This window comes from Sphaerodactylus townsendi, linkage group LG13 (assembly GCF_021028975.2).
Source record: "Sphaerodactylus townsendi isolate TG3544 linkage group LG13, MPM_Stown_v2.3, whole genome shotgun sequence".
NCBI classification, from domain to species: Eukaryota; Metazoa; Chordata; class Lepidosauria; order Squamata; family Sphaerodactylidae; genus Sphaerodactylus; species Sphaerodactylus townsendi.
The window spans coordinates 37107206-37680265 of record NC_059437.1 but is presented as its reverse complement, the minus strand read 5'-3'; the positions used below and the strand labels follow the sequence as shown (position 1 = coordinate 37680265).

Genomic DNA, 573060 nt, shown 5'->3' with positions numbered 1-573060 from the left:
ACAAACAATGGATGAGGTGTTAAAAGCTTTCCTGGACTGAACCACCACAGGTGTGTTGGGGGTGATGGCATGTAATATAACTTGTCCCATGCACAAAAACAGCACACTGGGGAAAGGTTATGTTGGATCTCTTCCTCCCAACACTCTCTTCCTTCCTTTCTTCCTTCCTTCAGGCATATAAATAAGCATTCAGTCATGCAGTTTTCCACCTGCATTTTGAAGGGATGTGCAGTTCCTGGGAACTAGGCCTGACAGAGGTTAAAGGATGTTATGAGTACAGCAAATATCCTGGGCACATTTGACAAACACAGAGACTGCAGGGAATCACCTCAACACTATGCATTAGCTCCCCCCGCTTTAGTGCTGGCATTCAAAATATTTTGTTGGGCGTGACAGGGCTGGTGTGGGAATCCTCCATAAGAGGCAGCTGAGTATCACAACTGACCTGTGCTCTGGCGCTAACCTTCTTTGATGTGCAGTAATTTAAAGACAGACAGTGTCCTCTAGTGGTTAATTCAGGAAGCAGGCTCACACATCACCTGCTAGTGGAACTGACATAGCAGGTGTTGGAAAACACCCTTCTCTGCCAGAGACCCTGAAAAACTACTGCCAATCACAGTAGTCAGTACTGACCAAGATGGACCAATGGTCTGATATGGCATAAGGAAGTTGTGTTTGAGCCACTGAGGCCTAGTAATTAGACAACGATTAAGGTGACAAGGTTCAAATGGCCACTCTGTGGTGAAGCACACTGGGTGAATTTGGGCTAATTGCTCTCTCTCTCTTAAGCTAACCAGCACCACAAGGTTGCTATGAGGATAACTTGGTGAAGAGGAGAACCAGGTATACTAATCTGAGTGCCTTGCAGTAAAGGTGGAATATGAATGTGCTAAATAAAAAATTAGCATTGGTGACAGATGGTGGGGAAACTGGAGATAATTTTTTGTGCGTGGGTTTGAATTTAGTTTGCAAAGGAGACAAAAATCTGAGTTCTTACAGTTTTCTGAAAGGAGGAGTTGAGAGGAACTGGTAATACTTATATATACACTTTACTTTTAAGGGAATCGACAATGTTTTAGTGACTTGCACAGTCTAATCTGCAAATGGATTGGACAGCTACTGCTTGTTTCAATGGGGCTTTAGCAGACATCTTCCCAGAGGATACTTTGTGCTCCATGGAACATCTATCTCCATTTGGCTGCCACCAGCTATAGTGGGAAGGGACCACTTCCAAGCACTGCAAACCAAAGAAGAACACAAATCAGCCCAGTACTTATTTATGTCTTTACATTTCATTCTATTCACTTCAATTCAATATGCTTTTCCAAGCAGCCATTGTTCCATTTAAAAAGAAAAATGGAACACGCTCAGAAGAGGCAAGGAAGATGCACTTCAGACTGAAACGAGACCCTGCTTCAGCTGCCTAAGCAAGCACAGCCTCATTCAAGTGCAGCCAGATCATGTTTACAGATAACACAGGTGTTCTGTCTGTGTTGAGAGGCCTCTGGCATTGGACCTGGAACATCTGGTTCCTCTGTCAATTCCATGAAGAGGGCTTGTGCTGCAAACAGAAGCAGCCAGCTTTTGGGACTAGGGTTTGGCAGCTGACTACAAACTGAGCCCAATGAACTTGCAAGAAAAATAGCCTGGTGATGCTAGATGAGTTTTGTGAGCATTCTGAGACATGCACAGGCTCCCCTCCCACACATCTTGGGATGACAGACTCCCCCTGCTGCCCCCTCCCCCAGTCAGCTTTCCACTTCCAGGGTAAGGGCAGCCCTGCCATGAAGCAAGAGGATGTAGCCGTTTGGGGGAAGAAGAAAAAGAAGAAAAAGAAGAAGAAGAAGAGGAGGAGGAGGAGGAGGAAGAGGAGGAGAGTTGGATTTATATCACCCCTTTCTCTCTTGTAAGAAGATTCAAAAGGGCTTACAATCTCCTTTTCCACACACACCCCACCCCCACCCCCCCACCCTCACCCCCACCCCCACAACAAACACCCTGTGAGGTAGGTGGAGCTGAGAGAGCTCGGAAGAACTGTGACTAGCCCAAGGTCACCCAGCTGGTATGTGTTGGAGCACACAAGCTAATCTAGTGCACCAGATAAGCCTCCACAGCTCAAGTGGCAGAGTGGGGAATGAAACCCCGTTCTCCAGATTAGAGTGCGCCTGCTCTTAACCACTACCCCACACTGGCTCCTCATGTCTTTTGGAGAGCAATCCAGCTGCCTGGGGTAGTAGCTTTCAAACTATCTCTCAGCACACAATCCCCTTCCTGCGTGGAAGTGAAGGTTATCTATCTTTTAAATAGCCACAGCTACGAGTTGTTGGAAGCGGTGGCTAAATTTTTTAATGGTGTTATTTTAACTCATCTGAAGTTGTAACTAAAGGATGTTGTTACTTTGTGATGTTGATGTTGAACTATTTATATGCCATTAAAGGTATTTGAATCGAATTGAAGAGAGAAACTATCTCTCCAAGGAATTTTTTTCACAGTGGCACACATTTGGGCCATGGGCCATCAGGACATGTACAGCTTCCCATGGTGCCCACTTGTTGTCAAACAGTGCCAGACATGGTATAAACTGCAAACCATTACCAAAATCCCAAGTTACAAAGACCCCCCCCCCCCCATTGGTAGAAGTCGGCTAGCTATACGAACCCATGTAGTAACTCCATATCACTCCTCTACTTTCTGTCCCTTCTCTTTAGAGATTGGCCAGACTTCTGCTTTTGTACAATCGAATGTCAAGGGAAGGGTAGAGCATAATTCAGTTGTTAAAAGTTTGTTGCCAGCCCTATTTCATCTGCACACCCCCTCACTTGCAGCCTGAACGTGTGTGCTCTATGTGCAACACCCTGAACAGATACTAGTCCCTGCAAGACAAACATAAAGTATAAAGAACTATTGCCACATTTTGCGTCTGAGGATTGCAGCAATGTCAACATGTGCAACTGCATGAATAGGTCAAAAGCAATGAAATCACACCAGGTTAGAAGACAAAGTTGCCTCTCCCTGTAATGACTGTTAACACAATTCAGATGTTAAGTGTTCTGTGTCTGGTGGAGATCATTTGCAGTTGCAATCACATTTGCAATTGCCTTAGCATGTGTCTGAGTAGAAACATACAGGCGGTCACTCCTCTCTGCTACATCTTACCGTGACAAGCCTCTGAAGATGCCAGTCGTAGAGGTGGGTGAAACGTTAGGAGCAAAAACGACCAGACCACAGCCACACAGCTTGGAAAACCCACAACGCCCAGTTGATCCCAGCTGTAAAAACCTTCAACAATGTGCTTTGATTTAGCAAGTGCTGGTATTTGCTTAGGATGAGCCCAACCCCAACCCACTCATGTACCAAATCCCTCAATGAAGTCCATATTCCTTTTTAAACCTGTCAATCAGCTCTATGTCATTCTTTTTCTGCTGAAACTCACTACCCTCATCCACCTCTCTAGGTAAAAGATCCCAGTTTTTCGCTTCCTGCACAAACACGCAGGCTAATTCCCCCAGATCAGTCTAAACAGTTCACCTCTTTATGGAGATGCGGTAACGACCTTCTAACCCCAAGGTTCTCTAAAACACAGTTTGAAAATCCTTTTTCTAGGACTGTGCAATACTTCATATTAAATGATTTTGTAGGAAAATATGGACACAATCCAGTCAAAGTAAGCACTTTAAAGCCCAATAAGAGAGAGCTAAGTACGTGCTGAAGTCTTTCACTGAAATGAATAGGATTTTAAGTGCTTTACTTTGACTGTATCACACCCCATGCCTCGCTTTTTAATCCTGCTTTCTCTGAACCAAGAAGCCCAGTGAACTCTTGCATACCCTGCTGGAGGAGATATTTGAAAGATCTGAACACCACACATAGAGCAAGGTGCAGGGTCAGAGAGATTTTATCTTTTATTTTTCCCCCCTTTTTGTCGATGGGTCTCATATAGAGCGGAATGTGAAGGCAAGAGAAACCAGATGGTGTTCGTTATCACCGACTGGCTGCGAGAAAAGAAAAGAGGGAGAAAAAAGTCTCGGTTCTATTGTGCTCCAAATTAGTTGCAGGCCAACGGCAGTACTGTGACAAATTCCCTACTCTGGCAGAGCACATTGTTGTGAGACGATGACAATTTATTGCGGGCAAACAGGACCAAAGAGAGTCAATGGGAGCTTTCATTGGATTCCTTTTGTGGATTAGATGTATTCGCTTTGCTCCGTGGTTTTCACAACTGTATTCCAAAGAACCCTGGTGCTCCTCAGAACTTTATTAAGGGCTCCTCATGGAGAAGATTACTACAAGCTCTCACAAGAAGCTTCCTCACTTCTGTCTCTCCCTGTAATGCAGACATGCAGCAGAGTGTAGGGGTTGTTCTTAACTTCTCAGCGAGACTCAACTTTGTCTGAGACCCCGCATGAACTAAATTAGAGGCGAACAGGTCTGTTATTCTTGTACTATTTCCATTTCTGCAGAGAGCAGAGGGTGCTTCTAACACGAAAGGTGCACAGAACCAAGAAAAACTGAAATCTCGCTCCTCCCCCAGCTGTCACCTGCACTTCTATAGTACTTTTCTCCTCAGCCTTTTTACTCCTCCTACAGGTGAGCTGGAATGAGGAGAAATTTCAGACTGAAGCAACGAAGTAAGGCTAAGTGAGCTTCAGCTCTTCTATCTCTGCTCACCTTTTGTTGTAATAAGTAGTCTCACCCCATACTTTATGGGGCAGTTATGTGAACTATAAACATGGCTTCTCGAGTCTTTTCCAGTTGGCTCAAAGCCCCAGAGTCCTTTGCAAGATTTTGAGGGAGATACATAGGGGTCTTTCTCCAAACAAAATGATGTGGAATGGGCTCTGCATGGTAGAACATTTTAAATCCACAGTTGATCTCCCCTCATCACAAGTAGTGGGCGCTGAGCCCATCCTAGCTTCCTCAAACTGCTGTCCTCGTGAGGGAAAAGTCCACCGACCACACCCAGAGAGCCACCATTGTCTGCTTTCCTGTGAGTTCCAGACCCACCATTTGAGAATCTGGGGAATGGCAGTTAAAATTAATTGCCTCAAACATTACATATGGCAAGAATATTTCACAAACAATAAATGCCAAGAATATTGCACAAAGCCAAGGGCAGTTCTCTTGCAGAGTGTGCCCTCTGCCCTCATTTTAACACAGATAACTTCCCTATAGATAGTAACCTGCATTCAAACTCCTTGTACTGCAGCTCTAATGGGATTCTTGGCCAAGGATCTATCAAGATCAAATACTGTAAGAGGACTGATTGGCCTGTTCTGGATCTAAAACCGAGTCATCAGAGCGGCACTTGATTGTTCTCTGTAGAATCTCTGCTCAGCCAAAGTCATTCTCTCTCACATTTTACAGATAAGAGTATTTTTAAAACTGTTTCTCCCATTAAGGCGGGAGGATGACTATCCGAAAGCAGCCCTCCTCCAATACACATCTGAAGGCTCATGAGTCCCCACTTCGCTCCATGCTCATATGAATTCTTTTCTGCAGCAGCCTGTATAATGGTGTGTGATTTTTGCTTATTTCTTCCCTGGCATATGGATCACTACAGCCCTACTGTGGAAGGAAAAGGAAACTGAAAGGTTGGAAGAATGGCAGATCCATTAACTGCATTTACTACCACCTGAAAAAAACCTCTCCCAATCACCTCTTGAAAAGGCAAAACAGAACGTAGGGTTTGCTACATGAAGCGTGTATGGAAAACAGACAAGGCGGCAGGGTGCCAAAGAGACTCCGTCCCAGCCCCACTGCAGCACTGACATGTAGGAACCATTTTCAACGTTGGTTCTGGTGGGTTTTCCGGGCTGTGTGGCCGTGGTCTGGTGGATCTTGTTCCTAACTTTTCGCCCGCATCTGTGGCTGGCATCTTCAGAGGTGAATCACAGAGGGAAGTCTGTTACATACTGTGTCCAGTGAGAAGGGAATGTTTTAGTGGGTATAAATTTTCATGTCCCCAGGTGGAGAACCAATCAGTAAATGTTTAGGTGGAACTTGCAATGCATATGTGTGGTTGAAAGTATAGTATTGCAGGTGGCGTTTTTCAGTCCAGGGAGTGATTCACATTAGCATTTTTATTTTTAGGTTCTTGAGGGGCTAGTCTGTCATTTTCTTCCCCAATCTTTATTTTACACGAGCAAGGCACTGGAAATACATGCTGTTATATACTAGCGCCTCTCCCAAAAAGCACGTTGGTACATACATAGCTGTTCCAGGTTTTTATCTTTAGCCATCTTACATGTCTGTAGTTCGTTGGCTTGGATCCAAAGGCCCAACCAACCTGCAATCATCCGTGCCCCGGGGGCTGAGAGGAAGCCCTCCGACTCCACACCTGCTGATGTCGCTCATTGGCATCACTTTAACACTGGAGGCCAAAATGACAGATTGAAATTAAATTATATTTGCAGCCCATGACAAAGCTGTTTACTGAAAGGGGGGTGGGAGTAACCTGAAATATTGTGCAAAGAACTAGAGCAAAGGTAAAAGAAAAAAAATATAAATTTGCCTGTCAAGAGTTTAAGCCACAGAACCAGGTTATGGAAATTTAAACGTGCCGTCCTGCAGGGCCTTTGCAGGAAGAGGTTGGAAATGGACCAACATCAAAAGAACACTACTTTGATTAGGAAAGAGGCAGTATAGATTCTGTTCCAAAATTACCAAACAGCAGCTTATTTTAAACATATTTGTTATAGTTAACATATTTATGAACAATTCTTGTGTTACCAACGCAAGTCAAACAGCTAAAAGTTCTAGCACTGGAACGTTTCTATTCTCTCTTCCCCCTCCAGTTTTCCATAGTAGGTTAGTTGTTCTTTCTGTGTTTCCAGAGTCACCTGAGTGGAAACCAGAATGCTGGACAAGCCGGATCCAGAAAGGAAGGTCTTGTCCTCATATTGTTCACATATATTTTATTACTCATATTGTCCTATTTCAACCTTGTCCATTGCAGATATGCAGCAGGAAGCTGGGTCAGTTTCATGGTGTGCCTGCAGAAGGCTGTAGCCTCAACTGCTGATATCTCCAGTTTATTGCATTTTTAAAATCTTACCTGTCCCCCAAGGAGCTCCAGCTTGTATGCATGGCTCTCCTTTTTTGTCTTAACTACCCTGTGAGAGCTGGGTTATGCTATCTGATCTGAATTCATCCAATGAATTCATGGCAGGCAAGGAACTGATCAAACCATTGGTTCTAAGGTTGCAGGTAATGGGAAAGGTCTTTGATCAGGGAGAGATGCCACCCATCAAGAGTGGACAATATTGGGCTAGATCAGGGGTCTGCAAACTGTGGCTCTCCAGATGTTCACGGACTACAATTCCCATCAGCTCCTGCCAGCATGGCCAATTGTAGTCCATGAACATGGGAATTGTAGTCCATGAACATCTGGGGAGATATAGCTTGCAGACCCCTGGGCTAGATGAAACAATGGTCTAAAAGAAAGGTTAAGTTATATATGGTCATAAGATAATGGTGCATTGACCAATTCTTGATGGTTAACATTTTCAGACAGCAAGCCCTTCCAAAAACATGGCATGCCTTGAATCTGATACCCTGAGTTTGGGGGGCAAAATCTTCAGCCAGAGAACATAATAGGGTGGATGGAAAGAAATGTGGTTACAAGACAGACTTGGAAAAAAAAAAAACTGGAATCAATTGCCAAGCCTTCAAAAACAAAAGGATTCTGGGTGGCTTTGGATAAACTCAGGCAGATGTCTTACTCAGAAGCCTCCTCCCACCAGGATGCATTCCACACTTCTTGGGGACAGCAGCCTTATGCACGTCAGCAATGTTTGTTCAAGGCAGCTCAAGCACCAACTACAGTGTCTGCTCATGTTCTCCCTCTGCTCCTACAAACCCACAGCTCTTCCCTTCCCAAAGTCATTTATTTACTGATCCTCCCCAGTCCCCATGCAAGGAAGCAGTGTCAGACTACCCCTTCTCCCACCAACAGTGACTCCATTGGCAGCATGCCACAAAAACCAAGATACACTGATTTTGTAGACAAAACTAAGAGCAGGAGAAAAACTGCCCAACCCTAAAAGGAAAGAAGCACAGCCTGGCACCACTGATTTCACTTTTACCATAAGGCACTGCTGTGTGGGCAAACAAACAAACAAAATAGCTCATCTCCTAAGGAGAGGAGTAGAAGGGAACTCTCTAGCTACAGCTATATAGACAACCTATAGGTGCATGGAGACTTTGGTCCCTTGCAATAAAGGCCACTGTGTGAACCGCAAAAAGGTAATAGTTTATTCCTGACAAAGGCTCGTTCAGACTTTCAACAGGAACATTAGCACCAGTTACTTTTAACACAGCTTTGCTGAGTGTTGAAACTGTTATTCGGTACACAATTAGCAAATGAAGTTGCACTGCAGAGGAAGGTAAAGGAACAGGAACTACTTTCAGTGCTGAAGTTCTCTGAAGGCTGCTAGTTTAATCTACATTTGAAAAACAGACTGTCGTAAATGACTGGGTAATCTGCTATACACTGATTCCAAGTAATTTACATATTCTAAGTTAATTGGACACGAAACATTGGACACAGAACATTTTATTCTCTTTTTATTGTTGCCTTCACATTAATTTCCAAACCATGAGGGAAAGAGAAGCAAAGATTGCAGATTGTAGCACATGACCACAAACCACCCCCACCTCCCTGGGGCTGATGTGTCATTCATCTCAATCTGAATGTTTTTTAAAAGGCCAGAATCCAAGAACCTGTGGCACTGGTTCCGTAAGCCTAAGATATATATCTTTGAATAGTAATACTCTCCGGGCATTGCAGAAAATTGTTTTCTAATGGAGGAGCTGCAATAGGTGGGCTGACAAATGATGATATAACCCAGAAATCTGGCTTCTTCCTATTTACTCTATCAGGTGGTTTCAAAGTATTCCTGATCAAAGAGAAGGTGTTAGCTCACCTGTCTCACACAGAACAATGAATGCTTTCACTACATTGGTTAAGAGAAATTACTTGGTATGAGACAGTTAACTGAAATGTTCCATCCAACAGGTAAAATTCTTTGTATGACAGCAAACTTCTCCGAAAATGAAATGCTGTAGAATTAGATCAAAGCTAGGCAAGGCCTCACCCACAAGGAGTAACTGGAGAACCATTGGGAATAATATTAACATAGGGACAATTCTGGCAGCATTTTTAATCTAGCACAAGCCATTCATTTTTACACATATTGGTTCACAATTGCACAGTTGCTGCTTGGGCAAGTTCAATTTCCTTTAGGCCCAGGGACTGCCAAATACAAAGGTTAAGGTCCAAAGTCCAGTCTGAGTGGGAACTCCATGCTGCTACTACTCAGGAACTGCCCCAATAGGATAGCTGCTAGCCACGGGGGTCCTACTTCTTTCTGCCTCCTCTTTCTTTGAGTGCTAAGTGGATCACAGACCCACTTGTCATGTTGTAGTAAGCCAGAGAATTGGAGTCCTTGATGAAGATGCCCTGCAAGAAACAACGAGACAGCTGTGACAGCACCCAAAACAAAACTCAGCCAAGTAAAGTCAAAGGAGAATCCATTGCTTCGTGTAAGTACTCTGACCTAAGAAAAAAACTGGTCCCCTTCTATTATATCCAGGCACAGGAAATCAATAGTGGAATTCTGACACCACCTTAAACAAGCTATGAAGGTTCCACATAGAGCTAATGGTTAAGTAATGAAAGCTGCACATACTGGGGAAGAGTTCCACAATCATCAGTCAAGTGCACTCTGATGGTTGAACTGACACATGAAATTCACCTACAAGCGGTAAAGAAGCTGAACACTCACCTCATACTGAAGCTTCTGTTTCCCAGCTGGCATCCCGGTAGCTTCATGGATCTTCACCTTTATAACAGAAACCTAGAAATCAAGGAAATACAACCCTCTTCAGGAAACAGGGCACTAGACAAATGATAGCTGGCAGCATATATGAGCAAGATATATGCCCAACCCCTACAAAACACTCCAAAGCCTGGGGCCTTCATATTTTAGGGACCATCTGTCCCCACATGACCCCTTCATTCATCAGGAGCCAATTTGTTGGTAGTCCCAGGCCCCTCCATGATACTGCTGGCCTCCACTCGGGCCAGGGCATTTAGTGCCCTCGCCCCCACCTGGTGGAACACTTCCCCCCCAACCACCTAGAATAGTTCTTCAGGGCCTGCAAGACGGAGCTGTTCCGCCAGGCTTTCAGTGAGGTCAGCCGTTGAGGGTGCCATCCCCTGAACTCACATTTGTTGAGTAGCCCCCCTGATGAGCTGCCATGTTGAATCTGTAATGCTTTTGGAGTTAAGGTTGGCGTGTTTGTTTTGGAATGGTTTAAATTGAATTTTTAAATATTATTGTGTTTTATTGATTTGTACACCGCCCAGAGCCCTTAGGGGATGGGGCGGTATATCGAGACTAATAAATAAATATGACATTGTAAGACATGAAAAAGTTGAGGCTTTTATCAGAAGTCTGACCACTAAAGACTGATGCAAGCAGACCAATTCTGCTTCTATTACAGCACAGGAATTCCTCAGTCAAAAGAGTGCAAACGGCTTACTCCAGCAATGCTACCACCTTGAGGGCCCAGCAGACAGTCCCAGCTGTGCACTCTGCCAGCAAGCAGTTTAGGGCAGGGATAGGAAACAAGTGACCCACTAGCCATGCCCTGTCCTTCGCTGGAAACACATCCGCAGCTGAGTTTTTAACTGAGGCACTGCTAGATGTCTCCCCAACCTTTATTCACAAGAAAAATGTTTTCAGACTGTATGAGGTGGAGATGATCTACACATCTTGTTGATTTTATAGGCAAGATGCAAACAGTCATAGGTGTAATACTGTGCCTGAGTGCACTCTCAAAGTAATGAAGCCTTCTACAGTGCCTGATGCATTATGGTCACTCGAAAAGGGAGTCTGTCCAATAACACGCATGGCCACTTTCCAGTTAACTTGTCTGAAGACCAGAGCAGTACCTGAGAATACAGAAGTTGCCCATCACTTATTTTTAAGAAGCCCTGGGCCATACCTGATCAGAGAGCGGCAGGGTGAACACCAGCACCTGGCCATTCAGCTTCCATTCAGTCTTATCCTGCATGTTGGGAACCTGGACTTTGACTGTGACTGGGCCCTAAGAGAATAAATGTGACAATACGGTCAGACAAAATTCACGGAGCCAGGGAGGAAAGAAAAGAAAACAGATAAAATGCAGTAATAGTCTCTTGCTTCTGCATGGAGGAATGCTATTGGCTTTGTGCTCCACCAATTACATTCCCCAACAAACTGATGCGTTAAAATCTCTAACTGCCCTGGTCTTGGGTAAGGTAGAAGGCTGTTCAACTGAGCAGTTCCTTACAACTTCCTGCTGAGCAGAACTATACAAATCATATAAAAAGTGGCTACCTTTTAAAAAGCTGCCATAGAAACTGGAACCTAGATGCTATCAGAACTCTGTTAATCAGACATATATAATCAGTATATTTTGTTTTAATGACTGTATTCATGAGAGAGCTGTTGACCATACAACACAGCTGCCTTTTTGGTCATGTAAGAGACACAGGAAAAGGTGACCCCCAAAAAGATATGCTGGGAGCAGATTTTTTTTTACATTTGCCTAGTCTGCTTCTCCCTGCATCTTCTGGATAGTGATGCCATTTAATAGCTCTTCCTTAAGCAGCTTGTTCAAAGGAAAAATGAAGAATCTGAAATTCTGATCTGAACCTGACTCGAACAAGCTGCTGAAAATTGCCTAGCCCAACCCCTATAGAATCAAGGAGGCACCCTGGAAGATCCTCCTAGAGCAGTGGTGACAAACCTATGGCATGGATGCCAGAGGTGGCACTCAGAGCCCTATCTGTGGGCACGTGCACACAGAGTTCGTCATGTGGGGGGGAATCGACCCATCCCCACAAACACATCTAGGCTGGCCTGGGTCGCTGGACTTGAGGTGCATGCACCTCAGCAAGCAGGGAGGACTCGGCTGGCAGGCCTGGGGCCTGTGCTCCAGGTGGCTGCTGTCTGGGGCGGGGGCGAGGCAGCAGAGATGCTAGAGAGGTGCAGAATGGTGCATGTGGGACTTGATGGAGGCTACAGCAGGCTGGCCCCTGCTCGAGGGGGTTATTCAGGTTAAATTGCTGCATTGGCACTTTGCGATAAATAAGTGGGTTTTGGGTTGTACTTTGGGCACTCGGTCTCGAAAAAGTTCGCCATCACTGTCCTAGAGCCTTAAATAAAACAAGAGTTATTGCTTTAAGTTTTTAGTGGTCACCTTGTTTCTGCGCAGAAACTCCTCCTCTGGCATGAGGCTGTCTTCAGACTTCAGCTTCTTAGAAGACGGCTCATCCTCCATGGGCGGGGGAGGGTGAACAGGAGGCATAGGCGACGGGGCAGCAACCGGTGCAACAGGAGGGGCGGGAACAAATGCTGAAGTAACAGAGAAAGGATTAATTTTGCACAAAATCACCAACAGCCTTTTTTGGGAGCACTGACTGGCACAACCCAAAGCAGCAGTGTCAAATGCAGAAAATGTTGGAGAGCACAACAGTATGCCACCTACATTCCCCAGGAGTGGAGTGGGAAATCCAGCACCCCAAATGCTAACCGAGGGCACAAGAACTCGGCACTCACTAAGAAATGCTAAAACAGTGCACAGGCAGGGCTGTGAGCTCCCTTTGCCATAAGAGCTATATGCCCCCTAAATGCATGAAGGGAAGCTTCCAGATGTGAACAAGGTAGCAGAGGGCTTACCAAACACCAAACAATGCAGAATACAGAGCAAGGAAGTCACTGTGGCAACAGCAGACAGGACACATGGAGTGAACTGGGGAAACCTGGCAAAGTATCTGCATTTTCTCTGAACAAGGATGTTGCAAAAGATAAGATAAAAGTCGTATCTGGTGTCATGCTTTTATATCTGGTCCTTCTTCCAAGGAGCAGAGCGTCGGAAAAAACAAAACGGAAGTCGCAACCCCAGAAGGGTTATTTTCTCGTTCAGATAAACAGCAGCAACCATGTGTTATTACTACAGAAGTACTCCAGATGTTGCAATAGTGGAAGAATAAAGGAACCTGAACACACTGGCCAGACTACAAGAAACAACGCTCTCTTTCAAGGACTTACATTTGACACTCCTGCTTTTAAGGAAACAAAGACAGACACAAGAAAGGAAAGCCATCAGTAGTAACTCCAAGACAAAAAGCAGTTGATCTAAAAACATAAGAAAGCTGCAAGTATCTCAGAGTCAAGCATTGCATCCATCAAGCATGAATTTCACACTGATGGCTAGACTTCAGTTTGACAAAATAGGAACCAGAGGAAGTTGCTCTGTAATAATCATGTGACAGCTATGCATGTGAAAAAAAAATCAATGCACCTCAACTGTAGTCATGCCTTCCATACCTAAGCAGGCTAAAGTGGCCTCCTAGACGTCCTTCAGTTGTATGACCACTCTTAGGAAGAGTGAATACTGTTCACATGATTTCCTTAATTGTAATATACGTATCTGTCCGACATTTAGATTTCCATAATGGTCAATCATTTCACTCATGACTTGATAGCAAATGTATAATTACTTGAGAGGGAGCTGCAGCCAATCCTGATTTTCATGACCACCTGGGCAGGCATACGTTAGTCTGGTTTGTACATTATGCTTTTAAATGTTTACCTAAAAACCGCTGTGTGTGAACCCATCCTTATTCCAGGTAACCTGGACTTCAAATGCTTGATTCAGAGACTGTACAATGTTAAAAGTATCAACATCCAACTGCACTGTCTTTTGGCTTGGAGTTTCTGAGTGTTTAGTATTGAAAAAAGGCATTAGAATAATTTTTGGACAAGAGCACCACCATGTGACAGTCAGTGACCTGAGTCAACACAGTAGCAACCTTGAACTACTTATCTGAAACTTGGAGGACAGATTGATTTGTACACACAAAACAGCAGACCTCATTGGCTAGACAAACTGGGTTTACAGCTGCGTATCGACGGCTGTGGCGCAATACAGCTAAAAGGCATACCAGCGGATTTGGCACTTGGCAAGGGTGCTTCCTGTATTCCTGCCTTGGTTTCTCTAGCAATTAGAACAATACCTGGAGCACCAGTACCCAAGCTAGCATGCAGCCACACAACCTTTTAAGAGCAGTGAAATTCGGCCTAAGAAGTCTACAAGAACAAAACTATGACACACAGACGCACACCACGGCCAGGACCCCTTTGTACCACTCTGGACAGACAAGAGAAGTGTGAACGCATGCAAATTAGCTTGGCTTGAAGGTTAGTGATTAGCCGTATTACCTCCGAGGTCACAATGACACTTAAGAAGTTACCTGGACTGCTGACTGGTCCCTGTCTGTATCCTATATTGTAATAATTAGATACAATAGTTAGTCAATGCTTCACTCAGCTGCAACCTATGATATTCATAGAAAGCCTGTTTAGATTTCAGGTTTAAATTGAAAATGATATGGGACCGTCTGAAGTCATCCTCTGGCCCTGTAAGACAATGCAGTCCATGCCATAACACATTATAACTTTCATTTTAGTACAAAGCAAGTCTAACCCCCATGTGCCCCTTACATAGTTAAAAGCAACTCTGGAAAACGCATATCTGGCTTTTAATTTTGTAGACACAACCAATAACACTTACAAGTTTCAACAAGGAATGCTGGGAAAGAATCCCAGAGAAATAATGAACAATGACAGGTACGCTCCTCTGGCAGATTTGGAATGTTATGTTTCTAGACACTCCACGAGGGACAGGCAATCTGGAAGTGCTAAAATCATCCATGTTTTTCCTCTGTTGAACAACTCGGGAGAATTAACTTTATGGGAAACACAAGTACTGGGCAAAATAAGAAACTGAAACAATTTGCATCTGTGGAATAGCAGCTATGTGAAGAAGAGGGTCAATGAAGGTAAAGATGAATTACCCAATGTTTGAACCTCCATGATGATAGAAGGGGGGGGGGGAGTGGGCAAGCCAGAGAGATGAGCTGCACCCCAGTGAAACAAAGAGCTTGTTTTTGGGGAAAAGGACAACTGAACTCGAATGAAGAGGAGCAGTTCTGAATCTGACCACAGTACAGTCTCTCCTTTTCAGACGCTGGGGGGGTGGGGGTGGGGGCACCTACATAAATACTGTTGCCAGCATGAACTTCAGGATGAAGCAAGTTACCAATTTAATTTAATTTTTTAATTAATTGTATTTAATGGCAGTCTGATCCATCAGAAATAGAACTAAATGTCATTATAGCCAAGCAGTTTGGCATCAAACTGCCTTGGGCACCCTATTTGGGTAGAAATACAGCATAGTAATGTTCAAAATAAATATGTAAATTCATTCAGCAAATAATGATGGCTAAATTTGAAATTAAGCAAGGAATTAATCACGTGGACTTTTGGGACTTGATTCTGTTTCTGAAAAGGGCCAAGATCAGCTGACGAAATCAGTGAAATTGAATACTGGCATGATAATGTGGTATGTTTAAGAACAACAGCTGGGGCAGGCTGTGGAATTGCTGTGGAGAATGCATGACTGCAAGCCAATGACACCAACCAACGGTGATCAGGAGGCAACCGTGCTTTGCTGTAAGTGAGCAAGAACAACCAGTTATAAAACACTACAGACATTAGCTCTGTTCACAAGTTACAGTGAATGCACGAGAAACTTATTTGTATCAGTGTTGTATGCTCATTATTTGTATTAGCGCTGAGAAATTCTCATGTTATGGTCAATGCATATACAGCTGGATGTATGAAACAAAATCCCACATTTATCCAGGTACTGGTCCCTGTTTTCTTTTGTAAAGTGAATGCATGTTGGTTCCTTCACAGAAAGAGATGTACAAACAAGATGTATGCGCACTCACTGTAATGTGTGAACAGGGCTGTTATTAAGAGAGAGATTTTCAACACTGACCTGTTGGCACAATCATTGGAGGGGGACGTGGAGCCATAATAGGCGGGGCAGAAGGTGGCATTGGAACAACATTGATCCGAGGTGCGTGTATTATTGGTGGCATGGGAGCAGCGATGACGGAGCCTGGTGGTAAACGCACCACTGAAGTCATAGGAGGACGAGGCATGACAGGGACAGCACTAACAACAGTTGTACGGACAGGAGGCAGCATCTAGAAGATATGATATTTGGGTTGTAAAAGAACGTGAAAGCTTTGGGAGGGGGAATCAAACTTTCTCGCTGCTATAGGTGGTTTTTACACCCTGCTTTTCTCTACTCAAAACAGCTAACAACTACTTTCTCTCCCTACCCCACCACAGGGACCTTGTGAGGCAGGTGGCTCTGAGAAAACTGTGACTAGCCTAAAGTCTCCCAGGAGGCTTCCTGTGGAGGAGTGGAAAATCAAACCCGGTTCTGCAGATTACAGTCCAACCCCTCTTAACCGCTACACCACACCGGCTTAGCTACAAAAGTAAGCAGCAACCCATACTGAGGGCGGGCGGGGCACAGACGCAATTGGCGGAGCGTTCGTTGGCATGTTCGGAACTGATGAAGGGGGCATAGGCTGGGGCATCTCGTTGGGTTTGCTGGGACCGATCTTCTCCTTGCTGTCATCTTCAGGCACCAGCCCCTTGGCCTTATGGATAGCTTCAATCTGTTCCTGCAGGGTAATGTTGGCTTGGGCAGCCTGCTGAGTTCGGGCCATGCTGCCAGAATGGCCGTCCCAGGTCACCTAGTGAAAGAAAATGGGCGATATGAAAGAGATGCATTAAGATTAATAATAACAAGCCTGTTGGGGGACAGCTTCCGCTCCTTCATTTCCTGGCAACACTGAAAGAGACAATCTAGCTCTAGCCATACCTTTTCTTCTGGCTTCTGGATCTCCTCTTCCCCAATCTTCTTGCCAATAGCAGTCTCTTCCACACCAAAAATATCAGTACGGCGCTCAGCCAACTGTTTCAGACTGCTTTCGATATCCAAGCCTAGACAGACAAAAACAAAACTGCTGACCAGGATTTATTTTACAAAACACAGCACCATTCAAATTAGGCTTGAGCACCAATAGTTTCTATCGGTAAATGTCTGGTTCAGGCACTTTTGACTCTGTAAAGATAGATTCAGCTCCTACCAAAAATATTTGAGTTAAACAAACCTGAAATTTTGTCAGTTCTCTCCCTTCCACTTTCCCAAGCCCTAGGTGCTTTGGAAACTGCAGAGGGGAGAGAACTGCCTCCACAGGTACTTTCCAAGTCCCAGAAGGCTTGAAAAGCAAGGGCGTGGGGTGCGATCCTGTGTGCGGGAGGAAGCACATTCCCTCCTGCAAGCAGGATCGTGCTGCCTTTCCCCTTGCCCTGCTTTCCAAGGCCCATAAACCTTGGAAAGCAGGGTGGGAAGCACGATACTGAAAGAAGGACCAAGCTGCCTTCTCCCCGTGTCTCACAGCCTCTCTCCTCCCGCCTCTGCTGTCCCAACTACTTAGCTCAGCACAGAGGATTGCAGCCTCTTTTCCCTGCTTGCGCTGCTTAAAAGCCAATAAAGCCAAATCCTGTTCAGCTTTATCAACCCCCAGGCGATTCACTTTTATCAGTAAAGTAAATCCGAATTACCAAGCCTAATTCAAATGCTTAAAGCAACCTGTGGCAGCTGCTCCACAACAGCCGGAACAAAATTAATGTATTGAAAAAGTGTTGAGATGTCTTGGGTGCTGTGTGGTTTCTGGGCTGTATGGCCGTGTTCTAGCAGCATTCTCTCCTGACGTTTCGCCTGCATCTGTGGCTGGCATCTTCAGAGGATATGTTGAGATGTCCTCTTGTTTTGCCTTCTCAGCTTACCACTTTAAAAGTGTTATGTAACTCGAACAAGGAGCAGGTTGGATTTGAATTTCACAGCCACTTCCTCCAAAGAGCTCAAGGCAGTTTACATGTGGCTCCCGAATTAACTCTCATCCAGGAAGCTCACGGGGACAGATTAAATGATCTTCAGCAATAAAGCATCAAGAGCCTTCAGAACATTTTCTGTGTTGGCACGAAGTCCTGCGTCATCTCTGTAAACTTAACATCTGACCTGAAATTATTCTTCGAAAAGCGTTGAACCCTAAAAGGCCGACAACTTTTCCTTTTAAATTCAGGTAACCCATTACAGTTATTTGTGTAACAGTTACATAAAGATACAAAACACAGAAGCATTTTTGAAGGACCTGACTATGTCCTCCCCTTTAGATACAAGTTTGTAGGAAATAGTTAACTGGATACATGTTGGAAGCAGAACAGAGCATTTCTACAACTGCGGCGAGGAGCTGTGCGTGACTGACCTGGGGCGTAAACTTCGTCATCAGTCTGCTTCTCCCGGAGGGAACGGTCTCTTTGCTCCAGCCAGCGAGGATCCAGGAGCCCAATTCGCATGTGTTCCTGCATTTTGCTGGCAGGAATCTTCTCCCCAGTGATGGGGGAAACCAGATACTCATCAGGGGCTGGGGCAGGTGGCAAAGGCTTGGAAGCTGAAAAAGAAAAAAAGCCACATCGTTACAGATTACTTTAGCTACCCTTGGGATCTGGAATGCACAGACACAAGTCAAAAGATGCCAGCTTACCTTTCGGATCATAATCTTTCCTGACAATAACCTGATCTGGAGTTGGGGGAAGTGGTGGTGGCATTGGAGTTTCTGGAGGTGGTGGAACTTTCTGGTTCTCATCTTCGTCATCAGAGCCCTTTACATTTGAAAATGAGAGAGCATAAAGTTTCAATGCAGCCCTATGCCTAATTTGTTCACACCAACTAAGAATTACATTGCAGACATTAATACTCAATCTTAATACTTCAGAATAACACTGATGATCCAGGACATCTAATATGCAGCTAAAAAAACTTGGCAGCTTATTTTCAAGCCGATGGCTGTTTTTCTGTCAGGAGTGCTTTAACTATGTGTTCCTGCATTGCAGGGGGTTGGACTAGATGGCCCTTGGGGTCTCTTCCAACTCTATGATTCTAAGCCCTGTCACAATTAATTGACTTTGACCGGTACTCACTTCATCCATGTCCTGCACTTGAGTGTCCTGGTCTAACTGAGATGGAGTCTCCTCTGTCTTCTCTTGTTTCTCATCTTCATCATCTGACTCTACCTCCATCTCCACTTCCTCGCTTTCGCCAAACTTCTCGTAGCGCTCCTGGATCAGAATGCGAGCTCCCAGCTCCTCAGGTGTGGTGGGGGGCGGGAAGTTCCCTGCAGCAGGAGGGAGGGAGTTTACATCACCACCGCTTCAGTACAGAACAATTTCTAAGACATACGCATTGCAGGTCATTACAATGAACGTTATGCTATTTTAATTAAACACTGCTTCAAAAGTCCAGTTAGGCTGGTAATTAATAGAAAGAGCAGGGGAGAGAAAGTATTGTAGCGTCTCAACTCTGCTTCTGTTCATAAGCAACCTTTTCTTCGTATTGTCGAAGGCTTTCACGGCCGGAATCACTTGGGTGCTGTGTGGTTTCCGGGCTGTATGGCCGTGTTCTAGCAGCATTCTCTCCTGACGTTTCACCTGCATCTGTGGCTGGCATCTTCAGAGGATCTGATGCCAGCCACAGATGCAGGCGAAACGTCAGGAGAGAATGCTGCTAGAACACGGCCATACAGCCCGGAAACCACACAGCACCCAAACCTTTTCTTCCTTTTTTGGATCTGTTCTCCAGTTCCACTGTGATCTTGGTAGCAGAACAATTTACTTTATAGTCTTTGAGATTGGTAGCATTTACGACAATTCAAACAATACAATTAAAGACAACAGACTACTATGTATAATTTTTTTTGGATCTTGTATATCAGGTTTCTGTCATTTTGCTTGATTTTGTGCCTTGTATTTTATGTAGCTGATCTCAGTCATTATTTCTAGTATTGTCCTTTTTAATGTTGTGTTTTTCTTTAGTTGTGCTTGTAAGCTACCTCTGGATCCTTGCGGGATGAAGAGAGAAAGGCAAACGTGTTTTAGCAAGCAAATGCTAGTCTCCACTCTCCCCCCACCAAAGCAATAGCTGATTTAACCTTGCTCAGAGGGCTGGAAGTCCACAGTTTCCACTACCACAAAGTCATGCCAGTCAATCTGGGCATATGCAACACGCTCTCTCTCCTTCTCTTCTTCTTCCTTCTTCCGCTCTCGCTCCTGAAACTTGGCCCACTCCACTCTGTAGCATGCCTGCCCAGGAAGGAAAAAGGCACCAAAAATGGGACGTGGAAATCTTGTTACAGTATGCAAGGCACAGTCACCAATACCCACTCACACAGTATCATATAGCAATTAAATTGAATGAAGCACGGGTCATTTAAAAACTTTCTGGACACCCTCAGGGACATATCTGAAACACAGTGTCCCATCACTAGATGTAATGTAATGTCACTAGATGTAATGTCACATCACATCACTAATGTAAACACATTAGCTAGGATCTCACACTTTAGTCTACATCAGGGGTCTGCAACCTGCGGCTCCGGAGTCGCATGCGGCTCTTTCAGCCTTATACTGCGGCTCCGCATGGCCTGGAGGTCGGAGGGTAGCATGGGCGTGTCCCTCCAGAGCAGTGCTGGAAGGAAAGGTGAGTGGAGCCGCCTCTCCGGCTCGGTAGATCTTCGGGCCATGGAAAACGGGTCCAAATGGCTCTTTGGGTGGCAAAGGTTGCCAACCCCTGGTCTACATCTATGCCAAACTTTACGTTCTGGAGAACAATAGCAAAATTGGTCTTGAAAGCTTTAGATCTACTGACCTACATCAAAATGTGTGGAAGAGAAGGTTGCTGACATAAAAACTTAAAAGTAGCTTATGATTCAGACACCTCAATGAAATTTTTATGCCTGTTTGGTAAGCAGGTCCTTTGCAGACTGACCACTCTGGGACAAAAGGTTTTAAAAGTAACACTAAGAGTTCTAAACAGAAAAATTAGTTAAGACTTGCAAGAAAAATCACAGATTATTTCTTGATTACCTGGTCCAATACTTCCTTGGGGTTTTCTGCTTCCTTCTTGAGTTTTATGATTAAGCCCTTGGGAGGGATTAAGATCTGAAACACATTTTCAAGATGTTACTGAAGGGTAGTCTGTTCTGTGCCTACAGAAGTGAGTCCTCTGAAAAAAAAACTTGAATGGAACCTATGCTAATCCAATGGATTTGCACCACCCAAAAGGGTAGCTTAAGTCTGAACTGTGGCCCGCCAGCATAACGTCAGCAAAGGCTGTGAGAGAGACAACTCAGCTTAGTTCCTCACCTGGCTATCATCGTCCCCACTCCCACTATGTCGGCAGGGGCCCTGGAATGCTGGTGCGACATTCAGCACTGTGTTCCAGCATTGGGGGCGGGGGCGGAGGGTGGCAGCCACCGCGGCACACCAGCAAGATTGCCCCTCTGCCAGCTAACCCTTGAGAACATAGGCAACCTTGCCTAAAACTGATCACAGTTTCTGGAATCAAGATACAATGGCACTGAACACAGATGTTGCTAGTGTTTATGCCTGTAGATGCATACTACATGTGAGAGACGTATGAGACATTTCCTGTAGTATTTTATTTCAGGTGCAAAACTAATCTGCTGCTACTTTAATTGCATCCCTAGACACTGGGAAATAATTTCCTTCTTACCACTGAACACGTAAGAAGAATGAGAACCCATCCATATCAACATTTCTCTGTAACCCCACAAAAAGGAAACATACACTAAACCTCCATTTGTCCCTCTGAAAGGTACACTTGCTGCCTCTTTAAGACAGAAAATTGTTTTTGGACAGAACTGAACATCTTCCGGAGTGTGGCCCCATCCGGAAAGACCTACCTTTGTGTACTGTTCCACCAGTTTGGTGAAGTAGTTGAAGAGGCTGTGCTGTGGGCGCAAAAAGTCAAACTGGTAGTTCCTCTGCTCCTTCTGCATCAGCTGGGTGAGAAACTGCCTACCATTGCGAGCAACAAACTGTGCTGTCAGCTTTACCACATCCAAGTCAAAGGCAGAGATTGAGGGGGGGTCTGCAATGAACTCAAACTCTGGAGGGGGCTCCTTTGGAATGACAGTTTCCTGAATCACCTGGGCCTGCACCTATGGGAGGAACATATACAAACGGGTCAGCAACTGGCTTGAAGGGGCCAATACTCTGCCTCAGTTAAGTGCCCAGGTCACATGGCCTAAATGTACATCATTCCAAAGTAATGTAGCATTGATTACTAAGGTCTGAAATATAATGACTTTATATATATGAAAAAGTCATCATTTTAGCAATCTCAAAGAGGTGGGGCATGTCATCTCCTAGAGAGGGACCAAAAAACCCCCCAACCTCAGGCTGTGAGACATGTCAGGCACGTTGGCTTCTGAGGCAAACCATTTACCTTTTGGGGAAGTTGTTGCTGAGCACTCTGTTGCTGCTGCATGACCTTTGGAATAGCCGCAGAGGGCTCCTGGGCCTTCCCTTCCTTGAACTCATTGACTTTGTGCCGGTAGTAGGCATGGTAAGGATCGTTGGGATTCAAGAAATTGAATTTTGGGTTATTGATCTCATTCTGACGGATTCGAGCTTCAAATTCTGGACCGTTTCTGGAAGGTTAAAAACCAAGAGTCACTGCCAAAAGAATGAAACTCTCCCTGAAGAAACTGAGATTTCTATTCAAAGACTGGCAAAACAACAGGGCATCATGTTTATATCATCACTGCCCTCTTATATAAAACAAATAAAAAGCCTGGGGCCAGGACTTCTTCAAGAGCACCTACTTGTCATCTCCATGTACTCTTACATTTGATCAGGAGACACAGAAGTGATACTGCAACTTTAGAACCTCTGAAGAGGCTTAACTATCTTTTTGCCTTGCAAGACTGATATAAAGTTAAGTCTGCTATTTTCCTTAAAGACTGCGAGGGGCAGATAATAGTTTTTGCATCATCCATTTTTTTTAAGTCTCCAGTCTATCATTCATTAGTTGTGTGTAGGGCTTTGTTTTTTATGCTGTCAGGTTTTTGTGTTTGTTTTTGCTTTGTTAAATTTGCTTTTATAAAGTTGCCTTATGGGCAACTTTTTCTTTGGAAAAGAAGTTTATATATGCAAAAAAAAATAGCAATCTGTCCCACTGAACCTGCTGATGCTCTCAGACTTCATCTCTTGTGTATCTTTGCATCCACCGATATAACATGAGCCCAATCTACAGTGACTCACCTGGCCACAAAGCTAGCTGTCTTGTCCACAATATTTCTAACCTCTGGCGGTGGGTAAATAATTCCCACAACAGGTTTGGCTGGCGTTGCTTCTTCCTTCGGCTCATCCTCAGGCTGCAATAAAAAATAAATTGAAAAAAATTGTGCTATTTCCCACACTCCTCAGTCTACACAATATCAAACTCTAAAGATATTTTTCTGCTGAAAACATATGCACAGCTGTCATTCATCGATGGTATGTGGGACTCAAAAATATTCTTTCAACAAAGAAAACTCTTTCTGGAGGAATATTTTTCTAGCATTCAAATGGTAATACTGCGCAGGAGAGATTTCCCCCCCTGTTATTCAGAATACCACATGGGAAAATAGTTATATGACTGTCCTCCATGGAATTTTTAAATTCATTAGAGACTTGGCCTCATAAGCTGCTTATATAAGAAATCCCCAAGAAATCAGACCTACATAACTCCAATCTCCCAAAACCGAAGAATGCAACCTTGTCAAACAAGGCTTTCCTAAGCAACTCTCCTACATGCACTGAAGCCAACAAGGGCTTCATGCAACACAGAACTATTAATGGCTACTAGCCATGGTAACTAAAGAGGACCACATTGAGAGGCAGTAAACTTCTGGATACCAATACCAGGAGGCTCAGCCTAAATGCCATTTTGTTGGACTGCCAGAGGAAATGGTTGGCCACTGTGTGGTACAGGATGCTGGACTAGATGATCGAGCAAGGTTGTTCTTTTGTTTTCTGCCATGAAGCTCATTGACAGTGCAACCCTATTCAGAGTGGTTCCAGTCATTGAATAGGACTGCATCATCAAGGTCCTTAGGCAAGTCTCCCTCATCTGAAACACATGATATGATATCTTGTGAGCTCTGCTAGAAACTGTGGAGACATTTCAAAAGCAATAAATAATGTAATACAGAACTACCTAAAAGAAGAGCTTTGGACAGTAGTCTAATATACTGTATACATGTTCAGCATTAAAAGTTAAAAACCACCACTTTTGGCAACCTTCTAAAGTAATGTCATTATCCTCGTTTTTGGAGGCTGGGTGTGTTTGATGTCTAAAGTCACCAGATAAGTTTCGCCAGAGCTGAAATTTTAACTTCTGCAAACACAAACTGGCTACTATGTGAGACAGGATATTGGATGATATACTATCCTATGAGATTGGGGATTCCATTTAATGCAGGCCATACCACTACATATTTTTACCATCTCCAAAATCCAAACCAACGTAGAACTTTTTCTTTGGACAGGTTCTATATTATGCCATTTTAAATTCTCTATAAAACATATCAAAACGTAGTACATTCAGACAGGCACTGCCCCTGTAAGGCAGGCTGCACTGAAACTATCCAGCACACTCTAATTTACTGTCCTTTTTATTCAGAAATTCGAACAAATGATCTAAGCCCTATTTTAGCAAACAGGACAGGACTTTCTGATTCTGCTAAGTCGTTCCTTCTCTTGAACAATTCCAATCTTGAAACAAGTGAGAAAGTAGCAACAATTTTGCAAGATGCTATAAGCTGCATCAAGATAAGACTGGGAGATAAATCGTCATTTACTTTTTCTATCTGCAATTTGTGGTTATAGTTTGCTCTTAGTTTTGCTTATGCTTTGATCATGGTTGCCTGATATGTTTTATATGCCAATACAAGTTTCTGTCTGTCTGATGCTCTACAGCAGGTCTTACAGGGCAGGATTCACCCATGCAATTTGCTTCTGTGTAGGGATTTTGCAAAGGGGTACACCCCACTCTTCTTTGGAATCCACACCAAGATCGTTTGTACGGCAAAGTACTTAATCCAACTAACAGAGCCCAATCAGCGCCGAGTTTTTACACGTGCAAGATGTAACATACTACTATCAGCTTCGCTGGAAAGCAGACAGTTGAAAATTCCCCATCATGAGAGAATTTGCATATGCACCATGAACTGTGTAGAATTGCTGGAGCAAGTGCTTTTGTACTGCCCTCTCTGTATGAGACAACCAGACTAAATATTTTGCAACCAGTTTTGGCAATGAAAAAAAGGTTATCGTACCAGCAAAAAATCTTATACTTGCTGAACAGTGATGTTGATAATATAACAGAGACAACAGGCAAATTTCTACGTCTCGCTATTGAGATGAGTCTACAAATGTAGAGTAAAACTTCTATAGTACTGCGGCTGATTCTCCATTACATTACATATGGATAAATTCTTTCTTTTGTCTGTCTTTTATGCTGCTATCCCTTTTGACTTGCAAAAGGGATACTTTGCTCCCCAACACTTGGGAGCACCGTCAAGGACAGACCAGGTACCCCGGATCTGGCTCCTTCCGCCTATCACAGAGAAAATGTGAGGGGAGTGGCAATAATAGCAATAAGCCACAGGCGTCAAACTCGCGGCCCTCCAGATGTTATGGACTACAGTTCCCATGATGAGAACTGCAGTCCATAACATCTAGAGGGCCGCGAGTTTGACACCTATCCTATGCAATAAGCCTTATCGGTCGTTCACTGACGTCTGATTCCGGACCTCCCGTTTAATACGCGCACTAAACAAGGTACACAAGGCAACATCAAAAACTACAACTCCCAGGATGCAACGTTCTCTCCACAAAGCGCCGTGGGACACCAGCTCCCTGCCCCTTTCCCTAGGCCCGCACTTCAAACCTGGGGGAGAAGCGAAGGGGAAGGGTCTCTCCAGATAACTGTACCTGCTTCGCTTCAGGTGGCGCTGGCTGGGCAGGCGCCATCGCCTGCACAGGCCCGGCCGGCATGGTGCCTCTTCAACCCGACGCAGGCAACGCAGCAAGAAACAAAACACCCAACTCCGTGACAAAATGTCCGCGCCTCACAGAATGCGCGCAGCCGCGGACGACACGGAAGTACTCGCGCATGAGCGGTCCTCCTACTGGGCATAACCCCAGCGGAGTAGCCATGGGGACCCAAGAAAGTGGAATGCGCATGCGCATATCTGAGATATTGTCCGCAAATCTCGTATTTCCGCCCTCGGGAAAGAGTTCCGAATGTGAATGGACGTTTCGCGGGAAGTCGGTTCATTTCATTGAAAGAAAAGGGGAGGTGTGAAACCTAGAGAGATACTTCCGGCTATCTGTTGAACATACTTAGGGGCGTGAAATGTGAAGTGAACGCTGTGCAGGCTGCACAGAGTCGGAGGAAGAGCTATCTGCGGTCCTTTATATGGAAGTTTTTAAAAAGTCCTGCAGTAGTACACAGTCTGAAATTCCAGAAAATCCTTTTTGGTTGTGTTTGCTATTAAAATACCCCCTTTTCTATCATACAACAATAAAAGCGTCTTTTCCGCATAGGTGTGTAAAACAACACCGCTTTATCCCTTAGGATATCTACAGCGAATTACTCCTCAAAATACCAATAAGACTGAGGCGATGTGTGCCCCATTCCCGCCCAGTCCTATAATTTTCCATAAGGCTCGCCAACCCCGCATACGGCCGGAGTTCAAATTGAAGCCGGTCGTCTAGTTAGTTTTTTTAACTCTTATCTCTAAGGATCTGTGTGGAACGTATCAGGTGCACCCAGAGGCGGAGTCTTGGACAGAGTTCGTGGTTGCCATGGTGACAGGCATCTGAAGCCTTCCCCCGGAAGACTGCGCATCAGGTGAGCCTTACCTGGACTGGGGTAGATCAGAAGATTCTCCCCTTAATCAAACTGGAAGGTTCCTGTCTTTTTTAAAAAAATCAGGCACAGTTTATTCCTTTATACCCAAAGCATAAAACAGTGGTCAATGTAGGCTGCCGCAGAATACCAGTGCTAAGAGGGCAATATCAGGGGAGGGCTTACTCTTTCTTTGTTGGCCTTCCAATACCAATGGTTGATCATTGCGAAACAGGATGCCAGACAGCAATATGGCAGCTCCATTTGGGATGAGCAACTGTAGGGTGCTGGAGGCACTATCTGCAGAGGAAAGCACTAGCACAGCTGGCCAGATGCATGTTGTCACTTATGTCTCCTTTGCACCAGGCACATCTGTTCTATGTTCTGGAATGATACCAGGGAGGCTACATGGCGACCTTGCTAGGCAACCAAAACTGCATGGAAAGTTTGAGGAAGGACATCACTGATCTGCAAGGAACAGTCATCAGTGTTTTCTCCCGAGCTGGGGCTGTGCGCTATCCTTCCTGGAAGTTTCCTGACAAAGTGTCATGTGACCTGGACCTGGTGGCTTTATTGGACCATTATGATTATGTCGAAAATGAACTGGAATTTACTGAGCACTCCCATGTGGTTCTCCTGGAACTAGTGATTGACAGGTAAGGACATGTCTTAAAGTGGATGTCATGATAAACCATGGTATCGGAATACAAACCTCCAGCAATTTCCCAAGCTGAAGCTGGTAATCTTGTGGCTATCAGGCCACACAGATGACAGTTTAGAAGTGTCCTCCCTGCTGGGAGACAGAAAGAAGGTAGGAAACTTACCCACCTGAGTTTTATGCATGAGTTGATATTTGTTATGGACAGCTGGTCAGCTAACCAGAATTTGGGCGCTGTGTGGTTTCCGGGCTGTATGGCCGTGTTCTAGCAGCATTCTCTCCTGACGTTTCGCCTGCATCTGTGGCTGGCATCTTCAGAGGATCTGATGTTGGGAAAGCAAGTGGAGTATATATATCTGTTGGAGTGTCCAGGGTGGGTGGAGAAACCTTGTCTGTGAGTAACAAAGAAGGCAACCAGGTCAATAGTTGAGGGCATCTGAATAGAAATATGAGTAACAATGAAGACTATAGCATGGGCGTAACACTGGAGATAGCAAGGTTACTGGTGGGAGCATCTGAATAGAAGTATCTGGCCTTTGTTTCTTTTGTCTATGGTCATCCTGTGTTTGTGTGGAGCTGGTTAGACACTGTCTTGACTCTAGTATTCCCAAGTGATTCCGGCCGTGAAAGCCTTCGACAATACATTAACCAGAATTTGTTGCACAAACCACAGTTCAAGGAAACCTATACAAGGTTTCAAATGTCCATTCCAGGTCACTTTCTGGGCCACTTTGAATCTATAATGCTTTAAAGAGCCTGAGCTCTGTCTCCTTTAAGTGTGGCGTGCATCATCCTTAGACTACCTTTTAGTAAGACATCTTCTTTGCTCACCTCTTTTTCTACTGGCAACACTCCCTATCAGGCTCTTCCTCACTGTGGAAACAGTACAGCCACATTACAGTGAATGCTAGGTGTGGTATGAGCAGACAGGCAGTCGTGTGAGTGGTGGACAAGAAACAAGGGGCTAATTACATGGTTGGTTAAGATGACCCAGAATTCCTAGGTTTAGCCATCATGTTGTGCTGATTTGCACACTACAATATTGGATTACCTTTCTGCCCTTTGAAGGCTTATGTTGGTGCTTCAGAGCTTTACGGCATACACTGAGAACGTGATCAGCGAACAAGCTGTGCCCCCATCCCGAGTGACAGGACCCTACATGTCTGTTGGGCTGGCTGTGAGAAAGTGCTGGAATGGCATGCAGAAATGGGGAACCCTCTATCACCAGCTTGTGGCTGAGGTAGGTTGTCTGGGAGGATTAATCCTTTTCATCTCTCAATGTACAGCCTGATAATTGCAAGGGAGATGTGGGGGTTGCCTATTTACAAGCAGTAGAAAAGATCAAGAAGGTCACCTACCCCAGGGATAAAAGGCATTAGGTTTTAATCAGTATTATTTAATGAATAATTAGACTCTGTTTTTTAATTTGAATAATTTTAAACTTTACATTGTTGAGTACCCAGAGTTTGTGGTAGAACAGGATAAAAATATTTTAAATGAATAAGTTGGAGGTTTTTGTAGAGACAATGAAGACTGAATTGGACCCAAGGACATGACACAAGGCCTATTTGACTGCAGAGGCCTCCAATACCTGGACATTAGGCAGGGTTGGGGCAGATTTGCAAACAAGCCTTCTGACACCTTTCAGTAATCTCTTCCTGATTTTCTCCTGTCTAGAAAAAACATAAGGAAGATATCTCCAGTTTGAAGTCTTCCCTGCCGGAGGCAAGGGCCGAGAGTGAGCGTTTTAAAAGCTGTCCATCAACCCTTTCAGAGTCAGATGTGACTTTGCCCAGCTTCCAGTCTTCTCCTTTGACCATGTCAGCCAGCAGTGGACACCTGGACAGTGCCATCAGAGTCTCCTCTCAGGCACAGATATGTAAGGATGTTTGCAGGCATGTCCAGAGCACCCATACTCAAACCATTGAGACGTCCCTAGTATCGTGTGATGCATGTGAGAGGGCCCAGGGCAGCCTCAGGGAAGTGGGTAACGCCATCATCCACATCTGCAGCAGCCAGAACCTCCCATCATCTTTGAGCCGATTCCTTCAGCTGATTGATGAAACCCTCGGTCAGAAACCCCTCACAGCCACGGACATGAGCTACTGGGCATCCGAGCAAAGCAAAGACCTCTCCCGGATCAATAAACACTTCCGGGCACTGACAGGGCTTGTTAATCCTTTGAAGGAAGAGCTGGAAGCAGCTGAGAAACAAAAGGAGGCGTTGAAGAAGCAGTTGGAGACCTTCCAGAGCTGCCTGGAGAAGGAGAAAGAAGCCCAGGAGGAACAGAGGAAGGAGACGGAGCTGATATTCAAAAAAAAGAATGCAGAAAGTCTGCAGCTTGTGGCTGCACTTGAGAAGGACAAAGAGGATCTCCAGGAAAGTGAATATCCTGTCTTACTTCTTTTTCTACATTAACATTTCCCATGCTTTTCAAATCTGGGGTCTACTTGAGTGTGCATATATTCTGAATCAGCTCCCCAAAAACTAGCAAGCATCCTTGTATCTGCAGAAGAGGGCAGACTAAGGCCCCTTCCGCACACGCAAAATAATGCATTTTCAAACCACTTTCACAACTGTTTGCAAGTGGATTTTGCTATTCCGCACAGCTTCAAAGAGCACTGAAAGCAGTTTGAAAGTGCATTATTCTGCATGTGCGGAATGAGCCTAAGACTTTTTCAAAAGAACCCATAGAAGACAAAGAATAGCCTAGTTTGTATGACTCCTGGCAATCTCTCTGCCCAGTGAGTCAGAGTTTGAGAATGGGGTCATATGTTTTCAGCCACAGGTATGCTTCAGGGATTCCCCTGTATCCATCAGTCACGGCATGGTTGTATCAGGGAACTCTGGTGCATCCTTAATTCCTCCCTTCCTTGGGATGATGTCACTGAAACTATATTGGCAGGAGTGGGGCAGGGATCAGTTTGTCATTCTGAGGGGTATGGAAGGATGGGTGCAACCAACACAATGGCTTAATTTTTCAAAGTACATTTCATCTTCTCCTGTAGCATGCCATAGTGGCATGGCACAGGAAAAGATGAAATGTACTTTGAAAAATGCCCAAGAACTATTTGTTGAAAAATACCCAAGAACTGTGCCCAAGAACTATTTTGAGAATTATTGCTCTAAGCATTTGAAGTTTTGATCTGCAAAACATGAATTGTCCCTTCTAATCTTCCACCTGCCCATTTTCTAGTATTTATGTATCTGTAATGGGAGGGAAGGCAGAATGGTAACCCTGATCTCGTAAGCTAAGCAGGGTCAGTATTTGGAAGGAAAACCACCAAGGGAAGACTGCAGAGGGAGGCCATGGCAAACCACCGCTGCTTCTCACTTGTCTTAAAAGTTCCTTAGTGGGGTTGCCATAATTTGGCTGTGAACTTAATGACACTTTACATACACTCATGTACCTGTAACAGGCCATCCTAAACAGTCCACTAGTCACATAAACATCTTGCTATAGTCTGTCTCACAAAAAGCTAGAAGTGGAAGTGTGAACTCATCCTCTGCCCCTTTGTCCCCTCCATCCGTCCCTCTGTACTAAACACCAAGCTGAGCCCAGCTGGGCAGCAAGCCTTGGCACCGGTCCTCCCAAACCTCTCCCTGTCCCAAAGAACAAGGTGGGCCCGGCAGGGCAATGTCTTGAGGTCTTGGAGAACTGATTTCTTCCTCCTGAGGATACTGGCAATCATAGGCAGATTTCAGATGGGCCAAAAACAGTGGAGTGAAAACGGTGTAAACCCTTTTACACTGTTTTCACACCACTGTTTTTGGCCCATGCGGAATGTGCCTTAGCTCCTGGAAACAATTCAAGCTGAGCCTCTTCCTCAAACTACAACTTCCAGGGAAGCCATAGAAATGGTTTTAAAAATCTCGTATCTATAGCGTAACTGTTTGGTTTTCTTTGCCTGTTAGAGCCTGCTTCTGCCTGCTCATTTGCGATTTCTTTCAGTGTTCCCAGTTTGCAATGCAGGAGTATCCTGCCATTTTCTGTTGTGCCACTTCGCACTTGAACAGTGAGCTGCTTGGGTGTCAACAGGGGTATCCTTTGTTTTTCGTTGTAGGAGAAGTTTTCTTGGAGCTGCAAATCTCAACCTTGAAAGACAAGCTTCAGCAACAGCAAACTACTTTCCAAGAGATGGGTAAGTTCCCATTCCTGAAAATTCCCAATAACAAGTTCTGTCAGCCACAGATGTGCCTTTGCTGCTGATATTCACTTTTAAAATATATGTGTTATGTGTGAGCAATTATCTCAGTAACCTGAGGCTCCTGAAATCTACTGACTGCAGTTCAAAAATCAGGGGCACTTATGATCTGGTTCCAAAACTAATCTTTTGGGAGCAGCCCCATTGAACTCCATGGCCCTTATACATGTTCTATCAAGTTGCAATTGACTTATGGTGACTCCAGCAAGGGGCTTTCAAGGCAAGTTAGAAGCAGAGGTGGTTTGCCATTGACTTCCTCTGGAGAGCCTTCCTTATTAATTTCCCATCCGAGTATGGACCCTGTTTAACCTCCAAGATCTGATGAGACAAGGCTATGTTGTGCCACCTTCCATTCTTCTGTAGTCCTTACTTCCTAGTAAACATACATAGAACTAGGCTGTGCCTCTCCACTTTTGCAATTCAGCCTTGAGCTTGGCTTTGCTGAACCCTGCACCCATGCCACCATCCCCCAAAATCTGAGTCATCCAGCCTTCACTCCTGAGCTGTCGTGCATTCACAGAGCGGACCAACAGCAATCAGCTGCAGGAGATGCACGTGAAGATGATGGACATGGTGGACAAGAGCCAAGTGACCAGCCTGGAGGCCCAGCTGGCAGTCCTGTCTCGCCAGCTGGACAGCACAAAGCAGCAGCTGAACTGGACCACCGCTGAGCTTGACAAAGAGAAGGCCACAGTGGAGAGCATGCTCCGTCACAAAGAGGTGAAGTCGGTACAGAGACTAGCCTTTGCTCTCTGAGCTCCCTGATGTGTTTATGTGTCATGCTTCTCTCTGGCCAAGGAGATCCAAGTAGTTTATGTACCGTCCTGTCCATTCTCAGGCAGCCCAATCCTATTTAAGTCCTTTCAAGATAAGTTTAAGTCCTTTCAAGATACTGACAGAAATGTGAGATAACTTACCGTTTAAAGAACAAAATCTGCTCGTTTCTGAAAGGAAGGGCCCTATCTAATATTTTCTTTCTCTGCCTGTGATGAAGGTATAGCAGAACTGAAATAGCCCCCACCCCCCCCACCCCACCTTTAATTCACTGGACATAAATTAGTTCTTTTCTGTCTGATTAGTATTAGTCTTTTGCGGTAAGCTAGTTTTCTTGGATAATCTACTGCCACAGAGCTTGCTGCCCTACTTTTATTTGCTCTGATGCTTGCTGTCTTTCCTCACAGTCCCTCCAGGTCAAGCAAAGGGCTCTCATGCAGCAGCTGGATAATCTGGACCAGGAATGTGAGCAGCTAAAAACTGACCTGGTTGACAGGGAAGATGACGCATGCATGCTGCTGGAGCAGGTGAAGGGACTCAAAGAAGAGAAGCAGCAGATCCAGGACCATATGAAAGCACAGCAGGTCTGTGGTAGGGTGTGAGATGAGGGGCTGTGAACTCCAGCCAGGGGGAAAGCCCACAGCTCTTTCCACTGGAGTCAGGGAGGAACAGAGCACCCCAGTCCTGTGCTCAGGAGTTGGCTATATTGAGAGTGGTAACATTTGTCCTAACTCCTGGTGGCCTGATCCAAAAGTTACCCCCAAAGTTTCACTTTTAAAAAATCAAATCGTTCTCTGTGGGATTTTGGATGGATTTTATATGTGCCAAGTGCTGATGTTTCATAACTTTCCTACAAACCCTTTTCTGCAAGATGGTGCTGGTTTCATTATGCAGCCTGCTGTATAGGATGGGGTGGCCAGCTCCCTGTCTGGAGAAGTGTGGCCTTCAGGAATCCAGAAATTGCTCGTCTTGGGCCACCATAGTCAACATGGACTTCCAGGGAGCTTTAGCCTGACCCCCTAATAAACTAACACTGCTTTTGCATCAGGATGCTGGTCTAGTCTAGTTAAACAAGTTGATTTTACCAACTGTGAATGATGGGTAGCAGCAAGATGGATAGCTGGAATGCCATAATGTGTTATGTGGCAGGCCTATTCTTTGGATAGTGTAGGGGTGAACATAGATGTGGCTGTATGTGTGTTTGTTTGGTCTACTGCCCATCACACCTCTTCAAAACTAGCCTCTCAAATCTAGCTGCCAATCCCTCCTCCATGCCTATATCTCAACGATACCACATCAGAGAGCAGCTGAAGATCACATAGCTGAACGCTTCCCTATTCTCTCCCCTTGTAGAGATGATTTTTCCATAGAAAATTACGAAGGAAGGAAGGAAGAGTCTTTTCCAGGATGGGCTAGTTGTCTGTACATAGGAAAGATGTTTTGTTGGGAGTAGAGTTCCATACCATGGCTCCCTGTCCTTCAGTTCTTTTAACCCTTGCCTTTCCTTCAGCATTTTATCCTTTCAACAAGCCAGTGAGGTTAGGCTGAGAGAATGTGACTGGCTCAAAGTCACCCAGTGAATTTCTAGTGAGTGTAAACTTGAACCAGGCTACCCTAGGTCCTAGTCCAGTCACAATACTGCAGTTGGGAGAACTAGGTCCCAGTCCTGGTGCATCAAAAACAACCCTCTCAGCAAACCTGCACGCAATCTGTGGCTGTAGCATCAAGGAAAGTCTGGAAAGCTTAACCTCACTCTTGCCTCCATGCAGGAACTCCTGGAGAGAGCACAGCAGGAAAAGCAGAGCATGGAGCTGTCCATAGCTGAGCTCCAAAGGACCATATCGAAGTTGGGAGAGAGAAACCAGGAGCTGAAGGAGAAGGAGAGGCTCCTGGTGTTTTTCCCGGACCTTCACGTTCCTGTGGAGACACAGTTTGAAAGTAAGGAGCCAAGCAAAGGGACCTCTGTGTGTGGTGACGATTGCCCTTAGGAATGGCTGGCAGATGAAGGGAGCAAGTAAGGCTGCACTTGGGCCTACAAAACCTGTGTTCAGATTGCTTGGAGGCAACCACCCATGGATTGTTTCCTAGGCTCTGGTGGTGGGTGGGTGGAGAAAAATACATTTGGCACAAATGTAGCATTTCAGTGTTCAAAGTTTTTCATATACAATACCTCAATAATCTCAGCAATGACTCTGCAATGCTGGTTACAGCTATTATCCCTTTGAGATGGATTTGGGGATTGAGGAGAAGACTGAGACAGATTATGGTTCACCATCCTGGGAGTGGACTAGAAGCAGGCACGACTTCTTGGTTGACCTCTCAGACTCCTTGACACTATGTGGCATCAGCATTCAGGAAAATACTGGGCCAAGAGCCAAATGCATGAACAGGGTCTGACATCAACCCCTTGTAACTTGTCAGGCTGCCAGAAGACCTTTCCCATGGTGGCAGCAGCAGCGTAAGCCCCAGCTCAGGATCTGAAAGGGGTTGTTGAGGGGAAGAAGATGCAGCCTAGTCTAAAGGCCTAGCCTTTGTGACTTTCTTGATGTGCCTTTCAATACAGTTGGTCCTTCAGTGCCCAGTCCTTCTGCAGAGGGAATGGGCTTGACCTCTGGCCCCATGTTTCTTTGCAGGCACGGGGGATATCATGGAAGACATGGGAAAGCAGCTGCAGGCCAACAACATCCGTATCAGTGTCCTGGAGGAAGAAAACTCGCGCCTTCGAGCTGCTGTAGCCAAGATGAAAGAGCAGGCCCAACAGGAAGCACCAAAAGTAGGTGGGCAGTGCCAGAGGGAGCACCAAATGGGAGCCCTGCTCTCAGGTCCCTTCGGAAGAGCATTCTGTGACATCAGTTGGCCACCTGAACATAAGGGTTAAGCTGCGAAAGCACTCGTACCTCAAAGGTATTGAGCAGTGAGAGGTCCAGAAATAGAACTTGACTTCCTTGGGATGAAGTGGGGCAGGTAGAGGCTTATGATATCTTTGTTATTTCTGTTGTCAGAACTATAAGCAGAGCTCAGTAGAAGCACACATATTTTTACAGTAGGCAGCTAACTGTCAAATGCACACCAGGTGCCCAGAAAGATGCATGAATATCATCCAATTCCAGCTGGGAACTTTCAGCTCTCCACTTCTCTGTGCCCAATTTCAAACTGATTTAATTTGTCTCTAGCAAAATGATAGGTGTCACATCCCAAAAGCTGGAGATAATTTTTCCAGTAAGTTCCTTTTTATTAAGCCCCTGATCACTCTGGTCAATTATGCCAAAGGTGTCTGCTGCACAGTGGGGGCAAATGTCTGCCCACAACCAGCCTATCTAGCTTAACCCTTCAAAGAAAAGAAGCTCAACCACATGGGCTCACTGCTGTTATTTCAGCTTGAATAATCTCTACAACTTCCACAAGGGAAAGCAATGATAAGGACACTCATTCTCACACCCCATTCTTCTAAATTGGAACGTCTAAATTCCCATTTCGAGATATTGATATAACAACATCAGAGAGTGCTTTGAAATAACAAGCCTCTCCTTCTGCAGCAGCAGCAGCGACAGGAAGTGTGGGGAGGAGAGGGAAGGGGGAAAGAATATCAGCTCTAGGACATAATCCCTTAGCAGCATGTAGTTCAGGGAATTACTTTGCCTCTTTCATTTGAGGGAGATTTTTTTGGGAAAAGCCCACAATATCAATATAACTGCAATAACAGCAGTATGGATATAACAGTAATTAGAAGGCTTTTTCAAAGCCAACAAACTTGAGTATCTGGTCTCATGAGATCTGTGCCTTTAAGGGTAAATTGATGGGTGGAGTTAAGAGAATCATAAAAAGCAGGCCTGGGAGAGTTCTCAGCTGAAAAACTGCAGTCAGGAGCCTTGCATGAAAACAGAGAAACACAAGGAGACCCCACTACAAACCCACTGCGCAGCGAAGAGCCCCGAGGTAAGCATTCCATGCATAATGAGCCACCTTGGCTGCTACGGGTGCAAAACACTCAGTGTGGTTTGTTCTTATTAGCAGAGGCTTTCAAACCTATAACAATTCAATCAGTCATGTATTCAGTGCAGCTTGTATCTCTGTTCTCAAACATTGGAGCCCTATCCACGGAAACGTCATATTACCATTTTCAGCTCCTAGCTGTATGATTGGAGGTGCCTTCCAACTCTGTGATCCATCTACCATGGAGTTCCTTTCTCTGCAGCTTGTCCCGCCAACACAGCTGTGGATTCCATCTGCCAAAACCGGGTATGAAGACAGCTTGGTGCAGTCTCCCACAGGGTAAGTGGACTGGTTTGTAGATTGTGCAATGAGTTGGGACTCTTGGCAGGACTTGAGAAGGGCCTTTCCTCAGCTGGTTCTTGGTCTTGCTTCTTTTGCAGGGAATGTTGCAGGGAAGTAACAGGTTTCCAGAGAGCATCGGCAAAATCCACTAATAATCAAGCTGGCTCAGGAAGCAGGGCTCAGAACAGATCTCAGAGCAGCCGTACCCCCAGCAGAGACAGCTCCATCTCACACAAGACATCTGTTAGCTCACTGAAGAAGTCCATACAGGCTGCCCAAAATGTAGCATTCCAGTTCACTTTTCCCTGCGAGGACTCAACCATTGGCACCAATGCCAGAGGGAAGGGGAAAAGCAAAGGCAGGCCCTCAGCCCATTACACCCGGAGCCACCAGAAATAAAAGCCCTCAACAGAAACAATTGCAGATGGTTGCCAAGGACATCACTGGGATTCAGCAGTGAGGCGGGGCTTGGAACTTGGTGGTAAAGAGCAGACAGTGGCTGGACCACATGGGAGCAGCCAGCTCATGTACGCCACCTTGAATCACTGTTTTAGGGGACTGTTGTGATTGGCTGGTGAAGACGGGGGAGTCCTTTGTAAAAGCAACCCCTCCGTCTGACCCACGAAGGTGTTCCTGAATGGCAGGACAGTTTCTGAGGGCATGCAATTTAATGGGGCCTTTACCATTCTGCAAAGAAGATCTTGTGCTTTATGTGACCCAAAGGAGTACCAGAAAAAGGGGATGTAGGGAATTGGGTTTCAATAAAAAAATGTATAGGCTTTTGTATGCAGTTCATGTAGCTGTATGAGCTGCAGAGGAAACAAGACAAGGGAGCAAAGATGGCTCTTTCTCTTCACATTTCACCATGTCCAGGACCATTGTAGGCAGAAGCCACTGACTGTCTATCCTGTATCCTCTTGGAGATCAAGGGGTTCTAAACATGAGTAGCCCTTTCTTATGTGGCTAGGAAGTTGCTAAGGAACGCTGGAGCCCCCTCCTCTGCCAGTACATGCCATGACTGAAGAAGTTGGGCAACCTAGTGTTGATAGGCAGTATTGATGGCCAGTGGAGCGTCTTCCCACACAGACCACTTCTCTTCAGGTTGTTAGGGGCACAAACTTAGTTCATCCTCGCCTCTGCCTCCAAGTTGAGGAAAATACCATAGCCACAGGCAAAGCTACTGACTTATTACGTCTTCACTGACCTTTCCAAAGAAGCAAACTTTTGCCTCATCATGAGTGACAAGTTTCTGAGCCTTCGGCCTGAGAAAACAGGCGGTCATGAAAGGAGGCTACATGTCGCAACTCTGCATGAGTTCATGTTAGATTCTTTCCAATGAGAAAGGATGCACAGAAATAAATGTTTTGGAATATAATTATTCGTTCAGAAAAAATAATAAGGGAGCCCTGTGTCCTCAGTCCTTTGAGAAACACTTTCCTCCCTCTTACCATCCTAGAACAAGAGTGGGGAAAGGCACATTTAACCTTTTAAAACCAGGTCAGGCCCTCAAGTGAGACTCCATTCAGTGCTAAGGAACTTCCTCAGTCCCACTTGGGGATTCTTGATGTCTTCCCCACTCTGTCAGTACCTGTGCCTAACTCTGACGTGCCTTGACAGCCTCATCGCTAAGAGGCAATCAGAAACAAATAGCAGGGTCTTCAAGCAGTAAAGGGGGAGGGGGGAGGCAATGCAAGGGTAGGATGATATAAAGACGAGCGCACGTTATTCCTTGCTTGGTTTTTATTAGTATGGGGGCTTTACATGCCCAAGTGATGCCTTGAGTCCTGCAACCCAACTGGGGCTGAGTTTACAGCACTTCCACAGTATTGCTCAGCCCTGCAGATACTGTCAGGCTCTTCTCTAATAAGTTAGCATAAATTAGCAAGCATTGGTAATCCATCTGACCCACCCACCCACCCCCCAGGAGCCCTTCCTGCCCTCAAGTTGTCTAAACAATACGACTGTAAAGGTAAATGCAGCAGCCCGAGGCTCATTTCCCCAAGAGGGGAGACCACTGGCCATCTCCAACGCAGCCAGGTACAGCAGGATTCACACCATCTGGTTATGCCACTGGACACACCAAAAGGGCAACAAATTCAATCCGGAGTGAAGACAGACAATGGGGTCCAAGAACAGATGAACGCATTATTTTACATACGTACGTTTCCCATCCCAAGGAAGCCCAATGTGCTAAGAGTGTTGCTTCCTCGTTACCCTAAGCAGCTGCCAAGCCAAAAGGCTCCATGGGTCAAAGTTCTGTCTCCTTCTCACACCACTTTCTCCTGGAGCACTGGCAGATCGGTCCTCAAGGATAGCCGCAGTCTAGCTAGCTATCCCCGCAGCAGTTTCCTAGAAAGAAGAAGGTTTCTGTTAGAAGGACAAGGACCCGAAGGGTGACTGAGGAACCTCCTGACTGATGGTCTCAGACCAGCTGTTCCTCCTTTTTGCTGTTAAGGGGGGAAGGGTAGAGAAAGAGGCTTTATTGGCTATTGTCACGTGGACCTCTTGAAAGATTATCATGTAAGTCTGGTAAGGGTGACCCAGAGACCCTGGGAACTTATATAGCTCCCTTTTCCCCGAACAAAGAACAAGTTTGTTCTTAGCAAAGTTTTTTTTAAAAAGACACTGAGCACTTTCCTTCTGATAGGAAGCAGCACATTTTAATAGAAAAGGACACGTGCCTCTAACTATGTGCCTAGTGCCATCCCTCTCGTCAGCCTCATTTTCTTTTTTGTAACGTGTAGAAAAAGTAGAAATATTGAGCATAAACATATCCTGGCTTTGGGATAATAAATTAGCACAGCACATGAATCAAACTCACCAGCATTCAGTGCAAAGCTTGAGCTCTGAAACCGGCTTTGGAAACTAAGGAATGTATGAAACTACAATAAAGATTGCCTCTAAGAATATAACGAGTGTCTTTCCCTGACTCCCACATAGTCACAGCCATTTCTAACTCATTTGGAATTCAAGGACATAGCTCTGAGGCAGGCCCGTGAGCAGGGTCATTCCTTTCCACCCACTCTTTGCTCAAGCCCATTCTACCAGCTCTGCAAGGCAGGACTATGGAAAGCAAGAGGGTGGCTGTCGTGGTCTTGCAAGAGGCCTTGTTCTCAGCTACGAGTCCGACTCAATAACTTGCAGAAGCTGGGACCAGAATAGAAGTCTTTGATGGCTCCTGCAGTGGAGGTGCGGGAGGGGGTGGGGAATCTTACCCAGAATGTTGTGTTTGCAGAGGGGGCACGTCTGCTGCAAGAGCAGCCACGGATCCACGCAGTCCCGGTGAAATTCGTGCAAGCAGGGTAGCACTCGAAGACACTGTCGAGCAAGAAGGAAACGACTCAGCAGCTTTGCTGAAGGCTTGGACTACATATGCCCAATGGCAAAGCAGCAGCTTGCTCCCTACAGGGTTTAGCACCTTGCTTGTCAAGTCTTCAGTGGGGAAACGGCAAGCACCCCACCCTGAACGTGGCGAGACCCACTAGTGTACCATGAACAGCCCAGCCCACAGATACAGGCAAAACAGGAGTCACACCGTTTCTGCTTCCCATTTGAGAGAAGACCAGGAACTTGGGAAGTTGCCCTGTATCAAGCCTATTGAGCCTAATATCATCTTCTGTTACTGGCAGCCGCTCTCCACAGTCCCAGGTATTTCCCAGCATCTTCTATCTGAGATCCTTTTAACTGGAGATGCTGGGGAGTGAACTTGGACCTTCTGCATGCAAAGCAGATGTTCAACAACCAAGCTGTAAGTGGAGAAGGAGAACAGTGAACATTAATGTATGCTACTGGGTGGGGGGAAGAGTCAACCTACAGCAGTGGTGGCCAACCTTTGGTGCTTCAGATGTTCATGGACTACAATTCCCATCAACCCCTGCCAGCATAGACAATTGGCCATGCTGGCAGGAGCTGATGGGAATTATAGTCCATGAACATCTGGAGCACCATAGGTTGGCCACCCCTGACCTACACAGTGCAGTGGTTTTCAAACAGGTCTGAGGAGCTTAGGGATTCTGCTTAGAATGGTGATTATGTTTTTTAAGGGATTCTGTTTAGAATTGTGATTATGTTTTTTAAAGTGAGAGTAACCACATTAACAGTACTGCTTTCTGAGACAGGTGCTCCTCCTGTGCCGAATATTACCTGGTTCTTGTGAAACTGATCCAGACAGATGGCACAGCTGTCGATCTCGTGAGCCCAGCTCCGAGGCAGCTTGCCGGGGTGGTAGCGGCGGGTTTTCAGGGCCGAAAGCCTCTGTGCGATGTGCTGCTTCAGGTCCAGCTACGAAAGGGAAAACCAAGTTTAGGCTCCTCCTGCCCTGCAGTCTTTTTTGTCTGAATGAACGGGGGGAGGGGGGGCACACCTCAGAGTCTTGGTCCAGCTGGCTGTGCCGGGATTGCCGCTGTGCCTGCACAATCACTCCTGTGCACAGGATCAGAGCGATCAGCAGGATGGCATTCCACAGCTGCTGGAGATATTTCTGCAAAGAGGCCATAGATAGAAGAAGCATGTCTCAGGGAACATCAATCAACACTGGCATCCTAAGCAGAATTACACTCTTCTAAGACCATTAACTTCAGTGGACTAGGAGCAGCAGTGATGTAGTGGTTAAGAGCAGGTGCATTCTAATCTGGAGGAACCGGGTTTGATTCCCCACTTTGCTGCTTGAGCTATGAGGCTTATCTGGGGAATTCAGATTAGCCTGTGCACTCCCACACACGCCAGCTGAGTGACCTTGGGCTAGTCACAGCTTTTCGGAGCTCTCTCAGCCCCACCCACCTGACAGGGTGTTTGTTGTGAGGGGGGAAGGGCAAGGAGATTGTAAGCCCCTTTGAGTCTCCTACAGGAGAGAAGGGGGGTATAAATCCAAACTCTTCTTGTTCTTTGGAGGAACAACTGCTTAGGATGCTTAAAAACTTGCTTTAATGGGATTTTAGGTTTTCTTCCCCCCCCCCTTAAATTTTAAGTATACTTTTTAAAAACAAGTTAGTCTCAAATAGAACATGAAGGTAGCCAATGTACATACAGGATATACAGTAAACAGCAGCAGCACGATAATTATCTGTTCTATTTTTATTCCATCCTTCTTGCAAAGACTTCTGTTTTGTTCTCACAACAACCCTGTGGGATTGGTTAGTATAAAAGTGAGATTGGCCTAAGAAGATACCCCCCTTGTGACTGGTTCCAGTATGAAACTAACCACTGTGCTACACTAACTCTCAGCTTTCTTAGGATCAAATAAAGTATCACAAACATTGTTAGCTACATTCCATTAATGCAACTTGAGACTTAAAAGATTGGGCCGTGGTGGAAGAATATAGCTGAAACAATACCCACACAATGTTCTTCAGTGCAATATATGTCAGGATATTGAAAATTGCAAGGTGGTCATATGCTGGTCTAGAATGACTGGAATGTAACAGTCAGCAGAATTGTAAAGGTCGGAGCCTCTCTGTCTGGGTCTGCAGTGATTGGCATGTAACAGTCAGCAGAATTGTAAAGGTCGGAGCCTCTCTGTCTGGGTCTGCAGTGATTGGCATGTAACAGTCAGCAGAAGTGAAAAGGTCACAGGCCAGGATGATTAGATCATCTAGCTAATGATTTGCTGGACAAAACTATATAAGAAGACTGCATACCCAATTCAGTACCTCTCCTTCACCTTCAGGTTCGGGCTCAGATTGTTGTCAGAGTAGAGAGTGGATAGTTATTGTTATTTTTGTTCCTTTGAGAAACAAGAGATAAAGTATTCCTGTTGGAACTAAATCTACTGTCTGAGTGTTTCTTTTTCTTATACTGCAAGCAGTTACCTCCTGTTCTAGCAAGGGTGAGTTGGCACCTAGTCCTTCCGCTGTGCACTAGGCCAAAAATTTGGTTATGGGCCCAGTATCCTAACCACTGAAGCTAGAGAGTGTCGAGGCAGTGTGACACGATGACATCCACCATGTGCAGTTTGCCTTTTGAACGGCTGACTGCAGGGAACTACTCAGCATGGAGTGTGAAAATGCAGAGCTTTCTCATACGTGAAGATTTATGGGCTGTAGTCGAGACCCCACCGAACCCAGGCACAGCAGCAGAGCAGAGGGCAGATGCCAGAGCCAAGGCATCCATAATGTTGGCTGTGGAAAACTCCCAGCTCATCTATCTACGGGCTGCTGAGAAGGCTTCTGACTGCTGGAAGGTGTTGAAGGACCTGTACCAGACGCAGACTGCTGGTTCCAAGGTAATCTTGACCAGACGCTATACAATTTGAAGCTGAAAGGAGGTGAAAATGTGGCCAACCATGTCCAACAGCTGCGCATTTCACTATTCGGTCGAAGCTGGAAGACAGAGGCATGACTTTCACTGAACAGCATAGGGCCTATATTGTACTATCTTCCCTAGATGACAGCTGGGACAATTTTGTCTATAGTATGCAGAGCATAAAGGAAGATGATTTGACTCTAGACTATGTGACTGCACAGCCAGAGAGAAGCCTGCTGTTTCCAGAGGCAAAAGTGAAACCCAGCTTTCCCTGAACTGTCCAAGGTCATATGCAGTTCGGCGTTGTTTCCGTTGTGGCTCTACTAATCATCTTCTCCGAGAATGCCCACAGAAGGGGGAGAAGAAGGGGCCAGCTAAAGGACAACGGGGAAGAGGAAAGAAGGAGCACTACTTGACGGCATTGCTGAGAACCGATGTCCAGAGAAACCAACCCATCTGGCTCTTGGACTCTGCCTGCTCAGAGCATGTCGTAAATGCTCATCACCTATTGACTGAGGAGTCCAAGGCAAGTGTGAAGCATGTCAGCTTGGCCGATGGATCACCAGCTGCTGTTACGCTGCAAGGAACTGCCTACATACCATGCCTAGGTAAAAGTTGCAAAATGTGTTGTGTGTTCCTGGACTGGATTTTTGTTTGTTGAGCGTCCCAAGTTTAGCTGAACAAGGGTACAAAACTATATTTGATAGACAGGGTTGTACAGTATGGCAGAATGACATAGAGTGTGCAAAAGGTACACTCTGGTGACAAAATGTATGTTATGACTGATAAAGGGCAAAATGAAAATGTAATGAATGTTTCAAGTCTAGCTAATAAGCCTATGCATGATGATTGTGTGCACTATCTTCACAGAGTCCTAGGACATGCAAGTTTTGCCACCATCAAGCAGTTGGCAAAAGTATGTGATTTGAGTGTAAAGCCTTGCAAAGCATTCCTAGACTGTTCAGTCTGTAGTGGGGTTAAGGTGAAATCCTATCCAATCCCCAAAAAGAGCTACAGACAAATGGAAAGACCATTTGAACTAGTCCATGCAGACTTAGCTGGTCCTTTCCAATCAAGCGAAGGGTGCACGATATATATTTCTGCGGTTTGATGATTATAGCAGATACTCTTACTGCTTGTTGTTGAAATCTGAGGATGAAGCCTTTTAGTAGTTTAAGGAATGGGTCTCAATGATTGAACGGAGGTTCCCTCACAAGGTGGCTTGCCTGCAATCTGACAGAGGCGGTGAGTTCATGGGGAACAAATTCCAAACATGGCTGACACAGAAAGGTATTAGCCACAGGAGAACAAATCCGTTCAGCCCGGCTGAAAATGGCGTGGCTGAGAGGAGACTAGGCATTCTTCAAACAATGCGGGATTGCATGATAAATGATGCCAAGGTTCCATTCCATTTCTGGGGAGAGGCTGTCTTAGCTGCCACACATGTAATAAACAGGTTGTGGAGTTCAAGTATCAATGAAACACCATTTTTCAGAATGTTTGGCAAAAGGCCTTCCCTGAAACACCTTTTAGAATATTTGGGAGTTTTGCTAACGTCCTCATTCCCAGACAGCAACGGAAAAAAGGACAAAAGAAATGGCAGAGACTGCGTTTTGTAGGATATGCGCAGAATACCAAAGGCTATAGATTTTCATTGGGTCATGGAAGAATTGCTATCTCACGCAGTGCCAACTTTGAAAAGCATACAGGTTGGGAACATGTGCATCAAAACTCTGAAGTGTTCTTACCACCAGTAAGCCATGACACAGTACCTAGTGACAGCACACAACCCCCACTCCCTGTTCAAGGTCACACATCTGCTCCGAGCCTTAAGCAACAACAGAACAGTGATAGTCATCAGGAAGGAAGCCAGGGAGAGGAGGGGGCTGAGCAAACTGGAGAAATAGCTATACCACGCAGATCAGAAAGAGCAAATAAAGGCATACCACCAAAAAGGTTTATGGTACAAGAAGTGAGAGTGTGCCAATTAGGGACAGAACCACAAGGTTTCCATGATATGTTGAAATGTCCACCTGAGGAACAGGAAAAATGGAATCAGGCTATGGACAATGAGTTTGAATCCTTGGTGAACTTAAAAGTGTTTAACATTGTTGATAAACCTACTGATAAGCCGATCATAGGTGCAAGATGGGTATACAGGCGTAAACCTATGCCCGATGGGACTTGCAAATATAAAGCAAGATTAGTCGCATAAGGCTTCTCTCAAACAAAGTTTGACAGTTATGATCAGACTTATGCACCCACTGCAAAGGCAGAATCCATGAGATTAGTGATTGCTCTGGCTGAGCAAAGAGACTTTAAAATGAGGCACTTTGATTTTGAAACAGCTTATTTAAATGCAGATTTGCAAGAGACCATATACATGAAGCAAGCACCAGGTTATGAGCATGAACAAGTTGATAAAGTTTATAAGCTCAACAAAGCTTTGTAATGGGCTGAAACAGTCAGCCAGATGTTGGAACAGGTGCATACACAAAGCATTATGTGAAATGAAATTTGACCAAAGTGTGGCCGATGCCTGTATATATACCAGAGGTACTGGTGATGAATGTATCATTTTGATGATTTATGTTGATGATCTCTGTGTGGTTGCAAAACAGACAACCAAATCAAACAACTTTACACTGAGTTGAGTAAACACTTTAAGCTGAAAGACTTGGGGTATCTAAAGCAATACCTGGGTATTCAAGTCAGTAAATCTGAAGAAGGGGATGTGTTTCTGACACAAAACAAAAGATAGAGGGTGTCATACAAAAAGCTGGTCTGCAAGATGCCAAAGTGGCACAAACCCCAATGGTGGCTGATTTTTGTAAGCAAGATAACAGCAAAGCATTTGAAAGGCAAGACCTATATCGTTCCTTAATTGGCAGCCTGCTGCACATTGCTAACTGGACAAGACCAGACATAGCTTTTGCTGTAGGTTTATTAAGTAGAACAGTTGCAAAACCTACTGAGAAAGACTGGCAGGGGCTAAAAAGAGTAATTGCTACTTGAAGGGAACTGCTAACTATGGTTTACACTTTTCTAACCAAAACAACAAGGACTTAGTGGTGTATGCGGACAGCTCATTTGCAGAGGACTCAGGATGTAAGTCAGTGAGTGGTTATTATATGCAATATGGCAGCCATCCGATTTGTTGGAGATCTCGAAACAAAACAACGGTTGCCACTTCAACTGCTGAGGCAGAGTATGCGGATCTTGATGGGGCATGTAATGATCTACAATGGGTCATGCAGTTGCTAAAAGACCTGGTTTAGAATGTGCACAACCTATAACAGTGTTTGAAGACTCACAGACAGGTATAGCCATGGCAGAGAACCAAAACCGTAAAGCTCGGACTAAACATGTAGCTGTGAAATTCCAAAATGTAAAACAACTGATACAGTAAAATATGATTAAGTTGCAGTACTGTGAATCATCTGCAAACATAGCCCGACATCTTAACAAAGCCATTACCAATACAAAACATAATGACTTGGTGTTTGGTTTGGGTTTAGTAGGATGTACAATTTGGCAAGGACTCTGTACAAAGTGAGTGAAATAAGTAACTCTGTGTACTGACTATGTACTAACTATGTAATGAGTGTAAATAATGTGAATGACTTTTGTTTGTAATTATTTTGTTTGTAAATATTATGTAATGAGGCAACATTCCAACCAGATATGAGAAGGGGTGTCAGGATATTGAAAATTGCAAGGTGGTCATATGCTGGTCTAGAATGACTGGAATGTAACAGTCAGCAGAATTGTAAAGGTCGGAGCCTCTCTGTCTGGGTCTGCAGTGATTGGCATGTAACAGTCAGCAGAATTGTAAAGGTCGGAGCCTCTCTGTCTGGGTCTGCAGTGATTGGCATGTAACAGTCAGCAGAAGTGAAAAGGTCACAGGCCAGGATGATTAGATCATCTAGCTAATGATTTGCTGGACAAAACTATATAAGAAGACTGCATACCCAATTCAGTACCTCTCCTTCACCTTCAGGTTCGGGCTCAGATTGTTGTCAGAGTAGAGAGTGGATAGTTATTGTTATTTTGTTCCTTTGAGAAACAAGAGATAAAGTATTCCTGTTGGAACTAAATCTACTGTCTGAGTGTTTCTTTTTCTTATACTGCAAGCAGTTACCTCCTGTTCTAGCAAGGGTGAGTTGGCACCTAGTCCTTCCGCTGTGCACTAGGCCAACAATATAATGCTGGTCAATCATTTCAACTCTACAGATGTAAGCTCTGGTATGAAAGAGGTGCTAAAATGGCTCAAGAGATGCAAGAGTCAGCAAAAAGGCTTTACTTGCTGCAACACCAGTCATGTACACATTATAAATTTTAGCAAACAGATTAATTGCCCCAAATCCTAGCCCAGCAACTCTTGACTTTGTAATTCTATGAAAGGTGAGCTGTAACCAAGAATTCACTGCATTTTCACAAAACTACGGCTCCCAGATGTCTTTGAGCAAACTTATGATATGGAAACTGGGATGTCAAAGAAGAGAGAAAGGAGTCACTAATTTACATAAATGCATGTGCCCTGACAGGCCTCCCAGGCAGAGGCGTAGCAAGGGGGGAAAGGGGCAGATGCACTGGTGTGTCCTCCGCCCCTGTCCCGCTCCAGAATGCCCCCACCACTCCCGTGAAACATCCTCACCACACCCCCACAGGGGCACACTCCTGGTGCGTTATGCACCCCCGCTCCCTTGGAGCTACGCCTTTGCTCTCGTGATCTCTGTGTTTGAGGACAAATCCTTATGCAGGCCATCTAGAAGGGGCACAAACCTGGACTCTCGAGCTGTTCTCTCCTGTACAGATGACACCCTGCCATTCTCCATACAGGCCACCCCGCGAGAGGCCACATGTTGACCAAAGTGTCAAAGTCACCCCCTAAAAAACAAAAGATGCAGAGATACATCCATCAAGCTGAGCAATGGAAAGAGATCTCAGAAACATCCAGCTCACAAAAGTCCAGATTATACATGCATCTATAAACACAGAAAGTTTTCAAAACATTTGTTTCTAACACAGGAACTGCTATATAAACTACCTGCCCAGCAGCTGTGACCATCAAAACATCTGGTCACTTCCAGTGTCTTGTTGTATCTATAGCTAAGGAACCATCTCAGAGCAAATGTATAAGCAGTCAGCACACCACAGCCCAGGGTCGTAGCTACAAGGGGGAGGGGACGCACCGGGCGTGCGGCCCTGTGGAGGTGTAGTGAGGGTGTTCTGGGGGCATTTTGGGGCGGGGGGTATTCCGAGGCAGGACAGGGGCAGAGGACACACCAGCGCACCAGGCGCTTTCCCCCCTTGCTACACCTCTGCCACAGCCTACTCTTTATCACATTTTTATCCCACCAATCTTTCCAAGAAGCAAAGGTGGTTCTCCCCTCTTGTACTTTGTCTTCACACCCTAGGCTATGAGAGAGAAGCTGGCCCAATGTGACCCAGTTTTCCCCACTCAGACATCATCCTGCACCAGTAGTCATAGCATGCCATCCAAACACATGTATTGTATGGCCAGATTAGATATTGCATGTTGACTCATGAAAACAAGCCAGTGGCTTGCAAAGCAATTTTACACACCACAGAAGCACTAAAGAAGTGAAAAGGCTGGATTCAAACATATACTATGTATGTCCTCTAATCAGAGGATAAAATCCTTTAATCTCCCACTGATGGCATACCACATTCTCCAACAGTACAGCTTGGTACGTGATTTTTGCTGTTGCACGGAGACCTCTGCAAGCAAAATAAAAGAGAAAAGTTAGATCCATCAGTTCCTCTCTCCCACTCTTGAGAGCTGACATCTATGGAAGTGGGGAGAAGGAACACCACCTCTCTTGACCAAAGAAAGCCTACCCCTCAGACCAAAGAAAGCCCACCCCTCAGACTAGATTTATCTCCACTACTGAGAAAAAGCCCTGTATGTAACAGAAGGTATTTCACCCATTAAGTCAACATAACTCTCATCTTAGGACTGGACTGTAAAACGCTCAAAAACGGTCATATTCACCAAAGGCAGCCAACAGAGCAGGTATTTACACACATAAAGTAGCAAGTGAAACAAAACTACAGAACAGAACTGCCCTCTCCCCTTCTGAACCCCAGTCTCACCGCAGCAGTGCTCCAAGGAGCCTGGTCACATTTTCTGAAGTCTGAATGATGATCACAGGCTTCGAGAGAACCTGGGAAACGTCCAACTGGAGCAGGAAGAAAAGAAAGAGTCAATGAGACTGCTGGGATGACTATCAGCTCTTCGAGACCATCACGGCTCTCAGAAAGAAGGAGGTGGCAAACACTTACCTCGCGGATCGCGTTCTGGTTCAGTGCAAGGATGAGCAGGGCTGAGGCGCCCAAGACGAGGGCCCGCTTCATCTGCCAGGGAAGATTCCACATAGAAAAACACAAAAAATGGAGTAGAACCACCTGCAAGCTGCTAATTATAATTAGGTCTTGCAAAAAAAAAATGGCCCCTTAATGGAATTATCTCATAAAGCGCCTTTATGTGAAAAGCTAAAGTAAACTGGCTTGCTTCAGGACAGAGGAGCGCAACACCAAAATGACTCAAGAAACTGAAAGCAGACCTTATTATGAGACATATTTGATTGCCTGCACCATATTATTTAAAGATTATATATGTTTATTAAGAATTAGTAGCATGATGTTAGTGAAAATTATCAAGGTGGTTTATGAGACAATTCTATTCAGGTGCCCTTTTTTGCACAACTACAGAGAAAAAGTGAACACCCCTCCCCCCCACCTGAGTTTCTAACACCACTGAAGAAAAAGTATTACAGGTCCTTCCTTACTTCTGCTAGCTTGCCAGGGATGCACTAGTTTCTCCCCAGTTTCCTCCCAATTTGCAAGAACTTCAGTGGATTTGGTAGCTGCCCATCCCACCAACACAGCTGGCAGAAGCAGACTAACACCCTGTTTCTAATTACAATTATGTCAAAGCATCCACAGGATTGCAGTCTAAAAGGAATTATACCAATCCTAAATGGAATTATACCTTTCTAAATGCAAGGGTTGAACGTAGTTTAGGATTGCACTGTAAGCGATACAAGAGAAGGAAACACACATCTGCTTCACTTGGTCAAGTTGCAGAATTCCGCCCACTCTTGGTGGAGCACTTGGGTTTCCGTGGTCCAGAGTATGCCCCAGCACAAACAACCCCATATTATTTACCTCTGGCTGCCCAATCTCCCAAAGGAGCCAAATTATTTCTCTGAAGTTGGGGCAGATTCACACAAAGAGTTGGGGCAGATTCACACAAAGAAGTGCAACATTTGATTAGTGGCAACTGAACGTGTGACCCAGATCCGCTGAAAGTCGCAGCACTCAAGGCGAGGCGACACAAAGACAGTTCTGCCTGTGATACTACATCTGCAGCAGGTCATTCACACTTGCAGATCATCCCTTCATCATGCAGTTAGCAAGAGAGAAGTATGCCTGTATAGGGCAACTCAGAGGGCAACAGTAGCAAGAGCAGCTACCTTACCTTGTTGACCACAGCAGTGGTGAAAGATTCTTCTCTGCTGCCTCTGGGGATCTCAGCCTGTTCTTCACCAACTGGGACAACACCAATCCATCCATCATCATCCTCCAACTTCGGGTCAGTATCCCCGACCTGAAAATAGGGAAGACGTTCTCACTGAAGTCCAGACTGAATATGCCCTGGAAACTCTCAGCTCGCCTGCTTCTTCCTCACACTGTGTACAGCTAGCTAATTAAATGTTTTCACTTACATGGCAACCACACAGCTTGGAATTCTATGTTGTAAGGGAGCAAATTAGTTTAAACTCAGACACAACAACCAGCTGCAGGATGCTGTGAATGTTTTAATTGTTGAGCATTAGGGAGGGAACATACGACCCCAAGGATTCCCCAAGCGCCACTTCACAGTGCTGTTGAGAGGATTTAAAAGACAACGGAGAACGATATATAACCACTTTGAGTCTATGGAGGAATGGCAGGTTAAAAATGTGATAGTTCGATTCTTCAAGTTATACTGGGCTTTATTGCCTGTAGCCAGTGGTGGGATTCAGCAGTTTCGCACCACTTCAGCAGAACCGGTTGTTAAAATGGTGCTTGTAAACAGCCAGTTGTTAAATTGGTTGTAGTGGGTTTTCTGGGCTGTCTGGCTGTGGTCTGGTGGATCTTGTTCCTAATGTTTTGCCTGCATCTGTGGCTGGCATCCTCAGAGGTGTACTTCCCTCTGTGATACACCTCTGAAAATGTCAGCCACAGATGCAGGCAAAATGTTTGGAACAAGATCGACCAGACCACGGCCACACAGCCCAGAAACCCACTACAACCAGTTGAATCCGGCCGTGAAAGCCTTCCACAATAAGTTGTTAAATTATTTGAATCCCACCAGTGGAACCCGTTGTTAAATTATTTGAATCCCACCACTGCCTGCAGCCCACAAAAGTTTTGACCTGCTACCCATCAGCACCCAAAGACATTGACTGTGTGCTCCCTAACTGAATTTGTCAATATTTGTTTAATCAAAGGCACTGCCACCCCAAGTGCTATCATCATCACAATCTTATGCAGAGTTACACACTTCTAACAATTGACTTCAACTGAGTTAGAAAAGTGTAACTGTGTTTAGGATTGCACTGACAGTCAATAACCAGGTTTTTTTGCCTGAGGATCCCCACCTTCCACTACACACACACATAAATTTTCCAATACAAAAACTGGAAATTTTTGAGAGCACTGAGAAAAAAATTCCTGTGAAAAATCCACTCACTTGGAATGAGTTACGTGCTTTATAATACAAGGTTTTATTCATTCAGAATGTAGAGTATGAAGATTTTTATGCAAGACAATCTACATCAAGTGGCTCAGGCGTCACAAGTGGGTCTTTGGCATGCCAACTGTGGCACCTGCCCCTCATTTCAGGAAAATAAGCCAAGGCCATTGTCTGATGGAGCTTGTAGCTGGCACTTTGAAAAAGGCACCTTGACAAAGGCAGTACAGGATAAGTGGGTAAGATGGACGCTTCCTTGAGGTTGTATGCCAGGGATGGAAGTAAACATGACTCTTCTGGTTGATTGCAACTTGGAGAGCTATAGAATACTATTGATCTACATCATTAGATAATGATAATTCCTATGAATACCATAGACACATACAACATACTTTCAAGCATATATATAGCTTTAAAAGGGCTTGGACAGATTTATGGAGGAGAAGTGGATCTATGACTACCAATCTTGATCCCCCTTGATCTGAAATTGCAAATGCCTTAGCAGACCAGGTGCTCAGGAGCAGCAGCAGCAGAAGGCCATTGCTTTCACATCCTGCATGTGAGCTCCCAAAGGCACCTGGTAGGCCACTGCGAGTAGCGGAGTGCTGGACTAGATGGACTCTGGTCTGATCCAGCAGGCTTGTTCTTATTGTTTAGAATATGTATGATGATAACACACTATTAAACTGGTCCCTGGGAGAGAGGGGGGGGGGGCGGCTCCACTTTTCCTATGGTTTTGACATTTCCAGAAATTTTACATCTCTATTGTGGTCTGTTTCAACATGCCATCAAATACCAGTGGGCAAGAGTGAGCTGGGATGGAGGAAGATGTGCCAGCCTGCACGGGGGTTGCCAGATCTGGGTCTTTATGGGTAGAGGGGTCAGGCCTTCTGCTAACGAACCCCCTGCCTAAATGCATGACCCTTAACTACAGAAGGGTGGGGGGATGAGAAACTATCTATATGTGGGTTTGCAGAGGGGTAGATGGAGAGTGCTTGAGCAAAAATTCCTTACCTTGATTCAAGTTTTTTTTGGGGGGGGGAAGGGTGCCAGTTTGCCCCAGCCCCTAGAATCCCTACAATTACATAAATCCCGATAATGGGTAGCCCTTCAATTTTCAGGAAAGAACAGACAGGGGTAGCCTTTTGAAGGGGGAACAGGCGTGGCAAGGGTGTTCACCGTTCAATACTTATTAGTATAAAAAAGCTACAGTTCCAAGCACAGATCTTTGTTGGGGGGTCAGTGAAAAGGGAGACAGATACTAAGCCCTCCTCAAATAAGGGCTGCATTGTGCCTCTGGCATCTTCACCATTAGCCAGCCCTTGGGTATACCTGCAGCAGCTCCTCCTGCCCCCTGCAGAAAGACAAGAGTCTGGCACCTGGCCTATATCATATGGCATCACCAGAGACCCAAGTATTCCTTAAATCCGGGTGGATTCTATTTTTGCTGCAAACAAAAATGCATTTTGTTGATTGGAAGCCAATCTTAGCTGCGGGGGTGGGTGGGTGAATAATGGTGCATGTATATCCCTTGACTACAGAAGGGGGGGGGTGAGAAATTATGTATATATGGGTTTGCAGGGTAGTAGGTGGGGAGTGCTTGAGTCATTAAAATCCCTTACCTTAATTCAGGGTTGTTGTTTTTTATTTGAGAGGGAAGGGGGCCAGACCGTTTTGTTTTGCAAGTGGAAAGGGATTAGGATGTCCCCCATGCCGTAGCAAGTGGGATTTGGGTGGGAAAGCAGAGGCACCTGCATGTAGGTTATACAAACCCAATGATTTGGGTGAGGGTAAGAGATTTGGGATAATCATTCCATTCCCGGGAGGGGGACTGAGAACCCCGCCCCAGCCCCGGGTAAGGCAGCCTCGAGGCCCGCTCACCAGCACCAAGTTGCCCCGGATCTCCTCCTCCTCCTGCTCCAATTCCTCCTCCTCCTCCTCCTCCTGCTCGCCGGCTTTTTGCAGCGGCTTCTCCCGCTCCAGGCCGGGCCTGCCCAGCAGCCCGCCCCGCAAGGTGTAACTCCCGTCGGCTTCAGGCAGCTCCTCGGCCGGCGGGGGCAGCAAAACCACCTCCACTTGGGCCTGGCCCGCGGGCCCCGAGCCCTGCCCGGCCGCCACCAGCAGGCCCGCCAAGTGGCCCAGCAGGCAGGAGAGCAGCACCGGCGCCGAAGCCGCTTCCGCAGCCGCCATCATGGCCAGGCAGGCAGGCTGGCCCGCCTCCTCCGCAGCCTGCGGCAACTGTGGGAAAAGCCTCTGTCTCCCTCCAAAGAGGAAGCGCCGGGCCGGCTGGGGGCTTTCCTTGGGGGAAAGGCCCCTGGGATCCAGAGGGCTCACTTCTTGGGTGGAATCCCTTGAATCGACCAATTTTCGAAATCCTAATTGGAAACCAGGAGCAGGCTTCTGTGGGTTTTTTTTTCAGGACTTCCCACCCAGGCCTTTCTTCCCTATTCTTAAACACAAAGGACCACATCGAGTTAATAGTAGTAGTAGAAGAAGAGTTTGGATTTATTTATATCCCACCTTTCTCTCCTGTAAGGAGATTCAAGGTGGCTTATAAGTTCCTTTCCCTTCCTCTCCCCACAGCATACACCTTGTGAGGTAGGTGGGGCTGAGAGAGTTCTGAGAGAACTGTGACTAGTCCAGGGTCACCAGCAGGAATGTAGGAGTGCGGAAACACATCTGGTTCACCAGATAAGCCTCTGCCACTCAGGTGGAGGAGTAAGGAATCAAACCTGGTTCTCCAGATTAGAATCCACCTGCTCTTCACCACTACACCACGCTAGTAATGGTTCACCTCTTCTCTGTTCCAGTTCCATTGATGACCTAGGGCCTTTCCCCACTTACCTTGGGCACTCCCCACTACAGGGGCGGCCACAGCGAAGCCACCCCAACGCTGCCGCGGTCGCGCCCCCTCAGCGTGCGGCATCCCTGGCGCTGGAGAAAACGGCGCCTGTTGATGACCCCGCGCAGAGCACGGGGTCGTGGGGAGCCAGGGCGCGCACCAGGGATGCCGCGCACTGAGAGCAGCGCGCGGCATAGGAGGGATCCCTTCAAGTGGAGAAAGGCTCCTAGTTGGGGAATCAGTGAAGTGTCTTGCATGTAGTGTCTTGCATGTATTTTGCAGTTATGCATCTATGGATTGAGAAGCATGAATATTAAAGATTGTTTCCATATGTCCTAGTTCAGAGGAGCCTTCACCTGTGTCCACATTTCATCACTCAGCATGGCCAGTCACGCCATGAGTGCCAGCTGCACCCAAACCTCAAACCCACCTGCAGGACGCAACCAGGGAATTTGGGAACCTAGAGGCTCTCAGATGTTCAGAGACTGGTCCCATCAATAAGCCCTCACCAGCATGTGCCAATGGTGGCCCGTACTGGCAGAAACTGATGGGAATTATGGATTCCCTGAGTATCTGAGAGCCCTCGCATCCCTAATCCCGTCCCGGTCCCTCTCCTGGCTCTGGCCATAGGTAAATTTGCCAGGTACTGATCAAAAGGGTGGAAGATAAGTAGTTCCTTTCTGTGGATGCTACCTGATCAAGACAGGGAGAGAGAAGAAAAGCCTGATCTTTTGTCAACAGCAATTTACTCCCAGAGTCCCAGCACTCACAATTCCACGTATATTCATGCACAGAGTTTATAAACTAAGGAAAATAGTCTGAAAATATAGAAAATTGTTCTATAGAAGCTACTTGACATCAGAGAAGTTAGCCAAAATAAACAAAAAGAACTCTTTGTTATGTTGGAAGTGTAATCAAGAAGTGGGAACATTTTATCATACGTGGTGAGATAGTAAGAAGGCAAAAGATTACTGGACGCAATTTCATAATCAAATCATAACTATCATCAAGCAGCGATTTCCGCCTAAAGCTATTATTTACCTGTTGAGTCCAGTCCTATCCATGAATGAGATACCAAGACGATTTGAGCATTTATTTTTCCGCATGGCAGCAGCAGCTGCCAGGATTGTATTTGCTCGTTTATGGAAAACGGATAAGGTGCCCACTCTAGAAGAGTGGCGAGATAAGGCCCAGTATCTATGTATGATGGATAGGACAGCACATCAAATTAGACAGCTATCTTATGAGACTTATAAAGACAAATGGGAACCTTGGACTAATTATATCAACAGCATTACTGATACTAATACTGATTCGCCCATTGATTGCTGACCTAGACTGATAGAGCTCTAGTAGTTTTAGTATCTCTTTGTGTAGGTGTAAATAAAATTTAGCTCCCTGTGATTACATAATTAGATAAAAAGCGCAATACAGTATTATTTGTCAAGGCAGATGTTACTGTTGCAGAGGGAACATAGTAGTCATGTAATGATGCAAGACAAGTTTAGGCTAATACAGTGGTTTAATGTGTAGTTTTGTTTGCTTATGGTTTGTGCTTAGAGGTGAAGTAGTATTTTCTGATATAGTGGTAAAAACTAATTATATTTGGTTGTAAAGGAATAGTCATTCTTAATTTTGTATAGGAACCTTGTGCTTCTGTTATGGATTGTATCTGTGATGTTTAAATTCTGTGCTTTTGCTAAAATTTAAATTAAAAAAAATAACATTAAAAAAAGGAAAATAGTCTGACAATCCAATCCTAAATGGAGTTACACCCTTCTAAATCGATTGACCTCATTAACTCTGAAGGATGTAAGTCGGCTTAAGTTTGTGCTGCAAATCAATTGCCTCAAATACAGTGAATGCTAGGAATGTTTTTTGCAAATGCAAACCTCTTCAGGTGACTGTAACCTCATCTTGCAAACAGTTGCGCAAGATTAGATCAGATGCATACCTTCAGCTTTGTAAACACCCCATTACTGGCAATGTACAGTTCTAAGACACTCTTCACTTTTTTCAGGCCTATGACGAGCATGTGGCTGTAGCCTCACGTACCACAAGAGCACCAGGGTAGGGGGTCTATGGTAGTGAATGTGGTTCAACCCTTGGTGTGTCGCGATAAAAGATCTTAAGTAGAAAAAGCCTCTGCCTGAGTTACAAGAGAGTCACTGCCCATTAGAACGAGTAATTCTGAACTAGATAACCCAAAGGCTCAGTATAAGGCTGCTTCTACAGTTTGGGTTATCGTGTCATGGACTTTCATAAACCACAGATTGTATCAGATGTTGGAAAAAAAGGTGCCAGGTATCTCTCCATATGGGATTGAGTGCCTTGCTGAGTAAGCCACAATAAACATCAGTTAAAGTATAAAAATAACATCACACAGCCCTGACAACCTAGTTCAGTATTGTTAGTATCCTTAATACTTATATAGTGTTTTAGGATAGTCGAAATGCTTCAGATCCATCACCTCAGTAATCCTCACAACAACTCTGTTTTGAAGGTTGTTATTATCAGATGGCCCAGTGTTGCTCAGTCTCATTGCATTGGAAGCTAAGCAGTTAGTACTTGGATGCCAGAATCTCAGGCAGGGGTCTTTCTCATCACCTAATACCTGATCCTTGTAACTGGAGATGCCAGGGATTGAACCTGCAGCCTTCTGCATATAGACTATAGAGCAAGTGTTCTACCCTGAATGTGTTTGTGTCAGAAGTGAACTTTGAACTAGAGACTTCTTGGCACTGAGGTACACCACCTCCTTGTGAGCTGCAAAGGTGAACTCCCAAATTATGCCAGCATAATTATTCTGCAGTGAATTTTGAGAAGGGTGGGAAAGAGATGGAACTTGGATTTAAGAAACCAGAGATTGGGGCAGAGTGATAGGGTAGATTATTTGATGTAATCAGTGTTGGCAACAGTGGGGAAGTGTAGAGAACTGTCAAAGGCTGTTAAAGCTCATCAGATAAAGGAGGGAACATGCAGCTGCAGGCAGTGTAAGAAAACATCAGCCGAGTCTATAATTTCTACAGGAAGAGATCATGTTGAGAGAGACAGAAGTTCCATCCGTTTAGGTCTCCTTCCCAATGACGAGACTAGACTTCCCATTAGAAAACTCTGAAGATGCCACCCACAGATGCAGGCGAAACGTCAGGAGAGAATGCTGCTAGAACACGGTCATACAGCCCGGACACCACACAGCACCCCATTCAACAATCATTTCAGTAATTAAAAGCTTTCATTAAAACCTAAACAATAACAGATAGGTATATCAGTATCCAATAACCCTAAGCCTATCAAGCCTCCAGTTCCCTCAATTCTACTTAGGAATTGTCAGGACAGGGAGAAGAGAAGGTGGGGGAAAAATACACATGCTTGTATTGGTTCTTCACAATCACACAGCTGTTGGGAACAGCTTTTTAAAAATAAAGGAGAACCCACGTGGGGTTTGAATGCCATGGGAGGGGGCTCCTGTCTGCTTCCCCCCTTGCCATGTTCCTATACAGAAGCACTGGGGAGAGTAATTTCCATATTTTTGCTGCTGCATGTGGAGGATTTTGTGCACATGGGGTCTGGGAATCCCGGATGCCACCTTAAAAACAAGCACATCTAGTTTGGCCCCTAGTATCTTACCTCTGAACCTGGCAAAGCATTGGCAGACGGGTCCCCTCTCTGTGATCCTAACCCATAACACAATCTCATGAGTCACGAAGGAAAAACATTATTTCTGAAGGGCCATAAAGACAGCATCTTGTGGTTATGGGTTTGCAGTCTGACCTGACCCACAATAGTGGTTCAAGTATGGGCCTTGGCCCTGGGGAGACCCAACTTCAAATCCCCACTCATCCATGAACACTCTCCAGCAACTTTGGACCAAATACGCTCTTTCACTCTAATTTACCTCACAGGGTGATTGTTATTCTGAGATAATGTGAATATGGGGAGAACCATGCGTGCCCCTGAGGTCCTTGGAGGAAGGTAGGATAATAGGTTATAGGTTTTGCTTCTTTTGAGGAACTGAACTGTTAGCTCACCGTGTTTGGATTTTTTCCAAAGCTGATCCTAATTTTTATTTTAGCTGTCCCTTTTTGGATTTGCTTTTCCTAACAGACCAATGAGATTACTTGCATTTTTTCTCCAGAGACAGTGATGTCCTTTCCAAATTGTAACACAGCAGAAAACAAAAGTTACTCCCTCCTTCAAATTATTGTCCAACACTTGTTTTGTATCAAGTCGGAGAGTGTTTTGGGAGTGGCTCTATTAAAAGGATGGTGTTGCACCCACATGTGATGGGCAGAACCCCAAGACAGACTGTAAATCCTGAGAGGCAACAGCACTCTTACGAGTACACACAAATGTCTTCTGGTCACAAGATGAGGGTGATTAGTATAGTTTCTAGGGAAGAACAGTTGTGTTGAAACACTCTCATTTGTAATGGTTCTCACTTACGCCCACTCACCTATTTAAACCTCTTATGGTGCACAAACTAAAGATGTGCAACTCTTGCATATTCAGAGGGAGGCTCCCTGTTTTGATAGGCTGAGTTTCCACCCACTCTCCTTCCTTGCTCTTGGAGGAGCTTGTTGTAACCTTCCACTGAGATATTTTATCTGCTTATGACATTTGATCCCACACCTCTTCTAAAGAGCCCAGGATGACTCTAATGGTCCCATCTCCCCCCAGTTTATATGGGAGTCACATGTCCCCAGGCGGGGACCATCTAATCATGTGGGAGGGCAGAGAATTGCCCCCACACCCCTCCTTCTTCCCCCTTGCTGTGGCGCCGGGAATGGTGGCGGAGGGGCTGGCTCGCCATAGGGAGAAGAATGGTGCGGAGGTGAGGGCTTCCCGGGCAGGAAGGAGCATCCCCCACCCTCCAAAGATGGCGACCCACTTGCTCCCATGCATCGCAGGGACCCTGGCCTACACCGGAAAGAGATGGGGCACACAGGGGAGCTCAGCAGGTGCAGCAACGAACCTGACAAGGGGAATTCCCCCCCTCCATGGAGCCCAGGGCAAGAAATTAGTTTTCTGCTGAGCAGGGGTGGGGTTGGAAAACTCAATTCTTGCCCGGTCTTCATTGGAAGGGCCGGAAAACTCATTTCTTGACCCCGGCCTCCATTTTGTGTTGATATTCCACTGGCTGAGAGCAACTGGCCTAGGATCTCCCACAAACTTCACAGCTGAGTGGGGGCTTGGACATAGCCTCCCTAGTCATTGTCTGACACATTAACCCAGCAATCTCCATCATGTCACCCAGGTTGCTTCCTCCCGAAAACATCCGTGACTCAAAGCAAAGAGTGGGCAGTGCCCAAATGTTAGTGGCAGAGCAGGATCCAGCCTTGTTCTCTGACCCACTCTGCATGGATCCACTTTCCTTTCTGATCCATACAGGAGGTAGATTTTTGCCTGGCCGCAAGAAGCTGCCTTGACCAGCAGAAATCCAACCCCACCGAAATCCAAATCCTCCACACAAACCCTTTCAAGACATTTTAAACTTCTTAATCAGATCAGAATACCACGGAAGGCCAGCCTCATAATGAGAGCGGCTTGGCTTCATGCCACAGAGTTTTAAGCTTTCGTGTTCCATTTCAACACCTTCCCTGCCTCTTTCTGCAGTAAAAGCAGAACAAAGTGCGTCCGATCTGAGCAAAGGCAGGCAAGGTATCCAGTTTGACAAATCAGTTCAGTTCCAAGCATCAGTTCTCCAGAACCCTTTCCAGTTGGGGAACCTACATTTCCAAAATATGCAGCTTATTATAGATCAATCATATGTTTACATTCTGTGGGGAGAGCATTTGAGAAGCATCCTCAGTTCATTCTAGAGACCTTCAATGCCCAAAATAGGTGCTGAGACAAATGAGAATGGACAGTATATTACAATAATGATGGATTGGTTCCGGTTCCGGCGGCCGTTCCGTGCAGTAGCTCCCTGATGAGCTGCTACACATTTTTAAGTATATTACAATAATGATGGTGGAAAGTGCTATCAAGTCGCCACCAACTTACAGTGACTCCTCATGGGGTTTTCAAGGCAAAAAAATGTTCAGAGGTGGTTTGCCATTGCATGCCTCTGTGGAGCAAACCTGGATTTCCTTGGTGGTCTCCCACCAAGTACTAACCAGATCTGACCCTTCTTAACAGCCAATGTCTGATGAGATCAGGCAAGTCTGGGTCATCCTAGACCTAGTACTGTGGTGGCGAACCTATGGCACTCCAGATGGCCATGCTGGCAGGGACTGATGGGAATTGTAGTCCATGAACATCTGGAGCACCATAGGTTTGCCACCACTGACCTAGGACAACTAATTCAAAGCTGATCAGATGCTGTTGTGGGGGGACAGTATGAGGCATTGCCGGGGGTGGAGCCAACATTAGTCAGCTCCACCCCTGGGAATACCCCAGCTCTTTTCTGCATTGAAAGCCTATATCGACAATGGGGCAGTTTGGGCAGCTGGGGGACTTTTTTTGTTTTCCCTCCCTTCTGTACCACCCAAAGCCCCTTTGGAGGTGACACAGTGCTACCTTCATGGCTCTGCCTCCAAATACCACAGCAAACTGGATCGTGCTGTTAGTGTCTCTTTTGAACTTCAGGCAAGGAGTGAATTATCTCATGGAGAAAGGTATGTTAGAGTCAGGGACTCACGGGGGATACCTGAGTGAAGGCCAGTTACAACATCCATCTGACATGACTACAAATGCATCATAGATCAAATCCTAAGTAGCACCCATATCCTGTTCCAGTGGTAAGTTACCTGCTGCCTTTGCTAATTTCGAGGGAGAATCTTTGATAAATTGGATCTAACACAGGATTATCTGCAGCTACCTGTAAATGATGTCACTTCTGATACCCGGACAGTTGCCACTCATGGAGCTTCCAGAAACGTGATCTCCTGTTTGATGTTTTGGTTGTTCCTGGCATTTTCCAGAGCTTCGTGGAACATATCATCAAGGGAATTCTGGCATTGAGCCATATTTTGAAAAGGCATGTGCAGTTGGGTCACTGCCAAGCATCAGGATGCTCCTGTTGTTGAACCAATAGTTGCCCAGGAACCCAGCCAAGAAAATGTTGGTATAGAGCCTGGCCTGACACAGACCCCAAAGAGGCAGCAAATGACACTCTGTCAATTTCCACATGTGATTTGAGTTGGTCATCTCATCACTTCTCTAGTATCTTTATGACACAAGTGTGGCGTGGGGTAGCATATTGGCCAGGGGTCTTCAAACTATGGCCCTCCAGATGTTCATGGACTACAATTCCCATCAGCCCCTGCCAGCATGGCCAAGTGGTAGGGCTGATAGGAATTGTAGTCTATGAACATCTGGAGGGCCATAGTTTGAAGACCCCTGATATTGGCCCTCCTGGCAGTGCTGTCCATTCTAGGAAGTGCTAGTGTAACCTCAGCTTGTGGGTTCTGTGGGGCAGTACTTGGAAGGAGTTGCAAAGAACCAAATTTATACAAAACAGTTTACTTCTCTTTACAAATAACATTAAACATCAACATTTAACATTACAATTCAAGGTCTTGTTCAGGTTGCATTTCAAGTCCTTCTAGTTACAGTCTACTGATACTGCCAAGTCCAATTCTTCTTTGCAAGTGGGTTGGCTCCTGAAGACTCCAAGGGCTTGATGAACAGGATGCAACATGATGAAGGTTTCCAGGAGAACTCTCACCCATTACAACCACAAAAAGAAACCCTGAAACAATAAACTCCAACATTTACAACATAGCAAAAACAAACAACTACCTTCCCAGTAGTTCCCAATAATATTGCAGTTTACCTTAACAAGGTGTTAAGGGCTTATAGAAATCAAGGTCCGAGTCTGGTAGCCTTGTCTTCTCCAAAGAGCTCTGCAGCCTTTCTGCTGCTCTGAGTCTCCACCCCCTTACTGGTTCAACCCATTCTGGGCATGGGGGTTACACTAGGGTTCCGTATTTTAGCAAGAGCAGTTTCACGTTCCATTTTCCTTCAGATATACCTTGGTGGTTGTCTTCTGATTATGTGACATGTGACATGGTGCCTGATAAGAAGGGTGTTTTCCTAGAGTGTATTTAATCCAAAGAACAAAATGCTGTCTTGGCTTTTACCTTCAGGACTGCCATTAGCTGTAAGAGTGAGGTTTAGTGAGCATAGGGACCTTGGTAGGTTATAATGCCATACAATCCACCTTCCAAAGTAGTCGTTTTCTCCAGGAGAAGTAGAATAGATATTATAAATAAATGATTGATTTATATAGTCTAGACACTGCCATGGCATCTCTGTATGATTTAGTGGTTTAGATAAGTCTTACATACTCCGAGTAAACTTTTTGAGTTTTGTTCCCAGTTTTAATTTGTCGGGTGGGGGGAGAAAGTGAGCCGCAGTAGCTATCCAGAGCCTAGCGAACAGTGTGGCTATGTGGCTGCTACTTTATCTGCTTATCAGAACTGTCTCTTCTTTCTGTAGTGTTCATCTGAAAGCTCTAATTCTTTTGCTTCCTACGGTATTGCAAGTGTCAATCGGTAAAGCTTGCTTTTATTCAGGAACTAGAAAGAACAGAGAAGTTGACATTCTTGCACTGAAGTATACAACAGAAGTGCAAATACAGAAACTTGAGCAACCAATTCAAAGCAGAATCTCAAAAGGATCAACCTCGTTTAATGACTGTAAAATTCGACTGTTCTCCTTTTAAAACTACTTTTTAAAAAACACAACTTTAACAATTGTTTTCTCACAAGTAAGTGAATAAATTCCTGCCACCAAGTCAATTGCGCAGAGGCAGAATTTCAGTGACTTTCAATGGACAAGTGTTTCGGTTCAAGAATGACTTTTGCTTTCCAACATGTTTGCTTGTGAATACAGGTGATGCAATATGTCAGATTGTTTAGAGTGGCCATCTTTTATACTGGTCTTGCTCTGATGTCTTTAATAGCAGCCTGATACATAGATATGTCAGTAGCTCATGAAACATATTGCAACATGCACATATATGTGCACTAGATTAAGACATACCCATTCTCCACCCAATTTCCCTCTGAAGATTTAACTTCGAGAAACTTGGTGGGAGGGGCTGATGAATATCAGCACTAATGCACAAATGTTCACACTAGCAGCATTTTTAAAAGGCATCCCCAAGGCAGGATAAACACAGTAATTTACCAGGGACAACAATAATCAAGGTATTTACACAGCTCTTTAGAGTGCTCAAAATTAATGCTTACAACTAATGGTAAGGTAGGTTAGTATATTATCCCCACAAATTGTATTGCCAAAGAGAAGTTCACTTAACATGTTCATAACAAAGGCAAGATTTAAAATATGGACTTCTGCTGCTTCTAAAAGACATATTACAACACTGGTGGGATAAATGCTCACCTCCTATAAGTGAATGGATTAAAAACCTTACACTCTTATCAGTGTTTGAATGTATGGCATATAGGCAACCATTGGATATGGATATATTTTTAGATATTTAGAAAACTTTTGTAGATGCTTATGTTTCAACTTGCCACTATTGTTGTTATATTTTCTATTTCTTTTCTGTTTAGGAATTGTGACATTTTCAAAGTTATTTTAAAAAGCAGGGACCTCTTGGTTCATAGCTGAGGGTTTGCACAGATGCATATCTTAGACTGGTAAACCATTGAGGAGCTGCACTGGTCCTCAGACATAATATGTTCCCTGCAGAATGAAACTCAGGGTAAAATGTTTCTCTTTCTTTCTAGGGGCAGCTGGCTGTGTACAGTTCTGATTGACAGTTCTTGTGTCCTTCCACAGAGCTGTTTTCCCAAGGTGTTTTCCATACAGAAATAGGTACCTGTGGTTTCCCCATGGCTGCTGTAGCCAACAACATTGCCCAGTGGCAGAAAGGCTTCCAGGTGGCAGATTTCCCCACATTTTGCCTGACCTGTCTCTATGGCAGCCATTTCCCCTGCACCCCTGGTAGTGGGGCTTTTGGTGAGGATTTAAAAACTACAAAACATAACAAAATATCATATACCAGGGGAGGGTAGAGTATTAAATACGTATGTACATAGGTTTTTTTTTAAAGTTAAAAAGATCTTTAGTAGCATGGGAAGAATGACCACCACAGGGACTGAGGCAAAGGAAATGTACTTATGTGGTTGGGACCAGGATAATCTGGACGTTCTCACCCACATGGTAGTCATCCTGGATTTTCTGCAGCCTTCCTGAAACAGCACAGCTAGAAAATCCTCCTCATGCAATTTCCTTCACCCTTGCACAAATGCAGCAATAAGCACATAACACAGAACTGTCCTCATGTAGAAGATGCTTGGGAGTACTTTCGAGAATTTTTGCCAGATCAAAAAGATTTGCTTCCAGACTGCATGAACCTCATAATCTCTCATTTTACAAATTGTGGAACTACCATTCATTCCCCCATGGATTAGGATTTGTGCATATAAAATGGACATCAGATTCACATAGGCGGAGGCAAAATCAAATCTGCGGCTTCCCCTGAAATACAGGGAAGGCCCCTCCCAAAACCTTCTACTTTCAACCCACTCACACTTGGACAAGCTCTGCTCTGATCTTATCTTATCTTGTGGCACTCTTGCAACAGTGAAACGATCAGTCCCTTTTTAAACTGTCACGATTGTTGCTTTAATTATGTGAATGCTTGAAACACAACGCTGAATGTAACAGATTAACATGATGAATATAACATTTGGAAGAATACTTTTTTGGGGGGGAGGGGGAGACATCAGATATTTATGCTCAGCTAATTTTGAGTAATCATATATAGGGTTTTCACTTGGTTAAAAGGCCATGCAGATATTGTAAATGAGTACGGGATTCTTTGCCAGATTAAGTTGCAACCAGAGGACGCCGCCAACATTCCACAGATGAAAGTGTGGGTATTTGCACTGCAACCCTAGGCAGAGTGACTCCAGTTTAAAGCCACTGAAATCAATTAGCTTAGATTGAAGTAACTGCCTGGATGGCTGTGTTGCTGTACACTGCTGAAGTATTATTCTGTGGGACAGACATGACACTTGTATTCACTGACTTTGAAAATAGCCCCTCCTAAGAACATAAGAACATAAGAACTAGCCTGCTGGATCAGACCAGAGTCCATCTAGTCCAGCATTCTGCTACTCGCAGTGGCCCACCAGGTGCCTTTGGGAGCTCACATGCAGGATGTGAAAGCAATGGCCTTCTGCTGCTGCTGCTCCTGAGCACCTGGTCTGCTAAGGTAGCAATCTGTCTATGAGATCAAGGAGGGATCAAGATTGGTAGCCATAGATTGACTTCTCACCTCCATAAATCTGTCCAAGCCCTTTTTTAAACTATCCAGGTTGGTGGCCATCACCACACCTCCTGTGGCAGCATATTCCAAACACCAATCACACGTTGCGTGAAGAAGTGTTTCCTTTTATTAGTCCTAATTCTTCCCCCCAGCATTTTCAATGAATGCCCCCTGGTTCTAGTATTGTGAGAAAGAGAAAAAAATTTCTCTCTGTCAACATTTTCTACCCCATGCATAATTTTATAGACTTCAATCATTATCCCCCCCCCTCAAGGCGTCTCCTCTCTCAAACTAAAGCAGTCCCAAAGCGCTGCAGCCTCCTCCTCACTTAAGGAAGGTGCTCCCAATCCTTCAATCATCCTCAAGGTTGCCCTTCTCTGCACTTTTTCTATCTCTCTTCGATATCCTTTTTTTGAGGATGTGGCTACCCAGAACTGAACTACAGTTACTCCGGCAGATGTGATCGCACCTGCACGGCACTATATAAGGAGACGCATGACAATCTTTTGCAGTTTTATTCTCGAATTCCTTTCCTAATTATCCCCAGCATAGAGTTTGCCTTTTTCACGCTGCCATGCATTGAGTTGACATTCCCATGGAACTATCAACTAAGACGCTTGCAAATCCTTTCCTCTCTGGTCTTTGCTGACTTGATAGCACTTTTTCGACCCCTGTAAGCGTGTTATGTGAAGTTTTGGATTTTTTGCCCCTCACGCATCACTTCGCACATTTAAGCTACATTGAACTGCATTTTATACCATTTCTTAGCCCACTCACCTAATTCTATCAAGGTCCGCTTGGAGCTCTTCGCGAACCCTTTATTGGTTTTCTTACCACCCTACATAATTTGGTATCATCTGCAAACTTGGCCCACCACACTACTCCACCCCTACTTCCAGGTCAATTTTATGAATAAGTTAAAGAGCACTGGTCCCAAAACGGATCAGCTTTGGGACACCACTCCCTACATCTCTCCATTGTGAGAACTTCCCATTTACACCCACTCTTTGTTTCCTGTTCCTCAACCAGTTTTTTAATCCATAGGAGGGACTTCTCCCCTCTTATTCCTTCATTTGCTGAGTTTTCTCAACGGTCTCTGGTGAGGAATCCCTCTTGTCCAAAAAGCCTTTTGGAAATCCAAGTAGATATAATGTCCACTGGTTCCCCTCTTATCCACATGTCTGTTTACACCCCTCAAAAGAACTCTAGTAAGTTTGGTAAGACAGGGACTTGCCTCTACAAAAAAGCCATGCTGACTCTCTTCCTCAGCAGGTCTTGCTTCCTACATGTTTAATAATTTTATCTTTAATGATAGATTCTACTAATTTACCAGGAATGAGATGTCAAAGCCTGACTGGCCTGTAATTTCCGGTCCCCCCCAGACCCTTTCTTAAAGATTGGTTGTGACATTGGCCATCTTCCAGTCTTCAGGGATGGAGCCTGATTTCAGGGACAAGTTACGCGCCATATGTAAAATGTGAGAACATCAGCAATTTCCCGTATGCTTGGAGCTCTTTGCTGAACCTTCTTGGATGAATGCAATCTGGGCCAGAGGGATTTGGTAGCATTTTAGCTTTATCAATGGCTGCCAGAACTTCTTCCCTCTTGTCTGCTACCAATTAACTTTCACTAGTTCCTCGATTCACCTCCTAAGAAGCTTGGTTCAGTGTGCAGGAATTTTCCTGACCTCCTCTTGGGTGAAGACAGATGCAAAAGAATTCATTCAGCTTCTGCAATCTCCCTGTCACCTTAGCACACCTTTTGTTCCTTCATCGCCTAACGGACTCCACCGCTCCCTAGCTGGCTTCCCTGCTTTTGATGTACTTGAAGAACTGTTTGTTGCTAGTCTTGATGTTCGCGAGCCATCGCCTCATAATCCTTTTGCCTCCCTTTACAGCTAACTTGTTTCTCTTTTGCCACCATTTGTGTTCTCTCTGGTATTCTTCATCAGTTAAGTTGGACTTCCATTTTCTAAAAGACATCTTTTTTTTCTAATAATTACCTCAACCTCCCTTGTTAACCATGGTGGCTTTCTTTGACTGGGCTTGCCTTTCTCCTAACTTTCAAGTGAACACATTCCAGCTGAGCTTTTAAGACTGTGTTTTTTAAATAACCTCCAAGCACCTTGGACATTTTGACTCTCTTGATTTTCCCTTTCAGCTTCCTAAGGCACTATCCCCTCATCTTTGAGAAATTTCCTTCTGAAGGCAACCAGCAATAGTAGTTGTCACTTGTCTCGCATGCAGAGATACTGAATCTGACAGCATTGTGGTCGCTGTTCCCATCGGCTCAACAACACTGGATCTCCTCCGCACCAGGTCCTGGGTCCCACATAGAATTAGATCTAGGATCACATCTCCTGGTTGGTTCTACAACCATCTGCTCCTAAACCACAGTCATTTGAAGCATATCCAGGAATGTTCTCTCCTTACTATGACCTGAACATGCATTTTTCCAGTTTATGGGGATAGTTTAAAATCACCCATTACCACGCATATTTTTGCTTTTGTTGGCCTCTCTAATTTCTTTTTCCATCTCAGAATCCTTTGTGTAATTTGGTCAGTATCGATAATATATTCCTAATGTTAAACTTTGCTTCACCCCTGGTGGCTGATATCCACAGTGCTTCTGCAGAGGAATCAGCTCCCCCTGCATTGTCTATTTTATGTGACACTATGCCTTTGATGAGGGCCACCCCACCCCACACGCCTGTCCTATCCTTCCTGTAGAGCCTGTAACCTGGGATAACAGCATCCCACTGGTTCTCCTCATTCCACCATGTCTCTGTGATGCCCACTATATCAATGTCTCCTTCAAAACTCTGTACTCCAGCTCCCATTTGTGGGTCGAATGCTTCTACTATTAGCATAGAGACACTTGTATACTCTGCTCCCTCTGTCCTTAACTGGGATTTATGTGTTTTGCCCTCTAGCCTTTTGTAGACACTATCACTTAACACATTGCTATGCTCCTCGCTTGTATGTGGTTGATTTAGAAAAACCTCTCTCTGTGTCTGCATCCCCATGGACTCTGTATTCGAATCAAGTCACCTCAGCTCCTGTCGGCTTTCCCCCCAAGGATCAGCTTTAAAAAGCTGTTCTGCCACCTTTTTAACGCTGAGCCAGCAGCCTGGTTCCTCTTGGTTAAGATGAAGCCCGTCCCCTTTGTACAGGCCTGCGCTATCCCAAAAGGTTCCCCAGTTCCTGACAAAGCTGAAACCCATCTGCCTTACACCACCTTCTCATCCACATTGCATGTTGAGACCCTGTATCTCCGGCTTTTGCCTAGCTCTCCCTGCTTGGCTGTGGAACAGAGGTAGCATTTCTCGAGAATGCCACCCCAGAGGTCCCTGGATTTTAACCTTTTTCCTAGCAGCCTAAATTCTCGCTTCCAGAACCCTCCCCTGCCAGCATTTCCCAATGTCATTGCCAGGCTCAATGTGGGACCACAACTCCGCTGACTCCACCCCAGCACTGTCACAACAGTCTGTATCTAGAGCGTAAGCGTGACATCCGCCAACCTTCGCATCCAGGTGGGCCAAGTCACCATCGCGGTCATCACGCCCATGTCACAAACCCAACTCTCTATATTCCCTAATGATCGAATCACCCACTACAAGGGGAGCCCCCCCCATTCCCCTCTCGAGGTATCTCAGGCAGAGGATATCTGACCACCAGCTAAGGAAGGGGTCCCCATCCCTAAGGGAGCATCTTCCCACCACACCTCAGACTGGCACCCTCCGCCACCCAGACTTTCTCCTCATTCTCCATGACATCTGAAGAGATGTCACCTTGGGAAGTGGGACCTGGCTGCCAGGGTCCCCAAAGCCTCAAGAGTTGCCTCTCTCTGCCTTCTCTTCAGCTTCTCCAGGTCTGCCACCTTGGCTTCAAGAGAACGACATGTTCCTTGTAGTGCCAGTGAACTCATTACAGCGAGGGGCACACTCCACGCACTTCTGCCCTAGTGGCAGGAATAGTCAGCCCATATCGACACCCTTCAGTGCAAAACACTGGGAAGTCTCTGTATCCCCCCTCATGCTGGCTTCCTGTCTTCATATCTAATTTTGTTTAAAGATATTCCAAATTACTAATTTCTTAATTAGTGCCTCACCTCTCTTAAGGTTTCTATATACCTTCTACTATCCCTTAAAATATGCTTTTTATTTGAAAGTAAAACACTGGGCGCGCTGGCCGTTAGTAGCGCCGCTAATTCCAGGAGACTAACTGAAAAGATTTTAAAAATGTGAGAAGCCCCCACCCCTTTCAGCACTAACTGAAAAGATTTACAAATGTGAGAAGCCCCACTCTTCAGCAGCTGCCACCAATCAGCAGCTCCTAGGACCAAGGGAAAAAAAGAGAAACCCCTGTTTAAAAAATACACTTAAGTTTAAAAGATGTGGCTTTTGAGAAAGCCCACTCTGTCAAGCTTCCCTCAGCCCTTTTCTGGCCCACTGCTTTTGTCCCTCCACTGCTCCCTCTTCTGCTACGCTGGTTCCAGAGACTAACTGAAAAAGATTTAAAAAATGTAGAAGCCCCCCCCACCCCTCAGCACTAACTTCAGAAAAGATTTACAAATGTGAGAAGCTCCCACCTCAGCAGCTTCCCACCAATCAGCAGCCCTAGGTAGGACAAGGGGAAAAAAAGAGAAACCCCCCCTGTTTAAAATAATACACTGTTTAAAGATGTGGCTTTGAGAAAAGAGCCCTCTGTCAAGCTCCTCAGCCCTTTCTGGCCCACTGCTGTCCTCTCCACTGCTCCTCTTCTCACTGCTCCTCCTATATTATCATCTGTAGTAGTAGGTCTTCAGCTTGGAGCTCTGGCTCTGTGTCCCACTGCCCCCTTCCCACCTCAAACAGCAGGCAGATTTCATGCTGGCTTCCTTCAACCAGCCAGGTTTTTACTAGCTGCTGTTCAGTTTTACCTGAACCTGCCTTGCTGTGTACGATCTTTTCATACTCAAAGTGGGTTTGGGAAAGTATGGAGGGGAAGGTGTGCATTTCCACACCTCCTTGCTCACATCCAGCACCATTTCCCCCCATAGTTAAAATACTATCATTATATCAACAACTGATTCTTTAAAAAGAAAAAGAAAAGCACAAGGGCCACTACTGGCAAGGAGGGATGGTGAGAGGGGCAAAAATGGAGTAGTTCTCCTTTTGCATTCACAGCATCAATCAGACAGAATGGAAAATTGTCCCAATATCTTAGTAAGTTGGCCATAAAAAATTGTCAGCAGAAGATTCTGCAGCCTTTTTATATTTACTCCGTGCTAGTTTGTAGAACATGTTGCACTTACAGCACTACAGATGTTTGTCTCAGTTTCTCATTCAGCCAAGGATAAGTAACTCTCTTTCAGCCTTATGCACTTGTACTTTGGTAAACTTCCTTCTCCTCCTAAATACTCATGAAATAGAGTCCTTCCTTCCTTCCTTCCTTCCTTCCTTCCTTCCTTCCTTCCTTCCTTCCTTCCTTCCTTCCTTCCTTCCTTCCTTCCTTCCTTCCTTCCTTCCTTCCTTCCTTCCTCCCTCCCTCCTCCCCTCCCTCCCTCCCTCCCTCCCTCCCTTCCTTCCTTCCTTCCTTCCTTCCTTCCTTCCTTCCTTCCTTCCTTCCTTCCTTCCTTCCTTTTGCCATGGTCACATCTGACTTACAGTGACCCCTTCTGGGGTTTTCAAGGCAAGAGATGTTCAGAGCTGATTTGCTGTTGCCTGCCTCTGTATCATGCCTCTGTATCATGACCCTGGTATACTTTAGAAGTCTCCAGGGGTCATCAACTCTGCTTAGTTTCTGAGGTCTGACAAGATCAAGCTAACCTGGGCTATCCAGGTCAGGGAAGTTTTTTACTAGGTACCAAAAAATAGGGACTGTCCATATGAACAAGGACAGTTGGAGTATATGCACAGGACACAATTACAAGAGCTCATCTACACTACCCATTCATATGTTTTGTACCAGTTTAACTACCGGAGTTTCTTCCCTAGGACATTAATAACTGAGGCTAATGACCATGGTGAGAGTTCTCTGTTAGAGATCCTTCTCTCCCTCCCTCTCATCGGAGTTCCCAGGGAATGGCTGTTGAACCACAAGGCCTGCTGCCAACCCTCCAGGGCTTTTTACACAAAGGTTTCTGACATTACTTATTTGGTGCCACAGTAATTATGGGGTAGCACTATCTGACCCATGAGCAGACAGGCTTTCCGTCTAAACTCCAGCCCAGCCCAGAGTATGCTGGTAGATGCACTTGTGTCCACCTGGCACTCTGCTACCACCTGACAAATGCCAAGTAGTCCCCTAAGAAAAGAAAGCACTCCACACCTCCAGGATTTAATTGTAGGAGGAAGACCTGGCACCTTGACTTGGAAACCAAGGCTGGACAATAATGGCAAACTCTAAGATCTGTCCTACTCTAAATGCCAACCCTAATTAAAATGGATAGGGGAGTGCAGGAGGCCATAATCCTTTCTAACACAGGTGTTAACTTTCATACTTCAGATGTTATGGACTACAGTTCCCACCATCATCCCCTGCCAGCATGATGCTGGCAGGGGATGTGCTGAACTGTAGTCCATAACATCTGGAGGGGCACGAGTTGTTCCTGACACCTATGCTACTGTGCCGCCTTCACAGGAGCCGCTTTTGCATGGCACAATTATACCCGGGTTGCAATTGGTATCTTACGATCCGGTCCATTTTTTATCTCGGGTTTTTCCTTCGCATGACTGGACCCTTTCTGTGAGATGAATTGAGTGACTGGGAGAAAATACTCCAGCTTAGTGGCAGCTACTTTTCACCCTTCTCCTTAACAGACATAAGGCAGATAAATAAACTATAATTAAAAATAATAAAGAAACTGTAATATTTTATAGAAGAAATTAAAAGAATCACAGAATTTGGGACGCGTTGGAGATCTCCGCGATTATGACTGCTCTTCACAGGCAACAAAGATCACGCTCTCCCGTGAGACAATGTTTTGCTTTGAAAAGATGGCCTGTATCATGTATGCCATTACGCTCCCACCTAAAATCTCCAAGTATTTTTCCATCCAGCACTGGCAAGACAGGTAGTCCCGCTATGCCACAAATATCCATAGAACAAGCTCCCAGGTTACTGCAGCCAGGAGAAAAAAAAGCTTTCATAAGTCTGATCAAATCAAGCCGTTTTGTTGGACTTTGGGTCTCTTTCCGCACATGCAGAATAAAGCACATTCAGTCCCACTTTTGAAAAACCGTTTGAAAGTGGATTGTGCTATTCTGCACAGTAAAAATCCAGCTTCAAAGTGCATTGAAAGTGGGATTGAATGCACATTAATCTGCATGTGCAGAAGGGGCCTTTGTTCAACCCCTGTTCTTTTTTAACTTCACGTTGGTGGTGCTGATGCCATCACATTGTTTCCAGCTTGTTTGGCACTCATAATTGAGCACTCAGAAGATGCTATATCCTCTCCAGCAAACCCGAAAAGATGATGCCTGGAGTGGTTTAGTGTGCAGGAACTGAGAAACGGCGTTACAAGTTGGTCAGCATCCTTTAGGTTACCCTGTGAAACTGCAGGGTTATAATGAATGGTGTGATAATAACAATAACTAACTTCTCATTTATGTAATAATTCCATTCTAAGCCAAACACCAATCATGCAGGAAGCACTCTTTGAGAGGTTTCTGTGGCAGAAGGAATTCAGGTAGACCTCCCAGAAACCACTTTCACACTGTACAGCTGGATTTGTGGGCGGTACAGCTTGAAGCCCAGAATGTTCAGAAATGCAGCCGTTGATCTAAAACTCCGCAGCCTTGACAAACTGCGGATTAATAGAAGCGGATGCCAAAATGTTTAAGCCTCAGCATATGGCTTCAAACGTGCTTTACCAATGCAGACAGCAACAATGAAGAAAGCACCCATTCCTAGAGAGGAATGAGTGGGTGAAAATAGCAAAGAACCACAGTTGCATCAAAAAAACGCTTGTGGAGAAGGCGGTGGCTTCCAAAACAGGCCTTGGGTGAAGAGGCTCTACTATTGATAAGAGGGCTTGGGAGGGTCATGGCGGAGCCGCTGTCACACGTTAGTCCTATCTCCTCTGCTTTCCCACCCCCCAGACAACATTAAATAACCACCGCCTTGTTCAGGCATGTCTTTCTGAGGTGGTTTGGTGTAGGCAGGACTGGGAAGCCTTAATGCCATGGATCCAGGATGCAAGCTTTACTCAGTTTCCCCACTTTCGTGGACTCCTCGGCAACAAATTCTTTTCACTGGATTAATCCTTGCAGAGCAAATTTAATCCCACGAGGATAAGAATTTCATTCTTAGGGCTGTGGATATACAGCCTGCACGCCCAATCTGCAAGGCTGTCTTCGGTCTGATGTTTCTACTTACAAGGAATGAAGCGGCACTGAAGCCAAGAAAATGACAAAGAAAACTGCCATAAACAACCTTCCCTTTTATCAATGAGAGGAAGCATATTTACCATGCTAAGGCTCATTCCGCGACATGCAGAATAATGTACTTCACAAACTGCTTTCAGTGCTCTTTGAAGCTGTGTGGAATGGCAAAATCCACGGCTTGCAAAGAGTTGTGAAAGTGGTTTGAAAACGCATTATTTTATGCGTGTGTGGAAGGGGCCTAAGTTTATAAAACTGCATTTCCTGCAAAAAAATGAAACAAACAAACAAACCCAAACCTGAGTGCACTAAAAATTTGGTATAAAGGTTGATGTATTTAAATCCATCATTGATATGAATCAATGAAGAAACAAGTGTCTTGGTTGGTTGCTTAGAACTGATGCTGTTTTCATAAAATTCTGATTTCAAATGAGGTTTTTAGAACAAACCTTGTTTAAATTCTTTTTTTTTTACATTTTAAAAGTAATACATGGAAGAAATTAACTCACCTGGAGACCCAGAGAGGCAAGATATACATTTCTACTGTTGCCTTATCCCATTCTGCCCCCTCCCTCCTGCACAACTGGTGCCCGTCACCCTCCTTGCCATTTGCCATGGGAAAAGAGATTATGTCAGTTTCCCACATATGAAGCTTGCCACTTGGCAAAATGTCTTTCTGCATATATTTTTCTCCTAACCTAATTTAATCTTACAATTAGTCATTTTACATGCACAGTAATTCACGCTGAGTGTCAGACCTATGTGTTTGTACGACAGCATTATTCTGGGATGTCCATTTTAAAACTCAGGAATGCTCATCTTGTATTGAAAAACTGGAGGGGACAAGAATTTTCTTTTTTTGTAGCAGACTGCTACTGTGGAATTACGTTGGTCCACCACTTATTCCCAACCTGGGTCCCCTCGTGGGCTACTTTTTTTTGAAAAAAGCAAAAGCAGTAATTTATACAGAAAGGGTGTACTGTGATCTGGAAGTGCTAGCCCTCTGATCCCCTTCTTAATTGTACTCAAGTGACAGCACTCTGCACATGTCTCCTTCTGTAAGCCTTCATTTTTCTTGAACCCAGCAGGTAGTCCCCACAAACACTATTTTCTTAGCCCCAGATAATGGTCCAATGATTTGTAGGGAGTTTCTGAGATAACGCGGAAGGTACCTATGAAAGTACCTGTTCCATATCAGTGTTAGCAATGTTGTTCATTTTGCTTGTTCCAGGACAGGCCTCTGGCATCGAAAACAAGTTCGAGTCCAGAAACTGCCTCCCTCATGTATGGTGCAGTGCTTAGACTTGTTAGAGTGTCACAGACTTGGGTGTGGGAGACCCAGGCTTGGCTTCAGGGTGAAGATACAATGCAGTGAGAGGAGAATTATATAAGCTGGCTCTTGGATCCCCATTGCAGGAAAGGCACGGAACAGAGAAAAATTAAAAATAAATAAAAATAATGTAAGCTCTGGTGGAATGACAGCCTGCTAATCATTGAGATTCAACCCTCCTTGCCAGTCCCAAGCCCTCTGATCTTGAAATATGTGGCAGAGGCTGGAGAAGAGGACTTGTAAATGGCTCAAGAGGGCAAAGCCCTGAAAGTTCCAAGGCCAGAGCCAAAGAAAGGCAGCTAAAGAATTCCATGCTGTTATCTGTGCTGGGGGGCAGGGGTTGATTCCCCTGCCCGGTGTCAGCTGGTGCTGGGGAGAGGGTGGCACCACTGGCAGCAACCCACACTTCTAGAAACACCCCTTTAGGGTCATCAACACTTTCAGCCAAATCCCAACTCTTAAATACAACAGCATGCTCCAGGGGCTGTACCCATCTACGTTGCTCCATGCAGTTCGAAAGCATCACCTGCTGATTCCTGGTGGTAGAAAGTCACAGCCAACTCATGGCAACTCCCCAGAGTTTTCAGGGCAAGAGAGGCCAAACCGAGGTGCTTTTGCCACTGTGCCTGTGTGTAGTGGAGGGAGGAAGTGCCACTCAAGCTGTGGCTGACGCAGCGACAATCTAGGGCAGGAGACAAACATGCAGCCCAGGAGCCCATTGCCAACTGAGGCAACCCTCCCTCCTCACTTCCTAATTCGGTCTGCTTTCATTAAGAAGGTGATGATGCTAACAGAATATTGTAGAATTATTACATTTAATAATGTTAATAAAGTTTTTTTTAAAAAAAATGTATTGTCGAGAGGCTTCTACGGCGGATTCAACTGGTTCTGGGAGGGTTTTCCGGCTGTGTGGCTGTGAGGTCTGGTGGATTTTGTTCCTATCGCTCGCCTCTGCATGCCATGGCTACAATCTTCCAGAGCTGTACCACAGAGAAAAGAGTCCTGTTTTCTCACCATGTCTAAGTGAGAAGGAAAGTTTAGTGTGGTACATTGTCCATGTATCCCAGGTGGGAACCCTGTGATGCAGTCTCTTATCACCTCTGTCTCTAGAGATGCCAGCCATAGATGCAGGCGAAATGTTAGGAGCAAAAACTACCAGACCACAACCACAAAGCCTGGAAAAAAACCCTCCCAGAACCAGTTTTTTTTTTAAAAAGGTGATGATGCAACATTTCGCCTTATTTAGAAGCTTCACGTGCCTGGACTTCTGCCCATGATTCGCAAGGCACAAGAAGAAAACCAGGCAGCCTGGGTTTTGGACTCCGCCGTCCTCCTTTCTTTGCGTGCGAAGATTTGCGCCCGGTTGCCGCGTGCAAAGCGCACTCTCGCGCCCTGGTTTGGATTCAGCCAGGCGCTTTCTGTCCCTTAAGACAGCAGGCAGGCGTGGCTGGAGAGGCAGGAAAGCCGGGCTGGCCGTCAAAATTGATCCCGAGCCGGTGGCTGCCTTTGCCGGGAGAAGTCAGAGCAGCCGCCATGCCGGAAGAGACATGAGTGGGCACGCTGGTGATCCGGAGCCCCAAGCAGGAGGAGGCGCTCGCTGCCAAGGTGAGGGGATGCAGCACAGTGGCTGTCACGTGGGGCGGCAGGGCGGGTATATTCAGACCGGCCAGCGCTGCCCCACTTGCGGAAGATCTTGATTTGTTTGGAGTAAACTCCAGACGTCCCTTGTTTACGACCCACTTCTTTTTATGTCCCGGCTTCCCCCCGAAGTGGTTTTCTCCCTGTTTTATCTGTACAACAACCCTGCGAGGTAGGTTAGGCTGGGAGGTGTGTGGGACTGGCCCCAGGTACTGCTCCTCCTCTCATGCTTCCAGAAGTGGCAGAGCGGGGATTCCTGAATCTGGGTCTCCCCAGATCCCTAGTCAGCTGCTTAAACCGCTATACCGATGCCGGCACTGAGCTGAAAACAATCCAGGGCACAATTTTTAGAAGGTATGCATTTTGTAGCATGATCCCTCCACACTGCCCGTTCGGTGTACACTTAGGGTTGTGTTCTGCAGTTCCTGACGTTTTGGTGTCACTATGACACTGCCTCTTTGGAAGCCTCCCGCGACAGCCCCCGCAAGGTGGGCCAGTGTTATCTCCTTTATTGCAGAATAAAGTGGTTCACCTGCTCCAGTGACCTCAAGACAGAAGTGAAACTGGAGTTTAGGACATTGTCAGTGGCTTTGGTCTCCATGTGTAGCTCTTTCTAGAAGTGAGAGGATCTTGCTGGAGTTTGCCTTTAGAAACCCTGGATCATTGTTTATTTAGTGAAGGCGGGCTGCAGCCTGCGGCTCTCAGATGTTTCCGATGGATTCGTTACAATTCCCATCAGCCTCTGCCAGCATGCTGGCAGGGGCTGATGGGAATTGTAGTCCATGAACATCTGGAGAGCCGCAGGTTGCAGACCCCTGACCTAGTGGGTAACATAGATAAGGAGGACTTATCTAAGGGTCAGACCAAAGGTCTGGCTAATCCAGTATTGTTTCCAATAGTAGTGGATAGGTCCAGGACGCTTGTAGATAAAGGACATAAAAGCAGCAGCCCTGAGAAGTATGTTGTCTCTGAACACGAAGGATTTGCTTGGGTCTTCTGGCTAATAACTGTCATTATACCTCTCCTCTATAAAAGTGTTCTCTAAAAAGAACTTACCTGACCTAGGGCTCATATCCTGAAGCAGAGGTTTCCATAAGTAGCCCTGTTCTCATGTGACAGTGTCAATACACATATATCCTGCCTGTGTGGGTATAAGAAAAGGAGTTCAATTTACCAATAAAACTTGGGGCCAGAACTTGGATAAATGTGTGGGTTGTATCCAGTGGTGGAATTCAGCAGGTTTGCACCACTTCAGCAGAACCGGTTGTTAAAATGGTGCTTGTAAAGAACCAGTTGTTAAATCATTTGAATCCCACCACCGGAACCGGTTGTTAAATTATTTGAATCCCACCACTTGTCGTATCACGCATTCAAGAGTCCGTGGGTTGAAAGTACAATGAGAATTAATCAACACGCATTTAAAGAAAAATCAAGTGTGCACTGCACATGGATTGCATGTGTTTCACCATAACTTGTGAATATGATTATTGTCTTACTTTCAATCCTCTTCCTAGTAGATTCTTGCATGTAGTTCGCCTTTTGTCATTTCTTCTACAAACAGAGGTGATAGTTTCATTCCTCACCACCCTAACTTCTCTTCCGGGTTAATCAAATCTCATCAACAGATGAGTATGAGGCTTTTTTTGTGTTTTGTTTTGATATATATCACTTGAGCTTATAATGAGGTGCCCAGGATTACTTGTGAAGACTGGTCCTCGGCATTTGCCCAGTGTCTACGTTCAGTGTGTTGATGTGAAACAAGAAGTACACAGCGGTTGGAATTCATACCTACCAGAGGAAGAGATTTGCCCCAAGGTAGAAACTGGAAGGCATTGTGTGTGTGTGTGTCCTTCCAAACCTTTCTGTGGCACGTGCTGGAGAGTCTTGGTCATGGAGACAAAAACAACCCTACTGTGAGGCAAAGTGACTATCTCGCACAACAGGTTTGGGTCGCCGTGGAGGGTGGCATAAGCATCTGCTAGAGCGAGCCTCATTAGGATGGCTAGGTAAGAACTGCCATTTCCAGATGTCCTGAATACCTGTGCTCTTCCTCAACTTCCAATTGTGCTGGCATGGCTTGTGTGGGAGAAAGTCTCAGCGGATTGTGCCCCTTTTCAATGACAGGTGTGTTGTGGGGGGAGGCGTTTCTGGCATCTCTCTCGGACTGCACAGCGAAAACCGGATTTGGTTTGGCACTATGAGAGGAGGGAGGCTTGAATCTCAAAGTGCTGTGAAGATTCTCCAGCCTTCCATAACTCCCAGGTGACTATTTTGTGTTGCCTCCAGCGCACTGAGCAGTGCTATTTGTGGTTTCCAGGTGTCCCACTAAGGATTCTGGGATCCTTTTTCTACGCCTGGAGAGCAATAAAAGGTGATCGTGTTTCATATGGTGGTGTGGTTAAGAGTGTCAGACTAGGATCTGGGAGACCAAGCTTTAAATTCCCTCTCTGTGATGGAAGCTTTCCAGTTACATTTTCTAGATCTGGTCTACTTCACAGGGTTGTTGGAGGGAAGGAGAACAATGTAAGCTGCCTTGTGTTCTCACTGGAAAGAAAGGCAGGATTAAAATGAAGGAAACAAACAAATATATATATAGAGGACAGTAGTACTGGCACAGGAGTATTTCTCTTGCCTTTCTCCTAATCCTGGGTTTTGTAGTTGTTCAGGATTCCAGGAAATGGCACTCTGGCCATGTTCAAAGGTGCTCTCTTCTTGCCAGTTTCTTCACTTGTTGCAGTATTTCTCTTTTAGCACTGAACAAAGTGAGCTGTGATGCCAATTAACATCAGGATGCGATGCCAGGACTTGCTTAGTAGACAGGCTATTGGAACAGATTTTGGCTTGTGATCAGGGGAGGAGGGAGCCACTCAGCGCTCTGGAGAGAAAGGATGGCTTTTTCAAGTCTATGGCTGTGTGGAGCCTCTTTCAGAAAGGGAGCGTGAGAGTCCAAAATGCAGAAATCCTGTAGATTGCATGAGAGACCAGGCAGGATGTTGGTGCCAAGGTTGCATAACCACGCAAAGTGATTATGTGTTAAAAGTACTTGAGCTGCTTTGCCACGCAGGAGCTGCTTTGCCACGCAGGAGCAGGTGCCCAGTTGGCACATAGTATTAACAAGAATTGTTCTCCGTAAAAGCTGGCAGTGAAGCAATCCAAAGCAGGCTTGAAAACAGCCTTAGCCAGTCAGCACCCAGAAAATGCCTTGAAAAATAAAACCTTTGTTCATTGTAGGAACTATATAAGAAGGGAGCCCACTGGAGGAAGGAGATTCCATAAACTGGGTGCTGCCGCAAAGAAAATCCGGATCTGTGTCCCCCTTGTTTGTGTAAAAGCAAGAGATGTTCAAGAGGTGGTTTGTTGCTGCATAACAACCCTGGTACTTCTGGGTGGTCTTCCAGCCAAATATTAACCAGGGCCAACCCTGCTTAGCTTTTGATATCTGAAAAGATCAGGTTAGCTTGGGCCATTTGGTCAGAGCAGTATCTTTCCCCCAGCCCCTCCACTCAGCCATGCTAAAAGGAACAGGGAACCAAGACACTCCAGTGATCAGAGGAAAGACAACTGCAAAGTGACTAACATTTTATGGAACAGTTCTATCCCTGAAACTTTGAACAAGTGCAAAAATTAACTCATGCAGGCAGAAAAGTGTAGATGCCTCCTGTTCCCACCCTTGGTCCTGTAAAGGGACACCAGAACTTGCAAATGGAAGCAATGGTAGAAGGTTTTCTTCTGTAACTTGTAATCAAGCAGCACTTTGCAGGGTATCCCTGGGGAAGACTGACAGAGGAGGTGGCACATCCCCTGGGGAAATGGGGTTGCTTGGAAACTAGCAGCTATGGGGAGGCACACTGAGGGAAATGTTCTTGGGGTTTAGGTGATGGGGAGGCCAAGCCGGGCTGATTGTTGTTTGAAGTGTATTTAGGGGTCCCAAAAGACAAAAAAAATCCTGTTTTGCTGCATCCAACTGTTAGTCTGATGCCATGTCATGGTGAAGAGGGCAATTTTATTTCAAAAATGAACAAAGGCCTTTTATGCATGCACTACTTACCCCGTGGCTGTTTGCTTCACAGTGGGGGTTTCCCATGATTTTTTTGTTTAGACTTGGGATTCTCCTCCTGCAACTTCCTCATTTGGGGAGGTTTCCTGCTGCCCCCTCTTTTTTGGTGCCATCTTTGATCTAGTGTTACTTTGCTAGACCATGGCAATTTTATGGCAATTTTAATGCCATCAGCATTAAATTTTTTAAAAGAAAGCCATTTGGATAGTTTTGAAATGGTAGTCTGAAGAGTGGTAGAAACTGCTGTTGTGTGGGCAGGGGAAGGTGGAGAGGAGGGAGGAAACCCAAGGGAAGCTTAATGCACAGGGATCTCCTTCGCTTTTCCTGCGAAGGGAGAAAATCACACAATTTTTGGAAACTGCAGGGATTCTCTGATCTGAGAGCACAGTGAATTCGGAAGAGGAGAAAATGAGTGCATAATCGAGAATCAAACCCGAAGGGAATGTACACTCCATGTGAAGAAGACAACAAGTTTGTAAATGGCCAAAGTACACTACACTGTCTATCTCACCCTCTTTGTCTCTTTCTGCAATAAGGTCTACTTGACAGGATTGCTGCAGGGGGTTGTAAAGCAAGCTGCTAATTGCGAGGCTAAAACTGTACTCGTGCTCTTTGGATTTGCTCTCCTGCACTGACACTTGGGCTTCTGAAGCCCTGTGTTTTGACCTTGGCCTGTGTTTGGCCTGTGCTTGTTGCTTTTGTGCTTGTAGCCTGCCTGAATCTGGTCAAGGGCTATCTCCAGAGATGGCAACAGCTGCCAGTGCAGTTGCGATTTTGCTGTCAGGCATGGCCTTTAGGACATCACATGCAACAACACTCCTGCTCAAAGAGCTACATTTTGTCTGTGAAAGTCATAGGACTGTCACAGGACTAAAATGCAGTGAAATCCATACTTGGGGCTAGGCAGCAGCTGCACCCGTTTCTCCATGGCAAACATAATGGCTGAAAAGCACTTGAAAGAAAGGCAAGGTACCTACTGCTGCATTAAATGGACCTTCATGGGTTCTGTGGAATTATCATAGATGGCTGGACAAACTTATGGGAACCATGAGAAGCAAAATCCTATGAAGCGCAAGGTAAAGTTGTCAGCGTACTGCATCACGTGGTACCTAATCTCCCCACCCTGTAATAAAGTATTCACATACTCTTCCACATAAAACTAAATATACATATCTTGGGGCTAAAATTTATGTTGTTGAAGGCAGTTGATGTTATCTTTTGCCAGACTCTTGGTAAGTTACAGAATGCTTCTTATTCTGCTCTGTCGGGATAATTAAGAATCTCTCCCCGACCTAATTTCACTGTTTTGGGATTTTGAGTTGCCTAAGCTTGTTTTTGGAGCAGCCCACGGCTGTTCTGTTTTTGTATTGTTGTTTTGCTCAGATTGGTGTATGTGGGAACTGCATTGATGATACCACAAAACATGAATCTTCGCTCAACAGCATCAAGCCCTTTTTGTGTAATGATTTAATCAATATGTGTTGTTGGATATCACCCAGGTATGCACTGAAAACTAATCCAGATTGTGTGCACCAGTTTCAAAATCAGCAGAGTAGGATACAGGACAGAGCAAACCTATGGCTAAATGGTGGAATGTGCTCACCTGTACTCTTAAAGGAATTCAGTGTGGAGTCACATTCTACTCAGTCTTAACACTTAGCTTGTGTCCAATGAATTGCCCAATGCCTTTTGCTTCTGCTGAGAGAACAGTTTCAAGTGTGCTTACTAGCTAGAAGAAGGCAAAGGATCAGCGGGCCTCTGTGGGTTTTCCAGGCCGTGGTGGCCGTGGTTTTGCTTCTAATGTTTCCCCTGCATCTATGGCTGGCATCGTCAGAGGCATGACATGGTGAGATGTGTTTCTCTCCATGGCACAGTGTAGAATCAAGGTCTTAGCAGTCACTCATTCAGAGACACAGCCTTCTTTGTGGTTGGATAATTCCCTTAAAGGTGAATAAGGACAGTTCTGTCATAGTTCTGCTTCCATTTAGTTCTGCTTCCATTCAGTCTCCTGGACGCCACAAGAATTGTGTGCAATCTTGCACCTAATCTGAGAAGCTCACTAGTATCTAAATTCAAAGTGATCAAGGTGGGAGAGTGTCCTCTCTGGATGAACATAACCGCACTCCCAACGGCAATTTAAACGGCGCATGGGCTTCTTTATTTGTCCCCCAACAATCTAAACATAGAGAATTCAGTGGCTTTTGGAGTTGTGTTTCTAGGGCATTTTGTAGATTTGTTTGCAACCATGAAGACTGAGGCTGTCCATTTATAGCAGTTCAATGGTACCTGAGCATTTTTTTAAAAAAATCATTGCATTTCCTTGGATTACTCGTAGTCACTTCATCTCAAGGAGATGGACAAATGGCTAGCAGAGGTGCAGCCAACCACCACTACGCTTGGCTCATGTTCAGCCTGGCTTCTGACAACAAACTGGCGGATTGGCTGGTTGGGTCTAGAGTACAGCAAGTGCATCAGTGATTGACTCAAAAACCTCTCATTGCCTTGAAGGGGGTAACTGTGCCACTACTCTTTAAAAAGTTTCCTTTGGATCCAGGTGACCCAGGGTAGTCGCAAGTCTCCTTTTCTTGGGCATCATGGCCATGGTTCAATTCCAGACCATTTTGGATAAGAATGGGTACCTACACCTATTTCAATCTGGTTTGGAGCCTAGGTTTTGGACAGGGATTACCATGACTATCCTTATGAAAACAGATAGGGGAAAGTGCAACCTTTTGAATCTGCTAGACCTCACAGGAGCTTTTGTTACTCTTGGACAATGTGCCCTTTAGACCGGCAGGCTGGAATTGATATTAGGAGCAGAGTGTTCAGGTAGCTTCACTTTTATTTGGCTGACCAGTTACAGGTGTTGTTGGAAATTGCTGTCCCACATCAGGGCACAGGGTTCTGCTCTGTCCCCTCCATACTTATTAGTATTTCCTGTTAGGAGAGGTCTTCCAAAGATCTGAAGTGGGGACATTATCAATATACAGAGATGCAGAGATGGTGGTATCTGGCACAGGTTCCTGGAGCCAATAGTGGTCTAGATGACTCTCAATGCTATCTGAGATTGTCAACTGAGGCCCAGCTCCTTGTGCTTCCAGGAGGATGGCTATGATGGCCTTCTCTGTTGTGTGACATAAGAACATAAGAACAAGCCAGCTGGATCAGACCAAAGTCCATCTAGTCCAGCTCTCTGCTACTCGCAGTGGCCCACCAGGTGCCTTTGGGAGCTCACATGTAGGATGTGAACGCAATGGCCTTCTGCGGCTGTTGCTCCCGATCACCTGGTCTGTTAAGGCATTTGCAATCTCAGATCAAGGAGGATCAAGATTGGTAGCCATAAATCGACTTCTCCTCCATAAATCTGTCCAAGCCCCTTTTAAAGCTATCCAGGTTAGTGGCCATCACCACCTCCTGTGGCAGCATATTCCAAACACCAATCACACGTTGCGTGAAGAAGTGTTTCCTTTTATTAGTCCTAATTCTTCCCCAGCATTTTCAATGAATGCCCCCTGGTTCTAGTATTGTGAGAAAGAGAGAAAAATTTCTCTCTGTCAACATTTTCTACCCCATGCATAATTTTGTAGACTTCAATCATATCCCCCCTCAGCCGCCTCCTCTCCAAACTAAAGAGTCCCAAACGCTGCAGCCTCTCCTCATAGGGAAGGTGCTCCAGTCCCTCAATCATCCTTGTTGCCCTTCTCTGCACTTTTTCTATCTCCTCAATATCCTTTTTGAGATGCGGCGACCAGATGCGGTGATCTGGCTTGTGGAATGTCCTTTCTCTAGTGCCAAATGTGTTAACTTTTGGGTATCAAGTTAAAGCTTTTAAAAACGTTTTTAAAGGGTTTTTTGAAAGTATTTGTAAATTGTTGATTTGGGGTGTGTGTGTGTCCCACCCCCCCATTTCAGACTGGTTTTCTGCTGCATTTCACGAGACTTCTCAGATCTGTTATTTTAATTGAGCCTTTTGTTGTTAGTCGCAGCTAGGGTTTTTTAAAAATACTGTTGGAGTTTTTGCTATTATACTTTTGACATCCTGCTGTGCTCCTTTTATGGTTAATATTGTGTTATATGACTATTTGGAAATATTTCCAAATATTTGGAAACGTATTTTGAGAGTATACAAATGCATTCATATATAAATCTTCCTTTTCTGTAGCAGCTCCTGGACCTTTGAATGGCCAGTCTGAAGTACCTGATTGGCTATTTAAAGCTAAATTTGCTTGAATGTTCATAGTTGCTGGTTGGTTTTGATAGTGAGAATCTCACCCCTCCTGCTTGTTTCGGTGATGGACTCTTGCTGGACCTGCTCATATGATGTTGTTTTAGCCACTGCTGTGCAAGATGGTTGCAGCACCTAAGAGAGTATCCTAAGGTATTCTTGTCACCTTGCAGGTCCTGTTATTGTCTGAAAGGTAGAATTTAACTTTAATTAATCCAATATGTAAGGAAAACAGAATAAGGAATATAAATTCTACAGGTAACTTTTTGTTTTGTTTTGCAGATTCAGGTAGGATGAAAGACCTGATTCCTATTTTAGGGTAACAAAAGCTAGTCAGTGCCTGGAGTTTTGCTCCCCACCCACCATAAACTGCTCTAAACTTTGGTACTCTAACTTATGCCAGTGGTGCTGAGGCAAGTTCTAGTGTTCAATGCATCCAAAGCAATAGCCAGGCTTTCTAGGATTCCCCTTTTGCCCTCTGTGAATTGATGGGGTGCTCTGGAACACTCACCAAGGCCTTGTGGCCCCAGATTGCAAAGGAAGATGGATGGGAATGCTGGGGGAAGCTGGTTTCCAGGAATGTTTCCTTGCCACTCCTGGTTGTCCAGATGGGGAAACCCAAAAGAAACCTCAGTTTCACCTAGCACAAGCTGACCACCACCAGTGTCTTCCAGAGCTCCTTAGCCGCTGCTTTTGTGTTCGCTTTTTATTCCCAGTGTCTGATTCTTAACTGTCAGTGCTTTGAAAAAGCACTTTGAATTTTGCTGCTAGATAGAAAATACCTTGACTGAAAGAAATCTCTTCACCTTTCCCCACCGAGTGGTGGATTAGCGAGGAAGGTGATGTTATGTGGCCAGACAACATGCTTGTCAGCCCAGCTGTCTCAGTGACCCACTCTCGAACAATGCCTCTAGTCAGGGAGAGGAGGCGGCACACTGGACTGTATCAAAATCTGTGCCGAGCCACCCATGCTCCCAGCCAGAGTCTTGTCTGTTCTCTCTGCAGTTCTACGCATGTTGTTGTTCTCCAGGGAGGCCAATCCTTGGCTTAATTGCACCTGGTTTCAGACTTGATAATCTAATCAATTTATTAAGGAGTGAAGGACAGTCTTTAGGAGGCGGGGTCGGATAAGATTAGGAAAGTGAGTTGGCACGTTTCCAGACTTTTCCATTTGCCTCCCTGCTGACCTGAGAGTACTGTCAGATATGTAGGATTGTCAAATGAAAAGGTACATAAAAAGGGAGACAGTGGGGAGTTTTCATCACGGGCAAAGCAGAATCTGTTTTCATATGTGTGATGCAGTGAGCCAGGTTTGGACCCCCACTCTGGCATGGAAGCTTGCTTGGTGATGTTAGGCCAGTCGCGCACACAGTTGCGCACACAACTGGATTGTTGTGAGGATAAAATAGCAACAAACTATGGGAGCTACTTTTGTCCCCATTGGGGAGACGTTTGGATTTATACTTCGCCTTTGTCTCCTGTAAGGAGTCTCAAAGCAGCTTACCAACTCCTCTTCCTCTCCCCACAATGGACATCTTGTGGGGTAGATGGGGCTGAGAGAGTTCTGAGAGAGAAGACCCTTGCTTTCACATCCTGCATGTGAGCTCCCATAGGCACCTGGTGGGCCACTGCGAGTAGCAGAGAGCTGGACTAGATGGACTCTGGTCTGATCCAGCTGGCTTGTTCTTATGTTCTTAACTGTGACTAGCCCAAGGTCACACAGCAGGCTTCATGTGGAGGAGTGGGGAAACAAATCCAGTTCACCAGATACGAGTCTGCCATTCATGTGGAGGGGTGGAGAGTCAAACCTCGTTCTCCAGATTAGAGTCCACCATTCTTAACCACTGCACCATGCTGGAGAAAGGTGGGGGTATAGATGAAGGGAACAAACATCCTTTCTGACCTTTCTTGGATGAAAACAGGGCCATTCTGTATACCTCAACTGGCCCTGTTATCATGGCAAGGATCACTGACCACATCTCTTACTACTCCCTTTACATGTTGTTGAAGGATTCTTCCCTTCTTGCCTAGATACATTGAATTCCATCAGCATTAGAAAAGAAAAGAGAGTGTTTGGTTATTTCGTCAAAGTAATACTTCTTTTGTGCTATCAAGTCACAGCTGACCTATGGTGACCCCATAGGGCGGTTTCCATTGCTTGCCTTTGCGTCACGACCCTAGGATTCCTTGGAGGTCACCCCTCCAAATACTGACCAGGGCTGACCCTGCTTAGTTTCCGAGATCTGACAAGATCAGGCTAGCCTGTGGCTATCCAGGTCCAAAACATAATTATCTGATGTTTCTCAACAATTCAAAATGTGCTGCAGTTTGCGAAATGCTGGGCTTTGTACTACAAAGTGCTTTGGGCTGCAGTCAGATATATCTTGAACAAATCAGAGTTTGTTCCTGGCAAGTGAAAACCTGGCTTACTTTTAGGCTCCCTCCATCCTTCTCTTAATTACTGCACCAAGACTGAAGATTTCTTCCTCTGACATCCAAATACAGGTTCTTCGGCAAACTGTCATTCTAATCCTCAATTTTCTTCTGGTTTAGAATTCTAGTTGCTGAACCCCTGTATGTTATCTGTATTTAGAAACTTTTAAACGATCGCTGTTCCAAACAGACTGAAGATGTAGCAAAGTTCCTAGTTCTGGTTTTGTTAAAACACTAGTCACCGTACTTTGACTTATTTTGGTTACCTTTGATTTAAAACTCTGTCTTCTGTCTAATAAAAGTCATTGGTTGATGATCTGTATTTAGATGTGCCAACAAATGTATGTTAATCTGGAAGTCTTTCTCCTGTTACATGATTGAAGGTGAAGAGGAAGAATACGCACAACTTGGAAAATAAACTTGTCATGTACAAACTCCATAATGCTTGCCATGTTCAAAAAGACTGTTAGAGTAGCTTCAATGTGTGGGTTATGCGGGGTAGAACTTGGAATCAACCTTGCAGTAATTAAAAGAGAACAAAGCATTTTCTTTTGTCCTTTTCATTTAACAACGTATCATGTAGCAACACAGAACTTGGTTACATAACAGAACCATCATCTTTTCAAGAAGGATATTGACAAGCTAGAACGGGTCCAGAGTACAGCAACCAAAATGGTAAAAGGTCTGGAGTCCATGGCCTACGAGGAGAGACTTAGGGAGCTGGGTAGGTTTAGTTTGGTGAAGAGAAGGTAAAGAGGTGACATGAAAGCTATGTTTAGATATTTAAAGGGATGTCAGGTTAGTGAGAGAGCAAGCTTGTTTTCTGCTGCTGCAGAGACTAGGACTAGGAGTAACGGGTTCAAGGTGCAGGAAAAGAGATTCCACTTAAACATCAGGAAAACCTTCCTGACAGTAAGGGCTGTTCGACAGTGGAATGCACTACCCCAGAATGTGGTGGAGTCTCCTTCTTTGGAGGTTTTTAAAGAGAGGCTAGATGATCATATGTTGGGAGTGCTTTGATTATGTGTTCCTGCATTTCAGGGGATTGGACTTGATGGCCCTTGAGTTCTCTTCCAACTCTATGATTCTGTGATTCTATAACAATTAACTTCCCCCCTTTTTGCAGCTTGGCAACCCCAAAGTTCATTTCTTTTCTCTTGTTGGTGGCCCAGAAAGCACGTGCGGATACAAAGTCTATGCACAGACACGCAGGCTCTGTCTCGGTAGTCAGGAAGATGGTTTTTATTTTAACAGAAAAAAAAGTGGAGTCTAGTGGCACGAAGACCAACGAAGTTTTATTCTTGGTGTAAGCTTTCATGTGCACATGCACTTCTTCAGATATACCTTTCCAGATTTTTTTTAAAGAAGAAGAGTTTAGATTTGTATTCCCCCTTTCTCTCCTGCAAGGAGACTCAAAGGGGCTTACAATCTCCTTTTCCTTTCCCCACAACAAACACCCTGTGAGGTGGGAGGGCTGAGAGAGCTCTGAAGAAATGTGACTAGCCCAAGGTTACCCAGCTGGCACGTGTTGGAGTGCACAAGTTAATCTCATTCACCAGATAAACCTCCACGCTCAAGTGGCAGAGCGGGGAATCAAACCCTGTTCTCCAGATTAGAGTGCACCTGCTCTTAACCACTACACCACGCTGGCTCTCAACATTTCCAGGTAGGGCCTATACATGTAGATTCCAGGCTTATAAGCCAGTGGAGGTGGGATCTGTGCGCTCATTCTCCCCTCCATGCATGTTCATTTAAATGTGAACTATTTCATAAGTGACTGTGGAGAGGCTCTTACACAGTTTAATCTCGGGTCCAGTCCCAAACATCTGACATATTTCTCTTTCTCTCAGTTCCGCGAGAATGTCAAAGATATCGTCCCAGGGCTGCCTGCCCAAGATGACTACTACCTCTTGAAATGGCTCCGAGGTAAGAGGCGGGTCTGGGGACGGTTGCAATGTAAAGATGGGTCTCCTGTCAATCAAAACAGTGTGTACAGTAATGGAGCGCATCTGAGATTTTGCAGCCCATAAATGGGTCTTTTATAAGCACATGTATGATTTATGAATATGGCTCAGATTAAGAAAGGGTGCTCATCTGAGAATGGAAACTAATCAAAACATAAAGGTGCTTCTGTGTTACACAATCTAATTTTCTTCAGTTAGACAAATGTTTGCTTCTGCCTTGGCCCAAAAGGTACAGAAGCCTTGTATGGGAACTGGGCGATGGATCCGTTGCTACCAATCCAAACAGGCAGATGCAAACTGCCTGCTAACAACAGCTCTTTCTTAAGCACTTTGACTTACATAGAATCATAGAGTTGGAAGACAACATAAGGGCCATCAAGTCCAATCCCCTGCCATGCAGGAACACACAATCAAAGCACTCCCAACATATGATCATCCAGCCTCTGTTTAAAAACCTCAAAAGGAGGAAACTTCACCACTCTTCGAGGCAGTGAATTGCACTGTCGAACAGCCCTGACAGTCAGGAAGTTCTTCCTAATGTTTAGGTGGAATCTCTTTTCCTACACCTTGAATCCATTAATCCATGTCCTAGTCTCTGAGGCAGTAGAAAACAAGCTTGCTCCCTCTCCAACAATGGTGTCCCTTCAAATATTTAAACATAGCTATCATGTCCGCCCTTCACTTCTCCAGACTAAACATCCCCATCCCCAGACTTGGAAATAAGGCCCCCTGATTTCAGTAGGGGTTTCCTCCAAGACACTGTGTTTGAGACCAAGCGTTTCCTGCCTAGCAGGCAAACCTTTCGATGACTGCAGCCCCTTAGCCTGGGCATACAGCAATTAGGGAAAGTGGGGGGGGGAATTGCATGTTGAGTCTTTGCCTTTCATGAAACAGATTGAAGCACAAGATGCCAAGCTATGCAGCTGGCAGCAGAGGTTTAGTGTCCTTACCAAGCCGGTTGCCTTCCAGCAGGGTATGTCCCCCCTACCCTTTTAACACTGCCACAGTATCGGGCAAGCATTTATTTTAGGGCTGCATAGATATGAATAGATCAGGACATGCGAGTAAGCAACACATGACCCTCTCTCACCCTTGCAATAAGAGAGTCTGCACAGATTGCCGCAGGAAGGAGGGCTGTGGTTAACCCTTACTCCTACCAGCCTTTCTTTCCCTGAAACTCTCCCTTTTCCAACCCCTTGTTTCGCAAGGTAAGAAGAAAACCCTGGCATGGGAAAACCAACTGAGGAAAGGGCATTGTTTACAGTGAGTTAAAAAACAGCTGGCAGTGAATGTCCTGGTTTATTTTGCTCTTCCAGTGCAGGGTATTAAAACCTTCTGATTGTGGGAAGCCTTACCCAGAAATGCTCACTTTCAAGCATATCTTGTCCCACAGAAAGGGCTGGGAGCTGGCTTTTAAAAGACAGGGAGAGCTGAGATTCATGAGGTGGTGAATTCTGCAGCTTTTCCATTGTCCCGCAGAAAGCGCACAGTCCTTTGCAGAATTCTGGAAAGGCATCTTCTGGTATTGGATGGTTCAGAGCAATTCTGTGTTAGAGGCTAATATATGATCATGAAGGCCTATTGCAGAAATCATGCAAGGAGTTTTACCTTCCCTCACTGAGATGGCAGGGCTGATTTTACCAACCAGGATTTTCTACTTGTACTTTGATCCTGTCTGTTTAGTAAAGTCCAAAAGACAGATTGCGGTCTGTCCACGACTCTGTCTATACCCTTACTATACAATACTATACTATACATGTAGGAGTGCGGAAACACATCTGGTTCACCAGATAAGCATCTGCCACTCAGGTGGAGCAGTGGGGAATCAAACCCGGTTCTCCAGATTAGAGTACACCTGCTCTTAACCACTACACCACACTGGCTCTCAGAGTTGAAAATAGTGTATAAATGCTAAATATGTGAATCAAACCTACATTTAACTTGTGCAAATTGGTAAACCCCTCATCCCAACCGATGACCTCTTCCCATTTTCTGCACATGTTGCCACTCCACCACTTTGCGTATGGAGAAAACTTACAGTCATGAATATCTGATGAGTGCAGTGGTGCACCCAGGGCCCTGGGCAGGTTACAAAGTACAGTCTTTGACGAACTCTCATTTAGTGCAGGTTCTACTGTCTAGAACTGTATTCTGCGGCCCTGCCTTGTAGGAAGATCATCAGGGTCAAGGTAGAGGCTTTTTGATGATTAAGATGATCACAGGTCACACTTTATCTGCTGTGGAGATACAGCCCTGATAGCACCCAGATAGTTTTAAGTCTTATCAGCCTTTTCCCTGCAGCCTCCAGCAGATCAAAGTTGGTTGCAGGCTGAACAGGGGTTCCCCATCAAGGAAGCCCATGAACTACAGATACCTCGCTGGCTAGCTGCAGCATATCTTGTGCATCCAAGGATCACAAAACTGCTCTAGGCAGGCTTTAAAAAAAATGTTATTTCGTAGAATTTGTCTCTGGGCTTCTTATCTGATAGTGTCATTTCTGGTGCTCTTCCTATAACATGATCTGCTTTTGGGACACAACAAAACGGGGGAGCATGGCAAGGGTAGCTGGGAAGCAGTGGTCATTACAGGAAAGGTTGGTAATTTGCAACTGATCCACAGGCGACTGATCAGTTCTCCTGGAGAAAATGTGCGGAAAGGGCCTTGGAGTGCTGAAACAGCTTTGGGGAGTGCGAGTGATTTTGGCATTTGAAAATATATGCAGGGGAAAGAAACCAAGAGCACGTCATCCCATCATGGCATTGTGGGACTGCTCAAGATGATACTTTCACAGCACTTTTTAAATTACCTCATTAGGCTTTAAAATAGTGGCAACGCTGTCCATGAGTTGGAGCTGTCACAGCTAGTTTGGCCCTCAGCTTTGTAAGTGCGCTGCCTCTGATTTTACACCAAGCCAAAGTGTTGGCATAGAATGGATCCTTCAACAAATATAACTTTATTTTGTATTGTTGAAGACTTTCACAGCCGGAATCACAGCTGAATGCCTCTGAAGATGCCAGCCACAAATGCAGGCCAAATATCATGATCATGCAACTCGGAAAACCCACAACATCCATAATTTTATTTTATGAGCTGTTAATCAGAGAGTCTGATTACCTAATCCCCCGCCCTCCCTGTCAAGGTATACTTTATATGCATCTCTGTTTCCACAGAGGAATATTCTGGGGGAACGAAGGGCAATTCATTGTTATGTTGGAATATACAAGCTGTTCGAACACTGGACACCTTGCTTGTGTTGCAAGCAGAAAAATCTAAATCCACCATCCACCCACCATCTCAGATCAAGTTTCATTTGATGTTGAGAGAAACGTGAACAGGCCCCACCAGTAGACACCCATAATCTAAAGGTCAAACAGGTTGTACTAGTTGCTTGGCTGTACCTGATAGTGATATGTTCTCCAGAAGACAAAAATAGCTCATCTCAGACTATCAGAAAATCATGGATGAAAGTGCAGTCCAAGTAGTGGAATTTTTGAATGCTTGGAAAGGGAGGGCACGTGTTTGAAAAGCTGAAGTTCATAGCTTAAAACTTAGTTTGGGAGGGTTATTCCCCACCCTCCCCCAACTGTTTGTTTAAATGATTGCAAATATTAGTTTTCTTCTTCCACTGGTGATTCTGATTGCTCAAGGCATTCCATGCTGCTCTGTTCCTGTTCTTGGTCTGCTAATTGTTGGCGTAGTTAATAGCGATGATCAAGGATTTAGGAGGGTGGATTTTAGCATTATGCTGAACTTGCCATCTAGTTGAACTTCCTCTGCTGGGCAGGGATAACCCTTGAAGCAGAGTTCATTGCTACTGTGCCAAGTCCAGAGGGGAGGAGGCGCAGGGCATGCTTTAACCGCCTGCTGGCACCCGCCTGCTGGCAGGGGGTGATGGGAACTGTAGTCCATAACATCTGGAGGACCGTGAGTTTGACACCTGTGGTTTAAAGGATTCCAGACTTGCTGGAGAAGATGGATTCTCTCCATTGGCTCAAAGGCAGTCAATACATGGTCTATTTCCACTGTCAACAACTCTCCATGTAGCTTTGTTTGCAGCCATGAATACCTTATGTCATGTGTTCACAGTGGCAACACATACAACTACAAGGTAGTTTTCTCTGTACTTTTCTTGCCTAATCCCCTTTAGCTGACTCTCCCTCCTTCCATGTCACACGGGGCTTTCTGAAGTTGTTTTTTTTTTTAAATTGGAAATTGATGTATTGCTATGCAGTTAAAACATTACAACAATCTAATAGCTCCTGTGAATTCACAGCTTCCCTTGCTGAATTCACAGCTTCCCTTGCTTCCCTTGCTAAAGAAAAAAACCTTTGAACCCCATTTTATTGCCAAGATATAAGGGGAAAGGCAAAAAGGATAGACATATTTTAAATAATTATTATTAGACATTTTGTATGCTGCCTTTCTACCCAGAGTCTGTAAGGCAGTGAACAATAAAAACATTAAAACAATCACAATATCTAAAATTATAACATAATGTAATTAGAAACACATAAACAAACAACACGAATAGGCTAGTAACCGTTAAACAAGCAACACAGACAACATGAACAAACAAAACTAGTATGCTGGCAAAACAAAACAAAAGTCTTCACCTGATGGCAAAATACACCGATAAAGACAGACTAACTCCCTGAGGAGGGAGTTGCAGAATTTGGGGGCCATGACCAAGAAGGTCCTTTCTCAGGCTACCGCTTGTCTATCTTCAAGTGGTGAGGGCAACTAAAACAGGATCCCTGAAGATAACTGCCATGTATGGTAGGTGGGGGTGGGAGGAGGCAAACCTTGGGGTATGTTGGTCCCAGGCCATACGGGGTTTTAAAGTCAATACCAACAACTTGAACTGAGCCCTGAAGCAAACCGGAAGCCAGTGTAGATGAAACAAGGCTGGAGTGATTTGGTCTGAATAACCCATTCCAACCAACATGAAAGCTGGGTATTCAGAGGACCTAGTGGATAGATTATTATAACAGTATAACATTTTAGCAAAAGGGAAAGGGATCCGGGGTTTTATTCTAATGGCTTTAAATGGTTATGATATAAGCTACCTTGCACTGCAAGGAAAGACAGGATATGAATATTTCAACAATGAATAATAGGCCAGTTGCAGAGTAGAGAAAAATGACAACCAGGGTGAGGCATAGAAAATGGTGCTGATCTGACTGTACCTTATATTTTTCTGTCCGTGTGGCGTACAATCACAAAGACTGTGAATGTTTCCAAAACGTTCATATCAAATCAGATTTGGACAAACTGCAGCAAAGCGGGGAAAATGCAGGAAGTGAGTGGTTGGGAAATGTCACCATGTGAATGCTCAAAAAACCCAATTCTGGTTTGGATGCAAAACCCAGAGCAAAGCTTACATGTAGAAGCAACCAAGGAATACTTAATCATCTCGGATTAATTTCTCTTTGTTCTTTTTCCTTCTTCCCTTAAATTACTTTCACATTCATTTGCTGTTAAGTATTTGCATGCTGCTTTTAATTTTTTAAATCTTGTGTGTGTGGGGGGGTGGGTGGGGGGGAGAACAGAGTTATAAACTATTTCTCTAATACCGGGAATCTTGTTCCAGCCAGATGTTTCGATCTCCAGAAATCAGAAGGCATGCTCCGGAAGGTAAGAAATTTTCAATCTTTCTCCTTGATGTCTTTCTGCCTCCTAATAGGATGCCTGTTTCTGGATAAGACCAGCCCCGGTCACAATCCCAGCGAGTACTTCTCAAAGATATGACTATCAGCAGTTTCTGCACTTTTAGAAACATCTGGGGTATACTGATCCCTGAACTTATTACAACTTTGTAAATGTTGCTCTTGTTTTACAAAGAATTGGAAAACAGAATGTAGAGAGTTTGGGCATGTACATATCTGGCTAATCTATTTAAAATCTGACTCCCAACCTGGTTCCAGGTTGCGCAGTGGAGCCACAAACAGACAGGGGAGATGTTTTCTGCAAACCTTAAAGGTTAAAGAATATTAAGGATGCAGGGGGCATTTTTTTTAATGCCGCAGTTTCATTCTGAAACTGGAATCAAGTTGGGGGAAAAGCAGGCAGGAAAAAGAAAGATGAGGAAAGAGGAAATAAAAATGGAGCAGACCAGGGAAATGGAGGGTGAAGGTATGGAAGGAAGCAGGAAAAGAGGAGAAGCTATGGTGGGGAGGGGAAGGAAGGTCAGGAGGTGAAAAGGCAGATGAACAGGAAGCAGATACAAGGGAGAAACTCCAGGGGCTGTGAGGAGTGAAGGAGGGAAAGGAGGACTAAGGTAGGGACTGAGATTCTGCTCACCATGAATTCTCTTGGGTCTCCTGCTTGTGTTCTTCTACTCTGCTTCTAGAACTGATCCACGTCTCTCTTTCACATCCATTTCCTCTTTGGGTTTGTTTTTAAATAGCATGTCGCTTACCGGAAGCACATGGATAGCGAGCATATCTTTGAATGGGAAGTGCCAGAGGTAAGTTCCTAATACTTGGCTTCAGGTGTGCGTTCGCTCCAACATTTCTCCACGATTCTAGGATGCTCATCCTGCTGTCTTTATCTTTTTGTGTGAGTGTGTATGTTTTCTCCTTCACCCCAGGTTGTTGACAAATACATGACTGGAGGGCAGTGTGGTTTTGACCAGAACGGTTGCCCTATTTGGTATGAGATCATCGGACCACTCGATTGCAAAGGGATCCTCTTTTCAGCTTCCAAGCAAGATTTGCTCAAGAAAAAGTTCAAGGATTGTGAGAACATACGGAAATTGTGTGAGAGCCAGACAGAGAAGGTAAAACGCTGACATGCCAACGGTGGAGCTTGTCTTATTACCACTAGAACATCTGATCTTTTTGTGAAGGAATAAATTTATTTGTGTTTGTTTTATGGGCCACCTACAACAAGTACAATCGCAACAATAAAATCAACATACAGGGGTGGTCTACTGGGTGGGAAAGAAGAGGGGAAGGATTTTGTCTTCATAGCTTGCTTTCAGATGTTCCACAAGCATCTAGATCAGGGGTGTCCAACTCTGGCGCTTCAGATGTTCATGGACTACAATTCCCATCAGCCCCTGCTGGCACGACCAATTAGCCATTGCCAGCAGGGGCTGATGGGAATTGTAGTCCATGAACATCTGAAGCGCCAGAGTTGGACACCTCTGATCTAGATAGCCATTGTTACAGACATCTCCAGAATCAAGCTTTAGTCTAATCTGGCAAAACATTTCCCTTGCTGCTTAAAAAGTCTTTACTGTATTGTTTAGCACACTGGCTCTTGCAGATTATCTATGATAGTCACTGATATAACTTCAAGGATGGCCACAAGATGTCTGGCAAAGAGGAATGTCATGGCTTCATTCTGCAGTTTACTCAAGACTTAGTATTCATGAGTCAAGCTTACCTGGTTTGGGGGATTTGTACTGGATTAGATAAGGGAGAGAAAGCAAGGAGTTGATTGCTTAAATCTTCTGTTAAGATGCCTTCTGGATCTTTTAAATATTAGTGAAGTTTTGAAGTTAACTTGTACACTTTGAAGGTCATGGGTTTTATTTTAAGGGCTTTATCACACATGACAAAGCCCTTGTGTATCCCTGTGCGTCCACCTCGGTTCTGTTGAGCAGACCTGGCAGTCTCATGTTCAGATCTTAATTCTGAGGTGTCTCAGGATCCAATTTGAAATGGGACCGTGAGGAAAGAGTGCTTAAGCCTGCCCACCACCATACTGTTTTCTTAATTTGAAGTCCCCATGAAGCTGCTGTTTGCTCTCTTGGGAAAACTAGCATGTATTGATGGGCTAAATCAGGGGTCTGCAACCTGCGGCTCTCCAGATATTCATGGACTACAGTTCCCATCAGCCCCTGCCACCATGGCCAATTGGCTGATGGGAATTGTAGTTCATGAACATCTGAAGAGCCACAGGTTGCAGACCCCTGGGCTAAATAGTACATTTCAACCTGTAGAAGACTAAGCAATGTGTGTACCAGGTGATGCTTTAGTCTATCTTGGCTCCAAACTCTGTTTCTGTCTTTTCAGCTTGGGAAGAAGATTGAAACAGTCACGATGATCTATGACTTCGAGGGACTTGGCCTGAAGCACCTCTGGAAACCGGCTGTAGAAGCCTATGGGGAGGTGAGTCTGGCGGGGGACCACTGCACTGGCATGTGAAGTCTTCTTCTTGGTCTCTTATTTGGTTCACTGGCTCAACAGCCTCCTGTTTACTAGACTTTAAATATGAGTGCAGTGTGTTGGAGGAACACAGTACCATTGGGACTCCATAACGCTGGTGGAGAATCACATGACTGCCACCTCCATATAGAAATCTGTACCTTTTTCAGCATAAAGATAACAGTGCAGCCGCAGTGCTTCCGCAGTAGAAGAAGAAGAGTTGGATTTATATCCCCTCTTTCTCTCCTGTAAGGAGACTCAAAGGGGCTTACAATCGCCTTTCCCCTCCGCCACCTCACAACAAACACCCTGTGAGGTGGGTGGGGCTGAGAGAGCTCCGAAGAACTGTGACTAGCCCAAGGTCACCCAGCTGGCATGTGCTGGAGTGCACAAGCTAATCTAGTTCACCAGATAAACCTTCCCGGCTCAAGTGGCAGAGTGGGGAATCAAACCTGGTTCTCCAGATTAGAGCACACCTGCACTTAACCACTACACCACGCTGGCTCTCAGAAATTAGTACCCCTCCAAGACTCACCTGCCCTGAATACTGCCCTCCTAATTCCTTTCCTACTCTCCACAAACACCAAGCCATGCCGGCGGGAAGCCACCCCAGCAACTACCCTCCTAAGTCACTTTCCACCCTCTCTGAACACCAAGCCACACCAGCGGGAAGCTCCCCCTGGCCCATCCTCCCAAACCCTTTTCCCACCCTCTCCCACCCTCCCCAAAGTACCACCCCACGCCCTCTTCAACCCTCCCCGCTTCTCAAACACCAAGGCCAAACATCAAAACGCCTCCTCCAACCTAGCCGCAGAACTCATGTTCACTCTCCAGCCAGCCTTTTCTCCATTCATGCATTAGGACCCTGCAGAGCATTGAAGAAGAAGAGTTTGGATTTATATCCCCCCTTTCTCTCCTGTAGGAGACTCAAAGGGGCTTACAATCTCCTTGCCCTTCCCCCCTCACAACAAACACCCTGTGAGGTAGGTGGGGCTGAGAGAGCTCCGAGAAGCTGTGACTAGCCCAAGGTCACCCAGCTGGCGTGTGTGGGAGTGTACAGGCTAATCTGAATTCCCCAGATAAGCCTCCACAGCTCAGGGCGGCAGAGCTGGGAATCAAACCCGGTTCCTCCAGATTAGATACACGAGCTGTTAACCTCCTACGCCACTGCTGCTCCTGCTCATTGCTCTATGAAGAAGATCTGGAGCCAGAGGCGTAGCCCCAAGGGGGCAGGTGCGTGACACACCGAGTGTGTGTGTGTGCTGCAGTGGAGGTGTGGTGAGGACGTTCCAGGGGGCGTTCCGTGGCGGGACAGGGGCGGAGGACGCACCGGTGCACTGGGCACTTTCCCCCCTTGCTATGCCTCTGTCTGGAGCAGACTGAGGGCGTATTGATCCATAGTCGCACTGTCAACTTTACGCTGGAAAAGGTATAGCACAACAGGTTCAAGAGGGGGAAAATGGAGGAGAGAGTTTAGCCTGTTTAGATTTGAAAGCTTAGAAAGGTCTGGAAAAGATTAATTTGAGGATTAATTTAATCCCCTCTCTCATGAGGGCCTCCAGCTTGAGTTTGCACATATTTCTTTTATAAATCAGTTCACATGTGCTTAGACGAAAAACAGTAGAGAAATATTTCAATCAATATTTTCCCCCCTCTGGATTTTGTTTCCTTACACTTAACAGCTTCTGGCCATGTTTGAAGAGAATTATCCTGAGTCCCTGAGACGTATTTTTGTCGTTAAAGGTGAGCTCTGCTCTTCCGTGAACTTTGCACACCAGCTTTGGAAATGTGTGTGGCAGCTATTGCAATGCTACATGTTGGCACTGTTTTTTTTCTTTGCTGCAGCTCCCCGACTCTTCCCTATAGCTTACAATCTGGTGAAACATTTACTGAGTGAAGATACTCGCAACAAGATTGTAGTCCTGGGATGTGAGTAACTCTCTTGGCTTTGCTGGTTATTTCTAGGATCATAATTTCCACGTTTTTATATATAACTAATTTCCATATGTGCCCCCTGCCTGTGGATACTTAAATCTGCAGATAAAGAGCATAATCACCCCAAGAGGTTTTTCTGCAGATCTGAGGTTTAAATATCTCCATTAAAAACAACAACAACACTGTTGCAGTGGTGGCTGCAGGGATCCATGGCATCTTGGCAAGACTTTGGGAAAGTCAGCAGGGGGAGGCCCGCCTTGCTTGTTTCTTTGAGTGGGTTCAGGCAGGCAAGTGAGTCCTCACACAACCCTCACTCTTGCTAGCTTGCCTGAAGCTGCTGCAAATGACTGAGGGTGAGGAAACCACCACCACCCTCATCCCCTGCTCTTGCCAACTCACCCAAAGGTGCTTCAGGGCAGGGAGGCCACCCCACGCACTCTTGCTGGCTCGCCCAAAGCCACTGCAGATGAGCGAGGGAGGGAGGTCACCCACTTCTCTGTGAGCAAGCAAGGGAGGGATACCACCACCACCCCACTCTTATTGGCTCATGCAAAGCTGCTGTGGGCGAATCAGTAAGGACCACTCTGGGCTTTAAGGTTAGTAATTGGGGAAGAATGAGATCCCTCCCGCCCTGTGAGTTTTGAGGACCCCCCACTGGTCTGTGAATACAATTTATGCAGCACCCTCAATGTGAATGGCTCAGTGCAAATGACAAACGGAGAGGTCTCTGCCTTGAGGAGAATGCAGTCTGAACTTGGAGACATGGAAGAGAACAGAGAAGAAAGAAGTGGAGGCAGGTATAGAAAGGGAAATAATATGGGCTTATACAAGCTGCAAGGTTTTGTTTCAGTAGGGGAAGAGAAGAAAAACTGGTGTCAGAGGCTTCGCAGGGAAGGTGTTTTCTGAGCAGGGAGTTGGAGGAAATCAGAGAAGCGGTATCAGACAGGCATTCTGGGACGGGGCTCTAGGCATAAAAAGAAGGAAGGGAGGGAGGAAGGGCACACTCAGGAGACATTTGGCCGGTGGAAGATGATGAAGGAATAAATTTCACAGCGAGGGCTGAATCAGGATGGGGTGGGCAAGGCCATGGAGGGCTATGCAAGTAACAGAGAGGGGCCAGTGCAGGGATTTGAGGGTCATAAATGACCAAGAGGCAAAAAGAGGTGAACGATTTTGGCGTTGCAGTGCTGAATGGAAGCAAGGGGCTATAAACTAGAAGACAGAGGAGATGGCTGAAAAAGCCCTATAAAGGGCGACCAGTGTGTTAGTCACAGAGAGACTGGAGAAAGAGGATTATAGATTTGCAAAGGGGAAAGCAACATGACTAACCATGCAATCCTACGAAGATCCTCTCAGAATCCTCTTCAGAAATCCTCAGTGAGGTTTAATCCTCAGTGAGGTTTACTCCCAGGAAAGAGTTCTTAGCATTGCACTCTGGATGACCAATTAAATATCCAGCGTGTGGTGAGAGCAAAGGTGAGGGAGGAGTGCAAGCTAAAATCTGGGCCTTATGCCTGTTCTACAGACCAAGGATAACAGACACAAGAGGCTGCGACCCCTGCTACATCTGGGTCTGTGTCTTTTGCTCTGGCTGGCTTCTGCCCCCTTAGGTGTCCAGCAGAAAAAAAGGTTACCTGAGATCCTGTAACTGGTAATGCCAAGGATTGAATCTGGGACCCTGCACACAAAGTGGGCTCTCTGGTATCGAGTCACAGCCCTTTCCCCTTTTTGGAGGGTAAACTTCTGTTTTTTGTATCCAGCTGGGAATTGCAAAACTTAGGCATCAGGCCAGTGAGTGCTGAGCACCAGGCAATTAACCTGCATTTATCTTGCTGGCTTCTGAACTGGGTTCACACAGGCTGGATCTGCATAGGGAATTCCCCTCCCCCCCCACCCCGGGCAGTTTACACAGTCTGTAGAATCAAAGTCTAATAAAGCATATTGTAAAGGGTACTCGCCAGATAATTCTGCATTTGCTATGTTTCAGTCCTGACCTTTGAATTCTGTTCCACTGGGATCAGTGCTCTACAGTAGCTTGATGCTTTCTTTAAAGAAAAGAAGCTGCTGATTGATCTCTAAAGCCAGCGTGGAGAGCCAGTATAGTGTAGTGGTTAGGAGCAGGTGCACTCTAATCTGGAGAACCGGGTTTGATTCCCTGCCACTTGAGCTGTGAAGGCTTATCTGGTGAACCAGATTAGCTGGTATACTCCCACACATGTCAGCTGGGTGACCTTGGGTTAGTCACAGTTCTTTGGAGCCCTCTCAGCCCCACCCACCTCACAAGGTGTTTGTTGGGGGCGGGGGAAGGAGATTGTAAACCCCTTTGAGTCTCCTTACAGGAGAGAAAGGGGGGATATAAATCCAACTCTTCTTCCTCCTCCTCCTCTTCTTCTAAATCACTCCTCACTGCATACAGGACTGGGTGCAGGAAACTCCCCTCTGTAAAGGCCTGTCATGATTCTTACAGAACTCTTTTAGCTCACATGGAGGCAAGCAGTGGCAAACCACCTCTGAACTTCTCTTGCCATGAGAACCCTACGGGATCGCCATACGTCAGCTGTGACTTGATGGCACTACTAAAGGGGAAAAAAGATGCCTTGTCTTTTAGTCCAATTTCTCTTGCTCTGGAAAGCAAGTTAAGCCCTCTCAAACTGTTTCCTGGCCAGGGTCCTCCTCCTAGGGTTTTGTCTGGGCTTGTGACTGATTCCATAAGGACACCCTGCATTCTGGAAAGCCCAAATGGACCTGTTCAAGAAATCTGCACTCAGCTGCTTATACTCAGATTCCCCAAGTGGAAGAGAGCAGGACTGCGGCCCCTGGAAGAAGCGGCGTTCTCTCCCCAAGAAAAATTCCAGCCCTTTTCCATGCATTATCTCTCTTTTAAAAAACTCATATATAAGAACATAAAGAAAAACCCAGTTTTTTTCCAGCTCATCATCATGACAGTGAGTAGGGTGTAGTTTCTAGGGTGCCAGACTAGTTTCGAATCCCCATTCTACCTCAGAAGCTGGCTGAGTGATCTGGGGCCACTCACACAGACTCCCAGCCTGAACCCGCTTCGTAGAGTTGCGATGAAGATAAAACAGAGATGAGGAGAATGATTTAAGACAACATGGGTTCCCAATGGAGAGAAAGGCAGGCTACAAGTGAAGCAAATAAATAATTGTGGGATGGTAAAGTGTTAGGGAGGGCACAGATTCACTAGAAATCCTGCTCCACCTTTGTTGCTATGCTACATTGGCCCAGTATTGGTGATCCTAGAGCAGGGTCTTCAAACTATGGCCCTCCAGATGTTCATAGACTACAATTCCCATGAGTCCTACCACTTGGCCATGCTGGCAGGGGCTGTTGGGAATTGTAGTCCATGAACATCTGGAGGGCCATAGTTTGAAGACCCTTGTCCTAGAGCGAAGAAGAAGAGCTTTGGATTTATATCCCCCTTTTCTCTCCTGCAGGAGACTCCAAGGGGCTTACAATCTCCTTGCCCTTCCCCCCTCACAACAAACACCCTGTGAGGTAGGTGGTGCTGAGAGAGCTCCGAGAAGCTGTGACTAGCCCAAGGTCACCCAGCTGGCATGTGTGGGAGTGTACAGGCTAATCTGAATTCCCCAGATAAGCCTCCACAGCTCAGGCGGCAGAGCTGGGAATCAAACCCGGTTCCTCCAGATTAGATACACGAGCTCTTAACCTCCTACGCCACTGCTGCTCAATGGTGAATCACTCCTAGTTATTGCATTTATAAATGTATGGTTTTTATACTGTTACCATAAATGTCAGATCTTAGGCACTCAACTGTCAAACTTTAAGACTTTTCAGGAGAAAGCCTCTGAGGAGCAGAAAACAGTTCTGCTTTTTTTAAAAAAACTGGTAACCCTCTTACTTTCCCCCTCTAGCTAACTGGAAGGAGGTTTTACTAAAACACATTGACCCCGACCAACTCCCTGTCGAATATGGGGGAACTCTCACTGACCCTGATGGGAACCCCAAATGTAGGACCAAGGTATGGACCACTGTAGGTCAGGTGTTTGGTACCTCTTTCAACATTAAAGCCCTACAGTTAGAAATGCTAGTGATCTGCATTTGTAGTCCAGATGATGAATCAAAGCCAGTTCGTACACTAGAGAGCCAGAGATGATATTGTTGGGCTGGGAACAGAGCAGAAAGGGGATTCGCACCACAAAAAGGGAAGGAAGAAGTCACCTACATTGAAGGAATGGAATAAGTCCCGGAGCTACATGCCTGATTACTTGGCTTTATAACTTAGGAAGATTCTAGCTAGCTGTATCTCTGACCAGATTTGGAAAACAATCTGCCTGCCTCTGTTTGGAGAGCAGAACTTGACAGCAGAGAATTGGCATCTGGCTAAGAGATACCAGAAGTCTCTGATCTGCAGCTCATTTGCTGTGTCATGATACCTGCTTGCTAATAAATAAGGCTTGATTTCAAAAGAGAACACTGGCTTGGGTGAAAGCCTTTCCCCAAGGGATTTGGCAGTCACACGGCGTCTCCTTTAAACTGGGCTGATACCTGTGCAGAGCTGGCAGCTGAGTTTACACAAGAGCAAAATCCCATCGGAAAAAGCTTTTGAGCACATGCTGGCATCTTGAAAGCAAGCCCTTTGGAAGATTATGCAAAAGCCTGCGTTTTATATCTGTGTTTTGGCAGCCGCCAAGACAAATGTGTAGGAATCTTCCTTGTCACAGGTTGACTTCCTGATCAGGCTGATTCCAGTATTTTTAATCCATTCAAAGGTCCTGTAAGTTCGGCATTCCAGCAAGTGGAAGTAGAGATCCGTATCCAAGGAGGCAGTTGGTAGCCAGGCAAGAGAACTGGAAAAACGACGAAATGCAGGTCAGGCAGTTTGAGGCAAAAGAGCGCCTGACTTGCTGGCTATGGATTGTGGGTGCAGTGACCATTGCTTCCACTGGCCTGACCAGAAGTGGTTAGAGACAGTCCTCATCTGCTTAAAGCCATTACTAGAAGCCAATTAAATTTTTGCAAAGAGAAGCAGAGACAGTTCCAGCACCTGTTGTGTCATCCTGGCTAGCCTATTGGCTGAAAGCCTCTCATTCCAGAACCAGGTCTGACACGTCTTGCTGGCTGAAATTCACATGGGATACTCCTTTGAGAAGACTTTGTGCAAGGCCTGGAGCCCTCCGGTGCTGGCAGTGCAACTCCTTTATGGGATGAACGATCTAAACATCCATAGAGGAATGGGAGAGGGAGGAAAAAGTTGCGGAGGAAACTTTCAGGTGGATTTTCGTTCCAGGGTTGCTTGGTTTTTCCTTTCACAGCCACTAATGTGGTCTCTTGTTTAGCTAAATTATGGTGGAGAGGTGCCCAAGAAGTACTATGTGACAGACCAGCTGAAACAGCAGTATGAACACGCAGTGATGGTGAACCGAGGATCCTCCCATCAGGTGGAATATGAGATTCTCTTCCCAAACTGTGTCCTTAGGTAAGCTTGGGGAGGGGGGGAGATAAATGTACCCCAGTCCCCCTCGCCCATTTTGCCCCCGCTTTCTTACCTTGGAGGCCTGCATTTTAAACTGCAGAAAATGTATCTCCAAAACCTCACATTAATTCACAGAAAGAAAACACACACAGTATTTACACAAAAAAACACAACAGGGAGGCTTCGGCCTTAGTATGCATCTATTGGGAATTAGTGAGTTTATTTTTTACCTTGCCTTTCCTGCCTGTATCTCAGTGTAGCGTATGTGACTCTTTCTCACTAATTCTTGCCTTGTGAGGTAGGATAGGTAGAGAGACAGTGACTGTCATGGCTGAGTGGGGATTTGTCGATTGGTACTATAATGATAACATTACTGTGGCTCTTGCATACACCAATAATATAGATCAAGGGTCTTTGAGCACAACATACCCACCCAAAGTGCTTTCTCCCAAGTCTCAGTACAATGGTGTGTTATCCTTTCATCCTGACAGATCCATTGTGAGGACTTTTGTTTAGATACCTTGCATGGTCTGTTCTAGGATCTCAGTTCCCAAGCACATGAGGGCCTCATTCTGACTGGGATTGTGATGTGCAGAAACTGGGGGCTTAGCCTTGCCCCCCTACCATTTTCTCAACCTGTAACTGCAGTGGGGAGCACTATCTGCCTCATTAGGGAAACTTGCATGCACTGATGGCTACATGCAACATTTCCCAAGTGGGACAAACAGCAACTGCTTGGGACCATTTCAGGTTGAGAAAACAGTATCAGGGACAGGTTGTAACCCAGCCTCCTTGCATGCTGCAATCCGTATCCAAATTGTGGCCCAATGCACATAGGGAATCAGTTTCCCAAGATACAGCCTGCAAGCCATATCTGACTGTGGTAGGCTGGGAGAAGACACAAGGGTAATGTTTAACATACAGGCAAGCCCTTAGGGCAGGCTTGTCCAATCTGTAGCTTTCCAGATATTCATGGACTATGATTCCCATAAGCTCTGCCAATTGCCCATGCTCTGATGGGAATCACAGTCTATGAACATCTAGGGGGGAATAGGTTGCAGACCTCTGCCTTAGGGTCTCTTCAAGTGGTCAGTAGTCCCTTTCCCCTTTGAGATCTGTACTGAGGCCCCACATGAGCAGAGCTGACTAGAACTTCAGACTTGGGGTGGGATGGGCGGGGAGGAAATTGCATAAATAGCACTCCTTCATATCACAACTCCTCTTTGTTTTTGTCTTACAGGTGGCAGTTCATGTCAGACGGATCGGACATTGGCTTCGGCATCTACTTGAAAACCAAAGCTGGAGCCCGGCAGCATGCTGGTGAAATGACTGAAGTGTATCCCAACCAGCGCTACAATGCCCACTTGGTGCCTGAAGATGGTTCCCTCACCTGCACAGATGCTGGTGTTTGTAAGTAGACCTAGTTTCCAAGTGTGGATTCTCCTTGTCCACCTTGGAAGGAGAAAATTTGCAGGGATATCGCTTAATCTAATAGGCAAGGGCTGCCCCCACTGTGAATAGACAAGTCCACAGTGGGGCTAGCCAACTTAGGGTTTGGCAACTCATGGGGAACCCTAATTTTTACAGAAAAATCTGCCATCTGTTGGGGGTGGGAAAATTAATTTCGTAGTGGCATCCTCCCAAAAAATCTCACAAAGTTTTCACATGCAATGCTACTGCATAAAATAACACACTAGAATTCAGGTGGTTTTCTGGGTTGCCATAAAAACCCAAAACAGTGCACAAACATGATGAGAGCAGCCAGAGGGAGGAGCAAGCAATGGCTAGATTGAAAATGAGTTGCTTGGGGGTAGACAGAGCAAGCCAGAGACAGAATAGCCATGAGTACCTTTGGTGCTGCTCTTGCGATAACCTGTTCTGCACTGCATTTCATGGGAAATGTTTTGATCGTTTCATGCAGTTTAATTTTAACGTTCTATAATGCTGCATTCCAACATTTATAACTTCTGCACAATATATTCAGGCATGCTTCGCAAATCTTGACATTCAGCTCCACATGTTGGCTGGAATTCTTGTTTGTTCTCTAGGTAGTTTCCCGTCATTAATTGGGTCTGACTTTAAGATAGCAGGGTGCCTGGACAAGAAAACCTAGAAGGCTTTCTATCCCAAGGAGCCAGCCCACTGCCTGCCATTTTTACCCCAGACTGCTGCACTGACAGCACAGTTTTTGTGTGTCATCTTTAGGCAGACAGGATTTTCAGGTAGTGAATTCTATAGTTTGTCTGGATAGGCAATGGATTTCTTTCATAATATCCAAAACATGCTGAACGTGCTCAGAAGGAATTTCTCCCTAGGCTCTTTCCTGCTTACATTATGTTATCCTCATGTCCTCCCTGAGTCAAATCCATCATCTACACACCACAGGCTCTGTGTCAGGAGGAACTCTGTGCATGCTCAGTGGCACTTACTCCTGAATGCTAGAGTCTTTATAAAAGAAAAAGGACTGACTGATTCTCTTCACTTCTACCTCTTTCTCCCTCCCCCATGGCAGATGTCCTGCGATTTGATAACACATACAGCTACATCCATTCCAAGAAAATCAGCTACACGGTGGAGGTCTTACTACCAGACAAGAAATCCGAAGAGGAGATTGAACAGCTGGGAGACCAAATAAAGGAGCTCAAAACGAACCATGCTTGATTGAACGGATCCTCTCCCTATGCAAAAACCCACCTGCCTCTCTCCAACCTATCTGAAGCAGCGGTGGTGATGGGATGTTCGTAGGGTGAGGAAGCAGAATGAACTCTTCAAAGATAGAACATAGGAGATTTGGGGAGGTAATTTGGGGTTGGGGGCTAACAGGGTGATCTTGCCTTGGAGCAGCTGGCCATGACGGCATGCTGTTCCCTTCCAGTCCCACATGCTGTGTGAAATGACACATGCCCACCTCTGTGCGGAATAGACAGGGCAAAGTTGGAGACTTAGCATTATAGAGCCAACATTTGGAACGGGCTGCCTGCTCTGACAGCCTAAACTGGCACAGAATAGAATCCGATGGAATAGTTTGGCTCTGCATTCACATAAGACCCAGACATCAGGAAAGTGGGAGGAAACCAGGCAAACACCTCCTGGAAGGCCATACACCAGGCACGAGAGCATCAGCCCGACTTACTTGTTTACTGCCTCTGGACATGGAGGTTCCTCCTCGTTGGCCATTAATGAGACTTTTAGCAATCAGACCTTGGCTTTTTAAAAGAATCAACATCTAAGCCTGCGTCCATCACTGCCTCTTGTGGCAGCGAGTCCCATAAGTTAATTTCATATTGTGCGCAGCAGTCCTTTCTCTTTATAGCCTTCGTTTTAAAACAGGCCTGCAGAACTGGTGCCCTACCAAACAACTAAGTGCCATTCTCCAGCCATGCCCGATGGCTGGCCCGGTGCTTGGCAACCCTGCTGTTTTTACAGTTGAGGAAGAATGCAGTTGATGGTGTGAAAAGATGTCCAACCAGCTTCTTCCACTCTAAGGTTTTGCTGCTCATGAACTGCCTTAGACAACTGAGCTCCAAGGGGCCACTGACCGTGCCCTACCCAGCGCTCACTTCTGAATGTCCAAAAGCTAGCAGTTTGTACAGTCACTGGGTGCTCCTTTTTGTAACTGGCAAAGCTGAGATAAGTTCTGTTGCACCTGCCCGTGAGCTCTAGAGACAAAGAGAAAGAGGGAGAAGAAAGAAGAGAAGATCCACTTGTTCCAGCTTTTCTTTTAAGACATCTCCGTGAAAGCTTAAGAGTGTCTGATCCAGATGGGAAATTTGTGCACTGCAACATATTTAAAATACAGCTCTTCTGCTGGCCCTTAACTTTGCAGCAAAATTGAAGGATTCCCTGACCTTGCTGGACTGTCCAGAAGCAAGGTAACACTTTGTACTCCTTTGTCTTTATTGCAGCTGTTTCTTATGATCTCAAACACTAGAAATCTTAATAAATTGATGTCTGTCAAGCTGGTGTTGTCTCTCTGGCATGGCAGTCCAGAACGAGCATCTCTAGAGGTATTTTTTGGGGGGTGGGGGGGTGGAGGCAGTTAATCTTTTATGAGCTGGAGGCCCACAAAGAATTGCAGGAAGGGATGTTTGATTGGAAGATCTCCCTAAATCTCAACCATCCCTGCAGATTTCTCTAAATTTTGGGGCATTTCAGCCGGCTAAGTCTTCTCATAACCTTTCCCCCTTGCACTTACTCAGCTGCTCATGCAGATACAGATTTCCTGAAGCACATCATCAGACTGAATGTGGGTATTTTTGTTTTTTCAGCAATTCACAAAACCACATTTTATGCATACCTGGGGAGGCCCCTAAGTGGGTAGAGAACCTTGTCTTACCTGAGAGGTGGCCTCATTGTACACTTTTTATCATCTGCACATGGCAGAAGAGTGGATCCAGCACAAATCATGGGTGGGGGAAGTCCCATTTCTCCCCTTCTGCATCTCCTAGTTGCTTCCCCTCCACACACATACAAATAAGTGCTGCTTCTGCCTCATCTTTGCAGCTACTATAGAAGTCCCAGCCAAACCTCGAGGAGGGCCTTCCTACAACAAAAGATGCCAGAGAGACATTTTTAAATTTGGGGGGTGGGGGGCACTCAAAAATCTTGATTTAAAAAAAAGGGAAAATTAGATTTCCCCCCTGCATGTCTGGGGTCTCACACAAAGGTTTGCAGAATCCTCCAATGGAGCTGATCCTGACAAATTTTGCTGTTCACATTAGGCATGATCATCAGAATGAGATATAGTAATGGTGATCAGAACTGGTCTGGCCATGTGGGTGAACTGAGACAGTTGCCTCAGGTGATGGACTGCAGGGCAGAAAGGGACAACGAGAAGCAAAGATCTGACCCAGACAAAACAGGAAGTTCTCCTGTTTGGCTCGAATGGGTGGGAGCTCTTCCCCAGCAGCACACTGTTTCCAACTGCGATGTTCAGTTTTGTTTTACAGGTGCAGCAAGGTTTCTTGGGATGTCTGGACATATACCAGGACTAGACCCCACCCCCCCTTCTCCATACACACACCCTCCAAAACACAGCACAAATCCTCTGCACCATTGCAAGAGATTGACAGGCAGCCGTCCCGCACCCCACCCTCCCAACCAGCCGCTCAGGTTAGGGCTACTACAGAATTAGCACATTAAAATAACTCTCCAGATCCGCGCCTGCGCGGGCGAACACAAAAGCGCGTGCACATAGGATCCTGCCACCGAGAGCAAGCACCAAAATTGGTTCTGGGTCGCGGGAACCGCCACCCATGCGCATGCGCTGATGGTGGCCAATGTGCCAGGGCCGAATGGAAGGAAGGCAGGGCTAAAGGCGCCCGAGCCACGGAAGGGAAAGGGGAAGCCGCACCATCGAGGGAAAGGGGGAAAACGAACCTGCATTCACGGGTTGTTATTTTGATTTTTATCCCCGCAGGATAACCAATAAAACACTGAAAACAGACTGCATTGAAAGCGACATAGCATTTAAAGGCCATTTCATATACTACAAGTCAACAAACCTAAAACATCCAAACTATAATACAGCCTGCCTAGTGAATGCATCAGCCTTACGCCCTCCCCAGACCCAAAGGAAAACCCGGTCCGACAACCGCACACCACACACACAGCCGGCTCACCGGCCTCTCTCGCAGCACAGCCACCAGGCGCCGCCCGTCGACTCAGGCCCCGCTGCTTGCCGGCGCCGCCGCAGGAACCGGCTGCTACGTGCAGAGAGAGAGAGAGACCCCCGAGTGAGACTGCAGCCCCCGCCGGAAAGCGGCTGAGAGAGGCCGGCGGAGGAGCGCCACCTTCGTACTACACCGCGGGTGGATATCGGGGGGGGGGGGGAATTCCGCTAACACCCCGAGCCTCTTTGGGCCAAAGGCCCCTTTGGAGAATGGAGCCGAGAACCTAGGACGGCATTTCGTGAATTAGAAGTTCCCCTTGCCCACACGGGGATCGTTATAACGATGGGAATCGTTATAATCGGCATGGGCAAAGGGGAACACGGGGCGGGGCGGGGCGGGGCGGGGGAGGTCGGCACTTGTAATTCACGACTTTGGCCACCGGAGGGCAGCAGCTGCGTCTCCAACGGCTCCCTTCCCCAAAGAGACTCCCACACGCCACAACCTGGAAGTTCGGCCTCGGGCGAAGGCGGCGCCTGAGAAATGCCATTTTTAAAAAGAGAATTGCTACTTATTACAAACATGCTGGGTGGAATCCACACGTTCTCTTTCATGCGCGGCTGCTCCGCACATGGCCGGTTGTCCATCGGCAACCCGAAGCGTCCGTTGCACTTCACAGAACCTCCAAAGCCCCTTTGGTTCCAGAGCCGGAAACTGCTCCCCCCACGGACGCTCGGAAACGGCCGAGTGCTTCCGGAGACTGCGTTGCGTGTGTGGGCGGAGCTTGAGCGGCGTGCCAGAAAGCAGAAGTTTCCTGGAAGGGCTGTAGGGGGCTGTCAGTTGCTGTGCGGAGCCCGAAGCGCCCCTCAGTCGGAGAAGCAGCGGCGCACTGAGGAGAGGCGGCCCCGCTTGCCGGTTCCTCTTGGCTCGTCCGCCTCCCCTCCCTCCCTCCCTCCCTCCCGCCCGCCCTGCCCCGTCTCTCCCCTCCCTCATCTGTGCTTCTCTCTTCCACCATTGAGAAACTAGCCCTCCTGTGGAATGAACAAAGGAGCAGAGAAGATTAGTTCCATTTTTGGCCTTCCTCCACTCAGGACTAGACCCTCCCCTAATTCTCCACACACACCCTCTCCAAAACACAGCACTCATCCTCTACACCATTGCAAGAGATTGACCAGACCCCAGGCAGCCCTCCCACACACCACCCTCCCAACTAGCTGCTCAGGTTAGGCTACTACAGGATTAGCACATTAATAATGATAGCGGTGTCAGAAATAAAGAAATCAATTTCTGATCTTTGTTTAAAAATAAAATAAAACTTTATTTTATTTTTCTGTAGTTTAGATAGAAATAGTTGCTGTATTAGATAAAAGATAGGATTTGTTCTGTGTTTGTATAAACTCTCCTCTCAAGGCAGAAATTCTGGTGACAGCCCAGCCCTGCCCCACCTTGGTATGTCCTTTTTATTCACAAAACTGAGATCAGGCTTGTAACAAAGGAAACCCCAGAAGACGGATACCAGCCTGCCTTAATCCCATCACCCAGCAGATAAGGGGTGCTGCACCCCTTTTCGTTTTCTGATCTCATCACCCAGCAAATCCTTTGTGTTTTTCCTGCCTTGGACTTGACCGCTCCTACATCAGCGCCTCGCTCTGAATCTACCGCGAAATTCAAGAAGGGACTCTGCTCTGGAATCTGATTGGTTCTCCGGTTTTTGTTAATGAATGGTGATCTCCCGGTTTTTCCGGCAGGAGAAAGTGTTTAAAATGTCTTGTAAAGCTGCGAGGCAGTGCAGTTGCTGTGGAACGGAGGTGCTGACACTTAGGTCAGCATCACAATAAAGAATCCTTTGCTGGTCACTATACTCGCAATGTTGAGTCCCGTTTCTGTTTCTCCGCGCTACCGAGAGCTGAAACCACATTGAAATCACTAAAAGTTACCCTGGTAGCGTGGTAACAACATGAGCCTGCCTCATTTTATTTCCCTCAACCTGGGATTTTCGAAAATCACTAAACCAGTGATCCTTCTGCAAAATCCTGGGTTGGAGCTGCTCCTGTGTGAACGGCCAGGCAGGAGGTGCTTCATTCCCCGCCCCCCCCCCCCCATCCACCGCATCATCCACACTCGGGGAGAATCCACCTGCCATTGCCCTGCCAATGCAGGGAGACCCCTTTCTCTTTTTTTTTATTTTGTGTTGCATGCACAGCTACACAGGCACAACTGAGGGATGATCAGAATGGCTGTGGGGGTTCATTTCCACATGCCTGCATAGCTGGAAATTTTTTAAAAAGAGAAGCATCAACATGCAAAGGCATGAAAGCAACCTGGATTGTTCCCATGGGCTCCAACCACTTCCTGCATGGCACACACGCGAACGGGAAAAAGGAAAATGGGTTTCTTTCTAACGACTGCAACCCATTATACATTTGCTGAGTGGAACAACCAAACACGTGTTTTGCGACGTGACATACAAGAAAACAAGCAGGGGACATGACTGGATGTTGCTTCCTGTCAGCTTAGCCAGCAAGGCTCTGCAGAATCACATGTGTGGCCTTATAGAAGCCAGATTGGAGCAGAATACACAGGGCAGATGAGTGCAGAAAGAACAAACCCTCAAACTGCACAAATGGTAGGACCACCAGGAGATACAAGATATGAGACCAGCAGCACCTTAGAGATCAACAAGATTTTCAAGGGCATATTAACTTTCGATAATCAAGGAGGTTCCATTGAGTAGGGGTGGGAGGGGTGTATTTTTATCCCAGCCAGAAGGTGGGAGGGGTGGATGCTTGTAACGGATGCAGAGGTGCCAGGCTGGTTACGTGCAGCCAAAGGTTGGCATCCCTCTTTCTAGGCATTCATCTCCTGCCCTGTTCCTTGCTGGGTCAGGTAAAGGCTTGGGGAGAGGCCTAGTTTGGCATGGCACTTGGGAAGAGGAGAGGGGCTCCTGAAGGAAGGAGTGCATGTGGGGCAGGTGTCTGAGCCACAGGGGAGGGAGAGAGGGCGGTCAGCTGCTACTCCACAGGAGGGGGGGTGCACAATTTCACTGCTTGCCCCGGGCACTGTTTACTTGCCCCTGGATTAAAACACTCAGATCTCCATTCTTATTTGTGTGAGAGAAAAGGAGCTTTGACTCTGGGAAGCTCATACCCTGAAATTCTTGTTGGTCTCTTAAGATGCCACAGAACTCGAATCTTAGTTCTTCTACATATATTATTAGAAAGTCCCAACAGGCAACATCGTCCAAGGATGCAACTTGATTGACGGAAAGAAAAAGAGCTCCTCATTAAAAGATGACAGCTCTGTGATATTCCGGAATTTCTGCTTTATTCTGCATTCCGATTGAAGTCTGCGCAACTCGATTGAATAGATAGATCACGTGGCATCTTACTCTGTGGTAGCCGAAAGGAGGTCACCTTTGAAATGACATTCATTATTGCTGCTAGATGGTGTTACAAGATCGCCATCTAGTGGTAGCAATTATCTCTTTGTTCATAAATTCATAAATTAGGAACAGATTGGAGCCATCCCAACTGTGGTCAATTTCATTTTAGTTTTATCTAGAGAATAATATGTAATTATGGCCAAACTAACCAGTCTGTAAATCGACACCCAAAACATGAATTCGATGAGAAACGGGGACTTTATTTTTCTATACGAAGCTGAGTTGATCACGTAAAAACAAAATACTCGAGGAATAAAAAACTGATAATTATTAAGATGTAATTATCTAACTAGTAAGAATGTTCTGCAGTTGGTGAATAAATGACAAAGCTCATTAAGACATCATAATAACGATTTTTCTAATATAAGAATATTATTTTGGGATCCATTATGTAATGTGTATTCAACATAATCCTGGGTAGATAGCTGGATAGCTTTAAAAAGGGCTTGGACAGATTTATGGAGGAGAAGTTGATCTATGGCTACCAATATTGATCCTCCTTGATCTGAGATGGCAAATGCCTGAGCAGACCAGGTGCTCAGAAGCAGCAGCAGCAGAAGGCCATTGCTTTCACCTCCTGCATGTGAGCTCTCAAAGGCACCTGGTGGGCCACTGCGAATAGCAGAAAGCTGGACTAGATAGACTCTGGTCTGATCCAGCTGGCTTGTTCTTATGTTCTAGATAGTTTCTTTTACTCTTATCGATCCTATTTTTCCAATTCTATTCTGTTGAATATACTCTGAAAAGAAAAAGAGAGAGACAGAGACAGAGTGGCCAGACCTGTGCTGCTTGTCTTTTGCTGTTTTATGAGTTTTAAGCTATTTTATGGGATGGAGCCTATGTGTTTATATTTGTACGACCGCTCCTGTTGATGTTGTAGTGAATGTTGTTCACCGCCCGGAGCCCTTCGGGGATCGGGCGGTATACAAATTAAATAAATAAATAAATAAATAAATAAATAAATAAAAATAATAATAATAATAAAGAGCCGCTAAGCAGGCAGCTGTTCAAAAGGTCTCCTGTTCCTGCCCTAAGGCAGCTGTGTCTAAAGATCCCGGCCGCGCTGACTTCTCCCCGCAGGAGCCGGAGCCTGGGAAGTTTGCTGCGGGCCCCCCTGCAAGCTCCCCCGGCTCTCCCCGCCTTTCCACGGCACCGGCGACCAGTGGGAAGGCGGCTCGGACGGCCCGGCTCGGATTCGAGCGGCTCCATTGGCTGCCTGCTTGCCAGAGCCACGAGTTGGGGAACCGGCGGCGGCTGGGCCTGCCGGAGCTTCGCGGGGCTGCTTCTGGCCCCGGCTAGCCGACGATGGGGTCTCAGGTCGGGGAGCCGCCGCCCGAGCCGCCGCCTCCGGTTGATCTTTACAGGGACACGTGGGTGCGCTACCTGGGTGAGCGTCCCGGGCCTAGGGTGGGAGGGCTGCTGTGTGCGCTTCTGAGTCTGCGGTAGGATCCGTTTGTGGATGTGGAAGTCCCCTTAACTTCAGTGGGGTTTGTTTTAGCGTAAACCTGCACGAAGGAGAAGAATTTGGATTTATTCCCTGCTTTTCTCTCTTGTAAGGAGACTTAAAAGGGCTTACGAATTCGGACTTTTTCACTTTCTCTCTCCCTGCAGCAGAGCCCGGTGTGAGGTAGGTGGGACTGAGACTAGTCCAAGGTCACCCAGCTTGAATGTAGGAGTGGGGAAACAAATCTAGTTCACCAGATAAGAACTTGCTGCTCATCTGGAGGACCAGGGAATCGAACCTAGTGGTCCTGAGGCCATCTGCTCTTACAAGAGTAATAGTAGTAGTAGTTTGGATTTGTATCCCACCTTTCTCTCCTGTAAGGAGACTCAAGGTGGCTTACACGCTCCTTTCCCCTTCCTCTCCCCTCAACAGATACCTTCTGAGGCAGGTGGGGCTGACTTTGACAGTGGACGTGAAATGCTGTACTGAGATCTTACAGACAGAAAAAGCATTTCTGCTGCCATCTAAGGAGAGCAGAAGATTTTAGTTGCCTTTTGAAGTCAGCGGAATGGGAGATAGAAAGATACAATCCACAGATCAAGAGGATGACAATCCACTAGGCAGTTCTCATTTGCAAGCACTCACAGATATAAATATATCAAAATATCTCGCACAGTTTCTGTGATTTATAGTAGTGGTAGAGCAGTGGTAGAGTAGTGGTATAGTATGGTAGATTTATAGTGGTGTAAAGTGCCATGTAGTATGTATGGCAATAAATCTAATTTAGGTTGGCTTTCCCAAACCACTCCAATCATTGCATTTATGTGTTTATTTGCCACATTTTTATTCCATCCATTTACTCCAAGGAACTCAGAGCACCATACATGATTCTCCGTTCTCCATGTTCTCACAACAACCCTGCAAAGTAGATAATCCTGACAGACAATGATTGGCCATCAGTAACTGAACGAACAGTAGAGATCTGCGGGTCTCCTTGATTAGACACTTACTATGCCACACTGCCACGTGCAATTTTATGGCAAAAAAGAAAAGTGTTAGCTGAATCTTGTGTAGGCCAGCAAATGTACACATCAGCTTTGGCACAGATGGAGAGATGTACATTAGAGTGGCCAGGGTGTTTCTTGAAGCTGGTTGTGGGGACAAATTCTTGGGATACACCTAAATGGTTTCAGGTAATTGTTAGAAGAGACAGGCATAGAACGATCCTCAAGGCCAGGACTACAGGATGGAAAAGTGGAGCAATTTCTAAGTGTAAAATGGAACTACTTGCAAATATGCTTTGTATCAGGGCAATTCGAGATGTGCAGATTAATGTGTAAAACTGCATTCATTGCACAATTTCTGCTGTGTTGGCCTGAACAGCTTTCCTCAAGGTGACATTCTGCCATCCTGTCTCTGGCCCTAGGAGGGGCTAATGGGAAGGAAGGCACTTTGCAGGGTGTTGAGTAGTGTCCCAAAAAAACTACTAAATATAATCCATCAAGAACAGCTGCTGTAGCAAGTCCTAGAAGGCTGACATTGACAGTGGAGGTGAAATGCTGTACTGAGAACTTACAGAGAGAAAAGGCATTTTTGCTGCGATGTAAAGGGAGCAGAATGTTTTAGTTGCCTTTGAAGTCAGTGGAACGGGAGATAGAAAGATATAATCCACAGATCAAGAGGATAACAGTCCACTAGGCTGTTCTCGTTTGCAAGCATTCACAGATATAAATATATCAAAATCTCTTGCACAGCTTCTTTCAGTGGGTCTTGCATAAGAGACTTTTCTGGTAGATTTATACTGGTGGAAAGTGCCATCAAGTTGCAGCTGACTTTGTGTGAGTCCTTCAGGGATAGGGCGGGATATAAATTTAACGAATAAATTTAAATAAATAGATTTTCAAGGCAAGAGATGTTCAGAAGTGGTTTGTCATTGCCTGCCTCCATGGGGACTGGGAAAGTTCTGAGAAAACTGTGACTAGTCCAAGTTCAGTCCAGCAGGCGTCATGTGGAGGAGAGGGGAATCAAACCAGTTCTCCAGATTAGAGTCTACTGTTCTTAACCATTACACCACACTGGTTCTCCTGGTAGATTTATGCACCTTGCTATTCGGCAGGAAAGAGGAGCAATTTGTTCTGCCTTTGGTCCCAAAATGAGAGACAGGGTGAGTGTAGCAGACTTCTCTCTGTGATACGCCTCTGAAGATGCCAGCCACAGATGCAGGCAAAATGTTAGGAACAAGATCCACCAGACCACGGCCACACAACCCTGAAAACCCACCACAACCAGAAGAGTCCTGTTTGTTCACCACGTGTGACACTTTGCTATATCTGAATGAATGCAGCAATATTCCCTTGTTGATTTTGAGCTTGGCTGCTCTGCAGCAAAGGAGATCTCCATTTATGTAGCTGTATCCATTTGACATTGAAACATGAGAGCAATAACAGCAGCCTGTGGAAATAAATAATTGGGCTGGTGGCAGCAATTATGAACTGCTAAATCACTGTCCATATTCATGTGCCATATTCTGAGTACCTGATGTTGAGGACTGAGAGCTGACTCACATGCACATATTCATTGGTTGATAAATTGAATGTGCGAACCAACCCTCAAAGATCAAAAGTTTCCATTGCCTTGCTTCAGCTCAAACGAGTGCTTTGCAATGGAAATCACCCAGTGGTAGGGTGTAATGTAATCCCCTAATAGGATGTGCTGGTTATGAACATCTCTGTATAAACTTCTCAGAAGACAATCTTCATAAATGTCAGCCTGTCATTTTGAAAATCTTTTCTCAATAAACCTTGATGTAATTCATGTGCATGATACGGATCTCCAGTCTGTGATTCAGCTCAACATGATCCAATTAAGCAGAAATTAAAGACTTGAAGCAAAAGATAATTTTGAATTAATTTCAATTCTCTTTCCATCAGTAGTACCCAGTTCTTTCTGTGCTTAGTCCTTGTATGGGTCCTGCAGGTCAAACAAAGGTGCTACTTCCTGTACAATTTTTACATTCTGAGGCATTACCTCTTTACAGCTAGAGTGTTCACAGTCATTCTCTGACATCACTGAAGCTCAGCCTATGGAAAGGGGAGCTTCTTGCAGAAAGGCCTGTATTATTATGTACAAGACTTAGGGATAAATGGGCCTAAAATTTATTTTATAGAACAGGTGACAGATTGTGATGCTGTGAGAAAAATGCAGCTTTTTAATGTGTAGTTGTTAAACATGCTAACTCCTGAAAATCAATTCTGGTCATTTATTTGTTGCCAAGATTAAGTTTTCAGGAATTAGTCTTTCCATGATAGTGGGTGGAGTCTGCGATTGTGGGAGGAGCATTTGTGCCTTTGATGAACTTTGCCTTTTATTGCAGGCTATGCAAATGAAGTTGGAGAGTCCTTCAGGGCCATTGTGCCTGTCTCGTTGGTCTGGACAAGCTACGGGGTGGCAACAGCCTATGTGACAGCGGATGCCATTGATAAGGGCAAGAAAGCACTGGCTGTGAGTGTATGAACTGTTAGTCACACCTTAGTTTTTGCTTTGTGGTCCTTTGTAAGTAAGGAAGGCAGGCAAGAAGCAGAGCAGTAAGTATATATAGTCGCACCATTAATTCCCCCAAATTGCCTTTGTTTGGGCACGATTTTTATTGGAGTCACAAATGTAATAAGACAGTTATGTTCTTGCTAAATAGTGTATTATGTCAAAGGAGGTTTGGAGGTTTTTAAACAGAGGCTGGATGGCCATCTGTCGGGAGTTCTTTGATTATGTGTTCCTTCATTGCAGGGGGTTGGATTTGACGGCCCTGGCAGTCTCTTCCAACTCTGTGATTCTATGTTTCTATGAAAGGGCCAGAATGAGAAGGGCTAAGTGGCAAGACAAGATAATGAGAGCTGGGGCAAGAAAACCAAGACCAACGTAGAAGTTCCTGTCTATTTATGCCACTGCAGTAAAGCATGCACTAAAACATTTTTTGTTTTAATATTTTACTGCCTAGAAAAGAAGAAGAAGAAGAGTTTGGATTTATATCCCCCCTTTCTCTCTTGCAGGAGACTCAAAGGGGCTTATAATCTCCTTGCCCTTCCCCCCTCACAACAAACACCCTGTGAGGTAGGTGGGGCTGAGAGAGCTCCGAGAAGCTGTGACTAGCCCAAGGTCACCCAGCTGGCGTGTGTGGGAGTGTAGAGGCTAATCTGAATTCCCCAGATAAGCCTCCACAGCTCAGGTGGCAGAGCTGGGAATCAAACCCGGTTTCTCCAGATTAGATACACGAGCTCTTAACCACCTACTGCTGCTCCTAAACTCATGCTAGCCAGGCACTGCCCCAGAGGGTTACAGTGCCATCATTTTAAGAATCAGTGAGAATTCTCAGAGGTGGCCGTTACTAATGAGAATGAGTTATATTGGAATGTATAAAATGTGTATATTGGACTATATAAAACATGCATTATAGATGATGATAGTATACGTAAACCTGTGGTTTGCAAATTGGAGGTAGGACCCAAAAGTGCATTGTAATATTCAAGTCGTTCATGAGTCCAGAAAAAGGAGGTTGGAGGAACAGGATGAGATGGGAGATGAAGGAAACTCTGGAGGGGTTCAGTGACAAATTTGCCTCTGCGCAATATGCGAAGTGGTATGAAATACTGCCTGCTGCTCAATAATAGTATATATTAATAAATACTAATAATGAAAAATGCAAATGCAAATGTGTGCAGTAAGATTTTGACATCTTATGCTGGGGATGAAGAAAGTAGCCCGTGATTACTTTGTGAGTCCAAATAAAGGAAGTTCAGAAGTGGGTTCTACTTGAAAAAGTTTGAGAACGACTAGTATAAGCCATGTCCAAAAGACCACAAGTAAATATAGCATATAAGTCATATCATTAAAAAGCAAAATGTGTTGCATGTTTATAAACATTTAGCGGGAGATCTAATGGGTCATGTTAATTCATATTTTTGAACAACAAAGTTCAATCTTCTTTCACTTGGTTCCTTCCTGCTTTCTCTGTTTGTGGCCCACAGGCAAAGTCCTGCCAGGAAGGTCGGACCACGCGAGCGGCTGTGGCAGTTGTGGACACATTCATATGGCAGGCTCTGGCTTCTGTGGTCATTCCTGGCTTCACCATTAACCGCCTCTGTGCGGCCTCCCTCTACCTCATGAGCAGCATGACCCGCTGGCCCCTCTTTGTTAGAAAATGGGCGACCACAGCTGTCGGCCTCTCAGCAATTCCCTTCATCATTAAACCCATTGACAGGTAAGGGCTGTTTTGGGCTCTGAGACATATCTTTGGATTGAGCCAGAACTGCAGAAAATCCAAGATTCAAAAATCTCACTCTGGTTTCTGTTTGTGCACTATGACCAGGAGGAAAGGTATAACCTACCATGATAAAAGATCCTTAGTGGGCCAAAAGACTGAATAAATAATTTTCCAAGAATGTAAAATCTTGCCTACACTACAAAACACAAAAATATAAAATCTTGCCTACACTACAAAACATAAGACGTGTACAACATTTCTAAATTGCTTCCAGGAGAAATGTTTTAAGTTTGTCACACACATTATTCTGGAAATCCTTCCAACAGCACCTGGGCTATAGGAAGCAAACCTAAGTTCTCCATGAATTTTTTAAAAAATACAATAAATAAATCCTGTTACGATAGAGCAGTGATGGCGAACCTATGGCATGGGTGATAGAGGTGGCACTCGGAGCCCTCTCTGTGGGCACGCGCGCACAGAGTTCGTCATGTGGGGGGCGGAAAATCACCACCACCACCCCGACACACATCTAGATTGGCCTGGGCCATTGAGCACAACGTGCGCACACTGCGGTGAGCAGGGAGGACTTGGCTGGCAGGCCTGGTGCCTGTGCTTCGGGTGGCTGCTGCCCGAGGGGGGGTGGCGCAGACGAGGCAGAGATGCTAGAGAGGCACAGAGCGGTGTGCACGGGACTTGCTGGAGATTAGAGCAGGCTGGCCCCTGCTCGAGCAGGTGGGGCGGAGGAAGAGGGAGCCAACTGTTTTTTTCTAAACTAAAACCTCAGCATTCAGGTTAAATTGCCGGGTTGGCACTTTGTGATAAATAAGTGGGGTTTGGGTTGCAATTTGGGCACTCGGTCTCAAAAATGTTCGCCATCACTGCAATAGAGTGTCATTATCCTCATATTGCAGATTGGAAGATAAGGCTAACGGGGAAGTTTACCTAAGATAACTCGCTGTCAAACCAGAAGAAACACTAGAAGTTCTTTACCTGGTGGCTTTCTAGTGGATTTTTTTGTGTTAAGTAGTAACTATGGAATATTTAACTCTGCCCTCCCTGCAGGAGCTGGTATTTGTTAGGGTGGAGGGAAACATATCAGTGGTGTTCATGCAACATGGATGTTTTCTACAAAGGACAACTTTGGGAGTGTATTGGAGGTCAAGAAAGCAGTAAAGAGGAAGGCCTAAAAGCCATTTTCCCCAGTCTGAATAAGAGAATACCACAGCTGCTATTTAACTATTAAAAACATCCCAGATAATTTTTTTTAAAAATTGCCAGAAATCTGTTCATTGATCTTTCAGTAGTTTGACTCTGATTTAGTTCACATCAGAGGTGAGACTCTGTGCTTCATACTACATGCAATGCTGGATCAAATGCACAGACTTCTGTTGCGTTTAGACGGGCCTTCATTTGTGACCCCTAGTCAACAGGCTATAAAATCCTGCCCCTGAAATTCACTCAGGCTGTTTCCGCACGGCGGCGGAAACGGCGAGGTCGGCGCATTGCGCGCCGACCCGAAGACGCTGGGACCATCCGCATGGACGGTCCTGGAAGCAGCCGGGCAGCCGGCGCCGCGGAGCGCTGGTGCCCGGCCGAGCCGGCTCGTCCCTGGGCCTCCGGCACGTCGCCAAGACCTGGGGACACGCCCCCCTGGCCCTGCGCGCCTGCTCCAGCGGTGCAGGGCAGGGGGGCGTGTCCCCAGGCCTCGGCAACGCGCCGGAGGCCCGGGGACAAGGTAAGTGCCGGGTGGGGGAGGCGGCGTGAAGCCGCTGCTGTTCGCTCGGCAGCGGCTTCACAGCGGCGTATCCCCAAAAAGAGCGCTTCCCAGCGCTCTGGGAATACGCCGGCTTCTGGCCGGGCGGGCGGCGCAAGGGCGGCGCGGCTGCGCTGCAGCTGCGCCCCCTGTGCGAATGGCGGCCTGGAGACGGCGTTTTTACCGTCTCCAGGCCGTCATTTTATGCCCGTGCGGAAACGGCCTCAGACAGTTCTGCTGTAAATCAGAGTAAGCCTGCAACAGTGTTCTGGTTCAGTGATCTGCCGTGTCCTTTCTCAATCGATTGTTTTTGGCCTTATTCCTCTTTCAAAGTCACTGGAACTCTCTGCTGCTACGAATCCAGGTTGACTTGGATTCATCTGTCTCTGGCCTCTCTCTAGCAATGGGAGCCACCAGCATTTAATCTAGGTAGGTTTTCTGTCCAGTGCATTTGTTTTTGGTTCTCCTGTGCCCAGGGTTAGTGTATGTAAACAAAGAAACCATTTAATCCGAGACAGTCATCAGTGGCTTGGGGTGTGGGGTGGAAGTATTGCCTTCTCTTCCAGCACAGTGTTCCAGAGGAACTTTGCATTTTTAGATACTATGCAGGAGTTCCTCAGTAAAATGTCTGGCTCTGTGGAGGAGGGAGTTTCTTTGAAATAAAGTTAGCCCTCCAATACTGATCTTCCTTATAATGTGCAGCTGCACACAGCAGTTTCTAATTGTCACATCGGTTCACTGGGGGAAAGATGAGTTCCACCCTGGTCATGTTGGCAAATGTTGTGCATAATGTATGGTTTAATGACCCAGAATCCTGTGATCTGTTGTGAAATTTAAGGCCATTGACTTGGGAAGATAGCAGGTTTGAAAATCTTATTCCCCTACAGTTTAAGGTGTCTTATTACACTGTTTCGAACTCTTTGCTGTTCAAGTAACTACAGGTACCTTTCTGCAGTGCTTTTACTCTCTGCTCATGGGTTATTGTGTTTTCATTTTTTTAATGGTTGGCACAAGTTGTATTTGGATGCTTCAGCCTGGGGCAGGTACTTTATCTGTAATTCTGTGCTTGTTCCTCATTGTACCTGGATTTCATCTACTTATTTTTGCAAATACTTGCACATTTTAAAGTGCAGTACTTTATCCATGAGGTTTAGAACCTTGATTTCAAAAGAAAGTGAAATCTTGAAGCATATAAATGTATACGAGAACAGTAATTAGAGGCAGAATCTTCCCTAGATTGTGGCATGGATTTTAAATTTCCTGTGGAAATCCAAGTCAGCACTATCCCATAAATTTCAGGAGAAATTCTACTTTTCTATAAATTGCAAAAAGAAAAAAAGAAGCTTTGTCTTTGAGACTCTCTCTTCTGCTATTTCAATATTTTCTCCCCTTACCAACTCCCTGTAGGTCAGTGGATTTTTTGATGGACTCCAGCCTTCGCAAACTCTATAGCACTGAAGAGAAACCATCTTCTTCTTTCTGATGTGTCTGCCACTGTCTCAGATGGCAAAATATACACTGGATCAGCTACATTCATTGACTGCTACAGTGCCCCCTAGCCTATATGTGGCTTTGACTTTCAAAGGTTGAAATCTAACTTAGTGGGAACTGGAAAAGAATCCTGCAGCACTATACCAGCCTGGTGCTGGGAAGAGGCAGACATCGGGCACAGACTATTCTTCCTGTTGTTCATACACCTGTGATGAGACTGGGGTGAGGGGTCATGGGTCCATGGGACTGCACAGCATTTCAAGACTTACGTGTTGTCTTCATCAGGTACCAGAATCAGATAATGGGCCGGGTTGTGGTGGTAGCTGTTCCCCATTACAACATGAGTTCATTTAGTGAAAGATCTGTTATCTATTATGCACCGTGAAACCCTGAAATTTGGTGGCTAATTGCACTAACTATTGCAAACTTCAGCAGAATCACAGTCTGCTATCACAGTCTCAGTATTGCTTATTAGATGACAGTCCCCCCGCAGCCCCTCCGAGGTGGAAGTTTCTTGTTCTTTATCCACCATAATAAAATCTGTACTTGAAATCTGAATTTGTATCAGAGTGGCTCACAGCTGCGGTCTGTCCCAATGATTACTGCTTTTACAGTTAGTACCACTGCCTATTACCACATAGCATTTTGAGTGCTCAAACCACTTTATTGACACTGTGGAAAGCCTGGTTCACACATGTAGAAGGTATTTGTATTCTTTTGGACTGCAGGTGATGGATCTGAACTTTGTGCAAAAAGCACTCCTTGCAGTTAGAAAATGAATGCATCAGTGATGATTCTACCCCTCTTTTTACTAGCTGTGATGACTTTGTCAAACCTACAATCTGAAATTATGAAGGCCACCTCAGTCTCCTGCCACATGGCATAGGGGTTAGCATGTAAGACTAGGATCTGCAGCCTTTTCTTTGCCTTGACTTTTGGGTAACAAAATGCTCCTTCAACATTAGCTGGATCAAGGTGCTTACCTTTGGACAAACCAGGGTGGCCTCAGTGGTTTATACATGGAAATTGCAGCTGACCAGAACCAATTTTAGAACAGGGCCAGGGAAAAGGAGGGGGGCAACTGAATAAGCTTTCAACCCATCCACACAGTCACCCTCATGCAATTCCACCAGTCAAAATTTGCACTCCACCATTAGCCCTAGGGGAAAAAAGATAGAATATCTTATCAAACTTAGCCATTTAACCAGTATTGTTGCATTATTGGGTCAAAAAGTTCCCAAAGCCAGTTTTCACCTTGGCTTGTCATCACGCAGGTTGGAAACTGTTCAATTGCCTCCTTGTCCTAGTTTGAACTAACTTTTCTATACAATTTATCAATTTAAAACTTTTTTTTAAAGCAATAAAGTTTTAAGCAAATTCTGCAGGGTTTCTGTTTTACCCTGAAGAGGAGCTTTTGGTTACACATTACCAAACTCCAATGAAGATATTGAGTGGTTGGAGTACCAGATTTTGAGCAGGGAGTCAGTCCTGTGTTCAAAGTTCTGCATTCTAGACAAGGTTTTAGTCGCTCAACCATAGACAATAGGGTTGTTCTGTGAATAAGATGGCTAGAAATCAGGGCATGTATGCCTGCTGAACTGCTTGGAATAGGGGAGAAGAGATAAAATTCCCCTTTCAGCCTTGTTTCCACTCAACTGCTTTTCACACTGCTGCCACTTGAGGCCAGAAGAGAGCTGATTTTAAAAGGTACCTGACCAAGGAAAACTCTGGAGAACGGAACAGACTCTGAAAATCTTGTTTATCTTTGTGGCTTTTGTGCTGTCCCTCAATGGGACTGTGCATGTGCAAGCCAGCTGTGGAAAAGATTGCCAAAGCTTTCTAGCAGACTTGGAGCGCACCCCCTCCTTCTGGAGCTTTCCCGCCAAAATGACCACATGACCAGGAGGACGGGCACTACTCCCTCCGTTCTCTTTTTGTCACCGCAAAGAGAAGATTTCTACTTTTAATCTGTTACTTTCCTCACCTCATTTTTGAGGCTGAGGGGATTTGTTTAATCAGTAATCATTTTCGTGAAGAATGCGCTACATTTAAAGAAAAAATGTTTCTGGATTTCCAATCTGGCATTATAGCTATCAGCCCAGGGGTCGCATGGCAGAGCTGCCTGCTCTTTCTATCACCAGTCTACCCCCAAAGCCATAATCAGATAGTGCTGGACCCAAAAAGCTCTTTTTCAAAGGCTTTGGCTATGCGCCAGCCTGAATAAAGGCACTTGCTCCCTCTGTGGCAAGGGTTATCTTGAGAGCCTCAGATTCACTGGCTCTTTTCAAAGGCGTTTGCTTTGTGCCAGCCTGAAGGAAGACACATTCCCCCTGCTTGGCTGTGCCAGCTCTGAGGGGAGAAACCTGGAATTGCTGCCTGACAGAGCCTTTGATTCATAACGTCTCTTTTCTTCGGCTTTAGCTGCAGCCTGCCTGACTGAAAGACACTGGAAGAGGGAAGGACTCCCTTTCCCTCTTTCTGTCTCTCCAATAATGTCAAAGGCCTGTCAGTTCCCAAGAGAGAAGTTTAGAGGCATGGCCTGACATATACTCATTCTGTTGGCTCTGAAGCCTGTTGGCTTTGAGAGGCTGTCTGACTGAAAGCCTCCCTCCCCTTCATGGCTTCTGTTGGCTCTGAAAACCTAAAGGCATGGGCTGTCGGGCTTGAGTGGAGGAAGCTAACTGAAGGCCTCCCTCCCAACTCCAGTCTATCCTTGTGGTCTCTTCCAGTTCTATGATTCTATGACTTCTTCAGCCCTTGTAGTTTTTGCAGAGTTGCTGAATAGGGTGGAGTTTCCTGCTCCTGTGTTCTGAGATAACAACCAGGGTTAAGATCTGCTGTGTTTTATTGGACCACTCAAAACAATAGCCTCTGTGCACAATTTTGCTGAAGTCAGCTCTTCTTCCCCGCCTTCAAATAATATGGTTGTGCACATGGTTTTTTTCACAGTGTAAGATGTCAGATGCCTTGGCAACTTTTACTGAAAAAGTTTCTGATAATTGGACTTGTCAAAAATTCTTTAAATCCATTCATCAGTTCTCTATAGTGACATGTTCTACAAGAGACAATTAAAATTCTGTGGTCTGCTGTATTGTCCACCATGACCAGGTTTCCCACAGTTCTTTGCACACCTGTGTCACTTTGTGGTCTCAGACCCAAGATCTTCCCCACTTCTCCTCAGAAGGAAGGTTCCTTGTATTCCCATTAACTAGATTTTTCAGTTCAGTACTACCCTGGGACTCAAAGAGGGGGCTATTTTGAATTATTCTTACGTGCTAAGAAGGCACCTGAAAATGCCTCCCTTCAGGTCCAGGTTATCTGTATGTGTAAAGTGTCATCAAGATACAGCCATCTTATGGTAATCAGTAGATTTTCAAGGCAAGAGACTATCAGAGGTTGTTTTTATTTTATTAAATTTATATGCCACCTATTCCCCAACAAACAAATTTGCCATTACCTTGGTGGTCTCCTATCCAGGCGCTAACCTGGGCCACCCTGCTTGACTTCTGTTAGGTCTTAGACCTTAAGCCAATAAACAGACTCTAGATTCTTGATCAGTAGCGTTTATTGAAAGGCAGCAGGTACCTAGCTTGAGAAAGTCAGTTCTGCCCGATCTGGCTTTCCAAGACTCCTTTATCCTTGCCGGATTCCCCCCTCCCAATTAAAAAAAAGGGTGAGACTTACGCGCCTCCAAGGCCGCAATAGGGATAGATACAGCCACTTTCCTTTCCTCCACATAATCATTGCATACACTGTAACTTCTATTTTCTTCAACTATTTGGCCTTTGTCCTGTCGTTCCTCCCCACCCCTTTTTGCTCTTTTCTTGATAAGGACCCCCATCATTGGGGAATGCCCTTATAATCCCTCAACAAGGTAATCTATTTTTATGTTTTCCCCCTGGACTTTTTTTTTTTTGCTGTGCAGGTTGCACAAGGTTCATTTATGTTGCCCATCCTTTCTTTGACCGCATCAGGCCAGCTTCACTGCTTGCATGACTGTGGTGTGGTTTTGCTTATTCACATTCTTGCTGATAACTTTGACAGTTTTAATCAGTGCCTTTCCTGCATTGTAACAGTGGCCTCAGGTTTTTCTGAGTAGTAAGCACCACTCCTTTACTACCGGTGGAAAAAAGTCCCTATGGGAGCTGTAACAAGGTTTGGACCTTAGATCTTATGCTATTAATTATATTTTGTCCACTGATTGGGACTCAAATTCTCCCCCTCCTTATTGGATGTCTAAGGATACTGCAAACAGAGGTGTAGCCCTCATTGATTTTTTTGTACTTCCGTGTTGCTTCATACATAACATTTGTTCAATTTTTTTAGTGTGCAGTGCTTCCAACTGCAGAATGAGGACATATAGGTTGTAACCTATGCCTTCTCTATTTATGAACTTTCACAAGGTTTGGTTGTTTGATACCCTGGCCAGGATTCCCTACTAGGGATTGCCTCTCAGTTATCATGGCTCACAACGTTTTCATTACACTTGTTTATGATGCCAAGCATCTGTGTACTCCTTACATCTGGAATGTGACTTTTCTTGCATTTCAGTCAGGACTCTCAGGCTCCAAAAACGATGGGTCAGCATCTTCTCGCTGCCTGCCCTTGTGGGTTGGAAGAAGCTATCACCCTCTGTCTAGTATAAATGGTTTCTCAATGCCACTTTACATAACATACCTCTCTCCAACAGAGGGGCTATTTTTCTTTGCCACATACTTGCGTGTATTTCATCCACATGTTTATGGAAAGCTCCGTGCTCCTTTATAAGACAGTTCTGGGTGAATGTCAATATAGTATATAGTATGCTAAACCACTCTCGGGAAGACAGTCCACTATAGTCTCTTCCATTGAGACCTTCACAGCAGCCTCCTTACCTTAGTGACCTTACTAATCTTCCAATGTGTGACTACACAGAAGCCACGAAGATGAAAAACAGTGTTGTACTTCCCTGTAACTGTTGTTCATCAAGTGGGATTCTGTGCAGGTAGACCCCTCCCTCCTGACCCACTGTGAACTCCTAGAACTTTTGTTTCTTAGGGCCTCTGGCAGTGGCACTGAGTGAACTGAGGGAGTAGCGCCCCACCTGGTCATGTAACCGTTTTGGTGGGAAAGCGCCAGAAGGAGGAAGGGTGCTCCTAGTCTGCTAGAATGCTTTGGAAATGGTTTCCGTGGCTTGCCTGTGCACATGCAGTCTCCCAGTGTATGCCTACACCAAAGACCAATTGATTACAACAGTTACAGGTAAGTTAAGGTGACCAGATGGTCACCTTTGTGAACCGGGACGGGCGGGTAGGCAGGTGGCTGCACAGGAGTGCACTGCCTTCTGGGGCGCTCCGTTTTCCGCCCTGTCACAGGGTGGGAAACAGGAGCGCCCCAGAAGGCTGTGCGCGCAGGAGGCTGCTGCACTGCCTTGCGCCCCAGAAGGCAGTGTAGCAGCCTTCCAAAAATCGGGACACTTGAAAAACCCGCAGGACAAATTGTTTTAAGGTGGGACTGTCCCGCCAAAAGCGGGATGTCTGGTCAGCCTAAGGTAAGTACAACACTATCTAAGAGTAGCTTACCTCCAATAGAGACTGTGAGGAAGATTTATGTAGCGATGTCAAATAAAGTAACTGCTACCACTTTGGGACATTTATTTGTTTTCAAACAAAGATTAGGTTAGTCCTTTTCTGGAGATTCTCCCTTCAGCTTACAGTAGTCCAAGTCTGACTCTTCCGTCTCCTCAGCAACCGCTAGAGCTCCAATCACTGTCTTGAGCTCCGTATCAAAGGGCTGTTCCTTCTTGTTCTTCAAAAGTCTGTGACCCTTGCGGGTCCGGGAGTAGTGAAACAAGGACAGGGCTAGAGCCAGGAGAGCTCCAAGGAAGAGAGCTGCCACCACACAGCTGACCACAAAAGCCACACTCACCAACAACAGGTTCTTTATGGTGTGGCATTGTCCTGCAAAGAGAACAAGAGTTCAAAGAGTGTAGGAGTGGGAAGTGTTTTCTAAGTAAAGCAGAAAGACATTCAGCTTTAGAGATACCACAGCTGGCTCCCATTATGTTATTTGATATGGTATTGCAATGCTTGTAGATTGACTTCTGCAGGATAAGATTAATGGGATGCCTGTAGTTCAGATAAAATCTCTGCAGAGCTACAGAAGCTCTTATTACACAAGGGCACCTGTATGGTTCACCTCGGAAGTCAATTTGGATCATCAAGTGTCTCATCAGATTTAAGCAGGAAGCCAGCCTGAAAGAAATTTGGAATAGGGCAACCGCTTCATCCCATGAGAATCCTTTCGAGGGCCGACTCTTGCAGTTCTGGACTTTGTGGTCCTCAGCCCATCCCACCGATGCAGTGTTAAGGAAATGCAAAACCAACCTTCGAACCATGGGATGTCTTCCTTGCGCACTATCAGAGGTCCAACCACTTCTCTATGCAGTTTGCCTTCACCTATAAATGATGCTTGAAAGAGAAGAAATGTTTGTGCAGTGATGGGGGAGCTTCTGGGAATGGAGCATCCAGGAGAGTTCTCTAAAACGAGGGTCATGTCTTCTCCTTGTCCCCCACCCATTCTACTCTGACATCAAAATAGGAACCAGCCTTTCTCACTCATATTCTGCCATGTTCAACATTGATCCTATCAAACAGAATGCAATTGAATACTATGCCATCTCAAGATGAAAAGGTCATCAGTGGAAGATGCCACATGTTCACAATTATACTATGGCCATAGTAAACCCTTGGTTCACTGATCCTCCCACTCACTGATAAAAGATGTGGATTCATAATTTCTGAATTTCTGTGTAAAGTGCTATCAAATTTGTGTGCTGTGTGGTTTCCGGGCTGTATGGCCGTGTTCTAGCAGCATTCTCTCCTGACGTTTCGCCTGCATCTGTGGCTGGCATCTTCAGAGGATCAGATCCTCTGAAGATGCCAGCCACAGATGCAGGCGAAACGTCAGGAGAGAATGATCCTCTGAAGATGCCAGCCACAGATGCAGGCGAAACGTCAGGAGAGAATGATCCTCTGAAGATGCCAGCCACAGATGCAGGCGAAACGTCAGGAGAGAATGATCCTCTGAAGATGCCAGCCACAGATGCAGGCGAAACGTCAGGAGAGAATGATCCTCTGAAGATGCCAGCCACAGATGCAGGCGAAACGTCAGGAGAGAATGCTGCTAGAACACGGCCATGCAGCCCGGAAACCACACAGCGCCCGAGTGATTCCGGCCGTGAAAGCCTTCGACAATACATCGCTATCAAATTGCAGCCAACTTATGATGCCCCAGTAGGGTTTTCAAGGCAAGAGACAACAGAGGTGGTTTGCCATGGCCTTCTTTTGTTTAATGACCGTGCTATTCCTTGGTGATTTCCCTTCCAACTGCTAACCAGGGCTGACCCTGCCTAGCTTCTGCAATCAGATGAGATCAGACCTAGCCAGGGTACACAGAGGTATATCTAGAGAAAATGTAGCCCTGTGCAAAATCTGAGCACGCCCCCTCCCACCTGTATGGCAGCCGCCCTCCCCCACCACAACTAAACAATGTTTTTGCACCAGGAGGAGGGGTGTGGGGGTGATTTTCCGCCCCCCACGTGACTAAATGGCCACAGTCCAGGGACATTTGACCTCGTATGTCCCCCTGGGTGGTATGCCCCTGCAGAGCAATTAGCTGATATCAAATTTATTTCGGTGTTTAGGCATGGACAGTCTTTACTCCAGCAAAGTATGGTTGTGAAGAGTACATTCTAGTACCAGGAATCCTGTAAGCAGGAATGCTTAGCTTAAAAACTGGATCCAGGTGCTAGTACCTTTAAAGTTTCCAAGACGAGGGGACTCCATGGGGCAGAAACTGTCACAACAGTTGCACACAGAAGTCTTGGATGGTTCATCTATGTTCTTCCAGCTAGAAGAGAAGCCATTTTATTACATTTGTTAGTTAATACAACCACCATGATGGGGCTGACATGCAACAAAAACAGCTTAATGGTTGGATTTTGTAGGAAAACACAACCTTGGGAGGAGGCTGTAGGGACCTGATGTGAGAACACCTATAGCTGCTGTGTTACTATGGAAACAAGAGGATAGTGAGAGGGGCATGGTGCAAAAAAAAAAGATGGGTACATATATTTCCTTCAGTGGGGATAAAAGCAACTTTGGAGTGACAGGAAAATAGTGCATGAGAGATAAACAGCCTTCTTCCATACCCATCATCACAACTCATACTCTGGAACAAGTTAGACGAGGGAGGGAGAAAAGAGCAGGAGCCCCTGTACAGAGAACTGTGGCTTTGGGATAATAGAAGGTCTTGCTCCTTCCTTCCCTGGAGCCATAGAGGCACCACCAATAGCATCTGGTTCAAGAGGAACCTAGAACAAGGTACAACTTCAAGAAGGACTCAAAGCTAACCTGGAAGATACCCTATGGAAGTAACAAGCTTTCTTGCCAGGGCTGGTGGGAGTCTTTTGGCTCCAGGCTGTCAGGAGGCAGTGGATATAGATCTGGAAAGAAAAAAGCTTGGTAGCAAACTTAGCAGTTCGTAACTATAGCGAGGATAGTACCGCCCAGCCAATTAAACCTTTAACTTGTTTTTGGCCATATCTATACTAATAAATGCAAGTCAGGTTTATGTTACTTTAACTGGACATAGTTTTCCTCCACAGACTAGTGTTGCAAACTGTTGGCACTTGCATGGTCTGTGCATAACCCAATTGTCACATGAAAGCAAGGCATATAATTTGCCCAGCTGAACTGGTTCCGGGTTTGGGAGGCCTTGGCCAGGGAACTCCCCGCCCTCCACCAATAGCCCCCCTCCACTAATGGCCTCCCACCTGTTAACATGTCCTTGTTTTGTCTGCTCACAAGCCTTCCCACTCCTCATGCTCCCAGCTGCAGACTTTTCCCCAGTGCCATTGAGTAGTGCGTGCCGTATAGATGGTGGAGTGCTGGCAGCCATGGGTCCTGCCAGATATCTTGGGCCCTGGCAGTTGCCTTACCTCAGAGTATGGTCACACTGGCCCTTTTGCCCAGTTTCAGGACTTGCAAAATAACCAGAGTCCTTGGAGTTTGTCCCCTTGCCAGCACCAGGTTCTTGGAAGGACATTTGGAATTTAACCATTTCTTCCTGTCAGAACCCTCCTCACTGGATGGACAGACAAATTTGTGCCTACTAGCTACTCTCCTTACCTCCTCTTCTGGTTTTCCAGTCACCAAGAAGGTAGGCACTGTAAATACAATCACGGAGTCCTCTTTCCGGAACCAAGAAGCCACAGCGTCCGATTCCGGAGAATACAGGCACCTGCCAAGTTAAACAGTTAGATCTTGCTAAAGATGGACACATCAATGCTTTTCATACCTTGTTGTTGTGGCTTGTCCCATTATTTCAGAAGAAAGAGACCTATTTGCCCAATTTCACATTGCATAATCTATTACCCAATTTACTCAATGCAGAAAGGACTTAATTTGGTATTGCATACTTGATCATACGTGTTTTTCAATAAATTATTTGTTGAGCATGTGCCATATTTATTTGTTTAGATTTGCAGTTTACCTTTCTTACTGATACTTAAGGTAATTACACAACATAGAAAGAAAAATGTTGTCATAAAGTAAGCCACCAAACTGACAATGTAATAGGACCAGGAATACCAAACTGAAGCAATATAAGCAACAGTGTGAATAAACAGTGTAAGATATACAACGAACAAAGCAATAGAACTTTTTTTGCCTTCTAGAAGAGGCGAAGCTGCAGTGGGGACATCTGGGCAGCTCGCCCCGGGTGCTGCCATTGCAATCAAGTGTCGGGGTGGGGCGTTATGGGGAGGGGGCATGCCGGCAGTTCATGTCCCGGGCGCAGTTTCCCCTCCCTTCATCACTGCCTTCTAGTCACAGCTGACTTATGGCAACCCAGTGGCATTTTTTGAGGCAAGAGACATTCAGAGGTGGTTTGCCATTACCTGCCTTTGAGTCACAACTCTGGCATTCTTTTGAGGTCTCCCATCCAAATAGTAACCAGGTCTGAGCCTGCTTAATTTGAGATCTGACGAGATCAGGCTGGCCTGGGGCTATCCAGATCAGAGCTCCATAGAACCAGGAATACAGTATTAAATGCAATATGTGAAAAGCAAACTGCCCAAACTGGCACTGTGTGAGCATTACAGAATTTAGGGTCACAAAGGTACAAGGAAATGCACTATTCACACCCATATAAAGGGTACATCCTTCTGGACCATTCTGACCCAGTTTAGGTCTAACTCAATTGGAAGAATGCCTTCCTGAGCAATTGCTGTGCCCATTTTATGGAATGATAATACTGCAGGAACCTTCCTGGCCTCATCAGGCAGGCCATTCCATAAGATGAGAGCCACCAAAGAGAGAGAGAGGGTACGTGAATGGGTGGTTTCTGATCTTACCAATCAAATTTTCCTTGAAAGATTCCATGTGAAAGATTAAGTAAAGAATGATCTCTGCTATGTGTGGGGCCAGAATCACAGCTGCCAGAAATCCACAACATCAATCAAGACACCTGATGGAGTCCAGTGGGCATTTCCAAGGGCTGGTTTGGACATGCCTAGACATCAGAGGTAGACTCCAGTACCTAGCTTAACTACGCTATCATAGCCTTCACCTTAAACATAATGGTGCAGTCCTATGCACATATTCAAACATCATTCAAGTGCAAATATCTTGGAGGAGGAGGTGGAGGAGAAGAGGAGCTTGGATTTATATCCCTCCTTTCTCTCCTGTAGGAGACTCAAAGGGGCTTACAATCTCCTTGCCCTTCCCCCCTCACAACAAACACCCTGTGAGGTAGGTGGGGAAGATTGACATAGATGTGTGAAATAGACTCCTCTAGCACTTCAAGTAAGAAGATGTGGTCTTTTGTTTCTGTGCCAGCCACCCAGGCAGTTTTGACTTTTACTACCGGTAGATCTGTATGAACCAGGTTGGATGTTGAAGTATAAATATAAAATGTAGCTTTGAAGGAAAAATCTTTGGGGTGGGGTGGCAGGATACTTTTTTTTTTTCAAACCATCCAGCCAACCCCTGTAGGTATTCAAATGCATTCTGATGTATATCTTGGTTTTCCCACCATCCATTGAGGAAGTAAGCCAGACAGTTTGCTAGGATTGTCTCTGTGCATGACAGAAGTTGCTTCCAGTTCTTAAGATCTAGTAGTTTTGTTCTGCTGGAGGTTTTAGGGAGAGAAGAAGCATGTTGCTTGCAGACATGAGGGACTAGCACCGTGGTGACGAACCTTTGGCACTCCAGATGTTATGGACTACAATTCTCATCAGCCCCTGCCAGCATGGCCAATTGACCATGCACATTGAAATGCTCTTCAAGGGAAGTGAAAAATGGCACCAGACCCCCTTAGTCCCTCCACACAACCAAAAGCCACTAACCCATGGTTGTCAGCAATCACATAGAGCCTCCTAGGATGGATCTGCTGCTTTGTGTCAGTCCCGTAGCACTCATCGATAAAGATTTTGGGGAACAACATGCCTGGAGCAGTCAGCAGTCTTGCCTCAATATGGACAGCAGAGCCTTCAACATAGACACCAGGTTCTTCAGCAACACTGAGGTCCTCTGGAAGGACAGGGAAGCAGAGTTTCATACATAAACCAGGATTTTGCATCTTCCCTCAGAAACTCCTTACGTGAAAAACAGGACTTCCATCTGACACATATAGGGAGGCTTACAAGATCTGTTCTACTGCCTGGGAGCCTGTTAGGTCTTGGACCTTAAGCCAATAAACAGACTCTAGATGCTTGATCAGTAGTGTTTGTTGAAGGCAGCAAGTACCTAGCTTGAGAAAGCCAGTTTTGTGTGATCAGCCTTTCCAGGACTCATGCTTGCCCAATTCCCCCCTCCCAAGTTCCCATAGAAAGTGTGAAAACCAGTTGTTTTGAGGCATAGGCAGCTCCAAGGCTGCAATAGAGCTAGCCACCTGCCTCACCCCCCCCCCACCCCCCAGGCAACAAGCACATCCTGTTTCCCTGAGCCAGACAGGCTCCTTAGAGTCGTTCAGCCTAGTTATCTACAATCAGTGTCAAAGCAAAAAACATAGGAAAGGAAGAGAGAAAGTCCCTTTACATATCAATCAGAGAGTACATCAAACAGGTTACATGAGAATGGCATTTGGTTTGCAAATGCCAAGCTCAGTTCCCGGCACAGCAGAAGTAGCAGTTTTGGGCTGGTGTCCCCACCTTTGCTATTTGTATTGCCCAACTGAGTGCTGCAATGCCATTGCAATTTAACACACTGATGACCATACTGAACACCTGTATGGAGGAACAAGCAGGAATGAAAATGGAAGGGCCTTGCTCTACAAACTTGTTGCCTAATAAAGTCTTCTGGGTAAACATTGCTGACAATGCTCATCTCAAAATAAGAATATTCATGGCGAGGAACTGAGGCTTCATTGCAGAGGCCCCCAGATTCCAGGGGAGTTTACTAGAGGTAGCCCATTTATGCCGATTTCTGTTAGCCAGATAATTTTGTTATTTTGGAGAGTCAGTCATCCTGATGCCTCTCGCTTTGTGTCCTGTGTTAACTAAATTATTGGCTGGCACAACAGCAGAACAGTTCTGAGATTGAGATCTCTTCTGGAATGAGGTAACAGCTGGAGGATAGTGCTCAGCCAAGTTGCTCAGGTGTTCCATCCTATCTGCCCCACAGAGCACGTCTCCGTCCTCATGGAGTTCACAATTTAAATCTACTTTTTCACTGGTTACATCAAAGCCACACCAGTTTATATTTTATAGCCCAATGGCAGAGCTGTTCTAGCCACAGGTAACCTTGAATGGCATCAACTTTCCAACGTGACTTGCAGAACCAAGATGCCTACCCAGATATTTTCTCTCTCAAGCAACCAGGTAGAGAGCCTTTACTACAGCACAATCAGGTCCAAACAGGCCGGAAGGAAGAATAAAGCAATCTTACCCTTTAAAACTCTCAGAGAGAAGTTCACCGGGGCAACACCTTTGAGAAGAGGCTCTTCCACAAATGGGACACGAGCAGGTGTGTGAGCTGATGGAAAACCAGGTGCTGTGGCACTCACAGTAGTAGAAGCATCGTGCCACACGGGGGATGCCAGACGCTTAACCTCTGAGGAAGAACACACTGATTTTCATGAGTGTTTCTACAGTTAGTCTGAAATGAAAGAAGCGCTGTACCCTGAAAAGTAGACTACTAGAAATGTTAAATATTAAAACCCGCACAGGAAAAAAACAGAAGCTCAGCAAGATATCTTCTATGCAATTGTCTCAATGTTCACCCTCCCGCGCCCGCCTTTTCCTACTAGCTTTCAGAAACACCATCATCTGCCACCATCATGCAACCATGCATTAAACAAATCACCTCACCGTTAAGGAACTTTCGAAAGATGCTAGGCCCTGCAGTCGTGCCAGGATGAGAACTGGAATCAGCAGTTGGGTTGGGCAAGCCATTTTCTCGTGCCAGAACTTGGACAGCTAAAATAAAGATGGGTATCAGAGCTTATCAGGCATTTATGTCTTAAGAACGCCCCAGCCCCATACCTCCCTTTTTATTTATGTTCAGCTCTTCGAGGAATTCAGGGCATGCAAGAACAAGCATACCAGGTGCTCAGGAGCGGCAGCAGCAGACCATTGCTTTCACATCCTGCATGTGAGCTCCCAAAGGCCACTGCGAGTAGCAGTGCTGGACTAGATGGACTCTGGTCTGATACAGCAAGCTCTTTCTTATGTTCTTATGTTCATACAATCATACAGCAAGAAACTGAAGTCCAGCTCAATGCTACCCACTGTACCCCATTACTTCTAGTTCACACAAAGCAGACCTATCCATTATGTATGTTTGTTCCATGTTGCTATGTTGCCCTGAGCCCTTTACAGGAAAGAGAGAAGTACAAATTAAAATAAATTAAAATAAAGATGAATAATGATTAATTATGAATAATGATCGTTCCTTTTAAGAACAAGGTCATGTAGAACAAGGTCTTAATTAGAACAGTGAAAGAAAGGCAACCGCAAGTAAAGTACCAGCCACACCTATGGAGAAGACTCATTGCTGTCCCAAGTAGTTTGATTCCATAGCCGCATCCAAAATTATTAAATCAAGGGAACAATGGGGGACATCATTTAGTGAAAGAAAGCTCTACTTGAAAACTCCCATGAATCTTCTAAGGGCATAGACTGGAAAGTCATTAGTCTACAGTATTATCTAGGTTTACCAACCTCCAGGTGATAGCTGAACATCTTCCACTATTACAAATAATCTCCAGGCAACAGAGATCAGTTCACCTGGAGAAAATGGCTTCTCTGGAAGGAGTATTCTATGCCATCATACCCCATTAAAGTCCTCCCCCCAAACCCACCCTCCTCAGGCTCCATCCCAAAAATCTCCAGGTATCTCCCAACCTAGCTGGAAACTTTTGTGTCACCCCATAAAGAGAGACCTGTTCACACTTTACAGGACTCACTTATCCAACAAGAAAAACATTTGGGTATTTTCAGATACTTTGAGGCATGTCTAACATTTTAGCTTGTCTGTAAGGAAACCATTCAACCTTAGGACTCTGGACCTCAGATTATTCTTCTGTAAAGACACAGCTTGACATCTTTGAAGACAGGGTGCAAGAAAATATAATATAACAAGCACCCCCATCAAAACCTTCCCATTAGCCTCACTGTGCTCAAGAGATAATGAGACAAACCTTCATTGCTTTTCAACTTATACTTTCTAAGGCCACATCCAACAACAAACTGCCCACAAACCCTGCTTAGACTTACTCAGCAATCCAAGAAACACAGCACAGTAAAAACCACCCATCATAAAGAAAACCAAAAGAAGGGTTACATAAAAGAACACCTCACCAAGACTCCTTAAATAGGCTTCCTGAGAGAGAACAAGACACACCTGAAGCTAACCCTTTTCAAATTCCTATTGGTCTGGTTGTCAACAGTAGTACCTGGGACTGACTTTGCAATGGATTCAGGAGCCTTTGGGGCTGTAATCCTGACCATACCTATCAGGAATTGTGCCATGCAACTCAGTGGGATTTACTATTTAAGTAAACAGTCTCAGTGGGACAATCTCAGTGAACAATCTTAGGCTCACCTAGCACATGTGGCTTGTTTCTAAGGCCCATTTTATTCAATGGGCTTACTCTCAAGAATGGGTTTCTAAGATTGTAGCCTGGTATTTGGAGAGAAAATTATGGATGTAATCAGTGCTGGCATCCAGGTACATCTGCTAGGGCAGTGGTGGTGAACCTTTGGCACTCCAGATGTTATGGACTACAATTCCCATCAGCCCCTGCCAGCATGGCCAATAGGCCAAGCTGGCAGGGACTGATGGGAATTGTAGTCCATAACATCTGGAGTGCCAAAGGTTCGCCACCACAGTGCTAGGGCTTGGCAGAGAGGCCCTGATTGTAAATGCTTGGCCCACCTTAGTCCTCCCTGGCCACCAGTAGAGAATATGGGGGCAGGGTTGCCAGACCCATCTAGGAAAACTCTTGGAGATTTGGGGGTATATCCTGGGGAGGATATGGAGCTCAGTGGGATACAATGCCATAGAGTCCAGCCTCCAAAAGTACTGTTCTCTCTAGGGGAACTGCTCTCTGTAGTTTGGAGATAAGCTGTAATTCCAGGGGATTCCAGGTTCCATTTGAAGGCTGGCAGACACTTGAACATTCTTTTTATCTTTGTTAACACCAATAGGTTTAAAGGAAGTGTTATCTGTTCTCTCTTTGTGAAGGGTGTTTATGGGACTGCACACTATGGGAAAGTATGGAGCCTGGTTGGCATCTTTCCTGGCTGCAATCCTGCACACATTTACTTGTTGAAACCAGTTGAATCTGATGGAATACTGATTGGTTGGCAACCCCACCAAACTTAGCTTGAACTGCAATCCAAGTAATGCACTTCAACTGTACTTATTATATGCCTGATCTACTATATGTGGGCTACTTTTACATAGCAACAACTCTCTATGTAGCTTTGGTTGCCAAGTTGAATGTAGAAGTATTTGCAGTGGCAACAGAGCATCCACATAGCAGTTTTAGTATACTTTCTATACCTTAGCCCTCTGCAGTCATTTCTTCTCTACAACCCAAAGGCTTCACTTAAATCAGTAATTTCCAGACTGCCATTAAATTGTTATAAATGGTATTCTAGCTCCTCTGAATCCCCAGCTTTATCTCTTTTTTGTTGTGGAGATATAAGGGTAAAGGTATATGATTGGTTTTGACATCAGGGCCAATACAGGATTTGAAATGTCCTCAGCTGCATGCATGGTCAGAAGAACTGTAGGGCTTCCTTCCCTTTGGCTGCTGATTGGCTTGTTGCTGCACAAAAAGTGAGCAGAGCTTTGCCTTATTCCCAACTTCTAATATATTTGGATTAGCTGCTGTTTCCCACAGCAGTATTTTTCCTCCATGAGCTGATTGAATGATTGATTTATACAGCCAATGGCCAGTCATCAACAATAAAAAGTTATAAAAATAAATACAATTCAGTTATATAACCAAATCCTAAAATCTGACTGTCAAACCATTGCTTATTTAATCTCTTTTCTTTCTGTACATCTTTGGATTGTTTAGTAAGAAGAGGTTTAATGACTGGATAAGTTTGCAAAATTGATTATAAAATTGAACTGTCATCGTTCTGCATATTTAAGTTTAAAAACTTTGAATATAGGTGAAGAATATCAGAGCTGAAGCAAGAATTTCTTTCTACTTTGGCAGCAAAAAAAAAAAGAACGGAGGGAATAGTGCTTCTCCCCTCCAATCATGTGACCACTAGGAAGGAATCTTATCTCCCAAGGGGAGGGGGAATGAGTGCTGTTCAGAGCTGCAGAGCAGAAAGAAAGTTTGTAAATCTTTCCATGGCATGTCTGCATGGTCCCAATGAGGGGCTGCATAGAATATGCACCAAAAATGAACAGTACCTTAATGACTCTTTCTAAAGCCTGTGAAAAGAACTGAAAATTGTTTATAGTTCATCATCTTTTGGGGAAAAAATATCCTATTATAGTCTTTGATATCTAATAAAGAATTTTATTTGTTGGACTTATATAGTTTGCAAGTTCTGTTATGAAGGTAGCTCAGTCTCTGTCGGGGTAATCTTCCACATTGTGTGCAAAGGTTGTAGGGTTGTCTCAGTCTACATTAGTAATAACAGGATCCAACTGACAGAACAGGTACATGGGAATTCACCACTGTTAAGGCACCTGAAAGATCATCAATAGCGATTAAATAGGAGGGGAGCTGACATGTAATCCTGCTTCATTCTCCTGGACAAAAAGATGCCCATTGTCAGTTGCCCCCTCAAGGCCACAACAAACATAAGCAGTGGGGTTATAATTGCTGAATTAAGTACAAAGTTCTGCAAAACAGGAAGACTCAAAGTTTGGCCCTCCAATGCTGTCTAAGGATAGAATCAAATGCACCTTTTAAGTCCATAAAGGCTACACAAAGCATGTTCACCAAAGGGGCTATATACTTCTCTGCCATGTGGTGAAGGACCAAGCAATGATCCAGTGTTGAATGTCCTCTTCAAAATCCAGCCCATCCCCCCTTCCAACTCACCATCAGTCTTCAGCCATAAGACCAGTGTCTGATATAAATATGAAGGATTAAGTTTCCCAGTACAGAAAAGCAAGTTAATGGGGCAATGATCAGATAGATCAGAACTACATTCTTTCTTGTAAATGAGTACATTAATAATCAGAAAGCAGTGTTCTGGAATTATATCAGTATCATATTTACCTGATATTGTGCTCTGCATGTATTCCGTTTAGGAAAGAACATAGCCCAAGCACATTAAATTAAAGGAATTGTATGCATTTTCCTGCTCTGCAAAGGTCCATATGCAAGGGTGCTATTTTCCTGCCCTCAGTGCCTCACAGCTGTCAATTTTCCTTAACATACCAGAGGATTAAAAAAAACCCACCCCTTTCAATTGTTATAGTAATTACTGGCCCCTTTCTTATGACACTCAAAAGGCTCTCTGGCATGCAGCAGGAAAAGAAATGTAGGGAAAATGGCAGCCATAAAGAGCTGGATACAAGCACAACAATGTGGGCAATGTGAAGGCCACTATGCCCACTGGCCAAAATCCAGAACAATCAAGGAAAGAATACTGATGATTTTAATGCAGAAAAGTGCAAAGTGTAGCACCAACATAGAACAACATACAGAACCGAAGAAAGGGTCGTTTGACCCCCAAAGGGGTCGTGACCCACAGGTTGAGAACCGCTGGAATAGAGGATTCTCTCAAGTCCTTGTTTTGTTCTGTTCGATGTGTTGTTCTATGTTGATGCCACACTCTGCACTTTTTACATGAAAATCATCTGCATTGTTTACTTCATTGTTTTGGATTTTGGCCAGTAGGCATAGTGTAATAATTGTATTTAGAGACATAATAAAGGGCTAACCAAAGAAAGCATTCATAAGACACCTATGTGGGATTTCCATTGCCAACCTCTGAATTCTGGAGTTCCTATGCAACAATCCAGAGAGGCAAAAAATGGTTGGGAGTCTCAGCAACCCCAGAAGAGAAGGTTCTTCATTTTCCCAGCGTCCCCAATCCCCGTTCCAAAAGCCAGACACACAAGACATACTGGTTTGCTATTTTTTTAATCATTAACATTATTCCAGATCAGCATTGATACTTCCACAGTCCTGCTCAGCATCCACCAGTGGTCGAGTGTCCAGGTTTCCATGGGTGTCCCTCTTGTGGAGGCAAAGCCTTTTTTGGTAGCCATTGTAGAAACAGAAACCCAAGGAGAGCACAGCAACCACAGCCACTTCCACGAGCAGGGCACCAACAGCAGGAGGCATCACATTTTGTTTCCCACCTGCCAGGAAAGATCAACAGACATCATTTATCCAATATGGGAGTGTGCCAGGCAGCAACTAGACTATCTACTAGGAATATGGTTGATGAGAGCTATGGGATCAGTTGCTGATGATCAGTGGAGCTAGTGATACTGGAGCTTCTAGAAAGACTGTCTGTGGTGGTTATGCAAAAAGCTAAATCAGGGACCATCAAAAGTTCTAGAAATAAAGCTTTATTGTTTGCCAGCGATAGAAATTAGGCTTGTGCCTGCTATGCATTTCTCTGTAGAACTCTGCCAAAAGCAAGTCTTTTATATACTGAAACAAACAAACATTAGGCTATTCCAGACAAGTTACACATTTCCAGGTCAGACAGGGCTGTCCTGCTTAGCACTTATGCAGAGGCGTAGCTACCAGGGGACCAGGGTGTGTGCATTGCATTGGGCTTGCGCCTGGGGGGCAGAAAATCACTCCTCGCTGCACCCCGTGAGGTGTCCCCCCACCCCCCTCGCGGTGTCCCCCCGCCCCCCCCCCACTTACCTTTGATAAACAGTGCAGGCTGGAGAAGCAGCCAGTTCCCTTTAGGCTGAAAACGGCCTGGTGGGAACTACATTTCCCATGAGACCGTGGGGCTCGCAAAGTCTCATGGGAAATACAGTTCCTGCCAGGCTATTTTCACCTTGAAGGGAACTGGCTGCTTCTCCAGCCTGCACTGTTTATCAAAGGTAAAAGAGAAAGTGTGTGTGATGCCACAGGGGCGGGAGGGGGGTGCCGCGGATGGGGGTGGAAAACACAGAATGTGCACCTGTGACAGGGCAGGAAACCGGGGAGCGCCGCAAAAGGCAATGCGCTCCTGCGGCGGCGTGTGCGCTCCCACTGGCGCACTGCCTAGTAATCGGGAAAATTTTAAAACCCCGCAGGACGCATTGCCAAAAAGCGTGACTGTCCCGCCAAAAGTGGGACAGCTGGTCACCTTAATGAAACCTTAACTTTTCACATGGAGGTGAGATGCTAAGTCGACATCTGAAGGAGGAGTTAGGGCCGATGAACTCTGTGGATAAGAACAGCCCCACTCTGGTTGCACAGTAGCAGAAGAAAAGTCGTTCCACTCTCAGTCCCTTAACTAGTCTGCAGATGTCTGGCAATACTACAGAAAATTGGAGGGAATTTAAGCAAATAATTGAAGTTCACCTTGATGTCAGAAGGCCAGTGGTGGGATTCAAATAATGTAACAACCAGTTCCGGTGGTGGGATTTAAATAATTTAACAACTGTTTGTTTAGAAGCACCATTTCAACAACCGATTCTGCCGAAATGGTGCGAACCTGCTGAATCCCACCACTGCATGAGGCAGAAGGAGAACGTGAAAGAGGAAAACTATCCATTCTTACTGTATGCACCAAGATGGAAGCAATGGAGATTTGCCATAATTTTCAATTTGCAAACTTTAACCCCAGTCTGAGAGTCAGATTTTGCCCCATGTATGCAGAAAATGGATTCAAATACAACACAATATATCACAGACATGGGTTCCGCACAGCATATTCATAACGAGATGCAACCGTTATAGATGTCATTAAAAATGGATGGTTTTCCTTTATCAGGTTTCCCTCCTGCCTCATGCTATCAAGGGAAAATGAGTTCATTTATAAGGATTGCAACTCGTTATAAATATGCTGTGCAGAACCCACTAGAGCAGTGATGGCGAACCTATGGCATGGGTGCCAGAGGTGGCACTCAGAGCCCTCTCTGTGGGCACGCGCAAATAGAGTCCCCCCCACACACACATCTAGGCTGGCCTGGGCCGCTGGGCTCGATTATTAGCATTAAACCTAGGACCTAGTTTTGGGGAAGCAGTGTAGGTAACCCTGTTAAGCGCTGTTAAACCTCAATGATTTTCATGTGAAGAACTAAAGCGTGATCCTTTACCTGGGAGTAAGCTGGGTTGCTGGAAATGGGGCTTGCTTCTGAGTAAACCCTCCTAAGGTCGTGATTCTCCCATTGGAAGAGTTGCACAGTTGCTTCAAAGCAAAGCCACCGACTACCACCAAGCAAAAGAACTGTGTCCCCAAGCTTACTCCTGAGTAACACACGCCTCGGAGCCAACCATTTTTTCTAAACAAAAACCTCAGTATTCAGGTTAAATTGCCGTGTTGGCACTTTGCGATAAATAAGTGGGTTTTGGGTTGCAATTTGGGCACTCGGTCTCGAAAAGGTTCGCCATCACTGCACTAGAGCTAACAAGCAAAAAACAATGCAGAACAAAACCTGAGCCTGAGGAACAGATACAGGTTCTCTGCTGAGAGATAGAAGCTAACCCAAAAAGGGTAGCTGTCATTTAGGGACCAAATGCATACCCAACAAGCATAGAAATGACAGGACAGTCAGCTCTCAATATATCAACAAAAGGGACAATATTACTGCCGTCACATACAATAAAGACATCAAGTACTAGAGTACCCAAACAGGTAATTCGAACCTCAGGTCTGGCCAGCCAGCATGTTAGAAGCTGATCAGAAAGGTTATGATTATGCAAGACCCATGCTTGCCATCAGAGTTCAACATTCATTTAGAGGTCCTGGCTGCTTTACATACAAACATACCTTCCAAATTACCATCCAAATTAAAGTACGGCAATTGCCCAATATGTAAACAGAAATCATTTGCACTTCACAACAGGCACAGGGAAGAGCCGGAAAGCATGAAAACATTACAGGCAATACTGAATGTTCAGGAACTCAGACTGATGACTACATTGATCAATGTACAGAAACCTAGCAGCAAGTTACAAGTGTGTCTAAACAAGTTTATCAAGTTCCAGAAGCTTAACCAAGTTTATCAAGCAAGAGTGCTTCAAAATCCCCCTCAGCAAGGAAATGAAGGCTCAACTTAGAAATGCTCATTTTCCAGAAAATTTGATACCTCTTCAGTCTTTTGCACTTAAAGTTTACAAAGAATGGCTTACAAATCCATACATTTGATAGTCCCTTTGGGAAATGCCTTTCCATAGCTTCAGCTCCTGAAGTACATCACAAAGTGATTAAGCTGATATGTAAGCAGACTGATGGGCAACATTGTGTGGGCTCCACCAGAAGGAACTTTAGCTAAAGTCTTGGAAACAAGCAGAGCAGCAAATTAAAAGTGGAACAAAATGTGATTTGGGATAATGGAACTGACATTCCTGGGAGATATTCATCTCCATAGAGAGTGTAAATCTTGTCTAGGTAAAAGTTGAGGCTGTCAGACTTAAACCATGGCCCCAGTTCCTGAGAGATGTGCAGTGGTTTCTGAGGGGAAAAAATATGCTACACCTGTCATCTGAAAGAGCTTCCTTTGGGATACTTGTTTAACGTCATGAATTTATGACTTGTTAAACAAGTATCCCAAAGGAATACTATGTGGAGATCCAGGCAGGCCAATCAAGGTCTCATTAGTTGTCTTGGAGTCTGGGTTAGGCAGAATCATTGCACCAAGCCATGGCAACCAATGGGCATCTTGTCAGCCTTTCAGAGATTCCACCTGTCTTTGGACAATGTTGTAAAAAAAACCCATAAACCTCCAACAGCCTTATCTGAGGTACCATAAACTTTGCCTCGCCAACATACTCCCAGCAATAACAAAAAATCTCCTTGTTGCATAGGCAAGAACTATTTCTCTGAAACCATTTTCGAAACTTACCTTTGTGACTTTTGACAGCTAGAGAACTGTTCGAATCCCATTCATCACTGCCTGTGCTTCGAACTGGTTTTTGAATCCTCAAGTGTCCAACTACCATATTATAATGCAGACCACTCTGCGCTGAAATGAAACGAGATCTCTTGTTTAAGACTGCTGAGCCCAAATCTCTCTACTCTCATACCACATTCCAATTCTCAACAGCATTTCTTGGAAATCACAAATCCTGTTTTTACACATATATACATACATTGTGCAACAACATCACATGCAGAATCTGGCATCTTAGATTCAAGATCCTCATATTTAACTGAAAGTATTTGTAGATCTCATTTGGAGAAAATCAGAGATCTCCACCCTCTTTTGTAAGACAAGGTCTAATTTTAAATCTAAGAAATGTAGGTTTGAGAACTGATTCAGGGTCATTATTCAAAATAATGATTCTGATTTCCTCTGGTCAGGAATTGGAACTTGGGCACAGAACCAGTGGGTCTTGATTTAACCATTTCAATCACCACTCTGTTCATTTTCCTATGGGAAAGAAGACTTAGATATTATCAACAGTAATAAGTACCTTCTAGATCTCTTTTGTGGCGAGATCCTGCAGTCTGACACACTGATTCACAACAGCTGCACACAGAACTTGAGGGGTCATCTAAGAGTTCCCATCTGTTAGAACAGAGATAAATCTAGGCATCTCTTATTTACAGCATGGAATTCAAGCTGGAATAATGCTTCAGGTTTCATAGATGACAGTAAAACAAATTAAAAACAAGCACTTTCACAGTGATTTCTATGCAAAGTCTGATCTGTTGGTTCTATTGCTTCAGTCCTATATATCAAGCTAGATGAGATGATACTGTTCTCCTATGGATGCACCACATTACCATGGCAGGCATGAAATTTGTTTTACACTATTCCACAACCCATTGTATGTGAACATACACAGAGATGGGGTAGAGGTGTCAAATCTGGTCTTAAAGGTACAACAGTGACATTAATGAAAAATACTCCTGAGAAATACTGTTGGCTTATTTCTTGGAGTCTACATGAAAGACTGAAATGTTGTACTTTTTAAAGCATCTGTTAATTGCTATTGTTTGCTGTAGGAAGTACACACACACACCTGTCCAATGGATGGAATGAGCCCTTGGTCTTCTGCTGCAGTTTGGAGGTAGGGCATCTAAATCCAGACTCCTCTACAAGAAGCTATTTTGTCACAACAACCTATCCCTTAAAATGCAAGGAAGCTACAGCCTGTAGACCAGGGGTCTGCAACTTGTGGCTCTCCAGATGTTCCTGCTGTAGACTCAGGCCATGGAACTCTGTGAAGGAAATTCTTTAGCCAAAGGCCACCTCCAAAATAGAGAAATACTGACAGCTCTGTCCGGCTCAGCCTGGCTACTGCACCTTCATCCACAGTGCCACACAAAGACTAAAGTAAAGTTGGTGGGGCTCCAATAGTAATTGCTCCCCCTCAGGTCAAACTGTGGATTATTATGCATGGAATGCCTGCCTCGGGGCTCTTAGCTGCGCAGTGGAGCTCTAGTGTGATCTCCTTGTGTTTCTCTGTTTACACATGAGGAGGCATTTACTGCCTGCCCCTCAGCTTGCTGGCTGAAGTCTCAATGGGCCTCAGCCTTTCCTGGTTTTCTTAACTCCACCCATCAACTCCCTCTTAAAGGCACAGATCTCAACACATCTGGTAATTGCAAGCCAAAGGGCTTGTTAAAACCCTTTACATTCCAGATGTATCAATAAAACTGTGATTGCAGTTACATCAATATTGTAGCCACTTTCAACCTCCCCCCCCAAAGAAAGAAGCAAAGCAATTCCCTGGACCACACTCTGCTGAAGAAGGGGATCATATTCTAGAAATGATGTCTCTTTCCCTTCCAGACACAAACCCACTTCCTGATTTTCAAATGCAATAAAAGCAATTTTGCAGTGATTGTTTAATCAATACAATAAATGACAAAAACTGAAGTGATAGCAAATCTGAAAAGGGGAGGGAGAGAGATGTGCACAGGAATGCGAGGGAGTGTGAGGGGCTGGTGGTGGGTGGAGAGAAGGTGTCTTGCGCAAAGCTGTCCTCACTGGCAAACCTCCCTGGCTCTTACAACCAAGAAGATTAAAGTTGCACTTAAAGTGAGGTCACTTGCCATGGGGAGAATGGAAAATGAAAGCGGGGCTCAGGAAAATACATTTGTGGAAAAATCTTGCTGAAACAGACATTCACCCCTGGCACACAACTGACATGTGGTACATAATGGGCCTGTATCTCCCCTTTAACATGCTTATTTTGTCTGAGAAGGACAAGCAATCCTACACATGGTTCCTGTTATTAGCATGGCATTACTTCTTGTCTGCATGTGGTAAAATTGACCACTGGCTGAATTTCAGCTTGCTGTGCAATTAAGTGTTTCCTCCCATTACTGGGGGGTTCTCAGAGGCATAGCTCCAATGGGACGGGGGGCGCAACACACTGGGCACGCCCACTTGTGGGGGTGAGAGATGCACCAGTGCACCGGGTACTTTCCCCCCTTACTACACCTCTGGGGGTTCTTTCCCTTATGACTATAGACAACATTCAATTGTTATGCTCTGATAGAACTCTCAGACCAAAAAGTTTGTCTACTCTTGCTTTACCTTTTGGTATCTCTATGAAATGAGCAGGCCTTCTTCAGGGGATCAGTGAGGACTTCTGGGTCCCAAACTAGAACTCGGCAATGTATATAAATCTAGAAGAAGAGCACGGTATGCACTGGATCAATTTAGTCAAGTCACAAGTTACACCAGTAAGTTAGCAAGTCACTAACACGAGCAGATTTAGCAAGCCTGGAGTTTTTGAACAGTTCTGACCATACGGTTGGCCTCCAATCACTGGACTTGACAAAGATACTGCATATAGGCCTCTTCCCTAGAGTTTTAAGAAACTGATTTGTTCAAGTGTCCACTCAGGATGGAAGAAATAAGAACAGCTCTGTTGGATCATGCAAGTGGTCCATTCAGTCTCACACATGGCTGACTGGCTACTATAAATCAAAAAAGGCCAGGAGGGACACAGTATACCATAGAGAAGACAAGAAATTCACAAGCAAAAAAAGCTAATACCAGGTGCTGGGGGGGGGGGGGGTAACCCCTGTGTAAGAATGGGATGACCCAGAAAGGGGTGGAGTCTGAAAAGAAGCAGAATGCTGCAGAACTCATGAGGTTGGAGAAAGCAAGGCTACCAGGCTGGGACCTTGATTGATTTTATTAAGCCCTTAACACGTTGTTTAAGGTAACTGCAATGTTGTGGGGAACTAGTGGGAAGGGAGTTTATTTTTTTGCTGTATTGTAAATGTTAGAATTTATTGTTTCAGGGTTTTTGTGTATGTAAATGGTGAGAGTTTTCTGGGAACCGTCATCATCTTGAAGCCCGTTCACCAAGCCTCTGAAATCTTCAAAAGCCAACCAGCAGCAAAGAAGAATTGGACTTGGCAAATATCAGTAGACTGTAAATAAGGACTTGAAAATGCAAACTTAACAGAACTGCAAAGTGTAAATGTTAAACGTTTTAAAAGTGTTAATTGTTAAGTGAAGTAAACTGTTTTGTTCAAATTTGGTTCTTTGCAACTCCTTCCAAGTACTGCCTCTCAGAACCCACAGAAAGAGGTTACACGGGGTGGGGGGGGGGGGTACTCTGATGCTATTCCATTAAAAACTTTAAAGGTTGCCATATAGCTTAATTCTTTGTTCCATTCAAGCAGTTCAGTAGTAATGCAGTCCTTTTACCCTTTAATGTTTACAACACATCTGAGATGAGCACAACTCAGTTCAAAACAGCAACACAACATCTCACACTTTAGTTCAAACCAGGCTGCCGATTCAGCCCTGTTTTGACCATCTTCATCAGAGTAAGCAGTTTTCATGCAGCAGCTGCAAGCTTTCATAGCAATCATATAATATAAAGAACAATCTGCTATACTCTTTCTCACCGAAAGATGACAGGAGATTTGTCATTTAATCCACCATTTCCTGGACCTTCTTTGTCTTAGAATGCTCTTCTTGGGTCCTAGTGCTTAACTAATTCTGTCCCCAAGTCACTAGGATCCAAGCAGAGAATTCTAGAACAAAGAAGATCCAGAAGATGGCAGATTAACTAATAGATTTGTCATCTTTAGGTGAAAAAGTATATCAAGCTCAGTCTCTTTGGAGTAGTCAATGAGGCAGTTTCCTCTTCTGTGATCATTTTCAATGAGCTATCCACCACAACCAAGCTTTCTTTCCCTCTCAGTTTTAGTAATTCCACACTCTATTAGCATATACTTAAAGCCGGGGGGGGGGGGGTTTGTTCCAGAGTCTATGACTTTATACTTCACTACAAGAGATAAGCTTCTCACCTAACCAGAGAAACAAATGGGTTTATGGGAAAAAAAGGAACCACAGTATTAGACTGATCTGTTAGCTGAAGCATCTTTAGGGCAAAGGGTTCTTCTTGCAGGAATCTGATATGGTGTAGTAGAGTCACCATCCTGTAAGAGTGCCTCTGTGTTCCACCTGAGTTCTGCTTGTATATTGCAAATACTACAAAATAGTGCAAGTTTCCATGGCTGTCTCTTCCGAAGCACAATAACCTAGGTAAGAGCTAAGACCTAAACTTCTCATTGCTCTCTGTAAAAAAACATTTTTATGGAGAACATTTGAAGTGGGCATTACTAATGAGAAGTCAGATACCAGCAGTGGCGTAGCGCCAACGGGGCCGGGTGAGGTGCAACGTCCTGGGCAGAGCAACGGAGGGGGCGTGGCTGGGCCAAGGAGGGGACGGGGTGTTCCGGGGCGGACAGTGCCACAGCAGGGGCACAGGGCACATGCACGCTCCGGGCGCAGTTCCCCCTACGGCTAACAGAGCAAGTTTTGGATACAAGTGCCAGCTAAAGAGCCACATCTTAGTGCAACCCATTTCCTGCTCACTGCAGTGGAGATTAACACGTTATGAAGAAGCCACCATGTATGCCTTTTTTAAAAAGTAGGAAATGTGCTTTTGGGTGCAGGATTCAGTTTCCTTGTGGTTGAAGACATGCTTGACGGCTTAGCAACTGGAAAAATGGCTGAATGAAGTTTCTGCAGGCAGGAATGACTGAAAGTATTCCATGTGGGTCCTGAAGAAGTGAGCTCATACTGAAACAGACACTAGCCTTTAAGATGCCACCATACATCTGTTTTGTGTAACTTAACTGCCAATTTATATCAATTGCAGATTCAGCATTGCTTAGGACCGAAAGCTCTTTACACATGGTAGAAGGCTTGGAGCAGCAAATCCTATCTTCCTCCCGACGACAACCTGCTTACAAGACTTGAAAGAAAACAGTACAAATCCTGTTACTTACATTGGTGTTCATGCCAACAAATTCAAAGGCCTGCATAGAGAGATGGATCACTTCAGGAGCCGGCCTAGGAGGGAATGAAGAATTTGCCACTCTGCCATCCACAAGACACCTGTCAAAACCCAGTCACAAGATAGAAGCATATTAGATGTGCAAGAGAAGAAAAGGCTCTAGATCAGGGGTAGGGAACCTGCGGCTCTCCAGATGTTCAGGAACTACAATTCCCATCAGCCTCTGTCAGCATGGTGTATGCTGATGAGAAACTGATAGATGTCAGTTCCCTGAGCTATCTGGAAACATGATTCCTAAACTCAATTTTCAACCTGCCATTACAAAGGCAATGATCAGGTTGCACTTGTCGAAGAATGTGCTTCTAGTGATCTACATTTTACTATACTTGCATGCTTGAAAATATATATAAACAATTCGGGTCCTAATCACATTGAGAGTAATGGATGCTGGCTAGACAGAATGCAGAAGGCTTGGCAGATTTCCAGCACTTCACTACCCTATTTAGAGTTGCTTCCTTCTGTTTTAAACCAGTGGGCTTAGAAGGGTATCACTCAGCTAGGAATAGCACCGCCGGCCATTCCTGATAACAAATATCCATCTTGCAGTGTTCTTCCCAAGGTCTGTAATGTACGATCTTGGATTCCATTTATACTGAACAGTCAAGCATGCTTTGTATCCCACATGTCCCTAAATTGCTTCTAACTCTGTAAATAGAAACCCCTAGAACACATTTACCCATGGTTACTAATAATGCTGTAGTTCCTGGGAGATTTGTGAAGTTCTGGTGTGGCAGCAGCTGTGCATTCATCCACAAATACTCTCAGAGGCTGGTGGAAGAGGCTCTGTACGGCAAATTCTATATTGATCTGTGAGCCCAGGAAAAAGATCGTAACGTCCGACGGAGCACTGAAGTCCTCTGCAAAGGAGACCAGAGCCAGCACTTTAGAAAGCATGTTCATTTTTGCACATAACATCCTGGCTATATTGAAGTGAGCTCCAAGGCACCTGGTGGCCTAGAGTGTGAAAACTGGACTAGATGAACACTTTGAATACAGATCCAGCTGGCTTGTTCTTATGTTCTTATGTTCTTAAGTAGAGGCATGGCTCAACACTAGAGCACCTCCTTTGCATGGAGGAAGTCCCTAGGTTCAATCCCCAGGATCTCCAGTTGAAAGCATCATGTAAGAGAAGGGTGTCCAACTCTGGAACTTCAGATGTTCATGGACAGGCAATATGTAAGACAGGGGAGTCCAACTCTGGAGTCTTACATCAGGGGTGTCCAATTGGCCATGCCAGCAGGGGCTGATGGGAATTGTAGTCCATGAACATCTGAAGCACCAGAGTTGGACACCCCTGATGTAAGACTTCTGCCTAAGTTCCTGGAGAGCTCCTGACTGCCAGACGGCCAGAGACAATATTCATCTTAATCGACCAAGGGTATGACTCCATATATAGTAGCTTCATATGAACAACTATCCCCAGTTGAAGTAGACCAAAGGAATTAGGTGGACCAATCATATAGCACCTTGATGTGTCATACAAGAGTTTGGATTTATACCCCCTCCTTTCTCTCCTGCAGGGAGACTCAAAGGGGCTAACAAACTTCTTTCCCTTCCTCTCCTCACAACAGACATCTTGTGAGGTAGGTGGGGCTAAGAGAGTTCCAAAGAACTGTGACTAGCCCAAGGTCACCCAGCTGGAATGTAGGAGTGGGAGAAGAAATCTGGTTCACCTGACAAGACCCCGCTGCTCATGTGGAGGAGTGGGGAATCAACCTAATCCTCCAAATTAGAATCCACTGCTTTTAACCACCAAGCCAACATTGGTATAATTGCTAGCATTCCAGTATATAGTAATTTGTGACTTTTGATGAGGGAACAAGAGTCCTTTGGTAGTAGCTTCTCAATTTTCTCAAGGTTTTTGCACCAGTTAAGACATTTTAATCAGCCCCGATTCTTGGAATCAGGCAGAGGTATCCTCACCCAGAACTTCATAGCAGAGAGACGGTGTTACTTACCATTCATTAGCTTTACAGTGAACTTGAGCACACTTGAAGCAGAAAGCTGGCCAGTCAACAATGCCACCTGTGGAGAAGTCACACTGGCCCTACATGGCAAAGGATAAAAGTCTGTCATTGAACTTAGAGTCTCTTTCCAACAAGATAGTCTAGCACCAGATTATTCTTCACATGAACTAGATAATGTTGAGAATCTGACACATTTGAGCAGCAGACAGCAGTGGAGAAGAGTTGGTTTTTATACCCTACTGGTCTCTCCCTTTAAGAAGTCTCAAAGAGTCTTACAATCACCACAACAGACACCTTGTGAGATGGACGGGCTGAGAGAACTCTGAAGGAACTGTGAGTAGCCCAAGGTCACTCAGCAGGCCTCATGTGGAGGATTGGGAAATCAAACCCGGTTCTCCAGATTAAAGTCCACCATTCTTAGCCACTACACCACACTAGCTCTACCTGACTTCCACCCACCTTTGCAGTTTTGTTAAACTCTCTCAACAAAAGAAAACCGGAATTGTAACTTCATTCGCCACATGCTGGACCATCTTTGTTTTAGAATGCTCGGTTTAGATGCTAGTGCCTAACTACAGAGCTAGGTAGGTCCAGCATGTGGCAAATAAAGTTACAATTTTTTTTCTTTTAGTGAGAGTGTATACTAGGTGCACTTGCCAACAAATTAAGAGTTCAGCCACCTTGCCCTATAATTTTTTTTAAGTTAGAAAAGTCACACATTTGCAAAACAAGCTAAAGATGATTTTTTAGTGATGGCACTCATCAGTCAGTTCCATCTATAACTAACTTTCACTGCAGGCTTATGGAATCATTTGCCAAATTCAGTCCTTTCTCAAAGGGTGTTTGAATTATCTGCTTCCAGATCAGACCAACTGCTCCACTAGTACTGGATTCACCTTCGCCCAAGGAGTCCAAAACTCAATGAGAGACTTACTCATAATCAGTGCAGTTTATCCTCTCTGAAAAGGGGTTGTTATAGAACCTGGTTTGGTGGGATGGAGGCCTGTAGACCAGGTTGATGAGATGTTCAACCATTTTGCCAGATTTCTGCAGAAAATCACACAGATGAGGAATTTAGCTAAATCTCCAAGAAACCCTTCAGGTAGGCTCAAGGTGTAAAGAGCTCCATTCCCTCTTCCCCCATGTGTACTTTAACTGCTATATCAAATTACTATGACCTGTGTTTTGGACAGGCGACACATGATCCATTTTTGATGCTTTTGGCAATAATTTTTAGACACTAAAGTCTATTAAAGGAGAGGAAAACGACAATAGCTAAGAGGGACACGATTTGTGTACATTAACAAAAACAGACCAGCTCACGTCTCATGCTGATTTTGTGAATTTAGGCAGATCGCAAGTGGAGGGACAGGAATTGCCAAATCAGTCCCAGCATTGCAATATCTGGGCACTAATGTACCAATCTGCTGCTCGTGCCCCTTGTCTGTGCTAAACCCTACAATGAAAGCTCCACATTGCAGAATTTAAGAGTTTGTGGAGCAAGATATATTTGCTACAGGCCTGCTCTCTGTAATTTTGTAGTGGTGTGTTCCAAGTTTTTTTAAGCTTGGCACTTGAAGGGGATGATTAAATACTGAGCAGCTACCTCCAGCTGTCCGGGCCCTGCAGGACCTTGGTGAGTTCCGCAGGGCCTGCAAGACAGAGTTATTCTACCGGGCTTTTGGAGGGGCCGGCCGTGGTTCTACTGCCCCCCCCCCCCACCCCCCCGAAACTGAGGCTGCAAAGTTCCATCTTTCATTACGGTTGGGCCTGATTTTGGATTCCATCGCAGGCCGGCCTACTCCCTCCCTTTCTTTTTAGCCTTAGATCGGGCGCCTGCTTTTAAACAACTTCTGTTTATAAAAACCTTGATTGTCTTTTATAGCTTTTTGCTGTTAGTAATCGCTGCATAGGTTTTAATGGGTTTAGTGTTTTAAGTTGTTGATTTTATATTGTTGATTGCTGTTTGGTAGAACAGCCATATTGTGAGCCGCCTCGAGCCCTTCGGGGATGAGGCGGCCTATAAATTCAATAAATAAATAAATAAATAACCTCTTACGGCCCTGTTTGCTTCTAGAATGGTTTGCACTGTACCTCCTTCCTGTGTGTCACTTCTGCTTACAGGTTTTCAACCCTTCTGGGCAAGGATCCTTCCATTGATCACTATTTACTTTAGGCCATAAATCGATTTTTAAAGCAATTCATTTTTATAGGATATGCAAAGCAGCTGGGGAATTAGCAACCAGGATTTATACATAAGAAGCCCATCCAGACTTTTACTTATATTCTGTTGGATGGTCACAGGCAGAGGTGGGATCCAGCAGATTCTCACAGGTTCCCGAGAGTAGGTTACTAATTATTTGTGTGTGCCGAGAGGGGATTACTAATTGGTGATTTTGCCACGTGATTTTTGCCTTAGTTACGCCCCTCCTCTCAGCAGTAGCACGCAGAACTTGAAGCAGTCTAGCAGGAAGTGCACCGGCGTGCGTGGCAGCCTGCGCCTGCGTGCATTCGTTTCCCATCCAAGGACTGGCGCAGCGGCTGTGTCCTTGCCACAGCCTCTCCCAGGAATTCTCCGCCCCCAGAATGCCCGACCACGCCCCCATCGTGCTCCGCCCAGCCCCATTGGCGCTACGGCACAGTTTGAATCCCACCACCATGGGAACCTCTTACTAAAAATGTTGGATCCCACCACTGGTCACAGGGGACCCACCAAAAGCAGCTTGTACAAATTGGACAATTTAAATAAATTACATCAAATAAGACCCTCCAGAATTTAAGATCCAAGTTCTTTGTTTCTAGCAGTCTGCTGCAACACTCCCAAAATCCAGTCTGAGAGCAGGATCCCCAGGCCAGAATAAAGTGCTCAGTGAAGCTGTCTGAATGCACAGTGTGCCTCAAAACACTCACCAGCCGGGCAAAGCCACACTCACTGAAGTAGTACTGGAAATGGAAGAAGCCTTGGCGGTTATTCTCAAAGGAGGAGGGGCAGCTGCCCAAGTTCAGGAACTCTGGGTTGAGCTTGGTGCCAGTGCTCCAAGGGTCTACCTTGACGACCAAATGGATGCTAGTTGTGTTGCACTCATAGAACACAGAGTTGGCAGGTGCTGAAAAGAAGACAAATCAAGAGCAGAGGCTGTACCTAAAGATCGTATGAACTATGCAGGTAGGTGATGGTGACAGCCATGTCATCTCAAGCCAGCAGCACAGAACATACTCAAAAATACTTTAATTAGAGAAGCAGGATATATTCTTAACAAACATTTCGTCCAGCCCCTATCATCACTACATTTTCCATCAAAAAAAGCAAAGCAGAGAGATAAATTTGACTCCAGCTGGGAAAGGTCTTACTTTAAACAGGGATAACTGGATCCAAATGAAGCTGAGACTTACCCCTTTGAGCTGAGGCAGCCGCCATACTCCAGGCAGAGATAACAACCAGCACTCTCTTCCACAGCTGCATGGTAGCACACCTGCCTTGTAAGACTTCTAGAAGGAGTCTCTTCAACCTCTGAGGGGCATCTAGTTATAGCTCCCGTCCTTCTTGGAGTTGCCTAAAGGCATGCCCCAGACCACAGGTGCTTGGGATTCCTCCTGATTAGCCTTCCTCATCAGCTAGCCTATCCCACACGTGCAATCTTTCAAAAGTCTTCAGTAAAGAAGCTTGTGAGCAAAGGCCACCAACAGGGGCGCAGCCTGGCAATGTAGAACAGTGGTTACAGTGCTGCTGTTAGAGTTGAGCACAGTTGCCAACTTTACAACTCTCTGCTGCCAAGAACAGCCTGATTGTCAAATACTATAATGTGGTAGTATTTCTGGTGAAAGGCATCACCTGCTGATGTCTACGCTGCCAAGATGCTGTTAAAGGCAGGCTGATCTGTTTCTTGTTCTGGTCAATTGGGGAACCTAAGTGTGGCTTCCAACACAGGAATACTCCTCTGCTTTATTCACTTTAAAAATTGTCATTAGTGTTCTCAGAATGCTCTCGAGAGAAATGTGGGGTCTTTTCTAATGTCTACAAAGAGAGAGCTCAGACTTTCACAGAAGGCCCGGCTCTATATAATAGAAGTGACTGGGCTCATTGTTAGAAAAGCAGCTCAAGGGATTCCACAGGCATGAAAAAAAGTATGATTTGTAAATTTAACCCCCTACACAACAACAAGTTGATGAGAATCAAGTTTGCTGGAGGAGGTGCCTAATTCTGAGAGTAGCTGAGAGTCAGTGAAGGGGATGGGAGCAGAAATTGGTCTGTTCAAGCTTGTGATTACTTAGAGAATCCTGTTGGTGGAAATTTACCTGTAGGTTTTTGATTTGAGGGGAAATTTTTCAAATGTTTTACCCCCTCCCCAAATGTGCAAATTCTTCTTGGCATGGGTGAAGCTGAACTGCAGTCGAACAGTACCAGTAACAAATTCCCAAAGTTGCCAACTCTGAGTTGGGGAATTCCTGGAGATTTGGGAGTGCATTCTGTGAAGGGTAGGTCTCAGAGAACGGAGAGGTCTCAGCAGGGCATAATGCCAGAGTCCAATGCAGCCATTTTCTCCATGTAATCTAATCTCTGTTGTCTGGAGATCTGACAGATTAACACATTTTAATTCTTGGAGATTTCCAGGCCCCACCAGGATATTGGCAACCCTAACTGAAAGGCAATTACTTTGTGCATGTGTTTCTTTACTATAATGCCTCAGCTTTGCTTATTTTATCCTCCCCAACACCCTGAGGCATTTTGTTATACTGTCCTAATTGGTATTTGGGGAAGACTATTTGGACTCTGAACATTACTGCTTTCTGGAATAAAAGCCTTTTTTGGTGAATTTGTCTATTTATTGGATTTTTTTTAAGCATTTCTCTAACTATATACAATGTGTTTGTATTCTCTTCCTAGGAAGGTAGCTTTTATTGAAAGATTCTTTGTGCATTAATCAAGGCCTTGGGATTGCATATACATTTACACCCTCTTCAGAGCAAGATGGGAGTAAATTGGTTCAGTATTCGTTAATCAAGGATAAACAAAACAAAAGGTGTACAAAATTATTCATTATTTATTTGATGTTTATGTATTTGAAGATTCTTTGTGGCCCTTTTACTTTGTTTACAACTTTGCTGGTGTAGCCCATCTATGTAGTTGTTCATTATTCGATGCGGAAAAAATTGTATCTTCAAACAAGTAAAACCACTGGAATCAAATCATATGCACAAAACCAGTAAGATTTTTACCATAATGTTTTGGGTTAATCGCACTAGAGCCAGACAGGTTCTTTTCCCTTCTATAAACTAGATACTGTCTCTGGCTCATTACATTTTTAACACCAGATTGTCCCATGACACAGTGGCACCAGTTCTTCCTACACAGCTGGAAATGACCCCATGGAGTTGTAAGCAGACCCCAATCCTGCTCACTTCCCAGAGTTTCCCAGAGGGTTGCCAGACCTTGACCTGCAACCCTGAGCGTTCGACAGATTAACAAGTTATCACAGCATGTCAACTGCTGATTTAAAGGGAAAAAAACCTCTAGTGGCTGGGGGATAAATGGGAGCCACAAGGTGCTGGGGCATGGAATATGGGCCGAATGAAGAAGGTTCAGGCTTTCCCATACCATAATGAGTACCACCTAGTGCTGCCAGGCCTCCTACTATGGCAAGAGGCTTCCTGCTGGCAGCCGCCTTCTTTTTTTAACAAACCAAAATAGTGACAGCTACATTATGGTGTCACTTCTGGGGAAAACCTGGAAGTGACACAGGGTAGCTCTCAGGGTTGCCAGCCTCCAGATGGGACCTGGAGATCCCCTGGTATTACAAGTGATTCCCAGACAACAGAGATGAGTTCTCCTGGAGAAAATGGTTGCTTTGGAGGGTGGAGTCAGGCGTTTTACACCAATAAGGCCTCTCACTTCCCCAGGCTTTACCCTCCCCCCTCTCCAATCTTCAGGTATTGCCCAGTCCAGTTAGCAACCCTGAGCTAACTCTAGAAATTGCTGAGAGTCTATGGTTAAACTGTGGAGTTTCGGGCAATTCCCACAGCTACCCTGTATCACTTCCACGTTGTTCCTAGAAGTGGTGCTGGGACGTCACTGATCATTCACACACAACTGTTTCCCCACTCCCAACCTTCCTCCTGGTTACCTAGCAACCCTACAATGACCTAGGCATGCCATCCTCCAAGTAGCATCTAGGGGTCCCCCAGAATTACAACACATCTCTAGAATACAGAGATCAGTTTCCCTAGAGAAAATGGATGTTTTAGAGGTGGACTCTACGGCATTGCACCCTAATGAGGTCCCCCCCCCCCCCGCTCCATCCCTAAACCTCCAGGAGTTTCCAAATCCTGGATCTGGCACCCTTGTCCACCCCATCCCCCCAAGCACCAATGTGGATCTGGGAATCCTACAGCCACCGCAGCTTTGCTATGATCTTTCTCAAAACATCCCACTAAAAAAAGATTTAGAAAACATTTCAGGTAAGAAGGGAAATGTGCACTGAAGCAGTAAGATGCTATGGGGAAGTGGGGGGGGGGGCGAGAATGGGGATGCTTTGTCATAGCATCCAATCTGGGGTAACTAAACCATGTGTCAGTGATCCAGGGTCCTCATATAGCAATGATTAAGAGCCACTCACACACAGAGCTTCCCCACCTAACCAGCCTCTGGGCACACACGGCTGGTATCACCTTTGCCCACATATTGTACCTCAGCCCCTTCTGAAAATCCGTTTTCATATGTGACCCTACCCCACTCCTCAAGTGGAAAAGAAGAAGCAAGTCTGGTAAGAGCTGCCCTGAAAACATTGTATTTATTTTACAAAATTATGGCAATTTTATTTGTCTTCATAAACTGAAAAAAGAACATTACACACATATTTCAAGCTAATCAGAATGAGTCAATGTGTATAGATACATATGCACGCACACAGCCAACTATGGCGGAGAAAAAAGAAGTGATGTCCCTTTAAACAATTGTGTCCAATCACAGCATACGTGGAGAAGGAAGCAGAGGCAAAAATCCCCCCATATTTTAGGGTGTTCTTGATACCTGAATGAGATCTAACTGTCATACTTTCCTATGAAGCCTGTTCACAGGGACTAGTCTCATTTGTTTCTTGACAGCATTATTGAAGTGAAAGCCTCCAATAAATACATTTTTTTAGTGAAGTAGGAAAAGTTAAGCTCGTGGAGTTTTGTCTCTTAGTGTTATCGGCTTCTGCTTGGTTGCCAAGCCTGTCCTTTGACCTTCCTCTCAAGACTGCACGATCCTGAAGCCTGACCCTCAGCTTAGCAGTTGTTAATGTGGGGTTCCCAGAAATAGTGCCTGCTAGCCCTCCTGTTTTCCACCCCACGAAGGATCTACAAATGGCCACCATCCACATCAAAAACGGTGCATCCTTCGTAAGGAAAGTGTCAGCTCATCCAAGTGAGAGGGTTTATTTCAATCCCAGTCCTCAAGGGAGAAAGCATTCCCTATGCTGGAAATGGTTCGGTGTTAGATTGCTGAAGGATTGAAGCCGACTGCTTCCTAGAGAAATTGGCTTTTGCCCAAGGACCCCTCCACTTGTACCTTGTAACAAACAGCTAAAGCAGTAAGAGAAAGCCAATTCCGGGGAGCTGAGTAAAGTTTTCTCTTTTTCCATGGGACTCCCTGCAAGTTTACTGGCCATGTTGGCATTCAACTAGCTAACTGGCGCACCCTGAAGCGGTTACGGTTCCAACCTCTCATTTATTCCTGAGATGGAATCTGCTGCTTTCTTTTGCTCCATCCAATCCAGGAGGAGCTCCTTTATGAATCAAAATGGCAGATGCTAGGGGAACGTGCTCTCCGAATGTTCCACCTGGCCATGATGAAGTACACAGCTGGGACTTTCCCTCCTCTTCCCTTGCTCATTTTTGAGCTGAGCCCTTCTTCCATGGATACTAGTTTTCATCAGATCCCACCACTTGTGGATAACATATCCACTTTAAGGAGATAAAATGTTGGATCCTCAAACCAGTGGAGCCATTAGCTCTGTTTGGGAAATGGACAACTTATTATCTGCTGCTCATGGACCAATCCATAGAGATCGAAAGAAAGCGACTCACTTGTGTAATGATACGTGCACACATATATATGCACACACATAGCTTAGGCACAGAATGCTAACCTGAGGACTTGCATAGTCAAGGTGCCCATTTCGTCAACACGCCCTGCTTGTAAAAGGCCAAGTCGAAGGCCCCCAAATAAGAATTTCTGTTCTGATTTGCATAGTTTGAATACAGACAGTCGGGAGGTGGGCCTCAATCCTAAAATCATTCACTGGGCATTCACATATTTAGTAGTGTCTTCTGTACAACTGTAAACAACTGAAGTACTGAAGCAGCTTAAGAATAAATACAAATAATGTTTATTACTAAGTACTAAGCAAAAAAATGAAAATGTTGAACTCTTATAAATAAAAGAAAGGCAGCATAAGCAGATGAAACCCCACAAACATACAAATACAGAGTTGGTAGGAGCAGCTGATGCTGATAACTCAGCCTACAATTCAGTAGTTATCTATCAAACACAGGACTCTCCCCAATTAGTTAACTATAAGCACCATAGATTGATTAAAATATGTCTGTTAAGGGCTGACCGTGATGGCTGTATTTCATCCCACATATAACAGTTCAGGTGGCACACCCAGCCCTTTATGGGCAGTGTTAGTGGAAATAAAGAAAAATACTTACGTTGCCTTGACATGCATTTAGCCTGCATACACCCTAAATGGACAGTACACAAGGTCACATGAGAGTCGGTGCAAATTCCAGATTCTTGGGCAAACTGAAGGTTGCCTCTTGTATGCATCTTGCACAGTGTGATGTGTGCAGTTCTGAACAGATACACGGGCAGATTTGAGCACACTGGTGTGACGCACACAGAGCTACCAGGAAACATACTCACGCTCACCCCTTCAGGAAAACACTGCATTGATTCAGTCTTAGGAATGAGTTTCACAAACATGTACAAATAATATGCCACCCTTAAATATTTGTGTAGGAACTGTATGAGTGCAAAAAACACACATAGAGCTCACATACTCATAGCAGTGTGTCATTCTCATATCTACATAACAAAATTTTAGCAATGGTATGCTGGTTCAACTGTCATGGCCTCCCCCACGGAATTCTGAGAATTGTTATCTGTGAGGGTACAGAGAAATCTCTGTTAGAGTTCTCTGGCTCCTCTCAAAGAACTGCAATTCCCAGGATTCCCTGGGCAGAAGGCTCATGTTAATCCATTTCAACCTTCTACTATGACTATACCCATACTCAAAAACTGGGCCTCACATTTTGCTGCGCTGTTTGAATCTGCTGCCCAGTTGATAGGCCCTTCCATCTACCATTTTGAGCAAATTGTGTGCTAACAAGTCTCTTTAGAAAGAAATACCCATTGACAAATATCTGAGAGTCAGCACATTCCTCCCAACCATAATTCCTTTTCACCTATCCCACCCCCTTTCACAGGTGTCCCAATGTTCCTGTAAATGAAAAAAAAACAGGGTGGCAACTCAGCTATCAATCTGCTGCCCCCAGGAATTTGAAAAAGAAGCACTAAAGGGACAGATTAAAAGTTCTAAAAGATTAGCAAAATATTATAGCTGGCAAAAGTTTTTGCGTCATTGCCTTTTGTTGTTCACTCTGCTCTTAGCTAAATACAGGGAGGCTGGCTCAGCTGTTCAGACTCCACAGGGAAGTACTGGGGTGTATTCTGCTTCAGTCTTGCCTACACCCCAGTTTCCTTCCTGTTGGAGCCTAAGTCAAAAAAGGTGACCAATGGATCCATCTTTTATTGCTACTCGGGCTACTGGCCCTGGCCATTCCTTCCCTCCTTTCTGGCCTATCCAGTGCCCAGGCAAATGGGATGGCTCCCTCAACATTACTACTCCGTTTTAGAGTCTCAAGCCACTCCCACAATTGTTGGTGGCACATGAGCCATGTTCAACCAACTGATGTAAAGAAAAAGAACCACCCCCTGGTTGTTCTTCTGGGTGAAGGACAAAGGGAAAGTGGAAATACAGATTGTGCACCCGCTACCATTTGAGGAACTCCCGCACCCTGCTCCACAGCTTAGTGATCCAGAGATTGGCCCCGAGGTCCGTCAGGTATTGGATCTCAGGTGTCAGCATCTTGCGGCAAAGCTTGCGATGCTTCTTGTTGATCCTCTTTTTCAGATTGTAGCCCAGGATAGACTTCTCACCCAGCGGCTGCCAGGGTCTCATGGAGGATTCCTGGATGGCATTGGCGTCCACAGGATGTCCCCCATCAATGCAGATGCTCTTCATCTTCTCATTCTCTTCGTGAAGCCTGGAGACGTCCCTGGCCATCCGTTCTTGGCCATATGCTTCCATCTTCTTCCAAAAGGTAGCGTTGAAGTGCTGGTAGAGCTTGGCATCTATGAGGTTCCATGCTGTGGCCTTCTGGTAGAGCTCATCGGTCAGTTTGGAGACTGTAGAGTCTTTCCGGGCGTTCAACTTGAAGTAGAGGATATCCTCCAGCTCCCAGCACAGCAAGTCCTTCAGAAGCATTAAAGACTCATCAAAGTACTCCAACAGCATGACTAGGTGGAAACGTTGGTCAATCTCATGGATGTACTGGTCAACCAGGGGATCGTTAGCATTCATGTTGTTATCATAGCCCAAGTCAAAGAAAAGCAGATTCTGGAGGTAGTGAGCATTGAACCCATTGGGGTCATAATAATGCCTAGGATCACGCAGGAATTCAGCCAGTTTGTCCTCACCTGACAACTTCCAGGTCAGAGGAATAATTCTCCCAAAATAGTGGAAGGAAGACTCAAAGAGGTAGGCAGGATCCCGCAGCACAGTCACAAAGATGGTGTCATCCGGCAATAGTTTACGCACCTCCTCATACTGGAAGCGCATGTGATTACAGATGATATTGAAGCACATGCCGGGTTGGTAGTCCTGTACATGGCCGTGGTCAAAGTAGGATGGGTAGAAGAAGTCATTCCGACCATTAGGGAAGGCAAACTTGAGGCGGTGCTTCTCCCCATAGCGGAAGAGGATGTTGACGGCGGTGCTGCTGGCTGTCTTGTGGGTCTTCATGAACATGATGTCTCGCTTGGGAAGACACTTCTGTCCTGGTGGATTGTGGGTACTGTTTGCCCAAATGGGCAGTTGCCTTTGGGCAGGATTTGAAGAGCATGAGTATGGGATTGGGTTCCTAGGAAAAAACACACACACCTGTGAGTAAATGGGATTTCCCCCGAAACAAGGCATTGCGGCCAGCAACAATAGTGGGATGAGCACATCATAAACAATGATGCCTCTTTCATAATATCTTCAATGCCACATAGAAACTATTGTCTATCTTTTTTCTGAGGGCACATTTTTAGCAGTAGCTACAGACAGGACTGGCTCCAGAGGGTGCAGCAATTGGGCGTTCACCAGCCCCTGCCCTTGCCTTAACCCTAACCCTAATTTATTATTTTTATTTAATTTTTTCAGTCATAAATTGTTCCCAAAATTGTAATAAAAACCCAAAACCTAAAACTGACCATAGCCCTACTGTCGGACTGCGCCCTAGAACTCAATGTAACACTAAGGCAAGCCTGAACCCCTGACCTTGCCTTAACCCTAACCCTAACCCTAACTTATTATTTTTATTTAATTAATTTTTCATTACACTTTTGGGAACAATTTATGACTGAAAAAATTAAATAAAAATAATAAGATAGGGTTAGGGTTAAGACAAGGGCAGGGGCTCTGCCTTGCCTTAGAGTTACGTTGAGTTCTAGGGCACAGTACGAGAATAGGGCTATGGTTTGTTTCAGGTTTTGGGTTTCTATTACAATTTTGGAAACAATTTGTGACTGAATACATTAAATTAAAATGTTAAGTTAGGGTTTGGGTTAAGGCAACAGCAGGGTCTCGGGCCTGCCTCAGTGTTACATTGAGTTCTAGGGCACAGTGCGTGAACAGGGCAATGGTCAATTTCTGGTTTCGGGGGTTTGCCATAACCCTTGCCCTTGCTTGAACCACAATGCTACATTTTTATTTTTATTTAATTTATTCAGTCATAAATTGTTCCCAAATTCGTAACAAAAACCCGAAACCTAAAACTGACCATAGCGCTAATATTGGACTGCGCCCTAGAACTCAACGTAACACTAAGGCAAGCTCGAGCCCTTGCCCTGGTCTTAACCCTAACCCTAATGTATTATTTTTATTTAATTTATTCAGTCATATATTTTCCCCAAAATTGTAACAAAATCCCAAAACCTAAAACTGACCTTAGCCCTATTGTCGGACTGCGCCCTAGAACTCAATGTAACACTAAGGCAACCCTGCGGCCCTGCCCTTGCCTTAACCCTAACCCTAATGTATTATTTTTATTCAATTTATTCAGTCATAGAATGTTCCCAAAATTGTAACAAAATCCCAAAACCTAAAACTGAACGTAGCCCTATTCTTGGACTGCACCCTGGAACTCACTGTAACTTTAAGGCAAGCCTGAGCCTCTGCCCTTGCCTTAACCCTAACCCTAATTTATTATTTTTATTTAATTTATTCAGTCATAAATTGTTCCAAAAATTTTGGGAACAATTTATGACTGAATAAATTAAAGAAAAATAAAAAGTTAGGGCTGGGGTTCAAGCAAGGGCAAGGGTTAAGGCAAACCCCCGAAACCTGAAAATGAGCATAGGCCTGTTCTTGGACTCTATCCTAGAACTCAACCTAACAGTAAGGCAAGTCCGAGCCCCTGCCCTGGCATTAACCAGAGGCGTAGCTAGAATGGGTACACCCAGGTACAAATGTCCCGGGTGCCCACCATTGGGGGCGCAGAAAAAATTGGGCTCATTTCTACTTTTTTTGGGTATTTTTAGTGTTTTTACTTTGTCGGCCAACAGGGGGCGCAGTGTTTAGGCTAGCGGAACCAAAATTTCAGGCTATTGTCAGGTGACACTCCAGATGAATTTTTCCCAGGTTCTCTCTTTAAATCCACCCTTTTTGGAGTGGATTTAAAGGGAGAATCTGGGCTCCCTAGATTTAAAATTTTTTTGAAAGTCTTGTTGAAGGCTTTCACAACCAGATTCAACTATAAGAGAAGTCTGGACACAGTGTATAACAGACTTCTCTCTGTGATACACCTCTGAAGATACCAGCCACAGATGCAGGTGAAACATTAGGAACAAGATCTACCAGACCACGGCCACGCAGCCCAGAAAACCCACAACAACCAACATTGAAAATGATGTTGGGGTGGGGGTGCGGAATCTGCCCTGAAACAGCATCACTGTCAATGTTGTTTAAACTAGGGAGCCCAGAGTCTCCCTTTAAGGTGGATTTAAAAGGAGAATCTGGGCTCTCTAGTTTAAACAACATTAATAGTGATGTTGTTTCAGGGTGGATTTCCCCCCCTTCAAAAATAGCATCACTTTCAATGTTGTTTAAACTAGGGAGACCTGGGTGTGTTCAGATTTGTGTGTTGGGGCATGTTCTATAATGTGATGGTGACTGTGAGATGATCTGGTGCAAAAAATGTTGTTTGGTCGTGGTGGGGGAGGGTGGCCGCCCACATGGGGTGGGGGGCGTGAAACTCAGATTTTGTCACGGGCTCCATTTCCCCCAGATACGCCTCTGCTAGACCACAATTATTATTCTTCATCTATAAATTGCTTTTAATCCTTTCTGAGAATTGATCTGCAAGGTGCTTATTGCAAGATAAATAGCCAGATTAATACCACGACCTTCCACATATATATTCTCATAAACCCCAGGTTTACTCACGCTGTCATGCTGACTTGCAAGGGTGGGATGGCATAGGAGTACAGCAGCAACATGAAGCTGGTTAAGAGAGTTCCCAGGATGAGTCCCTTACACATGGACTTCCAGTTCTTCCTCTGGTGCAACATTGTAGTCACCTGCAAACGCCAGAGAAAAACACAAAGAATTAAATATGGCAGATTTCTAGTGATGGATGTCTAAACAGTGGTGGGGAGAGAGATGAAAGATTTCCCCATCCACAAATTTCCCCAATGTTATGCAACCCATCCACACTTACCCTGAGCAGAGTTACCTTATGGCAGGGATGCTAGCCTCCAGGTAGGACCTGCGGATCCCCTGCAATTACAGCTTATCTTGAGACTGCAGAGTTTAGTTTCCCTGGAGAAAACTGACTCTTTGGAGGGTGGACTCTGTGGAATTGTATCCCAATGGGATCCCTGTCCATCCCCAAACCTCCAAGAGCTTCCCAATCTGGCAACCATATCCCCACCCCACCCCGCCCTATCCCCTGCTGGTGGCCAGGGGGTACCTGGAAACCCTACTTACGGAAAACCCAGTGTCATTCTCAACTCCGTCCCTCCGGGTCATTTAAAGCCACACACAGACACAGACACACCCTGTCTCCTATTCCATCCACACTCTGCCTAACAACATTTACTCTAGTTGTGAGCAAGAAACAGTTGATAAAGGCTACAGCACCTGGTAACTGTCAGCAGGCATCCCCAGGAATCGGAGTTTCCCTCAGGATCCGAGTGGCTGGGTGGAAAAGATGGTTGCTACTTTCTAAGGCTGCAAGTATCTGAACAGAAACAATCAACTGCAGTGCAGCACAGTTGCCCTCTACATCAGGCCAAGGAGACATGCTACCTGGGGCCCTGCAGTGGCAGGAATAGCAGGGTTAGAGATGCTCACAGAAGGCAGGCAGAGCCCCTGGGAGAACACAGATCAATTTCCCAAAGCTTCCTGTGACCCAAATTGAGCATTTATAGTTTCTGCTACAGAAAGAGCATGTTGAGCATTCTGTATGGAGCCCAGGGGTCATCAAGCAAACTAATGTTATGGGACTTTTTTTGAACACCCTATTCTTAGGCTTCTCAGAAAAAAAAACGCTCTCTCCTCCTTTTAGCCATGTAGTTAGCTGCTTTATCTACCCAGAATGTTCGTTCCTAAATAAACAGCTCTGATCTGGTTTACCCTTTCTCAGTGGTGGGATTCAAATTATTTAGTAACCGGTTCTGGGTGTTCTTACCAGGTTCCTGAAGCCACCCTGAAAGTCTGGTGCCTCTACCTTGAAAAATGTGCACTCTGCTTACACACATCCAGAAATGATCCATTGGCTACAATGAAGCCACGTCAGATCAAAGAATCTGCCAGGCTCTTCAGCAACTGTCTATGGTAGGAAAATGTCCCACCATAGACATAAATGGGGCTTGAGGTTATGCCCAGCTGGCTCTCTGCTGGAGATATTATTGAGGGCTCTGGTGGGAGAGTTTGTTCTCGGTAGGGGCATCAAATTTCCCACAGCGCTGCTGGTTAATCTCCTAAAAGGAACCAGCCAACTTTGCTGAAGTTTGGATGGTTGGGGACTCATTTTGTGGGCACCAGGTTCTCCTTCAGTTGGGTGCCCATAGCATTTGCCTCTCGCAAACAAACTTCACTGAAGTTGGCAGGTTCCTTTCAGCAGACTCACCAGCAGCCCTGTGGGAAATTTGGTGCCCCTGGCACAGATCCCCCTTCCCCACACACAAATCAAATCTCCAGCACAGAGCCAGCTGGGCATAACAGCAAGGCTCAGCCCACCCCACACCTCCCACTGTTTCAAATGGAGGGGGGGAGTAGCATTTCCTCCAGGAGAACAGTGGCAGGTTCTCCCTTCCTTCCACACCCACATCAACACCTCTACCTCTTAAAACAAAGCCACTCTACAACAAAACCTAATGAAGAAGACATGAACTGAGCACACCACAGCACCATGACAACTCTGACACAGTCCAGCAGCATGGCCACAGCAGATCAAGACAGGGTTTGCCAGCCCTGACTCCCACCGAAACACCACAGCACTATTTCACTATTTGCAAACCCAGAATCTTCACTCTTATTTTAACCTGCTGATATCCTATTGAGTAGGATATTGAAACCCCAGAGAGCTAATTCAAATGAACAATTCTAATTAACCTCTATCAAGCCCTTTCATGATTAGACTCTAGTTAAATCTAAAATTTTGAAATCTGTGGCTCACCTCAAATACTAAGAACCCAAAAAGATAACCACAGCAAAACTACTCCACCTGAGCGTGAAACAAACAATCCCCCCCAAATCCCTCTAAAGTGGGGAGACCAACAGGCCCGCCCAACCCACAAGACTCACAACAAAAGCAAACAGAAACCGCTAACAACAGAAACAAACCACTACTAAGGACAAGCAAAACATCCAAACAGTTTGGATTTGGAGTGGGAAACTAAATGGTCAAACTTAAAAGGAGGAGCAACACAACACCAGCAAACACAGGGAGAAAAATGAGTGACCCAAAGGAGAGAACTCAACTTTGGGAAACCAGAACCAAAAAAACCAGAAGCCTTCCAACCAAAGCAAAGCAAGAATAGAAGCAGCAGCACACGGATGTGTGTGGGTGTGCACGCGTGTGTGTGTGTAAGGGGGGGAGGAATAAAACTGGGAGGCAGTTATACAGAATTTTTACAAATTCAAGCTAACAGTAAAACAAGGGAAAAACAACAAGCTACAGTCCCCCCTTAAGTAAACTTAAACCAAAGGGAGGCCTGCATGGGCTTGGCCTAAGACGGGGTAGGGAACCTGCGGCGCTCCAGATGTTCAGGAACTACAATTCCCATCAGCCTCTGTCAGCATGGCCAATTGGCCATGCTGGCAGAGAACTGATAAGAGTATGGATGAGCACAGCTTCCCTAACCGCAGGTTCCTGATAATTCCCCCCACACACCCAAACAACCAAAAAGCTGAAACGACAGAAACAAAGAAAATGTTCCTAGCAACAACTTAACAGCAACACTTGAACAAATTAAACTTCAAATCAATAAAGCCCTGGGCCTTTGGGCCTACACCCTCAACCCCTCCACCACCCACCACCAAGCAGCAAGCAAACAATTATAACAGGAGGGGACAGGAAAAGCCAGTGTCTTCCTTGGTCTTGGTTCACCATTGTGTACTGGCCCGGGTGGGCACACTTTTCAAAACACTAGCTCAATGAGCAAGGTTTGAAAGCGGCGCCTTCGTGCCACTCGGGGGCGGCCTGTGCGAACAGCACCCCAGGGATGGTGTTTTTTCTGTCCCTAGGACGCTGTTTTTTGACCGTGCGGAAATGGCCTCTGTTAAACCTTACTTATAAGAAATATTGAATTTGGGTATGAATTTTTGACCAATTTTTTATTTTATTTTATTACAAGAAATGAAAAAAAAAGAACCTGTTTTCTTCTTGCACTTCCAATGAAGTGGTTTTTGTCCATTTTGGAGATTTTGGATGGTGTAATACAACCTATGGACCATCTTGTAAATATTTTCTTTTATTTCACTACATCACATATTTAGATGCGCATTCTTCCATATTTGTTCCCATTCCCCGAAATTTATATTCCTTTTGATATCACTACTCCACTGTAACATACTCACTTTTATTACTTCTTCTGTCTCGTATTGTAATAGTAGTTGGTATATTTTACTTATGAGTTTTTATTACCTTTATCTATGATTTTGACAAATTTTGTTTGTTTCAATGAGAATCCCCATAATTTTTCATCTTTTTTGAAGTATTGTTACAATTGTAAATATGTGTACCAGTGGCAGATTTTATGTTCTAATTTAATCTCCTCTCTTTCCTTTAAAGATATTTTGTTGTTATTGATAATTAAGATGTCTTTAAGATGCTAATTAAGTTGGCCAGTATTTATGACAACCCTATATATTTAATAATGCTTTCCATTAATCTATCTGGGATAGATTTTAAGCTAAATTTTCTAATTTCCTGAAATCTACGTGGATTTTTTTAATGGTAGTATATTAGCCGTCTTCTGATCTTCTGGTAGGGAGGCTTCGTGGCAAGTTGCATATTTTTTATTAAATATCAACAAATTCATATTTGGGTGTATGCCATTCAGTTCCAGTGTCTTGTTTTTTTTCGATTGGCCAATTAGCTTTATTGCCTCTCCCACATAACTTAGGATTTGTGTGTATAAACAAGAGTCTACAATCTAGCTCCCTTGATTATAAAGATATCTAAAGACTCTTAAAGATCCTACTGCAACTTATACCCCTCCACTCTACTGAAGTCATTACAAATTCAGCAAAAGCTCAAAAAATACAACTGCATAACATCACTGAACAAAATGCAGAATTTCACTATATTGGGTAGATTTATTTGTACTTTGATACAAAGTAGGAACCAGTTTTAGAATAATTTCCAGCAGTTGCCTTCTCCCTATCAGTTGAAGGGCAGGGACTGGGGAATGCATCAAGCTGACAGGCTGTATTATGCAGCTGAAATTCTCATCTCAATGAATAATGAATGGAGGTTGTAAATAGATTCTGCCCTGGGTAACAAGACTCCCTTATTCCATTTCAACACACAACAGTACAGCTTAGTGTCTCACGCTGACCTTTCCCTATAGAAAGATTTTGGAAGGGAATACAAACAGGAAGAAAAGGGGGAGCAGTTTGGGATAGAAAATGTGTCAAGTCATCTAGCAGAAGTGAGACCACCTGGAACGTTGTGGCATCTCCCGTGCTACTGTCTTTCCTCAAGATAACCTTGGCTGTGATCTCCACCAAACACACAGTGGATGGAAAGATCTCTCCAGTCGTAGCCTGCCTGACAGCAACAACTTGAGCCTCATCACGCTCTGCCTCCAAAACCTCCTACCTTTCTTTATCACACCTCCTCTTTATCTAGCCCAGTAGTCCTTAAGGTTGCCACTCTGCAGGTGGCACTTGGAGATCTCCCACTATTACAATTGATCTCCAGAAAGCCAACATTAGTTCCCCTGGAGAAAATGGCTGCTTTGGCAGGTGGACACTATGGCAGTCTACCCTACTGAGGTCCCTCCCCCTCCCCAGGCTCCATTCCAAAATCTTCAGGTATTTCTCAACTCAAAGCTGGCAACTCTAGTGGTTCTGAAAGTATGGTGGAAGAAGGATTTTTGCACCCAAAATCCAATGAAGGAAAGATCCCCTGCCAGTGTCTTACAAACTACTTATTTGCTGCTTCAAGCTTGGGTTTTTCCTCAAAATACTTTGACTTACAGACAGTTCATAGAATCATAGAGTTGGAAGAGACCACAAGGGACATCAAGTCCAACCTCTTGCAATTCCGCAGGGCCTGTAATACTGTGTTGTTCCACCGGGCCTTTGGAGTGTCCAGCCGCTGATGTGGTGCCCCCTCACTGCTCTTTGCCCTTGCGCTGCTACATCAGGGTCCCCCTCATATTGAGGGGCCCGCCGTCCCCCCTTCTTGGGGTAGGTTTTAATTGGAGTTTTCTGGACGCCTCTTGCTTATTAATTAATTAATTATTAACCGCTGTTTTATAAGAGTTTTAAGAAGTTTTATTGATTATTAGTGAGATGGAGCCTATGTGTTTGTGTACTGTATATGATTTGCTCCTGTTTAATTTTGTTTGATTCTTGTTCTTCACCGCCCGGAGCCCTTCAGGGATCGGGCAGTATAGAAATTGAATAAATAAACAAATAAATAAATGCATGCAGGAACACACAGTTCATGCTCTCCAACTTGGAACATTCACAGAAAGGGAGATAGACTTGAAGCATTGTACATTGTGAACTAAGCTTGCTAAAGTTATTATGTTAAGTGTAATTGCAGAGAAGTAGTTGTGCTAGTCTGCTGCAGCAAAATAAACCAAAAATTCAGTGACACCTTAAAGATAAACATTTGTTTAAGTATGGACTTTTATGTTTCATAGCTCACTTCTTTGTATTTGTGGAGCACCTACTTAAGGGGAAGATTATGGAGGGGGGGAGGGTGAGTCCTGTTGACTTATTAGAGATTGTAGTGAATGAGGAAATCCAAGTCTCTGTTTATCAGTGGTGTTTCTAAGTGTCAGGACCAGAATGTCCTGCATATGGCACCTGGAGGGCTGTGCTCCCGGGACCGCAGTTTGGTCTTGGCCATGAGAGAGACATGGAGCTTCCATGTGCAGGGGCAGTGTACTGGAGATTGAGGAACAGGCTTCCTGGCAGCAGCTGATGGCTTCTGGAGGCAACAGGAGTCTGGGCTGGCAGGGTCTGCAGGATTCTGCAGGAACACCTCCCCCCAGGCCTTACACTGTTGCGTTTGGACAGGGCTTGCCCCCAAGTGCCATTTTCTCTAGATACGCCTGTGGAAGACATGTGATCCATGCCACGGTCATCTCCAGGTTGGACTACTGTAACTCGCTATACTCGTGCTTACCTTTAGCCATGATCCGGAAATTAAAACTCGTGCAAAATGCGGCAGCCAGGCTCCTCTCAGGAACATCTATAGGGGACCGGATCACACCGGTCCTGTATCAACTGCACAGGCTGCTGATCAAGTACCGGGTCATGTTTAAAGTTTTGGTTTTGACCTTTAAAGCCATACGCAGCCTTGGACCAGCATATCTACGGGACCGTCTCTCTCTATATCACCCAGCTAGGCCCCTCCGCTCATTGGAGGCGGACCTCCTGGTGATCCCTGGCCACAAAAAGATCTGGCTGGCCTCTACCTGGTGGAACATGCTCCCAGGTGAGATCAGGGCCCTCACCGGGAAGGACATACAGAATTTCCTTAGGGCCTGTGGGAACAGACCTGTTCCGCCAGGCATTTGGCCAGCCGGGATAACATCGAAAATCTGCTATAATGAACATCTGGCTTCCCATGAGCGCAAGGAAGGCGGGGAGGATTTTTTAATGCTATCTGAAATTATGTAAATTATGTTCTTTGGTTCCTAATTTTAGTGGGGTTGATTGCTTTTTATGGATTTTAAATATCTGTATTTGACTGTTGGACACCGCCCTGAGCCCTCAGGGGGAAGGCAGTATATAAATTCAAACAAACAAACAAACAAATAAATAAGGTTATTCTAATAAGTAACTGGGTGATTGTATTTTGAACTAATTTAAGTTTACAAGCAATCTTCAAAGGCAACCCCATTTAGGCCATGTTGTAATCATCACCCAACCTACAGATTAGCAAGATATGCATCCTCAAGGGTTTGTGTGTGTGTGTGTGTGTGTGTGTGTGTGTGTGTGTGTGTGTGTGTGTGTGTGTGTGTGTGTGTGTGTGTGTGTGTGTGAGTGACAGTGGTACTCAGTAGTACTGTGTACTGGCACCTGTGTACCAGCACCTTTCTGGTGGACCAGCAAACCAGCAACAGAGGAGTTTAGTACACATTAGAAGAAGAAGAAGAGTTTGGATTTACATCTTTCTCTCCTGTAGGAGACTCAAAGGGGCTTACAATCTCCTTGCCCTTCCCCCCTCACAACAAACACCCTGTGAGGTAGGTGGGGCTGAGAGAGCTCCGAGAAGCTGTGACTAGCCCAAGGTCACTTGGCCCCAAGTGTGTGGGAGTGCACAGGCTAATCTGAATTCCCCAGATAAGCCTCCACAGCTCAGGCGGCAGAGCGGGGAATCAAACCCGGTTCCTCCAGATTAGATACACGAGCTCTTAACCTCCTACGCCACTGCTGCTCCTGGAGAATGTCTCCAGAACTGCTCTCACCACTGTTTTGAACTCATAGGTAGCCTTATAGGCATGCCAGTCTCCAACTGGGACCTGGGAATTCCCCAGGAATTATAGCTCATATCCAGACGACAGAGATCCATGTAGAAAATGGCTGGTTTTGAGGGAGGATTCTATGGCACTGTACCCCACTGAGGTTCCTCCCCTCCCCAGGCTCCATCCCCAAATCTCCAAAAGTTTCCTAACCAGCAGGTAGCAGCCATAATCCAGCCCCTGCCAGTGGCCAGGGGGAACCTGGCAACCCCAGAGCCTACACAGAATGCTCACCAGTGGCATATTTACCTAGGGAACATGGAGTACCCTATGTCCCTGGGCACCCCCTAGTGGGGGGGGTGGTGCAAAAATTTCAAGTTCATTTGTGTGTGTTTTGTATTTTTTAGTGTTTTTTCAGTTTTTGGCCTTCAGGGGGTGCAGTTTTTAGGCTACCAGCACCAAAATGTCAGAGATTTTTCAGTAGACCCTCCTGATGATACCACCCAAGTTAGGTGAGGTTTGATTCAGGGGGTCCAAAGTTATGGACTTCCAAAAGGGGTGCCCCCATCCCCCATTGTTTCCAATGAGAACTAAAAGGACATGGGGGCTACACCTTTGAGGGTCCATGCACAGACCCCCTGAATAAGCTCCTGGAAACCTGGGTGGTATCACTAGGAGAGTCTCCTAAAGATACCCTGAAATTTTGGTGCTGTTAGCTTACCAATTGCACCCCTGACAGCAGGCACCCTCCAAATTTCCCCAGATTCTCCTTTTAAATCCACCCCCTTTGGCATGGACTTGAAAGTGATGCTGTTTGGGGGTGGATTCCACTGGAGGTGTTTTGTGAGAGATGCTGCTGACGTTTGTTTGGTAAATGTTTTGCTGGGGGTGATTTGTGAGAGATTTACATGCTTAATACCCACTTGCACTGGCTTGGAGCTGTTTCTCAGGCTAACCTACCTCATAGGGTTGGTGTGAGGACAAAATTAGGAAAGAGATTTGGTGGGGAGAAAGCCATATATGTTTTGCTGGGGGTGGAGGTGGGTGATTTGTGAGAGATGCTGCTGACATTCGTTTGGTAAATGTTTTGCTGGGGGTGGTTTGTGAGAGATTTATATGCTTAATACCCACTTGCATTGGCTTGGAACTGTTTCTCAGGCTAATAACTTACCTCATAGGGTTGGTGTGAAGACAAAATTAGGAAAGAGAATTGGTGGGGAGAGAGCCATGTATGTTTTGCTGGGGGTGGAGGTGGGTGATTTGTGAGAGATGATGCTGACTTTCGTTTGGTAAATGTTTTGCTGGGGGTGGTTTGTGAGAGATTTACATGCTTAATACCCACTTGCACTGGCTTGGAACTGTTTCTTAGGCTAATAACTTACCTCATAGGGTTGGTGTGAAGACAAAATTAGGAAAGAGAATTGGTGGGGAGAGAGCCATGTATGTTTTGCTGGGGGTGGAGGTGGGTGATTTGTGAGAGATGCTGCTGACATTCGGTTTGAGTAAATGTTTTTTTTAGGGGGTGGTTTGTGAGAGATTTACATGCTTAATACCCACTTGCACTGGCTTGGAACTGTTTCTTAGGCTAATAACTTACCTCACAGGGTTGGTGTGAAGACAAAATTAGGAAAGAGAATTGGTGGGGAGAGAGCCATGTATGTTTTGCTGGGGGTGGGAGGTATTTTGTGAGCTGGTGCAAAAAGTCATTGTTTGGTCATGGTGCGGGAGGGTGGCCGCCCATACGGGGGGGCGTCAAACTCAGGTTTTGTCCCCTGGGCTCCAGTTTGCCTAGATACGCCTCTCAATTGCTCACTCCCAAATATATTGGGTAAATGGGAGTTTTCTTGCTAGTCCATGGGGCCTCCCAGAATTACAACTGATCTCCAGACTACAAAGAGCAGTAACTCAGGAGAAAATGGCTGCTTTGGACAGTAGGTTCTATGTCTGGCATTATATCCTGCTAAGGTCCCTCACAACCCCCACCCTGGCTCCACCCTCAAACCTCCTGGAATTCTCCAACCCAGTGTTGGCGACCCTACCCCCAGATCTGATCATCTGGATTTTCAGGCTTGAAGCCTGGGCGAACACTCTCTCTCAGGCACACCTTCATACTGCACACTCTCTGTTTTGATTTTGTTCACAACATGTAGGTTAATAATTAACACAATCCAGCATGAGGGGAGGAAGTAACTGTGTATAGCTAGAGAGGGTCCCAAGACTTCACATGTTAACATGTGGTTTACAATATTCTCTTCACTGCATGTGGCAATCAACACTACGCCCCACCAGGCATGCATATTGACAGACTGAAGATATCTAAGAGGGGCAGAAACAAATGTCAGAAACGTTTAGCATGCTCCTCATTCCTTACTCACAAGCACAATCTCAGGCATGATCACAATCTCCCAAACGAAACCCCATGATTTTACACCAACATAGTAGCTAATTTCAAGGGCTATGAGCATCAGCAAGGACATTTTCAAGGATAAACACTTGTCATTAACCTGTTAATGCTCTCAAGTAAAGGGGGCTGAGAATCAAGCTTCTTAGCCTCGAAACCGAGTCTCTCACACACCCAAACCTTCCCTAATTCCATCAAGCCAGTTTGTTTTGGATTTGTTAGTTTTTATATTTGAGGCATTCATTTTAATCATTACTTTAAGCACATTAATTAGCCTGGGGTGTTTAACACATGGAAAAATTCAAATTCAAATGAAGGAATATTCACACTCAGAGATATCAAAGAATCTTATGGTATCTTATAGAGTAACAGAGGTATCGTGGCAGAAACTTTTTTGAGTAAAGCCTACTTTGTCAAATGCTTTCATTTAGCAAACACCCATACACAAACCAGCTTCAAACAGGAGGAGAAGGAATGCCCAATATCACAGGATATATAGCTATTATATTACATTGTAGAGGATTGATGAAACAAGATCTGGCCAAATAAGAAGCAGTCCTCCCCATTACTGATGAGTTTGCAAAGTAAGATGTCTTTCCTGAAGTAAGATGGGTTTGTCTATCTCATATTAAGTATTTCTGTCACAATACTTTGGCCAATCTTTAAAACTGCAGGCTAACACAGCAGTTAACTATCTGCTGCGTTAAGTCACTGTGACACATAAACTGAGTGCTGAGTTTGAGCCCAAATCGAGCAGGGCTTAGCTCTAGAACTTGCCCTTAACACGTCCCATTGAATATGTTAAGTAACAACAAAAGAGTGAAAAATATTGCTGAACGTGTATAGTGTAACTTTTCCCTGGTAGTAAATAAATACAGCTGAATTCCTTCCCCCTACCTGTGAGATTAGAGGCAGGTATTAGAAAGTACACTTGGTACCTACACATGTATGCACGCACTTCATCAACTCAGCGTCCTTTCCCCCTCCAACACACAATCACACACACTAATCCACTAGCCAAGCCTTTCCACATGTTCTACCTGTTCAACTGTTCCTGTGAACTAATCAAAGTCCTTAATTTGTACTTCACCTTTCCTGTGACTTAAGCTCCTTTCTGCAGCTCTTCTCTTTTTTCCTTTGCACTCTCTGTGCAAAAGCCGAACGTGCAAGAAAAGCTTTGGGATGCTTCTCCGACATGGAACAGCCTCTTCTGATGTAGAACTGCAACGGCGGGCTCTATCCCTATAGCGGTGTACTCGGTCGGCTTCTTCATGCCATCACCTGTGGGCCACAAAGGCAAAAGGCTGGAGGTTCTCTACCTGGCCACTACAGCTGCTGGCTCTCTCCCCTGTGGGGCCCTCCCACCACCTCACTGGAGGAAAATGTTCAGTGACTGAGCTCCTGCTGCTGCCACCCTAGCTGACTCTCCCGCTTTGTCTCTCCTCCCACTTTCAGCAACAGAGAATTCATTCACAACCCTCCCGAGCCAGCTAGGAGAACAACACAACTGTTTGTATCCATCTGCAGCACTGCTCTCAACAAAGACATTGTCTCTAGCATCAGTGCTTTCCTTTCCCCTGTTTCTCTTGCTAAGTACAGCAAAATCCAGCAGTTCCTTAGCCCTGCCTAGCGCCTGCCTACCGCGGAAGGAGCTCCAGAGCAGGTACAATCAGCTTGAGTGTGGCAGATTTTCACTTTATAGCTGTTGTGGATTTCTACCTAGGCTGAGACTGTAATAAAATAATTCCTTGGGGCTGGGTGTAAGAGACTTTATAAGATAGTACGTTATTTCACAGTGTGCAGTTAGCTTATGAAATTCACTGCCATTGAATGAAATGGTGGCTAGTAAAAGGGAAGGTAAGCCTCTCGCCAGTTTTTAGCTGTTGTAGCTTAAGAACCCGGTGTGTGCAGAGGCAATAGTGCTGGGCATGAACAGAAGGGGAAGACCCTCACCTCCATGCCCTTTTTGTGAGCCAGCACATCTAGTTGACTGTTTTACCAGACAGGGTGCTAGATTCGATGGCCCTCCATCCTGTTTTACCAGACAGGGTGCTAGATTCGATGGCCCTCCATCCTGTTGTACCAGACAGGGTGCTAGATTCGATGGCCCTCCATCCTGTTGTACCAGACAGGGTGCTAGATTCGATGGCCCTCCATCCTGTTTCACCAGACAGGGTGCTAGATTTGATGGCCCTCCATCCTGTTTTACCAGACAGGGTGCTAGATTCGATGGCCCTCCATCCTGTTTTACCAGACAGGGTGCTAGATTTGATGGCCCTCCATCCTGTTTTACCAGACAGGGTGCTAGATTTGATGGCCCTCCATCCTGTTTTACCAGAAAAGCAGATTCGATGGCTCTCCATCCTGTTTCTTACCAGACAGGGTGTCAGGATTTGATGGCCTCCATCCTGTTTCAGACAGGGCAAGCAGGGATTCGATGGCCTCCATCCTGTGGTTTTGTCGAGACAGGGTGCTAGATTTGATGGCCCTCCATCCTGTTTTACCAGACAGGGTGCTAGATTTGATGGCCCTCCATCCAATGGATGATCTAGCAAAGCAATTCTGATTGTGACTGTTCAAACAAAATTAGATACAAGCACAACAGTGTGGGCAATGTGAAGGATGTAGACAACAACTATTTCACTATGCCCACTGGCCAAAATCCAAAACAATTCAGTAAACAATACAGGTGATACACAACTATATACAACTATATAGGAATTAAGTAATATGAGGTATTATTCATAGGAATAAAGGATTGTCTCTCAAGTGCTTGTTCTGTGTGCTGTTGTTCTATGTTGGCACTGCACTTTGCACTTTTCTACATTAACATCATCAGACACAAAATATCAGACACAAAACCTCCATCTTGGTACAGCAAAACAAAATGTAATTTCAATGGGTTTATTTGAGTACATAGGACTATTAAAGTGAGAAGGGAAACTAATTGTTTAAGAATAAACATCTCAGAGTGTGATCTACTCAAACATTTTGAAATTGCATTGATTTCCATTATTTTAGCACTTGCTTAAATCTGTCACAGGAATTCAGAATTCCCTAGGTGCGGGGACTTTGACTTCCTATCATTAAAGATAAAATTATAAAACATGTAGAAAAGCAAGACCTGCTGAGAAAGAGTCAGCATGGCTTTTGCAGAGGCAAATCCTGTCTTACAAACTTACTAGAGTTCTTTGAGGGTGTAAACAGGCATGTGGATAAGGAGGAACCAGTGGACATTGTCTACTTGGATTTCCAAAAGGCTTTTGACAAAGTTCCTCACCAGAGACTATTGAGAAAACTCAGCAATCAAAAGGAATAAGAGGGGAAGTCCTCTCTTATGGATTTAAAAACTGGTTGGAGAAACAGGAAGTAAAGGGAGTGGGTGTACAAATGGGAAAGTTCTCACAATGGAGAGATGTAGGGAGTGGTGTCCCCCAAGGATCCGCTTTTGGGACCAGTGCTCTTTAACCTATTCATAAATGACCTGGAAGTAGGGGTGGGTAGTGTGGTGGCCAAGTTTGCAGATGATCTGCAAATTATGTAGGGATTGGTGAGAAGCCGGCGAAAGGATTGCAAAGAGCTCCAAAGCGGACCTTGATAAGTGGGTGATTGGGCTAAGAAAATGGCTTAAATGCAGTTCAATGTAGCTAAATGTAAAATTGGATGCACATAGGGGCAAAAAATCCAAACTTCACATACACGCCACAGGGGGTCAGTGCTATCAGGGTCCTGAGACATTCAGGAAAGCGGGATTTGGGGCTGCTTAGTTGATAGTTCCATGGGAATGTCAACTCAATGCATGGCAGCTGTGAAAGAAGGCAAACTCTATGCGTTGGGGATCATTAGGAAAAGGAATTGACGTAATAAAATCCGTCTGCAAAAGATTGTCATGCCCCATATATAAAGCAGTGAATGTGACCGCACTTTGGAGTACGGTGTTCAGTTCTGGCCGCATACGACATCTGAAAGCGATATTGAAGAGTTAGAAAAAGTGCAGAGAAGGGCAACAAGGATGATTGACGGACTGGAGCACCTTCCTTATGAGGAGAGGCTGCAGCGTTTGGGACTCTTTAGTTTGGAGAGGAGACGTCTGAGGGGGGATATGATTGAGAGATCTATAAAATTATGCATGGTGCTTAGAAAATGTTGCCGGATGAGATAAATTTTTCTCTCTTTCTCACAATACTAGAACCAGGGGGCATACATTGAAAATGCTGGGGGGAAGAATTAGGACTAATAAAAGGAAACACTTCTTCACGCAACGTGTGATTGGTGTTTGGAATATGCTGCCACAGGAGGTGGTGATGGCTACTAACCTGGATAGCTTTAAAAGGGGCTTGGACAGATTTATGGAGGAGAAGTCGATCTCTGGCTACCAATCTTGATCCTTCTTGATCTGAGATTGCAAATGCCTTAGCAGACCAGGTGCTCAGGAGCAGCAGCAGCAGAAGGCCATTGCTTTCACCTCCTGCATGTGAGCTCCCAAAGGCACCTAGTGGGCCACTGCGAGTAGCAGAGTGCTGGACTCTGGTCTGATCCGGCAGGCTCTTTCTTATGTTCTGGCTGACTAAAACTAATTGTAACCTGCAGTTTAAAGGTAGGTGAAACACACCCTGTGGTTCAGTATGTAGTCCCATAAAGAATTTTGCAGACCACAATGTATTGTAAAGGGTTGCTATGGTTATGTATTTCTGCATGTTTTGCCACAGTACAACCTTGAACCTATTTTCATTTTCACATCTCAGCCTTCAAAGTGTTTTTGAGCATATTCAGAATGCCTTTAACTAATTACATTAAGCGTGCCAAAATGCATTTAAGGCTGACTAGAATTCAGAAGCCATGGAGCAGTGCAGTCTGCCATGTGGGCCAATACATCATTGTGTGGGCATGGCCATCTGTAGTCTGAATGAAGCCTCAAGGAAGCTCTTTACTGAACTCTTAAGCCTGTAGAGACTAGAGTTTTGTTCAGGGGAAACAAATTGTCTCTTTAGATAGCAGTCAAGAGACGTGGACCACTGGAGAGACAGTTCTCTGTTTCCTTTGCTCCCAGCAACCAGCATGATGGGAGTGAAAAGAGAAGGCTCTTTCTGGACGCATGGTAGAAGCAGAGCCCTGCTCCCATCCTCATGGACTGCCTAGTGCATCCCCCCATCTCTTGTGTTACAGAATAAGGGGCATTGTGTGGTTAGCGCTAGACTGGGCTTTGGCCTGTCAGCTTTAAGTTGTAGCTGATGATTTTAAAGGCGACAACATGATAGTTATTTGCAGGCTAGGATTACTGTCCCATTGGCCAAGGAGCTAATGCTGTATTTCACTGCAGAGTATAGCCTTTGCTGCATGAACTTATTACTAGGGATGCCAACCTCAAGGTGGCACATGGAGATCACCTATATTACAATTGATCTCCAGCCAACCAAGAAAAGTCCCTCTGGAGAAAATGGCTGTTTTGGCAGGTGGACTCTAAGGTATTATGCCCTGCTGAAGTTGCTCCTGTCTTTGAACCCTGTCTTCCACAAGCTCCAACAAGCTTCCCCAAGTAAAAGGTCTGGAGTCCATGCCCTACGAAGAGAGGCTTAGGGAGCTGAAGATATTTAGTCTGGAGAAGCAAAGGTTAAAGGGGGACATGATAGCTATGTTAAAATATTTAAAGGGATGCCATGTTGAAGAGGGAGCAAGCTTGTTTTCTGCTGCCTCAGAGACTAGGACACGGAGTAATGGATTCAAGGTGCAGGAAAAGAGATTCCACCTAAACATTGGGAAGAACTTTCTGACTGTCAGGGCTGTTCGACAGTGGAATTCACTGCCTCGGAGAGTTGTGGAGTCTTTTGTTCTGTGTCCCTGCATTGCAGGGGTTGGACTTGATGGCCCTTGGGGTCTCTTCCAACTTTATGATTCTATGATTCCACGTCCAAAAGCTCCAGGTATTTCCCAACCCAGAGTTGGCAACTCTACCTCCAGCTTAGCTTTTTAACCACATCTTCTCCCGCACTTTATATACATCATCTCATGTCTGTGATCATGGCTGATTTCAAACCACCTTTGCACCAGTGTTTCTAAAAAAAACACATGTACTGAGTCTGAGTAGATTGCTGCATTCTCTAAAATCCTGCTCACAAAGCATTCTTTTTCCTGTCCACACATCTCTTTCTCCATTTCTCATGAGAAGCCTTTATTTTTTTTAAAGCTTCACTGGCAGTTGAAATACTGATATGCCAATGTGCTGTTACACTTAAACTATTTTCTCATCCTTTTAAGCATCGAATTCCCCATCTCTCCACTCCTATTTTCTTATGTGCACTGAATCTACCAATTTAAAGTAGTTTTTGTCTATCAGAGGGATAGAAGAATCCATCCTGCCTTCTCCATTTTATAGATTCCCCTGTCCTTTGAAACATGTTCATATGCCTCTTCAATCCTTTCCCAGAATGGGTGAGGATGACTGCTCTTTCTTGGCACCGCCCCCTCCAGTTTTATCCTACACCCCCCTCTGTGATGGATAGCATGGGGTTCTTCTTCCCATCCCTGCTTTGGTAGAGTCTAAATCTCCATGTATACCCTTAAATTGGCATGGTACAACCTGAGGGTGTTTAAAAAAAATATTAAAACTAATATTTGTGTTTGCAAAGGGGTTTGTTTGGGTCTAATTTTTACACATCCATGCATCATAAATTCAGTACCCAGGAGAAAGAGATGAGTCCTCCGAATGGCCAAGCCACTTCATATTTCCAGTCTCTGTTTTTCTCTCTCTCTCTTTATTATATAGATTTCACGGTAGGCATGGTGCTGCCTACCTATCATCTTGCTGGCTAGCTTTGGCATGGAAAAAATTCTGTGGAAGGTCAATGTCCACATGCCAATTTATTCATAAGCTACAGCAAGGATGATTCCAATGTATTTCCACACAGTCCCTTTCTTTCTTCTGTCTCCAAGTTCTGACAACAGATAACACTCAGCTAAGAGATAATGAAAGTTGGTAGCTCAGTGTTTACACAGCCATTCCTTAGTTTACATTGGAGTTGCTATGTGGTCTTTATGCTGCTTTATGCTTCCAACCACCATCTCAGGAAGCCATGGGTGGTTTATAGTTTAGGATTTAATGGATGTCTTTCTGTCTCCCCCTTGAGGAAATGAGTCATGGTGCCCAACAAGTATTTTTAGGAAATGGACAGGGCTAGGTAGGGTTTTTGTCCAGCAAGGCTTTTCACTGACTAGTGGAGAGTTGATTGGCTGTACAGATTTTTTAAAAATGTTGCTTTGGCAGCAGTTGCCACCACAGCACAAGGATCTTCACCGTGTTACAAAAGTTAAGCTGTGGCAATCGTTTTGTGGCAGGTTCTGGCTCCTACACTAGAATCTGGGACACAGATCCGCATCCCCATTTGTCATGAAAGCTTGCCGGTGACTTTGGGCCAGTCACTCACTCTCAACCTAAACTATCGGACAGGGTTATTGCTTTGAGAATATAATGAAAGTGCGGAACAGTTGGTGATTCGGGCTCCCCTTAGCGAGAAAAGCAGGACATCAGCATGTGAATACATTAATAAACCTGAGGTGTACAAGCAAAGCCTCTGTCAAACAAATTTCTATTCTCTTAAACTTGATTCATCAGCAGCAGCCTAATTCTAGACTTATTATGGCAGGACATGGCCCTGTTGAGATTGCTTATATTTTTACCATTTTCTTAATATTTTTCAATAAAGCAAGCCTTTATTGGCATAGACAACTGTACAACAATAGTAAAAAACTGATTAAAAATATACAGTACAGGAAATAAATGTTAAGTGGAGGGAAATTTCTTAATGTACAAGTGCATAGGTTCCTCCATCATCCACTTTACACACTCTGCTTAAGAAGCACAATTCATTTAGGTTTGCTCTTTGGGGGCTGGGGTGGGGGGGCAGAATCACTTGTGATGGTTGCTGTGGTGGGCCAAAAAAAAAGACCCTCTGTTTATAACTTCAGACATCAGCAGGACCTACAAGTAGGTCATACTCTGACCCATAGCAAGCCTCGGTCATGATACACCGATATTGTTTTGTTTCTTTAGAGCTGTGTGTGTTTTAAGTGAAGAAAAAGAATGGGGGTGAGATGTGGAAAAATGTACATGTATTTTATCATGACGCTGAAGATAGATCACAAGTTGGAAAAGCTGGTTGAAAACAATTACCCCTGATCCTGGGGTATTGATAGGAATCTGGCATCAGGCCTGTCAAACTGTTCCTCCCTTCCCTGTTCCTTCACTCAGGAAGGTGTTCAAGGCCTTCTTGGTGTCCCAGGAAACTGACATTAGAAAATTAAATCACCTCTCCTGCATTGACTCCTAACACAAATCTCTACAGGTCACAACACTTGCCCTCTTCACCCCAGCAGACCACATTTGTCATGGACCCCGGCTAACAGTTTTACTGCATGCGCCCATTTCTCTCACTGCCTCCCCTTAGGCCTCGCTCCTTGGATTCCTAAAACAAACATGGAGCAGGAGAAGCCCGTCTCTCCTCTCCCCTCCAAAAACCCAGCCTGGGGGCGAGTGGTGTACAGTAAGCTTTAGACCAAAAAGCAGAAATTCCCTCACCTGCTCAGCACAAGGGCCTTCCTTCCCGCTTGCCTAGAAAGCAGTCTGGAGGGCCTAGAGAAGGAAGCAGCTGCAGAGTTGCCAGTTAGGCCCTTCAACCTTGGAACAGAGATGGCTCAACTATAACAGAACTGCTTCGGCCTTCAGGCCATACACAAATCCCCACCTGACCCATGCTTTTGCTCCAGATTAATTAATCCAGATAGACATCCATTGACACAGGCTAAAGATCCCCTCTTATTTTCATTTGAGAATTGTCAGAGGATAGTTAATAAGAACACATGAAACCTTTGTGTGGGCGTACCTACAAAGAACAATATTAATTTTCCAATAAAAAATATGAGACAAGTTTTTTTAAAGGAATTTATTTATAAACACACGCCTTCTTCGAGAGACAAAGAGTTACCATCATATATGATAAAGACTATGCAGTACCCAGAAAGAGATATAATACTACTTTGGAATATTTCAGCGAATAATTTTTTTTTATTTTTTTTTTTAAAAATCTAGCACGTTTTTACATTTGTTTCATTAGCATCTTTGGTAAAATGTTCTGTGGCAACTGACGATGTTTCCAGAAATCAGTAATTTATTTAATATATTCTTCACCTTTCTCCCCTATGAGGTTGCCAGACTGACCCATGGTGGGGGGTGGGTTGTTTTACAGTAATGCCTCTACCCATCTGGCCAACTCCTTGGGATGCCTAACAGTGCAGTGCTAAACTGGGGAGCTCATTCTCTGTACTGACTCAGTAAACCCACAAGGACACACAGTAAGTAAAAATTTGTCTGGAATTGCCCTCTCCAAATCAGCCTCACATAATGCATTTCTGATACCCTGCCCGAAGAGATTAAGTGAACACAATACCCCTGCTCTAAAGAGTGTTCCCATCTCCAGCCCTGGACCATACACCCTGTGAAGATAATAGATTTGTTAGTGTGCTTGCTTTGAGGTACTCTCTAGGCTTGCAGAAAAATCTTTAAAGTTTTTTTTAAATAAGGGGGTAAATTTTTCCTAATTTTTAAATAAAGTGTCTGCAGATGTGCAGACAATGCACTAACCCTTGGCTACTGCCCTGATCCACTTTTGGGCTGGCCACGGTGGAAGACACTTAGTGGTTCTGGCCCCGCTGCGGCAGACACTTGGAGCAGCTCCAGGCTGAGCTGTGGCATATGATGGGATCTGCCCTGGACCCAACTGCAGTGGCAGACTCCAGCAGATGCTACGGGCTTGCAGCAGCACCCAGGTGCTGGAGCTGCCATGTCCAGGCTCCAAGATAAATGAGTAATCTGCAGTTGCCCCAGCTCAACAGTGAGGGTGAGAAATGGGATTTCCTCCCCACACAAGTTACAAACAGTAAACTCTCCCTGTAACCTCTAAATATGCACTGAAAGAGTGGGGGAAATGATCAGTTCCCATACTTTAATTGTGCAGTGTAACAGTTAACTAGACAACGATCCAGAAGACCCGCTCTGCCATAATGAAAACTTGCAAATTGACCTTGGGTCAGTCTAAGGTTGCCAACTCCAGGCTGCGAAATTCCTGGATATTTGGGATGGGGTCTTGAGGAGGGTGGAATTTTGGAATGGAACAGTCATTCTCTCTATGGGAGCTGATCTCTGTAGACTGGAGATCTGCGGTAATTCCAGGACCTCTCCAGACCCTACCTGGAGCTTGACACACTTGCATCTTCACCTACTTTAAAACTCTGTTGGGAGGATAAAATGGAAATAAATACATTTAAAAATTAAGGATAATGGAAGGGTGGATAAATAACATCAAGGGATAACCAATCCTTGTTAAATTATTTTAAATTATTAGTTCCTGACTTCTATACTTATTTCTCTTCCATGGACTTGAATTTTAGGCAGAGATAGTATTGTGGTTCACACCAGTACCTCCAAGAATGTGAATATAAATCAGATTAACACAATTACCATTTTCTCTTTTTTATCAGTACAGTTGCTGCATATTTTGGGAACTCTTCAAGATTTATTAAACAAAAATATTACATTTCTATGAAGGCATAAAGCAACTGCATTGAACCACCAGTAAGAAAACACAATCCATCAGTGTATAATGTGCTCCAAGGTCAAATGTCACCACCCAGGGAATGTGAAATCCAGTGAATGTGGTGCTAAGTTCTGGCTAGATCATGCCCATTTACACATCAAAGTAGTGCAGGAAACCACAGTAGACCCCAGGAATGTGGTTCTGTTTCTCTATTAGGGCCATAAAGCTTTGCATGTGTGTAGGCTCTCAATACTGAGGCAAAGTTAATATAGGCTTTTTAAAAATGTGTAAAAAAGGTTCTACCAAACATCTCTCTTTAGAAGTGGGAATATAATGATGTCCATAAATTTTTCATGTAAAAGGCATAATATTGAAAGTTACTCATGAACTGAACCTATAACTTACCCTGAATTTGGAGCTAGCTAGGCTGGCCCTTAAAACCCCAACTTTCATTAGGGCTAAGTCAAATGCCACCATGTAGAGCATTTCCTACAAGTCTTCATCTTTTTAACTTTTCAGATGCAACTTTTCCTCCTTAGCAGTTGCTTTCACTCTCAGGGGTACAGTTATACATTGGAAGAGGAAAGTTTGACATTGAAGTGGTGATGGGAGATGGTAACCGTTGGAAATCGCTGTAAGATATGTGCTTGAGCAGGCCAACTTCTCTACTACCCTACTCAACACAAAAAGGGCACTTTTGAAGACAAGTAACTCGACCACAGAGGTACCGAACATCTGGCATCAGAATACTTGCCCATCAAGTGCAGCAAGCCTGTAGGTACCACCATTAGCAGAAATGTGTTAGGTAGGACAGCATTTAAGTGGTTTTAGAAGCTTCAGGTTGGCTTACATGGAACCTGGAATAGTGATAACATCAGCACTTGAGCAGTGGATCAAGAAGAAGGAAGTGGTGGCATCTTTGACTCTGCTGCTCTTGCCATACCTCCACCATCTGATTCCTTGAAAGAACATGCTTTGAAGGCTTTGCTTTCTGTCTTCATTTCAGAGTGCTACAGCTTTGAAAAACATGTTTCTTATCTGTCCAACTCTGTTCTTCCACTTCAATGCATCTATCAGTCTCCTGCTGAATTATAATCAGGGGCATATATGTAGGTAAACCACTCAAAACAGATCCTAGTAGCCGCTGACCTCCTACCAACAGAGCTGGGGCAAGAAAGTTGGCCTTTCTATAGCAGAAAGGGCTAGCGAGAAAAGAGCTTTCTTCTGTACCACTTATTGGCTCAGTGGCATCAGAGTTCAGTTTAGTTGTAATCCAAGGAGAGAATGGGTTATTATAGCGTATTGTTGAAGGCTTTTATGGCCGGAATCAACTGGGTATTGTGGGGTTTCTGGGCTGTGTGTCCATGGTCTGGCAGTTTTTGTACTTAACCTTTCACCCACCTCTACGGCTGGTATCCTCAGAGGCATGTCACAGTAAGATATATGCCACGAGAGACACACATCTTAGCATGATGTGCCTCTGAGGATATCAGCCATAGAGGCGGGCAAAAGGTTAAGACCAAAAACTGCCAGACCACAGTAGCTCGGAAAACCCACAACTCTCTAAACTTTGGATAACTTCTAAAAGGCAGTTCCAGAGTCAATCTGGGAATTCCAACACTGCTGTGATACCATGTTGTTGTTTTTTCCTACACACAGCAATCCAATCAGGCCAGTGTATTGGTCTTAAATGGGTTTATTTACAAAACACAGGAACAGTTCCAAAGTATTCTATTTGCTGACCACAACATTCTTCTCACATACTCCCTGTAAGACAGTGACACTGAAAAATAAGGAATGCCCTCTTCTGATTTTCTGTAGCAAAAACCATTAGGAAGGAGAATCCTTCTCAAAAGTAGTGCATGAGGGTCTATCTCCCTTCTTTCAGGGGGGGAAAAAGCCCCATCCACTCTCAATTGCCCCATGCTACTATTGGCATGAGAAAGGCACCACTTTTCTGAAAGAGCAACACATCTGCTTTGATTGGTTAACTTGCAGCAGCCTTTGCCTAAGGGGATGCTGAAAAACATTGATGAGAGTTCAGACAAAGTTTAAATAAAGCAGATGTTACACCAAGCCTTCACCTTGAAGAATCATATTGAAGGGAGATCAGTAGACCAGAGGATTCCCAGGTTTCCCTCCACAAAATGAGAGGGCCATCTCTGGGCCCACAGCACCCATGTTTAAGGCCTGCATCAGATGAAGACTTGGCTGAGAGGAAGGGCCTAAGTTACTCGCGTCTTGCCTTCTTGTTTTTCTTTTTCTCTAATTTTGATGCTGCATCATGAGCTTTGCGTTTCTCTGCCAACTTGTTAGCCTGCAAGAGAAAAATGTATCATGTTGCTTAAAATATATCTGTGGACACATAGTTCAGAACATACTCTTGGTTGTACAGCCATCCTAACAGGTCGTTCCCTGTCAGTAAGGTTGTGTGGAGTCTAGTTTTGGCAGTGCCTGGCTCAGATGGCAGCTGCATGTTACCCAATGCAGAACTTGCCAGTAATTATGTGAGGGAAAGTTTGACATTTCTATGATTAGCAGGGAAGATCCCAAGCCTAGAACAGCAAGGAACTGTACCTCTCGGATCTTTCGCTTCTTCCCAAACATGATCTTCTGGTAGAGGTATTTCTCACGTTTCTTCATCATCATAATGGCCAAGCGTTTCTCTTCACTCTGCTGCTCTTGCGCCAACCGCTGCTTGTCTTCTTTAATGGCTTTGCCGGGTGTCACTTTGACTGGGAGATTCTGAGAAAGAACAAGGCCGTGAATTCAAAAAATTAGGCAGGAGCAGAACAAAAAAAAAAAAGAGCTGGCTCCATTTCGAAGACAAGAGAAAGCCTAAACATTTTCAGGTGGTGAAGCCCATAAAGTATCCGCCAAGCCTACCTTGCCCTGTTGTAAGGATAATCCAAAGAAAATTTAGCAGTGGCAGATAAAGCACTTTGCACGTTAAAGGCAACCTCATAATCTGTTTCAACAAATGGGCAAAATAATAATTTGCTTTGAATTACATTTTGTAATGTATGTTTTTAATGCACTTAGGGATACTGCAAGGAATGCTTTCTTGGCAAATGATTGCTCTGTACTAAAGACACAGCAGGCACAAGGATCTCTACTGACCACTGGCCAAACTGCTCTGATCCTGGAGAAGAGGCTCTTCTCCAGAGCCTCAGAAACAAAGAAAGAAAGAACGAACGAACGCACGCACGCACGCACGAACGAACACATAGGCACCAAGGAAGAAGAGGAGAACCAAGAAACAAAAGCAAGATAAAGAGATGGGAGTGCTCCAGAGAAGCCAGAGAAACAGTAAGCAAGAGAAAGGAATCAGACATGAAAGCACACTGGAAGAAAATGGGCAAGCAGGAGAGGTGCCAATGAACAGCAGCTGCAGAAAGCTGAAGCTAATATATTGGTTTGAAACAGCCAGCTAAAATCTTGAATTGAAGTGTAGTACCTTGCTCTGAGACCTCTCGCCTTCCAACTTCTTCAGTCGTTCCTCATCTTCTTTATCAGAGTCCTGTTCCCCTTCAGAGCTTTCTGTTGCATCTGCACCTTCATCTTCCTCCTCCTCCTCCTCACTTTCTTCTCCTACAGCAAAGTACCAAGCTGTGTTACCATTCAGGAACACCACATTCACCCTCTAACTGGCAATAATATAATAATGTAAAATTCCACTGATTATTTCAAGACTTGATAAGAACATTAAGGCACAGAGGATACCTGGGTCCTCGCCTCTCTGCAGGGCGAGCAGTTTCATCTTCTCTGGAGGTATGTAGTCCCCATCTTTTTCAGCAACAAATGGCGAGAGGTGTGGAGGAAGCAGCACACCAACAAAATAGTCTGCCACTGGAAGGCACAGCCTGGCATTGACTGAGTCAAAGACCCACTGTGGCTGGATATAATACCTGGGGAGGATGGGAAATTGTCTAATGAGAGCCAGAATGGACAGACACAGAAAAGACATTTAACTGGATATGCTTATATAGGATGCTTCCAACAAGGAGAAGAAGAGTTTGGATTTATATCCCCCTTTTCTCTCCGGTAAGGAGACTCAAAAGGACTTAAAATCTCCTTTCCCACCACTCCCCACAACAAACACCCTGTGAGGTGGGTGGGGCTGAGAGAGCTCCAAAGAACTGTGACTAGCCCAGGGACATCCAGCTGGCATGTATTAGAGTGTACAAGCTAATCTGGTTCCCCAGATACACCTCCACAGCTCAAGTGGCAGAGTGGGGTATCAAACCTGGTTCTCCAGATTAAAGTGCACCTTCTCTTAACCACTACACTACGCTGGTTCTAATAAAGTTGTAACCTTCTCCCTGCTCTCAGTTAAAGACCAGGAGGATGTGCTCATTGACTTCCAACTCAAAGATCACCCAATTAAACAGTTCTCACAGATTTCCATGACCCATGGTCCTCCAGTGGAGTCATAGCAATCAGGGCCTTCAGGGTGATATCCAGAATAGGCAGCAATTCTCAAATTATAGCATTCCGTTACCATGTCTTGATATTCCTTTATCATCTCTTGATATCTCCCTTGAGTAGCACCCACCTGCCAATGACCTTTTTCTCAATGTTAGGCCGGTCAACTATTTGGTGAGTGATGGCTGGGTCTGCCACATTGTATGTTGCACCAATGGAAACAGACTTGTCCCATGATACTTTGCCTCCAAAGCACCTGCCAAAAGAAAGACACCCTTCTTCAGTCAACTAGAGGTAGGCATCAGACTTTGGTGTCCAATGCGAACTAGAATGTTAAAGAGATGCAAAAGGGCAGCAAGCTTGGGCTCATGCCACTCAGTCATGAAGTCTCCAGTCATGAAGTCACCAGTCCAGTCATGACTCCAGTGATGAAATAACCTGGTACAGACTACAGCATGACTGGTCACTCAGCTTTTGCTCTGGATGTTTCTTTCTGACGTATTCTACCCCTACGTTCAACAGTCAGAGATGTTAGCAAGTCTGTCTGCAACACAGTGTAACACCCTAACTCCTACACATGGAAAACAAGAAACCCAACTGTTTAAAACCCTCCTTCTTTGGAGGTTTTTAAACAGAGGCTAGGGGCCATCTGTCAGGAGTACTTTGATTGTGTGTTCCTGCGTAGCAAGGGGTTGGACTTGATGGCCCCTGCAGCAACCATTTTGTTGCTGCCCCTGTCATGATGCCTCAGAATTCCAAATGTGCCCACAGGCTCTAAAAGGTTAGGGATTTCTAATGTAACTATTATAAGTAATGTCTCTTAAGTTCTACACCAGCCAAAAATATACAACTTGCATATAGAACAAGATGTTATCTAGGGACATCTCCATGTTCTTCCTTATTATTCAGGGGAATTTCCTGCCTTTCTCCATCAGGGAAGAGAAATGTAATACAAGCCAAACATTTTTCCATGAGCAGTTAGGAAATTTTTTTCTTGTTTGCTGTTACAGGTCTCGAAATATAAACATGCAGACTTAAATTTAATGGCTTTCTCAAAGTCTGCATGAGATCACAGCTTAGAGCAGGTCAAGACCCCTGGGCTTTAAAAGAAGAAGAGGAGCTTGGATTTATATACTGCTTTACTCAAACTGTAAGGAGCCTCAAAGTGGCTTGTAAACTCCTTCCCTTCCTCTCCTCACAACAGACACCTTGTGAGGTAGGTGGGGCTGAGAGAATTCTGAGGGAACTGTGACTAGCTCAAGGCCTAGTCAAGGTTCAAATTAAGTTTGCTAACTGCTTTATCACATTCTAGATTCTAGAAGATCCTTGTACCTTCTAGAGCAGGCAGCATAACACAAAAAAAAAACGGATAACATACCGGATCACAAAAGCGAGCGGCTCCCGGGGCACCTCCCTGTTCAGAAAGAAACGCAACCCCTCAAAGAGGTTCTTCTGCTTCTCCAGGGCCTCCTGTTCCTTTTGCCGAGCCTCCTCTTGCTCTGTGCTCTCCTAAGCAAAGAGACTCTTTTAGTCCTCTGGGCCACATGTTCGTGAGAACCCCATTCCACACAAAAACTACCATCCCAGTCAGAGATTGCTTCTTGCCATCTCAATCCCTCCATAACCAAATAGAACAGTGACTCAAACCACTCCCCACCTCCTTCCTCCCCTTGAAAGGTCCTCTCCTCCAAACCACCCACAAGGAGACCTTTCATTGCAGGTTCAAGGAAACGATATTATCATCTTCCCTCCCAGGTGTACTTACACCCTCCACGGGGAACTCATCCACTTCTGTCTCATCCTCTGGGTTTGGAGCAACCACTCGGGCCAGACTGCCACTGAGAGCTGAGAGTTTCTAAAGGAGACAAAGCAGCCACAGAAATCTTAGTAACCAGAGCATGCAGGTGAAGTGGAAGCAAGAGATGTTTGTTACACCAATGCCCTTGGCATTGAACAAGTTGGTGGGGCCATTTATGGGGCAGAACTTGAGGTAACATGACAGTGACAGAAACCACTTAGCCAAATTCCAACAGGTATCCCAAAAGAACTGGTCCTCTCACCTCCATGTAGCTTTCAGAGTCCAAGGCGTATGGCTCCCCTTCCTCTGGCTTTAGCTCAACTGCAGCTTGGCCTTCCATCTAAAAGGCAGACAGATGAATGGATGGGGTTCCTCCCTCATCATTAATGTAATAAGTGAACACTCAAGCCTGCCACCAACACAATCCATGGAGATCCCTCTGGGAGACATTTCCACTGGTATAACCTTCCCCTTGGCACACTACATCCTGCAAAAAACCTTCCCACCAAATGAATGCAGGATTCTGGCATGAAGGCCTGCCCAGCCACACCACAATCCTTTATTTGATGCTAGAGGCTGACTCCCACAGCGAAAGCAGAGAGACTCAGAATGAACTTTACAGCAACTTTATACATAGCCCCCCACATTAAGGGAGCTTAACAGGTCTTCTGGGCTACCCTGTCTCTTACTTCCTATTGCAGCTCCCATCATTCTCTTACAGCTGAGCTTCCTTTAACTCTTCAGAAGCTGACGCTGTCATACTTGGAAGTAAAACCTACTAATCAATCTAGCTAAGGCTGCGGCCTATGTATGCAAAGTAGGCCTTACTTCCAAGTAAATGCACAGTGGCTTTCCTGGGTCTTTGAAAGCAAATGGCTGCAGCTAGAAATTCTTCAACTGGAGATGAAACCTAGGACTTTGAACACACAAGCCTCTGGGTTTGGAGGAACCACTCTTTCTTGAGATCCAGTTTCTTCTATAACTCCTCCCTTGAAGAGGGCACAGAGCTGTTCCAGCTGGCAGCAGAGGATAGGACTGACAACAAAGGATTTATATTACAGGCAGAAATGTACTGGCTGGATATTAGGGGGGCGGGAATTACTGCAAAAGTTGATCAGCAGTGGAACCGGCTGCCTAGGAAGGTGGTGTAATCCTCTCATTGAGACACTGGTTAAACACTTGTCAGGGGTGCTTTAGGGCTGATCCTGCATTGTGCAGGGGGTTGAATTAGATGCCCTGTTTACCTCCTCCCAACTCTATGATTCCTCCATGGAATTCTTCTCTTTTCTGCAGCTGCGCTAGAGGGTTGACATGGAAAAGGTTTACCATTCCATCCCTCTGTCATTTCTGGTGAACGGTGCCACAATCCTTTAGCCCCTGCAACCACTTCCCTTCGAAATAAGCTGTGTTTCTGTGCCGTTCATAGGAGTAGACTCACCTTTGGTGGGTAGTGCAGGTTGAGAGACTGGTACAGGCGAAAGTTGACAAAGCCGAGGAGAGTGGCATAGAACTCGGTGAAGGTGGCCATCACCCTGTAATCCACATCTGTTGGGTGCTGAAAGGGAAGAAGTCAACTGGGTAGACGCCATACGTAAAGCCTTTCTGTCCACAGTTCCATTCCAATGTTCATATTCTCTTTCAAAGCCCAAGTACACAGGAACTAAACTGAACTTCCTTAGAAACAGGCACTCTTTTGCTCTGCATATCCGATACTGAAGATAAACAGGGAAAGGGCACCACCAAGAAGCATCTTTTTGAGCACTACTGGAAACTGAATACTGTAAAACGGTGGTTCCCAACATTATTTCACTCGTGTACTCTTGGCAACCCATTCCCCTAAAATTGTGCCCCCAAACCCTCGGGGGGGGGGGTACCCCCAAGGGTACATGTACCCCAGGTTGGAAATCACTGCTTTAGCCTTAACAGAATTCTTCTTATGGATTAATAGTAAACCATCCAAAATCCAACTTCTCCTAAATGACAGCATTTGTTCCAATAGAAGAATATAAAGATAATTCTGTACATCTGAAAATACTATATTAGTGCCAAGACACAGTCAGAAACTTCAGCTAAAGGAATTATTTTAAAGTATTATTTGTTTTGCATCATTTATATCCCTTTTTTCTCCCCAGTGGAGTTCACATTGCTCTCCTCCATTTTATCTTATCTCAGTCACGTAGGTTAGGCTGAGCGTAAGTGACTGCCCAAGATTGCCCAGAAAGATTCCATGGCAGAATGGGGATTCGAACCTAGATCTCCCAAATCCTAGTCAGATACTTTAACCACATTGGCTCTCAAAGAATATTCAGGCTTTCTGGAAAATGGGGTTCAGCAATAAGGGCTGTGTGCAGTTTGGGGCAAAATATTCAAAGCTCTATGCCTATGCAATGGAAATTCTGTACAAAGGAAGGCTGGACAAAAACTGCAGAACAAATTTGCTATATCGCCTCATTTACAAAGGTTGTCTTATTCACCAAGGAGCTGCATGGTAGTACCGAATCCCCCCGCCTCAATCTAATTCAGTCCTTCTAAAAATTAGTTTTTAGATCTCAGTTGGAACTGCCCATTGCCTTCATGAATGTCTGTGCAACCAGAACAGCTAGAAACTCTCCAGCTCCCCTCCAGGAGATGCCTTGGGGAGGGAATTCTGCATCCAATGCCACATTCTTTACTGTTTTGGAATTAGTTTTAGCTGCACCAGTAATCCAAGAGAAGGAAGATGACCCTTTACTGAAGGCTTTTAGTTTTAATCCTGCAAAATGTTGTACAACACCCAGCAATAGTTTTCTGCTTATGTTTGCCACAGGCCTATATGCTGGAAAACATGACACCGGAGTAAGTCAGCATGCTGAAAAAAATCTCACTTCCATACTTAATGTCTTTTCCCTGTTCACAGTCTGCAGGTTTTTATTGTCAGATCTTGGCATGGAAAAGAAAACAGCCTTATGAATAAGTCTGCAAAAGTTAACAGATCGCTTGTTTTCACTGGGCTCAAGAGAAAAATAGTCACCAATTTGCTTCTGGTTCACAAAAGTTCATGTGCCTAGTCACGCAGTGGCAATATTAATTGGCTGTTGGTATGCAGACCAGTGGCTAGTTACAACCCTTGGTTTTATAGGTTAATGTTTACAACTCAAACTGTAAACTGCTCCAAGATACCTTATAAAAAAGAAATTAAGTGAACTAAATGGACTACCTGTGCTCAGACCCTGTGCTAACTGTTTCCACCAATGGAGCTCGGGAAAATCATTAGTTGAGTCATTTGCACTTTAATTTTTGAAGTTAATCATTTTCAACCCAAGAGAATCTGAACTGGTACAGCCAGGAACTGAAAGAACAAGGCACAGCACACACAGTCACAAAGGGCACTGGACATCCAACCAACTCTTCCCCATTCCGCTTCCAGAAAGCTAAAAGCAAAGCCAAGAGCTGCAGGTAAAACTTGAATGGATAATTCTGTTCTTTGAAGAATGATAAAGCAACACTAAGAACATATTTCAAGAATCTTCCTTGGGGGAGTTTTGTTTAAAACAGTTGACATCTAATTCCTTTTTTCCATTGAAACAGTAAACCTCAGGGCCAGTTTAAGCACCATGCCAGCAAGGCAAGAGAACTCACCCTTGTGACTTTGCACAGGAACAGCCTCGTGTTTAAACTTGGCTACTATCCATGGAAAATAGCTATCTGTGCTTAAGTTAGCATGACAGACCTCTACAGTCCAAGCAGATGGTTTGCTGATACCTCTGCTTTTTAGAATTAGTAATGTTCCCCTCAAGGATACAGCTTGAAATCTCCTAATCACAAAGGCGTGTTAACACTGCACTTGTAACAGCATCATCTAGCGTTGCACCTTTGCCAATGTTTTGTATGTGCCACTCGCTGCTTCTTCTTCCCTTCAGGCAGCCTGGATGCCTGCCAGGACATGTCCAAGGAATTAATGAGTTACTTGGCTAGAAGTTAACTGCAGTAGCTGCAATTAGTTTCCGCCTGAACAATGGAACTGCCTTAAGGACAGGAAAATGAAAGAACACGAGGTACCCAGGATTTTTTTATTGGCAGGGACGGGAGAGAGGCGGTAATTTGACTCTTCTCTGTAATACCAGACCATAGTTCTGTCAGAAGAGGCTGTCTCCATAATCTGGTTGTGGTGACCTTTCCGGGCTGTGTGGCCATGGTCTGGTGGATCTTGTTCCTAACGTTTCACCAGCATCTATGGCTGGCATCTTCAGAGGTGTATCACAGAGGGAAGTCTGTTACACACTGTGTCCAGAGAGAAGGAAATGTCTGTGATACACCTCTGAAGATGCCAGCCACAGATAAAGGCGAAACATTAGAAACAAGATCCACCAGACCACGGCCACACAGCCCGGAAAACCCATTACAACCAGTTGAATATGGCCATGAAAGCTTCGACAATATATCGTCTCCGTAATCATTGCCAGAATAGAGTTGAATTGCCTGGATGATTGTTACCTAAAATTACTTTCACCTTGTTTCAGGTTGTTAACGATGGTCAAAGTAAGAGACAGGAAGACACCAAGGAAAAAACACACAGAGCATCCAGGACTGCAACAGCAAGAGGACTTTGTCCAAAACAAGACAGCAGATTTGGCTATTTCCCACAACACTGCTGAGATCCAGCATGTCTGCAGGAGTGCGAGCAATCAAAAAACATTCTGTTCTCCCAAGTTACCAATAAAGACAAATCTGTCATGCTGGGTACAACTAAAATGCCTTCTGCATACTTCTCTCAAGGCTTGGACTGGCCATTTGTCCTTGGTCTGCTTCCAAAGCTATCCCATGTTTTCTACACACCCAAGTGTCACACCAGGGTTAAATCAGATCGATTGTCCGACTTATTGCCCTACTCTACTGCAAAGTATAACTGTAGTGCAGCCTAAGTTAGGCACTTTAAAGCCCTATATGTTTGGGGAGCTCTCCCATTGAAGCCAAACAGTTTCTACTGCATCCCCCTTTGATTGGATTGTATCCAGAGGATTTTATGAATCCCAATTGAAATGCCACATTTTAGAATTCTGACACTGTCCTCTGGGGTATTAGTTACCCCACCTTATTTGATGCCTTCTGACTAGCATGCCCTCTATTCCATCACTGATAAAAATACTGAATAGCACTGGGACAGAATTCTGTGGCACCCCACTAGTCACTTCTCTCCAGGATGAAGATGAGCCATTGGTGAGCACCCTTTGGGTTCAGTTAGTCAAGCAATTACTAATCCATCTAATCGTTTCAATTCATTCAACAATTCATTCAAAACCTGTAGGTTGTGTATTTCCTTTTTAGTCACTTCAACACTACGATGAATCTTGTATCAGTACATTCATGTAATAAATCAACATACGACTTGCTTCCTAGGTCTCCGCAGTCAATGCAATACTTCCAGCTGAATAAGCTGTAGCACTGTGACTCAGCCATGCCCTTAACCCAACAGCCTTTCTTGGTTGACTTCATTTTTAAAATTAAGTATTGGCATATACAGGATGACACCATAATACTTATAAAATATACAATAAGCTGAAACAGATTTCTTCAGATAAAAAGCTCAATTGGCAAATGTAAAATATTAATAACAATCATATAGTATTGCTAGCAACATTAATATAATATTGCTAACCATTTAAAAGAGTATCCATCTCAGCTTGTATCTATAATGTGTAACAGAAATTTCATTACATTCTCACAAACAATGGGATCAAGATTAGAACTTCATTTTTAAAGAAGAAATGCTGCAGAAAATCTTGCCCTTGCAGAAGGTGGTAAGATAGCTACTACTCACATCGTGGGCAAAGGCATAAGGTGTTATCCAGGTGACAAGCTGCCCCATCACTTCAGCCTGGTAGTAGATGCCTTTGATGGACAGGAACACCTGGCAAGAAAACACAGAGAAAGATCTTAGTAAGGTCAACTGAGAGGTCCGAGGAGCTGCTCACACAGACCTTAACAATATTTACAGGTAAGAGATCATCAGCTACCTTTCTTCTGTTATGTCATCTTCTGGGAACATTAATAAACCAAAAATAAGCTGCAGCTTCAGGACACTACTCCACTTACTGACCTTGCGGAGAGCACGTGCAGCAATGATGTAGTTGAGGAACTCCACAGTGAGTCGGCGGCAAAGCTGGATCATCTGAACGTGACACTTGCCAGTGCGAGGAAAAGTCGAAAAGAGGAAGCACATGGAGAGGGCGTCGTCCAGGTCCCGCACAGCATCAATGAAAGTGGGGTATCTGCAGCCGCCACAGGGGATGAGAAAGAAAGAGTTTTGCAGCCTTTTTAAATGCCCCAAAGTTGCTCACAGGTCACACCCACACAAACTCCATTCAGTTAGAAGGTTTCTCAGCTAGTCTCCTGGCCACAAAAGGCACGAGTTATTCTTACAGATTCAAGTAATTCTCGATCTTTCTAGCCAACTAGAACTCCCCCACCCTCTCCGATATTGGACATATTCACAATCTTGTTTGCAGAATACTAACATATTTAAACATTTCATAAATATGGAAAACTGTACAACCATATATGCTAATAATAAAGGAGATATTTTACAGTTTAGGTTTAACATTCAGTACCATGTATATTTTCCAAAAAAAGGGGAGGAGGATTGTGTCCCCTCCCAATGGGTTCAAAATGTTCAGAAATTTGACATGGCTAGCCAAATGCGGTGGACTTGAGCCAAGAAGAACAATCCAGTTTAAATATTTTACTTAATACATTAACACAATAAATAACAAAGCTCAAGGTTCCCAGCCTTCTGCCCCACTTGCACGGTAGAATCTAGATTCCAACAAGTCTGCTCCAGAAAGTTCTTTGGTGCCTTGCATCCCTCACCTCTCCTTGACAATCTGGTCCAACTTATAGCTGGGCTTGTTGTCTCTGAGTCGTTCCACAGTGTTCCATTCCTTCTTGCCGTATGCCTTGCGCAACTTACGGACGAACACCTAGAGGGAGACAGTAGTTATAGAGGGACCACATTTTGCAGTTTCTTGCTACACAGTTCATATTGCAGCCAGCTGCCCACCAACATTCCCAAAGTTTCACTCCATGTCAGAATGGCTCTCATTCGGGGGGGGGGGGGGGGGGGGGGGGAGAATGCTTCTTCATACCCATGTGTCAGCATATCTCCTATTTCCGCTAGTTTGTCTTGTGGTCTGGTTTAGCTCAACCCCTTATCTGTATGAAATGCCTTCTCTCCTTTGTACTTTCCTTTGATTCTGTGGGAATGGGGTTGGTGCCTTTTGGTCGGGGGGGGAGGGGAGGGGAGCACAGGGGAATTTAAGTTCAGGCTTTGCTTGTGATTTTCAAAATCTTCTATTGCTGTTCCTGATTTTCAGTATTCCAAATAAAGACTATAGCTGACCATGTACAGTTCCTTAATTTTGGGCGGGAGTCTGACACTCCAGGGCGAAGGATCTGGCCCACCTTACATGACACAGTGGCTGAAGTCACCACTAGAAATGCTTAATAGCCCAAGCAAGAGTCAATATATCTAATATTCTAACAATATGATTCATTAGAATCTTACAAGGCACAAACAGGATACTGCAGTCAAACAATGGCCATTAAGGTACAAGAAGACTAATCAGTACAGTCTGACTTACAAAAAAACAGCAATGCTCAGAAGGCATGGGAACCTCCCTTTCCTGTTATCATAAAGCAGCTATATGAAGTGAAACAGTAATCTACTGCTTCCTACCAGTTCCTGGATGATTGCGGCACAGAGCTTTGACTGCTGTACTGCACTCAAAGCTCTGCTCACAACCTGAGTTTAATCCCAATGGAAGTCCATTTCAGGTAGCTAGCTCAAGGTTGACTCAGCCTTCCATCTTTCCAAGGTAAGTAAAATAAGTACCCAGCATGCCAGGGTAAAGTGCTGATGACCAGGGAAGGCAAAGGCAAACAATTCATAAATATCGTCTGCCTAATAAACACCAAGATGTGATGTTACCGCATGCATCAGTAATAAGACGGTGTTGCACACTGGACTTCCTTTACTGGATCACAATACCTTATATTCCCGGAATTTATTAACAATTGGTTCATGAAAGAGAAATCTGATGTCTTTAAGAAGATAAAAAGTCCGGGCAGCTGTGGAGCCTTTGTTCACTTTCTTCTTGTGCTTGGGCTCATGGGGGTAAATCCCTTTTAGGATACACAGTCGCCTATAAAAAACAAAGATGTAACACAAGACCTTGTCAATTAGCCCTTACATCCAAATTCCAGGCAACTAGAAAGTTTAAACAAGAGGAAGCAGAGTTATTTATTTCTAAGTCAGCAATTGTCAAAAAGGCCTGTACTTTGCCAGGCCAGGTTACTGGCCCCCTATTTGTCCTGTCCCGATCTAGCTACAGTGATCCATGCAATGGTCAACTCCAGATTGGACTACTGCAACTTGCTCTACATAGGACTGCCCTTGAGGCTGATTTAGAAACTCAAAATGCAGCCACATGGGTCCTTAGTACGTTGCCTGCAACATGACTGTTCTTTGCATACACACTGAAGCTACTTCCTTGTACTTCATGACTAAACTGGAAATGAGGACTACAAAGACACAGGTGCCTTGGTTTTCAAATATTAGGATCACTGAATGAGTAAAAAGAAACAAGATTAACCTTTCTCTGTGCATCCTTATTTTCTTTCATCTAAGTGAATGTTTTTCTCTACGAAAAAATATAAAATACTAATTAGGGACAGTGATCACAAAATTCACAGTCCTTAACCAACACTATCCTCTGCTGACAGAGATCAGACACCACGGCTGCAAATTCACTCTCTGCACACAGAGACACAAGACATATCTCCACCATGTTACCATGAAATATACAAAGCCAACCCTCCCCACAAACAATCCATTAATGGGCCTGGTAAGTAATCCAATACATTTTCCCCATACCTGAAATCTGCCAGGCTTAGCTGCAATTTCTTCCGGGCTTTGTTTCTTGTGATGTAGTTGGTGGCAGAGCCTCGCTCATACTGGTTTGGAGAGACAGGGGACGGGGCAGAGATGACAGAACAAGAGAGCGACAAACATTAGGAGCTGATGATTCCTCAAATGGAAGCCAAAGTTAGTTAGCAGTGATCCATGAGCCTCACTATTTCATGGAGGTTGGATCCCAGAAAAATAGAAAGAAGTCGATATCCAGAAAGAAGGCAGCAGGAGCTTTAGATGGGAAAGGGTCAGTGAATCCCAGGGCATGTGGAACATGTGGCACACAAAAATCAAATATCATATCTGAATTAACTAGATCTGTTGATCAGCCACATGACAACACCTTCATCTGTTTAAATAATTTCCAAGTTCCCACTGGACCCCCCCCCCCAACAATTTCTTCCAATACAGCAAATCCTCCTTTGATTATTCCCTCTCTCATACAGAGCTTCCACCATCATATCACATTAAAATTTCCCAAAATCTGATTTATTTCCCCTTCCTCATGTCCTTAGCCTTCTGGTGCTCAAAATTAATTTATCAAATACCGAATTAGTAAAACAGGATAAAGGAAACATCCCAATCCTTGGTAGACAGACCGCTAGATCTCCATGAAGTAGCCACCATTTATAAATCCTACATAACACAGTGCACTGTAACAATGACATCAGTTGTCAGTCACTAGTTTTTAACAGAATTTCAGATTATGATTTTTTTTAAATTAAAATTATCTCAAAGTCTTTTATGGTGACCTACTGGCATATTAACGCAAAAGAAATTACAGGGTATACGTTGCCATTTTCCTGCCTAATTGCAGAAGTATCCTTTGTGATCTCCCTCTTCCCCTTCCCAGTTAGATATTGATTTATGTATGGGAAAATAAGCATCAACTGTTTCATAGAGAAAGAGCAGCACAGTTAATAGAGCTAGGGAAACCCAGGCTCAAACACCATACTTGCTATAAAACTCACTGGGTGACCTTGGGTCAGTCTATCTCAACCCTACTGACCTCACAGGGCTGTTGTGAAAATAAAATACAATTAGGGAAAGCCCATTCACTCCCTGAAAGTCCAATATGTTAAAAATGTAATTCATAGCTAATAAAATAAGCAAACAGAAAGAACAAAGCATTCCTCACTGCCCTGTTCTGTTCGCCTGGGTGTTTCCTTATGGACACAAACATTCCACACTGGAACTCAATACTAACAGTCTGAGTAATATTCGTTTCTCTACCCATTCTTCTAGCCAGGAGCAACCATTCATTTCATTTCAATTTATATCCCGCCCTATCCCCGAAGAGCTCAGGGCAGCTAACAACATAATTAAACAAAATACATTATAACGATATTACTAATAAAATACATAAAAACTAAAAATAGAATCAAATTACAGATGGCGACTTAACACTTCAAACCTAACAATATGCTAATAACGATAACAGCAGCACTATATAACGTCAAACTAGATCCAAACTATATCAAACTAGATCTAAACTATATCAAGTAAATCGACAAACAAGGAGTTCAGATGTCGCCTCGTGAACTGGTGCTGGACAAATCTCTCCTCAAGTCACCTGGGAAATTGGTATAACGACACTATCCTACCTGACAGGGCTATATACTGAGAACCTTAGAGCACTAAAGCACATTCCATTCAAGCCTTCGACAATACACATTCTATATTGTTAATGAGGCCAGTCACGTGCAAACTCTTTCCCCTTACCTTCTTTTTCTCCAAGCCACCCATGATTACCGTGGCAAGAGATTCTTCCTCCCCTTCCTCGTTACCAACACCCACGTGGTGGCTTCAACAGGATCCACCCCGAGCACGTTCTCAGGACCCCGCAGAGAAGTGTCCAAGGTGCCTGATCAGAACCCTCACAATTATCGAGCTAAGAGGCCCCGATCAAGGCGCAAGCTGAGATAAAACAATCCCTGATTTTCTATAATTAATTGACGTGTCTCTCTAGGGAAATAACCTGGAGAAAATCTACCAAAATGAGTGCCCCTTTTAAAGGCATTACTTAGATGGCTATTAAACAGCCTCCACCCGGTCCTTACGACGCGACGGAGAAGAATGCAAAGCATGCTGGGGGCTCGGCTGACCACCATAGACACGTGGAGCTAGAAAGCCCTCCATATGGTATGGGTAGCGATAGAGAAAAGGATAAGAATCGGATAGAGAAAGGCCGATTGAGAAACTCCGCGGGCATAATAGATTGTTTGTAAACATGCACGTGTCGTGCAGTTTCAGAGTTTCCCCTATTATTACTGCAATTTGCAGGTTCTTGGGGGAATTTTTTTTGCATCTTTGAAAAATATGATAGTAGTAAGTATTAACCTTTTAGCCACTGCCAAATTTAAAGTGGATGTGGCAAAACTGGACACCTTTATTTGGGAGTAAATCTGCTGAGCTGTGGGAGTGTGTAGGGATGAATATCTACCAAACCTATTTTGTTCTTACTACTCCTTGTATAAGTCAGTGAAGAAACACTGATGCGTTTTCTACTAATCCATGAAGAAAGGGAGCCAATGGCTAGTAGATTATTTAAGATGACTCCTTGGCATTTTAAAGTTTGCCCATTAATGCGGCTTGACTTCCTTTTAAAACTCCAGCCCAGCCTTTTTCTCTTGAAGCAAATGCCTTTCGAGCAGCTGATTTCAGCAGCTGGGAAATCAGCTGGAGAAAGTGTCACGTGACCTCAAGTAAACAAGAACAGAGGATCGTTCTGCCTTTGCCGAGCAACTGAGAGAAAGCTTTCTCAAGCTGCTTTTAGCCCCTTCCCCAGTTTATAACCCAGAGGAAGAGGTGATCCTCCTAAAATAGAAAGAGACTACAGCTGCCAAGAGGGTAGGGCTGCATCGCCTTTTGTTTTCTGAATATAATCCTTGGTCAAACTGGTTTGATTTTCTTTGTTTGCTGTCAAGTCACAGATTACTTATGGCAACCCCCGTAGGATTTTCAAGGCAATAAATGTTCAAAGGTGCTTTGACACTGCCTGCTTCTGCTTTTTGGTATTCCTTGGGGGCTCCCAGTGCTCTCATTCAAATGCTAGCTAGGGCTATCCGTGCTTAGCTTCTGAGATCTGTTGCGATCAAGCTATCCTGAAGCTACTCAAGTCAGAGCTGCAAATGATTAAGGGCTGCAAACCCAAGCTTCCTTGTAAGAAAAAAGGTTCTGTGAGCGTAGCATGAACTATGTAAGTATACAAGCAATTGCCTTGCTAAGCAGCTTAATTTAAAACATGTAGGTACAGAGATCATGACAAAGGAAGATTCAAGGGTTGTTGTATGTTAACTTCTATTGTACAGAGAGGTTATAAGCAAGCAGATTTTTTTGCTGTCTGGACCCTCTAGGGCTGACTTTGGTGTGGTCTATGTCTATTTTTTATAAAAACTATCACCACTGTTTACTGATGTGTTTTCAATTTAGAAAGTGAGACTTGAAGCTTGGGATGTTGTACTAATTGATTTAAGCAGACTTGAGCACTTATTTTTGCTTCAGAATGCAGGAAATCTCTTGCTGGATCATATTTAAGATTCTACTGCAGCATACACACAACACAACACAAGCCTTTATTGGCATATAAAACGGGACAAAGTTTTAAAACAAAACAAGGTTAAGAAATACAGTTAAAATTGCTAAAATTAGCTTTAAAAGGGGCTTGGACAGATTTATGGAGGAGAAGTCGATTTATGGCTACCAATCTTGATCCTCTTTGATCTGAGATTGCAAATGCCTTAACAGTTCAGATTAACAGAACCCAGCAATACAGAAATCATTACTTTTTTCCACATCCTACATATGTGAACTCAAAAGGCACCTGGTGGGCCACCGAGAGTAGCAGAAGGCTGGACTAGATGGACTCTTTCTGGTGCAGTCAGCTGGCTTGTTCTTATGTTCTTATGTTCACTTAATTAGCTTTAAAAGGGGGCTTGGACAGATTTATGGAGGAAGAGTCGATTTATGGCTACCAATCTTGATCCTCTTTGATCTGAGATTGCAAATGCCTTAACAGTTCAGGTGCTCGGGAGCAACAGCCACAGAAGGCCATTGCTTTCACATCCTACATGTGAACTCCCAAAGGCACCTGGTGGGCCACTGCGAGTAGCAGAGAGCTGGACTAGATGGACTCTGGTCTGATCCAGCTGGCTTGTTCTTATGTTCTTATGTTCTTAAAATTACTAATTTCCAGTATAAAATTTGCAACGTTTTCACAAAAGAGCACATCAGAGCTGTTCAGGAGATTGGGTATCTTATAACTTGCACTCATTGCCACTGGAGAACATTTCAAGAAAAAATGGAGATTCATGGTATTTCATGCGTATCTTATTGTATTTAGGGCATAGAAACCAAAGAATGGTCAAAGTGTTTCAACCGTAGTCTATCACGCATGAGACAAACTCTCTTTTTAGAGCGTTCCATATTCTTAAATCTTCCCTCCAGCAAGAGCTGATGGCAGCACATTACATCTTGCAGTAGCCAGGCTCTCCTCTGGAGTGGGATTTATCAGCAGATCGAAGATATGCTGCCATAATTCCACGCTTGCATGGGATTAATAATGTAGTCGGAGAACAGGCTTGTCTTTGGCAGCACGAGTCAAATTCTATGAAAATCAAGGATCCAAGAGCCTATTCTTAACTAGTCTGGAAGGCTTCCACCTTTGTGAGGCATAAGGAGGGATTCCAGGGGGAAACCAATAGCTTCAACCTTTCCTACAAAGATCAAAGTATATACCATCTCTGGAAATAAAGTTGATCCTGATAACAGAGAGGGAATATAGCTATTGGATAGCATACTAGAAAAATGTATATATGCAGCCAATATTTTACATGGCCCTTATCCATGCCAAGGTTTCTAGAGTTGTTTGGCCCATCTCAATGCACAACGCAGCATAAGGCACACATCTAGGGAGCCCCATTAGTTTCCAAAGGAATTTGGAATGTAATAAATTAAATGATTTATTTATTGCCGAAATCCAAATGGGGGAACCGTACAGTAGCAAGGAGCCAATCCTAGCCTCAAAAACCTTCAAAGCCGTACTGCAGCATACAAGAATCCCAGTCACCGGATACTAGATGATCCACTGATTATTAGCAAATTGCTAATGAGCCATGATCTACCTTTTACTCAGCTACTGTAGATCCACCAGCCCCCTTTTTTTGGCCCAGACATTATGGCACCTATAGGTCATTTACCCTTCTCTGTAGAATGCAATCCTTCTAGGATTGTTGAAAAGTCAGTGCTGAATTTCTCAATATTTGACATGCCCAGCTCAAATGTTCTGGAAAAAATTCCCTTATTGAATGTCAATACAGGGCATTTTAATAAAGGTAATTAAATAGGTCTATATTATGATGCAGTGGTTCAAAAAGGTGATTTAATGAAGGAATGGGACTATACACCACACAGTATCTTGCTTTCACTCCACTGTTATCTACTTATACAGTTCCAGTTTTTGGCTTTTTTAACACCTTATGTTTAATACATATGCACTGATTTCAGATTTCTGCAGTCCTGGTTCTATTGCTTAACCTATCAGATGTCTTGTATTGATTGCACAGAATTACACTGTGTCATCCACCATAAGTTTCAATGAGAAAGATGAACTGTTATTTATTATATGGTACTGAAAAGTGCTATCAAGTTTCAGGAGACTTATGGCAACCCCACAGGGTTTTCATGGCAAGAACTGAACATTATAATCATACTGCTGTTAAAAAGCTCAGGAACCCTACAAAAATGGGAGGGGGCAGGAAGAGCATTTTTTGCCAGCCTCCAATATGCCTGAATGCAATAAGTCAGTTACTGTGTAATTGGATGTAGATATAATAGATTGTCTATGTAGCACCAGGAGATTGGGTTTCCTGTACTTTGACTCTCTGTTTCCTTCTCACCCAGCCAAAGTCCTTCCTGTTTTGCAGGCTCAGCTTTTGCTTCTTAGGGAAAGTCCTGTTGCAGCAACATTTCTCCGGTTTAATCAGAAGACTAAGAACCTCATAGTGGTCATCTGGCTTCCTAACTGAAATTTTGATCAACATTTCGCTGTGTCTCTTCCTGTTGCTTACATGGATCCTCCTGGATGGCTGTCAATCTTCCTCCTCCATAGTCTGTTTGCCACTGCTCAGCTATGTGGTAAGTCCTCTTTGTTTATTATCTTTCGAGTGCTACCTGCTTGACATATATTCATATGGTGTGCAATTAAGATAACGGAATGAACTACTGCAAGGTTGGATGGCGACCTCTTGTTTAGACAACTTTATACAGGAATCAGACAAATTTGTGGAGAAGGAATGGTTTATCAACAGCTATTGGACAAGATAATTAAAAGAAACTCCCATACTCAAAGTTATTCTACCAGATGTCCAGGACAGAAAAGTCAAAGCTATTGCCTTCATGGCCAACTTGTGAGCTTCCAGAGGCATCTTAGATGGAGGCAGAACATTCAGTAAATGGACCTTTGGTCTTATCCAGCAGCATCATTTGTGCATTCAGAGGTGTTCTAGGCACGTGGTGTAACTATGTAATAATAAACTGTCAACTCAAAGAGGAGAAACTTTCTTTTTTTTGACTGCGTGATGCATGCAAAGAGGAACAGGTAACAATGAGGCCTAACCACTCCAGCAGTTGCTGCTCATTTTCTTACCACAGAGAAGAGGCTAATGATTATTCCCTAAAACCTTTGCGATTTAGGGACTGGATTAATGGGGAAACTCCAGCTATCCCTACAATTGAAGAATGGTGGGTGAAAGTATTAGAGTTGGCAGAAATGGCCAAATTAGCTTTGTTACTCAAAGAAAAGAATTTAATTAAGCTTGTGGACACTTGGACATTTGTATTTGGACAAAATAGAAAAAATAAATGGATGATTAGTAGTTGGATGATTAGTGGTTTTGGAGGTTAAAGAGGGGACAAATGCGCCAGCATGAGACTATGCAACCCCCACCCTGATGTGTTAATATTCAGTGCAGAAGAAATTGAGAGTCCTTATGGAATATGGTACCTTATACTTTGGTGGATTGTTTTTTGAGTAATTCTGGTGATGTAGACTTCTAAGTATTAATAAAAAAGTTAATGAGATCTGTGGACTGGATAATAGGCGTTATAAAACTGTTGTACTTGCCTCCTTCATTCTGAGTTTGTGTTCTTCTCCTGTGCAAGAAATCCCCAGGGGCAGCACTCCTCACATCGAGTCTTTGAACAAGGAGCTACTGAAACAAACTGAGGATGTGTCAAAACGGCCAAACCCCAGCATCTACCTGGGCCTTCGTCTTTCTGATTACCACATAGAAAAGAGGGAGAACCAGTACCTCCAGCGACTGAAGGATGTTTTCCAGCCCAGTTCCAGCAGGCATGCCCACCAGAATCAAAATTTTGTTCATGCAGAGGAAGGTCAAGGGCATCAATAATAAAGCAAAATCTCTAGAGAATTTTGAGGCATGGAAGAAAAGATACTTGGAGGCAGAGAGGGCTGAATTTTGCTGCATGATTTCCAGTGTTCTTTATTGGTTCTAACCCTTGTAATCGAGAGAATAGAATAGAATAGAATAGAATCTTTATTGGCCAAGTGTGATTGGACACACAAGGAATTTGTCTCCGGTGCATATGCTCTCAGTGTACATAAAAGAAAATACATTTGTCAAGAATCATAAGGTACAGCACTTAATGATTGTCATATAGGTCTAGTAAGCAATCAGGAAACAATCAATAGTAATAAAAGCATAAAATGTAAATCATGTAAAATAAAATGAAAATGTCAGCACAGAGCTATAGTCCTTACAGTCATAATTGGGAGGAGATGGGTAATAGGAATGATGAAAAAAAAAAGTAGTGCAGTAATTATAATAATATATATAATAAATAGTTTGACATTATCGAGGGAATTATTTGTTTAACAGAGTGATGGCATTCGGGAAAAAACTGTTCTTATGTCTAGTTGTCTTGGTGTGCAGTGCTCTGTAGCGACGTTTAGAGGGTAAGAGTTGAAACAGTTTATGTCCAGGATGCGAGGGGTCAGTAAATATTTTCACTTTAATATATATAATATATACCTGCTTAATATATACCTGCTTTATATTATTTTGCAGATAAAAAGTAAAATTATTCTACAAGATTGTTTAATTTTTTTTCCACACCACCAGTGTTGAATTGTGGTTTGAGTCCTGGGCTAAGATTTGAACCCCAGTTCAACTCTCCACTCTATCATGGAAACATGATGGATGATCTTGGACTAGTTGCTCTCTCTCAACCAAACCTACCTCACATGGTTGTTGTAAGGATAACATGGAGAGGGAAAGAAGAATGTTGTAAGATATTTTGGCTCCCCACTGCAGAGAAAAACAGGGTATAAATATCCAAATAAGTCATATCCTGCTCCCAGGAGTTTACAGTGTATATTTTGTTAGCGAGGGAGACTTGGGTTGCCAACAGGCCAGTAGAAAAAAAATGTATTTTAATAGAGGCTTTTTGTGTGTGGAAATGAACACTTGAAGCTGTTCATGCCATGGAAGTAAAGTTCACCATCTGGTATTTGCTGCAAATTGAACTAATATTAAAAGGACAACTAGAGGGACCGGTTTTGAAGCTGAGAACCCCACGGGAGATATGGAGCAGAGGAAGTGGGGGGAAAGGATGCATAAAAGTCTTTGCTGAAAGTACTTGAATGAGATGTTGATTAATTAGTAGCCACAGAGCTGGTGAATTGTGCCTAGAAAAGGTTAACCATGTGATTATTTGTCTCCCTTGGTCCAGCATTCCAGCTCCACCCAATAGTCAGGAACTGCCCAATACAGGCCAGCTGGCTCTCTACCTCTTATCTCTACGGGCTGCATGCCAGGATATGGAGACACCCTTGCAGCAGCAGCTAGTGACCCAGCTTAAGTTACACCTGCACAGAGAAAAGGAATCTATAGGTAAGATCCTAGACTGGCAATGGTGATTCTGGCAGGGAAGATGCCCTTTTCCTATAACACATACACCAACAGCCCACTGTTGAGAGGAGGTTTTGTGCCAATTGCTTCAGCCTTTGGAATTAAGGCAGGTGGCTGTGACAAGCAGCTTTTCAAGGCCATCTCCCCTCTCAGCAGGCTGTTCTTTCACTATTGTTTAAGCGTAACAATTAAAGTCTTGATTTGAGTGACATTGAGGGTTGATCCACCTATTTTGTCTGTCCTTCTGATCTTGTGACCTTTAAATTCTATTATTTGACAAGCACATTTGTTTTATGTCTATGAGAGACAGAGAGAGATGCCATAGTTGTCAGGCAGCCCAATCCAGAGCTGAAGCGGCGGGGGGAGGGGCGCATATTGGCTTTTCGAACCGGCGCAGGGCTGTGCTGGTACATTTGTCCAACCTGCTGGTGTAAGTGGCGCCTCTGCCAGCAGGGAGATCAACCATGGAGGCAGGCACCTGATCTGGAAGAGTGTGCTGCCCACAGCTTAAAGGTGGCCGCTGGAACAGCTGGGGGTGGTGTAGGAATGTTCCTGAGGGCAAAGCTTCCAATAGGCTTTTGGTCCAAGAATGCTCCTGGCACAGGCCAATAACTTAAGCCAATACAACAAGTGGCATAAGTAATTATTTCCTATGGAGTGTCCCAGGCAGCTACCAGGGTATTTTGCCTTCTACTAGCTATGCCACCCAGAGCTCCATTGGAGGCAGTGCGGCACTGCCTTTGTGGTGCCATCTCTGGCTGCTACAGAGCACCCTCCCCATCTGGATTGCGCTGTAAATCTCCAGTTTGAAAGCAGATGGGAAAACAATATCCATGTAGAGAAAGCTGTAGCGTTTATCTGTCTTGTTATGTGGTCTGATAGGTGGCAGCTGTCCAGGGTCTTGGGGCAGAACTAAATATGACATTTGGCTGTGTGTACAGTGTCCATGTATAGGGTTCAATCCACAACAGGGCACATACTGCTCCCTGGGACTGTTTTGGCTCAGGAAAATGGTGCAGGGGAAAGGCTGAAGCCCCCGCATCCCTGGTGCCATGGTGCTGATCTGAACCAGGTCTTGACCACACTTGAAAATTTTGTTGCCAGACAGCAGTGTTTGGTTGCAATACAATACAAGTCTGGTTGGGGGACCCTAAGTCCTGACTTGTACTACATGGCATGTCTATTTCAACCTTCAAGCAGAGAAAAGTCCTTCTCAATATCTGCTTGCTGAGATCTTTTAACTGGATGTGCCAAGATTTGCATCTGGCTCTTCTATGTGCAAGGCAGGTACACAGCCATAAAGCCATTCATTCGCTGTATAAACTATGTGGTCTTGCTATATTAATATTGGATTATAGTTGTAGTAGACCCATGTAAGAGAAGAGATTCTGGAGATCTTTATAAAGAGCCTGTGAGGTAAAGGACTTATGTCTTGGTCTCTGTTCCTAAATAGTCCTCAAGAGCAGTGGGAGGCCTCTCACTAACTACTACCAGTACGGCTTAGGGGTTTTGGCCTTGTGTGTCCACAACAAGAAGGTTGATGTGCATGTGATCAACAAACTCTTGGCTGCAGAGAAGCATGGCAGATTTGAGCGCGGAAGCCAGCTGTTTGTTGGTAAGAGCCAGCCTTGCTAGTAAGTCCACAAAAGTTACTAGTCTGTGGTGATTTTTATTAGCTCATGCATTCAAATGTACATAAGCTGCTTGTTCTCATCCTGTCAGGGGCAGACTAGGACCCTATTGTTTCCCATTCACGTCATGTGACAACCCTTCCAGTCTGCTGAGTCATGGGGCTGCTGAGGGAACGGTTGAGGGGAGGCAGCCACTTTGGCCCCACCCCTGCCACCTGGCAAAGATGGCAACCTGTTCAAGTGATGAGACCATGGCCCTGTGGGATCTGTCTCAGTTCTGTAGGGCCCGTAAGATGGAGTTATTCTGCCTGGCCTATGGCTAAGGGCAGGGATGGTGTCTATCTTACCTGGCCTCCCTCCCCCTTTCCTCCCCCCTTTTGTGTGTGTGACTGACTGGTCAGGCTAGAGGTATCATCCCATACATCACTCAGCCTCCATTGTCCTGCTCTTCTTCACCCAGATACAGAGGCTGTGTCTGGCTTAGCCTTTGTCTGCTTGAAACGAGCCACCTTCTATGTGCCTGAGCTGGTGGCAGAGCTCAGCCAAGCAGTCATAAGAGTGAAGAAGAAGATCTTGCAGGCTCAGACTCCTGATGGGACTTTTGGGAACATCTACAGCACCCCTCTGGCAATGCAGGTAAGGAGAACTATACCTGTGCAGTGGGGTATCTTGTTGTGTGCATAAGAGAGGCTCAAGAACTGATTACAAATTAGTCCTTGACCTTTGTAGTAAAAGCTATGACTCTTGCATGCCTATTCTCTGAGCATCCTCGCATTTTTAAAGCCATTCCATGGAGGTTGCTAAAAAGCATAAGGACATAAGAAAGAGCCTGCTGGATCAGACCAGAGTCCATCTAGTCCAGCACTCTGCTACACGCAGTGGCCCACCAGGTACCTTTGGGAGCTCACATGCAGGAAGTGAAGGCAATGGGCTGCTGCTGCTGCTGCTCCTGAGCACCTGGTCTGCTAAGGCATTTGCAACCTCAGATCAAGGAGGATCAAGATCAAGCACTTGGTCAAACCGCACTTGCTATCCACTGGTTCTAGAAGTAATTGTAGTTTTTTAAAAAAACAGTATTTTAAAAAACCTAAATCTATGGATTTTGTTGCTTAAAAGGCAACCAACTATTCTAACTAACTTAACATTGGAGCCCTCTTTTAATTAGGCAGCAAATAAATGGAGAGACACATGAACAGCCACTGGCTGCTGTTTTTAAAAATAAAAAAGCCACCAGTCTTCCTGAAGCATGGGTAGCAGTGAAGGGTAAGAGTGACAACCAAGCCAGCATTTCATTTGCTAAGGTACACATCTGTCATTTCAATAATAAATCTGGGAGAAAGCCGATATTATGCCCCACAACTGAGAATTGTTCTATAAGATTGCTTGGTTGCTCTATTCAGCTTTGGAAGCCTCCCATCAGTAGACTAAAAGGAGGGCTCCTTGTTTACAGTCTGTTTCATCCATTTGATCTCTTTTTGATGTAGTTTCTTATTGCGGCGGGGGTGAGGAACAAGGAACCGGAGTGCTCCAATGGTACAGCTGCTCTGCTTGAGAGACTGGAGAGAGGCAGCTTCCAAAACCCCCTTGTTGGCTCCCAGTTGCTGCCTGTGCTACATGGGAAGAGCTACGTGGACATCGCCAGCATGGAGTGTCAAGCCGAGGAAGGTAGAGTGGAGGAAGCAAGTGAGAATTTGTGAAGTGGAGATTATCCCTGGCCGGTCAGCCCCCTCAGGTTAACTTGCTGTCTGTGGAATGTTCCATTGTTGAACTGCTTTTAGTTAACAAATTTCTTCTAATGTTCACATGGTGCCTACCTTTCCGTAACTTAAGCCTATTAGATGTAGAGTTACCCTCCGGAGCAACAGAGAACAACTCTTTTCCCCTTCTGTGTGATAGTTTTGGAGGTATTGTGGTCTCTTTAAACCACTAAGATAGAAAAAGCAGCTGCAGCTGCAGCGAATCACATAGGAAATAGATATATAGAACCACATGCAATACTTGAATGACATCCATTAAGAGAATAACAAGATTTAGAATGACAAGGATAATGGCAAATACGGAGCACTGAAGAAGGCATCGAAAAGCTCTAGTTACGCGACTAGCTTCTGCTTGCTGAACTTTTTGCTTGCTGATGCTTGCTGAACTTTTTGCTTGCTGAATTTTTCTCCGCATTGCAACAAGGCTCCTTTAAATGGACTCCAGAAGGAGATCACGTAAGATTTCAGCCACGTATCCAGAATAACAACCATACTCTTTGAAGCGAATAAAAGAACTTTGTAAAATGTCCAGTGATAACATCCTATGACTATGGTTTTGGGTACAAATATATGAAGGAGCAGGACTATCGTTGGACTGTTTTGAGTGGTGCACTAAACTGGAGAGTGAACTGTTTCATGCATCGCTGCGTGAAGAAAATCCCCTCGCGCTCCCTTCCAAGGAAGTCCACTTGGAATAGAAATACAAATAAGCATTGTTGCACTTGTATTTTATGTATGATTAGAAATATAAGAGGGTAATACATTGAATGCCACTTTAGCAGCATACGTGTGTCTTGTATAATTTTTCCGGTCCGTTTTTTGACACGCTCTTTGAGACGCACGTTTCCATTCATAAATTTCTAGGTATTTGAAGAACACAGTCATATCTTTCCTCCGTCTTCGCTTTGACAGGCTAAGCACACCCAGTTCCTTCAGCCTTTCCTCATAGGGCTTGTTTTCCAGATCCTCGGCCTGGAAAAAGAATTCTGCGAAGAAAGGTTGAAGGAACTGGATGTGCTAATCTGGAGAGGACTGAGGGAAGATATGATTCTTCAAATGCTGAAAGGGCTGTTTCAAGGAAGAGAAATAAACAAATGTGTTTGTAAATAAGCATTTGTCAAGAAAAATGCAGATTCAGGGACAAAGTGCTGAAAAGGGACAATGTGTTGTGGTATATATCACCCTTCCATGATGGTGTCGTCCTCAGGGCTAAGGTGTTAGCCATGGCAAAGGCTCTGTTATCTGTGCAAAATACTTAGACCAATCTAGCTGAAAAGGAGGACAGTTTTGATTGTGTTTGCTGACATATAATTAATTGGGCTCCAGAAAACATGTCTCTTGAATATGCATTATAGGCTGGCACAGCAGCATAGTTTTTCAGTTCTCAAAAGTTTTTGTGTTCTCAAAAAACTGCATTTCCAAACATGCTTGCCTGATGTAGAAAATAGACACCTTGCCCCTTTCAAACCAAATGGGATCTGCACGTATCAGAAGAACTCTGTGTTACACACTTTCTCAGTATACCGAGTAAGAGGGCCAAAATCTTAACCACAGAAAAGGGTTTTGTGCTCCCCCAAAGGTTAAAAGAAGATACCCTTTTAGAGACATGAACCTGGAATTGAATGAAATAGCTGGGAAAAGCAACATAACAAAGTTGCCACCAAGAGTGGTTTGATTGCTGATTCTCAACTTTTGCCTCCTCAGACAATCTGGTATTGGGCACTTCTGCTCCTCAGCCTGGGGCGACCTCCCAGGCTTCAAAGATCACGGTCCACCTAACTGTGAAACGCCCACCACGCCGTCCGCCATTGTACAATGAATTCATCAGAGTCCCAGCTGGCTCCTCCTTGCTAGATGTGCTGAAAGTTGCTGAGAAGCGGAGCGGCAAGCCCTTTTTGTGAGACACTCTTCTTCTGTTGGGGAATTAAAGGGACTGGTATACCAAACAACACAGGATGGGAGGGAGCTGGGAACTTCAACTTGCTCAAGTTCGTGTACCTGTGTTTGCTTGTGTTCATCCTTTGCTTTCCCCCCTCCCTGCTTCCCAGAACTGTCCTTGCCGTGTTTGGATCCATTATGCGACCTTTCCGTGAGATGTGTGTTACAAGTTCCCCACAGGTTTCCAGGCACATGGGGGAGACTGGTTCAGACCAGGATTGTGATACACGAGAACAAGGGGCTCGTGCCATTTTCCTGACCTGGAACAGCCCATTCAGTGCTCCATGTGTACAAATGGGAGTGATGCCAGTTTCCCCAGTGGGACTCATAGCAGCTGCCTGGGGCTGTTTCAAGTTGGAAGGACAATGTAAGGGAGGGTGGGGAGAGGCATAAATACCCTTTCTCCACTTGTCCACGGTGACAGTACAAATCAGGCCCCAGCATGCCTGGAAATTGAATTGCCAACAAGGAATTTCCAACTCACATCTGATTGAACATTCTTGTGGTGGACCCAGGCACAGCTCAACGACTACATAATGATTAATTAGCCCCCGGTGGGCAATTTCCCCTGGAAAGGGAAGGAACAGCAGAGTTGGCAACCTCTAGGCGGTGGCTGGAGATTTCCAGGAATTACAGTTGATTTCCAGAATACATAGTTTTTTATTTATTCAAAACATTTGTTCCATTTCTCCGGGAGAAAATAGCTGCTTTGGAAGGCGGACTGTATGGCATTATAACCTACTGAGGTCTCTCTCTTTTCTAAAACCCACCTTCCCAGGTTCCAGCTCTGAAAATTTTGCCTCCTTTCCATCTCTAAGGACAATATCTGTTCTTTATTTCTGTTGCTTGGTGCAGCCAGGTGGCTGCAAGAGGAGGTGCAGCTCAGCAAATTGTGATTTGTTGGGATGCCTGCATTCACAAGATAGAAATGGGAGTAATAAGCTCAGCTGCAAATGGTAGTTTTAAATTTACCTTGGGTGCCAACCAACAAACTTCAGTTTGTTTTTGAGGTTTCTGACCTGCTTGCAGTTGGGCAACACAGTTAACTGGGCTTGGATCAAATTATAGTTTATAAACTATGAATTATTGTGAAGTCTAAAATAGAGTCTGTGAGGATGATTTCTATTCTGTCCTGCAAATGCAGGGAGGAAAATTTTCAGAAATGAGTGCTGCTTTTATAAAGTAATTCAGTAATTTTCCTTGCACTCCATTTCAGAGTAATACAGCCTTAAGTCGATAACTCAACACTAGCATTGATTTCTGTATTGATTTTGTCCTTCCAGAACATCACTGGAGTGATGTGACCCCATTTTGTGGATCCTATCTCCCTCTAGTCGTGAGGATGGGGAGTGGCCTTACAAGTGGAGTAGCCTTGGGCCTATCTTCATCTAAATTTGGCACTGACTGCTGCTGTGTGGGGGTGTAATGTGAAGCTGTCTATTAGTATCAACATCATCCCTTTTGGGAAGGCTAATCAGGCCTAGGAATATCTCAGAAGCTGTTAAAGCTATATCGTCATTTTAGTTGCCAGGATTTTTCTACCAGAAAAGGTGGACAATCCCATCACAGGGTGGTTCTTCTACAGAATAATGACAATGACCTGAAGCATTGGATTCTTTTCATTGTTGTTATTAAAAATAAATAAAAACAGACAGCAAGTTTAAAAAACAAGCATGGATAGAAACTATAGTCGTATCTTCGTCAACCTCTGCAAAACAGTCCTTTTTCTAAGCAGAATTTGTTATGGCTTCCATACTGGCAGAATGGTTTTGAACCACAAAGTCAGTTTTCACAAAGGGGCCTGCTGACTCTACACATTACACAGATTACTGTTCCTCAATAACACAGGCATAGTTCACCAAGCTGAAGGCAGCTTATATCTGTACAGAGGCGTAGCAAGGGGGGAAAGCGCCAGGTTCACTGGTGCATCCTCCGCCCCGGAACGCCCCACCACGCCCTGGCCATGCCCCCACAGGGACGCGTGCCCGATACATCATGCCCCCTCCCAGTCCCCTTGGAGCTACGCCTCTGTATCTGTACCACTAGAGGTTCAGAGACACTGTAGGATGTTTGTAGCCATTATGTAGTGGGGTTGTACCCACAAGATGTTTACTAATGCCATTTGAAAGATCAGTTTTTCTTTGGAAGAGAGGACAGCACTGGAAACTTGGGGTGTATCTACACTACACATTTAAGCTGGTTTAAGTCATTTTCACTCCTCAGTTCTTGGGAACTGCAGTTCTGCCGGGGGATCAGCAGAGGACAGTGGATCTTTAATACAGTTCTCAGCACACTTGCCCAAGTGTGATTTCCAGGATTCTTTGCAGAAGCTATGATAAAATAGAAATTAGTTCGTCGGGTAGATCAGACTTTGAGCCATAAGGTTTTCTGATAAGCTTGCTTCCATTGCATTAGGTGGGTATGACTGTCCCATCTCTCTTGAACAAACAGTGGCCACCCGGCCTAGATCTTCCTGTCTTGATTTCTCTTTTGCTGAACAGGTTTGAGACTCAGGAGACCCTCTCTGGTCCGATGCTCACTTCAGTGATGGGGGTGAAGGCGGGTCAAGGAGAGCGCAAGTACTGGAAAATTATCCGGTTCCCACACACCACTGTGGAGCAGGGTGAGCATTAGAAGCACAAGGCCAAGGATTTGTGCGATTCCTTGAGGAATGGCCCTCTGATCGTGACATCTGATACGGCTGCTGTTTGTTTTGTTTCACCCATGATGTTTTTGGTAACCAAAACCTGAATAGTGTTAATTAACATGGGATGTACTCCACCACGAAGTTCTCCTTCACAGGGCGCTATGAAATGATGGCTCTCATGTAAGAGAACTTCCTGGTGATGTATGTATGTTTAAACAGGTTTAACTTATTATTTTTACATATTTGCATTTTTATGATTTAGGAAAGCTGTAGCGACCTGTTGAGAATTACTCAAGTAAAGCCGTCGTTCCTGGCTCTGATGTGTTATGCTACAGTTGTGGAAATAGCATTGTGGCCCACCACCCATTTGTTTTCAGCTTTGGATTTCATTCATGTCCAGCACTTTTGTGAGGGTAGCTTCAGCAGGCACAAGCAGCACTGGACAAGTGACAGAGGAGTGCTTATTCAGTGTCCCTTGTCTAACTTCTGCCAACATCACCCAGACGCTTAATTTTGTAGGCATAAGTGTAAGAAATTTGCTTTGAAAACAAAACAAAAACGAATTTTGCTGGAGGCTGAGTTCTGTCTCTTATTGCATTCTGTTCTCCTACAGAAAGCGCTGGAAAAGTAATACAGTGCCTCCCTCCCCTCACAGCCTTGTGCTTTGCTCTTATACTTGCAGGTATTGCTGATTACATCCCACAAGATGAAGAATCCATTATCTTAAAATTCACGCCTTGGTAACCCCCCCCCCCCCAATTCCAATGGCATCTTCTCAGCTGGCAGCACCACCTCTGCCCCACCCACAGGGATACAAGTTACTCTGCCGTTGAAGAGAGTTTTCTGCCTCATCTCTGAGGCTCCTAAGCTTTTCTCTCACTTGCTTGGACACTGATCACCATGCACTTAGAAAGATGTTCCTTCTGTGGACACTTAATTCCGATGCCACTGATTGCTGAGACCATGATTGCAGTGAAATTAAACAAGAAGCGGATTGATGGCATCTACACCCCGGCTTTGCAGTTCTTAATTTTGCAGTAAAACACTACCACTGCCCCCACCCTCATCTGGAGTTGCGTGCACAATCTGAAAGTGTACCCCTGGTTCTCTCACAGTGTTGAAGAAGATGGTGAGGTATACCTCATGAGGTAGTGCAGAAGATCCTGAGAATTGTGCTTCCTAAGCTCACGCTGATTTGTGATTGATGCTAAAGTAATGCTTTCTGAAGAAGAAGAGTAGAAGAATTTGAATTTATACCCAACTTTTCTCTCCTGTAAAGAGACTCAAGGCGGCTTACAAACTCCTTCCCTTCCTCTCCCCACGACAGGCACCTTGTGAAGCCAGTGGAGCTGAGAGAGTTCCAAAGAACTGTGACCAGCCCAAGATCATCCAGCAGGAATGAAAAAGTGTGGAAACATATCTGGTTCACCAGATAAAAGTCTGCCTCATGAGGAGGAGTGGGGAGTCAAACCCAGTTCTCTAGATTAGAGTCCACCACTCTTAAGTGCTATACTGCACAGGCTCTCGACCTCTGGGCTTGGCTTAAGTGCCTCTTTTTTAAAAAAATCATAAACTATGACTATCAAAGCCTGAGATTGCCAAAATAAAATAATGAGATTTTAAAGTCTAGCAATAAATGTGTGCTTCTTTTCCCCCTTTTCTTCTTCTGGATTTTGTATCCCTTTGAAGACTGCAAGCGTCATTAGAAGAGGCAGACTACCGGTTGGTCTGATGCTTCTAATTACTCTAGTTTTTAGAAGGGGTTATGCAGCAACAAAGCTTTAGGTCATGGGGTAGATGCTGAGCAGCTGCTGCAGTATGCGTGTGTATATAGATTTAATTCATGTATGTGAATAGACACACTTGAGAAAGGGAGCTTTACTCCACAGAACCAGATGTGCTTATCTGTCATTCACCATAACAGGAGGGTGAGGGAAGGAAATAGAAGAGGAGGAGTTTGGAATTATATCCCGCCTTTCCTGTAAGGAGACTCAAGGTGGCTTACAAACTCCTTTCCCCACAACAGACACCTTGTGAGGTAGGTGGAACTGAGAGAAGTCCTGTGAAGAGAGAAGAACTGTGACTAGCCCAAGGTCACCCAGTGGGAATGTAGGAGTACAGAAACACATCTGGTTCACCAGATGAGCCTCTGCCACTCAAGTGGTGAAGCGGGGAATCAAACTGTGTTCTCCAGATTAGAATCCACCTGCTCTTAACCACACCACCACACTGGCTCTCAAGTTATGAATGCATGGAACTGCTCCAAAGAAAAATCCAAAGCCATAGGAAGAGCCCTTCTGGAGCAGACCAGTAGCCTGTCTAACCCAGCATCTTGTTTCATATAGTGGCGAATAGGTTACCCTCGAAGGCCAAAAAAACTAATAGAGGTTTCCCAGATGCTACCTCCTAGCACCAGGGTTTACAGGTTTATTACCTTAGAAGGAGGTTACAAAAGGGGTATTGCACTTTTGGATTGTCTTTATTGTAAGCTGCCTTGAGTTGTCAAGATATGGCAGGATATAAATGTAAACAATAAATAAATAAAAGCCATGCAGTACCCTTTTAAAAGTTTTGGTCTGTGGATATATAAAAGAGTTACTGCCCTGCTGCAGGTGTTCAAAGTGGTTTACAGTCCAAATATATCTTAATAGTTAAAGCAACTGCAAATTGAACAGTGCACTATTATAAGTAGCCGGAAATGTTGGGGAAAGGCCTTTGCTATGTCTGTCTGGTGGGCTGAATTAATAGGCTCATGTCATGAAGTAGCGCAGGTACATGGGTGACCTTCAGCCTCCTGTCTCTTTGTGTTTTGTGCTTCCAAACAGGTGAGACGATTGGGCTCCATACCTTTCCCAACATGTTCACCTGTGCTGATTTCTGCAGATCTAACTGCTGTTAAAGACACAGGAGCAGGGCTCCATTCGTTTTCCCCCATCCTTGGTCTGTTGGCAGTCCTAGGGGGGGAAATCAGGGAGATGTTCCGGATGCGCTATTCCACCTGCAGAAAAACACAGCTGAATTTCTGCAGGTGGAGCTGCGCATCCGGTACTTGGAGGAAAGTAACAGTCGTGCTGGCCTCCTGTCCACACCGGGGAAGCCTTGTAAGCGGCGCTCAGGCCTAGCTGCGTCACGGTGGCGCACCGGCAGAGACGGGGGACTTTGGCGCAGTGCTGCACCCGCGGCTTGTTGTTGCAGCCTCCAACCGAGCCGCTTCTGCGAGGCCGGTGCAATCTGCCGCGTGCCCAGGAGGGGGGGCCCGTGGGACAGCTTCGGCCGGCGGCTCCGGTTCGGCACTGGGGCTCGCCCCCCGCCCCGGTTTCGTTTCGGAAGGCTGCAAAGGCGCCGGCTTTGTTGTCCCCATTTCTGATCCGCCCGTTTGCAAAAAGGGGCGGCTTAAAGGGCAACGCGGAGGACGGGGCCGCCGGCTGCCGCTGCAGAAAATAAGCTTTCGGATGCCAGCCCGGTGGGGATGCAGGGAAGCCGAGAGCGGCCGCTGCCGGCGAGCTTTGCGTCCCGGCTCGCCCCGGATCCCGCGGAGTCACGCTTGGGCTGCTAGCAGGACCGCGCTCGGCTGGGAACCTCTAGGCGGCAGGGCGAGCCCGGCCTTCGAGATGGAGCATCGTCGCTCTCCGCTTGGGAAGGTAGGCGGGGGGTGGGGGGTGTCACCTTGAAGACGCCGCATCCTCGGCCGGGGGGGGGGGTCTCGTTCGAGTTTCGGCGCCCCCTCCCCTCCGAAAATCACAGCGTAGCAGCGAACTGGTTCGGACGTGATACAAACGATTGCACGCATTTTATGCAGTCAGCAGACCTGCTTGTCGTAGACTGGACCACTCAGGGCTCCTTTGGGGGGGCGGGGGGGGATAAACTATGAAGCGAAAGAAAGAATCCCGGTCCCTTCCCATTCAAAAAAGAAGACAGGAGACACAGAGAATCGAAGAGGCGAGGCAGCCTTGACCTGCTGTTTTTCTATGTGCAGGGTCATCTCCCCGCACCCTGATATTCCAAAAACTCACTTCCATCTTCAGCTTGAAGTGGTATAGTCTGGGAAAAGCTGGACCGCTTGTTTCCGTTAGTTGTGTCAAAGGTCTTGCTTGGATGTGGGGCTGTTGTCCTGGGGGTTGCTGTGAGCGGTGAATTCTCAGTTGCAGGCAAATGTACCTCTGATTATTTGCAAACCCATTTGCTCTTTCCAGCACTAAAGTGGAAAAACTTAAACTCATCTGAAGTTCCCTTCAGATTCCAGGGAAATGCTTAAATACCACCATCTTTTTAAGATGGGATGAACTGAAAACCTAGTCCTGAGTCAGGATGTGTTTATGATTGACACATGGACGATCTCCCCACCCGCCCACCTCTAACTTTGGTAAAGCAGTATGGGATGTTTGGCACATGAAGTTCATGGGAAATGTTTAGGTCAGTGGGAGCCCATGCTTTGTTCTTTGTTCTTGTGAGGTTCTGAGTTCAGATGCCGACATCTCCAGTTGGCAAGATTTATAGTAGCAGGGCTGGGCAAGACCTTTCTGTGCCTGAAGTCTTTGAGAGCTAGCACAGCTAGAGTAGGTGGCCCTGGATTCAGTGGTCCAGTTTTATATCGGACACCTTCATATATGAAACAAGGCTGGGGCTTTGCAAAGTGGTTCTGGGATCCCTCTGTTGCACAAAAGAAATTGATGTCAGGCTGCAGGCAACAGAAAAACTGATGCACAGGAGAGGAAGGTTAGTCCCTCCCCCCACCCCCAGGTCACTCTCTTGACAATACTTCTCTTCTTTGGCTTTCTGAGGGCTCATCAAAGTTCAGGTTATGATTAGTAACCAAGGTTTGCAGAAAAATAACTTGCTTTCCAGGACCATCCTTTCAAAGCAAAGTTCCCTGGAAACCTAATTTCAAGTGAGGCCACGGCTGTTAGCCATTAGCCTTTGTTAATCAGGTTTTCCACCATGGTAAATTAATAATAGATACAGGAAGGGCCATCAAACTTTGCCTAGTCCTTTGTTGAACCAGGCCAAATTGGTAGACATAGCCTAATCACTTCAGGTTGCTAATTCCGATTATTTCTCTGTTCTTCAGCATGGCTCATCACGTCCATATTGGGAGATCCTTTTATCCTCCACTCTCCTAAAATGCAAACTTTCCAGTGAGATCGAAAGGTTCCAGCTGGAACCCAATCCCGTCACAGCAGGCACACTGCCCCCTTCTCAATACAATGGAATGTGCATAAAAGCCATTTCTCAGCCTCCAAACCTTTTCTGGATCCTGCTTGTTGCTCCACCCTCATGGGTTGTTTCCTTCCTTGCTGAAATCACAGAGTCTGAGCCTAGCTACAAATGGGACTGGATTCTTCCTTCAGACTCCAAATGTACTGGATTGTTCCTTCTTTCATCTAGGAAACTAGGAAAAGACTAGGAAAAGTATATTTCTGTTAACCATCTTGCATTATCTCCCTTATTTTCCAGACCACATACGACCACACATAAAGCTGGTATTTTGTTTCTCTTTGCTACTTAGGTCTCACATCTGGAAGACCCACTTTTCCTATACCCTATTTCCTCATTCTTCCAACATTTACACATTTAGCTTAAAAGTAACTCCTGTTCCAAACTGAAGTAGCTCTGGTGGATTTTTGTTGTTGTTATTATATGGTTATAATATAGTTAGTTTCAATAAGGAATTTGCCTGTGCTTAGTGTTTGCTTAGGATAAGTCCCCTACTATTGTATCAATCCCTCAATAAACTCCATATTCCTTTAAAACCTTTAAATCAGGTCTCTGTCATCCCTTTCCTGAAACTCACTACTCTCAGTTACCTCTCTCTAGGAAAAAAATTCCAGATTTCTGCTCCCTGCAGAAACATGCAAGCTAATTCCCCGTATCAGTCTGATCTCTTGCCTTGAAAACCCCATGGCTTTATTTTAACATGGATTGGTGATGGTGCACAATTACTCTTTTTGCTCTGATGGCTGCTTAACAGCTCCAACTAACTGTGGTTTTATTTTCTCACAACTGTTAGATAATTAGCAGAAGTGGTACAGTAAAAACAAGTGCAAACATTAAAGCCACAAATCCAATTCTGTTTTCGTGATCATATTAGGTTCAAAGTGGGACTGCCAGTTTTAAGGGAAGTGATTCCCCCTCCCCTCTGGCCCAAGACTGGCAGCCCTTTACCCAGTCCAGAATTATAATGGTTCAATTGCAGTGAGCAGAGGTAGGTAGAAATTGCCAGGTTGGGATTTTTGTTAAAGAGGCATTAGCAACATTGAACAGGATCTTTCTTCATTTGACGACTTCCCACAGCACTATCTTTCATTGTGAACCACTTGGGAAATTCAAGCAAAGTTTTTAAAAAGAGAAATGTTTGAAACTAGGTCTCGGTGTGGCTGGCATGTAGATTCTTTACTAGAAGGACAAAACCTACGAACCTTTGCTCTTTATTAGCTTTCCTCTGCTTGTAGGTAATTTGCAGTCTGACTATTAAAGGCATATGTTTATTTCTAGATCAGCTTGCATTCTAAAAATCTTTGTGAATCTGGTGGCTGACTCACACTTCCATTGAAAGCTTAAATTGCTGCTGTTCTCAGCTAAATGTACAAAGGCATGAGCCAAATGCCCTCAGGATGAGTGAGTTACAGAGAAAAGCAGTGATTAAAATGTTTATTTGCATTTGCATTGTTTTAGCCAGGAAAAGCCATTTACTGCTGGTAAGAGTCACACGTTCTCACTTCTCTACTACAAAGTGCGTTTTTTCTCAGTTGCAACATGCGTGTTTGAACTGAAAACCTTCCTTGGCAACTTGTGGTGATCAGAAAGGGATCTGGCTTGTGCTTTCATGGGTCAGTCATTTACTTAATGGGCCTGTTGCTGGCTTCTGAGATAGATTATATGCTAATGGGTCATGTTATTGATAGGATTCAGCCGGTTCGCACAGGTTCAGTAGAACTGGTAGCTAATTTTTTGTCCAGTTGGGCGAACCAATCGTAATCCAATAGCTGGTGGGCCTGCGGCTTGCCACCGGCTGCTGCCGCCCCCTCCCCCACTGAGGAGGGGGTGGCAGCAGCCAGTGGCAAGCCATGGGCCCGCCGGTTACTGCTGTCCCCCTCCCCCACTCAACCGGAACCGGTTATTAAATTATTTGAATTCACCACTGGATAGACCCCAGTGAATCACAACGTCAGAACATGCACATCTGCATTCCCACATACTCTGACTCCATGAATTCTGCATCAAGGACATTTCCAGGTAAGGCCACATGGTTTCCTGTTAGGGTGTTTTCCTGATTGGGAAAAAAATTCTGTCTGGCTCACAACAATTCTATCATAATGAAAATAGTGAATGAAATAAACAAGATAAACCAACAACATAAACACAATAATTTACTATTATTATTATTATTATGATAGAATGATTGTGACTAAAGTGGCTGAGGAAGACATTACAGTCGAAAGTATTGGTTTTCTCCCGGGTCAACTTCCAACTTCTATTGACAACCATTCAAGAATTATTTCATCATCATCCTGATGCTTTGTGCTTCTACACAGGATTATTGATGTTCTGTTAATTAATGATATTGGCATGTTATTGTGTACTAGTTATTGATATCCATTGGTATGTAGCTATGTATATGTCATGATTGTTGTTATTTTGCTGATACTGTTACATTATATGCTAATGGGTCATGTTATTGATAAATTTTGTGTGATGGTATATTTTGTAATGTACGATACTGACTTTGTAATGTACGACATTGTTATTTTGTTGACTTTATTGCCCATGTCTATGCATTTTTCTTGTATATTGTGATGCTTATTGATGTTTGCTAGTATTGATATTGCTGATATTGATGTTGTTACTTATACTATTATTGTGCGCTACCCTGAGCCCTTCGGGGGATGGCGGGATATAAATTAAATAAACTAGCTAGCTAATTAATTACCTATGAATATATGAAGCCCATCTACTGAAGCTGAGTACTTGCTGACATCAGACACTTGGTATCTGTAAGGAATTCCATAGAAGCAGAAATAAAAGGCTCTTTGGTGTAAAAGACCGTTTATTCAGACATCTTAGAAAGCTCAAGTACACGCAGTGGCAGGAATGAGATCTCCCGCCAGAAACACAGGTTATAACTCCGTCCATCCCATCCCCCCTCCCGGATTCTCATGGGAACGGAGGTCTCATCTCCCTCGCAGAGATAAGGTCTCCGCCGGAGAAGCTGGCCCATCGCCCGGGCTGTGGAATGTACTCAAGGCCAGGCGACTGCCCTTCTCATCAACACCATTGAATCCTTTACAGTATCATTCACACCCATACCATTGGTGGAGCTCTTTGAAAGTGATACCTTCATTACAGAGACTTCATTTCTAAGTTTTGTTTTTGGGATCCCCTGTGAGTGTGTTGTTTATTTTTTTTTGATGTTGTCCATAATATGTAAATTTTCCTGTTGATTAAGGGTTGTGGGTTTGTCATACAAATGTTTTAATTATTTTAATTAAAAATAGAGATTTTAACTTTGTACTAAAGCCAGACAGAATTTTTTTCCCCTTTTGAAAGTTAGATGCTGCATCTGGCACATTCTGTATTTGTGTTTTCCTGACTGGCCCAGCCTCTGTGCTTAATATTCAGAAAAAGAGACATCTGGGCATGCCTAGAGTTCCTTCCTTCAAGCCTGGTTTCTTTGGTGGGAGGGGGGACTCTGTCATTTTTCAGTAGTAAAAGGAAAGCATTTTGCTGCTACTAAAAGGAGTGGGTGTAAGAGAGCCAGCAGCGTGGAGAAGTTCGATAGTCAGACTAGGATCTGAGATAACAGAGTGTAAACCTTCACATTGTCTTAGAGGCTAGCCAGGTGACCTTGGCCACATCACAGTCTCTCTGCCCAGCCTACCTTACAAGGTGGTTGTTGTACGGATACATTGGAAGAAGGAGGAACAATGTGATCAGCTACTTTGGGTCTCCATGAGGGAGAAATGCAAGATATGCATAAATGAGCGTCTTCATCTGTAACTCGGTTTTTCCAGGGTGGAGCCCTGCCATGGAAAACAGAGGCACACAAATAAAAACCTTTGAAAAAATTTTTGTGGCTATCCTGGTAGGGATTCTGGCAGTCTCTCAAAGGTTCTGGTGTTTCACCCTAATGCCTGATTGTTTTGGATGCCCTTGATGGGTGAGTTTTTTTCCCCCTTGTCTCACTCTGCCCTTCTTCCTCCCACAGGAACAAGCAACAGATGAGTCGCCTTGGGCGGGCCCACAGAGAGCACCGGCTTCCCGGCCTCATTCACTTTAAGGACACCCACTTGCATCAGCTGTAGCTGCCAGAGGAGGAGCCGTTTAGCAACCACAGGACCATCAGACTTTCCTCTGGCTCCTCTGTGCCTGGCATCCGATTGCATATTGCCCAGCACAAGCAGCAGGCAGCAGCTGTGACAGAGCTAGCTCAGCCAGTCCTGGAGCCGGGCATCGTACAAGGAGAGTGGGTTGGAAACGAAGCAGAAGAGCTTTGCCCGGTGTTAACTGCAGAGTCATGGGTCACTGAACCAGTTCAGCAGAATTGCCTGGGAAACTGAGATGACCGCTTGCCTTCCATTTGAAGCAGACTGTTCCCCAGTTCCAGCTCTTTGCCATTTCTTCTGCTTCGGTTCCAGATCTTACAGAAAAATCTCCAAATGAGCGAGGGAGCCTCACCAGGCTGGAGCAAGAAACTTGATCCTGGTGAGTCACTGGGAGTGACTGTTGGAAAAGATACAGGAGGCGAAATCACTCTGTGGGCACCAAGGTCAGCTGAGGATTGAAAGCCTGTTGCAGCAGTGAGATGGGAATATAATTGGAGGTGACTCACATCTGGGGCATCTCCAGGCTCAAAGCTGCTTGAGAAGGAACTCGCTCCCATTGTACGAGGCTGCCGTCCCCAATGTGCCTGCCCTCTCAGAGGAGAAATGAAGCAGGAATGAACTCTCCCCATGGAGCATGGCCGCGCTCTCCTTGGAAGCCAGATCCGGGGCAGCAAGGGGGGCAGAGGCCGTCCCCTCCATCTCTGCATGCTCTTCCCCTCGTGGCCACCGTGCTTGTCTGGCTGGCCACTGGCACCACCATGTCCAGCCTCAACAAGTGGATCTTCGCTGTGCACAATTTCCGGTACCCTGTGCTGCTGTCATCCCTGCACATGCTGTCAGCGGTAGTGGTGGGCAGACCTTTGGCCAAACTCCGGGCTGGAGGGACAGGAAACCCTACCCTCGGTCCTGAGGCCAAAGCCCGGGTTTTACTGCTGAGCTTGACTTTCTGCACCAGTGTAGCTTTTGGGAACTTGGGCCTCAACTACGTCCAGCTGGACTTTGCTCAGATGGTCTACACCACCACGCCGCTCTTCACTCTGACCCTCTCCAAAGTGCTACTGGGGAAGCACCACCACCCGCTGCAGTATGCAGCTATGGGGCCCATTTGCTTGGGTGCCTCCTTGAGCATCATCGGAGAGGTGCAGTTTGATCAAGCCGGATGCTGCTTCCTCTTTGCTGCCACCTTCCTCCGAGGGCTGAAATCCATTCAGCAGAGTAAGTCGTTCCCGAGGCTCCGTGTGAGTGTGTGTGTGTCTGTGAGTGTGTTTTGGCTCTTCTGAAGTATCGCATGTGCAGAATCTCAGCTTTCATTTTGAAAAGGGAACAGGTTTCTAGTCCTTAACGTTTGAAAGAATGTGGCAAGGCCCGGTCACGTCTCAGAGACCAGAGGAGTGCAATTATAAGGGCGGAGCTGCAGTGCCTGTAATGAGTTTGAATAAATTATGGACTGTAACAAATGCTAATTATGCAAACAGGAGATTTTGCTTAATTGATTGTGTGGCCCATCTGTCAATTGCATTGACTCACTCCGTATAATCTGCCTTGAGTCCAAGCGAGAAAGACAGACTATCAATAGCAAAAATAAAATAAATAATTCTCAAAGGGTTGGATTTAGCCAGCTTTTCCCACTCAGCCTCACTTAATTCCCCTGCTTGCTACTACCCCCGCCATTTCACACGGCTTTTGTCTGTACAGGTCCTGTAACCCACAACATACCCTTCGAGGTAGTCAAAGGAGACCCCGTTTCCTTTTTCATCAGTGGAAAAGCTGGTTGGACCCAGTCCATAGTTCAGGCAGGTTTGAGTAGTTCTGAAGGCCGGAAATTTTAGCGCAGAGGGTGAGCAGCCTGTTTCCTCTCCCCCATTTTACATTTCTACCTCCAGGGTTTGAATCACTTCTTTTCGTCTCATTATGACATAGAAAGAAGGGTAATGATTCCTGTAAAACTGCAGGGAGAAATACTTAATGCATCACCTGTCTGTTGTCTTGGGAAGGGAGTGTGCTCAGTTTGTTCCCTATTTTTAAAGTTTATGGAGAAGCTGCAGCCCTGCGTTGTGTGCATTCCAACACAGTGTGTCTTGTGAAAATAACCTCCTTTCCCCCTCTCCTGCCCCAGACTTAGCATGATTTTGGTAGGACATGTACCCACTTGGGTCCTCAGAACCGGTCCCTAGCAGTCTTCCTATCGATCTTTGCCCCACCCTGATCTTTCCCCACCCTTCCTCTAAGGGAACAGCCTGAATAGCCCAGCTTAGCCTCCATCTCTTGAGAGCATGGAAGCTAAGCAGGATTGTCCACGGTTAGTATTTGGATGGGAGACCACCAAGGAAGACTGGGGTTGCTACTCAGAGGAAGGCAATGGCAGAACACTTCTGCTTCCCTCTTGCCTGGAATGCCCTATGGAAGGGGTCACCATGAGTCGTTGCAGCTCAACAGAACTTTATTTCTCTTCCTGCAGAGAGCTCATGGTAGCACCCATGGCCTACTCCTCCCCCATGTTATCCTCACAGCAACCTAGCAAGGTATGCTAGGCAGAGGCGTAGCTCCCAAGGGGACAGGGGGATGTGCGATGCACCGGGCACGCACCCCTGTGGGGGCGTGGCGAGGGCGTTCTGGGGGCGTGGCAGGGATGTTCCGGAGCGGGGTGGAGGTGTGGTGGGGCGGGGACGGAGAACACACCGGTGCACCGGGCGCTTTCCTGCCTTGCTATGCCTCTAGTGTTAGGACAGGGAGGAGAGACTGCCTGCCTGCTTCATTGAGTCACTGTGGGTGTGAATTGTGCTTGTGAATTGTGCTTGTGAATTGTAGAACCATGTAGAGCCCCCCCCCCCCGAGTCCAGGAATACGTAAGCAGGGGTTTGAAACCAGATGTCTCTGTCCTATTCAAAAGCTGTAATCCAAGGGTGTCTAATCCTGGTCTTACAGATGTTCGTGGACTACAATTCCCATCAGCCCCTGACAGTGCCAGCAGGAGCAGACTGGAATTGTAGTCCATGAGCATCTGGAGGGCCAGGGTTGGACACCCCTGTTCTAATCACTATACTCTTCTGGTCTTGTCCACAGGTACCCTGCTCCAGGAGGAACGAATGGACTGTCCGACTCTGCTGTGCCTGACCTCCTTGCCCAGTTTCTATATCCTCTTCACAGCGGCCCTCTTGCTGGAAGTCGGCCCCTCCTGGGATGGCACGTTGGCCTCCAGCAGCAGCCTCTGGCTGTGCATCCTGTTCAGCTGTCTGGGCTCGGTGCTCTACAACCTGTCCAGCTTCTGCGTCATCTCTCTGACTTCTGCCCTCACCATCCACATCCTTGGGAACTTCAACATTGTGGGGAACCTGCTGCTCTCTCACGTGCTCTTCGGGAGCCATCTGACCTTGCTCGGCTATGTGGGCATTGCCCTCACCCTCTCGGGGGTCTTCATGTACCATCACTGTGACCGCATAGCCAACTGCTGGCGTTCATTGGGCAGGCGAGACAAGCAAGAATAATCTGGGACTCTTGTCCGGCTCAAGAGGTTGCTGGAACTGTGACTGCTCAGCAGTGACTGAAATGGGACAGCCGCTGAGGCAAAAGCGCTCTCTCGCAGGGCTTTGTATTCAAATAGGGCACTGCCTTTACACAGGTAGTGTCCCAGTTTAAACGAGGCCTCGGGCAAGGGCAGAGCCCCCACAGGTGACTTCTTTTTCCTCAGCCATTGTCATCTTAAACCCAACCTGAGCTCCATTCAAGCACACACACATCTGTTGCCTGTCTGTTAGCCACCTTTAAAGCCTGCAGAAGAGAGGGCAGTGCTCATTAGCAGCTAGAAGAGTGTTGGGAGGATTTAGCCTCCCCAAATATTTAACCTCCAAGTTGTGCTACCCCAAGAGTAAGAGAGCTCTGGACAGAGGCTTCCTCTGCCTGCTGCAGCATGTTTGAATTCTCCCCCGTGCTTTTTTTTTAAAAAAAAAACCCTTCCCTTCCTATGAAATACTAGCCTGTCAGGGAGGAGAGCTCTAGCCTATACTTCTTGGCATGCTAGTTTTCTCCCCCCCCCACCCCCCCGACAGCATTCCCAGCTTCCTTCTCAGGGATAGCATGTTGGAATGATAGAGGTGCCCACCTCTTCCTTCTGTCACTGTCCAGAGCTAAGGATTTACAAAACAAGTTTGGATTGTCAGTGGGAAGGGGGGAGGTTTTACTTAATTGGCCAAAATGTTCTTTCCAAGGAAAGGCACTACTTAAAGGCACAGAATTAACCTGCCATGGTCAGCACGCCTTTTCTTGCTGCTTTCTAGAGGGGTCGCTGACATGAGGTTAGCCATTACAGTTAAGACTGTGGCAACAGGGTTTTCTTGGGAAGGGGAAGAGATTAAATGTCAGGAGATTAAATGTCAGGAGTCAGAGGTGCTGGCTTATACCTTTGACTCCTGTAAGCTGTGCGGCAGCTGTACCCATCCTGGTTGCTTTCTCCACCGGCTCATGCCACAGCCTGAAGGAATCACGGTTTCAGTGCTCAGGGTGCTGCTCCCTTGCCATCCTATTTAATATTGAAGCACTGAACCACCTGTGTGGAGAAACGCCCCTGTTGGAACATGCCCAGGTCGATGAAAAATTGCACATATTTGGGGGTCTCTGTTCCTGCTCACTTCTGCCATCTGCCAGGTGGGGAGTCTAGTGCAATGTATCTGTTTATATGTTCGCCTTTGCTGGGCAGAGTAAGTTAGATGTCTCTGTGTGTGCCCATGTGTGCATGCACATACATCCCTTGTAGTCCTTGGATGGCTGGCTTGCGCCTCCAGCCACCTTGGGGTAATTATTGTTCCACTGTTTTGCTCTGCTGGACAGAGCACAGCAGCCCCGTGGGCTGTGTAATTGTGGGTGCTTTTACCATTTGGTGTGGAATTTTTAAGTGTACTTCCATGTTTTGCTTCCTTCCCAGAATGGAATCTGTAAGACGCCTGCCTTTGTGTGATTGTTGGGTGACTGGAGATTTTGAGGTTTGGATAAATGTATTATAGGTCCATTTTCCCCCTCCCCGCCAAGATTGTTGACTGCCATCTTCTTTCAAAGGGCGTCTCTTCAACCCACTGGTGTGGTGGAATTTTGTCAGTATTATTTTTGGAAGGGTGAAATAATATCAGGGTGTGTGGCTGTATGTTTATATGTGTGGCAGGATACAACACATTTTAAAATAACGAGGGCTGATCTACACGTGCAGAGTAATCAATTTTTTTGGCTTAAGCCATTTCATTCTGCTGATGTGAACTTCACATTTGAATCCAGATCACAAACGTTAGCATGTCAGGGAATGGCTTTCAGTCTCCTTCCTGACATGCTAGTTTCTACATGCAAGGAGGTATTCCACGCAAACACAGGAGGCAGTTCAAACACACAGCTCCCTCCTGCCTACCTGCTGTTTGAAATGTAACTCTGAATCATATGATTTAGCTGCAGGTTTAGAATTGCCTTTTAAAGCTGTCTTCTCATTTTCCACTTTTGGCCCCAAACTGTTTCACACATTACATTTTCCCCAAATAGATGTTTGGAAACTTCACTGATATGGGCTTGCCATCATTATGTGGCCAAATGACTACCTGACATGCTGGGAGGACACCCATCCATTTGTGTTATAGGGGAGGGGGTCAGTGCTCATGTAGCTTTCAAAAATGGGGTGGGTGGTAGGTGTATGAGTTTTAGGGAAAACCATGGATGAACTGACCCAGCCGTGTCATTCTAGTTTAGGACTAAGAACCATTAGACAAGCAGATGGCTGTTGTATGGTCAGCCACTATTATGTTCAACAATGATGTCTACAGTAAGGCTGTTTCTGCACGGTGGCGGAAACACAGCTCCACCGGCATAAATTATGCCGGTGGAGGCTTGGGGACCGTTCACATGCTATTGTGCGAGTGGCCCCGACTTTCTACCCAGCTCTGGTTCGGCCCCCTCCACTCACCTTTCTGTCCAGCGCTGCTCTGGAGGGCTGGAGGGACACGTCCATGCTGGCCTCCGACCTCCAGGGGTTGGAGGGCAGCATGGGCATGTTCCTCCAGCCCTCCAGAGCAGCGATGGACAGGAAGGTGAGTGGAGGGAACAGGAAAAGCAGTGTCTTCCCGCTGGTGCTGGTGCCAGCGGAAAGGCACTGCATTTCAAAAACCTCACTCATTGAGCGAGGTTTGAAAACGGCGCCTTTGTGCCGCTCGGGGGCGGCCAGGACAGCAATGCAGCTGCACCTCCTGTGTGAACAGCACCCTAGGGATGAAGTTTTTTCTGTCCCTAGGGCACAGTTATTTGGCTGTGCAGAAATGGCCTAAGAGACAAATGTTTTTGCCAGTATTCAGTTCACTGTTTTCTAAGAACCTGGGAAGGTTGCCTGAGCCATTTTAATGCTTTCAGGCAAAGAACCCATAAAAACAAATAGCACCCCTTCTCAATAGTTAACATGAGGTCTTATGCACAAAGTAGGTCTCCCACACAAGCCTTATTGAAATGAGGATAGCAGTTACACGTGAACACTCTGTGTGTGGGTGGGAGAGGAATTTGTCCATTTCCCATTTTGTTGCCCATAATTAGCCACTGGCTGTGGGCACCATAGTATCTTTGCTGGATAAAAGGACAATAATTGGCCACAGCAGTAAAACCAGCCTGTTGAAGACCAGAAATACAACTTTGCTGAGGAATTAATTATCAGTGATTCTTCGATGTCCATTTTTACTGTACTGTTTGGTTTTTTGGATGGCCATAGGAGGGGGACAATCGGACAACCTCCTCCCCAAAGCACCTGCATGGGAGTTTAGCCTTCTGGTCACTCACTAGATTTGTAGAGTAGCAGAAAGCCGTGTGGAACTGTCTCCCTTAATCCCAAAAGCACCTGAGGTATGATGGGAATGGCCATCATTGAGGAATTAGGAGAATGAGGCAGAGTGTTGGAGGACTCTTCCAGGATTGTATCCATTCTGTTTCTTAAATCATAAATACCCCCCCCCCCAATAAATAAATATGTATTGTGCCATTTGTGATGGTGGTGAAGCTCATCTCCCCTACTTCTGTCACCACATGTGCCCCCAAATGAGGGCAGGCCGGTGTCTCCAGTTGCATTTGCTCTTCAAATAAAGCTCTATTTTTGTCTTACTCTTGTGTACTTGAATGACCTTAAAAAGGGAGAGATGGTGGGGGGGCCAGAGAGCACCAGCTCCCCCTTCCGTGATTCTTTGGAAAGGGGAGGGGAGTTGAGTATCTCAAGAAGCAGCTATTTAAGCAAAGGAAATTGCTCGGTGTTCCCAGTGGTTTTTGCTTCTGCCTTGTACACATTGCCCAAGTAGGCTGGCTGGATGGTTTTGCTTTCCTTGCCTGTCATAGTCAGGTTCTGTGGCACCTGCAGGGCCACTCGCAGGTTTCCAGTGGCCTGGAATGAAATTTGGCCACAGCCTACTTAGCATATACTATATTATCATATATGGAATGGAAATTATATAGCATGTTCCCCCCTTTCATGTTTTTGTTCTGAGTGAATTTTGTCACTTAAAAAAAAGAAAGTATTTTAGCAGCCAACACAATACCAAGTAATCCGAAAATGAGTATCTGTGAAGCAGAAACAAACTTTTGGTAAGTAAGACTTCACATCTAAACATGGCTCCTTTAAAAAAAACAACAGGATTTGTTCCTTTCCCAAAATTTTTGCTCCATGCCAGAAAAAAATCCTCTGGTTTTATATGTCAAGTTTCTGGTGAAAGCACAGAGGCAATAGCAGTACAAATGTTTGTTTATACCTTACTTTGTTCTTCAGTGGGGCTCCAAAGTGACCTAAACATTTTCCCTTTCTTCATTTTCTCCTTACAACAACAAGCCAGTGAAGTAGGTTAGTCTGAGAGAGAGTGATTGACCCAAAGTCACCCAGCAAGCTGGCAGATAGAGTTGGGAATTACCTGGAGATTTTCAGGGTGGATCCTGAGGACGGGGGGGGGGGGGGGTTTGGGGGGGGGAGGAACTTCAATGGGATTTAATGTCATAGGTTGCACCTTTCAAAGCGGCCATTTTCTCCAGGGGAACCGATCTCTGTCTTCTGAAGATTAGCTGTAATAGCAGGAGATCTCCAGCCACCGCCTGGAGGCTTGCAACCTTAACGGCAGAGGAAAGATTAGCGCTTGAGTTTCCCAGTGCCTACTCCAACATTTTTGCCACATTTCTCACAGTGGCTAAGAGCAGGTACATTCTGATCTGGAGGAACCGGGTTTGATTCCCAGCTCTGCCGCTTGAGTTGTGGAGGCTTATCTGGGGAATTCAGATTAGCCTGTGCACTCCCACACATGCCAGCTGGGTGACCTTGGGCTAGTCACAGCTTTTCGGAGCTCTCCCAGCCCCACCCACTTCACAGGGTGTTTGTTGTGAGGGGGGAAGGGCAAGGAGATTGTAAGCTCCTTTGAGTCTCCTACAGGAGAAAAAGGGGGGATATAAATCCAAATTCTTCTTCTTCTTCTATGAATAAACTCATTTATTGACCCTGCACTTGTGTCTTTAGCAATAACATCACATTGCCAGATGCTTGCCTCCATGCGTAGCAAAGCTTCCACTGGCTGGTTTCTGCATACCTGGTTGACAAAGGCCCAGGAGCAGACAAGACTATCCTAGATATTCAATAGATCGCAAGAGTCTGGCTTTGTGCTTCAACACCAGCCTGTCATCCTGTGCATGAGAATGACATTTCTCCAAAGGCAGTGGGTGTTACTGCTTGTGGTTTGTCCCTCAGAGAGGGGAGACTGCTGTGATACTGTTTTGTGGAATAAATGGACAAATATGGCCACGCCTAACCCCAAGAATGTCAGAAGGGTGTTGCACTTGTCTGTGCGGAAGAGATTCCATTTAAGTACTTTTAAACTGGTTTTGCCAGTTTTCTTAGAAGCTTGTGAGTCAAATGCCTGACCACTGGCAGCAGGCAGCCAGGCATCGGGATGGTTTTACGTGCATGGGAGGAAGTCGGGTGACTCATTCAGAACTGTGATTGCCAACTCCTTCCAGAAAACAAGTCCTATGCCTTCAATAGAGATTTAATAGGATGTTGCTTGCCTGCTGGTGACATTGTTAACTTCCATGCCATGAAAAGCTTGGGCTGCCCATTTCTACACATTTCAACACTATTAAGGAACAAAACATTTTTTGCCACCAGGCAGTTGGCAACACCACTTGTCTAAGCCTCATAGTGAATCCAGCACAGAGGGAACCCAGTTTTCTGTTCTTGAGTGTTGCATAGTTAAAAGCAGTTAACCCAGCGAGCAATACAGGCTTTCTCCAGGCTGGCCTCAATTATAGGCTTGTTTTGTTCTTTATCCTTTAATGGATCAGAGATTCCACCGAGCTAGGTCTGCAAGTACCAGTCACTCAATAAGTGATCCATACAAGGAAACAATCTTGCTTAAATTTTTGTGTTCCCTTCCCTGGCCTCCTGTTTTTCCGCATTGGATTACCAAGATTATATTCCACTGCTGATGGGATACTGCAGAAGCTAACCTTCCCCCTACACAGGGAACATTCCATTCTCTGCTTGCTGCCTTCCCCTCCTGTGTCAAGGCCCCTGTTGCTTTTATGCTGCAGCTAGGCAGAAAATCAACAGGAAAAGTCTTGCTGCGCCAGAAAATGCTGCCATTTTATGGTGAAGTTGTTAAAAGCACAGAGTCCTGCCTGCCTGGGGAAAAACTTAAGCTGCTGTGCAACACCTTCACACTAGGGGAAAGCTTCACCCACTGGATATCCACCTGATGGAGATGTTGAATGTACAGAATTTTTGACAACTTGAACAAGAATGACATTCACAGCTGAACACCGTCTCTTAGGGACAGCCCTCAGAACAGGCCTTTCCTATTATGGAAATATCTGTGTGTACTGCTTATCACTTGGTATTCTTTTCCAAGTGCTACAGTCTGAATTCTTACAACCAGCAGAAAGGATTTGAGGGTGTTTTTTTTAATGTAAACATGTTGAAGTGCTTTGGAAGGATGCCAGCTTTTTGGTTTGGGTTCTGCTCCAGTGTTCTTAATAGCATCCGAATGCACAGAATGTACAGGTGCAAGCTATCCCAGCTGGGAAATATTACTCCACTTGATTAATTCATGTTGACTGCACTTGATTCATGTTGAGCCATACCTCGATGGAAGGCCCAGGTATCTCCAGTTAAAGGATTTCAAATAGCAGGCATAGTGAATACCTTTCGCTGGCCACAAGCAGCTGCCAGGCAGGCAGATTTAGGGTTCCAGAGCCACACAGGTGTCAAACTCACAACCCTCCAGATGTTATGGACTACAGCTCCCATCATCCCCTGCCAGCATCATGCTGGCAGGGGATGATGGGAGCTGTAGTCCATAACATCTGGAGGGGCGTGAGTTTGACACCTGCCCTAGAGGAATAAATATACTGCCTCTATATTCAAGGCTTAATGTTCCTAAATGGGCAATTGAAGCTTTTCATTTCATGGAGGTAAATAAGGTTGCCTGTTAAGTAGCAACCTGTTATGACTTTTTTTTAAAGTGACAGGATGTCCTTTTTTCTCTTGGTTTATTGGAAACCCAGGTCAGAGCAGATGGTATTAAACAAGACGATCTGAGTTGGTGTAAAGCCACTTCATATGCTGTTTTTGAAAGAATGGCCTGCTACATGTAGCGCTGGAGCATATAAAGGTAACTCAACCCAATTTACATCCCATGTCAATCTAGGTTGACTCAGAAAGGAACTCCATTAGTTTATGTGAGACTCCCATCCAAGTAAATTATTTTGCAATTGTCATGCTGATTTCTAGAAAAAAAAGTAGAGCTGCCAAATATTTTTTCATGATGCGGCTCCTGTGCTTTAATAGTTACATGGCAAACAGATCTTCTGATTTTATCCCCCCATCATTGTTTTCCAGCGCAAGAAATGTTTCATTTGTTGAATTTCCATATGTCCAGTTACAGAGGAGATCCTTAATAAGTAACTAAACTCTTATTTACAAACTGTCTCTTGCCAGTTCTATCAATAATGCCAAAGCAAGGAGGGGGGAACTTTTCTTCAGCTTTTGTCATGTGACTATGGTGACACACAACACACTTCCTGGAGAAAGTGAAGACTTTGCCAGGTACCTGCCTAGATCAGTTTCCTTGAAGAGAGAGACTTAGCACAAAGGCACATTTTATCCAATGGTCTCTCCTGCGTTCCACCTGTTGGGAATTGTCTGGATCTCACGGTAGGCAGAAAGTTTTTCCTACAAACGGTGAAACTTTTCTTCTGAGGGATGAACTGACTGGGGTGAGTGTGTGGTGGTAGTGTTTCAAAGCAAAATAAAAGGTACTATAGATGAGTAGGTGTTTTATGCAGGCACAGTTCTCTGAACAACTCTACCTGTTCATGCCTGCAAATCAAACACCTGTTCAAAGGGCTGTGGGAACATCTGGCAACCCCTAGTTCCAGGGCTGAACCTGAGCTCTCAATGCAGATATTTTGGAAGCAACTTGCTTCCTCTAGTTAGACTGGATTACTTTTAAATAGATTTTCAGGACATTTTTTCCATAATGGGTATCAATTGGTCTACTGGGCCCCTCAGTGTAGTTTTAGACTACATTTTGGAAGAAAAGGATTAACCCCCCCCCCCATTCTTCTGTCTTCAACTCTCCCCATACCTGTTATTTGCCTGTGTTATTTGCCTCACATATAATAGGTGGGGCTGCATATTAATCCCTGCCTTGTGTTGGGATAGGGTGAGATGTTATATTTGATAAAATAAATAATATTAAATTAAGTCCCAATGAAAACCAGTGCTCCCCCTCCCCCCCGGCCCCCGCAAATAAATTCTGTCAATGCATTCATAGAACTTCCAGGTTCTCTTCTAGTTATTATCTGCAGTAATTCCCCTCTGTGGTTATCATCAAGATTCATTCTACAAAGTTCTGAATTCATGAAAACCTGGGAAATGAACCGCCTTAGTTGTGAAAGCTGCTTGAGAGTGCCACGTGGAACTGGTAAATACAGGGCAAGAAGTAGACAAACTGCTTTAAAGGAGGTCAGCAAGGTTCCAGCCATGGTTTAAAAAAATCTTTGCAGGTCAATCATGTGAGCGTAATTGTCTGCATACATTTTCATGTCACAAAAACAATAATTTTGAAAGGAAGAATAATTCTTCCTCTATTTTGCAGAAGATGCACACTCATGTCACAGTTGGTACAGCTTCAGAAAAGACATTCACTCCTGTGTCTCAGAGAGGAACGGAGAGGAATGTCGTGCCCTCCACCCAGAGACTTACAAGTGCATTAAAACATCTTTCAGAACTGCTGCCTGAATAATTGGCAAGACTAATAGGCTCACTTATATGGTGCAGCCTATACTTAGGGCTGCCAAATATCTGGAGGAAAAAAGGCAGCATTCCTTTAATAGAGCTTAATGAGCTATTATTTACCAGATGATGTTAATTACCTCCATGCCATGAAAAGTTTCACCATCCATTTCCATACTTATTCAAGGCACAGAATATATTTTTTAAATCAGACCAGCTTGCAATCCTATTAGCACAGGTTTGGGATTTAAAAAAAAAGGTGACACCTGAAATTTTCTCTTTTACACATCTGCAGAAGGTGTAGAAGCCCTCTGGTCCTTGGCATCTGGTCTACTTAGCCAGACGACTGATGAACTATTATAGGGACTTCTACATACAGCTATTTCCAAAGAGCTGTGTGAAGATGGACAAGTCTATTTTAAACAGGCAACCAGAAGTACAGAAAGAGCACCCCCACATGGCCTAGACTTTTCCTTTAGAAGGTGCCAGATGCACCTGTTTCTTGGCATGAAGCTAAAATTGTTCACCTGTAAGCACCTGTCTACTGGCATTAAAGAAACAGGATCAGGGCTGGAGAGCCAGTGTGGTAAAGTGGCAGACCCTAATCTAAGGAATTGGGTTCAATTTGCCACTCTTCCACATGAAGCCTGCTGGATGACATTAGGCTAGTCACAGTTCTCTCAGAACTCACTCAACCTCACCTACCTCTCAAGGTCCCTGTTGTGAAGAGGGAAGGGGGAAGGTGATTGTAAGCTGCTTTGAGACTCCTTGTGGTAAAGATAAAGCAGGGTATATGAATCAACTCTTCTTCTTTCTTACCCCCACATATTACTCTTTCTTCTTGTTTCCAGACGACTAAGTCTGAGTGATGACCTCTGAGACAGCCCATCTGATACAATGCCTGCAGCAGATCCATAAGGTAAAGGGTCCTTTGGGATTGTCAACTCTGGGTTGGGCTATACCTGGAGATTTGGTGGAACCTAGAGATGGTGGTGCTTGGGAAGAGCAGGGACTTCAGCAGCATTCAATGCCATAAAGTCCACCCCCCGCCCCCCAAGCAGCCATTTTTGTCATGGGGAACTAATATCTGTAGTCTGGAGATCAGTTATAAAAGTGGAAGATCTCCAGGTCCCGCCTGGAGGTTGACAACCTTAAGATACTCCTTGGCAATCTTCTGGTCATTAGTAGTGTAAGAAGGGGATGGATCTCATCCATGCCAGCATGGCAGGTAATGAGTATACTTTGGGTGTCAAAATACCTTAAACTGGTCCTGGCAGTTACCTTGGTTTATTGCTGCTGGTGAAAAAGACAGGTACCTATACTTTTCCCCTAGGTGGGATAAAAGCAACTGGTAGTTTTCAGTGGGAAATTGATACGAGGGGAAAGATAACCCTATGTGTGACATTCCCTTCCAGCATCTGTTCTGTAACAAAAAAGGTTTCTCAAAAGGACTAGGCAAATAATGTAGATCCACACCAAGTCTATACATTTCCATTGCACTGCTGGCTATGGTATTTACTCAAAAGGAGGGCAATCCTAAATATAAGATGGCCACCTAAGAAAGTTATATGCCCTCCCCTCAAATGTAATTGAACATAACTGTAACTTGTATGCAAACATGGTTTCCCCTTTTGAGGTATTTTTGTTTGGATGGCATATTTGGGGGAAAAAACCTCATCTTGCATTGGAGTAAATATGGCACTTTTTTATCCTTTAAGATGTCTGCCTTTTAGGATTGCCTACAGCCTGGGGGAAAATGTCCTGTCCCATTATTGGAGACTTAATGGGGGGATATGGGCAGCTGGAAATTTTCATGGCACAGAGGTAAATAAATCACCCTGTATAAACAGTCTCATTAAGCCTCTATTAAAGGACCTAACTATTTTATCTCCAGGCAGTTGGCAACCCTACTCCCTTTTCTTCCCCTGGTCTCTCTCTCCAGCTTATCTCTGTTTAAACTATCACCAAACTGCTCTTCTTGTTATCTCTTGGCAGCCCAGGTGCTTGGCAGTCCAGGTGCTCGGGAGCAACAGCCGCAGAAGGCCCTTGCTTTCACATCCTGCATGTGAGCTCCCAAAGGCACCTGGTGGGCCACTGCGAGTAGCAGAGAGCTGGACTAGATGGACTCTGGTCTGATCCAGCTGGCTTGTTCTTATGTTCTTGTTCTCTTTTCATTTGTCACACATACTAAAATAACCTCATGGGAGGAGGCAGAATATTGTCCTATGGCTACTGTTGGGTTCAGGTGAGAGATACAGAGCTTACTACATCCTCTCTCAGGACCTACTTTAGATCTCTTTCAAGTGAGATCTGTAGTTTTATTAATTTATATCCCCTTTGTCAAGTAATTAGATTAGGTTTTTTTTTTTATTATCTCCCCCCTCTCAGCTGAGGGATTGAAACCTGCTGCTCTCCAATGAAGTTTGCAAATGCCTGTAAGCTCCTGACCACAGCTGGTCTTAGCCAATGGGCAATAGGGCAGCTGCCATAGGCCAATGCCAGGAACAGTCCCACCCACCCATGCCCTTCTGAAATAGACGGAGAAAGAAGAGCAGACTCCTGCCACCACCCATGCCTATCCAGTCTGGAGCTCAGGCATATCTGACTTCTAGACAGCTACTCACACACACCTTGTCTGGGGCTCAGGTACCGGACTCGTGCAGCCACTGAAACTTTCCAAGGGTTGCCAACCTCCAGATGTGGTCTGGAAGCTTTCAGGAAATGCTGTTGATCTCCAGACCACAGAGGTCAGTTCCCCTGGAGAAAATGGCTGATTTGTAAGGTGAATTCTATGGCACTATATTTCGCTGAAGTCCCTTTTCTCTCCAAACACTGCTGTCCCCCAGGCTCCACCCCAAATCTCCAGGAATTTCCCCACCCAGAATTGGCAGCCCTACTTGACCCACCCCATTTGGGGCTTGGGCAGCTGGCTTCTTCTGGCGGCAGCTTCTCCCACCTCATATAGGGCAAGGGGCACTCCTCGGTTTGCTCTGGGGGGGGGCAGCTATGGTGTGGCAGGGATATGGGGGCTCCACCCAGCTCCCCAGAATCACCATGATTGTTCCTGCCCTTAATACCTGCTCTCCTCACTGATTTCCCTCCCTTGCACCCTTTTTGACCTTCTTGCTTGATGTTTCATGGAATTTTACTACTTGGCTATAAAGCCCTCTAGGATAATGTTCAAGATTAGTTTGCCAGTTCTCCAAAGGCCCAGTGGATTGAGAAGCTAATACGCTCTCACACTACAAGCTTACTCCATTTAAAAATAATATACAGCAGATTGAGCTAGCTTGGAAACCAATTATTCAACATGTATTTATCTGTTAGGATCTTTGGTTTGTTTGTTTATTTAATTATAAATCCCTTGCATGGCTGTGAATGAGAAGTTTCCCAGTGTAACCTGTATGTAATCTTAACGCCCTCTGCTGGTTCGGCCTAGTAATTGTACAGAGTTGCTTATTTTTGCGTCATCCTCTTGTTTACTTTCACTCCTCATGGGCTTCATGTTCTTTTACTGGCAGTGTTGCATGTGTTTTGCATAGTTTGTTCTATTTTCTGGGATTTGGGTTACCAACGAGTGTAAAGGATAGGGTGTTGTTTGTGTTGTGAGGGGAAAGAGTCAAGGAGAGAATAATAGTTCTCCTCCTGGACTATCCCCAGTGTCTGTGGAGGACACTGAAACCACCCAAGAGAGCCCCCAAAAGCCCTCCTCAGAGATCTGTTTCATTTGTGCATCTCTGAGAGATGCAGCCAAGTCTTCCCCCCCCTCCCCAAGACCTTTATCTGTAATATTTAAAGAGTCAATCTTTTTAATAGTCAAAGCTAGTTAGCAAGTGATGTACCAAACGCAACATCTATCATAAAGGAGTAGACTATAGATTGTAATACAGTAGTAAAATGGACAGTTTTTGGTGGATCACTGACTGGTTGCTGTGGCATTTGCAAAAAGTTATCATCTATGTGTATTCGGCCAGGCACTTCGGATCAGATCGGATCAAGGCTTCTCAGGGTGGGGGACTTTGCCCCCTCATCTTTTACCCTGGAGCCCATTGGGGGGAAATATAGCCCACCAGCGCATGCAAATTTCTCCAGTGAGGAAAAATAGCAGTGCTTGGGTTGTTCCTGGTTGGGGAAATGATGTGGAGAAGAAGACTTACATTCCACTTACTCCATGGCCCTGATCCAAATTGGGCCATTATATGGTTGAAAATGATGTCCTGAGCATGAAATTTCCAAAGTACATCAGACTGACAAGACTGGAGTAAGCACTGAAGGCTCACAAGGACTTTGAAATATGTGTTTATGTTGCTAGCTGTGGATATTCTCTAGGGTTAATGGGAAAAATAACTCTGACTTGCAGAGATGGCACCCCCCCCCCTCTGTTCATGTGCCTCTCCTGTACCCTCTGCAGGTAATTGGAAAGGCGAATGAAATCCTTGCAGGTGTAAGCAATCCATCAGTGTGCAGTGAGGTGCTGCTATCCAAACCAGGGACTGCATATATGTTGGGTATGGATTTGTGCATATAATTTATAATAAAGTCTGGATGTGATGGTCTCTCATCAGTCCCTTGCTCTGGAATGTGTTCTCTGACATCTCTTACCTGGAACTTCTCCTCATGATCCGTGTATGAGCAGGTTTGTGTCAACAGTCTGAATTCTGATTCAATTACAAGAAGGCAACATTTTGTTTATACATGATGGAACTGACAGAAGCAACACCATCAGGAGACTAGATGACATGATTTCTTCAGCTGCTGGCTTTTGTACACCATAAAGGGGAACAGCATGAGCTATGGGCAGACTGAACGTGTAGGGCCCAGTCCACCAAAAAGTTTTGCTGCGCAAGCTCTGTTGATATCAATGGCACCTAGAAAAGTCGTCACCGGATGCTGTAGCTGTGACACAGGGTTAACACTCAGTCGATGCATTCATGAGGGATAGACGACCCAAACTTGGGCTTTCCTAGCTGCTGAGTTCTTTGCCCACTGCTGTGTGAAATCTGTGAAAATCAAATCTTGATAATAGGCAGAACTGGGTCTAGTCTTGATTAGAACTTGGCTATTGTCTGCTTTGACCCCTTAAAAATTTCTAGACTTGGGAAGAAAGGAGTAGAGAGAGCACCATCCAGGCAACTGCCATTGACACCTTACCAACAGAATCACACCTAAAGTAGAATTGTGCTTCATGTCTATCTGCATTGGTTCCTTCTGGGGTATTAAAAGCTTTTCAGTTCTGGACAACGTGGGCCTTCAGGAAGATGCCAAAAGGTGGCGTCTAAGGGCAGTGACAGCTGGAGGACATGATGCAACTATTTGGGGGGAATCACACTTTAGTGCTGGTGTGGATTCTCTGTCATATGTTGCAGAAATGGTGTGTGAGAATACGTTATACGATATTGGAGAGGAAATGAATGGGGAAGGGTGAGAAGTGCAAATTATATTTTAAATATTGTAAACAGATAGCAAACTGATGAAGGAATGCACAGCACTTAAGATAGCGGAGTGAATTGCCCCGTTTTTTACAAAGGAGAGAATTATACCTGCAGTTTTAAATGCCACAGCCCCCTGTACTCAGCAAATCTACTCTCTGATTTGGCCAGGATGCAGTACTCCTTGCAGTTTGTTCTCACATGCAGGCTTGTTTGAGGTGTACCGGGTGTCTAAGCGCTTGGAAGAGGGGGTAAAGACTCGGCAGCCAGCAAGTGAATTGCTTCGACATACATTACGAGAGGTGGACTTAGCCTGGAATAATTTACTGTCCTTTCTTGCCTTTGGTCACCCCCTGCTCCAAATGCTGGTAAGATATTCTAGTCTGTGAGTGTAAACGTCACAGGAGATAGTAGGCAAACCAGGCACTTTCTAAGCCAAAGACCTTTTTTATTAATAGATCTTCGGGCAAGGACATATTAAATGGGTCACATAATGATACATCTGCAGGATGTGCTCTCTCCCATTCCCCAAAGCTTCTAACATGCCTGGGGGAGAATGTGGAACAGCTGAAAGGGGAATGATAGCATATAAGCAGCCCACTTTTTGCTTGCCATTCTTGGGAGAGTGGGCAATAGGTGGGTGGGCTTTACAAGTATGCTTTCCAGATCCTTACTCCCCATCAGTAATTCCAGCATTGCTGCCGCTCTTTCATTCTGTGTGCACAATGTTCCTTTGTCCGGTATGCATCTGTTAGCAGAATGGGAACCAAAGCCGGCCCCCTTTTCTGTCACTCCACAATGGAGCCCTGTGAGTCATCCAAGGCTCTTGCTTCATGCACAAGATCCCAGTCTCCACTTTTGCCATCTCCATTTTAAAATGATCTCAAGCATTAAGGCCGGTGAAGATGTTTCTCTGCCTGAGACCTTGGAGATTTGTTGCCAATTAGGGTAGACAACACAGGGCTGGAGGGTTGAAAAGCATGTCGGCTTCATAGGATCTCCCAAAGGGTGTCGCTAAAATATGATATGGCTTTCTGAGATCCAAGCCTTTCCCATTTCTACAGTTCTTCTTTCAATTGGAATGCCAACATATGATAATTGGTGCAATACTTCTCCTGAGTGCACTTAAAACACTTGGTGGGGTCTCTGATGTTGTAATGGCAGCGGTTCCCCAACCTGTCATTGCATTGGACTTGAAGCCTTGATAATAATGTCCCTAGAACTGGCTTTGTAGGAGAAAAGGCAAGGCTTAATATCTGTTTCCTCCCTGCCCCTCTTTTGCCTCTGCCAATGGGACTTGAAGCTTTTGGAGTCATCAGTAGAAAGCAGTACTCATCTATCTGGTCCTAACCCGGCCCTGAGTCAAGTCTGCGGGGTTTGCCTAATGGAGGTGAGGCGAGAATCAGAGGTAATTATCAAAAACACAGCATATTGATTTCCTATTGCCCCATCAAAATACTGTCCAAAGAAATCTCATGCATGAGATAGTGTTTGGATTAATGCTGTTATAGAGACAGGATGAATGTCTCTTGCCTTGAAAAAACCTAGGGTCTCCATCAATCAGCTGTGACTTGACAACAACAAAAAAAGAGGGGGAGATGTTTCTTAATTATTTTGTTGCAAAATGCCCAGTTCTGATCCCATTTGTGCCAGAATAGAATTGGAACTAACACAGACTAGCTGATATGTGATGGTCCTCACCACAGGTTTGAACAGCTGAGGGAAGTAGATGTGGCTTAATGGTGGAGCATCTGTTTTGCATACAGAAGGGCCAAGTTCAATTCCTAGCATCTCTAGTTACAAGGACCAGGTAGTAGGTGATATGAAAGACCTGCAATCCTGGACAGCTGCTACCAATCAGAATTGACAGTACTGACTTGATAGACTCATTCAGTAGAAGGCAGATTCGTGTGTGTCTGCTGCAGCTGGTGTGCCATGGAAACAAACTATGCTGACACTGTGTAATGTTTTTCAGCTATGTATGGGCAGAGGTCAGCTGTACTGGTAATCCAGAGCTGCTAAACCAGGGGTCCCCAAACTTTTTAAACAGGGGGCCAGTTCACTGTCCCTCAGACTGTTGGAGGGCCGGACTAAAAAAAACTATGAACAAATTCCTATGCACAAATGATTGTAAAATGTTTGATTTCACCTTTCAGCCTTTCTGTCATGGTCTATTTTAAGAACAGTGACCAAAATATGTCAAGTACAGGGTGGGCTCCAAATATTGTTGGGGAGGCTGTGGAATACCTTCCCCTGTAAAAAAAAAAAAAAAAGCAGAACTTTCCCAATGAAACATTCCATCTAACCCAGTATTAGGTATCTTCCTGGGTTCTTTCCTCCCTAGCAGCCAGCGAGCGATTCGCCAGCCTGGCTGATGCCAATGGGAGTGAGGCGGAACAGAAAGCCTGAGAGCAACACATGGAGTAGCTGAGAGGGAAGGGCGGAGCAGGCTTTGCCACATGTAAGGTTTCCAACTCTGGGTCAGAAAATTCATGGAGATTTGGGGGTGCCATCATGTAACTGCAATCAACAGCTGTTGGGGCCAGTTCCTCCTCTCCCTCGAGCCCCCACTGCACATGAATGGAGCCATCACCGCCATGCCTGGCGGGCCGGATAAATGCCTTCAGGGGGCCACATTTGGCCCCCGGGCTGTAGTTTGGGGACCCCTGTGCTAAACCCTTCCCGTGTATTTGCTGTCACAACTGTAGAAGTAGTAGTATTTTATTTACAATCAGTAGATTCACAGTCAAACGTTAAAAGAATTTAAATTTTTTGAACAAGTTTAAAAGACAAAATATACATTCTAAAAATAAAAAACAAATTGGAAATGTGCAGATTTAAAATCAGGCAAATTAAAATCAGCAATTAATCTCACAATCCAAGTTAAAAGTGGAAGCCCTAATCTATTGATTGTAAATAAAACACTATTACTGCTACAACTGGGGGTTCCATAATCCAAAAGAATTTCCAGAATGGCAAACATAAGTTTGGTGGGCATCCCCAAAGAAAACAGAGTTCCACTGAACTCTGCCTGAGGTGAAACAGGGGATGGGGGTGGGGTTTTGTTGCACTCTGTTCTGGTCTAAATACAGACTGCCTATTGGGACCTTTCTGGAGTAGAAAAAAAAGCTGGCCATCTATCAGCACTGAGCAAGACTTCTACAATTAATTGTTAATTTATTTTGGCAGGTGCCGACAGGAAATTCTGACTCTGTTATATACCAAGGTAGCTGTTATCATGTTAGCTGTGCCAATTTCTGGTTGAACTGTGTGGATTCTACCTTGCCAAGACAGAAGTGATCCCCTTTCCTTTCCCAGGTGACTGTAGTCGTCCCTTTTCTGGAAGGTGAGACTGCATGTGTAGCTTCCATTATGATGGCAAGCTTATGACGAAGAAGAATCTCAGAATCCTCAGGTGAAGGAAAGAGACTTTGAAATAGCTGAGAAAGGTCCCTTTGGGGACTCAAAGACTTTGTGAAAAGCTGAAACAAGTTACTAGAAACCTCCTTGTGCGGTTTTTTGTAAGATGATTTGTATAAGAAACTTGAAAATATACCTAATAAAGCACACTTGTATTCCAGAGAAAGTATTCCTATCTGCGTTCAGAATCTATTTGCAAAAACTTGAGTACTCACAGGCAGTCTTACCATAAGACAAGGAGAAGAATCCACTTCAAACGGCAGATCTGGAATGCTGCTAAGGGGTGACTGGTGAACAGACCCCTGGGGACCCAACCCACATCCCTGGTGGAACTCTTATGCAGGCACCATCGATAGGAACTGTTCAAGAGTATGGGACTACGGTCGTTTCCGCACGGCAAAATTATACCTGTGTACCACCGATATTTTTAACCTGGGTCTATTTTATTTCTCCCTCCGCACGGCCGCCCATTTCTTTCCAGGAGCTGAGTTAGGACCGGGAGGTAATACTCCAGTTTGTTCTGCATGAGCCCAGGTCTTTTGTATTTACGCTGCAAGTTCATCCCCTTATTCACAAACATCTTTATTGGTCAAGAATGGCGAGGCAGGAAAAAATAAACTTTATGTTCCTATGGTGTTTGTATGACAGGTCACCCAGCAGTATTTGAAAAGAATCACTAATTTGGCGATTTTTGAAAATCCTGACCTAAGAGAAATATTGCAGGGCAACACCAGGGCAGGCCCGCTTCAGCACCGGAAACCGTGTGGAAAGCTTGCACGAACCGGGATATATCACTTGCCCATCCCAGGATATTTGGACCGTGCAGAAATGGCCTACAACTACTACTCTAAACAGTTTTTTAGCCATTATTTCACACAGGTTTTCCCCTGGTTTGGGTGCTGACTGGCAATGAACTTCCCTCTGGTTTAGTTTTTCATGTTCTCTCTCCATTGTTTCTTAATTTCCTCATGCCTTCTCAAATTACTTTTAATCCAATTTCAGAAAGCATAGAGAAACAACAAAGAAACTGTGGATGAACAGCAAATGAAAAATGAGGACACAAGGAAATTCAAGGGGGGGCGGCGGGGGCAATGCTGCAGGCTGGCAGCCAAAATGTAGCAAGCCTTAATGGGAAATGCTTTGTTGTAGGAAACATAGTGATGGCGGTAAGGGGAGGAGCACCATTTGTCCATGCACAAACCTGAACACAAATAAGTCTCATAATGTTACTGTTGTAAAACGTCACTTTAATGAAGCAGAGGTAAGCCTTTGAACTCACATCAGGAACAAGCTAACTCCTTACTGAATAGGTAGGCAAAATTCTGCTTGTTCAGTTTTCCTTAGACTTCTGTAAGGAAAAGGCCTGCTGCCACTGCTGCTTCTTCCAGTGAAAACTACACATTCAGGGAAGAGACTTCCCAGAGGCGGCCAGTTTCCCCCTTTTGCATACCATATTTTGCTGAAACACAAAGGCATTTTCTGCAAACAAAGGTATCCCTCTTCACCAAAGGATCTCTTTCAAAGCCTGGGGAAGACTTAACAATATTCCCCACCCCACCCCCTCATGTTTCTTGTGTTTATTTATAGAAGAAAAATGACACGTATCAGCAAGTCTCCTTTCCTTGCACAGCTGCTAAGACTGAAAAATTCCCGACTCAGAGAAGACAGTGTTGGTGCTTCTTGTGTTGTGCTGTGTGCTTTGTAACCTGCTGCCGCCCACTCTGCATTAGCTAGAAGCCAATCATTACCTCATTTTGGTAGAGATCAGGAATCACCCCCAGTGCAGACCGGATCATCGAGACGCTGGTTTTCCCAAAGAGTTTTTGCTCATACTGAATGAGCTGTTGCCAGAAGCCGATGTTGGGACGGATGATGGGACGGCAGGCCTTGACCCAGGCATACGCGTTGGCCAGGTACATTGAATGGTACTTCATCAGGAAGGCCATGCAAAGGGCAGCGGAGCGGCTGACGCCTGCAGCACAGTGCACCAAAGTGCGGCCTTGATTTAATTCAACAGCGTGAATCTTATCAGCGACAGGGTCGAAGAAGTCATAAAGGCGAGCTGAGGGGATGTCGAGGACAGGAACCTGGATGTAAGAAATGTCTGGGAAATAGGTGTTGACTACCTCCACGGAGACATTGATAACAGTGGTGATCCGGTTGGCGTAGAGGAGAAGCTTGTTGTTGGCGGCTTCCCCATTGCTGAGGAACAGACTGCTGGTGATCCGGGACAGGCCATAGGCAGACGGATGCCTGAATAGGAGGGGGATGGCTCCAAAGACTGTATTCATTAAGGCAAACTTTAGACATCAGCTGCACTGGACAGCATCATGGTCGCTTGCTGGGCTTGGAGGCATAAAGAAAAAGTATTGTGGACAAAGGAAAAATAAGAACAGGTTTTTATACCCACTCTTCTCTACTTTAAGGAGTCTTAAAGCAACTTATAAACCAATCCAGACTGGGTGGGGAGGGGGGGAGGACCCATCTCTGGAGCCAGTACAGCCCTCTGCTGATGTGGGTGCCCATCCTGACAGCACAAGGGGCAAATGAACCGGTGGAGGATGACTTACTCAGATGGGTACCACTTGGCTCCGCGGTGCCCAACCCAGAAGTCATTGCCCATGCCTGGCCAGCAGTGTTCCAGGGATAGGCCAGGGGGTGGAGCCAACTTTAGTCAGCTTCTACTACCCACCTAGTTCCCCAAAACAGACATCTTGTGAGGTAGGTAGGGCTGAGAGATTTCTGAGAGAACTGTGACTGACCCAAAGTCACTCAGAAGGCTTCATGTGGAGGAGTAGGCAATTGGACCCAGTTCTCCAGATTAGAGTCCACCACTCTTAACCACTACACCACACTGGCTCTTAACTTAGGATTTCTTTCTTGCTTCATTACGAATATCTCAGAACTTCCTTCAATTTCTTCAGATAGTGCTCTGTTGAAAGGAGCTTTTCCTCTCAAGTGCTCATACCTTGAAAATCCTGTCTCTAAGGTGGTAATGAATGAATCTAGGTATTCTCTAGTACAAATTCTCTTCAATTGGATCAATTTCAAGAGCTTTCAGGGGTTTAAAAAAATTAATATTAAAATTATTCAAATTCTGTTCCAAACTGGATTATTTGCAAAGAAACAAATCTCCCCATCAATGCAAAATGCATTGAAACTTCCAGTTTTAGATCTATTTTTAGAATTGTCAATCAGTGTTGACTGATAAGTTGTCCTAGACAACTTATTCCCACTGCCATTATTTATCCAATTATACCTGGTTTTGAGTTAGTGCGTAGAGATACCTTTTTTCTCAGCCCGTGAAATCAGAATGCAGGCTACCCATCTTCAGAAGCAGAGTACCTCTAAATACCAGATGTTGGAGGCAATAACAGGAGAGGGCTCTGACCTCCATATCCTGCTTGTAAGCCTTCTGGGGCCATCTGAATGGCTACTTTGTGAGAAACAGGAAGCTAGACTAGACTAGATAGCCACTTTGTCTGATCCAGCAAGGCTATTGCCAACACTTATCACTAGACACAATAGTTGAAAATAAAACATCAATAACATCAGCTGCCCGGTCTGCAGATTCTTTCTCCTGCATTCCAGATGACTCAAGGGACAGCTCCGTGGCTTCTCAAGGGATGGCAGTACAGTCTGCAAATTAAATAAACTGATAATGAATGGGAAGTATAGTCAAGGGATAGTTCTTGCAGTGGAGTGGGGGGCAAGGGGGTCCCAGGGGGTCCCAGAGAAGCCTATTTGATTGATTCAGGAACCATCTCATAGCAGCAGCCACATTTGTAGATGATACCAAATGATTGAGGCTGATGAAATCCAGACTGGGTAGCAAAGAGCTGCGGGAGGATCTGTCCAGGTGCTGATGAGGCCGACGGGGAAAAAAATCTTGGGGTCAGAGAGGACAACTGGATGAAAATGTCAACATGCAGCAGTGAGGCACCCGTGAAAAAGGATGAACTCCACGCCAGGGACTATTTTAACAGGGACTGAAAACAAAAGGGTGGGGTGAAGCCTCATTTGGAGTATTCCAAAATCTCCAGCCTTTATTGCTAGAAAAGGGGCGCCAACCCCTTCATCATCGTCTTTCTTATACGTTGCTACTGATGTTTGTTATTTATAATGTTATATTTATTGTTGCTCATAATGCTATGTTTTATAATGCTATGTTATTGTTGTTTACAGTGTTATGTTTATGACGTTATGTTATTGACTTTATGTTTATTGATGCTATGTTTGTTGATGTTTGTTAAATGGTGTTATGAGTACTGGTGTTATTATATTGTCTTGCACCGCCCTGAGCCTTTCAGGGGAGGGCGGTATATAAATTAAATATACAGTACAAAATACAATACAATCATTACATAAATCCCTCTCCAGCTTGGCTGCCACACAATATTTCTACGGCCAACCTCTAAGCTGCTGTCCTCTGTGTACCTGCTGGCCAAATAGTGCAGGCTTCTACTGTAGCTTTCAGATACTGAGTGAGTCAGGAAGCTTTTTGCTTGGACATCATAGACATGCTGGTCTTACAGAAATGCTTAAAAGAGAGAAGAAAGAAACAAGGCTTGGAAATATCGCAAACAAATCCCCCATAATTAGCCCCCCATCGTAAGGTTAGGGAAATCTTCTTTCCATTGCAAAATTATTTCTTTCCCATCACTCATTGCATTAGCACTGTTGCACTACCCAGGAAGTGCCAGTTGTGGGAACTTACTTTGGCACATTTGCTGTATAAATTTCGTGCCGGAGGTAAGAGATGATGTTGTTGCCAGGATTGCTTGAAACAGCATCCATCGCTCTTGATGGCATTTGAGCAAGTGCAGGTCTTGCTGTCTCTAAAATCAGGAAGGGCTAGTAAAGGATTACTAGATGCCAACACTATTTTGGCAACTGGGTTAGGGTTATAGCTGAGCTGAGCTTTCCCGTAACAAGAGGCGCGTAAAAGGCAACCAGTTCTGACTTTTGCAGATGTGTGGAAAATACAGGCAAGAAATGGGGCAAGCCCACTTGCATGGAAGTTCCTGCACTAGTCTCTTATCTCTGAAGCAGCAGGGAGTGGTTGAGGCAGAAATGGTACCTTTAGAGGGGGTCTCCTTGAGAGCTCCGCATGCCTCCAGGACTTGACTACAACCTGGAAGTTCACAAGAAGTGCTCTGAAAAAAAAAAGGTGGGGAGGAGGAGCCATCATTCCTATATTCCCCATCCCTGAATGCATGAAGAAGAGAAATCCCTAGTAGTCTTGATACAGTCTGCTGCCTTGTAGATAGGAAGGGGATCAGTGGAGTCCCAGGTCCATAACCAGTTAACCACGTGAATGGTGAGAATTGGATGGTCTGCGTGAGCATGTATAGTACTCGAATACTCATATATAATACATCTGGTACACTGCCTGTACAGATGGAGGCTCCATTCATCATGGCCAGTAGCTCTCTGTACATATTACTTTCCCTGACCTTCAAAGCCACACAAGCAAGAACTATTTTGCGGCTGCCAGGCTGGTCTGCAGGTCTTGCTGGGATCATATTTTAGGGACTGCAAGTGCGATCAGGTAAGTGACAGCAAAGCCCAAAGGCAAAAAAGCCCTTTGTTTCCGTCATCTCAAAATTCAAATAGCTGATAGTCAGAAGTGATCGACTGCCTGTGAGTGGGGACGGCGTCCTTTTTCGCTCTCTTCGGCAATACTTTCCCCCTTCCTTACCCAACCCAAGTCATTTCCGTCTAGAGAAAAAAGCGAGGGGAAAATGTCTGTTTGCCACACTCACACACCCACACGCACACACCCACTCCCAGGTTTAGCACCTCTTCGCCTGGGGTGGGGGTGGGCACAGTTTCCTTACCCCCACCCGCCCCGCAGCTTCTGCTCTGGACCTGCTCTCCTCTCCACGCGGCGGCGCCAGCTGCAGCAAGAGAAAGCCAGGGCTTTCCAACACCGGGGCGGTTTCCAGGGCAACCCTGGATCCCGGATCCCATTGTGACCCTTTCCCCTGCCTGGCACGGCTCGCCACGGCACGGCACAGCACACGGGGTGCCCCGGGGCTGGGTGGGGAAGGTGAGCTATGGAGGGCGCCAAAGACGACCTCCCTCGCCCCGTCGTCACTTTCTTCCCGCCCCACTCGACCCAGGAGCTGGTGCTTTTCAGGTAAGATGGGGATGGATGCGCCCTATCAGGGAAAAACAAAATCTGGGTTATAAACATGTCAAACTTTGTGTAAAATTCCCTCCCGTACTTTTTATTATTATTGACTTGTAACTCAACACATGTCGAATTACTTTCACTGACCCACAGAGAGGTTGGGGAAGATTATTTTTAAAATATGTACATATCTGCGAGATAGTTTACAAGGTTAAAGAAACAATAAAAAAATTTTAACCGCATAAAAAGCATCACTGATTTTTTAAAAAAGTATTGGAAGTTTCATTCTGTTAATTGGTTGGATCCAGGCAGCCAGCTTTTCTTCTGGAAATGGGAGAAATCACAAAAAAGGCTCTGCTAGGAATTGTGGCACTGGCTATGTGGAAGAAAGTCATATGGGCTGTGGAAAGAAGCGAATAGGATATGATTGAACAACGACCAAAGTTGCTTAATGTAACCCTGTGTGAAACTGGGGAAAGGGTAGAGGGACAGAGGGTGGTAAGTAATTAGTCAAAAATGGGGAAAAGGCATTCTTCATGGGCATCATTTTCTTTCCTTAGCTCCTTAAATTAGGGTCGCCAAGTCTGCGTTGCACAGTTCTTGGAGATTAGGGGTTGGATCCTGATGAGGATGAAATTTAGGAAGAGAACTCAGCTGGGGTGTTACTCTAGAGCAGGGGTCTGCAACCTGCGGCTCTCCAGATCTTAATGGACTACAAATCCCATCAGCCCCTGCCAGCATGGCCAATTGGCCATGTCAGGGGTGATGGGAATTGTAGTCCATGGAGATCTGGAGAGCCGCAGGTTGCAGACCCCTGCTCTAGAACTTCTCTTTCTCCAAGACATTATGGTATGCCATAGAGTCTGACCTCCAGAACTGCCATTTTCTCCAGGGGACCTGATTTGTATAGTCTGGAGATCAGCTATAATTCAGGGAATCTCCAAGTTCTACCATAAATAGGTAGGGGTACTGGTGGTATTTTAAGAGGGCATTGCTCTACTTTCAGAAGTAGTTGCATTTGGGAGGTGAAGTGAGGGGATCCAAACAAGATATCCAGGAGTGGGGATAGAACTATGTGTTACCTCCAACAAGGAAACAGTCTTCAGGAGGTAGGTGAAAGGAAGAACCTCCCCTGTTCCCCTGTGGAAGCTGGCTGAAGGGTTGTGGTCAGATGTGGGGAACACCTTCACTTCATTTCTTAAGTTACAGCTGAAACAGTGGAAGCTGGCTGAAGGGTTGTGGTCAGATGTGGGGAACACCTTCACTTCATTTCTTAAGTTACAGCTGAAACAGTTTCTTTAAAGCACACTCCTGTGTTAAGGTCTGGATTGTGAAGAATGCAAAGTATCTCTTGAAATTTTGCCTCACGCCTTCTAAACCAGTTGCCTGCCTTTGATGCATCCTGAATACAGATCTGAAATGTCTGGAGCTGTCAGTTAGACACAGGCCATTCCCACATGGGTTATGTGCCCTGGAGTCAATGCTATTGCAAAGTGGGCTTTTTTGCTTCCTTCCCCACAGCATTTGAGGTGTGTTAGCGCACCTCCCGGTGTTTCCTGACGTTTCTACAATCTTTCTCAAACCTGCTTTGCTACAAAGTTCTAGGAAAGATCTCAACAAAGGCTGTCACATGGTTGGGAAAGTTTGAATTTGTCCACCCACATGGCAGCCATTTGCCCTGACCCTGTCCCTGTGATAGCCATCTCTCCCCCGCCCCCACAAACACACACTTTTTTTAAAAAAAATCTGCAATTTCATATCATTATATTGATATACTAGCACAGGGGAAGGGAACCTTTAACACTCAAAGAGCCATTTGGACCCGTTTTCCACGGGAAAAGAAAACACTTGGAGCCGCAAATAATTTTTGACATTTAAAATAAAGATAACACTATATATATAGGGGGTTTTTTAACCTTTTACTCTGCTCATTCTGAGAAGTGCATGGATGTGCCTGCCCTGCTGCCTGCAGGGCGGGCAAGGATGAAGCCAGTGGCTCGGCCTCGCCAGCCGCCGGGAAAGTGCCCACCCTGCTCCAATGGGGCCGGTGAGAGGGGAAGCCCGCGGCGCGGCCCAGCCGACCATGGGCAGTTGGTGTGCCTGCCCTGCTTCCTGCAGGGCACTGTGGCACTGTGGAGCCACAGTGCAAGGGCAGAAGAGCCGCATGCGGCTCTCGAGCCGCAGGTTCCCTACCCCTGTACTAGCACAACAATATGTGCAACAGGTTCAGTGGATTCCCAGCTTTCATTTTTAGAAAGTATTTGTTTGTCTCTTACCCATTCTGTTGCAGAGATATAAGGGAAAAGGCCTGTCTGCAATGAAAGGGAGTTGAAACTTGTGTTTTTTTTTTCTAATGAAAGCTGGCAATTCACATAACTTGCTACACCTATTGCTACAACTGCATAGTGATGTAACAATATGAAATTATCAATTAAAAAAAGGAAATGCCCAAGTGTCCTGAGGCAGAATTGATGCCCACTGTTGGCAGTTTAGGGCAAAGGGACAGCAGGGAACCCTCTTATGTGGGGAAAACCCCATTGCCTCTGTGTTATGTAGGCCGCCACACCAGTAACAGGGACTTCACACAAGCCTGTTTTTATGTGGAAACCACTGCAGAGATTAATGTTGCTAAGACCTGGTAGTTCTGGAAACGGGCACTGTTGGTTGTAGAGGGAGGCCGGGAGCACCTATAATTTGAACAAGCTTGCTTTCTCCCATTCAGCTTGTTCGAGGGTGATGAATCAGCTTTGCAGAAGTTTTTACCCAAGAGCCATTTGACTAACGTGATAATTCACGATAACATCAGTGTTCAACGAGTGCAAGAAATTAAGGTAAGGTTTGCATTTGAACCCGCCACCACTCCTCCAACCCCAGGCCGGCTCTGTGAATGGAGGATATCCTTCAAGGCTCACTTTGAATTCCATGCTGTATTTTCCATTCTAGTGGGTGCAAAACTTACCTATATTGAACTACATCATGTTTGAACTTACCTGGTTTTCCAGTTGCAGGATTACATTGGAACTTTTTCCTAATATTTATGCTTGAAAAATTCATTCACACTGGAGAAACTTGTTGTCGTTCAGTACACTTACCTATATTGTACTGCATCACATTTGGACTTAGCTGGTTTCTGAGTTGTAGAATTGTGTCGGTACTTTCTCAATTCATTTTGTTGTGTACGTTCTCTCTGCTTGATGTGTGCTATTTTGTTATTGTGTTCTTACTGATGTTGACTCTTATTAATAGTAACTGTTGCAATAGCCTTTGTGTGGTTGTTGTTTTCTTGGTTTTTTTGCCTCCAATTTTGCCAACAGATAACTCTGGACAAGATGGGTTATATGATCTAATCTGGTACTTTTCTGGTGTTTTCCAGACCTTTGGCTTCATTTTTTCCCCCTTATATGATTCTCAGTGTAACTATTTCCTTTGTGACTGATTTTTTTTTTAGATAAAGGACTTGGACAACAGCCAAAGAAAAACAGGCAATCACTATGAACATTTGAAGAAGAGATTTTTGCATGACCAACGGAACAAGATGAATCGATGGAAGCAGCAGTATAGTCGATACCAGAGAATGTTGGAGAAAATTGACCAGCGAGCGATGCGTCAAGCCACACTCATGTATCCTGGGCAGTACTCCCTCCAACTACAGATGGCTCTCCTGAAGAACCGATAAGTACTTCGGTTGAGGTGGCGGCTATGCCTTCATCTCACATGGAGTAAATAATGCTGATTATGTGCAGTTCCCTCCATGCCTTCTTGTTGGTTTTTCTCCTTAGCCAAGTGGGAAATAAAGTTGGGCCTCAGCCCTTGCAATCCGGCAACATGAGCTGCTCTTTTGCAACTTGAACAGGATCAATTAGGTGCAATGTTCCATGTTCAAAAGGCTTTGTCTCCTTAGTCCTGCAGTCTGCTGTTATTCCCAATCTGAAGCTGGTTAATTGAGGCTCTTAGACTTCGGTGTATAAAGTGCGCCCACCATCAAAGGAAAACTGGGACTGAGATGTTGCAGATCAAAGCCCAGCCCACAAATCACTGGATCATGAAGAAGATACTTGGGGGGGGGGGTGCGCTGAAATTCTGGCTCAAGCAGTGTCTGAACGAGGGGTCACTTCTGAAAAAAATGACACATTCATATCCTTTTCCCCCCTTTAGTTGCCATGATGTGTTATGCTTCTGCATAGCAGACATGAGCTTACAAAATCGTTGTTGCTGCCCAGTCCCGGAGCAACTGATTGATTTTAAAGAATCAGAACAGCCGTGTTTTCATATGCCATGACTTTTAGTCTATAGCCATTCCTCCTCATAAAAGCTCGCACTAGGAGTTCTGATAAGACCCTAAACCAGTGGTGGGGGTCAAATAATTTAACAACCGGTTCTGGTGGTGGGATTAAAATAATTTAACAACTGGTTGTTTGCAAGCACCATTTTAACAACCGGTTCTGTCAAAGTGGTGCGAACCGGCTGAATCCCATCACTGCCCTAAAACGTCCTATCCAAAAGTACAGCCTCATTTTATTTTGTTTCTTTAGAATATTTTTATGCTGCATCTTTAGAGTTCTGCTCAAGGACACTTACAGTTAAAAACCACCATATAACAAAAAAGCCATTAAAAAAACAAGCCATTAGACATAAGCAGGAAAAAAAAACTATCCTTAAAACAGAAGCAGAATATTAAGAAGCTGATAAGATAAAACCCATAATTAAAAACCTGTGTAAACAGGTATGTTTTAGCCTGGCACCTAAAAGAAAGTAAAGTAGGCACCAGACAAGTTTTTAAAAGGAGGATGTTCAAAAGGCAAGGCGTCATCACAGAAAATACCTGGTCTCTAGTCACTACCTGTCTCACCACTGAGAGCCACTGGGCAATAGTTATTTAGATGTTCAGGATCTAAAGAAGAGCTCGTAAGAAGGGAGCACATCACCGCCCCCTTGAGAGCCATTGGAACCACTGCCTCTCTCAAGGAGGCATCATTACCCCCGTATCCATTCTGTCATATCCTGATGACTAGCTTTTATAAGACAAAAGGAGCAAGGATCTAAAAGACATGTTGTTGGCTGGACACCAGCAAGCAAATTGTCCATATCATCAGACCTCATTTAATTGAAACTGCCCTTGCCTCCTTGGTCTTGATCTTAGAAGGCCATTCACAATTCAGAAAATGTTCTGCTGGACAATTACTTGAGGACACAATGGTGGCAGAGAAAAAAATGCCTTTTTGCCATCACCCCCTCCACCTGAAAATGTTCTCTGACTCATGTTCGGTCAGCCTCACAGCAGGATTTATGCCATCTGCGCTCTACGTGTCAATGGTTCTATTCATCTCACCATTCCAGAGAGGGACCAAGGCCATCCATGAGAGACCAAGGAGCATCATCCATGCCAGCCGAAAAGTCTCCCACAACATTTATGAACCTTTTATGAGTGGTGTACATTTGATAACAAACCAGGGTTTGCTCCTTAAAAAGAAATGTCTTTTCAAAAGTGAAGGAAGATATACTTGAATAACCAAAGGCTCAAGCTGATGAATTTAATTTTATTTTAAAATGACACTTTAAAAAGCAGTGAAGGGGACACTTTTACAGAAAGAGAGAAAAGTGTGAGAGAAAATATGGGGTGAATCAATTTGCTGCTACTTTAAATTTCTTGACATTCTTCAGCATATTAATTAGACAGTAAAGGTCAGTTCACACTTTGTATCTGAAGATGGAGTCTTTCGTAGTGATAACAAATAGCTGGCCCAGGTCAAAGGAAATGTGTTTGGCCGTTCCAGGTTTTTTGACTATTTGTGTCCAAGTAGTTCCAATCGGATTTTCTTTGGTGATTCCATCCCTGGAAGGAAAGGTAATAGGACAGCTGTTCATTTAGCTCTGTTTGAAAATAAGCATTCTTGAGGTTCATTTAAGGAGTGGGCCTAACTCAGTGTTACCTTACTTGTTGGTGAAAGACAAGTACAGAAGCCAGGAGAAAATAAAAATTGCTAGACAGGCAAAGCTTCACCCCATCAGACAAATCTGATGCAAAAGTGATCCAAACATGGCTGAGGGTTTGAAGTGGCTCCTCAAGATAGGTGTTCCAGTGTTCCAAAACCACACATTACGTTTAATTGCAGATAATTTTCCACCATTGATTTATTTGTAAACAAAAAAAGTGCAAATAACTGGAGGAAGAAGAAGAGCTTAAGAGGAGCTTTCCCCTGATTGCTGTTTTTCTGCTCAAAATCTCTCCTCCTTCCCAGTTGCCTTTGCTGTGTTGAAGAACATTCAGGTACAAATATATCAAATTGTTATTTCTTTGCCCTTCATTTGATATTTTAGGTGGAAAAATGCTCTGTGGGAAAATGATCTAGCAGCCTTATTTATTATACCCCAGTGATGATCCTGAGAGGATTACAACATTGTTTTCTACTTGTCTATTTATTTTCTTAGATATTTTTACCACCCTTCCCCTGCCAGGCTCACAACAGCAATCCTGTGAGTTAGGCTAGGCCAAGGTCATCTACTGGCCCAGCTGGGTTAAGCTGGGCCAAGGTCATCTACTGAATTTCCATGGCAGCATAGAAATTCAAACCTAGTCCTGGCTTCTAACCAGTATACCATACTGGCTCGTCCCTCCCTGATGGACCTCCTCTCCAGGTTCCTGCCACGGGAAGCTTTGTTCATTTTAAAATACATCTTGTTTGTATATAATGTGGTGATTGACTCTGAGATGGTCCTGTTTGAGATTGAAACCAAACTCAGTGACTTGTACTCAAATGCCACTTGAATCACAGGTGCTGGGTTACTAACAAGTTGAAATCCCTTAAAAGTTATCTTGTTGTTTTGTTATCCTGGTTCAAGACATGCTACAGCCTCCCACGATTGGCACTAGGCTTTCAAAGGAGAGAGACTCTTCCAGGCAAAAGTCCTCTTAGTGGTACCTGCGATAAATGTTTCCAGCGCTGTTTACTCCATACACATTTCCTTCTGTGCCAACCTCAATCATGGAAAGTGCGCCAGGTACATTCTGCCACCTGGATCCAGCACAGGAATCTGGGGTAACATCATGCCGATAATAGATGGCATCAGCTGAGTTAACTCCCCAACAACCCCGAGGCCCACAAACATAGTATTTGAGTTTTCCTTCAATGTGGATCCATGGCAATGCTGAGCTGCCATCAGCAGTGATGGTTGAAGATTTGGGTAGGCAATAGATGTCATCGTTCATATTGACTCCAACAACAAACTGGCTTCCACCTGCATCTATCTGTTTGAGCAAACCTGAAAAGTTGTGAAAAGATCTAGGATTTTTAAGAAGTCTGTCAAAATGCATCAATTACCGGTAAGAATTAAGTCACATTTAGCATGATAAGCAGAATGAGTTTTGGTTTTGGCAAATGTCAAGTAAGCAAACGTCATGCGCCAGGCAACCATCCTACTGGAGGCACATGAGGCAATTGGGATTTGGATTAATTGTGCAATCAGGAATGCTGGTGCGTGTACAGTCAGTCCTGTGGCTTTTAATCATGCAATGGTGGAACTGCCATCTACTGCACATGTTGGAAACTTAATGCATGAGAATTAATAAAGCAAGCCCTTCCTTTCACACACTTAGTTTTATAGGAGCACACATTTCACAGAACACTGCAATACGTGTTTTACAATGATTACAATAGAGTTTTACAGTGAAGTCGCAGGGAAACAGCACTTCCAGATGATTAGCTGTGTGTAGAGTTTCAGATTGTGAATTCAGCCAGGTTCCTCCAAAAACGTACAATTGGTATGTGTAATATGGTCTGTGACTTGACTTGGATAGCCTGGGCTAGCTTGATCTCATCAGATCTTGGAAGCTACGCAGGATCAGCCCCGGTTAGTAATTGGATGAGGAACCACCAAGGAATATCAGGGTTGAAACGCCAAAGCAAGCAATGGGAACCCACCTCTGAACATCTCTTGGATTGAAAACCCTACAGCAGTGGTTCTCAACCTGTGGGTCGTGACCCCTTTGAGGGTCAAACGACCCTTTCACAGGGGTCGCCTAAGACTCTCTGCATCAGTGTTCTCCATCTGTAAAATGGATAAATGTTAGGGTTGGGGGTCACCACAACATGAGGAACTGTATTAAAGGGTTGTGGCATTAAGAAGGTTGAGAACCACTGCCCTACAGGGTCACCATGACTGCAATTTTATGCCTCCCTTAAAAGGTCTGTGTGAGAGCCTGCTCCATGAGAAAGGGAAGACAAGCCAAAGCAGCTTCTGCTTCCAGGTCCTCCAGTGTCCTTTGCTCCAACACCAGCCAGAAGTCGATTTTTTTTTCTCTTGGTTGCCTCTACCCAACAGCCTTTTCTTTATATCATTATAGGAGTCAATCAACTTACAAACACCAGATAAAAATAGTATGGCTGTGTAGCATAGCTGTGATATCATGACTCTTCCCTTGCTCAGTTTGAAAATTAAGAGTTCACAGACTTCTCCACTGTCAATGAACTCTGTTGCTAAGAGCCGTTGTCATCTTGGACAGTCAGTTGAAACAGATAGAAAAAATATTGTTTTTTTAAATAGAGGCTAAGAGTTGAGATTAACCTTCTTGTCTTACCATATCAGGTGTAAGTAACTCATATGCACATGCTGCCTGGATTATTTGCACTTATGTTAATTATCTCATATCTAGTTATGAACCAATCAGTTATCTAGATATGACCATAGGGTTACAATAGATCAGATTTAGCAAATGATGTTGATATAAATATGCACTCCTGTGATGAGGAAATCAGATTTCTCTGGATGGAAGTCTCAAAAGAATTCTTGGTGAGATAATTTGGGTTTTTTGATAATCCCTAAAACCAGGGAGACAAAAGCTGAAACTTGAGGAGGCTTTTAAAACCTATTACTGGCTATAATATGATTAACAATTGTGGGAACTTTAATAATTGTAGTATTTATCTTCACCGTAATTTTATGGTTAACTTTTCGTGCCAGTATTTTTTCTGTCTTGCTCAATAAAAAGAATCTTTTCTCAGCAGAAGATAAAAGGTTCTATTGATGTTCTGTCTGATTAAATAGTTCAGGAACTGAACTTTACTCCCTACTCTTTTGTGTTATCAGAATAAAAGGTTATAAATCACCTTTAATAAGATAAATTCTGATGCTACAAAGTTTTGTACAGGCAAAGGTTTTTAAACTGTTTTGGTCAGATCCTCTAGTAGTATGCGGGAGGAAGTCCCTCATTACTGTTGTGGGATTAGGTGAGACCAAAATTTCAGAGACAGCTACTTATACAAGAAAGCCACTTTTTAACTAAACATTTTTAAAAGCCTTAAATATAGTACACTACATAATTAAGTTATAAAGGAGTATTTTATATTAAAAAAAAACCATGATAGCATTCAAAGGGAAAATGCATCCATTCTAAGCCCATCTAGACTGATCCTTACTCCTGGCATATTCTAAGATAAAACAATGTTGTTTAGCTCCATACGGTTCCCTTTCTGAAGCAACCAAATTCTCAAGCAAAGAATTCTCCTCAGCTCTGTTCTAAGATGGTCTAAATATCCTAATTTCAGCTCTGGGTCCTGTTATTGAGATCTGGTATTCCCTCCTGGGTCTTGACCAGTCAGTGAGAGCATTCCTATGTTTCAGTTCTCAACAACTTTATTTGTAAGTTTAATTTCCCCAACCATCAAGAGACCCTCTCTTTCAATTGCTGTTCACTGGGTTGATCTTATGAACTGATCAAAATTAAGCATAACTAGAACCATACACAAAATGCTGAAAACAGTTCCATTCCAGCGTGGTGTAGTGGTTAAAAGCAGGTGCACTCTAATCTGGGTTTGATTCCCCGCTCTGCCACTTGAGCTGTGGAGGCTTATCTGGTGAACCAGATTAGCTTGTGCACTCCAACACGTGCCAGCTGGGTGACCTTGGGCTAGCCACAGTTCTTTGGAGCTCTCTCAGCCCCACCCACCTCACAGGGTTTTTGTTGTGGGGTGGGGAAGAGAAAGGAGGTTGTGAGCCCCTTTGAGTCTCCTTACAGGAGAGAAAGCAGGGACATAAATCCAAATTCTTCTTCCTTCATTGGGTGCTTGGCTAAAAAGAAAATGGTTCAGGAGGGCTCCCAGATGTGGAGAAGGGCTTCTCCAGCACAAGGCCTGCTAGCATACAGTGGGACAGTTCACATGACTGCTTGAGTTCCAGCTACACCATCAATGTACACTGGAAGGAAGACAATGGTTGTATGTCCCTTTTGGTGCATCAGAATTTTCATGAGATGCCAACAGGGCAAGAATGATGAAACATTCAAACAAGTCAGTCTAGCCATTTCTCTTCATTTGCTGAGGTCTCATATGATCAAACAAGACAGTGCACAAAATAAGACTGTGTGGTCCCACTAATTTACCCTTAGGCAAGGGAGTTTAAAATGATTTCCAAGCTGAGTACGGAGAACTATTCCTGACACCACAAAAGTCCTTTTGGGGATAAAACATATACTGAAAAATGACAAACATTTCTTTTTGTGCATGCCGTTCTTTCTCCTTTTGTTTCTATTTCTTACACATCCATACAACTAGGATCAGCTGTCTTACAATACCTGTAACCAGCACCCAGTTGCCACCCACGAGCCTGTAGATGTTATGGTTTGAGTTCACACCCCAGACACCAGAAGGACCAGTTGTGACATGGGTCAGTGCCCCTGGCAGCTGGGACCATGTGCTTCCATACAAGGTGTAAATATTGCCAGCACTGTTCACACCAAAGACCTGTCCATTGCTAGCTTCGATCTGTTTCAATGCTCCAGGCACCTGTTCGCAATCTGAAACTAGAGCAAAAAAGTGTTATATTTATATACTCATCAGCGAATCTAGGTATATCACAAGGAGAACAAATATGGACTCAAGGTGGGTAGAATAATGCAGACATCACCCCCCACTGAGGAACCAGCACTCATGCAGGTTTTAGTCTTGGACAAGAAAATTTTCACCTACTTAGCTGGATATGAATGACCCGAATAAGGGCATTGTCTCCTAGTGGTCTCCTGCTTGTGGTACGGAATGGATGACAAATGGAAGGCTATTATTTTTCTAGGCATCATTGTGGCTTCATACCTCCAGCTCTCCAATAGCGTGTTCCTCCTGGTCTGGTCTGGATAAAAATAAGCTCGGAGCAAAAGCTCACCTGGCATTTGGCTCAAGATCGAGCTTGGTGGCCTCTGCATGTATTTCCCTGATTCTTCCATTTTGTCCCTTGGTTCTCTGTGGTTGATGCTCTGGTTTTCCTTACTCGCAGCATCCAGTCTTGACTTTTGCTCTTACAGTCCTCCTTGTATTGGTTGCCCTGATAGGCCCTGCTCATTCAGTTCTAGAGCCTGGCTTGCAACAGAGGTCCTAGTTTCTGCCCCAATCTTTTATCTGCTGTGGTCCCTCTCCAGCCAATTATCATGCTTCAGTACTGTTGCTGTTTACAGTGCAGAGCCAGTGCCCACATGCCATTCAGAGGAACTGGTTATCAATAAATATTATAGGCATTAGCACTGGTACCTTGATGCAATCATAGTTAAACATGAATATTTGAACTCCAACAATCTGAATCCCCATCACTGTGAGCGGTAGGCTGCAGAGTTTTCAGAGGGCAGTTCCTGCTTACATTTATGTGAATCCACATAGCAATAGCAGCACATAATGGTCCCTTATCATCTGTAAGAGAAGCACTGAATACTCTGCTTTGAGTTAGATGGGAAAAAACTTATACACCACCCCCTAAATTCTCATCTTCCACTTGCCAAAACCATTTATTCAATATCGCTTTGACAAGCAATATATTTTCTTGCAGTACCATCAAAAATGAAAACTGATGGGTCATTCCCCTGCATTCTATTGCTCCATCCCTTACTCCAAGGAGTGCAACTGGGAGCCTGATGCAATGTTTGGATGACATCATAGGTTAAGGAATGCAGCAGTGGCGTAGGAGGTTAAGAGCTTGTGTATCTAATCTGGAGGAACCAGGTTTGATTCTCCGCTCTGCCGCCTGAGCTGTGGAGGCTTATCTGGGGAATTCAGATTAGCCTGTACACTCCCACACACACCAGCTGTGGGTGACCTTGGGCTAGTCTACAGCCTCTCGGAGCTCTCTCAGCTCCTGCACCTGACACTCTCACAGGGTGTTTGTTGTGAGGGGGGAAGGGCAAGGAGATTGTAAGCCCCTTTGAGTCTCCTGCAGGAGAGAAAGGGGGGATATAAATCCAAACTCTTTTTCTTCTTCTTCTTCAAGAGTCATCATCATGTAAAATACATAGCCTCACCCATTGCATAGGTACTCTTTCTGATCATGTTACAAACAAAGTCATACAAAGACTTGGAATTACACCAGTTACAAAGAAAGTGAGGAAAGCATGGCTCCGGTGGTACTGGCACATTATGCGCCAGGAGGAGACTTCTTTTGCAAAAATGGCCCTAAACTTTGACCCTGGAGGCCACCGCCTGTGAGGAGGGCCAAAGAAACAGTGGATGGACAGCATTGCTGAAGACATGCGTGCTGTCAACCTTACCCCGGAAAATGCCCAAAATTGAGCTATTCGGTGAAGAAAATGTCAGTGCTAACCCCCTCAAGGGGAATACAGCCCTAGAAGAAGATGACCCATTACATAGGTATAGTCTATCCCTCTTTCCTCTTCAGTGGGGTTGCGAAGTGGTCTACAGCGTAAAAATACAGGAAAACCCAAAAAATTCCAGTACATTGCATTCTGGACTACCCTTAGATGCACTGGGCGGTCGCACTCATGACCACAGCTTTTGAACCATGGGTTATGGGCCAAGAGACAAGAGCTTTACTGTTTGGTTCACATCAAAAAGCTCCCATCTCTGGCCACGCCCAAGATTAAATACCAGGAAATAGGAAGGAAAACAGAAGCTCAACCCAGATCTTAATCCACTAAAACATATAATCCTAGCAATTCCCTGCCAAAGCTGGGTTCATGGATCAAACAGTGCATTAAAACAAATATGTGCCTTCAGACTGGGGCTAATATAAAGATTAGCTCTATTTGTGTTGTGTGGCTTTCCTCATTCTTTTCCTTGGGGTAAATAGCAGAGAACTGATAGGCTAATAAAAGCATGGTTACAGTTAAAGGTGCTCATATTAGTTCAATGGGTTAGATAAAAGGCAAATCACTGCACAAAGGACAATATAATTACAGTATATTGAAGATAAAGGTAGTCCTCTGTGCAAGCACCAAGTCATCACTGACCCAAGAGGTGATGCCACTTCACAACATTTACTCGGTAGATCATGTTCACAGGGTGGTCTGTCATTGCCTTCCCCAGTCATCTACGCTTTACCCCCACTTTACCAACCTTGGAAGGATAAAAGGGTGAGTCAACCTTGAGCTGGCTACCTGGAACTGACTTCTGTCAGGATCAAACTGTTGTGGGAAAATAACTTTAATCACACAAACATATCTCTTGACTTGATTTAGTCTCCCCCTTTTATATCTTTCACACTTGGATCTGACTTGGAGATTTCAATCAACTTTGCAGCTCCTGCCAGGCCTGCAATTGAAGCCCAAGTCGGAACTTGTCACATAGCTCCTTCCCATCAGTAAGAAGTTTCTTTGCCCACACCAGTGATTGTTATTGTCATGAATCAGGGTCAGGGAAATTCAACTCCTTAACGGTCAACCAAGATGCAAGCAGTGAGTAATGCCAATATGACAAGGAATACGCAACTGGAAATTAGGGAGTGAAACTGTGTTGCCAATTCAGGTTTGGGGCTTGATTGGTGAGCTAAAATGTAATGTCATAGTGTTCTTCTGGATGTCTCTTACTATATTAATTTAGCCAGGCCATGATGGAGAGCATTTGCCATTGGGCCATTCGTAATTACAAATGTAGATGCCAACAGCAAGTAGAAATCAGTGTCTCAAATGATTTGCTTTATGTGAATTCTGAAATCAGAGCCTGGGAAAATCTCTTGCACTGCTAATGATATATGAGACTTGGCCAGTTGTCAGCATCTGGTTTCTAAGTTCAACCAGCCCTTAGTAGAGCACTTAGAAAGCACCTGCACCCCTGGGATCCTGCAGCAGGTTGAATGGAGGAAGAATTTAAGCGGGTCAGTCCTGGAAACGGCTTTTAATTCCCGGCTTCAGTCTTCCCAAAGTATTAACCAATAATGTGCATCTGAATATGTGCATAATGCCTTTCCCCCAGCACTGAACAACCACTGACTGCCTGAACACATCAAGATCAGAAGGCAGGACTTGCAGACATTCTTGGAATCTAGTGTTTTTCATTTTACAAGTACCAGTGATGCCAAAAACTGTATCCGATGGTATCATTAAGGAAGGTCAGGGAAGACAATGACCACCACCATTCCTTGTATGTCTCAAGCTTCAAATGAGGGACTATTTGACCACTGATTATGACATTCCTGTGGTTATTGTAGGGCACTAAAAAACAAGTACACGGAGTGCTCTTAAACTGCTCTGCCCTTTGTGTACTTCCGTCAGGAATATCACAAACAGCAGGCATTTAAACCTCAGCATTCTTTTCCTCCCTCTTGGAAATAAGGTTGTCATCTTTGGCTGGAGAAATTCCTGTAGGTTCAGGAGCAATATCTGGAGAGAGCTGAGTTTGTGGTGGAGAAAGAACTCAGCAGAGATGAGATGTAATGTTACAGTTTTTCCAAGACTTTATAGTGTATCCTCTGAAGCAGCTATTTCTTCCAGATCAACTGGTCTCTGAAGTCCATAGATTTATTTTTGTATTCAACTAAAATGAATCCATTTAACTTCATCAAGAATCATAAGTGACCGACTTTAATCAGTTTAAAAATACACAAACCTCAATGCAAATTAATATATATTAAGCATCAGCTATTTTTGGTCTAGTTTCTGAAAGAAATGAAAGTTGGGAAATAATATCAAACTGTCTCATATATTTTACTTTAAATCTCATTGCAAGGAATGGGACAGCGTTACAGAAAATACAGCAAGTGAAACAGAGGGGAGAAAATACAGCAAGTGACATAGAGAATGCATTTGCCTGGATCATTAGATCATATTTAATGTCTTGATATCATTGGGTATAAGCGAAGCAAGCACAGCCAGCAAAGAAATTATTAATGACTGATTCAACCTTTGCAGCTCAAAATCTTTCCTTCTGTAGTCAAAACCCATAGCAGGCCAAGGTCATAGGATACATGTTTGGCCTGTCCGAAGTCACTGTTCAACTGTTCCCATGTGGTTCCAATGGGATTGGCAGCAGTAATTCCAATCCTGCAAGAAAATTTAACAAGAATATTCTGAAGGTTAACATCTCTGCTGTGTAGCTGTGGGTTGAAAATGTGGAATTATGTCTTAAATATGTGCAAGTATTATAGACAATGAAGTTTTTAAAAACCTGGTAGAGATATGATTTCTAAAAGCAAAGTGAGACACTAAAGTCATCTAAAACTTGAAGTAAACACTCTGTCAGTTCATACATTGATTACTTGAAGGGTGTCTGACAAAAACTGGTGTTGGAATATGAATTGAAAATCCAAGTGTAAGAGAGATTAGCAGCTGCAGCTAATTCCTAGCTGGTTATAAAGAGTAAAGTGGAATGCCAGCAAAATGATGACAATGTCTGGGCTTCTGCACTCCCTTTTTGAGGGCTCTAAATGCTTCCTACAACTTGGTCTTCCTCCTCCTTCCCTTCCCTACTATTGTCATCTTTCTTCCCTCTCTACAGGAGACCCATGTATGAGAGCATCTCTGGCTGCCCATGTTCCTGACCTTCTCCACGCAATTAACTCTTTATGTTCTTAACTGATGGTGAATCTAGTCAGAGGTAATTTATTGTGAACCCTCAAATCGTATTAGGGCTGTGGCATTCAAGAAGAGGGTGTTAACCCATCATCTCCCCAGCTGCTTTTCTGATGCAGTTTGGAAGTGCTACTTGTTATATGGAGGAGAACTTAAAGCACCATATGACGCACTGCAGCAGCTGGAGTTCTTGGAGGGAGATCCTGCCTCAGATTTCCCAGATCCTCTGTAGTTTGACCCTTAATGTCCTACCTTAGAAAATTTTTTTGAAGATAATTTGTTCTAGAGAACACCTAGAGTCGTTCATTACTACCTTTGAGACAGGATTTTCAGGGTACGAGCATTTGAGAGGAAAAGTTCCTTTCATCAGAGCACTATCCGAAGGAGTTGAAGGAAGTGCTGAGATATTTGTAATGAAGCAAGAGAGAAATCCTAAATGAAGAGCCAATATGGTGCAGTGGTTAAGAGTGGTGGACTCTATACTGGAGAACTGGGTCCAATTCCCTACATGAAGCCTTCTGGGTGACCTTGGGTCAGTCACAGTTCTCTCAGAAATCTCTCAGTCCCACCTACCTCACAAGATGTATGGCTGTTAAATAAGAGACTACGCCTATTGTGTGTGAAAGAGAACAGAGCAGGGAATCTCATTGAAAGAGCAAAATGTGCGGGTGGTGTGGGCAATACTGAATTATTCCACCACCAGATGGTTGTTTCTCTGCAACTTGCCTGTCCTCTGCTATCATTTTTCTCTCAGCCGGTTTCTGATACTGGAAGTGAGCCTGGCCAAGAGAGTGAACGTGGCACCAGGAGTAGATAGGAACCAAGATGTAGCATCTCTCCCCCCCCCCTCCTTTTAGCTCTTCAACGCAATACCCCCATGCATCATATGTAGAGAAGACCCACATTTAAAGTGATAGGTCCACTGCTGTCACATGTGGTTAAACGAGTCTCAGAATCACAGATTTATGTGTAAGATGCTCTGCTTTAGGGAGAGGAAAACCTTTCCCAATCTCTGTATATTGCATTCTGTACCTGCGATAAATGTTTCCAGCGCTGTTTACTCCATAGACATCTCCTTCTGTGCTAACCTCAATCATGGAAAGTGCACCAGGCACATTCTCCCAACTGGATCCAGCACAGGAATCTGGGGTAACCCCATGCCGATAATAGATGGCATCAGCTGAGTTAACTCCCCAACAACCCCGAGGCCCACAAACATAGTATTTGAGTTTTCCTTCAATGTGGATCCATGGCAGTGCTGAGCTGCCATCAGCAGAGATTGCTGGAGACTTGGGTAGGCAATAGATGTCATCGTTCCTGTTGACTCCAACAACAAATTGGCTTCCACCTACATCCATCTGTTTCAGCAAACCTGAAAAGTAGCAAAAAGAGCTAAATCTACAGGACATTAGACGTGAAGACAGCAAAATGGAGCTAAGTTTGTTCCCACCAGATGTTTATCCCTTTACATAAAATTTGATATAAAATATTCTCCAGATATGCCTCTGACTACTTGAGGATTTGCTAAATATTGAAAGATTTGTTAAATATCTGTTTCCCATACAATCGTATTTGTTTTCAGTGAATCACAACATTTGATCAATGAAGTGTGCAAATTTATTTATGTATTTACTGAATTTATATATGCAGTCTTTTGCCGCATTTTGCGGCTCAAGGTGCATCATGATTTGAATTTTTCGGTTTGAAACTGTGAATTCCAGCACATTGAATATTTGCCTGTTTACTTTTCTACAAAATATATAATCAAATTCTATTATACAAGATAGAAATAAGTTAGAAATTAGAGTAATGGGTACATTTAGATTTGCATACCTTAAGAAGTTTCACTATTTTACCCCATGTAATCTAAACCTGTGTATAAGCATGATTGTGTGTTCATCCAATTCTATAAACTGATTTCACCAACATTGGGGGTGGGGTGGGGATCTGCTATACTAGCAGACTTGACAACCAGAAAACGCTCTTGTATTTCATCCTTAGTCAAGCGTATTTCCAGGTAAAGAGTCCAGCTGGTTGAAATAATGGAAGAGCGTTTTCAACAGAGTATAAACATCTCCTCCAGTTCTCCCCACATACTATTTGTTTGTTTTACTATAAGGGAAAATACAGGGTTGTGGTTCTTCTGAGCTAATTTCACTGTCCTAGAAGCAGAGGAAAGTTCATGACTTATACGGATGGCTGTGCTTATTTTATAAAAATATATATAATTTGGGTTTAAAACAAATTCCACACACACACACACACACAGAACTCAAAATAAGGCACCTTACAATACCTGTAACCAGCTCCCAGTTGCCACCCACAAGCCTGTAGATGTTATGGTTTGAGTTCACACCCCAGACGCCAGAAGGACCAGTTGTGACATGGATCAGTCCCCCTGGCAGCTGGGTCCATGTGCTTCCATGCAAGGTGTAAATATTGCCAGCACTGTTCACACCAAAGACCTGTCCATTGCTAGCATCGATCTGTGTCAGCACTCCGGGCACCACAGTACATTTCAGAGCTGGGGGGAAAAATCAAAGGAAAAATATCATAAGCATGGGTTTATGAACCACTGGGGATGCTAGAAATGTGGCAAAGGACTAAATGGACAACAGAATACGGAGGCCACCACGCCAGCTAGCTACTAGAATACCCTCTGCTTTGTGCTTCTATTCCTTGCATTTTAATTCAATGTTTGGTGAAGTCATTCCAGTGTCAGATTAGGAACTGGGAGAACCAGGTTCAAATCCCCACTCTGTCATGGACGCTTGCTAGATAACATTAGGGCAGTTACACTCAACCTCACCTACGTTACACAACTGTTCTCGTGAAAAAACAAAGGACAGGAAAACAATATCAGCTGCTTTGGGTCACCACTGGGGAGGAAAGCAAAGTATAAATGAAGTAAATAAATAAATAAATAAATATCAGCTTGTAGGTAGAGGGTACATGATAGAAAAACTTTGCTGAAACTTAAAGGGTTTTGGCCTGATCACTATACCAATGGGAGACCACTTGGGAATCCTCTGCGAGTTGTGATTCGTTCCATGGAGGAAGAAAGCTAGGGTATACGTTTCTTCCTTGTTTTGATACATTATGTCATACCTTTTGGTCAACTGCATGAAAAATGCTCAAAATGAGGTAACATTCCTGTTGAATGAGGCTCATTGTTAAATGAACCTTCGAAATGACTGAGAATATGGAAACTCTTTCTGAGAACAGGGTTGATGGTGGGCGGCTTGCAATGAACATATCTTACTTTAAATGATTTTGTAGGGATTTGCTTCTGTACACAGAGATAGATCTCGTTCTTTCAAAAGCAAAGACGTTCATCAGGGCAATGGAGCATCCACATATAAGTGTCCTCCTCATTTTCCTTGCCTCAGTCATTGTCCCAGAATGATGAGATGGACTCCTGTACAGTTTAATGTACCCTGGAACAGGGGTTGTATGTGTTACGTTAGGGAAAATGATGTGTGTGCAACCCCATTTCCCCATACCAAATTGATATGGGAGAGATTTTAAAACACAGTCAGATACCCTTCTCTGAGCTGTTTCAATTTTACACTAGATAAGCATTTTTCTGCACAAAGGCCACTGCTACGAGGCAATTGGTCTGTAATGATAGGTTGCTGAGATTCAGAACAAACAAGAGAACTCAGCACTACTTCCTGATCGTTAATCCTCTTTGCCATAATGGCGAGCCTTGACTTTAGAGTTACCAGACCCAGGGTAGGGAAATTTCTGGAGATCCTGTGGAGGCAGATCCTGTGGAGGATGGGGTTTGGTGAAGGGAGGGACCTCAGCAGGATTTTACATCATACTACTTACCTTCCAAAAAACTCATTTGCTCCAGGAGAACTGATACATGTCATCTGGAAATCAGTTACAATCAAGGAAGATCTCCAGGTCCCATCTGGAGGTTGGCAACCCCACTTGGTCTCCAACTGTCCAAATATATTCCTATATCTCAGTTTTTTTCAGCTTTTCCATCAAAGATTCTAAATGGTACTCTTTGCACATTAGCTCACCTATACGCACATGAAAATGCCTACTTATTTCTGTCCCCAAAGCACCAGGACCTCAGCAGAACATTATAGAACAAAGACAATCCAGAAAAGGATGGATGAATTCACAAATCTCCTGTCATCTTTATCCTGAAAAGGGTGTAGCTCAGATATCCCTGAATATTGACAGACTGTTAAATTAAAAACAAAAACAAAACCAATCTGAGCTCTTCATCCTCAAGGGAGTATGTTCAACTTTCCTCACCATTTGAACATGCTTCCCTCTTCAGTCTGAACTGAGTGTTTGTCATCAGTACCTTCCACCTGTATGTAGTGTGGTATTACAATTAATTAAACTCTCTGCAAATGGCTGCAATTCTACCTTGTGCTGTTGCCCTTTGAGGCTTTAAAGTATAGCAGGTCCACAGAGACTGTGGGTTATTTCTGTGCAATATTCAAATATGTGCTTACCTGAGGTGATTCCACACACAAACAACAGAAGGAACAGGCACGCAGAAGGTCCCCTCATCGTGTTCAAGAGAAGCCTTGGCTCCTGGGTGGAGAGAAACCAATTTAGCACCACTGAGCATCTTTCCCCTTAGAAATGCAAGCCAAAGCAGATTGCCTCCATTAGCCAAACTCTGCAGAAAGGGTCCTCTTCCTAACATTTCACCCTTGCTCAAAAGGGCTTCAGTGAAAAGTTCTAGCTGTCTGATGGAACATTAGACTGGATGACAAATTGTGGAGGCTTGGAACAGGCAGATAAACAAGGGTCTGAGGAAATACTGTGCCATTAAGGCATGTCAGTAAAGAAAATGAAAAAGCACGAAATAATTGGAGCATAGGCTAGCTTCCTGTTTAAACAATAAGACACAAAGGGAATACTTGTGGGTCAAACATTGGGGACATATCATGGAGCCACAGGTGAGAAGCCTCTCTTCAACAAAACAGAAGGAAGAATTTTACAGGGAATTATTTCCTGTTACTGTAGGACTGGTGAGAGAGACAATGGTCGATTCCACACAGCAAATGTATAAGAGGTTGCAGTCGTTATAAAAGAACCCATTTTCCTTTTCCCCATTCACATGCATGCTGTGCAGACAGTGACTGGAGCCTATGGAAACAATCCGGATTGCTTTCATGCCTTCACAGAGACACTTCTCTTTTTTAAAATGTCCTGCAACACGTGTGTAGCTATCAGGCATGCAGGAATGAACCCCCACAGCCATGCCGATCGTCCCACAATATGATCAACTGCACCTGCATAGCTGCACATATTAAACCTGCAATTTTTTTAAAAAAGAAAAAGGGGCCTCCCTGCAATGGCAGGGCAATGGCAGGTGGATTCTCCCTGACCATAGTGGTGCGGTGGAAGAGAGAGAAATAAAGCGCCTCCTGTTTATTGCAGGAGTAACTCCAACCCAGGATTTTGGGAGAAGTTTGCCAGCTTAGCGATTTTCGAAAGTCCCAGGTTGAGGGAAATAAAATGGGGCAGGCTCGTTTTGGGGATGGGATCTGTGCGAAGTCCTCCCCCAAATGGTTTCTATCGCATTCTACACCTGTTATATTTGCCCTGTGTGGAATCCACCACTGATGGGGTTTGTTTGGCTTTGTCTCTGGCTAGCCCAGGGGTCTGCAACCTGCGGCTCTCCAGATGTTCATGGACTACAATTCCCACCAGCCCCTGCCAGCATAGCCAATTGGGGGTGGGGGGGGGGGGGGGTGGGGGGGGGGGGGGGTGGGGGGGGGGGGGGGTGGGGGGGGGGGGGGGTGGGGGGGGGGGGGGGTGGGGGGGGGGGGGGGTGGGGGGGGGGGGGGGTGGGGGGGGGGGGGGGTGGGGGGGGGGGGGGGTGGGGGGGGGGGGGGGTGGGGGGGGGGGGGGGTGGGGGGGGGGGGGGGTGGGGGGGGGGGGGGGTGGGGGGGGGGGGGGGTGGGGGGGGGGGGGGGTGGGGGGGGGGGGGGGTGGGGGGGGGGGGGGGTGGGGGGGGGGGGGGGTGGGGGGGGGGGGGGGTGGGGGGGGGGGGGGGTGGGGGGGGGGGGGGGTGGGGGGGGGGGGGGGTGGGGGGGGGGGGGGGTGGGGGGGGGGGGGGGTGGGGGGGGGGGGGGGTGGGGGGGGGGGGGGGTGGGGGGGGGGGGGGGTGGGGGGGGGGGGGGGTGGGGGGGGGGGGGGGTGGGGGGGGGGGGGGGTGGGGGGGGGGGGGGGTGGGGGGGGGGGGGGGTGGGGGGGGGGGGGGGTGGGGGGGGGGGGGGGTGGGGGGGGGGGGGGGTGGGGGGGGGGGGGGGTGGGGGGGGGGGGGGGTGGGGGGGGGGGGGGGTGGGGGGGGGGGGGGGTGGGGGGGGGGGGGGGTGGGGGGGGGGGGGGGTGGGGGGGGGGGGGGGTGGGGGGGGGGGGGGGTGGGGGGGGGGGGGGGTGGGGGGGGGGGGGGGTGGGGGGGGGGGGGGGTGGGGGGGGGGGGGGGTGGGGGGGGGGGGGGGTGGGGGGGGGGGGGGGTGGGGGGGGGGGGGGGTGGGGGGGGGGGGGGGTGGGGGGGGGGGGGGGTGGGGGGGGGGGGGGGTGGGGGGGGGGGGGGGTGGGGGGGGGGGGGGGTGGGGGGGGGGGGGGGTGGGGGGGGGGGGGGGTGGGGGGGGGGGGGGGTGGGGGGGGGGGGGGGTGGGGGGGGGGGGGGGTGGGGGGGGGGGGGGGTGGGGGGGGGGGGGGGTGGGGGGGGGGGGGGGTGGGGGGGGGGGGGGGTGGGGGGGGGGGGGGGTGGGGGGGGGGGGGGGTGGGGGGGGGGGGGGGTGGGGGGGGGGGGGGGTGGGGGGGGGGGGGGGTGGGGGGGGGGGGGGGTGGGGGGGGGGGGGGGTGGGGGGGGGGGGGGGTGGGGGGGGGGGGGGGTGGGGGGGGGGGGGGGTGGGGGGGGGGGGGGGTGGGGGGGGGGGGGGGTGGGGGGGGGGGGGGGTGGGGGGGGGGGGGGGTGGGGGGGGGGGGGGGTGGGGGGGGGGGGGGGTGGGGGGGGGGGGGGGTGGGGGGGGGGGGGGGTGGGGGGGGGGGGGGGTGGGGGGGGGGGGGGGTGGGGGGGGGGGGGGGTGGGGGGGGGGGGGGGTGGGGGGGGGGGGGGGTGGGGGGGGGGGGGGGTGGGGGGGGGGGGGGGTGGGGGGGGGGGGGGGTGGGGGGGGGGGGGGGTGGGGGGGGGGGGGGGTGGGGGGGGGGGGGGGTGGGGGGGGGGGGGGGTGGGGGGGGGGGGGGGTGGGGGGGGGGGGGGGTGGGGGGGGGGGGGGGTGGGGGGGGGGGGGGGTGGGGGGGGGGGGGGGTGGGGGGGGGGGGGGGTGGGGGGGGGGGGGGGTGGGGGGGGGGGGGGGTGGGGGGGGGGGGGGGTGGGGGGGGGGGGGGGTGGGGGGGGGGGGGGGTGGGGGGGGGGGGGGGTGGGGGGGGGGGGGGGTGGGGGGGGGGGGGGGTGGGGGGGGGGGGGGGTGGGGGGGGGGGGGGGTGGGGGGGGGGGGGGGTGGGGGGGGGGGGGGGTGGGGGGGGGGGGGGGTGGGGGGGGGGGGGGGTGGGGGGGGGGGGGGGTGGGGGGGGGGGGGGGTGGGGGGGGGGGGGGGTGGGGGGGGGGGGGGGTGGGGGGGGGGGGGGGTGGGGGGGGGGGGGGGTGGGGGGGGGGGGGGGTGGGGGGGGGGGGGGGTGGGGGGGGGGGGGGGTGGGGGGGGGGGGGGGTGGGGGGGGGGGGGGGTGGGGGGGGGGGGGGGTGGGGGGGGGGGGGGGTGGGGGGGGGGGGGGGTGGGGGGGGGGGGGGGTGGGGGGGGGGGGGGGTGGGGGGGGGGGGGGGTGGGGGGGGGGGGGGGTGGGGGGGGGGGGGGGTGGGGGGGGGGGGGGGTGGGGGGGGGGGGGGGTGGGGGGGGGGGGGGGTGGGGGGGGGGGGGGGTGGGGGGGGGGGGGGGTGGGGGGGGGGGGGGGTGGGGGGGGGGGGGGGTGGGGGGGGGGGGGGGTGGGGGGGGGGGGGGGTGGGGGGGGGGGGGGGTGGGGGGGGGGGGGGGTGGGGGGGGGGGGGGGTGGGGGGGGGGGGGGGTGGGGGGGGGGGGGGGTGGGGGGGGGGGGGGGTGGGGGGGGGGGGGGGTGGGGGGGGGGGGGGGTGGGGGGGGGGGGGGGTGGGGGGGGGGGGGGGTGGGGGGGGGGGGGGGTGGGGGGGGGGGGGGGTGGGGGGGGGGGGGGGTGGGGGGGGGGGGGGGTGGGGGGGGGGGGGGGTGGGGGGGGGGGGGGGTGGGGGGGGGGGGGGGTGGGGGGGGGGGGGGGTGGGGGGGGGGGGGGGTGGGGGGGGGGGGGGGTGGGGGGGGGGGGGGGTGGGGGGGGGGGGGGGTGGGGGGGGGGGGGGGTGGGGGGGGGGGGGGGTGGGGGGGGGGGGGGGTGGGGGGGGGGGGGGGTGGGGGGGGGGGGGGGTGGGGGGGGGGGGGGGTGGGGGGGGGGGGGGGTGGGGGGGGGGGGGGGTGGGGGGGGGGGGGGGTGGGGGGGGGGGGGGGTGGGGGGGGGGGGGGGTGGGGGGGGGGGGGGGTGGGGGGGGGGGGGGGTGGGGGGGGGGGGGGGTGGGGGGGGGGGGGGGTGGGGGGGGGGGGGGGTGGGGGGGGGGGGGGGTGGGGGGGGGGGGGGGTGGGGGGGGGGGGGGGTGGGGGGGGGGGGGGGTGGGGGGGGGGGGGGGTGGGGGGGGGGGGGGGTGGGGGGGGGGGGGGGTGGGGGGGGGGGGGGGTGGGGGGGGGGGGGGGTGGGGGGGGGGGGGGGTGGGGGGGGGGGGGGGTGGGGGGGGGGGGGGGTGGGGGGGGGGGGGGGTGGGGGGGGGGGGGGGTGGGGGGGGGGGGGGGTGGGGGGGGGGGGGGGTGGGGGGGGGGGGGGGTGGGGGGGGGGGGGGGTGGGGGGGGGGGGGGGTGGGGGGGGGGGGGGGTGGGGGGGGGGGGGGGTGGGGGGGGGGGGGGGTGGGGGGGGGGGGGGGTGGGGGGGGGGGGGGGTGGGGGGGGGGGGGGGTGGGGGGGGGGGGGGGTGGGGGGGGGGGGGGGTGGGGGGGGGGGGGGGTGGGGGGGGGGGGGGGTGGGGGGGGGGGGGGGTGGGGGGGGGGGGGGGTGGGGGGGGGGGGGGGTGGGGGGGGGGGGGGGTGGGGGGGGGGGGGGGTGGGGGGGGGGGGGGGTGGGGGGGGGGGGGGGTGGGGGGGGGGGGGGGTGGGGGGGGGGGGGGGTGGGGGGGGGGGGGGGTGGGGGGGGGGGGGGGTGGGGGGGGGGGGGGGTGGGGGGGGGGGGGGGTGGGGGGGGGGGGGGGTGGGGGGGGGGGGGGGTGGGGGGGGGGGGGGGTGGGGGGGGGGGGGGGTGGGGGGGGGGGGGGGTGGGGGGGGGGGGGGGTGGGGGGGGGGGGGGGTGGGGGGGGGGGGGGGTGGGGGGGGGGGGGGGTGGGGGGGGGGGGGGGTGGGGGGGGGGGGGGGTGGGGGGGGGGGGGGGTGGGGGGGGGGGGGGGTGGGGGGGGGGGGGGGTGGGGGGGGGGGGGGGTGGGGGGGGGGGGGGGTGGGGGGGGGGGGGGGTGGGGGGGGGGGGGGGTGGGGGGGGGGGGGGGTGGGGGGGGGGGGGGGTGGGGGGGGGGGGGGGTGGGGGGGGGGGGGGGTGGGGGGGGGGGGGGGTGGGGGGGGGGGGGGGTGGGGGGGGGGGGGGGTGGGGGGGGGGGGGGGTGGGGGGGGGGGGGGGTGGGGGGGGGGGGGGGTGGGGGGGGGGGGGGGTGGGGGGGGGGGGGGGTGGGGGGGGGGGGGGGTGGGGGGGGGGGGGGGTGGGGGGGGGGGGGGGTGGGGGGGGGGGGGGGTGGGGGGGGGGGGGGGTGGGGGGGGGGGGGGGTGGGGGGGGGGGGGGGTGGGGGGGGGGGGGGGTGGGGGGGGGGGGGGGTGGGGGGGGGGGGGGGTGGGGGGGGGGGGGGGTGGGGGGGGGGGGGGGTGGGGGGGGGGGGGGGTGGGGGGGGGGGGGGGTGGGGGGGGGGGGGGGTGGGGGGGGGGGGGGGTGGGGGGGGGGGGGGGTGGGGGGGGGGGGGGGTGGGGGGGGGGGGGGGTGGGGGGGGGGGGGGGTGGGGGGGGGGGGGGGTGGGGGGGGGGGGGGGTGGGGGGGGGGGGGGGTGGGGGGGGGGGGGGGTGGGGGGGGGGGGGGGTGGGGGGGGGGGGGGGTGGGGGGGGGGGGGGGTGGGGGGGGGGGGGGGTGGGGGGGGGGGGGGGTGGGGGGGGGGGGGGGTGGGGGGGGGGGGGGGTGGGGGGGGGGGGGGGTGGGGGGGGGGGGGGGTGGGGGGGGGGGGGGGTGGGGGGGGGGGGGGGTGGGGGGGGGGGGGGGTGGGGGGGGGGGGGGGTGGGGGGGGGGGGGGGTGGGGGGGGGGGGGGGTGGGGGGGGGGGGGGGTGGGGGGGGGGGGGGGTGGGGGGGGGGGGGGGTGGGGGGGGGGGGGGGTGGGGGGGGGGGGGGGTGGGGGGGGGGGGGGGTGGGGGGGGGGGGGGGTGGGGGGGGGGGGGGGGGGGGGGGGGGGGTGGGGGTGGGGGATCAGATGGGGGGGGGGGGGGGGGGGGGGGGGGGGGGGGGGGGGGGGGGGGGGGCGGGGGGGGGTGGGTGGGGGGGGGGGGGAGGGGTTGGGGGGGGGGGAGGGGGGGGGGGGGGGAGGGGAAGGGGGGGGGGGCGGGGGTGTGTGGCGGGGGGGGGGGGGGGTGGGGGGGGGGGGGGGTGTGTAGTTCATGAACATCTGGGGGGCCATAGTTTGAAGACCCCTGAGATAGAGGAATGCTGTGAGCTGTACTCAGTATTTACTATCTGTACTTTTGTGGGATAACTGTTTCCCTACTTCCCCCTCTTCTGAATACCCCTGTTAAAATATTGTCTATACAACAACTGATTTTCTTAAAAGAACTTTACAGGGTGGTCTAACAACAAAATCTTTGGAACATTTGCAATTTTATCTCTGCATTCTGCCAAAGTTGGGCAGCTTAGCTGGTCCTGTTTAAATTGCTCAGATACAGCTGGCCTCTCTCTGCTTCAGTTTGTAAACCTCTCACAATTGTGGGAGGATGTAAATTATCAATTAACTCGCCCCCTCCTGGAGCAGCAGTAGAAGTTGCAAGGCTCTTGCTCTGAGATCTTGTCATTTTAATATTTATCTGCCCAAATTGAAACAATAGATCACATCATCCCACAACAAACTCATAATTCAATCCCAATCCAAGGCCTTTTTGACATCAAGGCTATAAAGTAATACATAATATACAAAAATTTAAAATATACAGAATTTTAAAATAAAAAAGGCATTATACAATTAAACAGCGATGGAGTTAAAGAAAAAAGAGTTAATACAATTGTAGAAAGGACCCGAGTAAAAATTAGCACCTTTTCTTTGGAAGATGGAGCTTAATGGCTTCCTGCAGAAATTTGGCCACACTATCGCACATTTAATGAGAAGATCAGCTTGGAACTATAAGAAAATGCAGCCCTCTTTCTTAAAATGGGGTTTATATACTTTGCTCAAATTTCAGTGCTCATAACAAGATGTGTCCAGAAATAGTCGTGGATTCATCCAGTTGAAAAATTTTAAAAATTCCCGCCGCATCGCGAATGCTTTGCCATGCCCTGATTGGACGGGAGGGTCCACGTCATCAGGCGGCAGGAAAATCGCGAACGCAGCAGCCAATCAGGACAACCCCTGAACGGATCGTGAAGGGTAGTCCTGGCTCTCTTGTGACCTACTCTAGCAGCTCATTTCAGGAAGAGTGAAGCTGATTGGGGAACATGGCCCCGTGCTGAAAAGGTCCCACAGCAGACGAAACCAGTAAGTCTCAACATTATTTTTAGAGTGGGAAATGCCCCCAGTCTTCAGGTTGCTGAAGCATCTTGTTCTCTCTGGACCTGGGCTGAATTTCTGGCCAATAGTTTCTTATAGTCCTTGCACTTATGACTAGGTTCTTTGCAATAAAAACACACCTGCATTAAGATGTAAGTGACTGGTGATTTATCATCTTTCTGAGGCAGTCCTTTAAGCAGGTAATCACTCTGGAGGGCAATCTCTCTGGTGGCTTCTCTGACTCCCATTGTGGTTTGGTACCCACAAAGTGGTTTCCTGAAGTCTTGATGAAAACTTTTTTCTCTTTAGTTCTTAGGTTCATTTAGTTCTCATTGATCAGCAAAGATAGTAATCTCATCAGGAGCTCCTGGGTTCCCTGCATCTACTAATTCAGCTATGTAGAGCCAGTGTGGTGTAGTGGTTAGACCAGGTGCATTCTAATCTGGAGAACCAGGTTTGATTCCCCACTCCTCCACCTGAGCGGCAGAGGCTTATTGGGTGGACCAGATGTGTTTCCGCACTCCTACATTCCTGCTGGGTGACCTTAGGCTAGTCTCAGTTTTTTGGAACTCTCTCAGCCCCACCTACCTCACAAGGTGAAGTGAGGAAGGGAAAGGAACTTGTAAGCCACCGGAGAGAAACGTGGGGTATAAATCCAAACTCCTGCTGCTGCTGTTTTCTGACAGTGCTTGGCAAAATTGCTTCCTAGAAATCAGGTCACACTCCAGTTGTTTTATGCCACAAATCTCTAGTTCTGCATACGCTGGACATGAAGGCAGTCATGGTCTCTCTGAGTTGAGGGGAAGCCCTCCTAAGTTCTTGACAGAGCTGATCCTTTGTTTTGCTGAAATGTCTCAAGGCAGGGCTTCTAAAGCTTTCATAGTTACGATTCCATCGCTGGGTAGGGTCATTCAGCAGGAAGGCTAACTGCTCAGATACATGAACCCACAGAATCTGACTATAAGCTGCATCTGGCACACAATAATTTTGGCATGCTGTCCCACATCTACCCTGTAAAAAAATCCCACTAAGGAGTAAGAAAAGAGGGCAGCCACTCAGAAACTACTGTAGCTGCCTCAACCTTATGCCTGGTGGAACAGCTCTGTCTTACAGGGCCGGCAGGACTGCATGAAGTCCTACAGGGCCCAGATGTCATTAGACAGACTTCCATCACATAACAAGTCCACATTCCCTGCAACGACTGCCTTCCCCCTAAAAGTCAACCAGTTGAAGCTGAAACAAACCTTCCCATCCTCTTATCCCACTCGAGAGCAGAGCCCCGCCCCTTCCCAGGGCCGGATTCTCCTTTCCGCCACCAGGGGGCCTGCGGAGCCGCTACAGAACTGCAGGCTCCACCCCTCTCCGCCAGGGTGGGCAACAGAGAACACGCAAGAAGCGCCGCCGCGCCGCGCCGCGCCCGTCTCGCCCTTCTCTCAGCGTCACGTGCCGAGGCGAGAAGGGCGTGCCGGTCACGGTCACGTGCGAGAAGCCACGCCCCCTCGCCTCAGCCCCGGCGGCAGGGCAGCGCAGCAGAGCTGAGTGAGACACGCTGGCGGGAGGGTGGGCCGGGCGGAGCGGCGTCTATGGGGAAGGCGGCCGCGTCGTCGTCGTCGTGCAGCGGCAGCACCCGCGGGCTGGTCTCCCTGCTCAGCGCCGTCCCCTGCCTGGCCTGCAAGCAGCCGCCGCCCTCCCGCGCCGCCATGAGCCTGAGCGCGGCCAGCTCCGAGGGCCCCCTTCCCGTCGCCGGGCCCGGCTCGGACACCTACAAGGGCTGGCTCTTCAAGTGGACCAACTACCTGAAGGGGTACCAGCGCCGGTGGTTCGTGCTCAGCAACGGACTGCTGAGCTACTACAGGTACCGTAGTAACGGTGCCCGAGTGGATTAGGGATGAGCGTGCCGTTAGAAGTCCAGGGGACGGGCTCCTCTGGACGTTCTGGAGGGAGACCTGTCAGAGTCTGTGCCCGCTCTCTTGGCTCCAGGAACCGGGGTTGAGGGTGGAGGTCAGTCGGTTTGCCTTTGGGAGTCTGATGAGGGTTTGCATGTGCGCTCCTATTACGTGAATTGTAGTAACGAAAGGAGGGGCTGGTGTGTGTGGGGGGAGCCTTTTCCCCATGGTAGGCTGGTGTGTTTGTGGGTGATGTGCTCTTTGAGGAGTTGTGGGAGTTTGCAGTTACTAAGGGTGTAGTATTTTCCAGGGATGCTCTAGGCTGTTGGTGATCTGCTCTTTGAATAGTTGTGGGAGTTTGTAGTTACTAAGGGTAAGGTATTTTCCAGGGATGCTCTGATCCTACAGAGTGTAGGAGTTGGACTAGAGAGCCTGTCTGGCACCCTCCATGATTCTGTGATTCCCCATTCCTCGTTGGCCACTGCAAACTTGGAAGTATGTTTTGGGTTGGTACCATTCTTAGTGATGTAGGGTATTACATGGAACTGTAGAGCCTGACTTCAACAAATCTGCACCGAGACATTCAGTCTAAATTCTGTTTAAAAAATCTTTTGGCAAGTTTGTTGTAGCATGACTTTAAGTTGGCTGGAACCTTCTGTTTATGTGCAAATTCCAAAAGGGCAACCTGAGCCCTGTTGGTCTGCACTTAAAACAACCGAGTTCTACGATTAAGCTTCAGTTAACTAGGTAGGGTTATAAGTGACTTGTGAATAACGTGGTCAGAAGAGAATATAATAAGAAAGGGGGGAAAATTCTTCATCTTTACTGATTCCAGATTCAGCGTATAGTTGTACACTTCATGTGAGTTTACTACTATAGTGAATGCTGTATTGAAGACCTAGCAATCAACTTTCAAAGATCTCTTATTTTGTCAAAGGCAATGAAAGGATATAGGTTAATTTAAATTTCTTTATTGAAAGAAAAGTAAAGCTGTTTTTATAGTAACTTGTAATTGAAAACATTTGTCTGTATCAACATATTGTCTTTGACCAAGCTCCTTTTTTACTGTCTTTGTGGTGCCGTGGAAGGTTTGTGTTTATACTGTTCCAGATTATTAAGGCACCTTAATTTTTCACTTCACTAAGTAAATGATTCAGTTAAACACAGGAGTGTTGTTGTATGTGTGTCAATGATAGTAGCAGTAGGACTGGTGGTGGTTTCATATTTATAATTGCTATCAAGTATGCTAGTCCTAATCATTATTGTTATATGACCTTGGACTAGTCACAATTCTTTGAAGCTCTCTCAACCCCACCTACCTCCCAGGGTGCTTGTTGTGAGGGGGGATGGGAAAGGAGTTTGTAAGCCCCTTTGAGTCTCCTTACAGGAAAGGGGGGTATAAATCCAACTCTTCTTCTTACTTGTGGATTAGGAAGTTACTAAAAGGCACCTTTTAATTTTTGTTGCATGGCCACGCTCTGCTGTTACTACATCTTGTCTTTATACATGGCTGAGGGAGCACAGGGGCCCACAGTTCCTGATTCTCCTCCCCTTTTTACAGTAAGACTTACGGCAAGTCTTCCTCTCTGGTTTCTGTTATAACCATCTTTGCCAATGTAGCCTTACCTGACAGTAATGGCAGAGCTCTTCCAGTTTGCCACATTAATATGTACACTGTTCTCTCTCTTCCCCCTCCAGTCATGAGCTCAACAGACCTTGCCCTTCTCAGCTTTCATATGCTGCTGTATCATCATTTTAAAAAATAGCAACCGTGAGCATTGCTCAGATGTAGGGGGAAAAATTTTTCCAGCTCTTCTATGGAAAATTTCCATTTTAAAAGATGCATTGTTTTCATAAAATCAATCCTAGTCAGTAGATACCATTGCTAATATATTATTGGGCAACTGTGGCAGTTTCAAAGCTCTAACTAATGCTACTCAGGCAATTATCCATGTACTTGTATGTTTTGTTGATTTGTAAATGGAACGGATGTGGGAGAACCACAAATGCATACAATCAAAATAAAATGTCAAGTTATACATTGACGTGATGGGCAGTGTGTGTCAAAGCAAAAACCAAAGCTAAAATTCTTAGGATTTTAGATGAAAGAAAAGCCCAAGCTGATTAATGTTTGTTTCATGGCTCTTTTTCCCCCTTCAGCTGGAGACCTTGAAGTATTGGACAATTGGCCATGCTAGCGGGGCTGATGGGAATTGTAGTCTGTGAACATCTGGAGCGCTGTAGGCTGACCATCCCTGGTATAGGACCTTTGTGAATGGAACTAGGTATTTCGCTCAACCAAGACAAGAAGAATAGACTAACAAACTCTCTCTTCTTTATCTGTTTAGTTGTGTCCAACTCTTGGATACTCTGTAAACCAGTCCCCTCCATGCTTCCCTGTTTGCCACAACTTCTTTCAGTTGGTTGATGTTCATGTCCATGTCCCTCTTAATGGTTTCCAACCAATGAGTCATTGGCCTACCCCATTTCCGTTTGCCACTGACCATTCCGAGTAGCATCTCTTTTTTCCAGTGAATTTGCCCTCATCACATGTCTGAAGTAGGTCAGCTTCTGTCTAGTGATCTTGCCCTTCAGGGACATCTCTGGGTTAATACGCTCCGGGACAGCTTTGTTGGCGACTCTATCTGTCCATGGGATTCGTAAAAGTCTTCTCCAACACCGCAGCTCAAAGGCATCCACTTTTCTATCTGTTTTTGTCAGTGTCCATGTCTCACAACCATATGTCATGATTGGGAACACGATGGCTGTTACCAGTCTTTGTTTGGCGGTGACTTACAAACACTTATTGTTTTTAATCATCTGTTGCTTTTGGAGTGTCAAAACAAATACAATGAATAGTGTGATAAGTTTCCCTTACCCTGAGACTGGCTGGTAAAATTATCCTTTAATGAGTACTTGTGGTGTGCAAGTACTTCTGAATGTGGATGCTCGGGAGAGTGACAGTGAAAGTGAAGTGAACTTTGTGGAAAGGGTGCTGGCGTGCATGACAGCTTCCAGTTTCAGGTGCTGCACAGTTGTGCAGTGCCCTACTGCTGGCGTAGTAGCGTATTTGCCCCTTACTCAGGCGGGGAGGGCACCTGCATTGGCGCAACTCTGCGCCGCTTCCAAGACTCGATTTCCCCCATTTTGGATTTCACTGTTAGTGGGCTCATGCAGAAACATTGCTGTTGTAACACTTTCCATTTTGTTCGGCGTCACATTTTTTCATGAACTCTTTCAGATGGAACTTTTGGAGGCCTACTAGGTATCCTTATATTAGTTGGTTTCTCTGTTGGGGGTATCGCTGTGTAAATATACAGCTTCATGTCTTTCAAAGCAGACTTCAAGTGCTAAATTAGCCTAATTCAAGTGCTGACCTGTAACTTAGTTTTGGGTAAGAATAGATCCAGTAAATGACCCTATGCATCCAAAGTAGAATCCTTCATCTAGAATTAAGGAAGGGGATTGAGGGACCTTGCTTTAATGGAGTGTTTGTGAATAATCTGGTTGTTTGGGCTTTTAAATGTCAGCACTACAACATTTTCAATGTATAGCAGCATTTCATAATCAACATAGAATCACAAGGACAACAGTTGAGGGAAGCAATTATATGTGAGTAGCAAGAACCTTTTCTTGGAAGCAGCAGGCTCACTTCACAGACAGCGGAACCTGATGTGAGACATGATTGCATATTAGTAGCTGACTCTGGTCTTTGGCCAAAGTATATGATGGAACTGTCAATCTGTGTCACGGCTGGGGTCCTTTGTAGTCTTGTGTGCTGTAGTTTTTATTTGTCTGACTACTTGTTTCATACTGGTACTGCATCTTATTCCACTGTCAAGATAGGTCTATAAACTTTCCTGGCCTCTTGCAGCTTCTGAGAGAGGCTCAGAAGGTCTGGTGACTGATTCATAGCCCCATCCATGGGCTGAGCAGTTGGTGATCACTTCTTGCAGTTAAAACAGGTGCACAACAGTCAATCCTTGCATTTGTTTGTAAATGCAACCCTTCTGAAATATGGAGGTTTTTCCAGTTTGTTTCTATATTTAACATTGTGGGCACATAAAACTCCTGGAGCTACTTTTCAGTGTTTCTAAATAGAAGTATTCTGGTTAATTTTTCCTTATGTGCTCTTTCAGTGTTTCCTACAAGGAGTGGTATATTCTAAAGAAATGTAGCAATTTTAGCCCTAGTCTTTGACCTGAATGAAGTTCTCACTTTTCAATTTAGCACTTTTCAATTTCTCACTTTTCAAGCAGGGGTTCCAAAAATATAGTGTTAATTTTCAACTGGCGTCTGATGGTGTTTTAGATGTGCTTGGTGCATAGATTGCTTTTGCCCGTTACTTCAGAGGCATTGGAAATCAAAACTGCTGTAGATAAGAAAGTTCCAAGCTGCGTTTCCATGCTGAGTAAAAGAACATTGCTAATCAGGTCAGCAATGTGAATATGGTGATTGGTTTGAGGGTGATTGTGTTATGACCCAGCACAGCATGACTGGGGACACCTCTGATGAAGAATCAAACCTGGGATATTGCACAGGTTTGTTTTGAGAGTCCCAGGCAATGCCTCCAGACTCAGATCCTGTGCCTCCTGTAGTCAGTGGCTCAGATAGAGTACACAGTACACAGTCTTAGAGCTGCTGCCAGGTTCAAACTCTCCAACCTCCTTATATTACGCCGGGTACAGGAGATTCAGCGTCAACTTGCTCACCCCATCACTGGAGGGGTATTTAGTATATAAGAAACCGGAAACCAAACTGTGGTGTGGTAGCAGTTTGGTGTTTGGACTTTGAAGTCTCTGATCCTGTTTAATCCCTGTCTTTGCCTTTGTACTTCTGACTTGACTTTGCTACACTCTTCTGTATTTCGTGTTTTGCTATCTTGATGGGTGTCTGCCTATAATAGATGGCTGGAAAATGTAAATAGCTGGTTTTCAGGTATTTAAGCTCACTATACAACAATAGCCAAGGGTCTGTGACAAGCTCAAGGTTACTCAGCAAATTTCTGTGTGGGGATTCTAGCAGGGTCTTCCAGATCCTAATGCAACAGTTTAATTACTGTAATCACATTTTTGAAGTATTGATACCATGAAACCTAATCCTAATTTCTTTACATTTTTGGTGTTAATGCTGTGATGATAAATAAATACAAAAATAACTGTGGTTCTACAACAAAAGCTAACTTATCTAACAGTAGTGCAACATCTCTTCACTTTTTCATAATCCTGTTAGTGCTTTAAAAGGTTCCTTCTAATTGAATATTGGAACCAATATGGAAAGCACCTCATTAAGAAATCAGTTCACCCATCATTATTGAATGGTATTAAATTTATATATTAAACTAGCAGTTATATGAACCACATGCCATACAACACCACATTTTGTGCGTGCGTTTAGATTTTCACAAATAGGAGTTGATTTGTGATGAGAACCTGACGTGTGCTCCCTCCCTCTGCATACAGAGCTATGATTGAAGACTTCCTAAACCAGGGGTGGCCAACCTATGGCGCTCCAGATGTTCATGGACTACAATTCCCATCTGCCATGCTGGTAGGGGCTGATGGGAATTGTAGTCCATGAACATCTGGAGCACCATAGGTTGGCCACCCCTGTGTCATCTGTCATTCCTGCTTGTGATGTCAAAATGTGAACACCTTCACAAACCCAAACAATGTGTGATCCTGATCTAGAACCCTGTTTACTGGGAAATAAACTGAAGGAGGGAATGTGTGAGATTGAGAATAAACCAGGTTTGTGCTCATCAGGAAAGTGCTGCAGTCCTAAAGAATCTTTTTTGCACCTGTTCACTGGAGAGGTCTCAGGTTTCTCTCTGGTGAATGGATGTGGGAGGAGCAGACTTTGAAATGGTGGTTGACCCTACTGATACGGCCATGATATCTTGTTGTCGAGCAATGCCCCTTCACAGTATTCAGCAGTTGTTGTCTTAAAGAGCAGCAGTTCTGCCATAGCCACAATTTAGGAATTCTCCTCGTTTAACTTCTTTGGCCTTTGTCTGGCACCTGGATTGAGTTGATGCAGAGGCTTTGTTCATAAGCTGGTGCTCATGAAGATGCTAAGTTTCCTGTGATGAAATGCATAGTGCTTCACCTAGCAAAGGTCTCCTGCTTATTCTCATAGGTTATTCTTAAGAAATGGCTTAAGAAATAGCAAAGTTTATGGGCTTCTAAAAAATTACTCAGCCCTCTTGCAATCAGGACTGAGAGGGACCTTAAAACCCACAATAATTTTATTTCACAGATACTTTACGAGTGATGCTAGCATTGTAAATATCTCCATTAGCTTATTAGCTAGGGGATGGGCTCTGCAGCGCACAAATCTTTTCAAGTGAATGGAATCCTGCTATGGGGTGTATGTGGAAAAAAGGACTTGTTTTCTTCCTAGCAGTGAATTGAGGATTTGGGGAGGAAGGCAGGACAGGAATCGTTTGTGTTATTTGTTGTAGTTTGTAGTGAAATCTTTTTCTTTTTAATATTGTGCACTCTGTAACATCGTAAGGAAAATATATGGCTTTAAATTTTCAAAGACAAATGTAAACTTTTATGTAAGTACAAAGATAAGCAATATCCCACAGCTTGTTATTAGAGAATATTCCTGCTGACCAAGCACTAAAGGATCTCCTATGTGCAATATTGCTTGTTTAGCTGTTGGACTAGTGGTCCTCAGTCTGCAGCTTGTAGAAGGCCACATCCAGAATTACTGTCAAGCACAACAGCCACATTTGAAACCTTCATCTCTGGGGGGCTTGCAGCACACCTCTTCTTCTGGTAGTGGCTGTGTTAAGGTGTAAACGGTTTGCCAACTGCAAGTTTAACCAGGCAAAGGCGTTGCTCGTTTTCCTAAAAATTGGGGCAGGTGCCATATTTGGTGACAGTGCTGAGATGAGGTACAGGTGACTCGTCAAAGAGCCACCTGATGCTCCCGAACCACTGAGTGAGCATCACTGTGTTAGACACTGACTGTTCCCTCCTATCATTTCTGGAAAGCTGCAGTCCACAGAGCTGAAATGCAAAGTATCTTTCTGTAACCCCCAAATGCTGTATGTGCCTCTTTGGATATTTTGTATTTATGGGTCAGTGAAAAGGAAATTTGGATGCATCTTGTTGCTGCTTTCTCAAAAGGAGAAAAATATTTCTATGGATTCGAACTATTCTTTGCCAGTTTAAGTCTTAGCAAAAGTGGGTTGATATGGCAACTATAATCATGCACATTGGAAGCTCTGCCGGATGTCTTGCAGTTATATAACTTCCTTGGGGGGTAAACACCCCCCACATGCACCCACATGCAGAATACTTGGGGAATTTACAGTCTATTAAAACAGGCTGCAATGGATGGGCATGTAATAGTCAGCACATGCAAGACTTTGAACATGGTTTTGAACATGGTTTTAAAAGTTAGGTAAGTTGAGATCTTTCATATTTGTTTCCTTCGCAGTTCTGTAGCACTTTGTTTTATATCATTTTGTTTTTGCAAGGCATAGGAGGAGCCAAGATGCTGAAGTCTTGTCTCACCTGTGATCATTGGATCTTGTTCACTCATCTCTCTGATATCTGAGACTTGCCCCTCCACACTTTCAAACCACATGAATGTACCACCATGGAAACAAGAGATTAATCAATAAAATGTTAACAATATGAAAACTGATGATATTATGGAAGCATTTGTCCCCTTCACTCCTACAGAAACATGGCATATGCAGAACCCTGAGTATATGTTCTTCCAGATGGTGTAGGAGAACATTTGATCGGAGCTACTATATGTAGCCATTGTATATTTACAACTTGCTGATTTTGCAACTCCACTGTCCTCAGTTGAGAAGAAAATAGCAGTGTTTATTTTGCAGGATCAACTTCTGGCTGACAGTGCTATAATATTAACAGTGCGTTCTCTGGTACATTTATTTTGCAGTTCTGTTTTTCTTGCAAAAAAATTCTGTAGGGGAAAAAAGTAATTCCTCACATCACTGTGAATTTTGCTTTGCCAGGATCCATTAGCCTTATATGCTACTTCTCCTTTAAGAATCCCAAGTGCCACCTTGGCAATATTTGCAGTGTGGAAATCAGAACAAATGCTTTGATCAAGCATTGTTAATTTATTGTCGAAGGCTTTCACGGCTGGATTCAACTGGTTGTTGTAGGTTTTCTGGGCTGTGTGGCCATGGTCTACACCAGGGATAGGGAACCTGCGGCTCTCCAGATGTTCAGGAACTGCAATTCCCATCAGCCCCTACCAGCATGGCCAATTGGCCATGCTGACAGAGGCTGATGGGAATTGTAGTTCCTGAACATCTGGAGAGCCGCAGGTTCCCTACCCCTGGTCTACACAGACCACGGCCACAACAGCCAGTGTTAATTTGTTTTCCAGCATTTTGTATGACTCCTTCACGTATGGAATTTCAGCATTATCCTTGCAATCCTTACAGCTGCTAAGGTTGAGATACAAGAAATGCAGAGTATTTTTAAGGCTACCTTTCTGCTACTGGGAATCAAATGTGAAGTCATTGGCTCTGATGATTTAGAGTGCTGGATTTTGCACCAGTTGGAAGGTCTGCCAGAGGTCTCTGTCACCATGTAAAATTTAAAGTATTTACAAAAAAACAGGAAGACTGTTCTTTCCTATTTGGAACAGGCTGAAGAAGGTACGTAGCGATGGAAACACTCAGGGGAAACAGAATAATATAAGTCATCATGCTCCAATTGAAGAGAAAGAGAGAAAATTAGATCTAACAATATTTATGAATTCTCTAATGTAAAACTGCAGATAGTCTTGCCATTACAATACCAGTTATTTCAATGGAAAGGCCCCCATTCTTAATTTAATTCCATGGGAAGGGATCAAATTGGCAAATGTCTTACAGTCTGGAATCACTGAACTGTTGAAATAGCAATCACAACTAAGGATGTGGCAGATTATACAGTCAGAAATCTAGAGACAGCTGTTTCTCCAAGGATGTGTTCCTGGCTCAGGTCTACCAGTTTATCAACAGAACTTTGTCTCCATGGCAATCATGTGACTAATGTAAAGCTAAAGTGAGGATCGTTTAAGTACTCAGCCTCATATTAGAAAACCAGGCAAAAAAAGTTTCACTTGGCCATTTGTTGTCATAGCCTCAGCCATACCTTCAGAGGACCAAACCTTTTGAACTCTCTCCACTTTCCAACCCAACTATACAGTAAATTACAGGTCATGCCAGCTTTAGCAGCTGATAACTTTTCCAAAACTCAAACAGTAAATCATGCTTAAGTCTGCATTAAAAGCCAAACCAATGACATTTCATACTGGTAGCTCAAAAGTAGCTGGGTTTTAGTTCTTTAAATTTCTAGTTCAGAAAAAATACATTGAACTCTAGGGAGCACTACAGTTATGAAGTTGTAGTCATCATACTTCCCTGTGAAAAGCTTTCTGTTTCAGTATGTTTGAAATGGAAAGTGCTTTTGGGAGACCATTTACTGGATTCTAAGAGGATAGTGTCCAGTTGGCAGGGCAGGCAACTGCCTTTCATTATCTGCCATTCAAGGTTTTGATGCTGATGAAGAGAATGGCCTGGAACACCACATTACTTAACTTACTGCAACATTAATTTTCCTAGGCCATCAGCCTATGTGATTGGATCGTTACCTCATGCACTGGATGCTGGCTACAAAGGTGCATCCTGCAGTAACAGGAGTACTCTCATGTATGCCGTTGCACTTTATATTGTCTGTCTTGCATCACCTCTTCTGGGCCTTAATGCTTGTGATTAACATGCTTGCCTCACAGTTCAGAAGGCGTATGTCAGGGGTCTGCAACCTGCGGCTCTCCAGATGTTCATGAACTACAATTCCCATCAGCCCCTGTCAGCATGACCAATTGGCGTATATGATGGTGGGAGAAACCCTTTTCTGCACATGGGCTGCCCAGTGCGCAGTGCTCTTATGTGCATGCTGTTAAAACTTGGAATTGAATTGCTGTACAATTTTTGAAAAACTTATATAACCATTTAAATGGAGGAATTGGTGAGAAGAAAAGTAGGACAAAGCAAGTCTGTTTACATAGGACAGCAGAACACCTGGCTGTCTCCCCGGGTTTGTGAATCATACCACTTGATGGCTGTGGAAGCGGAAGAAGAGTTCAGTGATGCAGCATTTCCAGAATCCCCAATCTATCATGTGATGTGACTTATTTAAAACAAGTAAAAGCACTCTGATTGGAATACGGGAGTGTGTCGGAACTAGTTCTTGACATTCAGGTCAGATGTTTGGTGTGTGAAAGCACGGATTGATTGGAGTAGTGTAAAAATGAGGCAAATTACAAGAAACCTAACAACTTTTGTAAGATTTGGAAATGCTGTTCTACCTATCTTTTCTTTTTTTGTAAAGAGAACTCTTTCAGAGAGCAAAGCTGATGATGATTATCCTGATTCCTGGGTACTTGATCTCCAATCTGTTGCTGTAGCAAAGGTCACATTTCTTCGTGCTTCCTTCTGAGGTTTGTGTTCCCAGATGTTTGGTGCTGGAACACATGAACAGCCTATGTAGTTTTACTGAGAGGGGAAAGATCATAGCTCTCTCAAGAGCTGCAGCTGACAAATATGTGGATTTGGTTTAAGTCAATTTTTCTGTCAAAGATGATCTCCCGAAGTGCCTTGCAGTAATTTAACTATATATAAATACAACTTGCTTAGGAAAACAGCTCTTATTAGATCTGGCTACTAGCCAAGGCACTTCCATGTCAGGAATGGCATTCATCCTGCAAGCTGAGGACCTTGTCTTGGTCACTGCTATCAAGTAACTCAGTGTTGCAATAAGGATCGGCTGCCAGCTGCACAACCACTTTCTGGAATGTTTTGCTGTCATCCCAACCTCAGTGCTTCAGCTCGGCTATTTCTTGCTGCATTCTTTTGGCGTCCTTGACTCTGGCCACATTGTTCTGTGGATTTCACTGCTACTTTGCCACGAGGTGCAAGTTTTGGCATTTTTGTAAGCCACCTGCCATGTGTGATTGTTTGAAAACTATGCACACGTATTGATCTTCTTTCATCCCACCTTAAGGTGGTTTTACAGCAATCATTAAGGTGGTTTTACAGCAAGAATGAAAACTGATTTCATTCCATGCCCATGCTTCTCCTTTTGCTTCGAATGACTTTGCTGTAGTTAACTTAAAATTTCAACAGATCTTTATTATCAGAAGGTAACCTTTCCTCTGCAAAGGCAGCAGCAAATCCTTCAATCATATAATATGTCAGTTATATTAACAATAATGATGGATATGAAAGATTAAATCATTTTCCTTAGTTTGCACTTTTTTTGTCATCAAGTCTCATCTGACTTATGGCCACCCTGTAGGGCTTTCAAGGCAGGGGATCTTTGGAAGTGGTTTGCAATTGCCTGACTCTGTCAGAACTCTGGTATCCCCAAAGCCAAAACAGGAAGGCTGCCTGAGCACTACTTAGACAAACTGCATTTTGTGCTAGGTTTCTTTTTCCAGTTGTGCTGAACATTTCCGCTGCTTGATTTGGGGAAAAAATGTGCTGCATCTTTATACTGCTTTTTGAAGTATCCTTCTCTGGTTCCTACAGCTGAGTCCAGTGTGTAGTTTTGCTTCAATGAAGTAGGTGTTTTACGAGCATTTGAAAGCTGAGTTATGTTCCATTGTTTGAGTCTCCACATTATTCTCCTCCTCCACACATGTTCTGGTTTCCTTACTTACATGCCAGCCTTTTCTGTGCCATTTAATACATTCTTGAAAATTTTGATTTTTCCAAATGTTATTAGCAAAATGGGTGTGCTGCCCACTCTACTGAATGAGTAAGCAGCCCTGTTTACTAATGTTACAAGAGACTTCTTAACTTGAATATTTGTCCTTTTTTGTTACCTCTTTTTTGTTACCTCTTTTTTGCTCATTCTGTCTTCTCCCTCATGGCTGAAGTCACTTGGCAATTTTTGTTGAGAGGTGTTTTCATAGGACTCACAGTAAATGAGCAAGCAGCATAAGGCAGCTCTCTCTCGATTGAGTTAACTACCATTCTTCCTCTCCTGGAGGCTGCCTTAGAATAAAGCTTGACCCTATAGGAAGGTCACTTTATCATGCCTCCTGAAATTTCAGTTTTAAATATAACTGGGGTATTAGCAAACAGTTTACATTTTCCTGTGTTGGTGTTTTTTTCTTTAACTGTTCACCTGGTGCTGCTTTGAACATATTAGTGATGTGATAAACACCTGGGAATAAACAAAAATGGTAAAACTTTTATTTTAAAGAGCCTTGAAATACAAGCAGCAAAACACACATGAACAAAAGCACTGCAGTAGATACAGACTGTCACTTCTGTGCAATACTCAAATATATTCAAGATGAGTACACTAACATTCAGAACAGCAGTAGCTGGCAGTATCTGAATCTTCCTGGGCAAAATTACAAGTTCATATGTTGTCCCTTCAGGAAAAATCCAGAAAGTGCAATGCCATATGTTTTACTTGAGACTATCCCACATGTCGCACATATTCCTCAGATATATTCTTCCTAGCAGACCAGGTGTTTGGGAGCAGCAGCAGCAGAAGGCTATTGCTTTCACATCCTGCATGTGAGCTCCCAAAGGCACCCGGTGGGCCACTGCAAGTAGCAGAGGACTGGACTAGATGGACTCTGGTCTGATCTAGCAGGCTAGTTCTTATGTTCTTATGTTCCTGCTGGATGTTCAGTAAAAAAGACAGAGAGAGTTGTTTCAGGCAAACGTGCCTGCCTGCAAAGAGTACCTGGGGTTTGGCATGGACTCTGGTCTTTGAGAAATTCTGCCACATTTACAAGTCTTCATGTTTAAGGCACCCTACAATGACATTTTGTGTCTGCTGTCACACACTAGTGTAGCTATCCATCAGGACATCGTTCAGTAAATTATTCCTTCTGCAATTTCACATTTCCTTTGTTGCCCTGTGCTTGTTGACAAACTGCTCTTGACTGTTAATCTAATTTTTGTATTGCAGTTCATGGCAGTTCATATTTGTATTTCTCTGTTCAGGATTAACTCAAATTTGAGGCTTTGGAAACCTGCTTATGTCATCTTGTTATGCAATCGTTCAGATACTAATGCTGGATAGGAAAATCTGAAATGCTCGTCTGCTTGCTACTGAAGGGTACAGTTATGACTCTGTAGCATAGATGATATGACTTCAGAGTGCTCCTTTTTTTTTAGATCTTCCTTTGTTCCTGTGTTGAGCTGAAAACTATCCTTTTACTGATGACAAAATCAAGTTGTTTTTTTAGAAAATCTTAAGTGCCCGGGAGCCTTTTTCTTCTTACCCCCATATGCCTCCACTCACACTTTCCTTGCCACCCACCTACATGCTCCTCACGTGCCTTTGTCTTTTCCTCCTCTTCTGGTCAGCTTTCCCATCATTCACACTTACAACCACACTGGGTGGTGCAAGTAGCTAGAAGCACGTCTGCCAAGAGTGCTGCTACTGTGGACCAGCTGTATAGCCTTTTCTGGCAGCATGTGCAGGCAGCATGTGCAGATAGGAAAACAGGCAGTGGCACACTCAAGTGACGGGAAGGAGGGGAAGGCTGCACTGGTGGGGAGACAACAGCCCTGGGCTCTGGCAGCTGCCCCACCTCAGGGCATGCTTCTACTGCTCCTGGGTCAGATGTTCTGCGCAGTTTTCTTCCCGTTCCTTTTCCAGCTCCACAAGTGAATTGGCTGTGAAGTGCTAGGGCTAGGCTGACAAGGCTTTTTTTAGGGACACTAGCAGCAAAGTCCGTTGCAGGGAGAAATGCAATGGGCTCTAGAAAAGGAGGAGTGAGCAAGCATCTTCCCCTCACAATGGGCTTTACTGGTGCCTTACCCGCCTCCCCTTGCCCTGCCCACTTTCTGCCTACCTGGTGATGATCATGTGTTCCAAGGAGTCCATTAAATGAGGTGGTCTGGTGGGGGGTGGGGTAGAATGGGACTGTTCAGGCTGGTGGGAGGGCTGGTGGGAACAGGGTTGTTTGGGGCAGGGGGAGGGTGTAAAGGGGAGGCTTAGGATGGGGGAGGGTGGGATAGGGAGGCTTGGGCTTGGCCAGGGGGACAGTGGGCTCTGTTTGGGGGCTGGGGGTGGGGAGGCTCAGGCTGGGACAGGAGGCAGTGGCAGGAAGGTGCCACTACCTGCCTCACTGGGGGGTGGGAGTCGATGGGTAGGGGAATTGGGGGGGGGGTTCTGCCAGGCTGTGTGGAGCCTCAGCAGCTCACTGCCTGTGCTGTACAGGACCTGGCATGATGGTTGGGGGGTGGGTGGGAATGGGCATGGGGATGGGGGGCTTCTGTTGAGCCCTGCAGAACATCTGTGGCATATCACTGGTGCTCCTCAGGTTCCTCCTTAGTGGTTGGGGGGATAGGAGTGGACAGACGGGGTGGTGGGGCTGGCAGAGCAGTTGGTGCCAAAAATATTGTGCCTTTAAAAACTAAAATAAATGTGCAATTCTTTGCCAGAATTTATAAGTTACATTTTACCAAAATTCATTCATAATACTAGCATTGCTAGGATTCCATATGCATCCTACCCAGGAATGTTAGTATTATTTGCCAAGAAAACAATTCATATCAGATGCAAACAAAAATTGCTTCTAGTTGAGACTGTCAGTGTTTTCAAAGAACTACAGGTTTGGGGAATTTGTGTCTTATGTGATGTAGAATGTAATACATTGCAGCTAATTGAGAAAGGCTTCTTTCTAATCTCTGGCTGTTACACATGTATGAATTCTTGGCACTTGGTAGTGGATTTGAAAGCTCTGATGCCATTATTTTTTAGAGAGCCTTCTGTTTCCAACTGTAGAAGTGTTTGAAAACATAACAGCAGCATGTAGAACAGGGCATAATATTGTGGGAGGTGTGGAAGTTTGAGTGAAACATCTATCTTAGTCCTTTTTGTGTAACTTTACATAGCTTTATCTCTTGCTTCTACTGTAGCTATCAAATTCAGGATCTTTTAAAAAGTGACTCTTGAATCATAACAAAATATGCAAACTAAGTAATTGTATGCATAATGATTTATAAGCTGTTGATTGTAGCAACAATGTACAGATGTGGGTTTCAATCTTGCTCACCTGTTTTTGTAATCATGGGAGCAAGAACCTTGCACTTCAGTTCAGTGTTTCACACAATATTCTTGGGTTCTGCAATGAACGTAGTATTTTATAGTACAACTAATCAGAGGTCATGTTTCCTAGGTGCATTGATTATGTCAAACTAATCAGTTTCTGGGGTGAGTTCCTCCAGTAGCCTTGCCAAACTCCAACTTTTAATGCTTAAACAGCACAGGCAGCGGGTGTGTTTATTTCTTGATTGTGGCCACCTGATTTTTTAAAAAGATTCAGATGTGAAATCTAGGGCATTTACATCCCTCCTTTACTTTTTTTGCAGGACCCAAGCTGAAATGGCTCACACTTGCCGAGGAACCATCAACCTGTCAACAGCCCACATTGATACAGAGGACTCCTGTAACATTGTGCTTTCCAGTGGGGGAAGGACATACCATCTAAAGGCTAGTTCAGAAGTGGAACGGCAGCGGTGGGTCACAGCTCTGGAGTTGGCTAAGGCCAAAGCCATTCGTATGAGGGACAACCAGTCAGGTAGAGTTGGTGCTTGGTGCATATACATGGAACAGATCCCTCAAAACTCTTATGCCCTCTTGCAGACCTTCCCAGGTAGTGGAAGAATGTGCTGGAAGAGCGAGATTCAAAGAAGGGCTGTTCATCAGTATTCTTGGAAGAGGGCTGTAGAGGAAGTGCTGGACAACTTGAAATTGCTGGTCTTGAGGTTATAGCTCTGGAAAAAAATTTTCCCTGAGAGCTAAGGTTTCTGAGCTTAGTGTAGATAAAAAGAAGAGGAGAAGGAGTTTGGATTTATATTGCACCTTTCTCTCCAGTAAGGAGACTCCAGGTGGCTTACAAGCTCCTTTCCCTTCCTCTCCCCACAACAGACACCTTGTGAGGTAGGTGGGGCTGAGAGAGTTCTAATAGAACTGCGACTGGCCCAAGGTAAAGAATGTAGGAGTTCAGAAACACATCTGGTTCACCAGCTGAGCCTCTGTCACTCAGGTAGAGGAGTGGGGAATCAAACTCGGTTCTCCAGATTATAACGAAGTTGCGTGAATTTGGTTGTGCAACGCAGTGAAGTTCTTCAGCGGAATGGAAAGAGCTTGGTTGCATCCTCTGTTATGCCAGCATAGCTCTAGGTGCAGAGGGCAGTTTCTTCCAGGTCAGGTGCCACGGAGCTGTGCAGTGCCTGTCCATCATTCTCTTTGCCCTCCCCACAAAGTCTGATTTGGAAAACTGGTATAAATAATTTTGCTGAATCACCTCATTCAATTTCTGAAAAAAGTCACTCCATTGTTTGAAAATCAGTACACCTGGATATTTCAGTTGCTAGCAACACATCAAAAAGGTTCAGGTGTAATGACTCTTAACATGTTAAAGGTAAGTAGTTGCCCATTCTTTCACACAACACCCATCCATCTAGTAAACAAGTCACATAGGTTATGTTTTAAATGTTTCCTCCCAGCACCCTTTTAAAAAGGCCTTTGATCCTCAAATTTGCACTCACTAGCCTGTTGTCAGTTGTTTGGATAAAGGGAAATGCAAATGGAAATGCAATTAAAAATATTTCATGTATTTGCATTAAAATTCCAGAACACCTGTGAAAAATCGGCGATGTCTTATTAAAGGGCAGCCGAATTTCTATGTACAAAAGCATTGTAATTAGCACCTTCAAGATTCTAAAATGCTCGTGCCAAACAACTAATTCTTTTTAATTAACAACTTCCCAATTTAAAAAAAAGCTTGCGAAAATCAGTAAAATCGCCAAATGTTTCTAGGCAGCGGTGGCAAGATCATTGCATGCCTTAGTTTGCAATAGTTTGAATTCTAAAGGGCATATTCCAAAAGCAAAGGATTCAGAAAGAATCTGGTATAACCAGTGAGAGAATGTCAACAGGGTTTTCTAAGCTGTTGATTAATAAAGATGTATGCCAAGGTGCTGACTCTTCATACTAAACAGCATTGTGAATGCAGTGTATTTTTTATGTAGCTCCAAACATTCTAGAGCAGACATTTCCCACCTCCAGTGTCAGCAATCAGTCCTTGGTTAAGGAGCTATCAAGGGTCCTGATGTTTATAAGGTACCTTTTTATGTGGTATCAATGGCATTGCCCCAGTTTCCAGAGCAACAGATGCCAGAATGGGGTTCCCTTGATGGCGGTCTGATCAAAATCGTAATTCTTCTCCTGAGTCACAGAAGACTTCTTGGGAAGCCGCTAACCATCGATGTTCTCCCTTGGCCACAACAAGGCGTCTCTCAGCTTTTCAGAGTACTAATTTCCTTTGACAGACTTCAATTTATTGCCCTTTGGAGACATGAGTCAAGGCTCATGTATAAAGTAAACCTGTGCAATAAACTCTCTTTGCAGATAGGATGTGAGCTGTTAACATCTTGAACAGGCAAAACATAGCCATCCTGCGGCTCAGCATATGCCTGTTTGGGTCCACTAAAATATTACTGTGTAGTTAGGAAAGCATAGTACATAGCTGGAGGGTGTGTATTTGACTTGGTAAGACTTGCTAATTAAGCAGGACTATATTTAGCACGGCTTGCTTAAATTAACAGTGAAGAAGGGAACTACTCTGAGCTTTAGCCAAGTCAGCAGAGTGCCTATAGTGCTTTTTTGTAGTTTCCTTTTCTTCTTCTTGCATGCCTAAAGAATTGGGCCATTTAATACAGCATGAAACCTACTGCTTTGCACAATACACTGTACAAACTTTAGTCAATGGAAGAGTGAGTTTCTGGGAAAAGCTAAAGTATATTTCCTGAGGGTCAGTTGGCAAACTTTCTTGGGCCCTCTTCTGAGCATTCTGACAGTAAAATTTTGTTTCCTTAATATTATTTGACATGGTTTCATGGTTTGCAGTTTGATAAATAAAACTTCTCAAAAAATGCTTTCCTGTCCTTATGCTGAAAAATAAGGGCACCTTCCTTGCCGTTACTGATATTTAATTTGAGTTAACAGTTTCATTTATCCCAGGTAGTCTGGATTTCCTAACTGTGATCCCAAACCATGTCAAGAAACAAATATTTTGAATGTGGTTGGGTATTGAACTTGCTGTCCCAAAAGATGTTAATGCCTTAAGGTTTGTTGAGGATATTCCTATGATTTCTGTTTCTGCTGGTTACGGTGCTGCATCTACCAGTCACTTTTGTGATTAAAAAATAGCACCATTATGAATACCAGTCTGCACACGTGTATTTCACAGGTAGGAATAGAAGTCTTTCCAATTTTAGAACTGAAAACAGTAATCCTGAACATAGATTCCCTCAGATCTTCATTATCTATGAGTTGGAACTGCTGAAGTTCTCATTGCCCCTCAGCCTGAGTCTTCTACCACCTGCCTGTCCTGATTTCAATGCCTTTTATTTGCCAAAGAGCCCTTTCCCTGTCCTTTCTCATCATGTTTTCTCTCGCATTCAGACTAAATTCTGTTTTAGCCGCTCCCCTTCCCATTTTTTGCTTCCCTCAGCTGTGTGCTTCAGTACCAAAAGTATCAGAGCCGTCATGTACATGAATTCTATATCTGAAAATATTGTAATATATGTGAGAAGTCATCTTTGTGGTACAAAACTCGATTTGCTCAGTCTCCTTCTGTGTCTTGTCAATATGAGCATGCAGGAGAAAGCAAACTGAGTTTTACAGTCTACTTAAAATTGCCCTGTCTTTACGGAATTGAACAAGACTTACGTTCATCAAGAGTTAACAGTGTTGTTCAACCCACTCAGCCAGGCAGCAGGCCTGTTGCATCCAATGCTCAATCCAGTGAACCAATGTGGTTACCTTTTACGAGGAGCACAGCAAGTGAGGCTGTGATTCAGATGGTCCCAATTTCATACTTCCTTAAAAGACAGCGTCAGACACAGATTAGAGGGATTTTTAACCCTCTCCAGAGATTATTCAACCGTTTGCTTACATCTTATATTAAAAAATAAACATGATCAATCCCTGCTGACTCCATGCCATGTGTGGTGTTTGCAGCAGTGGACCGTGAGAACACCCTGCAGAGACTTCCCCCTCAGCATCCATAAGTGCTCATGAACGAGGCATCGTGTTCCCCCCCCCCCCCCCGGGAGAATCTGTTGGGAATCTTGTTAATAAATCATGTCATGCAAACCTTCCTGTTTGAGTTTGACCATAGGGGTTGGTGGTTTTATCTACTCGACCTTAATGGATGTATACATTATGCAGCAGAAGCTGCCTGCTTGGCAGTGTCATTTGGGGCTGTCACTTCCTTGACTTTCTGTTTTTTGAATGAAAGCTTCCTGCCCTTGCTTCCTTGTCTCTGGGAAGCTTTGAAAGTCAAGAGTTTTCCAGTAAATGCTACAGTGGGGGGGGGGGGGGGGGGGGGAGAGAAGAGAGAAGGGGTGTCTTTCAACCAAGATTTTTTAAAAGACCTACAGGTTTGTCTTTTTCAAAAAATTGTGGGTATGATTACATCGTAGCATGATTATGCTGTTTTGATGCTAGCCCTGCAAAATTGTCTGAAGCTCTCCTCCACCAAAAGAGCCCCCCCAACACAATTCTTTAGCTTAGTTTTTTAAAACAAATGTGGTCCCTCATGATGTTTAAATGGAAGGTGTGTTTCGCTCTATAACCGAATTTCCTATATATTGCCTAAGATGCATTTTCTCTGAGTTATTCTCTGAATCAACTGGAGAGTAGAATTCATCTGAATATAACAACATCTTCCCCTCACCTCCTAGCAAAGCTTCTTTTTAGAGTTTATTGGATGTAGCTGCTAAGCTGTCCTGGGTCCAAACACCAGTATCAGAAGAGTAGATTCATTTCAAACGGGGGTGCTCAGCTGGGCTCGAGTTGAGATGCTTGTTATGAACTTAACATTCTTAAACTCCATATACAGAGGATGGAGCCACAGGAGGGCTCCCTCAACAGCAATGGAAATTAATGATCACCTGGTGGGCCACTGTGAGTAGCAGAGAGCTGGACTAGATGGACTCTGGTCTGATCCAGCTGGCTTGTTCTTATGGTTTACTTTCACATTTATCACATTCACCATCACGGCAAATGAAACTGTTTTGTTCCACACGCCCATCTTTTGCTATTGCTGTTGCCTGATGCTCATCCTGCTTAACTTCTCACCCATTCTAGGCAGATAGCAAGTCTTGTCGAAGGCTTTCACGGCCGGAATCACTGGGGTGCTGTGTGGTTTCCGGGCTGTATGGCCGTGTTCTAGCAGCATTCTCTCCTGACGTTTCGCCTGCATCTGTGGCTGGCATCAGATCCTCTGAAGATGCCAGCCACAGATGCGAAGCAGCCGATCAGGAAAATACTGCTAGAAATGCAACCACTCCCCCAACTCAAGCCCTAGAAACTGAATAACTAGAGTTCTGGCTCCCTATTTTAACTCGGTGTTTGCTGACACTACCCTTCTCTTCACATGCACGAGGAACTGCATGTGTGCACAGAATATACATGGGTGGGTCAGTCTGGCAGTCTCTCAAGGTTCTCTTTCAATAAAACATAGACATTGCCCCCCCCCCCCCCCAATACGCAGTGGTTGTATTTTTAAGGCTTTGAGCTGAATTTCTGAGAGCAGCTATTAAGCTCCCCATCAAATCATCTGTGACACAACTACTGACTCATTCTGTGTGTTGACGTTAACAAAACTTTTCCTGTTTTCCCTGGAGAGGTTCTGTGTAATACAGACCTTTAGGCTTAATTTTTGCAATGCCCTCTCTTCTGCGAACTTCCTTGCAAGTTTGGCTTCATGGCTCAACTGTTACAAATAGCTGTGAAAGCAGACAGCACTTGCTGCTGACATAACCACTTCAAGCAAGCTTTACCAAGGCACTGTTTTCCTGCTCAATTGCCTCTTGGCTGCAGTGCAATTAGTAATCATTGACGTAGCATAGCAGTTCCATAGAGGCCCACTAAGGCCCCTTCCGCACATGCAGAATAATGCTCTTTCAATCCACTTTCACAGTTGTTTGAAAGTGTATTTTGCTATTCTGCACAGTAAGATCCAGTTGCAAGGTGCATTGAAAGGGGATTGAAAGTGCATTATTCTGCATGTGCAGAAGGGGCCAGAGTCTCTACCACTCATACAAATGGCTGAGGGCATTCTGCAGATTGGGTTAACTCACAGTATCTCTGCCACCTGATGGAATAGTCAGTGGTCGCTATTGATAGTGTGAATGTGGCAAATAGTGTTGCTGCTGCTGGTCACAAGGAATCCAGCTGCTTTGCAATACCAGCTCAGTGCCAGAAATTGTGACACTACATCAGTTCTTTCAATTCTATATGCTGGCTTGCTGGGCAGAGGATGACAGGATTTTGTCATGGAAAATTTTGTGACTTCACTTCAGATGTGGTTTTCGATACCCCCTACTGGCTGCTATGTTCACTATCTCTTCTGTGTTCGGTTTCCTGGAATATTATCTAGCCAATCCTATGATTGCTAGGCTCTCCCCCTGCCAATCATACCACTGTAATTCAGCATTAACAATGCATTTCTCTTAAAGTAGCATCCATAATTAACTGTTAAGTATTTTGATCTGCAAATGTGAAGTATTGTGTTGGGAAAGTGCGTAATACAAAAGTAGGGATTTGCTCTACGGGGGTGATGTTAATGCTGAACTGTCTTACAGCATTGCTTGTAAGAATCACAGCCATGTAATGTTCTTGTAGCACTTGAGTGTTCAGCAGATGCTAAGTAATGACAATGAAGCATCGGGTTGTAATAACTTTGAATTGTTTGACAAGTGTCAGAAACCCTGATTCTGCTAATTCTGCACAAATGTTACACTGTTGAGAACTTTAGGCTTAATTTAAGCTAGGGTTTTTTTCAGTTTAAGATAGACTTGGAAATCTGCAGGTAGATGCACCAGTAAAGTTATATGGAGATGTCTGTGTAGAACAGGACATTTTATTTTCAAAAGCTGCAGAGTTAAGTCTTCAGGCACAACAACTGAAATGTAAATAAGATAATCCAGTCTAGCTGTTTAGAAATAGCAAAGGTAATTTTTGAATTCCTGGTGCATTATTGAGTCAGTGGCAAGTGAATAATAACAGAATTTTACATTATTCCTGAACTAACTGGCCTCATCTTGATTGAATTCAAGATGTTTTACAGGGTTTCCTCCCTCTCTCCTCCACTTATTCTTACAGCAACCTGTGAGGAATGTCTACAAGAGAGGTGGTGTTATACAGTTATCCTGTAAGCTTCATAGCCAAGTGGAGACTCAACTTTAGTCTCTCTTATTTCAACTCTCAAATTACTACACCATGCATATTCTCAAGCACAGAAGCTACCCAGATTGCAGTTCTTGTAATAAACCTAAAGTGTACAGACTGACTAACCGGGGTTTCTGTTTTGGGCTTCTTAGTGCTGAGTGTGGAATTTTGTACCCTGTGGCTTGCAGCTATTCCCTACCCCATCCCTCTTGCTACTGTAGTTCCATAAACTTCCAAGTTCTGCAAAACATGCATTACCAAAGTTTGTAAAGAAGCATTCAGATTAAGCAGGTTTTCTGTCTCTAGCTGCCCTTTTGATCTTAGAATTTTCTTGATGAACTGATAGTCATCTAAGGTTTGGACCAGGTACTGAGCTATCTATAGACTTTACATAGCAACCTCTTAGGATTTTGCAGTTCTCAGTAGGCACCATGAAATTTATTGATTGATTTATAGCCTGCCTTTCTCGCTGAGACAAATTACAAAATATAAAAACAGTTCAGTTAGACATAACATCCAGCAAACAATGCAATGGGGATAGGATTACAGAATTATTAAATAATACAAAAAAATGAATTGAAATGTAACAATCACATGTGTTGCATTACAGCCATATTTGACTGAAAGCTTGTATTTTTTAATGTATGTATTTGTGCCTTTGGAAACATTGTTCTGTTTATCTTTTGCATTCGTGTCTTTCACAGTAAATCCTCTGTTTTTGTGTGTGTGTTGTATGTGTGTTCATTTCAACCGCTAGAATCGCACCGCCTCCCAGTATCGTTGCTTCCATTAACCTGATTTCACACATGTAACAATCCATCTTAACTGTTTTTTGAATAAATGTTGCATGTAACCTACTGTGGTTTGCTTTTTTGTTCACTTTTTCTTTTGAAACTTCAAGTAATAAAACACAACAATTCTATTCTGTTGCAACCGCCATCACATTACCCCAAGAGGTTCAGTTTCCCTCATCTTCTCCCTCCTCACTAATCATACCTTTGTGTTTTGAAGGTGCAGAGAAACAGTAAGCAAAACTATCTTCTGGGGTTTGGACTGTTAACACAGCTGCCTGCACACCTCCATGTCACACCAGCAGTTTATAAGGAGTTGGACTCTGCCATATTGCAACACTGTGATCAGAAACACGGAATGTAAATGGTTGTCTGCACACACGCATATAACCTTTAATGGCATAACAGGTCCAAAGTGGACTAACAATTAAAAGGAATATAACACACTTGTAAATAAAAGACGTAGTAGAAATAGTAATTACAAACTCTTAGAGCGAATTGTAATAACATAATAAAGAAATTTGGCCATCATTTCCAAAATATGCATATTTTCATGGTTCAATAAAAATACAGTCTTATGCAGATCGGATGGACAGTCAGTGTGCACAAGTAGGGGAAGGAAAAGTTTAGCCCTAACTGTATTATACAGTGGGCAGTGGTGCAATACATGCACAACAGATTTTTCACAGTTCTTGGCGCAGATGCAGTATCTTTTGTGGTATGGAAGTTTTAGGACCCTCCCAGGGGAGGATTGTCTGAATGGTATAGAGAAGCAGGAAGGGGCAGAACCTGAATGGTTTAGAGAAGCAGGAAGTGGGGCCAGTAGATGGTGCTGCTGGACAAGTGGTCTTCCACACTTACACAAATGCAAGAGGGTAGCCATTTGTTCTTTCCCAACCTGATGCTATCTTGAAGTCTCAAGCTGGCTCTATTGATTCCTGATCTCAGAAGGTTCATGTGCAGATCTCCTGGCTCTCTTCAACTTTAGTCTATATCAGGGGTAGGGAACCTGCGGCTCTCCAGATGTTCAGGAACTACAATTCACATCAGCCTCTGTCAGCATGGCCAATTGGCCATGCTGGTAGGGGCTGATGGGAATTGTAGTTCCTGAACATCTGGAGAGCCGCAGGTTCCCTACCCCTGGTCTATATGATCCCCTGGTTTCCCAACTACTGTACTTTACACAATCATATTAGCCTTGCCTGTCCAAGTGGGCCTGGGCCAACACATGCTGAGATATATGAGGGTGGATGGAGGGACAAGGGCAGAGGGCAAAAGGCTGTCCTCCATTCCCTTCTCCTTGGTTGTGTCCATTCCCAACCTCCCCCTTGTTTTGACCTCCTTTCTTACTCCCCCCTCCCCTTCTTGCTCCCTGGCGTTCTCCCCTGTTCCATGTACACCCTTGTTCATCAGCCCTTGTGCCTCCTCTTTTAGCAGCTAGTGGGAGTGACAAGACTTCTGAGTGGCTTTTGCAGGGCAGTGCCTGCAAGTGGCTTCTTTTTTCCCAGTGACGTTTGGAGTTCCCATTCCTTTAAATGGCAGAAGAGGTGGTGGTTGGCTTCATTAACTTAGCCAGCTTCACTCTTCCTTTGCCTAGCAGACCCTTGATTCAAGAGCATGGGTCTTGTTCTGGAAGAGTCTTGGCCTGCTGTATAGCTTGGGAAGGGCTGGGAGGTAGGAAGTTGGTCTCTTGCTGTCAGAAAGCGATTCTGACCCTAGAATTGCTTTGGGTGTGCTTGAAGGCATGTAACGCTAGCTAAATGTTGAGATAGAATTTGTGAACTACAACATGAGGCTTCCTAAGTTCAATCTTCACAAAGCTGCCTTGAGGGCTTCGGGAGGAAAGGCACAGTAGAAATGTCTGAAATCAAAATATGTTTAGGTTATCAAGTATTATTTTTTTCAGAAATATAGTTTAATTTGTTGCACCTTCAGTAATGGTGCATGACCACCAGGCTTTGGGGCATATTGTATGTTAGATGGTTTGCCTCAGTTTTGTTCTTTGATACACCCAGTTGACAAATGTTGCAGTATGTTATGTCCCTTTGAGGATCATCTCATAACCTGACCCAGGGTCTTGGCATGCCTTTATTCTGACAGGAATCACAAGTTTCTCTCTCTGGAAACAATTCTGAACTCAATTTTTAAACAAAGGCTCTGGTGTCATCTACTTGTGGGATGACTGTTCATGTTTTTGAAAACAGTCATGTGTTAAAATATTGGTAACCACAAATCTGGTGCTGTTATGTGTTGTGAAGTATAACAGGAAGCCTTAATAGTATGACTTGAGGTTGTTCTATTGAGGTAAGATTTCTCTGATCCTAAAGTGAGCCATGGCTGATTATATTTTGAATTTTGAACACATTCTTGGTCACCTGAGGGAGAGGAGGAGGGACATTTCAGCTTATAAAAAGCTTTGTGATAATCCTAAAGTATTATCACACACCCTCTGTCTACTATGACATTGTTAGCAATTTGACTGAGATGCAACAAAAGGTTGGAATAATTTGGGGTCTGCAGAATTTTGCTTGACTGAGGATCCTTAGAGATGGAAAGTGCAATAAAGTTGACCTCTGGCTACTTTGTAGAGTTTTCAAGACACCAGACCTTCTGCCTCCACATTGTGACCCTGGACTTCCTTGGTGGTCTGATCAGGGCCGATGCTGCTTACTTTCCGAGATCTGATAAGATTGGGCCAGCTTGGCCTATCCATGCCAGGGCTTGAGGGCCCTTTTTAGCACTGGAATATTTAGACTTACAAAAATTTGACCTCTGGAGAAATAGCAGCTAGAATGCTGAGCAGAGAAATCTCCTTGGTATACAGAGTGTCGCATTTCTTTCATTGGGATCATATTTTGGTAAGTAATCTCTTCCATGGATCTGTACTGGGGACAAACAATATCAGGAATCTCTGTGCATAGCAGAGTGGCACAATTGATCTTGACATGACTGCTGCCTGTGCAGGTAAGAACTCTTCTGAACATCTGATTGTAAGGTGAAGCTGCGGATAATCTTGAAGAGTGCGGGTGGAAGAAATGGGGCTCTTACAGTGTAAAATCTGTGCATTTACCCCAGGGGAGGAGAATCAGAAAGCACCAGCTTTTGTGCAGCCAAAACTTTAACAGATGCAGGTGCACATACATTTCTTAATATTTTAATAGTTGGCATTTTGCTGTCTAAATTTTCTTAAGAGTGCAGTCAGCAAGTGTGTTCTGCAACAATCTTGATCTGATTTACACTTTCATTTTTCTCCCCTCTCTGCCATATGAAAGTTCACTGTTTCACTTCTGGTCAATCACTGTTTCCACCTAACCTACTCATCTCATAGTGTTACTGTGAGGACAAATTTGGGGCCAGGCTACCTGTGACAGCGGTCATGGGTTCTCATGTGTGGCCTGTTGCCACCAACGCTGTTTTAAAAACATCTGTAGTTCTTTAAAAATTCACATGAGCCCCTTATCTGACATGTGGTGCAGTGACTCTAGGAGCACTTGTTCTCTTTGGGATAAGGGGGGGGGGCAGAACTAGAAGGGACTTCAGGAGTCAATAAGTCTAACCCTCCACACAATGCAGGAAATTCACTACTGCTTCCCTCACCACACCCAAGCGACTTCTGCTTTGTGCCCAAAGGAAGGCAAAAAATCTCCAGGATCTGGCCTGAAGGAAAACTCTCTTCTGGCACCAAAGTGGCAATTGAAACTACCCTGAGCATGTAAGAAACGGCCACAAGACCCAAGCGTTGACTCATCCCTTCCTGCCTCCTAGAACTACTGCACCACATTCCTGATCTGGATTGAGCACTTTTGAAAAGAACAAGTTCTGCTCCTAAAAGGGTGTTGGTGACCACAGGATGGACTCGTGACCGTCATCACTTGTTGGTTGCTCTTGCTTTGTGCAGAACTGTGCACACCACTAGAGGAAGGGAGGTGGTGGAGATGTATGGATAGCTGTGTAAGAGTGTAAGGCTCTGCTTAAAACCAAATCAGAAGTGTTGTTCATTTTACCCAAACTGGGTTCAAAACTGTGGCCACTCTTTAAACCCAGTGTTCATCTTGCATCTGTATCAATGGGCTGTTGATATGCTGGGAGAGGCTTTTAGATGCCATAATACCCTTTTGTTCAGTTCTATAGGAGGAGCTGTGTCTCAGCAGAAGAGCCACTGATGTCACGTGACTGGGAATAGGCAAAAATCTCCCTCTTTTGTGAGTGGAAATTTTCTGCAAGATCCAACCCATTGTCTTGCATTCTGCCTCCAACATCGGCTAGTCTGCTGCTCTGGGATCTTTTAAGTGGAAGGGGAGAGATGTGGGATTTGTTCTTTTATTTTTGCTTTTAAACTGAAAATTCTTTTTAACTATTATTATAAGCTGCCTTGAAACCTCTCCCACCCCAGGAAAGTCAGAGGTATACATGTTTTTTAAAAATAAAATACATTTTTAAAATCCCTACTTGAATTATTTAACCTTTCTTCAGAAGTTCTTGAAGGGCCACCCCCAACCCCCCCTTTTTCCTAGATCAGAGTTTTCTGCAACCCTGGATGTCTCCTCCAATTTACAGAACCTTAAAATGTAGCCATGGTTTGCCCCACTGGACAGATTTTTTTGATCAGCAAAGTTAGCTCTTGGTTATTGGATATAATAATTGCAACCAATTCAGACAGGGTAGGCCTAATGAGTTTTTAAAATAAGATGTCTAATCCAGGCCAATGGCATTTATGATTAATTCCAGATTACTTCACATGTTGTGGTAGTATTTTGTTCCCATCTTGCCAGTCAACCGCTTTGAGTTCTGTAATGTTTGAGACACATTTTTCTCTCTTTGCCATTTACGCCTCTATTATCTGCTGGTGGGTTCAAAGTAGTGGTAGGGTCTTCTAGAAGTGTCTTTGAGGAGAGTTTGATAAATGCAGTAAGATTCATCTGGTTGTCATAAATTTTAAATTAGCTTCAGAACCAGGCTTAACTAGTGTGAAGACCCAACCTGCAGTTTTGGCTTCAAATTGAATGGCTGCTATGCCAAAATGGAAACAGCAGGGAGCAGCTTTGTAACAGCAAACCAGTCACACAAAACAATCCCTCAGGTTCTGTTACTGTGCAATAAAGTTTTCTGATGATGCGTTCTTACTAGATTTTAAAGTTGCAGCATTATGCTGTACAATCCCAGATGGGCCCTTCTGAACCAGTTGCTTCTGAACCAGTTGCTTCTGAACCATACATTTTGCATGACAGGAATATTGCTTTCAGATCTGGTGATGAGGCAAAGTATAGTGCGGCGAGAGCCAGTCTCAAGAGAGGCATTCGACAAGCCAAGATGAGTTATAAGAGAAAAGAGGCAGCTAGGACCCCGGGGGAACCCTGGATTACAATTCCTGGTAGGAGGTTGAGACGAAGGCGGGATAGAAGGAGGAAGAGAGGGCGCCGGGCTGGTGTTTTTACTAAGCTGGGAAGGTGTAGTTTCAAGTCTGCACTTCCAAGCATTTTTCTTACTAATGCACGATTACCTCTTAGCAACAAAATGGGATGAATTAAGGCTACAAATTGCAAAGAGCAGACGGGTACAACAGCTGTGTTTTATTAATTACAGAAACCTGGCTTCACTCACACATTCCCGATTCAGCAGTTGAACTATCTGGTTTCACTTCTTTCCGGCAGGACAGAAGTAGTAAAGATTCTGGGAAGCATAAAGGAGGGGGTTTAAATCTCTATGTGAACAAAAGCTGGTGCACTAATGCAAGCATCACAGGGGGTCACTGCTCAAGGGATTTGGAAAGTATGACTATTAGATGCAGACCCATATATCTGCCACGGGAGTTTAGTGTGGTTATCATCATTGCAGCATACATTCCACCTTGATGCTAATGCTGCCATAGCTTTGAGCTCTCTGTATAACATTGCTGGAAAACTCAGCAGAAAAAAGATCCTGATGCTTAAAGCCTATTATAGGAGGAGACTCTTAATCATACCAATTTAAAAACAGTGCTCCCTAAACTCTACCAGCATGTCAGGTGCCCCACTAGAGTGGAGCCAATACATTGGATAAAGTGTATACCAACATCAAGGATGCCCACAAGGTGATACAGTTACCACACTTGGGTCAGTCAGACCATTTTATCACTGTTTCTGGCACCAGCATATATTCCACTTGGGAGGCGGGTGTTACCTGTCACAAAGACTGTAAAATCCTGGCTCAGATGATGCCTCTAAACTACTTCAAGATTGTTTTGATACAACAAATTGGGATGTTTTCTACCACCCAGATCTGGAGGAGCATACCACTACACCCTGGAGTTATATCACCCACTGCACAGACACTCTTTACTGTGTGTATAAGCGCATCCCGATTTACTCCAACCATAAACCCTGGATGACAAGGGAGGTTCAGCTTTACTTTTGCATGACAGGAATATTGCTTTTCAGATCTGGTGATGAGGCAAAGTATAGTGCTGGGCTTTAGAGCCAGTCTCAAGAGAGGCATTCGACAAGCCAAGATGAGTTATAAGCAGAAAAATTGAAGATTATTTTACACAACAACATGAGGCAGGTGTGGTAGGGAATTCAACAAATTACCAACCATAAACCAAACAATGACATTTCTGTGGATGGGGATTCTTCTCTGGCGGAGGAGCTGAATCACTCTTTTGCCCGCTTGGAAACAGGTCTATCAGAAGGAGATGACACACAGCCACCAGGCATTGTAGCTCACACCTCACTGTGGAGGAAACATGAGGTGAGGCAAGTTTTGAGGGCTGTGAATCCAAGGAAGGCTGTTGGACCGGATGGTATTCCCGGCTCGGGTGTTAAAGGAATGCGCCAACCAACTGGTTGGTAAGCTTTTACTGGGATCTTTAATCTATCTTTATCCCCAGTCAACCATTCCATCTTGTTTGAAAGCTTCCACCATTGTTCCACTACCAAAGAGATTTCCTGCTGACAATCTTCAGGATTATAGACCAGTGGCACTCTACCCCCCATCATCATGAAGTGTTTTGAAAAAACTGGTCCATAGGCATATTAGTTCTTGCCTTCCAGATACATTTGATAAACATCAGCCCGCATATCGGACTAATAGATTCACGGAGGACGCCATTGCCATTAGCCTCCTACAGCCGTGCCTTTGACGCATCTGGAACAGCAGGGGAATTATGTGCGAATGCGTTTCGCGGACTTTAGTTCCGTGATTAATACAATCTCGCCACAAAGACTGGTGACAAAACCTGTGGATCTTGGACTCTCACATTCAATCTGTTTTGTGGATTAGGGATCTCTTTGTCTGGACGTTCTCTAGAGGGTTAGACTGGGAAATCGGGTTTCCTCAGTTCTTTACTCTAAATATGGGAACGCCACAGGGCTGTGTGTTGAGCCCTTTACTGTTCACCCTTTATACATATGATTGTACTCCTGTCTATCATAGTAACACCATTATCGTTCTGTTGATGACACAACGGTGGTGGGGCTCATCTCTGGAGGGGATGAGTCTGCCTATCGGAATGAAGTGGACCGACTGCTCTCATGGTGCAGGGAAAATAACCTGGTTCTTAACACTAACAAGACAAAGGAGCTCATAGTGGACTATAGAAGGAATAGCTCAGAAATTCAGCACTTGATCATAAAATGGAGATCAAGTGGAGCCGGGTGGCTAGTTTTAAATTCCTGGGCGTTATGATTAAAGAGGATTTGACCTGGGGAGTACAGACCATCAAGGTGGTTAAGAAAGCCCAGCAAAGACTGTACCTTTCTGAGACCCTTTAAGGAAGCAAACAACCAGATGGAAAAAACTTCTGGTGTCCTTTTACCGCCTGTGCTATAGAGAGCAGTCCCAACCTACTGCATCTGTGGTTGGTCTCTCCAGTTGCACAGTGGCTTAACAGGAAGGCGCTCCAAAGGGTGATCAATACTGCACAAAGGGATTATCGGCCGCCCTCTCCCCTCCTTGGAAGAAATCCATAATGCCCGAAGTTCAAATAAAGCCCAAAATATCTCTAAGGGACCCGCCTCATCCAGCACACTCTCTTTGAACTGCTACCATCTGGCAGATTTATATAGGGGCCCTCATAGAACTAGGGACAAAGAGGCTTGTAGACAGCTTCTACTCTAGAGCTGTGGCTATGCTAAACTCCGCTGCTTCATATTGATGTATTTGGGGCTATGTAGGGATGGGTGGAGGATGATGATGTATGAGTCTGAAATTGCATGAGTCTGAAATTGTATGAGTCTGAAATTGTGTGCATCGAGGAATGCTGCTGTAAATTTCGTTGTGCGTGCACAATGACAATAAAATGCTTATGCTTATGCTTATGCTTATGCTTTGGATAGTACATTTTTCAGCTTGTCTGTTAACTTAGTCCATTGTGTGAAGCGAATAAACAAACAAACAGTTATCCTTTCACTGGAGCGAATAGAGTGGTTTTATATATCACTGTTGCTTAAAATTGAATTTAAAAAACCCACTTCATTGAAATGCATAGAAATATCAGTGCAAAGCAAGAGTGAGATATAGCTAGTAGCAGGCACGCCCAATCTTGGTGAACCTGTGGGTACTTCAGGAATTTTGGAGACAGGAAGTGGTTTACACCACAGAATGGCTGCCAAGGATGCTGGGGCAAATTACAGAAAGATGGAACATTCCAAACTAAGCATTGTCCTGTGATGGAGGCTTCTGTTTCTGAATGAGGACTCTCTGAAGACACAAACATGATGCCCGTCAGATTTTCTGAAGCACATTCTCCTTTTAATTGAGGTGGAAGAAACTCTTGATTGACTCAGTTGGAGGAAAAAACTGGGAACCACATTGGCAAGCGCTAAACTGGGGATCACTTGCCTGAAGATAGATTTTGCTTTTCTAAATATGAAAAAAGAGAGGAGTTATTTCTAAAGCTCTGAGTCCACTTAAGAAAAGGCGCCATTCCTAGCCACACACCTGACCTTTTCCCTTCCATTCAGAGATGTTATTGGGGCAATGGAACTGCCCGTTTTGGGAACCACATATTCCTAAACCAATTTTTGCTCAGAATATTTGTGGAAATGGTTCCGGCTGTATCTGTGCCTGCTAATTTCCTCCAGTAGATGTCCCCAGAAACCATTTTATCCCAAGTAAGCTCCCTTTTGGTTCTGAGGTCCAGATGAAGGGAAAATGTTTTAAAAAATTGAAAGAGGAACGGGGGTTTATAGGGGGTTAGTGGTGGGAAGGTTAAACTGCTTTCTCACTCAGTGGGGGTGCGGGTGGGGTCTGGTTTTCTGCTTTTTTTCAAAAGTGTGTCTGAAGAGTGGACCATACCAGAGGAGCAAAGCATCTTCTTCTGGGAGGAACTGTGTGGTGTGAGCTGCAGGGGCCCCTGGAGCTTTGTAGTTGTGGGTTGGAGACTCCACCTGTGGCTCAGTTCCTTTTGTTAGGTGTAAACACATGCTGGTCCAATCTTATCAGATCTCAGAAGCTAAGCAGGTTCAGCTCTGGCAAGTATTTGAATGGGAGATCACCAAGGAAGTCCAGGGTCGCAGCACAGAGATTGGCAGTGTCAAACCACCTCTAAATGTTTTTGGGCTTGAATCCAGTGGTGGGATTCAAATAATTTAACAACCGGTTCCAGTGGTGGGATTCAAATAATTTAACAGCTGGTTGTTTTCAAGCACCATTTTAACAACCGGTTCTGCTGAATCCCACCACTGCTTGAATCCCCAACTCCAGGGATTGCCACAAGTCAGATGTGACTTGATAGTAAAACACAGCAGGAAACATGGCCATTCCAACCCAAGCATTTGCATACATCTGTAGGTCTCTCAGCAGGGCCAGCCCTGAGAATACAGTCGCGACCCTCTCTTGCACAAGGTTTTGGTGCTGTCTGAGTGGGACTTATTTGTTTGTTTGTTTGGATTTAATATGCCACTTCTCCCCTTTTCGGGCTCAGGTGTCTTACAACATTCACAACACAATTTAAAACATTAAAAATGACAAAATAATTTACCTCTACATTTTGTAACTGTCTCCAAGATGGCAAAAACCAATCACAGATTCACTGAATGATTATGCCAGTCATGGGGCATACAGACACTGGGACGACAAGGGTACGCACAACGGCTTCCTCACCAGAGACAATCCCATCACACACACATACATAGCTTAGTGGAAATAGGCAGTCATGTGGCAAATGAAAGACATAGGTTCAATTCCAGTTGAGGGACTGCTTGCCCAACAGAAGTCCAGCAGCATCAAAATAGATGGGTGGGGCTGGGCTACTGCTTGAATCTTGTGTTTGGAAGCAGTTTTTATAAATACCATCTAGACTCTTGTGTACAGGAAGAAGTACAGGACAATGGTAACCTCCCTCCCCCACAAAAAATAAAACAGCCCTGCTATTAACATCATCCATATAGTAGCAAGGAAGACAGCAAAGACAGTTCAAGGGCAAGGATTGTGTTGTTAGAGCTGGGCCATGCAGGGTCTATGTTTCATTTCACAAAATTAAATCAGACCAGGATTGTCAAGGCTGTGGCTCTGGTCAAGCACAGCCAGACACTTCTTGGACTGTGGACCACCAGGGCATTGTTATTGCCCCCCCCCCCCCGATACCTGGCCAATATGTCTGGGATGGCATCATGTGAGACAGGGATGCTCGGACTGACTGGCCGTCTGACACACCCTTTATTTTGGTAAGCAAGCCCATGCATTGCTGCCCTTGCTACAATGGGGGTCTCATTCTTGCCACCCACTTCCAATCATTCAAGCAAACTTCATGCTCCATCAATTTCAATAGCAGACCTTGTTGGGTTTACCTGATGCCTTTGGTTTGAATCCTGTTCATGCAAGTTCAATGGGTTAACAAGAGGACTTCTCCCAGGCTCTATGGAATATCTGTTTGGTTGCAGGACCATTCCCATGAGCCTGAGCTTCTTGGTTTAGAGAAAAGGCAGTTAGGGCAAGGGGAATATGATGGAGGCTTATAAAATCCTGCATAGAGAAGCTTTCTCCTCCAAAAATTACCATGACTGGGTATAAGGGATGAGGTTGATAGGCATGGACAAAAGGAAGAACTTCTTCACTTGAGCAGTGATTAAATTGTGGGATTTATTGCTCATGGGTATAGTGATGGCCTGTAGTATAGACGCGTGTGAAAGGGGATTAGACAGATTCTCGGCTACGATGATCCAAAGATGTTTCAGCCAAACATCCTCCCCCGCCATTGTTTTGTGTGTAGCAACCTGAGTTGAATTTGGCTAGAGGAGCAGAACAAGCAATATGTTTACTTGACCTGGGAGCCCAGCCCAGCAGAGTGCTAGAGACTGACAGGAGCCTTGAAACAGATATCCCTCCACATTCATCATTACTTCAAGAGATGAGCTTATAGCATACCTGCAGCAGAGAAATTCAGGTGGGAATAGATCAGCTAATCTCCTAATGAATTTTTAAGATCTGAAATTATAAAGTGCAGGAGGATCCTTGTCCCTGTCTCCTTCATGTTCTGAAAGGCTACTCAAGTTCAGTTGTGAGTGGTGCCTTAGATCAAAGAAACCCAAGGAGAGAGAGAAAGCAGACATTCGAAAATCAGAGAAGTACAAGATGTTTTTATTGTTTTGAGTTTGCCTTTGGTGGAATGTGCATGGGCGCTACTTTGATTTCTAAGTTAGTGCTTCACATTCCTTTATCTCCTTTTCACATTTGAAAGAGCCACTTGCCTCTTTATTTTGACTGGTCTATCTACTGGTGTTTTACTGTTCTCTGCACATGCTCTGGGATGGCTCAGCAAGGATGCCTTTCATGGCAAAGCAAGAGTTAATTTTGACCTGTATTTCTCCCCTCCATAACTACATTACACAGCACCAGTTGTCCAATCAGAGTGTCAAGTCTCATGTGAACTATTCTAGCTTTGGTGGCTGTGTTTTACTCCCTTTCCTTTGCTCTTGCCCTGTGACTGTGGACACCCATATGGAGTCTGCACTCTTATCCTTATCACATAGGAAGCCCCTGTGGCATGGAGGCAACTGAACCCTGGCACAGCAAACTTTCTTGTGGCGATGTTCAAGGTAGTTGCTGCCCGTAGGGAGCAGAAGTGGTGAGCTTCCTTGTGCACACCTACTGCTCTTGCTCTCGGCTTTCCTTGCAGAAAGCAACAGCACTTCAGGCGGACGCTGATGCCGTGGTGGGGCACAGAGGAAGTAAGCTCCCCCATCCATAATTGGCCATCTTTGCTGTTTTTTATTAAAGCTATATCTGCTCTCTCATCCTTGTCTTTCATATGACTTTGCACATTTCTCTAGGCTCCTCTTCCCCAGGCGCTGTGCTGGTCTCCCATCCAAAACCTGCCTTTTCTACTGTGACGCTAGCAGTGCCTTACTATTTTGACATCTGTCATTTGAAGATTGCCTTTCTAAGTACTTGTCTTGCTAAAATTCATTGGCTTTAAAAAGAAATGTGTATCAAACTTACAGGCCCACAAAATAGCCTTCCAATTTATCCTGGCTATGTTCTTGAGTGGGTTAAAATACAGCAAAGCCAGTGAATTTTCCATGTATCCCTGCACCTTGATCAAAAGAGAACTGCTAATGAAGATGGAGGAAACATAAATAGCGTGCTGAGAGTTTGCGGGAGATGCATGTTAATGAAGCTGTCTTGTAGAGAAATCCCTGGGAATCCTCCTTTTCCTTCATCGGTGCTGTTACATATTTCTTAAATTTAGCTACTGCAGAAACTCGGCTTAAAAGGCCTGAGGGAGGCAGACTTTTGTTTCCCTCATGCCTTGTCCTTTCTGCTCTGACACACCACTTTTTCTAGTTTTGCAATAAAATAGCATAATTCTTTAGGTTATTTGCATATAAAGTCCCCTACTCCCCAAGTTATATGTTTCCTGCTTAGTCATTCAAACATAAAAGCAAATTCCTCCTCCTCCTCCTCCTCCTCCTCCACCACCACCACCACCACCACCACCCCGCAAAAAAGCACCAGCCCATCAACCAGTGAGAATTCTTACCACCCTGTAGAAGTCATAGCCTTGAGGGCAGGTCTGTATATATAGGTTGTAGTGTGGATGGAGACATGACCTGCAAACCAATCTTCTGCTGAGCAATCTGACAGTGCACAATATCCTGGAAGAGGTGATCGGGGCAGAGCGAACCTCACTCTGCATGTCTACAAATTTTAATTTCAATGTAATTATTCAGTTTATAAACCTTTCTCCCCGTCAGTTGGGCTCAGAGTTGTGAACACCAATCATTATGCAATCAAAACACTATATACAACCCAACTTCTCATACAGTAGCCCCTTTCCAAACATATTCTGGCGAAGACTGAAACAGCAATAAAAATCCAATGACCACCTACCAATAAAGGATGAGAAAGGAGAGCCCAGTTAAGGTCTCCCCCCATCCCTGGGTTTCTAAAGTCCTAATTTTTTCCTCCTTTCCCTGTAAAGTGTTAGGTGCTTTGATCAGTTTGAAGCTAAATGTGTCTTGGCAGGGAGGGTTAATAAGATCAAAGGAGAAGTGTTTAATTCACTACTAATTAATTATACCACTGACAAGGGGGTCCTTAGTAGGTTATGGAGGATATCAAAGGATGTGTACCTGATCGCAGTCTCCCCCAACTGATCCCGTGCTGACAAAATGTAAATGTCCTATTTTTCCATCAGCAAAATTACTAATATTGCAATACAAATGAGAAAGTTCCAAATTGCTTTATGCTATGCAGCCTTAGCATGTTTAGCTTAATTTTTTGTCATCTGAGAGACAGAGACAAGAAAAGTTGACAACAGAAAACTTTAATTTTGTAGTAGTATATGATTTAGATATCAATTGTGGACAACATTTAAAAAATATTTTTGAAAATATGTCTACCATATACACAGGAACAATCACTCTCGAATGCTGTAGTAGGAGATTTATGTAAAAGTCTACATATTACTCATTTTGAATGAGTAATGGCCCAATCTTAAGGGGGGGGGATCACAGCTTGAATGCGGCGCAGGCTTACACCAGCATCTTTGCCCCCTTCACTGGTGTAATGGGCACCCCCACTGGTGGAGAGAGCAAGGATGCCAGTGTCGGGCTGCCCCACAGCTCCATGGCAGAGAAACTCAGAAGTAGGTGCTGCCGCAGCGCTACACTAGTGTCCAATTGGACACCAGTGCAGGAGGGGGCAATCCACGGTGACTTTAGTCATCTTCCACCTGGTTTTAGCTCCTGGGAACACCACAATGCAGGCCTCAGAATTACACTACCCCTTTGGGTGGTGTAACTCCATTCCAGACAATGGAGGATTCTTTGGGCATCTAGGCAATGTTTTCTTTTCCCCTTCCTCACCATGCTGCCTGAAAGCCCTCTGGAGGCTGCACAACAGTGGAGCCCTTTGAATGGGGTTGTAAAATGTTTTATATATATATATATGACGTATTTTTCCCCTCAAATATATATGACGTATTTTTCCCCTCAAATTTCCCAGTCTTTCTGTTGTGAAAACTAAAAAAAACAAACACCTTTACCTCTCAGATGATAAAAACTAAGATCCATGTGCTAAGGTATCATAGAGTTCAGCTATTTGAGGCTTTATTTCTCTGAGTGTTGATTATGTTTGGAATTTTGCATGTAGAAAATTAATAAATTTAGACATCTAAAATCAGTTAATATTTCAAACATAGAAGCTAAGTTATAATTAACATGTTTTATACAGTTATAAAATAAACTTATGCTCGATAGGGAAGTATGGCATATATTTCAACTTTTCCCAGAATTTCTTCCAGAATAAAACAGGACAGAATATTTTTCTCTCTCTCATGGCTTCATAATTTCTGGAAATTTTACGTATCTAATTTTGATATAACTGCTAGCTGCGGTGTAAAGTAACTGAGTACAAAGGCATGTGTTGATGGGGTTGCACAACATGTGTTGCACAACAGGGAGGGAATTTGAGGAATAGTTCTGTGGCACTGGTGTAGAATCCATTAGAATGGCTGCACAGATGACCACCAAAGGCACTTAATGAATCTATAGAAGAGTCAAGGTTTGAACAAGACACTTGTTTCTTCACAGTCCTGCCTCTTAGCTACTTGCTTATACTTGTTCTCATCATGGTTGTAACGCCCCTATGCTGAAGTTGTTCTGTGTTTGAAGGCTTCAGACAGGTAAGAAATATTTGCATTATGTGCATACACACCTCAATCTGTATTTTAGTGAAAACTGAGGCTTTATATGTGGGGACCGTATTAGAATGCAATAGGGAAATGACAGCATAAATGTAGGGCACAGGAAATCTGCTGCTGCTGTTGGGATAGGAAAATCCTTTGCAGAAATACTGATCAGTAGAACTGTTGGGAAACATGCTCCTCTGCTTACAGACAGTGCTTTCAATTAAATATATTAATTAGGAGACTCCTCTAGCTGAGTAAATGGATCAAAGTAATCTGGTCAGCAAGGTTACCTGCTCCTCTTGCATCAAAGCGTGCCAATCAGTTGAGTAATTTGCTAATCATTTGGAGTCTCTGGTTTCCTGTAAGCTCATGTACTCGATTTTAATAATTGCAGAGGGGGCTAGCCATATTAGATGGCTGCCGCAACAAAAAGGCCATGAAATGCAAGAGGCAGAGCAGGCCTTGATACTTCTATGCAAAGCTCAAATGTATCCAAGATAAGAGCAGTGTCCATTCACAGGAGCAGTAATTGATGGTAACCCGATCTTCTTGCCTTTGCTATGCTAATTTTCCACTTGCAGGGAAGGTATCATTAGGGTTAATCAGGTCAGTGAAAATTTGTGACACAATAAATTGTGTTGGTTTTTAAGGTGCCATGAAAACCTATGTATTTAATGTGGAAGCTGAATTGTGTAGGAGGAGAAAATTCCCACACACTATACAAAACTGAATTAATTAGGAGGGCTTTTTTGCACAAGGAATAGGACTATACTGTAATGAAATGTTTTCAGAAAGGTATTTTGGAAACAAGTAAGAGACATTGGTCTGTGTTTTGGTGTCTAGTACTGTGTATGGTCTGTTGCTCTAAGGAGGATACTTCTGTGGAACTCCCGTACCATTTAATGTGTCAATTCAATTCAGTGTTTATGCTTTGTTTCAGCTCTGTTCAGATTTTGTGCTCATTTTCAGATTTCTGCAATCCAAATCTCTGTTGTGTTGTTTATTGGATGCCCTGTTTGTAATCCATCTTGAGTCTCAGGGAGAAGGGTGGACTATAAATGATATAAATAAATAAAATACTAAATAAATAAACCAAGATATCAATTTAACAATCAAATCAAATAACCTTTTTTGGCTTAAATATATACTTAAAACTATTTAAAAAACCAGGATAGAGTGCCTTTTCTAAAAACGTAGCCACCTCCTCTGTTCGTCTTGGGCAGTGATCGTTTAGGTCAGAGAAACCGGGTCTTATCCATATCAGAGCTTAAGGAATCATAACTGAGATTTATACAGTAAGTCAGCGTGTAATTTTACATGTTATTTCCACATAATGAACATTATTTTGTTAAAATATCAACAGTGGAGTGCATTTGAACACACAAAACTACCTTATACCGAATCTGACCATTGCTTCATTAAGGTCAGTATTTTTTCCTCAAATTATAGCCCGCTCTTTGTGAACAAGTCAGGCTCACTTACATCATAAAAACCATAATTAAAACACGTTTCATAATTAAAAATCATATAGGATATATAATAGCACCATAAAATACCAATTTGGGGGCCTGTCAGAGGGGAAGGGATAAGACAAGGGATAACTGAAAATCTAACTTCAAGGAAGTAAACAATAATAACTAAAGGAAAGGGAGGGAAAGCAGGGCAAGGGAGAGGGAGGGGAGGGGGCAGCTAGATGATAACCATTGCTATCCTCAACCATAGGCCTGGCAGAACATCTCAGTTTTACAGGTCCTGCAGAACTGAAATAAGTGTTCCAGGGTTTGGGTCTCATTTTAAAGAAAATTTCACCAAACTGGGGCCAGAGCTGAGAAGGCCCTGGTTTCTGTCAAGGACAGCCACATAGATTTCGGGCCAGGAATCACCAGCCCGTTGTTTCCAGTTGAACACAGCACACACACGCTCATGTGTGGGATATTCAGGAAGGAGAGAGACTGTTGTCTCTGCTATGACCGACAGTGGCTCTCCAGTTGATCAACCAGAGGGTTTTCATATTAACTAGTACCTGATCCTTGTTTAACTGGAGTTGTCTAGGACTGAGCTTGGTCACTTCTGCATGCAAAGCAGCTGCTCTGCCCTTGAGCCGTGGCCTTGGCCTCTCGTCATCAGAAGCACAGAAACAAAATAGTCTAGGGCCAGAGCTCTTCCAGCTGAGGGGAATGGAACAAATATTAATGGACTGACATATTTTATGCAGGGACAGTGAGAGTACAAACAGAGAAGGCTTTTCAGTTGTCTCTCTCCTGAACTGCGTCAATCTAAAAATGTCATGCCCCTCTGCTGTCTGAACAATTATTAAAATCACATTAATTATAATCTTTTTTATGCATTAAAATCAGTAGACTGTTTCATATTTGATAAAGGTCAAAGTAAGAAAGGAGATATCCTAAATATATCACCAAGAAACTATTAATCGAAGCTTTCAGAAGATGAAGAACTTGAGTTAACTCTTCAAGATGAGATTAAATTACTTGGCAAGACAAAGAACCAAACAATGCAACTCTCAGGAAGCCAGCATAATTTGCAGGAGGGCTCATTAAGCAATGCAAGAAAACCTGGGTTAGCTTGATGTGGTAATTAACTCTGTCATTCCAGTACTAAATGAGCGATGACTAATTATGGATCTTGCCTGCTTGCCTACCTTGTTTGTCTCACAAAAATAGCTAATTCAGACTTTTATTTAGCACAGGGCAATGTTTTCATTAGTGTGTGCCGAAATGGTCTTTTAGGTGCTTTAGATGATTGATGGGATTCTGGAAGGTCATACAAAATTGTGTCATAACCAGGCTGTGTGACAAACAAGGATGTGCAAAATATATACATTCAAGATATTCGTTATGATAACTCAGTGGACACAAATCCCCCCTCCCCCCAAATGGCCATTTGGGCTGAATCCAACATGTGAAATGTTGTCAAAATTAACTGGCCAAACCTTTAACTGGCCGTTCAAACCTTTCAGTTTATGTGTGGACTTGTGGGAATGAGGAAGTGAAAATTAAAACATCAGGAAAATCGCAAGAGCCGTTTCTCACACTCCAGGTTTTTTAAAGTGTGTTTCTTGCAAGAACCAGAGGGTGAAATGAAGTGGGTGGGGCTGGTTAGTGCCCAGCCGAACACATGACTGCCAAATAAGTCTCCTCTTCGTCTCCTTGAACGCGGGTGCCTATGGCTTTTTTTGGGAGACCCATCTGGCAGCTGTCCATGGTGCTGATCAGATCGCTGTCCCCGGCAGCATCAGCAGCTGCTGCTGCTTTCTCCTGGGTGGAGATTCATCAGAGCTGTGTGCATGTCCTCATTCAAAGATTAGTTTGCCTTGCCTTTGCCTGGATTTCTCAGCAAACGAGGCAGGGAGCCTGAAGATAAATGATCTGAGGTCGGAAACAAGTACACAGAGAAGCAGCCAGAGGAAGAGCGATGCAACTCCCAGCCGCTTTTGGCGAATAGCCGTTTATCCCTGCAGCCGCTAAGACAGACCTGGCGAGTAGGGTGAGTAGGGGCGTTGTGGAGAATGGTCCCATTGTTAGCTATTAAAGCAACCCCGCTGTGACAGCAGAACAAAGCTGATTATCCCCTCCTTAGCACATTCTTGGGGTGTGTTGTGGCATCAAAGTGGAGCATCTGTTGGGCAAAATAGATGCAAAGAGCTTGAGATATAAGGCAATTGAATGGTTTAGCACCAGGTCTTGGAGATAAGGTGCTTGGAGGAGTGCAGCCTTTTCTAGTAGGCATATTCACTTCATATTCTGAGCTTCTCCCTACCCACCCCTCAGCTGCACCCTCCACCAGCCTGTTTCTCTGGCAAGGCAACTAAAATGACCATGCAAAAAGTGGAAGGGAGAGGGAGAGATGAAGCAGGTGGGATTTGGCAACTTTTGCTGCTGTAAGACCCTGATAGATTATTTTGAAGAATCTCTGGGTGGAAACACGGCCCTCTGTGGTAGGTGGGGAATAATAGCTGGAGTTCAGGAGTTCGGGAAGGGAGGCAAAATGGTGTTCCCTCTCCAAGACCCCTGGTGCCTCATTCTTTCTGTAGAGGCGATCCTAGCTTCCCTCCCCCCCACCCCCCCGCTTATGCAGGGCCTCTGAGTAAGCACTTGGTTTCCAGTCTCTTGGCGAAGCTGGACTGCACGAGGAGCCTTGCATTCCCCTCCCCCTCCAAGGCTCATTTCTCCCGCCTGCCATCCATGGGGGAGATGTGCCTTAACCTAATGGGTCACCTCTGCTTGCGACCTCACCAGAGTGAGGTCTCCATCACGTGGCAAGGTCAGAAAGGCAAAAGGAGCAAAGCTTTGGAAGGGAGGGGTAATGTGTGGGGGAGGGAGACGATTGTTGCCATATGGAAGAACTTAAGACTTGCTTGTGCAGTTATGGTGAGAGGCACAGGGTGATTGGCAGGGGTGGTGAGCTGACACCTGCCCAGGCAAAGCGTTAGAAACTTTGAGGTTACCAAGAAAAATTCTTCTATTTGGTGCTCAGGAAGCAGCAGCAGCGGGAACATCTCTTTTCTTGGCAATAACCCCCTGATTTTCCTCTGGCTTTAAAAGCAACCACATTATCATACTACTCAAGGTAATCCTGGCAGGTGTGGGACTCCTGAAAAGAAACATAGTGAAGATATGTGGAATCCAGGAATTTATTTTCTAGTGAGCCTGAGAATTAGTGTGATGCTGGCAGGACAAAATTTTTGTTTTAACGTCTGGTTGGAATTGATCTGTCAAACCCTCCAGCATCTTGGAGAGAGAAGGGTTCAGATTTTTGTCATAAAGACCTGTCACTGTAAAAGACAGTGAAATTGTCAATGGGACAATCTGGTGCCTGCAAGTTACCCCGCTAACAGTCTGTGAAACCTAGGCTGGTGTTTTATTACTGTGATGTTGTGGACATGTTGTATTGGTTTTTGTTACTTGCTGTTACAGTTTGGAAGATGGGGCCTCAAAGCAAATATTGCATTAACATGCTAGATGGGGTGTAAAAGCATGTGGGAATAGACAGCCATTTAAAAAAAGGCAGATCCTGCATCATATTTTGCAGGGTTAGCAGCAGTCAAGCTTTTATAGTTTTCCATTAATTCAAACTCATCAGTTTTTTATTTGTTGAAATATTTCTACTTCTTAAGATGTGCTGCTTGTCTTAGGAACATATGGTTGATATGGCGCTGCGCTGGATTTTCATGGCTTTCAGACAGCCTCAGATTAATTAAGGGAAAGCTCCATGCACTAATTAGCTATTTTTTTTTTAAAAAAATACCGCATTTTGGATTTAATTTGTACAAGTTAAAAACGCCAACTGCGATAGTAATCTTGACTTTGGTAAACCTTTTGGATAATGTATTTGACACAGTTCTAAATCTAATCTCTGACATATTTGGGAGTAGGTAAAGCTACTTCCATGTTTTCATTTCTTGTTAGAGAAGTATGACTGATTCTTTTGTTCTCCTTTTCAGGTATGCATGAAAATAATCTGTATTTGGTTTCTTGGCTTAATTTAAAAACAAATTCAGCAGGAGCTGTAGGGCTTTTGAACGGCATGCTGTTCTTGGACTAGATGCCATGTTGGAATGCTAGGAAAAACATTTTTGGTGCTTGTTCCTGAAGAAAACTGATACTTAAGATTTGATCTCAATAGTTTTGAGGATGTGGCATTCAAGCTAATATCCTTCTATCTGTCCATCCAGCCCACTCCCCCCCCCCTGGCAATTGGGATCCAAGATGATTTGCAAAAATACTTACTTTAAATAAAGAATAGTTAAAGCAAGCACACATACAAGTAACCCCCCCACCCACCCACCCCACAACTAAGTTTTCAGTTCAATCAATGGCCACAGGCTAAGAGCTGAGGGTCAAATGCCCTTTGATTATTGCCCTTCACCTTGTGCTAAAAGGTTTACACCTCTAGCCATGTCCAGACCTTTAGTATCTGCAAACAGGAAGGAGACAAGAACTGCTGAATTGTTGTACAGATGCAAGGTGTTTGCCCAGCAATTCCTCTCACAGTGTTCTGTCTTCATGCTGTTAATGTGCATTAATACAAATGGAATGTAGTCAAAACAGCACAGTAACAGGTATCTCCCGAACCACTGTGCATCCCTGTTTGCCTATGTTTGGTGGTAACATAGGAAACCATCTTATTTGTGAACAGCATCTTAATTAGGAGTCCATCGCAACCCCCTCAGTTCTCCTCCTCTTCCAAAAAAGTTTGAAGAAATGGATGTTGCATACCATGTAAAGGCAGGAAAACTATTTGTATACATGTATGAAGGTCCCTTGTTCAAGAACAGAGTATCAGGATGGATTGATTTGCATCAAGGCAAAGTGGATTTAATTTAGAATTTTCATACATACTATGCAACTTGCACATTTTCCTAAACAAGCTTGCATGCTAATGGGTCATTATAACAAAACATTCTTATTTGCAATTAAGTAGAGACTTTATCTTGGAGCGTAATTTAAAATGTCGATCATGTATCTTGCATACATTTTGCACTACTGAATGCTAAGGCTAGGATGTGAAATTTGATATTTTTTCTTTGGCTTTCTGTACAGAGGCAGGGACAGTATGCAAAACCACTCACAGGAAGACTGGCAGTGGGTTGCAAAATTAAATATTTTTATTTTATTCTCTGTACACATACAGGGATACTTACGTGAAAATTAAGCGCTTAGAAGGTTTCAGAAATAATCAGCAGATACTGAACAGAGGCGTATTTCCATGAGACCAAAGTAAATACTTTTTCTTATTTGGTTAATAATTGTAAATATAGTGAACCAAATATACCACAGAAGTATTTATAAAAGTGTAGACTTGAATAAAAGGACTATAGACCAAGTATTTCTATTTCTGGCTCAACAAAATGGTTCCACCCCATTCCTATCTAACATGTCCTTATGCCTGTTTATTGAAACCATACCATGTCTGTAATACATTGGTAAAACAAATATGGTTTTACAAAGTGGTTTATATTTTCCCATCCTTCAGTTGCTGCTAGCCTGTATTTCCTCTTTTTGCATACAGTAATTTTTATATTTAAATTTTTTTTAGTAGCATCAGATGGTGCTTAATATTTGACTGCAACCAAAAATGGTTAAAGGTCCTTTGAAACCAAAACCCCAGTTTGCCTATTCTCTGGGTGTCATTTGTTAGCAAAAGCAGAATGCACGCCCTCTCCCCAATTGCTCTGCAGCAGTCAAGTACAAACCAAGTAGAAGGAGAATTGGATTTATATCCCCCCCTTTCTCTCCTGTAAGGAGACTCAAAGGGGCTTACAAACTCCTTTCCCTTCCCCCCTCACAACAAACACCCTGTGAGGTAGGTGGGGCTGAGAGAACTTAGAAGAACTGTGACTACCCAGCTGTGTGTGTTGGAGTATACAGGCTAATCTGAATTCCCCAGATAAGCCTCCACAGCTCAAGTGGCAGAGTGGGGAATCAAACCTGGTACCTCCAGATTATAACAACAGGCATTCTAAGCAGGGACAGGAAAGATCACAAACTCAATAACAAAAATCACTGCCCATGTTTAAGTTAACTAATTTGTTTCTGCCCTGATCTGGACTATGCAGGCTAACCTGATCTCATCATATCTCAGAAGCTAATCAGGGTCAACTCTGGCAAATGTTTGGATGGGAGACCTCCCCAGAATACCAGGTTTGTGATGCCAAGGGAGATAATGGCAAACCAGCTTTGAATATCTCTTGACTTGAAAACCCAACTGGGGTCACCATAGATCAGATGTGATTTGATGGCAAAAAATGTTGCTGTAATTAGCATAAATTATTAAATCACCGTTTATATTGTTGATGCTTTAAAAGTCACCTTGGTAGCCTTGACTGGGCAGACAGACAGGATATAAATGTTGAGAATAAATTGAAATACTTACGGTAGTCATTATTCAACAATATTTGATTGGTCAAGAGATCAAGTGTCTTGATGGGTTAAATGCCATACACTATATAGCAGTGGTGGCGAACCTTTGGCACTCCAGATGTTATGGACTACAATTCCCATCAGCCCCTGCCAATTGGCCATGCTGGAAGGGGCTGATGGGAATTGTAGTCCATAACATCTGGAGTGCCAAAGGTTCGCCACCATGGCTATATAGCTTCTCCACCTGAGAGCCAGCGGGGTGTAGTGGTTAAGAGCAGGTGGATTCTAATCTGGAGAACTGGGTTTGATTCCCCTCTCCTCCACCTGAGTGGCAGAGGCTTATCTGGTGAACGAGAGGCTTACTTGGTGAATTTCCACTCTCCTACATTCCTGCTGGGTGACCTTGGGATAGTCACAGTTCTTCAGAACTCTCTCAGCCCCACCCACTTCACAAGGTTTGGGGAGAGGAATGGAAGGAAGTTTGTATCCCTTGAATCTCCTTACAGGAGAGAAAGGTGCGGAATAAATCCAAACTCTTCTTCTCTTCTTTCTGCTGAAATGTACAAACATCCTCTTAATGTCCCTGGAAGTAGAGATATCTTGCTTGATTAATTAGGCTTGTACTAGTGATCCACAAAACAAAATTGTACATAGGAGCAAGTACCCCGCCATCCATCTTCTTTTTGATAAATTGACTACTAGTGTTTGTCTGGGGTGGGGGTGAGGGCAGATGGCTGGAGGCTGCAGGGGTAGCTGTATGTAGGCAGTGTGTACAGGAATCTCATGCAAGGGAAGAGTTAACTGTTGCATTTTCCTGACTGGGATACTAAAAATATTCTTATTTTGTTATGTTATGTTTTGTTCTCATTTGTATGAATTATGTGGGGTGGAGGGAAATCTATAATAATCTTGCCATTAATAACATCACGCAAAGCCTGAAAGTAGTCTGTGCCTCCATCTGGCTGGGCTTTTATTAATTTTTAAATTAATAATAGATGTGCATATTGATGTGTTTATAATTATCTCATGGACATGCTCCAGATAATTGCAGGGAGCATCCGTATTGTCTGGTAGTGTCGATGTCATTGGCAGCTTCTCTCTCTGTTTGCGTTTCCTCTTTATTCTCTTCTTTCTTCGCTCTGGGAACATAAGTCTGCCTTCAGGTGTACTGTTAGGACAGCTCATGCTGACTTCTGCGGAGGTAGACTTTCAGGATTAGCCTCTCGTTTTTCAGGTATTAACTGTCCCCCCCGCCCTTCTTCCCTCAATAGCAAAAGGCTCAGGATGTGTTACGCGTCGCCAGTAACAAAATACTAAGCTGTGGCAACAATAAAACAGCATAAAATTTAAGACTCCTGTTCATACTGTTCCATTAGTGTGCAGAAATAAGAACTAGTCTCTTGAAATATATGCCTTTCCAGGGAGCTGAACAGGATTTGTGTCACCCTCAAGGTTTTTGAGGTTGCTAACCTTATTTCAAATGGCAAAGGAGGATAGGACTAACAGTGGCTGCTAGCCCTGTTGACTAAAGGGAACCTCCATGTTTAGAGGCAGTCAACCTCTGAATCCCAGTTCCAGGAGGTGACAGCAGGGGAAGGCCTTCTTGGCCTCTGTGCCCTGTTGTTGACCTCCAGAGTAACTGGTTGATCAGTGTGTGAGAAAGAATGCTGGATTTGATGGACCACTGGTTTGATCCAGCCAGTCTGTTCTTGCGTTCTAAATGTACCCATCACAAGGCCTCTCTGACAGTGGGGTTCACAACAGGGAAAAGAGTTCCCCTAGTGGTCTCTGTCCAAGGCACATTCATCTGCTGACTTTACCTGTCACTTCCTACCCCCAGAGCACTGTCACCTAGCCCTCTCAGCTGACTCTACTGGCATGGATGGAGCTCAGCGGGAAGAGAGAACATTTCTAGGAGCAACAACAAAAGATCAGTTGTGCCCAGAGGGAGAGATGCTTCTCTGAGATGTTTAGAATGAGATTTTGCTTGTGTATTTATAGTTTGGAGTGCTCCCATTGAGCCCTCTTAAGTGAAGGTCATGGGAAAGCTCATAGCTCCAAGGCCATCATGAAGTATGGAGTAGATGGTCACCATGGAGTCCTGGAGCTTTAAGGGGGCATACAGAGAAACCTGATGTGCTGTGCTGGCCACATGCAGTTTTGTTTGCCCACTGATAATTATTTCTGTATTTGGAAAAGGTATGATGGAAAGAACCAACGTGTGGCTTCTTCAATCAGCCAAAGTTCTCAGTTGCTAGTTGTCACCCCCATCCTCTACATGTAGCTGTGCCAATTTGCTGTGCTTTTTGGCAATGGAAAAAATAGCAAATTTTTAGTTCTCATGGACTATAGAAAGTAACATAAAGTACAAACCCACAAAGCAGTTTTAAAAACTAGAAGTTGCCAGGGCCAGTAGTAGGGTTTGGCAGTTTTTTTGCCACCAGAAAAAGAATTTGGATTTCTCCCTTGCCTTTCTCTCTTGTAAGGAGTCTCAAAGCAGCTTCAAACTCCTTGCCTTCCTCTCCACACAACGGACACCTTGTGAGGTAGGTGGGGCTGAGAGAGCTCAGACAGAAGTGTGACTAGCCCAAGGTCAGCCAATAGGCTTCATGTACAGGGGCAGGGAAACAAATCCAGTTCACCTGATAAGAGTCTGCCATTAATGTGGAGGAGTAGGGAGTCAAACCCAGTTTTCCGGATTAGAGTATACCGTTCCAAACTACTATACCACACTGACTATCAGTTGTCCCAAACCTTCCCTTCTCTTTCCATGACTAATGCACTTTACCCTCTGCAAGAAATAGAATAAAAATTCCACACAAAATACAATTGTGGAGCATTAATAGTTTGTATTTTTCAAATAACATTGTATGAAAGACACTGAGGTAATGGTAGTCCCCTGTGCAAGCACTGGGTCATTACAGACTTATGGGGTGATGTTGCATGACAACGTTTACAAGCAAGTATGGTATTTTATCCCCATCTGTATGTTGTTGATGCAGTCTTGCTTGTTACTCTATCGTTGCAGGGTTTTGCACATAAAAATTGTAAAATGAGCTTAGAAGGCAGGGTCCAGATAAAATGACAAGAGGCAGTGCTGTTCGATCTCTCTTATTCCCCAGGTCTTGACCATTTGATCCTGACCTCTGTTTGCTGCTTTATAAGCTAGGAGAAAATAAAAGGGCCACACCAGTCACTGGTAGTGGAAAGTGCCAACAAATCACAACTTTACTTCCACCATTGACTTTGGCCTTATTTTTTATTGCTCTGCAAGCTAGGGAATTCCCTTGAATGCTGACAAGAGGCAGGAATAACCAAATGCTGCTTCTTATATGATCAGTAGTAGCTTTTCTGTTTTCATCATCTCCCTAAATCGTCATTTAGCAGCAAGCCCTCGTTCTCATGAGCGCTCAAGCAGTGAGCAGTGTTCAGTAACTGTAGCTCAATTCTGGACAATTCATATTGCTTTTTCTTTCTCGTTCTCTAGCTTTTCTCAGAAGGGTTGTGTATTTGGGCTTTGGAAAAGTCCAAGCATTACATGGAGGAGAGGGGGTGAGAAATCTGTCCCTTGGACAGCTTATTTTAGAAGATGATACCAAATTATTGGGGTTTTCTTTTTACCTTAGTTTTCAGGCTCTTTTTCAAGATGTGAGAATGTGGAAACACTGTGTTAAGGGTTTTTTTTTAAAAGAAAAAATAAGTTTGATGCATATTCTAGGCAGATGTCCTAAAAATAACCTCTGGTAGGATTTAAAGGGGCAGAGCTTTTTCCAAATTCCTTTCCCATACAGTTTGTGTCATCTTCCGGCATTTCACGTGACTTCCCAAAAGCACATTCTGTTAAGGAGAAACGGTAGCAAGGCAACGCAATTATATACATTTACTCCAACCTCCCCCCCTTCTTTGCCTTTTGAAAGACCTTCGGTCTTCCCAGCATTGAGGGAGTTAAGCGTTGCCTTATTGCACTGAAGAAAGCTGTGGTGCATTGTGGTATAATGAGGCGGCTTGATGGTTGCTGGGAGATCCATGGGGCTAAATGTATTGCAAGACCAGCATGTGGCCAGAATCTGTAATGTGGAACGTGCCTCTTTGAGAACACCAATGCAGCAGCCTGGCTTGTAACTGAATAAGGACGTCTCTTAAATATTAGTAGTAGTTCTTTTTTTTTATGACAAAAGAAAAACCTCAAACAACCTCAGCCTCATATTAATGCCCAGAGCTGTAGCTTCTGCCAGAGCCTTCCAGCGACGGGAATGAAGGTTAGGGGCTGCTGGGAGTCGGGATCCGTTCGCTCCTTCTGCAATTCCGGCTGCCTGAATAAAATTAAGAAGGGTTAGTTAGCCATCCCGGAGCTTTCTGCCGGAGGCCTGCATTTCTCTCTGGGCCCCTCTGGCTTTCACTGCTGGTATTTTTCACTGCATGATCAATTCAGTCAAGTTGGGGCTGTCACAACGAAAAAGCATGGGGTGGTTGTTTGTATACGAATATTGTGCAGAATGTGGTTTTGGGAGGAGGTTACTTTCATCGTGTCCTGCTGGGAGAGGGGAAGTATTGAATGTGCAGGTTAAACGCATACAAAACACTAACAAAATCATACTGAGAAGTGTGGAAAGGTCTCTGTCTTCCCACGTTTTCAATATTTGCGTGGCTCTTAGTGCTCAAAGTTTAGCAATGTGGCATGCATGGTATACTGTCAGCTTTTGATCAGAATGTCCTGCTTCTGTACTTTGCAAGCAAGTCAGGATGAAAGAGGAGACCCATGTTTTGTAAAGTTGAGGAATAGGGGCTTTTCTAGCATGGATACTGACTTTGTGCTGTACTAGGCAAAACACTGTTTGTCTCACTCTGTTTTGCTTTGCTGCTTGTTTCCCAAGCTTCTGCCTAACATTTCCTTTGCCTGCCAGCTGTATCTGTTTGGCTGGCACATGACAGTAAAGTGCCTCCTGTTAGAACTTTAGCATGTACTACAATGGAAAACGTGTTACTCCCAGCCGATCTGTATTTGACACCAGTGCAGACTATATAATTGTGTACAATCATATATGATGCATCATATGTGTAATATACATGTATCACATTTCTATACACATACCAACTCATGAATCATCATACAAATAATTTCCAATACAGTGATTTGCCTCTGTATGTAAATCCTTGTGGACCATAAGTGTAATATTTATGGAAACCATTTAATAATCGTCCATAAATTGGATGATAAGTGCAGCATGTAATCATCTAATATGTCATCTAATATGGACGTGGCTACTGTACATCAGCTCACCATCCATTGACAAAAAGAACTTTAGCATGGTCTGATTTTTGAATTATTAAAAACATGTATGGTTTTTAGGGGGAGGGTTTTAAGTTGTTTAGTTGCACAAAACTGTGCATATATGGGTGGCATTTACATATGACAGTAGGTTTGTAGTGAGACAAGAAGTTTGAATTTGAATATACTGAAAACTCTTAGGGAATTCCCGTTGATTTACATAGAAATGGCTTGTTGATTATTGTGTTGTAATAATTCTTAGAATTTTATATAGTACCGTCATTCTTAGCACATAGTATCTGAAACTATGCTTGCCCGTGGAGTAGCTGTCTTTTGGTCTCAGCAGTGCTTTATCACATGCTCCAGAACATTGCTGGATGAAAGTGAAACTGAATCCAGGTGGGCTCTAATCAACAACGGTTTCTGCTAGAATAAAAAGATAAGTAAATCTTTATGGTGACTTACGATGTTGATTTTGCTGCACTACCCTCTGGAATTTCAATGCAAAGATGTTATTTTTCTTGTTCACGTGAGCCTGCTTACTATAGCCCTGAATGAACTCATGGCAAAGCATTTGAGGAGCAGCAGTAGTCATTGTCTTTCTGCCACTTCGTTCTTTGATTCCAACCCATTAACTGAACAATCCTTACAACAGCCCCACAGTATCGTCATTCTGCCGATGGAGGAGTTGATGCTGTGCCATGGTGGTTTGCCTAAAGAGAGCTAGCGTTTTATAGTGGTTGGAATATGAGACTAGGATCTGAGAGAGCCAGGTTTGAATCCCTACTTCGTTGTGGAAACTTACTGGGTACTCTTGGGACAGTTACAAACTCTTAGGATAACCTGCATCACAAGGTTGTTGTGAGGATAAGATGGCAGAGGGGATAACAATGTAAGCTGCTTTGGGTACCCATCAAGGGAGTAAAGACAGGTTATAGATTAAGTACATGTATAATAAATAAATGAAGTCCCCTACTGAGTTTGCAGTAGAAGTAAGATTTGATTCAGGGCTTTAAGGCTCACCACTTGTGGGCGCTTTTTGGAAACCATGAATTAGAAAAGTTTTAAAAGATTAAATGTCCTAACTAAAAATTAAACACTCTGAAACTAAATACAGTGTGAGATGATTTACCATTTTTATTCTATTATCCTACCCCATTATGTCCCAATAGCAACAAATGCTTGAACTGAAACATTTAATGAAGCAAGGGTAAATCAAGTGTGATTTAAATATGTTTCAATAAAATCAAAGCTTTCTTAGAAATTATTTTTCCTGGGATAATACTTGTAAAACTTTATAGGCAATGCTGTGTGGATTTCCTTGATATTGTATAAATGTTAGAAGACAGCTCAAAGGCAGTGAAGATGGTTGGCCCGCTCATTTTAGCACCCCCAGAGAACGGTGCCATGATACTCGCCCACTCATCTATTTTAGCAGTTTAACTCACTGCCACAAAGGTCACTCGGACACGTCCTTTTCACGGTCAATTTCTTTAGTATCACTTGTAACACTTATTAAAGCCATCTCCAATTGGCAATTACAGTATCCCTTTGGCAACGTGAGTGAAGACCTATAAATGAGAGTGTTAGCTTTAGTCCTGATTTGGCCTGCATGGCCAATAAGATCAGTTCATCACATGAGATTACTTAGATTATTAGACTTATCTCTATGTCTTGAATTCAGCTGTGATTCGTGCTGGTCTTTGACCATACTACTACTAATAATACATCTACTTATCTGTGATTTTATTTCTTCCCCAACCCAGTTTACAAATCATTCTTGTGCTCTTGCATAATTCCTTGGGATCATCAGTGGAAAAATATGAAATTTCCAAGCTTGTGTAATATTGTATTGGCGATAGCAACCATTCATTATTAATTTTATGACACAGCAAATCTTTATAAAGGGATAGATTTCCACCCCACATCTCTGCTTCTTGCTCTTTACTCTTGTGATACATTCCTTTTTTGCTAACAATATTACACCTAGGCTATTTCTAATATCTTGAGGAGTTGGGAGTGCCTCTTCTCCTTTACTCCGTTTCCCTGATGCCGATAGCACAACTCTGTCTGATTTTTAATACTTGTGTATTTGGAGTCTATGAATGTGGACAGCAGGATGTGAAAATTTGATAAATGGTTATCTTGGTGGTTTAGAAATGAGAATTAGATTTGTTTTCTTGCGGTTTAATTCAGTAAATTGATGTCTTGTGCAGTTATAATGGAAACCGGATGTTGTGAGGAGGCAGTGGATTTTGTGTGCTTGCGCTGGAGAATTGCCTCTCTTACTGAGTGGCTCAAGGATGCTGTCCAAGGTGCTGTTCAGTGACACATCCGCCTTTTAAAAAAATACTGCTCAGAAGAGCTGTGATAACCTGCCTTGTAAATTCTCACATATTAGTCACTGCACATAGCTCACCCTGTCCAAAATCCTTTTTGATTGCTGGTTTATTTGCTAATTAAAGGTATTGTTTTTGACTCTGGTATGTAATTCTTCATTCCAAATTCTGAATGTGTTTCATCTGTACTGCATGTCCTGGGAGGTTTCTGGTGCTTTACTGAGGCCTGGTCTAAGCATGGAGCAGAATGAAATGATAATAAGCTAGTAGAGTACAAAGATGGTGGACTGGACCATGCCATTTTATATTTCAGATGACAGAATACAATTTTCATTTTCTCCAAACTAATAATTTCCTCTAAGTGAAAAACTGGTTCTGCATATTGAGGACTAGTTGCGAACCTTTCTCTCTGCAGGGAATTCTTTTTTCAAATTGGAAAGTATTGAAAATGCCACCTTTTTTTGCATAAACAGTGATACAATTTATTGTCAAAGGCTTTCATGGCCGGATTCAACTGGTTCTGGTGGGTTTTCCAGGCTGTGTGGCCGTGGTCTGGTGGATCTTGTTCCTAACGTTTCGCTTGCATCTGTGGCTGGCATCTTCAGAGGTGTGCATAGCAAGTTCCACCTTTGCATAGCAAGTTCCACCCAAACACTTAATGATTGGTTCTCCACCCTGGGGCATGGACAATATACCACACTAAACTTTCCCTTCTCACTAGACACAGTGTGAAACAGACTTTTCTCTGTGATACACCTCTGAAGATGCCAGCCACAGATGCAGGCAATATGTTAGGAACAAGATTCACCAGACCAGTGATGGTCTCGAGACCGAGTGCCCAAATTGCAACCCAAAACCCACTTATTTATCACAAAGTGCCAACACGGCAATTTAACCTGAATAGTGAGGTTTTCGTTTAGAAAAAATGGTTGGCTCTGAGGTATGTGTTACTCAGGAGTAAGCTTGGTGGTAGTTGGTGGCTTTGCTTTGAAGCAACCGTGAAACTCTTCCAACAGGTGAATCAAGACCCTAGGAGGGTTTATACAGAAGCAAGCCCCATTGCCAGCAACCGAGCTTACTCCCAGGTAAAGGATTGCATTTTAGTTCTTCGTATGAAAATCAGTGGGGTTTAACAGCACTTAACAGGGTTACCTACACTGCTTCCCCAAAACTAGGTCTTAGGTTTCATGCTAATAATTGAGCCCAGCGGCTGAGGCCAACCTAGATGTGTATGTGAGGGGGCACTCTGTGCGTGCCCACAGAGAGGGCTCTGAGTGCCACCTCTGGCACCTGTGCCAGAGGTTCACCACCACTGCACCAGACCAAGACCACACAGCCCAGAAAACCCACCAGAACCAGTGATACAACTAATTTTGCAACCTCAGAATTCTGTCACTGCCTCCAACTCTGTGTGCATACCAGGCCTAAGAAGGTTCTGACAGATGATTTTATATGGTTCTCTCTGGGTGGCAAACTATAGTGTAAAGTGCTTAAATTGCCCAGCGTCTTGCCCCATTGAATGGATTTAAAATGGCAGCACAGAACCCAGACTTATGGCCAGAAATCGTTTCTCTCTCTTTAAAAAAAAAATTGCACTCCACGTGGGAAACAGGGTTGAACTGTTCTTCTGTGTCCTTCTTGTGCAATGGTGAAACTCTAGAAAGACCAGCAGGTGGAAAATGTATTTAAATGATGATTAAAAATTTATCTTCAGTGATGCATTTAGAAAAGTTTGAAAGTTAGATCACCTTCTATAGGGAAATCTATCTATGGGCTTTTGGAAGCGAGCAGAGAAAAGGACCTTGCTCCCAATGACGTCCATGAGCTGGTGTCACTTACATGCCTCGAGCTCTTGTTATGTATGGTCAGCGTTTTCTCAAGTGTAGGGAGATTGGAGCTTCTGTTGATGTTTTCATTGAGGGAAGCTATTGCTGGCTTAGCTCTCAAACAATACCATGGAGGCAGCAATGTACTTGAGATAAAAGTATAAAAACTGGAAAATCTATGCTGGATCAGACCAAGGGTCCACCTATTTCAGTATTCTGTCTCCCAACAGCAACCAATCAGATACTCCGGGAAGCTCAAAAGTGAAGCATGATGGAGGTATCTACCCCGTTGCTTGTCAAATCTGACTACTATACTTAGCTGTCGTAGCTAATAGATTTATTATTGGCTCTCTTCTGTTAGTGCAGGGTGATGTAGGAAGTATGGAGGGGTGGCGAACCTATGGTGCTCCAGATGTTCATGGACTACAATTCCCATCATACCCTGCCAGCATGGCCAATTAGCCATGCTGGCAGGGGCTGATGGGAATTGTCGTCCATGAACATCTGGAGCACCATGGGTAGGCCACCCCTAGGTTAGAGCATCTGCTTTGCCTGCAGAAGGTCCCAGCTTCAGTTGTCTCCTGTTAAAAGTGGATCAGGTCACAGGTGACTTGAAAAACCTGAGACTCTGAAGAGCCACTGCCAGTCAGAGTGTTCTCTGACAATACTTGTTCTTGGTAGTCCACTCCTTCATATGTTCCTGTCTAAGCAAGGGATTCCCTAGGTTTTGAGATTATGGGTTTCATATCAGGTGTGTGTGGTGTGGGGTCCTACTTTCAAGAGACAAAGATCTTTCTTCACTCTCTCCATGACTTTTGGACCGCTGTGGCCATAAAAAGAAGTCCAAGTCTTTTAAATCTGTCAATCATAGGAAGACAACCAACCCCCTGATTATTTCAGCTGTATTTTTTATAAGAAACTTTGCGATTGTTTTGTTATATTGACCGTTGATTACATACAGTACCTTGAAGGCGACTTGGACCAAAAAATAGGTAGTTTCCTGCGCAAGCACTCACTATTGAACCGTGGGATGACAGCACATCACAATGTTTACTCGGCAGATTTTTGTTTATGAATGGTTTGCCACTGCCTTCCGCAGTCATCTACATTTAACCCTCAGCAAGCTGGGTACTCATTTGACTAACTTTGGAAGGAAGGCAGCTGAGTCAACCTTGAGCTGGGTGCCTGAAACCGACTTCTATCAGGATCTAACTTGGGTTGTGAGCAGAGTTTTGACTGCAGTACTGCAGCTTACAACTCTGTGCCATGAGGCTGTGATATAAATATTTTAAATAAATAAGGCACCCTCAAAAGGCACCTTCAGAAGAGATGTTTGGGAGAGCATCCTAACAGAATTCTTCTTGGGAGGAGAAATCAGACCTTAAGCAGCTATTGGTAGGTCGTGTCCTTGAGGAAGAGCATCTGGGCTTCTGAGCTTCATTTTTTGTTGAGGCATTCTTCCTGTTAGATGCCACTAACTAGAAGAAAGGAGAAGAGAGTAGGGGGATAAATTCAGGGATGCTTTCCCCTTACCCTGTCAATTTTAGCGACTCACATACTAACTTCTCAATGTTCTGCTGGATCCCAGCAGATGCAGGTGTATTTGGTGAAGCTTTTTTTCATTCCGTAGGGGAAAAGAAACTGCGCATTTCAGCAACTGGCTTTAATTTAAAAATACTTAGATGCAAATTGGTGAACTGTGACAAGAGAAAATGCAAGAATTGGGGGATTTGTTTGTGTGTGTGTGTGTGTGTGTGGGGGGGGTAAACTCTGAACTGCAGGCTACAGATGTCCTCTCCTTCTCTGTCAGCTATATTTATTTCCACCTGTGTGCGGGTATTGTGTATTATGGGCAGTTTTCATTGTGATCCCCTTGGGAAACCAATCTGACTAAAAACCACAGTCTAAACAACTTAAATAAATGGTTAGATAGTTTTTGCAATCTTCTAGAAGCATTCAGGAAATGTTATATTTAAGAAACTGCCAGTATGTTATATTGTGTATATCCTAAGACCAGGGAACCCTCTGCACAGTCAATTGAACTCCCTTCAACTGTGTCTGGTTCTGAATAAATTTTGCATCATCTTTGCACAGCAAAAAAATTAGACAGGGATACTTAGACTGACAGATCTCTCTGCTTCTCCATGACTGCGTTGGGAACCGATGTAAATATTTGTTCTATCAGCAGAAGGGAAATCAACCATTTTTGCTTCCAAAGGTACATGCCATAATTCAAAAGTTGTTTATTTGCTGAGATAATATATATGCTGCCTTCACCTTGCCTTCTCAAGGTGGCTCAAGAATAAAAATAATGCTTTAAAATGATAAAAAAGCAACAAAAATTCCCGTATTGAAAGCAAGCCAGTATAAGTAAACCAACAGCATAAAAATAGCTAGCCATAATTTTGTGATTGTCCCCTCTCTGCCCTCCTCCTTCAACTTTTTTGAGTGTGCCAAAGAACTTGTCTGGGGAGGGGGCAGTTATATTGAGCTGGGATTTGAGGGAAGCAGCAACAGCAGGGCACCTTTTGTGGTTTCTTGCTTGTGGCAGAGACAGTGTTGACTCTGGAGAGGAAAAAAGGGGACTTTGATACCATACTGGACTTTGGATGATATAAAAGCTCCTTCATTACCTATCCAGACTCAAGAGAAAGTGGATCTCACCTTGAGCTGGGGTTCTTGCTGGAGTTCTCAGGTGAGTGCTTTTGAGGAACCTATTGATGCTGTGAATAATTATATGTAGAACCCACACTTGTTTTCTGCTCCAAAGAAGAGTAACTACACTATCATATCAGAAATGTATCCCAAGGGGTGTCCAATGGTTGTATGCAACAGAGTATAATTTTGGTTGTATGCAACTGAGTACAATTTTCATATTTTTAAAAATATAAACTGGGACAGCTGCAGAGTATTGGATAAAAAGCAGGTTTGTAATATTATTATAAAATGTATAACCTTTAGCTATTGGGGGAAGTTCTATTAGCATGTGAAAAATCTTTATAGGGCAATTGAGGGGTTGTATCAATTATTGTTTTCTTTGCTCGTGCGTCTGTAAAGTGGGTGGAAGCCGGTTCGCCCGGGCAGCAGGCTGTGTCCTGCCAGTTGTTATAAGTGCTTCTGTTTCCAGTCATTTTTAATCAATTTCTACCATTTTCTCCCAACTTCCTTTCTTTTGCACTTTGCTCAGGGTGGGGGGACATCACACAACGTAAATAATTAAAACTGAAAACCAGAAAGTGGGTTCTAGTTTTCCCTCTGCAGTTTATATGGATCATGTTTCAGAATGTCTTTGCAGTAGTGATCACTAGAAACTCTTGTGCAGTGAACTGAAATCACATTTTCCTGGCCTTATTTCTTTCTATTTTTTTAATGGCAAGCTTTAAGCACTTGGATAGTGTTGCCAAATACCATGGGGAAAATGTCTGTTCCCTTAAAAAAAAGTTTATTATGTGAAAATGAACAGTTGATGCTTTTCATGACATGGGGGCAAAAAAGATGATTTGGCAATTAATATTCCATTAAGCCTCTGTTGTGTGGCAGTTTTTCTTCAGGCCAGTTGACAATCCTAGATCCATGGGCATGCATTTGAAACCACCTAAGCCACTGCTTGCGGGGGGGTGGAGGTGGGGGGGGGGCGCTCGAGTGCCACAAATCCTCTGGATTATGAAAGTGACAATATGATCTGGCCCTGGTCTAGTAGAACAGGTTCCAGCTTAGTGTTGAAAAGAGCAACAGGAATTTGAGCCTAATCCTGTACATAGCTCATTCCCATGAGCATCCTGGATGCTGCATGTGCCACTAGTGGCCCTCATGCCAAGTATTGGCTGCCCAAAATGTACTCTGTCTCTGCTATACTCTGATGCGGTTGCTCAGATGGAGCTGATGACAGGATTTTGTGAACCCGTTGCTGTTTTCTGGGTAGGAATCAGGTAGTGGCAAAATCAAGAGTAGCATGTAGCATCCTTGCCCTTTTAATTGTAAACCGTCCTTTTTGCTTAACCTCTTGTCATCATGCAGTCCTTCCTTGGACCACCACACACAAATGTTACACTGAGCCTCATGGGGAGATTATTTCCAATACAATCTTTTGACTGGCCTTACTTGCATTCTCTTTATTTCCTTAGACTTGATACCTTTTTAAAAAACAACAACACAATGTTTTCTCCTTGTTTCTTTAATTCCCCAGAGATGAAGAGAATCGTTAAGAATGGTTTGTTGTCAAGAGTTATGCATAGCTATTGTGTCCAGGGGTTTACACCGCTGTGGTGATGCCCGACTTGCTATCGAAAATCCTTTTTTTGTGCATGTACAGAGATATAAATAACTTTCTTGGCATGTAAGAAAAACAAACAAAGTCTAGCTTCTTTGTCTTTCTGTCAGTGGGTTCAGATTGATTTTTTAAATGTTAGGTTTCCTGTTGATTTCTTTCTTGGATGCAGCTGGCCGTTTTCCACATCAACTCTTTGGTTATCAGATTCCTGATGCTCGTTTTCGCTTTGCCACATTACCTGAGCTGCCACTGAATTTTCCATTCCAGTGAAACTGCAGTGGAGGTAATTGCCATTTGTTTGGGGAATGTAGAAACCTGTATTTTCAGCCAGAAGCCAATAATGGTGTTTCCATCTATGGTAAATTACTCCACAATCTCCAGAATGCGTATTCAACAATTTGGAGTTCCTAAGGGGGCTTCACATGCAGCCTGAAGTTGAGCAGGTAGAAGGTCCTTAGAGGTGTGGAAACTGCTGCCTACTTTGGGGTTTAATGTGGAGCTAAACAAGATAAATTAAGGAGTATAAACAGCAGGAGATCTATGTGGTCAAAAAGAAATGAAATGGAATTCTGGGTTTATGTCACATGTTTGTGTGTGTGAGTGTAGAACTTGGCACTGAAGTTGGTATTCTGAAAATCACAACTTTCTAGTGATCTAAGGACACATCCAGCTCAACAATGCATAATGTTTAATTTACTAACTCCCACTGAATTCTGTTCCCCATGACACATGTAAAAAAATAGAGCATGTAAACAGCACTCCAAACAAGGCAATCCTGATTACGTAGATATATTTATGATATACACAGGCAAAGGAGAAACAGTTTATCCAAAATGTGCCAATTTTTATTCAAGCTAGTGCTTTTTAGGGAAGCTGGCAGTTCCACATGTGCTGAAAATTCCATCCTAAGTCTACTCAGAACCCTACTCTGTTATTCAGTGGAACCTAATTTCAAGAAAGTGTTCTTAAAGACTGTATCTTAGCCTTGATGCCCGAGGAGGGCAGAAAGCCGTCCGAGGGTGCAGAAGGAGACACAGAAAACCCCATAGTGTGGGTAAAGTTTGGCCACAGGTGTTTTATTGATGTGCTGGCAAAAGGAAGCAGAGGCACAGTATAGGGGACGGATTCGGCACTGGACAGCTTGTGTGTTGTCCCCCAGTAATAGCTTTCCCCCAGCCCGATTCATGGGGGAAAACACCAACGCTCAGAGCAGCAAGATAGTGGGAGCCATGTGGGCACTGGCCTCTGGATGAACTCCCCTTGCTGCCAGGGGGCATGAGCCACCAGCAGCCCCTGCCTGGGCACGTGTTTCACAGGCTCACTCCACCCCCCAGGCCTCTTATAGAGGCCCCCACCAAATGGGGAGGGCCGGGACGCAGACTCTTCCTCCCCTGAACGGATCAGTCCCCATGCACAACCCACCAAAGAGCGAGGCCACCTTGCTCCCGCCAAAGCTTCCTAAGCCAACAACCAATCGCGCACCGCAGATCTGATCCTGTGCAGCCAAAGGTCCATACCCCGTTCCAACAGATGCATGCTGTCATTCCGATACAGCGCCAGAAGGTGAAACAAAATGTCTAGGTGGACGACGCACCTGCCCCCAGAGATTGCACAAGGCATGCCACTGTCTTATTGGTCCTGCACTTGGCCAGGTCCACTTTCTCCGGGGTCAATGCACCACGCCACACTTCACGCTCCAATAGGTGTGACCAGAAAATAGCAGTCCCTGGCAACCAGCACGTCATGAATTCCAAGTCCAACACCATGCAGCGAGCAAGGAACATGCTCTTTTCTGCAGGCAGATCATTCTCTCCCAGCTGGATGATCAAGACATCATCCCTTCCTCTAGATTAAAGATGTCAAACTCGCAGCCCTCCAGATGTTATGGACTATAGTTCCCATCATCCCCTGTGGCAGGGGATGATGGGGACTGTAGTCCATAACATCTGGAGGGCCGCCAGTTTGACACCTGTGCGTCTAGACCCTTTGTGTTGAAAAGGAAAATATCAGGGGTGACTGCAGATCTCCCCAGGCCTCCAGGGAGAAGAGAGGCCACAACCAAGCATGGGTCATTCAAGCTGAGACCCAGGCTTTGCCCAGAACCCTTACCCTGGGCCACTTTTTGGTAACTGGTGTGTGTATATATATAAAAGAAGCTACTTTTAGCTGAAATTCAAGGTAAAAAGCTGGGAGAGAAATGTCTGGCTACAGAGGTGATCCAAAATTTATGGACTTTGATTTGAGTGACTCTAGATCCAGCCAGCTTTTTGTTCCAGTCTCATTTAATTCCCTTTTTTTATTCATTTCCCAACCCACATGGCTTTTATCTCTGAGGGTCCCTTGAATGCAAGCCCAGTCTTTATGGAAGTGAAAGGGTACCCCCTCCTTTCAGGACTGGAAAGTGGGTTGGGATCTCCCCCTCTGTTAGTAGCACGGGCAGAGGCATTCAGGAGCTAGCTTTCTGAGCCATTCATTCCCCGTCTGCACCAGGGTCCCATCTGTCTGGTGTTTAGATTGCTCCTGTTCTTTGTGCTGAGCTGTTGCATTCCTTCCGAAATCTCTGCCGTGTTCAAAAGCGCTGACTTCTAAGAAATGTCTCACGCGAACCATGAGAGACCACTTTCAATTTCTGTATCTCTATTTGTGTATTAGCTGTGAAAGAAAAAAATAACCGCTGCTAGCTGTGTCATAATGGGTAAAAAAGATAAAAAGGATTGTTCAATTTTGCCTCTGCTCATTGCGTCCTATATTATTTGCCATTTTCATTGAATTATAAATAATGGAAACAAAAGAACTGCTGCCTTATTTATGGCTCCCATTAGAAGCAAGGATCTGTCTTCACTATATGAACAGGGAGAGCGGCCTATTAAATGTGAATGCTGGTTTGCATTTAATATTCATTGCCATTAAAATGATATAAAACAATGCGAAGGTTTCTTTTTTTAGGCAGATGACTAATATTCGTTCATTCTATTATTAGATATGAAAAGGGCAAAAAGTATGGGAACCGTATGCGGTGTAGTATAGTAGTTAGAGTATTGGATTAGGAGCAGAGGCGTAGCCCCAAGAGGGCGGGGGTTCACAATGCACCGAGCATGCCCCCTATGGAGGTGTGGCAGGGGCATTCCGGGGTGGGGCAGGGGTGGAGGGCACACCTGTGCATCGGGTGCTTTTCCCCCTCTCTCTGTCCCTGATTAGGAGCAAAGGAGCTCTGGATTCAAATCTCTCAGCCACAAACAATACAAGCATAAGTAGAGTAACACCCTTCTAAACCTATTGATTTCTCTGGATTTAGAAGGTTCTAATGTTGCTTAAAATTGCACTGTAGGTGATCTTGAGCCAGTTCTTTCTTTTTTTTTTTTTTAGTTTGGGGATAATAGAGGCACATATGCTAATTACCCCGAGCTCATTGGAGAACATGCAGGGCAAAAAGGTATTGGATAGATGAATATCTTTGTGGGGATTATGCTGGGCTAACATGTAACATTAGAAGTCTTTGCTTCTTCAGTGAATATCGTTGCAGCAACAATAATTTTTATTTTCACGCCCCTGTTTGAACAGTTAAAGCACTTTACGTGGACTGTATAGCCAATATTTTGTATTTGGTATTAACTGCTACAAGCTGTTTTGGAGGATTATTTATTTATTTACATGCCTAGCAGCAGTGGTGTAGTGGTTAAGAGCAGGTGTACTCTAATTTGGAGGAACTGTGTTTGATTCCCTGCTCTGCCGCCTGAGCCATGGAGGCTTATCTGGGGAATTCAGATTAGCCTGTACACTCCACCTGGGTGACCTTGAGCTAGTCACAGTTCTTCTGAGTTCTCTCAGCTCCACCTACCTCACAGGGTGTATGTTGGGAGGGAGGAAGGGGAAGGAGTTTGTAAGCCCCTTTGAGTCTCCTATAGGAGAGAAAGGGGGGATATAAATCCAATTTTTCTTCTTCTTCTAGACTATCAAATGATATCACTGAGCTAAGTATGTCACTTCAAGTTTAGGATTGGAGCAGGATTAAATGGTGTCTTCTATCAATCCTCCCCTCCCACATTTTGTTCATTGTCCCCTCCTCCCCCCCTCTGGACCAGCATTTAATGGAGATAAGTGGAATGCAGGAAAGAGGCAAGCAAGTTCCATTGTGTTGATGGCAATTTTAGTTCTGATACAACTCTTAATTTCAGACTGGACTTGGCTTGTTTCTCATAGCTATAGAAGCTACATGGATATTTTAGGATTCTGCTGTACCTGTGATATATGTATTGATATACAATATGATGCTACAGTATCTGTAATATTTAGCATAGGTCTGAGTACAGAAAATGGAGGGTTTGGGGAAGCATGCCTCTCACACTGTTTTATCAACTGGGTAATTTGGTGCTAATAAATTAGGGGGGAAAACCCACAGCCTGTTATTTTTTTTGAGCATGTGGATGAACTGGAAGTCTCTGTGCTGATGCATGGATCCGTGTAGGATTATTCAGCAGGGCTGGGAGCCAAGCATTGTCTCTTTTTTTTGCATAGTCCTAGGAATCCAGAGTCTGCAGCAAGCGGAGCAGGAGAGGAATCAATGATGCATTGGCAGCTCTTTCCTGAATGGCCTGCCTTGTTCCTGTCCCACAGTTTCCTGGTCAAAGATGCATTCAATAACACTCGTGAGCCAGCAGATTGAAGATGTATCTCAAAGGAGCTTAGAGCTGGTAGCTTGTCATCCATTTGTGCACAAGGGATTTAATAGCGTCACAAGCCCAAAAATAGCTGCTTTGGCTTCTAGTGAGGCAGGCAGTTCCTATGGCAACTGGTTCTTTTGTGGTGCCCTATGAATCAGAAACTGAAATATGGTACCTTGTAAGTTTAGCTGTGAAATTCACATTAAATGCACACAGCGCCCCCCACTACACTGTGCTTCTTGCATTTAAATTCAGTGATAATGATACGATATTTGCACACCCATGTCAGTAACTCACTTTGTAGCACTATTCTGTACCTGGTGTTAGATTCCCCATAGTTTTCATTCTTCACTTTTGAATGCACAATGCACACCTTTCTCAATGGGAATCCTTTCCAGTGTTTTCTGAAGTTCCACCTCGGTATTGGGGATTTTAACCAGGCTTAGCTGATGTTTAGGTGAGTGAAAAGTGTTGGGCAACAGGGGATCCTAGAACCCTCCTGCAAACAGACTTGAAGATGTAGGGAGAGACAGGGAGCAGAGATTTGAAGTGTCCGTTGTGTAAAGTCCACTGTACTGATTCAGTGGTGACCTCCAAAGCTTTGAGCTGGTAGTGGTGTGGTCATGTTGAGGTGATTCTGAGGCAGTGGATAGAACAGAGACACTCAGAATTAACAAGGGCACTTGAGAATTAACAAGGGCATTTCTGCATAATTTACTAGTTCTGCCCACAGTAGCTACTTATTACTGTACCATCAGGGATCTCCCTGGCTGTGGATTCAGGGTGATTTATGCATTGACCCTTTCCTTGAGGTTTTTCATTCTGTAATATCTTTAAGCCAGCAAAGTCCCCAAAGAACACAACCTCAGCCAATTGCCCAGCGGAGAGGAGGAGAGTCCACTGCTGATGAAAGCATAACACACCTGAAGCCAGTTGAACAGAGGGAGTCAGGGCATCCTGCAGTCTTGAGTGCTGCAGACAAAAAGACTCCGTCTTTAGCATCCGCCCTAAGACTTATTTCATAGCAATGTTTGTTTTCCCAAAAAATCTGGATCAGAAAATTTTCCTATTCAAATATAGGTAAAAATTTAAATATTGTTTGCAAAATTTAAATAATATTAGCAAAAGAAGGCGTATACACCATGTACAGGGCTGGTACATATACAATCACTGGGTTTGTCAGGGCTTCATATCCTACAGCGAGAAAAAGAATTCTAGATGTTATCTTTGATTGTGACCATAAAAGTAAATGTAATCATGTTGTCTGTACCATATGACTTAGTACTTGTGTCCAGATAAATTCAGTATATGTGAATTCTTCATTTTTTGTAGCGCTGACAGTTTTATTTATAAACAAGAATCCTTCATTTTATGCAAAAAAAAAGAGAGCTTCGTCTGTTGGTATTCCTTTCTGTTTATCAGATTTAGCAAACACCAATGTTGCGGCTGTTATAATTTTGTAAAGACAAAAACTTCCAGACTTGAGTTTTTGTTCACTGGTCCTTTAAATTCTGTAAAACATTTTGAGGGTCAAGAAGAAAGGCAGAAGGTAAAGGAAGTAAAGAAACAAGGCACAGTTTGCAGGACCTTGATGTTCGGTGTGTCCAGACAAGGCACCTTTCTGGCGCTTTGTGTATCCCTTTGCCCGTCACCTGCTGATGAGCCTGAGAGTTCTGGGCTCGGTGTTAGGTAGCTGAGTGTTCCTGTGAGCTGCAGCTATTATGTAAGCTTCCCTATTAAGAGGGCTGTGTCCTCATTTGAACTGCCCTGGGCTGAGCAGAGTGGCATCAGCCTCTCATTGCCACTGCTTGGCCCTTGTGCCGCGTGAGGCGGGCACTCCTCTGCTTGAGGCAGCTAATTGTGGCAGTAGCGCCGGCGGCAGTAGCGGGACGGAAGATGTAAACGGCACAGCACAGTATGGAAAAATATGGGAATTCAGGGGTAAATGTTTCAATTAATTTTTTAGTTGATGAAACATTTCAACTAATGAAATGTTTTCTCTTTCGGAGTCTCATTGGTGAAGCCGTGCTAATTGTGTTAGAGGGATGTTAGTTTCTGAGGCTTTTCCTAGAGACTTTTTTAGGATAGGCAGATCGATGAGTTCTAAACCCAAAGTCTCAGCTTCCTTTTCCTGTACCTATTTGTGTTGTTAAACTGTTTTAGGTAAGAATAATTTTTAAAAATCCTTTTCCAAAGTCTAAGCTTCGTTTTCCTCTTTGCCAATTAAGGCACGTAGCTGTAGTTCTGTCCCTAAATGATAGGTGTACTTGCAATTGTGTGAAAGTAAAAGAGGTATACTGTAACCCAGTGTGTACAATTTTATCTATCAATTTCTGAGTTATAGAAAATGTATTTTAGGGTTATGGTATTGCAAAACTTGGGTTAGGGAAGTCAGAATTGCGTGCATTTTAGTTTCTGCCAAATTTCTTGTTTTTCTGGGATTATTGATTTAGTTATTGCTAAGGCAACTTGAAAACTTCTGAAAATCTGAGCACTGAAGAAAATCTGTGGGACACAAGAAGGGGCAGAATCACAACCATTGCATCTTGCCTTACGGATAAATCCTTGCAGCATTGATAGGAGGTAAATTAAGCTAAAACACAGTGGCTTGTTTCAGACTCCCTGGTGAATGTCATGACCAGATAGGCCAAAATTGCACTGGGGTCTCCGAGTGCCAGAGGTTCTCCAAAGTTGTGACAGGTAAGCACTACCGCAGTACCCCCATCTTGATTTGGAATGGCTCTGCTAAAAGAATCCCCACCCCAGAACTGTAGTATGGTCCTCTGGTGGTTGACAACAGAGGAATCCTTGCCTTGGGGAAGGATACTGGCAGGGAAAGAGACACTGGTCGTTTGCACTGATATCCAAAGGAATATTCAATCTTCTAAAAATTCATTACAATTGATACCCCATACAGAATATAGTACCCCTGTTTGGCTTTCTGGTTGTGTTGCTTAATTGTCTGTTTTTTGCCATCTGAGTTGGCATCAGAGCATGGAAACAAATGATTTTTTTTTTGCAAGGGGAATGTCAATCTCTTTAATTGAATTTTATTTATTAGAACAGCTGTTCCCTAGTAGCCGGTGTCATGTATGGAAGCTCATAACTCTTGAAGCTTGTTTCGTCTTCTTTTCTGGATGTCTTCATTCCATGGAGGCTCCCGTGTCTGTTCCTAGACTTCTTTCCTGTGAAGCTGTAGATGTGTCTTTAACTTTATCCATTTAAGGCAAACCAGTGCAAGGTTTGTAAATGTGAAATGGGTGATGCTGGTGCCATCTGGAGGCTTGCCTGCTGTACACCTCCTGGTTAACTATGTCATTTGACCAAGATTGTAGGTAGTCAAGTTGGTCCTTAGACAAAGTAGTGTAATACCTTTTCATAAGAACCAAAAAAAATATATTGCAAGACAGTGTGTAAACTTTTAGGTTTCCCAGAGCTCTTAGTTGAGCCAGATGTTGAACATGAAAGAGGGAGGGGCCAACTGATGTTTCAGGTCATGGTGGGAACACTCCCCTCCTCCTAAGTTGCATCTTACAGAGTCTTACAACAGAACATAGGATGTGTTACAAGCATGATTGGATTGCATGATGTGTACAAAATGTGTTTAAGATTGCCACAAAGGCTGCCAGGGAAGAGAAGCAAATCAAAGGGCCCCCCTGGCATTGATATGAAAAGCTAACCTTTAATCAGCTATTTGATATATAGTATATGGCATTTAATAATGTGTCATGTGGTGTTGGAGTTAGAGTGTTGGAGTAGGGCCTTGGAGACCCAGGTTCAAATCCCTGCTCTGCCATGTAAATTTCCCGGGTGACCTTGTGCCAATCATGTCTTCTCAGATTCACCTACCTCACAGGGTAGTTGTGAGGACAGATTGGAGGAGAGGAGAATTACGTTCATCCTCTTTGAATCCCCACTGGGGAGAAAGGCAGAGTATTTTTTAATTAAATACTTAAAAACAGATACTTACATGAGCAACATGGAGATATGTGGTAGGGAAGAGGTTTTGCCAAAAGAGCTGAGTTCGTTTTCTAATGGAGGTTTTGCCCTTTGCATCTTTAGCATTAGGGCCGCCAAACTGACAAAGGCCGCTGGGAATTGTCGTGTTGATTATGATTCAAACTGACTACCCCAAACCCTTGCAGTTTGTATTTCTTTACTGTTTCTTTTGGGTGTTGCAGCCCCTCATCTTCTCAGTTTCCTTGTCCTTCTCTCTCATTAACAGAAACCACGCAGGTCTCAGTCTGCCGCTGTCCCTCCCAGGATTTTGTTCCATTTCCTTAGCCTAGTCACTGCAGATGGTTTTGTGAGCGCCATCGTAGCTCAGCTGTTCATATACCTTTGTGCCAGTCAGTTGCTGGAGCCTCAGACTGTTTATCTTTCTGATAACCTTTTCAAGGTTGGCATTTTGCTTTGTGACTGAATGGGCCAGGATTAGGTGTCTATTTGTCTGCCTATCCTTTTCTCCCCCTCCCTCCTGCCCCATCTGCGGGTTCTTTTCACCTTCCGGCTTTAGTTACTTCCAAACCTTGGCATCAGCTTCTTTGCCCTCTGTGTTTCAGAGAGGTATGGTTGATTGATTGGGTTATCTTCAGCACACACATGGTGTCTTGTAGCGCTATGTTTTTGAATTTTAGACAGATAAACATTCCCCATGCTGCTGTCTCACTGAATCCTGTGTTTAGCAGTCTCCTTGTGTGTGTTCGCTTTCCTGCTCCATCATGACTAAGGCATTAAACTGGTCGAGATTGCTTATTGGACCCTCTGTTGTCCATTGTCTGGGAGACGTGGGATTGAGACTTCTGAAGACTTCTTAAGTATTCTGTTGGCCCAATAAAATATATCTGATGATAAGACAACATTTGTTTACAGTGTACACAGATCTCAGTAAGATCAAAACATTTGAAGAAACAGAACAAGAACTGAATGGTAAGGCGAGTGGTCCCCAGTCTCAAATTCAGGAACTGATTCAAGTCTGCATTCAAGTCTGTATTCTATCTCAGAACCCACCAAATATAACTTTCATTTCCAGTTTATGGGCAGGGCCATGACTTATTGGTAAAGCACAAATTTTCCTTACAAAGTTCAGATATCAATTCCTGTGATTGCCCTGGAAGAAGGACTGGGAGAGACCTTGGAGAACCACTCTCAGATAACAGTACTGATCTCTGTGGGCCCAAGATCTGTCTAATTTCATACAAAGTACTTAGGCTTCATATGTTTAACATCAGGATCCCCAGCTAATTAGAATGCTACAGACTAGTTGTAGAGAAGGACCTTGCATCCAATCAGGAGTCTTGGTCTTAGGCTCAGTGAAGGATGTTGTTCTACAGCATTCCATGGGAAGTAACATTTCTACTGTTCTGGTATGGCTTCTTGGCAACTGCCCTTGTAGGGCAACAAAGGATCTGTGTGCTTCGCCCCATAGTATCAGGTCATGGAAAAACCCTCTCCAAGGTAATGGGGGAGGGGAGCCTCCCTGTTGTTGGCTGACTACTTTTTCACTTATCCCAGTTGGAAGACCTGTGATAAGGTTGGGGGTAGGGGTGAAGATGGGATTAAGCAAATACTTGACAAAAGACAAGGGCTGACAGTTGGTCTTGAAGTAAGTTCTGTAAAGGGAAAATGAGGATGGTCTAAAAGGGTAACTTTAAAGTGATGCATACAGGGACAATAGTGATTCCAGTCTTGCTTATGGGCAAAAATAAGATGTAATAAATATGGAGATTTCTAATGAGATTCATGTGCTATGATGTGCTACCTGATGAACTCCTTTCTACTTGTTTAGGAAGAATACTGTTGAGTGGCAGAACTGGTGTACATTGAGTGCTTGGGGGTGGAGGCTGAATCCGATGCGCACATATTTGTGCAGAGTGTGAGAGGCTAGTTTTAAGATTTAAGATTTTAAAGCATGTACTTTCTTTGTGAGAAACTTCATGCAATTGATGTGGGTGAGCGTTAACACTCCCCCTTCAACTAACTAGGATTTTTGTGTGTGCGTTGGCAAACTGTAGTTGCTGAAATCTTATAAGTTGAGTTTCAGTTTGAGTTTGGATTTATATCCCCCCTTTCTCTCCTGTAGGAGACTCAAAGGGGCTTATAATCTCCTTGCCCTTCCCCCCTCACAACAAGCACCCTGTGAGGTGGGTGGGGCTGAGAGAGCTCCGAAAAGCTATGACCAGCCCAAGGTCACCCAGCTGACGTGTGTGGGAGTGTGCAGGCTAATCTGAACTCCCCAGATAAGCCTCCACATCTCAGGCGGCAGAGTGGGGAATCAAACCTGGTTCCTCCAGATTAGAATGCACCTGCTCTTAACCACTACGCCACTGCTGCTCCTTAAGTTGACCCTTAAGTTGACTCTTAAACTGTCTATTAATGACTGATCATCTTCCATACTATTCTTTGAGCTGCTGCAGTTGACATCGTGGATGAAGTTGCATGAATAGCTATGTTGAATTAGTGCAATATGGACACTCCACCCACATCCCAGTGTTTCCTTCATTCATGCAGGTGTTGTCCAAATTCTCTTGATTCATTTGTTCTGGAAGCGAAAAACAAACCAAAATACCCACGGGTGTTTATATTTCCAGATGGGTCAGAGTATTGCTGAGCAAATTACCTGCCTCTGGTCTGAATGTTGAGACAAGCATGATGTCTGCTAGCTCTGCCTGCCTCTATCAGTAAAGCTTCCTGCTGCTCCTGGCTCTAGTATTTTATGCTGCTTACTTAGGTTCCATCAGTGCTTAAGAGGTTATGACCACTTAGCTTCATTATCCTGGGGTTTTGCCTGTGTTACCAATATTGCTGAGCTATTATTAAACCCGGGTCGTTTCCTGTTTCAGTTTCTTTACCCGATTCCAAACCAGGAAGAAAATGTTACTGGGACATTAGTCTAAGTAAGCTGTGCTGTCTTGAAACCTTTGTAAATGTCCTAGTTTTGTTTTTTTTAATTAGGGAGATACTCACGGGGCAGTTTTTCTTGAAAATGTGGAGAGGAGAACCATTCTGGCAATATTTTCTAAGTACACTGCTTGCTAGTTTCTCAGATCCTGAACTCTCTTCAACAGAGAATGTAGCCTACGGCCATGAGTTCCTCTTAGGATTGCCAACTATGGATTGGGAAATTTCTAGAGATTTCAGGGGCAGAGGCTGGGGAGGACAGGGTTTAGGGAGGGGACCCCAGTGGGTATAATGCTATGGAGTCCACCTCCCAAAATTGTTGTCTTCTTTAGGGGAACTGATTTTCCGTAACCTGGAGATCAGTTATAATTCTGGGAGATCTCCAGCCACGACCTGAAGGTTGGGAACTCAAATTCCTTTCCATCTTTTGTTTTCACCCATGCAGTATGTGCTGCTGCCAGGCAGGGTGTGGTCAGGTCTAGCCTCACAGGGCCAAACAGGCGGCAGATAGCAGCATAGTCAGAGAACAGTCCAACGGGTCAGGGCAGGCGGCAGGCAAAAGCGTAGTCATGAGTCAGTCCACAGGTTGCGGTACAGGAGATCTGATAAGCAGGCTGGAAATCAGCAGTAGACCAGGCACGCAGAGGCGACAGGTAACACACTAGTGCACCCAGGCCAAGGGCGGAGCGAGGGAGAACTGCATCCGGGGCACACGTGTGCCCCGTTCCCTTGCCATGGCACCCCCGGCCCCTCCACACCTCCTCCACGCACCCGTCGCAGTGCGCACCCGGGGCATCGCGTTCTCCCCACCCTGTTGGCTCTACGCCACTGACCCAGGCAGAATCAAACTCAAGGCAAGGCTCATATACAGGGCCTTGCCCACGGGGCTGGGATTTTGCAAGGAGTTAATCCTAATCAGATGCAGACACCTCTGTCTTCCCATATCTTGCTGCAAGAGGAGCACTTCTCCTTTGCTGCTGCAGCAGCTTCCTCTGCTTCAGCCTTCTATGCACAGCTGGCTTCTCACGGGGTTCCTTAGGGAGATCTGCAGGCTGTGCAGCATCAGGCAGGGAAGGGCTGGGAGTTGGCTCTGCTGCCTGCTCTTCCTCATGAGCAGCCAGTTCTGGCTGCACCATGTTGTCAGGTCCTGCACCAGAGAACTCTGAGTCCTGGTAAGTACCCAAGGGCTGGCTCATGACACAGTAGCTCTCCAGTTTTGGATCGAACCCAGGGCCTTCTGTCTGCAAAGCATGTGCTCTGCCTCTTAACCATAGTGGCACTAGATTGCCCACAATTCACTGTTGACAGAAGCTGCTTTGGTTCAGTTGTTGGCAAGATCCTGCAAGTGTAGATCTCCCTAAGGAACCCCGTGAGAAGCCAGCTGTGCATAGAAGGCTGAAGCAGAGGAAGCTGCTGCAGCAGCAAAGGAGAAGTGCTCCTCTTGCAGCAAGATATGGGAAGATAGAGGTGTCTGCATCTGATTAGGATTAACTCCTCGCAAAATCCCAGCCACACTTGCAGGATCTTGCCAACAACTGAACCAAAGCAGCTTCTGTCAACAGTGAATTGTGGGCAATCTAGTGCCACTATGGTTAAGAGGCAGAGCACATGCTTTGCAGACAGAAGGCCCTGGGTTCGATCCAAAACTGGAGAGCTACTGTGTCATGAGCCAGCCCTTGGGTCAGAACTCTGAGTCCACCAGGACTCAGAGTTCTCTGGTGCAGGACCTGACAACACGGTGCAGCCAGAGCTGGCTGCTCATGAGGAAGAGCAGGCAGCAGAGCCAACTCCCAGCCCTTCCCTGCCTGATGCTGCACAGCCTGCAGATCTGAACTAGGAAAACCCGTTGTCTAAAAAGGGCTGTAGGGACTGCGCATAGTGGGAGGTGGTCTATTCACCACTGTCAGAAATGTGGTCTAGCTGACAAGTTACTTGTTGGCTTAACTCAAAAGTTGTGTTTGAAGTGGATATGTTCCCCCTCATGGCTCATCCTAAATACAATTACTCAGTTTTAGCTGCTGGCTTTTATATTCGTGAAGAGAGTGTGTCCACTTTCTTTTCCCTATTTTCATCTGTTTCCTCGGAGTACAGTATCCTTAAACTGGCTTTGTGCCCAGTGCCGTGTAAACCAGTTAAGTCTGTAACACATCCTGCACTCCATTGTAAAATCCTACTGGCAACAGTTTGTGTGGGTGGGGTGTCTTTCCATTAGGTCCCGCCCTGAAACATATTTTTCCCCTTTCCCCATTTTTGTTCTGAACATCCATTTTGATGAAGAGTTCTGGGGAACTCAAAGGTTTGGACACTGTTTTGTGATAATTTGGTTGGTTTGAATAAAATATCTCACAGCGTTTGTTTTTGGGGATTTTTTTCCCTGCATTCTTTGATGCTTGGAAATAAGCTTCATTAACTTCAGTAAGCTTTACATGTTGGGCAACATGTTTTAGGACAGAAGCGTGCAAAGGAAAAAGTCCTCTCAAACTTTGCATGGAGGAAATTACTTAGCAGAAAACCAACTGAGTGGCCAGGAGAATTTGCACTCTGACCCAAGTCCTCGCGTCACTTTTCTTTGCACAAACCCATTGCTGTGTTTTTAATACAGTCCGGCTAGTAACCATGGAAACCATTTTTGTCTCTTCCTCCCCTCCACCGCTGCCATTCCCCTCTCCAGATGACTCCGGTGATGAGGAGCCAGCCTCGCAGTCTGACAAGAGCGAACTGCACAGCACTCTGAAAAACCTCTCGAGTAAGCTGGAGGATCTCAGCACTTGCAACGACCTCATTGCGAAGCACGGGGCAGCTCTCCAGAGGTCTCTGAGTGAGCTGGAAAACCTGAGGCTACCCGCCGAAAGCGGAGAGAAGATCAAAGCCGTCAATGAGCGAGCCACTCTCTTCAGGATCACCTCCAATGCTATGATCAATGTAAGTGGGGCACAGATGCCTGTGGTGGGGGCTGGGGCTGGTCACACAAATAGTCTCAGGTGTTGGTGCATCCAGGATCACTGCTGCCAGGTAGTGGCTGCATTAGGGTGAGTGTGCAAAGAAGTATGTGCATGCTCAGATATCTTTTGTTCAAGCCAGGAGTGGGGTTGTGTTGTGCTGCTGTTTTATTTCAAGCTTGCATGATCCTGTGGATGAAGTGCTCCAGACTTTTCCACTCGATGTAATGGGATTCAGGTCTCTCCCTGCCCCTCCACACTCCCACTCCCCACGCAGCCTGAGTTTGAATTCCTGGGTTCCGATCTCCCCCTTATTTTTACTAGATAGTGCTGGACAAGCACTGAATTTTGGGTTAAGTTAAGCTGTGAAGCAGGAATAGTAATAGTGCACCCCACAGAGCTGCTGCTGCTGCTGTTGATTTGGAATGGCTAAAATTGACTATACTTGCTGGAAGAATGAATGGGCAAGTAGCTGTAAAGCGTATTGTGAGGTAGAAGTTCGAGCAGGCTGATGAAAAACGGCAGCCAACTGGGTCATGAATTTTTAAAGAACCTTCTAACGAAACGTTATTTCTTTGAGAGCAATCTGTCAGTGCCTCCCCTTTAATTCTAAGCTCACCCTTTCCACCAAGGGGCTGGGGGTGCCTGTTGCTGCTGTGTAAACATCCCAGCCCCCAAGGGCTGCTCTTTACGTTTGTGAGGAACTGCCACCAGCCTCAAAATTGATGGCCCCAGCAGAGCTTCTGACTCCGTACACCACTCACTGCTGATCAGAAGGACAGCTTGGCACAGTTCAAGCCAGGTTACTAACACAGACCAGAATCTTTCTTCCTCTGGGAATCAGGTGATCCCAGGGCACTGGTCCCAGGCTAGTGATTGATATCAAGATTCCAGATCTGCCACCAGTTTGCTGTCTGCATGCCCACCTGCTGCCTTTTTCCCAGTCCTCACATACCTGTTGCCTCTCCATTGTGGCAGGCTAGGGGTGAATCTTGCTGGCACTTGATTCTGGGCACCTGCCAAGCTTCTTAAATTCACTCGTCATCTGCCTTCTTCCTTGTACTATGTCTCTGGCCTCTTCCAGTGTTTTCATCACTCCCTTCCTTACAGATCCCTTCAGCACTTTCCCACAAACCAGGATAATATTCAAAAGGCTTTTGCTTCACTGAGCTCAGGAGCTCTGAGAGAGGCTGCACAGAGTTCAGCTAGTGTGTGTGTGTGTGTTTCTCCTCACATCTCAGTGAATTTGGCAAAAAGAACTCCTACTGTAGACTCAAGAGAACAGGCTAATGGCCAATGGTTGGAATGTTCCCTTGCTACCATAATAGCAAGTTGGTACACTAAGGCAAAACAAATCTTTAGAAACCACTGAGGGGGTAGATATCTTGATGTGTGTGTTTTCTAGGTATTGGAGCAAATGACTTCATTGGTTGTGTTGCATCAAGGCACAGAGAGGTGAGACTTCAGTAGCCAGTCCCAACTGCAGGTCTATTTTGCTAGCTCTGTTAGACTTGTCATTTTAATTTTTTTTCGGTGATGCTTGTGTCTTTCTGTTATAAAGTTCTATTTGTTCCTTGATTTTTACACACACACTGCTTCTAGGATCCCATTATGCACTATACCACAGAGAGGAGATTTTAGCTTGCAGAAATAAAAGTGATCATATCCCTGTAGGTTAAAGTGGCCCAATTGGCATTCCCACAGACAGTTTCTGGATGAAATGTGAGAATAAAGGTCAATTCACCGAACTGTGAGAATAAAGGTCAATTCATTTTTGTTTGTTTAAATGTGGAGCCAACTCTATCTCCAGTGCTCTGAAAAGGTTATATGAATCTCTGCAATTGTTCCTTGCAGGAAAAAGAATCTTCCCCAGTATTTTTTTATTTTTATTTATTTATTTATTAAACTTTTATACCGCCCCATCCTCTAGGGGCTCTGGGCGGTGTACAGCACAAAACAGGGTAAAACAAGTCACTAAAATCTTTAAAACAGCGGTAACAAACATTAATAGTAATCCATAGAATAGCTTAAAACTCATAAAACAGCAAAAAACCATAATACATAATAAAAGGCGTCCGACCCCAATTTAAAACCTACCCCCATGGGGGGGGATGGCAGGACCCCTCAATACCGCCCCTCAGTATCTGAGGGGTTTTCAACCACCCTGTCTTTCCCTGGAGATGCATGATATTATTGACAGCTACCGGATATTATTGACAAAATGTGGACTATAGATGTGGACAACTTGTAGAACTTGTGGACTATAGATGTGAACTTGCCCTTAGATTTTCTTCTTACAATATGAGCATATAGATCATGGCATTCCTTTCCACAGATTCTTAGGCCTTGTACCCAATGGGTTTTGTGCCTGAATGACACAGCAACTGGAATGGGGAGTGCTGAGAAATGAATTGTACTTCTGGCCATGAAACTCAGTTTCAGGCATTCAATATAATGGTCTCTACTGAGAAAATTAATGGATTTGTTTGGATTCCAGATTGCTGAGGCTTTTGGGTGTGTTTTTTTTTTTTTTGAGAACTTCATTGACAGCTCTGCCAGGAACCTCGAAGACAGATGAAAAGATGAACTGGTGAGGGCCGTGGACAGTGTTGATCCTTGGCATCCTTTCCCACACTTGTATGCCCCCTCCAGCTCCATGTTTCTTCAGGGAGTTGGGGAAATATGAAGAAGATTGGAAGGTGTCCAGGATACTGCTGAAGGAAGGCTTGGGATGAATCAGAGCATCCGCTAGTCTATAAGGTAGAGGTGATGGCAGGGAAGAAGGGCTTCTTCTTTGTCAGTATCACATCAGCTGAACCTCATCAGGTCAGTTGGTGAAAATACCTGACCTGGTTAATTATGCCAGTTTGGCCTCTGGCAGTGATGTTTTTGCCAGGTTCTTTGCTACGGCTTGGAGGCCAAGTTGAAAGTGAATCAGAAGCCCTTCCCTGTCCTTTTTTTTTTTTACAGATAGATTCAGAGTGGTCTTGCGATGGATGCCAACAGGGTTCCTAGGGATGTGAGAGCCACCATGGGCTCTTGTTCCACGCCTGTTTTGGCATTTAAAATCGTGCCAGGAAGTGATATTGGAACCTTATTAACACCTCACTGACCTCAATGAAGTTCCCTAAGCCTCTGAAGGAGGTAGTTGTCAGACTGTTGTATGAGAAACCCTTCTTGGCTAGGAGTCTGGTTACTCACTGGTTTCCAGTTTGCCCATCTTGGGGTAAGGGATGGGGTGTGTGGTAGTAAAACAGCTCCGGGAATTTCTGAAATCCCATGTCTGCCTTTGACCTATTTTGCTTTGGTTTTGGTCTTGGGTTTGGAATAGAGACATCTTTGATTGTACTGATAGGTAATTTTCCTTAAAGCAGGACAGGGAAAAGTAATCCCTGTTGATACTGTTAAATCTATCAGTGGCCACTGAGATAAGTTGGCCCTTCTGTTTTCAGTCATTAGAGTTGTATCCATTCACTAGTTTCGAGACTTTTTTAAAAATCAGATACAGAGAGTGTCCTCTGGAGGAGTAGAGTCGGTGCTTTGGAACCTGTTTTGTGAACTGCCTGATGGGTTCAATTAGTCACCTGCACTGTTCTCTATGTATGTGAGGACAATGAATGAGATTCTCTGGAACTGTGGGATTTGGAGTTGCCAATATGCAGGTGACATGTAGTTCTATATTTCATTATCTAACCAGGCACTCTGATGCAGAGGTACTCTACTCTTCTGAAATCAATAGACATAGAATTGCGCCACAAACCTTCAGATATGTCTGCCTCATTCTGAACGAATGCTTTGTGGCCTATTTTAAAATAGCTACGTTGGTTACCCAATTTGGTTCTCAGTTTAATGTTGGATGTTGCATATAGCATTTAAAACTCATCATGGGCTGGTGCTGACCTATCTGAAGGACTTTTCTGTCTGTACACACCCAGATACCACTTGTTGTTGACATCACTTGATCATCCTTGTGCTCAGGTTTGCCCAGTGGATGTCTACTGCAGCCTGTTCCTTTTCAGTAGTGGCTCCCACTGTACAAAACAGGCTTTCTGTAGTGTGGAGTGGGGTGGAACCACAGTTGGAGTCTTTTAGGAGGCATTACAAGGTCATTTTGTTTGCTTGAGCATTTAATTGGTTTTGAACTGTAGTCATTTTCGGGCATTTTACAAATTGAATTGGTGTTGTTCTGGTTATGATTTGACAGTATCATTACTTGGAAAGGTGAAGGCAGGGTAAAAGCATTTATTGCCATGCCTGCTGTTGGTAACCCACAGTTCCATTGTGGGCATCTCTGATCCTAGTTCAGCAAAACTGAGGGTGATAGGCTGACGAACTGTTGTAGTCATCCAACTAGAATGCAGCTCCTTTGTGAATGTGGACGGCACACACTCTCTCTCCCACCCACCCCAATTCTGACTCGCTGTCTGTAGAGTAATCCGCTCTCCTTCCCGTGCATTACTAACACAGAGCGCAGCCAGTTTACAGAAACTCCAGCAGATGCAGAGCTGACTAATTTTATGAATGAAGACCCCTCCAGAAGAAGATCCCTTCTCTTTTTTCCCCTCCTTTCATCCTTGTGGAATCTTCCCCACAAACCTTGCACAAACATGTCCAGATGCACACAATCTAGGCACACATATTCCCCCCCCACCCCAATCACAAGCCCTTTATATACCATGCTGCGCCAGTAAATAATTATTTTTCCCTGGAATAGGATAGCGATAGAAATTAGGTCGTAATCTTGTCATGTGTTTCTTCGTGCCGTAGAAACCAAGGTTTAAATAAGGAAAAGAGTGAGCCCCTCCGGGTTGCGTGAGTGAGGAAGAAACGGGCAGGAGATGCGGAGATGGAAGTGACCATCTGGCATGGAGGTGGAGTAGGAGGTGCATCCAGATACAGAGGAACTAATTAAAAGGGTAAATAGAAGAGTTGCACAGAGCATTCCGACAAGGAGAGGAAAAGTCCTGGTGGATAATTCAGTACACAGAAGGTTTAGAGGAAACATCACTAAAATGAAGCACATCCTGGAATCAGAAAGTCTTTTCAGAATTCTTTAGAACCTCTCCAGCTGTTCACATTTTTTGTCCCCTAGCCAGACTCCAAAACTAGATGTAAGCCCGAAGAAAGTGGGGAGCAGGAGAAAATCAACAGGAATTGGGGAAGTTTAAAATACTCTTTCCCACCTTCCTGTCCTCCCCTATAATCTTCCATCTTATTCTAGCTCTCTGTTTGCAGTTTTGGAACAAACATATGCCAAAATAAATGTCAAGGTCTGGCATTACAGAATTCTTGGAATGGTTCCAGTAGAGGATCTGGGCAATCTCTGCATGAAGATCTGTGGTGAACCACCTTGCCAAGCAGCTTCTTAGCAAATAGGGGCAGGGGGCATACTCCATACACCATCAGCAACACAGCACCTTGGACAGGTCTCTGTTGCTGGCTGTTCTGAGGCTAAGATTTGAGCTAGCACTGCTTTTTTATCTATCAGGGTTTGCCTCTGTCCTCTCCTGCAAAGCTGCGTGCCTTCAAAAGACTTATGGTCTGGCACTCTGATGATCCCTCTGGGATCTTTTGCCAGATACTTTGCCTCTGTCAACAGGCAGGAACAGATCCTGGGTGATGCGGGTGCTAGCTCCCCACAGAACAGTGGGGTGGGGAGAGGACTTCCATGGGAGCTGCCTCCCAAGTCAGATGTCTCTGACTCAAAGGTCACAGCGTCAGGAATTTCACCCATTGTGTGAGTGAGGTTCCAGCCTGGCAGTAGGGCTCTGGTCTTGTGCTATCTGTTTCTTATCTTCAGTGTCTGTGCTGCTGACAGTCTGGATTATGACAGATAATATGCCATTCTCCTGTTAACTGTCAATCATTGTTGAAGGCTAGCCATCCCACCAGGAAGATGTTCTGTTCTGAAACAAAGGGTAGGCTCTTCGTGTGTGTTGATGACTGTACAGTAATGTCATCCTGCAGACTTGAAGGTCTAGTCTTAAGAGTTCCTGTGCATATGAAACTGTCTTACACTGAGTCAAATCCTTGGTCTAGCCTGGCCAGTGTTGTTTATTATGACTGGCAATGGCTCTCCAATGCCTCAGTTAGAGGACTTTCCTGTCACCTACTACTAGCTGGGATTGAACATGGGACCCCCTGCATGAAAAGCAGATGCCTTACCACTGAGTCACAAACCTTCCCTGTTATCATCATGAGTACTCATGCCAAAGTCAGGCTACCATGGACAATGAACAGTAGCCTTTCATGCTGCTTTTGTCACAAGATGAATGGGATGTTGAAGAACACCTTTCTTACAATGCAAGCTTGCCTCTTAAGATCGTGGAGAACAATATCTGTATCCTCTGAATAACACTTCACGTATCTAAGAACAACGATCTCCATGTAGGAGCTGTTACTAAGCCTTTTCTCTTTGCCAACTCCTTGCCTGTTTTTGTATTTCACGCCAACTTTCAGATGTCCAAGGTCAATTCCTGATGAAGTTCAACCGCTACCAAGTAGAGAGGGACAGTTTCATCCCCTTTCTTGTGATATTTGCATGCCCTAAAAATGACAAAGGCGTCTTCTGTGCCCTGTCTCCCCCGATGAGATTATTGACTATTATGTCGCATGGGATTTTAGCTATCTGAGTCTCAAGAGCTTTATCTTCCATCTTGTGTTTGTCGACTTAACACTTCAGCAAATGGTTCTGGATGCTGGTAGCAAGAAGCAGAATGAGCCAATGCTCTTTAGATCATTTCCTTCTGTTCCTTAAAAATCTTCACTGGCAGGCAGTCGTGCTTGTTGCAGCTTTGACTGCAGGGGTTTGAAAAGGGTGTTAAAAAAAAGGAGAGTGAGCACAAGGTCGCATACCAGGGAGAACACCTGTGCCTTGGTGCAAAAAGAAATTTTGGCAGGTATGGCCTTTCTCATAAAATAAGAGTCATATAAGAATCTGCATTTGCCAAAATTGGACTTTCTCCCTAATTATGACAATCACAAGAAGCTTAATTTAAATTTAATTCAAGATCCCTAGAGGGACAGGGGAGCCACCACACACCACTGGGCTCTTTGAATCTTGTCACCTGAGGCATAGCCGCACTCTGTCCTCCTGAACAGAGATAATTGGATAGCAGAGTGCCCTTGTGGCTCAGCAGCATACTCTAGAGTCCTCAGTTAATTGCAGCGAAGTATGACTTCTCTTCAGCGTTTTTCTTAGTGATCTATGTGTTATGTGGGACAGGGTCAGGGGAGGAGAATGGGCAAGCCCAGTGAAAGTAGGAATCATTCAGTCACAGTGAATCATGATAGCTAATGTTGACATTACTCCAGAAAGTAAAATCTGGGCAATTGAAGCTTAGTGTCAAGGAACCCAGTACTATGAAGGAGCTTCTTTGGTGGAGCCATAGCTTTGGGACAAGGAACAGCGTGCCTTAATAACAGGCTGGTGTGAAGAACAGGGATTATGTTTTATATTAATGAACAACGGCACCAGGATGTTACCTGGACTGTGGTGTTGATACAGGGCGCCTCACCCTTTCAGCATGCCCGAGCATCTACAAATCTTGGCTTCAGACCATGGAGAGAATATTGGTGCTTCTCAATGTGAGAAGGCAAGAGAAAGTATCATTCAAGAAGTGATGTATGGCTGGTGGCGAAGTAGTTTATTTATTGCTCTTATGTTTTTCTGCCTAGCCCTTCTTCCAGGGGCCTCAGGGCAGTGTACCCTTCCATTTTATCTTCACAACACATGAGAATGAGTGACAAGTCACAGATCACCCAGCAATCATGTTGCGGAGCAGGATTTGAATCCAGGTGTCCCCAGTCTAGCTGCCACTCATTCTGGCTGCCACTCATTCTGGTGTGTGGATTCTGCACTCCAGTACAATAAACCGGTTTGAAGAGTGAACGGTGTTATCTGTTTGCTGGTCTTAGAAGTTGGGCTCTTCTCACTAATCCTTGCTTACTTCCTGTCGGTACCAAGCATTAATCACCAGCGTTTATTTGAGTAAGTCAGTTGCTTTCATGCCTGAGGATCCTAATGTCAGAGAGCCAGCGTAGTGTAATGATTTAGAGCACTGGACTCTAATCTGGACAACGGGGTTTGATTCCCCAGTCCTCCACATGAGCAGCAGACTCTTATCTGGCGAACTGGATTTGTTTCCACAGTCCTACATATGAAGGCTGCTGGGTGAACTTGGCCAGTCACAGTTCTTCGGAACTCTCTCAACCCCACCTACCCCACAGGGAATCTGTTGTGGGAAGAGGAAGGAATAGTAGTTTTTTAAGGGGTCTTGGGTCTCCTTACAGGAGAGACAAGCGGGATATTAATCCAAACTTCTCCTTTTCCTCCTCACCTTCTGCTGCTGAAATGGGGAGCCAGGGCCTACTTGTATGTTCCTTTCTGGTACCTTTATGCAGCCATTATCCAGTGACTCATCAGCATTCATCTTCAGTAAGTGGTTCTTGAAGCTCATCTGCCATTACTTGCATTGAGAGGTTTGCTGTACTATCAGAGACCTTTATTGCATGTAAAGACCTTCTCAAATGCTGCAGACAGATATCTATCATTGGCTATTTGGCCATCTGAGAATCTTGGCCTTGATTTAAAAACTGACCTCTAGTTCTCATGATGATGACGAAGCTTGATAGGAAGAACAGTGATTAATTCCACGAGTGCAGCAGAGAGACCCTGGAGGCTACAATATTTAGCTAATATCACATTAGCATTGTGAAGATTTGTGTTCTGTTCCCCAGACTAATCCTAATCTTTGTACCTCTCCCGTCAACCCAAATCTTGTCAAGCATTATGCACTTAGCCTTGTAAAAAGAAAAAAAACAACGATGCAAAATTTTGCATGTGTACAGCCATAGCCCAGTAGTTTCACAAATGACTTCTTTAATGAGTGTTGATGCTAAGCATTGTTTTGCATATTTTAGTTGATAGCTCTGTAGTTTCACACTTGAATACTCTAATGCAGGGGTAGGGAACCTGCGGCTCTCCAGATGTTCACGAACTGCAATTCCCATCAGCCTCTGTCAGCATGGCCAATTGGCCGTGCTGGTAGGGGCTGATGGGAATTGTAGTTCCTGAACATCTGGAGAGCCGCAGGTTCCCTACCCCTGCTCTAATGCCATGCAATTTATAGTATTCTTGGTTTATACATGAATTCTACAACTTCTTGGATCATCTCTGTATCATCATCATTCTTTTATGGGCATAGCAAGTGAATAAAACAGAACATCGAAAGAAGGAGTCTCATCAGATAAAACAAGCAAACATAAGCCATGAATATAAAAGCAAAGTAACAACACTGTAAAGCCAGATAGATGTAATGGATTACACTGAGGCCCTGTGGGATTGCAACTGTATGCTGTGGTATAGGAATTTTGCAGCAATTTTGGTTATTTCTGGTTTGCAGTTGTTTAAAAGGAAGGATACCTTTTGGGAATCTGAAAGCTCCTTCTTATTGACTAAAAGAGATTAGCCTGAATAATTTTGTAGAAGGTACAGTAAAAGAGAACATGGGATATGAATTGTATGCAGTTGTTTTTACAAGGGCAGGTTCTGTCTGAGTGGGGTGGGTGGGTTGGAATCTCCCCAACAAAATCGCAGATGGCATCGAGTTGCACCTAGCTAAAGAAAAGGCTCTTAATTGATTGGGACCATCTAGTGGTAAAATTAAGAGGCCATTTGGTCTACATATAAAGGAATCCCCAAGATAAGAGGGGAACAGAACTGATTTGCTTCACTACTAAAACATTGTTGTGGGTGTGGCTGTGTCTTCCACATCTGCTGAAATTGAAATTGATGTCATGAATGCTTTTACTTGTAGTGCAACCTCATCTCCCTTTTGTGCCACTGTTCATGACTCCATGGTTTTGACAGCTGGTTTCCTTTCTAGTAATATATTTAAAGAAACAGTGATTATTGGATCATACATATTTTAACAATTTGCTTTTCAACATGGTTACTTGGAGAGTCTTTACATTTGATGCTTCGGAATTTGTAAAGTGCGTGTGAGCTCAGCGCAGGCAACTGTGGGAACAATCTACAATATTCTTTCAGTGGCACATTTGAGTCCTAGGGAAGTGGTCCAGTGAAAAGTAAACACCTGAAAGTAGCCTAAAAGCTAATGGGGGGAAAGAAAGCTGAGACAGCCTTGTTTCACTTGCATGAATGCTGCCAGCCATTCATTTCTTTTATTGGAAGGGGAAGGGGAGTCAGCAGTTTCAAGAGATTAATGTATTGATGACTGCAAAAGTGCAGACAATTAGAACCTTCACCTGTTTAAACAATGTTCCCTGGTGAGGCGGAATATAGCTAATTGTACTTTGACTGGTTAGCTAATGGTCTGTGTGCATAACAGAGCAAAAGACTGTTTGCTGGTGCTCTTCCCCCCTAGGCTTCTCTCCCAGTTAAGAATCTCATTAACTGGGAAGAAAACAAACCTTGGTTGTCAGAGGTGCCCATGTTTGGACATCCCAACCAACTGGAGTTAGTTTAAGACTTCCATCTTTGCTCACAGTTCAATGTGTGAGGGGAGGTGGAGGGCAGGAGTACATAGACATGACAACTAACCAGGTTTATGCCCATCGCAAACTAACTGGTGTGAACTGAGCCCCAGTCAGAGTTCCATTGGACTGTCTAGCCCAGGGCAGCAGCAAAGGCCGCTCCCAGGCCTTTAAACTGGGGATACTCTTAAGACCTTATATGATACCTGATCAGCCTTCTCCCACTTCAATTAAGCAACAAGATTTATCATAGACTATAATTCTCTTCCCTACAGGTATGAGTGGATATCGCTGGTTTGTAGCCTGCTGTGGGGAATTTTGAGAACTTCATTGACAACTCTGGTTGATGTGTTCTGATGCTCTTTGGAGTTTGGTTCTCAGTTCTTGTTGCAAGTACACTGTCTGCTGCATCCAGGTCTTCAAAGGAAATAACAGATCATTATAGCTTGTGCTGTTACTCTTCTAGGGATTTATAGATGTTGACAGATGGGGAGATGTTGCCTGACAGATACCCTCTTCCTCATTTTAAACATAAACTTACCATCTGCATACAAATCCCACCCCATCCTGAATAGGTAGGACATTGTCACACAGGGGAGAGAGATGCTGCTGCTGGGGTTACAAATCATTTTGAACATTGTGGGCCCCTCTTCCAATGCTGAGGATTCTTTTAAAGTCTCCAGTCCTGAAATGTGCAGTAGGGCAGAATGGTATTTACAGTAGTAATAGTTGTTTATTACGGTCATAGGCCAGCAGTAGAAAACATACATTAGCCATGTATGATTATTTTTTAACAGTAAAAAAACAGTAACAGCACCCAGGCCAGTGAGTGGACAGTCACTGGAGTGATTCACAGGCAAGGAGAACGGTGATTGTTTTGAAAACAAAAGTCATGTGATACCTTTTATTAAAGCCAGTCAAAATAGCACAACATAACATGCAGGCTTTCAAAACTCTTAATTAGACGGGAGGATTTTTTTTTAAGTGGAAGAAGATAAAAAGATATTTCAGGCCATGACCTTAAGGCCTCTTAGTCGGCATTACGGGCTTTAGTCTGCGCAGGGTGTGGCTGGATGTTGTGAGGTTGAGCCCTTCAGAATAAGAAGCAAAACATTGGAAGCTGTCCAGCTGACAGCTTTATTTATGCTCTTCTTTTGTACCCAATGGAGACCAATGCTTATGATATTATTTTCCCCTCCATCTTATCCTCAGAATAACCCTGCAGGGTAGGTTAGGCTGAGAGAGAGTTAGTGGCACAAGGTCACCCAGCAACGTCCATGGCAGAGTGGGGATTCCGACCTGGGTCTTCCAGATAGCCATGGTGGCGAACCTATGGCACTCCAGATATTCACGGACTACAATTCCCATCAGCCCCTGCCAGCATGGCCAATTGGATGGGGCTGATGGGAATTGTAATCCATGAACATCTGGAGTGCCATAGGTTCGCCACCACTGAGATAGACCATCGTCTGACACTCTAGCCAGGAGACAACCTAGGCCAACGAGTAGAGTTGATCATATGTCTCCATGATGCTTAATAGAACACACAAGTTCTTTAAATGGGCTGAGTGCATAAGGGCACATTTCTGTTAGAGGCTTATTGCTGAATGGCAGGAACAGGTGTGCATTTTACTATGTTAAATTTAGTTTGCCTTAGTAAATACATAACACCTCTGCATGAAGGTGCCGACTGTCATGGAACTGGCTAGATTCTGTCCCCTGCTGTAAGTACCTTGAGAAGAGGCAGGCCGTGAACTTCAAGGTGGGCCACTAGTCGTATACTCCTGAAATGAGGCCCTTGAGAAGTCAGGAATGAGGCTGGCTCAGTTGCAGTCATGGTTTTTCTGAAGAGCAAAACATAGCAGAGCACACATGTGCCTTAAAAATTGCAATTTGACGTTTCCTGAAGAGTGCGTGTGTGTGAGAGAGAGATTATTTTGTATGTTGATCATCCAGTTACATCAACCACCTGCTGACACAGTAATTGCACAGGGAGGGAAGCAGCCAGAAAGACTTTGTTAGTAAACAGAATCCATAAGCAGGCTTAGCAATTCCTCCATATAGAAGACATTCCATACCAATATCTGTCTCCTCATCCAGCTCACAGGTTCCAAGTACCAAGAGGGGCTGTTCTCTTTGACAGCTTAATTTGCGACTTGCTGAGAAACGTGCTTCCTTTTTTGTCACATCTCGCTTTGTTTTGCTGATTGATTTTTAAAAAGTCTTTCCGCCAGCATAAAGATTTTCCAGTGTTCCTTCAGTAAATCCATTCTTTCTGCTTGGGGCAGTTGTGAAACAATGACATCCACCATGAATAAAAGCATTTGCTGCAGGACAGAGAGCCAAGAACATCCAGCAGGTAACGGTTCATTTTAGTGGGTGCACACAATCTTTATTACAATACTCACACTCCTTTCTTACCCCTACCACTACATTATATTTCTAAATAACAAAGCAATTTCTCTGGACATTGGCAGTAGTTCTCCATTAGATCCTCTGAAGATGCCAGCCACGGGGCAGGTGAAACGTCAGGAGAAAATGCTACTACAACACGGCCATACCACCCAGAAACCACACAACACCCTAGTTCTCCATTGTTCCGATGCAGCCCTTTCCTGGATGAATCCACTGTTGGTTTTCATTGCAAGGAAACCAGTGGCCAGCTCACTGGGGTCCTCAGCAAAGAAATAAGAAATCATGCAAAATAAGATAAACTGGGCATATTTGTACAGCTCAGAGAATTTGACTAGAATTGGTTTAAAATTTGCAGTTAGAGTTCTTGTTGCTTTTTCCTTCCCCTGAAAATGAACGGTGGTGTGAATGATAGGTCTCTGCCAGGAAGAGAGAGGAGCCTTGTTTTGGGCACTTGCCTTGGGCACCTGGCACCGTTTTGAATTTGCAACCAATCTTTTGCTCCGACCTAACTAGCAGCTATTACTGAATATGTCATTTGAAGGAGGGGGGGGGGGGCACTGATAAAGCACATCTGCCTGCTCCCCTGCAATAGCTTCTGTGCAGCCCAAAATAGATTCACGTTGGAAACTGGGAAGATGGCTGTTTCAGAAGCATCTCCTGCAATAGCTCTTCTCTCATAATCTTGTGGCTTGATTTGTGCGCAAGGATTCATAGATAATTCCATGTGGCTGTGTTAATGGTCCTGAGAGCCCCAGTTTGAGAAACGGGCTGAGAAATGAAGTATCTCCCAGTGTACCAAAAAGTCAAACTGAAGAAAAAGTCTCAGTCTAGCTAAAGGTACTTATAAACTCCTCCCATGCATGAAAAGAACCAGTTAGTAATCTAGCACTGGCATCAGATAAGACCCAGGTACGAAATCATAATTTAAACAGAAACAACATTATATTGTCGAAGGCTTTCACGGCTGAATTCAACTGGTTGTGGTGGGTTTTCCAGGCTGTGTGGCCGTGGTCTGGTGGATCTTGTTTCTAACATTTCACCTGCATCTGTGGCTGGCATCTTCAGAGGTGTATCACAGGGGGGAGTCTGTTACGCACTGTGTCCAGTGAGAATGACAATTTTATACCGCACTAAAACATTCCCATTCTCACTGGACACAGTGTGTAACAGACTCCCCCCTGTGATACACCTCTGAAGATGCCAGCCACAGATGCAGGTGAAATGTTAGAAACAAGATCCACCAGACCATGGCCACACAGCCCGGAAAACCCACCACAACCAGAAACAATGATATTTATTTGGCAGTGACCTCAATGAAATGGGGGACAAGGAAATATTAAGCAGTATTGTATATAATGCAGGAGCTATGGTGTTTGGAGCTTATAAGGATGCTTGTTTTTAATTTCTGGGGGGTGGAGGGTCTCATGCACAGCATGATGCTGTGTGCATAATTAGAGATTACTGGGCACTGTCCCACCCACTTCATGTATAAAACACACTGTTTCCCCAACATTCCTCTTTGTTGCTGCAGTTCTTTTTGGTCCTTGGAAAGACCATTCCTGGGATTTCTAGATTCATGGTCTGAGAGTTCGTGGGCTGTAATGAGGAGGGGCAATGGGATAAAACTGCCCGCTCCCCTCAGCAGAACTGCACTTGCAGAAGAGGAAAGGGGATCAATTTCAGCTCCTTGCCCTTCCGCACTCCACCCTCCCCACCACATGTGTTGGTTCCTCCCATGGGGATCCTGTGGCCCTGGGACTCATCTTTCCACAGAGGTCAGAATGAAGAGCTCCATCAATGAACTGAAATGTGGGAAAGAATACCTTCTGCAAATGGCATGACTGGATACTGCCCCCATGTGCATTATTTTCAAGCAATCTGGATGTGTGAATTTAAAAAAATCAATACTGCAACCCCAACTTTGCCTCACTTGAGCAGATGCATTATTTATATTAGTAATTTTTAAAATTGCAATTCATGTAGAGCTTCCTGTTTGGAAAACAGACTATAAATATGAACAGATGGCTCCAGATTTACTGATTCCCCCCACCCTTTCTTCGTTGCTGCACAGCATGATTCTGTGACATGCTCACAAGCATTGTTTTTGCAAAGGATAATGAAAATTTCTCTACATGTTATGAACATTACTTTCTCTCTGGAATCCAAGTGTTGTTCTAAGCTACTGTGGATTTCATCTGTGTGGGTGGGTGGTTAAATGTACAAAAAACATGATTGTGTTAAGGGACACCCTAGCAGTGCGAGGGTTGTATTTTAACCAGATTTTATCCTTAATTCAACCATTGAATATAAACAAACAGATCAGGAGGCGAAGTAATTTGTGTAGTCAGCCTGGAATAATTAGGTAAAAGAGCACTCTTGCTGTGCTCACCCTTCAGACTAATCGTTTGTTAACTGTTATGGTTCTCCTCAAATAATCTTGGGGACTGTAGCAGAGAATTCTCTGTTCCTGGTACCCTTACAGAACTACCATTCTCAGGGTTCTCTGGGGACTCTGTCTAACCTGTTTTATTCTGTGGAGAACAATAAGGCAGGGACTTTATTGCATCTGAGGAGACTTGCAGCACACAGGGACAGAATAGAAGTTCTTAAATCAAGCATCACAGTTAAGATTGTCAAAGATCCCAACCATCTGGGCATTGTGGAGACCACAATTATTGCTCAGTGGAGGGGTTGTGGCTCAGTGGAAGAGGCTCAGTGTCCAGGTTCAATCCCAAATGTTTCAAGTTAGAAGGATCAGGGTGTACTTGCTTCTATTTTATTACATTCAACGACCAGCCACAAAGATTAGGGAGTAGGTGATGTGAAAGACCTTTGCCGGAGACCCTGGAAAGATGCTACCAGTGTGAGTAAACAACTCTGAGCTTGATGGATCAATGGTCTGGTTCAATATAAGGCAACCTCATGTGTTCATGTGTGTATTAACTATCTTCACTTCTGTATTTGTTTGGTGGTGGTGATGAAGAAGTAGAAGAGGAGTTTGGATTTATATCCCACCTGAAAGGAGACTCAAGGTGGCTTACAAACTCATTTCTCTTCCTCTCCCCACAACAGACACCTTGTGAGGTAGGTGGGGCTGAGAGAGTTCTGAAGAACTGTGACTAGCCCAGGGGTCTGGAACCTGCGGCTCTCCAGATGTTCATGGACTACAATTCCCATCAGCCCCTGCCAGCATGGCCAATTGGCCATGCTGGCAGGGGCTGATGGGATTTGTGGTCTATGAACATCTGGAGAGCTGCAGGTTGCAGACCCCTGGACTAGCCCAAGGTCACCCAGCAGGACTGTAGGAGTGCGGAAACCCATCTGGTTCACCAGATAAGAATCTGCCACTCATGTGGAAGAGTGGGGAATCAAACCCGGTTCTCCAGATTAGACCATCAGCTCTTAACCACTATACCACGCTGATCTAACTTAGGTATTCCATTTGGCAAAAAGGATGTGTGGAAGCAATGCAGTGGAGATGTGGGGAGGTTCCAATTGAGGTATAAGCACTGTATCACCTAAATATTTGTATGTAAATAAAATGCTGAACGTCAGAGAGAGAGAGAGAGAGAGAGAGATGATTTTTAAAAGCAAGAGTCAATCGTTGGCCAAGGTGCATGTAGGAGATTGAATCAAAGTTTAGAGCTGCAGTTTTGACCACAGGGCAGATCCCATCATTTGGGGCACAATGATAGTTATTTGTGCTCCAGATGGTGAGATGAAATGGTTATAACCACCCCACAATCTCCCGTTTTCTACATATACATAAATATATACAAATCCTTTTTATCTGCTAAAAGGCTCAAACAACCTTCAAAGAAAGCTATGATGATACATGTCCAGTCTGTAACTATTCCATAATAAATGTGCACGAAGTGGTGAGGCTCGCTTTAGGTATTTGATAGTTCGCTTTAAGTATTTGAAAGGCTGTCACTTAGCAGAGGGCAGGGAATTGTTCTTCTTGGCAGCAGAGGACAGGACTCTCAATAATGGATATGAATTACAGGCAGAAAGGTACGAGTTGGACATTAGGATTTTTTTTTACAGTAAGAGTAGTTCAGCAGTAGGATCAGCTGCCTAGAGAGGCAGTGAGCTCTCCCGCATTGGCCGTCTTCAAGCAGCAGCTGGACAAATACTTGTCAGGGATGCTTTAGGCTGATCCTGCATTGAGCAGAGGGTTGAACCAGATGGCCTGCATGGCCCCTTCCAGCTCTTTGATGCCATGATAAAACAGTTGCCAAATGTTTGCCCGAATTAGGAAATATCGTCTTGAAAATGTTTGGGCTCTGACTTTAGTGACCTTCAAGAAGAAAGGAAATGCATACCTGGAAAGCTGTTAAAACTTGAGATACAGGTGGCTGATAATCTTCAGAGGATTCTCTGATCTTAAAGAGATCTCAGTGGAATGTGTCTAAAATCTCTCACTTGATTTTTTTTAATGTGTGTAGGATGCAAGCAATTTAAGTGTTCTAAAGGTCAACCGTAGTGACTTGAATTGTGTGAAAGTCAGTTCAGAGGTGGAGGTAAATTTGTTTATTTGTATCCCACCTTTCACCCCAGTTGGGACTCAAGCTGGGTTTTTTCCAAGAACATTCTTCTCACCTCCTCCATTCTCTCATAACAACCATGCTGTGAGGTAGCCCAGGCTGAGAGTTTGTGATGGGTTCAAGATCATCCAGTAGTCTTCCATGGTAGAAGTAGGGATTCACATTTTTGTTACCCAGGGTTCTAGTCTGCCATTCTATCCACTAAGCCATGTTAGCTCATGTGAGAACAACAGCGCAGTCCTACTCAGATTTGCTGTAGTCATCAGCTTATTGATTTCAATGGTCTCAGACTGAAGTAACTCTGCAGAGGACTGCATTGGCCATCATTTAAGGGATTCCCTCTATCAACCATCTGAAGCAACCTGGTGTTTTCCTCATATCCCATATGAAGAGATCTAATTATTTTTCTCCCACTGGGTGCTGGATTTCCCATGGGAGCACTAGTAGCACAATCCTAAGCCGTGTCAAACCTTTCAAAACCCACTGACTTCAGTGGACTTAGAAGGGTCACTGCGCCAAATGCATCTTTGCTGTTAGTTCAGGAAGCAAAGTACCCCTGAAAATTGACAACCTATGTTGGAAATCCTGAGACTGTTCCACTTAATCTCCTTGCAAAAAAAACTGCTGCTATCGTGAAACCAAGTTTGGTGCCTCTGTAACTCGAGTGTTTTAGTACTTAGCAATGTTTGTACCATCAGTTAGATAGCATCACTTGCCATTGGCTCCCAAGATTTCCCTAATGATGGTATGGCACACAATAGTGTGCTTCCAGCCACACTGTTTCAAGGACTTAAGGGCACAAGTCCCACCGTTTCTGCAACCCCCCAGTGAGCCACCCATTCTTGTTGATCTGACCCCAGAAACAAATTGGTGAAAGGGGGAAGTCTCATTCTGCAAATTCTGAGATAGCTGAATACACACCATTGATACTCTGTAGCATCATTGAATGTGGGATGACTTTGGGACACTCGCTGTAAATTGTGTGAGCAACTGGCAGAGTTCTAATGGTTTTTCCGTTAATCTCTGACGAGCTGTGAAATCAGATCAGTTTGCTGTAACCAGCCTGTGAAATTTGTCAGGACATCTTATGCTCTTGATAGAAAGACCTGAATTGCTGCATAGAATAGAATAGAATAGAATCTTTATTGGCCAAGTGTGATTGGACACACAAGGAATTTGTCTCCGGTGCATATGCTCTCAGTGTACATAAAAGAAAAATACATTTGGATCCCCTGAATACATTTGGATCCCCTGCAGTGGCAATAGCAAGCGGATGGGCTGCTAGCAGAGGAAACCTATGTCTGAAAATTTCAGCAAATTGAGTCCCGCACAGGGAATCTCTGCAGCAGCACAGAAACACTGTATAAAAAGAAATCTTACAGTGTTCACTACTGATTAAACAGATCCTTCGGGTATCTATTACAATTTTGGGAACAATTTGTGACTGAAAAAATTAAACTAAAATAATAAGTTTGGGTTGGGGTTAATACAAGACCAGTGGCTCTGACTTTCCTTAGTGTTATATTGAGTTCTAGGACGCAGTCCAAAAATAGGGTTACCTGAATTTGTAACAAAAACTCGATACCTAAAACTGACCATCACGCTAATATTGGACTGCGCCTTGGAACTCAACGTAACACTAAGGCAAGCCTGAGCCCCTGCCCTTGCCTTAACCCAAACCCTAATCTACCGTGTTTCCCCGAATATACGACAGTGTCTTATATTAATTTTTGCTCCCAAAGATGTGCTATGTCTTATTTTCAGGGGATGTCTTATTTTTCTGTGTTCTGTTCGTTGGGCATGCTTCCAAACTGCTACATCTTACTTTCGGGGTATGCCTTATATTTTGCACTTCAGCAAAACCTCTACTACATCTTATTTTCAGGGGATGTCTTATATTCGGGGAAACAGGGTATTATTTTTTGTTACAGTTTTGGGAACAATTGATGACTGAAAACATTGAATAAAAAATAATAAGTTAGGGTTAAGGCAAGAGCAGTGGCTCAGACTTGCCTTAGTGTTACGTTGAGTTCTAGGGTGCAGTCCAATATTAGCTCGATGGTCAGTTTTAGGTTTCGGGGTTTTGTTCCAATTTTGGGAACAATTTGTGACTGAATAAATTAAAGAAAAATAAAGAGTTAGTGTTGGGGTTCAAGCAAGGGCAAGGGTTAAGGCAAAATCCTGAAACCTGAAAATGAGCATAGCCCTATTCTCGTACTGCGCCATAGAACTCAACGTAACAGTAAGGCAAGCCCGAGCCCCTGCCCTTGCGTTAACCAGAGGTGTAGCTAGAATGGGGATATCGTTGGACAAATGTCCCGGGTGCTCACCATTGGAGGCATAAAAAAATTTGGGCTCATTTCTATTTTGGGGGGGTATTTTTAGTGATTTTACTTTGTTGGCCAACAGGGGGCACAGTGTTTAGGCTAGCTGTACCAAAATTTCAGGCTATTGTCAGGTGACATTCCAGATAATGTCCGCCCAGTGTGGTGAAGTTTGGTTCAGAGGGACCAAAGTTATGGACCCCCAAATGGGTTGTTCCCATTCCGCATTTTTTCCAGTGGGAGCTAATGGTAGATGGGGCTACCCTTTTGAGAGTCCATAACTTTGGACCCCCTGAACCAAACTTCACTAGACCTGGGTGGTTTCATCCCGAGAGACTCCTGCTGATACCACCGAGGTTTGGTGAAGGTTGATTCAGGGGATCCAAAGTTATGGACCCCCAAAAAGGGTGTCCCCATCCCCCACTGTTTCCAATGGGAGCTTATAGTAGATGGGGCTACCCTTTTGAGGGTCCATAACTTTGGACCCCCTGAACCAAACTTCACTAAACCTGCGTGGTTTCATCAGGAGAGTCTCCTGAAGATAGCCTAAAATTTTGGTACTGTTAGCTTAAACATTGCTCCTCTGACATGCACCCTCAAATTTTTTCCCAGGTTCTCTCTTTAAATCCACCCCCTTTGGAGTGGATTTAAAGGGATAATCTGGGCTCCCTAAATTTAAAAAAGCATTGAAAGTATTGTTGAAAGCTTCCACAACCAGATTCAACTGGTTGTTGTGGGTTTTACAGGCTGTGTGGCTGTGGTCTGGTAGATCTCGTTCCTAATGTTTCGCCTGCATCTGTGACTGGCATCTTCAGACATGTATCACAGAGAGAAGTCTGTTATAAGAGAAGGCTGGACACAGTGTATTGGGGGTGGGGTGGGGCTCAGATTTTGGCATGGGCTCCATTTTCCCTAGCTACACCTCTGGCTTTGTTCTTCAGGAGTCTGTTTATGTGGTGGTCGGTTTCAACTGCTAACAGATGGCCAGACCCTGTTCCTCTGTTTGCATCTAAAATAATGCAGTGGTTTATTTTTAACAAGTCACATGATTTTGTATTCCTTATTCAAACTGCTTCCAACCTGCTTTACTGAGCTCCTGTGATTATAACATTACACAATAGCTGTGCTAGCAGGTAGGCCAAGAGCTGTTGTTCTGTGCAGGCCCACCCAAGGGGAAGTATATGAGACAAGCACATTCAAAGAGCAGGCTTCCTTTAATGTTTTTGGCAGAGTGCTTATAAGGAGAAGCCAGAGATTCCTGGAATGTGTCACGTGAGTTGGCTCTCCCACTATCTTGCTGCTCCAGGTATTGGTTTTCCCCCCATGCATGGGGCTGGGGGAAGGTTATTACTGGGGGACAGTAGACATGCTGCGCAGTGCCAAATCTGTCCCCTATGCTGTGCCTCTGCTTCCTTCAGCCAGTATACCAATAAACAGGCTGTGGCCAAATTTTTTTCCACACAAGGTCGTAGTCTGTGTTGCCTTTCCGCGCCCTGGAGCTCATTCTCCCCTCCTCAGGCGGCAATTCGAACAGCAAAGCTTTTGCATAGAGTGTGGCTAGACTTTTCTGTCTAGAAACTGAACGACTTTCTATTTTTGAACTTAGGAATTATGGCCCTTTGGCCGATCTCAGACACATTGTATTTAAACTCTGCTCTTACATTTTCCTTTGTGAAAATAAGTCAGCTCAAAGTTTGAGACTTTCTGAAGGAGCTGGCAGCAGTAGATGGTGGTAATTTTTCTCTTTAGGAGGTAGCAATATTTTCCCATTGCACTGAAGAAAAGACAAGTTCCAGGACTAGAGCTCCTGTTTCTGAAATCGGGACACATTGCTGAGCCAGGAGGATGAAGGGTACACCATCCTCAGCTTGTGATGGAAGAGCAAGATGGTCCTTGTTAGTTCTGGCTGTATTCTTTATTCTTACCTATATGAGACCAAACTCCAGATACCTGCTGCTGCTCAACCATGCTCCTTCACTACTCTGCTTGCCAGTATCAAGTCTGTTAATCTGCTCAGTCAACAGTTGGCACTAATCTTGTGTAGAGTTAACTTGGAGAAGGAATTTATTGTTATCATGTCTTTCTAAGAGGTTTTATATTAGATTGAAGGGTCTTTTGATGAGTGATGAGGTATATGCATTGTGGTTATTGGTAACCTACTATTGGGCACAAAGTGACAGCTCAGAATCAAGTCCCCTACCACCTGAGAGACCAAGAAGAGTTTTAGAGTATGAATTTTTGAGTATCACAGCTCCCTTTGTCAGACACTGGCTACTGTACTCCAATCTAAATTGCAGATCAGCACTGCTACCCTCTGCAGGTTACATCTCATATTCTTATTCTTTTCCAATTGGAAAACAGGTACAGTATACTAATTGTTCCAAGAACCATGTTGTCTACTGCTGCTTCCTCTCCCATGCATTTTATGGTTGAGAGTTTATGGGTTGTCGTCACAAAATACACTTTATGTTAATTTGGCTGTCATCTCAGCATAGTGCTAGCTGGATAGTTGGTTAATTAATCCCTGCTGTACCTCACCATGTCCCACTCCCTTCTGAACCTATGGTTTCCCTTTATGAGTTCTGACCCAATTTATATTTCCCGGTACTGCTTCTGCTATCAATCATCCTCTGCACCAAGAAGTGGTGCTTGTGCACCATTGGACAGAGAGGTCTCCAGGCTGAGCTTGTTATCAGTTCATTTGCTTCTGGAAGCCAGCTCTTGCCAGGAAATCTAGTCTGAAAACGGTCAGTGTTTGCATTAAGCAGGGTGGCAGCCTTGTTAGCACGAGCAGCTGCATGTGGGTGGGAGGTGGTCACCAGTGCTCTCGGAAGGAATAGATGTTTACCAAAATTAGGATTACTCGGGGAACTATGGATCCCATAACAGGTGGGCAGTTTATATTTGTATGTGATAAAGAGCTGATTGCTCTGCCTTTGAGAAAGGTTCAGGGTTAATCAGATGAGCGATGTGTACTTTCAATGGAAAGTACTAGTATGCAGAAATTAAATTGTGTTAGCGTAGGCTATCAGCAAGGGAAGAGCAGAACTTCCCCCATTCCCACAAATTACACAGGACTGTTTGCCTTTCGGAAGGGGAATCAGCAAGAAGTTAAACATTGGTCCTAGGGGTTCTGTTCCTCCTTTCCCTGAAAAGAGAAGGGTGAAGGGGAACTTGTCAATTGTGATACACCATCAGGTTCCTAATTTTATGGCCATTTAAACCTCTGGTAGGGGATAGGATTTTCATATATTCTGGTTGAATTTGGTGTGGGACAGTGACCAAGCCTAGCTGGTTGCAATACCTTGCTTCAACAATTACTTCAAAAACAAACCCTATGTAATACCTTTAATCAAAACCAACCCCAAGAGCACAAAACACAGCATGTAAAGTTTGGAGTTCTCCAGAACTCTTCATAAGTCCTGTAGATCGCAACACAGGGACAGGCAACCTCAAATATATTTTTTTAATTGTTTTGATTTATTTACGTTCTTTCAAGCCTGCCTTTTTCACAGGCATTCAAGGCAGATTGTATATACATGGGAAAGGGACTGGGCAGCTGGTCTTTGCAATTTGCTCATCCCTTTTGCACCCCTGCTGGCGGGCCTCAGCTGCACGGGGCATTGACTGGCGCAGTGCCTACAGAAGGAGAAAGCCCAAGGAGAGCCTCCAGCAATCAGACAAAAGCCCAAGGCCTGCTGTGGCAACACAGCAACGACTCGCCTGCCCACAGGAAGAGCAACTTGTCCTTTTCAAATACAGTATCCATCATGATTTCTTTTGCTCTTTCATTTGCCGTTAACTATCATTTGGGGAAGGAACTGGCGAGTGGAAGTCCATCCGTAATTTTTACTTGGGTCGAAACAAATTTAAAAATTACTAGTAAATGCAGCTGTCCAAGCATATTCCACACCTTTTAAAAACCTCATTGAGCATTCCTTCCTTAGGACCACATAGACCAGTGGTGGCGAACCTATGGCACGGGTGCCAGAGGTGGCACTCGGAGCCCTCGCTGTGGGCACACTCACACAGAGTTTGTCCTGTGGGGGGCAGAAAATCACACACACACCCCACACACACACATCTAGGCTGGCTTGGGCCACTGAGCACAACGTGCGCGCACTGCTGTGAGCAGGGAGGACTCAGCTGGTGGGCCTGGTGCCTGTGCTCCGGGTGGCTGTTGTCTGAGGGGCGGGGGGCGCAGAGGAGGCAGAGATGCTAGAGAGGCACAGAGCGGTGCGTGCGGGACTTGCTGGAAGCTAGAGCAGGCTGGCCCCTGATCGAGTGGGTGGGGCAGAGGAAGAGGGAGCCAACCGTTTTTTTCTAAACTAAAACCTCAGGTTAAATTGCCGGGTTGGCACTTTGTGATAAATAAGTGGGGTTTGGGTTGCAATTTTGGCACTCGGTCTCAAAAATGTTCGCCATCACTGACACAGACCTTCAAAACTGCTTTAGCGCTTGGACACAATACTTTACAAGAAATTTAAAAAGGGCTTGGAATTAAATGCCTGGTGGCAGCGATTTCTACCTTGGAAAGAAATAAACAGAATTCTGTATGTATGTTTATTCACATATTCATTCCTATTTATTCAGCACTCTCATGTTTAAGGTAAAGACCACATAAAAGGGAGACTTGGGGAAATGCCCCCCTAAGGTTCTTTAGATACACAATGACCCTGCCCCTTCCTCCTGGAGTGCAGAAGTGGGCTGGAGCTCCTGCCTTGCTGCTCCAAGACAGAAAAGCAATTTAACCAACCCGTTCACAAAACTGTCCTCCCTTTGGGATCCTCACCGGCAAGAAGGAGGAATGCAAGCTCTCTGATCAGACAGCTGAACAAGCAGCGGCCGCAGGAAGGCATTTCACTAGGGGGAAAACACAAGCCAGCTGGCTGTGCAGCACAGCACTCCGAGAGCTGCAGCTTCCTGTTTCTGAGGCAAATGGAGCGGAGGATGTCAGGGACACAGGCAGGCTGCTGCTAATGCCCAGAGCCTGGTGGTGTCCTTGCTAAAAACAATAATTCTCGATGATGAGAGAATGAACATGACACAATGGGAGCCTTTAATATTGACAAAGATGGAAGGCAGGGCAGGGCAGGTCAGATGGATGGATGGATGGATGAGCACTTTTCTTAGCACTCTGCCTTACCTGTGCCTTTTGTCATGGAATCTGCGTTTTCCTCCCATGTACCTAATGCCAGATTGCTGGGACCAGCACAGGTTAACAAGAGAGCCAGCAAATTTGGCAGGTTTGGGAACGCTTGCCCATTGCCATGACATGTAGCTGCTGCAGGGGAGAGCAGTGTTGACCTTCCCTGTCACCACACAACCCCTGTCTGCCAGAAAAAGCTTCTTCTCCTTGCTGGAAGCCAGTCTGCCTGCAGCAGAAGCCGTCCCCTGCCCTGCCCCCAACTCGGCAGAGCGTTAATATGGAAATTACCCGCTGTCCCCAATTGTGTGGGAAGAAATGTTTTCAAATAAGACATTCCAGAACATCACCTGTAATTACAGAGCTTTATTTAAGAGGCTTTTAAAGACTCTTACAGTAAAAGGACTGTTATGGTTCTTTGGAGGAAAGGAGATAATTGCAAACGGGCTTTGGAGGTTCGTGAGTAGAGATTACTGAAGTAAGGCGCTGCTGGAGATGGGACATAATTTATAATCTGGTTATGGTCTGTGTGCAATAATTCAGAGATTACAACCCCATTCCCCCTCCCCCTTGCAAGATCAGAGCAGCACTAAAAAGCTGAGTTATTAGTACTCATGATAGAGACATTTGAAAGCACAAGGGATCTTTAGGCAGATATTAAACAGAGTTCTCTTTCAAAACACCCAATGTCTAGGACCTAGACATTCTAGGGTAAGGCAACCTTGCAAATAAATCCAAAAGTTACAAGCATTTTTTGTTTGTTTGCTAGCCTCATGGCCCACACATACATTTGTTAGCCATAAATGCTATATCATTCTGAACCCGACCACCTGACACATGACTTACTTGCCCACAGCCAACGTGGAAAGAGTCTAAAAATGTACATTTTACTATTGCTGTTTGTTCCTTCTTCAAGTTGCACAGGATAAACCCCAACTGTAGTGGCAATAACCAAGACTACAGTCTACTTTCTAAAACTCACACCAAGGATGGGTCCCTCCAAACTAACATTAACTTCATCTGTCAGTTTCAGAGTTCTAGGAGAAGCTTCTGACTCAAAAAGGATCCTCATAAAACCTATTTGTCTGACCCTGTCTGTGTGGGTTAGGGTCCAGAAAAAGGCAGCCCCATCTGGATGTTTGGTTACCAGCTGCAGAGAGAACAGGAGCGTGCGGATGAGCGGCATCTGTGATGGCCTGAGCTGGTAGACCATTTGGAGGAGGTGGAGCAGCAGTGGAGTCGTGCTTAAGAGCAGATGCACTCTAATCTGGAGAACCAGGTTTGATTCCCCCTTCTGCCACTTGAGCTGTGGAGGCTTATCTGGGGAACTAGATTAACCTGTGCACTCCAACACGCACCAGCTAGGTGACCTTGGGCTAGCAGTCACAGCTTTTCGGACCTCTCTGAGCTCCACCCATGTCACAGGGTGTTTGTTGAGGGGGTGGGGGAGGGAAAGGAGATTGTAAGGCTCTTTGAGTCTCTTTACAGGAGAGAAAGGGGGGATATAAATCCAAATTCTTCCTCTCCTCCTCCTCCTCCTCCTCCTCCTCTCATCAAAATGGATGAACAGAGCTGACAATTGGGTTCTTAAGCTACAGGTTGTGGCTGGAGATCTCCCGCTATTACAGGGGTCTGCAACCTGCAGCTCTCCAGATGTTCATGGACTACAATTCCCATTAGCCCTTCAGGGGCTGATGGGAATTGTAGTCCGTGGACATCTGGAGAGCAGCAGGTTGCAGACTCCTGTGCTATTACAACTGATCTCCAGGCAACAGATCAGCTCCCCTGGAGAAAATGGTTGCTGTAAAAGGTGGACTCTGTGGCATTATACCCCACTGAAGTCCCTCCCTGCCCCAGACCTTGTTCATCTCTTGCTCCACCCCCAAAATCTCCAGGAATTTCTCAGCCCCGAACTGGGAACCCTAGCCATCAAAGCTGATAAATATTCAATTGTAGTGGCATCAGAGGCCTTTGCTAATCAGAAGACAAAGCTACGAGTTTCACCTTTTATTAACTTTTTTGGTGTATCTTCTTTTGCTGAGAGGCTTGTTTAACTGATCTTCTTTCAGAGGTGGTACAGTTACACAATCCAGCAATTGGGGCTAAATTTGGACTATGATGTGCTGATACCTTTGTATGGGTGGGGGTGGGGGTTAGTGGGTTGAATATCTTGACTTTTAAATGTTAAATACAACCAAAGTACCTGGGGTAGAATGGAATAGAATTCTAAACAGATGATTTAGAAACCAGTTGTCACAGGTACATTCTGTTCAAAAATTCTTCACTTACATTTGCAGCCTTGAATTCCAGCAAGCCGGTTCCCCGGGAACCTGTCCTGTCTTCTTTGTACCTGTAAAGGAAAGGCTTTTAAGCTGACAGATGCAGTTTGTTGTTCTCTGCCTCTAATTGCTACCCAGGAGACAGCTATTTGTACTGGAATTTGATTTAGTAAAGAGCAAGGAAAGAGGACTGCCACTCCTGTTTGGCTGTTGGATGAGGGAATGTGGGGAAAGAGTCAGCTTTGTATATTTGAGATCTGAGCCTGTTCCTAGGTTGATGTGTTCTCTGTGCCCCACAGATCAAAACCCTGCACTAAGATGACCCCAGGTGGTGTGGATATATTTATAGTGTAAAGCACGCAGGCTAAATGTGCGTGATTTATTCCACTTAGCATTCTAAGATTGCATGTTTGGAATTGCAAAGGGACAGCAGGAGAATTGCTGAGTTTTTCAATAGAATGCTTTTGAACTGATCGGGAGAGGGATGCTGATAAGAGAGGTGGGGTTACCATATTCATGGTACTCTGTGTTTCGCGTGAACCAACTCCCCATTCTGGTTTGTTTGGAACATAATTCATAATTCCAGTTTTAGCCAAGGTTCCCCGTCTTCCGTACTAGAAAGAAAACAAATTAATTAAAATTTTTGCACCCAACAGTTCTGCAATCCGAATTCTGCGCCAAGAAATGCTACAAATGGTATGTGTAGATTACTGAGCCCATTTACAGAATTCTGTATGTTTACTGTTTTGTAAAGGGCAACCAAAGAAATCAGCCATATCAGCCCTTCTCTTTTGCCACATGCAGCACTTCTCTCATAGTGGCATTTCTAAGCCACTGCAGTCAGCTCTTGACCAGAATGCTTTTGTTTCCTGCAGGCTTGCCGGGATTTCCTAGAGTTAGCAGAGGCCCACAGCCGGAAATGGCAGCGTGTGCTTCAGTACGAGCGTGAGCAGCGGACCCGCCTGGAGGAAACCATTGAGCAGTTAGCCAAGCAGCACAACAGCTTGGAACGAGCCTGTCGAGGAGCCCCGGGACTCACTGTGAATACTGTCACCCGCGCACTCAAAGGTGAGCATCTGCCTCCGTCCCATCTCTGGCAGATACCCCTAAGGCAAATTACTCCTGCCTTGCTGAAAGTTTTTGTTTTCTCAGAGCAAAACAGTGTAGTCAGTCTCATTTTGCTGCGCTGTTCAGAAGGGGTGTGATGGAGCTTACATTTCTGTGTTCATCTAGTCCAATATCATGTCTCATAGCTCCCCAGAAATTATTACGGAGGGCCAGCAAGCAACCATAGAGGCCAAGACTATCAAGTCCGCCAAAGTTGATAAAAGGTATCTGTGGTCCAGAAAGTATCCAAACTGTGAATCTGATCTTTCAGGGTTGCTGCAGTCCCATCCAGAGGAGACATTTCCCCATCCAGCTGGTTCACAGAGTTCCATCGCATCATATTTTATATCTCACCTCATTTGAGCTTCAGTTTATTCTTTGTCCACTTCATTTGGAACAGATGAAAATAGATGCTGCAGCACCAGTCTCTAGACATGCTAGTAGTGATGGCACATCTGTTAAACGCTACAGGCCCCTTAATTGGTGTATCATTCTAAAAGATCTTCAGTCCAATTTTCAAAACGTGAAAGGATGAGTCATGTAGTCCCACAACGCAGAGTAGGCTTAGTCACTCGACGTAGTCTTCCACGTGGACACAATGTTTCTCAGGATTAATTTGAAGGCAGAAAATCTCAAGGGTGAGTATAGAATGAAGCTAATTTGTCCACTGCTTTCCAAAAGCAGCACTGGGACAAGGCCATAGCTCACGCGCTAAAGAACGACCATGTGCAGTACATTTCAAGTGACAATGATGAGTAGCAATTCTAAAGGAATGAAATCTGCTGCAAGGCAATTTTCTGCTGATGGATTGTCATCTTGAGTCTAACAAAGACATTTTGGTGGTGTTCAAGGTAGGTGTCTGCGGTAATGGAGGGGAACTGTATTTGATTTATATAATATATGGACTTCCTTTGGCATTCATTTAAACTCTTATTCGAGTCCTGGGTCAGACGTCATGCTTTGAAAAGTACATTGTCCTATATCCTGTGGAAGATTCTCTGTCGATTTCTGTCAAGGAAACTATAGGAATTTCAGATTCAGCCAAAACTCTGGAGCCAAATTTAGCAACAGATGCAAAGGCAAAAGCTTAGTTCACAATTGTGGGAGGTCGTTGCACAAATACACGCCATCTTCATTGAAGAGTTGCAAATGTGGACTTGAGGTTTAGAAACAAATTCCAGAAGGGTATTCTTATTAGGCTGTAGGTACAAAAAAAATCAAGAGTCTTGTAATTTTGTAATACTTCAAAGGCTGACATTTTTTCATTCCAACATAAGCTTTCTCCAAGCTGGGATTCCATGATCTGGTAAAAACTGGTTAGTCTTGAAGGGTCTACAAGACTCCTGGTTTTGATGGTTGAAATCCATAGTAATTTTACAGCAAAGTAGTTATTGCTGAAGTTCCTGTAGCTGTAGAATCAGAATCAGAATTGCTCAGTTGGAGGGAGATGGGAATTAAGTGTAGGCATCTGTTATAGCTCAGTCAGAAGACACAGGTTCTTTGTAAGGATACTGTCATAGATCTCTGCTTCTCGAACCACTTGTCTCTGTTTTGCTTGTCACATGTTTTGATGGGGAAGGGGGTGACAGCATGCTTATCCTCATGTCCCTCTGGGCCTGCAGGGAGCGTGTCGACCGTGAAAGGGGAAGCCAGCGACGAAGATGAGGACACAGAATACTTTGATGCCATGGAGGACGCGCCATCGTTCATCACAGTAGCTGCAGATCCCACAAAACACCACAGGTATGTGTGGCTTGGGTAGTGTGCTGTGGGCCACTTTCAATGGCTGCTGTTTCCAAGAGGTTAGGCTGTCTCCTAACATGTTTGGAAAACTATCCTGTAAAGTAATAGGCTGGTTAACATTCACCCTGAAAGGAAAGCGACAACTTCCTTTGGTGCAGCCAGTCGCTTTCTCTGTGTCTTAGGATCTGGGTGACAGCAGCTACCCAGCATGGTGTGGTGGTTCAGGTGGACTCTAATCTTTATTCCCCTCTCGTCCCCATGAGCAGCAGCCTCTTATCTGGTGAACCAGATTAGTTTCTCCACTCCTACATTCCTGCTGGGCTAGTTACAATTAATTCAGAACTCTCTCAGCCTCACCTATCTCCCAAGGTGCCTGTTGTGGAGAAAGGAAATGAAAGGAGTTTGTAAGCCTCCTTGAGTCTCTTTACAGGAGACAAAGATGGGGTTTAAATCCAAATTCTTCACCTTCTCTGCAATAAGGAGCTTGGGTTGGGCACAGAAGCTAGATTGGTAAGAATGTGACGTAATTCATTTTACATATCAGAACCTACCCTTTGTGACTCCCTCACAAAGGGAATTGTTTGTGTACTGCATTGGGTTACCATGCCCCATTTCACCTCCTGCTGCCATCTTTGTATTTCCTGCAGACGCACTGACAGCAACCTGAGCGGGACCAGTGAAGGTCGTGCTGATGACTGGAATATAGACGACAGTGTGAGTGAACTCAGATAGGGTTCCCCAAATGGTAGGAACCCAAATTTGGTTATTTTTGCTCTGGGGTATTTTTGATGAGCCCAGCCTAATGGTGGCATCCATGTCCTAAGAGATTTAATCAGTGTCAGATATCAGCTTCTTGCTTCTAATTTTGACATTTTCCAAAATATGTGAGAGATGATGGAAAATGCATGGCTGGCCAGGGGCTGAATACACTCAGTTGAATTGAGATTGAGCTGGCATTTCCTCTGATTTTCCCTTCCCCACCGCAGACCCCCTCATTTTATCTCTGAAGGTCCCTGGGAACTTCAGCATCAAAACTGCATTTCTGTTCTTTGCTTAATGCAGGATGATTGGAGACATAAGCAACAAGAGATCACTGTCTCTATGGCAGGAGTCCCCAACCTTTTTGAGCCTGCAGGTACCTTTAGAACTCTGACAGAGGGTGGTTGGCGCAACTACAAAATGGCTGCCATTGGAGGCAGAGTCAGCCACAAAATGGCTGCTGCAGGAGGCAGTGCTAACTACAGAATGTCAGTGAGTGAGGTTCTGCATAGTTCTGATGGTAGCTCTTCAGCATTTCAAACAGAAACTCTGTTTGATGGGATGCCTTTTTAAATTAACATATTGCTTTCTCGCATGCAAACAAAATAAGTATACATGTTGAGCTAGCAGTATTTATGTTCATTTTGCAGGCTTCCGATACACTTGTGGACAAGGGGAAACTAGTTCTACTTCTCCCCTTTATGTGAGCCCTTCTCTCAAGAGTCCAGCCATTATTATATGTAACAGTAAAAGTTGGTGCTAAAGGGCTAGAGTGAGATCCATGCAAATGTGTACAGATTCTGGCCAGAAGCTTGAAGAGAGGCCAAAATTTGATAATTCTACTTGAATTATAAAAATACATTCAAATGGGATGTGTGAAGAATGCAGTGGAATTCAGGGAGAAAGAAGTGAAACCGCTTCCTTCCCATCAGTGGAGCTCCAATGATTAAAAGAGCAAGAAGGATGAGATCATCTCTTTCACCCTCTCACTGCAGCCCCCTGTCCCATGTGGATGCTTCCAACCTGGGAATCAATTTTCCCAGTGTCAGAAATGGTTACTGAGGAGAGAAGAAAATGGGAAAGATCCGCAGACTTCAGTGCCTTCTGGTTGCCAACCCGTCACGTGGGTTAACTGTGGAGAAAGTGATGCGTTGCAACTTGTTGGAGAATTGAACTTGAAGGTTTCTCAGGTCCTTACCGATTCCATGGAAAGTGGTCTTGCGTCATTCAGAGCAGAAGGGAGGTGCGGTTTAGTGCTTACCCCTCCTTCAAGCTTTCATCCTAGGTGGTATTTTAAAAAATGAATTGTGGGCTGGGGTTTACTTCCTTGTATGCGCAGCTGGGGAAATTGGAAATACTGGACCCTTGACTTCAGTTGGCTCTGCTTCCTCTCCAGGTGTTTGAGTGCTCCACTCGGTCCAGCTTTGATGCTGCAGGGAAAGATGTCGTGTCCAAGAAGAGCAGGCGGACCCGAATCCCAGACAAACCCAACTACAGCCTTAACCTCTGGAGCATCATGAAAAATTGCATTGGCAAAGAACTGTCGAAGATACCGATGCCTGTATGTCCTTCTACTTCCGCCCCACTCGTTCCCTTGAGCTTGCGCTTTACCTGTCATTGCCATGACTCTGGCGAGTGGAGGGGGTTTCAGTGCCTGCTGGTCTTAAGGCATGCAATGACCTGCTGCTGGAATTGTCTTTGAACTTGTAGTCTGCCCCAACCATCAGGTGCAGGGAAGCAGAGAAAGAAGGGGTGAGAGGAAGAGACAGAGGAATGGGGGAGGGGAGGGGGGTGCTCACTCATTCAGGGTTGTCTTCCTCCTGAGCAAATGTGGTAGCTCTCTGGCCCTCTTCCAGTGCTGCTGAAATAACTATCTGATCCTTCCCTGTAAAGCTACCATGGCATTTTGTCTCCTTTCATTCAAAAGAGGGGTATCCAGGCATGTATGAACACACCTTTGTTCTACATGAGAAAAGGACAGCTCCAGCATACTTTCCCATCTCCTCCTCCTTCACATGTACTCCCGCACACACATCCTTGCTCTGGACAGGGAAGGAGTGTGTGGTGCCTTTTTGCCCCTGCATCAACCTGCTTTGCCCTTTGATTTTTGTACAAGCTGCCATTTTGAGCCTGGCAGCTCCCAAGGCTCTGGAAAAAATTGAGCTGCTCCCCAAAACCTCAGTTCTATCCTCTCCCTGTGCTAAAGCATCAGCCACATCACTGAGCTGTAGCCTGCCTTGCTCTCTTATAATAAATAAGGACATCTTTAAGGGCTAAGTGACCACCCAGACTCTTCTTGGATTAGAAGGTGTGTAGTGGAGATGGTGAGGCCAGTGCCACTAAGCAAGTAAGGCAGGGAAGTAGTCCATGTGTTTCAGTCCCCAGGCATCTGGAAAGCTGGCCAAGGCAGGCAGCCTTCCAGCCGCACACAAGCCTCTGGCAGTGTCTGTTTCCAGAATGATCAGATATTCTTAATTGGCAAGTGATTGAATGCTTCCTTGTGCATTTCTCAGCTCATGGAGCAGAGCTGCTTCCTGACAAGGCCAGGCCAGGGCAGTTGTTGCTGCTCTTTGCAGCGAATGTCGCACTCACAGTTGTTTGCTTCATGACCGGCTGTCACACGGTGCATGTTACATAAGGAACTAATCCTTGCCCATCTTTCCTGCTCTCTCCTGCCCTTTGATGACCCTGATTGATTGCACCTGCGACGCTGCACAAAATCTATTTTTCTTTTCTCACAAGAACATTGGAAAAGCCCTGCTGGATCAGATCAAAGGCTCATCTCGTTCAGCATCCCATTTCTGGGCAGAAGCTAATCAGATGCTACCAGGAAAGCCAATAAAATACAGGACGATAATGTTCACGCAATGCTGCTATCTCCCTCACACTGATGTGCAGGAGTGCGTACCTCTAAGCATGGAGGGGCAATTTAGCCATTATAACTAGAAGTCATTTTAGATGTTTGCAAAAGTCAGCAAGACCCAACTCTCCAGTGCTGCTGTCTTGAGGGAGCCAGTGTGGCGTAGTGGTTAAGAGCAGGTGGGCTCTAATCTGGAGAACCGGGTTTGATTCCTCACTCCTCTGCATGAGTGACCGATTCTAATCTGGCAAACCAGGTTTGTTTTCCCACTCCTAGACATGAAGCCTACTAAATAACCTTGGGCTAGTCACAATTCTGGCCAGACTCTCTGAGCCCCACTTATTTCACAAAGTGTCAGTTGTGGGGAGAGAAAGGTAAGGAGTTTGTAAGCCACTCTGAGACGCCGTATGGTTGAGAAAAGGGGTATAAATCCAAATTCTTCTTCTTTGCAGTGCTTACTGTCTCTAGCCTACGTGGTCTTCTCTTTATCACTGCTTGCCCAAGACTCCTTCTAGGGCTGTCTCAATTCACGTCCCTCTGCCCATGTTGTCACTTTCATACTTCCATCTCTTTCACTATCTCAGCCAGTTAGAACCTCCCCCACAAGCCAGAAGAGCCTCCTACAGAGTTGGAACCAGACTGGATTCATTCACTCAGCAGCCTCTAACATTGTCTGCTGGCACTCTGTCCTTGTTGGTTCCATTCCTGATATCTCCCAGAATCTTAGTCCATCTCCCCCACACCACACACACTTTGAGAGAGGGTCAGTTTTTACCTGATGGGCACAAACTGGGTGAAGGGTACAATTCAACCACCTGAAGAGAACACCAACTACTTATCCCCCTCTTGATGGGCTTTTCTGAGGAGATATTCAACAATTTTGCACCTTTTAGAAGAAGAAAAGGAGTTGGATTTATTTCCCCCCTTTCTCTCCTGTAAGGAGACTCAAAGGGGCTTACAAACTCCTTTCCCTTCCCACCCCTCACAACAAACACCCTGTGAGGTAGGTGGAGCTGAGAGAGCTCCAAAGAACTGTGACTAGTCCAAGGACACCCAGCTGGCATATGCTGGAGTGCACAAGCTAATCTAGTTCCCCAGATAAGCCTCCACAGCTCAAGAGGCAGAGCGGAGAATCAAACCCAGTTCTCCAGATTAGGGTGCACCTGCTCTTAACCACTACACTGGCTCACTTAGGGTTTTGCTATTTGTTTTAGGGCTTGGGTACTTGTTTTGCTTGCCAACTGTTGCAAACATCCTCTTGGGCTCACAACAGGTGGTAGCTGACACCACCAGCCCTGCACACTTTCACGTTCCCAGTTTCAAGGCAGTAGGCTCCCCCACACACACGACAATACAGGGATATACTCTTGGTGAAGGCCACTGAGACTCTTCTTAATAGCCCATATATTGTAGTTTTATCAATCATCCCTGTATCCAAGACTGCAGGGCATGCTTGGAATGCAGTAGAAGAGATGCAGTAGCCAAACAGAGTAATTAAAGGCTTTAAATCTGTTACCACAATGCTTGTGGCAACAAACAGATTATGTTCATGCAGGAGCCATGCTGGGAAATATTTAGAGTTGTAATATCATTTGGGCATGACAGTAAATCTCCCTCATTCACTGGGGGCTTTTGAGGCACACGACAAAAGACTTGTGCTAATAGCGAGCCCAAAACATGCTTTTACAAAGAACAGTGTGTACTCTGCTTTCGTGTGTGTCGCTCTCAGTTGTCTCTCTCCATCTACCTTTGCTGATCACACCAGCTTAGATGGGGTAACATTCAGCGCGTGGAACTATTCATTGCTCCCTGTTCCCTGGTGTTTAAACACACTCATTTCAATATCCAAATTGACCTTTTCAGTTTCCTTGCACTACCCAACCTCATCTCATGTTTTGTCACCTTTTTCTTCTTGCCCCAGAATGCAGAGTAGCCCAAACAGCACTAGAGTTCTCTTCCTCGCCCGTCTTTGATCGTCTGCAACCATTGGGGGCGGGAGGGGCAGGTTGCAGCACTGAGTCAAGAAAACACCTGCTTCCTCCCACCTCCCAAGTTGGCTGTTCTGCTTTCTGTGGATCATCTGGAATCAAGGTCCCTTTTTGTAAGGGCAAAATAGAATCCCTGCTCATGAGGAATTAAAAAATTCCCTGCTGTTCCTTTATGGACATGAGACTGTGTGATCTCAGTACAGAGACGAACCTGCAAATTAACTGCTGGGGCTGCTCATGCGTCTTGTTGCCGTGTCAGTTTTGCCAGCGACTCCGTTCTAATTTTGTTCTTGATGCTGGCACAACAGACAGGCGTCTTTTCATACATATTTCAATTTGCCTTTGACATCTGCCTGCTTTTGTGAGCTGTCTGCTCGGTCTGTGAACATCCAGGTGTCAAATGTGAACGAACACCCCGTACCTGCAGTGTTAAAACACCAAATAGAGAAGTGGAATGTTGGAAGACGCCTGCATGCCAGGAGACATTCTGATGTTATAATCTGAGTGTCAGGATCAAACTGTATGTGGCATCAGGAGATCTGTGACTGATCTCCCATCTTTTTTATTGTTATTGAATATGGGTGAATTTTGGGTGGGGCAGGGGGTAAGAACTGCATATTTTTACTGCAGCAGTGGTACTACATGGCACACATTTCCCTGCAGGAAATTTTTGCAGTCTCTATGCAAAAGTTTCAGTATGTCAAAGACCCAGCCTCTTTAAAATTCTTCCACATGCAATATTTTATGTGTTTGTTTAGTTTTGGAATTTATATCCTGCCAAATACAGAAATTTCTGGGTGGCTTACAAAATTCTGTTTACAAAATACAGCTTTACATCTTAAATTACATCCATCGTTTAGATGTAGCCAAGTTTAAAATAATAAATCTTCCCCCCTCCCTTGTTTAGCTCCAGAGAAGAGGGATTTTGACTGATTGTAGTTGCACCACAAAGTGCAGAAGGCATTAATCCTTCTCAGGTTTTCTGTAGGACCTCTGTGGCCATTAACTGTATTATGGATTACACAGCTCCAATCCTTAGGGATGTGAATCAGGCACCTGGATGAGAGGAATCTTCTCCCTGTATTTCTTTTCCACTGTGGGTCAGAAAGCAACTTGGGAAGTGCAATTTTGATTGCAAAGATATCTCATGGGGAGAAATGTAGTCACGTTCCCTCAACCCCACTGCTGCAATCAAATTCACAGTCCCCTGAACCTATATTTCAAAAGAGAAAGAGATAAATCATGGTTTTCCAGTGTCATGTATAGTTATCCTTTGGGGGATATGAAAGGTTCATAAAGTTGGAAAGGGGTTGAGTGTTTGGTGGGGTACACTTGGAGGAATTTAGGGTTCAAAAGGGGACCCAGGCCCATATCTAGCCACATTCCCAGCAATTAAAGGCAGTTATTCCTGAAGATTTACTGGCCCTCAGGAACAAGATTTCAGCAACCTGCAGCAGGAAGAAGAAATCAGAAGAAATTGCCACACACACCCTCCTGTGGAAACTTAGGGTTTTCTTCCAACTGGGTGGTTGGGATACAAGCCGAAAGTAGGAGGGAGGCAAGAGCAGCCATGTGGTAGCCATCTGGCTACCAGGCCTGTGAACTGATGTTAATGCAGGAAACAAAATAATCCAAGTGTCCCCATCGGAAGCAAGGTTGTGTTTGACCAGGCAGAAACTCACCATGTCCATAACTGCTTCTAGTCTGGCAGCTGTAGAAGGCATTCCATATTACTGTTAAACCCATCTTCCTTCAAGAAGCTCAGAACTCACACCACAACCCTGCAAGGCTGGCTAGGATGAGGTTGGCCTGCCCCAATCCTGGGGAGCGTTGTTATAAGTGTAGTGATCTTAACCTGAGGCTCCCATGTCCAAACCAAGCCTTTGAACCTCTCCAGCATGGCATTGCTTATACAGGCTAGTAAAGCCATTCAACTGGCCTTCCCACAGTCACACCAGGGGATTTTCTGCCAGCCGCTCCAGCACATCCACCTTTTGTTCCTGAAGCACTTTGGTCCTGTAATGCAAAGTATCTGTGTCACCCTCCCCTTATTCTTCTGCTTTTCAACCAAGTGACAAATTGCTGTCTCCACTGCCCTTCATACAAGCATTCTCCTTGTACTCTCACCTCCTTGTGATGACGATGTGCAAATCCATGCTGTGGTGTGGGCGAGAATCAGAAGCAAAAAAGAGAAACAGCTCTTCTGGAAGAGACCCGCCATCCCCCACCCCCACCCCCCTCATAAATTAATGCCAGTATCTTATCTCTGGGAAGGTGTTCCAAATGCTGTCGTCTTTGCAGGCAGCTGAGGAGCTCAGATTCTCCGGCCAAATGGTAACCATCAAAAGTACTGCAGTGGGGAAAAAGAAGATACGAGGCTTTCCCCAAATCTGCCTCAATATTCAACTGAATATCTTAAATGCCCTTAAGGTCTTGTGGACAACTGAATATCTTTAATGCCCTTAAGGTCTTATGGACAACATTTTCAGGTTAAAAGCCTTATCCCAAGGAAAGGACTTTGAGTGTGCTGTGGTTCTGTGAGAACACAGAATGTGATACGGGGTGTGAAATTCAAATTCTTCCAAATCTCCATTTTCAGTTTTTTTTTACTTGTCTTAAGCAAACCTCACTGCAGCCTCAGAACTTCTCCACCAGTTTTAGCGAGGGAGAGTCAATATTGCCCTACTGTATAAGGCTGTTGTAAGGACTTCTGAGACAAAGATATGCAAAACAATTTGGCCATTTATGCATGAACTGCTTGCCCCACAGCTGTTTGCTTCACAGTGAGTTTTTCTTGCTTCTTTTTTGTTTACAGGGATTCTCCTGCTGCACAATGTCCCTAGCCCAGCCCAGCTACCATTTTGCCCACCCCTTTCTTCCTTGTTGTTCCCTGCAATCTCCAATCGGAGAGTTGCCTGCCATTTTTAGGGAGGGGTTTTTTTGGTGCTTTCTTTGGTTTAATGTTAATTCACTAGACCACGTAAGTTTGATGTCAATTTTGAGGGCATGAAAATGAAAAAATCCAAACCTTCCAATCTTTCTGAAGTAGTGGCTGAAAGAGCGGGAGGAACTGTTAGCCTATGGGTAGGGGAAGACGAAGAGGAGTGATAAAAACCTGAACAAAGGGGGATGTATGCTGCTTCCCTTTGCTTTCCCTGTGAAAGGAGATGAAAACTTGCATGTTCAAAGCTTTCAGAAACTGCAGAGATTCTCTGATCTAAGAGGGTAATGAGTTCCACAGAGGGAGAAATGTGTGTGTAACCAAGAATCTAACTGAAGGGAATGTATGCTCAGTGTGAAGGAGATCGCAAATGCCTTTAAACGCTTTAAACACTGGATATAGCAGAGCCCATTTAATGTAGCAGTTAAGGTTTTGGACCACAACTAGTGGGACCAGAGTTCGAATCTCCCCACTGGATGACCTTGAGCCAATCATTTTCTCTCAGCCTAACTTGCCTTAGGGATTACTGTGAAGATGAAATATAGGAGGGGGACCCATGGACTGAGCTCATGTGAGGAAAGGTGGAATTAATATGTGATTACTTGATTCCTGTGAATGAAAATGAGAATTGTCTAGGAAAGGTGCTAGCAGGTATTTATTTACCTTATTTATATTCTGCTTTGCTCCCCAATGAGGGCCCAAAGTGGCTTACATCATTCTGCTCTCCTCCTTTTTATTCTTACAACAGCCCTTTGAGGTAGACTAGGCTGAGGGTGTGCCAGTAGCCTAAGGTCACCTGGCAAGTTTCCATGGCAGAGTACGGATTTGAACCTGGATCTCCCAGATCTTAATTTGAGACTAGGATGTGACCTTTTGTGAATGCATGAGCACCATATTTTGCAGGATCCAATGCAGCATCTGGGGGTCAGATCACTCCTCCCCATACATGACGCATTCTTCACTCCCTCGGTCTTCTGCAGGTAAACTTCAATGAGCCGCTATCCATGCTGCAGAGGCTAACAGAGGACCTGGAGTATCACGAGCTGCTTGACAAAGCTGTCAAGTGTGAGAGCTCCACAGAGCAGATGTGTTTTGTGGCTGCTTTCTCCGTGTCTTCCTACTCAACAACAGTCCACCGGACAGCCAAACCATTCAACCCACTCCTCGGCGAGACTTATGAGCTGGACCGCCTGGATGAACTGGGCTTCCGTTCACTTTGCGAACAGGTAAGCGATGGGTTGATGAGCCAGAGCAGATGAGAAAAGGTGTGCTGACATCTAGCAAGAGAGAGATGTCAGGGTTCAAACCCCCTACTTAGCTATGAAGTTTACTTAGGCATCCTTGGGGACAGTCACTGATGCGGGACTGAAGTCACATATGTCCAGGTTTGATGTCCTGCCTGCCTTAGAGGAATGTCAGGCAAAATCCATATAGGATAAATTTAAATATTGCTAAATAAAGGGCAAAACTGACCTTGTCCACCTTTTAACCTGCGTTCCTTGGGACTGACACCCATCAGAGCTGGCTGCTGCTAGAGGTAGCTGCTTCATGAGCAAAGAGCATTAGGTTGAGGTGTAAATAGACGTTCCTGCAGAAAAATCTGTCTTTAAAAAAATACATTGGGGAGTTTAAATCCCTCCCCCCCCCATAAAAAAGCATTGGCTGTGCATGCACAGACAACATATGTACTATAATTCTGCAGTAGCAGCCGTTGGGAGCTGCTTTGTGCCCAGCCATGGCAAAGAGAGTCACTCTGGGAGTCACTCCAGGCCCAGCTGTGCATGCTGGGAAACTCTTTGGTCCCAGCCTTAGAGGTGAATGGTAGAGGCCTGGAGCTGCACTGGACTCGGCAATTTGGGGGGTGTGTGCGGGGGGGGAGATGGTATTCCCTCCTGCAAGTCTCATCTCCCCCCTCTCCCAACTTGTTAATGCTAACAGAAGAATATCCAAATTGTCAAAGTTTGGGGATTCTGCTTCGGAATTCCTAGTCACTTCTCTTTAAATCAGGGGTCTGCAACCTGCGGCTCTCCAGATGTTCATGGACTACAATTCCCATCATCCCCTGATGCTGGCAGGGGCTGATAAGGAATTGAGATCCATGAGCTATCTGGAAAAGTGGGATACAACCTCGCTCATAGATAGCCTCTTTCATCACAGGAGCATTGTAGCTTGTTGTACTGCACCAGTTCTGTGGAAGAAGTGATTTCTCTGTGGAGGATTAGTTTAGAAGGGACTTGGTGTCTCAATGCTGTGCCTGGTGCTTTCCCATGCCTAAGGACCTTTCTGTGCTTGTGGTTGGCTGGCATGGTCTTTTGGGCCACCTCCAGGGTTTCTTTCCTGGTATTAACATTTTCAGGACTTATTTCTCCCAGGTGAGCCATCACCCCCCAGCTGCAGCCCATCATGTCTACTCCAGACGAGGCTGGACGCTATGGCAGGAAATCACCATTGCTAGCAAGTTTCGGGGCAAATATCTCTCCATCATGCCATTGGGTAAGAGGTCAGCTTTTCAGGTACAGAATTGTACTTTCTTGCCACTCACAGACAATTTAGCGTGGGGAGTTCATTTTCTCTTAGATGGATTTCTTCTTTTTCTTCTTCCTTATGGCCCGCTAGAGATTTCAGGAAATGGCACAAGACCACTTTTTTTAGTTGGGTTGTATTAAAGCCATGTGACTCTTTGTAATACTTATACAATTCTCATATTCCCTGTATTATGAGCAATTAAAAAATAATGTTTCATTTAGTACATGGTGTAGACGATGTTGTTTGTCAAAGCACAGGAAAGTTAGCCTCTGCCACGGTGTTTCTTTAGTATGGATCAAAAGTAAGTAAGGAGAATGGGGATGTAATTGGCACATCTACCTTTTTGAACAGTATGGAAAGATTGGATAGTGAGGATTTTTTTAATAGAAATGGACAGGAATTCATTATTATAAGTTGCAGTGGCAGCATCTAAAATAGGATTAGACAGATTCATAGAGCACAGATATACCATCTACGGCAGAGGTGGGATCCAGCAGGTTCTCACCAGTTCCCGAAAGTGGGTTACTAATTATTTGTGTGTGCCAAGAGGGGGTTACTAATTGGGTCTGCTTTTCCATCTCCACGCCCTCGCCTCCCCGAGTGGCATACTGCCTTTGAACATGAAGGTTCCATATAGCAATTGCGACTAATAATGTAACTCTCTGAACTGGGTTAATCCCTGTCAGGTACTGCAGTTCATTGATTCTCAGCCTTTCGTACCTTTTATCTCACCAGTCTCTAACAAAGAACCTATGTGTTTCACCATTGCTGTATTCAGATTTGTGAGAGTTGGGGCATTTTCTATAATGTGATGATGATTTAGAAATGCCCTGGTGCAAAAAAATTTTTGGGGGTTGTGGTGGAGTGGCTGCCCATGGGGTGGGGGGGCATCCAACTCAGGTTTTGCCCAGGGCTCAGGTTTGCCTAGGTACGCCTCTGCCCCCTTTGCTGAGGGGGGGCTGGCAAGGGAACCTGTTACTTTTGGATCCCACCACTGATCTACGGGTCTTGATGATGTGTGGTAGGATAAAGGGTTAGTGTCTCTTTGTAGCACACATGGTAGAAATTTCCATTTGCCACTCAGGCGTCATCCATATTCTTGTGGGTTAACAGGATGTTGATTGGACAAGCCATGCCTCGGTCCTAGAAGCAGACCTCTCTCCCCTTCCCTCTAGGTGCAATCCACCTGGAATTCCACTCCAGTGGCAACCACTACATCTGGAGAAAGGTGACCTCGACAGTTCACAACATCATTGTGGGCAAACTCTGGATTGACCAGGTCAGTTCTCAGCAGCGAAGCAAGAGCTATCCTTGAATTCTTTAGTGATTGAACAATTATCATAGGGCAGGGAAGTAGTAACAGAGATTGAAGTGTTCTGACAGTAGTGATAGGAGCCCAGACTGTTTTGAGAATTGGGAGAAGTTTACATAATATAGTAGTTTCTTCACCCACAACCTAATGAATTTTATGGGGCCTCATTATGCTTGTAGACATTAAATGTAAAGTTCAGGTTCGTTACCAGATATGCATATTACAGTAGATATGTACAACTAGAAAGCCTGGCTTGACTGTAATTCCCTTTCAGATGCACACAGTGTGGCCATCCCAGGTCTGGGTTTATAACAATACCTCTAAAATTAGAATTCTTGTTGTGTAAGATAAGCAATTAAATCAGTATTTCTAGGCAGACTCATAACAGTAACTGCAAAGAAAATGAGGAAGAAGTTTGATGCAGGAACTGGTGAATTAAGGGGATTCTTGTATGATAGTATGTTTTAAGGATCCGTGTAAAAATTAAAAAGTATCTAAGTCTGTGAGTTTTTTGCTTAGTATGATTGCTGATATTTCACTTTTAAAGGAGCTGCATCACTGGTAGGCAACTTTAGCTTTTATAGAAGTTATTAGATTTTAATGAAAACAGGAAGAGGCTCCAAATGCTGGGCTGCTTTTAGTTGGAAGGAGTGTGTTGGCTTCAGTTTTAAAATGTGATGTAAGCATTTTAAAAGTGCTTCATTTCTCTTCTGCTAGCCGATAGTAACATTGCTAAATGGAGCATGTTTTAAAGCTTGGCACGGTTGAGATGTTTGTTTACTTCATCTATTGTTGTCCTTTCTTGTTGAGATGCAAGACAGATGACAGAATTATAAAACAACTAACAGTAGAGCCTGTTGTGCTAAACAGTACAACGGGCTCTAGACTGGTTTTTGTGGTGTGTGGGACGGGGGGGGGGGAAAGCCAGCAGGGGAATGGAAAGCCAGACCCTGATGGAACATGTGGCGATTGGCTGGCAGTGAGTCATCATCAGGCATTCCATCCTTAGGCAACTATGTCTCAGGATAGAGATAAGCAATGAATGAATCAATCAAACTGATTTACACAGAATTCAGTGAAATAAAAGCAGCAGGACTCATCCAATTAGCAACATGATATGAGAGGAAGGGGAAAAAAACTACCTAAAATTTTCCCAAGTCATTAAATCTACATCCCTGTTCCCTTTATAAAAAGGTTATCCAGAAAAGTTCCGTTTTATTCACTGTGTGGAACAATAGTGATATGAAAGCCTTCCTGACTGTTCTGGCTGTTCCACAAGGTGGAAGTCACAGCAGCGAAGGCTCGGGTACAGACAGCTGTTGTTCTTACCCCTTTGCAGGGTGACACCTTCAGAAGCCTTTGCTCAGATGAGCGAAGCTGTTTCGGCAGAGCATGTCAAGAGAGGTGGTCCTGCAGATATGTGGGTCCCAGGCCATGAATGCCTTTGTAGGTAATGACCAGCATGTTGAATCTAACCCAGAAACGAATCAGTAACCAACAGAATGATGGCTGAACAGGTGCAATATTCATAACTCCACCTTGCTACTGATAATAAATGAGTTGGTGGCATTCTGAACCAGCTAGAGTTTCTAAGTTGTCATTACAGGCAAGCCCATGTAGAGTGTATTGCAGTAGTCTATCCTAGATCCATGTGGCCAGATTAGCATAGCATAGATCATTGTGACCCGATTAGTCAGGCAAGATAGGGAGCCATCCTCTGGTACCCATATCAAGCTCCGAGTGTTTGCTCATGCCTTTGGGGGCGGGGGAAGGGTCTGTGTCCCTGATGGTGTAGGCGTGGAGAACTCTAAAATAAATCTCTCTACAATTTTCCTCTTCAGTCTGGTGACATAGAAATCATCAACTACAAGTCAAAAGACAAATGCCAGCTGAAATTTTCCCCCTACAGCTATTTCTCCAGGGATGTTCCTCGAAAGGTAGGCATTTTCTCAGAAACATGCTATCATCTTAATCTGCTGTTTCCAAAGCCGAGCAGTGTATCAACTGCTGCATTTACTTTTTATTTTGTTAATTGAGAAAAAGTATATGGCTGCCTGTCCAGAGGCCTGCTTGAGTTGGCTCACTCAACAGCACAGTTCAAATAGGACAACAAAAAATTGCTGTACCTATGATTCTGATTTTTCCCCTCTAAAGCTTTAGCTACTTCATCCAAACTCCAACAATAGTTAAAGCAAAAGTAGCCACACAGAGTGCCAAATAGTACCCAAGAATAGGTTTTGTCTTTTGTGGTGGAAAGTGCTGTAAAGTCACTGCCAATTCAGGGTGACCCTGTAGAGTTTTCAAGGCAGGAGATGAACTGAGATGGTTTGCCATTGTCTGCCTCTGCATAGCGACCCTGGACGTCCTCGGTTGGTCTCTCATCCAAGTACTAGCCAGGGCAAACCCTGCTTCGTTTCCAAGATCTGACAAGACTGGGCTAGTCTGGGCCATCCACGTCAGGCCTTTGCCTTCAGCCTCGCAATATGGGGGCTGAGTTGCTAAAGCTATTGCCAGATGGTAGATGAGTGACTATCGCCTCCCCCTCTGTGATCTCCTAGTTTTGGTTGATGTGATAGAACGTATGCATCACCTTATTCCTATACGCAAATTACTTTAGTAGTGGAGCAGGGTTATTGCATTGAGAGAGTTCTACTGTTGAGCTCAAATGCTCATGGGCGTAATCTAGCTGAAGTTAAATGATTCTAACTCCTCACAGAAGGGTTAAACACATGTTTAAGTCTCTCCCAATTAAATGCAGAACTATGCCATTGTATAGCTGGACTGCGTCAATTTCAAGCAACCAGAGCCAAAGCTATTTCCTCCTTCTCTCTCCTCCCACCTCTTGCTCAACCCATCTGAACAGGTGACAGGTGTTGTCATGGATGCAGAAGGCAAGGCTCACTATGTTATGTCTGGCACATGGGACGAAAAGATGGAATGTTCCAAAATAGTGCAGAGCAGTTTGGGTAGCAGCAGTGTGGAGGGCAAACTGCCGAAAACAGTCTACCAGACGCTGTCCCCCAGGACCCTGTGGAAGAAGTACCCTCTTCCGTAAGTTTCACCCTGGGGTGGAATTGGATGGTGTCAAGCCTCTTAGATGTGGCTTGTGTTTCAGAGGTAGGGGAAAATGTGGGTTAAACATTGCTATGCCTGCTGTGATTGGTGCAATTGAATGTTGAAGTTGGTCCGGCTGCCATAGTAACAATGGCATCCAGTTGGAAAACTGAAAGATGCCCAAACATAGAAATTTGGGAGGATAAAGTAAAAGAATATGCTACAGTGGCCAGACTGGCAAATCTTGTAAACAGAAAGCCAAAGTCTGAGTTTGAGGAGAAGTAGGAAGTATATTTTAAGTATGTGGTTGAATTAAAAACTTACATTCGTTAATAGTAAATAAGTAATTGTTAAATTGAATTATACCAGTGGGTGCTAGTTCAATTATCAAAGAGCAGAATGTTAGATGGGAAAAAAGGGATAGAAGGCTCTTTCAAAAAAAGTGTATTATGTTTATATGTTATGGAATATTAAGATCCATTCTACTGCTGTTTTCATTGTTTTATGGTTTTTATTTTGGTCTTTTGCTTTTCTGTTCTGTTTATATATGTGTGCAGAAAATTAATAAAACATTATTTTTAAAAAATGATGTTGCCCAATTGCAAGTCAGAGCATTGACCCATGTATCCCAAGTGGCAGCACTTCTCCAGGAACTTGGGACTTTTAAAAAGCAACTGTGAAAAGATTGAGGAAGGCATGGCAGGGGTTGCGCCCTGCAGGCACCCTCTCCCGCTCACATCAAGTGTTGATTGTCCTCCTTCAGGGAGAATGCTGAAAACATGTACTGCTTCTCCACCCTGGCTTTGACCCTCAATGAGGTGGAGGACGGGATAGCCCCCACAGACAGCCGGCTGAGGCCTGACCAGCGGCTCATGGAGAACGGCAAGTGGGATGAAGCCAACACGGAGAAACAGAGGCTGGAAGAGAAGCAGAGGGCTGTTCGACGCCAACGGGAGGCAGCGGCGGCAGTGGCCCTGGAAGAAGGTAGGCACCAAAGTGTAGCTGGAGTGATTCAGCAGAAAGTAGCCTGCTGGAAAGTTTGGTGACCCACTGGCCATCTGGTTACAGAGGAAAGCAAGCCATGTCCAGCAGAGCTGATGAACAGCGTTCAGTGCCACCATTACAGGCCAATGCCACTGAGCCTGCTGTACGGCTCTGTTAATCAAAGCAGTTAAGTCGGGTGTGAAATTCAGTAAAACCAAACTTCCAGCTAGTGTGTGATGGTAGAATTGGAAGGAGTTCCTTACCTCCAGAACCCACGGTGGCAGTTTCATTCTTTATTGTATTGTTGTGTAGGCTTTTCCACACAGCTTGCTTGTGATTTTCTTGGCAATTTCTCCACAAGCATTGGAATCACTTTGAGCACGTATCTTCTGCATGTCTACCCTCCCTCAGTTTATGTTCTTCTGCACGTGCCTTCAATAATGAGGATTTTCAAGGGAGAGTGTTGTCATCATAGGTGGCAACACAGCCCCCCTTTTAAATAACACTAAAATAGTAAGATATTTCTAGAGCAACGCAACAATAGACTTAGTCAGTTCCTAGCCTTTGTTGTTGTAAAAAAAGTAAGGCTCATTCTGCACATGCAGAATAATGCACTTTCAAACTGCTTTCAGTGCTCTTTGAAGCTGTGCAGAATAGCAAAATCCACTTGCAAACAGTTGTGAAAGTGGTTGCTGTGTGGTTTCTGGGCTGTATGGCCATGTTCTAGCAGCATTCTCTCCTGATGTTTCGCCTGCGTCTGTGGCTGGCATCTTCAGAGGATCCTCTGAAGATGCCAGCCACAGACGCAGGCGAAACATCAGGAGAGAATGCTGCTAGAACACGGCCATACAGCCCGGAAACCACACAGCACCCAAGTGATTCCGGCCGTGAAAGCCTTCGACAATAAGTTGTGAAAGTGGTTTGAAAATGCATTATTTTGCGTGTGCAGAAGGGGCCTTAGTCTCTAGTGCCTTCCCTTGCAGAGATATAAGGCAGAAGGCATGACTCCATGAGGGAAAGAACTAGAGACTTACTTTTTCAATGAAAGCTGGGAAATCAGAGGACCAGCTAAGCCTATTTACAGTGTTTTAGAGATATAATGGCATTTTAATGACATTGAAAAAAATGATTGCTGTTCCATTTTTTAAAACGAAAAAACAAAAACAATTTGTCTTTAGGGTGGGAGGGGAGAAGAGGGAGTGGTTTGACCACAACAACCCAATCATTGACAAAGCTGGAGGTGGGTGTGGATGGGTGGGACAAAGAAAACCGACAAACATTACGCACAGCAAAAGAGCCAACTCAAAACTGGCTTCCAGAAAAAAATCAGGGTAAAAGTGGTCTCCAAAGAACCAGAAAAATCACATGGAAAAACCAGAAAAACTGAAGTGAAAACTGAGGCCCAAAAATGTGCATATAAATCAAGGATAAACCAAAGCAGTGTGCGGCCATAACTAATGGAAAAACCCATGTGGGAAAGCCGGTGTAAAGTGCAGCTTTTGCTTGTGCTTTCTTTCTTTATAGGCAAGGACTATGAAGGCTACATCCCCCTTTGGTTTGAGAGAAAGGTAGACCCTGCAACAGGAGAGCTGATCTGCGTTTACAAAGGCGGATACTGGGAAGCCCGGGAGAAGCAGGACTGGAGTATGTGCCCCGACATCTTCTGAGCCTCCTCCCACCCCTTGGGCTGGCGCTTGCCAGAAGGGACCTCCCCATCTTTTTGCAGGATCCAGAAGCCAGCAGTTGAAGCACTCCAGGCAGAAGCAGCTCTCTGGCAACACACACATTTCAAGAAGACACAGAGTTTAGATATTTAAAAGGAAAAAAATTAAAGACAGAAACAAAAAAAGACAAAAACAAAACAGGGATTCCAGACCTATTTTTATGCACTAATAAAACGGCATTGATTTTTTTTAAGTGACTTTTTTTAGCTATCAGTTCGGAGCGAGGAGGTGATTAGATTGGTTTCCTTTCTGAGCCTGACCTCTTTATTGCTGCGTCGGGAGTTGCAGTCTCCTTATATTTTTGAAGGCTCGGTTTTATTAGCCAAGGCTCTGACTTCCAAAGATGCACGCGTTGTGGGGGAATGATGTATGTTTTCACTCTCTGTTTGGATTTTCTTTTTTTCTGTGTGGGTGAATCTTAAATTCATTTTTTAAAAAATCTATTGATGATTCAGGTTCCTCTTCTAAGAATGTGGGCAGCTCTGTGCTCTGTTCCCTCTTTGAATTCTAGAGAGAGAAAACGATATCTGCGGTGCTACTTGCAGCTGTTTCTTTGAGTAAGGGTGGAGGAGCGTCCTTGACGGGTTGGTGGAGTTCCTTCTGTGCTTTTGACGTACTCTGATCCAGAGCCTGCTAAACAAGCAGTGTTTTTGTTTATAATCCATTTTCTCTGAAAAGACAGTTTTGTGTTACGGACAGGGTTACAGCCTTTTGTTTTGGTTCTGTATCAGAGATGGGGCAGCAAACCTTATTTCTGGCTTACCTCAAAACAAGTTAGAGCAGGCTCCTTACAGCTTTCTTCCTCTGTAGCAGAGATTTTAAAAACACCCTGTAAGTTGACTGCCAGTGCCGCACACAGTGTTCTTTGCAGCCCCAAGCTGTGTGCCCTTTAGTGGAAGGGGAACTAAAGTGTGATTCTTTCTTTCTCATTGAATAGAACAGTGGAAGTGAGCTGCAATGAACTCTGGCATACCTCAGTACCCTTTTTTGCTATTTGTAGAAATCTCCATATAGAAGTTGGGCAAACACAAGCAGAGTCGCTTTAGGCACACTCCTACAGTCTGGATGTTTAGCACTACCTGCCTCCTTTCCTTGCCAGCCACTGTAAGGTCTGTAATTTCCCATTGTCACTGTTGCAGCAGCATCTCACTCACACACCCTGGTGTTCAACAGCCAACAGTCACAGTGAACTGCAGTGCAAAGGTGATGCATGGTCAAGTCACAGTGAATGGCTGTGCAGCCAGAATTGAGATGTGTAGGGGTGCACACTTCCTTCGATGCCATGCTTATTGGGGTGGGGGGGGACCCATATGAACTAGTGGATGTTGCAAATACTGACTGTGGTGACACCACTGCTTCCATGAACACCTAAAAACAACTATCATTCAGGTTTTGCTAGGAAAGCAGTCTCCAAGTTAGCCATGTCCACACATAGGATGATTCACATGAGAGAGTTCAGGTTCCCAAGACCACCCTTTCCACCTCTTCTTCGTCACTCAGGCATGGCCAAGGTGCTGCCATGCCGTGCTCTCTAAATCATCTACTACTGATACATCCTTCCTTGTTTTCCTGTTAGCAGTTCTCTGACCAGAACTGCAAGGGAACTCAGTGGCTTCAGCCCTGGCCAACAGATCATAATGCTAGCCTGGGAGAAGGAACTCTGCATTGCATGTTCCTTTTCAAAATGTGGCTGACGTACCAATGACTCACCGGTGCTTGGGGTATGCTCCATCTAATGTCCTTTCAGCCATGGAATGCTGCCCTGATCTTCTCTGACTTGAGATAATACCATTGTGGTAGACAGCTAAAAATCTCACGGCGTGTCCTACCCATGATGACAGAAATCAGCAATACTTCTCTTCAGAGCTTGGGGAAGAGGAACCGCCCTGTGTCTCCCCACCCCCAATGCAAAAGGGTTAGCCAGTCTGTCTAGGGCCTTCAAACAGCCCATTCCTCACAGCACCCCTACGAACTATGAGTTACACCATGTGTATACGTGTGTGTACCCACACATACACCGCACTTGCAATATATATACATATTTACAAAATATAACCCGTACAATATAACAATAAGTGATTGAATGTCAGTGTGCTGACATCACTGATTTCAGTGTACCCTTTAATCTTTTATTTATTTGCGTCTAATTTATAAATACATATATAAAATATACATATATATAAAATTATTTTGTTTAAATTTATATGGTACATAAACTAGAGGAAAAAAATAATGAAGACAGGAAAGCATCTGTCTGAATTTTTTTTATACTATGTGTACGGTAAGTTTTGATTCCTTTTTCAGGATAGGCGTGCTCTCTCTTTTTAAAACAATATAAAGAGTAGTGACTCTCCAGGTTTAAGGGCACAGTCCGGTTGAGCAGTTTTCTTACAGGAGGCTGTGAGAATTGAATAGGAACTGTGCATGAAAGTGCTTTTGGGAGCATTCTCACAGTTTCCATTCATCTCAGCAGGGCTCGTGCAAGAGAACTCCTCCTGCTGACGTGGGTTTTTTTTTTAATGGTTTGGTTTTTGTTAACCATTGCTCCTAAGCTGCAGGATGAAACGATTTAGTTAAACTGGGTGCGGTGGGTTTTCCGGGCTGAGTGGCCGTGGTCTGGTAGAACACAGCCCGGAAAACCCACCGCACCCAGTTGAATCCGGCTGTGAAAGCCTTCGTTGATTTGAAGTCCAGCCCGCTGAGAAGCCCTGTTGAATTGGACAGGTCTTACTGTGTTCTTGCTCTTTCACAAGCCCGTTTGATTCCGTTGGGGTTTCCGCTGAAGATGCTGCCGGCGGACTGTGTTCCAAGGTGTTCAGCTAGCTAGACGAAATTAATTCCTTTCTGAAGGGAAACACATTTCTAGTATGTGAAGACTACATTGAGCCAGACAGTAGCATTCAAAGCAACGTCGCTCCTGTTTTGTACTTGAAAAACATAAGGTCCCACTTCCAGGGTGCCTCTTCTCAGTTGTTTCCATCACTCCTGTATCTTAAAAAAAAGTATGTATTGTCTTATTTTAAAAAGGAAACGCTGAAATGTTTGAAAGCTGAAGTACTGCTGAAGTCCACAGAATACTGTGACCTGCCAGGCCAACATGGTGTTTTCTTGATTTCTTTTTTCTACAAGGGAGAATGATTCTCTGTAAAATGAAATGACCTGATAATCCAAAGCTGGAATCTTGTGTCTGATTGGATACTGTTTTAACAAATGATCAATACATGGGAGCAACAGTTGTGCTACAAGTGAATTGGGAGGGGTTAAATTTGGATGAGACGGAGTTTTTGAATGGAGGGAGATGGTCAAAATGTGGAGACAATTCCCTGAACTATGGAGTCTGGAAACACAACCATTCTTCCCCATGATGGGCATACTCGCATTTGTGTGTGTGTGTAAGTTTTGATATATAAATACATACATAAATAAATGTGCATAATTTTGCTTTCTGATTATTTCTAAACAAGAAATGTTGGCATTTCTTTTTTCCCCCGAAATGACCACAAAGCAAAAAATATGCAAATTCTAAGGCAAAAAAGAACACTATAAGTGAATGCAAAACCCAAATAACAATTGAACCTGTCTAAATGGACCTGTGTTACAATGAAGGCCTAGAGCCATTACAGTCCCATATGAATTTTTTTCCCAATCCCACTGAGATAGGCAATTATGTAGTGCTTAAAAAACTGGCCAGAGATCATTGTAGATCAAGAGACAGAGTGTCTACATAATGGTTGCCTCTGGTTTCATCAGATCTCCTTCAGCTTTCTTGGTGTCTATAGCTGGAGTTTGCATACATGGTTCTGAAATGTACACACAGCTTTTTTTTTTTAAATCATCCAGACAATCCTCTACATCATCTTCAGGCATGGGAATGACCTGCAGAACTGAACTAGTTCAGTTGCATCGTGAGAAGTTGCTTCCCCATGAGCAAGGTTTTTGCCCAGCTGCCTCACCCTTGAAGCCGCAAGCAAAATAATTTTTTTTAATTGTCAACCTCTCACAATGTAAAAACACTGAGCCAACAGAATTCAGTCTCCTGGGCTGCATCCTGAAGTGGCGTACTGCTAAAGGGGACATGGGGTATCTCATGTCCCTGGGCGTATACCATTTCGTCACATGGAAGGGGGCACCGGGCATGCACAGCATGCACCCGAGCAACCTCGTGAGCCCCACCCTCCCCTGGCCTCCCTGCTGGATCCCATAAGTGGGGCATGGGGTGGGAGCTGGGGGGGAGGCGCAGGGAGGCAGTCATGCCCCCGGGCACCATTTTGGCCCAGTACACCACTGGCCTCCTGTGTGATCCCTCAAGGCATTGAGGATCCTTCTTCCCAAGATGACCTATCATATAGATGCTGAGCTACCAGAAGACACTGTCCTCTTTCTGTTCAGTGTAATGACGTAACAGATTCAGGAGTTTATATTGTTTTGTTTGTTTTCACTTTCAATGCTGACTCAGCGTTCGTGCAACAACCTGAGTAACACAGCTCAGTCTAATGCCTTATTTTGTGTGCTTCAATGACCACATGAGTGTTAGCAAAGAATTTGGGGACCACCCATCCCCCCCCACAAAAAATCCCTTGGATTCAGTGATAACAGGAATCTGGTTACTGTTTGAATGAAGGTGAAAAAATGAAAAATTATACTTGTTAAGTGTTGGCACCCTGACTATGCAGTGTTGCAGGAAAGTAGAGGGCCAGGGTTCAGGCCTCTCCCACCCAAATCCAAATATTCTTCCAGCTGGGAAAAGCACAGTGTTTCTGAACATACAGAGAGCCAAAGCTGATCCCAAAACCTATACAAATGGAAGGGTGATTTGAAGAGAGCTCTAAAAAAGCCTCTTCTTAATAGTCTGTGGTTTTTTTTCAAATGTAGAATGCACTTGGCTAATCAGTTGATCCCAAGGGGAAAAAATGGGGAGAAGTGTCAACAATACGCTTTGTAGGCAAGAGAGCTGAATCTTGCAGAAAATTTCAGATCACTTCTGTTGTATTTAGTAATTTGTGGGGGGAGGGGGCTTCTGTGCTTTTCTCTAGCAGGATGATCACTCCAGTAGCTAGAAAAGAGGTAGAAATACCACGCCCAGCCACCCTTCTTGCCTTTACATTCTTCACATGAGCAGGCTGCCGAGAGATGACATTTTTGTGGCAATGGGGGAGGGGGGCAGGGGCGGGGGGAGAGACTGCTCAGCAAAGCAGCCATTTCAGCCAACAGCCTCTTACAGAGTTCCCGGTTATGACAACACTTAACGAGATCTGTGACTTGTAGCCTTTCTATTTTTCCCACTAGGTGATTTTAACGTCACCTTACTGTTAATGCTGTTGAATGTAATACTTTTGAACAGATATTGTTGTGAGTGATCCCTCTTTGCTTACACAGTAATAAAAACTTGGATTCAGGAGTTTTAAACTTACACAATGCTGGTATCTGTCACTTCTGTCCAAGCATGGGAAGCTACTTGGGAGTGGGGGTGAAGGTGCTACAATAAAGCTATAATTCAAGGGTGTCCAACTCTGGCCTTCCAGATGTTCATGGACTATGATTCTCATCAGCCCCTGCCAGATGGGAATCGTCGTCCATGAACATCTGGAGGGCTAGAGTTGGACACCCCTGCTGCAATTGGAGGAGGAACTGGGATTCAGGACCTTTCTCCAATGGGGAAATTCTGTTTTTTAAAGACAAGGTTTTTTTATTATTTGTCAGCATGTAAATGCATGATCACTACTGCTGCAGATTTTAAACAAATGTTTTCCATTACTATACATTAGTTATTATTATGATTGTCCCAGTTTAGATGTACAGGGAGGGAAGGAAGAAAAAGTGAAGGGGATGAGCAAAATAATAAGGGCACAACACTACATTTGTAGATACAATTTTGTTCAACAGTTTTATATTTTTTTCTCACAACTTTTATAGAATGTTTTAATGTCATCTGTAAGGCACTCTCACAGTTAATTAGGACACTGAGATTTAGGTAGATGGGTGGTAGATTTATAGCTTTTTACTGTGTGCAATCTCTATGTTTGTCGGGTGCATCTCTGGTGTGAATGATCCTTCTTCACAAACTGGACTCAGTCACACCAAATAGCCATGCCTTAACAGCACTTTGAGTGAAGAAAACAGTAGATATCACGTTTACATTAAAGACAGCAGGAGCAAGTGCTGACTGAAAAGTTGGCAACCCTAAGGGTTGGAAAATACCTGGAGATGTAGGGGTGGAGGGCGGGGTTTGGAGCGGAATGAACCTCAGAATGGTATGTTATAATAATATCATAGTCTACCCATCCAAAGCAGCCATTTTCTCCAGGTGAACTAATCTTGACCATCTAAATATCAGTTGTAATTCCGGGAGCTCTCCAGGTGCCACCTGGCGGTTGGCAATCCTAGGGACAAAGGATGATCACCAGAAACCTGCAGAGTCGAGGAAACCCCTTGAGAAATCTCCAAGGCAAATCTTTAAATTGCAGGAAGGAGTCCCCCAGGCCCATTCATTCCCCAAGAAACACTGACTGAGAAAACGATTATTGACTGGAGTGAATGAGCTCCGCCAGTGAAGAGGTTAACGGAGAACAGGCGGACTCTTCCCCCTGGTCTATGATGTCATGAACTGGCGTCACCACCTGAGTGAAAGAGAAAACCAGGAGGATGGATCAAACGTGAGGCCGCAGCTAGCAAGCTGCTTTGCGAAATAAAGGGGAGACAAGCGTCGCGCGCAGTCTTCACTTCCGGTTCTGGGTTGCATGCTGTAAAAATGCGGTGCTGGATTATTACCATAAATGCAGAATGGAGGAAGCCTCACTGCATAGTAAGGATTACACCGCTTGCTTGTGAACGTTGGGCCTCCTGTCCAGTAGCAGCAGGTGGCTTGTGATTCATCAAGGGGAATTCCATCGAATCCAGATCCCCTTAATCACTGCAACATTGTGTTTTCGTGCAATACATACAGGTAACTAATGGGAGCAAACCACGCGTCCTACTACGGCTAGGCAATCGGTGCTGGTCGTGATTTTTTAAAATAAACTATAGCAAAAAGAGAAAGAAGAAGAACCATCAAGTTGTGATTGTATTTTAAATGTTGGAAGCCTCTCTGAGCCTGCAAGGGGGAGCGCGGCATATACATATGATAAAATAAATAAATCAGAGTTGATCCCTAGTTGCAATGTTCACTCTAAACCTGCTTCAAGCCCCACTGTCCGCCGTGAGGTTTACTTGCAGGTCAGCGGGCGCAGCATTGCAGCCGAGCAACGCCAGCTGTGAATATTTACTCCGAACAAGCAACCCTGCTCTGTGGGTCGTGCCCGATCTTTCACACGTTGCCAAATACCCGGCGAAGTGCAGAAATCCATTGATTTGCAATTGAGGACTGGTCCGGGAAAGAGCGTTTCTGAAGCACCCGCTTGCCTGGGAGTAAAGCCAGTGCGCAGATGCAAGGGCTTGGGGAGCCGCAACTACGGTGGACCGTGCCATTCAACAGTGTAGGAGATTCAACCCTCTTTTGTTCGCACCGGGATCGGAACTGGCTTTTTGCTGCTGGAGCAGAACCGGAGTCCTGGGAGACCGGGGGCGGCCGCCTGGCGGCGGTGTGCGCATCTCCTTCCCTCCGGTTGCAGCGGCCGGAGCCGACAGCGTTAATGCTATTTGCTGAACCACCCCGGAGCCTTTTCACTCGGAACTGGGGAGGAGCTGTCCGATCCTCGGTTTTGTTGGGTTTTTCAATTGCTACCCTTAAAGGGCCCTGGGATCCGGGATCCGCGGACAACGTGCGTAACCATTCCCGCCACTGCTGTTTTGCAGGGAGACGAAAAGGGACGAGAGAGGAAACAGCTGTTTTGAAGATTCCAAGCCGCAACGGTCCCGATCTTTGCAAGGGCTTTTGCACAATGGAAATACTTGTGGGTAAGTACAGGGTCCACTGACAGCCCAGCCTTAGCAGAAGTCTTTTTACTCTGCCTAACTTTCTAGGTTAGGTTGTGTCGGGCTAATCTCACCAGACTGATGTCGGGATAGAAATGGGTGAGGATCTGTTATTCCTGCCTTTTTTAAAAAGTCCCTTTGCATAAAATATGTACAATCTTTCAACTGCTTCTACAACAAACAAGTAAACAAAATGCAGCTATCACTCCACTGGTACAGAGACTGAGACTGGGAAAGTTCATAACTTCTTTGATTTAACAGGTTTTTAGATTTTACATCTCTGTTGTGGTGTAGTTGTTAGTATGTTGGATCAGGAGAGTTGGATTCAAATCCTCACCCAGTTCTCCCTCTTTTTCATGACCTTGGGCCATTTCTCAGCCCTGAACTACCACTCAAGATTATTGTGAAGATAACATGTGGAGAAACTTTGTAGATGGTTCTCTGGAGGCTGAGTGAGATAAAAATGCATTTGCAAAATGAAATTTACATGTTTGTGTATTGTTGTAGGGCTGATCCTCGAGGTAGCCTTTTTGTATTAAACTTTTGAGACAATATATTGTCCAAGGCTTTCACGGCCAGAATCACTGGGGTGTGGTGTGGTTTCCGGGCTGTATGGCTGTGTTCCAGTAGCGTTTTCTCCTGACATTTTGCCTGCATCTGTGACTGGCATCTTCAGGGGATCAGATGGTAGTAAAGCAATACTTTTTAAGACAATACTTGAAGAAGTATGCTGGATTACATTCAAGGTCCATCTGGACTGGCACTTAGAGGTACACTGCATCTGAACATGGGGGGATTCGTGTCATTAATAGCCTTTGACAGGCCTTCCATCCGTTCCCTTTTAAAGCCATCTAAGCAACTGGCCCCCAGTGCTTCCTATGACCTAAGATGATGAAATGTGTTGTCAAGAAAGATCCTTTCAATCTTTCATTTGGACTGATGTACCTTTGGAGGAGTTTGAGTTCTGTCATCATAGGGGGAGGAGAAAAATTCAAATCTCTGGAGGCTGCTCATAATGCTTTGAAAGTTGTTCTCTTTAGCAGCCTCCCTCTCGTTTTCTCAATGGAAAACTTAAGTGGCCTCTCCCATTTGCAACAGCCTTCAGTCACAGTTTAATCTTTGGGACTAGAATGAACTGAATAGATATTACTTAGGCAGGTGGGAAAAGAACATGGAAAAGAACAGGAACCCACCAAGCAGCCTTCTACTGAGTCGACCCATTGGTCTATCGAAGTCAGTACTGTACACTCTGACTGGCAGTGGCTTTCCAAGTCTTTCACATCACCTGATCCATTTATAAACTAGAGATGCTGGGACTTTTTGCATGCAAAGCAGATATTCTACTTTTGATGGGAATGATACAAGGAGGACTCCAGGAAGTGACCAGTGAATCAATGTACCTGATCCTTAAAGGGTGAGATCTAATTGCACCTATTTACTTGTTGGGACGGTTAGAATGGTAGTGCATAAAATATCCAGAGGAAAATCTCCCTCATACATCTAAGGTAGAATTAAAGGGTTTCTTATTAAATGCACTTGCATTAACGTAAACATACCGATCGTTATCAAAAACAGAGTGGCCTAGAATGTAGTGCTGAGTTCTGGGTTCAAATGCTGGCTTATGAGTGAATTTCATAGAGAAACCTTTGACAAATAGCTATAAACACTAGATAATGTAACAGCTGAGAGTGTGTGCAGCCACGCCCCAGTTTAGCTCTTGCCACAGGCAGTGCAGCACTAAACAGATCTACATCCTTCTAAGACTATTGACTTTGATGGATTTAGGAGGATGCAGCTTTTTTTAAAGGAGTGCATTGTGGGTAGTCTTAGGACAGCCTTCAGTCATCCTTCTACTCTGGAAAGTGGGACTGATATTACTAGCCTTCCTTTTTGGGTATAAAGATTGCTAAGACTCTGTACTGGCACTTTAAAGACTAACAAGATTTATTCCAACATAAACATCTCTGAACTCTTGCCCATCAAAGTTCATGCTGGAATAAAACCAATGACCCTCTAAAATTATATCTGTGATTAGGAAACAATGTCCTTGTTCTTTTAGTGCTTTAATAAATATGATAAAGACCGATGCCACCGTATGCAGAGCTTTCAGCCTTTCCATAAAGCTTTTATTCACACCATGACTTTCAAGTGGCTAGTCATGGAAACTGTAGTTTTTGGTTCCCTTACAATGGTTTATACGTGCTGAATATGTTGCTGTATTGCGCTTCTAAATACCTCTAGCTAGCTTTGCCACCTTACCGTGAACAGGAAGGGGGGAAAATCCCAGCCATGACTTATTTGCATTTGTTAATTCATTTAAATGTATTCATGGTTTAAAAATGGCTTATTGTTTAAGACCCAGGATTGCCATTTTGTCCAGAGAGAGAGAAAGCAGTGTCCATTTGCATACATCAGCTCATTTATGTGTGTGCCTGTTTAAAATGGATGAGGTAAGGAGGCTGAGATGCGGGAGAGGGAAAGAGTCTGGCTGGCAGGTTTCAAATAGTTCTGGTTCCAGTTCTGTGTGGGACAGTCCAGGACAAAGGGAAATGGATGAAATGGCAGTTCCAGACAGCTTTGTGGTGTGAGAAGCAGTCCTGTGGATGAGTTTCCAATTTGCTGTGATTGTGTATGAAGACCATGGTGTTTGTAAATGAGGGGAGGGTAGATGCACTTGCAAGGGGAGGAATTAATTTCGGGTGGGGTTTCACATTCACACAGGCAATACCAGTTGAATGCAGGGCTCCCTGAAGAGACAACCAGGAAGGCAATGGAATCGAGCACTTCCTGGCTAGTGTATCTCTCAACCTTCCCTTCAGCTCTCTCCCTGTGCCACTGTGGGAAGCAGTTTGTTCTCGACTTTGCAACTGCAAACCATCTAGCCCTTGCATCATAATGCAAGATACAATTGCATGGAGGTGTTCCTGGATTTCATCCAGATGGAGCAGGCTCACAATGAAATGTTGCATTACACTGAAAAAAAAATGTCCCTGACATGCTAGTTTTCTAGATGAAAATAATATATTTCTAAGATAAGATATGCCCCCCCTGCTGTATGAAGTGGTATAGCCCAGACCCAGGAAAGAAGGAGGACAGGTTTCTCAGTCCAGATGCAGAGTGGCTAACCCAGAATTGTTACTCAAAGATGCTGATTTCACCTACCCAAACAGAGACTCTGATTGTGTTACTGTGCCCTTTGCTGGCACACTCACAGGTCGAGAAGAGCCCTTCTCCACTTTACCCCAAATGAGGACTGTACTAATTCAAACAGCTGCTGGGGTTGTGCTTCTGAATGTATGGCAAGCAAAGAAGCGAGAAGGGGGCACAGTTCCAATTGTGGCATGTGCACCTGTCCAAGTGCCGTCTGTCTGACCTTGGCTTTCTCATCTGAATGGTGCCTCTTTTGGAGGCCCACCGCATCACATGGAGCATTGATGGCCGGTGTGCTCAGCACAGAGGGCCGCCATGGAAACATACTGGGAAGCCCAAGGGCTGGCACTCATTTGCATGTTTGATCTGCACATTGCTCATGCTGTTTGCATAAAATTTGCATGAATGAGCTGGACACCAGGGCCCGGCTGTGGAGAGGGCTGCTGCAGGAGGCAACTGTTTAAGCGTTTTTCCCAGAGCTGAGGCTTTTTCCAAAGACGTGTAAGAAGAATTGATCTAATTTGAGTCAAAATCTGTTTTCTCCTCATCCACACTGGGAAAAGACACAAAGGCATCTGCTAGTCTTCCCAGCTGGTCCTTCTGCCCGCAGATCAGCCTTGGCTACTAGAAGGTGACAGAGCAGCAAAAACCATCCGCTGATGTTGAAGGAGCAAGAGGTGGTGGTGGAAAATACCAGGTCGCAGATGACTTATGGCAGGGCCCATCGGGTGTTCAAGCTGAAGTCCAGTGAACTCTGTTGGGAAAGGGTGAGGTTTGAGGGAATAGGAAAGCTGTGTCCTTGTTCGCAGATACAACTGAGGCCATTGCTGAGCAAAAGTCATGCATATGTGACAGAGGCACATCTAGGGAAAATGTAGCCTGGTGCAAAATCTGAGTTTTCCGCCTCCCCAGCAATGGTCCATGCCACACAGTGGAAATAAAAATTTTTGACCCGGGGGGGCGGAGGAGGAGGGGTGTCCTTCCTAGCTCACGCATTTTCTGCCCCCATGTGACTAAATGGCCACCATCTGGGGACATTTGATCCCATATGTCCTGCTGGGCACCCCTGATGTGTGAATTCTCCTGACATTCCAAGGTCTGGGACTGGTTCCTTGGCTGGGGTGGAGTCCCTGACATTCCACTGGGAGGAAGAGAAGAACAAGGACTCAACCGGGGACGGTCCCAAAAACCATCTCCCCACTGCAGCTGCTCTTCCATGCAAACAATGAGTTTGACTGTTGTGGGTCTTCTGGGCTGTGTGACCATGGTCTGAGGGGCAAAACATTAGAAGCTAAAACTACCAGACCACAGCCACTCAGCTTGGAAACCCCACAACAGCCAGTCGATTCTGGCCGTGAAAGCCCTCGACAATACAAGGGGCTGCTAGTTTCCAAGGGGAAAACACAGACTAGAACAGAGGCCTATTTGCATTTGCTTGATGCAAATGAGCGTTATTTTTCTCTCTCCCTGAAGCAGAGGGATGATTTGCATAAGGTACATGCAAATTTATTCAAAGTCCCTTTCAGTTTTGAAACTTGGGATTGGCAATCCTGCCTGGTGCTAAACACGACTCCCCCCTCTGCCTTTCTTCTCTCCTTTCTTCCTTCTCCTTGGCAGGTGATAGATCTGCAGTCAGTGTGGTCTTCTTGGCACCTGCTACGAAATCACTGCCTGCCAAAGGGCGAGTGCAAAGAGGAAAGCAGCAGCAGCGCTGACCCCACGGCCTCCACCACCCTTTCCGTGGCTGGCAAAACCACCAAGCCTTCATCGGTCCGTTCAGAAGATCCTTGGCTTGAGGCATGGCTGGAGCCCCTGGGTCTGCCCTTTGGGTAGGAGGATCTTGTGCTCAATGGGCATTTTTGCAGAAGCATCATTAACTCCTCTGTGACAGCTGCTGTGTTCTCATACATAATTTCTACAGTGCCAATAGCATGCAGGGCTTGTCAGGTTATGCAAATAAAAAAGAGATGGGGCTCTGCCCCAAGAAGCTTGCAATGTGTATTCCAGCAGATTGGGTTTAATGTAATCTGGGGTTTAAGCCTGAGATCTACTTGCTTTGTCCAGACTCAGTTCTGGGTTATGTGAGAACGGCCGCTGTCTTTTGACACAAGCCCCTTGGAGAGGAATGGCAGCTTCCATGTCAGTCTGTTCCTGCGGTTTCAGTGAGGCCTGCATAGGGGAACAGTCTGGCAGATTGTGTCCCATGGATCACCTCTGCATATCTCCTGTTGCCCTTGACTGTGCCCCAGATCTTTCCCTTGAATCAATTGCTTGCCCTTGCTTAGCGGGAGGGGTGGCTTTAAGGCCTGGGATGTTTTTGCATTGTCAACTGACAGTGGCATACCACTAATGGGGTATCCCATGTCCCCATTAGTGGTACGCCACTGTCGGCTGACAATTCAAGAACATTCCAGGCCTTAAGGGAGGGCGAGGGGGTGGGGCTGTCTAAACTGCCCCCCCAAGCCCCGGCCTCCCTGCTGGCTTCCGTAAGTGGGGCATGGGGGGGGCGGGAGCTGGTCATTCCCCCAGATGCATTTAGGCCCGGTATGCCACTGTCAGCCAATAACCCCCACAGAGTGAGGTTTGTGCATTTGTCTTCTCCAAGGATAGTCTTCCATTGCCTTCTCTCTCTTCTTTCTTTTACTTGGCACAAATACCATGGGATGTATCAACTGCCCCCTAGCTCACGCATTATGCTTACAGTCTGACCCCACAGGGGTTTGCTGACAATTAAGCCCCTGTGGAATTTCGCAGGAATTTCGCTCCAAAACCAGTGCGCACAGGCTGGCATCTCCAAGGGTTGACCGGCGTTGCTTTCCTTGTTCTTTCAGGCTCCTGTGACTTTCGAAGAAGTCGCCATCTACTTTTCCCCAAAGGAGTGGGGGGAGCTGGCCAACTGGCAGAAGCAGCTTTACAAGGATGTCATGCAGGACAACTACGAGACTCTGCTTTCATTAGGTAGCTCTCCAGTTCAATGTCTTGCTTCTCGGAGTCCCTCAATGAATGGGGGAGGCTCCATCCAGAATGCAGAGTGCAGTCAAACCCTGTCAGGAATTGTGTGGGAAGACCAAAAAGATTCAAGGAGACTAACTGAAGTTCCCAGTGGGGGCCCGTCTCTGGCCAAGCCGCCCAAGAAACTGCTTGGAGCAGCACAGAGAGAGAGGGTGTGGCTGCCCAGCAGGGCCTACGCGAGAGATTCTGCAATCCAGGTCTGAGCCAAGCCCCTGTAGTGTTGCCACAGAGACTTAGACTCGGCTGGTGGCAGCATAAGAAGGTATCCCTGGCTTGGGGTGACAGAGTACCTTGGCCCAGCCATGTTTGGGCCGGTGGCATTGCACATACTTCCTTGACCCTGCTTTAAAGAGCACTCCAAAATGCACAGTTGAGTCAGGTGAAAAAGCAAACTGAGTTTTCTTAGCTGGAAGCAAAGGAGAGTTCCAGACACATTCAGGTCTCCCAACAGCAAGAAGCAACAGGTTGGATGAAGTGGGGGAAGACACAGGGAAGGAACTGCTCAGGACTCTGCTGGGAAGCCAGGAGTCCCTGGAGAAGACGGTAATTCTAAGAAAGGCTGAAGGTAGTAGGAAAAGAGGAAGTTCCGACATGAGATGCAGTGACGGTATCAAGGGAGCCACGCCCCTCAGTTTGCAAGACCTGAGCAAGGCAGTTAATGAAGTTTTGGAGCACTTTGATTCATTGGGTCACCGTGTGACACTTAACACATGGCGCTTGACCATTGCAGAGTTGTGTGTGTGTTAAGAAATTACTGCCGGGTTGTTCACTGTTTCCCCCACCAGGTCTTGCTGCCTCCAAGCCTGACATCATCCAGCGAATTGAGCAGGGTGGAGAGCCGTGTGTTGGGAGACTCCAGGACCTGAAGGCACACGAGAGTCCAAGCCAGGACTTGTCATGTAAGTTGCACAGCAAGGAGCCTTCCTAAGCAGACAAATTGAACCAGCAGGGTAATCCAAGCCCCCGGCCAGAATTTTGCAGGGAGTGTTGTTGATGGGGCAGAGGACTACACTAGGAGGTAGAAATCAGTGCAAAGTGGCAAGATTTGGAAACAAGTAATCAACGCTCCATTTAAACAGCCAGGGCAAAAGAACTCTTCACGTGGCACTTTGCACTCACACAGTATTGTGGCCACATGAAATTGCCACCTATGCCATGCAGCTACCCTGTGAAACTCCATCTTCCCCAAACATTTACTTCCTATGGGTAGTAAACAAGAAGCAACATTAGATGCAGAGGTCAGGCTTTTAATCTTCTGGGTCAAAGTGGGATGAGTAGGGCGGTGATTGGGGATTGTATTATCTACAGCCATCTGAATCTATTTATTGGGCATGGGAGTTTATTGTTTTGATATTTGTATTGTTATTCTAATGATTTTATTGATTGTTTATTTTTATGTTGTAACCTGCCCTGAGCCTTACGGGGATATAAATTTAATAAAATAAAGAAATAAAGTGGGGAGGGCCAGCTTAGTTCAGGCACTCAACGCCAATCTGAACCAAGAAGGAAATCCTAGTCTGCTCTGTGCGATTGTACTGGGGGAATATTCCACATTCTGTATTCCCAGCATTTGACTGGGGGTAGAGAAAACTTGCAATTACTCCAAATTTATGCAACAGCTTTTCAGGGAAGGTTCTATAATGTCCCTCTGTTACCTTGAATGCAAGGCTGGCCTCTCTTTGAGAGCATTTAGTAGTTGGTGATGCTTTTAGCCTGCTACCTCTGGCTAATTTTTATGTTGCAATTATTTGCATTAAAATCATTGTCACTATTATTACACTGTGCAATTTACTTTATAATTATTTTTGCTTGTTTATCCAACTTTTGATAAATCTAGCATGAATCTTGATAACGTGAAAGTTAAAAACAACAAGATCAAAGGGCATGGGAAAACTGTAAGCAGAAAAAAAAACATTAAAATTTGGTATTAAAATTCCACGCAGCAGAAGGGCATTGCTAGCTTGGAGGGATAGAACTTAGAGGCCTAAAGGGAGGGTGCCAACCAGGGAAAGGCCCTGTTGTCAAATAGGGGCCTCTCCATGCTTGGGATAGAAGCCAAGCACATCACTAAGTGATGGACATCTAAGTGGATGCTCTGTTGTGATCTGCCTGGTTCTGTATTGCTGAGACATAACATTTGCATTCCGTTTTCTGTGTTGCAGCAGGTACCCAGGTACTGGTAAAGGAGGACTCTTGTCTCCAGGAAAATCTCAAGCGGGTGCTGTGGCATCAAGTGCATCCAGAGGCATCTGTGGGGAGTGTGAATAATGAACTTCCCACCTGGCTCAGTCATTCTGCTATCACTGGGGTGGCTGCCCTGCCCCCCTGGCACACTGAACTCACCTGGCCAAATGGCCCTGTGGCAGGCAAGCAGCCAACACCCTTGGAGTTTGATGCAGGGCATTCTGGTGTGGCTGTGGATGCCTTCTGGCCTGTGCCCATGGCTGTTCCTCAGGCCAGTACCCATGAGGAGATGCTGCTGATCTGCACCCAGTGCCAGAAATGCTTTCCTGCCCGTTCCGCTCAGAGTGTCCCCGCAGTGGTACCCACAGGTGAAGCAACGCAAGTTTGTCCCGAGTGCGAGAGCAGCAATAGGAAAAGCTCTCCTGCCTCTGCAGACCAACAGAGCCACGTAGGAAAGCAGCCCTGCACGTGCATGCACTGCTCAGTGCTTAACATCCGTCAGAGAGTCCCCAAAGAGGAACGGCCTTACAAGTGTGGGAAGTGCGACAAGAGCTTCCGGTATGTGCACGAGTACACGTGGCACCAGAAAGCACATGCTGGAGAGAAGATCTACAAGTGCAACGAGTGCGAAAAGGTCTTCAGGCACAAGCAGGAGCTCATGTGGCACCAGCGGACCCACACCGCAGAGTGGCCCCACAAATGTGGCACGTGTGAGAAGAACTTCCGTTTCAAGCAGGAGCTGACGTGGCACCTGAAAACCCACTCCGTGGAACGGCCGTACAAATGCGCCGAATGCGAGAAGAGCTTCCGGTTCAAGCAGGAGTTCATGTGGCACCAGAGAGCCCACGTTGGAGACCGGCCTTACAAGTGTACCGAGTGCGAGAAAAGCTTCCGTTTCAAGCAGGAATTCACCTGGCACCAGAGGAGCCACGCCGGAGAGAAAATCTACAAGTGTCCAGGCTGCGATAAGAGCTTTCGGTACAAGCAAGAATTTATCTGGCACCAGAGAATCCACACAGGGGAACAGCCCTACCCTTGCGCTTCATGTGACTCCACCTTCACTTGCAGGCAGGAGTATATGCGCCACCAGCGGCTGCATGATGGGGAAAAGCCCTACCAGTGCCCACACTGCGATAAAACCTTCCGCCGGGGCTCGACCCTGATCAGGCATCGGCGGATCCACCTGGGCGAGGGGCCTTTCAAATGTTCTCACTGTGATAAAACCTTTGGCCAGAGTGCCAACCTGATCAAACACCAGCGAATCCACACATTGAAGAGTGAGCCTGGAGAGAATACAGCAGGATGGGCCCCCTGCTTGCAAAGCTCCGGCGTGCCCGTCACACCAGAGGAGGTGAGTGTGGTCAGCCTGAAAACCGTTTCCGTGGGGGCACTTCTCTTACTAAACCTGCAGGGGCCCAAGCCAGAGAAAGACCCAGCCAGGGAACCCAATATTTGGGAGCCTCAAATGTGAGATCTCGTAGATGTCGCTTCATTCGGGGCTCCCTCCCTCTGGCCAATGAGTTGCAGGAGTGAGAAGCTGAAGAAAGCACTTTGGATTTCAATTCCACGTGGATCGTGGAGGCAGTCCACCCCTGGACACTATTGGTGGGAGACCAACTACAGAGCAACTACTAAAGCCCTGAGATTTTGCTCCAGGAGTATCTGGCTCGCAGTTGTTAAGGCAGAGTCCTGTGGCAGTCAGAAGTATTGCCTGATCCAGCAAGGCAGTCCCTATTTTGGGGCATGTGCCATATATTTTTTTTTACATCTGGAGAAGGGGTAGAATCCCTTTGTTTTCTTCCCTGTTTAGCTGGGGTAGAGGTTCTTTGTGAAGCTCAAAGCTAGACAGAAGATCATGTTCATAAACCCCTCCACCTTGCATTTTATTCATCCCCACCTCTAATCAGATTAACTGTGTTTTCCCCTTCCTTATATGCAAGACCCCAGGAGGGTCTTCTGTGAGAGTGGCATTACCAGTTAGTTCCCAGAAGTACCGTTTTGTTATTCTATAGTACAGGTTCCCTACACATTAGTCCTGCCCCCCCTTTTCATATTTCACCCTCCAACCTTGCATGCACTTGCCTTCTGATCCAGATGTGGGTTCCAACTCCAAGCACTGCAAGGAAGGTGAAATTGAACCTGTAGAGGGCGCTCTTGACTAGCCCAATGGACCGCTTGAGTATTTTGCACATGACAGTTTCCAAAGCACAGTGTGCATGAGCAGCCACTCATCTCTGCATCACAGCTGCAGCCAAGAGAACTGTGCCTAGAGATGTCTTCAGTCTCAGTTCGGTCTTTGCTGTTGTGTTGTGTCATGACGTTTTGCCAGATCAGAGACTTGTGCATCAACCTGAACTCTCGTGTTTTGACTAAGTGCCATTGGAGAGAATCGAAAGGGGCTGGAATACCCTTCCTTCATCCAGGTTCCCCTCTAAGTGCTGGCACAGAGGAATCTTTCCTGGGGAGTATTGCCAAGGCTGCTCGGGGATAACTCGGTTCTAGAAGCACAGATCCAAACGCCATCACCACCTCTCATAGTACAGTTCACCAGGATTATTCTTCTACACAAGTCCCACTAAAATGAATGGAAATGGGGCCAGGAGCTTCATTTCAGTGATGCAGACAGTGGAGAATGTCCCTGGGCTTTATTAGGGAACCTCCCACACTCCTTCCTTAAATAACTCCCCCCAAAATTAATCACTGGGGGGGGGGTACTGCCTTCCTTTGAGCTTGATGACAGGAGGCTTTTCCAAGTGGTGGGAGTTTCTCTCCCTTGGTACAGGCAGCTCGATCCTCTTTGTGCGCAGCATCCCAAAATTTGCTAACGAGCCCAAATTCTGCCCTACTGCACACCAATGAGGGACTAGTAGCCTGGACTGAACTCTGGCACTGTTAATGTACTCACAATCAACGATGGCTATCACAGATTTCCGTGAAATCCACCAATGCATCGAGACTGCTATTTTCTTACGTAAATGAGTATTTTAATGTTTAATTGTGTTTGGATAACTTGTCATGAAATATGCAATTTTTTAATTGTGAAAGAAAAAATGAACTGCGTAAAGTGGGATGGGGGAACCAATGTAGCATTAATTGTGGCTTTTATAGGCCTGTCCATGCTTTCTCTCCCCCTTGGCCATGTGACAAGCAGAAATGCAGCAAGAGCAACTTCTACATCCCTGCATCCTTGGGCTGAGAAAAACATCACTTGCTGAATTTCTGTCCATCATGCAGCTGGTATAAACCCAGGAGCCCTGCAAGGGAAAAAAAAAAGGTTGCCAACCCTATTTTATGTGAAGTTCAAGGTATATCTTCGTAAGCACATGCCCCTTTTTTCTCTGGGCAATCCTTTGTTTAGATTCTAATCTGCTGGACCACTGGAAAACAATATTTCCATATCTCATTTGCCTGCAGAAGGATGCTAAGAAAATAGGCACTGTTACTACCCTGTTTCCCCAAATATAAGACATCCCTGGAAAATAAGACGTAGTAGAGGTTTTGCTGAAGTGCGAAATATAAGGCATCCCCCAAAAGTAAGACGTAGCAAAGTTTTTGTTTGGAAGCATGCCTGACGAACAGAATACAGAAATATAAGACATCCCCGGAAAATAAGACATAGCGCATCTTTGGGAGCAAAAATTAATATAAGACACTGTCTTATATTTGGGGAAACACGGTATGTCCATTTTACAGGTCATAAGAAAGTGCTTTTCTTTCCCAAGGGTGTCTACTAAGCCCTTTTGCAGAGAGGACTGATCACATAGATCGGTTTTAAATAGGACTTATTCCTGAGCCTTTTTTGTGAGCTGAGCCTTATGACTCAGATCTGACTTCTAGTCATTTTAATGCCCTAGAATGGCAGATACAACCCTGCCCTAGAATGGCAGATACAACCCTGAGACTGTCACTCTGCTTGCCAAGGGCCTTTTTTTTCCTCCTGGATGCTTAACTTCATTCCTGATGCCTCACTACAAATCAGGGGTCCCCAAACTACGGCCCGGGGGCCAAATGTGGCCCTCTGAAGGCATTTATCCAGCCCACCAGGCATGGCGGCGATGGCTCCATTCATGTGCAGTGGGGGCTTGAGGGAGAGGAGGAACCGGCCTCAATGGCTGTTGATTGCAGTTACATGATGGCACCCCCAAATCTCCACGAATTTTCTGACCCAGAATTGGAAACCTTACCTGTGGCAACGCCTGCTCCGCCCTTCCCTCTCAGCTAGCAACATGTGTTGCTCTCAGGCTTTCTGTTCCGCCTCACTCCCATTGGCATCAGCCAGGCTGGCGAATCGCTCGCTGGCTGCTAGGGAGGAAAGAACCCAGGAAGACTCACTCCTGGGATCCTGGGTTAGATGGAATGCTTCATTGGGAAAGTTCTGCTTTTTTTTTTACAGGGGAAGGTATTCCACAGCCTCCCCAACAATATTTGGAGCCCACTCTGTACTTGACATACTTTGGTCACTGTTCTAAAAATAGACCATGACAGAAAGGCTGAAAGGTGAAATCAAACATTTTACAATCATTTGTGCATAGGAATTTGTTCATAGTTTTTTTTAGTCCGGCCCTCCAACAGTCTGAGGGACAGTGAACTGGCCCCCTGTTTAAAAAGTTTGGGGACCCCTGCTACAAATAAACAGCTTTCAGTAGCCATGGATCATAGAGGCTCAGAAAACTACCTAGAAGGCTTTGTTTGTTTTCAGGGTATGACATTTTATGTCTCATTTTTTTAAAGACATGAGGATTACAGAGCAAGGGAAATAGTGATTGGAGCTGTGGGGAGCAGCTGATAAATGTAAGAGTGTCCATTCAGTCCTCCAGAGCCCCCACCCCCACCCCAGACTGTTTCATATCACAAAATGGGGAAGGGGAAGCTGAAACTTCTTCTCCCCTCCAGTATAGTCCTGAGCCAAATTAGGACTATACTCTGTGTCAGAAAAAGATAAAAGCACAGTCAAGTTGAGGTGCAGCGGTCAAGAAAATTACATGTTCCCTCATTAGACTAAATTTCCAAACAAATATTAGAATTATCATTCAATTTTTATATGCTGCCTTTTATCAAAACCATTATTTTGTTCATTATTGAGCATAGTATTTTGACACAAGAGCATTTATAGTTCACTGAATGGCTATCGCCAATACTTGCCTTTTGCAAAGTGTCATATATTTTTCTGGGTACGTAAGCACTAGGAACCAGGGAGAGCATTCCACAACAAAGAAGGACTGGCGGAGTTCTGTGGTGGAGGAATATACAATTCTACTAGCATCTTTTTCTGAGACAGACTATGCGCACAGTTGGGAAATGAGATTCTTTCCTCTTGACTAGGAATTGCCTGAGTCAGAGACTGCATAAATCACAGCACATAACTTGGCTTGCTGCTGTTTGCGTCTCCTAGTAAAGTTCTCAAGCTGGAAAATCCCAGTCTGGGGATTTCCAGATATTAAATATTGTACTATTATCTTGGCAACCACAGGATAAGTCAGGAGAAGGAACTGAGTGGAGATTTTCTCTCTCTCTTTTTCTCTCTCATGGTTTGGCTCCTGGACCATAGGATATGAACTAACTGCACTGAACTGCTAAGGAGAATTTCCCCCCTATTAATTATTTTATTTTATATAATTTATTTGGTCATACATACATTCTTTAAATTCAGCTCATGTCTCTTAAATTCAAATAAACCCTGAATAAATGTCACTACTGGAATTGTAATAGCTGGATCAAAACTACGCAGGAGAAATTAAAGCTTGTTAGCTGCAGGCATGTCTATATCAGGAATTAACCAATTTATCAGCTGTGTTTTTTAATTGCCTATATCTTCTTCAATAAAATAAGACATTCTGCATAGTTTCAGTAGAACCAGTTCCACAGCCACGTAGATGCTCAGAGTAGGGCTTTTTAGAATAAAACCTACTCAAAATGGCTTTTTAGGATAAAACCTACTCCAAACGGGTAGGGCATTGCATCTGGCTTTTTAAAAAGGCTTTTCTGTAAACTGGGGTGATTAAAAATCAATACATGGACAGCAAGATTTTGAATATGTAAACCTGAAAAAAGCACGCACAGCTGATAGAGAGCGCTGTGCTATTTACGTCCCACTGGAACCATTTTTTTTTCACTCCAGAGCCAGCTGTAGAAAAATACATAGTTGACAAAAAGGCGTTTTCCAATCCCAGCTTCTGAAGTTCAACAACTACAGACTCAAACCAGAGATGAACATATGAATCCTTTGGTAACAAACTTAGAAGGCTGCTCCAGAAAGAGCAAAGAGAAATGTCAACCAATAACTGAAGATTAAAGCCTACGTGTTTGTCTCCAGGGAACAAATCCACAACTCAGTTCTACTGGCAATTTCTGCCACACAATAAGGAACACCCAATAACATTCTTAGAAACAGAATAGCATTAAGATGCTCACCTACCAGTGTGGCCCATGAAGGAGCACCAAAAATAAGCTAAGGCCGTTCCCGCACGGGCAATGAATGGCAGCCTGGAGACGGTAAAAACGCCGTCTCCAGGCCGCCATTCGCACGGGGGGGCGCAGCTGCAACGCAGTCAGCCGTCCGCAGGCGGCCTGAAGCCGGCGCTTCCCAGAGCCGCTTCCCAGCACTCTTTTTGGAGAACGCTACCATGAAGCCGCTGTCGAAGCTAACGGCAGCGGCGGCTTCACGGCGCCTCCCCACCCGGCACTTACCTTGTCCCCGGGCCTCGGCGGCGTACGCTGAGGGAACCTCGGGGACACGCTGGCATCGCCCTGGCGCCGCTGGAGCAGGCGCCAAGAGGGCCAGGGCGTGTCCCCAGGCCTTGGCGACGCAGCCGGAGGCCCGGGGATCATGCTGGTCGGCTATGGCGCTCGGCGCTCCGGTGTTTTGGCGCCGACTGCCCGTTAGCCTTCATGGGACCGTCCCGTGCGGACGGTCGTCCTTATAGGTAAAGTCATCGCTTTCCGGCTAGTCGCGGCGTCGGAAACGCCAACCTGGCCGTTTCCGCCTTCGTGCGGAAACGGCCTCTGTGATTATTTTTGCTTCAAAGAGCAGAAGGACTATATTGTCTGCCCCCGGAAAACTGCTGAATTCCTTTAGATGATTTTAAGGCCTTTTCTTTCGTAAGGCCTAGCCATAGATGATCACATAAAAGACAAATTAGATTAAAATGTCACACCTAGATAGTTACAGCTATTTGTTCGCTGCAAGATTATAGGAGTTCAACCAGGAAAAAGGGAGCGATCTTGCAATGCAGTGGATATTGAAACGCAGTGTGGTGCCGCAGTTCGAGTGCCAGGTTAGCATGGGGAAGACCCAGGTTAATATGGTAACTTTCAAACAGTCACAATCTGCTGGTCTCACCTACCTTGAAGGCTTGTTGTGAGGATGAAATGGAAGTGGGACAAACTTCGTACATTACCCCAAGTTCCTTGGAAAAATGACAGGAGTCAAATATACTAAATAGAAAAAGGATATTGGTAAGATATGGGCAGTTTCATCTGCGTTCATTTGTGCTGTTTATAAACCTTTAAGGTGACAGGACTAGATTTTTCCTTGACTTATACAATGCTTTGCAAAGAGAAGGGATTGCCAACAAACCTTGGTGTTGATTCTTATGAAGGAGGACAATCTGGGTTTTTAGTCAGGTATTACGCTCTTGTTTTCTACCAGCAGATGGCACTCAAACCTCCTTGTACTGTGTACAGTAAGAGCTGCTTAAATTTGACCACAGACACAATTTCAGAACTGGACCTTCTTTTACCTGCAGTGGTTGATAATAGCCATCTTCAAAATTACATTTGTCTAATTGTTGGTTACCAAAGCCAGGTGTGGAGGAACCACCTGCATTTTTGTTAGGTCAGCAAGATGTGTGCCTTGTCTAAACACCTTGGGTAATTTTCTAGGGGTGTTTGTGTTTCATGCTAGCAACTGTTGAACTTCTCAACCTCCCAACTATATAGGTTGGGCCTTTTTACTTTCTTTAAAATATAAATAAGGAAATCAATGCTACTTGAGTGTCTCAGAAGAAAAGCCCTCCCAAGCCCCCTGACACAAGTGATGCTCAAACCATTTTTTACTCTAATTCTGTCATTATATGAACTATCTCAAAAAATACTTCCCCACCCACTAGTAGAAGAGGTGCACTTTTTCCAAACTAACATTAGAGACACAGTGAAGGAGGAAAGCCCAGGCCAATAACTCTCACAGAGACACAACAGGCACAAGGAAGCCTAGCAAAAGGGACAGCTGCCTGGTTTGTTAAGTCTGATAACTGATGGTACCTCGGTACATTATGGCTGCTATAGGGAGCACTGGCATTACAGCATTCTTTCCCAGGGCCAACACAAAAAGTGCCTCCCTTGTGTACATGCATTCTTTTGTCTTTGAACATTCTGGCATGCCTACCCTTTAACAGAAGATCATTCACCTAACATGGGTCAGATTCTGAAGACCAGAGCTCTGACCTTGGCCGTCCTGGGCTGGGTTGGTACTGTGGACTGCACTCTGCTGATGAAGAAAACGTGCCAATGGTAAAGAAAACACAACCTTCCCAGGATTGTTTATCCACCCAATTACCCTTTATCAGAGCTATTTAAAAGCCTGAGAAGGACCCAACCCATTTCCTCTTTGGATTTGCTACTTAGCCCTGGGCTGGATTTCCCTCCAGTTGCTGACAGCAGCTTTTCTGCTGGGCATGAGAGCCAAATATAGGCAGGAAGCATTTGAGAAAGCAGAGAGTTGTGGGGGTTCAGCAATTTAATTGTAGATAATCAGAAAAGGGACTGTCGATACCCCTCCCCCCAAAACTCGAACCCTTATTTGAAATCTCACCTCTAAGTCACAGCTTAATATGACCCCAGCCTTGATTTCAGAGCCGGTCCTTGGGAACATGTCAGATGAGAGCAAGCAAGAAGGTGCCTCTAAGCATATGCAAACTATACTTCCCACTAGGTAGCCCTGAGAATCTCACTTCTTGGAGCTGGACTTCTAAGAGTATGCCTTTCAGGATGGACAGCACTTGTTTATACAAATGAACTACCAAACAAAACACTTTCTTTAATTCTGTCCACTGAAACCCATAAAGTATAGCAGTAGTTGTTATCAGGTATGTTGCACACTTACTCTCCTTATAGAAGCAGCCTGTATCCCAGGGCAGGGGTGAGAGAAGGGGGTCACGGGGGAACTGCCGGCCACTTGATGCTGCACAGGAGGCTCCCAAGTGCCAGCGAGGAAGTTGCAATCAGCTCTGAGTAGGTGCTCCACTTCATGGCCTGCAGTGAAGGTGGAAAGGCAGGGAAGTCAAAGCTGGCGTGGTGGTGGTGGTGGCTCATGCTGCAATTTGTTTGTTTGCATCTATTGAGGCAGTTATACCCAGCATTTCTCTCTAACGAGGACCCAGAGGAGCATAGAACATTATTTCCCCTTCTTCCCTGCTAGCTTTACAACACCACTATGAGAGACTGGTTCAAGGCAGAGATTTCCATGGCAGAGTGGAGATTCAAACCTAGGTCTCCCAGTTCCTTGTGTGACACTTTTCCCATCATGCCATGGGGGTTCATGTTAATTGATTATTCATTGCATGCAATGCCAGCTCTAGAATGTTGGGGTGGAACACTCTTTCTAGCTCTCCTTAAAGACAAGCAACCCAAGAATTTTCCTGATCAGGCCACTTTTTGATGCTCAAAATTAGACTGTCCATGCTCCAATCTGAGTCCTTTGGGAACATGAAGCCCTGCCCACTTTCTGAAGTCAACCCTGTTTGCATATCTGTCCAGCTTGTTCCAAATGTGAGGTGTTTATTCATGTATTTGTGACCAGCTTCTTCTTATGCTCTCTGGGGCTTACAAAACAATGAGCAATAAGTCATCAGACACAGCCCATACAAATGACAAGCTAAAAAGAATCCCACTCTAAATCATGGTTTATATCATAGTTTAAACAATGAACAGCCATATTTGTATATGTGTACCAAAGACATCAAGGCAGCATATATTGTTGTTTGGAGATTCTTGGCACTGAAGCAAAAGCTCAGTTGCACCATAAAGATCATTGGCTCCAGCAAGTGCACACACCCAGACTGAAAGGAAAACTTTCAACAGATGCTTCCAGAGGCCAAGATGGAGGGGAGGCCATCAGCCTTGAGCCTCTTCCATCATGGTGGGCTGCCAATTTGGGCTTTCAAAATTACGTGCTGGGCAGTGTGAAGAAGGAGAAGAGGAGGAGTTTGGATTTATATCCCCATCCTCCTCCTCCTCCTCCTCCTCCTCCTCCTCCTCCTCCTCCTCCTCCTCCTCCTCCTCCTCCTCCTCCTCCTCCTTCTTCTTCTTCTTCTCCTTCCTGTTTGTCGCCCCTCAGGGGCAACTCGCCATTGTGTGAAACAGAAATCTGGATTAGATGAACCTCTGGTCTGATACTATTCAGTCTGAGATAGAATCAAAGTGGATGATGAACAAAGTCTAGGAGAATATGGAGTGTTGAGTTTTCCGGCAAAGAAAACCTGCAAATACTTCTTGGCAAAGTTTGGTTCTCAAGACCAGCAAGAAAACAAATATCCACAGTGGAAAGGAAAAAACTTGGATATTATTTTACTCTTGGTTCAGTAACTTGCCATCCAGTTGGCATCTCTAGCTGGGTGGAGGCACCCAAATCTCATCCCTCTCCTCCCCAATTTCCGCTTGAGTTTGTCAGCAGCGAGTGAAGCATTTTTTAGCAGCAGCTGAAGGAGCAAGATAACACCAGCTCCTGAATCAATCATAGCCATTTCCTAAGTCACTTTGCCAAAGCCATTAGAGACATTTCCTTGGTTACCTTCCATCAACAGGGAGGGCTTAGCTTCTCCAGCAGGGTGGTTGGGGTGAGCTGCCGGGTGGGCCTGCTGTTTTGCTCTGAAGTGCATGAGGGGTCACCACTCTGCAAGAACTAAAAAAAATCTAGGTCTGCTCACTGATAATGAGAGGGAAAAGTCAGGGGGAAATATAGCACAAATAACCATGTGTTGCAGTCGGTTGGTTATCTCTGCTTTGCAACACTTTGGCTCAAGATGTGTATGGGGGGGAATCACTTCCAGAAATTTAAAAATTCTCAGCAAATGTTAATTTTAGATATTCAACAGATCGCCTGTAAATTTCTGAATTTCAAGGCGGCTTATAGCTCCCCCCCCCTTACAAAAGCCCCCAAATGAACAATAACAAAAAAACTTTAAAAGTCATCAAACCAAATAAATAATACAGATCAATTAAAATCAGCCTCCACTCCACCAATAGCTTCAGCCACCCATTCTAGATGGTAAACCAGCTGTCTAAACAATAATCAGTCTTCACTAGCTTTCTGAAAAGTTGTAAGCAGCAAGTATCTCTGGCTACCTCTAGATATGTTATTTTTATCCTGTCCTTCCTCGGAGGAGCTTTGGTTTCCACCTCCTTATTTTACCCTTACAACAACTCTGTAAGGTGGGCAAGGCTGAAAGATCTACATGAGCAAACAAGAAGGTGAACGGAGATCTCACCAGGCAAAGTCAGACTGACCATTACACCATACTGACAATCCTCAAACCTCCTCCTTGTGTTTCCACCTTAGGCTTTTCAATCAGATGTGCACCAGGAGTTCTGGATCTTACACCTTGGCCCTTTCCGCACAAACATTTTAAAATGTTTTGAGGCAGGAAATGAAACGTTTGTTTCTTGGAGTTCCGCATTGTTTTTCCGCCCTTTGGAGCAGGGAAACAAATCCGGTTCACTAGAGAAGAGTCTGCCGCTCTTAATCACTGCAACATGCTGGCCTATCTCATAAAGGTCTCATGGGGGAAATATGATAGTCAACCCCCAGGCGGGGCCTAGTGATCTGGAATTATCACTGATCTCCAGACTACAGAGATCAGTTTCCCTGGAGGAAATGGCAGCTTTGGACCCTGTGACATTATACCCTGCTGAGGTTCCTCCCCAGACCTTGCCTTCTCCAGGTGCCACTGCCAAATATGCAGATGTTTCCAGTGGTGGGATTCAGCAGGTTTGCACCCCTTTGGCAGAACCGGTGGTTAAAATTGTGCATGTAAACAACCAGTTGTTAAATTATTTGAATCCCACCACTGGATGTTTTCCAACCCAGAATGGGCAACCAGAAGGGAAAAGAAACAAACTAATTTAAAGCCACCACACATATCATTTCCCTCTCCTTCAAGTAAACATTGTCTCCTTATCAATGAACGGTCAACATATCACAACTGCTTCAGATCCTGCGCTCTGTCTCGTTGTGGGAATTAGTCTTTACTACACTTTCCCATGCTTCAAGTGTTCAAAATGCCAGCAACAATCCAGTCAGGCGGGAGTGCTTTGAACATCTGAGGACTACTATAAAAACACTGAAGTCTGTGAGCCTTTGCTTGCCAGGGAGAGAGAATGTGTGTGTGTGTGTGTGTGTGTGTGTGTTTGTGTTTGTGTTTGTGCTTTCCTTCCTTAAGGGGTCAAAGTCAGCAGCATCTGGCTTTGGAGATTAGGGCGGAGGGTCCTACCCCTCAATGCCCTCCTTTACATTTGCTTCTATATAAGGTGGGGCACTGGCTGCAGATGGAGATCCAAAGGAAGCCTCTTAAGTGTTTATGCAGGTCTATCCTCTCCTGACCCCTTCAGCTACACAATGGCAGGAACAGTCAGTGGGATGTTTCCTCCAGTTATTTTCTTTGTATCTAATCTTATGTGTCTCCTCCTCTCTTCTGTTCAATAAGGAGGATTCATTAAAGTTCCATTTCACCTGTGCCAAAAATCTTTCCGATTAATGTTGGGCTGGTTGTATTTGTTCCATTGGACGTCTATCTAAATGTTACTGCTAGAAATTTTCCCTCTTGTCAGTCTTGGCTGCCCCTACCCGAAGTCAGGGCTGTATCTCAGAGGCAGGGTGTGTACATAAAACACCATCTTCAGTGCAGGGTACTTGAGCAGGTAACAGAGATGGAAACATCATTGCTTGAGACTGGATTAGGAAAGATGTGCCTACATCCAAGGAATGTACTTTGCCATGTCTGCATTTTTAGTGTATATTTTGGAATTATTCTGAATTTATTATTCATTAGTCATATGATTGTGTGTGAAAGTCATAAGCAATTTTGTGGATCCAAAGGGGTGGAAAGGTTATAAGTGAAAAAATAACTTAGTTTGTCTGTTACTACTAATAAAATCCTGATAAAACTTTTGAGAGATGCCCGGGGAGGGATGTCCTCAAAACAACAGGGTGTTGTTTTTTGGAGGGGGGATACTCTAGTTCAGGGGTAGGGAACCTTTAACACTCAAAGAGCCATTTGGACCCATTTTCCATGGGAAAAGAAAACACTTGGAGCCGCAAATAATTTTTGACATTTAAAATAAAGATAACACTGTACATATTGGGTTTTTTTACCTTTTACTCTGCTCATTCTGAGAAGCGCATGGATGAGTCTGCCCTGCTGCCTGCAGGGCGGGCAAGGATGGGGCCAGCGGCTCGGCCTCGCCGGCCGCCGGGAAAGCACCCGCCCCGCTCCAACGGGGCGGGTGAGAGGGGAAGCCCGCGGCACGGCGCGACCCAGCCAGCCGCGGGCAGTTGGTGCGCCCACCCTGCTGCCTGCAGGGCGGGCAAGGATGGAGCCAGCGGCTCGGCTCGTGGAGCCACAGTGCAAGGGCAGAAGAGCCGCATGCAGCTCTCGAGCCGCAGGTTCCCTACCCCTGCTCTAGTTGTTGGATTAAGCTCTGATCTGGAAGCCCAGGTTGGCCCAATCTTGTCAGATGCTGGAAGCTGAGCAGGGTCAGCCCTGATCAGTATTTGGAAGGGAGACGGCCAAGGAATATGAAGATTCTGAAGCAAAGCCAGGCAATGACAACCTGCCTCCCAGTGTCTCTTGCCTTGAAAACCCCATGCGGTTGCTGTAAATCAGTTGTGACTTGATTGCAATCAGAAAAGACTAGAGGTTCTCTTCACCATATATATCCCTGAGTCTCCTTTGAATGTCATCTTGAAGGTGATCATTTGCTCTGCAATAGTGTTAGTTCAACACCGTCGTTTGCAGGTGTATATTAAGGTCCTTTCTACATTGAACTGTTACCTACCTTCGTTCATGCCTCAGAGTCATGGTTTCCCCCGCCAAAGGAATCATGGGAGTTGTAGTTTGGGTGAAGTATTGAAGATGGTTAGTTATGCCAAACCCTTTCCTCACTCAAAGCCAAAATGTCCACTGTTCCTTGAGCATTACTGTCAAATCAAAGTTTGCAATGTAGTGCAAATATGCCCTGGTTGTTTTTCAGAGATTTTGAGGGGCTTTCAATGACTGGCATCATTTTAAGGAGGAGGGAGGGAGATATTTGGGGTTATTTTATTTTTCAAACTGAAAATGCTTTTAACTATTACTGTAAGCTGCTTTGAACCACGAGGAAAGGTATTATATAAATGTGTTAATAAAAATAAAATAACATACAGCAAATTCTGAAATTTATAAGCGATGCGGTGGAGGGATAAAACTTAGCCTGAGATGCAACACACATAATTTTCTGTCCCAATGACCCTTGTCAGAGCACAACTTCTCAATGACAAATGCATCTAGGCAGAGTTGCAAACCCATAGCAACTGTAATTTAAAGTAATCTAAAGTAAACTAATTTATTCATTTAAATGGAAATTGATTTTTTGTGTTCATTTGGGTCCTAGCTTTTAGAGAGAGCAAATGATGCATGTTCCACTCACAAGCGAGAAGTTTTATAGGTCCAATGAAGCCACAGACCAAACCATTTTTGGAGGGGTTGATATCTACACATGGATTTACGATGTACTGTTATTACCTCTAGCCATAACAGGGTTTCAGACTAATAAAGAAACTTGCCAACACTGTTTAAACAGAAGAAAAAGAGGTAGGAATGTAGATACCAGATTAGGTCCATACTAAATTGGCAATTTTCATAAATTCCCCCTTCCTATTGAAGACTCCCTCCCCCCCCCCAATTTCCCTCCCCACTCAGGGTTCCTTCTTGCCCAGAAGCAGCATTTCCTCAAAACCACAAGGCCACCAAGTCCCTGGTGGTAAGTCCCCTTGGGTAAAATGTAACTTATTTCCAAGCAGACTTGCTCATGACTGCTCTTTATCCACTACAAAATTTCCATCTTTGGCGATTCTTTTTTCTTACTTCACAGATGTTAAAACTTAGATACATATGCAGTTCATGAACCCATCTTTCTCTTTACTAATGCGTATATTGGCAGTTTTGTTTAAACTAAACTAATGCATCCATAGTTTTAAATTTCAAGCATAGACCAAATATTAACATTTCCTATCCTAGTACAAGCATGAGGGATGCATTTGATGTTTGAAAGAAGCAAAATCCAAAAAAAAAAATAAATCCAAAAAATCCCAAGAACAATGACAAAATCACATATACCCAGTCCTTCCCTCAGCTATAAAATGTCCTTGAAAATGGTTAGAAAATTTACATCTCAAGTGAGCCGTCTTCCAAAATATAATCAATAGCGTACAACGAGAGAATCCCTCTTCTTGTATCCCACCAAAACATTCATTTGCCATCCTCTTTCTTGAGCTGAAGTTAGCCGGGTGAGCCTTTGCAGGGGATGTTATTGTTACATGGAAGGCACCCCTCCTTTCTGGGAAATGTTTTGTACTGTAGCAGGGGTGGGGTTGGGGGACTGTTTTGACTGCTGTGGTGGAGCCACATCAGGGTCACCTAAAGAGACCACAGAGGTCACGGTCCCCCATCGGCTGCAGCCCACAAACAGGATGCAGCTCTGCATTCACCAGCCTTCCGCTGCCTGTCTTCAGGAAGATGCCTTGAAAAGGGACAGCACAGTCAGAGGAAGACCCTGTGATTAGTTAATTCTCTGTGGAAGGAGAAAGAGGAAGCTCAGATTGTAAACCAGAGATGAGGCACTAGGACAACAAGTCTCATGCATAGGGCTAGGAGCGGCACAGAGTCCCAGAACTTCTGTTCATCAACAGGATCTCTCCCCAGAGCCCTGCTGGAGTACTTACACATCTGCAACATATGCGATTAACCAGCCATTAACTAATTAAAAACCCTTTCTCTGTTTAAGAAGGTGCCCTTCCTTCATCAGGAAGCAGAATGTTGTTGTTTTTAAAATAGCTAATTATACCAGAATGCATAATACTGACAGGCTGTGTTTCAGAAGAGGCCTCTCCTCCTTTTTAAACACACATCACCTGTCTCATTGCTGATAATGCCTTCTTGCTGAACATAAGTGTGCTTTGATTTTTCTGAAGAATTGCCTTAATTGTATGCAAATCATGCAGAATTATTTGATTGCCTAATCAATTACTACTGATCCGGTTAACTAAGGTTTATTTCACTCAGGAACTATTAAGAAGTTGAGAACTTCTGGATTTTGTGTTGTGGGCAAATTGTGCTAAATGTTTGGGCCAGCTGCCATTGCGTTAGTCTAGGGATTTCCAAGGCAAAGAGCCCAGTTACTGCTGCTTTGGAAGGCAAGATTTTTCAAGTAGCAGCACCCTCCTTGCTGTGTAGGCCTAGGAGGATGAGGGGAAAGCCAAGGCAAAGAGCCCCATTGTTGCTCATTTGCAAGACAAGATTTTTTAAAAGGAAAAACAGCAGCATTCTCCTTGCTGTGTAGCTGGGGGAGTGGGGGGGGGGGAGGCAAAGATCCCGCAAAGACATCTTTATTACTTAATGTCTAGGCTTCGTTTATATGGTTCTCTCAAAAAGACATTCCTGGCTACTACCCTGCACTGTGGGACAAAGTCAAGATGTACTTTATTGCCTTCCCAACAACATAATCAACAGAGGGAGGCTTCAGTGCAGTCACTCAGTTTCTTCCGAAGCTGAGAAAGAGATGGAAAATTACTGAATGTGGGGATCTAAGACTTCTTCTTAGTGTCTTGCATGCAGTCTGATGTTAAGAAGCTGATATCCCTGCACCAAGCACATCCATCCCATCAAAACTGTGAAGACATATTGGGTGAAATTCAAACATATTCTTTCATACTGCTAAAACAGCTCAATAAATCGGGTTACTTTTACTAGGTCATGCTTTATTTGTGAAATTCATAGGTGTGTTCACAGTGTTAGTTGTTTTGAATTTGCTGGAAACCTAATACCAAGAAAGAGGCATGCGTTCATATGTGTGTGTGTGTGTGTGTGTGGGGACACTACAGATGTGATCGGGGAGTCAAGGGGGCAGCTGCCCCCAAAAGTTTGGAAACCACTGCTTTAATAAGTTAGAAATGGTAAAGATTTTTTACAAGCACCTCCCCCCACCGTGCACTCACACACCTGGCATGTTGACAGGTGGTATTTAACAAATCAAGGTGTGTGTAGGGGAGCGCTCATCAATTAGAGGCGAGTTTACACATGCAAGCTCTTTGCGAGCTGACTGCCACATCAATTTGTGCATTGAAAATAAAATTTACCATGAACTAATTTAAATATCTTATAGTGCCATACTGAGCTTTTACATTCTGTACAGTTAATGAGCCCCATGGCACAGAGCAGAGAGCTGCAGCACTGCAGTCCAAGTTCTGCTGAGTTTGGATTCAGCAATCTGTTGAGTTTGATCCCAACAGAAGGTGGTTTCAGGTGGTCTGCTCAAGGTTGACTAAGGCCCCTTCCGCACGTGCAGAATAATGCACTTTCAATGCACTTTGCAGCTGTGCGGAATAGCAAAATCCACTTGCAAACAATTGTGAAAGTGGATTGAAAGTGCATTATTCTGCATGTGCGGAAGGGGCCTTTCATCCTTCCAAGGTTGGTAAAATGAGTACCCAGCTTGCTGGGTAGATGACAGGGGAAGGCAATGGCAAACCATCCTGTCAACATAGTCTGCCTGAAAGTATTGTGATGTGACATCATCCCATGGATCAGTAATGACCCATGTTTGCACAGCCTTTACCTTTTAAGGCTGTCCTCCATTTTACCCTATGTCCTTCACTGTCATTCATTCAGCTATCTCTCAAGCATCTGAACTTTCATCAAGCATTGCCACTCACTTTCTGGCATTCCTTCATTGGTACTGCAAATGCACAAGTGAGCCTTTGCTGCGGTAGAAACCAGCCATCAGCACATGGGAGCGCACAATGACTACTGCTTTTCCAAGAAGCCTCCATATATATTTGCATCATCCGTTTGTTTTAAAAAGGAGTGACGTCCCACCAGTTAGTTCTTGTTTAGGACTGTTTCGAACAGCACAATCCTAAGAAGAGTTACATCCTTTTAAATCCATTACAAGTGTAACAGCTTTAGGGTTGCACTGCAAATGTACTAACAATGTGCCCAGTTGCAGGAAAAAACAATGTTTTTGAATGTGAATTTACTACTAAAATCAAGACCATGTTGTTGCATAATGTTCTATATGACTTATGGCCCAATCCTGGGGCGGGGGGCGGGGGGGGGATTGTCTTGAGGAGGCGGCTCTGGGGCTGCACTGATGCATTTGCCTCCTCCATCGGTGCAAGGGGCACTCGCACCAGCGGAGGGGGCAAAGACTCTGGCAGGCAGCCAGCCACCCCCAGTTCTGGGTCGGCAAAAACCAGAAGCCCAGGACATCATGGGGCTGTGCTGGTATCCTGATCAGACACTGGTGTGGGGAGGTAGCAGACCAGAGTGTTCCCAGCGGTGCAACTGCTGTTAGTTTGCTTCCCCCCTGGTTTGTGGTTAATTGCGGCACTGCCTGAATCCTGGACTTACACCACCCTTGGTGTAAGTTTACAGAGGGCTTTCTGGCAGTGCGGGGTTTTTTCGTCTCTTTCTACCTCCCTGCACAGCTGGAAAGCCCTCTGGAGGCTGTGAGGTAGCGCTGCAGCAAAACTGTCCCCAGCAGCCAGGGTTCTGGATGGGGCTTCCCATTGAACAACATCCAGTCGGGGCAAACGTGGGGGTGTGGCTTATAAGGACCCAGTAGGAGGAGCTAAATTAAAGATGGAGCTGGGAGTCTTCATTCAGCTCCCCTCCTAGGTGATTTCCTCCATAACTAGAGCACTGCAGGAGAGCATTTAGCAGCATATAGTGAAGAAACATTCAAACAAAGCAGCTGTTGGTGAGAGGGGAGGCTTTGAAGGATGGACTCTGACTGACCCTGGAATGTTCTGCCTCCAGGCTGTCCAGGACACTCTCAGAATGTATTGATTTATTGTCTTCCTGCAAGCACACAATTATATCTATGGCAGCTTCTCCACCTGGCTTCAGTGGAAGTAGCCAAAAGCAAAAGTGCTTCAAAATGAGTTTATTTCTGCCTAGGAGGGTTTCTTGAATGATGACCTGACTGGCAATTAAGAGACCAGGCAAAATATATACAGAGACCAAACTCCCAGATCAAAACGGATAGGAGCGGAGTCGGCCAGAGCCCCTTTGCAAATGAATTCCAATTTTCGAACCAGGATGCAGCTGTTGGATCAATCCACACAATCTATAAGGCTTTTCAGTAAGCTCTTTGCAGAAGCTCCATTGCAAGGTGGTTTCATTTGCAAATCACGAGGAAAGAAGTAAGGGGAAACAGTCCTCCTCCTAAACAAGTGTCAGATTTTTTGTTTTAACCAGGAATTCTCTGGGTACCAAATTTTATTCCAGAAAATAACTTCCGTATTTTCACTGCAAGTCCCCAGACGTAAACCTAGTCCCTGGTTTATATGCAGGGTCCAACTTATACGTAATATCTACCATGTGATCTTCACAAGGACTTGCCGTCACACTGCATCTGTGAATTCCCTGTGGGAGCTCCATTCTGAAGTTCAGCAAGGGCCTAATTTGAATTGAAACCTCAGTGGGAGCAGAATAGGGACTCCAACCTTTTGCCCACACTACTTTCGTGACCCAAAATGGCCCCAGTGTGTTATTTTCCTCATGGCGGGGAAGGGGCCTACATATGCAGTATTCAATGCATGTGCAACCCCACCCTTGGGGGGGAAACAGAAACTGTGATGTGGCCACCTGGGTTAAGATGTCACCTGTGGTACCCAACAACTGCTTCTCAACATTCCAAAATCATCCACAGGTTCAACAAGGTTGGGTGTCCTTGGTTGACTTGCTATCCATAGATGCTTCTTCGCTGCTTTTGATGGCTAGTGGTTGCTAGCTATGAATCCACTGTGCTTTTTTGTGTTCCAGCTTGGGAGAAACAGCAACAGAGACAAGGAGCCTACATTTTTAGATCTAGCCGGCAAGGCAAAGCAGAGGGAAGAGGATTCCCTAAAGACACCCAGCGGAAAACAAGATCTGATGCACAGATCTAAGCTGACTGAGCCACCCAACTTAAGCCCAGATTTATGGGAACTGGTCATGGTTATAGAGCAGAGGAGAAAGCCCTTTTCACCATTTGGGTATTTTATAAGTTCCAGGTCTCCAGCCATGGAAGTGGGCATTCTGGAACTGCCCTGCTCAAAGCCCTGGATAAGCAAGAAGTGTTATGTTGGAAAAGATAAGCCTGTCTAAAGCCATCCCAAGAAACCAGAGCCCTTCCAGCCACCCTGTGCTCCAACTTCAGTATCATAAAGCAGACTGGAGTAATCAAAAGGTAAGAGCTGGTTAAGAGCCGAGTCCTGTGGGAACCGCCTTTGAAATGAGATCCCTCCAGAGCAGTACGCAGACCCTCCCTCCTGCCAAGCAAACTTCCCAACACCACACTGTGGCACCCACTTCAAAGGCAGTCCAAATGGGGGCTCCTGTTAAGGAAGAGTCTGGGGCCAAGGCCTTTACAGCTTTCCACCTCTTTCCCTTCCTTCTTTTCTGCTAGTGCCCTTTGCTGTGTGCTTCAGACGCCAAAAGCGCTTCACGATCACAGAGACCCGCAAAGAATTGGGGTGGGATTTAAGACCACCCATCGCTTGCTCTAGGTTAAGATGAAACGATACCACTTTGCATCCAAGGCTGAATTGACAGATGTAAACCAAGTTGCTGGGTCTTTCCTATGTTTCTTTTTGATGCTCTTGAAGGACTGTGCCCCTGTGTACAAAACACCATTTGGATTTCCTCTCAGATGCCCTCATACTTCAGGCAATTCCCTGCTGCCTCCTGTTCTTACCAACTGCCTGCTGTCTAACCTCATCCTGAGTTATTCCATAGCAGTGTAGCAGAGCTCTCATTTTTGATCTATGCTTGAATAGCCAAAGACCAAATTCGCCTGAGTTACATATGAGTGCATCTATGACGACTGAGATCTAATTGTTTTGATGTACATCCTATACTCTGGACAATCAATTCATCTTACATTGGGTCTTCCTTTTTTCCCTACTATCTTCAGCTTTTCCTGGCGTTATTGTCTTTTCTAGTGAGTCTAATAATGTGACCAAAGTTGACCTCGCTTAATACACATATGAGTGTGTGAAACCTGCTTCTCAGCCCTACTGGGCTGCTTTTCTGTCTCTTGTTCTGGGTTCAATTTAAAGGCACACCCCATTTCCTTTGTTATTATAGACACTATAGAAGCACATTTTTCCGTAGCAAAGATTGGTATCCAGTAACCCATTTCCCGCTCTCCCCTCCAGTTACACCACTGCATAGCATGACCCTCCACCACAACATATTTTGGAGAGAAAAAAAAAGGGGGGGGGGTGTCTCATATTTGACTACTTACAAATTTAGTGGGGTTTTTTTAATCACTAATTCAGACCCAAAATGGAAAGCTTGAACTGAGCTGCTTCCTCATTTTAAGCAACTCCACCATTCAAGGTGCAGTCCAGGATTCCTTGGCATGTCACAAATCCACTGGGACACGACTCAGACTCTCCTAGTGCTACCGACAGGAAAAATATTTTCCTGAGCCTGTTGCTGAACTACACTGGCTAAGGATCAGAGCAAAGAGACCAGTGTGGTCCAGAAGCCTCCATAAGGCTAGCAAAGGAAGTATATATGTGATTGTGCCAATGTTTTACATGGTTTCCTTCTTGCTTTTATCCCTTTTAAGGTTTAATGTAAGCCCCCTCAGTGTTGGATAAGCAGCAGCTTGTAGCAGTTGATATTAAGGGCCAAGGAAGCTAGCCATTCAGTTTGGGCCAACACCTGGTCTTTAGCAAAAATAAAGACCCCTTTGGATTTACAAATTGAATCTGATGACAGCACCCCAGATATTCCAGCCGTTGAAAGACATGCCAGGATCACCATTGGACCATTTGAACTTTCTTTTGTTGCAGGACTGAGGCGTGGGAGCCTTAGGACATAACTCAAGGAAGCAACCCATATGATAACCAGATACCTGGGTGTGTTAACAGCCTCGCCCAGTTTTATGAATGGACACTCTTCAACCCCTTCTGCACTATCGTAAAGTCTCACAGGAAGACGCCTGACAGCGAGATCTCAGAATCCCATTCACAAAGTTGTAATTGTACCTCTCTTTTATGTGTTGATGTTTCTTTATTGTTGTACGGTAAGGGACCTGCCCCCTTACCTGCCTCTTTGCCCCCGTTGATCTGTGTATATAAAAGCTCTTGCGCTTGGCTACGAGAGCGCGATTCCCCTGCCCGAGCTGTAGCAACCACTTCAGAATAAACTACTTTGCCTTTGAAGAACACCGGCTTCCTGCGCCTCACTACGTTGCCTGAGCTGAAATCACTTAATGTTACCCAAGCAGCAGTGGTAACACCAGGAGCGATAACACACAAGCGGAAAGAATTCACAGCACAGATATAGGAATCGAGATTCTACATTTCTGGCTTTTGAGACAGAATCTGGGCCTTTTTTTTCTAAAACAGAATTACATACAGCTTTTGGATCAAGGAGCTATTCCTATTAGAGGGATCTGCTCAAGGACAATTCAGCTCCACCCTACAGAGATATCCCTGGTGCTCCTGCAGCAGAAAAGAAAGCCGGGAACTTTAAAATTGCTGCCCTTTCTTTGGCTAAGTATTAATTAGAGGCTGGAGGCCCTTCCTGAAATGGAGGGCAGGCATTTCTCAGAGATGAGTTCTTCTAACAACAAACAAAAGTCCCCCAAAGCAGAAGAGGTTTCACACCTGGTGACCATCCCTCTTCTTCCTCCAGATTATTATCATGCTAATGATTAGGTGCCAGCACAAGGCAGTCTGGAATAGTCTTCACAGGTAACCTGATGTACATTTAGGACAATGAAGCAATCATGCAAGAGGCTACAGAAGATACAAGCCTGGGCTTGCCCTAGCAAAGGCTTAGGATATGCAGGAGAAACAAGCCATCTCCCTGCCCCCATGTTCCAGGCACAAACCTTCATTGTTAAGGCTTCAAGAACTCCTGAATTTGGTTTATATCTGGGAAAAGTGCTGGGTCGTAGGCTGCAGATGGATGAAAAGTAGGGGTTTTTTTTTCACTCAGTGAGTGATTACTTGGTGGGATTCACTAGCATAGGGATGCCAGTCTCCAGGTGGGAACTGGGGATGCCCCAGAATTACAGACTGCAGAGATCAGTCTCCCTAGAGAAAATGGCTTATTTGATGGGTGGTCTCTGTGGCACTGTGCCCCACTGAGGTCCCTGTCCTCCCCAGGCTTCACTCCCAAATCTCCAGGAGTTTCCCAACCTGGATCTGGCAACCCAACACCACCATCTCCCGTGGTAGCCAGAGGGGATCTGGCAGATCTACGCTGGCAACCGATGTAGCGATTACCAGCATTAGCATAGATGGCTTTAAAAGGGGACTAGGCAGATTTGTGGAGAACAGGTCCATCCATCAGTTGTTACTACCAGAGGTTTCTAAAAGGAACCTCCCCAATCAGAGGCAGAAGATCGCTGAATATCAGTGTCAGAAGATAATGTCAGGAGAAGGCCTTGGCCTCTGCCCTGTTGGTGGCTCTGAAGGGCAACTGCTTAGTTATTGTATCAAACAGGATGTGCTACACTAGATGGACCACAGATCCGATCCAGCAGAGCTCTTTGTATATTTTAATGCTAAGTCCTCATGCCTTCAGAACACTCACCAAAGCCCAACATCTCTTCTTTACTGCATCACAACATTTATTTTGTGAGCTGGCATATAATTTTTAAAAATAAGGTTAGGATGGCACCTCCAACCTGGACATGTTTTCTGTTTATGAAGAAGCATTCATATCGGCATACAAACACCACGGCCACAAATGGTACAACCTTAGAAAAGCTTCTCTAGAAATGTCCCATGACTTTCCACAGTCCGTATGACAGGCCCGTTCTGTTCCAAACATCTATAGAATAAAAGGCATCAACAAGGACTATGTCATTTCTTCTCAAGCACAACAGAACAGATCCTCATAGGTAGATCTCAGCTCTCTCCCTTCTAGTTCATTGGTGCCTTTAAAAATGCTGTCTCCTTATCAATGGTTGTTGGTTATGAACCAATTATCAGCTTCTTGCAAGCTTTGAAGGTTTTCAAGAAACTTGGGAGGTATTTGACAGCAGTGCATAAGGTTGCTGACTGGAGGGGGGGAGAAGGTGGAATGTCCTGTCCCTTTAATTGAAGATGAATGAGTGGAAATGGGCAGCTGAAGCTTTTCATGGCATGAGGTTAAATAACAAGACCTGAGGATTGCTTGCATACACACTATTTGAATGCTTCAGTCATTCCAGAGTCAGGCACTCCCCTGAGAATCTCAAGAATGAACCAGCGCTGCTTTTGAGCTCCAAAAGGCAGTCTCTGCATCTCATTAAACATTGTCATCACCCACCTGGATTCCTTTTACTCCCTGCAATCCAAGCCTGGGAGTCTGGAAGGCTTTGGATTTTGCAGTAAGAGATCCACTTTGCTTACCCTTAAGAACATAAAAGGGATTTAATCCCATGTCAGTGAAACAAGCAGCAATCAAGACAAAGAAGGGAATCAGCAGGACTAAGAAGCGAATTACTGCTACATATTTTGCATGCCAGTAATGAAACTTTGCCCTAACCTCAGCTCTCATTCTCTGTTTTACAAATGGGAGAACTGAGGCTGGAATTCTGATTGGAATGCTACTGCCCAGCATGGCTGACCCCCCACCTGCTCAAAGCCCTCAATGTTTGACAAGGCCATGGACCAATCATCCTGACATGGTGATCCCACATCTACTTTTCCTGCTGCTTAAAAGGTGGAGGGGTGGCGGCGGAGTGAAGGCTGGTCATGCTGTTGTTAAGGGGCAGGCCAATCCCTTCCTGATAAACCACAAAACCCTGGAATCAGCTCTGGAGTTGATACAATACTAAACAGCTGTTACTTATTTGTGCTGTGGATACCTATTTTTGTGTTGGCCTCCTGTGCCTTTCTACAGATATTAGCAGCTGACAGTGGCGTTCTCGTGACTTGAAAAGCATCACTGGCTGATTTTGGCTGCTGTTAAAGATACCAGAGCAGGCAAGGTCCTTTGATCACCCCAGCCAGTGGCATTTTGTAACGTTTGAAATAAATTTTTTTAATGAATGAAAACCAAATGGCAGCACCTAAGATTGCCTATTTCAGCAAGTGCCCCGCACCAAAGTTCTGTAAAATATATACTACAATAAATTGATGAGCCTCTGCTCTTTTGGGTGTGTTTGTTCACTTTTTAAAGGCAGCGGCCATCCAGCTTCACTCTGCAATCATCGGCACTGACAAAAATGCAAGCAGTTTCCAGCAGAAAGGGAAGACTCGTTTGGTCCCTTGCCGTGGCTGCCACACTCGTGGCTGGTAATTTTTTTTTAAAAAAAGAATGTTATTCTATTTTCTCAAGGCTGTGAATTTTTATACTCCTTATGGCATGCAACCAATCCTTAATTTCTTTTTAATAGTAAAAACCACAATGGCTGGCAGTTCAACCATTAAGCAGCACAGCTATTTCCTCTGTTTACAGCACCAGAGCAGGCTAGTGCACTGAAATGCAGGGATAATGTTTTTCTGGCTGATGAGGAACTGTTAAAGTTTCTTGTTTTAGGCAGGTTGCATATGGCTGACGGCAGGCATTGGCTACCCTGACCTTGTGTAAACAGGGCTCCAACTTGCTCCCAAATTATTTTTGACAAGCTCAGAGGACCCCACCCCCACCTTTCCAGAATGGCCTGGATGGCAGAAAAATCCCTCAGTTTTATCTCTGTAAATATACCGACTGTCTCCCTTCACTACCTCTTCCCAAGGCTCCAGATCCACTTTGTACATCCCTGTTTATCAACAAGCAAAATCCCAACTTCCATCAACTTTGTGCCAGGCGACAGACATTCCCTGTCTTTGTGTATGAGAAAACAAGGCAGCTGTTAACTGTCTTAAAGATCAGATTTCTGATAACCTGACCTTTTAAGGAGATCCTCAACACAGAATAGGGGATCGCAGATAAGGCTGGGTTTATGCACGCAGCCCTTAACTTTTCCAAAAATTCAGCTTACCAGTAAGCATTGCAAAGAATCTAGTTTCCATCTATTGAGATCCATACTCTGTAGCTAACTTGTACAGTTTAAGTGCTGTAACGAGAAGGCAGGCTCACCTTGCAAATCTGCTCAAATTCTTAAATCTGCCTGGGGAGAGGGAAATAATTTGTTCGAACTCCAATCTTAAGCCAATAAACGGACTCTGTGTTGTTGATCAGTAGTGTTTACTGATAAGTGTCAGAACACCAAAGCCTAGCAAAGCCAGTTCTGACAAACTGGGTTTGATTCCCCACTCATACACGAGCAGTGGACTCTTACCAGGTGAACTGGATTTGTTTCCCTGCTCCTACACATGAAGCCTGCCAGGGAGACTTTAGGCTAGTCACAGTTCTCACAGAACTGTCTCAGTCTCACCTGCCTCACAAGGTGTCTGCTGTGGGAAGAGGAAAGGAAGGCACTTTTTACAGGCAAGAAAGGCAGGGTGTAAATCCAAATGCTTCTTCTTTTTAATTTTCTACTACATTGCTTGCAAGATATCCTATTCTATTGACTGCACTGAGTTACACTGTGTAATCAGTGAGACAGTCTCAGTGAGACAGGCAGACTATAAATAGTGTAAATAAATAATCAAAACATAATAATATCTAACAGATAAGGGCTACTAGATAGACCTACTACCAGGCTTCATATCTTTCATCTAATTACACAGGCCAAATTTTCCTGGAGAGTCTCCAACCATTGGCACATTTGACCAATTCTACCCTCTTTGCTTGTGTCTTTTAAAGCCTTACTGTCAACCAAATCAAGAAACTGTGCCCACCAGTGTTTCATAATGCTGATCTATTACCCTCTGCCAGGGACTATTTTACAATACAAAAGTTGTTTGTTTGCCAGCTGCACGCATGACCTTTGCTTCAGACAAAAATCAGATCTGTAGGTTTTTTTTTAAATTAGCAAAGTTGTCCAAAGTCAACAGGAATGCAGAGAAATTGCATAAAATAAGAGGGGTTCCTGTTAGCACTCAAAGGACTAATTCTAGCTTGGATGCAGCACACGTGTGGACGGGCGGTATACAAAATGGATAAATAGTGATAATAATAATAATTGTCGAGACTGGTCTTAGGCCAGGAGGAGGGAAGGAGGCCAAGCTTGTTTCTGTGGCTTGAAGCAACACAAGCGATCTGCAAAAATCAGCAGGTGAAGTTCTCCACTAGGTGTGGAAAGAAGCATCAATGCCAGTTACTATCTGCAGGTCAAGTTGCTGTGAAGGGCAGGTCTACTTGGAAGTAAGTCCCTTTTTTTTTCAGTGGGCCTTATATCTCGGAAAGCCTTCTTGGGATTGCACTGGGAAAAAATATAATTAGATCAATTTAAAACAAAATCAATATTAAACCATAGAGGTTTACCACTTGGGTGAGAACTGAGCCAGTCTGCCCAATGGTCTCACATGCCACTGATCCCACAGATGCTGAAGAACTACAGCTGCCGAAATGCTGGAGCTTCATCTTTTTCTCTGAGCACTGATAAGGATAGACAGGGTGGGGGAAACTGCTTTTCTCATACCACTTATCAGCCTCGGCCTTTGACAAATCCAATTTGGCAGACCTTAGAAAAACATCAGGCAAGCCCAGAGAAAACAAACTGGGTTTCTTCCTAGACCCCAGGGAGAGAAAGGTCGAATGACCCAGCTGGCCTCTTTCTGACAGGATCCTCGTGATTGAAACTAGAATACAAGCAACTCCTCCTCAGCCACTGCAGCAGAGTGCCCATCTTCTAGGACAGGAGGGAATCTTCAGGGATTGTGTCACAGTCAGATGGATGTAGCTGTTTGTGGGAATGCATGTTACGTGCCTCTGCACAAGAGAGTGTGTGCTCCCCTTAGCCCACTCTGAAGCCCTGACTTGGATGGGCCAGGCTAATCAGATCTCTTCAAACCTCAGAAGCTAATCTGGGTCAGCCTTGATCAGTATTTGGATGGGAGACCACAAAGGAAGTCCAGGATCACAACACAGATACCCAACTGCAAAAAGCCTCTGAATGTCACTTGCTTTGAAAACCCTATGGGTCTCCGGGGGCAGGGCGATTATCTTCCATCCTGCTTGTGATCAGCTACTGCTATGTTAAAGGTACACTTTATCTGATCCAGTTGGGTTCTATTTCCATTAGGAAGAACAGAAGTATTGTGAGTAAACCTCGGAGTACAAAGAAGCCAAAGCCAACCAACCTTTTCCATGGGTGGATGGACTTTTCTAAACTAATTTTGGCAAGATGGTGCCTTTGCTGCAGAGAGAGAGGATGCAACATCTGGACAGGGTCACAAAATGGTTCTTTTCACCTCCATCCCCAAATACTGGCAACAGATTCATGGGGATGCTCCAAATACATCACAGCTATGTAGGGAAGTGAATGCACAGTGTACTTCGTGTGTATTGTGATGCTACACATGGCAACATCAGTATTTCTCACCTCTGCATGTGCACATAAGATAAATTTACAACCCCAGGTTGTAGAGCTCCCAGAGGGAGGCAGCAGCTGAACACCCGTGGCACAACCAGATGAATAGCACATCCGATCTGGAAAATTCCCACAGGAAACCCAGTGAAAAGTAAACAGGGCTCTCCCTTGTTCTCTTCCCTGGGACTCTGAATTATCTTTCTGTCCTTGGAGGTGTGGGATAGCTGTGGGGTGGGCAGCGGCAACCAAGACGCTCAGCACCCAGGTACAGCACCAGCTTATGACATCCGGGTGCTTGCGCAAGAAAATTCAGACAGAATCCCTCTTTTTCCAGTTAACACAGGGGGGAGGCAGGATTCACTGGGGAAAACTTCTGCTCAAGCCCTGTTAAAAGGAAACGCAAGTATGCTTTCACGGAGCCCCTATTCATTTCAGGGGGGCTTGTGCAGGAGAATTTATGGTTTGTGGGCAATGGCCTGCTATGCAAATCAGCTGTGTCACATGATGTCTCCATAAACCAACTGAACAAACCACCACATTGCAGGGTCATTCAACATGACAAGCCAGTGCACCTGGAAGAACTTGGCACCTGGCACAGGTACCACAGAGATGAAATTGAAAGTAGTGTTCTGGGTCATTTGCACATCCGTAGGTGGTGTGAACATGGAAAGCAGGGCCAAAGCCCAGGCTGAGGACAGGCCTGCTGGGAACCGGACATTTATGAGAAATGGATTAGATGTTTTGGGTGTGGCCAGGTGCAGGGAAAAGATGTAACATTTTAATGCATTTTGAAGGAGGAAACAAACGTGACAATAATATCCAAAAGTAAGGCAGCCTCTCACCAAACACTGGGATTTCAATGGATGGAACAAAATGCACGAAGGACCCAAAGAGATGTGAGTTCGGGGAGGATGAGACTTCCATCTCCAGGGCAGATCCTTCTATTGCCATCCCACCAGTGCTGATATTTTTAAATTGAGATGGAACTAAGGACACTCTAGAGCGCTTTGACTGTGGGTATAGGACAGGAGTTAGTACTCAACACTATTCCTTGGCCATAGACCGTGTATAGGTGTAGGAGATGCAGAAGCACACAAAAAATGATTTCAGCGGAGAGCACAATAGTGGAAGCAGGACTTTCTTGGGAATGCACAGGTGGAGGGAGTTATCGGATGAAGTCACAAGGTAGGGGATGGAAATAGGAAAAAGGTGTGCCAGGAATATGGGGATCTGTACTGGGTGTGATGCGCAGCAGGAGTGAAATTTGTGACCTGTGAACGGAGAAATAGGGGACACTTCAAACCAAATGCCAAAGGACAGGCTATGCAGAAAAGGAAATGTTTGGGGACAGAGAGGGAGAGCACTGGATGCTGGGTGTGTTGCAGACCTTGGAGGGGTGTCTAGAATGACCTGAAGAAAGTCCAAAGGGACAAGCACATTCTCTTTTAAGGGGCAGCCACTCTCCCTGTTTCTCCACCTAGGAACAAAAGGGATGAGAAGGAGAGTGGGAGAACAGGAAGGGGGCCTGGGGGGACGACTCTCCTCCAGGGCTAATCCTGTCGTCTGGGCTGGCCAAGAGGCGGCTGCTCCAGGGTGGAAGTATACAATCCCTGAGCAGGGTCCTCGCCAGAGACGCTCCCCCCACCCGCCAGGATGAGCGGCCCAGTATGGGGCTCGCCCCGCCCGCGAGGCGAAGGGGGTGTCTCCCGACCCCATTCTTTAAGAGCCCTCCCAGGCCGGGGGCTGTAGCAGAAGCTCGCCTCTGCCTGCCAGCCGTCGGGCGTTGGGGCGAGCTCAGCATGGAGCCGCAGCCACACTACGAGACCTTCGACGAGGACTACGACGGGGCGCCCCTGGGCAACTGGAGCGTCGGGGCCCCGGAGTGCCCGTGGGAAGAGGCCGAGACGGACTGGGAGGTGTCCTTCTCCCTGCTGCCCGTGCTCTACATGCTGGTCTTCGTGCTGGGCCTGTCGGGCAACGGCCTGGTCATCTTCACGGTGTGGCGCGGCCCGCGGGCCAAGCGGCGCTCGGCGGACACGTACATCGGAAACCTGGCGCTGGCCGACCTGGCCTTCGTGGTGACGCTGCCGCTGTGGGCGGCTTACACGGCGCTGCGCTTCCACTGGCCCTTCGGCTCGGCGCTGTGCAAGCTCAGCAGCTACCTGGTGCTGCTCAACATGTTCGCCTCGGCCTTCTGCCTGGGCTGCCTGAGCTTCGAGCGCTACCTGGCCATCGTGCACGCGCTGCCGCGCTCCGCCGGCCGGCCGGCCTCCTCCTCCTCCTCGCGGCCGCGCGCCTCCACGCTGCTCTCGCTGGGCGCCGTCTGGCTGCTGGCCGGCCTGCTGGCCCTGCCGGCCCTGCTGCTGCGCGACACGCGGCCCGGCGCCAGCCACGACGGCAACGCCAGCGCCAGCGCGGCCCTCGAGTGCGACATGGACTTCAGCAGCGTGGCCTCCACCCCGGCCGAGGAGGACCGCTGGCTGGCGGCGCTGAGCCTGGCCACCACCGCGCTGGGCTTCGCGCTGCCGCTGCTGCTCATGACGCTCTGCTACTGCTGCATCGGGGCCACCGTCCGCCGCCACTTCCGGCAACACGTGCGCAAGGAGGAGGGCAAGCAGCGGCGGCGCCTGCTGCGCATCATCGTGGCGCTGGTGGCCGTCTTCGGCGCCTGCTGGCTGCCCTTCCACCTGCTCAAGAGCCTCTACGTGCTCAACTGGGTGGGCCTCGTGCGCCTGCCCTGCGCCTGGCAGGAGCTCATCCCGCGCCTGCACCCCTACGCCACCTGCCTGGCCTACGTCAACAGCTGCCTCAACCCCTTCCTCTACGCCTTCTTCGACGGCCGCTTCCGCGCCCAGTGCCTCCAGCTGCTCGGCCTGCGCGCTGCCCTGCGCGGCCAGGCCGGCTCCGTCTCCTCCACCCTCAGCGGGCAGACCCAGAAGTCCGAGCTGCCTTCCTTGGGCACCAAAGTGTAGCAGAGCCGGTCGCCGGGAGGGCGCTTCGGAAGAACCGACTCCCGCGCCCCAGCAACCCCCGGGAAGGAAGCCCGGGAGCGGCCCTCGGATGGCTGCCCTCTGCCTGCTGCCAGACTCTGGACTGGGCGTCCCTGGCCGCGCGCCTTCTTCGCCCCAGCACTTGACTCTTCTTTGGACCGAGTTGCCGACGGTTCAGGGCTGCCTCCCCTCGTCTCTCTCCCACCCACCCCCGGGTCGGACGCTGGCTTTCTGGTGCTCTCCGGGGACCTCGGACTCGGTTTGCCGCCGCAACCCACGGGTTTGGGCAGGTCCCTGCGGCGGGCGTTTCCCATCCCCTTTTTGTAATCAATAAACGATGTTTTGTTCGACTGTTTCCTCAGGAAAAAAAATCTCGAAGAGGCAGAAGCTCTGTTTTGTTTTCCTCTCGGGGAGGGGAGCGGGAAGGAGGTTAGGCTGCGTGGATAGGGCTGGAGGGGGAAGGATGCTACTGGTCGGATGGCTCCGCCTGGGGGCTCCCTGATCCTCTTTTCTGGGTTGTAGGTAAGGAGATGCTGCAAGACTGTCATCCAAATAAACATTTCACTGGGGCCCAAATTTTGCAGAAAGGGGGGTGAGTCTTGCAACTACACAGAGTTAGATTCAAAGGGGGGGGGATCTTCCAATAATTGCTTTGGGGGCATGTTTAAGACCCTGAATCTTTCTGCCTCCCCTCCTTCCTTCAGCTTTCCCTTGTTGATTCCTATTGCTACATGTCATTTGCCCATAGGTGGTGGCCATGCTCCGAGTCCTTCTCTGTTAAAGCTAGGGATGTGGGCACACACACCCAACAGATTTCTTCCCAGTTGCTGTCCTTTTGCACCCTCACAATAACCCTGGGAGGGGAGCAGGCAAAGGCTGGAAGTAGACCAGGAGGTTCACAGGCAGTTAATGAATCTGTTCTGCTTCCTACAGCCTGTATGACCTGTGAAACTCACTGACAAAATTGAAGCAGGTATTTAAGACTTGGGGGCTAACCAATGTTCATTAGTAGCAAACTTCAGAAGAGACTATGCTGAGTCCAAAATGAATATATCAGTAACAAGAGTCCTCCTGAGCATATACAGTGTGCTTTTTCTTTGCCGTTGATAACCATGTCTGACAAACGCACTTTTGGGATTCCAGGGATGAGATTCTCGACTGGGGACAGGCTAGATTTGAGACTTTTTGCCTGTTCTGAACCCTTATTCATAGGACTGATATGATCTTTACAGACTTAAAAATTGCTAATCTGATTTGCCTAGAGGTAACAGTGAGTCATAAAGGCTGTCTTCTGCAAGGTCAATAGTCCCTTTCTCATATCACCTCCAACTTTCTAGCTTTGTCTAGGGCTGTAGACGTGCTCTGCAAAAACAGAACCAGAAGTTAGCACAGCCCAAGATGCTCCAAGTATCTGTCCTTTTTTTTCACAGAGCAAGGTTTTACTTGTGATGACTCTGAAAGACAAACTTCAAAATGAATCTGGCCGTCCTTGCTTATCCAAATGGTCTCACAAAATCCAGTCCTAACAGGGCTTCTACACCCCAAGCCCCTTTCCATTCTCTATTTACAGCTGTGTTGGGTCCCCCTCTGGTAATATTTCCTTGCTCTTTCAGTCCTGATGGGTTCCTGTCATTTTAACAGTTTTGTGTCCACCACCTCCCCCTGCTGGTGCCTAATTGCTTGTGCCTAATCTGGCACAAGCTAGAGCTAGATGGACATACTACACCCCCTTCTCGTCCATCTTAGACTGCTTCTTCAGAGTCAAGGGAAAGAGCTACTGATCCTAGGAAAATTGAGGAGGGGTCAGATCATTTCAACAGTGGAATCAGAGATGCAGGGAAGAATTATGTTCACACACATCCCCACTTCCCAATTGAACCCTGTTTTCCCTGCTCCATGCTAGTAAAGTAAGCAATTGTTTCAAAATCCAGAATGCACCAATAACCCCCTCATTTTAGATCATGTTGCCCAAAATGTCTGTGGTGAGGCAGAAAGGAATTGTGCTTCCCCTTGAATTTCGACATCCCAAGCAGATGTTTTCAGTGCCAAATGGACTGGGTGCTGGTTTGTGTGCATTTTCTATGTTTCCTGTCATACTCATGACACACTAGGAATTGGGGTGGGGGCAGGAATGTGGTGACTAATGTCCCAAATAGCTTGTGGCTCCCAGCTTCATACACCACCATGGTCTCTATTTCCCTCGCACGGTCCACATGTTTTGGGCTTGCATCCCTGTTATCTCTTTGGCCTGATTATGCTTCCAAGAGTTTCTTTTAAGTTGTTGGTGTTGCTTGAGTGGCCATACTTATCCTGAGTTAAATGGTGTGTGGGTATTTTACCTCTTGAACAGCGATTAGAGATCAGAGGGGATGAAATAACCCTTCCTTCCCTAGTACTGTGACTGCAATCCAGATTCTCTCCTCAGTTATACCTCTGGAGACACAGATTTCAGCATCAGAAGCCCTATGCTGATAACATTCTGAAATGCAGCTTAATAAAAACCACAGCTATATGATACCTTTTTATCAGGAGCCAAAAATAATACAAAACAGCATGCAAGCTTTCAACTTCTCCAGAACTTTCACCAGTGTGGATATTAAAAGGGGAGAGGGGAAGGCAGAGGAGCACTTTAAAAAAAAGATGCTTCAGGACATAATCTTAATAGTTTTTCATGAGCAGGGTGTGCAAAGCAGGCTGACGTAAATAAAATGCTGTTGAGTGGAGTGGCAAATTGCACTGTTGATCTTCTGGGAGGAAACAAATACAGAAGAATCCAACTGAAAATACAGAAACCCCAAGCTAATGAACACTGATGCTGAACAGAACCTGTTAGTTCCTTAAAAGGCTGAGGAGCTGATTCATACATTACAAAGGCCGTGAGGCTCCACAAAGACGGGATCAAACGTGCACCTGGAGTTCCATGTTGGGAATTCAATTCCAAAGGCATGCAGAGCCCTGATTTAGATTGGGACACTGTTGCATGGAGATAAGGGGCTTCACCCCACCCAGTGGTGGGATCCAAAAATTTTAATAACAGGTTCCGATGGTGGTGGGATTCAAACAGTGGTGCCGCCGCACACAAGCTCCTCCAGTCCCTATTGGGCAGAAAGGTTGCTTTAGTAACCCCTTCTCGGCACTCAGAAAAAATTAGTAACCACTTCTAGTGAAGTGGTGAGAACTGGTTGGATTCCACCTCTGACCCCACCCCATACTGTTTTCCTGACCTGAAATAGTGTATATGTGGTTGGGGGAGGGATGTTGTTTGCCCCCTAGATGAAACTTACATGTATATATGGCTATATGTAAGGTTTCCCCCCCCCCCCCCCAAACAGGGCACATAGCTGCTCCTGGGGTGCTGCAGGTTAGACAATGAATGTAGGGATGGGGAAGACACCAGCCCTTTCTCCCCATGACCGAGAATTGAGTTCCCAATACATTACTCCAGACACAAGCCTAATGACCAGCCACATAGACCTGTAACTTGTAAATTGACCCTGACAGCAGAGGGAAAATGTGGTAGGCATTATCCATACTGAAGATTAATTTCAGTAGATGTACTAGGTAAGGAATCCAGGGAGAATATCACCTAATGTTGTGGGCATAAGTGAAGTATTTTTTAACAGTTTCTTCTTCCTGCCAATTGAAGAATGTGCCTCTCAGCTAAGTCCAGTTAGTGCCAATGTAGACAGAGGTTGCAGCCACCCACATTGGTCCAAAGCAAAATCTAAAACCAAAAGTCACATCACATTTCTAGCGTATCTTTAACTAAAAAAGCAAACATGATATTTTTCAAAAAGCTTGTCATCAGCTTGTTGATGGCACCCAACTCTCTTCATTTGAATCAATTGGTGATGCTATGTAATCTCCCCCCCCCCCCCAAAATGCCTGACTGCTTTAGCTGAACGGTTAAGGGTAAACAAACTTGAAAACGAATCCTAACAAGACAGTGGTAATGTTGATTGGGAAAGGTAAGGCTTTGAAGGACCTAGGGCTTCCCAGTTTCAATGGGGTCCACTTGCCTTTCACTGTAAGAGTCTACAGGTGACTCTGGATTCAGCTTTATTGTTGCAGAAGCAGGTTGATGAAGCTACAAAAAGGGTGTTCTGCCCACTTAGCTCACAAGATGCTCTGCCCTGTCTTGACTTGGCTGACTTGGTCTCATGGGTTCATGGTACAGGTACCTCAAGGCTAAACTACTCTACATAGGTCAGCTTGAAAGCCAACTCTGAAGCTGCAGTTGGTAAAAAATGCCCAGCTTAGCTAAGTCGAATCTGAATATCATTTCCACTCTACAGACACTCTCAGGGCTCAATTCAAAGTCTCAACTATCATTTACAAAGTCCTTAGTGGCCATGGACCTGCATACCTGCAGGACTGTCTCTGTGACAGTTTTGTTCATCTGACAGTTTTGTTCATCTGAGCAAAGTGTCCTGAAGCTGCCACTCTGCAAACAACTAAAGCTAGCAACTGCCTGTTCACAGGAATTCTCTGTGGTGGCTTCCACAGGATGGAATGGTCTGCCTGAGGCTGCTAGGAATGTCCCCACACCTCTATCATCTCACAAAAGAAGCATAACCGAATGGTTCCAGGAGGCATTCTTGTAAACTCTAGTAAAACTGTGGTGCAATGGGTCATCTTGGGAAGTGACATCTTTCATGGGTAATATGGGTTTTCCCCAGTGGTGGGATCCAAACATTTTAGTAACAGGTTCCCATGGTGGTGGGATTCAAACTGTGGCGTAGTGCCAATGGGGCTGGGCTGGGCACGATAGGGGCGTGGCCGGGCATTCCGGGGGCGGGGCATTCCTGGGCAGGACTGTGGCAAGGACGCAACCGCTGCGCCAGTCCTTGGGCGGGAAACTAATGCACGCAGGCGCAGGCTGCCACGCACGCCGGTGCACCTCCTGCTAGACTGCTTCAAGTTCTGCGCGCTACTGCTGAGAGGAGGGGGGTTACTAAGGCAAAAATCACGTAGCAAAATCACCAATTAGTAACCCCCTCTCAGCACACACAAATAATTAGTAACCTACTCTCGGGAACCTGTGAGAACCTGCTGGATCCCACCTCTGGTTTCCCCCCCTGCCAGTTCTTCGATCCCAACCCCATTGTGTTAAGCTGTTTTACAAAGAATCTTTGCTGCTAGACTCAAATGTTATCATATTTTGTAATCTGCTTACTGATTGACTAAATAACTTTATTTCCCCAGGAATCTTTGGCATTATAATCAAACGTTATCCTATTTGCCATCAGCTTATTGATCAAATAGTTCTGTCTTGCTTGAAATCCACCTTCAGTTCCAGTGAGAAAGGCAGACTGTAAAAGTTTTTTTTCAATTAACTTGTTAAAAATCAGGCAAACACAAAGTAATCTAGCACAACTAAATGAAAACAGTTCAAGAACAAATAAACACAGTGAAGAGGGGAGGAGAAATTCAAGCATAGACCTTCATGTGAGAAAAGGTTGTTAAGCACACCAGAGTGCCCCTGTTTTCATCTGTAATGTGGCTGTTCCATCCTTATCAAAGCCTCAGAGAAACAGAGCCTGGTCTGTTTGTTAGGAACTCACCAATTGCAGGTCAATCCTCTAAATACATCCTAGGTCTGCTTTCTCCTTGGGAAGGTGTGAAGGAAACTCTGCCTTCAAAGGACTTTCAGGACTTTCACTTTTGTGTGAAAAAATAAAAAAAATTCCCTGTCTCTTTGTTAAGCAGAGGGCTGGGAAACCTCTGGAGGAATTAACTTAAGAGTGCGCCATCAAAGCAGTCTGATCCAATGGGTAATCTGTTGAATTTTGGGCTCTTAGTATGCTTTCATTTCTAAAAGAAATGGGACCCTCACATTGCATATGGAAGAACTAAAAGAGCCCCTGTTTGCTGTTTTCCTGACTTGTAGTTGCCCTGAAGAGCTGCTGTTTATCTTATTAGGGAAACTTGCACATACTGAGAAGAGAAGAATTTGGAGTTATATCCAGTGGTGGGATTCAAATAATTTAACAACTGGTTCCGGTGGTGGGATTCAAATGCTTAACAACTGGTTGTTTACAAACACCATTTTAACAACCGGTTCTGCTGAAGTGGTGTGAACCTGCTGAATCCCACCACTGGTAATATCCCATTTTTTTAAACCACAAGGAGTCTCAAAGAGGCTTACGAACTCCTTCCCTTTCTCTCCCCACAACAGGCACCTTGTGAAGTAGGTGAGACTGAAAGAGTTTGGAGAAAACTGGGCCTGGCCCAAGGTCGCTCAGCAGCCTTAATGGATAGGAGCAGGGACTCAAACCTGTTAATCAGATCAAAGTCCACCACTCTTACCCATTATAACACGCTGAACTACCTGCGAGGTTCCCCAGTAGGACAAATAGCTTCCTGGGGCCATTTCAAACCAAGAAAATGGTGTAAGTAGTAAGAATTAAACCCTTTCTCCTTGCCTGCTACAGTTCTGGTCCAAATCAGATCTATGCTTGGTTGGGAATTGTTTCGAGCACAGAAGTCCCTGAACATGTATAGTAGACAAGACTGGGATGGTCGTGGGGGGTGAAGGGATACAAGGGCAATGTAAGGCATAGGTAGGTCCTCAGAGGAAGACTCTGATTACAGCATTTCCATGTAGGGCTAGACCCCAGCCAAACCACTAAAATAACAGCTTGGTACAACACAGTAGTGGTGGAAAGTGCAGTCAAGTTGCAATCAACTTATGGCAGCCATGCAGGGTTTTCAAGGCAAGAGGCATTCAGAGGTGGTTTACCATTGCCTGCCCCTGTGTAGCAACCATGGACTTCCTAGGTGGTCTCCCATCCAAATACTAACCGGGGCCAACTCTGCTTAGCTTTTGAGATTTGACAAGATCAGGCTTTCCTGGCTCACGGTAGAGTGTTCTACACACTACTCATGCATTGTGTTTAAAAGAAAAGGCATCTTTGGTCCATTGTGAAGCAATTGCCAATTGAATTTGTTGTTCTTCAGTTCTAACGTTATATAATAGGGAGAAAAATATGTAGCTGCCCTGTTTATCTTTCCATCCTTGTCAGTTCCCCCCTACTTGTTCTGAGGGGGCAAATCTTCCTCTTGTGGACAGACCTTGCCCTCTCAGCCCCACTGTTTGCTTTACCCAATGAGGTCTCTAGGAAGTTAATTTGATTCATTGATCTTTGACTTGCACCCCTGAGAGTCTCTCAAGCTCCTATTAACACCTCTGGTACCTGAGATCAGAGAATGCCTGTCCCCTCTCACTACATTGTGAGGCTTCCCACGCTTTCCCCAGACCATCTGCCACATTTCCTGCTTCTCCTCAAGCCTCCTTCCAGGCAGGACCTTTCTCTTAGTCTCAACTAGCCTATAGTTTTGCTTTCTTTGTGCTTTATGCAATCATGAGTCACATAGAGACACTCTTAACGCCCATAAGCTCTCAAATTCTGCAGTTAGCAGAAGTGCTCTGCATTTATATAATTTTTTTCAAGGCTGGTGGGGTGCAGTGTCTAGAGTATTAAAGTTAGGTCAAATTCTCCCTTTATTGTGAAGCTCAGTTGCTGTACTCACTAGCAACAGGTATGTGTGTATGTGAGGGGAGAGGGAAGCAGGTACGTTGGATTTATTAATGGGGTACAGCTGAAGTGTATAGCATCCACACAAAGGAAGTAGTAGGTTGCACCTGATTGGTGAGGGAAATAATTCCATTCACAAACATGTGAGAAGAAGGAACATTTGGTGTCATCAATTATACTTCAGTCAAAGGGAAAGGAAGCAAATGGGCTGTAAATGAGAAAAGTAATAGGATAGCAAGGGGGATGTTGCCTGCAAAGAACTCTTCGTTTTTCTGGTGGCAACCTCTTAGCAGAGCCTGGCCCCAAAGACATTTGGCTAGCCTCGACTAGAGCTTGGGATTTTTCTGCCCTAGCTCCCACTTGATGGAACAAGCTACCATCAGATATTAGGGCCCTGAGGAATCTCAGCAAATTCAATAGAGCCTGTAAAACTGAAATGTTCCACCAAGTTTATGCCTGAGGCCACCATAGAAGTTTAAATTTGTGGAACATCATGTTTGTCCCAGAGTTTTACGTCCCCCCTCCTTCCTCTGTCCTGACAGTTGGAAATATAATAAGATGGGGTGGATATTCCTACTATGGGCTGTATAGAGCCTTGAAAGATTTTAGTCACTGTCTGTAAAGTTGGTTTGTTTAGTTTCAAGGTTGTAATGCTTCAACTATTTAGTATGCAAATGGTTTTTATGACTGTTTGAATAGTATGTTAGCTGCCCTGAATTAGCTTCAGCCAGAGGTGGGGGATATTAAATCTAATAAAACAAAATTATATGTTAATGCTTCCAATGGATTTGGCCTCAGGACCTGAAGAACACCAATACCTGAATTCTGGGGGGTGAGGGGTGGGGGGTGGGAGAGGGAACTGGTTGCATTGACCACCACAGTGAGAAATAGACCAGAATAAAATGACACTTTCATACTATCCTCCCCCCTTTTAAATGAAAAGCAACCTTTGGAAGCTGTGAGTTGGGAGGGGGTATTTAGCCTTTCCCCTTTGGCTTTTCTTATGTTCTGTGGGGGAAGAAAAGGGTTAACTGGGGGCACAACTCATTCAGTTTGCACAAGTTAAAAAGAAATACTTGGAAGCATACTTGATCATAGTTGTCAACCGAAACAACAATAACAACAAAAACAGAGGTCAGTTAGATTGCACCTGAAATCAAGATAAGTGACCTTTTGCATCTATATTCTGAACATAGAAAATAAAAGGTCAGCAAAGGATACTCCCATGTACAGGGAACTTTGTCAGAGAGTTGGTGAAGAAATTGTACCTGGTAAGTAATTTGGCAGAGAAAATGGCAGAGAAGTAGACAGAAACCTGGTCCATGTTGGGGCAAAAGCCCCCCAGGTTATTCTTATGCATAAGGATAATTCAAAGTAGATGAAAATTAGGGAGTTGGTGTTGGAGAGGGTGGATTCTTCACCTCAAAATGCTCAATTTTGGGCATCTGCTTTAAACATCTTGAATAGACTGCCTTTCCATAAAGGATAAAGCTATCCTCCCCTTCCCCAGTTTCTTGACATGCAGGTATGTCATTCCTTCCATTCATTCCCTCCAAAAAATAAAAATAAAAAGATCATTCAGTGAGCTCTTGTTTGTAATCTCTCAAACAATATTTCACTGGACCAAATAGGAAGTTATGCCCTTGCATAGAGGGGCCATAAGCAGCCGCCTCTGGGCTTCAGTTCTGGTACAAGGCATCCAACATTTTTGTACCGAGGACTGTATTGAAATGCAGACACCAGGTCAGCAGTGGTCAAGTGGCCATAGTTTGGACACTCCTATACTAGGTAGTTCCAAATAGCACTTTGAGCTCATGCGGGATCCAATACCTTTGTCATACAAAAGCCACACAAAATAACACTGCTATGAGGATCAAATCCCTCCCCACCACCACCCCTCCCCACTAGATTATGGGAAAACATCTCCTGAGGAAACAGTAGTTATTTGGAGAAGGTACCCAGCTGTATTTGCAGTGGAAGAGGGGGGGGGGGGGAGGAGAGACAGGGCAGCTGCTTGGGATACTGAAGGATGAGCACATGACAAGATAGCACAGAATAGGGCCATTATGTGCTTCCCCTGGGAATCCTGCCCTGGTAGACACCTGCAGACTGCTCTTTCCCCCCTTCAAGTAGCATCTTCCCCAAGGAGCTGGGATAAAATGCCAGACAGCCAACAAGGCTCCAGTGTCTGAATGCAGCAGGGAACTTGGCAACCCCAGGCGTGTGGGCTGTGTGGCTTCTTCCATTCCCCTCCTGGCATGTGCGCTATCAGCAGCTGAGGCTTTCTCACCAGTTACGGAAAAAGGGTGCTCCCAGGCAGCTGTGGAGGGAGGGTTGGCAGGAAAGGGAATAGCTTTTGCTTATCTCCTTAAAGAAACCTAAGCAACCAGGCACGCACAAATGTCTGTCAAAATCTAGAGATGTCTCTCTCAACACAGCCTTACTGTGGTGGTGAGAGAAGTGTGTGAGGGAAAATACCTCCAGAAGCGCTGCTGTTGATCTCAGGTTCTGAGGGAGCCCACTGTTTGCTCAATGAGTCCCTTCATTTATCTGCCTTATCAATGCGGGTTTCTTTCATCAGCCAGGCACTAATCTATCCAGCTGCACCTCCTTGGCAACATCATAAAATGGGGTCCAGTGATTGGAGGAGGGGAGCGAGTGTCTTGACAACAAGGCCCAGAAGAAAAGCTTGAGAAAAGGGCAGTGGTAGTTAAGACAATTCCATGTGTACCTACTTGCAGTAATAACACTTAGAATAGAATAGAATAGAATAGAATAGAATCTTTATTGGCCAAGTGTGATTGGACACACAAGGAATTTGTCTCCGGTGCATATGCTCTCAGTGTACATAAAAGAAAATACATTTGTCAAGAATCATAAGGTACAGCACTTAATGATTGTCATATAGGTCTAGTAAGCAATCAGGAAACAATCAATAGTAATAAAAACATAAAATGTAAAATCATAAAATAAAATGAAATGTCAGCACAGGCTATAGTCATACAGTCATAATTGGGAGGAGATGGGTAATAGGAATGATGAAAAAAGTAGTGCAGTAATTATATAATAAATATATAATAAATAGTTTGACATTATCGAGGGAATTATTTGTTTAACAGAGTGATGGCATTCGGGAAAAAACTGTTCTTATGTCTAGTTGTCTTGGTGTGCAGTGCTCTGTAGCGACGTTTAGAGGGTAAGAGTTGAAACAGTTTATGTCCAGGATGCGAGGGGTCAGTAAATATTTTCACAGCCCTTTTTTTGACCCGTGCAGTATACAGGTCCTCAATGGAAGGCAGGTTAGCAGCAATTGTTTTTTCTGCAGTTCTGATTATTCTCTGAAGTCTGTGTCGATCTTGTTGGGTTGCAGAACCAAAACCACACAGTTATAGAGGTGCAGATGACAGACTCAATGATTCCTCTGTAGAACTGTATCAGCAGCTCCTTGGGCAGTTTGAGCTTCCTGAGTTGGCGCAGAAAGAACATTCTTTGTTGTGCTTTTTTAATGACATTTTTGATATTAGGTGTCCATTTTAGGTCATGAGATATGATGGAGCCTAGAAATTTAAAGGTCTCTACTGTTGATACTGTGTTGTCTAGTATTGTGAGAGGAGGTAGGATGGGAGGGTTTCTCCTGAAATCTACCACCATTTCTACGGTTTTAAGTGTGTTCAGTTCTAGATTGTTCCAGTGGCACCACGAGGCTAGTTGTTCAACCTCCCGTCTGTATGCGGTTTCATCATTGTCTCGAATGAGACCAATCACTGTTGTATCATCTGCAAATTTCAGTATTTTAACAGATGGATCATTTGAGATGCAGTCATTGGTATACAGAGAGAAGAGAAGCGGTGAAAGTACACAGCCTTGGGGGGACCCTGTGCTCATTTTACAGGTGTCTGATGTAATTTTTCCTAGCTTCACCTGCTGTTTCCTATCTGTTAGGAAGCTTGTGATCCACTTGCAAATATGCTCAGGTACTGCTAGCTGATTTAGTTTGGTTAGAAGAATGTCCGGTCTGATAGTATTGAATGCTGAACTAAAGTCAACAAAGAGGACCCTTGCATAGGTCTTTGAAGCATTCAAGATGCTGTAGGATATAGTGCAAAGCCATATTAACAGCATCATCTGTCGATCTATTTGCTCGGTATGCAAATTGCAAGGGGTCCAACAGTGGATCCGTGATGGTTTTCAAATGGTACATCACTAGCCTTTCAAAAGTTTTCATAACTACAGATGTTAGAGCAATTGGTCTGTAGTCGTTAAGTTCCTTGATGGAAGGCTTCTTCGGCACTGGGACGATAGTGGAGCGTTTGAAGCAGGAAGGAACATAGCACATCTCTAGTGATTTGTTAAAGATTTGGGTGAAGATGGGGGCTCAATTGGACAGCACAGACTTTTCAGGGCAAGAAGGTGTTATCTTGTCTGGGCCTGGTGCTTTTCCAGGCTTCTTGTCTGTGAAATAGATCTTTGCGACTTCCTTTTCTGGAGATCACCAGGGGTTGTAAAACCCAATGAAAATGGGTTCAGTTATAGGAAGTTTGGCTGGGTTGTTGGTGCATCTTGAGATAGAGGTTGTGGAGAAAGGTGCGACTTGTAGATTGTTTTCAAAACTCTACAGTGAGGAACACGCTTCAGGTCAGTCCAAGCCAATTGCTGGATTTCCTTCAGCTTGGGAAGGTGCGGCTTTACTGTAACCGGTGATATTTTTGAGAGTTTTCCACATGTTTGCTGTTCCCTTTGGTGAAAACTGATTTTTTAGCTTTTCAGAGTAGTTTCTTTTTGCTGCTCTGATCTCCTTTGTTAATACATTTCTGGCCTGATTGTACAGCATTCTATCACCCTTTCTGTAGGCCTCTTCTTTGGAACGACGTAACTGCTTAAGTTTAGCTGTGAACCAAGGTTTGTTGTTACTATATATACGCAAGTTCCTGGTTGGTATACAAAGATCTTCACAGAAGCTGACATATGATGTTACAGTATCTGTGAGTTCATCCAAATCTGCAGAGGTGTCTTTAAAAATACAGTGCACTTCTGCACTGAATACAGTGCACTTCTGCACTGTATTCTTGGGCAGAAGCATAAAAGCGAAGGATTCTGCATGGGCCCTTTACTGTCCAGCACAAGGAACCTGGAGCAGCCTATTGGATTTTATCACAGGCTGCCTCACAGAAGAGTGGTGTACAAATCTGAAAATAAAGAATTTTAATTCTCGTATCAGTGGTTATTCTAGCTAGAACACCAGGAGAAGCTCTGTTCATAAGTCTGTCTGACCAGGTCTCTGATTTGAAACATACTTCATCAGTAGGTGCTGAGAGTTGGTCTCACCTGGACTGTGTTGTCTCCTGTTCCTCTCCTGTTGGTCTCATGTCTATTAAATTATGAAGTAGTCTAAAAGGAATCTTCAGACGCTACTTTGCAGTATTGTAAACATTGTAATAATGATAAGACCCAGAGTTTCCCCAATATATTCTATTTGTCTTCCTGTCTTCTGGGAAGTTTTCAAACACTGCAATATCAAAACTCTGCTGCGTCATTTTTAAGACCTATTTGCATTTTAAAAAATCCTGCCTGTACAAACAACTAGCTTGTAGAGAATATAGCTTTATAGCTGTGCAAGGGAAACATGGAAAGGTAGTCCTTTTCACAGGGTGGGAAATTTGATCTTGCAATATTTGACTATTCGTGTAAGCCGTTTGCTTGCATGACTTCCCCTCCTCACTGGCCTAGACTTAACTGCTATACTTATTTCCCTGCAATTGCACTTTCCTTACTTAGCACAGACATAGGTGTGGACCTTGTTTTTGTCTTCAGTTACAGTATGACTAGGTCAGCACAGGAAACACAATTCTATATAAAGAGGGGAAAAAAACCCTCATTTCCCTTTATTTGGATGGCCCCTCTGGGAACTTGTGTCAAGTGCTGCCACTGTCTTACAAAGAACCAGGGAAGAGATTATTTTTTCCTAATATTCCTTCAGGGCTTTTGGCAGCTGCAGGGTCAGCTCAGTTTGCATTTCTTGTACATATTCTGGCTATTCCTCTGAGACAGAGCCTCCTTTCCTGTTTTTATCTTATTGCTGATGCCCGTATAAAGACAGTTACAGTGAATACTGTAAGGAAGAGAATATAAATTATGCTAAGGCCAAGGTGATGGTCTTTGGGAAGAAGCCCTGTAGATGCCAATGATACAAACATCTTAAGTGAGCAATGCATCTTAATGATATACTCTCTTGGAAGAACCATTTGAAAACCAAAGCATGTAGCTTTCAAAACTACAGGGGCCATAGTAAAAATTATCATGTAAGTAGTGGTTTCTTTTAATTGACCTTACCTGAAACTTTTCCAGAAGTGACAGTCTGCATTTTATACAGTGCAAAAGTCTGGGTTTGGAAGTGGCAGCAGTGGCGTCGGAGGTTAAGAGCTCATGTATCTAATCGGGAGGAACCGGGTTTGATTCCCAGCTCTGCTGCCTGAGCTGTGGAGGCTTATCTGGGGAATTCAGATTAGCCTGTACACTCCCACAGATGCCAGCTGGGTGACCTTGGGCTAGTCACAGTTTCTCGGAGCTCTCTCAGCCCCACCTACCTCACAGGGTGTTTGTTGTGAGGGGGGGAAGGGCAAGGAGATTGTAAGCCCCTTTGAGTCTCCTGCAGGAGAGAAAGGGGGGATATAAATCCAAACTCTTCTTCTTCTTGTTCTGGACTTGAAAATGACTACAGGTTTTTTTCTTCCATCAGTCAGAGCTGAAATGCACGTCTGTCCTAATTAACTACTCAGGAAAACAGAAAAGCCTTCCAGTCAGGTGTGTTTTAATGCAGACAGGTACTGCTTGGGTGGCAGCTTTTGCTAGACTTCTTTTATTTTGGTAGATTTTCAGAGTTATTTTTCGGAAGGGCAGGGTGGCATTTATCTTCAAGATAGGATATTTAATCACAAGCAGATAAATCTAGTTCCAGATTTTCCTGATGGTTTAAGTAGTTGTAATGTTGTAATAGAGCATTGTATTTGTCTGGTATTAATCAGTTGGTATTAACATGAACAATGGGTATAATGCGTATTATCTGCTCATTGAATGTAATGCCTTGCTTTCACTGCAGTGTTTTCTACTAGAGCCAGTGTGGTGCAGCTAAGAGAGGTGGACGGTAATCTGGAGGACCAGGTTGATTCCCTACTCCTCCACATGAAGCCTGCTGGGTAACCTTGGGCAAGTCACAGTTCTCTCAGCCCCACCTACCTCATAAGGTGCCTTTTGTAGGGGAGGGGAAGGTTTGTAAGCTGTTTTGTAAACTTTAGGGGAGGGGAAGGTTTGTAAACTTTAGGGAGTTAAAGTTAAAGAAAAGCAGGGTATAAATCCAAACTCTTCTACTTCTGCAATACCATTTGCTGCTTTGCTTTAGGTTTTTGTAATTCCAGTCCTATTACATTATTAAACACTTATCTTATTGCCTATTGTTTTACACTATGTGGTTCATCTTAAGTCTCACTGAGAAAAGCATATAAATAATACAAATAAATAAATACCTATGGCTCAGTCTTTATGAATCTATGGAGTCTCAGTATTACAAAATATTCTGCACCATGGTTTGCACTGCCCACTTTATTCTTAACCTAAACACACATTTCTTGGGCCATTTTAGTTTAAATTTAAGTTACGTGGTAAATAACCTATATAAGTGATACAGATCCTTTTGTTTTTCTCTAAGCACTGGCAGCTAAGAAACTGCTAGCTAAAGCTGTGTCTGATCAGGTAGTAAATCACACTATTTTATTGAGCTTAAATTTGTTTTTAATGGGAAAGAAATCTGGTAGTCTTTTTATTGAAATATTTTAGATTTTTGGGACTTGTATGAGTTTTGTATTGTCCTTGTATCACTTTTTAATAATTGTTTATCTTTATGCAACTGCTTTTGTCCATTAGCAGTAAATAAATGACAAGACAATGTTATTAAAAAAGAACCAGCAAAAGCTGCGATTGTATCTTTTGACTTTCAGACTTGCTCTGAACTGCATTGTTGTTGAACTCAGCTGGTTTGCCTACAAACGGCTTCCCTGTTTATGTCTTGGAATAGAAGTCTGCAGAGGGTGCCAGTTTTGAAAATGAACATGTGCTGGAGTTGCATGTCCTCCCCACAGATGTTCAATACACCATTTCATTGTCAGATTATGCACCAATCTGTGATCCCCTCAGAAATGTAACTCAGCTAGACCCCAAGATGCAAATTTACCCTTGGGTATATCTCCAACTTTGTTAACACAATGGCTACTTTGCTTTACCCTGATCTGGCACTAATGAAGGTTCCACAAGGAGAGAGCAGTAGTAAGTAGATCTTGTCCATTCAGCCCAGCACTCTGCCTCCACTACAACTTAAGCAAGTGTCCTGGCACTGCATGCAAATAACACCACAACCGCCTCCAACGAGCTTTCCTGGCAGCATGGAAAGGGGAGAATCTAAAAAACCCTCCCCACTGCTGGAACTCCCACAATGGAGGCATAACTGAAGGGTCAGGGCCACAGTGCAACAGGCACCAAACCCAGGATAGAAGTCAACCAAAATCCGTTCTACTTCCAGGAACTGCCCCCCTCCCCTGGCCACACAGACGTGGCTGGGGACAGTGCAGGAGTACCAATGTGAAGCTGGCTGCCACGGCCGGATGTCTCAGAGCAGTGGCCAGGCACCAGTGGATTTGCCCATTAAGTGCCCTTGGGAGGGCATTTCTCCTGGCATAGGCTGCACTATCTTCAGAGGGGGATCCCCCCTTCCCCAGATTGGGCTGTCCAGCATGAATACAAAAGTCCACCTTGCACAGTGTTGCCCATGACTACCACAACTCCTGGTCACTCTCAGAAGCCTCAGGCCTCTAGTTCTTCTCAACCACACTGTCCAATATTCTTTAAACAGAGGTGCCTGGGGTTGAGTTTAGGACCAGTATGAGAATACTGCTAACTGAGCTGTAGCTATTATTGCCTACACTCAGAGAAACTTGGTGGTAACAGTGACAAAGAATTCAAACCTCTATGGTATGGAATGGCTGTTCCTCCCTGAAGGTTAAATAACCATCCTCACTTTTGAAGCTGACAGGAGCAGCAGAGCATCTAAAGTTTAACACTTAAGCAAGGCAGGATACCAGCAAATACCGAAACCCCGGGCCAAAGCTCTCTTGTGGTAGCGCTGCAATCCTCTCTGTAGGTAGACTTGTTTCTACATTTAATATACACGGATGCATGGTCATGTGGGTGCTACATCCATGTCAGCATTGCTGTTGTGATGCCAGCTCATCTTATGAACTCCGGAGCATAAGTTCTTCAAAAATCTGAGATCCAGTGTGGTGTAGTGGTTAAGAGCAGGTGGATTCTAATCTGAAGAACCGCATTTGATTCCCCACTCGTCCACCTGAATGGCAGAGGCTCATCTGGTGAACCAGATGTGTTTCCACACTCCTACATTTCTGCTGGGTGACCTTGGGGTAGTCGCAGTTCTTCGGAACTCTCTCAGCCCCACCTACCTCACCAGGTGACTGTTGTGGGGAGAGGAAGGAAAAGGAGCTTGTAAGCCACCTTGAGTCGCCTTATAGGAGAGAAAGGTGGGGTATAAATCTAAACTCCTTCTCCACCCTCAACTTTAACTAAAGAAACAATATAACATACCACACAGTGATTAAATTTCTGTGGGTTTTTTTAAAAAAACATTGTTTATAAACAAAGCCTAAAAAAGCACTAATTTTTTTGTATTTTTTAAAAAATCCACAAGAACGAATAATATATAAACACATATTGTAACAGTAAATGGTCTCTAATCGTTCTGGTTCCAGGTTGCTGTTCTTCCTACATATATTCAAGTCACAGAAGACATGGGGACCAACTCCTTGGCAATTTCACTCTGATGTTGGAATGTTCAGTCTCCCCTAGTGATTAGATCCTCAATGTAGGCATCCAACTCATCATCTGTATTGATGTCGATGTCCTGAAAAATCACCAGAGAGAAATAGAGAGGCTTTAAAATGAGATTCCACCCTCACTAACACAAACCAACATAGCAGTTTTACTTTCGAGTCAGTTTTCCCTAATGCTGCCCTAACTTTCATTCAGCTTTACAATACAAGCAGCAGCAACAAGCATATGCTAAAAAAACCTGTGGTGATTGCTGTTTGGAAAAGACAGGCAGTAAACTAGAGCCTAGAGCCGCGGTGGCGAACCTATGGCACTCCAGATGTTCATGGACTACAATTCCCATCATCCCCTGCCAGCATGGCCAATTGTCTTATTTTCCTTTTTGACGGAGAAAAACCTTGTCTTAAAAGCATTTCACTCATTCTAAATGTATAGCATGAAAAAGACTGAGGGTATACAGAATTTTTATTTAGGTAATTAACAGCATTTCTTCTGCTTCTGTATAATTTTTTTAAATTTTAAGCTATTTAAATACACTCAGTCGAGAACTTTATGTTCTGAACTGAACTTGAGTGGTGTAAGTTTGCCATTAGGCTCTTGTGGGGCGTATGACTACATTCTGTACTGAAGAGGGACTCTGGATCTTGTAAGAGTAGAAGAGGGCCTGAGCAAGTTACCACCAGCCTACGCAAGAGATGGAAACATGACTAGCTTTGTGAACTACACTGCAGATTTCTAGAGATGCAAAGTGGATAATGGTTTAAGCTCCTGAAACTGGGCTTGACTCCAGCAACAGGAGGCTTACTCACCTCTTGTACCTTCTGTAGTAGTGCTACTATGTTAGTCCTCAGCTTCTGGAGCTTTTCCTTTGTCTCTGCATGCTTCTGTTCCTGAACCAGGAGCTTTTCTTCACTGAGTTTGGCCTGGGCATTAGCCCGATTCTGGTAGGAGTTGCACAGCTTCTGCAGACCGACCTCATATTGATTGAAATATTCTTTCTGTTGGGGAACAAACACTGAGCTATCAATTCTAGAGATTACAAGAAAAACAGCATGAATGCCTGCAGTAATAGAAAAGGCCTCTGCAAACTTACCATGCACTTCATTGATAGATATAGCCTTGACTGGTGCTGCATGATTTTGGACACCGAGGAGGTTAACGATGTAATTCATATTAAATTGAGAATTCTAGTGGGGAAACCACTGCTCTGTGTGATACTAAATGAGATTGCTCCTACCAGTTTTGCTAGAAGACTCTAAAATAAACATGTTGCCCTCTGCTGGTTAAGACGAATCTAGAAAGCACAGAAGTTGTTCATATTGCACAAGAACAGTTCAAGCTCTATCAGTTCACAGGTGTACCTACACTGACCTCTATTTTATTCGTGGAAAAGCAGGTTTGGGAAAGACTGGAAAAAAACCAGGGAAACCTTGAATGATGCACACCTGTACCAGATAAATGAATTTAGATAAATGTGGGGAAAACTTGCTTTCTCACAGCATTGAACCTGGACAAAATAAACAGTGTGGGAAATATCTCCCACATAGCACTTTCATTTTAAATCAGTTTCGGTTGAACTATCAGCTAGAGAGCAGACTTTTAATATTTTAAAAATCTTTTTAATATGCTAGATGCAGCAAAAATTGTTTTGAGTTCAGCACTGAGAGACATTTTCCCCTCTCAAGGGGAGTGGCTGTGAACGAGGTGAACTGTGGTCAGGGTTGTCAGTATTTTTCCAGCATTGCTATTGTTTCTATGCCCTTTTCAGGAATAAAGACGATAGGAGATTTGTGAATTCACCTGACATTTTCTGGACTGTCTTTGCTCTATAATGCTCTGCTTGGGTCCTAGTGTCTACCTGGTTCTGTCCCCAAGGCACTAGGATCCAAGTGGAGCATTCTAGAAAAGACAGTTCAGGAAATGGCAGATTAATTCACAAATCTCCTATCGTCTATATCCTGAAAAGGGTTTGCCAGGGTCCAGATTGTGAACACAGTTAAGGACTGGGAGGCTCTGGGAGGTGCAGCCTAACCCAGCCCCAGTCCAATATTTCTTCTATAAAAGAATTTGCATTGGGCAAGGAAGCAGAATGAGAATTTGCCAGGTAAACATATTCTCCATTTATTTAAATATGACTGTACAGCACAACTGAACAAGGTGTTTACTACACATAAAGGTGAAAGAGATGATTAAATGTTAAAAGCTTATTTCAGCGAAAGCATGCTCTCTCTCTCTCTCTCTCTATATATATAGTCTAAAATGTGAACACCACAATACCACACTCTCTCTAGTAGAGACTTGTGTTTTGTTTCACCTCTATAACTGAACCCATAATTCACCCTATAGCATCCAGGCTGCACCACTATAAATGACTGTGGCTTCATCCAAAGAGTTCTGGAAACTGTAATAGGGTGAAGATGCTCAGATGTTTTTAAAGAGATATTTAGAGGTCTCCCTCTTCCCCCTTTTAAGAATCACAATTCTGGCCATTTTCAGGAAGGCAGAATGATAGTTAATTCAATTTTACTACATTGTAGTGATGTATTACTGTGACTAACTGATGACTGGTTCAGGCACCAGAATCCTATCTTCTTTAACCCTTTTATCATTTGTCTCCTAACTGGAGACAAACAGCAGCTGTATGGCATTCTACTCTCTTTTGTGCGTAGCCCTTATATTTGAAAGTGTTCAGATCCTAACGTAGAAAATGTATAAATATCAGGTGGTGATGTACAAGGAAGGATATGGGCTACTAAAGCTGATGACTCCAAAAACAGTTCTACTGAAGGGTCAATGTTACTGCTTTAAGAAGGTGACTCATTAAAATTGCAGCTCATAAAAATTAAAAAATGCTCAGCACAATAACTAAAATCAAGTCCCAGGAAGTTGTGTGTTTGATTCTTGCCTCAGCCATAAACTTACCAGTGGGAAAGTCACCAATTCTTCTGAACTCATGGAACTCAACTCTTCCTTGGAGATGGGGAAAGAGGGAGGCAGGAAATATCGCAAACAATTCCTGCCAAAAAAAGAGAGGACAGCAGATCAAAACTGTGAAACAGATGCAATCATGAGAGTGCCAATAAAGCACAGCAAACATTTATTGGGTGCAGAATTCAGCTTCAAGAAAAGTTCAGCTTTCATTTAAAAAGTATTCCACCTCTTATGCTGCTGAGACATGCTTGGAAGTGGGCCTGAAACTTCAAGAAGTCAGAAAAGTAGAAGAGTACTTGGCTGGGGTTTCAGTTCGCTACACAGCTTTTTACCCTTTCCCATAATTTAAAGTATGCAGTCACCCAATCTGCATGATTCGAACATGTCATATAAGTTGGGATTGTCTCAGAATAGCAATTTAACATTTTAAGTAGGAAGCCTATGTAACCCTGGTTGACATTTAGTATTTGAAGAACAGATTATGCCTGCAGTTACAAGTTACTAGTAAAACAACAACAACAACGCTCACCGGAGTGCCTGGGCTAACAGGTCTACAGTCTCGTGGCTGCTGCTTGCAGAGGCAGTGGTGTCTGGCTCAGTTCGGACGCACTCTGAGGTAGAAGGTTTGGCTGCAACAACTGCTTCCTGCTGCTGCTGCTGCTGTGGCGTGTCTGGACTTCGGTGTTCTGGAGAGGGAGGCTTCATCAACCGCACATCCTCACTACCTCTCTCTACCCTAAAGGGACCAACAGAAATTTCATAGGAAGTCTTTTCTATATATCGAGATACCAGCCTTTACCATCTCCTCACCTCCCATGTGACAAATGCCACCACTCTGGCTAGACAGAAAGATGTTCAGATGTTTGTGCCAAAGAACATGCGATTCACAACACACCAAGTGAAATATCTGGCTGCATGAACTTCTGTTTATTTAGAAGAAGAGGAAGGAGGAGAAGTTTGGATTTATATTCCCCCTTTCTCTCCTGTAAGGAGACTCAAAGGGGTTTACAATCTCCTCCCCCTCTCCCCCCCAACAAACACCCTGTGAGGTAGGTAGGGCTGAGAGAGCTGTGCTCAAAGTCACCCAGCTGGTACGCGTTGGAGTGAACAAACTAATCCACTTCACTAGATAAGCCTCCACAGTTCAAGTGGCAGAGCAGGGAATCAAACCCAGTATGCCAGTTTAGAGTGCACTTGCTCTTAACCGCTACACCATGCTGACTCAGTGAGCTTTCAAGCATACATATCAACATAATCATGAAAGCATCTCTTTTAGTACGCTAGGTATGTATACCTAATACCTTGTTGGTCAAGGGATACAGAAGCAGTGCTTTAAGGTGGACAATGTTCAGATTTTATATGTATTTTGCATTTGAATTTCTTAGAATATTATATAACTGTCAGTTTGGAAGATAATCTGTATAATTGGTCAATTCTTAAAATGTATGTAGTATAAAAGGGTCTATTCTAGGATTTTATATGGCTATGCTGCACTATAATTTCGTAACGTTCTTGTTAAGAGTATCTACATGTAATAGCAAGATGTATCACTATTCAATATAAGGTGAATACTACGGTTAGAACATAAAGGCTCCAGATCATAAATTAAAGATGTTTTAGTAAGCAGATGTATTGGCTTTAGGATGTAGTATGTTGGGTCTACCAGCTGAATTACTGAGAATTATGGTTTATATAATATGAATGTAGAGTCATAAAATATACACTTAAAGGCTGTTATGACTGGAATAAGGGCATGTTGTGGGTTTTCTGGGTTATTTCGCCCAGATGCTGGCAAAATGTTACAAGCAAAAACTACCGACCATGGCCACACAGCCCAGCAAACCCGCAAGAGTCAAATATATAGTTAATTGTTTTGTTTTTGTATAAAAGATTTTGAAGTGACACTTTAATTTTGCTTTGTTCTTCCTTTCATCTTGGATTCATACACTCCAGATACTTTTGATAATTCCAGTCTTCTGAATGTTCTGGAAGAGCAGAGTTAGACCAACCTTTTGGTTGTCTGGGGAGATCTCGTCCCTTCCTTTCCCCCCCAAATACATAGACACAATGAACTCTCAATCTTTTCACAACGAGATGAAGCAAAAGAAAACAGCCACTAGGTGATCTGGCAGCTGTTCTCCACTTCTGCAACAAGCAGTCTCTTCAGACACTAGATAGTATTAACCTCACCCAGTCCAGAAACAGATTATGGAAGAAGAGGTCCCCAAGGATAACCCTTGCATCCCTTTATGCACACACATGTGAAAATTACCAGCGATCTCTTGGGGTGCTATCCGTGGGAACGTAATCAAACTTCACCTTCCAGCGGACGACTTTCTTGCTCACTTCCACAGCCGTAACACGGCCAGTATACCACCCTTTGTTCACTCGTACTTCCACGTGCTGCCCTTTATCTGAGGGAGATAGAAAGGCAGGTGCCAAAAGGCTTAAGCTATATAACTGTAGTTTGAGTTCTTCTAAAATCTAGCAAGAGTCTGACACACTCTTGAAAGGAGACTACTGTCACAATAATTATTTTTTATTTCTTGAGTAGTACTACCCTGTTTCTCTGAAAATAAGACATCCCCTGAGAATAAGACGTAGTAGAGGTTTTGCTGAAGTGCTAAATATAAAACATCCCCCGAAAGTAAGACGTAGCAAAGTTTTTGTTTGGAAGCATGCCCGTCGAACAGATCACCAGAGCATGCAGATGTGGGGCGGAAAAATAAGACATCCCCTGAAAATAAGACATAGCGCATCTTTGGGAGCAAAAATTAATCTAAGACACTGTCTTATTTTCGGAGAAACATAGTGAGGAGAGAGAAAGAGAAGGTAAATTTTGGGACTTTTATAAATTTGAGATGGAGCAGAACAGTTTCAATACAGGATCTCCAGAGAGAAGCACCTTAGCTTTATTTATAGCCCAGAATTGTAATCAAAACAGATCATATGTCCGAATATGCTATACTGGATTGAGACACAGCCTTGAACTCAATTTATGTGGTTCTGAAGATTAGTCAGAATGCAACAACGGCTGCAATCAGACAGTCAAGAGATTTCTCGTTTAGCCTAACCGTAGCACCTCCCGCACACACTTGATTATCAGGATGATGTCCAACTCATGCACCATTCCATAACTCCATAAAAATGATTTGCTTCTTACCTTTCTGTGCTTTTTTCAGTTCTGCTGGATCTTCTTCCTCTGCACTATCTGTGAGCTGAAAACAGAGACGTTCTGATCACTTTACAATGCAAGCATTACTACTTAATTAAATATTCAGAACCGAACAAGAAATAAGGTTGTGAGGTTCAATTCAAAAATGCCGACATTTTCATTTCACTTTCAGGCATCATTAATTCTTGTGCATTCTGGAGAGTACGTAGCAAATAATATTTATTAGACATAAATCTTTTAGGGTTTTTCTACAAAACAGAACTCGCATTTTCAATGGTTCTGACACGATGGGATTACACTTCTTCTTGAGTCTGCATGCAAGTCCACATGCAGAAAACACCACAAAATGGAGCTTCCTTAGCTTGCAGGATACTGGAAAAGTCTCTAACACTAAAATAAGATTATGACAGAAGTCATAACTCTCAAAGTGTAGAATTTAAAAGGAGAACTTGAGCAGGCTAGGACATGCCCGCAAGACCAGAACTAAGCCTATGACAGAGGGGAAAATAGTGGTTTCTCGAAATTCTGGATGACTTTTCCCCATATTACGTAAGAATGAGGACATCATGTTATCCTGGAACTACTAGAAGTCAGAATTCACAGGTAACGATAAACACCCTTTCTCAGAAGCTGATTCCGCATGGGCCAAAAACAGCAGTGTGAAAACGGTATGAAAACGGTGTAAAATGGTTTATACTGTTTTCACACCGTTTTCACACCGCTGTTTTTGTCCCATGCGGAATCAGCCTAATAGTTCTGGGATGTAACAGTCTATGACTGATGGGATGTAGAAAAGTAGCATGACAGAGTAATAGTCACTACAGGTAGCTGCTCTCCAAAGGAGAATCTTCCAAATTTTACATCTACTGAACGAGCCAGTTAGGGTTGGTCAGTGATTTTGGATGTTTAACAAGATATACTTTTCAAGGATCATCTTGCCTCAAATTTAGCTGACTCTGGGTAAAATCCCCAAATGGAAGGGAACGTGACAGAGAACAACAAGGGCAACTGAACAGCGAACTGAAGTTGCAAGGAGTCAAGGGGCTCTTCCCACCTCCACAACCACCTCATTGGAATCCTTCTTCTCTTCTTTGACTGTCACCGTTTTGCCTGGTCTCCTTTTCTCTTTTCTTTGCTCCACCTCCTCCTCTGATTCATCCTCGATCGTGTTTATGTTTCTCTTCCGGGAACTGGAAGCCTGCAGAGATGGGGGGACAGCCACAGATGATCTCCAACAACAAGAAAGCATTCATGCCACCATCTGCAAAACAGAGGCGTTCAGAAGCTGCCTGCTAAGAAGGGCAGGAGTCAAATTGTTTTCCAAACTGCCCGTGTAAAATACAATCTCTTAATTTTTTTTTACTTTTAATGTTAACATCTCTTTTTCCCCTGTTTTTTGTTTTGCCACTGACAACAGGCAGCTGTGTCTAGTATTCCATACTGCTGACTAGTTTGAAACCCCAGGTATGCAGCCACCCCCTTTTTTTGAGGCATCAGACAGAATCAAAAACTTTACTGGGATTGTTGCATCTAAAGCAGTTTCTTTCATTAAACTTTGGTTTTAGAAAACGATGAAAATTATCTTCCCTGGGCCTTGAATAAACTTAGGGCTTAAGAGAACAAGTTTGCTAACCAAATGAAACAATGCGAAGAACATTTAAAACAACAAGGAGGAACAAAACACTCCCATCCCGCCTCTTTTATAATAAGGCACTCACCTGCGGCTGCTTGATGACACAGGGTTTCTTTGGTGGTGACAGAAGAGGCTTGGAGGGTTTTGAGCAGGGAGGTGTGAGCTGGCTCTTGGAGTTCTGAAGTACCACTGGAGGTGTTCTCCCTTCTGCCACAAGTCTGGGTGGCGGTTTTACAAGTGTGGCTGTAGATTTCCCAGCAGCTATAGCAGGAGGTTGGGTTCTTGAAATGTTGAATTCTTCCCTGAAAGCCGCACTCTGAGATCTGGAGGAGCCAATGAATGGTCGAGGTGGGGGCCCCTTTTTGTGTTGAGTGATGGACCTGGAGGGTTGAGCTGGGGGCCTACTAGGAGCATTTTTAATCACATCAGGTAAAGGAGGAGACCGTGGACGCTGTGGTCTGCTCAGCATGTCCGAATTCTGCAGAGAGAAGGAAAGGAAAAGCAAAAGTCACTGTAGGCTCCCGAGGAAGGGAGTAGGCTCTTCAAAGAAGGAGAATAACACTAACCTCTAGCACAGGTCGTGTGGTGACTTCCAGGGGTAGCTTCTTCAAGTCTGCTTGGGAACGTATTGGTGTGGTTTTCTGGAGAAGAACAATCACACCATTCATCATTTTATGAGCAATCACTGTTCACCAGTAACAAGTTGTGTAGTGTTTGACAGTTTTTTCCTTCTTTCTCACCTCTACAATTGTTTACAATTGGTTGTTACTATATAGCAGCTTGTTCTTTAAATTGAGGTGTAATACAGGAACAGGCTTTACCATGTTAGTGGGTTATGCAGCCTTATATATTTCAGCTGATCCAGTTTAATGGATTTAAGGGAGCAGTTTAAAGTGACACACATGCTGTGTGAAAGATTGCTAGTCTGCTTGTGTTTTACTGGGTATGTTGAGAGTTTTACTGGATGTGTTGAGAGTTTAAGTGTCTGATTTACAGTGTGAAAGTATAATTCATGACATGTTTTTCTTAAAAATAAGTTAACTTTTTGATGTAGAGTTGAGCATTGTTTATATTATCTTCAGAACATTATTCTTCATTTGGTGAGAGTCCTTGAGACAAGATTATTCTGGTCAAGAAAGCTTTTGCCAGCACAGTGTTAATGGCCTTATGTAATTCTTTTCAGGAAAGATTTTTCCAGAACCACCATTACAGTTCTATACTGAGAAAGGCAGACTCTGCCTCCCAACAAAACAGGGTGTTTGCTATTTGGAATACATGTCTATGTATTTTCTTGATGAACTTTTTGATGTGATTGAGGAGCTGTCGGTTCCCACATATTGCTTTTGAAAACTGTACTGAATGTTCCCTTGGAATTTCTGGCTTTCAACCCTCCTACAGCAGAAATTATTTCTATTTAGATTGTGCAGTCTTCTTAAAGACACAAGTGTATTTATCATTACATGTACTGGTTGAATTTTTGTTTCAGTTAGTCAGGGTCTTGTTCCTGTTTGTTAGTCACTTCGTAAGTGACTTTGTTAAATGCATATTTCATACTTTTTTGTAATATTTGAGTAGCCTGGTATAGTGTATTCTAGGTAGCTGCGGTTGTTTCTCATTAACCCACTGTGCTGTGTTTTGATTTGGCAACAAAAGGAAGCCAAAAAACCAGATCCCAAAAAATGCTGACTTTTTGGGGGGCATTTTTCGGGCCTATTCGGCCCACCATCTTAAAAAACCCTTTTCTCTCCCTCCTTCCCCTGCAGACAAAGCTCAGTGTTCAACTGGTGACTCTGCCTACAAAGTTCATGTGGACTTCGGAGGTGGGGTGTGCAGTCCCGTGCTGGAACTGGCAAGGATGAGTCTGCAGTTCAATGCTGAGCTCAGCCTGGCTAGGCCCCACTTTAAACTGCAAGCTCTGCCGCTGAAGCCTGTACTGTAAAGCTGAACCTGGCCAGGTCAAGCAAAGCATTAAACTGTAGGTTTGGCCTGGCCAGGCCCAGCTTTATTCTGCTGGCTCTGCCTTTGAAGTCCACAAGACCTGTGGAGGCAGAGCCTGCAGTATAAAGTGGGACCCAACTGGACCAAGCCCGCAGTTCAACTCTATGCCTGTCTCTGGACTTCACATGTGTCTTGGCAGCAGGTATATTTTTCAGATTCAAGTTTAAAAACCTGAATATTTTTTTGGGGAAAAATGGAAATACTGGCTTGGGGGTGTGTTATGAAAACTTTTGAGTCTATTAAACTTGAATCTGAAAAATACAGGAAAAAGGTGGCCACCCCTACTCCAAAATATTGCATGTGTGAACCAGCCCCTAATACCCTGAAGCAGGCTCCATGGAAGCTGAAGTGTGAACCAATTTCATGAAAGATTTGCCTGTGGTGGTTGATCCTCGGTGTTCATTTACACATATAACCCTCCACTTGATGCTTAAGAACTATTGTTGCAGTAGCTAGCATAGCACATGTGTCAAAGTTATACCAGAGTTGTTCTTTTTCCTTGATTCATGCTTTGTGTGGATCTTGTAGGCTTGGGAAAGTGATGCTCTCAATTTACTATCTTTAATATGACTGGCAGGTCCCCTTCCCTGCCAACAACCAGTGCGAATCAATGGAGGAATAAAAAGCCCAACCTGAAATCATCTGGAACCAACTATGGAAGTTTGAGTTCCCAAAGGACACTGGGTCAATGTGAACATCATCATGAGGTAGAGACTGAATTAGATTTTTAGAAGAACCTTTTTTTCAAATTAGAGCATGCACAGGAGAATTAAAGAGGGGATGCTATTTTACTGAACATTGACAAGAGGTTTACTTCCAATGGGAAATCAGGCAACATGTCCCACTTCTAACGGCATCTGAAAATCCCATCCAAAAAGGCCCAAACATGCCTGTAAGGCCTCCAGCTTCTCTTGCTGCTGACGAATTTTCTCAGTCAGTTCTTTCTGTTTATCTTCCTGTGATTTTTCCTTCTTCAGAACGCTTAAAGGCACCTTCTGCTTCTGCTCAAGAGCATCACATCTATGAGGAAGGAGAAAAGACACAAGAGACAGGCTCAGTAAAGCACTGCTAGTTAACTGCTCTTGTTTAACAGCACTGAACTGCTCAGAGCAAGTCTGGAAATGTTTTGGTCACTCAAGTTTCTGCATGATGTAGTGCATCTCTTCTCAAGTAACAGACAAAAGGATAGCAAAATTTAATTCTAGTCCTCTCTGTCATCATTCAGCAATCCTGACCATGCAAGTGTTCTCTGTCCACAAGGAGGCAGATTGACTGCACAGAAGGAAGCCTTATTATTTTGTTCCTCACATTTTACTTCCCCTGTACAGTTTTGTGATCATTGTAGAGCACATCTGCCCTAAAATAAGCATTCTAGAAATACCAGAGGGCAGGCAACTGCTTCTAGGGTTTCAGGAGTGCCCATCAGACATCCTGTGTCTAAGGCTAATTTTTTTAAGTACTTTTAAAATGCCTGGTGTTAAGATATCCAGCAACACAGAAAGCATTTAAAAAGTAATAGACCTATCCTCCATAATTTTTTTGGTCCTTTACTATTATATGTGGCAGCTGACTACAGCTGCCTTAATTGGTATCTCTAATTAACAAATGCTGGAAAGGTATAAGGACTAGTCTTCAACCTTTTGCTTTATCGTGGGCTTCCCAGGGATGTCTGGTTGGAGGCAGAATGCCAGACCAAATGGATCTTGGTTTGGTTCAACTACACAGTTCTTTCAGCAACAACCTCCAAAGAAGTCCAAAAATACACTGGCTTTGCAATGTTTACCTATCTCCCAACGTATCCTCCTGTTTCATTTCTCCAAGCTGCCTGTTGCTAACAATGAAGGCATTGTGAAGAGTGGAACTTAGCTGTCACAAACTGTATTACGTGTGACTGAACGAGGGGGGGAGGGAGATCTGAGTTCTCCTGCATATAAAAAGAAATCTTGCACATAAGAAACCAGATTACAAGGAGGCTGAGCTCTCAGACTGTTCTCCAATATCAAGGTTTGCATACACAAGGAATCTGCTTTATATGCAGAAGAAATTTGTGGATTTTTCTACCTGTAGCCTAATTTTCTTCAGAAAAAAAATTATGCTCTTACCTACTGTCTGAGACACCTACCCTTCCATTTCTACAACATTCGCTTACAGCAGCTTCCCAGAAGTGAAAGCTTGCTTTTTATTTTGCAGAGAGCTCTACATTCTTACTACTAGCAGGATCTCAGCAGTAAGCAACAATGACTACCTGCAAGACCTTGATTTGTCTAAGTCTGATACATCAACACTGTGAACTGTTTTACAGAACCAGGTAACTCCTGTGATGATGCCTGTACAGTGGCCAAACTAAATCATGAATCAGGAAGTCCTTGCTTCAAACACTGCCTCAGCCATAAACTAATTTTAAAGCCTTAGGTAAGTTATTCACTTTTAGCCTTAGTGACTTTCCCATGTTGGCTGTATCAGTCAAATATGGTAAAAGAGAATGGTGATCATCGTCCTAACAGGTGTTGAAAGGACACCGCAATAATTAGTCTGTTAATGTGCTCACCTGTCTTGTTCAGGGTCAGGGTTCATTGTACACACCCAGGAATCTGGGTATTCTTGCTCCACAGAACTGAGCTGGAAGGGGAGGGTCCGCCATTTCAGACACATGTCTATTTTACAAAAACACATCACACAGTCAACAACTTGCAGGGTCACTAAATAAAATCTTCTGGCAGCCAGAGCCTATAAGCAAGGCACACAGGGAACTTTGTATCTAAAAATACACACATATTTAGGTTTTGGGTAGGAACGGAATGCATGGGCCAATTCTCACAGGACTGTGAGGACCTCAGCTTATTTGGGTATGTACAACTCCTACCATCCACACCAAGGACACAACTGACACATTTTGCCAAGAACAACAAGTATCTAAAGCAGACTCCCTGCTGTAGGAAGAGGATTCAGAGTCCCAACACACAGATTTAGAAAGTGAATGAAATACACTGTATGTCTGTCTGGAAACCATTACTTGCTTCTAAGGTAGTTGGGTGTGTGTGTGTGTTTCCATTTACACCCCAAATATCAGACTCTCAGCTTGACTCACCGCATTGAATGGTAGTGGGGATCTCCATGGCTCTCCGTCTCTTGTAACGTAACTCATTTGATGGAGGCTGGTTCCAGTTAGCTGATAAATAGCCAAAATCATCCCAGAACTTGCTAATGCCCTTCTGAGCTAAAAATTAAAATAAAAAGTTTTTAAATGCCAAACTGCACCGTACAGGAGTATGTCTGCTTGGCTGATATATACAGCTTTTCCTGCCCCCGCCCCTTTCATCTTCCTAAATTCCTAAATTTCCCTAATTTCCTTCCATGACCAACTTTCACCAAGTTGCAAGAAGTTCTTACCAATCTCAACATCCTTCCAGTATTGAGCCAGATGTTCTCCCATTGCTTTTAACAAATGCCGATACTCTTTGGCATCTGCAAAGTCCTGTTTGTTATGTGTTGGCTCTAAAACCAAATAGGGGACATCCACCACTCCTACAACACCGCCACATGCCCTAAGAAAGAAAAAAAACCACTGTGATATACTAGTTGCACCAATTGAACTGTCTGGTTTAAGAATGACAGTACAGAAAACAGTTCTCCCCACCTTTTCATTATACCATATACATGCACAATATTCAGTGCAGTATGTGTAGCAGGATTAATATCATGTTATATAAAGAATGGCATAACAAAAAAGCTTATTTATGTTATTTGTGAAGGACACAGCAAATCGGGTCCCACTGATTTAGAACAAGGCCCCCAACCTTTCCAAGCCTGCAGGCATTTTGAGACAAGGTGGCAGAAGCCACTAAAAATGGCTGCCATAGGAGGTGGAAGAAGAAGAGTTTGAAGAACAAGGGGAAAGTTTGGATTTATATTCTGCCTTTCTCCCCTGTAAGGAGATTAAAGGCAGTTTACAAACTTCTTTCTCTTCCTCTATCCACAACAGACACCTTGTGAGACAGATGGGACAGAGAAAGTTCCGAAGAACTGTGACTACTCCAAGGTCACCCAGCATGTTTCATGTGTAGGAGCTGGGAAACAAATCCAGTTCACCAGGTTTGAGCTTAATACAGCCCCAAAAATTCAAATTTCCAAAGAAAGTTGGTATGGAGATTTAGTTGGGTGGTGGTGGTGTGTGGTTTGAAAATATCCAGGACTATTAAATCCCCCCAAAATACAAAAAAATTGGTGCCTGTTCCTACTTATCATGGCAAAGATAGGTTTGAAAATATATAGTTAGGGCTTCAGTGCTTCTAAGTGAGTAGTAAAACAACAATATAAAAACAGTAAAAACTAAACTACACAAAAGAATTAAGGACATTTTCTCAGATTTTAACGTTTATATAGAACAGAGAATTAATATTTTCTCTGTGAGGAACTTAGAAAATGAGGGTGCAGAATTTTAACCTGTTTTGGAATACAGTATACAAAGTCATATCTGTTCCCAAAGCGTTCCAATGTAGACTGATCAAAGCTTAGACATGGGGGAGAAACCTCATTTTTGGCAATGAGGAACAAATCACTCCTTGCAGCTGTAGGAACTCAAGCCTTTGTTATGAATGCAACAGCTGTACAAAAAATGCTGCAGGGAACTCACATGCCACCCTCCAGCTGCGGGCCCACCTTCTCATACATCTTAATCAGCCGGCTACAGTTATACACAAACATCCCATCCAAATGTCGTTGCTCTATGTTCACCCCAAAAATGAAGTTCAGTTCTTTTGGTTCCTTTAGTGCCCTAGGACAGATATAAACAAAAAGTGTCAAAGAAAGTGAAGGATTGTTAACAGACAGTAAACCAAACCTGACAACAGCAGAAATGCTTGCAAGTCCACAGATGCAGGTTTAAAAGGGCTGTATATCAAATAATTGCTTATTACTCACAATAATGAAATCAAATCATTCTGAAAACCAGAAGGGAGGGAACTGGCAGAAATAACAAACCTCAGCTGGGCCCACAGGCTTCACCTTCCTTACAAAAGAACAGAGTGCTTATTGTTCCAGCAAAAGCCTTTGTGAGCAAAGTGCAACGCAAATGCCAACTAACTTCTTCTTCCTAGTGTTGTCCCACCAATGCAGGGTCTACTGCTTGGATTTTTAAATGCTACTTCTCTCAATCAAGTGCATTGTCTGGTTGCAGGCATGTAACTTTCAGATCCGAATTGATGGTATCTTGCCATTGTTGCTTTGGCCGTTTGAATGGCCGTTGGCCAGTAACCTCAATGTGATAGGGGATGAAGGTGACAGTGTCTTGGTCTGCTCATCAGACATGGCCAAATGAGCGCAAGTGCCTCTCTCTCATTTTTGCCTCAATGGACGCAATGCCAAATTGTTTTCGGACCATGTCGCTGGTGATGTGGTCAAGGAGGGATACACCCAGTGTCCAGTGAATCATGCGTGTTTCCATGACATGGAGTTGTAGCTCAGCTGCTTTCATTATGGGCCAGCACTCTGACCTATAGAGTGCCATGGGGCGGACCAAGGTCTTGTAGATTTTTGACTTCAGGTGTATAGGCATTTTCTTATCACAAAGAACACTAGTCACTCCCTTCCATCTCAGCCATGTCGCATTGACTCTCGCCCATATTTCACCATTCATGCTGCCATCACTCTGTAAGTTCAAGCCGAGGTGCCAACTAACTATTGGTTATCTACAAATGCAGAACAGTGGCAAGAATGTGGAACAGAGACCTGGGAGACTTCTGTACAAACCACTGCTCATCCCTGATGCACACTGAATGGCCCCCAACAAAGTTATGATTTTCTCAGCCTAACCTTCCACACAAGATTCTTTGGAGGCTTCAATGGGACACTTCCCCACACCCCCAAACCCAACAAGATACACCACCCTGACTCCCCTGGGAAAAGCATGGAACACAAATGAAATAACTATGCAATTTCAAAGTGTTGATCTATCTACAGTCACTCACTTGTGGAGGGAAAAAAGAAACCACAAAGGAAGAAGCCTGGATGGTCACTTACTGCTGTTTGGCCTCCTTCATCCTCTTCTTGACATCAGCTTCTCGACGCATGTTTATTGCCATGTTCTGAGCTTGGCGCAATATGACCTGCAGATGAAAAGAAATACCTCATCTTAAACAGGGTAAACACAGCACTAATTTTTAACCATCACTGTCTTTATAAGTATTTTTGTTCCTCAAATGACCATAAAACATAGTTATCCTAATAGCTGCAAAGGGAATGAATCTCTCTAAGGGGTTACATTGCAGAAGATATTTAGCAACCCAAAAGCGAACATACATACAGTTTTTCTGGGTTTTTTGGATAGCAATTTTTCACTGATTGCTAATACAGTGGAACCTCAGTTTTCGTCGATAATCGATCCGGAAAACCTCAGCGAACTCTGAAACCGACGAAAACCGAGGCAAACACTGGAAAGCAATGGAAATGCATGGGTTGCCATTTGTTATTGCAAAATTAGTGCGTGTGTGCTGACAAAAAACGAAGCAAACGACAAGAACTGAGACACAATTTTCAGGGAAAGGATCGCTGAAAACCGAAACCAACGACAACGAAAACCGAGGTTCCACTGTATAAGTTATTGAACAATATAAGTTTTCTTTATTCCTCACTAAGACCATTGGCCTACCATAACTTCAATCATCTTACTCCAAGGATAGACTCCATTCCTGCTAAAAGAAATTATATATCTATTTTCTAACTTAACCGCTGAAGGGGGTAAGATTTTGACCTGGACACTGGGATTAACTGTCAATTACCATAAACGAGATTTTCTAAAATGTCTACATCCAGTTCTAGACAATCAACTCCCCTGCCCCCCAATACACTAGACATGCCTTGGGTTACATATACACTAACAGCCTGGAATTCCCTTCGAATGCTATCTACATCTGAAATCTAATTTCAACTGAAATGACGGCTCCTAGATCAAGAGTTTCAAACCTTGCAGGTCAAAGCTAGAAGCAATTGTTCTCCTCTCTACTATAATATTAAATTTAAAATAAATCAGATGGCAGATTATTTGACCCAACTTTTCGACCCTAACCAGAGGTGGGCAATTACCAGTGCACGCTGCAATTCTTTGCCCTATTCAATATTAGGAGGGAGGTTTAACAAGATTGCCCAGCAAGAGCGGAAATGTCCCTATTCTGCTTTATTGTCCTAAATACAAGGGGTCTAGGTCCAACCTTTTTTCTTTGCTTCCTCTAAAGTTTAATAAATATTTACTGGCTGGGAAGGTTATATTCTTATTAAATAATTCTTCTTCTTTGATTGTAACCTCTGTAGCTAAATTTCTCCTCGACACACTGGAATAATTTATTTTGGTTTGCTAACATCTTCCCTTTTTTCTCACTTTTCTTTTTAATGTCTTAATAAAGGTTTGTTGAGTTGAGTTGCTATACACCAATGGATAACAGGGATTCCTTGAATGATAAAAGCACCAGTTGTGGCAACATTAAGGCCAGACCTGGACAAGCTTTAACTCATATCTGAGTACAGATATCCAAGCTCCTTTGAATGAATGAATACTACTATATCACAGACCACTTGGACTGATAATTATTTAGCATCTGTGGCAGAGCTCCTCTCTTAAGGAGTAGCTATCCTGAACCCTCCTACTGAATCCTGGAACGGCACATCAGCAAGACATTTTACCCTGGACTCCCTTGAGAGATCGTCTCCCAGGCGCAGCTCTAATGCACGGGCTTTACTCTCTGCTTCTCGAGCTTTCTCTTCCGCTAAAATAAAGAGAAATATTAGCATTAATATGGAGACTGGGACTTGGCCAAAAAACAAAACAAGTGCCTCTTTGATCATGGCCTCAGGAAGAATTATATAGGAAAATAAGCACAAAGGATAGACTCAGCTGATCCCAATCCTCAAGTGATAGCTATTGGAGAGGCCTCTCAGCCATCCTTTTTTACCGGGGGGAGGGGAGCAACACTCCCCATAGACTCACCTATGCGAGCCATGTGCTCAGCTTTTTTCACTTCTTGTTCCGCTCTGGTTTTGAAGCGCTTTGAAGCATATTTGTACATCCTGCATGAAGGGGAAAAAGACAAAATGCAATCTCAGCATTAGTAAAATAGAAACAGCCTCAACGCTTTGCTGATTCCATTAGGCCAGGCAATCAGCCTTTGGTGAACGATAATGAAAAAAGAATCAGGCAAAACAAGCCTATCCTTATGAAAGGACATGAGAACATAAGAAGATCCATGCTGGATCACACCAAAGGCTAATCGTTCAGCATTCTGTTCACAGCAGCCTATCAGCTTCTCCTAGGAAGCCCTCAAACAGAAAGACTGCAGCAGCACGTGCGCAGGAAGGTCCTGGCTCTGCTCTAGATGCAGAATATGACTACGCCTATGCAGTTTTTAGTAAACTCTACCTTCTTTGGAGGTCCACTCTCACATGTGAAATTTATGAAGTAAAAATGCTTTTTGAACAATTCTACAGCAACAGTACGCAAACTGTGTGAACAGCAGCAACTTTTTCATGTTTGCAATTAATGGGATGGACCAAGAACTTTACAGGTACCTAAACCCCGCCCCCCCCCACCGTTGAACCGTTTCCTCTCTGAGATCATACTAACTAGTCTGCAGATGTTCAAGTGTACTTTTAAAAAAACGAAGGGCTAGAATTTTGCTTCAAAAACCCCAAAAAGAAAACATAAGTCTTTAGCAAATTGAACCCTGTTCCCAATACTCAAGCACAGATCACACTAGTAGCAAGGGAAATTCTCCAGCATGGTTCATACCGAGGCTTGTATAAGCAACAAGAAAGGCGTTTGGTTTGTACTTTGTGTCCATGGATGAATATTCTCATTCTAGGATCAATGTACAGAACAGCAGCATATGCACGGAAGGAACGACGCTCTGGTTTCCTAAAAAGAAAAAAGAGCTTACAGAAGCTAGGAAATCCATTCCAGGAATTAAAAACAGTCTTTGAATCCTGCTTGAAGAGAACAATTACTTCAATCCCACCCAACTGCAAGCTGCACCTAGTTATGTGGTGAACAGTAGTCCACCATCAGTCAAAACAGATATAATTGGCGATTCCACTGGTGTGCAGCCGCTGCCCTCCCCCCAACGATAGGACGTGGCATCAGCATCCCAGCCACTGCTGGGGAGCAGTTTTTTGTCAGCTCTCTTCTGGTCATTTGCAGCATTACACGAGTGGCTTCTTGGTGGTGGCAAAGTCTGTTCACTTTTCAAACCTTGACAGCCAGGAAGTCTCTTTGGTGGCGGCGGCTGGGAGCAATTATGGCTAGGCTTGGTCAGTAGCCTAGAAATTCGGTAAAATTCAGATTCGGATATATTCAGGCATAAAATTATCTGTATGCCTGAATAACACAAATAGCATATTCGGATATGCCCGAATATTCGGGAATACCCGAAAAATTCAGGTCCATCTGATTTTTTTGGTGTTTGTTGGTGTTTCAGCGTGCAGGGGGTGCATTTTAAAGTTAGTGGCACCAAACTTTCAGGGTATCATCTGGAGTCGGTTCTGATGATACCACCCGAGTTTGGTGAAGTTTGGTTCAGGGGGGCCAAAGTTATGGACCCCCAAAGGGAGTGCCCCCATGACCCATTGTTTCCAATGGGAGCTAACAGGAGATGGGGGCTACCCATTTGAGGGTCCATAACTTTGGCCCCCATGAACCAAACTTCACCATACTTAGGTGGCATCATCAGGACAGTCTCCAAATGATAACCGGAAATTGCGGTGCCACTAGCTTTAAAAATGCACCCCTGACAGGCACCCCAAGAAATTGCCCAAGAATCTCTGCTCTGCAGTGCCTTGACTCCACTGTAGCCAATAGGGAATTTCTGAGTGTGTAAGCAGGCTGCACGTTTTTGAAGATAGAGGCACCAGACTTTCAAGATGGCTCCAGGAGGCCCTCCTGCTAATAGCAACCAGGCTTGGTGAACTTTGCTTTTTGGGCTTCAATTTTATGGGCCCCCCAAAAGGCTTTTTTTGTTTCCCCACTCCTGCATGTGAAGCCTGCTGGCTGAGTTCTCTCAGAACTCTCTCAACCTGCCCCCTCACCCCCAGAAGCAAAATTCACCCAAGCTGGTAGCTTTAAAAATGCATCCCCTGCAGGCCAAAATGTGAAAAAACACCAAAAAATACCAAAAAAGCCCGAATATCTTGCATTTGGATTCATTCATATTTTGGCAGGACATAGTTGGCTGATTTTGGCCCGAATATGCCCGAATTCACCGTATTTGTTGCACCCAAATCTCCAAGCCCAGTTATGGCACTGAGCCTGGGTGCCCGGCTCTTGGATGGGGCTATCCAACCTCTAAAATTGACATAAATAGATCCAGATCCTCCCTGGAATTCTCTGCATATGCCAATGATGCAAAAAAGAGGCAGGGCGATGGTCTGCTTGTAACCAGATTCTGTCTAAATTTTGGAGTTCTGCATTTGGGTTGATTTCCTTGGAAGGAAGAATGAATTAGTCATCTGTGACTATACCATTTCTCTGCTGTCTGTAAAAGTTGTCACTGCAAGAGGAACACATAAGGCTGCTTTGGACCAACCTTCCGTTCTTCAACTTTCTCCATACACTTCCAACCTTCTACTTGTGCAACAAAAGTTTGTAAATGACTGTCCCAACTCTAGGCTTCACTCTCAACACAATCAAGGCCAGATTATAACTCCCCAACATCTTGAATGGCCCAGTTTCCTGACTGTTAACAATTCTATCTTCTTTCCACATAAAGCTGCAGCTCAGATATTACATGCAGTTGCTTCCACAAAGGGTTGAATTCAGAGAAGGAAGCTTTCCTTCCCCAGAAATAAACATTTCAGATACTAGAGAGCAAGGGGCATCTTGTCAGGCTTTCCAACAAGGACAGTTTAGGAGCCATTAACGTCATACTTACGTCCCCTCTGGTGGGGTTTCAGCCATCTGAATATCTCTTGGGTCAGAGGTAACATCCAGCTCAGGTTCTCCATTATCCATTAGTTTAAGGTTGAAAATGGTCACCAGAGTCCCTGCAGCATGAGACACAAGGATATTAATCTTTGCAAATATCTACTTCTTCTTTGGGGCAGAAAGCCATATGTATTTCATCTATCAAATAGTACAAAACTGAGATTTGACATCTTGAAAATCAAACGTGAGACGCTGTAGTAGAAAGGATTTTCTTCTCAGTAATGGAATAGAGAACTTCCTTCACTTTATAGGCAGGGCTAACAGGGCATTGAGCTCAGCTAGTCTTCTGGCCAATAAGACAACAGCAAGAAAGGCAATCGTGAAAGAAAGAATTCACAGCATAATACAATTGAGAAATACAAAAAACTTCTTGAGGACCGTAAGTTATGGAGGACCCCAGATTAAAAAACAACAACAGCAAATGGTTTGGGTTATGGTGGGGATGATTGACAGCGCTTCCGAGAAGCAGCAAATGTGAGGATGAGCTGGCAGAGTGGGAGGCTTTTCTGCCCAGTACCATAGATAGGATTTCTTTCTTAAACATGCTGAGGAGTAAGGTCTGTCTGAGATCAGAATGAAGGAAGTTTTGCAACTCTTTGTCCATGGCAGATGGAACACTGATGTGACCTCACCAAAACCACAAAAGGAATGCCTTCTGTTTAAATCTCATAGATCTTTGATTGGCTCACTTGTAGAGTACAATATGATGTCGATGACCTTTTGAGAATAGCTGAATAATTCTATTTTCTCTCCACTTCAAATGGAAAAGGTGGTAACATGTATTGGGTTGAAGAAGGAAGCATGGACTAGAGACTGGAATAGAGACTGTGTAGTGTAGTGGTTAAGAGCAGCAGACTCTAATATGGTGAACTGGGTTTGTGTTTCTCCTGTACATGAAGCCTGCTAAATTATTTTGGGTAGTCATCATTCTCACAGACCTCTCTCAATCCCACCTATCTCACAAGGTGCCTGTTGAGGGAAGGGGATTGTAAGCAGCTTTGAGACTCCTCAAAGGTAGAGAAAGATTACAGGGCTGGGGGAATAATCCACATACGGTGAACTGCCATGGTTACAAGTTTGGAAAACAACAGCCTATTTACAGAGGATTATGAAGATGAAGTCTTCATTTTCATGGATGGTATTCTTTAAGACACTTCTGGAAAAATAAGTTGGATATATTCCATGTAAGTGGTCCAGGAAAGGGTAAAGGCATCATCAGCCTCCTGAAACCTGGAAGTATAAGTTGGCAATTGTTTGCTGATGAGACAAGGAAGCCCTCAAACAGGGCTCAAACAAGGAAGCCCTCAAACACATTGTAAGAATGGCTGGCCTAATCTCCTGGTTACTGTGCAGAATGCTCTCACGATGACAATGTTCTCCCCTGGAATCACATCTTGGCAACTCAGCCAGTGCACCTTTATATCAAACACACCTTGAAAGAACTGAACTGATACAAAGTGTGTTACTTTGCCCAGTGAAGAAAAGGTTTTCTGTTGGAGAGCTGGAGTATGTGCTGCCTTGGCAATTTTTGGCAACCCTTGCTGTGATGCTATCTCTTGATTGAGAGAAGTATGCTATCTATACCTGATGGAAGGAATAGAAAATTCCTTGGATGTCCCTGAACTACTGCCAGCTGGTACTGTGTTGAGCCTCCAGGAAAATCCACTTGCTCCAGGCTGCTACATTGAAAAATCTGCACAACCAATCAATCCCCAGTGCTGGACAAAAGCCCCTTGACCCTGTCCATATTCTAAAAACACTTGTCAGGCACCAGCAATTTATCTTGCAAGGATGTACTACTCCAGCTAATGAAGAGTAAATACTTTAGATTTTTTAGTGCAGAGTATGTACAGCCTTATCACAAACACTCACAATGCTTACATCTCACCTTTCTCCCCAGGAATCTTCCTAAACTGCTCCATTACTTCTTGTTCTGATTTGAAGGGGGAATATTTGTAGATCAGCTCAGATTCAATGGCAAATCTGTCCATGTTGTCTGTTATGGGCTCGCTGGTACGAGAATTCCAGGAAGGTAGAGGAACAATTACCTAAAGTTCAAAGATAGAAAAAAGGGACTTTTACTTTAAAAAGTGGTTGAGCTATAATACGATGACACCACCACTTTCAGAAGTCCAGTATATAAAACTAATCCTCCTTATGCAGCCACCAGTAACTAGACACCATTTCCCAAAGAGTACATTGATTTAGCCAGCAGATAACCTGCAACATGCCTCCTTTGACAGAAGTGCTATTGACTGACAAGGTACCAAATCTGGAATTGAGTCAGCTTTTTCTGGACATAGTGTGCTCCCTTTCAAATAACAGGTTTTCAGTCTGAAAGTGTGTATAAATGAAAAGTCAGATATCTTCTGTGCCACATTTTATCTTTTAGTCACCTGTGGCTGGCTCACCAGCAGCAGCTCTTCCTCAAAAAAAGCTCATTTAGGAACAATTATTTATATTGTGGTGGGTTTTCCGGGCTGTGTGGCCGTGGTCTGGTAGATCTTGTTCCTAACGTTTCGCCTGCATCTGTGGCTGACATCTTCAGAGGTGTATCACAGAGAGAAGTCTGTTTCACATTGTGTCTAGTGAGAAGAGAAAGTTTAGCAGGGTATATTGTCCATGTCCCAGGGTGGGGAACCAATCAGTAAGTGTTTGTGTGGAACTTGCTATATAATTATTTACATGTTCAAATTGCATCCAAAACAGATTAAGACAATGTACTACATGATGCTGCCTTTGTGGACAATTTGTAAGCTTCCACTAGTTAAAATACAGCAGCAAGATTATTGTCTGAAATAAATTACAGAGCAAAACACCTGTGCTAGAAGAAACCTTGGTTACTAATTTGCCTCCCCTATTCACTCAGTGTGCCACCATTATCTAAAATAAAGTTGACTGCCGTTTAATTCAAGGCTTCTTCTGTGGTGACCCCACCCAGCTATGGAACACCCTTTCCCAAAGGCTTTTAGCTGGTGTAAAGCATGTGAAATTTCTAATGTAAGATGAAGACACTTTTCTTTCAGACTCTTCACTATGTTTCTTTAAAGTAGTCATTCTCAACTTTCTTTAAAGTAGTCATTCTCAACTTTCTTTAATGTTTCTTTAATGTTTCTTTAAAGTAGTCATTCTCAACTTTCATGTCCAGGGTCTCCTTGTCAAACAAGGATATAAATATGAACAGATGAATACAAAATCATTTATTACAGAACACCAAGAAAACTTCAACATTTTGACATGCTGGAAAATTTTTTTTAAAGTCTGTATGAACATCCATCAATGTGATCCTTGAGCTTGATGCTCTTCTGCAGGTTTCATGATATCGGGCTCCAAATCAGAAAATGACACTTGCAGGTCAACATGTCGCAATATCAATTCTGTTCCTGCATTCTGTCAAGAAAGCTACCTTGCTGAATCCGCACTCAGCCAAACATGTCGAGAGAAAGGTAATAAAAAAATCTTTTGAGCTTTTCACCATAGTGCTGGAAATTTATTCAGCAGATCACCCCTTGATCCCAAAATCTTTTTGAAACTGAAAGTGTGCAATTATATCACTCTGAAGATAAAACTTTCTTAAATTTCTGCATCAACTTGAGATGGTTGTACTTCAAAATCCAATCCAGGATACTGAAGTTTAATCACTAAAGTCACTAAATCTTTCTTGCATATCCTTGTGTATCTGCTTAAGATGTTTCTCATAAATGATCATTGACTTTCAGCGTCTCTGTGATCGTTTTCAGGCTTGGAAACTGTAAAAATGTCTGACATCCTACATCGTGCCAATAGAATCATAGAGTTGGAAGAGACCACAGGGGCCATCAAGTCCAACCCCCTGCAATGCAGGAACACACAATCCAAGCATTCCCAACATATGTTCATCCAGCCTGTTGCCTTTCTCCAAAGAAGGAGACTTCACAACTCTCCGAGGCAGTGAATTCCATTGACGAACAGCCCTGATGGTCAGGAAGTTCTTCCTGATGTTTAGGTGGAATCTTTTTTCTTCACCTTGAATCCATTACTCAGTGTCCTAGTCTCTGAGGCAGCAGAAAACAAGCTTGCTCCCTCTTCAACATGACATCCCTTCAAATATTTAAATGTGGCTATCATGTCATCCCTTAACCTACGCTTCTCCAGACTAAACATCCCCATCAGCTTAAGCCTCTCTTCGTAGGGAGAATTTGAGTTTCTCAAGGAAAGAAACAATGGTTTCCTTACTACCTACAAGGTTGCTGTTTTGACCTGTAAAGTCATGTTTAAAAAATGATGCTTCTGAAAAATATCTGCCAGATAAAAAGTCCACCTTAGGTTCAACAAGTCTTTCTCTATGCTCTTTTTCAGATATGAAGGAAACTATGGTGTTCCAGAATATAACAAACACAGAAGAGTTCCTCTTAGAAAGCCATCACACCTCAGTATGCAGCAGCAGTGTCTGGAAATGCTGTCATTTTCTTTACACAGCTGCAGAAAAAGATGATCCTGAAGGGGATGGGATTTGATAAAGTTTACAGCCTTCAAGACAACTGAAGGCGAAAGACTGAGATGTCTTCCTAAGTTTTAAGCTACTAGGGTGCTTCCTGTGAATCACACAATGAATACTAAAGATGTACGGTCTAGCCCTTTTTAGATGGGCGACGAATCCTCTGTATCGACCAACAATAGAGACAATATCATCAGTTGCACAAGAAGTTATATTCTCTATTGGAATATTGTTCTTGCTTAAGTAACTTTCATCTTGCAAAGTAGCTTCATCTATTTGTAAAGAGAATGTTCGGACTGGATGAACTGACCAATCTCCTCAGTGTCCTGTGCCATCTCATCAAGTCTTCTTCCAGTGAGCCATGGTCAGCCTGGGATATGGTAGCATTACCAGCAGGGCAGCAAGGAGCTCCGGAGGCTGGGCAGCCAACCCGATCAGCCAGTGGGCTGGCAAAAGGCAACAGAAGAAGCAGTGAGGACGAGTGGGTGGTTGCATAATACAGGGGTGGCACCAGGCACAGTCCTGGAATGAAGAGGTGAGCAGGCTGAGGCCAAGCCAAGGGGTGGGAAAGCAGAGGCCTCGCAAGCCAGGAATGCAGCAGAGTCAGACAGCCCAGCCTTCCCCCTTGACATAGGAAGCTATTGCCAAGAAGCAAGGGAGGAAGGGCCAAGAGGGTGAAGATGCTAGTCCCAGCTGGGCAGGTGAGCCTGGGGAGGGACCAAAGAAAGGGGCCTGGGCGGGCCAGAACAACCCAGAAATCAGTGACAAGGAGTGGAGAGAGTCAGACCCAATCCCTGGCTCCCCTGGAAGAGGAGAGGGATCAGAGGAGAACCAGGAAGGGCTGGGTAGGGGCCTGATAGGCTTAGGCGAAGAGAAGGTTGGAACAACCCCTTCCTAAGGGCATGGTCCAAAATGGCAGAGGAGGAGATGGGCAGGTAAGGTTCCTGAAGAGCTGGGGAACCTTGCAGCCAAAGGAAGTGCAGAGGCAATTTCACCCTCTAGCTCCCATTCTGAGGCCAGCATGAGCGAAGAGGAGGAAGAGTGAAGCGGCGGAGCTGGTCCCAATGCAGAAGGCAAGGCAGGGCAGCTCACAAGTGGAGTTACTCAAAGGAATTGCCCGAATTGTTTCTTTGGCACTCAAATTCATGATATCAGATACTACTATGGACACTGAAGGCATGATAATGGACTCACCAATGTTGTATTTCTAGAGTTTGCGATCAGTTTTCTAATTTTGTGTGACACAACAAGATTCTTTTCTAATTTATGTGTTAAAGGTCTGCTTTATCTCTGGTCTTCTCTCAAAATGATCTCAAACATTTTTGAAGAAATCCAAGGATTTATCTTTCTTCTCTGTATGAGAGGCATCCAAATGTTTTTTTTTTCAATTTATTTGGCCTCATGCTTTCATTTGAAAATACAGTCATGCAGTTCAGACACATGGACAAAGATGGACTTTGCGGAAATGCAATGAAGCTATACAATAAGTATCCCACTGAACACTGCTGACACTTTTTTCACCAAGGAACTCATGGGTAAAATTATTTCTGAAAATAATAAAAATATTCATGAGGCACTTCTTACAAGGAAAATAATGAACAAATAATAGACAGAATGAATAATGGAGAAATCTTTGGCAAATTACAATGAATTAAAAAATCTTACTAAAAATCAACACAATATGAAATAAATATTGGCTGAATCAGGATTGTAAAAGTCACATAACGAACCTTATAACATTTTAAACCGGAAGTAAGCTAGGTCAAGAAATACAGTCTTATGCTTACAAAAAACCAGAAATCAATAATTAACAAAACGTTCAGAAAAGCCTACACCAAAATGTCAAAAGCTATCACAAACAAAAATAAAACCCATTTTAAAACAGACTTTAGTTTACGCAGACCTATGTTTGTAAGTTGATTTTTAAAGTCATAAACAGTGTGCAAACCTCATCAATTCCTTCTTCTTCATGAAATGTCCGAGACAAGAATAGGCAAGTCATGGTGTTGTCTTTCTTGGTGAAGAGAATAAAATCCTTGCCAATCCGCATAGAGCCCCTGCAAATAGATTTCAATTTGGAATATATAATGACTAGTTTTACTCAAAACATAACACATGCAACGGTCAGTCACAAATTAAACATTAGAGTTTATTTTGCTTAGAGTTTATTTTGCTTATTTATGTACACTAACGATGGCCTAAACAACACGTTATGTTTTCCCTAGACATATCCCCAGGTAACATAGCAAGGCACATTCTGAAGTTTTATATTTCCCAGGAATGTAAGGGCCCAATTCAGACTGCAACCTCAGCATGTGGAGAGAGGGCTTAGACTTTTTTCAACATAAAATAGCCCACGGTGGGCACTATTTACCCTATTATGGAAACATGAACCCCATCCTAGTTGTTTCAGGCTAGGAATATGTAAGCCCATCCTTTCAGTGCACTGACGTCATGGTGCCAATGGAGTCCACACATGACTTGGAAAAGGGAAATAGATCAAGGGAAAACATACTGTACAGTTAGGCCCTGACTGTAACTTTCCACAAGTTTAGTTTATGTATTAAAAAAATCATTTTTTGCTGCTGCTTTCCTAATAAACTGTAGGGAAAAAATAATAAAGATATATACTTGTAGTCGACCCACGCGGTCAGCGTAAGAACGAGACGAGACGTGGAGATAACATCTGGTGGAGATCGCCAGCAGCGGGAGACCGGAGGTCCGTGTTCCTAGCGAGTCTCCCGTCTGCCGGTTCCTGGCACCTTTTATTGTTACTCTCTCGGGGGCGTGTAGGAGGGAGGACCGGGGGGAGTTCCGGGAGAACGGGGGCGGGGAGGTCGGGAGATCATGATGTGATGCGTGAGTTTATCTGGCTACGTGCGGTGAGGAGCGCACGCGTCTGAGCCACATCATCTCCTGGGGGCAAGACCAGTGTCCCCGCGCCTGGTGATTGAGTCAGAAAATTCATGACCCGTGACTCATGGGGATGAGGTAGGGAGTCGCGATCACGACGGCAAGGCGCTTAGGTCGTTAAGCGTCCCAACGTTCTACTACGGCGCTGCTGGATCAGCAGTGCATTACTACATCTCCTCCTTTTACATTTTAGAAAAAGGGGCCTTAAGAAGGCGATTTAAAGGGGACGCTTGTCTCCTCCGCCGTCCGGTCAAGCTGACCAAGCTGCTTGTGTAACATTAGAACTTGGCTGCGGGGTAAGGGAAATTCGAGGGCTTCTTACACGTTACAGGCAATATTAGACCGCGCATTGAACGAAACAAGATCCGATAATAAGGCACACAATTAAACCAATGCAGAGCTGTACAATAGCACTCAACCATCCTCCCGGCAGCCAGCTCCAGAGGGCTGACCACCAATGGGGCAAAACATCATACTTCAGATTAGATACAACTTCTTGCAGCTCACGCACTTTCATGTGAATCAACTGGGAATTATCAGAAAGATTAAAACAACACATATTATGTACATTCTCACAACCTTGGTGGTGTAACAACAACAAGTAATCAATAGCTGCCTCGATTGTCTAGGGTCCCAGCGTGAAGTTCCTGCTGCTTTCGGAGGCCAGGGTCCAGAGCGGTGGAGGTGGAGTTGATGGACTTCGCGGGGGCACAGGCCAGCCCGGCCAATAGTCTTAGCATTGTAAGAAGCGAACCGGGGACTCCCACTAGGGAAGTTGCGAGGGAGGCGAACTCTGCTTCGGAGAGGCGACCAGCGTCGCTCCCGACAGGAGGGTCCGAAGGCAGAAGCGAGCTGCGGCGGCGGCCCGGGCTCCCGGGTGGAGCCTGGGTAGGGACGATGGTGGAGGCTGACTAAGGCAACAAAGAGTTCAGCGGAGAGTCGGGCGGAGGAATGTAATTAAAGCGTTCTCTCCCGCAGGTCCAGAACCAGCCCCTGGGGAGCAGGATGTTTCGAACATGGGGAATGTCCTCCGTGTGTGTGCAGTTCCAATTAGCCGAGGAAGCCGATGAATGGGCCCAATTCGGTTCCCCGCTTAGTTCGCGCCGGTGATGCGAGCGCAGGTGTTAGATTAAGTGGTTAGCGACAGTCTTGAGTGACAAGAGAGAGCGCCCGGCCGGGAGGGTTTGGGCGACAGGTCCCCAGTCGGCTCATAGAGTACCTGATGGATGAGGCATTCATGAAGGGCTTAGCCCAGACTCCGCTAAAGGAAGTCTCCGGCTTTGCAGACAGGGGAGCAGGCAGGAGCTTAGCAGGCTCCCGGACCTCTAGGTACTGGCCCAGGCAGAAGGATGAGACGTTGGCAGCGGCAGCAAACTGCTCCCAGATGTTGGTCTGGTGAAAGCTTCGTCAGGGGTGGCCGCCCGCCAGCGGCAGGAGGCAGTAGAGGAGGCAAAGGATGGTGGTGGCTGAGTTGGCGGTAATGATTGCAAGGAGAGCGCACAGAGGTTCTCGGGTGTCGGGGTGGTGCTTGCTGGCGCAGCGACTCTAGGGCTTGGTTGGTGGTCGCCTTGGACGTCTCCCCAGGTCATTCGGGTCTTTGAAGCCATGGCGGGCGTTCCTGTTGAGATCGCTGGGCATGGATCCTCTAGAGAGATCGCGTTCCTCCTCGGGATGGGGTTGGTTTCCTCCTGGCGCCATTCCATGGGTTGGCCTGTCATGGCGAGTTGGAGTCCACAGGGACCTGTAGGAAGAGGGACTGAAACACACCCCTTTTCCCAGGTTGGAGTGGGTCCCTTGTGGCTCAGTTTAGAAGCCGGATGGCGGAGATTGGGATCGCAGTTTAGTGTTTAGAATTTAGTATAAGAAGGAAGAAGGCTTGTTTTGCAGCCTGTGAAGGTTGCTTTGCATAATCCTCCTGGGGCCGCCTACTCCTCTTTCTTTAGTTGTTGTTTGACAGGGAGGGCAGGAGGTAGGCTGACCCTGGTGGGAATTGATGGCTTCAGAAGCGTCATCAAGTGCGTCAAAGTGAGGGTCCGAGCCTCGAGGGGAGGGAGCAGGCGAGTCCTGGGGATTGTGGGTATGCATGCTTAATCAGCAACACAAAAGGGGCTTTGGAAGCACCCTTTGGGGATGGGTGCATCCGGGAATGAAGCAATCAGGCAATTAGAGGCAAATTCCCATCAACACAAAGGAAAAGAGGGGGGGGTTCTTTGCAAAGGGAGTTGTACTTACGTGACCTTGGTGGCTAATGCAGGAAGCTGGATGGTGCTAAAATTTTGTGATCGAATTATCTTGGGGAATTGCGTCGCCGAGACCCACGCTCCTTAAGGGGAAACCCCGGCCAGCGCTAGCCTTACACAACCGCCAGGCGCCGGGCAAACACCACCCACCCAAATCATGAGTGGATCTGTGTTTGCAGCAACCCTTAAGCTGGGGCCTGTCCTGACAGTGCTGCGGTATCAGGGCCGGGCCCAGATTTTAATCCAGGGAGGGCCAGTCAGCCAATTGGCCCTCCCGCCTCTACCGGTTGAAAACAGAAAGAGAAAGGGAGGGAGAGGGAAACAGTTTCCTTCACGGAGATAGAGAGTGAACTTCTGAGGTCGCGGATTGGGATCAGTGATCCGTGATGGCCTTACCCATCCCAGACCAGAGTCGTTTGACCTGACTCATGAGGTCCCTTCCCCAGAGATTGGCGTGGATGTTCAAAATGATGGGCCGGACTGTGAGCTGCCTTTCGAGTGCCCTGGGCTGTTGACCGTGAGCGGGCCCGGATGCTCAAATCTTGGCGGTTTGTCTCCCCACCCCAGATGTGCGGGCAAGCCTCGGTCGGCCACTGGTCGGCCACTCGGCTGCCCTGATAGCCAGTAACATCAGCGCCCGGTGTCCACCCAGGCCCTTGAACTTACATCCCTTCTATGGCATGAAGCTCCAGGTATGGGCGGGAGCTCCCGATGAAACGTCTCCACCGCTGCGGCGGTGGTGTGAATGCGTCATGTTGGCTGCTGGGGCTCGTAGGCCTTTATTGGGTCGGCAGCGGGCAGCGCATGGGGCAGGAGGATCAGCTGAGCGCAGCTGGCTCCGGCAGGCAACTCCTGTGGGATGTTTGTCCAGACCTGGAGATGGATGGGTCCTTGCGCGTGGAGTCGATCACTCGGGGGCGATGAACAGTCCCTGTTCAGCGGCAGAAGGCCTTTGGCAGCACCAGCCCAATAGTCCCGGTAGGGATAGGCTCGTCATACTGGGTTGGGCGGCAGCGGTGAACCTCGTGGGGAACTTAAAGAGATGGGCTGAGTGCATGCAGCGAGATGCCACGAGAGGGGTGGTTTGGGCAGGGGCCTTGGTGTTTGGGTCTGCTCTGGTACTCTCCTCCTTGGTCCTGGGCTGGGGAGACGCCGGGCGGGAGTTTCCCATCGGGCAGTGCGTTTCTCCAGTGGAAGCCTTTCTGGCAGCTGGCGGGCACATGGTTTTAGGTGGCCTTCTCCTCCTGGGGAGGACCCTCCTCCCATCGGGGTTGTAGGCCCCCCCCCCGGGCTGCCTACACTCCCTTCGGAAGTGTCCGGATCTGCCGCAGTTAAAGCAGTCATCCTTGAGACTGCCTCCCGCCGTGGAGAGTGCTGCTTGGCGAGGAGGCTAGCTTGGTGGGCGAGGAGGATCCATGTCCTGGCAAGCCTTTAGCATGTCGGCCAGTTCAGGATTTTACTTGCCCCGTGGATCGCCCTCGCGGCACTCCGTGGGCGTTCTCTTTTACTGGCGCATGAGGAGCTCGTTTGGAGCCTCCGCTATCTACCTGCCTCTTGAGCGCTTCCTGGAGCCTGTTCACAAGCTTCGGCATAGAATGGGGTTTTTGCCGGATGGAGGAGAAACTCTGGGTTGGCTGGCGGGCGTTGGGGACCTTAACAAATGCCTTATAGAAGCACTCAGAAGGCGACCGTAAGGGTGGCCTCAGGCAGGACAATCTGATCGTTAGGGTTGGCCGAAGGCATCAAAACCGTAAAGCTGAGCGGTTGTGGTAGGCCGGGCCCAGAGGTGGCTGCTCTGTTGAAGCACTGCTGGCGGAACTCGCTTTCCCAGACCACAAAATTGTGCAGGGCTCAGGAGCATGCGAAAGGTGGTCTTCCAGTCGTCTGGAACCATTAGGTGGTTCCTGCGATGGCCTCCAGCATGCACCTCTCCGCGTAGGGAGCTAGTGACTCCTACGCCCCGCATTTGCTTTGGCGGAGACTCAGTGAGGATGTTATAGTTTAAAGGCGGTGCCTCGACAACCGCCCGAATGGCGCCACCCTCCCATAATTATCTGTGAAGTGGACCGGGGCACAATGCAAGAATCTCGGCATCGCCTTCCGTCAGGGTTTCTCTTTCTGCAGATCGTGGCTAATACGTTCTCGCGAGAGTTTGAAAACCAGCGCCATTACGATGGCGTAGCCGGAGGTGCAGTGGCCAGGAAAATGAAGGCGAGCAAGGGGAGGCGGCTGGGCGGCGGGAGAGTTTGAATTGGGTGAAGGGCGAGGGGCAGAAGGAGGACAGGCGTCAATTTAGTGGATAGAGAAAATTCCGGGTTGAAATTGAAGGTGAAAGATCGAAGAGGCTGACCTGCAGCAAGGGAGCCGTGGGTCTGCAGGCTGATGGCGACAAAACATTGTCTCCACGTCAGTAGCAGCGACATCGGCGAGGAAAGTTCAGCGAAGATTAGCCGATGTTTTCCCAGTCCTTAAGATTCAATGTCCCTCTGGGTACCATGGACACTGAGCTTCAATCTCAACCAATTTAGCATGGCTCAACTTCTTTACGGGGACCCTGCCGCATTTCGATTAGCAGCTTTCAGTTAGTCAACGTGCTTGTCATCATAAGCCCTGCTTTGCAAGCTCCCCATACTCACCGGTGTTCCGTCGGACGAGAGTGTCCTAGGGCCAGCGTGTCTCTGGATCGCCCGATCAGAGGACAGGCGATACCGAACGGTGGTCCCTGGATGGCGATCCAGCGGACCCGGTATCGCGGCCCTTCCCCAGGCGACGGTGAGCAGGGTGGAGGTTCGTGAGATTCCCGGTTTCGCACCAGCTTGTAGTCGCACTCCACGCCGGTCAGCGTAAGAACGTAGACGACGCGTGGAGATAACATCTGGTGGAAGTCGCTAGCAGCTGGGAGACCCGGAGGTCCGTGTTCCTAGCGAGTCTCCGCCTGCCGGTTCCTGGCACCTTTTATTGTTACTCTCGGGTGTAGGAGGGAGGACCGGGGAGTTCCGGGAGAACGGAGGCGGAGGTCGGGAGATCATCATGTGATGCATGATCTCATCTGGCTACGTGCGGAGAGGAGCGTACGCGTCTGAGCCTAATCCTCACCTGGGGGCAAGACCATTGTCCCTGCGCCCGGTGATTGAGTCAGACAGTTCATGACCCGTGACTCATGGGGGGATGAGGAGTGGGGGTGCGATGCGACCGGCAAGGCCGCAGGTCCGTTGGCGTCCCAACGTTCTACTACGGCGCTGCTGGATCAGCAGTGCATTACTACATATACTCTCATTTATTCCAGTATCATGCAGACAGTATCAAGCATTTCCAGCATGTAAGCAGATAATTACTATTCACATCTATGGGGGAAAATTACTTCTTATATAACAACAGCCAGAACAACCAATTACATGATTTGACATTATGCATTATCTGTTTTAGACATGGATGCAATCTTTTAAAACATGACTATGGTTATGTGAAACTTCCCTGAGTCAGTCACTACACGAAGTATTTTTGGAGGTTATCACTAAGTCATTTGAGTCCTAGAAGAATCCCTTGGGAGGAATCAAGCATGTGGCTTAGTGTGAACTGTCAAGTTCATATTTGTAAGGATCTCAGTCGTTCTTGTTTCCCTTACAGCCTAACCTGGCCTTGACGGAGATTCTTTTGGCCGGGCGTCTGGCCAAAACCTGCACTAACCTTGTGAGAATGCTTATCTCGCTTTTGTATAGTAGAATTCCGTTCTCATGAGAACGGGGCAGGGGGGATGGGTTAGTCAGCATTATAACCGGTTGTTTGAGCGGGGTTGCTCATTCCTGCCATGTCGTGTGTGTGTGCTTTCCAGGATGTCTGAATAAACGGACTTATAATCAAAAGCTTTTTTATTTCTGCTCTTTGGAATTCCTTACATTATGGCAGGAATCTAACTCATTTTTCTCTTGACTGTGTTTGGATCTCTGGTGTTCTAACATGCAGAGATTGAGTACTCTCGACCATGTGGAAGGCACGATAGCCCCCATAGAGGGTTTCGAGCCTTCCCTTCCAGACTCCGAGGATCCGGGATGATCCGGTTTAAGCTGGTGACTCTCTCCGGCCTGGTCCAGTTCGAAGTCTGCACCTTCCCTTGGGACTGATCGACATGGTTCAGATCGTGTGGAGATGCATGAGAATTTTGGGCTATCTATGGATCGAAGCCTGTTGACCCAGTTCATTTCCACCCGGCAACGTGTGGATTACAAACCCCAGATACAGCCAGTCCCTGAGGAGTTTGGATTATCTACCATTCATGCTGACACCCAAGAATCCATTGAAAGGTTCCTGGACAAATACTTGAGGATATTCCCAAAGATCAGCAGTGGCATAGCAATCGACCGTCTCTAAAGTTACAGCGAAGGGGGACGATGGCGAGGGTTGGATCGATGATCGGAAGAGTGTTCCACACCGCCCTCGGCAGTACCAAACCCGGGGTGAGCGGCGAATGGGTGAAATCCGATGGAGCAGTTGGGCGTGGAGGAAAAACCATGAGAGGAGGAACTGGATCGATCGAATCGTTACCCATGCCCTCGAAGAAATTTGGGACGATCGGTGGCCATGCTGCGGGACACCAAACTTCCGCTCTGGGAGCGGCGAACTGTGGGAAGAGGCGAAATCTGCAACGGGACCGGTGAAAGTCTGCGGACCGTGAAAAGTAGCATAAAGGAAATCAAATGGAGTTGGACTGCGTGAAAGAGAAGCGTTCGTCAACAGTATCAACAGAATCTAACGATTCATGACAAAGTGCTGGATCAGTCCAAACTGGATTTACAGCCAGCGAAAAGAAAACATCAAAGCCATCCAAACCCAGAATGAACTGGACTTTTAAGCCGTTCCAGCGAGGCCGAAAGAGCCAAATTGGATCCAGAGAGGGCAGCTTTGCAGCACCAGGATGCCTTAACACGCAAGGAAAGGGAATTGGCTGAACGGGGAACCAAACTCTACGACGGCAATGTGAGGCGTTGGTTAGAGCCCCAGTTGGTGCCACCACCTTCACTTACCCGGCGGCCCTCCTCCTGCGGTGCAGCGCCCTCCGTTCCAGCTTTTCAACTTGGGGCACCTCCTCAACCCCCCTGCTCCTCTGGCGCCTCTACCCTATCCAGTACAACAACCAGGTTACATGCAGCAGCAACCCCAACACGCACCTAGATGATGGAAAGAGGGTTCTACAGACCCCCCATCCCAGCTTCGTTTTGATGGTACAGCTGGCCCAAACTTCCTTTACTTTATCCTGCAACTCGATGCTCATATGCAAGAATTGCATGATCAAGATCGTTCTGAACGAAAAAATACGAGACATTGGGTCGGTGTTGGATGGGGTAGCAGCTGAGTGGTTTGTTACTCTTTATGAATTGCAGGGGGACGATACCCGCATACGGTAGCGGGCTTCCTCCAAGCGCTGCGATTCGGTTCCAAGATCCCAATGCTGAAAGCGATGCTATCCATTACGCAGTAAAAACCATCCAACAGGGCAACCGCTCCTTTGCTGATTTTGCCCGTGAATTCCGAGCAGCGGCCAGTAAACTTCCACCGGACTGGCCCGGCGCGCATGAAAATCGCAGTATTTTTTGAAGCAATGGATATTAAACCGTTATGAAACAGTGATCCTTATTCGATCCCGCTAACGCTATGGATTGGATCGAGCTCGGCTCGCATGAGTTGCTGCCTGTCTTGCCTATGCCCGCTGGAGGCCATGCGCCGAAACCAGCCAACACGCCGGCCGCCGCTAGAAACCAAGCCCGGCCGTGAAGCGAGACCACGCCGAACGCCGCCGCCGTTTAAGGATTGTGCCTCTACTGCGGGAGGCCTGGCCACCTGGCTGCCAACTGCCCGAAGAAGCAGAAGCCTCTCCTCGGGGGGCCGCATTCCGTCTGCCAAGCCTTACTCCGCATAAATCCAGCCTGCCAACTCAAGGATCGCCCCAAAGCTACTTTTGATGAGGGATGTCGAAGAGGAAGAAACTGGCGGTAGTCTTTCAGCAGCACCCGTGGATCTTAATCCTTCTCCTGATCCAGTGAGTGAAGGCAGCGTGCCCATTACTATTTTGACTTCTTTAGCCAACCCCAGTAAACATACGGCGATATTTTTGGCCTCTGCACTTGTGGACTCAGGTTGTTCCCCACTGTCTTATGAGACCCAAGTGGGTGAACCGGTCTAGACCGAAGTTCCCTTTGGTGAAGCTCCATTCCCTTCACCCAAATGGACGGTAGCTCCACTGGGTGGTGAGGGTCCGCCCGGTTCAAAACCCAACCGGTACTTCTCCGCTTATAGCGATCATTGGGAAAGATTAGTTTCATTCTTGCTCCAGTTGCAAAGCACTCCATTGTATTAGGTATGCCATGGCTACTTCTTACACATCTAACCAACCTTCGCTTTGGAAGGAACGAATCCTTCAATTCTCAGTGATCCCCCCCTGGCGGAGATCACATGGATGGGGGAAGATCCATCGGTAGGGAGGGGAAGCAACCATCGCTACAGCTTTCAATGTACTGCCGCTCCCCTAGCTGTAGAAATCCCAAAGGCGTATCAAGACCTATCCAGAGTTTTCCAGGAACAGGAGTGCGATCAGCTCCCCATAGAGATACCGATTGCAAGATCCTGCTACAACCCGAGCCCACTACCTAAGGGTAGGGATCTATCATTATGAGTCCCACCGAGGAAAAGGAGCTCCAGCGCCTTCTTAGATAAAATCTAGCCAGCGGCTTCATACGGTGAACCACAAAACACACCCATGCAGCTCTGTTTTATTTGTTAAGAAAAAAGAGCGGTTCGTTAAGACTTTGTACTGATTATCGTGGACTAAATGCTGTGTCCATCTCCAACAAATATCCTTTGCCCTTAATAAAGGACCTCTTGGATGCCCTAGGCAAAGGCCGGATTTTTACCAAATTGGATTTCGCGGGAAGCTTATTATCGATGTCCACATCGCTGGAGGAGTACGAACATTTAACAGCATTTAATACAAAAATCGGCAATATGAATATTTAATAATGCCCTTCGGATTAACTGGGGCCCCAGGGGCTTTCATGGCCCTCATAAACGAAGTAAGTATTACATGATTTGTTGTACAAGGGAGTAGTCAGATATTTGGATGATGTTTTGATTTACTCACAGACCCTGGAAGAACATGAGGCTTTAGTCCGGGAAGTTTTACAACGCTTACTTGATAACTCCCTCTTTGCCAAGTTGTCAAAGTGCTGTTTTCACCAATCCTCCATAGACTACCTGGGCTATCGAATATCCTCTGACGGTCTAGAAATGGACCCGGCTAAAGTGGCCGCGAGTGGTTGACTGGCCTGCCCCACCAATAGAAGGCGGGAATTGCAATCTTTCTTAGGCTTTGCTAACTTCTATCGTGGACTTCATTCCCCATTTTGCCAAAACTTGCCTTTACCGCCACTGATCTTTACGCACTAAAGGAAAGGACGCCAAGCTGCCAAGCCCGGGCCCCTCCCCTGGTTGCAGGAATGCCAATTGGCGTTCCAGCAGCTGAAAACAGCTTTCTACAACTGAGCCAATTCTGACACATCCCGACCCTGAGCTTCCTTTCATGGATTCCACGGATGCTTCGGACAAGGCGCTGGCTGCTGCCCTCTTGCAGAAAAAAAATAAAGACAATAAATTGGTACCGCAGTGCTTATTTATCCAAAATTTTTCTGGTTCGAACTAAACTGGACTGTTGGAGATAAAGGAAACCGCTGCCATCAAACTACGCGTTGAGCACTTGGCGCCATTGGTTAGAAGGAGCCAAGCACCCCTTTCAAAGTCTGGTCGGATCATAAAAATTTGGCGCGCTTTCCACACCCCCCCTCAAAATGTCCGCTAAACAATTACGCGGGCTGATTTTTCTCTCGCTTCCTTTACCGGTCCATTTTTTTCCCTGGTAAAGCAATAAGCTGGCTGATGCATTGTCCCGCTTCCCGGGAGGGGGGAGACGATCCCACGGGATATTCCACGCACCGTTCTCTCTCCCTCCCAGCTAGGATTGGCTGTCACCCGTCACTCTACGCCACCCCCCCCTCGCCCATCCCAGCCATCGCCTCCCTTCCTCCAGGAACTCAAAGAGGCGGGATTACGCTGAGCTGCCAACAGAGGAAAAAAGATGCACAGCTACACTTGGAGGATGGTGTCTGGAAAAGGGTGTTGGTATCCTCCTCCTCCCTCGAAAAGCAGGTTCTTCAAGCATGCCATGATGCTCGCCAGGCTGGAGCGCCGGGTTTTGTGAAAACCCTTCATCAACCCGCCCGCCAGTTTTGGTGGCTCTATCGCCAAGGACGTTGGAGTCTTTACATTAAAAGGGTGTTCCATATGTGCGGAGGCCAAGTCAATACGGGAAAGCCTCATGGATTACTGAAACCTATCCCGTTGCCTCCGACGCTGGCAGGTGATTTGAATGGAGTTTACCACGGACCTGCCGGACAGTCACGGGAACACTGGTTTGAGGGTGGAGGTGGGTCGCTTTTCCAAACAGGCGATTTCATTCCTTGCACCACCATACCTTCAGCTCCCAAACCAGCCCGGTTGTTCATTCCAACACATCTACCGCCTACATTTCTCTCCTGAGAAGGTGGTATCGGATCGTGGGCCCTCAATTCATTTCCGATTTTGGAAGGCTTTCCTGGAGTTGTTGGGAACCACACCAGCAGTCACCGCCCCTACCACGTTCAAAGTGACGGGCAAAGTGAGCGGACGAACAGAACACTAGAGCAATATTTACGTTTGTTATACAAACTACCATCAGGACAACTGGTGTGAATTGCTTCGCAGCAGAGTATGCTTACAATAATGCAATTCATAGCAGCACGCAGAAAACCCCATTCGAAATAGTCTCTGGTCGATCCTTCCGGCCCGTTGCCCCAGCTGCCGGCGGAGGTATTGCAGCCACCAGAATTCAACCAATGGATTTTGTCACTAGCTGAAGGCTGGAAATCAGTTCAGTCTACCTTAAAACAGGCTCAAGAAGCCCAAAAGTTTCAAGCAGATAAACACCGCTCAGAATTCCCCTTACGTGTTGGGGCTTGGGTTTATTTGTCCACTAAAAACCTTCCAGACGTGCACAAATACTCAAAACTTGGCAAGAAATTTGTGGGTCCCTTTCAGATTACAAAAGTGATCAATGATGTTACTGCTCGCTTAGATCTGCCTAATTCACTAAGTAATATTCATCCCGTCTTTCATTCCAGCTTGCTCAAGGAGGCTCCCGCTTCAGATGCCTGGCACGACCCTCCGGAGACACCCCCGCCAGTTATAATTGATGGACAAAAGCATTATGAAATAGATGCTATCCTGGACTCTCGCTTCTTTCGCAAACGTCTACAATATCTGGTGTCATGGGTTGGCTATTCTTCTGGCCATAATCAATGGGTGTATAAGGAGAATATCGATGCCCCCTCTTTAATTGCTGCATTTCACCAAGCTTTTCCGGACAAACCGGGGGAGGGGGAAAAAGAGGGGATTTCTTTTAGGAGAGGCAGAGTGTAAGGATCTCAGTCGTTCTTGTTTCCCTTACAGCCTAACCTGGCCTTGACGGAGATTCTTTTGGCCGGGCGTCCGGCCAAAACCTGCACTAACCTTGTGAGAATGCTTATCTCGCTTTTGTATAGTAGAATTCTGTTCTCATGAGAACGGGGCAGGGGGGATGGGTTAGTCAGCATTATAACCAGTTGTTTGAGCGGGGTTGCTCATTCCTGCCATGTCGTGTGTGTGTGCTTTCCAGGATGTCTGAATAAACGGACTTATAATCAAAAGCCTTTTTATTTCTGCTCTTTGGAATTCCTTACAATATTCATAGCTAACATTGAGAATTTGTATTAAAGGGTCTTAGAGTTGGATGTGAGGATATAGCAATTTTCATATCAAAGAATCTGGCAAGGGGTTCACGTGTATGAGTTAACATGCAAGAGGACACATAGAATATTAATGTTGTCACTGAGAATTTGCCTTGGATCAGGAATTCTCTGCCTAGGGGCATAAACACATAACTGCGTGAAAAAAGAGAGCATGGTAAACTATGGCTGGCAAACTCAATGACTTACCAGAACTGGACAAATAAATGCTTGTGCTCTGAAGCTTTCTGAGTGTTTTGGTTACTCATGAAAACACAGAAAAAATATGTTTCATTGCAAAGTAATTGGAACCTTTTGTTGGCAGAACCTGGAAGTACTAGACAACTCAATGCATAGACAAGTTTAAGGTACTTCAATGTAAGCCACCATTCATGAGCATTATTTTTGCTCTACTAAAAAATTCTGTAAATATGTTTAAAGTCCTCACAACGTACAGGAATAGAATGAATGTACATCTCCCAGAAACAGGTAGTTTCCTACTATATCCTCCGAAGAAGTGTACCTCTTCTTTGAAAGTGATGGCAATTTACAGGACACCCAAGGTGGAACTGCTTAACAAGTAAACTAGGATCCCATGTGCTTAATTTGTCACATATGAGGTAGCTTGCACAATATAACCTCCCTGTTTGATCTGGGGTTGAAATCAGTTACCAAGGTGCTGTAATGAATGCAGGCTGTCTGCATCTAATGGCAACATTAGAGGGAATAAAGTATTCAGTTGGTGGAATCTTTGACTAAGCAGTATCCCAGGTACAGCTGAATTTTCTATCCACTGACAAGAAACAAATCCCACAGTAAGTTCCAATGTTCCATTCAGTTAGCAAAGAAGGTAATCCAATCCGGAACATTGAAAAGCAGTGGGTATATTTTTAGTGACTTCATTCCACTGCTAGATGATTTTAGGGGGAGATGGCTTCTTGGAGCCCAAGCCAAAAGCTGTGCTGTCAAATACATTAGGCAAACTGTTTGCAATGGTGTACCGAAGCAGAAGGTAAGGCCCACATAGCCATACTACTAGTATGGTGAAAGTGGTTGATATTCCAGCTTTTTGCAGAATATCATTAATGTGGACAAGACAGATAGGTACTGGACCTAAGATGGCATGCCTTGATCCACTTCACAAGTTTCTTTTATATTGGTTTTCCCCACTAAGGCTAAGTAAAAGGAAACAAACAGGTTGTTTGCTCAACATAGCTCCTTGGCATATCCAATATAGATCAGCAGGGTTCGGTGGACATCAAACTTGTGCCATTTCTTCTGCCTTTGATATTTCGCATGAAACAGAATGATGGCAGTATTATTGAGACAGATGAAAAAAGTTTATTTTTGGAATTAACAGACCTGTTCTTAGAACTACCGTATATACTCGCGCATAAGTCGAGTTTTTCAGCCCTTTTTTTAATGCGGGTCATACTCTAGGAAATATGGTAATTCTATTCCATTGTTCTCTATGGCTTAAGCTCTGTTTGTGTAACCCAGGGTCCATTGGGGGAGCTAGAGAGCTCTGATTTTCCATATAAGGAAGAAGGCTCCATTTCCTCTAAGGAAGAATAGGCTTCATAACTGCTAACAGGCCTCAACTTCACAGAGTTCAATTATGACCTGTATTTACATATTTCAGGTATGAGAATGTTTGCATTAATTGTTAAGGGGATATTGTGTTTATATTGATTGACTATTAGCTTGTATTTTGGTTTTGGACACAGCTAGAGAGAACCACAGGACTGAGATCCTGCTGGTCTGTTTTGCATAGCAGGCCAGAACTATTATTGTTTCTGTATTGGTTTGCCATATTTCACTGTTATACTGCACACTACTGTTTATGAAACATAAAACAGATTTATAGTTTCTTCTGTTGTAAGTCTGGTGAATGTTAAGGGTCACAAGGTGGGATCACACTGTCAAAGACTTGAACTCCTTTTAACATGTCTGATAATATCCCTCTTAAAATCTGAGTTGGGTTACATTTGGACATACAGATGAGGAGGAGGAATCCAGTTTTGAAGGATTTTAACTCTTGGATTTTAGCTTGGTTGCTGATTGAGCTAAGGTTTTTGTACTTTTAAAGTTACTGTTGATACCTCTTTTCCACTTACAGAGCTAGTTTACTGTTTTTCTTTGAAATAAATATTCAAAACCATTTAACCTACTGATGCATCAATTAATGTAATTTTATTGGTATTTATTTTTGAAATTTACCAGAAGCTGCTGCATTCCCCACCCTCGACTTATACACGAGTCAATAAGTTTTCCCAGTTTTTTGTGGTAGAATTAGGTGCCTCGACTTATACGCGAGTCGATTTATATGTGAGTATATACGGGTACTCAGTCCTATTCAGATGAATGCAACAGTAGAGTGTTCATGACTTGGGAAGATCACACAAAGAATATCTATGTACTGAAGAAGGCCACAGAACTGAAGTTTTGTGTGGGAACTGCTTTATGCATGGATATGGTATAAGATTTTTTATCCATTGACAGGCCCTGCCGCTCCTGCTAGCTCCGCGAATTTGGCGATTCTGGCGGCTTCTTCTATTTCTATCAACGGCATTGGGACTCCTTGTAACTAGCAACATTAAGGCACGACTGAGGAGGTCTGTGGCAGAGACCTCTATGGGACTTTTTCCAGTGATTTTTGTGCCTTCCATTCTCCAACTGCGGCTGTTTCCACTTCTTCTACAGCTGACGTCGTTTCTTCCGCTCCGCTGGTCCTCCCTACCTTTGATGGTAGCGCCCAGCCTTTTCGCAATCAAGGCACCAATTAAGGGGTTGGTGGCAGAAACCACTTGGGGGAGTTTGGTGGTAGAAACCCCCCTGGTTTGGGCGCAGACTCAGGTGGGTTTGGTTGAACAAGGGTGGTGCGGAGAAACGAATCGGGAGTCCCATGGCCGGATGCATTATGCCTAGCAACAGCTCTAACGGAGGCGGCAGCGAGTGAGGCAGTAAGTGACTCTTTGGAAATTGATCCCGCGGCGGTGGAGGCCAGGGCGAAGCCGATTAGGCCAGCTGGATTTAGCTGGAACTATCGGATGTATGAGAAACATTTAACAAGAAAGATAAGCACCAAACCGTCTGAGGTTCCAAGGTGGTGGGAGAAACTTAAAGGACTGCACACAACATTGCAATGCAGAGAACCTTGGGTACTGAACCCCAGAACCCCACTGAATTTCAACAGGAATCACCTCTTATGGGAACTCGGTCTCTCATCGCTTTGGAAGATCTGCATAGCGAAAGTGCGGCTGAACAAGCCGGGAAGCTGTGCTGTACCCCACTGTGGAGCCTACTACTCCTTCCCTCCTGTTGTAATTAATTAATTGATTGATTGGACAACACAAACTCAGTGGTAGGGTATGTAGTGGTAGTGATAGCTTAGATTTTAGTAGGTGGCTTGTGAATTTATTGTATAGTAAACTGCTTATTGTCAAGTATTAGTTAGTTAGACTTATTTAGGTTAGCTAGTGGTGAGCCGAGTCCACCTAAAGTGGAGAGTTTTCGCCGGGGTTGAGTTAGAGGGGATAGTGGGATATGGGGGCACCCCCTTTGGGGCTGGGGATACCAGTACTGATGGGACGGGGCATGTATGACGGTAGGCGGCGGCCATATGAGAGAAGGTGGGTGAGATACGGTTATGCTCGCTCACCTTCTGACCTCCGTCGTATCCCGAGGGACGATGGTGGTTGGGTTCAGAGACACCCTGCTTCATCCTTGGTGTTGATGAATGCCAGTCCATAAATAACAAGACCGCAGTCCTTCGAGATTTTCTCGGAGTACAGCAGATGGACCTGGCATGTGTCACCGAAACCTGGGTGCGAGAAGGCGAGACCGTTGCCTTGGGCAAGGTCGCGCCACCAGGTTTCACGTGTCTCCACCGTTCACGAACACAGGGCCGGGGGGGAGGCGTGGCGATGTTCATCCGTCATTCCATCCCTTTTAGGGCTATCCCTGTCCCGGAGATCACTGGCATGGAGTGTGTCGGCCTGGAGTGGCTGGCATCAGAGAGGTTGGCTGTCCTTCTGGTGTACCGGTCGCCTAGCGTTCCAGGGGACGGCCTGCCACGGCTGCTGGAGGTGGTGGCGGACTGGGCGCTGCGGTTCCCCAGACTTATTGTTCTGGGGGACTTCAATGTCCATGTCGATGCCGCCTCATGCACGGTAGCTGTGGACCTGGTGTCATCCATGGCGACGCTGGGCCTCTCTTTGGTAAACTCTGGCCCTACTCATGAGGCTGGTCACACTCTGGATTTGATCTTTGGGTCAGGTGTAAATGTGGTCTTATCCTCTTGTGACAGAGTGCCATGGTCTGATCGGTTGAACATGCCACAACAACCCCAACTAGGCGACGAGCGGATTTTTGCTCGCCCGCGGAGACTTATGGATCCTATTGGATTCCTGAATGCTCTACAGGATCCTGAACCCACCGGCACCCTTGATGGACTAGTGGTGGATTGGAATACTCGCCTCTTCAATGCCATCGAGGTTGTTGCTCCCCGGCGCCCTCTACGACCCCGATCTCGGCTGGCTCCTTGGTATAACGAGGAGCTACGCTGTCTGAAACGGGAGCTTAGGCGGCTAGAGCGAGTGTGGCAGATGTCTCGTGACGAGGCTGCGCAAACATCTTATAGGACGTTTATGAAGGCCTATGAGATGGCGATGAAGGAGGCGAAGAGAGCATTCTCCTCCTCCTCTCTCGCATCTGCTAGCTCCCGCCCAGCGCAACTGTTCTGTACTATTCGGTCGCTTACCTCATTATTGGAGGGTTCAAAAAATGACCAATTGGCTATTAGCTGTGAGGCATTTATGAGCTATTTCACAGATAAAGTCGCGTCGCTCCGCCAGGACCTTCCTGCCACCTTAGAGACAATTTGCGAACTGGAGGCTCCCTTGCCGTCTTCTGGCCCTTGTTTGGCCCAGTTTTCCCTGCTCTCTGAAGCCGCTGTTGACAGAGCCCTGGCTGCTGTTAGACCTACTACTTGTCCTCTGGATCCGTGCCCCTCTTGGCTTATTAAAACATGCCGAGAGGAGCTACGACCCCACCTGTTGAATATCATCAATAGCTCCCTTGAGCAAGGAGTCTTTCCTGGTGGGTTGAAGGAGGCAGTGGTCCGCCCACTCTTAAAAAGACCGTCATTAGATCCTAGTGATCCGGCCAATTACAGCCCTGTCTCGAATCTTTCGTTTCTGGGGAAGGTAATTGAGAGAGTGGTGTTGGAGCAGCTTCAGGGTTTTCTGGAGGACACATCGATCTTCGATCCCTTCCAGTCCGGCGTCCGTGCTGGGCATGGGACGGAGACTGTTCTTGTCGCTGTCACAGACACGCTCCGTATGCAGCTCGACCGAGGTGGATCGGCGCTGCTGGTATTATTGGATCTTACCGCAGCATTTGATGTGGTCGATCACGACCTTTTGACCCACCGCCTGGCCGCTTCCGGGGTGCGGGGAACTGTCCTTCAATGGATTGCCTCGTTTCTCCGGGACCGGAGTCAGCAAGTGTGGTGTGGGGACAAGGCCTCCCGAGGGTGCCCGCTTCATTGCGGTGTACCTCAGGGAGCGCTGTTGTCCCCACTGTTATTCAACATCTATATGCGACCCCTTGCTCAGCTGGTACGGAGCTTTGGGCTGGTATGTCATCAGTATGCCGATGACACCCAGCTCATTCTGTCGATGGAGGGGGGAGCCGTCACCACCCCTGCAGCTCTACAGCATTGTTTGGAGGCGGTTGCTGGTTGGTTGAAACAGAGCAGGCTAAAGCTGAATCCAACGAAGACGGAGATCCTTTGGCTAGGCCGTGGGGGGGAGGTGGGGGATTTTCAGCCGCCGGTGTGGGAGGGGGTCTCATTGGCACCGACCCCCTCAGTTCGCAGCCTGGGGGTCCACCTGGATTCATCTCTTTCAATAGAGACCCAGGTGGCCCATGTAACCCGGGTTGCGTTTTTCCATCTTCGCCAGGCCCGGCGACTGGCCCCCTTCCTCTCCCAAGCGGATCTGGCCACAGTGGTCCATGCAACGGTCACCTCCAGACTAGACTATTGCAACTCGCTCTACACGGGCCTTCCCTTGCGGCTGATCTGGAAATTAAAACTGGTCCAGCATGCGGCGGCACGCTTGCTCACGGGCGGTGCCTTTAGAGATCACATCATGCCCTTGTTGCGTCGCCTGCACTGGCTCCCAGTTGAGTTCCGGATCGTCTTCAAGGTATTGGCGTTAACCTTTAAGGCCTTGCACGGCCTGGGACCCTCGTACCTACGAGACCGTCTGGCCCCATATGTCCCACGTCGGTCCCTGCGTTCAGCAGAGGCCAACTTGCTGGTAATCCCCACCCCCTCTATGATGCGGCTGGCCTCTACTAGGGCCAGGGCTTTTACGGCCCTGGCCCCTGCCTGGTGGAATGCTCTCCCTCCAGCTGTCCGGGCCCTGCGGGAACTCAATGAGTTCCGCAGGGCCTATAAGACCGGGCTATTCCACCGGGCCTTTGGTGAGACCAGCCGCTGATGTGGGTGCCCGAAACAGCCTAAGAAATATTCTGAGACCCACTGTCCCCCCCCCCCCGCTCTTAAGAGGAGTTTTAATAGCTGGATGCCATCTATTTTAAATATTTAAATTTACTTGGGTTTGGTAATTGTATGCTGCATTGTAATTTTTAAACTTTGTCTTTTGTTTTATTTGCTTGTTAATGTTGTACACCGCCCTGAGCCCTTCGGGGGAGGGCGGTATAAAAATGAAATAATAAATAAATAAATGATGTTTGGCCTTGACCCTGATCAGACTGCAGAAAAACTATTTTCCTCTCAAAAAAACAGTGGAGTGGTATGAGGTGTACTTATGATACTACCAATAGATTTTCTTTGCTTTGTCTCAAAGATTTATAGAATCTGAATTGTTCCAGTAGTCTCTGTTCAAAGTCAGTATGAAGCAGTAGAACCAAGCTGTATCTGGATGAAAAAAATGAGCTGTTGTAGAAGTGAAAAAATTAACCCAGTTGTCGAAGTGCTTGGATAGAATGAGCCATTATGGCTTGCTAGACAACTGAGAACCAGGACTTGCAAGGCCAGCATGCTAGCACTAAAATGACTTGGAAACACTGATCTTCACATTAACCTGGCTATCAATATGTTGAAGGGATAGTCCAGTCCCTCAAGAAAACTGAAGACCCTTTGAAATTTGTGGTTCCTAAGAAATGCGTTCACTGAGGGCCATCAAATCTGAATCCATCTCAGGGTTGAGGACCTATTTTATGGCATCAAGATCTTATTAGCTTGCATGGTCTGCTGTGGAATTGTAAATGACCTGAACATGTACTGATGTTAGAAATGTCAGGATGGACTCTGTCCACCAGATGAAATCAAAGGATATATTGTATCAGAAGATCACTGTTCCTTCCTGATAACTGATTTGACTTTTATCCCATGTTGACCATTTGAACTGGAACGGTCCATTGGATACCCACTGTAAAGGGGCCTTCACCACTGAAGACAGGACATCTTGAAGACAGGTGATTTCAATAGGGAGGCAGGGCAATTTTTTCTTGGTCTTCTCATTCCTGCTAGGAGTTACCCCCCTTCAGTTCAATGCTGCCAACACAGTAGTTCAAACTAAACTATATAACTTGATAATACTTCATAGGAACAGGAAACAACAGTGCAATTAAGACAATTAGTACAAATAACCATAACAAAAGGTAGTTAAGAATTTGATTGAGTACTTAAGCAATGTAAAGTTATATATAGGAAGAACAACAGAAGATGACCAGGGAGGACCAAGATGTCCTCCTTCAGTGATGAAGGACCCTTCACAGTGAGTATCCAACAGACTGTGACAAAGAACACCTTGAAGGCGGGATGTCCTAGAACAGTGTCCCAGTGGGTGGGTTGTTCCAGAATGTGTTGCGGTACCTTCTGCGCCAGAAGAAGAATAAGGATTCAACTTATAGTGCTTTACAGAAGTGGATATTGTACACTATGTGTGGCACTGAATATCTCCTCTACAGATGTTCAAATGTGAACAGCTGTATTTGTGGAACACTTCTTACAGAATGGGCAGAAATGCCAGTTGGAACTTGTAATTTATGAGCGTTACATGCCTTGATGATACAGGCTATTAGAACTGAGCTAATGGCTGCTCTAGACATTGTTCCTCCCTTGTTCGGAGGACTGAAAGAGCAAAACAGAAACTGAGATTTCCTGAGGTCTTCTGTCCTACATATGTACACTTTAACCACCCTCTTAATGCCCAATTTATGCCAAAGCTTCTTCTTTGGATTGAGGGCAGAACAATGGCAAGGAAATTTTCTGAGAGAGATGGAACCTGCTGGCTGCTTTTGGTTTGAATGTAGGGGAGGTGCACAGAACAATCTTGTCCCTGTATATGATACAGCTCACAGGTTGAATTGACCCCCAACTCTGACACTCCATGTGCTGAAATTATGGCAAACAGAAATAAGATCTTCATCCTTAGCCACTTCATAGAAATCTGTCTACCGGTAATCAGTTCAAGCGAGGCCTTGGTTAACACTGATAGAACAGTGTGTATGTTTTATGGGGGAAATGAGCTACCCATTTTAGATCATGGTGTCTCCCCTGCCAGGTAAGTTGAGGGAAAAATCAACGCTCTTGGCTTTTCATTAGAGTCGTTAGTCCCTCTTTCCCTATCAGAAGCATATAGCTGCTTGAAAACTAAGCTATTAGAACAAGAGTATCGGGATATGATGATGGCTGCGAGGAAAATGTGTCCCCCCCTGACCCTGCTTATTCCAGTTGAACAAGGACACATGGCCAATTATTGACATTGGATCACCAACCCTAAATTAAGAAGAGCCTTAACACTGGCCAGATTCAATCTAATGCCTTCTATGCTGCTCTATGGCAGATATCAACAAATTGATAAACAGAGGAGGCTATGTCCATGCAATATGGGTCAGGTGGAGACACTCGATCATACCCTCTTTCATTGTGTAAGGTTTGCAAAAATCAGAATGTCGCAATCTGCACTTATCCCATTTCTGTATAACAATCTAACCGATGCTCTTAAGATACCTATGCTTTTGAACAACATGGATCCCAGTGTGCGAGAATGTAGCAAAATTTCTGCTAACGATAATAGATGTAAGGCTAGATGAATACCAATCAATGTCTATGTATTATGACCACATATAGCCAGCAGTAATTTTTCTAGCTTCTGTCAGTATCCGATGACGTTTAAGTGAGTCAACTTAGCTGAAGGAATGTCCTATAATTACAGAAGGACCATGTATATATTTTAGTACCAGTGTCTATAATTGTGAGCAATAATGGGCAAATTTTGTATGCTTATTTTGTATGTTTATTTTATGCCAATAAAGGCTTGTTACTTACTACCCATTTTAGAAATTTCTAGATGTGTGGGTGTTGAGTGATAGGGTCACCGATGCTGCCAACAGTCTCTTTAATGTGGATTTCAGACCTGAGGAAAAGCCCTCTTGAAGAAATTGTAACATCGAGGCAATCCTGGGCAGCTTGGGATCTACCCTCCTCCCATGGCATCATCTGTAGAAGGCTTTCCAAGATGAGTTGTATATATCAAAACAGTAGAGAGATGCCTGGTAGCCAAAATAGTTTCTACTAGTTCTGGAATTACTTCATGTGTAGCAGTTTTGACCTCTCAATTTCCAAGAAGTCAACCAAAACCACTGCAGATGAGGATGCAGGATAGGACTCTGATGTAACAGATCGTGATCCACCGGCACTTTCATGGGTTTGTTGATTGACATTTCTCTCAAGTTGGAGAACCATGGTCTGTGAAGCCAGTAAGGAGCTTTAAAATAATTGTGGCTTCCAATTCCCTGCTGAGTCTGAGGAGTCTTGGTAAGACTGGCATCGGAAGGAAGGTTAACAAGGTGCCTGAAGGCCATGGTACTGTTAGCATATCTGTCTCCATTTTGGAATAGAAGAATTTGGTTTGCACATTCTGCTGTGAAGCAAACAGATCTATTATTGGAATTTCAAACTTTTTGGTGATCATCTGGAAGATGCTGTGCTGGCAGGGCAGGTGTGCTGCTACAACAGCACCAGCACTGAGAAGGCTTCTGAGGCAGGGAGTCACCCCAACATAGAATCAGTTAGTTCACTGTCAGGTGACCAGCAAGCCTGGAACCAGCAAGTCAGTGGGTGAGTCCAGAAAACAGAGTCAAACAGTCCAGAGAATCAAGTAACACAGAGTAAACAAGCCAGGAGGGAGTAGCTGTGAAGCGCAGTCGTGGGAAGCCAGTCCAAGGTCAAAGCAAGATCCAGACACTCAGAACAGTGGCATGCAGGAGAAACTCACGCATTGCATCTACAACTGTAGCTCTTACTGCAGCTCATTATATGCTTCTGGGCTGCTTGCTTGGGAAGGCTTCTGCAGAGACTCCAACCTACGCCGGGCTTGCAAGCGAGAAGAACACCTCTCCTTCAGGGCCACCCTTAGTTTCTGCCAACAACATTGTGGTACATCTGAGGAATCATTAGAGCTATCATCTTGACTGGTATTCCTGATGAGCCATGAACTGGGAAGCTGTAGTTCTTCCTCTTCTGCTGACACAACTGGCATGGCTCTGTGAGGCTCAGATAAATCTTCCTCTGATTAACTGTCAGCCACAGCAGGGGTGGCCATGACAGATGATTCTTTTCAGTGCCCACTCCAATAGTGTCTGTAGGCTGAGCCGATCAGCTTCTATGTTGAGGGCTCCCTTGATATGTTCTGCTTGAATGGAAGCTGGGTGGTGTTCTGCCCAGGACAGATCTTGAGAGTCTCTGCGTGTAGCCATGGAGATCTGGAACCCCTCGAGGTTGATGTACATCTTGGCCGAGATGTCTGTTTTAATAAGCATGTGTCTGTGCATGATTTGATGCTAGAAGTGTTAGAGGGCTAGACAGATGGTGATTTCCAAGGAAACTGATGCGAAGGGTGGATTCCTCCTGGAACCATAGGCCCTGTACTGAACAGTTCCCCAGCGTCGCTCCCCAAAATATCTGGACTTGAACTATTGGGTGAAAGGGTTTCCCTTGACAAAGGTATCATCCACCACTGAAGTGCCATTTTCACCACCACTGGTACAAGATTGCTTTGTCCCTGTTCATGATATCTATCTGAAAGGGACACAAAAAATGTGAAAGTGGACGAAAGTGCAGACATGCCCATTGTATTGAATCCATGGTGGTCACTATGGTGCCGAGTAACTTGGGAACTAGCTACATGATAGAGGAGCATTTGCTCTTGATTACTATCATCACCTGTTCCACTGTCAATTTGATTTAGCTGTCAGGAAAAAACAGGAAGCTCCATTTTGTGTCTATGATGGCCCTGATATTCCTGTTCTTGGGTTGATTCCAGGGAACTCTTCGGGAAGTTTATGAGAAAGCTGTGACTATGAAGGCAGCGAATGGTCTGTTGTGTGTTATCAAACACTTGTTGTTAGGATACTGATTGGAGAAGGAGATCGTCCAAGTAAAGGTGTATGTGTATTCCCCTTTCTCTCAGCAAGATGATGGATCCAGCAACATCTTTGAAAACACCCTTGGGGCAGTACACAGACAGAAAGGGAGTACTCTGAATTGGAAATAGCTGTTCTCCACCATGAAACAAAGAAATCTGCAATGCACCTGAAGAATGGGGATATGAAGATATGCTTCCTGTATGTCTAGGGAGGTGAGAAAGTCCTCTTGTTGGATTGCCTTCATAATGGACTGCAAAGATTTCATTCAGAATTTTCTCAGTTGGATGCATTTGTTCAGGAATTTTAGATCCAGTATGGCTCTCCAATCCCCATTTCTCTTTAACACAGCAAACACAGAGTAGATACCTTGGAAATCTTCATTTTCTAGAACCAGTTTTATAGCCTTTATCTTGAGTAAGTGTAGAAGGGCTTCCCTGGTCCTCTGAACTTTTTCTGGATTTTTGGGAGTTAGGGGTGGAAGGAATCCGTGTCAAGGGAATTTTGCAGATTATTTTTTTTTATTTATTTATTAAACTTTTATACCGCCCCATCCTCCAGGGGCTCTGGGCGGTGTACAGCATAAAACATGGTAAAACAAGTCACTAAAATCTTTAAAACAGATTACAGAGAATAGCCTTTTCTTACAGTTTCCAGGGCCCACTGGTCCTTCTTTTCCGCTTCCCCCAGATCCAGCAAATGGAATAGTCTGCCCCCAACCAGAATCCCTGCATAGTCAGGGGGTGTTGTCGGAGGGAATACCCTTGTTGCCCTTGCCTCCCCTGTGGTGGAAAACCCTGCTGTTGGGGTAGTGTTGAACAGACTGGTTAGACTGTTGCCATTGTTATCTTCTGCAATTTCTGGAGAATCTAGGCAGCGTTCTGTAGCTGCGAATCTGCTGGAGGAAGGCCTCTTCTCAGATCTGCTAATATATTTGGGCATAGTCTTCTTTTTATCTGGAGATTCCACAAGCACCTTGTCTAATGCTGCTCCAAAAAGCATCTCCCCATGAAAAAAAGGGTAAGCAAGTTGCCACGTAGGCTTTCAACCAAAGATCTGTTTGCCAAGCTCTCAGCCACAGATTTCTGTGCGCAACAGTGGAACATGGAATGGCTCGAGAATAGAAAACTAAAACATTGAGAGTAGTGTCAGCTGAAAAAGCAGCAGCTTTTGAGTATGCAGTTAGTAACCACATAAGGCATTTATTGGAATAAGGAAGTAGCTGCAGCAATTTGTGTACCCAAACTATGGCCACTCTGGAAACAATAGAAGCTGTAGAAGACACTTTGATTGCCATAGCCATGGCATCATGTGTCCTCTTCAGGGCAAACTCGGATCTTTTGTCAAGAAAGTCCCCGAGATAGCCTTCACCATCCTCTGACCAATCCTCCAGACTGCAAGGTAGCTACTGGATCAACTACTAAGGATGTCTGAAGTAGCTTGCTTGCACACTCAGGCAAAGAATACATTTTCTTTTACAAAGGGGGGAGGGAAAGCCTGTTGGCTGCAGGCATGGCCCATTCCTTCAAAAAAGATGGAAAATGGGAAGAACTCTGTCTTGCAAATCTAATGTGGCCAATGTTTTGACCAGGAGATCCTAATACATTCACATCTCTAATGAGAGGACCAGCAGGGTACTTCCTTGGACAGATGGGTTGCTGGAACCATGAGCTGTGAGCTTCTGAACTCTGTTGAAACCAGCACCTGATGACTGATATATATTTTCTCAGAAGTACAGCAAATCGTTCAATTAGTCTCATGTGACTGAGAAGATCTGAAGCTGGGGTAGTGCTTCATAGTGATTCTACTCCTAGATGAAGTGTTGTTTTTGAAGGCAGCGTTGAGAAATGGTTGACCTACAGCTAAGCTCAATATCCTGACAGAATACCAGGACAAATACTAACATACAAAAATTAAGATCTTTAAAGCAAGCAAAGGTTGTCAGCAATTCTAACCTATTTGGGAGAACAGATACCTGATTTTAAAAAAATCATTGAGAAAACATGCTCCAATTTTCTATTATAAATAACATGCTTCATATTCTAAGCCAAACCCAAAGTTCCAGATGGTTGGCATCCAAATACCTACGATTTCAAACCATTTCCATATTGTCCAATCTGGGTTGATTCTGGTGTTCGTTTAGCTGATTTACCAAACTGAATCACACTTGCAGCATCATCTAAAAAAAAGAGAAAACAAATGAGAACTCAAAAGGACCGATATCAATAACTTAGATTTCTTCACTTCCACCTACATAAATGGCATCTTGAATCTAAATAGTATTGAGAAATTTGAGATCTTCCCTCTATCAACTCACTGTGTCTGTACCAGCCTGCCTTATTTTCCACAGATGTACAGTCTTCGCAGGATTATCATGAATGGTCTAAAGGCATTACAATTATACTGTGACTGACTGATTTGTGTACATCATTCACACAGCTAAGTTGCGATGGGGACAAGAATTGCAGTGGTTTTTTAGTTCAGTAAAGTGAGACAGATGTTTTAATTCCATTTAATAATGAAGAATAGACGGAATATTAGGTATGCTGCACAAAGCATTTTGTGTGATCTTAAGGTTACTTCTGGAATTTTTCTCTAATATAGCTTCCTTGCTGCATGTCCTAGTGACTCTAATGAAAGCAGACCAAACAATCTTTTGAATAAGAAAATTTTTGTTCCCAGTTCTACTTATAGAGCCCCAATCAACAGAAATCCATTTCATTCAGTTGCCCTGCATTGCTTCAGTATTCTTCAATTATTTGCACATCAGCTACTAATATGGGTTGTCTAGAGACTTGGGATGAGGAACCATAATGATGCCAACAACATTTTCATGAAATCCAAACGTTGTCAGAGTTACACTGAATAAAAGCATGGAGTCAGCAACAGGGTAGATGAGGGCTAAGCCAACTTATTACATAATAAACTGAAGTTCAGTCCAACAGGACAGAGCCTTCTTTAGCAGGTGGCTCAACAGTACCAGAAGGAGTATTCAGCCTGTGCTAGATTGGGTATCATTCCTTTTACGCCACAGGTTTGTAATCTGAAAGGCTTGTAGATCGGTCTTTATTAATGGAAGCCCAGGTGGCTTCTGGAATGAAGCACCCTTCATGAACTTGGTTGGTGCACCAAATGCACTACTCTTGGAAAGTGATCAGCTTGAAGCAGCTACTCATTTTCTGGTCACGTCCAAACTAGAGTAAGGTTAGCAGATCAGTTTGGATATAGTGAGATACAATTTTTCACATAACAAAGATTTCTAGAACACATTATACATGCAACTTCTTATGAATATCAATTGGAAAGTTTCACTGGCCCAAAATTAACTTCAGATGAGTATTCTGCTCTGTCTACACCTGATATTGCAAGACTTGGTTAAGTTTACAGATGGTTCAACATGGAAGTGATAAAATGCCACAAATTCACAAGGCATTGCAAACACAGAAGGAATTCTGGTCATGTTACTCCTCCCACTTACTCTATAGGTAAGGCTGAGCTGATTAGACAAGTCTTTATCTCAACAAGCAGGGGCATCATCATCCCAGTTAGGCAGAGAATATCATGGCCACATGTGAGATCTCCACCAAGGGCAAAACAGTAAGAAATGTGAAAGTAAAAAAACACACACTGATGCAGAAAAAAGTTCAAGAACATTAAGAGTTTTGATGAAAAGGAGGATCTCTGGCTGAATGAAAGGAGGATCTCTGGCTGAATTCTGCAGCTGAAGTTTAACCTTTAAAAGATCCCAGTGGACTTGAATTCTTTCCATCCACCAAGAAGCAACTTTCACAGTAAATTCCAAAACTCTGCATTTGGCAGAAGCCAATTTGCTGGTGGTTATTAAGGAACAAGCATACTTTCAGACTGAGAGGGTGTTGAATTCTGAAATGCCTATTCAGCATGATCTTGCTAGATCAACCATTCGGCCTTGGAATTATCAATGTCCTGCATGAATGGTGAGGTAAGATACTGTCTCAACTCAGCTGTAGAGACAAAAAGCCTCTTTGAAAGAGAAGCAAAACTATATCAGTTCTTGGCAGAAGATCCTTTTTTGTGACCACATATTCAGTCCCAGTTACAAGATACTTGCCAGACAGAATATTTGCAGGCCAAGGGGTACCACCTTGAACTCCAAGCAGGTATGCTGTGGGACACTTCTGGTTTCATCGACTGCCCCTGAATCACTTTGTCTTTTGAGGAGGGCTGCCTACCTAGGTAATGCAAAAGTACGGTGGATGATTGAAAGGCACCAAATAACAGGTGGGGGTGATGAAGCCACCAGCAAAATAAAAGCCTTATGGAAAATGAGACTGTTATTTGAAGGTGGTATTTGCTAGTAATCTCATGCTATTAAGGGAGAAACTTGGAATGTAGCCTTGCCCCGGTTAACATCTAAGGACATCGTGACTCCTTGTCCAATGCCAGGCCCATGAGATTCTCTGATGTCTTGGAGATGAGTGTTTTGATTACAGTTTGTAGTTTGATAATCCATTCCATTGGTAGAAGTATGTAGCCTAGTGAGATATGGAAGAAGACCACCAGGTATGTCAGATGCTGTGATGAAGTCAGGGAGCTCTTTTCTAGGTTTACTTGAAAATCATGTTAAATGTGACCGTCTATTGTAGTTTTCCGGGCTGTGTGGAAATGGTCTGGCAGCTTTTGCTCCTAACATTGCACCTTGCATCTTCAGAGGTATGTCACGGTGAGATATTTCTCTCTGTAGCACAATATGAAGTGATTATGTAGTGGGGTATTTGTTTGGTCCACCTCATGGGGCACAGAGGCAAGGCATATCTCCATGTGTCCAGATGGAGTTCATTCATGGTTGCATTTGCTGTTGCACTTACAATAATATTCACAGTTGCATTTGCAATCACAAAGGAAGCCGTTGATTATTTCACCAACATTCCTTTCCCTCCTCCTGAACATGTGTAAGTATATGAGCAGCCTGCCCAGATACAAGTAGAGAGAACTCTTCAGGAGATTTCTGGCATCTTTGGTATCTTCTAGAAGTAACAGATCATACTTGTCAAAAAGGAAAATAAAAAATCATCTTTCTGGTTCTAGAAAACAATTTTAAGCCAGCCATTCATAGCAGGCACTCCATGAATTGGAATTAAGAACCTAGAAGGTCAAGAAAATGTTTAAAGAGCCACTATGTATAACTACTAAATGTCAAAATCACATACACATTTATCACACGTTAAAATCATCTACACATGTGAACAGCCCATAATAGTCTACCTCTTACATACAAAATCACATTTTCAATACAATGAAGGGTCCTATAGGCAACTTTTTTGGCTCTAACAAACAAACTTGTTTCAGCCAAATGGCCGTCCTCAGTAGTCCTTTAACTAGATCACAATGATTCTTCAAAACGGCAAATTTTATTCTCACTTGAAGACATCTTGCATGAACATACACCTACATCTCACATAACGGCACTGAGATGTAATAGATTATCCTCACCAATACCTTTATGATCACTGCTGTAAAATAGTATTTAAGGTTTAAATGGTCAGTTCCTCTCAGAATGAAATAACAATACACCATACTATCACTTACTTGAGTCCATTCCGGCTCCATCATCCAAAAAACAGAGCATGAACCCACCCCTCAGGTCTTCTCGATGTTCTGTAAGAAGAGGAAAAATTAACAATCCTAAATCTGAAAAGGCAATTCAGAAGTACATAAAAAAGTCCAATATACACCATAGGAAGAACATAGGAGGCTATTCAGAGTCATGAATCAGGTGTAAAGTTCATTTGGGTTCAGGAATGGGATCAATCTGCTAGCTACTAGAAATGATGGTTTTAAAGTCCAGAGTTTTATGTTATACACATGCTAACATGCAAAGTAATAACATCGACTGAATAAGATCAGCAGTTTGGCATGAACCACCATTGAAATATTGTGAGGATATGTCACACTCACCTGCTTCAATTCAGACACTATATCAGAGTGTGAACACGAAGCTGCTTAGCAGCTTAGCAGTTGTCAAATGAAATTGCTAGGAAACATTCACTTGATTTCATCTGTAGCTGCTAAGATGCTTAGAGTTGTACTAGAGTTGTACACTTGGCATTAACCCATACATACAGGCTTATAAATCCTAGCCATGTGAGCCTAAATGGTTTTGTCAAGTGGCCCAATACTGGTTAATAACTTTTTGCCACAAGTTTTCCTACCAACTACCTTGAAAGAGGTGGTTATTACGTTCCTTTTTAAAAAGGCATCTTTTAGCTATATATCCTGAATACATGCTAGAGGCAGAAACTGGACTAGAGTGAACAAACTCAATTCAGACAGTTTATCATAAGGAACTTGATGTACTGGCTAATGGTAAAATCTTGATAGGATTATATTCTACAACCTGGGAGTACTTTTGGATCGGCAAAACTGCTAGACTTGCAGGAAGATGCTGCAGCTGAAAGTGCCTTGTATTAGCTTTGGTTGATACTAGTTATACCTGCTGCTAAGAGAAAGACTTAGCCACTTATTAACACACTGACAGGATGGATTGCCATTATGCTCTTTACAGAAGTCTCCCACTGAAGTTAATTTAGAAAGTTTCAGAGGTGCGAAATGTTGCCATGTATTGATGTGGGTGAGCTGGTGTGTTCATAAATCTCCAATTTTGACTTCCAGTTTGTCTGCAAGTTCAATATAAGGTGGTTGTTTTAATGCAGCCCTAGAGTCATGAAACTTGCACTGCAATTCAAGGTCTTTAAAACAAATCTTAATTCTGCATCCAAAAACTGCAAATCAAAAAAGATCTTCTATCAAGCTGCTAACAATCCTATAATCTTCATTAATTAATAACAAAATAAGTATTTTCTTCCACTGAGCTTGAATTTTCTTCCTTTTCAGTCATACTCTTCAGTCCAAGCATATAGCAGACACCAACAGAAACTAAATAACCTAACTTACCAGTAAAGATGTCTATTCTTGTGGCATCTGCGTCTCTAAAAAGAGCAGACACAAAAATCAATACACAAACATGGAGTTTTTAAAAAGCTGTTGAAAGTAGCAACTTCAGAAGGAAGGGATGGCTCACAGGTGGCTTGAGATACTTGGATAAGTTCTGAATGTTGTTTACCTTCACCTTCACATTGCAAATGCTTTGCAACAAGACTGTAAAAGCTGAATATTCAGACTAAAATTAAATGAAACCTTTGCTATTTTAACTATTTACTCAGTCACAAGTTATTAGGCCCTCTTTTAAAGCCATTAGATTAAAAAACAACAGGCCTTCTAATTAAGGAAGCATGGGCAACTGCTAAGGGAAATACAAGCTCCTAATTAACTGCTGCCTACACTGGCAGTCTCTTCTCCCCAGTCAATACACACAAACTATGGCTGACTCCACAGCTAATATACTGACACTAGGGAGAAACCAGCTTTGGAAGGAGACATGTAAAAACACAAATGAAGTCTAAAAGTACTTATAACACTTAGCCAGATATCTCTACCAGTGTTACAGTCTTAGAGAATGGACTGAGGTGAGGGCAACTGTGTCCCTTTTAAAAAAAAATCCAAATTTGTTCTACTGCAAACCTTGAACACAATGGTTCTAAATCTTCCTGAAGTGGAACCAACTTCGAAACTAGCTGCAGTTTATACGTACCACTTGCAAAGTAACTTTACACTTTCTCCCTTCCCAAAGTTAACGATAAGAATTTCATAACAGGTGCCAGTGAACAGGTTTATATTTTTCAGGTTTAGCATTTATAAATACATGGTGTTATTGATCAACAGATTATATTTCATGGCAATTTCAAACATTATGGAGATGCAAACCGAAATTTACTGCTAAGGTTCTGCTCCCATTTAATCACATTCCTCTTTTTGTGACCCACCTGGGGAAGTTATAAGCAACTGTTTGAGAACCACTACATTGAAAATATGATACATTCAGAAGCAAGCTTCAGGTCAGACAAATGGAAAAATGAATTACAAAGTAATTACTCTTTTCAAGGTACTGTTTTTTCTCAATCTTCCTGCAGGCACATGTTCAAAATCACTTTCCCCATTACCTCCTCCTTTAGTCTTTCAGCTTTTTTTTTTCTGCAGTGATTTCCATTCCACTGTACCGAATGCCTAATTTTTTCTTCTTCTTTCAGATACATATTTAAAACAGGTTATAATTGCAGGATGCACTGCGAGGCTGTTAGTTGGTACATCTGGCCGGACGCACATCACACCAGTCCTTAAGGAACTATACCGGCTCCCAATTTGCTCCCAGGCTCAATTCAAGATGTTGATGTTGACATATAAAGCTTTAAACGGATTGGACCCTGAATAAGCCTACCTGAAGGAGCACTGACACCTGTATGTACTTCCCTGGGCACTGAGGTTACAGGGAAGTACTCCTGGTGGTACCTCCCCAAGCCAAGGTGCCTACCTAAAGGAGCGCTGACATCTGTATGTACCTGCTTGGGAACTGAGGTTTCAGGGCGAGGCATTTCTGGTAGTACCTCCCCAAGCTGAAGTGCAAGGTGTAGGGGCATGCAGGAGGGCTTTCTCTGTGATTGCTCCAAGGCTCTGGAATCATCTCCCTTCAGAGATTCACCATGAGCCTACACTTTATGAATTCAGGTGCATGACGAAGACGTTTCTCTTCACCCAGGCATTTGATTAGACTCGGGGAGGTGTTAATTGTTTATGTTGTTTTTATTGTGTTGTTTTAATTGTCATAGTTTATTTATGATGATTCCACTGTTATTTTTAATTGTTTTTAACCTGTGTAAGCTGCCTAGAGACTTTGGTATAAGGAGGGGTATAAATATTTATAAATAAAATAAACTGATATAAAACAAGAACAGTACAGTTAGAAAGAAAATATAACAGTCGTAAGGAATGTGCTTGAAATAAGAATCTTTTTGTACAAAGCTGAATAGAAGCACTATTTCTCTTTTCTAAGAAGACCTGGAGCCACCTTGCCTAAACCACAATGCAATAAGTCCCTGTGGTAGTCAATCAGCAATACATACCTTGCATTATCAACAAGTTCAGCAAGGGCCCCAAACAAGAATTCATGTGTGGTTCTGAAATACAGAGTCAATAAGGTTACTTTGAATCTGGGAAATAGGGTGAACTGTTACATTCAACCTTTGAAAACCCTCTTAATTTGAAAATTCTTGTCAAAATGAAAAAAAAATCATTGCATTTGCTAGTCCACAAAAACAAACCCAGGACTGCATCAAATTCTATATGTATTCAAAATACAATAAATTCAGAGCAATGCCATTTCAGCTACTACTGAGATACCAATTTAGAAATGAAATATCAGCTACATAATACGTGGCTCACAGTTGTGATAGTTAACTAGAAGTTATGTAGTTCTAATTTTAAAAGTTCTTTAAAGTATTTATAACACATTTAAAAATAAAAACATGTAACGATTATTGTGGTATGGGGTTAGGAGGTTTCTTTTCATGACAGCAGCTCTTTGGATTTCACAAGTCAGTTTCCAGCAAGCAGAATTTTGCATCCAGATAGTTTCAGGTGTTTCAAATATCCAGTGAAATTCTCATCATAAAGTACGTAGTGTCAAACTACTGTTAACTGGGAAAAATATGATTATGTCTAATGATGTGGTCTAACAATTATACTCATTTAATTCTGGGTCCCTCAGTCAAATACTTGTAATGTTCAAACCTTATATTTAATGGATTTGCAACTATTATTGTAGTTAGATGAAGAAGTAGTTGAATGCTGGTAATTCTGCTCTAACCTTTCCCTGTCCTTTTTATCACTTACCTATGATCTTAAATTAGGCTACTGTATACTCTAGGAAATGAATTATGCTAAAGATATTCTGTCAATAAAGAAAGATTAGATATCAATCCTTGATTTGAGAATGTAGCCACAATGATCTCTACTGTTCTTGGTTATCGGTCACTAAAGAGCTTTTTTAAAACTATCAAAACACAGGTGACTTGCAGTGATCCTGTAGGACTTTCAAGGCAAGAGATATCCAGAGGGAGTGTACCATTACTTGCCTCTACGTCATGTGCCCTGGTATTCCTGCAGTGGTGGCGAACCTTTGCCACTCCAGATGTTACGGACTACAATTCCCATCAGCCCCTGCCACCATGGCCAATTGGCCGTGTTGGCAGGGGCTGATGGGAATTGTAGTCCATAACATCTGGAGTGCCAAAGATTCGCCACCACGGCCTTAGAGGTTTCCCATCCAAATACTAACCAGGGCTGCCCCTTCTTCGCTTTCAAGATCTGATGAGACCAGGCTAGATTGAGCTATACAGGTCAGTAAAACTGACAGCTTTTCATTAATTCATTCTATTTATATCCCGCCTTCCCCCAAAGGGCTCAGGGCAACTAAGATTATGCTTCCCCTCAGCTCTTTAATTTTTTGTACCAAGCCTAAGAAACAGGAAATCAGGCAAAGCAGTTTTACTATATAAGCAAGGATGAGGAATCCATAGGCTTGATCTAACCTTGTGGCTATTTTATCTGATCAGTTCAACCCTAGTAAAATGTAACCAATATGTAATAGAAAGTTTGCTCAGTTTCAGAGAAGAAGAAAACTGTTTTATAATTTCGGGCAGGCAATACTTCAAAATCTAAGTGTGCGCATGTGGCATTTAATAGTACAAACAGTACGTCTTGAATGAAGGATTTGAAGATGCTTCTGACTAATAAAAATTATGACCTGGTTGCACCTAACTGTTTCGAGAACACTAGTTTGACTAGTGTCAATAAATCATCAGACTCCCCTAGGACAAAACCGACTTTAATTCAGTATTTATCTTACCAGAATGGAGGACAGGTTGACCAATAACTGATATACACTAATCATAAATACTCATAACAATCAGAAGAAAAATAAGATTTACAAATAAAGGAAGGTTGCGGATGTCCACCTGAAATTGTAGGCCTATGTCTGCATTGTACCATAACCTACAAAACAAAACAAAAATCAGTTTTTCCTCATCTCACCCAAGAGATCCAGACTCCTATAAAATGCTGGCAGCCCCAGAACATCTCAAAAAGCTCCCAAATCTCTTCAAAATACTAGACAGAAAACTTGCCAATTGATAATCAGGATCCAATAGCTCAGCCCTAGGAATTCTTCAAACTTCAAGCAGGCTATGACAAGGTTGAAAAGCGAATCGTTAGTGATGCCACTGGCAAAAGTGACAAATCTATAGATTATTACTATCCACAACCATTACAACAAGTTGTAATCTATGCCAACAACTGAGCAGATTATATTTTCTATCCATACTCTAGCATGATGCAGCTATGAAGTCCTCATGGAAATAAGCATGTGGATATAAAGAAACTGTAATCAAATAAGATACTCAGCAACTGCCCTTTTTTGCCATCAAGTTGAAACCAACTTATGCTAACCCCATATAGTTTTCAAGGCAAGAGATGTTCTGAGCTAGTTTGCTACTGTCTTCCTCTGTGTAGCAAACCTTGGTATTCCTTGGTGGTCTCCCATCTAAATAAAGACTAGGGCCAACTCCAGTTAGCTTTCAAGATCTGATGAAATTGGGCTAGTCTGGACTATCCAGGTCACAGCAGCAACTGTCTAGTCATACAATTAAACTTACTATTATTTTCAATTGTTCTCTTCTTCTTTGACCAACTGTTCACATAATTTCCCAAGCACTCAAACAAAAGTTTAGCCTTTCCTACTAAATTACTGGGGATGAGAAACCACTACTAGTTGAGGAGTAATCTGAGTCCTGAATTACTTCTATATAGACTTCTTCCAATAAAATTTAGCAAGGGCCAAAGTTTCCACATAGTTCTCCATCTACTTGCAGTTTAGTGACTCATGCATTTGCACTTGGAGAAAGGACAACAAAAGTAGGAATGGAATAATTTCCTCTTTCTTCTCTGTAGTTAGATCTTGGTGAAACTTCCATGAATCAATACAGAAAAATTTGTGGTTTTAACTGACGCTCTCTGTAGTTCACCTTTCCCAGCTTTAAGAGAAAGCAGTAGAGAGAAAGTGCACTGGTACCATAATACCATTGCCTTCCAGACCACGGTAATAATGTTGTCTTAATTCTATACAAAAAGTTGTTCCACATCCATAAGTATGCCATTATCTCTCTATATAAAAATCTATCAGTGCGTTTTTCTGCTGACAGGTAATCTCCCAAACTATTGGACCGATTGCTTTGAAATTTTCACACAACGTCGCATTTGCGTGCGGCCAGGTTTCCATACTGTTTCCACACCTCCTGTTGCATACATGTCACAACTGTGCCCTTTATTGTGTACATGCCACACCTGTGACAGTTGGAACCACAGGTCTGTTCCGCAACAGCGCCATCTGCTGGCCATCAAAGCAACACCCCCTGATACAAGGGAACCAACCATGCCTTCCTTGAAAACCACTGCCTTATGGAGTGAAAGGGATGGGGCGGGCCATCTGCACATGGCCCTCCCCCCCTACTGGAGGAAGGGGAAGGTGAGGGAGGGTTCAGGGGTTTGCTGGACCAAACGCTCTGAAATTTGAACACAACGTAGCTCATGCCTCCCAGCGTGTTTTACGCTAGATAATTCACCTGCAAGGGAAGGGAGTGAAAGGGACAGGACCAGCCACCTGGACATGGCCCACCCACCCTAGCAGAGGAAGGGGAACATTAGGGAGGGACCGGCCGGGTTGCCATACAAGTGAACGGGAGAGAGGGAGGGGAGCGAGGGGCCCCTTGCCCCTTCCTTGCAATCATTGTGCAATGACACATGTTCGAACCGTTCGCTTCCCCCTTTCTTTCTTTTCCACTTCACCAGCCACAGCAATGCGTGGCCGGGCCCGCTAGTCTATATATATAAAAAAATCTATCAGTGCGTTTTTCTGCTGACAGGTAATCTCCCAAACTACTGGGCCGATTGCTTTGAAATTTTCACACAACGTCGCATTTGCATGCGGCCAGGTTTCCATACTGCTTCCACACCTCCTGTTGTGTAGATGTCACAACTGTGCCAGTTATTGTGTACATGCCACACCTGTGACAGTTGGAACCACAGTTCTGTTCTGCAACAGCGCCATCTGCTGGCCATCAAAGCAACACCCTCTGATACAAGGGAGCCATCCATGCCTTCCTTGAAAACCACTGCCTTATGGAGTGAAAGGGATGGGGCGGGCCATCTGCACATGGCCCTCCCACCCTAGCGGAGGAAGGGGAAGGTGAGGGAGGGTTCAGGGGTTTGCTGGACTAAATGCTCTGAAATTTGAACACAATGTAACTCATGCCTCCCAGCATGTTTTACGCTAGATAATTCGCCTGCAAGGGAAGGGAGTGAAAGGGACAGGACCAGCCACCTGCACATGGCCCACCCTCCCTAGAAGAGGAAGGGGAACTTTAGGGAGGGACCGACCGGGTTGCCATACAAGGGAACGGGAGAGAGGGAGGGGAGTGAGGGGCCCCTTGCTCCTCCCTTGCAAGCATTGTGCAATGACACATGTTCGACCCGTTCACTTCCCCTTTTCTTTCTTTTCCACTTCACCAGACTCAACCACAGCAACGCATGGCAGGGCCGCTAGTTACCAATAAAAGGGAAAAGATTTAAAAGGATAATTCAGTCAAACTTCTGTGCCAGGAAGTTTAAAGGAAAACCTCCGAAAAAGTCTAATTATGCATTACGTGAAACAGACTGCTGCTCTAATAAAGTTCTGCCCCAAAAGGCTCCATGCTATCACAGTGCACTATCATTTGCAAAGACTATGACAGAACATTCTATAACAAATCCCTTCTACAGCAACAATCAGGTTGAAGGAAATGTCTAAAGTACGCGACTTTTCTACAATCTTACCAAAGGTGCCTTTAAAATTCTGATTAAAATGCAGAACTTGTACAAGCAAGACAATGGATTTCATATCGGCTACTGATCAAACAATAGACTTCCATGGGCTGTTGCTACTTTCATTATAGGCTACTTCCACAAATCTATTGTGTAAGGTAGGGAGAAGTTTTTAAACTGGGCATCAATTTAAATGAGTGCCTTGTGGTTCTACTAATATCACATAAAAGTTAAAGCACTCCCTGTTCACTTTTTCTAATTATAGAAATTATACAGACTACCAAAAAAAAATCTGAAAGGTTCTAAATACGTTTAACTTTTAGTAGAAGGATAACACATCATATCCTTTATTTATGTTTCCATTTTCTATATTCTTTTCAGTTCTACTGTTGGGAAAACATAGGAAAGAAACAGAGCTTAGAATTCAGGGTATAGATACCATTAACATACGCTGTGCTATTTTAATAATTTTTAAATAAAGCATTTCAATCTCCTCTTTCTACCCTATTAGTGCCCTAAAGGCACTGAACTATTAAACACATTAAAAACTTAACTTCTAGAACAATATAGATTATAAAAACAGGGAAAGGGTCAGCAACAAAACAGCAATATCTTCACCAGCTGACAGAAGTCATTCCTCCCAAGGCATGTAGTTCCACAGTTTCAGTGCCAAGACTACAATGGTCCTTTCTCAAACTGCCAACTATCTAGCCTCAGATGATATGGGTACCTGAAGTAGGGCCCCAAATGAGGGCCATATTGGTTTGATAGGTTCATATGAGAATAAACTGTTTTTAAATCATGTGGGGCCCAAGATGTATATGGGTTCAAGATGCAGGCGAAACGTTAGGAACAAGATCCACCAGACCACGGCCGCATAGCCCAGAAAACTCACCACAACCAAACTGAAAAACACAACAAACAGAACAAGAGGGGGTGTGATATGGTTCTTACAACTCTAATCAGCACTCTTACCACAGGATTCTGTAGGAATTGTACTTTCCAGACAAGAGCAGAGTTACCTAGAGCACATTACCCTAGTCCAGGGGTAGGGAACCTGCGGCTCTCCAGATGTTCAGGAACTACAATTCCCATCAGCCCCTACCAGCATGGCCAATTGGCCATGCTGACAGAGGCTGATGGGAATTGTAGTTCCTGAACATCTGGAGAGCCGCAGGTTCCCTACCCCTGCCCTAGTCTAACCTAAATGTTAACCGGACACACACTGAAGTGCCGCAAGATCCTCTCCCCTTTTTTAAACCAAGGAAAGGCTGCAGATGGCTCAACAACCAAAACTGGTGAAAGGCAATTGTAGCTACCGGTGCCTCCTGCTTATCCAATAGGTCCATGGTGGCGAACCTTTGGCACTCCAGATGTTATGGACTACAATTCCCATCAGCCCCTTCCAGCATGGCCAATTGGCCATGCTGGCAGGGGCTGATGGGAATTGTAGTCCACAACATCTGGAGTGCCAAAGGTTCGCCACCACTGCAATAGGTCCACCAGAACACCCAACTGTGAACTTCACTGTTTAGGAAAAGTGCAACCCTGTCACCTCAATATTATGGTCAGTCTTTCTACTCACCTACAAAGCCAATTGCTATGTATTCAGGTTATCAGTCCACAGCCATCCTCAAACTATCTGTAAGTGAGGCTCAAGGTTTCCACAGTTTCCATAAGATTTGATGGAAGCGTGAGATAGAGATGAGCATGATCCACATATTAGTAACAACCTCGCCCAAGTCTCTGGATGACCTCACCCACTCGTTAATGTGAATGTCAGAAACCATGAGGGCTATGATAGAACCTTGCAGAATCGAACAGGCCAGAGGGCCAAGCAATAGTGTACCAGCACCACACTCAGAAATCTATCTTCCAGAAACCAATGCAAAATGGTGCCTCCCAAGTCCAAAATGTAGTCCAGATAAATACCATTATCGATGTTACTGAAAGCATCCAAGAGGTCCATGAGAATCAAGAGGACTATGCTCCATGCACAGTTCATTCACCAGTGACCAAGACTGTTTCTGTTCCATAATCAGACTGGAAAAGATTCCACAAAATCTCATTCTTTAAACTGTTCAGTTACCACTAAGTCAATATCCTTGTTCTAAAATGTTACATTTGAAGCTGAGAAGTTATTTAAATTCCTGAGTTCAAAGCACATTCTGTTAGCAGCAGATACGCCACTTCTGTTTCAAGGCTAGAATGATCATCCCTTCTTTCAAAAGGTAAAAGTAGTCCCCCTGTGTGAGAACCAGATCAATACTGACACATGGAGTGACATAATATCGCAACATCTATTAGGCAGACTATTTTTATGAGGTGGTTTGCCAGTGTCTTCCCCAGTCTTCTGTACTTTACCCCCAGCAAACTAGGGACTAATTTTACCAAACATGGAAGGATGGAAGGCTGAGTCAACTTGAGCCAACTACCTGAACCCAACTTTCGTAGAAATCGAACTCAGGTAATGAGCAGAGTTTTAACTGCAGTACTGCAGCTTACCACCCTGCCCCACAGGGCTCCCCTTTCTTAAGGAGCCATTTATCATGTCCTAGCCCAGTCAGTCAGCCACCATCAGCAAATGCAAGCAACCAGGAGAGGTAAGAGTCACACAAGAAAGCAGTAGATCTCAGACTAAGCATTTTGTTCTATCCTCAAACTCAAACTGTTATGTATACTATACAACTGAACAAGCTCACACCTTAGAACTAACTGACCATCACTATCTAAAAGGCATTAAAGATATAGTTATAGCTGCCATCAAGCAGTCATTTACTATCACAAGTCAGATCCCTATAGATGGGGAACACTTCCACAAGTCTGCACTGAGTGGGATCCACCTCACTTTTTCACTCAACCTTGCTTAATTTTCTGTCTTATTACAGTCCATTTAGGTCCCATGATCCCAGAATAGCCTTTTGGATGGTTTTCATCAGAAGAAAAGTTAGTTCAGTTCAACCCCATGAAGATGATAGTGGTGGATCAGTATCATTTTTCACTGCCAAGTAGGCTTTAAAATGAGCTCCATCCTAAATCTTGCTGGTTTCGTAATGAGTCTTTTCCCACTGTTGTTCTAGTTATCTCTCTTTTCATAACTTGCAGTCCCTCAGCAAACTTTGGAGTTACTGGGGCTCATGATGGGGGCTTGAAGGGTAGCTACGGGGCAGAAGTAGTGAAAGGTGTCACTAGAAGAGGAACTTTCATAGATAACAGCAGGGCCCTTCAGCTAAATCTGGTTAGTACTGAGCAGAAGAAGGCAATGGTAAACCACTTTTGACCACCTTGAAAAGTATGATCCAAGGTAAAAGAAAGATATGGCACTGGAAGATGGAACCTGAACTCACACACCTACTGGGAAAGAGAGAAGGACAAGTGTATAGTGCTGTTCTTAATGACACAACTGGACTAAAACGAAAATGACATTCAGTTGTTGACGTGAATGGATGCAAAAGTAAAATCCAAAGCTGTTTGACACATATAATAGGAACATGGAATGTAAGAAGTCTGAATCAAGTAAGCTCAAAATCACAAAATGAGAAATGAAACATGTAAACATTTCATTCCTGGAAGGGAGTGAAATAAAGCAAACTGGATTAGGACATTTTCAGTCAGAAATTTAGTGGTTTTTTCTCAGGGAATGACAAACACAGAGGAAACAGAACTGCTCTAGTAGAGAGGCAGCATGTAGTTATGGTCAGTTAGGGACTATAATACAAAGTCTAACCTAATAACTCAATGGAAAGCCTCTACATATAACCATCATTTAAGCTTATGCCCCCAATTACAGATGCTGGTGAGGAAGAAACTGAAAACTTTTATGTCTTGGAAGAAATTGATCACACACCTAAACAAGATGTGTTGATAATCATAGGTGACTTGAATGCCAAAGTTAAGAACACAGCAGAATCAAATACTGCTGGACTATTCGGGCTAGAAACATGAAATGAAACAGGACAGAATCTCATAAAAATTTGTGAAGACAACTTGTGACCGCATCCACATATATCAGAGAGATGATTATATAGACACTAGTGGGCCCGGCCACGCTTCGCTATGGCTTTAGAGGGGGGGGGGCTGGGACGGAGGAAGAAGGGGAGAGCCGTACCAGGTTTTTCCCGCGGCTTGGCTGGGGACGCTCCTCCCTGGTCTCCCGGGGTCCGGCAGCAGGGGGTTTGTCAGCGTGAATGTGGATGCAGCGGCAAAGGTGGGCAAGTCACGCCCCCCCGGAACAGCAGGCCCTCATTGGTCCAGTGGAGGTCTGGGGAAATGGACAGTTTACGGGGCTCAGGTGTGACCTGGGACCTTGGCGAAGGGCGCATTACCTGCTCGCCACAGGAAAGGACGTCACGTGAAAATTTGGGGGCGATCCGTCCAGCCATTTCCGCGTTAGACCGTCACCAACAAACGGACAGTTAGTTTTTTATATATATATATAGATTACCAGATGGCCAAAACAAAACTCAAATAGATTACATAATCGGAAGCAGAAGATGGGAAGCTCTATTTTCACTGCGAAAATGAAACTAAGAGCTGACTGTATTTCAGCACCTGAATGATTTTTTCTTTAGCTTTTTTTCTATTTTTTGTATTAACAATTCATGGTCTGTACTACAATCTACACAACATTCCTGAAGACTTCCCAGGTTGTGTAAAGGGCAGATTTTACCATGGTGGATTCCACACACACAGCTAATGTATGGGTTGCAGTCGTCATAAAAGAACCCATTTTCCTTTTTCTTGTTCACATGTGTGCCATTCAGGCAGTGACTGAAGTCCATGGAAATAATTCAGGTTGCTTCCGTGCCTTTGCATGGAGAAGTTTCTTTTTTTCCCTATTTCCTTCAACACATGCATAGCCACGCAGGCATGCAGAAATGAACCCTCGCAGCCATGCCAATAATCCAAAACGAATGGCTGAACCTGCATAGCTGCACATATGCAACACATAAAATAAAAAAGGGACCTCCCTGTAACCACCAGACAATATTGAACATGTTGCTGTAGATCAGTTATACTCATTGCCATGGGGAGAAAACGTGTTTGGGGGACTTTGTACCCTGTCAGGCACTCAGAAAATCTGCCCACAACCTACTGGGTGACCTGCACAGAATGGCAGGCTGGCAAATATCCCTGAATAGCATGAAACAAAGTGAATGGGTGGAAGGGAGGGGAAAAAAGCATCCCCAGCCTGGCCATTCATGCAGGAGAGGGTCCAACCTGGGATTTTGCAAAAGAATTGCTGGTTTAGTGACTTTCAAAAATCTTGGGTTGAGGAAAATAAAACAGGTCAAACCCATTTTGGGGATGGGAACTGTTTGTATTGTGCCCTACACTCGTTACATTTACCCTGTGCGAAATCCACTTAAGTTCAAGTGAAGCTGAACAAGAATAACTATGGGTTGAAACCAGAGTTATTATCGAGGAAGAATGTGCAAAGACTATTCCTGTAGCCAGAAGAAAAGATTCAATGGATAACTGAGGAAACTTGTAAATTCTTAAAAATAGGCAAGAAGCAAACTAAAAAGGTGACAAAAACTGAGTCAAAAGTTTAAATGCAGCATTCCAGTGATGTGCACATAGAGACAAAGATAACTATTATAATAACCAGTGTAAATTAACAGAAGAGAACAAAAAAGAACAAGACATCAGCTCCACAAGATCCAAGAAATCAAAGGGAAACTTAAAGAATGATTAGGCACACTGAAAAACCAACCAGGGTGAATAAAAATGATTTTTGAAAATAAAGTCAGATTTTTAAAATTTAAATTGAATTGTTTTAAATCTGATTTTTTCTTTAAAATAAAATGTTTTTGGAGGAAAATTTGGAGGACAGAGTTTTCTATTCAAGATACATTATAGGCCAAAGATTATTCATTAATAAGGATTAGTTTATACTCACGAGCATGAGGCTGTATATTCGTACAATGTTTAATTTTTTTGGTAAATAAATTCTATTAATCCACTCATAATGCTATGCCTTCCATAGGTTTCTGTAAGATTGTTTTGGACAATTTTAATGTCTAGAAGATATTATCACAATTGCTTTGTTTTGCAGTTCACAAAACTGTGAATTTGTGTCTGCAGAAATAGAACACCTCTTCTTCACAGAAAAAATGTTATGATACCTTCAGAGTTAAGAAAAATACTTTAATCCCATCATTCCTTTACGAATGTATACAAAATCAGCCCCTCACCTCTTAAGTGTTGAATTTCAAGAAGTTCAATAAATAGAAGATTGTTTGGAGTGGAACAGATCTGCACAAGAAGCTAAGCATGAGAAGGGAGGGGCTAGAAGTAAAAACAAAGTGAAAAGTGAAACCTTTTGAGAATACTCCATAAGTCTTTGTGTATATAGTCTGAAGTTTATTTATTTATATTTTAGATTTATTAGCCACCCTCCCCCGAAGGGCTTATCTTATCATTCTGTCCTTGGAGGATAAAACTTATTATGGCAGCAGACTATATAATACTCAGTTTGGGAACGTTTTAATGATGTTAATCAATCTATGGGTAAGGTAGGCAGGAGTGCAAAATCCAAACAATGCAATAAAGACATACAGGGCCTAATGGACCAAATGAAACAACATCATGAAAAATACTGTTTATATAAAAAATGATTTAAATTAATTTGATTTAAATCAAATCCACCCTGAGACCAAATCAGAAATACATTAATTGAGCCGGACAAAATAAGGAAATGAGAACAATGCACTGAAGAACTATGGGAGAAACAGATCACCACCAGTAGATAGGATATCAATAGAGCTGTTCAAGTCACTGAAGCAGATTCAATCAAAATCTTAACAAGACTATGCCAACAAATATGGAAAATGAAAAAATGACTTATAGATTGTAAATGACAGATTTACAATCCAATTGCAAAAAAGGAGACATCAAAGATTACAGCAACTATCGGACCATCGTATTAATTTCTCACGTGAGTAAAGTTATACTCCAAATCTTACTAAAAGAAATGCCAGACCTTCAAGCTGGATTCAAAAATTGAGAGGAACCAGAGATCATACTGCACATTTATGTTGGTTCTTGGAGCATAGAAGAAATTTTCAGAAGAAAATTGGCTTGTGTTCCACAGGGTACAGCAAATTTTCGTCTATGTAGATCATGAACATTTTTAAAAGTCGTGAGTATGCCACAACATCTGATTGTTTTGATGCACAACCCGTGCCTTGGACAAGCAGCTGTTAGCAGCTGCTGTTAGAACAGAATATGGAAAAACAGAACAGCTTCCAATAAGCAAAGGTATCAGGTAAGGAAATAATTTATTGGCAGAAAATAGTGAAGACTTGAAATGACTAACGATGAAAGTTAAAGCAGAAAGTTCAAAAGCAGGATGATAGCAAAACATCAAGAAGTCAAAAGTAATAACTACAGGGAAATTCCACAACTTTAGAGGTGTCAGTGAAGTAACTGAAATTGTTCCAGACTGTCTGTTCCCTGCCTACATCATCAAGAAAGACTGCAAACAAGAAATCAGAAGGAGACTGAGACTAGGAAGGGAGCCATGAAAGAGCTGGAAAATATTCTTAAGTGTAAACATGTGCTGCTGTCTAACAAGCTCGTTAATTCATGCCATAGTATTCTCCATTACTATGTGAGGGTGTGAAAGTTGGACAATGAAGGAAGTGGACATGAAAAAAGTTGATCTCTTTGAAATACGGTGTTGGAGGAGAGTTTTACTGATACCATGGACCGCCAAAAAGACAAACCAGTTCTATTTCAAATCAAGCCTGAACTCTCTCCTAGAAGTTATAATAACTAAACTGAGGTTATTGTACTTTGGTCACATTATGAGAAGCCTAGAGTCACCAGAAAAGTCAATAATGCTAGGAAAAGTGAGAGGCATCAGGAAGAGGAAGACCCTACATGAGAGGGATTGACTCTATAAAGGTAGTCACTACCTGCAGTCTGCAAGACTTCAGATGACTGTTAATGATAGGACTTTTTGGAAGACATTAATTCAATTGCAACTTGATGGAACTTAACATACACAAACTAGATGAAGTTGAATTGGTTCTTCAATAGCTAGGATACTACCATCCAATGAATGGAAGCCAAACAAGCCATGACCACCTCAAGAGCAAGAAACAAGATCACATTAAATCCCTGCTATGTGAATTGAATGAAATGGTACTGTCAAGCATGTCATTCAGAAACATTACTAGGCTATTTTTGATGTTAACATTTTTCTATCATACCCCCATCTATCCCTTGATTTGCAATTGCAATTGTTTGGCAGCTTTGGTTGCTTTAGGACCTTTTTTCTATTACCAATTTCTACATTGGTATTAAAGAAGTCACTTGTATAACTCCTGTCTCCAATATGAATAAAAGACTTATAAGTACTTAAGATGCTGCAATGTTCCCACAAAATCTGCATTCCACAACTGAATATTATCATACCATTACAGGTGTTTTGGTGCCCTTATCGAGGAACACGCACATACACACTATATACATACGTATATATCAAACACCTCAGAAGTTCAGCAAAACTAACTACATCATTTCCATAGAAAATATTGCACCATTACTTGACCACCAAAATGATATTTTTCTCCAATTCGGCATCCTGCCTTTGCATTGCCTTTCACTGCCAACTTCTTTTCTTACTACTCAGTTTGTTTTCGTTCTTGTTCTTTGAGTTAATGGAGCAGGCAGGTTCTTCAATATCCTAGTGTGTGTAGAGCACAAGTGCAAAATTTCCACGCAGGAGGGCGAAATTGAGAATGCTGAATCTTGGCTGGAGTTCCATAAATAGGCACTCTCCTTTGCTTTCATCCTATGTGGATATTCATCTTCCATTCTTCCACATGAATCCAAAATTCTTTGTTTTCTTTTCCTTAGTTTGGATTAGGAACAGCTGTGAATGCACAAAGAGCCACGAAAAAAGACCTCCTAATGCCGCATTGAAGCCCCTCATCACGCTCCCCTTCCTCCTACTCACGAGTTGGTGTGAAGATAGTCGAAAGTCAGCTGAGCACGCTGCAGGCTGCTGTAGTTGGTGAATGCCATGACGGCTACTGCAGTGGCGGTTAACGCCTCTCCCCACGAAGAACGAGCGCGCGCACCCCGCCCTTACGAACCTCTCTACAATCTGGAACGCGACAAGCGAAGCTACTAGAATCTTTTTGAGAGATGCGCGCCGTTCCCGCCCCAGTTCTGTTCACAAAGGCGCGCGCGACCGCTCTTTTAACAGAAACGCTTACGGGTTTTTTTTTCGCGTCACAGCACCGCAAAGAACGGACCTTCCGTTACAATCACCCACCGACCCCGTTTTCTCTACTCCCTCAATTCCTGAACTACTTCTCTCTCTAGATGAAGAAATACATGGTGCGGAGAAGAAAAAAAAAACAGACGCCGCGCTTCCCCCGTTCCCTGTCCTCTTCTGTCTCCCCAAACCGCCGCTCTTCGCCTCCACAGCCGAACTGTTTCTCCTCACGGCACTCTCTGAAGAGAAATATCGTCATTGCTCCCTGGCGATTGGGCGAGGTGGGGCCACGTGACAAGTGAAACGATGATCCCTGGCAGACACGTGTCTCATCGTGAGAGAAAGAAAGGTGCGGCTTCACGCTGCTTCTTGACGCCACAACCGCCACCACCACCTCCGGTTAGACTTGGCAACGGTTGTTAATGCGCGTGTGCGCGGAGGGAAAAATCCGATGGTTGGTGATCCGCCTTCGTGCTGAGGAGAACCGAAGCCCGCGGATCGTCTGTGGGACAAGGAGAAATGGGGGAGGGAGTGTGTGAGGTGCGAGCGCGCGATCCCCCGTCGGTCCTTTCCCCCCTTTCTTCGTCTCGCGCGTCTGCCATTCCGTCTTGCACCCCACCTCCGACCGGCCGACCAGCGCGCGTGCTCCATAAGTACATCCCTCCCCTCTGATGTATGCGTTATCAGGGGAGTTTTCATTCCTTCCTGCCAGCCCTCTCTCTTCTCTTCTCTGGGAGGCAGGTTTTTTTTAAAATGGCGGCCCAGAGCTTTTTTCTTTAACGCCATAGGTCGGTATTTCTTCTCCTTCCTTTTGTGTGCGTCAGATTAGTGGATTTTATTGATTGCTTATGTTCAACATTGTCTAATTCATTTGTTCTGTGAGTGTGCTGTATCATTGTGCGTGAGTATTCTGATAAACAGGGTTCGTATTTCATGCTTTAATAGAATTCATACTTAGTGATGCATTTAACACTTTTCTTCACACATGAATTTAGTCTCTTTTAGTCTCTTCCAGTATGAACTTTCCAAGGTCAGAGGGAAATACATTTGGATAATATTTTCCTTGCAGTTTTCCTTATTTACTGTCTCTTTTTTAATGTCCTGAGTACTGGAATTCTATAACACCAAGAGAAAATGTGAATTGGAGAAGTAGCCTGACTGAGCACTGTTTTCCAGGACATTGCAGATTCTGATCTCTGGTCTTGCACATTGTCTTTGTTGTTCTTTGCTATGTTGTTTCAACTACTGTTGAGTCTTTAAAAGACAGTAATTCAAAAACCACTTTCGGTAATGTTTTTTGATGTGTAACCTTTGTGTTGTAGAAAAGAGGCGGATGTGTTTTACCCTTACAAGCATCTTAAGATCTAGCAGAAACATAGCTTATGGTGACACCTCATTTGATAGTTCTTCAGGTCATTTAAAGGTAAAGGTCGTCATCCTGTTCAAGTACTGGGACAGTATTGACCCATGTGGTGACATCACATCATGGTACTTAATAGGTAAACTGTGTTTGCTGCGTAGTTTGCCTTCTCCAGTCATCTACACTTTACCCCCAGCATGCTGGGAACTCATTGCTGTAGAACAAATTTAAAAAATTATACCGATCCCAGGAAGATGGAAAGGCTGAACCAGCTACCTGGATCGAACTCAAGACATGAGCAGAGCTTTGACTTCAGTAGTGCAACAAACCACTCTGTGCCACAGACCTCCTATTCCAGGCCAATTAACAGGACAGATAAAACAGTTTCAATTGGGCTGCTTTCATTGGTGTAATTGCATGCACACAAACCATGTGCTATTTGCGGTGGTGAAAAGATAATGTAGGGGTCCTCGGTGTGGAGCCATGGGATATGTTGGGGGATTTTGAGAGAAGGTAATGGATGTCACCACTAAATTACTCCCAGGGAGATGGCAGAATCTGCCCTTTGTGTCAGGAGAGGAAATGCTGCTTGGTTTTGCTTTCTAAGAAAGGGGAGGAGGGTATACTTTTTCTACAGCAATCAGAAAGAGGCTTCCAAGACCATAGACATGAGAAGGTTTATGTTTCTAAGCTAAGGGCATACAGAAGTGACATGCTTTTTTGAGATAAGCTCAGCAATTCAGTAATCACTGAAATAGTAAGGAATGCTCCCCTAACACCCCAAATATCTCCCTCCCCCATTCAATTCAGGACCATTTAGATTTTATCCCTAAACTCAAGCAAGCAGGAGCCAGAAACACATCAGTGGGCACAGTGACACCACACTGAACTGCTGAAGTAGCTTAATAATGAAAGTTTGTATTGTTTTGTTAATGTTGAAATCTTAAGCTGATGCTCATGAAAGCTAGTGTACTGTAGTAGTTAAGAGTGTCAGTTAGGATCTAGGAGACCTAGGTCTGAAGCCTAACTGGACGACAGTGGACCAGTCACACACTCTCAGCCTAACTTACCTCATAGGGTGGTTGTGGCGATAAAATGCAGGGGAGGATGATGTCAGCCACTTTGGGTCCCTATTTAGAAGAAAAGTGGGGTGTAAATGAAACAAATGGTTAAATTACAATGGGAATCAGATAGAAGAACTGATCACATTAAGATAACGTTGTAAATCTTTGTCATTCGGCAGATGGCCAGTCCTAATGACACTGATAGAATTTTCAATGCAATTGATGCACAGAACCAAGAACTTATGATTCTTTGTGAAATGCAATGAAAACAATTCACTTGTTTTGATATGCATATCAGCTCAGAAGAAGGACAGTGGAAAGGAACGTCTGTAGCTCTCTGAGCAAAATTGAGTTCTACTGGGAATTTAGCCTTATCGCAAAGGGTTTTGTTGCGCTGCTTGGCCTACTTTTAGGATTGGATGTTGATTGCAATGAAAGGCTGGCAATTTTATTGCTTTTATTGGCATAGTACAGGTTCTGCAGAGCAGCAGTTCAGTAAAGATAGCATTTGGATGGGTGTATGGTACAGCTACTGTTTTTCATTAAGTGTTTTGTCATTAATAAAATTCAGATATTGCTGAACTGGAATTGAAGAGTTTGGTGTAGTTATGTATAGTGGCAACACTGTAGTCTTTATACTAGTTACTGCAGCTTCTAAACTGTTGTCCTAAACTTCTGTGGCAATACTCAATAAGGAAAGAGTAGGCTGAATGACAATTGAATCTTCATACAAAGATGTAAAATGATTTGAATAAAACACTTTTCATGTATGAAAAATGGCAGAGAAAGTTTAGTAAGCAGGGAAGCAGAAAGCCATTCTGAAAGATGAGTGTTTCACATGGCAAATAAACTCAGCAGTATGGTTGCTTTCCCCATTTTCAGTGTTCACCTATTGTAATATTGTTTATATTCAAATGAATTTTGCTAAAGTGAAGATTCTGACATTCTGGAGACACTCAGGCCCCTTCCGCACATGCAAAATAATGCGTTTTCAAACCACTTTTACAACTGTTTGCAAGTGGATTTTGCTATTCCGCACAGCTTCAAAGAGCACTGAAAGCAGTTTGAAAGTGCATTATTCTGCATGTGCAGAATGAGCCTCAGAGAGGGAGAGGAAAAATATTTGGAGATAGTTACGCATGATAAAAGAGGAATTTTATCTGAAAAAACTGACAGATCTGCTTATAGTGGGACTAGGCTAAGTACACCCAAATGTCAGTAGTACATTAATATTTTTAGTATACTGCAGGGATGAGTAGAATGAAATATAAAAGGTAATTTGACTATAAAGGAGTGCATGTGCACATAGTGGCAGGCTTAAGGACATAAGATCATGGGGACTACATGTGATTTTTTAATATGATCTTTATTTAAAAATTTCTGTAGACTGCATGTCTCCAAATATGGTTCAGGAAAGTTTGCAGTCCATTAAATAAGAACAGCAATAAAATCAACACCCAGGATAATGTTGCCTTCTCATAACAGCCATACCGAGCATGATAAGATACTTTCTTATTTTAACTGCACACCAAAAATCAGGATATTACTTTCCCCTTGCTTTTGGAAGGCTGTCCTTCAATATAACAAGCCATCTTATGCTTTTGGTTTTATCAGCGAAATTTTAAAATAAAAAGGCAGTGATTTAATTAGAGACAAAAATAGTGATCTTGAAGAAGCCTTCATTCTTTCATTCCTGATATTAGTTACACTAAAAAATAAAGAAATAATTGTGATGATGTATATGAAGTAGACTGCTCAATAAGCTCAAATGTTTCTATTGATTAGCTGTTTCCACCAGGCCTCCTTTTAAGCTACTACCTGTAGAAGATTAGAGGTGAACACTGGTTATAACAAACAGTGCTGCTTTCTCCCTGGTCCACAATAAATTATAAGATTTCCTTTCATCTGGTTAGATATCTTGATATTAATTCTTAATCGAAATTCAGATTGTGTTAGAACAGTTGTAATGGCACGTAGGCTAGTTTTCAACCATATTTTGGGTGTAGTGACTTATGTTTGTGCCTTCTTGGAAATGTGATATTATAGTTCCAAGTATAACAAGAGTTTTTACATGAAAACTAGAAATCTCACACCAGAGAGGGAAATCGGTGGTTACTATTGACAAATGTCAGATGAATGTAAAAAGTAGTCTCTATAAAAGCACTTTCTGCTTATTCTTATTATGCTAATTGTTTCTGGTGAGCAAGTCCTTTATGCTTTCTACATGAGTGTAAAAGTTAGGAGTAAATGCTGTTTGTTTAGAGTTTCAAAGGTAGTTATTTTGTGAAGACTTGTCTGGTTTGCCCAAAATGTAAATCATCTTATTATCTATTAAACTGTGATATTGCTTGCCCAGAAGATATACGAATTGGGGTCTTGAAACAATTTCTCCCCGTAAAGATGTTCAGTGTATTGTCGAAGGCTTTCATGACCTGAATCGCTGTGATTGTGGCCATGAAAGCCTTCGATGATATACAAATTGTTGGTGCTTGGAAAATAGCCTTGTCTGAGTAGAGAACACCTCTGCTTAGCATATAAATCGGTGAACAGGGATGTATTTGGCTATGTTATGAACTTGAAGTCGAATGTGCAAGCTTTTTGATTGTCCAGATCAATCAGGTTTGATAGTGGAGTTCTGCTGCAATATGCATATTTTCTGTGTTTAAATATTCCACTCAAAACATTGCACTGTCAAGCCACTGTAATAGAAGATACTTATTTTCATGTCCCTCAAATATTGTAACTGTACTGCATGACTTTAATGCCTGCATGGGAAAAAACAAGGTGGGCACAGACTGAATAATATTATAATTGCCATCTCCCACCTTCTTCATGTTTTGTAGTTCTGTTGCTGAAGAAACATAGTTAGTCTTTTCATAATTAAGGTTCATCTCATGAAAGCCTGCTAAGGCAAACTGTGTTCTAAATTCAGACTGAAAGGGGCCAAGAGCAGGTAAGTTATCCAGGAAACTCATAAGCAAGGTAAGTTATCCAAGAATCTTCATGAGCAGTGTTGAAGCCATGCAAGAGGTAGGTATAGGCTTTTTACTTAGAGAATGCTTTTAAAATAGAGGACCGATGATTCTTTCAAAAACTTTGGAAAGTCACCTCCTTCCTGCATAATTTTAGCAACCAAGATGGGCAAGGATCTAAGCCCATGTGGCCTTCATGGTACCTAGGACCTTGTCAGCATGATGTAGGAATACCAGCTTGTAAATATAATTTAAAAGACATGCCTTCAGACACCTCTACTGCCTGATGCCCAAATCAAAGTAGAGATTTTTCTGAGAGATTTTTCAGCGAAGAATAGTGTAACATTTAATAGCAGCTCAGGCATGGCACACAAAGGAATGCCATAGTGGTATCTCAGCAAGATTTCCAGCCTGTTCTTGGGCCTCAACAGAAAGCTGACAACCATTTGCATTGGGATTCTGCCAAAGGAGACTCTCAGAAAATCATGCCACCACCCTTCCTCATTTTGCAGAAAGAAATTTTCAGCAGCATCCAATCAGCAACATCCAGTCATGTTTTAGTCATGTATGCAAATCTACTGTATCTCAAACATTCACACAGAAGTACACTTATTTGTTAAAGATCCAGCATTACATATCATCAAGGTTAAATGAAAATGTTATTCTTTCTACCTAGTACAATCAAGACATATAAAGTGTTCATAGACTACAAGAGACAACAGATTTTCTGTTACGTTTGCTATTTAATGTTCAATTTCCAAAGGTGGTAAAGATGAATCAGCATTCCAAGCATGGTTCAGAAGAGAGCTCCTCTGTAGTACCCAAGACATAGAGAACTTATTCACAGGCTTTATGTCACATTAATTAGATAGGTATTGAGGAGAGCCTGGTAGCCTTACTGGGCTTCCATTTTGACTTTTTCTAGCAAAAGTAAGGTCCTTAGGAGGCTTGGGTATGGTTTGACAAAACAGTTCAGGAAAAACAAGGGTGCATGCAACAAGCACAAATTATATTTTTAGATTCTGGCAATAAAGCATTCTTTCTACAACTTTAGTGTAGCAAATTTAATCCTTTAAACCTATTAACTCTAATGTACTTTGGTGCAAGCTCATGAAAACTCATTAAAATTGAGCTAGAATTTAAAAAATGAAGTGCAGGAAATGAAAACACAAGACAAGAAAGCACAAGACAAGGCAAAAAGGGTTATGAGGAACTCATGGCTGCGAACATCAAGACTAGCAACAAACAGTTCTTCAAGTACATCAAAAGTAGGAAGCCAGCTAGGGAAGCGGTAGGCCCGTTAGATGAGGAAGGAACAAAAGGTGTGCTAAAGGATGAGAGGGAGATTGCAGAGAAGCTGAATGAATTGTTTGCATCTGTCTTCACCCACGAGGAGGTGAGGAAAATTCCTGTGCCTGAACCATGCTTTTTAGGAGGCGAATCCGAGGAACTAGCAAAGATAGTGGGAGACAAGGAAGAAGTTCTGGCAGCCATTGATAAACTAAATGCTACCAATCCCCTGGCCCAGATTGCATTCACCCAACAGTTCTTAAAGAGCTCAAGCATGAAATTGCTGATCGTCTCACTTTAATATGCAACTTATCCCTGAAATCGACATCCATCCCCAGAGACTGGAAGATGGCCAATGTCACACCAATCTTTAAGAAAGGATCTAGGGGAGACCCAGGAAATTACAGGCCAGTCTGATTGACATCTGTTCCTGGTAAATTAGTAGAATCTATCGTTAAAGATAAAATTATTAAACATGTAGAAAAGCAAGACCTGCTGAGGAAGAGTCAGCATGGCTTTTGCAGAGGCAAGTCCTGTCTTACAAACTTTCTAGAGTTCTCTGAAGGTATACACAGGCATGTGGATAAGGGGGAACCAATGGACATTGTCTACTTGGATTTCCAAAAGGCTTTTGACAAAGTTCCTCACCAGAGACTATTGAGAAAACTCAGCAATGAAGGAATAAGAGGGGAAATCCTCCTATGGATTAAAAATTGGTTGAGAAACAGGAAGCAAGGGATGGGTGTAAATGGGAAGTTCTCACAATGGAGAGATGTAGGGAGTGGTGTCCCCCAAAGATCCGTTTTGGGACCAGTGCTCTTTAACCTATTCATAAATGACCTGGAAGTAGGGGTAGGTAGTGTGGTGGCCAAGTTTGCAGATGATACCAAATTATGTAGGGTGGTGAGAACTGCAAAGGATTGCGAAGAGCTTCAAGCGGACCTTTATAAATTAGGTGAGTTGGCTAAGAAATGGCAAATGCAGTTCAATGTAGCAAAATGTAAAGTGATACACATAGGGGCAAAAAATCCAAACTTCACATACACGCTACAGGGGTCAGTGCTATCAGTCACAGACCAGGAAAGGGATTTGGGCGTCTTAGTTGATAGTTCCATGGGAATGTCAACTCAATGCATGGCAGCTATGAAAAAGGCAAACTCTATGCTGGGGATAATTAGGAAAGGAATTGATAATAAAAAACCGCAGAAGATTGTCATGCCCTTATATAAAGCAGTGGTGTGACCGCACTTGGAGTACTGTGTTCAGTTCTGGTCGCCACATCTCAAAAAGGATATCGAGATAAAAAAAGTCAGAGAAGGGCAACGAGGATGATTGAGGGATTGGAGCACCTTCCTTATGAGGAGAGGCTGCAGCGTTTGGGACTCTTTAGTTTGGAGAGAAGATGTCTGAGGGGGGATATGATTGAAGTCTATAAAATTATGCATGGGATAGAAAATGTTGACAGAGAGAAATTTTTATCTCTCACAATACAAGAACCAGAGGGCATACATTGAAGATTCTGTGAGGAAGAATTAGGACTAATAAAAGGAAACACTTCTTCACGCAACATGTGATTGGTGTTTGGAATATGCTGCTATAGGAGGTAGTGATGGCCACTAACCTGGATAGTTTTAAAAGGGGCTTGGACAGATTTATGGAGAAGTCAATGTATGGCTGCCAATCTTGATCCTCCTTGATCTGAGGTTGCAAATGCCTTAGCAGACCAGGTGCTTGGTGGCGGCGGCGGCGGCAGCAGCAGCAGGCCATTGCTTTCACATCCTGCATGTGAGCTTCCAAAGGTATCTGGTGGGCCACTGCGAGTAGCAGAGTGCTGGACTCGATGGACTCTGGTCTGATCCAGCAGGCTCTTTCTTATGTTCTTAAGAAGGAGAGATCACTAAAGGATTACTAGATGAAACCAGTCTTCACACACTGCAGAAGACAGTGATAGAAAGGGCCAAGTGAAAATATTTCCATTATTTTTGTGCCATATTGAAGAAGGCATTCTCTCAGATTGTCACCAATCTAGCCTCGGAAAGTGGAGCTCCAGATCAGGGCATCAGAACATGATAGTAGTGGTTGGGTAGATTAATTTGGGATGAGATAGTCCTTAAGGTATCCTGGTTCCAAACCATACAGGGCTTTAATGGTCAGTACCAGCATGTTAAATTGGGACCAGAAACAAAGTGGGAGCCAGTGTAGATGGACCAAGCCTGCAATTATGTGGTCCCTCCAACTCACTCCAGTCAGTATCCTAGCTGCAGCATTCTGGGCCAATAGAAGCTTCTGAACATTTTTTTCTACAGCAGCTTCCTGCAGAGCACATTGTAGTAATCTAATCTAGAAATTACCAGGGCATACGCCTCAGCAGCCAGATGTCTTCTGTCCAGGAGAGGCTGTATCTGGTTAACCAGTCAAATCTGGTAAAATACACTCCTGGATGCTGCCACCATCTATTCAACCAGCACTATTGGATCCAGCAGCATCCCAAGCTATAAATTTTCTACTTCAATGAGAGTACAAAGCAGGAGACACTTCAAATCCTGGGTGAGTTCTTCTGCTGATCATCAGCACTTCTGTCTTACTGGGGTTAACCTTCAGTTTGTTAGCAGTCATCCATTCCAGAACTGCCTTCAAGCACCACTTCACAGTTCCCACAGCCTCCCTAGAATCTTCTAGAAGCTGGAAACAGCTGAATGTCATCCACATCATTGTAACAAACTAAAAATTTCTGGACAGTCTCAATCAGCAGCTTCGTATAGATGCTAAAGAACGGGGGGGGGGGAATAAGAGAGAACCCTGCAAGACTCCATAGGCCAAGGAGCCAAGCAGCATTTATTTAGCATCACCTTCTGAGACCTACTGTCAGGGTAGAATGGAAACTACAAAACAGTGCCATCCAGTTGGAGCTCCAAAAGACAATCCAAATTGGTATGAAAAGCTGCCGAGAGATTCAAGAGGATCAACCAGGTTACACTCCTCTGTCCATCATCCAGAACAGGTTATCCAGCAGGGCAAGCTGGGATGTTTCAGTTCCATATTTGGGCATGAAGCCTGGCTGGAAAAGAATCCAGGTAATATACTTAATCAGGAAACATTGAAGTTATCCTACCAACTGATCAAAATGGTACATTCAAAACTGATGGTTGTTCAAATAACCTGAGCCATAACCTATTTTTTACAGATGCCTCCATGGCAGTGTTAGATTTTTACATACCATATATATTCGAGTATAAGTCGACCTGAATATAAATCGAGGCACTTAATTTTACCACAAAAAACTGGGAAACTTATTGACTTGATTATAAGTCTAGCGTGGGAAATGCAGCAGCTACTGGCAAATTTCAAAAATAAAATAAATATCAATAAAATTCATGAAGGTATCTCACTGGTTGTAAAAAAAGTTGACTAAAAGCAATCGTCATAATCAGAGGACGAACAGGATGAAGGCAAGAAGGGAGACTGCCTGGCTGCTTCATGCCAAAGACTGTGAGTCCCCACAAGGCCTCCCTCAAAAATGGCTCACTAGAATTTTAAAAATGTAATTAAGCAAGGCAGTTTTTAAAGGAAGCAGATAATGTTTGATAGCACTACCTTGTGAACAGTGTACACTTTTATCTTTGCATGTTCAGGAACATATTTTATTCAAAGGTAAGATTTAGTCATTAGGAAGATCTACAGTGTCTCTTTGTCTCCTACCACGCTTGCTAAATAGCACAGAAGGTATTTCTGTCCTTAGAACTGTAAGACCCTCTCTTTTCACCTTTAATTTGTACTGCTTTACAGAGAGGAATTTGCACAAAAACTCAGCTTGACCCGATTTACTAGTAACAAATCTTGACTTGCATTTTGCAGTCTTTAAACGCTACGAGTGCAATGGAATCTCTCTCCAAGAGGATTCCATGCCTGCCAGAACACAAATTTCAAGGGCATAGAACACAAATTTCAAGGGCACCTAGCATGGCATTCAGAGCCAGTGGAGCAACTCTAATTGCAAAGACTGTGGCATTATCAAAGCTGGAGGATTTATAAGCCTAGCTTTACATAAAAACACAAAAGGGAATGATGAATTTAATACTCAAAGTTGGATGCAATCAAAATGCTTTTGCCATTGGTGGGGATCTCCTTCTCTCAGGTGTTACAGCTCTGACAGCCTAAGTGTTATATTCTCCTGGAATTCACCGTGCATATAATTTGAATGTGTTAATAAAGGGGAGCTTTTTCAGCATTTAAAAATGTGCTGAAAAAGTCGACATACTCAAGTATATATGGTAACTTTTGTGTCTGCTAAATGTCAACTGAGTATCTAATTGAGATCATTAACTATTCTGTGGCTCTTTTCGCTGTTTGATGCAGTTTTGGATCATCACTGCAAAAACTGGATCCTCACAACACTGGATGTTTTATTAATTGTGATGTTGTGAAAGGTTTATTGCATTTTTTTGCATATTAAAGTGTAATTACAATATAAAGAATTGAGATACAAATATTTGAACAGAGCTGTTACTGGGAATTACTTCTGATCAATCCATCAGAAAATAGTTTGTGATGGCCAATAGAGAGAGGTTTTGTGGAAACAGATGCTGCTTTTGCAGCTGCAAAGGTGTACCAGAAATCTGGGGCTATACATATGGCTGGGAGTGAGGAGTACACAGATAAAAATGGAGGCTGGCATCAGCATCATTCAAGCTTCATTGTGGGGGGAAAAACATCAATCTTTCTTTGCCTGCTGCTGTAATAAACTGACAAATGAAATCGTTCCAATTAGGTATGGTTGTGTTTGTATAACTGTATAATATTCTATAACTTCTTTCATTGATGTAAGATCAGCCCTGAAAAGTTTTGTGCTTTGGTCCCTCACTCGAATTTTAATGTATTGTTTCAGTTGTATTTGAATTAACAGTGCCTCAGTAGACATTGAAGGAAGTAATGAGGTATCGCATGAGTGCACTTTGAATAGCTCTATGTCTGTCCCTCAAAAGTGAACTTTTGCTACAGGTGATGGATTATATTACTATTAAACATGGAGAAGACCTTATTTGTGAAACCATTTGATTTTTCCACATGCTTCTCTTAGGGTTGCCTTGGACAAAATAATATTGTATGTTGAAATCATTTTCATGGAGGAAACTGGATGTGCAGAAGTAAATGTGTTACCGTAATTGGAAGGGTCTGTCCCCATTTAGATGGGGGAATTAGCTGGGGAGAAACGTTGCTATGCAATAGGCATGGGCTGTGAAATCTTCCACCAAAGTTTACATGGGGTCCAGAATGCAGGGACCAGAATTCAGACATTTTAACAATTTTTTGGGGAAGTAAAATAATAAACTTACACAAGTGGCAAAATACACACACAATTTTGAAGGCATCTAAGGTTTAGAAGAAGGTGAGGAATAGGTGGAGGTTGTTGCAGGAAGGGTGATAACTACCAAGTCCAGAAGAGGAAAAGGTGTGAATAGGCAGATTCCAACACCCGTGTTAGATACCAAGAGGAGAGGACAACGCTTTGGGCGTCGTGTAACTGAACCAGAGCTTAGTCCAGAAAACACTGGGCATACAATGCCACCAAGCCATGCATTAGAAATAATGTAGCCAATTCTTTGGAGATACATGATCAAATTGTATGTTAAGCTGAAGACAAGGTCAGATGATGTCATGTATTATTAAATCCAGTACCATTATCACAATTACTGAAAATATAATTTTAAAGTGTGTGGAATATTCTGTTTTCCTTGTAGTTGATGGATGTAATAATAACATTAATTAATTCCACAGGGATTTGTGTTTGAGTACTGAAAAGCAATTCAATTGTAGAAAGCTAAAAAAAATAGTTCATGTTAAGGTAAGTAGTGCTTCACAGTGAAGGTGTACAGAAATCTGACAGGATGGATTTTTATCCATCAGATGTCTTACTGCAAGGCTGCATGAATGGGTGTGTGGCGAAACAGGCTTGTTTATGGCTGGCAGGCCCTATTTCGTGCTCTGCACTCTCCCAGGGGTTATCAACTTTCCCTTGGGGAGGGCTATCTTTCTCCCAGGGTATACTGCCACCACCTGATCCTTTGAGGACTGCCCACTGGGAAAGACCAGGATTTCCCAGCTTCCTCTCCTGGTTTCAAGGCCTCTGCCTCAGTTTCTTATTCACATAGGGTGTCCCAGACCGGGGGGGGGGGGGCATACGTAGTACAGAGAACTTTTGTAAGGTTTGAAAAATAAGTATTTATTAACAGAAAACAATCATAAGAACTCTTTGGCAACGCACAAGATAACGCAAGGAAAAACAAAAGGAGACAAACCGCAAATCCCCTTTCCCTTTCTCTAACACATACCCTGCCTACTAGATGTTCGAAAGCAGGGTAGGTCCTCAGCTTAAACAGTTACCACTCACGGAGAGCTCACATCTCTAGGCTGAGCACTCGGCCTGGAAACATGGCCGCTGTCTCCAGAGACCTTCTCTCTTAACAACAAAGAACAGCAGACAGCCAGAGAACCAAAGAACCCTCTCCCAGGTTTCTGCCTGCTTTTTATAATACCACCCCTTTGGGTGCCCTCTACCGGTGATGCCAGGCACACTGCATTTTCTGCCCTCCAATTTGAGTCCTAGGATGCCTGGTTGGAGAAGGGTAGGGGGGAGAAAAGGGAGGAGGAAAGCCATTTCTTCACAGGGTGCTTCACCTGTAACTAACAATTCTTTTAAAGCATCTGAATAAAAATATATTGCAAGCCATTGTGTAACTTTTTCTTTTATAGGTGTTCTGTGAAAGGGCCTAATCTGTCTTTTTTGTGTGTTGCAGTGAGAAGTTTGAACATTGTTAGGCAATTTTTCAGTATGTAACTTGTTACTCAGTTTTATTAATCTTTTGAAGATATTTATTTATTTATTTATTTATTTATTATTTGGGTTTATAAACCGCCCTCCCCCAAAGGGCTCAGGGCGGTGTACAACATGGATAGAGCACAATAACATTTTAAATACGATAAATATAAGTTAAAACAGCTCTAATAAGAATAAAAATAAACCCTTCCCCATTTAAAATGCAGCATTAATTAACTCAGGATGGCGGCCTCTACTAATTCCCATAACCCCAAACAAAAGGGGTGGCAGGATCTCCATGATGTCGTAATGGAGAAAAAAGAGGAGGAAGGAAGAAGGAGGAAGGAGGAAGGAGGAAGGGGGCCCCTATCAACAGCTGGTCTCCCCAAAGGCCCGGTGGAACAGCTCAGTCTTACAGGCCCTGCGGAATATTGATCAAGTTTCTGCATATGGCAAACTACTGAATCACACACCTATTGGCTTAAGTTTTTTAGCTACAGAAAAAGGACAGTAAGATGCAATATAACATATCCTAACAACTTGAGTGAATCAATCTTTTTCCAAAATAGTTTGTGTAGTTTAACACTTGTATGTTTGCAATAACCTACTTGGAATAATGATACATAATTGCTCATAATTATCCTCATGATTTTAAGATTTTCCATGGGTTCCTGGTTTTCTGGACAATTATAGGCAATGAAATGAAAAAGATAACAGAATTGGCAACAATGAAGGAAAAGCTAGTGCTGCAGCTACTAGACTCCAATATACAACCTATGTGATGAATTGTTTTTCTGCCACTGTTCGAAAATGTATTAACATGAGCTTCTGGGGGGGCTCTAAACTAACTCTAAACTAAACACAGGAAAAATGTATTTTCTCTAATGGATCCTGCATTATTTGCATATGTCTTTATAGATTCTTCAGAGGTTCCACTTGTCATATTCATAGAGTATGTACCTAGCTCTCCCGAACTTCTTGATGGCTTTCAGTATTATTTACCATGAGCTTTTTCTGGACTGCTTGGCCAGGACAAGATATGGGGGCAACATATTCTTCATTAGCTCTGGTGGCTGCTGATTCTACGATAGGACCTAAAAGGAGTGCTGGCTCCAGCTTCTGTGGCACCTCATGGTCTTTGATAGATGGGGTTCCATAGAGGTCAATTTTGTTTAACCTAGAATCAGAACCCTGCAGTACCTCATTTAAAACCTCCTTCCAGAATCATGAAATGCTATTGAAGAACACTCTGAATATGGTTCTCTATCCATTTCAATCCATGTAACACCAGTATCATTTTGTTCATATTTCACCAGTTAACTAGCAAATATCATGGACAGCATTTCCATATTCCACCAAACCAGTAACTCAGCTGTTAAAAGGTTAAAATTATTTATGCAGGATCTTTTGCCAACAAATCCACTTTTATTGTTTCTACTCACTGCATTGTTTTCAGGATGTTTAGCCTGCATTATAATCTGTTCTAGTGTCTTCTATGGCATCCGCATCAGATTGACTAGTTACTGTTTACTTTATCCTTTTTTTTGAAGATTGGGACAATATTTGCCCATCTCCATTCTTATGGCATCTCATCAATCCTCCAGGATTTTTCGACGAATAAAAGAGAGTAAATCAGCAAGTACCGCCTTGTAGGATGGAATTAATTTGGCCTAAAAGACTGGAACTTATTTTCAGTTGCTAGGAAACAGCAAAATCAAATATTGTTGGAACATTTGGGAAAGGAGCACAGAATAAAGCAGATTAATTCATAGAATTCTGTAAAGACAATAACTTGTTTATTTCAGTTACATGCTTCAAACTGATGATTGCATACATGTACCTCACCGGATGGCTAATACAGAAATCAAATAGATCACATAATAAAAGCAGTAGATAGAGCAGTTCTCCTGGAGGCGATCTCAGACATCCTGGATGGGTGATTTCCAACCTATACTCAGGGAGGCAGGACTTAATTGATGTCACTTCCTGTGTTGGGTTGGATCCTCCCCTCGATCCCCAGTCTTCTTCCTGCCTACAGCAGGCACTGCAGCGCTTGTTTGGAGCTCCAAGCCCAAGCTGTTTCTTTTTCAACCTACCTTCGTGTCTTTCTTGTCTAGTCAACTGTAAGTTCGTTTACCCCTGTCTTGTCTTCTCAGCCCTCTCCGTCACAGCCGCAGAGGAATTACTTGCTAATTAGGCGGCTAAGGCAATGGCCGAGCAGCGCAGCTACGCGCACTCCTTCTCTCCCCCTCCAGACTCCTTCGGCAAATCAGCAGCCAAAAGCACCAGGGCAGCAACCCGTAGGGGCTTGCAGGAGCCCTGCTACGCAGAGACCTTGCAGGAGGCTCGTGGAGCCCTTTCCAAAGCCGCGTTGGCGGCAACAAAGGGAGGGAGAAAGGGTGTGAAAGCCCCGGCCGACAAGAAAGCGCGCCGGGAGCCTCCCGCAGCCCAGACAAAGAAAAGGAGCACCAGCGTCCTACTCAGGGACGTGGCTGGCGAAGCTCCATCCAGCCCCCATGCAGAGAGACCGGAGCCATTTCGCGCTCCACCCTCGTCTTCAGCAGACCGCCGCGAAACGGAGCAGGAGGAGGAGGGCGTGGCCGAATCAAGCAATACCATAGAGCAAGGTGCCGAAGCCCGATCTTCAGCAGATTCCTCCGCCTCTTCCCCAGCCAGGCAAGATCGAGGGGGAACTGGGAGGGAGGGGCTCATTCAGCCCATTGTAACTCCCAATTTAGCTGATCCATCCTCATGGGCCCATACCTCCCCAGAGTCTCTGATGGGATTATTTAGAACAGCCATGAGGGAAGAGATCATCCAGCACGATAAAAAAAAAGCCTCCAAACGTAAAGGAAAAAAGCATTCCCATCCTAAAGAGACCCATAGACCTAGACACCATTTTAGCTCTTCCTCCAGTTCGCACAGCACCCCCCGACCCCTGCCTATAGGGATCCCCTCAATCTACCTGAGGAGGAGGGTGCCAGTGAAGGGGAGATCGGAGATTCAGACCATTTCTCTGAGTCTGAAGAGACTCGCGAGGAGCCTAGTGAGCAGTGCGTTAGACTTTTCAAAAAAGAGGATCTTGCCCCCCTTATGGCCAAAGCCATTTCAGCATTGGAATTGCAGGATCCCGCAGATGCCGAACACCCGGAGGGTCCATCTACCTCCAAAAAGACAGTCAAGGGCTTCCCCAAGGGGAAGAAGGGAATTCTCCCTCAGTCCAAGGTCACCCCTACAGCCTTTCCACTACCAGAGTTCTTTGAAAGAAGGATTAAAAGAGAGTGGCTTAACTTAGAGGCTAGCAAGAGTTGCCCCTCATTCCTCAAAAGCCTCTACGTGCTCCCCGAGCATATCCACAACATCATCAAAACCCCTCTGGTTGATGCCCCAGTCGTAGCCCTCCAGTCTGGCGGCCTCGTCACCAAGGATGGGGAGGGTAATCTGAGGGACCCAACAGACCGCAGAGCAGACGTCTTCCTGAAACGGATCCATGATAGGTTAGCCCTATCTATCAGGGCCCTAGCCCCCTCATCCACCATGGCCAGAGCCACCATTGTATGGTTGCGTCACCTTCTTCTCATGCTTCCCCCAGAGGCCCAGGGCCTAAGAGAGGGCATGGAAAGGGTCCTGATGGCAGTATCTTATTGAGCAGACTCCACCTTCGACACCCTAATGTTAACTTCACGAGCCCTAGCACTTGGCATGGTGGTCAGAAGACAGGCCTGGTTGAAAGCATGGTCAGCCGACTTCCATTCCAAACAGGTGGTCTCCACTTATGATTACTATGGCTCCCGCCTCTTCGGCAAAGAACTAGACGCCATTCTAGTGGAAACCAAGGGCAACAAGAAGTCCATGTCTAGATATGTCAGGTCGGATCAGACATCCTCTTCCTTTAGACCATACACCACCTTCCGAACGCAACGCCCAGAGACGGCAAACGTTGGTTTTCACAACAACAATCACAACAACAGCAACAACCATTTCGCAGACGTAACACCGTCAACAGTTCCTTTCGTCCTTATAACCGCCCACAGGGCAGAGGAGCCGACAATTCCAGGATGACCGCATCGCCAGATCCTGACTATCCTCACATACCAGTAGGAGGCCGCCTTCAACATTTTCACCACCAGTGGACAGGCGACCACGTAGACCAGTGGACCAAAGAGCTCATTACATCCGGATACCTCCTAGAGTTCTCCACCCTCCCAAGATCCAGGTTTTGAAAATACCCCCTCCAATACAATCCGGACAAACTAAAAAGAACCCAAGAGGCAATCCACCACCTGCTTCACATTCAAGCAATCGAACCTGTGCCCATCTCAGAACGTTCGTGCGGTGTCTATTCACATTTTTTCACCGTCCCCAAGAGGAACGGCGACTGGCGTGCCATTCTAAATCTCCGCTATGTGAACAGATTCATCCGGTTGCGCAAGTTCAAGATGGAAACCCTCAGGTCCATCATAGAGGCACTCCGTCCAGGCGACTACCTGACCTCCCTGGACCTCACGGAGGCCTACCTCCACGTTCCCATCAATCCTCTACACAGAAGATTCCTTCGATTCGCAGTGGGACCAGACCACTTCCAATACAAATCTCTCCCATTCGGACTCGCCACTGCCCCCCGAGTTTTCTCGAAAGTCCTCCTAGCACCTATCATGGCCCTTCGGGAACAGGGCATCCATATACACCCGTATTTAGACGACATCTTAGTCAACACCCGTATTTAGACGACATCTTAGGTCGCGGTCCAGGGAACAGGCACTACAGGACCTGCAGATAGTCATGCACACTCTTCGCCAACACGGTTTCCTCGTCAATCTGCAGAAGAGCTCCTTGAACCCTTCAACCCGGATTGAACACCTGGGAGCGATCGTGGACACTCTTCACAATCGTCTTTTCATCCCAGCATCCAAGATAACCAAAATTCAGAAATTGGTAACCTCATTCCTATTGACCAACAGAGCCTCTCTCCTTCAGCTAGCAAAGCTAATGGGACTATTCATATCAGTCATAGATATGTTACAGTGGGGCAGATTCCACGCAAGGACATTGCAGCTGTTTCTATGCCCTTACCAGTTCCAGATCATGCAAAAAAGAGACAGATCCCTACAGATCGACAAACAACTTCGCGACAGCCTGCGTTGGTGGTCCAAGCGCAAAAACCTCTCACGGGAAAAGGTTTATCTCTACCCGCACAGACCGCAACTGTTCACCAATGCCAGCCTCCGCGGATGGGGAGCCTCCCTGCAAGGGGACATTGCACAAGGTGTTTGGACTGCCCCCCAAACCCACCTGTCAATCAACGTCTTAGAAATGAGGGCCATTCTCCTGGCCCTTCATCACTTTCAACCGCAACTTCAGAACTGCCATCTCCTAGTCAGAACAGACAATATCTCTGCCAAGGCCCACATCAACAATCGGGGGGTTCATGGTCCCGGCGTCTTCATCTGGAAGCAACAGCCATTCTATTCTGGGCGGAGGTACACCTACAGTCCCTTATGGCGGAACATATACAAGGAAATCTCAACATCCAAGCGGACTGGCTGAGTCGCCAGTCAGTAGTCGAGGCAGAGTGGAGACTCCACCCCCGAATCTTCTTTCAGATAACACAAACATTAGGTCAGCCCACCATGGACCTATTCGCATCAGCTCACAACACCCAACTGCCACGTTTCTTCACAAGGTACTTCCACCCGCAGGCGCAGGGAACAGATGCGCTAACCAGCCCATGGCCCAAGGGACTGCTCAATGCCTTCCCTCCAACCCCCGTGCTGCCAAAGCTCCTCAGGAAAATCTGGATGGAGGAAGCAGAGGTCATTCTAGTGGCACCATGGTGGCCCAGACGTCCATGGTTTTCGTCAATTCTACAATTGGCAACTTCTCCACCTCTTCACTTGCCCACACCCAGCGACATGTTGTCACAAGGGCCAGTATGTCATCCCAACCCCGGGTGGTTCTGTCTGACTGCCTGGTGCTTGAACGCCAGGCTCTAGCAAGGAAGGGCTACTCTAACCAAGTCACCACCACCATCATCGCTTCCAGAAGGGCCTCCACTACGCGTATATATAATTCATCCTGGAAGAACTTTGTCTCCTGGGCCCAGAGAAGCCAAACTGATCCACTGCATCCCTCCATCTCACAGGTCCTTCAATACCTGCAGAACGGATTTGATGAGGGTCTCAGGAGCTCAACCCTGCGGAGACGGTTAGCCGGCCTCTCCACCGTATGGCAAAAGATACAAGGGCTACCAGTAACCAGACATCCGGACATTCTGAGGTTCCTCAAAGGAGTCTCCCAAAAACAGCCTCTGGTAATTCACAGATTTCCCGCCTGGAGACTCAACACGGTCCTATCAGCTCTTACCAGACCTCCATTCGAACCGATCCAGGACATAAGCCTCAAGTGGCTCCGGATGAAATTATTATTCCTCATTGCCATCACTACCGCCAGGAGGATATCAGAGCTACAAGCTCTCTCAGTCAACTCACAACTGTGTGTGTTTCATAGGGACAGAGTGGTCATGCTCCCCAACCCTACCTTCATTCCGAAGGTAGCCACTACATTCCATCTTAAGCAAGAAATCATCATTCCAGCGTTCTGCCCCTCACCGTCCCACCTTAAGGAGAGGCTTTGGCATCATCTGGACATCAGAAGGGCACTCAAAGCCTTCATTATCCGTACTGAAACCATCAGGAACACTGAGTCCCTCTTCATTAACGTCACCACCCCTAATCTAGGGGCTCAAATGTCCAAAGCATCCCTCAGTTACACGCTGAAGGCCTGCATCGTTGAGGCATACAAGGCCTCCAACATCCCGGTCCCTCCGGGTATCACAGCCCATTCCACGAGGTCCGCCGCAGCTAACGCAGCGTTCAGACGCCTCATCCCGCTAGAGGATATTTGTAGAGCGGCCACGTGGTCATCAGTTACACCCTTCATTAGGCACTATAAACTACACACCATCTCAGCCAATGAGACGGCCTTCGGCACCCGAGTTTTAGAACATATGTTTGGAGACTAAATGCCCACCCATTAACAGGACACTGCTCGGGGAGGTCCCATCCAGGATGCCCGAGATCGCCTCCAGGAGAACGGTCCATTGGTACTTACCCTGAAGGGGCCTTCTCCTGGATGGCGATGAGGGCATCCTGGCCCTCCCTGAGGTTATAGTCTCCTACTTAAAGCTACACAGTTCGATTAGTTAGACTTCCCAATTAAGCCTTGGGGTTATTCTTGGAGTTCCTTATTCGTGTGTGTGTGTGTGTGTGTGCGTGTGTGTATCTCGTGTTATGTTTCATGTGTTACCTTAACTTGTTGTCATTCTTCCTGTTAAAATTCCTTGAGATCCTAAATGCTGCTATACTGCTACGTCAATCGGAGACTGGGGATCGAGGGGAGGATCCAACCCAACACAGGAAGTGACATCAATTAAGTCCTGCCTCCCTGAGTATAGGTTGGAAATCACTCATCCAGGATGCCCTCATCGCCGTCCAGGAGAAGGCCCCTTCCGAGTAAGTACCAATGGACCGTTCTATTGTCTCTGCTTAAAATGAGACCATGAGCTGATTGTGGTACAGTCCATAAACTGATTAAAAATTAGAACGAAGCTGAAAAAATCCAAAACACTTATGGTCTATGGGGAAGCACTTGTCATAAGATTCTGTGGGAAGTCACAGCCCGAGAATGGGAGTATGTAAGTATATGTGAATGCTCTGAAGTAGGGTAATATAATATTACAAAAAAGAAATGATGTAATAAATAGCGATATTGGTCCATGATGTTATGTTTTATAGAATACCCATGGGATATCTACGAAGAAATGGGGATATAAGGTTGAGGCACTGAAGAAGATACCGAAATACGTGGTTTACGTACGAAGCGATCTGCCGTTACCAACCTAATCCTTGAATGGTTTACAAACACTCACTTATGTGAACTTGATTACTTTGGTGAACACTTTAGGAGAGGAGTGTGTATTATGTGAATGGACTTTAAAGGTATATATGACTTGGAATTGATTTTCGGAATATATTGCTTTGAGTTCTTGTGAGAAACGATTGGAATGTATAATTTTGTATAATTTTGTTGCTATCTGATGATAAGAATTGATTCAACAAGACATAAGCCAGATCTGCGACGTAATTTTTGATACATGTTTATGGATGTTGCATTTCCCAAGAAAGGTCAACATGAACATACATTAACCGAACAGGACAATATAAAGACAATATGGCAAAAATACACTGAACAACTATCCAAAAGAGATTAAAGGATTACATGCCTTCAAAGAAAAATCTTTTAGAAAGTGGAGTTAAAGCTGTGCTGAAAGCAATTGGGAGGAACAAGCTTCCAGGAGTAGATAGAATATCAAAAGAGCTATTCCAAGCCACAGAAATCCATCAAAATCTTAATTGTGTGACAGCAAATATGGAAAACAAAGCAGTGACCCACAGACTGAAAAAACCCATGATGTCGACCCGCTTTCTGCATGAAGACATCCTTATCAGGTTTACCTGTTGTCTGGTTAAAAGATTGGCTGAAGAAGATTCACCTTCAAAAACAAGTGGCTTCAAACCCTTGCTCCCACTTTAATCTGGCCTGGATTTTTTTTAAAAAGACAATGCTGTTTGAGAACTCTGGACTATTTCAGGCTCAAACTTTGGGACTGTTTTGGTAGAAACAGCTATTTTTGAGCCTCATTTGAGTCTTACTGTTTATTTATTTTTATTTATTTGAATTCTTCTGCTCCCTTTCCTAGAAGGCGGGCAGATAGACATCAGAAAACTGGGCTCCTTCAGGAAAGACTCACACTTCTCTCCAACCCACCAATCCAGCTTCTGTCTACCCACCAATCCAGCTCCTGTCCTGGCCATGGGAGGGAGATGGCTTTGGCTGCCCTCACAGATAAGCTCTGTAGGCAACTGGATCAAGGTGGGTCAACACTGTTGTTGCCTAACTTAATGACATTTGACACTGTTGATTACAGTCTTCTGACTCACCATCTTGCTGGCACTGGGATACGTGGAAACACCTTGTAGCAGCTAGTCTAATCTCTCCTGGGTCAGGGACAAAGGGTGGTGCCAGGGACAGGGATCTCACCACGTTATCCATTGGTGTAGTATCCTGCAAGAAATGATACTCTCCCCTATACTATTTAACATGTATATGCGCCCCCTTGCCCAGTTGGTTTGAGGTTTCAGGCTAGGCTGTCACCAGTATGCTGATGACTTCCAGCTGTATCTATTAATAGGTGGGCAGCCGGACTTCAGCCAGGATGTTTTGGACAGGACTAGTTACTAGCCCCCTACTTGTCCTGTTCTGATCTAGCTACAGTTATTCATCCAGCGGCCACCTCCAGATTGGGCTACTGTACCTTTCCCCATGCAGGTCTACCCTTGAGACTGATGTAGAAACTCCTACCAATGCAAAATGCAACTGCACAGATCCATGGGGAATATTGTGAGTGCATATTCCTTCAGTGCTCTATCAAGTGCACTAGCTTCTGAATGAAGTACCAAATTAGGTTCAAGGTTCTGGTTTTAACCTTTAAAGCTCAAAGTGTTTTGGGGTCTTTGTATATATGGGACCATCTATACCAGGGGTCGGGAACCTTTTCCCCTCAAAGAGCCATTTGGCTCACCCCCCCACCCACTCGCTCGCCCCCCGTCCGCTCCCCCGCCGACTTGCTCGCTCGGCCTCCCCCCCGCCCAACCCCCCCGCGCCTGCAGGGCAGGTGAGGATGGGGCCGGCGGCCCCGCAACCAGCAAAGTGGGCGGGAGGTAAAGCCCGCGGCGTGGCCTGGCCGGCCGCGGGCGAGATGCGCCCGCCCTGCTTCCTGCAGGGCAGGTGAAGATGGGCCCGGCGGCTCGGCCTGGCCGGCAGCCGGGAGAGCGCCTGCCCCGCAAACAGCGGGGCGGGCAGGAGGCAAATCCCGCGGCCTGGCCGGCCGCGGGCGAGAGATGCGCCCGCCCTGCTGCCTGCAGGGCGGGCGAAGATGGGGCCGGCGGCTCCGCTCATGGAGCCGCAGAACAGCGGCGAAAGAGCCGCATGCGGCTCGCGAGCCGCGGGTTCCCGACCCCTGATCTATACACACACACCTCCCAGAAAGCATTGCACTTTGCAGATAACAATTTGTGGGTGGTCCCTTGCCCCAAAGTTATCCAGCTATCCTCCACCTGGGCCAGAGCTTTGTTGGCTTTGGCCCTGACCTGGTGGAACACTGTCAAGTGATATTTATCACAGTTCTTGAGGACTGTAAGACAGCTGTTCCACCAGGGCAGCAACGATCTCCATCTGGCTGGCCTTCCTTCCCTTCCCTTTTTTCTTTGGTATTGTTGAGGTCCTGTGTTG

At 44.9% G+C, this 573060-nt stretch overlaps 18 protein-coding genes and 1 long non-coding RNA gene across 37 annotated transcripts; 11 read left to right on the top strand and 8 right to left on the bottom strand.

Annotated features, from left to right (window-relative positions):
• Positions 1 to 8552: 8552 nt before the first annotated feature.
• SF3A1 (splicing factor 3a subunit 1) lies at positions 8553 to 25980 on the bottom strand. Its single transcript, XM_048514311.1, has 17 exons — positions 25821 to 25980; positions 23106 to 23218; positions 22288 to 22492; positions 21743 to 22000; positions 20904 to 20978; positions 19970 to 20120; positions 18963 to 19156; positions 18527 to 18644; positions 18248 to 18433; positions 16798 to 16919; positions 16427 to 16669; positions 15898 to 16108; positions 14306 to 14335; positions 12250 to 12404; positions 11011 to 11112; positions 9786 to 9857; positions 8553 to 9460 (listed from the first exon to the last, which is right to left on the bottom strand). The coding sequence occupies exons 1-17, from the start codon at positions 25881 to 25883 to the stop codon at positions 9359 to 9361; spliced, it is 2400 nt and encodes a 799-aa protein (XP_048370268.1). The 5' UTR covers positions 25884 to 25980; the 3' UTR covers positions 8553 to 9358.
• A 679-nt stretch (positions 25981 to 26659) lies between these two features.
• Positions 26660 to 39560, top strand: CCDC157 (coiled-coil domain containing 157). 4 transcript variants are annotated; one of them, XM_048513725.1, is made up of 11 exons: positions 26660 to 26742; positions 27106 to 27395; positions 28466 to 28637; positions 29075 to 29780; positions 31462 to 31539; positions 32123 to 32322; positions 32784 to 32960; positions 34146 to 34314; positions 35010 to 35149; positions 36572 to 36648; positions 36750 to 39560. In XM_048513725.1, the coding sequence occupies exons 2-11, from the start codon at positions 27148 to 27150 to the stop codon at positions 37048 to 37050; spliced, it is 2268 nt and encodes a 755-aa protein (XP_048369682.1). In that variant the 5' UTR covers positions 26660 to 26742; positions 27106 to 27147; the 3' UTR covers positions 37051 to 39560. The 4 variants fall into 4 exon arrangements, with proteins under 4 accessions (XP_048369682.1, XP_048369683.1, XP_048369685.1 ...); XM_048513726.1 differs by having other exon boundaries at positions 26735 to 27395; positions 35010 to 35153; positions 36750 to 36890; XM_048513727.1 differs by lacking the exons at positions 26660 to 26742; positions 28466 to 28637 and having other exon boundaries at positions 27270 to 27395.
• RNF215 (ring finger protein 215) lies at positions 38377 to 53900 on the bottom strand. Its single transcript, XM_048513729.1, has 10 exons — positions 53537 to 53900; positions 50399 to 50527; positions 49201 to 49272; positions 49012 to 49097; positions 48582 to 48636; positions 47677 to 47781; positions 41015 to 41131; positions 40795 to 40932; positions 39867 to 39969; positions 38377 to 39000 (listed from the first exon to the last, which is right to left on the bottom strand). Exons 1-10 carry the CDS (start codon positions 53846 to 53848, stop codon positions 38978 to 38980), a joined length of 1140 nt encoding a protein of 379 aa, XP_048369686.1. The 5' UTR covers positions 53849 to 53900; the 3' UTR covers positions 38377 to 38977.
• Positions 53901 to 76987: 23087 nt separating this feature from the next.
• SEC14L2 (SEC14 like lipid binding 2) lies at positions 76988 to 109261 on the top strand. 4 transcript variants are annotated; one of them, XM_048513734.1, is made up of 12 exons: positions 76988 to 77048; positions 89647 to 89722; positions 95351 to 95394; positions 96167 to 96226; positions 96350 to 96538; positions 97782 to 97877; positions 99596 to 99656; positions 99759 to 99842; positions 103742 to 103848; positions 105167 to 105306; positions 106544 to 106713; positions 107816 to 109261. In XM_048513734.1, exons 3-12 carry the CDS (start codon positions 95383 to 95385, stop codon positions 107962 to 107964), a joined length of 1068 nt encoding a protein of 355 aa, XP_048369691.1. In that variant the 5' UTR covers positions 76988 to 77048; positions 89647 to 89722; positions 95351 to 95382; the 3' UTR covers positions 107965 to 109261. The 4 variants fall into 4 exon arrangements, with proteins under 4 accessions (XP_048369691.1, XP_048369689.1, XP_048369688.1 ...); XM_048513732.1 differs by having other exon boundaries at positions 76993 to 77048; positions 95355 to 95394; XM_048513731.1 differs by lacking the exon at positions 76988 to 77048 and adding an exon at positions 79011 to 79087 and having other exon boundaries at positions 95355 to 95394.
• Positions 109262 to 115551: 6290 nt separating this feature from the next.
• Positions 115552 to 124857, top strand: MTFP1 (mitochondrial fission process 1). The gene is made up of 4 exons (XM_048513635.1): positions 115552 to 115741; positions 119172 to 119299; positions 120820 to 121052; positions 124216 to 124857. The coding sequence occupies exons 1-4, from the start codon at positions 115660 to 115662 to the stop codon at positions 124289 to 124291; spliced, it is 519 nt and encodes a 172-aa protein (XP_048369592.1). The 5' UTR covers positions 115552 to 115659; the 3' UTR covers positions 124292 to 124857.
• An 18034-nt stretch (positions 124858 to 142891) lies between these two features.
• Positions 142892 to 157653, bottom strand: LOC125442471 (zona pellucida sperm-binding protein 3-like). Its single transcript, XM_048513839.1, has 10 exons — positions 157584 to 157653; positions 157101 to 157297; positions 155125 to 155237; positions 154182 to 154270; positions 152900 to 153080; positions 152156 to 152264; positions 149433 to 149524; positions 147358 to 147452; positions 146787 to 146906; positions 142892 to 143129 (listed from the first exon to the last, which is right to left on the bottom strand). The coding sequence occupies exons 1-10, from the start codon at positions 157651 to 157653 to the stop codon at positions 142921 to 142923; spliced, it is 1275 nt and encodes a 424-aa protein (XP_048369796.1). The 3' UTR covers positions 142892 to 142920.
• A 3306-nt stretch (positions 157654 to 160959) lies between these two features.
• On the bottom strand, positions 160960 to 179416 carry GAL3ST1 (galactose-3-O-sulfotransferase 1). Of its 2 annotated transcripts, none has more exons than XM_048515029.1 (3): positions 179145 to 179416; positions 167945 to 168078; positions 160960 to 165377 (listed from the first exon to the last, which is right to left on the bottom strand). In XM_048515029.1, exons 2-3 carry the CDS (start codon positions 168067 to 168069, stop codon positions 164228 to 164230), a joined length of 1275 nt encoding a protein of 424 aa, XP_048370986.1. In that variant the 5' UTR covers positions 168070 to 168078; positions 179145 to 179416; the 3' UTR covers positions 160960 to 164227. The 2 variants fall into 2 exon arrangements, with proteins under 2 accessions (XP_048370986.1, XP_048370985.1); XM_048515028.1 differs by lacking the exon at positions 179145 to 179416 and adding an exon at positions 168641 to 168725.
• A 10904-nt stretch (positions 179417 to 190320) lies between these two features.
• PES1 (pescadillo ribosomal biogenesis factor 1) lies at positions 190321 to 205676 on the bottom strand. The gene is made up of 15 exons (XM_048514146.1): positions 205530 to 205676; positions 203772 to 203851; positions 202887 to 203040; positions 201710 to 201819; positions 200940 to 201111; positions 200661 to 200750; positions 196302 to 196418; positions 195126 to 195203; positions 194831 to 194920; positions 194444 to 194574; positions 193196 to 193321; positions 192364 to 192548; positions 192098 to 192231; positions 191218 to 191385; positions 190321 to 190957 (listed from the first exon to the last, which is right to left on the bottom strand). The coding sequence occupies exons 1-15, from the start codon at positions 205551 to 205553 to the stop codon at positions 190871 to 190873; spliced, it is 1746 nt and encodes a 581-aa protein (XP_048370103.1). The 5' UTR covers positions 205554 to 205676; the 3' UTR covers positions 190321 to 190870.
• A 195-nt stretch (positions 205677 to 205871) lies between these two features.
• Positions 205872 to 222054, top strand: TCN2 (transcobalamin 2). Of its 5 annotated transcripts, none has more exons than XM_048514144.1 (10): positions 205872 to 205949; positions 209732 to 209942; positions 210969 to 211158; positions 212559 to 212719; positions 214191 to 214352; positions 214829 to 215004; positions 215853 to 216033; positions 217830 to 218022; positions 220565 to 220686; positions 221393 to 222054. In XM_048514144.1, the coding sequence occupies exons 2-10, from the start codon at positions 209876 to 209878 to the stop codon at positions 221452 to 221454; spliced, it is 1314 nt and encodes a 437-aa protein (XP_048370101.1). In that variant the 5' UTR covers positions 205872 to 205949; positions 209732 to 209875; the 3' UTR covers positions 221455 to 222054. The 5 variants fall into 5 exon arrangements, with proteins under 5 accessions (XP_048370101.1, XP_048370102.1, XP_048370099.1 ...); XM_048514145.1 differs by having other exon boundaries at positions 205930 to 205949; positions 209709 to 209942; XM_048514142.1 differs by lacking the exon at positions 205872 to 205949 and adding an exon at positions 205962 to 206135.
• Positions 222055 to 223902: 1848 nt separating this feature from the next.
• Positions 223903 to 235972, top strand: SLC35E4 (solute carrier family 35 member E4). The gene is made up of 3 exons (XM_048514569.1): positions 223903 to 224351; positions 229913 to 231245; positions 233094 to 235972. Exons 2-3 carry the CDS (start codon positions 230609 to 230611, stop codon positions 233513 to 233515), a joined length of 1059 nt encoding a protein of 352 aa, XP_048370526.1. The 5' UTR covers positions 223903 to 224351; positions 229913 to 230608; the 3' UTR covers positions 233516 to 235972.
• A 5118-nt stretch (positions 235973 to 241090) lies between these two features.
• Positions 241091 to 251310, top strand: LOC125442834 (synergin gamma-like). Of its 5 annotated transcripts, none has more exons than XM_048514575.1 (6): positions 241091 to 241218; positions 243153 to 243220; positions 246713 to 246809; positions 247938 to 248098; positions 249034 to 249120; positions 250920 to 251310. In XM_048514575.1, exons 2-6 carry the CDS (start codon positions 243170 to 243172, stop codon positions 251028 to 251030), a joined length of 507 nt encoding a protein of 168 aa, XP_048370532.1. In that variant the 5' UTR covers positions 241091 to 241218; positions 243153 to 243169; the 3' UTR covers positions 251031 to 251310. The 5 variants fall into 5 exon arrangements, 4 of the variants coding, with proteins under 4 accessions (XP_048370532.1, XP_048370530.1, XP_048370533.1 ...); XM_048514573.1 differs by having other exon boundaries at positions 249034 to 249138; XM_048514574.1 differs by having other exon boundaries at positions 241148 to 241280; positions 249034 to 249138.
• Positions 251311 to 252880: 1570 nt separating this feature from the next.
• DUSP18 (dual specificity phosphatase 18) lies at positions 252881 to 253441 on the bottom strand. Its single transcript, XM_048513838.1, has one exon. The coding sequence runs from the start codon at positions 253439 to 253441 to the stop codon at positions 252881 to 252883; it is 561 nt and encodes a 186-aa protein (XP_048369795.1).
• A 3603-nt stretch (positions 253442 to 257044) lies between these two features.
• Positions 257045 to 261102, top strand: LG13H5orf52 (linkage group 13 C5orf52 homolog). Its single transcript, XM_048514888.1, has 3 exons — positions 257045 to 257292; positions 260009 to 260117; positions 260735 to 261102. Exons 1-3 carry the CDS (start codon positions 257210 to 257212, stop codon positions 260960 to 260962), a joined length of 420 nt encoding a protein of 139 aa, XP_048370845.1. The 5' UTR covers positions 257045 to 257209; the 3' UTR covers positions 260963 to 261102.
• Positions 261103 to 262803: 1701 nt separating this feature from the next.
• Positions 262804 to 285136, bottom strand: LOC125443135. The gene is made up of 8 exons (XM_048515068.1): positions 285014 to 285136; positions 277543 to 277624; positions 275358 to 275585; positions 274094 to 274433; positions 272394 to 272533; positions 267854 to 268081; positions 264207 to 264546; positions 262804 to 263119 (listed from the first exon to the last, which is right to left on the bottom strand). The coding sequence occupies exons 1-8, from the start codon at positions 285119 to 285121 to the stop codon at positions 262975 to 262977; spliced, it is 1611 nt and encodes a 536-aa protein (XP_048371025.1). The 5' UTR covers positions 285122 to 285136; the 3' UTR covers positions 262804 to 262974.
• A 1236-nt stretch (positions 285137 to 286372) lies between these two features.
• OSBP2 (oxysterol binding protein 2) lies at positions 286373 to 414624 on the top strand. Its single transcript, XM_048513920.1, has 14 exons — positions 286373 to 286728; positions 302151 to 302359; positions 360741 to 360991; positions 389092 to 389284; positions 390946 to 391066; positions 391714 to 391780; positions 393222 to 393386; positions 400595 to 400840; positions 401987 to 402107; positions 403316 to 403419; positions 405294 to 405389; positions 406316 to 406503; positions 407270 to 407490; positions 409015 to 414624. The coding sequence occupies exons 1-14, from the start codon at positions 286457 to 286459 to the stop codon at positions 409155 to 409157; spliced, it is 2397 nt and encodes a 798-aa protein (XP_048369877.1). The 5' UTR covers positions 286373 to 286456; the 3' UTR covers positions 409158 to 414624.
• Positions 414625 to 415978: 1354 nt separating this feature from the next.
• On the top strand, positions 415979 to 429029 carry LOC125443064 (zinc finger protein 252-like). 2 transcript variants are annotated; one of them, XM_048514939.1, is made up of 6 exons: positions 415979 to 416157; positions 417006 to 417107; positions 421893 to 422104; positions 423107 to 423233; positions 424073 to 424186; positions 425450 to 429029. In XM_048514939.1, the coding sequence occupies exons 3-6, from the start codon at positions 422075 to 422077 to the stop codon at positions 426940 to 426942; spliced, it is 1764 nt and encodes a 587-aa protein (XP_048370896.1). In that variant the 5' UTR covers positions 415979 to 416157; positions 417006 to 417107; positions 421893 to 422074; the 3' UTR covers positions 426943 to 429029. The 2 variants fall into 2 exon arrangements, with proteins under 2 accessions (XP_048370896.1, XP_048370895.1); XM_048514938.1 differs by having other exon boundaries at positions 415979 to 416686.
• Positions 429030 to 455755: 26726 nt separating this feature from the next.
• LOC125442376 (apelin receptor-like) lies at positions 455756 to 457522 on the top strand. Its single transcript, XM_048513675.1, has one exon. It carries the CDS (start codon positions 455804 to 455806, stop codon positions 457106 to 457108), a length of 1305 nt encoding a protein of 434 aa, XP_048369632.1. The 5' UTR covers positions 455756 to 455803; the 3' UTR covers positions 457109 to 457522.
• Positions 457523 to 474372: 16850 nt separating this feature from the next.
• On the bottom strand, positions 474373 to 549810 carry MORC2 (MORC family CW-type zinc finger 2). 3 transcript variants are annotated; one of them, XM_048513690.1, is made up of 26 exons: positions 548947 to 549810; positions 535187 to 535240; positions 533124 to 533158; positions 531759 to 531827; positions 528279 to 528369; positions 501678 to 501786; positions 497141 to 497300; positions 495200 to 495311; positions 493066 to 493191; positions 492268 to 492347; positions 491964 to 492046; positions 490308 to 490393; positions 488923 to 489063; positions 487680 to 487834; positions 487378 to 487506; positions 486838 to 486943; positions 485180 to 485309; positions 482858 to 482932; positions 482377 to 482769; positions 481713 to 481856; positions 480647 to 480701; positions 479756 to 479897; positions 478013 to 478219; positions 477475 to 477568; positions 475362 to 475550; positions 474373 to 474625 (listed from the first exon to the last, which is right to left on the bottom strand). In XM_048513690.1, exons 1-26 carry the CDS (start codon positions 549012 to 549014, stop codon positions 474557 to 474559), a joined length of 3102 nt encoding a protein of 1033 aa, XP_048369647.1. In that variant the 5' UTR covers positions 549015 to 549810; the 3' UTR covers positions 474373 to 474556. The 3 variants fall into 3 exon arrangements, with proteins under 3 accessions (XP_048369647.1, XP_048369648.1, XP_048369649.1); XM_048513691.1 differs by lacking the exon at positions 548947 to 549810 and adding an exon at positions 548534 to 548913; XM_048513692.1 differs by lacking the exon at positions 548947 to 549810 and adding an exon at positions 537080 to 537097.
• A 115-nt stretch (positions 549811 to 549925) lies between these two features.
• Positions 549926 to 570840, top strand: LOC125442391. Its single transcript, XR_007245992.1, has 2 exons — positions 549926 to 549998; positions 570504 to 570840. It is a non-coding gene; the product is annotated as an uncharacterized LOC125442391 (long non-coding RNA).
• Positions 570841 to 573060: the final 2220 nt, after the last annotated feature.

Coding starts and splice junctions, on each gene's coding strand:
- LG13H5orf52 (XM_048514888.1), top strand. CDS start 257,210: ATGGAGGGCGCCAAAGACGACCTCCCTCGCCCCGTCGTCACTTTCTTC. Junction 257,293..260,008: donor CAGGAGCTGGTGCTTTTCAG/GTAAGATGGGGA, acceptor TCTCCCATTCAG/CTTGTTCGAGGGTGATGAAT. Junction 260,118..260,734: donor AACGAGTGCAAGAAATTAAG/GTAAGGTTTGCA, acceptor TTTTTTTTTTAG/ATAAAGGACTTGGACAACAG.
- MTFP1 (XM_048513635.1), top strand. CDS start 115,660: ATGGGGTCTCAGGTCGGGGAGCCGCCGCCCGAGCCGCCGCCTCCGGTT. Junction 115,742..119,171: donor CACGTGGGTGCGCTACCTGG/GTGAGCGTCCCG, acceptor CTTTTATTGCAG/GCTATGCAAATGAAGTTGGA. Junction 119,300..120,819: donor AGGGCAAGAAAGCACTGGCT/GTGAGTGTATGA, acceptor TGTGGCCCACAG/GCAAAGTCCTGCCAGGAAGG.
- PES1 (XM_048514146.1), bottom strand. CDS start 205,553: ATGGGTGGCTTGGAGAAAAAGAAG. Junction 201,820..202,886: donor ATAAATTCCGGGAATATAAG/GTATTGTGATCC, acceptor GTCTCCCTCTAG/GTGTTCGTCCGTAAGTTGCG. Junction 194,921..195,125: donor ACTCTGAAAGCTACATGGAG/GTGAGAGGACCA, acceptor TGTCTCCTTTAG/AAACTCTCAGCTCTCAGTGG.
- CCDC157 (XM_048513725.1), top strand. CDS start 27,148: ATGGCGACCTTGCTAGGCAACCAAAACTGCATGGAAAGTTTGAGGAAG. Junction 32,323..32,783: donor GCATGCTCCGTCACAAAGAG/GTGAAGTCGGTA, acceptor CTTTCCTCACAG/TCCCTCCAGGTCAAGCAAAG. Junction 32,961..34,145: donor ACCATATGAAAGCACAGCAG/GTCTGTGGTAGG, acceptor GCCTCCATGCAG/GAACTCCTGGAGAGAGCACA.
- LOC125442471 (XM_048513839.1), bottom strand. CDS start 157,653: ATGCAGCTGTGGAAGAGAGTGCTGGTTGTTATCTCTGCCTGGAGTATG. Junction 157,298..157,583: donor GGCTGCCTCAGCTCAAAGGG/GTAAGTCTCAGC, acceptor TCTTCTTTTCAG/CACCTGCCAACTCTGTGTTC. Junction 146,907..147,357: donor CCACAAAAGAGATCTAGAAG/GTACTTATTACT, acceptor GTTTCATTTCAG/CGCAGAGTGGTCTGCATTAT.
- OSBP2 (XM_048513920.1), top strand. CDS start 286,457: ATGGGGAAGGCGGCCGCGTCGTCGTCGTCGTGCAGCGGCAGCACCCGC. Junction 286,729..302,150: donor GGACTGCTGAGCTACTACAG/GTACCGTAGTAA, acceptor CTTTTTTTGCAG/GACCCAAGCTGAAATGGCTC. Junction 389,285..390,945: donor TGTCACCCGCGCACTCAAAG/GTGAGCATCTGC, acceptor CTGGGCCTGCAG/GGAGCGTGTCGACCGTGAAA.
- SF3A1 (XM_048514311.1), bottom strand. CDS start 25,883: ATGCCGGCCGGGCCTGTGCAGGCGATGGCGCCTGCCCAGCCAGCGCCA. Junction 22,493..23,105: donor ACAGCTAGCTTTGTGGCCAG/GTGAGTCACTGT, acceptor TTAACCTTCCAG/AAACGGTCCAGAATTTGAAG. Junction 14,336..15,897: donor TCCAATGATTGTGCCAACAG/GTCAGTGTTGAA, acceptor ATTACAATATAG/GATACAGACAGGGACCAGTC.
- RNF215 (XM_048513729.1), bottom strand. CDS start 53,848: ATGATGGCGGCTGCGGAAGCGGCTTCGGCGCCGGTGCTGCTCTCCTGC. Junction 47,782..48,581: donor CTGTACTGTTGGAGAATGTG/GTATGCCATCAG, acceptor TTTGTTTTTTAG/GGGGTGACTTTGACACTTTG. Junction 39,001..39,866: donor CTGCAAACACAACATTCTGG/GTAAGATTCCCC, acceptor TCTTCTTTCTAG/GAAACTGCTGCGGGGATAGC.
- MORC2 (XM_048513690.1), bottom strand. CDS start 549,014: ATGGCATTCACCAACTACAGCAGCCTGCAGCGTGCTCAGCTGACTTTC. Junction 485,310..486,837: donor CCTGACCCTGAACAAGACAG/GTGAGCACATTA, acceptor CCTTCCTCATAG/ATGTGATGCTCTTGAGCAGA. Junction 478,220..479,755: donor AGCACCCCAAGAGATCGCTG/GTAATTTTCACA, acceptor TGGTCCCTTTAG/GGTAGAGAGAGGTAGTGAGG.
- SLC35E4 (XM_048514569.1), top strand. CDS start 230,609: ATGTGCCTGCCCTCTCAGAGGAGAAATGAAGCAGGAATGAACTCTCCC. Junction 231,246..233,093: donor GCTGAAATCCATTCAGCAGA/GTAAGTCGTTCC, acceptor TCTTGTCCACAG/GTACCCTGCTCCAGGAGGAA.
- DUSP18 (XM_048513838.1), bottom strand. CDS start 253,441: ATGAATACAGTCTTTGGAGCCATCCCCCTCCTATTCAGGCATCCGTCT.
- LOC125443064 (XM_048514939.1), top strand. CDS start 422,075: ATGGCTGGAGCCCCTGGGTCTGCCCTTTGG. Junction 423,234..424,072: donor CGAGACTCTGCTTTCATTAG/GTAGCTCTCCAG, acceptor TTCCCCCACCAG/GTCTTGCTGCCTCCAAGCCT. Junction 424,187..425,449: donor TCCAAGCCAGGACTTGTCAT/GTAAGTTGCACA, acceptor TCTGTGTTGCAG/CAGGTACCCAGGTACTGGTA.
- LOC125442376 (XM_048513675.1), top strand. CDS start 455,804: ATGGGGCTCGCCCCGCCCGCGAGGCGAAGGGGGTGTCTCCCGACCCCA.
- LOC125443135 (XM_048515068.1), bottom strand. CDS start 285,121: ATGGGAGTCAGAGAAGCCACCAGAGAGATTGCCCTCCAGAGTGATTAC. Junction 274,434..275,357: donor CAACTGGGAGCTGGTTACAG/GTATTGTAAGGT, acceptor GCTACTTTTCAG/GTTTGCTGAAACAGATGGAT. Junction 272,534..274,093: donor GCTGGAAACATTTATCGCAG/GTACAGAATGCA, acceptor ATTTTCTTGCAG/GATTGGAATTACTGCTGCCA.
- SEC14L2 (XM_048513732.1), top strand. Junction 96,227..96,349: donor TTGAATGGGAAGTGCCAGAG/GTAAGTTCCTAA, acceptor CCTTCACCCCAG/GTTGTTGACAAATACATGAC. Junction 96,539..97,781: donor GTGAGAGCCAGACAGAGAAG/GTAAAACGCTGA, acceptor CTGTCTTTTCAG/CTTGGGAAGAAGATTGAAAC.
- TCN2 (XM_048514144.1), top strand. CDS start 209,876: ATGGATCCTCCTGGATGGCTGTCAATCTTCCTCCTCCATAGTCTGTTT. Junction 209,943..210,968: donor TGCCACTGCTCAGCTATGTG/GTAAGTCCTCTT, acceptor CTCCTGTGCAAG/AAATCCCCAGGGGCAGCACT. Junction 211,159..212,558: donor TTCCAGCCCAGTTCCAGCAG/GCATGCCCACCA, acceptor CCCTTGGTCCAG/CATTCCAGCTCCACCCAATA.
- LOC125442834 (XM_048514573.1), top strand. CDS start 243,170: ATGACCTCTGAGACAGCCCATCTGATACAATGCCTGCAGCAGATCCAT. Junction 243,221..246,712: donor GCCTGCAGCAGATCCATAAG/GTAAAGGGTCCT, acceptor TACCCTCTGCAG/GTAATTGGAAAGGCGAATGA. Junction 248,099..249,033: donor ACCCCCTGCTCCAAATGCTG/GTAAGATATTCT, acceptor TGGGACTTGAAG/CTTTTGGAGTCATCAGTAGA.
- GAL3ST1 (XM_048515028.1), bottom strand. CDS start 168,661: ATGCCTGCTGACAGTTACCAG. Junction 168,079..168,640: donor TGCCTGCTGACAGTTACCAG/GTGCTGTAGCCT, acceptor TGGCGTTTGCAG/GTGACTACAATGTTGCACCA. Junction 165,378..167,944: donor TTGCAAGTCAGCATGACAGC/GTGAGTAAACCT, acceptor GTTTTTTCCTAG/GAACCCAATCCCATACTCAT.